This window comes from Diabrotica virgifera, chromosome 1 (genome assembly GCF_917563875.1).
Source record: "Diabrotica virgifera virgifera chromosome 1, PGI_DIABVI_V3a".
In the NCBI taxonomy this organism is placed as follows: Eukaryota; Metazoa; Arthropoda; class Insecta; order Coleoptera; family Chrysomelidae; genus Diabrotica; species Diabrotica virgifera.
The window spans coordinates 315,768,167-316,261,180 of NC_065443.1; the positions used below are offsets into that span (position 1 = coordinate 315,768,167).

General features: G+C 32.7%; 11 protein-coding genes and 2 long non-coding RNA genes across 23 annotated transcripts in view; 6 read left to right on the plus strand and 7 right to left on the minus strand.

Annotated features, from left to right (window-relative positions):
• LOC126879248 (synaptic vesicular amine transporter) overlaps positions 1 to 191,952 on the plus strand; it is a 332,565-nt gene extending 140,613 nt beyond the window's left edge. For all 3 annotated transcript variants that reach the window (XM_050642307.1, XM_050642308.1, XM_050642309.1), the window contains exons 2-11: positions 52,464 to 52,627; positions 118,720 to 118,890; positions 126,260 to 126,410; positions 128,580 to 128,638; positions 157,043 to 157,309; positions 161,116 to 161,217; positions 163,866 to 164,092; positions 174,906 to 175,089; positions 184,457 to 184,590; positions 188,811 to 191,952. In XM_050642307.1, coding sequence (XP_050498264.1) covers positions 52,492 to 52,627; positions 118,720 to 118,890; positions 126,260 to 126,410; positions 128,580 to 128,638; positions 157,043 to 157,309; positions 161,116 to 161,217; positions 163,866 to 164,092; positions 174,906 to 175,089; positions 184,457 to 184,590; positions 188,811 to 188,879 — 1,500 coding nt within the window. In that variant the 5' untranslated portion in view covers positions 52,464 to 52,491 and the 3' untranslated portion in view covers positions 188,880 to 191,952. The remainder of the gene's footprint in view (positions 1 to 52,463; positions 52,628 to 118,719; positions 118,891 to 126,259; positions 126,411 to 128,579; positions 128,639 to 157,042; positions 157,310 to 161,115; positions 161,218 to 163,865; positions 164,093 to 174,905; positions 175,090 to 184,456; positions 184,591 to 188,810) is intronic.
• On the minus strand, positions 180,065 to 182,779 carry LOC114334927 (uncharacterized). Its single transcript, XR_007696015.1, has 3 exons — positions 182,314 to 182,779; positions 182,061 to 182,255; positions 180,065 to 180,246 (listed from the first exon to the last, which is right to left on the minus strand). It is a non-coding gene; the product is annotated as an uncharacterized LOC114334927 (long non-coding RNA).
• Positions 191,953 to 225,412: 33,460 nt separating the features above from the next.
• LOC126879253 (cuticle protein 6-like) lies at positions 225,413 to 414,675 on the plus strand. 2 transcript variants are annotated; one of them, XM_050642322.1, is made up of 4 exons: positions 225,413 to 225,650; positions 233,006 to 233,256; positions 238,473 to 238,731; positions 413,956 to 414,675. In XM_050642322.1, exons 1-4 carry the CDS (start codon positions 225,636 to 225,638, stop codon positions 414,658 to 414,660), a joined length of 1,230 nt encoding a protein of 409 aa, XP_050498279.1. In that variant the 5' UTR covers positions 225,413 to 225,635; the 3' UTR covers positions 414,661 to 414,675. The 2 variants fall into 2 exon arrangements, with proteins under 2 accessions (XP_050498279.1, XP_050498280.1); XM_050642323.1 differs by lacking the exon at positions 413,956 to 414,675 and adding an exon at positions 252,433 to 252,692.
• On the minus strand, positions 260,106 to 293,167 carry LOC126879258 (aldo-keto reductase family 1 member B1-like). 2 transcript variants are annotated; one of them, XM_050642332.1, is made up of 5 exons: positions 292,954 to 293,167; positions 276,542 to 276,826; positions 271,267 to 271,461; positions 261,068 to 261,423; positions 260,106 to 260,245 (listed from the first exon to the last, which is right to left on the minus strand). In XM_050642332.1, exons 1-5 carry the CDS (start codon positions 293,023 to 293,025, stop codon positions 260,200 to 260,202), a joined length of 954 nt encoding a protein of 317 aa, XP_050498289.1. In that variant the 5' UTR covers positions 293,026 to 293,167; the 3' UTR covers positions 260,106 to 260,199. The 2 variants fall into 2 exon arrangements, with proteins under 2 accessions (XP_050498289.1, XP_050498288.1); XM_050642331.1 differs by lacking the exon at positions 292,954 to 293,167 and adding an exon at positions 291,346 to 291,559.
• Positions 304,215 to 330,245, plus strand: LOC126879240 (uncharacterized). Its single transcript, XM_050642293.1, has 5 exons — positions 304,215 to 304,538; positions 307,963 to 308,319; positions 315,249 to 315,329; positions 324,871 to 326,122; positions 329,787 to 330,245. Exons 1-5 carry the CDS (start codon positions 304,316 to 304,318, stop codon positions 330,163 to 330,165), a joined length of 2,292 nt encoding a protein of 763 aa, XP_050498250.1. The 5' UTR covers positions 304,215 to 304,315; the 3' UTR covers positions 330,166 to 330,245.
• LOC126879262 (uncharacterized) lies at positions 309,574 to 310,846 on the minus strand. The gene is made up of 2 exons (XM_050642337.1): positions 310,526 to 310,846; positions 309,574 to 310,332 (listed from the first exon to the last, which is right to left on the minus strand). The coding sequence occupies exon 2, from the start codon at positions 310,324 to 310,326 to the stop codon at positions 309,829 to 309,831; it is 498 nt and encodes a 165-aa protein (XP_050498294.1). The 5' UTR covers positions 310,327 to 310,332; positions 310,526 to 310,846; the 3' UTR covers positions 309,574 to 309,828.
• On the minus strand, positions 342,996 to 384,529 carry LOC126879255 (E3 ubiquitin-protein ligase RMND5A). The gene is made up of 6 exons (XM_050642325.1): positions 384,148 to 384,529; positions 368,642 to 368,888; positions 364,290 to 364,597; positions 356,910 to 357,178; positions 352,049 to 352,203; positions 342,996 to 343,251 (listed from the first exon to the last, which is right to left on the minus strand). The coding sequence occupies exons 1-6, from the start codon at positions 384,281 to 384,283 to the stop codon at positions 343,188 to 343,190; spliced, it is 1,179 nt and encodes a 392-aa protein (XP_050498282.1). The 5' UTR covers positions 384,284 to 384,529; the 3' UTR covers positions 342,996 to 343,187.
• On the plus strand, positions 385,233 to 388,714 carry LOC126879265 (uncharacterized). Its single transcript, XR_007696016.1, has 2 exons — positions 385,233 to 385,965; positions 386,114 to 388,714. It is a non-coding gene; the product is annotated as an uncharacterized LOC126879265 (long non-coding RNA).
• Positions 396,651 to 429,917, plus strand: LOC126879246 (zinc finger protein 569-like). 3 transcript variants are annotated; one of them, XM_050642305.1, is made up of 3 exons: positions 396,924 to 397,062; positions 414,825 to 414,955; positions 427,644 to 429,917. In XM_050642305.1, exon 3 carries the CDS (start codon positions 427,667 to 427,669, stop codon positions 429,176 to 429,178), a length of 1,512 nt encoding a protein of 503 aa, XP_050498262.1. In that variant the 5' UTR covers positions 396,924 to 397,062; positions 414,825 to 414,955; positions 427,644 to 427,666; the 3' UTR covers positions 429,179 to 429,917. The 3 variants fall into 3 exon arrangements, with proteins under 3 accessions (XP_050498260.1, XP_050498262.1, XP_050498261.1); XM_050642304.1 differs by lacking the exon at positions 396,924 to 397,062 and adding an exon at positions 409,195 to 409,369; XM_050642303.1 differs by lacking the exon at positions 414,825 to 414,955 and having other exon boundaries at positions 396,651 to 397,062.
• Positions 429,918 to 435,090: 5,173 nt separating this feature from the next.
• LOC126879251 (zinc finger protein 678-like) lies at positions 435,091 to 462,585 on the plus strand. 4 transcript variants are annotated; one of them, XM_050642318.1, is made up of 4 exons: positions 435,106 to 435,220; positions 439,535 to 439,968; positions 456,660 to 456,931; positions 461,286 to 461,848. In XM_050642318.1, the coding sequence occupies exons 2-4, from the start codon at positions 439,647 to 439,649 to the stop codon at positions 461,328 to 461,330; spliced, it is 639 nt and encodes a 212-aa protein (XP_050498275.1). In that variant the 5' UTR covers positions 435,106 to 435,220; positions 439,535 to 439,646; the 3' UTR covers positions 461,331 to 461,848. The 4 variants fall into 4 exon arrangements, with proteins under 4 accessions (XP_050498271.1, XP_050498275.1, XP_050498274.1 ...); XM_050642317.1 differs by lacking the exon at positions 461,286 to 461,848 and adding an exon at positions 460,354 to 461,210; XM_050642314.1 differs by lacking the exon at positions 461,286 to 461,848 and having other exon boundaries at positions 435,091 to 435,220; positions 456,660 to 459,708.
• LOC126878646 (uncharacterized) lies at positions 437,408 to 438,856 on the minus strand. Its single transcript, XM_050641481.1, has one exon. The coding sequence runs from the start codon at positions 438,854 to 438,856 to the stop codon at positions 437,408 to 437,410; it is 1,449 nt and encodes a 482-aa protein (XP_050497438.1).
• A 14,912-nt stretch (positions 462,586 to 477,497) lies between the features above and the next one.
• On the minus strand, positions 477,498 to 484,554 carry LOC126879260 (major royal jelly protein 3-like). 2 transcript variants are annotated; one of them, XM_050642334.1, is made up of 2 exons: positions 483,794 to 483,984; positions 477,498 to 478,339 (listed from the first exon to the last, which is right to left on the minus strand). In XM_050642334.1, the coding sequence occupies exon 2, from the start codon at positions 478,125 to 478,127 to the stop codon at positions 477,513 to 477,515; it is 615 nt and encodes a 204-aa protein (XP_050498291.1). In that variant the 5' UTR covers positions 478,128 to 478,339; positions 483,794 to 483,984; the 3' UTR covers positions 477,498 to 477,512. The 2 variants fall into 2 exon arrangements, with proteins under 2 accessions (XP_050498291.1, XP_050498292.1); XM_050642335.1 differs by having other exon boundaries at positions 478,207 to 478,339; positions 483,794 to 484,554.
• On the minus strand, positions 482,269 to 483,636 carry LOC126878649 (uncharacterized). Its single transcript, XM_050641485.1, has one exon. The coding sequence runs from the start codon at positions 483,634 to 483,636 to the stop codon at positions 482,269 to 482,271; it is 1,368 nt and encodes a 455-aa protein (XP_050497442.1).
• Positions 484,555 to 493,014: the final 8,460 nt, after the last annotated feature.

The window sequence follows — 493,014 nt, forward strand, 5'->3', positions numbered from 1 at the left end:
AAGCGAATGAATCAAAAAACAAAATGTTAAGCAAGCCTAAGGCTACATTTGAGTTGTGATTTAAATATTTTATATAATATGCTAGAATATTCCACGGAGTGTTCCAAACTTTAAGGAAAAAAATACAGTATGATTGTTACATCCGGAATAAAATGACATTTTCCTGTCTAGCAACAATATTATTACATCGATTTTCTCAAATATTAGGGCTATAACATACTAAAAGAATCACTCAAATCGGACAACATATTTAGGAAATTTGAGACATCTAACGTGCATATAGACTACATATTGTTTATTTTAATAGTGGAGCTAGTCTAGAAAGCCACTGAGCATCCGCTAGGAAAAATATTCCGATTCGGATTTTTTTGCTCAATCTTACTCAAAAAGGACCCCTTTTAACAAATTTGCATATTGCTAGGTCCAAAAGTGGGTCAAAATTTTTTTAAACGTTTTTTTTTGTTTTTTTCCTAAAATTATTTTTTTTTGCATCGAACAAAGTTTTCTAGGTTTTTTGAATCATTTCAAACAGAAAAGGTCTTTAGTGAATTTTCTCTGAAGTTGATAGTTTTTGATATATAAGCGATTAAAAATTTAAAAATTGCGAAATCGGCCATTTTTAACCCTCAGAAACTATGTGAAAAACTAAAAACTTCGATGTTACCAAGGTAAGAAGATATTCTTTCAACATTGAAATACAGTGGAACCCCGATAAGTCGGCCCCCGATAACCCGGAAATCCGGCTAACCCGGACCGATTTTCATCAGACAAAACAAACATTTTTTCACTTTGACTGAGTTTTTTACCAAAAAATAAACAATAGTGTATACCACTGTATGTAATTTAGATGTACTGTGCATATGTATTTCATGTTTTTGCAATTATAATGTGTATTTTCCTATTAAAAATATTTATTTTACTAATTTTTACCATATTCTCCGGCTAACCCGGATTTTCGATATCTCGGATGGGCCGCGGTCCCGATGAATCCGACTTATCGAGGTTCCACTGTATCGACATATCGACATTGAAATATCGACAACAATATCGAAAATCCCTTTGTTTTTAATTGTCAATCAAGCGGGCGGTTGATTGGTAACCGTTGCATGTATATGTAACATGCGTAAATATATGTGCGGAAAAATATTTTGATTCAATTTTTTTTCACCATCTTGCTTGAAAATTTTCCCTCTTAACAAATTTTTTTAAACGTTTGTTTTTTGTTTTTTCCTAAAACTAATTTTTTGCATCGGAAATTTTTTTTTAGCTTTTTTGGATCATTCCCAATAGGAAATATCTTAAGTGACTTTCCTGTAAATGTGATAGTTTTTGAAAAATAAGCGATTGAAAATTAAAAAATTGCAAAATCGGCCATTTTTAACCCTCAAAAACTATGTAAAACACCGAAAATTTTAATAATACCAAGGGACCTAGATATTCTAAGAATATCAATTGATGAAGTCCCGAAGAGCTTTTTGCAATACAATATCGAAAGCCCCTTTGTTTTTAGTTGCTAGTCAAGCGGTCGCTACACTATTTCTAACCGTTGTTGCATGTATACAACATTGTATGTAATATGCGTAAATATATATAGTCCGTCCGATATAACTTTTCCCATGCAGTACGATTCATTTTCAATCAAATTAACTCAAAACATAAATTGAAATGAACGTCGATGTGTATGTACATTTTGTATACTGTATACTATATACTATACACATCGGCGTAGGTTTCACTTTCTGTTTTGACTTAATTTGATTGAAAATGAATCGTACCGCATAGAAAAAGTTATAGCGGACGGACTATATGTGCGAAAAAATATTCTGATTCAATTTTTTTTTCACCATCTTGTTTAAAAATGTTGCCTATTAACAAATTTGCATGTTGCCAGGGTCAAAATGTGTCAAAAAAAATTTTAAACAATTTTTTTAAACTTAAAATGTTCACCGATTACATATTATACACATGCAACAGTTGAAAATAGTGTCGTTCCTGCTTGATTGGTAATTAAAAAACAAAGGGGTTTTCGATATTTTATTGTAAAAAGCTCTTCGAGATTTCATCAATCGATATTCTTAGAATATCTGCGTACCTTGGTATCATTGAAATTTTTGGTGTTTCACATAGTTTTTGAGGGTTAAAAATGGCCGATTTGGCAATTTTTAAAATTTCACTCGTTTATATCTCGAAAACTATCACATTTACTGAAAAGACACTAAAGGTCTTTTCTATTTGTAATGATCCAAAAAACCTAAAAAAAAATCCGATGCAAAAAAATTAGTTTTAGGAAAAAACAAAAAACAAACATTTAAACAAATTTTTGACTTTTTGATCCTGGCAACATACAAATTTGTTAAGTATTTTCAAGCAAGATGGTGAAAAAAAAACAAAGGGTTTTTCGATATTGTATTGCAACAAACTCTTTGGGATTTCATCAATAGATGTTGAAAGAATATCTTCTTACCTTGGCAACATCGAAATTTTTAGTTTTTCACATAGTTTCTGAGAGTTAAAAATGGCCGATTTCGCAATTTTTAAATTTTTAATCGCTTTTATGTCAAAAACTATTAACTTTAGAGAAAAGTCACTAAGGACCTTTTCTGTTTGAAATGATCCAAAAAACCTAAAAAAATTGTCCGATGCAAAACAAATTAGTTTTAAGAAAAAACAAAAAACAAACATTTAAACAAATTTTTGACTTTTTGATCCTGGCAACATACAAATTTGTTAAGTATTTTCAAGCAAGATGGTGAAAAAAAAACAAAGGGTTTTTCGATATTGTATTGCAACAAACTCTTTGGGATTTCATCAATCGATGTTGAAAGAATATCTTCTTACCTTGGCAACATCGAAATTTTTAGCTTTTCACATAGTTTCTGAGAGTTAAAAATGGCCGATTTCGCAATTTTTAAATTTTTAATCGCTTTTATGTCAAAAACTATTAACTTTAGAGAAAAGTCACTAAGGACCTTTTCTGTTTGAAATGATCCAAAAAACCTAAAAAAATTGTCCGATGCAAAACAAATTAGTTTTAAGAAAAAACAAAAAACAAACATTTAAACAAATTTTTGACTTTTTGATCCTGGCAACATACAAATTTGTTAAGTATTTTCAAGCAAGATGGTGAAAAAAGAACAAAGGGTTTTTCGATATTGTATTGCAACAAACTCTTTGGGATTTCATCAATCGATGTTAAAAGAATATCTTCTTGCCTTGGCAACATCGACATTTTTAGTTTTTCACATAGTTTCTGAGGGTTAAAAATGGTCGATTTCGCAATTTTTATACGTTTAATCGCTTATATGTCAAAAACTATTAACTTTAGAGAAAAGTCACTAAAAACCTTTTCTGTTTGAAATGATCCAAAAAACCTAAAAAAACTTTGTTCGATGCAAAAAAAAATAATTTTAGAAAAAAAAACAAAAATTAAACTTTTAAAAAATTTTTGACCAACTTTTGGACCTGGCAACATGCAAATTTGTTAAAAAGGGTCCTTTTTGAGTAAGATTGTGCAAAAAATTCGAATCGGAATATTTTTCCTAGCGGATGCACAGTGGCTTTCTGGACTAAGCTAGGTGAACTATAAATGAGACTTACGTTTTTTTTTCAACTTTATTTTGAACCAGTCACACTGTAGTCGTTTCTCTGTATTCTGTTTTGTACTTTAGCTCCTTATAATGTTAAATATCTTCTTCATTGGTTGATATTGGATGTAACCTCTAAACTTTGCCAAATGTTATAATACAATCCTTTATAAAAAATATTGCTATTCATAACCAGAATATTTAGTGATATTTATTTTTAATTATAAAAACAGAATTCTAGCGTCAGCTGATTCAAAATAAATATCATAGCAGATATTTTACATTCTACAATAACGTAATAAAATTCGAATTAAAACAAAAACACGCACGAGTAAATTTCGATTATATTTTCAAAGTTTCACTTACTGACCGTGAAAAATCAATAGGGCAATAACGACTACTGCTATCAACATTAAATATAAGTGGTGTATTTTCTATTTTTAAAAATCAACACAATTTCCCAGCCGGAATTGGTGAAATAACACTTTTAAAAATTTTCAAAATTTGTAATTTTGAATCATTCTGTTATCTAATCATTTCGTTGTGAACAGAAACAAGAGCCGTCACACTTTAGTTAGTTCAGAGGGCGCCAAAAGTACTCTAACTAGTTTCTACCCTTCTTAGGGTAAGAACAGAACAAGTGGGTCGAGGTCGAGGTGTAGGTCGCGGTGGATGCTACTAGCTAAGTAAAGGTCGGTGTCGACAGCATATAGCAAGGAGGTCACCTGCGCTGTCAGTCGAGCTAGAACCACTATCAAGTGAAGTAGTTTAATGAAATTTGAATGTAGTAAACCTCCACCGCGACTTACTTGCTATGTCCTCTTCCATGCACTACAATGTGTTTGTTTTACATGGATGTCGACATCGACCGCGAGCTCCACATCCACCTCCACCGCGACCCACTTGTTCTGTATATATATATATATATATATATATATATATATATATATATATATATATATATATATATATATATATAGTTACATTTAGTTTTTGTCAGCCATGTATTTATGATAAACTAAACTTTTTAAAAGTCAATCAAATTTAGATCATTACTATTACTTCAAAATTTAACCAATTTTTATCCTTTGTTAAGTGTTTTTGCTAAGAATTTTTATTGTTTTTTATGTTATTCAAAATGTACAACAGCCGTTTACCATTGATATTTTTAATCTTATGTATAGTAACCAACATTTTTTTATAATCTAAATTCTGGTAAGTTACTCATTACTATTTGTTCTTTGATAAATATTCTAATATTTTTTTTATCTTATTGCATTGTAGACATTCTTGAAAAAGGAAATAAACATTTCCGAAAGCTCGAATATTAGACAATAGTATACTTTAAAGCCCCAATTTGACTTCAATACCCAAAAAATTTGTGAAATTCGTATTTCCAATCAAGTCAATCAAAATAATATTTGTATATATATATATATATATATAAAATGGGGTTGAAGTTTATTGGGTATCCAGCTGAATAAAACCAAGTGGTACTCTGTTTAACAAAACGTTATATTTCGCTGATTTTCATCAGCATCATCAGACGAAAGCTACAATATTTAAAAATGGTACAATTTTATAGTATGGTTTTTTACAATTTTTATCTTACCTAATTGAGGTTGATGGTATTTAGATGATATTTAGATGACATCGAGATACTGCAATTTTGATAAAATGTGGGTTAAATTTAGTTAATTATGTAATAGGATTAAATGAAATTTGTTTTATATTGACAAGAATGAAAATTTTATTTGAAGTTGATTAATGTCAATCAGATGAAGTACTAGGCATATTAAATATTGAATGTTATTAAGTGTTTTATGTAGGAAAATAGTTTAGTTATATATCGCTAATATCATAAAGGTTTATTTAATTGAAATTTAACATATCGGTTGTCTTTTAGTTTAAAAATTTAATATTATTTTTTATTATGTTAATTATATATTAAAAATGTGTTATAAATTTGATGTTATTTTTCTAATTGTAATAAATAAGCATAAATTTCACTTAGATGTTCGACGTCTGATTTCTTATTTATTAAATTATTTGTTTGACTGATAAATGCCATCTCGAGGAATAGTCGTTTGTTAAGATTATTTTCTATTGCAAGTATTTTTGTTTCGTTGTAGTTCATTATATGTTGTTCATCATGTACGTGCTTTGCAAGAGAACATCTATCAGGGTATAATCTACTGTCACTTTTGTGTGAAGTTATACGGCTTTTTAGGTGTCTAGACGATTGGCCGATGTATTGTTTATTACAACTTCCACAAGGAATACAGTAGATTATGTTAGATAATTGGTCTTTAGGTGTTTTATCTTTAATTTTGGTGAAAATGGAACCGATTGTTAAAACTGTGTAATTAGCGATTTTAATATTATCATCAATTGATTTAAAAATTCATGTAAGTTTAGGTGTTAAGTCTTGTATGAATGGTAATTTAAAGTATTTAATTGTGGGTAATGTGGTGTTGGTAGTGGTGTGTACTATAGGGTTAATGTTTTGTGGTGTGTGATTAGGGTTAGTTTGTGTAACAGATAATGTATCATTTGTTGTATTGAATAGTAGTTTAGTAAGTAATGTGTTTGGGTATGAATTTTCTAGAAAAAGCTGATGAAGAATTTTTAAGTTTTTGTTATGGAATGATTGATCTGCAATTTGTAAGATTCTATTTTTCATTTGTGTTATAAGATTAATTTTTGTGATATGTTTATGATATGACCAATAGTTGATATATCTTCCGGAGCTAATAGGTTTTCTATACCAATCTGTTATTATTACGTTGTTATTGTTACGTATTAGTTTGGTGTCAAGAAATGGAACTGATTGATGTTTGTCTTCAGTTTCAACTGTGAATTGGATATGTGGGTCGAAATCGTTGAAGATGTATAAGAGTTCATTTATCATATCTTTTGGAAGGGCTAATATTATGTCGTCAACGTATTTCTTTAAAAATGTTATTCTGAATGGAAGAACAGGGATGACTATATCTAAAAGATCATCCATAACATATGTGGCTAGAATAGAACTTACACAACCTCCCATGGGAGTGCCTATTTTTTGTTTATATATTTTGTTGTTAAAAGAGAAGTATGTGTTGTTGAATAGGAAGTTAACTAGTGTTAAGAAGGTATCTTTATCGATTTTACAATGTTTAGTTATGTCAGACCAATGTTTGTTAATGGATCTTATGCAAGCGTCTAAATAGATGTTAGTAAAAAGAGAAACGACATCCAAGCTTACAAGAACGTAGTCAGTGGGTAGTTGTAATCCATTAAATGTTGTTTTTACTTCAAATGGATCTTTTATGTAGTATTCATTATTAAAATCATATGCTGCAGTTAGAATGTCTTTAATAAAGTTGGCAATATGTTCAGTTGGTGAGTTGATAGTTGAAACAATAGGTCTTAGTGATAATGTTGGTTTGTGTATTTTTGGTAATGCATAAAATTTTGGAGCGTTACTATTATATTTCGTTAGTTGTTTTTTGGTGGGTTCGTCAATAAATTTGTTATTAAGTAAATTCTGTACTAATTTATTACTTTCTTTTTGTATTTTAAGTGTAGGGTCAGAATTTAGTTCTAAATATGTTTCATTATGTTCAAGGAGTTGTTGTGATAATTCAATATAGTCTGTTTGTTTCATGACTACAGTAACGTTTCCTTTGTCAGATCTAGTGACTATAAGTTCTGGATGTTCTTTAAGAAATTTCTTTGTTTTGGTAAATAAGTAGTGAAAGTAGTTGTTGGTCTTTTTATTGTGTTTAGCGTAATTGGTGAGTACGTTAGTAGATCTAGCTCTTGTGTTAATTTTTGTTTGTTCATCTTTAATTGATGAAGCCACCAAGTCAATGTCAGCAAGTAAGCTCTTTATTGTAATGTCATTATTCACTTTTGGTTCTATACTGAACTTTGGACCTAGTGCTAAAAATTTTTCAATATCTTTAGGAATATCTACATTACTAATGTTTTTTAACCAGTTTGGATTTGTGTTAAAGTGTATAGATTCAAAGTCATTTTTAAGTTTCTCTAATTTATTGATTTGTATTGCTTTAGTAATGTGATATAGTCTGTTATATACTATCAGTTGTTTGCTAGAAAATTCATTAAAAATTTCTTCATTTATATTATTAATGATTTCGTTTTTAAGTAGTGTTAGTTTGTGTTCTAGTTTGTTTATTAATTTGTGTACAAAATGAATTTCTTTATTTAGTAGACTAGTACTTAACCTTTTTTGTATCTTTAAAAGTTCATGTTGTGCTTCAGGTTCTTGCCTTAGTAACAGTTGTTCGACTGGGGTTGTTACTTGTTTGAGGTGCATTGGTTGTAATCCTATTTTTCTGCAGTTTAGTAAGAATTGCTTTCTATTTCTTTCTCTAGCTAGTTTTTTATTTGTTTTAGACCATTGTTTTAAATAATTGACGGCATCAGTTCCGTAGCGGTATTCGATGTTTTCGTAGAAACCCATTACTGGAATTAAATCCTTTAAATAACAGCTGACTTTTTAGATGAAAATGGGGTTGAAGTTTATTGGGTATAACAATATAACAATACATCGGCCAATCGTCTAGACACCTAAAAAGCCGTATAACTTCACACAAAAGTGACAGTAGATTATACCCTGATAGATGTTCCCTTGCAAAGCACGTACATGATGAACAACATATAATGAACTACAACGAAACAAAAATACTTGCAATAGAAAATAATCTTAACAAAAGACTATTCCTCGAGATGGCATTTATCAGTCAAACAAATAATTTAATAAATAAGAAATCAGACGTCGAACATCTAAGTGAAATTTATGCTTATTTATTACAATTAGAAAAATAACATCAAATTTATAACACATTTTTAATATATAATTAACATAATAAAAAATAATATTAAATTTTTAAACTAAAAGACAACCGATATGTTAAATTTCAATTAAATAAACCTTTATGATATTAGCGATATATAACTAAACTATTTTCCTACATAAAACACTTAATAACATTCAATATTTAATATGTCTAGTACTTCATCTGATTGACATTAATCAACTTCAAATAAAATTTTCATTCTTGTCAATATAAAACAAATTTCATTTAATCCTATTACATAATTAACTAAATTTAACCCACATTTTATCAAAATTGCAGTATCTCGATGTCATCTAAATATCATCTAAATACCATCAACCTCAATTAGGTAAGATAAAAATTGTAAAAAACCATACTATAAAATTGTACCATTTTTAAATATTGTAGCTTTCGTCTGATGATGCTGATGAAAATCAGCGAAATATAACGTTTTGTTAAACAGAGTACCACTTGGTTTTATTCAGCTGGATACCCAATAAACTTCAACCCCATTTTCATCTAAAAAGTCAGCTGTTATTTAAAGGATTTATATATATATATATATATATATATATATATATATATATATATATATATACTACAACAAAAGATGTATATTGGAGATGATCCATGTAAAGAAAGACCAAAATTGCATAAATAATAAAACTGACATCAAGGATCTCTCCAGTGTATATCATAATTTAATAAATTGATTTAATTTTTATAAATGTACAATTTGGCAAATATTTTAAATACGGTCCTTAACGGACGTCAATTTTGAATTCTGCCATATGGTTTCAAGAGTCAAGCTCGCATTCCACAACAAAACGCCAAGCCAACAAGTGCAATGTAAATTTTAGTCTTTTGTTTTGTTTTATGTAATGTTTACAATTATTCATTAAAGTGCTTATTGAAAATGGCAATTAGCCGAAACGTTTAAGCCATAATAAAATGTTTTATTTTTATCAGACCGAAAACCCAGGAATTAAAAAATTTCTATTTAATAATTTACGGTCAGGAAATAACTAAACTATATATATATATATATATATATATATATATATATATATATATATATATATATATATATATATATATATATATATATAAGGAGAGGTTAACGCGAGTTAATAGATATCGGCATGGCTCGCAACAATGAAAATACAAAATATGCATAAGATGGAATGCAACCACAGACACGTGTTTCTGACTTATTAGTCGTCATCAGTATGGTATAGCCAAACAGGAGCAACGCAACCAATTTGTGGCTGTAATGTTAGAAGACCCTCAGAATTCGAGAGCAACAACTAACACATCCACGGAGGAAGCTACAGCTACCTGAGGAAAGTAATGCCAAACGTTTAAAACGTTTTAAGATCAAACAAGGAGAGGTTAACGCGAGTTAATAGATATCGGCATGGCTCGCAACAATGAAAATACAAAATATGCATAAGATGGAATGCAACCACAGACACGTGTTTCTGACTTATTAGTCGTCATCAGTATGGTATAGCCAAACAGGAGCAACGCAACCAATTTGTGGCTGTAATGTTAGAAGACCCTCAGAATTCGAGAGCAACAACTAACACATCCACGGAGGAAGCTACAGCTACCTGAGGAAAGTAATGCCAAACGTTTAAAACGTTTTAAGATCAAACAAGGAGAGGTTAACGCGAGTTAATAGATATCGGCATGGCTCGCAACAATGAAAATACAAAATATGCATAAGATGGAATGCAACCACAGACACGTGTTTCTGACTTATTAGTCGTCATCAGTATGGTATAGCCAAACAGGAGCAACGCAACCAATTTGTGGCTGTAATGTTAGAAGACCCTCAGAATTCGAGAGCAACAACTAACACATCCACGGAGGAAGCTACAGCTACCTGAGGAAAGTAATGCCAAACGTTTAAAACGTTTTAAGATCAAACAAGGAGAGGTTAACGCGAGTTAATAGATATCGGCATGGCTCGCAACAATGAAAATACAAAATATGCATAAGATGGAATGCAACCACAGACACGTGTTTCTGACTTATTAGTCGTCATCAGTATGGTATAGCCAAACAGGAGCAACGCAACCAATTTGTGGCTGTAATGTTAGAAGACCCTCAGAATTCGAGAGCAACAACTAACACATCCACGGAGGAAGCTACAGCTACCTGAGGAAAGTAATGCCAAACGTTTAAAACGTTTTAAGATCAAACAAGGAGAGGTTAACGCGAGTTAATAGATATCGGCATGGCTCGCAACAATGAAAATACAAAATATGCATAAGATGGAATGCAACCACAGACACGTGTTTCTGACTTATTAGTCGTCATCAGTATGGTATAGCCAAACAGGAGCAACGCAACCAATTTGTGGCTGTAATGTTAGAAGACCCTCAGAATTCGAGAGCAACAACTAACACATCCACGGAGGAAGCTACAGCTACCTGAGGAAAGTAATGCCAAACGTTTAAAACGTTTTAAGATCAAACAAGGAGAGGTTAACGCGAGTTAATAGATATCGGCATGGCTCGCAACAATGAAAATACAAAATATGCATAAGATGGAATGCAACCACAGACACGTGTTTCTGACTTATTAGTCGTCATCAGTATGGTATAGCCAAACAGGAGCAACGCAACCAATTTGTGGCTGTAATGTTAGAAGACCCTCAGAATTCGAGAGCAACAACTAACACATCCACGGAGGAAGCTACAGCTACCTGAGGAAAGTAATGCCAAACGTTTAAAACGTTTTAAGATCAAACAAGGAGAGGTTAACGCGAGTTAATAGATATCGGCATGGCTCGCAACAATGAAAATACAAAATATGCATAAGATGGAATGCAACCACAGACACGTGTTTCTGACTTATTAGTCGTCATCAGTATGGTATAGCCAAACAGGAGCAACGCAACCAATTTGTGGCTGTAATGTTAGAAGACCCTCAGAATTCGAGAGCAACAACTAACACATCCACGGAGGAAGCTACAGCTACCTGAGGAAAGTAATGCCAAACGTTTAAAACGTTTTAAGATCAAACAAGGAGAGGTTAACGCGAGTTAATAGATATCGGCATGGCTCGCAACAATGAAAATACAAAATATGCATAAGATGGAATGCAACCACAGACACGTGTTTCTGACTTATTAGTCGTCATCAGTATGGTATAGCCAAACAGGAGCAACGCAACTTTTTTTTTTCCATCTTATGCATATTTTGTATTTTCATTGTTGCGAGCCATGCCGATATCTATTAACTCGCGTTAACCTCTCCTTGTTTGATCTTAAAACGTTTTAAACGTTTGGCATTACTTTCCTCAGGTAGCTGTAGCTTCCTCCGTGGATGTGTTAGTTGTTGCTCTCGAATTCTGAGGGTCTTCTAACATTACAGCCACAAATTGGTTGCGTTGCTCCTGTTTGGCTATACCATACTGATGACGACTAATAAGTCAGAAACACGTAAACAAGTAAACACAAGTAAACACAAGTAAACTTCAAGCTGTAAACTGTATTAAAATTTATTAATTATACTGATTTTCGAAAATACTGACAACGATTTTATAGTCTGTTCGCTAAACTCAGATACAACTGGCTAGTGATTTTAGTGGGTAATTTTTTTGTTTTTGGCCAATTTTGCCAAAATTGGCAAAATTACTAACTAGTTAGTAATTATTAACTATTTAGTAAATTTTTTTTTGCCAATTTTATCAAATTGGCAAAACTATTTTCTAAAATTACTAGCCAATTGTGTCTGAGTTTAGCGAACGGACTATAACAACGATTTGACATTAAAAACCCCAATTATAGCAGGGCAATAAAAAGAAAAAAGGTCTCAATTTTAGTTCCGCCGAAATCCAAGAGAGGTTAATTTTTAGCAGTAGTGGTGTAGGTATCCATCCCAAGAAAGATTGTAGAAAATTATAAATGAATTTCACAACGAAGCACTGCCTCATACCATAAAACACTTTATCTTTGGAGAAGGGATTGACATGACAGAATCAAGAGAAAGGTATTCAAAGGTTACCTACTGACTAATGAAGTTTGGCATAGCAGCATAGAACTGTGGTTAAATTGGCTATCTTGGACTTGAGCTGTCTAAGGTAAAGATAGAATATTTGTCTTATGAAATAGAAAGAAGGAGGGCACCAATTAATTTTTGAAGAAAAAAGAATGTGTGTGTACTTTGTACGCACGTAAGAAGTTATACTTCTATTACATATTATGTGATTTTAACGAAATTGTATAATGTACTTTAAACAGTTTATTTATATTTCATTTAAATACTAAACGAATTTTAATACTTACTACTTTCCAAAAATTTGTATTAAGACAATACCAAAAATTTAAAAAAATAAAAGAATAAAATGCACACAAACACATTGAAAAATACCACAAAGAAAAAATGATTTCTGAACGATAATAATTGTTGGCAAACATTTTAAATACGCATTTTCTGAAAAAAATTATATAACAAATATACTTACAATCATAAAATACATAAAAAAATTAAAACTTGCATCGGGATTCGAACCCGCGAATTTGGGGACGCTTTGATTCGTAATCGAATCCTAGACTCACTCATCCAATTACACATTATTTGTCATGTGGAAAAATAGGGCAACTGAACGTTTTACTATTTGACAGTTGTTCTGAATTTACCTAATCAAATTATGTAGTTTGATTTTTGTGGAAGAAAATATTAAAATATGACAAAGCAGTAAGAAAACAATATATTAGATGAAGATTGGTAGAACTTTTGTTGGTAATCAAATTAAGTATGTAAATCAAAGCATTACATACCTACTAGATAAATAAATCTACGCCAAAAAATCATAATTTAAAAATAAAAATCGGACCTAATTTCGGATTTCTCTCTAAAATCCCGATTCTTGAGAAAATAAATTTATTCCAACCTAATCCAAATGTATAATTACAATATGATTATAATAAAAACTACTTACCAAATTAGAATGAGTTTTCCTTAACCAAAAGTCCAAAAATATATATGAAAACTATTTAAAAAGGCAGTATAACTATTAACTAACTTTTGTTTGTTGTTTCTTTTCCCACAAATTTCAAAACGCAACAACCATAAATAATCAAACCACACATATAGAAATAAAAACAACATTCTTTTTATTTCTCTATAAAACCACAGCTGTGCCACAGCCGCCATATTGAATAAGTTTGACATGTCATTTGAACATCCAATCAGAACAAAGTTATAATGCGCATGTGCCCGGATCGTAGGTTTTAACATATAAAAATTCACCCTCATATCGCGCGTAAACAAGTAGGTATAACTTCAAAAATAGTAAAACGAAACAGAAGGTTAAGGAGTAAATAAATTCAAAAGAAATTGGAACAAAATAATTGTTTGAATATAAATTAATAAATATATGGCGTTTAAAACGTTACTAGACCCCGTAAGAATCTTTGTAGCCTTTAGACAATATACTCGCATGAAGAATGTATATGAAGGAGTCATCTAGTGCCTTTTTATTTTTCTCGCTCTTGCAATAATAAAATTAATTTGTGTTTGTGAGCGTTGGTTGGCTGCTCACTTCGATTTGACGTGTTCCTTTGATCTGAGATATTCTTATAATGGCGTAAAATGGATTTCATGCACAGACGTTTGAACTTTTAATTTCCTGCTCTTCTCACTGCCACCGCCACTACTGCTAGGGGAAATTGGAGCATACGCCGATTCGGTTTTGATAGATCTATTGACGACGCTTGCAGCGCTTTGGTGGATTTCCTGAAAAGATTATGATTAATTATACTACTAACAAAACTACAAGTATTTGCGAAGTTTTAATGTATGTTAAATAGGAACAGTCCATTATTTCTTTGTAGAGAGTTGTTTCAACAGCTTGTGTTTACCTACGCCTGAAAAATAAGGAAACTGTTTGTGGACGGCATTAATCAACAGATCGCCTTTGCAGCAGTATTTACTTTTTCAGTGAACCATACATACTGTTACCATATTATTTGAATAACTACATCTTTATTTATTTATCATAACCTAACATTAATAATTGTTACCAACTAAAATATTAAACTTACCAAGTATTAGAGGTAGTTAACTTCTCATAAGGAGTTACCAGCAGAGTGGAGTCGCGGTAATACTGTACCATCGTAAAAAAAAGTAATGTCAAAGTAAATTATAATAGTCCAGGAACCGAAGCTTTTCACTTCGCAATTTTTACAGAATGAATAGATTTGCTTGAAAATTTTCAAATAAGTAGTGGATAGTCCAAGGACTATCAAGGACTAGTCAAAATCTATATGATGACGAAAGGCGCTTTTACCATGGGAGTGGCTGCCACCCCATCTCGGGGGTGGAAATTTTTTATTATATTTTGACCGCAAAAGTCGATAAAAATATTCATTCTAAGCAAAAAATGTTCTATACGTTTTTTTGATAAAATTTATTAGACCGAGCAGTATCGTCGCCCCCGCTAGCGCAATTATTCCGATTCGATTTTTTTTGCACAAACTTACTCAAAAAGAGGTCCTTATAACATATCCACAGGGTGCCGGGCGGTGCCGTGGTCGAAAAATTGTTTAAAAAATTTTTTTTAAACAAATTCACAAAAATAATTTTTTTATTTCCAAAAATATTTTTTTAGATAATTTGGGTCATTTTGAGCAAAAAAAGGTCTCTTGTCATTTTTCTTTAAAATTGATTGTTGTCGAGTTATACGCGATTAAAAATTTGAAAAATGCGAAAATGGCCATGTTCAAGGCTTCATAACTCGATCAAAAATGATTATTATGAAATTCAAAAAGTGACAAAATCAAGATTCAAATACCTTCTTCAGCCTTCTGAAGAGATTTTTGTCATTAATTTATTACAAAGCTGTTATTTTTAGTTATTAACAATTAGCGCTATAGTCCAACTGTATCGTCGCCCCCGTTAACGGAACTATTTCGATTAAATTTTTTTACACAAACTGACTAAAAAAGAGGTCCTTATAACATATCCACAGAATGCCAAGCGGTGCCTTGGTCGAAAAATTTTTTAAACAATTTTTTTAAACAAATTCACAAAAATCATTTTTTTATTTTCAACAATTTTTTTTGGATAACTTCGGTGATTCTGAGCAAAAAAGGTCTCTTGTCATTTTTCTCTAAAATTGACTGTTGTCGAGTTATACGCGATTAAAAATTTGAAAAATGCGAAAATGGCTATATTCAAGGCTTCATAACTCGATCAAAAATAATTATTATGAAATTCAAAAACGGACAAAATCAAGATTCATATATCTTCTTTAGCGTTCTGAAGAGATTTTTGTCATTAATTTATTACAAAGCTGGTATTTTTAGTTATTATCAATTAGCGCTATAGTCTAACTGTATCGTCGCCCCCGTTAGCGGAACAATTTCGATCAGATTTTTTTGCACAAACTTACTCAAAAAGGGGTCCTCATAACATATCCACAGGGTTCTTGCGGTGCCGTGGTCGAAAAAATTTTTAAACAATTTTTTTAAACAAATTCACAAAAATAATTTTTTAATTTCCAACAATTTTTTTAGATAACTTGAGTCATTCTGAGCAAAAAAGGTCTCTTGTAATTTTTCTCTAAAATTGATTGTTGTCGAGTTATATGCGATTAAAAATTTGAAAAATGCGAAAATGGCCATTTCAAGGCTTCATAACTCGATTAAAAATGATTATTATGAAATTCAAAAAGTGAAAAAATCAAGATTGAAATACCTTCTTCAGCGTCCTGAAGAGATTTTTGTCATTCTTTTATTACAAAGCTGTTATTTTTAGTTATTAACAATTAGCGGTATAGTTCAACTCTATCGTCGCCCCCGTTAGCGGAACTATTTCGATTAGATTTTTTTTGCACAAACTTACTCAAAAAGAGGTCCTTATAACATATCCACAGGGTGCTGGCCGGTGCCGTGGTCTAAAAATTGTTTAAACAATTTTTCGACCACCGGCCGGCGCTCTTGGGACTCGAACCAGCGCTGATAAGCGCGGTTGGTATTGGAATTCATTCGACTTCCAACGTATAGCCACGGACACCATGTGTCATTATTTACGAAGATTGACTAACTAAACGGATTAAACTTGTAATATTTTGATATTTTGAAAATTGATCAAATTATTTTAATTTTGAATTGAAATGATTTAGAATTGAAAAAAGAATGTGTGTGTACTATGTACGCACGTAAGAAGATATTCTTCTATTATAATTTAAACGAAGGTAATTGTAATAGGTAATTTAAACGAAGTAAATATACTTAAAAGATTATTTGTATTTTATTTAAAAATCAAACAAACTTTCTTATCTACCACTTTTAAAAAAATTTTATTAAAACAACCAAAAATAAAAAAAAATATGAATCTCCGGGGAATTGAACCCGCAACCTTCCAATCTCAGTGCTAGCGCATTTCTAACTACTCCATCGAGGCACTAGAAATAGACATGTAAGTTTCGGTTATAATTACACAACACGGCGACATATAGTGTAAAAATGTTATGCTTACATAATATTTTATTAATCCAAAAACACAAGAAATATAATAAATAATACATTTCCTAAAACCACTAATATATTCTTTTAATGACTTATTTGCACGGTTACAGATACATACATACCTATCTTGAAAGATTAACAATGAACTACATACTGTCAGTGTGCGCAGGCGCGCGGTAAATGTACAATTTTACCCTCAATCGATTCGCCGCTAGAGAAGAATATCTTCAAAAATACAACAAAACATAGAGTAAGAAAACAATATATTAGGTGAATATTGATAGAAATTTTGATGGTAATCAAATTATATAAATAAAAGTATTACATACTATGTATTTTGGCAGATCAAATAGGTAGGTTTATACCCATGATACATTAACAATTATTACGTACCTGTTGCTTTTAAAAACTATTTAAAAGTCACTACAATATTATAAACTTTTTTGTTTCTGTCCTCACAACAATAAAACTAATATATTATACATTTGTTTACCTTTACCTTTACCTCCAAACCACAGCGGTCCTACAGCTGCCATATCGGATAATTTTTGACATGTCATTTGAACATCCAATCAGAACAAAGTTATAATGCGCATGCGCCGGGCTGATAGGTTTTAACATATAAAAATTCACCCTCTATCGCCGGTAAAGAAGTATAACTTCAAAAAAAAGATAGCAATTGTCCGCATTTGAAACCGGGACCTGTCGATCTGTAGTCGAATCAATGACCCACGACTCCACGACCTCACTGTTTATACGGTTTCTCGAACATTATGACAAATCACGGTAATAAATAGACGAAGTGAAGTATACATTATAAAAATGTTTTAATAATAGGTATTATCTTACTCCCGAGAAATCCAAAAACACAAAAATTATAATAAATATTATTGTGTTTCAATTTATCAATCAAAGATAAAATAAAAATTTTTATTTTTTTTTATTATAACGCGGGCACATAAATTTGATACACCTTGTATATTGATTTGTAAATATTTATTAAAAGTTAGCTTTCACGCAAGGTGGTTTCTCCTTAATAAATCTTTCCATGAAGAATATTAAAAACATTTTTGTAAATAAAGGTGAAGTGAAAGTTATTTAGGATTATTATTTTAAACAGATTGTTTACGGGAAATGTAAACCACAGGTAGATGTAATTATTAGTTCTTAGAAAATTAAGGTAAAGAAAGTTTGGAATTTTAATCTCTTTTTGTTTAACCCCAAGTAAATTTTGTAGAATTTCCCGAAAGTAATTTATTATGAAGGTAGGAATATTTTTGAAAGTATGAGTGGGTGTTTCGAATGAAAAAAAGAATGGGGAAGAAGAAATGTCTCTGATTGGTTTGGCAATTTGGAATGGGAAGGAGAGAAGGTTGAATTTTCAGATAATTTTGGAAAGAGGGATTATTGTGTTACCGGCAGCCGAGAGGAGCAGTCAAAGGTTTTCGTGAGTAGTTCAGAAGCAAGTACTAGTGATTGTGTTGATAGGGAGAGTAGCTGAAAAGTGGAACGAGAGACAAATCAAATCGAGAAGAAATACCTCTTTGATTCTGCAAAGTCCAAGAGAGTAAGTTACAAGAATTATCGTTATTAAAATTATTTGTGACACCAAGTGAAAAAGGTACTTGGGTCTCAGGAGATTATTGTTGAGAGAAAGAGAGGAGAGAGTTTTGGAGATTATTGAACGAGTACTGGCAAAAAGAGGCCTGGCTTATGTTTTGGAGAAATAGTTGCTGGTATCCTGCTGGATTGTTTGCTGAGAACGGAGAGGGCTTTGATTGGTAGCCTAACATAATCAACAAGGAGGAGCTGTTTGGGTCAAGAGGAGACATCATTGTGTGTGAATCAAAAAGGTCAGTCAATAACCTATGTGATAGATTTTTTATAATCGGAAGTTAATTTTTTTACGTAAAAGCATATGAATTTAAGATTCCAACATTTCAAAAAATTTAATAGGAAGTATAAGTAATTTTGCGAATACCAAATTTGTTTGTTTAGTTGGTTTTATTAATGGTATCAAGAACAAAGCGATAAATATTTTTTTGAATTAGATTAATTTATATGATAAAGGTTTTATTTGGACAATTATGCCCACAGAATTTAATTGATAAATTTACAGAGCATTGCTATTGATAATAAAGGTATTTGTATGTGTTTATTTATGGTATTTCTATTTATGTCCTTTTCCTATTTTTATCCCGATAAGGATCAACTAAGAGATACTGAAACCACGAGAGAAGATAAGTATAACATATAATAAGATAATTTAGACATTTTTTTATGTTATAAAAAGGCACCCTGAGATTCTTACTTGATTTTTATGTATGATTTGCGTTAATTAAAAAATTGATCAAATAAATAATAATTAATATAAAAGTAATAGAAAGCAGATCATAACAATATATTTACTAAAAACACTAATATATCCTTTCCACACCTTTTTTGTACTGATACATACATAACTTAAAAGATTTAGCAAAGAATATATACGTTAAGAGAGAGTATACCGGGTGGTGAATTGAAAAATGGGCCATAGGAAACTCAATGTAAAATCCTTAACTGTTGAATTCCTGCTTTCCTAATTATTTTATATCAAAAGGCATTAGAAACTATTTGTAGAGGATTGAAATCTGCATTGAAAACAACTGTTAAAATTGTTCTAAGAATTAAACATATTCCAAAATTTTGTAAAACTGTAATAAATTTTTCAGTTTTTCAGCTAAAAATTAGGTCACACACAGTGCATAAATGTGTTACAATGAAGTTATTATTTTCATATTTTTGAACTGTCAATATTTTTATTTTTTTCATTTATTGTTTAAAAACAATACAGTTGATAAGTTACCCTCAGTTGCGGAGAAAGTAATAATAATAAAGACTTTTTATTCAGTCAATGGTGTGAGCACTTGTCAGTTAAATAGTAACGTGTGGCCTAACTTTTACTCACATACCTACTGTGGCAAATGTATAATATTTTTCAAAATTTTGGAATGCATTTAAATCGTAGAACAATTTTAACTTTTGAATTTAATACATATTTCAATTCTCTACAAATATTATCTTATGACTTTTGATGTAAAATAATTAGGGAAGCAAGAATTCAACAGTTTATAATTTTACATTGAGTTTCCTATGGCCCGTATTACGATGCACCACCCGGTATATTCTTTGGATTTAGCAACGAACTCCATACTGTCTGTGTGCACATGCGCGCAGAATAAGTATAACTTCAAAAAAATTGTATTTTGATAACGATTTCCGAAGTGAAAGTTGAAACGTAAAATAAATTTAATTTCAAACCTAAATTGTGGCTTTGCTAAAAAATAAAATAGTAAATTACATAAGATACCACAACTAAATAGCTTCAGAACAATGCTAACTTCATATGGTACAAGTTAAATATAGTGTTAGGGTACACTAAAAAAAGTAGAAAATTTCGACCTTTGCCAACGTTATAAAAATTGTAGACTTAGCCGTTATTTGTGTCGGTGAGTGTGCGTATTTTTGATTTAAAAACAGGCACTAAGAAATGACCAACTGAACACTGAAATTGAAGAGGAACTGGAAGTAACACTGAAAATAACAGTGAAATTGAAGAGAATATTATGTATGTGCCAGTATCCAAAACTGGAGAAAAATAAAAATAAATAGAATAACTAAATTCATTAAATAAGTTAAAAAAACAACACACAGAATAAACTGTTGATATAACCAACTCATAAATATAATAATTATTTTTCTATGAACTTAATATTCATAACAAATTGCAGCAGATTCAATTCTGCGGCGTAACTAATTTGATAATGTTAATTTTTGGTGTAAACCTGCAGCAAACGTTAAACTATTTTAGTAACCTTTGGAATTTAATGCAATGAATTTCGACTAGGTTTAAATATTTAAATATATTACTCCATAGCTTCTGCGTTGTACGATCTGACTAAAATCAATACTAGAAAAAACAACATTTTCATTGCCAGAAAATTATTACTATGAGATGTTTTGCGTAATCACTTTCATTAGATATCTCAGAATAAGGTTTAAGAGACCTCCCATGTGAAAAGTGGTCCTAATTTATTTATTCTATTTTTTTAAACAAGATGTAAAAATCAATTTTTTCGATCCTGACAAATTTCTTTACGTTTTTTGGATCAATCTGAACAAAAAAGGTCTGTTCTAATATTTCTCTAAAGCTGATCCTTTTCGAGTTATAAACAATTTAAAATTGAAAATTACGGAAAATTACGATTTTCAAGCTCAAAAACACAAGTAAATAATACACTCGCGATCAAAAAATCGGATCACTCAATGAATTATACACGTTTGAGGTCTCGAATTTACTAAACTTGTTGTCCGATTTGAGTGATTTTTTTAGTATGTTATAGCCTTATTATTTAAGAATATCAACGTAGCAATATTGTTGCTAGACAGGTAAATGTCATTTTATTCCGAGTGTAACAATCATACTGCGTTTTTTCCTTAAAGTTCGGAACACTGTGGAACATAGATAAAATATTGAAATTAAAACTCAATTGTAGCCTTAGACTTTCTTAACATTTTCTTTTTTGGTTCATTCGCTTATGCTGGATAATAAAAAAGGTAGGTACTTGCCATGTACAAAAAAACAACTAGCCATGTTCTTTATCAATTCAGTTTGCTTTATAAAAATATGCCCGCAAATGCTTCATTTCCGAGATAGGGGATGTTGAATTTTTTCTTACAAACTGACGATTTATTTATTGCTCTAAAACCGGTTGAGATATGCAAATGAAATTTGGTAGGTTTTAAGAGGTAGTTATTGCGCATTTTTTGACATATAAATAAGAATTCTATATTTACCATTGGCGTGCATACGGGTATAAACATTTTAGATACATTCCGTATGCATGCCAATGGTGAATATAAAATTCTTATTTGTATGTCAAAAATGAACAATAACTACCACTTAAAACCTACCAAATTTCATTTGCATATCTAAACCGGTTTTACAGCAACAAATAAATCGTCAGTTTGTAAGAAAAAATTCAACATCCCGTATCTCGGAAATGAAGCATTTGCCGGCATATCTTTATAAAGCAAATGGTCATCATTTTTTCATGCAGAATTAATCCCTTAAGTTTGTCGCACTTCTTTAGAAACACCCTGAATTGATGAAGAATATGGCTAGTTGTTAAAGTACCTAACTTTTTTATTATCCAACATAAGCAAATGAACCAAAAAAGAAAAAACATGAAGAGAAGTATCCATTCTCAAATGTGGTCTCGAGGTAAGAAAGTAGAAAACTCAAAGAGGTACCACAAAAATGTATATTATAAAAATGTCATACAAGGACGCGTTTCGGCTCTTACCGAGCCATCATCCGCTTGAAATACAGGAGCAAAGTCTAAAACTGTCCTACAATATAAAAAGGAAATGTTTAAGCATGTGGTGATCACGCCCACCTCGGCAAAGGAACTTACCAGACCAGGAAGGAGGAAGAATCTAATGGCTTACCTTGTATTGGGTTCTTTAGGTTTCATTCTAAGTTATAAGTAGTGTATTAGACATTAAGGGTATAAATTCATTTTAAGATTTAAATGACTTCCTCTTTGAGAGAAACCATCTTGCGAACAGATCAGGTGCAAGGAACTTTTCGGTGAACTGTCAAATTGCTGTCAGTGATGACAGATGACATGTAGTACTCAAGAATGTAGTACCTGATGATGGCTCGGTAAGAGCCGAAACGCGTCCTTGTATGACATTTTTATAATATACATTTTTGTGGTACCTCTTTGAGTTTTCTACTTTCTCAAAAAAGAAAATGTTAAGAAAGCCTATGGCTACAATTGAGTTTTAATTAATTTCAATATTTTTTCTATGCTATAATATTCCACAGTGTTCCGAACTTTAAGGAAAAAACACAGTATGATTGTTACACTTGGAATAAAATGAGAGTTACCTGTCTAGCAACAATATTGTTATATTGATATTCTTAAATAATAAGGCTATAAGATACTAAAAAAATCACTCAAATCGGACAAAAAGTTTAGGAAATTCGAGACCTCAAATGTGTATATTTCATCGACTGATCCGATTTTTGGGATCGCGAGTGTATTATTTTTGAATTTATTTAGTGTGTAAATTCAAGCTCAAACCTTGTTATATCAGTTACCGATAAGTGTTTTGGGGTTATTTTATTTATTTAAAAAATATTTTTTTTTTAATATTAATGGAGCGCTTATGACTTCGGTTTGTAAAATAGCGATAAACAACATTTTTATGTTTTTTTTACTGTCCTCCAAGCAAGCTCTATCGAAAAGCAGACCATAATGGACATTTTCCACATGAGTGTACTTTTTGTGCTGATATCACTTCAGAATGTACCTTGTATCAATAATCATGAAATTAGCTATTATAAAAAAATTTGAAAAAAATCGTACATTTTTGCTTTTTGTTCCCATATTTCCTCTATAACTCGAGAGATATTGTTCCTAAAAAAATCATACAAGAAAAAAGTTTTGTTCTACAATTTTAAATAATATTTGAGTAGTATAGCTAGAAATTGAAAATTTAATGCTTGTTGTTTGAAAAATAGAAATCATTGCAAAAAAAGTAAAAAGCTTGTAGTTTGTCCTTTAAATTGTTTCAACCCCTTAAACCTAAAATACGCTCTTCATATCCCGTTTAGGAAAACGTTATAATACGACTTAGCCGTGTGATCAATTTTGTTATCATCGGTTTAATAATTTTTGCATAATAATTTTGCAATCCAGAGTGCACAATAAAATTGCAATTTCAATAATTTTCAAAAAAAAATGTTGGCCCAAAAATATGCAATGTAAATAGTCAAAAAATTTATTATTTACCTTTTATTTATTTATTATTTTTCATATAAAGAGAGCCTCAAGCTCTCAAACGCACTTTTAAAAAGTGAAGTCGGTTAAGTACGAGAGTCTACGAAGTTTTTTAAATTTATGGTGGTTGTTGTATCCCCTCCACCAAATGTTTGTTGTATCCCCTCCACCAAATGTTTGTTGTATCCCCTCCACCAAATGTTTGTTGTATCCCCTCCACCAAATGTTTGTTGTATCCCCTCCACCAAATGTTTGTTGTATCCCCTCCACCAAATGTTTGTTGTATCCCCTCCACCAAATGTTTGTTGTATCCCCTCCACCAAATGTTTGTTGTATCCCCTCCACCAAATGTTTGTTGTATCCCCTCCACCAAATGTTTGTTGTATCCCCTCCACCAAATGTTTGTTGTATCCCCTCCACCAAATGTTTGTTGTATCCCCTCCACCAAATGTTTGTTGTATCCCCTCCACCAAATGTTTGTTGTATCCCCTCCACCAAATGTTTGTTGTATCCCCTCCACCAAATGTTTGTTGTATCCCCTCCACCAATTGTTGCAAATTTCCCGTTTTGCAAATAAAATAGGTGATTTCAAAAAATATATAAAAACTGTCGCCCGAGACATCGATTTAATATATTTCTTTCTTTTTTTCTCCCCTTCCTTATACCCTTACAGGTGTCAGGGTTACAGGGTTTAGTTTAGCTACATATTCACCCATCTCTTCCATTCTTTTTTGTCTTGTGGTATTAGTTAGTTTTATTTCTTCAAGCGTTTTCTGTTTAATTTTTCCCGCATCTACTATTGGATGTTCTCATCAGATGTCCACACCAGTTTAATTGTCTCTTTATTATTTTATTCATTATTGGTTCCTTTTTAGATATTCTTCTTATTGCCTCATTCCTTATTCTATCCCATTTGGTCTTTCCGGCTATAGCTCGTAGATGTTTTATCTCAATTGCATTTATCCTACTACTATGCTTTTTCTGTAAAGTCCAATTTTCGTTCGTATACAGTATCGTCGGTATCACAATCGTATTATACAGGGTGTTTGGTAAAGAATGGGCCATAGCTTAACCTTAGATTCCTGAGGTTAAAATAGTTCGATTTAAGCTAACTTACCTTAGTACAAAAGTTGATAATAACCGAAATACAGGGTGTCAAAGTTAAACTTTTATTTTATTTATTTTTGAATATATCCTGACAGGCATGGGACAACAACACGAAATTTGGTAAGTGGTGCTGGTACTATACACCCTACTAAATTGTGTTAAAGAAACTTTTCTGACTACTACCAGAGGCGTACGACGGGGGAACGTGACTGGTTGACCCTTCCCAAATTCTACGCCACTGGCGGAATTTCTATTTTAGTGCAATTTTTTTATTCTCCAGTACTCTCTATGTAAATAATGTACTCTTTATTCGTAACGATAAAGCTATTCGTTTTCGAGATATTTGAAGCTAAAAACGAAGGAGCATAATACATTAATCAAAATAAGTGTGCCTTTTCATTTTTAACTTCAAATATATCGAAAACTAATGACTTTATCGTTACGAATGAAGAGTATATTATTTACATAGAAATTATTGGAGAATCTAAAAATTGTGCTAAAATAGCAGTTTCATCAGTGGCGTAGAATTTGGGAAGGGCCAACCATTCACTTTCCCCTGTCGTACGCCTCTGGTATTAACCACTAACGATTATTTAACATAATTTAGTAGGGTGTACAGTACCTACACTTTCTACCAAGTACCATAAGGATATTGTTCAAATGGTTTTATAATACCGGGCACACATAATTCTTAAAGTTTTAAATAAAGAATAAATTATTTAAAAAAAGGAATACTTTAAAATAATTTGACATATTCGTGTGATACTTGGCACAAAGTGTAGGTACTATACACCCTACTAAATTGTGTTAAATAATCGTTTCTGGCTACTACCAGAGGCGTACGACAGGGGAAAGTGAATGGTTGACCCTTCCCAAATTCTACGCCACTGGTGGAATTTCTATTTTAGTGCAATTTTTTGATTCTACAATACTTTCTAAGTAAATAATATACTCTTCACTCGTAACGATAAAGTCATTAGTTTTCGAGATATTTGAAGTTAAACATGAAAAGGCACACTTATTTTGATTAATGTATTATGATCCGTCGTTTTTAAATTCAAATATCTCGAAAACTAAGTGCTTTATCGTTACGAATGAAAAGTATGTTTTTTACATAGAAAGTATTGGAGAATCAAAAAATTGCACTAAACTAGCAATTCCGCCAGTGGCGTAGAATTTGGGAAGGGTCAACCATTCACGTTGCCCCGTCGTACGCCTCTGGTAGTAGTCATAAACGTTTGTTTAACATAGTTTAGTAGAACGTATAGTACCAGGACCACTTACCAAATTTCGTGTTATTGTCCCATGCCTGTCAGGAAATATTCAAAAATAAATAAAACAAAAGTTTAACTTTGACACCCTGTATTTCGCTTATTGTCAACTTTTGTAGTGAGGTAAGTTAGCTTAAATCGACCTATTTTAACATCAGGAATCTAAGGTTAAGCTATGGCCCATTCTTTACTAAACACCCTGTATATTTTAATTTTTGTTTCATGGGACAATTCTTTTTTCCTTAGAACTGGCTCTAGTGCGTAGTACAGTTTGTTTGATTTTTTAGTTCTGTTAGTTATTTCGAGGTCTATTTTCCCATCATTGGTAATTATACTTCCAAGATAATCACATGCGGTAACTATTTCCAGTTGAGTATTTTTGCATTTTATATTTATTTCATTTTCTTCCTTTTCGCCGATGACCATTATTTTACTTTTCTCGATGTTTATTTCCATTTTTAATTTCTCTATTTCTTCTGTCCATATGTTTATAAGTTTTTGCATCTCTGTCACGGAATCTGCTATAAGGACTATGTCATCCGCTTACAATGAGGCTTCTATTTTTATTGGCTGTAATCTTTGGTATCCTATTATTGTCTGTATTTGGTTCGATCTTTCTCTAGTATTTCTAGTCGATTCGTTCATAATTATTATGAATAGTAGCGGACTAAGACTGTCTCCTTGTTTGATACCTATTTCCCAATTGAATTCTTCAGATCTTTCTCTTGCTATCTGTACACGTCCTTTTACTACTCTGTATATACCTACTTTCAATTATTTTTATCAGTGTAATTGGTACTTCCATGTTATGCAAGCATTTCCATATTGGAGAAAAGGCAGGCGACTGGAGATTGAATTGTGTTATTTCGTTCTTGTGAATCTTCAACCACCTTGTCTTCTCTGGGGTTGTTGGTGAATTTTCTGGAGCTGTTGAATGGGGTACCCCGTCAAAATAGCCCCGTCAAAAAAGCTCCGACAAAATAGCCCCGACATAATATCCCGCACACAAAATAGCTCCGACAAAATAGCCTGCAGACAAAATAGCCGCGGAATAATAGCCCGCCGACAAAATAGCCCCGACAAAATAGCCCCGACAAAATAGTCCCGACAAAAAAGTTCCCTTCAGAATTCATCATGAAATCATTCCTTAAAAATACATTTTTTCGGAAATGTTAATTATCCTCAATTCAGATGTTTATCTTAACCACACTAAATAAAAATGGTCTTTTGAGAGATCTCGAGTCCTGTCTTCCCTGCCTCTTGGAAGTTTGAACATTTAAGTTAAACGAAAATCAATGTTTATTTATGATATAAACATTTTTTTCTGTTTTCGGGAAACACTAAAATGCATTTTAAATTAAATAAATTAAATACATTCCTCCTTTTTGTCAAATAATTTAAATGAAAAAAAAAAGTTTTTGGACACCTTGTATAAATAATTATGTAATTGTTTATAAGAGGCTGTTTTAGCCGGGGCTATTTTATCCGGGGCTGTTTTGACCGGGGCTATTTTGTGTGCGATCTATTTTGTCGGGGCTATTTTGTTTGCGGGCTATTTTGTCGAGGCTATTTTGTGTTCGGGCTATTTTGACGGGGCTTTTTTGACGGGGCTGTTTTGACCGGGCTATTTTGACGGGTCACGGTTGAATGGACTGGATTATTTGGAGTTTCTATTTAGTACGTAAAAGATAAGAGTAACACAAACTTTTACTTCTTTACGCACTATAGGTAACAGGAACAGGTATACTAGGTTGATTTGTTGATTATATCTAATATGTTGTTCCACTAATCTTAAGTTTTCGCAATCGCTGTGACAAATTCTGGTTCTTCAAGTTAATATTTGAGATTCAGAGAGCGGGGAGATTTTTCGATGATACTTTTCGAATAACAGACTTTTTTTTTAATTTTAGATTTTTGTTAATAAATAAACTGAACGTCATGTGGAAAGATAGTCCAACTGAACGTTTTAAACTTTTGACAGTTCTAAATTTAATCAAATTAGTTTGATTTTTGTGGAATTAGAATAATAATCTATAACAAAACATAGAGTAAGAAAACAATATATTAGATGAAGATTGGTAAAAATTTTGTTGGTAATCAAATTATGTAAATTAAAGCATTACCTAGAAGGTAGGTACTTACATTTTACATTTTCCAAATAGGTACCTATGTAATTTTTTATTACAATACTGAAAATTTACAATTACGTACCTGTTGCTTTCAAAAACTATTTAAAAAGTCACTACAATTATAAACTTGCTTTTGTTTCTGTCCTCACAACAATAAAAACTAATAAACACAACATTTGTTTACCCATAACCGACATATTGAACAATTATTGACAGGTCATTGTAATTACCCAATCAGAGCACATATAACACTTTAGCTACGCCAAGACTTTTGATGAATTCGCGCACATATACATTCACTCCCAAACGTGCCTAAAGAAGTACATATAACTTCAAAAAAATTAATATAAGTAAAACTGTTGGGATGGATAGGAGCAAAATAATAATCAAGAGGATTACAAACTGGCCAAATAGGATAAAATATGAAGAAAGATATAGAGTCCATTTGAAGAATAAGAGGGGCATTCCAGCTCATAAAATAAACAAAAAAAGAGCTCTATAAGATATGTGATTAAATTGTACTTTTTTTTTCAAAAATATTGTTATGATCTGCTTCTTATTACTTGTATATTAATTATTATTTACTTGATCAATTATTTAATTAACGCAAATCACACACAAAAATTAAGAAATAATCTCAGGGTGCCTTTTTATAATATAAAAAAATGTCTAAATTATCTTATGTTATACTTATCTTCTCTCGTGGTTTCAGTATCTCTTAGTTGATCCTTATCGGGATAAAATAGGAAAAGGAAATACAGTGGAACCCCGATAAGTCGGCCCCCGATAACCCGGAAGTCCGGCTATCCCGGACCGATTTTCAACAGACAAACATTTCAACAATTCAAAATAAAAATGTATGTAATATAATATTTAAGAGATAATGTGTATTTGTGTAATTTGAACTACACGATAATAACAATGACTCATGGCACACGGTGGCATGGCAGAGCGACGTTCATTGCTTGAATTATCGGAAACAACAGGCACCTGTAGTAGTATTCCTTTATTTATTTCAATCACACTGTCTTAGCATTGTTTAAAAAAGATTAAAAGACTATTTAAACAATTTTTTTTAAACAATAGTCTTAGTCTTCACTGTTCTAAAATAACATAACATCGTTCCGATTGTTACTGTATTGTGTGTAGTACAGTCTTGTATTGTTCGCTTCCGTTTGCTTAGGTTTGTGTTTACGTGTTTTTAGTAATTTAGATGTGTACTGTGCATATTATATATTTCATGTTTTTTCAATTATAACGGAGTTACCGTATTTTTACCATATTCTCCGGCTAACCCGGATTTTCGATAACCCGGAGCGGCCGCGGTCCCGATTAATCCGAGTTATCGAGGTTCCACTGTAAATAGAAAAATCATAAATAAAAATATACAATTACCTTTATTATCAAAAGCAATGTTCTGTAAATTTATCAATTAAATTCTGTGGGCATAATTGTCCAAAAGAAACTTTTACCACATAAATTAATCTAATTCAAACAAATATTTATCGCTTTGTTCTTGATACCATTAATAAACCCAGCTAAACAAACAAATTTGGTATTCGCAAAATTACTTATACTTCCTATTAAATTTTTGAAATGTTGGAATCTTAAATTCATATGCTTTTACGTAAAAAAAATTAACTTCTGATTATAAAAAAATCTATCACATAGATTATTGACTGACCTTTTGATTCACACACAATGATGTCTCCTCTTGACCCAAACAGCTCCTCCTTGTTGATTATGTTAGGCTACCAATCAAAGCCCTCTCCGTTCTCAGCAAATAATCCAGCAGGATACCAGCAACTATTTCTCCAAACACACAAGCCAGGCTTCCTTTGACCAGGACTCGTTCAATAAACTCCAAATCTCTCTCCTCTCTTTCTCTCAACAATAATCTCCTGAGACCCAAGTATCTTTTTTACTTGGTGTCACAAATAATTTTTATAATGATAATTCTTGTAACTTACTCTCTTGGACTGTACATAATCAAAGAGGTATTTCTTCTCGATTTGATTCGTCTCTCGTACCACTTTTCGGCTACTCCCACTATCAAAACAAAACACTAGTACTTGCTGCTGAACTACTCACGAAAACTTTTGACTGCTCTTCTCGAATGCCCGTAATACAATAATCCCCCTTTCCAAAACTATCTGATAATTCAAACTTCTCTCCTTCCCATTCCAAATTGCCTAAACCAATCAGAGACATTTCTTCTCCCCATTCTTTTTTCATTCGAAACACCCACTCATACTTTCAAAAATATTTCTACCATCATACTAATTACTTTCGGGAAATTCTACAAAATTTACTCGGGGTTAAACAAAAAGTTTAAAATTCCAAACTTTCTTTACCTTAATTTTCTAAGAACTAATTACCTATGGCTTCTATATTTCCCGTAATAAACAATCGGTTTAAAATACTAATCCTAAATAACTTTCACTTCACTTTTATTTACAAAAATGTTTTTAATATTCTTCATGGAAAAATTCATTAAGGAGAAACCACTTTGCGTTGAAAGCTAACTTCTAATAAATATTTACAAATCAATATACAGGGTGTATCAAATTTATGTGCCCGCGTTACATTAAAAAAATTAAAATTTTTATTCTATCTTTGATTGATAAATTGAAACACAATAATATGTATTCATATATTTTATGTAGTCTATCAACACCTTCCAAACCCACCATTAGAGAAGAAATCTCAAAGCTTGCTATCAACTATAAATATGGCCTAAATGTGCACCCAAATGTGTTGATCTAGTTAACTTTCATTTGTCTCTTTGAAACCTTTCGCTGCCCCAGTTTCCCCTAAGCGTTTCCACTTTTCTCGGCTCTCTTGAGATATTCGCACATCGATGGACACTGCCTAATAATGATACCATTATTATGCTTGTATAGGCTGCTTTTTAGGACTTTATTGACTCTATAGTCGGCGGTATAGTCCGTTCTCTATTCGCAGCTTATTTGAACTCACTCGCTGCCTTTGAACTAATTTTATCAAATGGGTGCTCTCGAAATATAGTTCGAGATCGATCTCAGATTTTTAGGCTTGTTATTTGTATAATATTTAAAAATATGGTAAAACAGGTATTTTTTCTTTAAAATATATTTAAAAAGTATAAAAGTACAAGTGTGATATTTAAAAATATGGCGAAAAAAGTATTATTAATTTTATACCTACGAGGTATATAAAAAATATGAATTTCGATCAAGAGTGAACTGCCTTTATAGTTCATAACATTTAAATTAGAATGGTATAATTGCACATTTAAACATAATTATTAATTCTAAACTACTTTTCATAATAGAAATTTTCCATATTATGAATTTAAATACGTATATAAACAAAGTTTTCGTTATGATAATGCTCGCATTTTCAGCTTGTTTTTTAATGAATTTGCCGAAAACTCCAGAAAACGAGGTAAACAGTAGGTACTCTGGGTATCAGGTACTCCGTAGATCACTTCCGATGTCATGTTCGTCGTCAGCGTCACAAAAACCCTCGAGCAATAATTTTTGACTAATGTTTTAATAAATTTTTTGCCGAAAGCTCCACAAGACGAGGTAAACAGTAGCTACACTGGGGACCAGGTACTCCGGAAATCACTTCCGATGTCATATTCGTCGTTAGCGACCCCAAAACCCCCCGAGTAATGATTTTTGACTAATTTTTTAATGAATTTGCCGAAAACTCTACAATACGATGTAAACAGTAGTTACCCTGGGCACCAGGTACTCCGAAGATCACTTTAGACGTCATATTCGATTTTAGCGACCCCAAAAACCCCGAGTAACAAAATTGAACTCATTTCCGCTGATAATTGACGAGTTCTGAATTTTTTTTATTGTCTGTTTGAGATTTTACACTTCAGCCATCTTACCACACTTCAGTTTGTAAACACCACTCTCTAACTGCTTTCTCTTTCGGCTCTTATTATTCTTAATGTATTTGCTTAAATTTTGTTTTCAACAGTTTTATCAACTTTATAAGGAAACACCCCTGCCAGACTTCATTAGAATACAAAGATTGCAATGGGCCGGACATGTGATAAGAATGGGAGAGGATAGGCTACCAAAAAGAGCACTGAATGCTAGAATGCAGGGAAAGAGACCGGTTGGAAAGCTAAAAAAGCGCTGGGAAGACACAGTAAACAGCGACGCACAAGCCTTTTTAGGAGTCCGTGTATGGAGAAGAGCAACGACAGACAAGCAAGTGTGGAGGCAGAAAATAAAGGAGGCCAAGGCTCAATTTGGGCTGTAGTGCCATAGAAGAAGAAGATTTGCTTAAATTGTTGTTTGTTCTGAAAGCTAGTGTTAATGCTTTCTTTTTTATGTGTTTGGCCATTTTTGTTGATATCTTGACTGTATATGTAATAGAGCAGAAGATACTGGGAGTTTTTCTGTGGTACTAGGAAGACTCATTTTTTATTTTAACCCTTTAAACTCCCAATCATCAATAACTGAAAAAAATATAAATATCCATAAAAAATATGTTATTGGGATATCTTTTACCATTTTATAAAATGATTGCCGCTTTTTTAACAAATATGCTATTGCCTTTATCGTTGATCCATTAGTTCAATTAGAATTTTTGATTAACTTTCTAATTGAAAGTTCTCATATTAAATTTAGACCATATCGACGTTAAAACTGAACAATATTGTTGTTTACCTATTTGGAAATTTCAAATGAATTTTACCCTTCGCAGAATCCGTTTTTTTTTTCGACAGCATAGTGGTTAGTATTATAAGGCCCTAAAAAGGCTAATTAACTGCTGTCAGTCATATGGATAAATTTGGAATTTCCGTTATTTGATAGAGGATTGTATTCATGATCGAATAAAAAGTAGGTACGTATGTATAATATCTACGAAGGGATATATAGACATATAGATATATGTACAGTGTGTCAATTTGAAAAGGCCCTCTATAATTTATTTTGGTCCATATAAGAGGGGAGGCTTGGATGCTAAATGTGCAGTTACTAAAGCGTCATGGGGACCTATTGGGTTGTGACGATTAGTTCCTAACACTAAAAAAAAGTTTTCCATTTTAGTGAGAATTTTCTAATTTTTAATTTAATTTTCCTTTTTCCGATTTTCCTTTTACCTAAAATCATTTTTTCCGATTATAGCACCATCTATCCACAATTCGAAAAAATGACTCGAATAAAAGTTACTTATTTTTAAGTAAGGAATCCAAATCTGCAATAAAAAATGGGGGTTCCCATTTAAGATTTTAAAGTTACCCCCACCTCACCTCCATCGGCGTCGTGTTTGGTATCATTCGATAGATTTTTGAAAAATATTGAACTATTATTTTTAATTAAAGTAAAGAAACACAGACTTACTCACAATCATTTAATAATACTTCGACGACCGGTTTCGATCTCTACACTATTCAGATCATCTTCAGGTCGGCGTTACAAGTAGTTAAATGATGCCGTTAGAAGGGATGCTTTGTAAGTTCATCGATAACATGTTTAAACGTCCAAATTATGCTAATAAGATAGCTAGGTGAGGGACTGGGTAAGCGGACATGCTTCGTAGGTCAAAACACAGTGAATTCGAATGGATCCTGAAGGCAAATGTGTGTTGTGAAACAGAAACAGATGTATTAGTTATGAGAAAGACAACGTTCAGGTGGAAATGTTCATAAATGCAGCTAAGGTGTAAATTGACTTATTGTAAACACTTGTACGATTGTGAAGGTCTTTGCTTTTAGGTGTTTTGAGCTATGGGCAAAGGTCGAAGTAAGGAAATTGACAAATAGGAATAAATATTCAAGTTTGTATTGTTCCCGGTCACAGAACTACGGGATGTCAGTTATTTTGTATCATTGTAGGTGCCTAACACTTGGAATGATGAAGTTCCTATCGAATTACTCAAAATTGTGGATACTGAATCTATTGACCTTTTTTTGGATTTATTTAACATCATATATATAACAGGTATAATACCTAAAGAATGGCTCCAATCGACATTTATACTGCTACCCAAAAAAACTAATGCAAAGGAGTGCAATGAACATCGCACCATAGCCTTAATGAGTCATGTCTTGAAATTGTTTTTAAAAGTGATTCACAATAGAATACATAAGAAATTAGACGAAGGCATAAGTGATACACAAATGGGATTTAGGAAAGGTCTGGGAACACGGGACGCACTGTTTGCAGTAAGTGTTCTTTCGCAGAGATGCCTAGATATGAATCAGGAAGTATATGCCTATTTCATTGATTTTGAGAAGGCATTTGACAAAGTGCAGCATAATCGTCTTAAAGAAATTTTGTTAAATAAAAACATAGACAGTAGAGACATTAGAATTATATGTAACCTCTATTGGCATCAGACAGCAAAAGTGAAAGTTGAAAATGAACTGACTGAGGATATCCAGATTCGTCGTGGGGTGCGCCAAGGGTGTATTTTATCACCATTGTTATTTAATTTATATAGTGAAGCCATCTCAGAATTAGCGTTTGCCGAAGTCAATGAGGGCCTAATAATAAACGGTGAGCCACTTAATAATATAAGATATGCTGACGATACCGTACTTCTAGCGGGAACACTGGAAGAATTGCAACACCTTGCTCAACAACTAAATATACATTGCAACGATTATGGACTAAAAATAAATTTGAAGAAAACCAAGTTCATGGTATTTACAAAAGCACAAAACATCAGAGTTAGACTAGTACTGGATAATACAGAAACTGAGCAAATATCTTCGTACAAATACCTTGGAGCATGGATCACAGAATATACTGATCAGACAAAAGAAATAAGATGCCGCATTGAAATTGCACGATCCATTTTTAACAGAATGAGGAAACTTTTCTGTAATCGCAATATCAATATAACGCTCCGGATAAGAATGCTTCGTTTTTATATTTTCTCCACCCTTTTGTATGGGGTTGAGGCATGGACACTAAAACAATCCCACATTAAAAACCTGGAAGCATTTGAAATGTGGTGTTCTAGACGTATTCTTAAAATATCATGGACAGATCGTAAAACAAACGCACAAGTGCTCGAACAACTAGGAAAGCAATGCGAAGTTTTAAATTCCATAAAAATCAGGAAGTTGGAGTACTTGGGGCACATCATGAGAGGTGAAAAATACGAACTATTAAGGAATATAATGCAGGGTAAAATCAAAGGCAGAAGAAGCGTATTAAGACGTAAAATCTCGTGGCTACGCAATCTCCGTGAATCGTTTGGATGCAGCACAATTGAACTGTTCCGGCGCGTAACCAACAAAATTATAATTGCCAGAATGATTTCCAATCTCCGATAGGAGCGGAACTTTAAGAAGAAGAAGAACACTTGGAAATCTATGAAATGTAGAGAATTATCTTCTTTGGGTGCCGTCATACGTTGGCGAAACACAACTGTCAACAATTACAATACTGATCTAACACACTATTTTGAAGTACTTATGTCTAATAATCAATACGAATAATGATGTATTTGAACCTAAGTCTGTATTTATACACAACAAACTCTATCAATAACAAAAAGACTAAGTTTTCACTCTAATGGCATATAAAACAACATAATGCTATTCTACATCCCACCAGAATGAAAACAATGGGAACCTTCTCTGGTTACACCTCCGAGGCTTCTACAATTTGCAAGCCATACGGATACTGAGACTAAGGAAGATGAGGGAATTCTACAATTTACAATTCACGTCCCATCTGCTCAGCACGGTAAAGTTCCAACGAGAGTGGTTCCCTTCATACTCCACACAGAGTAAATGTAAATCAAAAATGAATTACCATTTTCAATTTCGTTGCAAAACGAAAACACAGCCGACCCATATTCTAGTCCAATCAGAGAGTGCTGCAAGCAACCCTACCGGTTTCGAAACTTATTAGTCTCTCATCAGGAGGCACATATGCTGCTCTCCCTGATCCAACCAAAACAAACCCCAGCGTGCAGTCCCGGATTGCAACGAACGAAATGGCATAGATGCCCTAGCGGCAACTGCTAGCAAAAAGACTAAGTTTTCACTCTAATGGCATATAAAACAACATAATGCTATTCTACATCCCACCAGAATGAAAACAATGGGAACTTTCTCTGGTTACACCTCCGAGGCTTCTACAATTTGCAAGCCATACGGATACTGAGACTAAGGAAGATGAGGGAATTCTACAATTTACAATTCACGTCCCATCTGCTCAGCGCGGTAAAGTTCCAACGAGAACATATTATCAATAACACGTATAGTTCAATGTTGCGTTTACTTATTATTCGTTATTTCTCTTAAAGTTAATATACGAGTAATAAAGGTGCCATTCAGAATATACCTAGGTGTAAAATTGTAAGACGTATTAATTATATTATAAGGATAATTATACTATGGACAATAATATACCAAAATGTGAAGGAACATCTACACAAATTGATCATTACATGAGGAACCAGAAAATTTGAATCCTGGAAAATATTGAGATCTTTAAGAAAAAAGTACCAACGAACAAGTTCAAATACAATGTGTATTTAAAGAAAAGTTGAAAGAATACTATGACGAACTACTCAGTTTGATCTATACCACGATATATTGATCACTTGGATGTCTATTTACCGATCCCGTCTACAGATTTAGTAAAAAAATCTCTATATTTTGCAAAAAACTATACAAATATCTCCCTTTACAAGTTAAATCTGCAGCATCTTTCCCCAAGTTCCATAAAATGACATAAAAACAACTTGATGAAGAATCATAGAAACTAACCAAAGCTTATATCAAGTTATACTATATTTGTTGCACAGCGTTCTTACTCAATTTTCCAGCTATATTTGACGAATAGTAACATATTATAAGAACGTCGTTAAAAAGAGATTAAATACAAAAGTTTACCAGGGCACATTTTTCAAATACATATATTGTTCAATTTTTTTTATAAATAAAACGCATTTAAATCGAATATCGTTAAAATAAAATATCAGCTAATGCGTTTTAATCCACGATCATATTTTTGTATTTTTAGCGGTTTTAATTAGCACCGACCTTGAAAAAACCGGAACCTGCTCTGTTATATCAAGCCTCTTTAATTTTCCATTAAATTTAAGGGACTACCCTGATTCGAAAAACGCTAAAAATAAAATCGGGATGAATTATTGTTGGCGGTAGGTATTTATCAGAAATCAGAGAGCTCATAAATTTATTTATGTTTCTCTCACTCACATATACAATGTAGAGTTTTAATTGAATGTTTAAATGTGTTCAATGGATACATTGAAGATTCTACCGAAAAAAATATCTACAATAAATTTACAAATAAACAACACGTAATTTTTCTTCTCCGTTTTCTAAATAAATTTATTAGTCCAGGGCGCATTTTATTTTTTTTATTTAGCGTATGGCTTAAGTATATCACAGAATATATTTAGATTTATGCATTATACAATGCATCACAAACAGTTGTCCAATTTTTTTATATATTCGATTGACCCTTCGGTTGCCATTACAAAGTCTATAGGGTCGCCTGTGTATGCTCTGCGTGGGCAGTCCTGAACAATGTGACTGATCGTCTGTCTTGCAGCGCCGCAGTCACAAGAAGGCGAGGGGAGTTTACCCCATCTGTGGAGGGAGTCGGCGCATCTTCCACAGTTTGTTCGAATTCGATTAAGGGCTGCCCAAATCTTACGGGGACGTTCAAATTCGCCAGGTTTCCCTATGATGTCCGGTAGACTATGGTAATGCGGATCTGTCCTACTTTCCCAATCTTCTCTCCATCGGGTATTTAAGTCAAAGTTGGATTGCTGCAGCGCTTGAGCAGATTGTAGAGGGGGTAACCTGGATCGGAGACGGTTTCCAAGAATATCGGGGATGTCGTTGTGGACTAGAAGCTGGCGACTGTCCATTATTTTGTTATATTCTTTAACCAATGCATGTTCGCGGCGTAGGTTGGGTGGTGCTATATTACTAAGGGTAGGTAGCCACATTGTAGGGGTGGGCTTAATTGTGCCTGTTATCATACGCATAGTACGGTTTAGTTGGGTGTCGACCAGGTGGGTATGCCTGCTATTTAGCCACACTGGAGCACAGTATTCTGCCACCGGATATATCAGGCCAAGAGCAGAGGATCTTAATGTTGATGCTGTGGACCCCCATGTAGTGCCGCAGAGTTTCTGTATTATATTGTTGCGTGTTTTCAATTTTGCTGCTGTTTTCGTCAGGTGTTCTCTGAATGTGAGCGTTCTGTCTAGAGTAACCCCAAGGTATAGAATAGAATAGAATTTATTCATCCACAAAGTTTACACAATTCTTACAAAAAAATGTATAAATCTTATCGGACTAGTCAAAGTTTTAGTACAATATATAGTAAAAATACATATGATTAAAATAAAACAGTGATTACAATAAAATAAATAAGAAATAAAAGTTACAAATAAAAATTTAGAACTGTTGTTGCAAAAATGTTAAAAATTTAAAAATCCATCAATACTATATAATGTGTTGTCCATTAAAAATGAGTACACAGTTTGGCGAAAACCTTTATGTGAAGAATTACTGAGATTTAATATATTGACTATTTTATTGTAACATTTTATTCCAATATATTCAGGTGCATGTTGGGATACACCTAATCTAGAGAAAGGTTGTCGAAAATTTGATTTACCTCTAGTATCATGTGAGTGAATGTCCTCATTTCTGTCAAACTTAAGCTTGTTTTCCTCAATGTGCAATATTAATTGGAAAATTAAAAGGCTAGGTAGTGTTAAAATATTAGACTTCTTAAATAGTGGCTTGCAACTATCCGAAAATGGAACGCCATACATACTTCTTAAAACTTTCTTTTGAGCTATAAATGCCCGTTCAAAATGAGATGAGCAACCCCAAAATATTAAGCCATACTGAAGTACAGACTGGACTAAACTAAAGTAAATCATCCGCAATATATCAAATGAGACAGTTTCTCTTAAATTACGCATTATATAGCTACATGTACTTAACTTTGCTGATACATGATTCACGTGAGTTTCCCATGTAAGTTTATGATCTAGGGTTACTCCCAAAAATTTCGTTGTAGTACAACTTTCTACTGATTTGCCATCCACATGTAAATAAAAGTCGGAATTTGGAGTTAGGTTTTTTGGTAAAAAACGCATAAAATGTGTTTTTGTTACGTTGAGCTTGAGTCCATTATTTTTACAATATGTGCTAAATTTAGCAGACGCAAAATTGGTATTTTCCACCAGTTTTATGGGTTCACTGTGAGACATGAGAATATTGGTATCATCAGCATACTGAACAATTTTATCTGGCATTGAACAAAACGTGTTTAGGTCACTTACAAATATAATGAAAAATAAAGGCCCCAGTATTGAGCCTTGAGGTACACCCATCGTACATTGAAGTGGCCTCGACGTTACATTATCCACTGTGACTACTTGAGTTCTATTACTTAGATAAGATAGGGCCCAATTGTACGGTATACCACGTACTCCAATACCCTGCAATTTTTGTAATAAGAGTTCACGATCAACCGTATCAAACGCACGACTAAGGTCATAAAAAAGACCCAATACATTTCGGTATTTCGGGTATTTATTGTGTTTTAACAGCTTGTTATTAAAATACACTCGCAATTCTCTGTTTGCCAACTTGTTGTTTAGATGAAAAGCTGATACTTCAGTTTTTGTAGTACTGGGCTGTAGTCTCCATTTCTTAAGGTATTCGCTGAAGATGGATAAGTCATTCGTGAGAGTGATTTCTGTAGTTTCTAAAGATTGGTGGCTTGTTACAAGGGTCCAGTCGTCAGCATATCCAAACTTCCGAGATTCGGTTTCAGGCATGTCAGCAATATAGAGGCTGAAAAGTAAAGGGGCAAGGACAGAACACTGTGGAAGACCATTGTTAAGTTTCATCTGTCTACTCGTCTCCTTTCCCATTATAACCTGGAAGGCTCTGTTGGTCAGCATGTTGTCAATGAGGTTAATTATCTTTCTGCAGGGGATAATGCGGGCCAGTTTATATATTAATCCCTGTCTCCAAACAGTATCATATGCTGCTGTTAGATCTATAAATACTGTTGCTGTCTTTTGTTTCTTTTGAAAACTAGCTTCTATAAAAGTTGTTAATGACAGCACTTGGTCCGTACAGCTTCGATGAGGGCGGAAGCCAGCTTGTTCAATGGGGACATTTTCTAGTATCCTGTGACTAATTCTGTTGAGGAGAAGCTTCTCTAATAGTTTATATACCATGCTGAGTAGAGCTATGGGGCGGTAGTTTTCTGGCTTATCGTTTGATTTGCCCGGTTTCGGAATTGCAATTATCTTTGTTCGCTTAAGTGAGAAAGGAATGTTACCTGACTGAAGTATATCATTAAAGAACATTGCAAGCCACTGTTTCGTGTATGCACCACTGTGTATCAAGAACTCTGGATGGATACTATCAAAGCCAGGTGCTTTACCTGATTTCATTTCTTTCAGCGCATGTGTGATTTCAGAAATAAGTATTCTTGCTGAATATTCGGAGTTCGTTCTGTTCATTTGTTTTAATGCCCTTAAGTCTCTTTTCACGTTGGTAGTATGTGTTCGATCTCGTGGAGCTCTGGATAGAGATACTATATGGGAGGCAACCTTGTTAGGAGACATTTTAGACTCTCTGGATTCCAGCTGGTTAGCTCCTTCAATTTTCCGCAACAAGGACCATGCCTGCCGGCTTGATTTTTTGAAGTCAAGGTTTTCGACAGTCTTTATCCATTTTTGGCGTCTAGCTGTATCGATGTTGTGTAAAAGCTCATCGGCTATTTCTCGGTCACCACTTTCGAGAAACTTCGTGTATAAGTCTTCACATGTTTCCATCCAGGGCGCATCTGTTTTGAGATGGACGTTGAGAGGTGACTCATATTTTTTTGCAGAAATTGCTTGGAAATAACTCATATAATAATAATTGAGTTATCCTCCCACTCAAAAAGGTCCGGAACATTGTTTAAATAATCAAAATGTCAAAAAATGAAGGGAAAATTCGATTTTTTTCTTCGTTTTTTTATTATAACTGTAAAATTATTCACTTCCGAGAAAAATTGTACCGACATGAAAGTTGCGTAATTAAATTTTATGTAGTAATATAGGATTAATTCAAAATTTAAAAATTGTCACCCTTGTTGCAAAATAGCAATAATTGCGAAAAAAAACATAAAATAACAAGTATTGGCGTTTTACGTTTTTCAACCATTTATTTTACACTTAGGACCTTCATACTTTACCCAGAAAAATTTTATGATTTAGTAAAAGAATACTGACAATTTCATTAAGATCGATTCAATATTTTTTTTTTTATTTAAATTTATTTTGCAATCTGTTGAGTGTCAACAATAAACAAAAGTAATTACATTGACTAAGGACAAGAAAGATTTTACCCACTGGCAAAATCAAAGTACAATTTTTATAAAGTTCTGTACAAAATAATTACATTTCATAACTACTAACTCATTAGTTTAAAAGTTTACTCTAAATGGTAAGTCCAATGGTTTGAACCTCTTTAACCTACGCTGTTCTTGGGAATTGTCTAGGAGGTTAAGTGCAAACTGGTTTTCATGATCCTCCAACTTGGCAATGTAAGCAGCGCTACGTTTTGTGATGACTTCTTGTACCGTATCAGTTTTAAGGTCTCGATGAATAATTCTATTGTTGATGTACCAAGGTGCATTAGTGATGGTTCTGAGGGTTTTTGATTGGAAGCGTTGGATGATTTCGATGTTGGAGTGACTGGCTGTTCCCCATAGTTCCAACCCATATGTCCAGATTGGCATAAGTATTGCCTTATAGAGCAGCAATTTATTACCCAGAGATAGTCTTGATGAACGACCCATTAACCAATACATATTTCTGAATTGGAGACCTAGTTGCTTTCTCTTGGTCCAGATATGTTTCCTCCATGTGAGACTTCTGTCCAAATGAATACCAAGATATTTTACCTCGTTGGCTGATGGTAATTGGTGATTGTTTAAAGTTACAGGAGGACAAGTTCCTCTTCGTGTTGTAAATGTAACTTGAATAGATTTTCCTTCATTCACTTTAATTTTCCATTCCAAAAACCAAGTTTGTACTCTGTCTAGATACGCTTGAAGGATATGCGAGGCATAAATAGGGTCTGTGTGTGAGGCTAGGATTGCAGTCCAGCTTTCGCAAAAAAAATTCATTTTTTCAGTATATTGCAGGACTGAAAATAAAGCAGATAGTAAGTTGAATTTTTTTGCATATAGAACAATACTGTACCTTTTATTTTCAATTTTCAAAATTAAAATCGGTTAACTACCACGGCGTCAGGAATTTTTAAATAAACATTAATTGCGTTAATAAACTGCTCTACGCGCAGGACAGCGGTGTTCGATTCACACAAGTTGATTTCCACCAAAATTTCTTCTAATCTTTATCTAATATATTATTTTCTTACTCTATATTTTGTTGTATTTTAATATTTTAATTCCACAAAAATCAAACTAATTTGATTATTGTTTGTGAAATATTGTTTAAACAATTGCATATGTTTAAAAATAAGAAACTTTTATTCTCTAATTTAAAATATATGAACAAAGAAAGTGTTTACTAAAAAAGTGTTACTTCAAAGAACAGAGTATGTGTTTTTATTTTGCAATAAACAAATTTCTTTATTTATATCGAAATGTACTAAAAATTTAAATTTATCTATCATTATCAAAGGTAATTGGAATGCCCAATTAGAGCAAATGTATCGGCTGTCCTGCGCGTAGCACCAAAAATTAATGTTTATTTAAAAAAATTCCTAACGTCGTGGTAGTTAATCGATTTTAATTTTGCAAATGAAAGGTACAGTATTCTTCTATATGTAAAAAAAATTTAACTTGCTGTCTGCTTTAATTTCAGGCCTGCAATATTTTGAAAAAATGAATTTTTTTGCGAAAGCTGGATTGCAAAATTTATTTTGCAATATCTGTTAAACCGATCTCAATAAAATTTACAGTATTGTTTTATTACATCATAAAGTTTTTCTGGGTGAAATATGAAGGTCCTTAGTGTTGCATAAATTGTTGAAAAACGTAAAATTCGAATACTTGTCTTTTTATGGCTTTTCCGCTATTATTGCTATTTTGCAACAAGAGTGACAATTTTTAAAATATTTAACTAATCCTATATTGTAGCAAATTTAATTACGCAACTTTTATGTCAGTGCAACTTCTCTCGGAAATAATTACTTTTCAAGTTATAATAAAAAAAATGAAGAAAAAAATTAAATTTTTCCTTAATTTTTTGACATTTTGATTATTTAAACAATGTTCCGGACCTTCTTGAGTGGGAGGATAACTCAAATATTATTATATGAGTTATTTTCGACCAATTTCTTCAAAAAAATATGAGTCACCCCTCAACATCCAAATGTACTAATATTTTTACAGATGCGCCCTGGTCTATATGTTGATGTGCTTGATAGACTGGGGCATTGAGCACAAAATAAATCAATTTTTAAATACAATTTTTGCATTGATTAATTAAATACATTAGAGAATTGCAAATTTTTGCAATGTGTTCAAGATGATATCAGCAAAAAATCTACTATAAAAATATGGCTGAAAATGAATCATTTTATTTTAAAGCTCATGAAATGCATCAAAAAGTGCATAAACATGTCAAAATAAGTGTAGTAAGGTTGCTCGGTTGTTCAAGTCCTCATCGGATAATCCTCTTTCGCTCATAGATCTTCGTATACCACCAATCCAAGATTTTTTCGGTCTTCCTCTTTTTGGTTTTTCTCTTGGTACCCATCTCATTTTCTTTTTAGGGAGTCTTTTTCGCTCATCATTTGAACGTTCCCATACCAGGTTAATTATTTTTCCTCTATGCAGTCAGTAAAATATACTTATAAAATTGATATAAAATATTGATAAAATATACTTCTTCTTTAATTTTGAACTTTCATTTCGTCAACTTAGAACATAGATATTCTTAATCCCATTCACAAAGAGCATATTGTAGATAATTATATTAATTTTATTCGTGATATACCTTTTAGTAACTGCCAACGTCACCTCGTATATCTTTCACCAGCTACGATTATTCAGATGACTCGCAGCTATATCAATAATGGAAAGCAAAGAGGTCGGAAAGCTCTCTCTACGTATCTCTCTGACTAAGAAAACACAGGTCTGCCGCGTTTGTCAAAGATTGATATTTAATAAAACTGGGTACGTAATGTTTGTCCACAGAAAAATAAATGTTTAAGCTACGACTTAATTAAAAGGGGGATTCTGGGAACAAATGATTCTCTTGCATTTTAAGGCATGTGGAATAGAAGTAATTTTCGAATGAAGGAAGGTGATGGGATATTAGGTAGGTTTTGATGTGGCTTTATATAAAATACCGGATTTTGGTTTGCTTTAAAATCTTCCACCACTATTATTAGCCTAATAAAATAAAAAAAAGTCAAAATGTAAATTCGTACAGGTTAAAACAAATTTTATATCAAAGTTTAAGTGGGTACAAAAGATATTTTCAAGAAAGTATCCAAATCATACAAGGGGATCATTGTTTAAATAATTAAAAAGGGGTCATTTTGCAAAAAAAAATACTTTTTTAACTGCTGAGGTAATCCACTTATCAATGAAGGTCTACGGGATTTTTTTTTGCAAAGTTGAAGAGAAAATATTTTACATAAGACTTATTAAATTAAATTTGACCCCATATTTATTTAAATAATTGTATATAAACTTTAAAAACAAATTTGCAAAAAAATATTTTTAGCGTTTTAAATAAGCACTATAAAGTATCTTTTTTTACAGACTAGGTTACCAGTATTAAGTAAAAAAAAATGGTCAAAAAATATTGACTATTTTTTGAGATATTGAATTTGTTTATTAAATGTTACTATATTTTCAATTGCAAAAACGCGGTTGTTGCTAAAGAAATATTCACCTGCTGAAGATCTCATTATTTTTATTTTTATGTATATTTTCGATAAATGTATTGATAAATTCAAATTTCAATTAAACTCCCCCCTAAAATGGTATTTGAAAATTATTCAAATTTGTTTATAATTTGTTTTTTTAATAACGTCGCGGGGATTAAGTATTTTGAAATGCCGTTTCGATAATTGGGTTCCTGGGAATTTTTTACTAATTAACAAAGTCTTTTTGTCGTTTTTTCTTCTTCTTTTTTTTTCTTGGAGTTATATTACTTTTAGGGCCCTTTTAGGGTTAAATTTTATTAAGAATGTCGAATCTCTGAGTTGTAGATTCTAGACCTAAAAATATTAAGATTTAACTAAAATCTCTTAAATAAAATGTGGCTATTTACTGAGTTGCAGGGTGTTTTATTTAAAAATTTAAAGATTATTTTTACCAAGTACTTTAAAACTATTTGACGTATCCTTATAATACTTGGCAGAAAGTGTACCTATTATACACCCTACTAAATTGTGATTAATAAACGTTTCTAGCTAGTGCCAGAGGCGTACGACAGGGGATAGTGAATGATTGACCCTTCCCAAATTCTACGCCACTTCTACTAAATAACTTTATTGGTATCGATAAAGTCATCAGTTTGAGAGGTATTGGAAGTTTAAAATGAATGAATGAATGAATCAAAATAACTATGCCGTTTCATTTTTAACGTCCAATATCTTGAAAACTAATGACTTAATCGTTACCAGTAAAGAGTATATTATTTACATAGAAAGTATTATAGAATCGAAAAATTTCGCTAAAATAGTAATTCCCTTAGTGGCGTAGAATTTGGGAAGGGTCAATCAATAACTATCCCCTGTCGTACGCCTCTGGTAGTAGCTAGAAACTTTTGTTTATCACAATTTAGTAGACTGTATAGTACCCACACTTTCTGCCAAGTATGATAAGGATACGTCAAATAGTTTGAAGTGTTTTGTGTGTGTTTATGTTTTATTGGCACTGGTTTAAGCAACCAACTGGCCAGTCAATGTGTTTTGAATTCTCTCTTTTACAAAATATATGCTTAGTATCTAAATTTAAAACTATTAGTACTACTGTTTTTTTTTATTCTGTTTTTTTTATTATTTTTTTTATTATATTTTTTAACATTTTTTTTTATTACATTTTTTATTTTTTTTTTTAGTTTTTTTTTTTTTTTGTATATTTTTTTATCGCGCTAAGACCTAAACCCGATTCAACCTCGCGGAGGTTTAGATCTTAGAATCTTTTTATTTTATTTAATTATTTTTTTTTTTTTTATTTTTTTTTTCTTTTTTTCTCAGAGCTTTAATTTTAAACAATTAACATGGTTGTACAAAATTTTATAAACATCTAGATTGTTTGATTGTAAAAGGTATATAAGATTAAAAGGAAATTGTACATTAACTTGAACTAGATTGGCAAAAAAGTTTGATATTTCAATAAAATGTAAAGGACATTCTAATAGCATATGTTGTAGATCAGCTAGCTCTCCACATAAACATTCATCATTATCTACAAGTCCTATTTCTCTTTTGTAGACTGGAGTCAGACAGTGATTACTTCTTATTCGACAAATAGTTTTGATAAAGCCTTTGTTGGAAACTTGATTAAACCATGTCTTGAAGGGAAGTGTAGGCTGGATTTTTTTGTAATAATTTCCTTTGTCTGAATTATTGTATTGTTCCTGCCATTTCGTCCGTTTGATAGATCTCATAATAGAAATTATGTCTCCCATAGGAAGTTGATAAGTATGCAGAGTGGATTCCTTCGTTGTTGCTTTTTTAGCCAGATCATCTACTATTTCGTTGTTTTTTATACCAATGTGTGCTTTTATCCAACACAATATTATATTTTTGCCCGATTTCAAAGCTTCACTGTTCATTGCTATGATGTCACTGATGATATAATTTTCTGCAAAATTATGTACATTATATTTCAATGTCTTTACAATGCTTTGGCAGTCTGTAAATATAACATAATTGAGTTCTTTTTGATTAATACATATTTTGTATGCTTCTTTGATTGCAATGAGTTCAGCTGTGAAAATTGTCATTTTATCAGGTAATCTGTTGTTTATTTTTATACTTTTTTGTGGGTAATATATAGCATATCCAACTTTTCCTTCCATTTTTGAACCATCCGTATATAATTTCTGATAACTCCCCCAGTTTTTTTGTACACACTGAAGGTGGTCTATTTTAGTAAGGAAGTCTGTCGCACGAATATTACTTAAATGACAGTTAACTGGAGATAAATAATCTTCATAATTTAGCTTTCGAGACGAGCTTTGTTCAATTTGGTGTATGTCGCCAATGGAATTAGAAACGTTGAGGAAGCTTTCCACAACTAAAAGCAGTTTCTTTTTTTCCCAGTAATAATGAGTTAGGTATGAGGTGGTTAAATGAACAATTTTATTTAATAGCAGTTTATCGTTTACCGCTGTTTTAACTATAAATTTCTCACTTAGGTATTCCCTGCGTACGGAAAGTGGAGGTTCATTAAGCTCACATTCCATGACCAATATAGGTGTGCTACGAAGATAACCAGTGCATAACCTAAGTGCCTTATTTTTGATCCTCTCGATTTTTTGGAGTACAGAGTTTGATGCTGAGCCATAAAAAATAGATCCATAGTCTAAGATTGATCTTATCAAATTTCTGTATAGTAATATTGATATGTTTGGATCAGCTCCCCAGTTACTGACACTTACAGTCTTCATGATATTCATTGCATTTTCCATTCTTCGTAATATGTAATTTGTGTGTTCTTTCCAATTTAATTTGGAGTCTAAAAATACGCCAAGAAATTTTATTGAAGTTTTATAAGGAATACTAGTATTATCAAATTGTAGATGGCTTTGAGGAACATATCGTTTTTTAGTAAAGGTAACAATGGTTGATTTACTCTCTGATATTGTTAAGTTATTATCGGTAGCCCATTTTTTTATAATATTCAATGTCGATTTAAGGTAGTTATTACATCTATCTATTGACTTATTTTCTGCATATATCGCAACATCATCAGCGTACTGTAGGATTTTTATGTGTTGAGGAAGTTTAGTTTCTAAGTCAGCAGTATACAGTATATATAATATAGGACTTAGAATGCTACCCTGAGGTAGTCCCAAAGATGTGTATCGGGAGTTAGATTGATCTCCATTTAATCTAACGTGAACTGCTCGATTAATGTATAAGTTAATGATGTTCCATGTTACTATCTCGGGTATTCCTATTTCCAACATTTTCGCGTATAGTATGTGAAGATTAACGTTGTCGTAAGCCCCTTTTATATCTAAGAACAAAGCACTAACTGCTTTCTTATAAGTAAAGGAACTATAAATGTCTATTAAAAAGTGGCAGAGGCTATCTTGTGTGGATTTACCTTTTCTAAAACCAAACTGACTTCTTGGTAATAGGTCGTTCTTTTCTAGCCAAAATTCCAGACGGTTTTTAATAAGTCTCTCATATGTTTTTAGTATACAGGAAGCCAGACCGATTGGACGGTAAGAATCCCAATTCTTTGATGATTTTCCTGGTTTTAAAACCGGGATAATAGTGTAAACGTGCCAATCGTCAGGAATCTTTATGCGACGCATCCAAATTTCATTATATATATTTAGTAGTGCAGCCTTACCAATTCTTGAAAGATTTGATAGCATCGAGTAATGGATATTATCGGCACCTGGTGCTGAATTTGAGTTTTTCTTCAACGCAAAGTTTAGTTCAGTGGCAGAAAATGGTTTGACTAGGAAACGGATTGGTTCTGGATAGTCGTACAGAGCATTTAGTTGTAAATCAGGAATTACTAATTCTGCAGACGGCGGTGTGATATTTTGATGGAACTCTTCTATCCACGAAGCTTCCGACAGAATAACAGGGACTTTGTTCTTTGTTTTTCTATTTTTTATTCGGTTAACTTTTGACCATACATCTTTAATAGGGACTGACCTATTTAGGGATCCGACATAATCTCTCCAGCTATTTCTTTTAGTTTGTTTAGTGATCTTCTTGACATGTGCATCATCTTTTTTATACTTAAGTAGGTTTTCATGGTTTGGATTTTCTTTGAATATACAAAAACTTTCCTGTCTTCTTCTGACTGCTTCTTCACATTCTAAATCCCACCAGTATTTTCCTCTGGAAGTCGGTTTTTTTATTTTAAATTTGGGGATGCAGTAGGATGCAGTTGTATTTATATTGTGCAAAATTTGTTCATAAGAATTTATATCTTTAAATTGAGAGAATACATCTTCCGAATACTGTTCATATAATTTCCAGTCGGCATTCTTTAAATTCCACTTTTGTGAATATGGATTATATGTATGAGTTGGTTGATCCTCTAACTCTACTCTTATAGGTGTATGGTCTGAACCAAATAGGTCTTGAAGTGTTTTCCAAGTGATCAGGTGGTTTAAGTCAGGAGTACAAATGGTCAGGTCTATTGCCGATTTCGAGAAGTTCCTAAAGAAAGTAGGAGAGCCATCATTTTTGAATATTAAATTATTATCGTCTATACAGTCCATCAAGATTTTACCTTTCATATCTGTTTGGTTGTCTAGGCCCCAGGCAATGTGGTGAGCATTAAGGTCACCTCCTATTATAAATGGTCTTTCTATAGATGTTATGAAATTGTTCCATTGTTGTAACAATAACTTGGTTCCTGGGGGAACATACATAGATATAAATGTGACAGTATATGACTTAAACTTTATTTTTATTGCTACTTTATTGACGTTTATTAAATCTACTTTCATGGTGACTTCCTCGTAATATAGGTTTGAATTTATTAAAATTGCTGAGCCACCGCCAACAGTTACTGAAAAGCGGTCGTCTCTGACAATATTGTACCCGTGAAAGTTATAATACTTTTCTGGTTTAAATCTAGTTTCTGACAATAATGCGATATCAACTTTCTGGTCTTCTAATAGGTGGATAAGGTTTTCTCTATTAGAGTTAGCCGATCTACAATTCCATTGACAAATTACCAATCTATTCATTATTATATAAGAGAGAACTTAAAACTGATTGAATTGAATTTACTAGAACTGATTTTTCTGGAATTTCAAAATTTTTGTGATTTATATTAGAGATAATACTTGTAACTATATTTGATATTAATTCTGTTAATTCTTTTGATGGTTCATGTATTTTAGATCCTTGTTCTGGATTAAATGTAGATTGATACGAAGAAGAGGTGATAATACCACCAGGTCTGTTGGACATGGGGTTTAACTTTATTATTTTTTGATGTTCCATTGTTACTTGGTCTGGTGAGGAAGAGATAGGTCGTTTGTATTTTGGTGGTTTTATTATTGTATATCTATTTGAAACTGAAGGTAGAGCGAACTGATTGGAAGATGTTTGAGACGTGGACAATTGAGTAAAGGAATATGAAGAGGATGGTGCATTCATATTTGGAGTTTGATGAGAATTTATTGAGGAATTATTGGCTGCTATAGATGCATAAGTTATCTTAGGAAAGAGTTTAATTGTTTCCTTAAAAGATAAGCTGTTTTCAGACATATAATGTTTTATTTTCTTTTGTCGATCAAATTCTGGGCATATCTCCCATTCATTAGTGAAGTGTTCACCTTCACAGGATAGACATTTTTTATTTATAAAATAGTTTGAAATTATTATTTATAAAATATTATTTATAAAAATTTTATAAAAATTTAGTTTGAAATTATTATTTATAAAATATTATTTATAAAATATTATTTATAAAATAGTTTGAAATTTTAAAATAGTTTGAAGGTACTTGGTAAAAATACTTTTTAAATTTTTAAATAAAACACCCTGTAACTCAGTAAGTAGCCACATTTTATTAAAGTGATTTTAAACCAATCTTAATATTTTTAGGTCTAGAATCTACAACTTAGAGATTCGATATTCTTAATGAAACTTAACCCTAAAAGGGCCCGTAGTAATATAACTCCAAGAAAAAAAAGAACAGGAAAAAAAGACAAAAAAAATTGTTAAGTAGTGAAAAATTCCCAGGAATCCAATTATCGAAACGGTATTTCACAATGTTTAATCCCTGCGACGTTATTAAAAAAACAAATTATAAACAAATTTGAATAATTTTCAAATGCCATTTTAGGGGGAAGTTTAATTGAAATTTGAATTTATCAATACATTTGTCGAAAACATACAAAAAAATAAAAATAATAAGATTTAATACAGGTGAATACTTCTTTGGCAACAACCGCGTTTTTGCAATTGAAAATAGAGTGACATTTAATAAACAAATTCAATATCTCAAAAAATATTAAATATTTTTGGACCAATTTTTTTTGGTTAATACTGATAACATAGCGCAACTTCTCCTGTAAAATAAGATATTTTATAGTGCTTATTTAAAATGCTAAAAATAATTTTTTGCAAATTTGTTTTTAAAGTTTTATGTATAATTATTTAAATAAATAGGGGGTCAAATTTAATTTGGTAAGTCTTATGTGAAAAATTTACCTTTCAATTTTGTAGAAAACAATCCTATACACCTTCATTAGTAATTGAATGACCTCAGCAGTTAAAAAAGTAAGTTTTTTGCAAAAATGACCCCTTTTTAATTATTTAAACAATGATCCCCTTGTATGATTTGGATACTTTCTTGAAAATATCTTTTGAACCCACCTAAACTTTGATATAAAATTTGTTTCAACCTGTACGAATTTACATTTTGATTTACATGTACTGTAATTTTATTTTACTAGACTATATATAGAATAGAATAGAAATATGCTTGATTGTCACTGTCACCGAAAATTTTACAATTTTATCGAAAAAGCTTACAGAGATTCAGAGAAAAACATTAACAAATACAATTTACTGAAATTATAAGGAAACACCCCTTTCAGATTTCATTAGAATACAACGATAGCAATGGGCCGAACGTGTGATAAGAATGGGAGAAGATAGATAGGCTACCAAAAATAGCAATGAACGCTATAGCGTTCTATAGAATGTAGGGAAAGATGCCGGTTGGAAAGCCAATAAACTGCTGGAAAGAATTAGTAAGCAGCGATGCACAAGAACTTTTAGGAATCCGTGTATGAAGAAGAGCAGCCATAGACAAAAAAGGGTGGAGGTAAAAAATAAAGGAGGCCAAGGCTCAATTTGAGCTGTAGTGCTGTAGAAGAAGAAGAAGAAGTCTAAAACTTAATTGATGAACTTTTATGTTTCTATTTGTGTCCATAAGTGCCTGCAAAAGAATTAATAATATAATTGCTGTGTATTAATAATAAATGATAGTATTTAAATCTTGTTTGAAATATTATTTTTTGTCGTAGATAATAGTCGTCCTTAGAAAGAACTAAGATGACTGTGGTGAACGAATGGATGGCGGGGACGAAATTCGGGGGGTGGGTGCAAAGATGCCGGGAGTCGCGCCGCCTCGTATTGGTCATTGTCGCCATCGCACTCCTCTTGGACAACATGCTGCTCACCACCGTCGGTAAGTACTATTATTTTCTTCTGATTGAAAAAATACAAATATTTCATGACTAATCACAATTAATTTATTATAGATATATTTTTGTCTGTAACTTAAAACGTTACTAAACGAAAGATATTCTCATTCCATTCCTTTGAATTAATTTTTTTAGGTAATGTCGTCCTATTTTTCGGTACCATTCCTGTGTTTAAGCATTAGTTGTTATCATGTCAATGTCAGAATATAATCTCTCGAATGACAACCCTTGTAACGGTTCGATATGTTATGAGAGTATTTTTGAACTCTTTAAGTATTTTTATAATTATTTTCTCTTAATCTCATTTAAATTCTTTAAGTTTTCTCGTAAATGACTACTTACGTGACGTCACACTTCGGCGTATACGGAACATACTTGTTGAATCGTTCCTTGACGTTTAATTCGTGTTCCGTGGTAATTTGGCGTTCTCCTCTTTGAACGAGAGAGGGGAATGATCGGCACTTGGCTCGTGGCTGTAAGTGAGGTTGGGACCATGAAATGACAGATGATTTCCATCTAGAGTCTGAATTATTTGTTCAACATCAAGTTTTATATTAAAGTGAAAAGTTACCACCACTTGTTTCCTGGAGTACCTACGAATTGAAATACCATCAATGGAACCCGAATAAATACCATCTGGTGAAAATTCTTTTTATAATAATTTTTTAGTTAGCCTTGGGATTTTTTTCTTGTTATGGAAAATGTAAAATATTAGTTTCATTGTTAAATTTCCTTAGTCAACCTATTAGGTGAAGTTTATGTAGATTATTTAGATCTTTATTGAATATTCGATAAGGGAAATTCCCCCATTTGGGAGAAATATTAAAACCTACCATGTATCACAGCCACAGTCAAGTCACTCTACAGTTTGGTCACTTGGGGGAACAAGTTTTTGGGACGTTCCAGCTTCTTTTCGTCGCTACATCTGGACCTACAGGAGGTACAGTTTGGCAACACCCTGGTGCTCATTTTTCGAGAATGCAACAGCAACCTGTTAGGAGTCGTTTGGGTTTGTTTGGGAACAATTAGTGTGGTGATTTCAGTAACTATTTTATTTTATCTCTCAGACGTTTTGGTTTAATGCACTATGTTTATTAATTTGTTTCAGATTTAGCTTACCTTTGGATTTTATATAACAATATTTGAATATTAGTGTATTTAGTTCCCAAACTGTTGTATCTACGGTAAGTTCTTGTGCACAGGAATAAGCCCAGAAAATTAGGTTTTTATATTTTATTGTTAATTTAGGTCGATTCTATGTCATTATGTAAATTTAGGTTGTATTAGTTGCTTGTTTGCCAGATATTTTGGTATTCATTTACTTATCTTCATTTATTCGGTCAATTCAAATCGGTTGTATATTATATTTCTTCGCTTCAATTTCATTCATCAATATTGCTTAATTCATTATAATATTTTCTCTTAGTCAGGCTATGAGTCACATTCCGTTTTCACGTTTGACTGCATATAGTGGAGTTCTTTTTGTTTTCTATATTCGTCGTCTGCTGTCTTATAAATTGTAAAAGTCACAGATTAATGATGTACCAGAAAGAATTTCCAACAAGAAAAGTTTCAGATTTAAATAATTATTTACCATTTTAATTTTTATTATAATGGTGGATTCTGTATCTGAGACTTTTCAGTTCATTCAAGAGATGTCACTAAATTGCGTCCCAATGTGGATTTTAAAAGTTCTTTGAAATTTACCTAAAATAGATGATCCGGCTCGTTTGCGCTTCAGAGGTGTGCACGCTATCGCTGTTAAGGAAGCCTGCAATGGCAGAAACAGCTGTCCAGGGATTGTGCATCCCTCTGAATCGAAAGCAAGCTAAAACCATCTTTTATTTTTTTTTTGATTTAGTGACTTTCTGACTTTCATAATAATAATTTTTAATCGAGCTATTAAGTCTTGAAAATGGCCATTTTCGCGTTTTTCAAATTTTAAATCGCGTATAAATCACAAGAGACCTTTTTTGTTCATATTCATCCAAATAATCTAAAAAAAATAGTAGGAATTAAAAAAATTTATTTTTTGAATTTGTTTAAACAAAATGTTTAAACAATTTTCCGACCGCGGCACCTCCCGGCACCATGTAGATTTAGATTTGTTATCAGGACCTCTTTTTGAGTAAGTTTGTGCAAAAAAAACGAATCGGAATAATTTACCTAACGGGGGCGACGATACAGCGTGAATAGAACAAGAACAAGCTCGACGTATCCGAGCGAATTTGTGTTATCTTTAAAATAAACAAGTTGACGAAGAGGAACACTTTTTCTCACTGTATATGAAAGTTTCCTTACATATTGCTATATTTAATCTTAACATGAATGCAGTCTTTAAGACGTAACGTCTATTATTTTACTCTTATTTTCAAAATCAGGTCTACTCCAGTTGGCCCCTTCACGAATACATCTTATAACTACTTACAACTCAACGAGCAGCTTCGACAATCCAAGAAGTACCTACTACAAGACTATCTGAATCAATTAAACCTTCAAAAGTGATCCATCAAATTCAGAATCTGATAACTAGAACAGTTGTACATTGTCGTCTGTCGTCATTCTACCAGAAGAATAAAGGCAGAACAGAACAGAAGCAGTCGAAAGAGCATCCTTGTTAGATTTGAATAAGCCAACCGAAGTATACAGGAAGAGATAAGAAACTTAACGTTATTGTAGAAATGACTAATTATCTTTCCTTAATGATAATGACCACGGACGAGAGACAATTGAATGGCGCTGTCTTCGGGTAACAATCGATTTCTAATTGGGCGTATCGTTCTTGGAGAATAACAAGCTTAAACAGTTACTTGCTTTTCACAAGACTCGGATAAATCCCCGTTTTCTTGGTTAGTTGGTTCTGGAACTTGCCGAGTGCCTTTCAAACGAAGCGGAAATATACAGTTATACAGGGCATTAAATATATATTTTACTATTTTATTTGAAAATAAAGACACAATTTTGAAATTAAATTTATTTGGTGTTTCGTATAATTAAATAGCAAATTTATAGTATTTGCTGGAAAACATAAACACTCATACGTAGTCTAGTAAAATAAAATTACACTACATGTAAATCAAAATGTAAATTCGTACAGGTTGAAACAAATTTTATATCAAAGTTTACGTGGGTACAAAAGATATTTTCAAGAAAGTATCCAAATCATACAAGGGGATCATTGTTTAAATAATTAAAAAAAACTTTTAACTGCTGAGGTCATTAAATTACCAATGAAGGTCGATGGGATTTTTTCTGCAAAGTGAAGGGTAAGTGTTTCACATAAGTCTTACTAAATTAAATTTGACCCCCTATTTATTTAAATATTGTATATAAAGCTTTAAAAACAAATTTGCCAAAAATTGTTTTTAGCGTTTTAAATAAGCACTATAAAATATCTTATTTTACAGACTAAGTTGCGCTATGTTATCAGTATTAATTAAAAAAAAACTGTCCAAAAATATTTAATATTTTTTGAGATATTGAATTTGTTTATTAAATGTTACTCTATTTTCTATTGCAAAAACGCGGTTGTTGCCAAAGAAATATACACCTGTATTAAATCTTATTATTTTTATTTTTATGTATATATCTGATAAATGTATTGATAAGTTCAAATTTCAATTAAACTCCCGCCTAAAATGGCATTTGAAAATTATTCAAATTTGTTTATAATTTCTTTTTTTAATAACGTCGCGGGTATCAAATATTTTGAAATACCGTTTCGATAATTGGGTTCCTGGGAATTTTTCACTAATTAACAAATTTTTTTGTCTTTTTTTCCTCTTATTTTTTTTTTCTTGGAGTTATATTATTACGGGCCCTTTTAGGGTTAAGTTTCATTAAGAATGTCGAATCTCTAAGTTGTAGATTCTAGACATAAAAATATTAAGATTGGTTTAAAATCACTTAAATAAAATGTGGCTACTTACTGAGTTACAGGGTGTTTTATTTAAAATTTTAAAAATTATTTTTACCAATTACTTGCAAACTATTTGACGTATCCTTATCATACTTAGCAGAAAGTGTATGTACTATACAGTCTACTAAATTGTGATAAATAAAAGTTTCTAGCTGCTACCAGAGGCGTACGACAGGGGATAGTTAATGGTTGACCCTTCCCAAATTCTACGCCACTGACGGAATTACTATTTTAGTGAAATTTTTTGATTCTCCAATACTTTCTATGTAAATAATATACTCTTTACTGGTAACGATTAAGTCATTAGTTTTCGAGATATTGGACGTTAAAAATGAAACGGCATAGTTATTTTGATTCATTCATTCATTCATTTTAAACTTCCAATATCTCTCAAACTGATGGCTTTATCAATACCAATACAGTTAAGAAAATCGAAAAATTTAAGAGAATCGAAAAATTTCGCTACAATAGTAATTCACTCAGTGGCGTAGAATTTGGGAAAGGTCAATTATTCACTATCCCCTGTCGTACGCCTCTGGCACTAGCTAGAAACGTTTATTAATCACAATTTAGTAGGGTGTATAATAGCCACACTTTCTGTCAAGTATGATAAGGATACGTCAAATAGTTTTAAATTACTTGGTAACAATAATTTTTAAAGTTTTAAATAAAACACCCTGTAACTCAGTAAGTAGCCACATTTTATTTAAGAGATTTTAGTTAAATCTTAATATTTTTAGGTCTAGAATCTGCAACTCAGAGATTCGATATTCTTAATAAAATTTAACCCTAAAAGGGCCCGTAGTAATGTAACTCCAAAAAAAAAAAAAGAAAAAGAAAAAACGACAAAAAATTTTGTTAATTAGTAAAAAATTCCCAGGAACCCAATTATCGACAAGACATTTCAAAATACTTAATCCCCGCGACGTTATTAAAAAAACAAATTATAAACAAATTTGAATGATTTTCAAATGCCATTTTAGGGGGGAATTTAATTGAAATTTGAATTAATTAATACATTTATCGAAAACATACATAAAAATAAAAATAATGACATCTTAAGCAGGTGAATATTTCTTTGGCAACAACCGCGTTTTTGCAATTTAAAATATAGTAACATTTAATAAACAAATTCAATATCTCAAAAAATATTATATATTTTTGGACCAATTTATTTTTGGTTAATACTGATAACATAGCGCAACTTCTACATAGTCTGTAAAACAAGATATTTTATAGTGCTTATTTAAAACGCTAAAAATATTTTTTTGCAAATTTGTTTTTAAAGATTTATATACAATTATTTAAATAAATGGGGGGTCAAATTTAATTTAGTAAGTCTTATGTGAAAGATTTACCATTCAACTTTGCATAAAAAAATCCCATAGACCTTCACTAATAAGTGAATTACCTCAGCAGTTAAAAAAGTTTAGTTTTTGCAAAAATGACCACTTTTTAATTTTTTAAACAATGATCCCCTTGTATGATTTGGATACTTTCTTGAAAATATCTTTGGTACCCACCTAAACTTTGATATAGAATTTGTTTTAACCTGTACGAATTTACATTTTGACTTTTTTTTATTTTATTAGGCTAACGGGCTAAAACTGACCAACAAAATGACCAAAATGATTGTAACAAAAAATCTATACGTCAATGTGAATTTAACCATAAATAATAAGCAAGTTGGAAGAGTTACGTCCTACAAATATGTAGGGATTTAGTTGACTGATACGAATGACCAGACAAGAGAAATTAAAAGGCAAATAGAAATAGCGAGACAATCATTTATCCAAATGAGAAAGTTCCTATGCTGCCGGGACGTAACTCTGAAATTAAGAACGAGAATGTTATGGTGCTATGTTTTCTCCGTTCTTATGTACGGCATGAAAGCTTGGACACTGAAGAAGATAAACATCAAAAACATTGAGGCACCCGAGATGTGGAAGATACTACAGGAGGATACTACAGGAGAATGTGGAAAATACCATGGACAGAGAGAGTTTTGCTGAAGATGGGGAAGGAATGCGAAGCTCTAAAACCCATACAAACGAGAAAACTGGAATATCTAGGCCACATAATGAGAGGAAAAAAGCACTCCCTGCTAAGGCTCATCTTCCAAAGAAAAATCTCGGGAGAGTGAAATGTGCGACGTAGGAGGATTTTCTGGTTGCGAAATTTAAGGGAGTGGTACGGGTGCAGTTCAGTACAATTGTTCAGAGCTGCAGCCAACAAGTTAAGATTGCTGTGATGGTAGACAAACTCCAATAGGAGACGGTTCTACAAGAAGAACAAATGCTAATTACTGTAAAATGAAAAATTCGCAACTCGGAAAATATCGAAGGGAATGAGTTTAATTTTGTGACTCGGGGGTTTTCGACCATGGACCTCGAGCTACCTGGTGTCCAGGCTGGATCTCATCTCCTGGAGTTTAAAGGCTGTCTTCGGGTAACAATCGATTTCTAATTGGACGTATAGTTCTTGGAGAATAACAAGCTTAAACAGTTACTTGCTTTTCAGAAGACGGATAAATCCCCGTCTTCTTGGTTACTTCGTTCTGGAACTTGTCGAGAGGCTTTCTAACGAAGTTAAAATATACAGTTATACAGGGCATTAAATATATTTTACTATTTTATTTGGAAATAAGGACACAATGTTAAAATTAAATTTATTTGATGTTTCGACTTCCAGTTCGGAAATCGTTATCAAATAGCGAATTTACAGTATTTGTTGGAAAACATAAACACTCATACGGGCTAAAACTAAACAACGAAATTACCAAAATGATTTTAACAAAGAAACTATACATCAATGTGAATTTAACCGTAAATAATAAGCAAGTTGGAAGAGTTACGTCCTACAAATAGGTAGAGGTTTGGTTCACTGATATTAATGACCAGACAAGAGAAATTAAAAGGCGAATAAAAATAGCGAGACAATCATTTATACAAAAGAGAAAGTTCCTATGTTATGGTGCTATGTTTTCTCCGTTCTGATGTACGGCATGGAAGCTTGGACACTAAAAAAGATAAATTTCAAAAACATTGAGGCCTTCGAGATGTGGTACTACAGGAGAATGTGGAAAATACCATGAACAGAGAGAGTAACAACTCAAGATGTGTTGCTGAAGATGGGGAAGGAATGCGAAGCTCTAAAACCCATACAAACGAGAAAACTGGAATATCTAGGCCACATAATGAGAGGAAAAAAGCACTCCCTGCTAAGGCTCATCTTCCAAAGAAAAATCTCGGGAGAGTGAAATGTGCGACGTAGGAGGATTTTCTGGTTGCGAAATTTAAGGGAGTGGTACGGGTGCAGTTCAGTACAATTGTTCAGAGCTGCAGCCAACAAAGTTAAGATTGCTGTGATGGTAGACAAACTCCGACAGGAAACGGTTCTACAAGAAGAACAAATGTCAATAACTGTAAAATGAAAAATTCGCAACTCGGAAATTGTCGACAGAAATGAGTTCAAATTTGTTACACGGGGTTTTCGAAGTCGCTCAAAACGAATATGATAACGACGATGTTCTTCCAGCTACTTGATGCCCGGCCTCGATCTCATCTCCTGGAGTTTAATGACTGTCTTCGAGTAACAATTGATTTCTCATTGGGCGTATCGTTCTTGGAGAATAACAAGCTTAAACAGTTACTTGCTTTTCAGAAGACGGATAAATCCCCGTCTTCTTGGTTACTTCGTTCTGGAACTGGTCGAGAGGCTTTCTAACGAACGGAAATATACAGTTATAGAGGGTATTAAGTATATTTTCATATCTGGCTTTCAATATTTCGCTAGTTTCTGTTGTGTTTATATTACGAGGATTTTATTAGTATGTTGCATTGGAATAACAAAGTAGTTCTAACTGCCTCAGGTGCCATTTTTAGTTATTACTGTTTAAAAGTGTCTATTAGTATGGTATAGTTAGACCCAAACCCAGACATCCAAAGTGAAAGTTATCCTCCAACACCAAATTGTTCTATATGGTCCACATAATGTTCAGAAAAAAGTCACACCATTTTGAGCGTCGGGTTTGGGGGGGGAGAGAGGGGAGAAATCTGCAAATTCGTAGTTTTTTATGTTTTTCGTCAATATTTCTAAAACTAAGCGGTTTAGCATGAACAACTTTCTACACAAAATTGTTCTACATTAAATTTGAAATAAAAAAGGCCCTATGCATAACCCTTCTAAAATGAACGGTTCCAAAGTTACAGAGGTAGTATAGTATTATTGGTCCACAAAAAGGCCTAACTTAGACATCCAAAGTAAAAGTTTTCCTTCAACACCAAATTGTTCTATATGGTCCACATATTGTTCAGTAAAAAGTTACACCATTTTGAGCGTCCGGTTTGGGGGGGGGGGGAGATGGGGGAGAATTCGATAAATTAGTAGTTTTTTTACGTTTTTCGTCAATATTTCTAAAACTGTGCTTTAGCGTAAGGAATGTTTTATAGAAAAATGTTCTAAATAAAATTTAAAACAAAAAAGGTTCTATACATAATTGTTGTAAAATCAACGGTTCCTGAGTTACGGAGGGTGAAAAGTGGAGGTTTTCGATAGTTTTTATATTTACCGATTTCTCCCCCCTCCCCCCCCCCCCCAAACCCGACGCTCAAAATGGTATGACTTTTTTCTTAACATTATATGGACCATATAGAACAATTTGGTGTTGGAGGATAACTTTCACTTTGGATGTCTGGGTTTTTGGTATAGTTGTATCATGAATATTGCCCAACAAATATAAAAAGTATCGAAAACCTGGACATTTCACCCTCCGTAACTCTGGAACCGTTGATTTTATAACAATTATGTATAGAACATTTTTTGTTTTAAATTTCATGTAGAACATTTATATATATAATATTGTTTACGCTAAAGCACAGTTTTAGAAATATTGACGAAAAACCTAAAAAAAAACTACTAATTTACCGGCTTCTCTCCCATCTCCCTCCCAAACCGGACGCTCAAAATGGTGTAACTTTTTACTGAACAATATGTGGACCATATAGAACATTTTGGTGTTGGAGGAAAACTTTTACTTTGGATGTTTGGGTTAGGCCTTTTTTTAGACCAGTTATACTATACTACCTCCGTAACTTTGGAACCATTCATTTTAGAAAGATTATGCATAGAGCCTTTTTTATTTCAAATTTAATTTAGAACAATTTTGTATAGAAGGTTATTCATGCTAAACCGCATAGTTTTTGAAATATTTTCGAAAAACTTAAAAAACTACGAATTTAACGATTTCTCCCCACTCTCGACATTGTGTGGACCATATAGAACAATTTGGTGTTGAAGGATAACTTTTACTTTGGATGTCTGGGTTATGTCATCTTTTGGATCAACTATACTATACTATATGTTATGTATTTATTTTACTATTATCGCCACTTGTATGTGTTAAAAATTTAAATTTAAAACAAAATATATATTTTTATTAACAGTAAAACACATATACCCTTATTTAACAATTAGTATAAAAACAACTTCAAGTTATTTAATAAAGTCTTATTGTTTACTTTATAAACACTTTTAGTTCTTGCAGATAGCACCTTGTGTACTTAGTTGACTGTTTTGAATTTTAGTTAGAACCTTATTAACTTATCAACATTTAAAATTCTCTCAGATAGAACCTTGTATTAAGGTCAAGAACATAAAATAGAACCAAATTACATAAAAATCTCAGTTTAGACAAAAATTTAAGTTAGAACCTTGTTATTCTGACGCAACGATTAGTAATTTAACTATCACGCGAAAAATAAACGCCAAATGAAATATAGTGATAATTAAAAACAGTATACAGTGTGACTGTAAAAGTAATCACTATTAGTGTAAATAAAGATATAGATATACAGGGTGTAACAAAAACGTAGGTCATAAATTTAATCAAATATTCTAGAACCAAAAATCATAATCATCAATGGTGCTGCAGCCCTATAAAAGAGCCTTGACCTTCCCAAGTCTATTACAAAAAATACACCAGTCCATTGCCAACTGTTGCCAGTTTGCTGTGCCTATTTGTTTACCATCCTCATCTATACCTACCATCCTTCCATCTGAGTTTTAGCCTACCCCTTTTTCTACTTCCCACAGGTTGTGACACAATGATTCTTCTAGGAGGGTTGTTCTGCTGTGATATTGCTAGATGTCCTGCTTATCTTAGTCTTCCTATTTTTATAAGAGAAACTATGTCTTTACCACCAAATATATGTTTATATCTGTGGTGTACCTCGTAGTTGTACCTACTCCTCCAAATACCATTTTCACAGATGCTACCGAATACTCGTCTCAGGATTCTTCATTAAAATATAAGCAGAAGGTTTTCATCTGCTTTGGAGATGGTCCATGTCTCCGATCCATATGTCAACACTGGCTGTATCAGGGTTTTGTAAATGGTTATTTTTGTTTTTTGGCTTAAGTTTCTGCTTCTCATGTAAGTATATTTTGAAACAAATGAATGTTAAATGTATCAGCCAAATTATTTATTAATATAAATAGTATTTACTGGTGTCACAAAAGCTGGTAATACTTTTGTAGTTGAAATTTTTGTAACAATTTTTTATATTTTAAATTTTAATTTTTCAACCGAACAATTGGTGGATATGACATGTGTTTTGGGCGAAACCATTAGAAATTATTACCAGCTTATATATACCAGCCTATGTGATACGACTACATAGATACTATTTGCTTCATAATATACTTCTATAACGTTCATTTGTTTCAAAGCATACTTTATACGTTCTCAAGATATTGGTAAATTAACCCTTAAACGCCCAAGGGTGGGTAAAAAATGTCCACCTAATGCGTATTCCCTTTAAATTATTTATTGTTATAAAGACAGCCCTTTATCGAATGTTAATTTGGTTCTACCGATATTTTTGAAAATGAAAGTAGCATCTTTAGTTAAATATGGGTGGGCATAAAAAGTACACCCTTGGTAAAACTTGTTACTAAAGGTTTCTATATAATTTCTCGTTGGTACGAAGATAATCCATATAATTATCGACGTATAATTACATAATCTACATAATTATCCGCCAATGAAGAGGTTGAAAGGAAGAATGTGGAGAAAATCGACAAATCTAAATTACTGGCTTTTACTGGTGTTAATTTTGATGTACATTGTAATTTTGTTGTAAGGTTTGAAAATTGTTTATATTAATATTTTAGAAGATGCTGTGTTTATTAAGCATAAGAATCTTAAGTTTAATCCATTTCCAACAACTCTCAATAAATATATTAGCTATTTTCGAGGTGGACAATTTTTACCCACGCTTGGGCGTACATGGAACCTAAAAAAGGTTGGGCGTTTAAGGTTAAAAAGATATTAACCTGATCTTACTCGTAAATACAATATAACTACCAATTAATTTGGTACCGGAAAGTTTCTGTGGTAGAAAAATTACTAGGGTAGATTTGAAATTTGGCTGTTTATTTAATTTAGTAACTAATTTATGCATTCATTAGTACCTATGGTAAAATATTTTTTGTAAAATAATCCAAAGTTATTAAATTAAATTGAATTGTACTAGCATACGATTTATTTTAATCTTTAATTACGTTTTTATTTTCATATTTGATATTTTAATGTATGTTTCTAAAACCAGATTATAATTATATTTTTTGCAAAAAGATTTTTTAATAAAAAATCCGCAAAAATATAAAATCTATAGTTCTTTTAAAATATCTACAAAACGAAGCATGCCAGGTACATACAACTAAAGGTTGTAATATTTACTACAACATGCAAAACTAATATACAAGGTGTCCCATTTAAAAAAAATGAGAAAATTTTGTATTTGTAAATAGTGATCACAGTATATATTTTATGGCTATAAGTAAAAGATATTAAATTATTTAAAAATGACACTATATTATAAAAAATTTAACCTATCACTTAAATTTTTATTACCTTGGAAACAAACATAATCCACAACACTATAAATATTACCATTTTTCTCAATAAAAATGTAAATATTTCGAAAATTATTAATTCTAGGCCTATAAGACCTTATACAAATTTTTGATATTTTTAAAAAATATATTCAAAAATGATTTAATATATAGGGTGTTCCATTTAAATAAATAAAACTTTGGTTCATACCGTCGTTCTGACTCACCCTGTTTAATCTAAAATAAGTTTAAATTATAGACGTCTTTGATACACATTAGTTTTGTTATAAACATTTTTTTATATCTCATAATTTAGCCGTAATCCAAGAAAACCAGAATTTTGGCGCACCCTGTATATGTCGTTAATCCCACTCCATTGCCTAATGTTTCGGAGCCAGGACATCTTATTGAGTCCCATTCCGCTCTTGCCTTCGATTTTACACTGATTACAAGTTGGAGAAACTGGTATTTTTCATTTCGCATAATGTGACCGAACACCTATAGAGATATTACATAATGAATCAGTTTTACTTAATACTCCTTTTAGACCAGTAAGGATCTGCGAAAAAACGTCTATTTTTGGATGTGAGAGGTTGCATTCGGATATTTGCAGATAAAGTTAGGTGACACCTTCAGTAATAATAATTGACTTATGCTCCTTCTCCATGATGCCCGGAACGTTAGTAAAAAATTAAAATATTTAAAAATTACGAAAAACATCGAAATTTTTCTGCTTTCTTTGCTTATAACTTTAAAACGATTCGTTTTGGAACAAACTCGTAGAGAAATAAAATAAAGATAATTGAATTTTGTATGATATACTACTGGTCAAAAATGTCTTAAGGTATTACCTTTTCTGCAATATAGCAATAAATACAAAATAAGGGGCAAAATAAGTCTGTTGTTATTTAATATTTTTTAACCACTTTGGTAGTACCTAGAACCTTAGTTATTCGCTTAGGAAATTCTTTGTAACATACTTAAATCGTGTACCAAATTTCATTAAAATCGACCCAATAAATTTTGCAAAATAAATTTGCAATCTAAATGTTATTAAAAAAGTTCAAATTTTTTAAAATCTTTCTGAACAAAAAGTAGACCATTTAGAAGGTGGCTAATTTTTTTACATATAATGAGGTACTCTACCTATCTAATACACTTTACAGAATTTAAATCGGATTATTTAAGGGGCCCCAGCAAGGTTTTAAATTTATAAACAATTTTTTGGCTTATAAACAAATAGCTTTGTTTAATAATAAAAAAAGAATGTGTGTGTACTTTGTACGCACGCAAGAAGTTATACTTCTACTACATATTATGTGATTTTTAAGGCAATACCAAAAATTTTAAAAAATAAAAGAATAAAACGCACACAAACACATTGAAAAATGCCACAAAGAAAAATGATTTCTGAACGATAATAATTGTTGGCAAAAATTTTAAATACGCATTTTCTGAAAAAAAAAATTATATAACAAATATACTTACAATCATAAAAAAATAAAAACTTGCATCGGGAATCGAACCCGTGACTTTCGGGGCGCTTTGATTCGTAATCGAAGCCTAGACTCACTCGTCCAATTCCACATTATTTGTCATGTGGAAAAATAGGGTAACTGAACGTTTTACTGTTTGACAGTTGTTTTGAATATAATTAAATTATGTAATTTAAATTTTGTGGAAGAAAATATTAAAATATAACAAAACAGTAAGAAAACAATATATTAGATGAAGATTGGTAGAACTTTTGTTGGTAATCAAATTAAGTATGTAAATCAAAGCATTAAATACCTACTAGATAAATAAATCTACGCCAAAAAATCATAATTTAAAAATAAAAATCGGACCTAATTTGGGATTTCTCTCTAAAATCCCCATTCTTGAGAAAATAAATGTACAGTAGAGCGTCGATTATCCGAACGTCGATCAACCGAACGACCGCTTATTCGAACTATCGACTCCCGCGTCCCGCACTCGAATACCGAGCAAGCGTTAGTAATTGACGCTTAAAATATCTTCAATTTTCTTCAATATTGTATCCAAAAATAATTATGTTGTTGCAAAGACTGCACTTTTTTGTTTAGTTGCTAGTTGTCATTATCAAGATATAAATAAATATGTAGGTATATAAATATGGCTTTTATTCACTTGTGGATAAATATGTATGACTATAAAAATGTATCAATATATTGTAGTTCGATTATCCGAACAAATCGGTTTTCCGAACACCTATGTCCCCCAATTCGTTCGGATAATCGACGCTCTACTGTATTTCAACCTAATCCAAATGTATAATTACAATATGATTATAATAAAAACTACTTACCAAATTAGAATGAGTTTTCCTTGTCCAAAATAGTCCAAAAGTCTAAAAATATAGGTATATGAAAACTATTTAAAAAGGCAGTATAACTATTAACTAACTTTTGTTTGTTGTTTCTTTTCACACAAATTTTAAAACGCAACAACCATAAATAATCAAACTACAGCTGTACCACAGCCCCCATATTGAATAATTTTTGACATGTCATTTGAACATCCAATCAGAACAAAGTTATAATGCGCATGCGCCGGAATCATAGGTTTTAACATATAAAAATTCACCCTCATATCGCCGGTAAAGAAGTATAACTTCAAAAATTAATTTTTAGCAATGCAAATAATTAAAACCAGTATAATTTGACTTAAACTTTCAAATGCTGTCAGCAGAATTGCTATTTTATTTTTTAATCAAAAGTTATTCGCGTTCAAAAATTGCAATTTCTCGTTTTTTTTTTTAAAGTTCCACCGCGTTTATCTCGAAAACTATGCATTCTACGAATAAAACTTGTAAAAACATTTTTTGCTTAGAATTACCCAAGAAATACAAAAAATGTTTTATTTTGCGAAAAATCGATTTTATGTAATTCCTCAAGTTCTTTGTTTATAACAATCTTATCGACATCCGGATCAACTGTTACCCAAAAAATTCGTGTTCTACTGGTCAAAATGCATAAAAAAACTTGGCTAAGTCCATCTAAATAAAGGAGCCCGTAGCACCCCCTCCTGGCCACAGCACTAATTTGTTTATAAGCCAAAAAATTGTTTATAACTTTAAAACATTGCTGAGGCTGCTTAAATAATCCGATTTCAATTCTGTAAGGTGAATTAGATAGGTGCAGTACTTCTTTATATGTAAAAAAATTGACAAATCTTTGTATGTTCTAGTTTTTGTTGTGCAAGATTTAAAATTTTTTTTTTTAAGTTTAGATTGCAAAATTATTATGCAAAATGTAGTAAGTCAATTTTAATGAAATTTGGTGTACGGTTTTAGCACATTACAAAAATTTTGTAAGCGAATTAGGAAGGTTCCAAGTGTAACCTAAGTGATGGAAAATCATTGAATAAGGACAGGCTTGTTTTGCCCCCTTATTTTAAATTTATTGCTATTTTGAAGCAAGGGTGATAAATTAAGACATTTTAACCAATCGCATCTGATAGAAAATTTAATTATATTTGTTTTATTCCTATAGAACTTTGTTCTAAATTGAATAGTTTTTAAGTTATAAGCAAAAAAAAGTAGAAAAAAACGAAATTTTTTGAAATTTTTAAATATTTTTTTTTTACTAATGTTCCGGGCATATTTGAGAAGGAGCATAAATGAAAAATTATTAACGAAGTTATCACCTAACTTTATCCGCAAAAATCTGAATGCCACCTCTCACATCCACCTAAAAACAGATCCTTACTGGTCTATTTGTACAGAGCAGATTATATGTAAATACCTATACAAGATTTAAATAAAAATAATCGTCATCTGAATCAGAGACTTAAAACTCTTTATTTTCCATCTCTATTATACAGTTTTTATTATTACTACACCCTAACCTACTCAACGTTTTTTTACCACAAAACAACTACATTGACTCCGTATATTTTCGTGTGTGTCACAGGTGATCGAACAAATACGAAATATCTGTTCAGAAACAGCTCGTACTCGTACATCCAGAGTGGTTGAGTGTATTAATAGCAATATACGTGTTTAGATTTCCAGGTCGAACGTGGAAATATCTGTTGGTGACGTGTCGAAAAAGGAGCAAGATCAGGAGCAGAAGCAGCCTTCCAGGAAAAGAGCTATTGCAATGCCATTTTTCTGGATGTAAGTCAAGCATTTGACAGGGTCTGGCATCCAGGATTATTATTTAAACTGAAGAAAGAAATCTCACAGCCGCTATATACAATACTAAAATCATATCTCGAAGAAAGGCTATTTTACACAAGATACGAAGAAAGTGTGTCTGAAATTCACAGCATAAATGCTGGGGTCCCGCAAGGCAGCGTCATGGGACCAATTCTCTACACAATCTCTACAGCTGATTTCCCAACTGGAGAAGAATATACAATCGCAACATTCGCAAATGACACTTCAATTCTGATAAAAAACCCAGATCCCATACAGGCAACTGAAATATTGCAACAAAACATACAGCTAATTGAAATATGGGCTAATAAATGGAAGATAAAAATCAACGAAGCAAAACCGGTAAAGTAGTATTCAGTAAATGCCACAAAGAAACACCGAGTATCTTAATGCACAACAAGAATATTCCTAAAAATGATACTGTGAAATATCTCGGATTACACCGTGACAAGGGGCTAACATGGAGAACACACATCTGGATGAAGATGAAGCAATTAGGAATAAAATACAAAAAACACTACTGCATACTCGGACGAAAATCTACCTTATCTCTATACAACAAAATATTTGTGTATAAAGCAATCATCCGGCCCATCTGGACATACGGGATTGAACTGTGCGGAACTGCAGCAGACGGCAACCTAGCAATACTGGAGCGATTTCAATCCAAGATTCTTCGTGCTAGCACAAATGAACCGTGGTTCATTCCAAATGCAGACATTTACAGGGACTTGAAGATCGAGACAGTGAAGCAGATGATCATCAAATGCAGTGATAAATATTTCAAACGACTGGAAAAGCACCCCAACTAATTAGCAGTGAATCTATTGGAAAATTCTACACAACTAAATAGACTGAAAATTAAAACTCCTCTTGACTTGCCATTTTGACCATAAGTGTTTTAAAGTGTTTTAAGGTTTTTAAGTGAAAATAAGTGACTTAGTATATTTATTAGTAACAAACCTACTAGGACTTGATAGTCATTGGACTAAAACTCCTCTCACATTTGTTCGTTCAACAAAAATGCTTGGTACTACTTTTTTTTGTGATGTAACAGATTGTATTTAAAAACAAATAAAAAAAAATATAATGATGAGTTTTACAAGTTTTACATAAAAACCATGTTAATCTGAATCGGTGACTTAAAACTCTTTATTTTCCATCTCTATTATACAGCTTTTATTAAAACTACACCCTAACCTACTCAACGTTTTTTTACCACAAAACGACTACATTGACTCCGTATATTTTCGTGTGTGTCACAGGTGATCGAACAAATACGAAATATCTGTTCAGAAAGGACTCGTACTCATACATCGAGAGTGGTTGAGTATATTAATAGCAATATACGTGTTTAGATTTCCAGGTCGAACGTGGAAATATCTGTTGGTGACGTGTCGAAAGAGGAGCAAGAGCAGGAGCAGGAGCAGAGGGTCGCACTGATGTGTGAAGTGCTGAGATTTTAATTCTGATGATGGTTTATGCGTTATCAAAGCCGTCCAGAATCAATCCAATTAAACGATATTTTCACACAGAGTGTGTTCTCTAAGAAAACTCCTTCACGCAAGATGAGTTAGGAAGTTTTTTTGTGGTTAAAGGGAATTGGGTCATTACAGTTCCGCCCTGGGTCACATAAAGAGAAACGAAACTAATACTTTAATTATTATATAGGGTGTCCCAAAAGTAGGGGAACGGTCGAATATTTCGCGAACTAAACATCGGATCGAAAAACTGAAAAATACGTGTTCAATCATTTTCAAAAATCTATCCAATGACACCAAACACCAACCCCCAATACACCCCCTGGAGGTGGGGTGGGGGTAACTTTAAAATCTCAAATGGAAACCCCTAGTTTTTCTTGCAGATTTGGATTCGTTACGTAAAAGTAAGCAACTTTTATTCAAGACATTTTTTCGAACTGTGGATAGATGGCGCTATAATTGAGAAAAACAATTTATCCTGATACCATAGGTAAATTATAGAAACGGTCTAATATCTCGAGAAATACACTTCCAAATGAGAAACCAAAAAACAGGTTTTTAATATTTTTCGAAAACCTATCGATAAACACCAAAAATGACCCTCCAACCCACCCCCTGGAGACGGGGTGGGGGGTAAATTTAAAATCTTAAATGCCAACCCCCACTTTTTATTGCAGATTCGAATTCGTCATGAAAAATTAAGCAACATTTATTCGAAACATTTTTTAAAATTGCTGATAGATGGTGCTAATAAATCGTATTTTTCCAATTAAAGCGCCATCTATCAACAATTCTAAAAAATGTTTCGAATAAATGTTGCTTAATTTTTCATGACGAATCCGAATCTGTAATAAAAAGTGGGGGTTGCTATTTAAGATTTTAAAGTTACCCCCCACCCCACCTCAAGGGGTGGGTTGGAGGGTCATGTTTAGTGTTATTCGATAGGTTTTCGAAAAGTATTAAAAACTTTTTTTGGTTTCTCATTTGGAAGTGTATTTCTCGAGATATTAGACCGTTTCTATAATTTACCTATACCTATGGTATCAGGATAAATCGTTTTTCTTAATTATAGCGCCATCTATCCACAGTTCGAAAAAATGTCTTGAATAAAAGTTGCTTACTTTTAGGTAACGAATCCAAATCTGCAAGAAAAACTAGGGGTTTCTATTTGAGATTTTAAAGTTACCCTCCACCCCACCTCCAGGGGGTGTAGTGGGGGTTGGTGTTTGGTGTCATTGGTGTTTTTCGATCCGATGTTTAGTTCGCGAAATATTCGACCGTTCCACTATTTTGGGACACCCTGTATATTGACCACCATGTTTTTGAAAAAAAAAACACAATAATTGCAAAAAACATTTTTAAATATATGAGATGGGGGAATCGTCAAACAAGTCATAGGAAACTCAATCGGAAATTCGAAACTATATAATTCCCACTTCCTTAAATATTTTACCTTAAAAGTTATCAGATACTAAATATTTGTTCTACGTATAAAATATTATTATTGGGTATTAAGGGCATGGGTGCAAATATTTTACGACTATCCTTACTTTTTCTGTCTTTACACGGCAAATTACGTGTAATAAAAATTCTCACTGGTATGGATATGTAAACATTACTTGACAAATGTCATCATTGACTTTAAAGAGATGGCTTTTGAACGTTCTTGGATAACTGTTACTTGAATAATTGCATCATTAATTCAGCTAATTAATATGATTATTTCATTTATAGGAGATTCTGCACAATAGAAAGCTAGAGAAATAAAAATTAAAGTAATTATTTTAACATGATTTTAATTTCCAATCGTATAGAAAGATATTTAATCACGTGTTTAATTCTGTCCAATCAGATTAAAATTATACTGAGAATTATCTACTGTAGAAAATTACCGATATAATTTTTTTAAGTAGATTAATTTCTGTTTAATGGCAAACAGTTTCCTAGTTTTGACAACTGTCACATTTAAAAAAATATCCATAATATACGTATTAAAAAATAATCTTAGGAATATCACACGACAGTAAGAATAAATTAGAAAATAATGCTTCATTTTTACTCAAATTTGTTGTCATTGGGAAATAGCCACTCGAGCCCTGCGGGCTCTCGTGTCTTTTGCCAGACAACAAATTTTCGAAAAACTGTCGCATTATTTTCAATTTATTCTCACTCTCTTGTGATATTATATCACCGATAATTTTTGATAATATCCCGTCGTCAAGTATATTACGTCCGATGCCCTTCGTTGCTACGAAAAAATACATTTAATGACATTAATGACAATTAATATTTTAAAAATTATAAAAGTGATGACTTTCAACCGTCAAATATTATTTATAACAACTGTGTATTTAATTGTACTAATTTGTACTTAAATAAATAACTTACAATAAAATTTTGGTTTTGAACAGTTTTATTCATGAAATAATCGCAGCAAATTTCATTCGATCTCTAAAATTATTATCGAATTTTTGCCCTCGTGACACTTTGACATAATTTCACTCCCCTTCGGGTCGTGAAATTAAAACTCTCAAAGTGTCACGGGAGAAATTGACGGTGACGGGAAAAATTCGATAATTTTAGAGCTCTTGTGCAATTAAAGTCCTTTTCATGAGCATTTTTCAGTGCGTCACAATTTTTCGATTTCTTTCTAACGCATTAAAGTGTACGTGACAGAAAAAAAGGCACGTCTGTGATTGCAGACATTTATAACATTTATTCTAGTTATTCTAGTTGTCGATAGATGGCGCTATAATCGAAGAAAAAATTCTTTACGAATTATATAATATATTTACGAATATAATCTGTACAATTTATAAGACTATACAAATCAAAGAAAATACCATTTTATAAATGCAATAAACACAATTGATTTGTTTTTATGCCAAATTGCAAATAAAATGTGACAACTGTCAGATTTAACTAAAATGTCATGTTTAGAATAAATGTCATAAATGTGTATTATCACGGACTTAGGTTTTTTTCTATCATTTTTGATGCACTGAAAAATGCTCATGAAAAGGACTTTACTACTGATTGCTTCATTCATAGGAGATTCTGACCCATAGAAAACTACAGAAATAAAAATTAGAGTGATAATTTTTGATAATATCCCGTCGTCAAGTATATTACGTCAGATGCCCTTCGTTGCTACGAAAAAATACATTCAGTGACATTAATGACAATTAACTTTTTAAAAAAATTATAAAAGTGATGACTTTCAACCGTCAAATATATATAACAACAATCTTATTTTAAGGGACTTTCGGCCCTCGGTAATAATTTAGTCTTTCATTCTGCGTTTAAATTTTTCAAAAATATTAATTGGTTTTCTCAGGATTCGAAAAAAATGAACACAATGTACGTGGTAATATTTTCCAAATCTATCTTTGTCTTACAACGCACTCAGCCGAATAGAATATTGTCAGCATATTGTCAGTCAGACAGTGACAATCAGTGACAATTTTAAATATTTGACATGGCATCGGGAATATTTTGAGTAGTTGATTAAATAATATTGATATATACTCTGGGCTAATTAGCAAAATACAAGGAAAAGTTATTTACCAGCCATTTTATTGCTGGAATCGAATTTTATCATTGTATATATTAATAATTTAGGTATGCAAAGTTCGCAGATAGTGTGCTACTTTTTTTATAAACAAAATGGCGCCCGAAAACCGTGTTTTTTTCAATTTTTGCTCTATAACTCCTAAGAGTTTAACTTTACACAAAAAACACTCAAATACAAATTCACCGTTATTAAATTCTGCATAGAGATGTGTTTTTTCCGATTTACTCGACGAAAATTTTCCCCGGAAAATGCGGGTTTTCCAAAAAAATCTTTAATTTTCAACTAAAATTTTAGATAAATAATTGTTTATCAATAATTAAATAACTTGGTAATAAAAAAGCTCTTTTCGTATAGATAATAATTCCAGAAGCCCATGGAAATTGAATAAACAGCTTAGCAACAATTAAATATTTAAATAAAAATTTACGGTTGCTATAATAACCACAATAAATATGATACATAAGAATAACAATGATTTTGGTATAAAAAGTCACTGTTCTTATCTAATTTACTTTACAGAATTGAAATTGAACTACTTAAGCGGCCTCGGGAATATTTTAAAATTATAAACAATTTTTTGGCTTAAAAACAATAATTATTAGAATATCTCCGAAAATATTCAATTAAATTATAAAAACGGTATTGGAAAAAAAGCGGCAGGACGCTTCCTTTAAAAGAAAAAACGGTTAACAGTGATAAGTGGTTCCTAACATAAAACCGGTCAAAGTTGATCGCCATTTACGGCAAAGATATAAAAAATAGGATCATAATTTTCGAACAATCAGCATTTTAGTTTTGTCTTCTTTCTCCACACCAATTTTCATATCTTTAAAATACTTGTAACATATACTATTTTAATAAAAACTATTGATATTACGAGTGAAAATTGCCAAAAATATCAAAATCTCAATCAAAAATTAGGTTGGAGAAAATGTAATCTCAAAGTTCAAAATCGGTATACGTTAAAAAATGCATTTTGTTGGCTTCCCATGGAACAATTTTCTTCATTCTTTTTTTGTTCCCAAGTAACTCGAGTAGAGCCATCTAACTAACGCATTATTAAATGTCAAACTTGCTTCTGTTTTGTTATAATAGATTACTTTATTTATAAGAAAAGAAAACTACATATTTTTTCCAGTTGTAGACTTTTTTAGGTAAACTTACTACAAGTGTACCTTTTACCGTTAAAAACACAAATATTCTCATTTCAAAGCTGTATAATTATTTAAACAATCTTTATTTAAACAAATTAAAATTTTTTGTGATAATCAATAAATTAATTTATTATAACAAAACAAAAGCAAGTTTGACATTCAATAATGCGTTAGTTATATGGCTCTACTCGAGTTACTTGGGAACAAAAAAAGAATGAAGAAAATTGCTCCATGGGAAGCCGAGAAAATGCATTTTTTTAACGTATACCGATTTTGAACTTTGAGATTAAATTTTCTCCAACCTAATTTTTGATTGGAATTTTGCTATTTTTGGCAATTTTCACTAGTAATATCGATAGTTTTTATTATAATAATATATGTTATGAGTATGTTAAAAATATGAAAATTGGTGCGGAGAAAAAGGACAAAAATAAAAAGGTGATGGTTTAAAAATTATGATCATGTTGTTTATATCTTTGCCGTAAATGCCGGTCAACTTTTACCGATTTTATCTCAGGAACCACTCATCACAATTAAATATTCTCATACCATTTTCATGATTTAATTTAATTTAATATTTCCTTAGGTATCTATTTGTTTATAAGTAAAAAAATTGTTTATAATTTTAAAATACTCCTGAGGCCGCTTAAATAGTTCAATTTCAAGTCTGTAAAGTACATTGGATAGGTACAGTATTTTTCTATACAAAAATCATAGTTATTCGTATGTATCATAATTATTGTGGGTATTATAGCGACCGTAAATTTTTAATTAACAATTCAATTGTTGCTAAACTGTTTATTCAATTTTCATCTGCTTATGGAATTATAATCTATACAAAAAGAGCTTTTATACTGCCAAGTTATTTAATTATTAATAAACAATTACTTATCTAAAATTTTAGTTGAAAATTAAAGATTTTGTTGGAAAACCCGCATTTTCCTGGGAAAATTAATGTCGATGTAAATCGGGAAAAACACGTCTCTATGCAGAATTTAATTAGGGTGAATTTTTATTTGAGTGTTTTTGGTGTAAAGTTAAAATCTTTGGAATTAGAGAGCAAAAATTGAAAAAAAAAACACGATTTTCGGACGCCATTTTGTTTATAAAAAAAGTAGCACACTATCTGCGGACTTTGCATACCTATTATATTAATATATAGATACAATCATTAGATTCGATTCCAGCAATAAAATTGCTGGTAAATAACTTTTCCCAAAAATGTCCTATTCTCCGATAATCCGGCCAGACTAATAATATAGTGTATTTGATAAATAATTGATTTAAGACGTGAACTTAATAAAAAGTTACTTATTGTATATTATTTGTGCCAGATCCAAGCAGAGAATACGTTCTTAAAAATACATATCCAAAATATTATATGAATTCATGACGCTCGAAATATGAAAAGTGTTGCACAAATTAATAGATTCTTCTGTTTTCTTTTTAACTTTTTTGTCAGTGTTTTAAGGGCGTCCAAAACTAATAAATTTTTTATTGTCAATATTAAATTTCGGCGAAAAAATTATAAAACCTTGAAGGTATTGTGCGGTTTCCAGGCCGATAGCCCGGAGACTAATTAAGTTTGAAAAAGGGCGTGATTTGATCGCCCCCAGAATGACGTAATTCCACTTTAATGGCAAACGAATTCCTGAAGTAAACCATAACCAGATTTAGTGCTCTTCGGTAATAAAATTAAGAGTAGTGAATTTTGCTTTTGAGTAATGCCCTTGGTCATTATATTTTATCTAAAACGGTTGATAGAAATTCCGTTTTAGGACGGAATAAAATTCCTATAATTTTATGGCACTTTATTCTGAGTGAATGGTGCTATTATGTTGTCAAGCCACTCTCCGCAGGAGCCGTTTTCCCTTTTGCTTGAATGCATTTGCAATTGAAGAACCGACCTCTTTTTTCAAACAATTATTGACACAATGGGGAGAGCGCCAACACATAATTCCTGAACGCTTCTAAAAATTCTTTGAGTTTCTCAAGTGAGCGAAAATTGTGACCGACCGCGGAAACACAGCACTTTCTGTTTTCCATTTCCATGTCGATTCGACAACACAAATGATCTGCTTTTTAACAACACTGGTTCAAACAAATATTTGGGATGGGCCTCAATATTACAAGAAGTTACAATAAGATTCTTGATGTTTTGTTAATTATAAATGTAATATTAAAATAATGTTTATAAGTCTTTTTAATAATGCACGTATGGGTTTTTATGTCTACATTTATTTACCTTTCAATAGGTGAAATATTCGGTCCAATTATGAGTTCATGTACATATGAAAATTATAAAAAGGATTTTAGAGTTCCTTAAGACTATAGGTGTGGTTCATAAGCATATTTCTACAAGCATTAAAAACTCTATTCAATGAATGCAGTATGGAAGAAATCACACATGATCAGTTAGTCCATGTGGTGAGATCGCTCCCGTCTAAAAATATTTCTGATTCCGTTTCTTTGTGGATTCCTATTTAAAAATGTCCCCTTTAAACAAATCTGAAGGGTGCCGGGTGGAATTTTTGGGCAGAAATTGTTTAAAAAAAAATTTTAAACAAATACAAAGATCACGTTTTTTGCTCTGAAATATATATTTACCTGTTTTTTGGGTCATTATAAACAAGAAAGGTATCTCCTAATTTTTCTCAGAAATTGATAGTTTTCGAGTTATAACCGATTTAAAATCTGAAAAATGCGAAAATACGCATTTGCGAGGCTTAAAAACTCATTTAAATTAGTATTTTTGAGGTTGCCAGATACTTAATTTGAAGGTTAAACATTCGCTTCAAAATTCTGAAGGGTGATCGCGTCTAGTCCTGTCTCCAGGGGGTACAACGGCCTCCTTTATTCAGATGGACTTACCCAAGTTATTTTCATGTATTTTGAACAGTAGAATTCGAATATTTTGGGTAACAGTTGATCCGGATGTCGATAAGATTGTTATTGACCAAGAACTTGAGGAATTACATAACCGCGTTCTCTCGCAAAACAAAACATTTTTTGGTATTTTTTGGGTCATTCTAAGCAAAACATGTTTCTACAATTTTTTTCGTAGGATGCCTAGTTTTCGAGATAACCGCAGTTGAACTTTCAAAAAATCGAAAAATTGCAATTTTTGAACCCGAATAACTTTTGATTAAAAAATAAAATAGCAAGTCTGCTTACCGCATTTGAAAGTTTAAGTCAAATTATATCGGTTTTGATTATTTGCATTGCTAAAAAGTTATTTTTTATTGTTTAACAAAGCTATAAACACATAGTATTTCCCGTGCCTTTACATGCGTTTTAACGCATGCTACGTAGAAATAGCCTGGATTGCACTAGTACCTATTCTACCTACTCGTTCGATTTTAAATGACAAATCATTGAAAATATCACTCACGCACTAGGTGTTTGTAGCTTTGTTTAACAATAACAAAATAAATTTTTAGCAATGCAAATAATCAAAACCGATATAATTTGACTTAAACTTTCAAATGCGGTAAGCATACTTGCTATTTTATTTTTTAATCAAAAGTTATTCGGGTTCAAAAATTGCAATTTTTCGATTTTTTGAAAGTTCAACTGCGGTTATCTCGAAAACTAGGCATCCTACGAAAAAAATTGTAGAAACATGTTTTGCTTAGAATGACCCAAAAAATACAAAAAAATGTTTTGTCTTGCGAGAAATCTCTGTTATGTAATTCCTCAAGTTCTTGGTCAATAACAATCTTATCGACATCCGGATCAACTGTTACCCAAAAAATTCGTATTCTACGGGTCAAAATACATGAAAAAAACTTGGGTAAGTCCATCTGAATAAAGGAGGCCGTTGTACCCCCCCTGGCGACAGGACTAGTCTATAACTTTAATTTATACCGTTGTTTTTTTAATTGTTAAATATGCATGTTCTCTCTCCTAAGAAATCTCCTATTTTCCTCCGCAAAATATTTTTTCTAGATTCTTTGGGATATTCTAAATAAAATAAGTTTCTTGACATTTTTCTCAAAAGTGTTTTTTTTTATTTAATGGCATAGACATTAGTCATTCAGCCTGTTGCAATAAAGAATATACAATTCTATCCCTAATACAAAATTAAACAGAAACAATATAGTGATACAATAAATAATATAATACAATAATAATACAATAAAAACAATAATGGATCTCTGATAAAGTGATATAACATTTATGATAAAAAAGGATACAAATCTGAACTTAAATCATAAAAAATATCATGCCCGAGTACAAATCTTATAAGACCATGCGTGTATCTGACAAGAAATTTATAATGATATTGTATATTTGTTGTGAGCCTGCAGCCAGCAGAGACTGGATATTGAATGGTGCATGCATATCAAGTTTAATTAAATTTTTATAGAGAGAGTTTGAATGTTGTTGAAAATTAGTACATTCAAAAAAGATATGATCAAGATCACCCTGCTTTCCGCAATGTTTGCAATTATCGTCTTCAATCATATTTATTTTATATAAATGACTTGGATAGCAAGCATGCCCAAAACGTAGTGGATTTATAGTCGTTATATATTTACGTGGAGCTTTAAAACTCTTAAACCAGGTACTTTGTGGAATCAGTGGTTGTAAAGTGGTGTATCTTGTGGGGTTTGTTAAGCAGTAAAGATTCCATTGATCTTTCCATATAGATAGTTGGTTTCTTTTAAAAATAGTAATAACATCTGATACACATAAAAAATATGACAATAAAGTGCCTGATGTTACACTGGATTTAGCTAAGTAGTCTACATACTCATTATTTTTCTCAAAAGTTAATGTTTTTAAAGTTATAAGCGATTTAAAATCCGAAAAATGACAAAAAAACGTGTTTTCGGTTTTTAAATAGCTTATAACTTTAAAACTATTAACTTTTGAAAAAAATGTCAAAAATTTTTTGAAGTTATACTTCTTTACCGGCGATAGAGGGTGATTTTTTTATATGTTAAAACCTATCAGCCCGGCGCATGCGCATTATAACTTTGTTCTGATTGGATGTTCAAATGACATGTCAAAAATTATCCGATATGGCAGCTGTGGTTTGGAGGTAAAGGTAAAGGTAAACAAATGTATAATATATTAGTTTTATTGTTGTGAGGACAGAAACAAAAAAGTTTATAATATTGTAGTGGCTTTTAAATAGTTTTTAAAAGCAACAGGTACGTAATAATTGTTAACCTACCTATTTGATCTGCCAAAATACATAGTATGTAATACTTTTATTTATATAATTTGATTACCATCAAAATTTCTATCAATATTCACCTAATATATTGTTTTTTTACTCTATGTTTTGTTGTATTTTTTCAATTCTAAATCATTTCAATTCAAAATTAAAATAATTTGATCAATTTTCAAAATATCAAAATATCACAAGTTTAATCCGTTTAGTTAGTCGATCTTCGTAAATAATGACACATAGTGCCCGTGGCTAAGCGGAGAAGGCGAATGAATTCCAATACCAACCGCTCTTATCAGCGCTGGTTCGAGTCCCAATAGAAACTTTCTTTTTTGTTTTTTTTTAATACATTTTATGATTGTAAGTATATTTATTATATAATTGTATTATCAGAAAATACGTATTTAGTTAAAAAAAATTTCGACAATTAATGTTCAGACATCATTTGTGGCTTGTTTAATGTGTTTGTGTGTGTTTTATTCTTTTATTATTTTAATTTTTGGCACTGTTCTAATAAAAATGTTTGAGAAGTAGTAACTATAAATTAGTTTAATATTTAAACAAAATATAAATAAAAAGTATATTAATTTCGTTTAAATCATATAATAGAAGTATAACTTCTTACGTGCGTACAAAGTACACACACATTCTTTTTTTTTATTTAGAATGTCCCAAACAATTTATAAAAAATATATTTCGGAGGAAAATAGGAGATTTTTGGAATAGAGCGCGCTGTATCGGCAAAAAAATCGGATGGACATGCATATTTATCAATTAAAAAACAACGATTTAAATTAAGGTTAGACGCGATCACTCCTCTGAATCTTGAAGCTAAATGTTTAAACTTCAATTTAAGTGTATGGCAACCTCAAAAATACTAATTTAAATATGAGTTTTTAAGCGTCGAAAATGCGTATTTTCGCATTTTTCGGATATAACGCTTTCGAAAATTATCAGTTTTTGACAAAAATTACAAGATACCTTTCTTGTTTATACTGGCACAAAAAAACCTAAAAATATGTATTTCAGAGCAAAAAACGTGATCTTTTGTATTTGTTTAAAAAATTGTTTAAACAATTTCTGCCCAAAAATTCCGCCCGGAACCCTTTATATTTTGTTTAAAGAGGACATTTTTGAATTGGAATCCACAAAGAAACCGAATCAAAAATTTTTCCAGACGGGAGCGGTCTCACCACATGGACTAAGTGGAATAATGTAACTCATTGTACTTTCGCTCAAAAAAGAGAGATATAACAAACATAGAATACAAACTTTTCACGAGGATTGATACACACAGGCTAAATTCTACATAAGCCGAATAACAACAAATAGGATAGTCAGGACAGCGAGAGACGGTTCTCCTTGATAGGAAGACGATCATTGGGAAGACCACGAAAACGATGGAACGACAATTTACTAGAGGCACATTGAAAAAACAGGCAGAGTCATGTCTATACAAAAAAAAAAGAAGAAGAAGAAGAAGAAGATTAAGAAGGCTAAATTCCGATCTAGAGACCAATTAAACGAGTAGGCATGATCTGGAAACATAATGCGACACTAGTGCTCATTTACAAATCCAAAAGATGTATGCTACCATATTTCGCTACTTTTATGTATGTTATTCAACATTGGCTTGATCATATGGATCTTTAGCATCTTTTACAACCAGACAATGTTCTAATTCTGGTTTTTATTTGTAGCATTTTGTAACTTGTTACCTTTGACCTGAAGATGCTCTACAAAGTTTAAAGAGCGAAACCGGTCGTCGGAAGTTATAATAAAGATTGAGAGTAAGTCTGACTTTTACTTCATTTAAATCCAAAAGAGTTTTTTTTTCGAAATGTTAACTGCAATATTTTCTTTTTCTTTCGGTGCCATATTAGTTCCCCTCCCTCCTACGAGAATTTAGATTAATTGTTTCAGAAAACGTTTCGAGGAGAAGACCAAGAGGACGATTATTAACCATATGGTCAAATTGCAGAACCCTTAGAACCCCTGAAGATAGAGACCAATGGATTTAAAAAGGAACGAAACGATTATTTATGTATTACAACGAAATTATTATTTATTACCAATGGATTTTTTAGCAGTACTTGAGGAAATCACGATCCTCAGTAATTGAGAAACGACAAGAGAGAAAGAGAGAGAGAAATATGGCAATTATATTGGCGAGTTATTCATGGTTTCGGCTAATCGGAATAGTTATTCGGCATTGCTTATTTTTGTCTAATCGCGAATTTTATTGAGCCATATCTGTAGTAATATTGGAACACTCTGTATAAAGGATATTTAAGCCTCACTCAAGTCAACCGACTCACATTCAAATGTCATGCATTTAATTATTTAAAGGTGTATATAAAACAATAACCCTGGTGATATAGATTATTATTGTGATTAGTATTTATAATGTAAAGGTGATTGCGACAGGCCGTTATCCTAGGTCGCTACCATTTGTTGATGTTTATACTCGCAGTTTGTATATCACTAAATAAAGTATATTGTAGTCAGATTGAAGTCGTGTTTATTATAGTTAATTAAATAAGGACCTAATGAACTCTTTGGGAACCAACCCTACAGCTTCCTCGTTACATGGCGATCCTGCCATGTCCCTACCATGACCCTACCAAGGTTGTCCCGGAGTCGAGATATCTAGCAAAATATGGAGCGCGGAAATTTGGGAAAGAAGACGCTCAATATAGACATCTACTATTAAGATAACTAGAATCAATATAATTCCATTTTAAATACATAATGAGACTATCGTAAAGATATATGTTAAGAAATGCTCTATAGACCAGGACGGATCTGTGAAAAAAGGTCTATTTTTGGATGTGCGATGTGGCATTCGGATTTTTGCAGATAAAGTTAGGTAACAGCTTCAATAATAATAATTGACTTATGCTCCTTCTCAAATATGCCCGTAACATTAATAAAAAAATTAAAATATTTAAAAATTTCGAAAAATATCAATTTTATTCAATTTTCTTTGCTTATAACTTTAAAACGATTCATTTTGGAACAAAGTCGTAGAAAAATAAAATAAAGATTATTGTATTTTGTATGATATACGACTGGTTTAAAATGTCTTAAAGTATTACCCTTTCTGCAAAATAGCAAAAAATACAAAATAAGGGGGCAAATAAGCCTGTTTTTATTCAATGTTTTTCAACCACTTTGGTTGCACTTAGAACCTTCGTAATTCGTTTAGAAAATTCTTACAACATACTTAATCCGTCCACCAAATTTCATTAAAATCGACTTAATAGATTTTGCATAATAATTTTGCAATCTAAATTTTTTTAAAGTTAAAATTATTTAAAAACTTTCTGAACAAAAAGTAGACCATTTAGAAGATTGCTAATTTTTTACATATAAAGAGACGCTCTACCTATCTAATACACTTTACAGAATTAAAATCGGATTATTTAAGCGGCCTCATCACTGTTTTAAAATTATAAATAATTTTTTGGCTTATAAACAAATACAGTGAGGACGTTTGAGTTGCAATAAATTTATTTTTCAGTTATTTATCAAATAAACATTTTTTTCTATTTTAGGGCAACACTAAAATTTATTTGAATTAAATAAATTGTATACTTTCTTCTTTATTTCTCAATTAATTAAAAAAAATTTTTGGGCACCCTGTACAAATAATTATGTTAATGTCTATATTAATGAATAGAGAATTGAATAACCTTTCGAATAAGCTAGCACACTACCCCTATTCTCATTTAAGAAATCATCGATTACGTCATCACACCCAGATGGATGACGTCACTAGTATGATACACATGCCAAAAAATTATAATTTAAATATAAAAATCGACCTGTTTCGGAATTTATCTCCAATGCCGCTCATTTTCGAGAAAATGAATTTATTCCAACTCAAACGTCCTCATTATATTTGTTTATAAGCCAAAAAATTGTTTATAACTTTAATTGTTTAAAACAGGCTTATTTGCCCCCTTATTTTGTATTATTTGCTATTTTGCAGAAAGGGTAATACTTTAAGACATTTTAAACCAGTCGTATATCATACAAAATTTAATAATCTTTATTTTATTTTTCTACGACTTGGTTCCAAAATGAATCGTTTTAAAGTTATAAGCAAAGAAAGTTGAATAAAATTGATGTTTTTCGAAATTTTTAAATATTTTAATTTTTTTATTACTGTTACAGGCATATTTGAGAAGGAGCATAAGTCAATTTTAATTACTGAAGTTGTCACCTAATTTTATGTGCAAAAATCCGAATGCCACCTCTCACATCCACCCCAAAACAGATCCTTCCTGGTATACTATGGCTACCTTTGTATTTTGTATCAGTTACCTTAACTTTTATATAAATTTTATGGAAATATTATGTTTGGCTCAAATTAAGTGAAAAAACAGCATAATAAACTTGCGCTTGTAGAATGTGTGTCTAGTGAAACGTGATGTGACAAAAATTTAACTAGAAAAAGAAGAAATGCCAATGTGGAACATTGGCCAAAAGTGAAGAAAGAAAAAATTAAGGAGCATTCTACCAAAACGATCAAGCAGTGACAGTTTACAGATCTGTCAGAGTTTGTTAAAATTGACACTGTTGTCATAGTTTCATTTTAAATTGACTATGACAAAATTGTCAATATTGATAAATTTTGTATTTGCCACAAGCGAAGAAAGAAGACTTGAATCATATTTTAAGTTTGTAAATATTGTATATTTTGTTACATTATTATTTATTTTTAATAAAATTAGAAGTAATAAAGTTGTTTTATTGACATTGTGGATATTATTTAATAAGTTTTATTAAGAATATTGCTACAGAGAATGGTAGATGAAAGATGGCCTAAGGAATATTAGAAACTAAAAGGGTAAAGAATCAAAAAAGATGATGAACTACAGAGAAATGAAAATAATATCGGGAAATAAAAAAGAGTGGAAAAGAGAGTAGGGAACTCGGACAAGATAATCCCCCCACAAATAATTTCTGACAAAATATCCACACAAATTATCCCTGGACAAAAAATCCTCACAAAAAATTCCGGACAAATAATCCCCACAAATTTTTCTGGACAAAATATCCACACAAAAAATCCCGAACAAAAAATCCCTAAGAAATATTTGCTGGCGAATATTTCTCTATAAGTTTTCCCGTGAATGCAATCTACGCAAACGTTTTTCAGCCTCAGTGCATGAGAGTTATATAGTTATCGTCATGAAACCGTTTTTCGGTAAGAAAATAGTGATTAGCAGTGCAAGATTCATTAATTGTAATTTGGATTACCAAATTTCGAATTCTAATTCCAACTCCATACCGGAAACTTCATATTTTACATGACAAAAGAGTGTGAGTTTTTTCAAAAATCGTGGAAGATATGGGGAATGAGCTAAGGCTGTGGGAATCAAGCTGCTTTGAATAACTGTGCTCAAAATATTGCCTAATCGTGATGAAAACTGCTGGACTTGTAAACGAAAATCTTGGTTTTAATGCAAAAAAACCTTTGTGTAAATTTAACGTCAAAAATTTAGTCATCATCATCAATAGCTTTATAACTCTTCGAGAATATTTGCCGCGTTTACTATTGCATTCGATCTTTGTCGATCCTGTGCCACTGATTCCCATTGTCTCACTTCCATTTTCTCTAGATCTTCTTCTGACTTCATCTTTACACCTTTTTATAGGCTGTCCTACAGACCTTCTTACATCTGGTCTCTCCCCGATCATCCATATTTGGTTTGTTTTTTGGATAAATTTTTCACATGACATATATTTTAAGAGCAGGTTAAACAACAATGGGACAATGGATCTCCCTGTCTCAGAATTTACGCAGAGAGCATGTGATATTTTTCACCCTATTCTAATTTGTGCAAAGGAGTTACTTACACACATTTGTGTTACCGCAGTTAGTTTCTTGGGTGTGCCCAGCTCGACTATTGCATTCCCTGGTGTTGGACGATTAATTGAATCATAAGCCTGTTTATCATAACCTGTCAGTGGCCTTCTGACTACCCTAGATAATCTACTGTCTTACTCGCTGAAGTCAAAGATGCAATTAAATCACTAAAGAGGATTAAATCCCCAGGCATTGATTCAATACCATGTGAAATACTACAGTTACTAGGTGATAAAGGATTACATATCATCCATTCTATCTGTGTCGCTGTTTGGAATTCAGGAAAATGGCCATCTGATTGGTGTACCTCAATTTATATCCCACTACACAAAAAAGGAACTACTACCAGATGTGAAAACTACCGCACACTGTCACTTATAACACATGGTAATAAAATCTTGCATATCATCAAAAACAGATTAAAAACCTATCTACATTACCAAATACCTCAGGAACAAGCGGGGCTTGTAAAGGGTGAAGGTACAAGGGAACAAATCCTGAACCTAAGACAACTCATTGAAAAGTCTAGAGAATTTCAAGTACCTATGATTATATGCTTCGTTGACTACCAAAACGCATTTGATTGTGTAAGCTGGATAAATATGTGGTCAATTTTAATAGAAATGGGAGCATCAATGCACCTGGTGACGCTTATTAAAAATCTGTACCAGTCTAATATAGCGACAGTACGACTAGATCAGAAGTTCTCAAACCAATTCAAGACCGAGAGAGGTGTTAGACAAGGATGCGTGTTGTCACCTGACTTATTTAACATTTACTGTGAACATGTCATGAGGATGGTTTTAGAAGGATGGGCCAGTGAATTAACAGTAGCTGGTAGGAAAATCTCCAATTTAAGATTCGCTGATGACACTACATTTATAGCAGCAATTGGGCAAGAAATGTTTGATCTTCTGCTAAGAGTTGAGTACGAAAGCAATCAAGTTGGTCTGAAAATCAATAAAGCTAAGGCAAAAATAATGATGGTCAACAGATTCGAAACTATTCAACTGACTAACATGTTACAGGAATACCAGATAGTAAACACCTTTATCTATCTCGGGTCTAGTATAACTAACGATGGTAACTTTGAAGCAGAAGTTCGGAGATGTATTGGTATGGCAAAAAATGCGATAAGTCGCCTAACTAAAGTTTGGAAAGACAGATCTATCTCTCAAAATATCAAGATGAGACTGGTGAATGCCCTTATATTCTTAATATTTCTATACGGAGCAGAGACTTGGACTCTTCGCGCATGCGAGCGCCAAAAAATTGATGCCTTTGAGATGTGGTGCTGGAGAAGAATGCTGCGCATACCTTGGACAGCTCATAGGACAAACGTTTCCATTCTAAACCAACTCAATATTAAAAAAAGGCTGTCCACAATATGTCTGCAACGAATTCTGCCATTCTTTGGTCACGTGGTTCGCAGAAGTGACGACAGTTTGGAGAGATTAATTGTTTCTGGAAACGTTCCGGGGAGAACATCAAGAGGACGATCACCAACTAGATGGTCTGACCAAATAAAGCATTCAGCTGGAAACTCATTCTGCGAAGCTCTTAGAGCAGCTGAAGATAGAGGCCAATGGAGAAACATTGTTAGGAATATTGGAAGAAATCATGATCCTCAGTAATGGGGAAACGACAAGAGAGAGAGAGAGAGAGAAGTCTGTTTGAAATCTATAAAGATCTGATGCACGTCTCAATCATACTCCCAAGACTTTTCAAGCATTTGTCTAATAGTAAATATTTGATCAACAGTCGATTTTCCAGGCCTGAAATCACACTGTTAGTCGCCAAGGGTTTATTCAGCGTATGGTAGTAAATCTTTTAGTAATACCGAAAAATATTTAGTTATTATGATAGTTTCATGTCGATTGCTATAACTCTCATGCACTGACGCTGAAAAACATTTGCGTCGATTGCATTCACGGATAAACTTTTAGAGGACTATTCGGCAGCAAATATTTCTTGGGGATTTTTTGTGAAGATATTTTGGCCAAAAAATTTATGGGGATTATTTTTCTGGAATTTTTTGTGGGGATTTTTTAGCCAGGGATTATTTGTCCGGGGATTATTTGTTCGGGGATTATTTGTGGGGATTATTTGTGGGAATTTTTTGTCCAGCGATAATTTGTGGGGATTTTTTGTCCAGGATTATTTTTCCGGGGATTATTTGTCCTAGCTTACCAACACGTCACCCTAGTAGGTAAAAGGAGTTTCGAGGGGAAGAAGAAGAAAAGAATTTATTATCAAAAGAAATTAACATCGATAAACATTCCAATTATTTTATAAATATAAGCATAATAAGAACTCGTATACGTAAATACAAAAAAACGTTACAAAGAGTATTTTACTTCACTAAACAAAAAGAAAACTTTTTATAAGATACTCAATTTACATTTAATTGCTTGAGCAATGCGAGAAATTATTTCAAGGTTAATCGCAACATTTAAAAACATTCTCGAAAGGTAGAGAAAAACTTTTAGCTGTAAAAACAAATAAAAGCAGTATAAAAGCACCAATTGAGTTACTTAGGTACGGTATTTTAGGGGATTACAACTTTCGATATATTTTTAGAATGTCTTCCTCAATACAGGGGTGCGGTATGTCTTGTACAATTAATGTTATAGTATATTAAAACTTTAAAAAGGGTAAACCCTGTAGTTCGCTCTATACCTTCGATAAAACAACGTAGAAAGAAGTGTTTCTGTTGTATTTAGGTATATGAATTTATTAAAATTCTTAAAATTTATCCACGAGGAAGTGAAAATTGTACAGGGCGTTTTCGGTCAAACTGACCATCATCAGTGTGAACGTCCAGTGTACAAGTAATTGAAACTAGCCACTTCAATAGGTGTAAAAACCTCTAAATTACATTACTGCTACATTAGACATTAAATAGTAGTCGACATTAAGTCGATGTCTTAAGATTTTTAAATTAAAATGTGGATGTACTTGGTCGTTAACCTCCCTCTTGTGCACTACCTTGTACAATTTTCGAGCAAGGATGAAGTACATCCATATTTTAATTTAAAAATCTTAAGACATCGACTTAATGTCGACTACTTTTTAATGTCTAATGTAGCAGTAATGTAATTTAGAGGTTTTTACACCTATTGAAGTGGCTAGTTTCAATTACTTGTACACTGGATGTTCACAATGATGATGGTCAGTTTGACCGAAACGTTTTGTACAATTTCCACATCCTCGTGGATAAATTTTAAGAATTTTAATAAATTTATATACCTAAATACAACAGAAGTGTTTACTTCAGTCTACGTTATAGTATATGAGAGATATTACGATTTGAAAAAAATTCGTCTTTCTAGGCCTTACTTTTCCAGGCAATTCTTTCTTTCGGTTTGCATCTTAGTATTTGTGTGGTTAGTTGATTTTCATTTATTTTTGTTTATTAGATAAGGGTAAAATGAAAAAAACACTATTCTTGGTGACTTTCTTCTTCGACCTCTTTATATTCACTCTTGAACAAAGCCCCCCCCCCCCCAAATAAGTTCTTCCCTATTCTCTGTTTTCTGACATGTGCTGTCAGTTTCTCCATACTTTAATTTTTAAGTCGTCTAGGCACCATTTTGGTAGTCTTTCGACTAAGTTCTTGTGGACTCCAATTAGCCAGGGCATTTAGAACAAAAAACACCGGAATAAATTAATTTTTAAATAAAGCACCTATCGACCTGCAACTTTTTGCATTGTGTTCAGGATAACGTCAGGAAAAAAGTCTATAATAGAGCAGTGCATAAAATCCATCCAAAAATGCATAGACTTTTTACTCGGGGGTTTATGGGGTCGTTTATACACATATATGTCTAAATGCGTGATGCCAATGAGCAACTCCATTGCAGCAGTTGGTGTTGTTTTCATAGCACATGTTATATTTAGGCAGGCCATCCGCCTACTATGGTTTACTTTGTTGATCGCTGTTGCCTGTTGTATTTTTGGTACCCAAGCAATAGTTCTGTAAGTTAGCACTGGCCTAATAATAGTAGTGTAGATCCAGGCGATTACCCTGGGCACAAGTGCGTTCGACCGTTCGCCGACACTGTTCATATGCTATTTTAACTCTACTATCTAAGTGAGAGCTCCATGTTAACTTCCTGTCAGGGGTAATTTTAAATAACGGACTAATAAATTGGATCGGAAACATTCAGGTTTTAATCGGGAGGCTAGGAGGATATATACTTTTGATCTCGGTTAGATAATTGCTCACATATATTTGACACAGACCGTGATACTAATCTCAATATCATTACTAATCGTAATAATCCACAAATTAAAACAGAAAGGAACATTTTCTTATTTTATTTGTCAACTATTAAGTCTTTCTTTAGTCCTATCATCTATAAGTTTATTTTTCATTACAAGCAATATCAAAACCCTTCAGTCCTCCCATACTTCATATACAGATTTGGGACAAAGTATGGAACCAAGCAAATAGCAAAAAAGAACCAGTGACGTAAAAGGCATCTGATGCCATATTTTTTATTATTAAATAATTAAGTTTAACTTATTTACTTTAAATGGGACACCCTGTATATTTTTGGAGATTTTAAAAAACTTGTTGTTTTTAATTCATACGTACCAAGTTTGGAAGAAAAAACTATTAAAACAAGAAAGAAATCTCTTTGCAGGTAAAAAATAGATTAGTTTATTTACATTAGACAAATGATAATAAATATTAAAAAACATCATTTCAAATGTTGAAAATGTCCGCCGCGCACCTTCTGACAACGTGCAAGCCTTTAAATTAATTCGTGAGTCACTCTGCAAGATTTCTAGTCATATTAGTTCACATTCATCAATTATTATTATGTGTCTCAGATCTTGCAAGCATGTTGGTGTTGGTCGTCTAACGTAAACACGTGATTTTAGATAACCTTAAAGAAAGAAATTTTACGGGTTAAGGTACGGAGAACGAGCGGGCCACTCTATGAATCCTCTACGTCCAATCCATCGATTAGGAAAATTCACCTCCAAAAGATTAAAATTCACCATAACCGATTGTCATTAATATTTCAATACGATCTTTTTCACTCAATTGAACCATTTTTAATACAACTTATTTCTGTCATTTAGTTCAGTAACAGTTATCTACTATACTAAATTCAAAGAAGTCATGCAGTGCATGTAAACAACAATTTTAGTCTACAGTATAGATGGTACTCGTTTATTTCCTACTACGTTGTATTAATACAAAAAATTTTCTACAGACACTTTTTAACAAATTTTTTCTTCCAAATTTGGTATGTATGAATAAAAAGAAAGTGTGTGTGTACTTTGTACGCACGTAAAAAGTTATACTTCTATTATATGATTTCTTAAAAATAATAGTTATTTATGATATAAATGTTAAAAGTACACGTTTAAAGCACTTATGTGAAAGTTTCACATGAGTGCCTTAAAAATGTACTTTTTAACACGCATATCATACAATATTTTTTCTACAAACGTAATTACAGGACAATATCTACAAAAACTTTTACTTGAACTTGACTGATATTCCAATTTTATATTTTTTTGACACTACATCAAAATTGCATATACGGTCAATACGAATTGCAGTGCCTTAAAAATTTTTTAAAGCACTAGTGCTTTAAAGTAGATTTTTAACGCTCGTATGGAGTGCTGAAAATTGCATTTTTAACACGATTGTAGAAAAATATACTTTAAACAGTTTGTTTTAATTTTTTTAAACACCAAACTAATTTTGTTCTTACCGCTTTCAAAAAAATAAAAAAAGTATAGGATTGCTCCGGATTCGAACTTAAGACCTCTCGATCTCTAGCCGAATGCTATACCAAATACGCTACGAGGACTGTGTCTGTATCGATTCGGACGTACACTTCGCGTCAAAAAAAACTGGTACAAGTCTTATAACCGAAAATCGTGTTTTTCTAGTTGTGTAAATTGGTCTTGTCACATATGTCATTCTTATTTCTAGGCAACGTTGCCAGTTCAACTAAAATATTATATCAAACCAGGTAAAAGCAGGGCTGTGCGACAGACCGCAAGTTTTTAGTAGGTTTACTAAAAATTAAAACAACATCGAGCATTCTCGATTAGTCAGTCACATTTATTTAAACATGCATCCTAAAAAATTCTCTTATTAATTTTGTAATGTTCCATCATCTCAATTAAGTAGGTACCCATAAATTAATTCGTGTTCTATTATAATTTATGACAGATATGATATGAATGACAGATAATAACTCTAGACATGACATTAAATTATTATGTTTAATTAAAAATCGAGAAATGTGAAGGGTTTCTCGTAAAGTTGTGGGATACTAATAAATAAAACACACTGGAAAAATTAAAATTTAAAATTAATACAAAATGAATAACTTTTACAGTGAACAATTGTGAAACTTAAATATTATGTATTACAATAAAATTCGAAACTGCTGAAATATTAAGCACATAGGTGGAAAATGTCGCCTGTCAAAATGTTCAATGTGTTTTATTAAATGCATTCATTTTTTTTTCGAATCATGAGAAATATAATAAGAATTTTTCACAGAAATACACCAAAGTTAGGCCACACACATTACCATGATGTGTATCGGTTGCGTTCCGTCACAGTGAAGTTATTATAAATATTGACAATTTGAACTGTCAAAATTTTTATTTTATCATTTCTTGTTTAAAAAAATAATAAAATTGATAAGATAGCCTCAGTTGAGGAGAAAGTAATAAATAATAATAAAGAGGTTTTATTCAGTCAATAGTGTGCGAACAGTAAGGTAAATAATATCGTGGGCCTAACTTTTACACACATGCCTACTGTGACAAATGTAGGTATTTTTCAAAATGTTGGAATGTGTTTAAATCCTAGAACAATTTTAGCTTTTGTTTTTAATACAGATTTTAATCCCATACAAACAGCTTCTCATGATTTTTGTTGTAAAATGATTAGGGAAGCAGGAATTTAACAGTTTAGAATTTTACATTGAGTTACCTATGGCCCGTTTTACGATTCACCACCATGATTTTTGAACGTTATTTTTTGTATTTAGATATAGTGCAATTCCATTATCTGTGCTGGCAACAACGCCGTGATTCACGAGCCATTGTGTCCAGTCTGAACACAGGTGTACATTGGGAAAAAAAGTGTACCAGTTTTTTTTGACGCGAAGTGTACCTAATGACAATTCACGGTAACAAACAAACAAGGTGAAGTATAATAAATATAAAATAAAATGTTTTAATAATACTCATCTTACTCCTGAGGACGACAAATCCAAAGACATAAAAATTATAATAAATATATTTACTAAAAACACTAATATATTCTTTTCACACCTTTTCTTGCACTGATATATATTTATACATAACTTGAAAGATTCAGCAACTAAACGTCATACTGTCTGTGTGCGCATGCGCGCAGTATTATGAAATTTTACTCTCAATCGCGCCTAAAGGAGTATAACTTCAAAAAATAATAAGTTCTTTTAAAATCTGAAAAAATATACAGGGTATGCCATTTAAAGTAAATAAGTTAAGGGTATTTCCGGTCAAACCGGAAGTGGAGTAGTAACAAAAAATATGACATCAGATGCCTTTTGCGTCACTGTACTTGCATGCAAAGTTTCATAAATATTGTTCTTTTCGTTTTAAATATATTTGCTTGGTTCCATACTTTATCCCAACCCAGTATATATTTTCCTAATCGCCCCTATTCCCTCGGGATATTAATTTCCCATGGATGCCGATAGCGAAAAGATGCAGATTCCCTAATCTTCTTACAGCAGCTCGATCACTTTTAAATTATCTTTTGTCCTTTTTTCTTGTTGTTTTCTTTTCCCATATTGCTCGCATAATCTTCTTGGTATCGATCAGTCATTAATTACGGTCAACTAATTGAAAATCTGGAGTTAATTAAGCGGCATGGCAGTCAAGTCCTGGCAAGATGCCGGAGCGGCATCGTCGTCGTACTTCATAATCTACTTTGAAATCAATCTCACTTCTAAATGCAGTGCTAATAGTTGAGAATGTTGCAGGAGGCTGGAACATTTTAGTATGTCGCCTTGAGGTGTATGCCGGGCTGTGGATTTAATGCGGAGACTTGAAGGAGATTTTCAGGATAAATAATATGTATAGACGGAGAGGCAGCGCTGAAAAATCTATTTTAATTTACTAACAGTTGATTACTGTGAGTGTGTAGAGAAACATACTGCGGTCGGTCAAGCGAAACGTAGAACAGGGGTTACTGGGAGGGTATCAAAGTTGCTTTCCTACGAAGGTAATTAAATCCATTTACTAAGGCTGAAAATCAACACACATTCTAAATTAAATATAAATAAAAGTTATTATAGTCGGTCAGCTGTATGACGGGACAGAGCCGGTCGGTCGGCCCCAATAGTCGATTGAGGAAATGAAGCATTTTGGCTCGCAAATTTTTCGTCCAGCATGGATTTACTTGAAATTTTTACAAAAGGTAGGGAATAGTCCAAGGATCATTTTCTATATCATGCCGCTATCATGAGCTAAAACCTTGGGGGTGGTTGCCACCCCATCTCGGGGGTGGGAATTTTTTATTAGATTTTTAGCCATGTAATTCGATGGAAAAGGTGATTCTAAGAAAAAAATGTTTTTTACATTTTCTTCGTAAAACTAATATTTTTCGAGTTATTCGCGCTTGAAAATAACAGTTTTTCGACGAAAAAATCGACTTTTTAGAGGGGTTTTTGAGAATAGCTCGAAAAATATGCATTTAACTGTAGATATCAAAATTGTATCTTTTAGTAACACAAACCAAATTATTTTCCAATAATATCTTTAAGACCAATACAAACCGAGATAGCTTTTTTCGTCAAATGCACAATTTGAAATATTCAAAGCCAAATAATGGGAAAAATTTGCATTTTTCGAGGAACTGTTAAATAATCTTCTTTCAATCATACAATTAGACCTTCCAAAAAAATAAAAAAAAGTTTCTAGCATTAGCCGAAAATCCCTTAGAATAACCAAAATATTTCTTTTGAATGAGATATTCGTAATTAAAAGTCACACTAAATTTTCTCTGTTTTTTCACCCCTGTAACTCAGTGGTTCCCAACCTTTTAGGTCTCGCAACCCACCTTCTGATGTTTTTCTATATTCGCGACCCATCCCCCACCCATGATGATACGCTATTCTGTACCCTGTACGCTAATTAGCTACTGTAAGATCCACGCCGCGACCCACCTGAAATGTGTCCGCGACCCACCGCACCGGTTGGGAAACGCTACTGTAACTTATTAAAATAAATACCAGAAGTTTTCATGGAATTTTAGCCCTCGGTAATAACGTAGTCTTTCATTCTCCGTTAAAATTTTTTTAAAATACTCGTACTAATTACATTGTAATTCAATTACATATTTTACATCGTGATTCCTGCAGAAATTGATATCAAAAATATAAAAACAGAAAAATTTGCAGGACTAAACACTCAACAAAAGCTACTCGTAGCCGAAATGACTACAAACAAAAAGCAATATACAGGGTGTTTCATTAATAATTGTCCATATAGTTACTAGAGAAACCTTAGCACAGAATACGAAGATTTAACCTAAAACACTTAAATAAAATGTGGTTCCTTACTGAGTTACAGGGTGTTTTATCTAAAAATTTAGAAAATATTTTTGCTCAGCATTTTAGAACTATTCGACGTATCCTTTTCATACTTGGCAGGAAGTATAGGTACTGTACAGACTACTAAATTATGTTAAACAAACGTTTCTGGATATTACCAGAGGCGTACGACGGGGAAAAGTTAATGGTTGACCCTTTCCAAATTCTACGCCACTGGCGAAATTCCTATTTTAGTTAAATTTTTGGATTTTACTATACTTTTTATGAAAATAATATACTCTTCATTCGTAACGATAAAGTCATTAGTTTTCGAGATCTTTGAATTTAAAAATGAAACGACACGGTTATTTTGATTAATGTATTGTGTTGCTTCATTTTTAATTTCAAATATCTCGAAAACTGCTCATTTTTTCGTTACGAATGAAGAGTAAATTATTTCCAGAAAAAGTATTGGAAAATCAAAAATTACACTAAAATATCAATTTCGTCAGTGGCGTAGAATTTGTGAAGGGTCAACCAGCCACTATCCCCTGTGGTACGCCTCTGGTAGCAGCTAGGAACGTTTGTTTATCTTAATTTAGTAGGGTGTATAGTACCTACACTTTCTGCCAAGTATGATAAGGATACGCCAAATAGTTTTAAAGTACTGGGTATAAATAATTTTTAAATTTTAATCATATGAATCATATTATAAATTAATCAAAATAACTGTGCCGTTTCATATTTAACTTCAAATATCTCGAAAACTAATGACTTTATCGTTACCAATAAAGTATATTATTTACGTAGAAAGTATTGTAGAATCTAAAAATGGCACTAAAATAGTAATTCCTCCAGTGGCGTAGAATTTGAGAAGGGTCAACCATTCACTATCCCCTGTCGTACGCCTCTGGTAGTAACTAGAAACGTTTGTATGTCATAATTTATTAGGGTGTATAGTAGTCGCATTTTCTGCCAAGTATGAAAAGAATACGTCGAACAGCTTTAAAATGCTGAGCAAAAATACTTTCTAAATTTTTAGATAAAACACCCTGTAACTCAGTGAGAAACCACATTTTATTTAAGTGTTTTAGGTTAAATCTTCGTATTTTGTGCTAAGGTTTCTCCAGTTACTATATGGACAATTATTAATGAAACACCCTGTATAGTTGATAAGTCATACACTAAGATAAATATTAAGAAGCTGAAAAAGAGAAAAAAAATGACTATAAACAAGAAATATATGAGGATGAGGAATTGCAAAGAATAGAGTTGGAAAAATACCAATTGGATATGGAAGAAAGATAGAAAATACTAAAAGACACACTATATAAAACAGCAGAGAAAGTTTGTGGAAAAAAGTCAATAAATAAATATAATAAGAGAAAGGAATGGTGGAGTCAAGAAATAAAGAAAATAATAAAGGAAAAGAAGCAAGCCTGGAAAAAATATCAACAATGTAGAGATGAATGTAACAAAGCAGAATACATGGAGAAACGTAATAGAGCAAAGATACAGTAAGGGAAGCGAAAAAGCTGAGCTGGGAAGAATTCGTAAAAGAATTGGAAGCAAATTACAAAACAGATAACAGAAAATTCTGGAATCGTATAAAGGGTTTAAGAGAGAAATAAGGTAGGGAACAGTGTGGAATCAAAGATTAAAATAACCAATTGAAAATAGAGACTACAGAAATAGTAGGAGTATGGAAACAATACTACGAAGATAAATTCATAATCTAATATAAGTACTTCATAATCTACTTTGAAATAAATCTCACTTCTAAATGCAGTGCTAGTTAGTTGAGAATGTTGCAGGAGGCTGGAACATTTTAGTATGTCGCCTTGAGGTGTATGCCGGGCTGTGGATTTAATGCGGAGACTTGACGGAATTTTTCACAATAAATAATATGTACAAGGGTACACGTAATAGTTCTGATCAAAATAAAGTTTTTTTCTGATATTTTTATGGTCCTTCTGAATAAAAAAAATTAGGGCACTCGTGGGAGTGACGACACAAGTGAAAACTTCTTACGAAGCAAGCCCCTTCGGGTACACTCTATCCCTCCTCCAACCATTATAACTTCTGTCGAACTTATACGCAATTCAACCTATAGTATATAAATTTCTAATATCTCTCGTGTCTATAACGATCGCGAGTTCAATGCTTTTTCCCCATCCAAAGAGAATTGATATACCTACATTTTATACCCATTAGGTGCATCCTATACTATTTATATATACATACACATAATACATAAACGTACAGAATTTATTTCGTATTGTACAATCTACTAAATTATGTTTAACAAACGTTTCTGGCTACTACCAGAGGCGTACGATGGGGGAACGTGAGTGGTTGACCCTTCCCAAATTCTACACCACTGGCGGAATTGCTATTTTAGTGCAATTTTTTATTCTCCAATACTTTCTATGTAAAAAACATACTCTTCATTAGTAACGATAAAGCCATTAGTTTTCGAGATATTTGAAGCTAAAAACGAAGGATACATTAATCAAAATAAGTGTGCCTTTTTATTTTTAACTTCAAATATCTCGAAAATTAATGACTTTATCGTTACGAATGAAGAGTACGTTATTTGCATAGAGAGTATTGGAAAATCTAAAAATTATGCTAAAATAGCAGTTTCATCAGTGGCGTAGAATTTGGGAAGGATCAACCATACACTTTCCCCTCTCGTACGCCTCTGGTAGTAGCCATGAAAGATTATTTACCATAATTTAGTAGGGTGTACAGTGCCTACAATTTCTGCCAAGTATCACATGGATATGTCAAATTATTTTAAAGTATTCTTTTTTTTTTAATAATGTATTCTTTGTTTAAAACTTTAAGAATTATGTGTGCCCTTTACTATAAAACTATTTGACGTATCCTTTTATGGTACTTGGCAGAAAGTGTAGGTACTATACACCCTACTAAATTACGTTAAATAATCGTTTGTGGTTAATACCAGAGGCGTACGACAGGGGAAAGTGAATGGTGGACCCTTCCCAAATTCTACGCCACTGATGAAACTGCTATTTTGGCATAACTTTTAGATTCTCCAATACTTTCTATGCAAATAATATTCTCTTCATTCGTAACGATAAAGTCATTAGTTTTCGAGATATTTGAAGTTAAAAATGAAAAGACACTTATTTTGATTAATGTATTATGCTCCTTCGTTTTTAGCTTCAAATATCTCGAAAACTAATGGCTTTATCGTTACGAATGAAGAGTATATTTTTTAACATAAAAAGTATTGGATAATCAAAAAATTGCACTAAAATAGCAATTCCGTCAGTGGCGTAGAATTTGGGAAGGGTCAACAATTCACGTTCCCCCATCGTACGCCTCTGGTAGTAGCCAGAAACGTTTGTTAAACATAATTTAGTAGCGTTTATAGTACCAGCACCACTTACCAAATTTCGTGTTGTTGTTCCATGCCTGTCAGGAAATATTTAAAATTAAATAATATAAAAGTTTAACTTGACACCCTGTATTTAGGTTATTATCAACTTTTGTACTAAGGTAAGTTAGCTTAAATCGACCTATTTTAAGCTCAGGAATCTAAGCACCCTGTATTCGTGGAATAGGGTATACCAACATTCTCGGAAGACAATGAGGTTGTACTTCCATTAATGGTACTCCCAATGTTTTTTGATGTTTGCTCTATTTCTAATATTTGCTCTATTTAAAAAAATCGCGCGTGTTTTAAAGACCTCAATATCCACTTATACTTTAATATTATGTACTGTTATTACTGAAATTAAGTTCTTCAAAATTTAAAAAACCTAATTTTTTGTTAAAATGGGTTTAATGATTTTAGTAATTTTCAAAAAAAAATTTACTATTCCTAATATAAATTTTATTCATCATTTGCATTTTATTCGACATTGTTTTTTACTATAGATTTCAGTCCTGTAGAAATAGCATGTAATAACTTTTGATGTAACTCGAGGAAGGACGAATTCAATAGTTTATAATTTTCCTTTGAGTTTGCTACGGCTCGCTTGACGATTTACCACTTAGTATATTCTTACTACCATTATTTATTGTAGAAGTCTAGTCTATAAATAAATAGGTCACATTTTTACAATCGTTAGTGATGTTACTTATCATAATTTCAATTACTAAAAGACCCGGAAAATTTATACAAAACCACCGCTTTTCCCTCTTCCAATTTCTCCCAGCAATCACCGAACTACTAACACTGAAACTCTTTAAAAATGTATGAGTAGCTGGCCCGTTAGGCACAAACCCCGACGTTGATAAGAAGGCCGGCCGAGCGGAGAGAAGAAGAAAATAAATAGAGGTCGGTCAGATCCATTCAGTCAAGATGACATTTGCAATGGATGCGCGCCCGTCTTTTCTATCATTCGTTTAAGGGTTTGTTAGACTTTCATAAGTTCGATGCGATGGTTGGTATCTGCCGGTAAAATGTTCCTTTAGAGCGTTTGCTTTAATTAACCACCCGTTTCGAGGGTTTTATATGCACCGTGAAACGTTGTGTTACTTTGTTGGAGCTTTTGATGGTTATCGAGAACTCAGACAAATTTTAGGATTCATAAAAAATAAGTGCGACGACCAGAAGACGTTGAAATTGTTTGAGAAATTGATTTTTATATGAAAACAATTTATTTTATCAACAAAAATTAGAACAATACTACGGATTTTGAAGTATCCACAAAATTTATTTAGTAAAACGCTTTCAAAAAATAACTACTCATCATCATCATGGCACCTACACTCCTAGCGGAGTGATTGGTGCCCTCTTTGAGTTTTTCCGATTCATTTATCGCGGGAAATCAGTCCCATTACTATTTTGGTTTACAATGGCTTGTGTGACTTGTCGCTTTCTAAAATATTCCTCCCTTCGTTCCTGTTTTTGCTTATCCATTGTCTAAATCCCATCTTCTTAAGGTTCGCAATAGGGACTTGCACTAAAAAATTTTTTTGCATAAAATTGTTAATTTATGTTTTAAAATGTTATATTCAAAATATTACGTCTTAACAATGAATAGTGTACGTACAACATCTAATCAAAGTTTCGCGCCTAAAATTTCCGTTTTAAACAACTTCAAAAGCGAGAACTGGGGTCTGACGTCACAGGCCACTCGTATCGTTTGCCCGTTCGGGGTGGGCTATTGCATTTAATGCAGTTTGCCCATAGATAAATAATATAGTTGAAATATCTTGTTTTACTCTGTGGCAAAAATGATTTTTTCTGTGACAGGCAAAGTATTAACATTTTATCTCTGTTGACATGTATCAAAAAATTATTTTTTATGAAATTACTTTTGTCGTTTCTTGTGTTGAAGAACAAAGAAGAAACAAGTAACTTCAAAATAAACAAAACTTTTAGTAATAAAAGTAAGAGTAACTAAAAAGTATTGGTGCTACTATAGTGTGCGGTCTACAGTCGGGTTTCTACTATAGCTGCGGTCTACCGAGAGATGCGGTGTAAGTGTAAGCTGAGATGATAAAGATATTAACTTGTAAAATTACAATAATGATTCTTTTTATTTATGCGTATTATTAACTTTGTAAAGAAGGATTTTGTTGGCTATGTACAAGTTATATCGGTACGTCTGCTAATCACCATAATCTTTTCTCAGAAGGCTTTGAACACAATAATGAAATGCTTCAGTAGGTACTAATAAACATTACAATAAAATATAATCTTTATTATAATGCAAATTACACCGTAATCTTTTCCAGGATATACGAAATCCTTCGATTAGAGGGAGGTAGATCAAACCCACGGGGTAAACCTTATACTATAATATAATGGTACCAAACTCTTGTCATAAACGGTTTAAACATGCTTATTAATAACTCTTACTTATTTGCCTTGTCACCTCGCATTTCTCCAATAGAATAGCTTTAACTACTTTTTATAAAAGTTGCCACGATGAAGACATCAACGGTAGGTAAGTTAGTGAGATTGACCTTTTCAAAAACCCTCGTCCGTCGTATTATGCGTTTTAAACTCTTTACAAATTAGCACTCAACTTTATCAATTTCAGCTTAAAACTAAGCTGATTGGGGAACTACTTATTACAATATATAAGATGAACATAAATAATACCTAGGAATTTTCCATTAAAGACGATTAAAATGTAATATACCCGTGATACCTACCCTAATCGCGTTGTTTCCGACTAGCTAGCCTGGTTGACGGTGGCCCGTGACGTCGAACCAATAGAAGGACGTTCAAGAGCTTCCTAAGATATTTGAATTTTATAGCATGTTCAAAGCGTCGTAATTAGCGTACGGGTTAAAAATATTTGTTTTTTTCGCATGTAAGCGTTTTAAGATCATGTTACCTTATGTTTTTTAATATCATTTTAATATTTAAAAATTTATGCAAGTTCCCTATTGTCTAGATTTCCCATTTCGTTTTCGGTCTTTCTTGTGATCTGCCTGATACTGGTCTCCATTTGGTGATTTTCTTGAACTGCTTTTGGATTTTCCCTTTCTGTATGTCCCATCGATCTGAATCTCTGTGCCTTGATAAATCTGACGATGTATTCTCCTTTCAGAAGTCCTCTTACTTCGTAGTTCATCCGTTTTCTAAATTCATTATTACCCTTCGTTCTGTACCAGGTACATTACTTCAGCACCATATGTGATTACTAGTCTATTTGCTCCTCTGTAAATTTTCTTTGAATTGAACATGGTTATTCATTTTTTATGTAAATTTTCTGTTTTCTATTCTGAGTAAGCTTCTTCTCTTTGAGGAAATTGTTGTATTTCCAATAGATTTTGTTTCCTGCGAGGAATCTTTCATTGATGATGAAACTCCATCACTATGCTCCTATCACTAGTTTTATTAACTGAGATCCCAATATCATAAGAGTGTTCTACCTTTTTAAATTAATATTCGCCATTATTTAGCCTCGTCACATTAACTGCATTTTTTCTTGAGCATATTAGGTATTTTCTTTTATTTTGATTTATTGCCAAACCCCTTTTGGATACTTGATACTTCTTTGCAAAATCTTCCTTGAAACTGTTTAGGTTTCTGCTAATGTATATGTGCTATGTCGTCAGCATACGCCACAAGTGTTGCCACGTCGATATTATAATTTGTACCTTACATTTCGGTAGCTCTTATTTTTCCTTCTTTAGCGTTAACGAGGGTCGCTTTGCCGTACTCCAGTTGATATTTCTATATTTTTGGAGATGCCGTCATCTGATATTATTGCTGCCGTCAATCCTTCCGATATCTAGGTTTTTCATGTCTTCTATTAGGTTGGTCTTAGTAGGAGGCTGTCAAATGCTTGCTCAACATCTATGAAAAGTCTAAGTCGATATTATGTTCTTAACACGTCTCCATTGACGGTATGATTATGAATTTATATATCGCTTAAGAAAATTTAAGTACCTGGGAACCTGGCTATGTGAAGACTGGATGTCGGATATGGAAATTAAATGTCGGATAGAATGGGTCAGAAGTGCATTCATGAAATTCAGAAATGTTTTTACGAACTCTGACTTTGACCTAAGACTAAGATTCACGAAATACTATATATGGTCGGTGCTCCTATATGGCATGGAAGGATGGACTTTAAAATAAACACAATGAATAAGCTAGAGGCATTTGAGATGTGGATTTATCGACGAATCCTTAAAGTTCCCTGGACCGCACGAATAACAAATGAAGAAATCCTGAGAAGAATTTGTACAGAACGACAACTGATATGCACAAGTAAACATAGAAAAACAGCTTACCTGGGGCACCTAATTAGAAACGAAAAATACCAGTTTCTGCAAACCTTAATTGAAGGAAAGATAGAAGGAAAAAGGGGAGTGGGCAGGAAGAAAATGTCATGGCTCCGTAATGTCAAACAATGGACAAGAGTAAATAACATTGGAGACCTAATACATACTGCAAGGGATAGAGAAAAATGGTCAAACGTGATCGCGAACATCCATTAATGGATTGCATAAGAAGAAGAAGAATCGCTTAAGCTTAAGGGATTGTTAGACTTTCATAAGTTCGATGCGATGGTTGGTATTTGCCGGTAAAATTTTCCTTTAGAGCGTTTGCTTTAATTAACCGCCCGTTTCTAGGGTTTTATATACACCGTGAAACGTTGTGTTACTTTGTTAGAGCCTTTGATGGTTATCGAGAACTCAGATAAATTTTAGGATTCATTAAAAATAAGTGCGACGACCAGAAGACGTTGAAATTGTTTGAGAAATTGATTTTATATGAAAAAAATTTATTTTATCAACAAAACTTGGAACAATATTACGGATTTTGAAGTTTCCACAAAATTTATTCAGCATAATGCTTTCAAAAAATGACTCCTCATAATAATCATGGCACCTACAGCCCTAGCGTAGTGATTTCCGCTCTTTTTATTTATTTATTCTTAGTTCAGAGAAATAAGGGAAAAAAATATCCTGTTGGTGACACATCCCCCTCCAGGCCGAAACCAATTTTTTGAGTAGTATGGACATCTATATTAATAACCTATATCTCACAATAAAACTCTGAAAACTTTTGTTTTCTATACTTCCACAAAATTTATTATTTACAACTATGTGACTACAGCTGTTTCGGCAGGGTGCCTTTCTCAAGTGATATAATTTACAATGTGTTTGCCTTTTTAAGTGTCTAACTGAAGAGGTTGAGGAGTGGGGAGCTGTTTGTCTCGAGTTGGTCATTCAGAATTATATCTGTATTTTTCAGTTTATTAATTTCCATAGATTCTAAAAAAGATAGCTTAAGGCCTTTATTTTGGATATGCATAATTTGAAACTCTTCATTGAAAGAATGATTATGATCTAGAAGGTGAAGTACGTATGTAGAAGTGTCTGTTTTTCTATTGTTGAAAGCCCTTTTGTGTTCTGCTATCCGTTTGTCAAAGGTTCTGCCAGTTTGACCGATGTAAGTTTTCGGACAGTCGCCACAATTTAGTTTGTAAACACCACTCTGTAGTTGTTTTCTCTTTCGGCTCCTGTTGTTCTTAATATATTTGCTAAAGTTGTTGTTAGTTCTGAAATCTGGTGTATTTCCTTTCTTTTTTATGTATCTGGCTATTTTTGTTATTTTGCCAGTAAATGTGATAGAGCAGAAGGCACTGGGTTCTTTCTGTGGTGGTGGATGGCACCGGATGGTGGACGGAGAGAAAGGCACTCCGCCGAAACAGCTGTAGTCACTTAGTTATAATAAATTTTGTGAAAGTATAGAAAACAATCGTTTTCGGTGTTTTATTGTTAGATAATTCTCTATTAGTGTTCTGACTGTTATAAAATGATCTGGTGTACTGTAACCCTGTTGATATCAAGCTACCCAAGCTGGCGAAGCTATTAAGCTTCGACGTTAAGCTATTAGTTACCACTCTTATAAACACTTTGTATATTTCGGGCAGCAGGGAGATTGGCCTGTAGTCGTTCAAATCTCCTCTGTCTCAATTTTTTGAAGAGAATTATTGAGGATTAATAATTCTCTTTTAGCGTTACCTGTTAATACATTCTTTCAGACTACATAAGATACTCCAATTTTATTTTTGAACATCTTATTTATTTTATATAGTAATTAAATTTACTATCAATTATATTTACTTATATTTTATTAATAATTAATATATTTAATAATTTAATATTTAGTTAGACTTTGAGCGATCTGTCAGAAGTAAACAACGCAATGTATGCTTTTTTGATACGTTAGCAGGTGGCAAAATATAATATATAATAATAAATAATAAAATTGCTTCACTTAATTTTAAAACTGTTATTTTAAGGTGATACAGTAGCGATCAACAGGTAGCCAAAACGCGTTCCAAGATTGCGGCTGTAATTTTGAATATTTTTTCGAGATATTTGACACACCTATTCGTAATATAATAAAGAATGGCGGTACAGAGCCCAATTTGATAAATATATTAATATGTGGAAATTACTCTGGAATTAAATACAATATTAAAAAAACGAGCCTGTACCGCCATTAAGAAGAACATTAAGAAACTTTTTTATCCGATGCCTAGATTTTGTGTCATTTTGGAACTACTAATGAAATAAAACATTTTAGTTGTTCCAAAACGACACAAAATCTCGAAATCGGATAAAAAATTTTATTTAAAGAAAGCGTATTTTTTTGTTCTTCTTAATGGTGGTACAGGCTCGTTTTTTATTGTTGTATTTAATTACAGAGTAATTTCCACATATTAATATATTTTTCAAATTGGACTCTGTACCGCCATTCTTTATTATATTACGAATACGTGTGCCAAATATCTCGAAAAAATATTCAAAATTACAACCGCAATCTTGGAACGCGTTTTCGCTACCTGTTGATCGCTACTGTTTCCTCTTAATATAACGTACCTATATAATTTTTTTAAAACGTAAATAATAAATAAATAATAAAATTATTTAAATTTTAAATTTAAATTAAATTTAAAATAACAGAAAACATAGTATTATGAAGCTTCTCGCTAGTCTACAAACAGTACAATCTACTGTAACCACTTTTTTTATATTTATTAAAAAGGCAATAAAGTTCATTAACAAAACAATGTGCCCACTGTCAAATTTCCACTAAAAGCCATGAACTGGGAATAAAGTAAACGTTATGTCTACAGTGTTATCGCGGTCGTGACCAAATAAAAGTGATCGGTGACGAAAAGTTGGGCTCGGAAAAATCTTCTAGTTGATTGCTCGGACCCGTCTCCTCTGGCTTCGACATCGGTGGAGAATTGCATTAAACATGAAAAGCGGATGGGGGCGCTTTTAAAACTTACCCAAGCGATAACTTCGCCAAGTCCCCCCTTTTACCACCTCCGTATCCTCTACGGCAGTGGCGAGTGGCAGGGGCAAAAATGGACAGTCATTCGCACCAGGAATGAAGGGATTATTGGTGGGGTTGCTTTGATTTGTTTAGTCATTTTTTTTTTAATAATAGTATTGTGCGATTTAATGCGTGGAGAAACGTTATCGGAAGAACGTCATCCTTTTCTCATTCGTGAGAAGATTCAGAAGGTCTCATTTTAAATCTTAATTAATAGGCTTTCAAACAAAGTTTGTTTAATTACTTGATCTTCATTTATTTTAAAGTTATACCCGTTTGAAGTTATAATTTTCTTTAAAAAATTGTACATTCATTTGTTTATAAAGGTTTCAAACAAATTTGAGCTACAAACATGTATACCTTAATTAAAAATAATGATATAAGAACTCAAAAGGAACACTTTGAGCTTAGAAAATGTTCGTAAATTTATTTTTGGCCAAGATGTCGATATTTTAATGGCGCGCTATTAGGCGCAAGATTGGCTCACAGCGTAAAGGTTCACGCGCTAACTTCTCGTTGCAAATTATTTTTCATTTTATTTTTCATTTTTGAAGATCCTAATGAAATTTTATCATATAATTTTTATAATTAAATCATCATACTGTACCTCGTATCACCTTTCATTCTATTTAATTTGTCTTCTCTTTTTTGTACTAAATGGGAAAAAAACATTAAAAACTAATATTTCAGAAAATCAAGTAAAAAGTAAGTTGATATTAAAATCTTGAATGGGTTGCATGTGAGAGTTCATTTTAAATGAAGTAAAAGTCAGACTTACTCTCAATCTTTATTATAACTTCCGACGACCGGTCTCGCTCTTTAAAATTTGTAGAGCATCTTCAGGTCAAAGGTAACAAGTTACAAAATGCTACAAATAAAAACCAGAATTAGCACATTGTCTGGTTGTAAAAGATGCTAAAGATCCATATGATCAAGCCAATGTTGAATAACATACATAAAAGTAGCGAAATAGCTTACCAATGCACATGCAAGCATTCATGGGGGTGGTGGTACAAAACTTCCCTCAAACGCAACAACATGCGCAGAAGTATGCTATATATAATCATGCAATCATAACGTGTCGTACTTACATTCGGATACAAGGTGCTATCAACTCAGTTTTCATTATCATGATGTCTCTTCTAAAGTTATGTTAACGGGATATGGTGGAATAGACGGACGATGCAGCAAAGGTAAACAAATCTATGGGACTTAGGAGTTCTTGAGGGTGATGAGATAGTTGGTGTAAGTTAACCAGCAAATCTATGTCTGTTATTATTTTTGTGTAAATCAAATTAGTGAATGACTTATTTACAATTTTACAATTTTTAATGTGTGTTGATTTTAAAGATTTTATTTTTATTTTATTTTAATTTTATCTATATTTATATATATATATATATATTAAAGAATTATATTTATTATTAATGTAAGATTGACAACGTTTGGATCGTAAATGTATTGAGTAATTATTGTGTATGTTAGAACTTGATTGTGCAGTTGCAAACTGATTATTTTAAGGTCAAAACCAGATCTGTGACGTGTACAGTTCGTGTGGGACCATTGTTCTAATAAGAGTAGGGTGATCGAAAGCTTTTTAATTGTAGTTAAAATGCCATATCGGCAGTCATATAATAAATAGCAATACAAAGTAAAAAGGTGGATTTAAATTAAAAATTAAAACAGCAATGTAGGTAAACAAAACATTACAAATTTAAGGGTGGAGAATTGGAATAGAAATTAAATATAAGTTATAATTAAAATAGAGATTGAGAGTAAGTCTGACTTTTACTTCATGTAAGTTGATATTATTTGTTATTGCTATTTTTACAGACATTTTCTTTCATACATCTGCATCGAGATATACAGGGAATCTCAGCTTTTTTACATCTGCATAAGCTCTTAGAGCAATTTTTACAGACACATGGTGGTACTAAATCTGATCTTTAAGGAATTGAAATTAAAAGATTTTGGAGCTTCAGAGTTTCGTTATAACTATTATATCCATATACAAGTGGATCAAGTTCTTTTGCAGTACTTATCTTCGAGGCTCGTTAATTGTGTGTACACCACATAAAATGCTCGTTTTATATGCAACTGGATTGAGTTTTATGTTGGTGGCATATCTTGCAAACTTTGTTTGGAAGTCTATTAATTAAGCTTTAAAATGAGACCATGAAAAGCTCATTCCAATGCGTAGAAGGCGAGTTACAATCGATAAAGCGTAGAAAAATACTAACTTGACTGTGAGCCGATCTTGCGCCTTATAGCGCGCCATTAAAATATCGACATCCTGGCCACACATAAATTTACGAACATTTTCATAAGCTCAAATTGTTTCTTTTGAGTTCTTCTATCATTATTGTTAATTAGAGTATAAATGTTTATAGCTCAAATTTGCCTGAAACCCTTATAAACAAATTAATGTACAATTTTTTTAAGAAAATTATAACTTCAAACGGGTATAACTTTAAAACAAATAAAGATTAAGTAATCTATTAATTAAGCTTTTAAATGAGACTTTCTAAGGCTAGCTTAGGCTACTCGTAACTCGACTTCTATGCCTTTGCATGCGTAGAAGCCGAGTTACGACCGATAAAGCTTCGAAAAATACTTATTTCGCAGTTTGCAATTTGCATTGTGCACTAATTTAACAATATTTTGAGTTCTATTTGTTGGATTTAAGTTTAGTAAACGCTTTTTTCTTCGTTTTTTATTAAGGAACAAATTTTATTTGAAACATTTTTTTTATCTCTTTTAGTTTATGAGCCAGAGCCTTATAAACAATTTATAAACAATTAAATTGTTTATAACAATTTTTTGAGAACTCGGATCGAAATCCACCCTCGAAATTCGTAATCAGCAGCCAAAAATCCACAAGAAACCGTTAAGTTTGTTCATCAGAATTGAAAAGGACACGGTGACCCCTCTGGCACCTAGACTATAATATCTATTTTTGTAATACTGCCGTTAGATCACAAATATTATTTTTTTCCAAATTTAATTCGCTTTCCATAGTTAGTATTTTTTGTATCATTAATTCCCCGTTGAAAACAAAACCTTGTTAAAATTATCAAACGTTATAATATACATTATTAAAACTATACTTTTTAATTTTATCCATTAAAACATATTGCAAATTAAATTTCAATCAATAACGTTCGACTGGTTGTTAATGAAAATCAGGTAAATTATGTTTAGATCAATATGAGATTCATGTTTGCTTTAATACAATTATCAATAATATATTATATACCATACAGGTTATTGAGAGATCGGTATAAATTCGAATATAATATAAATTCGCTTGCCCTATGTCCGAAATTCTCCAATGTGAAATAATACGAGGGCTATCTAGAAATTTCGTTACGTTTTGGTCTGTAGCCGCTAGGGGCGCGGCTAGCGCGGCCATCTTAGCATCATGAGTTCCTCCGTTCAGTAGCTGTCCAGATATGCTAGCTCGAAGTCACTGACTCTTCTCGTTATTTTACAACAGCTGTTTGAAACGTTTGCCGCCATCTAAAACCCCGCCAGTTATGAGGTGCGATAATACGGTTCTTCTTGGCTTAAAACAACAAACCAATTAAAATTTATCTCGAAATTTGTGCTGTTTATGGGAACAATGTGGTCATTGAAGATGGAGTGTGTCAATGGTGCTTTAAATTTAATAATGGCCAAACCAATGTGTACGATGAAGAACGAAGTGGATTGCCAAGCAGTATGACTGATGCACTTGTCTCTTCTATTCAAGTATTTCCTCATCCGCCCTATAGTCTGGATCTCGTACCTAGCGACTGCCACCTGTTTCGAGCAATGAAGACCAACCAGGCTTGAAAGGCGACAGGCGGCAGAATTTTATGACAATGGTATTTCAAAGCTAGTTCACCGCTATTATAAGTGCCTTTGTTGAGAGATTATATAGAAAAATAGTATTTGCGTACCTCTGTCAAATGTATATGTTACAGTTCAAGTTGATTATCCAGTTGGAGTTGACTTTTCCTAGTTCGAGTCCACTCAAACGGCTGGATTTATTTTATTAAGGTTTAGTTTTTTAAGTTGATTATAAATATAAAATGAAGATTTTTATTCAACATTTACTAATAAAAGTAGACTCCAACTAGTTAAAGTATACTCTTCCCAATGCCATTTAGTAAAAGTTTATTCACACAAACAACCGATTCTAGAAATTAAATGTTACTGTATATTATGTTCAAATCGTGATATTTATAGTCCAGGCTGTATCGTCGCCCCCGTTAGGTAAATTATTCCAGTTCGATTTTTTTGCACAAACTTACTCAAAAAGAGGTCCTTATAACGAATCCACAGGGTGTCAGGTGGTACCGTAATCTAAAAATTGTTTAAACAATTTTTTTTAAACAAATTCACAACAAAAATTCACTTTGGACATTTTTTTACATCGTTAATTTGTGTCATTCGGAGCAAAAGAGGTCTGTTGTGATTTTTCTGTAAAATTTATTGTTTTCGAGTTATACGCGATTTAAAATTTGAAAAATACGAAAATGGCCATTTTCAAGGCTTAATAACTCAGTTAAAAATTATTATTATGAAAGTCAGAAAGTCACCAAATCAAATTTTAACGACCCCCCTACAAGGTACTGAAGAAATATTTGTCATTATTGTATTACTAAGCTGTTATTTTTAATTATTAACAATAAGCGCTAGGAGCGTATTGAGGCGGCTGTCAATGTGAGTGCGACTGAGATGCACCATTGGACGGTCGGAATGGAGGATCTTACTCGCACTCACATTGACGGCCGCCTCAATACGCTCTTAGCGCTTATTGTTGATAATTAAAAATAACAGCTTAGTAATAAAATAATGACAAAAATTTCATCAGTATCTTGTAGGGGTGCTTTAAACTTTGATTAGGTGACTTTCTGACTTTCATAATAATAGTTTTTAATCGAGTTATTAAGCCTTAACAATGGTCATTTCGCATTTTTCAAATTTTAAATCGCGTATAACTCGAAAACTATCAATTTTAGAGCAAAAAAAACACAAGGGACTTTTTTGCTCCGAATGACCAAAATAATCTAAAAAAATTTGTCCGGAGTAAAATACTTACAGTAGGAAAAATGAAAGAATATCCATGAACGAACATATAAAACACGTTGTATTTTCCTGTCACCGTGTCACAAAGAAAATTGCCCAGCTCAAGTATATGTAATAATAATTATTACATGTACTTGCGCTGGCCAATTTTTTGTGTGACACGGTGACAGGAAAATACAGCTTGTTTTATATGTTCGTTCATGGGTATTCTTTCATTTTTTCGTCTGTAGTTATTTATAAAACAGTTCGTGAAGTATGCTTTTTGCGCACACACGCGATGTTTAGAGCACGAGCGGGCCGAGTGCTATACATCGCCTAAGTGCGCAAAAAGTACTTCACTCACAGTTTCATACAATATTTTATCTACCAAAAAACAAATAAAAAAACTGCAACTCTTCGTCACTGGAATACATTCCTATTTTACAATTTTTAGAACTTTGACATTTAAAAATTCAAACTTCTGTCAAACCACAAAACTTTTTTTGTAATTTGTTACATATCATCACCATGACAAGGCGAAAGTTAAGGATAGTTGATTATATGAAAGTGTGCTAAAAAGCAGTGCGAAAAAGTAAATCCCATTTAAAATACATTATTACTTCAGGCGCACTTTAAACCCTTCATGTACTGCTACCTATATTTACAATTTTCACACAATAAAAACTTATACATAATATGAGGTAGAGTAGAAAAGAATTATTTTTGTGAATTTGGTTAATAAAAATGAGTTAAACAATTTTTCAACCACGGTACCGCCTGACACTATGTATTTGTTATAAGGATGTATTAGTTTGAGTAAGTTTGTGCAAAAAAATCGAATCAGAATAATTTACCAAACGGGGCCGACGTTACAGCCTGGACTAATAAGTAGTTGAAACGGTCAAAACAAAGAGACGCACACTCATTAAAAATGCACTCGTGATTATACTCGTATAAATTGTATAATCTACTTTTACTAACAAGAGTTAGGAATAGTCAACTTCAACTAGTAAAAGTCAACTCTAACTGAGAATCAAGTTGAACTGTAACATATATACTGAAATATTTTTCTTGTACTTTCTTCCAACTGGAGCAGTTGGCAATTGAAATCCAATATGTGAGGTTATCTCCAAAAAAAAAATTCCAACCACGTGGAAAGAGTCCTGTGTTGCCCTGGGTAACATCCAGGCATATCTAGAACATCATTAACATTTTATATAAATATGAAACATAATATAATTAATTTTTTACATTTAAAGGGTTTTTACCCAACACATTTTCTTGGCTCAGACATGCTATTTTTTGGCTTTTAGAATACTGATGATGGATTTCTTAATCCGAAAACGTTTTGTCTTGTGACCCTTTTTTAGGGTATTTTAAAATATACCTTTTACAACAAATCTAGTATTTTTGTGATTTATGGTATACAGCCAGCTACAGGAAGTTTATTTTCCTGGTGCATTTTATTTCTGTTTCTGTTCTTTTGTTTATTTCTCTTTAAATGTAGTGAAACGATGATGATTCGATTCGTTAAGAACATTTATAAAAAAATTGAATTAGAAAAAACTAAATTAAAGTTTTATTTTTATCAAAAATGAATAACCATTTTCAATTTTATTTTTATTTTTATTTTTTTAATCAATCTATGGGACTTTGAACCCAACAATTGACAGTGTCCAACACAAGACATAAATAATGCTCACAACACTGGATCACAAAAAAATAAAGTTTGTTCCAAAAGTTTTATTTACTCTTTATAATTTTCTTCTTTTTTTTTTGATAAATGAAGTATGTAATATAAAATAAAAAAGAATGTGTGTGTACTTTGTACGCACGTAAGAAGTTATACATCTATTATATGATTTCTTAAAAATAAATATACTTTAAACAATTTGTTTTAATTTATTTTAAACACCAAACTAATTTTGTGCTTACCGCTTTCAAAAAAATAAAAAAAAGTATAGGATTGCACTGGATTCGAACTCAAGTCCTCTCGATCTCTGGCCGAATGCTATACCAAATACGCTACGACGACTGTGTCTGTATCGGTTCGGACGTACCTAATGACAATTCACGGTAACAAACAGACAAGGTGACGTATAATAAATAGGTATACAATAAAATGTTTAATAATACTCATCTTACTCCTGAGGAAGACAAATCCAAAGACACAAAAATTATAATAAATATATTTACTAAAAACACTAATATATTCTTTTCACACCTTTTCTTGCACTGATATATTTATACATAACTAGAAAGATTTAGCAACTAAACGCCATACTGTCTGTGTGCGCTTTTTTTATTTTATTAATTTTACTCTCAATCGCGTCTAAAGAAGTATAACTTCAAAAATGAAGTAAATTTTTGTGGTAGATTTCCTCTCGAACGTGAAAATTTGTTTTGGTATCGCCACTGGTATTTTTCCTTTCATGTAATCTCTCGCTCGTCGGTTCATATTACTCAAATTTTTATATTTATTTTTGTAATTATAAAGCCCTTTTTCAATGAACACAATTTGATATGACTTTAAAGAACTACCACTACAGTGCTGAAAATAAAAATACTTGCATTGTTTTTACGTACCTATTTCTATATTTCGAAATAACACGATTTTAAAAAGGATGGTTCACCAATGACAAGGTTTTCATTGAAACAATTTATTAGAAAACAATGCGTATATATAAATATATATGAAACTTAAAGCTAAAATCAATATTATCTGCTACAATAATTAATTTTAAAATTAAACTTCCATAGCTTCCGGGTTGAATTGCGTCGATTTTCTCTTGGCTGAGCTTTCGACTTCCTCCCTGGCGTCATCTCCGGGGCTGTCAGGGTCTCAATCTCCTGAGTCCTCACATACTACACTGTTCACTAGACAACGCAATTCTAGTATAAAGTTGCATCTCGAGTTCGATGGTCTGAAGTTGACCTGGACTATTAGGAAGAAATATCTTACTGAAGAATTTGGGACCTACGTTAACTCGTAACCTCAGCTCCCAGAAAACTGGGAGGATGTACAACTTTGAGGTGTTCAAGAAACTTGACAGGATGTAGCTGCACTGGTTCGCGACTCAAGGTCTCAGATGAAACCGATTTCTCGAATTTAGCATCCACTTTCAATCAGACACACCTTGCACAATCAGCATGACTTCGCAGCAAATCAGAAACCGTGCTCTAAAAAGTGCTCGTACCTCTGGATTTATACGGCCGGTGATATTGGTTTTTCTGATGACTGCCTCAAGAACAAGGTTAAACTGCATGGCTGATAGTACGTCTCCTTGTCTCACTTACACATTGACGTCAAATAGGGTAGTTTGGACTCCATCTCCTCTAACTACGGATTTGAACCTTGCAACGTTATTTTTATGGGGCTGATATATTTATTATGTATACCTAAATATCTTACAGCATGTTGCTTCTTTCATATTATTAAATGCTTCACGATATTCGAAAAAATATCGATATTGTATTGATATCGTATCGAAAATCAATACAATACATACCTTAGCAATATTAAAGTCGATACGATACTCATTATCTCAAATCAATACAATACTCTTGCATTTTCGATACGCTTGCCTCAATATTATTGGGAATATCGAGTGACCGTGGAGTAACGGCAATACCTCTGGCATCATATGCCAGTGCACGTGGGTTCGAGCCCTGGCAAAGACAAACCATTTTCATTTCCAATAATGGCACGAGCCGTCTCACCGTGCCTCGGAGAGTACGTTAAGCCGTCGGTCCCCCTGGGCTAGTGTACATCGGCACTAGTTACTTGAAACAGGGTTAAAGATGTAAACGGCGCCGGAACTGTCCGAAAGGATCTCCCCGGCAAAAATGCCATACGATATTATTATTATTTTGGGAATATCGATATCGAGAAAAAAAATAATAAAACGCCACGTGAGTGCTCCATAAGGCCTATTATACAGTTAAAATATTATAAGAGTTATAAGACGCACAAGCGCGTATGCTCTCCATTAGTACGAGAGAGAAGGGCGATAAACCCAATAAGTCAATCAATTTCGATATTTTGTTTTTTAATCATCAGATAATATCGATGTTTTTGAAAAGGAAATTGAAAACTGCTTGCAATCTCCAAGACATGGACCAGACACAAATATTTTATTAAGGTGGACATCAGATAGTAGTATTTTTCCCGTTTTATCTAGGTTGCCTAGTGTCCAAGCGACGCCCGTACCAGTCGAGCGGTCAGAAACAGCGCTGGTACTAAAGAATAGAAGATGGTATTTAAAAAATAAAGGTATAGTCCGTTTCGCTAAACTCAGACACAACTGGCTAGTGATTTTAGTAGGTTATTTTTTTGTTTTTTGCCAATTTTGCCAAAATTGGCAAAATTACTAACGATTTAGTATTTATTAACTATTTAGTAATTATCTTTTTGCTAATTTTACCACATTGGCAAAATTACTTACTAAGGCCCGACTCTTAATTGGGTATTATCTTCAAATTAAAAATAATCTTCAATTAAACGTAATATTGCGTTGTTCAATGCAAGTTTAACACTTAACCATCTGTTAACCAGATCTTAATCGCCCAAAAACGAAGGATTAACGGTGTTAACTAGAGATTTGTAACCTTATTTTCTGGTTTTAAATTAAATATTGTCACTAGTAATACCACTAGAGGTCAAATTATTTCCGGAAATTTTTTTGAGATCATGAATATTTTGAAAATTTCCCGAGTCGCAGACGAGGGAAATTTTCTAAAAATATTCATGATCAAAAAAAAAATTCCGGATATTAATTTGACTTCGCGTGGTATTCGGTAAGAAAATTCCACACCAAATTTGCATTCGAAAATCCAAAGCTGCATGAACAGATTAATAGCGCGCCATAGCTTTGTCAGCAATTATTTAGGCTTTCAAATTCGTAATTTCTACTCATTGTAGTTGCATGGGAATACCATTTCAAGATAGAAAATAGTATATTCTTCAATTTTACATAAGTTTTGAGTAACTACAAGTGATAGAAAATGAATCAAAACTAAATTATGTAAACAAATAAAAACCAGTCTGTCAAAAATGTTCTGTTATTGTAAACGTCAAAAAATTTCCACTATAATTCGCTGTTGGGTACCCCACGAGCAAAAAATTTCCGATAAAATACCTCCGTTGCCATGGTGATCTGTCAAAATAACGTATTTTGATTGGTTCAAAATTACAGGTGTGGAATTTTCAAGAAAATTCCAGATTAAAACAACCATAGTTATTGCACTATAATATATTGTGCTGTTATTGCTACTTTTAAATCGTAGATAAGATTTAAAATAATCTATTATAATTTAGTGTCTACATATAATTATGACTATTGCTTATAATGGTGTCTTTGATTTGGAAGATGGTGATATCACAGAAGACGAAGAATTCTCAGCTGTTGTTAATATAATTTTTTCCTTTAAAAAAATCCTGTTTTTCGAGTAAAAGAAAACCATTTTCATAAGTGGTCAGATAATGAGTTTTTGAATAGATTTCGTGTACCAAACGAAACAGTTTTTATGATTGTTGATCGTATAAGAGACATACTAGCTCATCCTACAAATAGGTAAACTATTTATAATAGTTAATTAAAAATATATAAAATTGCCGTCCAAACCCGATTTCAGGACAAACTAGTTTGGCCTATTGTTTATATTTTTTAACAAAGGATATTAATATTTCTTCTTCATCAGCCGTAAATCTCGTAGTTCTCTTTCTTTTATTATTTTTATTCCATTTTTTGAAATTTAAATTTACAACACGAAAATAATCACTGACATGACGCGTCACTGCGTCAAAAGTCATGAACACCATCGTTTATACCACAGAACACATTTTTCGGTACAATTTTCATGATAAAATTTGTTCCAAGCCGTTAATTAATAACTGGCAACATTGTCACTGCTTCAGTATTTGGGTTTAATAAATCCGAAAGTTAACCTGCATTGAACAACTTAATTAGAAATAATCTTTGAATTAAATTTAATCATGGTTTACTTAATCCATGAGTTAACCATTGATTGAACAACTGGCCCTAAAAGCACTAGCCAGTTGTGTCTGAGTTCAGCGAACCGACTATACCAAAGAACTCATTTATGTGAGGAGATGGATGAAGAACTACTTAAGGATAATATTTTTTGTGAGGTTACAATGTAACTTATCCTATTTCTTGTAAATTTAAAGAGATTTTTAATAAAGATAGTGATAAACGAATAAATAATCGATTTTAATTAATTTATTCTTTTTTATGTCATATTTTATCGACTATTGTATCGATATCGTATCGAAATTAATATTAATACGATATTTTTATAAGAAAGTATTGCCGATATCGATATACGATCCGATACTTCATTGGCATAAAACCAATATAATACTTAATACTTAAAAATATCGATATTTTATCGAATCGTAAAGCTCTAGTTTAAATTCTAGTCTGATCTCAATATTTTAATTGCAATCTATAGACATCTTTCAAATATCACGCCAAATGTTTTAGTCTGCAATTAACTCTGATCTGAAATATCTCACAAAGAAACAATCCCAGATATTGCCGTTTAATTTAATACCTCATCCTTATGCATTTATTTCTCGGAAGTAAATGAATTCAAACCCATTCGAATTTTATCTGCGAAGTTAAATGGCCCGCCTCATTGAATTAAACATAAAGCCGAATCAACAGATTGCAGTAAACACATCTGGTAATATATAGCTCCCTCTAACGATAGTGACTGCCCTGACAATCTTTTAAAAATGTATGAGCGCATTCGTTAGCGTGAGAGATGTATTTGGAATGAGGCTGCTCGTCGGAATCGATTGTTCGGAAGTAATCGATTCTGACAGGAAGTAATCGGGAGAAATCGATTGTTTGAAAAGGGGTATTATGTTAACGAGGTCAGTATATTTTTGTGGTTTGTTTTATTACACGAATACAGAAAAAGTTATATGAATAATGTATTAGCACAAAAAACTATGAAATCTATTAAGATTTAGGAAAGCAGAATGGTAAAATAAATAATAAAACAAAGTAATTAAAGATGCAGACCATTTTAATGAAGGCATTTAAACATGCCTACCTAGACGGAACAAGAACGAAAATCTATATTCTCATTTAAAAAAAAACCATTGATTACGTCATCATGCCCAGATGGATGACGTTACTGGCATGTTACTAGTATGATATACATATATGCAAAAAAAATTTAAATTTAAAAATAAAAATCTAGCTGTTTAGGATTTGTCTCCAAAATGGTCCATTCTCGAAAAAGTTAATGTATTCCATAATTTTGTTCTTCCATTGTATTCCATACAATGGAAATGAAAAGTAATATTTATTTATGTTCATAATTTATTGCTTACTAAAAAAGAGTTAATTTTTTGTTACAGTACCCATCATTCCAGAGTTCTTGTACGACATCAACCACCCCGAAGCTCCTTTGGGTCCGGTAAGGGCAACCCCGTCGACTACCACAACAACCTTTCCTCCATGTCCTTGTTTGTACAATCAAACGACTACGAGCTATCCAATGACGACGACGTCAGCAAACATGGAAAACTGTAAGTATATGATGTAACTAGTAAATTTGACTGATACCTTCCATTGTTCTTCTTCTTCTTCTAGAGCCGTCTCCACTAATGAAGGTTGGCTATAACTATTGAACATTTGTCTCTATCTTATGCTTCTCTTAAAAGCTTCTGTGTGTTTAACCCGGTCCAGTCGAGAATGTTTTTCAGCCAGGATGTTTGTTGTCTACCAGGACACTTTTTCATTCGATTTTACTCTTCATAATCAGCTGAAACAGCTCGTACTTATCATTTCTAAGTACATATTTACTTCAAATATGCCGTCTTTCGTCTTTTAATGGTGGTCAAAAGTTTTCTGTCTCTTCTGTGTTTTAACAAATCTAATAGAAATAACCAAGTCGAATCGTAATTACCCGAAATCGGAATGTTTGATATCTATAGCGTCATTTTCGTGTTTTGATTGGCATTCTGTAACTCACATCGTAAGCAAGGTAAATCGAAATCAGCAATTTCTATTTCACGCAGTCAAGAGGGGGTGGCAACCCCGCATTGTCAAGCGAAACTAGTGTTCTGTGACCTGTTTGTTACTGGTTCTAAATTTGAAATACGACACCGTTGCCTTATCTTCAATTTTTCATACTATCACATTATTCTTTTTCCAAAGTCAGTTTGCCAACTGTCGGCTTTTGAGATTCTTTGATGCCGATGCCGACCATTGGCGTGGAAATTAAGAAAAAGGATCAGTTCATCACATGCATATTTCAAGAAAAATCATATAATTTTTATTAATTTTTGCATAATTATATTCAGGAAAATCTCTCAATTTTTGGGCAGAAATTGTTTAAACAATTTTTTAAACAAATTCAAAATATCACCTTTTGTGCTCCAAAAAATTTTTTTTTAGGTTTTTGGGTGACTCGAAATAAGAAAGGTACTTTGTCATTTTTCTCAAAAGTTAATAGTTTTCGAGTTATAGGCGATTTAATATCTGAAAAATGCGAAAATACGCATTTTGGAGGTTTAAAACTCATATTAAAATTATTGTCTTTGAGGTTGTCAAGAGCTTAAATTGAAGTTTAAATACCTATTCATTTTGAAGATTCTGAACAGTAATCGGGTCTAACTTCGATTTAGACCGTTGTTTTTAATTGTTAATTATGCGCGTCCATCCGATTTTTATGCCGTATACTATTTCAAATTCAAAAATCTCTTATTTTGCTTTGTTCTGAAAAACATTTTTTTGTTTATTTTGTGTGTCATTCTAAACAAAAAAGGTTTCTTGTAATTTTCTAAGATGTTAATAGTTTTCGAGTTGTAAGCGATTTAAAATCTGAAAAATGCAAAAAATACGCATTTTCGAGGCTTGAAAACTCATATGTAAGTTATAGTTTTTGAGGTTATCGTGTGCTTAAATTGAATTTTAAACATTCATTTTCAAGATTCTAAAGAGAAATCGGGCCTAACTTTAATTTAGACCGTTGTTTTTTAATTGGTAATTATGCGCGTCTATCCGATTTTTATGCAGTATACCATTTCAGAAATCTCTTATGAACTCAGAACAATGAAAAGAAATATTTTGTGTTTAGAATAGCCTAAAAAATCTAAAAATAAAATGTTTTTGAAATAGTATACCGCATAAAATCGGATGGACGCGCATAATTAACATTTAAAGAATATCGGTCTAAATTGAAGTTAGACCCGATTACTATTCAAAATCTTGAAAATGAATGTGTTCAATTTAAGCTCTTGACAACTTCAAAAATAATAATTTAAATATGAGTTTTTAAAATTTATTTAAAAAGGCGATGTTTTAAAGTTTAAACAAATTCTGAACAAAAAATTAGCTCGACGCCCTTCAGATTTGTTTAAGGGGATATTTTTGAACAGGAATTTGCAAATAAATCGAATTACATATATTTTTTTTCAGATTGGAACGTCCTCACAATATGGAATATCTACCTATTTTCTTTGTAATAAACTAATAAGTTATAAACTGTCTTATAAACATTGATAAACGTCCTTTGCAGCGGTGTCAACCCTACCCAATTTTTTATTTCGTCGCTTTCGTTTTAAGGAATGATATGTAACAGTTCCTAATTTAACAATTTTTTAGATCGTCTTATACTCGATTTTTGTTAATTCCTGAATTCTCGAAACAATTGCATTATCAGTCATTCCAGTATATTCTTTTTTGAAACGAGTTCACATTGGACGTGCAAATCGTTGTTTTTTAATTCGATTTATTATTTATATAGTAGCAAAATATAACCTAACCTTCCAGTTACAACTCCGCCACTGTAAGATGGACAACGACAAAATTTGTTTGTTGAGAAACAGGTGTTCCGCTGTGCTGTGTTGCCACCAACGATGGCCGAAATACGATGCCAATTTAACGATAGGCAGAGTAGGGAAGAACTAACTAATAGTGTTCTTTTGTTGTTGAATTGAAATGAAATATATAAGTAATGGATGTGACCATCACAGTTTGGTTTTTTATTACTTAAAATTTGATACTTTCAATGTTTAAACTTGTTTTAACATTAAAGCAAATTTTTAATATCTCGTTAAAATCATCAACATGGCAACGTCAATTTAAAATTGGCTTCTTAATTTTGTCCAGCCTACAGTGTTGCCGATACTCTAAAATTTCTTTAAAGTATAATATATACAAAGTCGGTTCAATTTATTAGTGAAGGCCCATTGAAATTTTAAGTACCTAGTTAACTAATTTATATATTTTTTAAGAATATTTTCATATTATCTTTCTAACAGTGCCATTGAATAACAATTGAATAGTAAAGTAGAGAAAAAATTTTCAGAATATATAAACTTGGGAATTTTAGGAAATATATCTGACAAACTTGATTCGAAAGCCGGTCTCTTTGATATCAATATGACTGCTGATTATGTTGGAAAATTATTAGTGGATAAACGTTACATACAGTTGCATTTAAATAGTTTTGAAATAACAAAAAAAGTTTTAAATAGTAAACAATAAAATATTAGTGTAAATATTGGACACAAAAACCTCAATAGATTATAAATGGTTTTAAATCAAAGTTAATTAAAATTGTTATAAAAAAGAAGATAAATTGATAAATAGAAAAGATAAACGAAGATAGGATGTATGATGTAAGATATTACTAATAATATACAATCTTAAGATTTGATTCCAGCTAAAATAACTGATAAACAACTTTTCCCAAAAAACGGCGTCTTTTCTATAATTATTTTCTTTTCTATAAGCATTGATTGATATAAATACAAGTAAACTGGTAGGTATAATATATTTATCAATCAACGCTATAAGTCTATCTTTTTATTTTAAACGTTCTTGTACAATCTATTCTTGTACATTATTCCATTGATTGAAATTGTACAAGAAATAAACAAAAAAAGTTTGGCAACACTGTGACTAAATAAATTTTAAAGTTAGGTTCAATGCATACTCGTACAACAATGTCGAAATTAAATATACAATTTCCTAAGTAAATACCATCACAGACTATAAATTAAGCAGATACAAAAGGTAAAAATACTATAAATAATCATAAATAATTATGTAGTAATAAATTATTTTTAGTAGATATAAAGTATAAACGTCAAAACAAAATACAATGCGCTTGCGTCAAGCACAATTCCGATATCGAAATCTAATTTCGACAGGGTAAATGATTTTAAATTCATTTCTATTCTCTATTCCGATTGTAGAGATTCCGAGGGAGTTATGGAATACAGATTTTGACTATTTATATTTGACTTGGCCACTTCTACTCGATTTTCCTGATTTCTATCATCGAAATGAGTTACAGAATATGCATGAATGTCAGAACAGAACCTTCCTTAAGAGAGAACAGTTCTTAATCCTTTGGCACAGTTACAAGCATGGCGCAAAATATGGTGGTACCCAATTGCATTAGGTATGTATTCGATATAACATTTTTAGGTCTTACTATGTATGTGCCTTGATTGGGTTTCATCATAATATAGTCCAAATTGATATTATCATTATCAACCATCAGCTTGGCTAATTATCAAATGGCGTGATCTAATTTACAGGTCCCTGAAAAATACTTTGAGGTCCCTTTAAGTCATCTTTGGAAAATCTTCAATTTCTTGAGCAGTTAGTTTTATCGCAGTAGTGGGCCGCCGAGACTATCTAGCTGTTAGAATTATTAACATTAGCAGCTATCTCAGCAGCTAATACTAATGTATGTTCGTTCGATTTAGAGTCAAACATTGATTGACAAACTTGAATTGCCTTTACAACCTATCTCAGTTATGTGACGAAGCTAGATTCATTTGATTTAATCAAGGCAGACATATGTAAGAGCAGGGATTTATCTCTTTCTCTAAAACTACTTCTAGTTAAATGCTATATTTTTCCGATCTTACTGTATGGTGTGGAGGCATGGACGCTGACAGAGACGCTCATGAAAAAACTAGAAGCATTAAAATGTGGGTGTACCGACGCATTCTTTGTAGGTATATCCTGGACCGAACATGTCATCAACATAAAGGTAATCCACAAAATCGGAAGAGAGAAAGAAATTGTGAGGACAATAATTAAACAAAGAAAACTTGAATTCAAAGTTTTAAATTGCGTGGCTTTAAAATCTGCGTAAGTGGTCCGGGCTCACATCGGTCGAAATATTTAGAAGTGCCGTAAGCAAGATCAGAATTGCAATGTCAATAGAAAATATTGGCAACGGACAGGGCGCTTGAAGAAGAAGAAAGAGGCATAAGAATCTTAAATCCGCTAATTTCTAGTCTACAATGCAGTTATAAACACCTTGAGTAGAACGGTTGAACGATAGGAAAGAGCATCTCAATAAATAGTCGAATAATAAACAAACTATGTTTTTTAGATGACACAGCCCTTTTTCCAGAAAGTCTTTTTTTATTTACTCGTCCGATTTCATTATGATAATGACTATATTCTTTATTTCAAAGGTTTGATGTTCAGGTTGTGACCAGTCCTGAGTTCAGTTCTTTCTTTTTTTAATTTTTGGTGAACACCCTTAAGTGCATTCGCCATTTATTAAAAAGTAACTTTTCGATGAAAAAAAAAATATTTAAAAATATCATACATAGGATGAATGGCAAAAAAACTTTATTTCATATATTTGACTATTTATATTGCTAAAAAACGATATAAAAATCAATGAAAATGAATTAATTATTCTGCAATATCAACACAAGTGAACTGCTACTGGATATAACGATCAATTTTATAGGATTCATTGATTCCGATTTTATAACATACCAAATTATAAAAAATTCGTTACAAAATATTCACTTCCCTAAACGGATAATGGTAATAACTCAGAGGAGTCAGGTTGTAAATCTTTATTTTAAAGAAAGATTTAAATATAAATACGATTGTTGAAGCTACAGACACAAATAGGTACAAGCAGTACCTGGGTCTGATGGTAGTTGAAAAAAGAATGAAAAAATACGAGCTGAAAGCAAGAATAGCGAAATAAAACAGGAAATTAGACAACCTGAAACAACAAATGAATTCAAGGTATGTGTCCAGTAAGTGCAAACTAAGAATAAATACCAAACTGTGATCAGACCCACGTGATACATAGGTACGAAATAAAAGAGAGAAGAAAATATTGGAGAGATGGAAAAGAAAAATACTATCATACGTCTTTGGCAGGAAGAAGACTAAAGAAGGGCGACAGAGATGGAAAAACAAAGAATTAATAGTGATGTATACAGAACTTCGCATAACCAATTTTGTAAAAGTACAAAGAATCCGCTAGTTAGGACCTATGAAAGAATGTAAAGCGATTGAATGCGTTAACCTGTGCTGCACAGAAAGTTAATTGGTCCAAGAAGATTAAGCAGGTCGAGAAATAGATTGCGGAAAAAGTGGAGGAAGACTTAAATTGCCTGAAAATAAAAGACTATAAAATAAATATACTACTTAAAAAAATTAAACTACTTTTCAATATCTGCCTTCACAACGCCAATATTCCAACAGACTGGAACAACGCTACTATGATTATATTACACAAAGCAGGAGACAAAGCCAATTTAGAGAATTAGAGACCGATTAGCCTCCTCAGCCATTTATATAAGTTATTTACGGGAATAATAGTTAAGACAATGCCAAGAAAGTTAGAGACCTGTTAACCAAGAGAACAGGCAGGATTCCGAAAAACTTACGTAGCAAATGAACATCTTCAAAGTATAAAAACCCTAATCGAGAAAGTAGTGGAATACAATAAACTTCTAGTTCTGGTTTTTATCGATTTTCACAAAGCCTTTGACACAGTTGAGCTTACCAAAATATTACAGGCGCTTAAATAATGCAGGCTAGATTATAGGTATACAAAATTATTATACATAATATACTTACAGGCAACAACAACTGTCAAATTACATACTAACAGTAATCGCATAAAAATAGAACGGGGGATTAGACAAGGAGACCCAATGTCACCTAAACTTTTTAATACAGTCTTAGAACATGCTTTCGAGGGTTTTGGATTGGATGACAAAGGGAATAAAAATAGATGGAGAATACCTAAATAACTTACGTTTCGCCGATAATATAGTCATAGTAGCTGACGATCTAGGTATAGCAATAGAGATGGTACAGGAACTCATTGTGGCTACAGAAAATGTAGGTTTAAATATAAACATCTCGAAAACAAAAATAATGACAAATTTGGTACCCAACCAGAACATCAGTATTGGTGGGAAAGAAATAGAACTCGTAGATAGATATAAATACCTGCGACATGAAATTACGATTGGCAGGGATAACCAGACTCATGAACTGAAGAGAAGAATGGGTCTTGGATGGGTAGCATTTGGAAAACTGAGAGAAACTTTTAAAATTGAGTTGCTCACATGTCTAACGAGAAAGGTATTCGATCAGTGCGTCCTCCCAGTCTTGACGTACGGATCAGAAACACTTACCTTAACTAAAGCCTCGGCTACCAAACCAAGAGTCACGCAGAGAAGAATGGAGTGGTCAACGTTAGGAATAACTCTGCGATACAAAATCAAACACGAAGAAATCAGGTCAAGAGCAAAAGTGACTGGCGTCATCGAAAGGATAGCCAGGTTAAAGTGGAGATGGGCAGGACACATAGCTAGAATGACATATGGGCGATGGACAAAGAGGTTATTGAAATGGAGGCCAAGAAAAGACAAGAGAAGCGTCGGTCGACCGCCTAAAAGATGGACTGACGACTTAAGAAAGCTAAATAAAAACTGGATGAGAGCGGCGCAGGATAGATGTTTTTAGAAACGAGGGGAGGAAGCCTATGTTCAGTAGAGGACTTTAGACGCTGGATGATGAATCTGTAGATTTTACACGTGATTCAGCACAAATACAAAAAACTCGTAAATTAAGGCTGCTTAAGTATGTTTTATTTTTTAGATAATTATTCCACATTAACTCCAGAGGAGGAAGAAAGGAGGTTGAGGCACAAAGACTTGGTGCAAGAGACCGTGCAAGTGGGAATAATGTTTGCCTCGAAGGCATTTGTGCAGTTACTGGCCAATCCTTTCGTTGGACCCTTAACTCACAAGTAAGTATAATTATTTGTTGCATTATAAATTAATTAACAATTTTTTAGTATATAGTGTAGATTTTTCTTGTAAACTCTTAATAATTGTTCTCAATATTATATTTAATTTTTCCATATTTTATACAGAAGGAAGGTCTTAATAATCTTTTATATTATTATTATCCATTATTTAAGTCATACGATTCACATCCTCTCTAAGGAAAAAAAATTCGCCCATGAAAGATACCTATGGCGTCCTATGGTATCAAAGTAAGTGAGCTCTAGTAGGGCTCTTTCCATGTTATCGAGCCCTATGTCACTTGGACGCTGGAGTATCAGCCAAAAATGTTCGTACACATTTGGACATTGAGAGTAGTACAGCTTTCTATATGGTGTTATAAAGATATTCACTCAGAGCCAGTCTTTTTATGTTTCGTGGAGGCACTTATAATGGAAAGAAGGTACCAAAACTAAGTGTTTAGTTAAACTAATTGCTTGATATCTGCCTGAAGGCTACTTATGATGTACCTCCCTTGTCAGATATTGGTTCCCATGATAATGACATTTTAAAATCCATAAGGAAAAATTTCCTGTAACTGGCTGTATACCATTAATTACAAAAATTGAAGAAAATCTTCTGTGTAAAAGGTATATTTATTTAAAACCCCAATAAAGGGCTACATTAAAAGACAGAACGTTTTCGCTCTAAAGAGAGCATCATCAGTGTTCTAAGCAAGTTCTACATGCTAAGCCACCAAAAATACATGGGTTAAAACCCTTAAAACGCTGACCAGAATTGGCTTTTACCTTTCTCTTTGTGAAGACAGAGAAATCAACTCAATCACCCATATACACGTGGTATAGTCATATCATGCTTTGAGGTATATCTTGTTTAAATTTCACCCATCGCCATGGTTTAATATATAATACGCCAATGTAAGACTTTTGGTCGGCGTTTTAAGGGTTTTAACCCATGTATTTTTGGTGGCTTAGCATGTAGAGCTTGCTTAGAACACTGATAATGTTATCTTTAGAGCAAAAGCGTTCTGTCTTTTAATGTAGCCCTTTATTGGGGTTTTAAATAAATATACCTTTTACACAGAATATTTTCTTCAATTTTTTAATGAAATTTTAGTGATCTACTTCGAGTTTTTACAATGAGTAACGAGAGATATTCATATGAAATTTTAATTTAGTGAAATAAAAAAGAAAAGATTCCTCTCATTGGCTGTATACCATAATAAAAAACTTTCTAAGGAAGTAAAACTTCACTTGTAGGTAAATTGTATATAAATTTTTATTAAAATTTTATCTAAAATGATCCAAATTAGATAAAAGTGGGTACATCTATAGCACAAAAATCACACAAACGTTTTCGGACCAATCAGTCCATCATCAGGTGCTAGAAACTTTAGATCCAAAGTAGTTGGAACTAGCTACATAGATAGGTCAAAAGACCTTAATTTTACAATAATTATGCCATGTCGGCTACAACAATGTCGACAATAAGTCGATGTTTAAAGGATTTAAAAATGCAGCGTTATTATAATGTGGGCTTCATCTTGGCTTCAAGTCTTGGCTGTCAGTTTGAAGCCAAGATGAAGACCACATTATAATAACGCTGCATTTTTAAATCCTTTAAACATCGACTTATTGTCGACATTGTTTTAGCCGAAATGGCATAATTATTGTAAAATTAAGGTCTTTTGACCTATCTATGTAGCTAGTTCCAACTACTTTGGATCTAAAGTTTCTACCACCTGATGATGGACTGATTGGTCCGAAAACGATTGTGTGATTTTTGTACTATAGATGTACCCACTTTTATCCAATTTGGATAATTTTAGATAAAATTTTAATAAAAATTTATATACCATTTACCTAGAAGTGAAGTTTTACTTCCTTAGTAAGTTTAATTTAGTGGTTTCTTCTTGCTTTCTAAATTCCCACGTTGTTGATTGATTTCTCGGTTCATCCGCCTTTAGAGCCAATATGGGTTGTCAATAGATAGCATTAAATGAAAAAGAAGACTTAAGATTGTCGAGGTTTTATTTTAAGGCAGCGTCAATGACGTTTATGATCAGCATTTATTTTTCTTATGCAGCTTATCTTTTCTTATACAGCTTATATTATTTTCAATAACAGAAGATTTTGTGCACTAATTTTAACAAAGCTATTTTTTATTTTCAGAATTGGCTACAGTATTCCCATGTTTGCAGGATTCGTAATAATGTTTTTGTCTACAATAAGTAAGTATTTTTATAATTTTTTCAAAGAATCAAATCAGATGTGTGTATTCAAATCTCACAGCTCTTACAATAGGGAACTTACATACAATTTTAAATTCGAAAAAATGCTTTGAATCACAACAGAACATAATTTAAAACATGTATGAAAGACAAAAAAGTTGTTTTTGTGTTCCGTTTTGGCCCCTAAAGACGATTCTAAATTCAAATTATTGCAGCTAGCCCAAAAACGCGTCGTGACGTCATATGGTTGTGTGTTTACATTATGCACCAACAAAGTTGGTATATAATTTTAAATTAGACATTATAAACGTCAGTAGAAAATACGTTTGATCGTTTGAACTATTTTAAATTCATAGAAAACTTGTACTTTTACAAAATGACACTAAACGATACTTATAGTGGTTTCGTTTATTTTCCGTAGTAAACATTCATTTCCTTCAAAAACTGTATCAAACTCCAATCTTAACAAACTTATATATAGTATTACAATGACATACGATAAATCTCATTGGAATGTAAATATTTTCCCTTATTCCGCGACGATAAGCTGGCCAACCATCCAATTAGGTGGAGGCCAATGAACTAAACAATAAGAAGAAGAAGAATATACCTAAATATAACCATAAATATGAATATAACCATAAAGTTCAACTATGTGACGTCACGGGTCGTTTGAACTATTTTGAATCACAGAAGATTTTAAATTTGTACTTCTAAGGTATTATGAGTTTTTAAAGCGTAAAATTTTGGAAATCTTATTTTTAAAGAAAACTGATACTGTAACATAACTAACTTATTTTTTTAATATCTTTCTTTCTTTCCCCACTCCTTGTACTCTTTCAGGTGTCGGATTTGGGTTTAGTTTAGTATTCACCCATCTCTTCCATTCTTTTCTGTCTTGTGCTATTAGTTTCATTTCTTCTAACGTTTTCTGTTTAATTTTTCCTGCTTCTACTATTTGCTTTATCCATTTTTTCCTCGGTCTGCCTTTTTCTTTTTTGTAATATTCCTTGTTTCGTAAATTTCCCTTGTTAGTCTACTAGGTTTAATTCTCATCAGATGTCCATACCAGTTTAATTGTCTCTTTATTATTTTATTCTGTATTGGTTCCTGTTTAGTTATCCCTCTTATTACCTCATTTCTTATTCTATCCCATTTGGTCTCTCTGGCTATAGCTCGTAGATGTCTCATCTCAATTGCATTTATCCTACTATTACGTTTTTTCTATAAAGTCTAATTTTCGCTCGTATAGAGTATCGTCGGTATCACAATCGTATTATATATTTTAATTTTTGTTTCCTGTGACAATTATTTTTTCTCAGAACTGGCGCTAGTGCGTAGTACAGTTTGTTTGATTTTTTAGTTCTGTTTGTTATTTCGACGTCTATTTTCCCATCATTCGTAATTATACTTCCAAGATAATCATATGCGGTAACTATTTCCAGTTGAGTATTTTTGCATTTTATATTTACTTCATTTTCTCCCTTTTCGCCGATGACCATTATTTTACTTTTCTCGATGTTTATTTTTGTCACGAAATATGCTATAAGGACTATGTCAATCCGCAATAAGGTTTCTATTTTTATTGGCTGTAATCTTTGGTATCCTATTGTTGTCTGTATTTGGTTCGTTCTTTCTCCAGTATTTCTAGACAATGCATTCATAAATATTATGAATAGTAGCGGACTAAGACTGTCTCCTTGTTTGATACCTCTTTTCCAATTAAATTCTTCAGATCTTTCTCCTACTATCTGAACACGTCCTTTTACTAGTCTGTATATACTTTCAATTATTTTTATCAGTGTAATTGGTACTTTCACGTTCTGCAAGCATTTCCATATAATTTTTCTTTCTATAGAGTCGAATGTTGCCCTTAGATCTATGAATGCTAGAATGAGCTTTCCCCTTGAATAAATACTTCTTTCTATTATCTGTCTAATGATGTTAATGTTATCGTTTGTCTGTCTTTCTAGTCTAAACGCTGCTTGTTCTTCTACCAGTTCTTTTTCTACCTCTTGTCTTAGCCTCTTTTCTACTATTTTCGTGTATATTTTAAAACATACCGATGATAAATACATTGCTCTATAATTTTCGCAGTTGACGTGTTCTCCCTTTTTGTATATTGGCACTATAAGGTTACTTTGCCAGTCTTTTGGGATTTGCTGCTTTTTCCATGCCTATTTGTATATTTTCAACAACCAGTTTATCCCTTCTTCTCTCATGTACTTGACCATTTCCGGTTCTGTGTCATCATCCCCTCCAGCTTCACCTATTTTTACGTTTGATACTTCCTGTATTAGGGGAGAGTTGGACAAAACCGGGTACCACTCCAAAAACCGTCTGTATCTTTTGCTATGTCAGAGTAGCAAATATTTGCTGCAGATTGAAATATTCTCAAATGACTTAAGTTTGATATGCTAATGTCAATTTTTAAAAATATTCTTAGATTTTTATTTCTTTTTTTTTATTTTTACAAAAATATTGCAAAATACCCGGTTTTGTCCAACCGGTATGATAAAACCGGGTAGTAACTTAATTACCATGTAAAAAGACTAAGGGGCAGAAAATAAAATATTTATTAAAAGTATGTGAACAACAATCGAAAATCTATGAACAGAAGTCACAAATAAAAACTTCATCTACATCATCATAGGCACTACAGGCGTCATAAGCCCATTTGGTGCAAGACACACATTTTATCCAGCCTTCCTTCGCATTATAATTTGAAAATAGTTTATTTTAATATAGACACGCATCGTCATTATTATCTTCCTCCTCCAAACTCTACAAAATGTTGTTTTTGGTGCAGCCCTTTTTATCACGTTTTTTCTTTTTTTTTGTCCAGTTCATTTATTTTAATTTTTTACGACGGGAGATTTTTTTTATTTTTCCTACTAGCTTCTTCAACAGAAGAAGCCACATGTTGTAGTTAACTAAAAGCAAAAAACCCCTGCAGAAACTGGAAGTAACAACAGGTCTGATAAAATCGGGTACCCGGTTTTGTCGATTTTCGGACTACCCGGTTTTGTCAAACTCGTAAACAAGACATTAAATGTTATTTAAATTTTTAAGTTATGAAATAATATTCAAAATTTTTGGCCAAATTCAAGGTAATATACTAGGTTACATGTATTAAATTTTGAAATGGCCATTAGTTATTCATTAGGGGAGAAAACAGCTAGAAACTTACCTTAAAATCGAGTTTCCTGCATCAAAAAACAGATGAGGTCTTACTGCTCCGGTACAGATTACTCAAATGAGGTAGAAATGAATACACACGACTGTTGGTGGTAAAAGGACATTAATTTTAACATTGTCTAATATATAGCAGCAGACAGTTAGAAGAATTAAGGGGTACCCGGTTTTATCAATCTACCCGGTTTTATCCAACTCTCCCCTACTTCTTCTCTACTTATTTGCTCTAATCATTTGTTCTCGTTATCTTGATATGTTTCATTTTTATCATCTATTGTTTTCATATATTTATCAAATTGAGCGCTGTACCGCCATTCTTTATTATATTACGAATACGTGTGCCAAATATCTCGAAAAAATATTCAAAATTACAGCCGCAATCTTGGAACGCGTTTTGGCTACCTGTTGATCCCTACTGTATCATCTTAATTCAAAATTCATTCAAATTTTTTGCATATAATTTAGTCGGACTAATTTAGTCGGACATTAGACGTTGAAGGCACCACGGGTATTATAGATAATAACGCTTTCGGTCAACGTATATCCCTCGGGAATGAGGCCCTCGGTATATACACCATTGACCTCAAGCGCTATTATCCTTATAATACTCTTGGTACCTTAATATCCATAATAGATATCATTAGTGATTAATAAATAAATAAACAGTTTATAAAAAATTCAATAACATATTTTCTTTTTGTCATTTCATTCACTTCGGAAACTTAACACAACCTTATATTCTTATTTCTTAACTGTCACTTAACAAAACTTCCTTAACAAAATAACTTACCATAAAATTTCAAACTCCAATATAAAATTAGTTAAGAAAACTGTTTGTGTAATATAAAAAACTTCAGAATGCAAAAATTCGACAAAAAACAGCAAAATTTCAGCAGACTGACAGCCACAAAAGTAAACAAACGAGAAATGTCACAAAAAATCTGAAAATATTCCTAAGCGTATTTTTTGTACCTATCTCTTTTCAATATACTGAGACTAGAGCGTTTATAAAAATAACATGTGTTTTTACTTAATAACAGGCGGTAGCTGGTTTGTCTTTAGTTTCATGCGTGGAAGACAATGATGCTAGATAAAAATTATGTGTTTTATCTGGACAGGTATTAATGACGCACGAGTAAAAAACCCTGGGCTCAAGTGTACACTTTTCTCCGTGTACTTCCAGCGCTGAATAAAAACCCATAACAACACTGTTGCCATTCTCGTTCTGTCCGCATAAGCTTTCCCAGTGTACAACAAAGAAACTGTGCACAATAAAAAGAGTAAAGAAAGAGCGCGAAATGAAGTGAGCTGTGATTCGGCTCATTAGCGACTCGTAATCTAGTTATCACGGCGGAGCGTAACATCTGAAGGTGCTTTGTGATAGAACGGCATATAAGTGGTTCTAATTAAATCACTTTAGGGAGGCAGCGTTAATAAGAAGAGACTTCACAACTAATGGAGAGGAGATGCTATTGCTAACCCCTCGAAATTAGTCCCTCTTCGACGAGATGATGGACAGAACCGATTTTAGATTGAATTAGGTATATCAGGAATTGTATACTTTTCATTTTTATTTACACTTCTGAATTTGTTGGTTATATTAGGTATTGGACCAGAATATTATTGTTATTTTACAAAATTAAAATCAAAATTTATACGAATGAAAGAGTAGCCTCCCCTAAAAGTTGTAATTGTGTTTATTAAAACATACTTAGGTGCGATAGGGATATTAGCTAATTCTTAATTTTTAATTCCTTTCACAATTTTTGCTATTTTTCCGCCTATGTCACAATTTATTGTTTTTCTTTCGTTACTCTCCTTCAATCCTGAAGGTGTCGCTATAAAATGCGACAGCAAGCGTGAAACTGGCAGATAAAAAGACCAACGCATTTAAAATAAAACAAGGAGTGCGACAGGGAGACACAATTTCGCCAAAATTGTTTTCAACATTATTAGAGCATATGTTTAAGAACGCAAATCTGAGTGAAAAAGGAATTAATATCAACGGAGAAATACTTAGTCATTTGAGATTCGCTGACGATATTTTTCTTTTTGCTGACAGCATCGTCGATGCAGTATCGCAACTGGAGAAACTATACCTAGCCTCCTTACAAGTTGGATTAAAAATCAACCATACAAAAACGCAAATCATGACAAATCTTGTGTTAAGCGAAAATATTTCAGTAAATGGCATGCCTATTGGAGAAAACACCTCTTATAAGTACTTAGGGCATGAGATACGCATAGGAAGAGATAATCAAACGTGCGAACTAAGCCGCCGCATAGGACTCACTTGGGTGGCATTCGGAAAGCTGAGCTATGTCCTTAAGTCAGAACTATCTATGTGTCTCAAAAGAAAAGTCTTTGATCAGTGTGTGTTGCCAGTACTTACCTATGGTGCAGAAACTTTAACAGTAACCAAGAAAGTAAGAAATGAAATTTGTGTTACCCAAAGAGCCATGGAACGCTCAATGTTAGGCATTTCTAGTTGGGATCGAATTGCGAACAGGGAGATAAGACGGAGAACAGGAGTGACGGATGCCATAGAAAGAATTATGCCCCTAAAGTGGAACTGGGCTGGACACATAGCTAGAATGTCGGATAACAGATGGACACAGCGAATAATGCACTGGAAACCAAGACAAGAAGCATATCGAAGTAGAGGTCGTCCGCCAACCAGATGGTCTGATGACATCAAACGGATCGACAGAAACTGAATGCAGACAGCACAGGACAGAAATGCATGGAGAATACTGAGGGAGACCTATATCCAGCAGTGGATAGATCAGGGTTGAATGATGATGATGATGATGTGGTCTTTTGCATATTCCTGTAATTTGATCGATTCCTCTTGTTGGGGATATTCCTCGTGATCTTGGGCCTTCCACCTTTCCTTGTATAATGAGTCTTTCCATATTTTCTATGTTTGCTCTCATAACATGTCCAAAGTATTTTAATTGTTAGAGATGGACTTTACTGGAGAGTCGTTGGCTAACTTTTTGCTCTCTTAAAATTGAATTATTTGTCCTATGGTCGGTCCAAGGAATTCGTAGCCTTCGTCTCCAACAGAACATTTCAGTGGCGTCTATATCTTTCTTCTTTCCGAATTCCTCAGGGTCCAAGATTCACATTCGTAGGTCAGTATTGGCAATATAGGTCAGTTGATCAATCTCATCTTTAACGCTCTTGAAATTTGACAGTCCTTCCATATTGTGGTCATTTTTGCTGTGGCGACTTTTTCGAAAAGTCGCTTTTCATCCATATACATATTTATTTCCTAATCCAATCAAGACTTTGTTTTATTTTCTTTTGTTATCCGTTGTCCCGGATTTTTGAAGTTATACTTCTTTACCGGCGATAGAGGGTGATTTTTTTATATGTTAAAACCTATCAGCCCGGCGCATGCGCATTATAACTTTGTTCTGATTGGATGTTCAAATGACATGTCAAAAATTATCCGATATGGCAGCTGTGGTTTGGAGGTAAAGGTAAAGGTAAACAAATGTATAATATATTAGTTTTATTGTTGTGAGGACAGAAACAAAAAAGTTTATAATATTGTAGTGACTTTTAAATAGTTTTTAAAAGCAACAGGTACGTAATAATTGTTAATGTATCATGGGTATAAACCTACCTATTTGATCTGCCAAAATACTTAGTATGTAATACTTTTATTTATATAATTTGATTACCATCAAAATTTCTATCAATATTCACCTAATATAATGTTTTTTACTCTATGTTTTGTTGTATTTTTTCAATTCTAAATCATTTCAATTCAAAATTAAAATAATTTGATCAATTTTCAAAATATCAAAATATCACAAGTTTAATCCATTTAGTAAGTCGATCTTCGTAAATAATGACACATAGTGTCCGTGGCTAAGCGGAGAAGGCGAATGAATTCCAATACCAACCGCTCTTATCAGCGCTGGTTCGAGTCCCAATAGAAACTTTCTTTTTTGTTTTTTTTAATACATTTTATGATTGTAAGTATATTTATTATATAATTGTATTTTCAGAAAATACGTATTTAGTTAAAAAAATTTTCGACAATTAATGTTCAGACATCATTTGTGGCTTGTTTAATATGTTTCTGTGTGTTTTATTCTTTTATTATTTTAATTTTTGGCACTGTTCTAATAAAAATGTTTGAGAAGTAGTAAGTATAAATTAGTTTGATATTTAAACAAAATATAAATAAAAAGTATATTAATTTCGTTTAAATCATATAATAGAAGTATAACTTCTTACGTGCGTACAAAGTACACACACATTCTTTTTTTTTTTTCTTACTTTTCTGTAAACAAATGAATTCTTCTTCGTTCTTGTCCATATTGCCTTATGCTTAGAAATGTATTACAATATTTTCCAATATTGTATTGTGTTTTCTATATTTTCATCTTTGTGTTTGGACTTATCCGTTTACTCTAAATATATTGTTTTAATTAGCTGTACAGTGTCTGTTGTTATATCATTTATTTTCTATTTCTATTTTCTTCGTTAGGCCTTCTACTGTCTTTAATTATTTTCTCTTCTTTTTTCTTCTCTACAATTTTTACCTCATTATCTTCTTCATTGTAAGATTTTAATCATTTTAAACTTTCTTTGTTTCTCTTTTTTAATTGGTTGCTAATTAGCAGTAATACCAGACGCAGACAGACTATACTTTAAAATATTTACTACGAAACCCAGTAGAAGTAGACTTTCTTCTTCCTTAAGTTCAATCTTCTATCGTAGGTTGGAAATCATCATGGCTCTATGGACTCTGTTCACTGCAGCTCTAAATAGTTCTGCACTGCTTTCTAGAGAAATAATTCCTCAAGTTCTTCAAGCCAGAACTTGTCTCGGAGAGTTCTCTCAGACTATTTTGTCTCAAATGGACACTTTGATTAAGATGCAAGCCATCTTACTCTACAGCGCCCCTCGCACATGTAACAAACATGAAAATTTTTTTACAAATTTCGAGGTAAGTATTACTTGAGCAAATAAAATGTTCTCAATACCTAATATAAGTGTAAAGAAAAAAAGCTTATGATCTTCAGCCAGAAAAAGATAACAGAAGGTAGAATACTTTGGATACATTATGCGAAATGAATCCAGATATGCTCTCATACAGCCATCCTGCAAGGAAAGATATTTGGAAAGCGAGGTCCAGGAAGAATAAGAACATCCTGTTTGAAAAACTGAAGAACCTGGTGCACCACAACATCTGTGCAGCTTTTCCGCACTGAAGATTACCATGATGATCGCAAACATTCGTTACGGATAGGCACATTGAGAAGAAGAATATAAGTATATCACAAAGAAAAATTCCTGTACTGGCTGTGTACCATAAATAAATCACAAAAAATAAAAACCTTATTTTGTAAAAGGTACATGTATTTAAAATCCCTAAAAAGGGCTGTATCACAAAACGTTTTCTAAATCAATATTCCATCATCAGTGTTATCACAGGTTTACATGCTTTAAGCCTTGTGCCAAGCTTTAGGTGACAAACTGTAAGGTTATACTTACAATTTTCCAACCAATATGGTTGACGTCGTGTGATGCCGGGGGTTAATCTGAAAATGTTTTTAACATCCTTCAAAATCAGATAACATAATGTAACCCCAACTATTTAAAATCAATTTAAGGGTTTTTACCCGTACATTTTGGTGGTTTAAAGCATATGACATGTGATAACATTGATGATGGAATATTGATTCCGAAAACGTTTTGTGATACAGCCCTTTTTAGGGATTTTAAATACATATACCTTTTACAAAATAAGGTTTTTATTTTTTTATTTTAAGGATATAAGTGTGTCATAATTTACTTAGCAATACAAAAGCTGAAAACTACCGAAAAATCATTAAAAATGCCAAGTATTTATGAAGCTGTAGGTTGGAATATGTCACTCAAAATTTATTTTTTAGATCCGTACCTAAATTTTTTTCCTGAAAATCTTGGTGCCGTATTAGATGAGCATGGTGAAAAGTTTAATCAGGATATATTGAACATCGAAAGATGCTGCAATGGGAAATGTTCAGCCGAAATACATTTGATCGATTGTATGTTGTCTGTTTATCGATTTACCGAGAAACTTCATCAATGAAAAGAACGAAAACTATAAAATAACTTATATTTCATCATCATAATGAGTTATTATTTTATTATTAAATGAACATTAAATAAAAAGTCTACATGCTGTATGAAAGAGGGGACCTGGAACACACAGAACTTACTTCAGGAGAAATAGGTCCAGATATTACAAAAGAAGAAATAATCCACGCATTAAAAACAATGAAGAACGGAAAAAGCGCAGGACCTGGCATGCTTCCTATCGACTTTCTAAAAATTGTAAAGAGCAGCACATTGCTTTTTTAGTGATACTCTTGAACAAAATTTATAGCTCAGGCACATTACCCAAAAAATGGTTAACGTCAATCTTTATTTGTCTCTCTAAAAAGAAAAACGCCAGAGAATTGCGGCGACTACTGCGCCATTAGCTTGATGTCCCATGTGCTAAAGTTGCTATCGAAAATCATCCATAACCGAATATATGATAAACTGGACATAGACATTAATGATAAGCAATTTGGATTTCGCTAGGGCCTAGGAACTCTTAAAGCTCTTTTTTCACTTAACATACTTATACAAAGGTTCCTGGACGTCAATCAAGATATATATGCGTGTTTTATTGACTGTAATAAAGCATTCGACAAAGTACGACATGAACAATTAATGCATGTCCTGGAATCAAAGAAGATAGACTACAATGACCTCAGGATTATATCTAATTTATACTATAAACAACGAGCAAAAGTACGTGTTAACGATCCCTATCAGAGGAAATTGAAATCAGACGTGGAGTGAGACAGAGATGCGTGTTGTCGCCAATTCTTTTTAATGCCTACTCGGAAGAGATCTTGAAAAAAGCTGTTTAGGGAGAAACAGCTGGATTAAAGGTAAATGGAGTTCCTATTAACAACATTAGATATGCGGATGACACTGTCATCTTAGCTGAAAATATTGGGGATCTTCAGAGGCTGGTGACCAGAATGGCGCAGTTTGGACAAGAATATGGTCTAACAATGAAAGTCAAGAAGACAAAGTTTATGAGAATATCAATCCAATATCGAACCAGTCGACAACTATGCAAACCTTGAAACAATGATCAACTTCACAAGAGATTACTTACAGGAAATCAAAATCAGAATAGAAAAGGCTAGAGCAAATTTTAACAAAATGAGAAAAGTGCTCTGCACAAGAGATTTGAAGTTGGAGCTAAGAGTTAGGTTGGCTAGGTGCTACGTTTTTTCGACTTTGTTTTATGGAATGGAAGCTTGGACCTTGATTGCTGCATCAGTGAAAAAACTAGAATCATTCGACTTATTGGTGTATAGAAGAATTCTGAAAATATCGTGGACAGAACACGTCACAAACACAGAGGTTCTGAGAAAGATGAATAAAGAAATGGAAATCTTAAATACCATCAAAACAAGATAATTGGAATATCTCGGACATATTACACGTGGAGAGAGATACAGCTTGCTCCAATTGATTATGCAGGGAAGGATTCAAGGAAAGAGAAGCATAGGGAGACGCAAAATACCGTGGTTGCGCAACCTGAGAGAATGGTACGGATGTACATAAAATGAATTTTTAGAGCAGCCGTCTCTAAAATCCGAATAGCTATTATGATTGCCGACCTCCATCACGGAGATGGCACTGAAAGAAAAAGATATGCTGTATTAATTCGCATTGCTAAGTCCCCGTTTAGTAATCAACTATTTTTAATGGGAAATAAGCCACAATTTTACCAAAAAAATGATTTTATTAACGTTTCGACGCCTAAGTCGGGTGTCGTTGTCAAAATACAAAATAATACTAGATTAAACAAAAATGTTGTTGCTTAGCAAAAAATTCTTCTAATAATTTATTTAATCTGACTCATTTATATCGGCAATTCAGACATGTATTATACATTTTAAAATAGAAGATTTTAAAATGATATTGCCAATATTGAGAGTTGCGTTCCTGGGACGAATTTACTAAAAGATAGTTCATTCGATTACATGAAATCAACCCAACTCAAGAATATCCGCCACAAAAAAATCATAGCATGTGATCTGTCTTTAAAAAGACAACTAAATGCAACGGTGGCAGTAAAAATGTAGATAATGTGTTTTCAATATGGCCTCATAGATCAGAATTGTTGGACACATTCCTAAATATTATAAACGATCAAGAAGAGACAATAAAATTTACAATCGAGAAGGAATATAATAACATTCTGCCTTTCCTGGATGTTTTAGTCTCAAAGAAGGATACTGGATATGAGATCTTTTAGTAAAGTCGTCCTAGGAACGCAACTCATCAATATTGGCAATACCATTTTCTACCATTCTACTTTAAAATGTATAATACATGTCTGAATTGCCGATATAAATGAGTCAGATTAAATAAATTATTAGAAGAACTTTTTACTAAGCAACAACAATTTTATTTAATTTAGTATTAATTTGTATTTTGACAACGACACCCGACTTGGGCGTCGAAACGTTAATAAAATCATTTTTTCCCATTAAAAATAGTTGATAATATAAATGCCACAAGGAAATAGCTTCAGAACAACATTTAGTCCCCGTTTAGAGCACATAAAACGTTATCACGCTTGCAAACATTTTTTTACAGACCAGTGTATTTAAAGTAATTATTTTCCCTGCATGCTAAAGATATCTAATATAAACTTCCATTAGTCCTTTTATCATTTCGTCTAATTTAATCCTACCTTGAAAGACGTTAGACCTCTTCTGGCCACTTCTTCGCTCATTAGATAAAAGTGAACGACTTTGGTTAGATCCGATTCGCTTCATTACTTATCACTTTCCTAATTATTTGGACCGAGAAACAGAGAACGAGAGATCCAGTTTTAGCGGCGAATGGCGAATGGGATAAAGATCGACGTGGAACAAGTTGCCAATCTTTTTAACTATCGATTCATCTGTTGAATGTCTCAAGCCGGAAATATCTAGAGAAACATGTTGAGAGTGGAAAAGTGGAATGAAAGTTGTATGTGTTAGTTTTAGGAGAAAATATTTTTCTTAGGGGAGGATCAAAGTTTCAGAGAGAACTTATGGATAAAAATGGGCTCTACAAAATTAAAGAAATATTTTTTACTATAATTTGTTTAGAACAAAAACTTTTCTTTACTTTTCTCTACTATGCCTGGATCTCGAGTACCAAAAAGAAGTTGATTATTAATAGCAAACTAAAAAGTTGTTAGTAGCTTAATGATGTCTAATCGGACAAATTTTGATGTATGGAGAACACTGGAACAGGAAAAATTTTAATTGTGGACCGTGATTTTAATTGTGGAACGTATCATCCTGACAAGTTTATGATTGTGAGAACTAGCAGGTTGTTTTTAAATTTATTTAATAGCAAACTTTATGTAATATATGAAAACTTTATATAATATATGTATATGTTGGGCATTTTAATAAGTCCGACACGCAGAACATGTCAAATGGTAGGAATTATATTGGTGGTAAATAGCAGTCTGATTTGAGAGTTTAGTGAAATGGTAGCAAATCAATTAAAAGTTCTGTCCGACAAAATACCAGTGGCGGCTCGTCAGAGAAGGCAACGTAGGCTTAGCCTCCCCATAAATTATTTACACATTCTATGTCATCTCTGGGACATAATATTTCTATAATTATTGATGAAATGTCACTGTTTCGTTTATTTTTAATCACGAGAAACAACAAGCGCTCGTACTAATACAAAGTGTAAATTATTGCACACTTGTAACTAACGCATCTGGAACGCATCTTTACCCACCTCGCTGTGAGCAGCTCCTCATATCCCTACCAAGGGAGGCAAAAACCAGACTCGATTCCGTTGTGTTATAAGTTACGACAAACTTCTCAAAACCAGCAATATAGTTTCCTATGCGTACAATAATACTCGATAGGCTCACTTGTGTTTTTACTTATATTTTATAAGGAAACTAATAGTCAGGGTATTTCTTGGTGTGATTTGATCAGTTTATTATTTTTGAAGATATTCTTCTTTAGCGGCGAATCGATTGAGGGTAAAATTTGATTGATCCGCGCGCATTCGCACACCGACAGTATGGTATTAGTTGTTATACGGGCTCTGATTGGGTGTTGAAATTTTGAAATGATCTGTCAATAATTGTTCAATATGGAGGTTATCGGTAAACAAAAATATTGTATAATATTAGTTTTTATTGATGTGTGGACAGAAATAAAATCAAATTTATAATTATAGTGACTTTCTAAATAGTTTTGAAAAGCCGCAGGTACGTAATTCTAAATGTTTCAGTTGGAAATACCTAATAGTTTCAATACCTATCTATTTGGAAAATGTAAACAAAATAATGTAGTTACCTATTAGTAGGCAATGCTTTAATTTACATAATCTGATTACGAACAAACTTTCTACAAATCTTCATCTCATATATCGTTTTCTTACTCTATATTTTGTTGTATTTTATTTCGACAAAAATCAAACTAATAATTTTATTAAATTCATATAAATTTATTAGTCCATTATTTCACGGTTTTGCTCTAAATTTTAAAGAACCGCTTGGATTGACATGAAATTCGGCATACGTACAGGTTACATGTCAAAAAAAAAAGTGATATTGTGCCGATGTGTGCTTTTACCCTGGGGGTGACTTTCACCCCCTCTTGGGGGTGAAAAATGTATGTCAAAAATAAGTCCGGAAATGGGTAATCTGAATAATTTTAAGTAACTTTTGTTCTATAGAGCTTTTTCGCCAAGTCAACCCTTTTCGAGTTATTTGCGAGTGAATATGTTCATTTTTCAACAAAATAACCACATTTTTAGACGGTTTTTCGCAAATAAGTCAAAAAGTAAGTATTTTGTCGGCAAAAACGTTCTTAGCAAAAAATATAGCCTATAAAAAGGTAAAAAAAATGGTTTACGCGTTAGGTCTCTGGATCTCGTAGAACCAGAGTTATAGCCAATGAAAAATAGATTCATAGTCACCAAATTTCAAATAGAATATTTCGACGTGAAATATCCAAAAAATTAAGCACTTTTTGGGGAAAACCCATTATAACTTTTTTAAAGTGTTTAAAAAAGCTTTATTTCTGATTTTACAAAAAGTTTGTAGCATTAAATTTAAGCAAGTTACGCTCAAAATAAAGTTGGTCCCTTTTGTTTTTGCAAAAAAAAAATCGGGAAGACCACCTAGGGGGTGGTCTTAAATTAGCAACTTAAATGAAATTAATCGTTACCGCTCCACAAATTATTTTACTTATGTTGTGTTTATATGATCTGTAAGTTTCATCGATTCAAAGTGCTTATTTTTGAAAAAATTTGGTTTCAAAATAAAATTTTTAAAAATTTAAATTTTGAAAAATATGTTTTTTTTTTCAAAATAACTTAAAAATTGTTAGAGATACCAACAATCTCGAAAAACAAAAAAAGTCAGATTTGCTTTTCTGAATATCATGTATTTTTTTGTTTTTCTGTTAGACAAAAATTGATTAAGATTTTGGTGTTTCTAATTTTGAATACATTCGTGATCAGTGACTCGTTCAACCTCTTTTAACTACAGCCCTTTCAATAATAAGGTCTTTAAACCGATTAAACTTACAGATCATATAAACAATATATACACGAGTCAAGAAACTTGTGAAATCGTAACGATTAAGTTCATTTAAGATACTAATTAGGGGGTGATTTTCTTGATTTTTTTCCAAAACCAAAAGGGACTAACTTTATTTAGAGCGTAACTTGTTTAATTTTGATGCTAGGAATTTTTTTTATAAAACAAAAATGAGGCTTTTTTTAAACACTTTAAATAAGTTTTAATGAGTTTTCGCCGAAATGTGCTTCATTTTTGGTTATTTAACGTTAAAGTATTCCATTTGGAATTTGACGAATATGAACCTCTTTTTCATTAGCTATAACTCTGCTTCTACTAGGTATAGAGACGTGATATATACACCATTTTTTTAAAAAGTTTGCAGGCTATATTTTGGCTGAGAATGTTTTTTCGACAAAATACTTACTATTTGAGTTATTTGCGAAAAACCGTCTAAAAGCGTGGTTATTTTGTTGAAAAAATGAACATATTCACTGCCAAATAACTCGAAAAGTATTGACTTAGTGAAAAAACTCTATAGAACAAAAGTTACTTAAAATTAGTCAGTTTATCCATTTCGGCACTTACTTTGGACGAATATTTTTTTACCCCCAAGAGGGGGTGAAAACCACCCCCAGGGCAAAAGCATATATCGACACAATATCACTTTTTTTCTTTGAGTTGTTAGCTATGTGTATGCCAAATTTCATGTCAATCCAAGCGGTTCTTTAAAATTTAGAGGTTTTGCAATATTTTACCGTTAAAGAACGGACTATATGGTGTAAACGTTTAGTTTGTGTATATTCCCACATGACGTATACGAGAGTTTGGTGCACTTTGAAATGGCGTCAACTTTCGTACGGCGCGGTAGACGTGAAGTGGGTTCAAGCCCCAAGCAAGTTATTATTTTTTTATTTTTTTTTATAGATTTTATGATTGTAAGTATATTATTATATAATTTTTGAAGATATTCTTATTTTTTGAAAGCGGTAGATAAGAAAGTTAGTTTGATTTTTAAATAAAATAAGTACAAATAACCTTTTCAGTAATTTTACTTCGTTTAAATTACCTATTATATAATAGAAGAATATCTTCTTACGTGCGTACAAAGTACACACACATTCTTTTTTTTTTTTTTTATTAGTGTTTGGTGAATTTTTGTAATTCATATATTTTTACTTGTGTTGTTATTGGCTTGGTAAGGTTATTTTTACAATTTATGTACCGTTGTTTGTGTATATAAAATGGATAAGTTAAACGAGATCAAAATATCTGAAGATATAATTGACTGGCTGCTCAGGAATAATTTTAATACTCTAAGTATATACATATAATAAAGTTTATATTATTAAAATCTTAGGAAGACCACAGCCAAATTTCACTATTATAGTCGGTTCGCCAAACTCAGACGCAACTGGCTAGATATTTTAGTCGATAATTTTTTTGTTTTTTGCCAATTTTGCAAAAATTGGCAAAATTACTAAATATTTAGTGATTATTAACTATCTAAAAATTATTTTTTGACAATTTTGCTAAAATTGGCAAAATTACCGACTAAAATATCTAGAAAGTTGCGTCTGAGTTTAGCGAACAGACTATATTAAATCTTCAGGTAATCGTCAAAATCGTGCATTTAATATTAAGTGGTATAATAAATGGGATTGGTTAACCGGGTCTATTAAGAGGGAAAAAGTTTTTTGCTATTCTTGTATCTTATTTTTAACACAAACCGAACATACAACGTGGTCTAAAATAGGATATCCACATCTAAAAAATTCACCTCGTTCAACTGAAAGACATTCCAAATCTAAAGATCATATATTTTCGTCGTGTAAATTAAAACTTCTTGCTAAACAAAATATAGTAACTGCTTTAGATACAGCTCAAAAAGAGGCCATAATTACTTACAATAATCAGGTTTTGGAGAATTGGATGATGAATTTAAAAAGGCTTATCGATATAATAATATATTGAGCTTCGTAAGAATTAGCTTTTCGCGGACACGATGAAAGTGATGATTCCATTAATCGCGGCAATTACAAGGAACTTCTATCGTTGTGGGGATAAATATAACTCAAAATTCGAAAAATTTCGTTAATTTTAGATTTAATCCTGTAAAGTTCTTTTAGTATCAATAATTCTAACAATATTATTATTATTAATTAAAAAAGCTATTCTACATCTCAGTTATCAATGCAAGCATGCGGTAAGAGGGAGGGTCCCCGTAAGGTGAAATGCAAATAAAAATGGTCAAAAACAAATGGAGCCTAAATTACATTTTTGGCGCTTTTTTTTTGCTAGTGCAAATTTGTCTAGATTTTTTATAGTTAGAACCTTCCTTATTGTAAAACTCACGAGCCGCCACTGCAAAATACATGGGACGTTTTCGTAGTCTGACGTTCGAAACCTGTAACCTGTTCCACAATTAAAACTTCCTCACAATTAATAAACTTTTTTTTGCTACGCGGCATCCAGGCCTATACTTTTCGTTTCGATACAAATGTTTTAGTTCTTTTTTTTTGTGTCCTTCTTCACTTATTTTTTTACTCTAGTATCTAGTTCCTTAATAAGAAGGCGTTTATAGGGTCAAATTAAAGGACGTTTTCCATTTGTTGTACTCAAGGGTGGTACTTTTAGGAATAATTAAAAATATTGAAATTTTTAACAGAACAACACAATAAAAGGAAAAGTAGAAGAGGAACTAACTGGCCCAATTGAAGTTGTCATCGGATTCCCTGAATCCTTAATTGTTCAACCTGATGATGCATGAAATAATAAAAACAGTAAGAACTAAAAAGGATACCAAATTGGAGAAAAACATCTTAAAATAATCTAATATGCAGACGATGTAACACTAATATCTCAAAGTGAAGATTATTTCACGTTTAATATAACCCCGAGATTTATCATGTCAATTTCTCAAAAAAAAACAAAATTCATGATTATAAGTGATGGAACTTCAAATATCTAGGCATCATACTATCTAGCTCGAAATAGAAGTGGAAGATCAAGTGAATAGAGCAAACAGAGCCGCAGGTTGTCTGAGTGAAACAATATGGAGAAATAAAAATGACGAAGAAGAAATGAAAGGCAGAATTTACAAAACAGTCATCAGACCAATAATGACATACGAGGCAAAAACAAGGCCTAACTTAGAGAGGAGAAAGCTAGCTTTTCGAAAAATCGATGGTAAGACACTATTGGATAAAGCTAGAAGTACAGATATACGATGGAGATGCAAGGTGGAAAACATAAATAACTGGGTAAGAAACAACAGAGTAGAATGAGAAATAGCAAGAGTAGAAAGGACGGAATAGGAAGACAGCCAGTGGGTAGTTCAGGAAAACGATGAAGCGACTACTTACTGGAGGCACATTGAAAAAACAGATAATGATGTCTGTACAAAAAGAAAAAGAAGAAGAAAAAGAAGAAAAATCAGAGTTTACAAGACAAATTGAGACTACATACTAAAACTTGTGGGAATCAACAGATGATTCAAACCTAAATTCAAAGAGATCCAAAGAGAAAAAAAGTATGTAGTAATAAAACACAGACTTACTCACAATCATTTAATAATACTTTGACGACCGGTTTCGATCTTTACACTATTCAGATCATCTTCAGGTCGGCGTTACAAGTAGTTAAATGCTACAATTAAAGAAAACCAGAGTTAGAACATTGTCTGGTTGTACAAATGCTAATAGAAAGCCAAAATTTGAAAAAATTTTGAAAAGTTTTAAAAAAGTGGGTATGCAACTGTTGACATTTCAGAACAACCAACCGATACATGCAAATGCACACCTATGAGAAACAGATGCTCATAAGCATGTATAAGCATATGGATGCATGCAGTGTATGACTATTTGTTGAAAAAGGTAAAAAGTTTTAAAATTTAAAAACTTATTAAAAATATTAATCAAAAATTAAAAATTAAAAATGCTTCAAAACTCAAAAATAATAAATAGTAATATTGTTTTGATCAACATACATGCCGTTACAAGGGATGCGTTGCCAGTTCGTTGATAACATGTTTATACGTCCAACTTATGCTAATAAGATCGCTAGGTGAGGTACAGGGCAAGCCGACATGTTTCGTAAGTCAAAACATAGTAAATATTTGAAATTTGAATGGATCCTGAAGGAAGATGTGTGCTGAGAAACAGAGGATGTTGTATTAGAAGTGAGAAAGACAACGTTCGAGTGGGTGTGTTTTAAATGTGGCCAAGTTCTAAATCGCTTTATTGTAGACACTTGTACTAATGTGATGGACTTTGCTCGTTGATGTTTTGAGATATGGGCAGAGGTATATTTATAAAAAAAGTATATTTATATTTTCTATCTATCTATCTTTCTATCTTCTATTCCAAACTTTGAATAGTTTTCTTCTTTTTTATTCCAGCACTTTCACCTTTCTTCCAGTAGCGAAGGCTCTATGTTATAAAAATAATTGGCGAAAAAATAAGTACTTAATGCGTGAGAGCAAAGAAAATCAGTTTTAATAATATGTGGTCGAAACTGCCATACTTGATAAAAAAATTCATGGTGACTATTACTTTTAAACAGAAGGAAGGTGTAGAAATAACTGCCATTCCGATGAAAAGAGAGAATTCATAGAAGAAGTTGAAAGGAGATACAGAATTCTAAAAATAAATAAGGGTAACATAGGTATAGCATGCCCATCCCCAAAAGAAGTCAAGAGACTAATATAATACAATTTGCAAACGCCAAGAAAGTACCAGGACCATATAGGATCACAAACAGATCTTTGAAGGATCTGCCAGCGAAAGCAATAGTAGACCTAAAAAGGTTTTAACACTGGTTTCTTGTGGCATGTCTAAGTTAAATATTTAGTTGATATTGGATTAGGCAACAATTATATTTTTAACTATATAAATAACGCACGTTTCAATTTCCACCCTAAAACGGTTTTAAAAAAAATATTTAAAAAATACTACGAAAATTTGTAACCAACAAGTTGTTTGTAAGTTAAATTTTTCACAAGTATCGATGGTTTACTTACTTGGCCTCGATATTTTAGGCAACAGCATGTTTATGGTTTAAAAATTCTGAGGGTAGTTTTTCACCCTCCGGAATTTTTTAGACTCAATCAATTTTTTTTAATTAATCTTGTTTTAATATTTTGTAATACTATCTATATATATATATATATATATATATATATATGCTATATATATATATATATATATATATATATATATATATATATATATATATATATATATATATATATATATATATATATATATATCAAACAAATGAAATAGAGAATGTGGAAAAATCCCCTTACGAACAATTCACACATCCACCATTTCAGGTTGGGAAAAATTTCTTGAATAGAATCAAAGATCCAAACACCTGTTCTTAGAAATGTGTTTCGCCCTCTTCAACCTCTCTGGGAATTGTTCGTAAGGGGATTTTTCCACATTCTCTATTTCATTTGTTTGATTTAGTTACGTTTGGTGGGTAAACCAATAACTTAGATCTTTTGATCACTGAGTGTGTTTCAAAGATTTACATCTTTTGTTTTATATATATATATATATATATATATATATATATATATATATAACTAAGGAGAAAAAGATGTCTCTTGTTTATTTTCTAAATATTTTTCTTTAAAGTTATCACTTGTTCCTTTGTGTCTCAACGCACAAATATTAAAATTCTTGATGCAATATGGGAGTTCTTCAAATTCGGCTGAGCAATCCAAGTCTAGGTGTCGAAACAAGGACGTGATATTTTTTTGTACGTTTTCGGTCTTGTTAATATGTAGACAACAACAAGAACGTGATGTTTGCCATGAATTTTAAAAAGATCCGCGATTGTTAATGTGTCATTACAATGGATTTTTGGGTAAAAGTAGTGAAACAAAACTCTACCATTACAATTAAGTTGCAACTAAATAAATATGTATGCCTTGTTTAGCTAGATAATTGTGTTAGAAGGTTATTTAAGAAAGGTAACAACAAATAACAATATAACAGAAAAGGAGAAAAGTCCCAGATACAAATGTCATTAATATTGTTCGGAAACTATTTCTTTGTGGCATTTATGTAATTTAGTGTTCTAATTAGGAAATAAGCCACAATTTAACTTACAAAAAATTTTATTGACATATTGAATTTATTTTTGAAGTTATACTTCTTTAGGCACGAGGGTGAATTTTTACATTCCCCGGCGCATGCGCACACGGACATTATAGTATTAAATAGCCGCTACATTTTTTAAGTTATGTAGCGCAAATAAGGTGTGCGTGAAAACAATAATATATTATTAGTGTTTTTAGTAAATCTATTTATCCCTTACACTCCCGAAACAATGTAAGTTGACATATAAAGTTGTTCAGTCTATTTTTCAATTTATATGGGAACAAAGAGATATATTTTTTTTTTTCAGAATTTTGCTATGTCACTTTGACAGATTTTATTGATACTAGAATAGAATAGAAATATGCTTTATTGTCATGAAAAATTTAACAATTTTATAGACAAAGCTTACAAGAATCATAAATAAGAACAATAACAAATAACAAATACAATTTACTAAAATGATATAAATCGTCTATATAAATAAAAATAATAAAGAGAAACAAAAAAAAAACAGTAACAATCTATTGCAAAATTTAAAAAAAAAATTGCAAATTGCATATTCTACCTTAAGAAATTTAATAAGTTAAGTTAAGCTGCTGCATATGACACTCAAATATAGATTAAGATTATACTTATAAATAAGAATACTGTACTTTCTTAGTTATTAGTTAAGAAACTCTGCTGTTGAATAATATGGTCTTTCAGATAAATAGGCTTTAGTCATTTTACGGAACTTGGGGAAAGATGTTGCAGATTTAAGTTGTAGAGGGAGATGGTTGTAAAGTTTTTTTGCAGAATATAATATAGATTTGTTTACTAACTCACTGGACGGGATCGGTAAATAGATGTCAAAGGTAGAATTTCTGGTGGAATAGTCATGTCTAGGTCTTGCTGGAAAGACATGTAGATGTTTACGAATTAAGCAAACAGTTTCTAAAATATATAAAGAAGGTAGTGTTAGAATCCTGTGATCTTTGAAGTAGCTTCTGCAATGTGTTGTTCTTCTGAGGCCAAGCAGATATCTTATTGCTCTTTTTTGTAATTTAAAAATAACATCAGTTTGGGCAGCCGTACCAGAACCCCAAAAAGGGAGACCATATCGAAGATGTGACTCGAACAAAGAAAAAAATGTTATTTTGGAAGAGGCTAAATCCATTTCCTTCGAAACAGATCTTATTGCAAAGCAAGCTGAGGATAGTTTCTTGCTTAACACATCAATATGAAGGGACCATTTCAGATTGCTATCTAAAAAAATACCAAGAAACTTTACAGAATCAACGATACTGATCTGGCTGTTATGAAGAGGTAAGGATTGAAGAGCTCCTTTATAGGACAATGCTACTGTTTTATCTACGTTAAAAGAGAGTAAATTTGAATCGGACCAAGATTTTATTGTAAGTAGATCAGAAGTTATAGTAGCATGAAGAGTTGCGATATTTGAGTTGCTCCAAGTGATACTGGTATCATCAGCAAAAAGAAAAACTTTTCCATCGATTTTTAAGCTAGTAATGTCATTAATAAAGATAAGGAAAAGTAGAGGACCCAATACTGAACCTTGTGGTACCCCACATACAACATTTTTGAGACTAGAGTCTGTATCATTTGCTCTAACCAGTTGTTTCCTATTATCCAAGTAAGATTGAAACCAGTTCGAAGAAATACCTCGAATTCCGTAGAAATCTAGTTTTTTTATCAAAATATCGTGATTCACACAATCAAAAGCTTTGGCATAATCACAAAAAACAGTGGCAGTGTGCAGATTATTGTTTAATGCTTGATAAACCTCATGCAGTACAGAAAACATGGCATCTGTGGTACATTTATTATTTAAAAAGCCGAACTGATTTTGTGATAAAATATTGTTATCAACGAGAAAGGACATAAGTCGGGCTTTTATGAGTCTCTCAATAATTTTGGAGAGTACCGGTAGTACTCACGATTGTGTTTCCCGGGAGTATATGCATGATATGCACAATTGTGTGACCGACACATTTGTGAGTATTGGGAGTGTATGACTACTCCCCCTAGAAAACAAAACAAATAAATTACAACATTTTACAACCTTTATTAGTAATATTAAGTACACATATTGTCATTTATTACAAATGTTAATAACTAGTATATTTTTAACACATTATTTGTTGTGAAAGTTAAAAAAACAATTTTGATTTTTGCTCATGCAGAGATAAACTTTACATTTGCTGTATGAAACTCTTGACCTACTCTTACAGGATTCCAATCTGCAACATAAAAGATTTTTTAGATCTTCCAAGACAGGCCAGTGATTAAAACCATCATGTCTTTTGTCAGTGCAAGGTAAAGGTGACGGTCTCATTTTCTTTGGACGAGGGTCTTCATGTTCATCTTCTGTGTCCCCGTTTTCTGTATTTGGACTTTTCGTTCCACATAACAAATAATCTGCTAGTTCTAAGCGAAAGGATAATACATCTTTAATATCTTTTGATTTGTATTTGTTACTTCGGCAGTCGCGACGGTATTCCATCCAACTGTTAACAATAGCTAAATCAAATAGATGTAGGATTACCTTTAATGTCCATTTGCGAGTTTTGAAGAAAGTTCTATAAAACTTTATCATCTGATCGCAGATATCAACTCCACCCATCTTTTACCGTGCATACATCCACAATATGAAGATTGACTCTCAAGAGATACAACCTATTTCTTGGAATTGCATCCGCAATTACAGGAAGTTTAAAGCGACTGCTCCAATATAAATGAATTCGAGGGAATTTTAAACAACCCATCACTGCATGGATCCCAAAAATGTTTTTTATTTCTTCAGGAGTTACTTTGGGTTTAAGTTCCCTTCCGTGTTTTTGTAAATAAAATTGTGCAGTACGTTCTGCACACAGTTGAAAAAATGAGTTTTCTAAATACTTTTCAAAGTAACACCATGATGTTAAAACTTCGGTGGGATCTGGAAGTATTGCTTCGGGTATATTTTCATTTTTAAATGGATTAGTTCTACCCCAATTTAGCATTGATGATTTTTGGAGATTTTGTACAGTACTGGGAACTGCGGAATCATTTTCGTCTCCACTTTCATCAGATTTATCACTTTCTTCAATCTCATCATCTTGTACAGACAAATTCTCCTCTTCAGACGGTACCCAATCGTCATCATCATCTCCGAGTTCAATTTCCAAATCGGAATCAATTTCATCCAGCAGTTCTTAGATTTCATCTGGATGAGCAGCCAGTCTCGCCATTTCAACTTTTCTAGTTGTTCCTGAAAAAGAAACCCTTGTTACCAGTTCAAAACCTACATTGATTGAAACACTTCAAAACTTACATTGACACCGCTTACTCCTAGCCCTCACAAACGTGTTCTTCAAAATACGTTTGTGGATTTGTAACCTCAAATTAGTAGATATTGAATGATTTTGTCTAAATAGGTAAACATACAAAATTTGTGACGACTATCCACCAAAATAAATATTTTAAAACAAATAAAAATGTGTACTTACGTCTAGAATCCATATTAACACACTTGACAAAAAGTCGTTACCATTCACTGAACAATATCATATGGATCTAAGCAAATTTTCGGTAATCTCCCGCGACAATATGATAGACACGTGCACCTACTATCGTGTCGTAGAGGAGCAACTGGTGCAAAATGATATTTTAAACCTAATGTCACTTATAAATAAGACGCTCACAATTATTGTGAGTGTATGGAGCGTAAGGGTTATTATAATGTTTATGTCTGTGGATTTGTCTTCCTCCTAATAAGTATTATCGAAAATGTTTATTTTCATTTAAAGTATCTGTCACCGAGATTGTAATTATGTACGAGAAATGATCCACTGAATACAAAAGCCGTGGTAGCTGATCGGTAGAGCATTCGCCTAGGGATCGAGAGGTCCCTTGTTCAAATCCTGACAAAGTCATATCATTTTTTTTTCGGTATTCTTTTTGTTCTTTCTAAAATTAGTTTAATATTCAAATACAATACAAAAAAAACTGTTTAAGGTAGATAGGTATATTGATTTCGTTAAAATCATAGTTATATATTGGGACCGTGCAAGTTCGGAAAAGCGACACCTGGTTTCTACGCTCTGCAACTTACTAGAAATAGTTTTTATAGTTATTGCACTCTGAAATAACTATAAAAACAATTGTTCACAATGTTTGATGTCATTGGCGTAGTTAGGGGGGGGCAGGGGTGGGCACGGCCCCCCCCAGAATTCTGGTGGCCCACCCCAGAAAAAAAACACAAAAAAAAAAACGAAATTTGTATTTAGTATTATAACTCCCCACCACGGTCTGCGAAAAAAATTTTTTTTGAAGTTCGTGCTTCCCATTCTTCCGATTCAAGACAAGATTTATTCACAATCAATATAGGCAACCCACATTACAATCTCGGATGAAGTCGTGCTAGGTATACGCAGACACCAACATGACGCAACTCGCTATACTATGCGCCAGTCGATTTAGCCGGGATCTTGCCTTAACAGCAGTGTTGCCAACCTTTGTCAACCAATTTACCGTACCTGTAGTCCGAAATTACCGTATTTTGCGTCGTATTACCGTACATTATTTTAAATTACATTTGGATATTTTTGGCGTAATAATATGTTACAGTATGTCCGCAGATTGAGTTTACAAGAGGACAAATGGACCAAAAAATGAAAGATACGAAAAAAAGTCATTCTTGATGAAAATTTTTGCTTGTTGAGAAAATATCATTCACCATAAGAAACTTTAATTTAGTTCTACAGGGTTGGTCAAAAATACAAAAAATATCATTTTGCGCAAGAGTAAAAATGCCGTATTTTGCAAAATACGAAAAAAAGTAATCCTTGATGAAAATTTTTGCTTGTTGAGAGAATATCATTTGCCATAAGAAACTTCAATTTAGTTGAACAGGGCTATAATCAAAAATACAAAAATTTGTCCTCTTGTAAACTCAGTATACATAATATTCTTGTCATTTTCTGTAAATAGAAATTATAGTGCATTTGATATTTAGTTTTTTGTAGCCAGTATAAGCTAATAAATTTAGTTGTTGTTGATTCGTGTGCAAATATTGCATTGGCTAAAGTTTTTTTTAATGGCATCGAAGCCTTATATGTGCACTTTTCACATCCCGGTCATCACGCCAACCTGCAAAAGTTATTAGATAGCCTTGGCGTTAAAGCGAGCCGTGAATTGGGCAGTCTATCAACAACTAGATGGAGTTGTCGTTTTGAAAATTGCAAAGCAGTGCTTATAAACTACGAAACCATTAAACTAGAGTTAGAAGAAGAAATCGCCGAAAATAGAGATAAGCAATCCATAGAAGCGATAGGGCTATTGACCACAATAACTAAACCTGAATTTGTAGTTTCTTTACATATACTCCATAACGTACTTTCTATAATTAATGTTCTAAATAAATGTTTCCAAGACACAAATACTACTCTTGGTCAGGCTAGTGATCTAATAACAAGTACTATTGAAACTTTTAAAGGTTACAGATCTGAGTTTAAAATTTGGCAAGATATTAAACAATTTGCTGAAAAACACGAAATTTCACTGGAGCCTTTAAGAGTTTCAAAAAGAAGACGACAGCAAAATGACTTTTTTACTGAGTCATATAACGGCTAAAGAATACTGGAAAATTAATATTTACTACCAAGTTTTAGACAATATAATAGTTAATTTTACGAGTAGATTTGAAAATTTACCATTAGCCACATCAGTTGATGCATTTTGTAAATTAGATATGGAGAATGCACAAGATTTCGTAGACAATTATAAAAATATATTGAAAATTGATACTTTCTCTTTAAATGCTGAAGCTGTGGTTATGAAGAATATGTTGCAACTAAAAGGACATGAAATAAATATAGATAATATACAGCATATTAAAAAAGAATATTATCCCAACCTGTATAAACTGTTGCAAATTTCTAGAATATTGCCAGTAAGTTCTTCTAGTTGTGAGAGGAGTTTTTCAGCTATGAGGAGAATCAAAACTTGGCTAAGAGCTACTATGATTCAGGATCGATTTTCTAATCTCTCAGTAATACATATAGAAAATGAAATCGTAAAAAATAAAACAACAGCTGAAAAAGTTTTATGTAAATTTGCTGAAAAAAATAGGAAATTAACTCTTGTTTAGACAAGAGTTAATTTCCTAGAAGCATGTTTCTGTAGCAAAATTATAATAAGATGTATATGTTTTACCTAAAATAACATTATTATAATTACTTATATGACATGTACCTATACCCGTTACTAAAAGAATTGGTTTTTTCATTTTTATTTTTGTAATTTTATAAAAAGAACCTTTGTAAAATTATAACTTGTATTCCTAATTAATAAAGATTTTAAGTTGTAAGTTTAGAAAATGGTTTCTGTTCGTGTGACTATGTATATGATCAGGTAAAAAAAAAAAAGCAAAATTGGTGATTTTTTTAATGAAAAATGGGCGTGGTGCTCAAAAAAATTTTCGCCTCCCCGAGGCACCTGCGGCGGGCTTTTTGGGTCCCTTAATCATACTTCAAGATGCTCAGGGAGCCGTGCCCCCCCCCCAAGCTCAAAGTCTAACTACGCCAATGTTTGATGTGCACTGTTAGGGTTTAGAGTATATAACTTTCTTTTTTGTTATCGCCCTTATCGTTATTTTTCTTTTTATACTTTTTTGAAGTATCATTACTTTGATTGCTGCTATTTTTGTATAATTATTTAAAACAATATTACACATAATTTTTATAATTGCAGAATAAACTTTGAAGGCATTTTCCCCACATTCACACTAAAATTCAAAATTTAAGTGAAATCCTTCATGCTGTTAATTGTAAACTTTTCATTACCTACCAAAGATCATAATAACATCAGGTGACAATAATTGTTTTGCAAAAATATTTTTTTAAGATTGGGATTGCTAATAAGAAACTCAAATGTTGAACAAAGGTGATCATAAATAAATTTTACTGAATCCGTTGCTAAGCACAAACCATCCTTTTGCAAATAATCATAGTAATCTGCTCCAGTTTTCTCTCCTTTACTACAAAAAACAAGCTGTTTGAACTAGAATCATCTTAATAACATAACTTTTAAAGCTCTTTATAATTTGTAGTACGAAATATTGTAAAAATTTTCAGTTTCTCTTTACCTAAATATGGTGAATATTGTGTACAAACAAATGAGAACTGACAGACTTAACCGGTCTACTATTAGATGTTGCCAAGTTTCAACTTCATGGCTTGTTAAGTAAAGGTGGCTATGGAGGTACTAAAATTGCTTGCTTGGACCCAAGCCTCCGGATCGAGCTAGGCTCGGTTGAGACAATTTCCCACCTCCAATAGTTTTATCTCTTTCTATTTAACAAAGTATTATGTTTTCCATTTTTTGAAATATTTTACCGATTCTTAGCGCGCTCATCACTATATAAAAAATTGATTTTATTATATCTCAGTCAGTAAAAACATGATGTATTAATTTGATCATTTATTTCAGTATTCGCATTTGGTAGAAGCTATAGTGTTCTATTTATCGCAAGAGCCCTACAGGGTGTCGGTTCTTCTTGTTCGAGCGTATCTGGTATGGGCATGTTGGCAGAACGATATCCGGATGACAAGGAGCGAGGCAACGCCATGGGCATTGCATTGGGCGGACTAGCGCTTGGAGTGCTCATTGGACCGCCCTTCGGAGGGGTCATGTATGAATTTGTAGGGAAGTCAGCACCGTTCTTGATACTTTCTGCTCTCGCTTTAGGAGACGGACGTAAGTAATTATATCATTATGTATAGTTGCTTATTTTATACTATTCAACATATTATTGGAACTTTGATTAAGTGAAAATATACAATTTTTTGATAAAAAATTAAAATAGGAAGCAAATAAGGACAGGAAGGTGTACGGCAGCGAGAAGGACGAAATACGGTCACGGATAAGGCTTGCTGACAAAGCATACTTCTCTCTGTAGCAGGTATTTATTTGGATCCAAAGACATTCATAGGGAAGTAAAGTTAAATTTCAAAGTATATAAAACTTTAATACGACCAATAGCAGCATATGGCGTAGAAACATGGATCATGACTAAAAAGGCAATAAACCTTATCAAAACTTTTAAAATAAAAATCCACAAGGAAAAGGTTTTCCTGTAGTTGGATGTATACCATACAGGGTGAGTCATGAGGAATGTACATACTCCTACCTCGTATAGAGGCTCCTATGAGGAATAACAAATGACCATTAAAAAGTGTCTGCTTCCATTGTTTAATAATATACAGGGCGAGTTTCGCATTTTTGACAGAAATTTGTATTCGTTATAATTTTTGAACGGTCAGATCTATGTGTCTCTTATTTTGGTCAATCGTTAAACTATTACCACCCAATCAACTGATTTATTCAAACTAGAAAAAAATCAGGTCCGGCTTTAAAAAATTAGTTCGTTTGGGTCTTAGAAAAAATTTCACCCTGTACAAGCTTTGTGAAAACTATAATATGAATTTTACAAATTAGACAAATAGGCAATTAAAATGGCGTATTTATTTTTTCCCCACACGATTACTTAATTTTTTATAAAAAAATCAAATTTGACTATGAATTAAAAGTTTGCTAAAGTGAACCACAGATTTAAAATAATTAACTTTTATTACAAAAATTATTTTTTTAAACAAATATTTAATTTATGTTACCATCCAATCAACTGATTTATTCAAACTAGAAAAAAATCAGGTCCGGCTTTAAAGAATTAGTTCATTTGGGTCTTAGAAAAAATTTCACCCTGTATACGGTTTTTGAAAACTCTAATATGAATTTTACAAATTAGACAAGTAGGCAATTAAAATGGCATATTTATTTTTTTCCCCACACGATTACTTAATTTTTTATAAAAAAAAAATTTGACTATGAATAAATGAAAGTTTGATATAAAGTAAACCATAGATTTAAAAAAAATAACTTTTATTACAAAAATTAATTTTTTTGAACAAATATTTAATTAATGTTACCACCCAATCAACTGATTTATTCAAACTAGAAAAAACTCAGGCCCAGATTTAAAAAATTAGTTCGTTTTGGTTTTAGAAAAAATTTTACCCTGTATACACTTTTTGAAAACTCTAATATGAATTTTACAAATTAGACAAATATTCAATTAAAATGACATACTTATTTTTCCCCATACGATTACTTAATTTTTTATTAAAAAATCAAATTTGTCAAAATCGGAATTTTAACCTAAAAATGAAATCACGGTTTAACTCGCTACAACTCTGTTTCATTTTAATATTTTTTTTCTGAAATTTTTACAGCACATATATCTGATCATTGTGAAGACTATGAAAATTGTTGTAGACTTTCAGTCTTCTTCTCGTAAAAGTTATGAATTTTTAAAAATAAAAGGTGCAGACTCGAGAATTGCAAAGTTAAATCGCAGAAATTAGGTGAAAAAATTTAAAATTTATCTATTTGATCACGTCTGTGTTAAACTATAGAGTCCATAGTAAAGTGTTATAGGGAGTTTCAGATCTAGACGTGTTATAGAAAAAAAAAATGGTGAAACTTTTAATTTTAAGAAAAACGTTTAATTTTTTTTTATTTTTATGGTAAAATTGCGATTTTGACAAATTTGATCTTTTAATAAAAAATTAAGTAATCGTGTGGGGAAAAAATAAATATGCCATTTTAATTGCCTATTTGTCTAATTTGTAAAATACATATTAGAGTTTTCAAAAAGCGTATACAGGGTGAAATTTTTTCTCAGACCCAAACGAATTAATTTTTTAAAGCCGTACCTGATTTTTTTCTAGTTCGAATAAATCAGTTGATTGGATGGTAACATAAATTAAATTATTGTTTAAAAAAAATTAATTTTTGTAATAAAAGTTAATTTTTTTAAATTCATGGTTCACTTTACCAAACTTTTAATTCATAGTCAAATTTGATTTTTTTATAAAAAAAATAAGTAATCGTGTGGGGAAAAAATAAATTTGCCATTTTAATTGCCTATTTGTCTAATTTGTAAAATTCATATTAGAGTTTTCAAAAAGCATATACAGGGTGAAATTTTTTCTAAGACTCAAACGCACTAATTTTTTAAAGCCGGACCTGATTTTTTTCTAGTATGAATAAATCAGTTTATTAGGTGGTAATAGTGTAATGATTGACCAAAATTAGAAACACATCGATGTGACCGTTCAAGAATTATGACGAATACAAATTTCTGTGAAAATGCGAAACTCGCCCTGTATATTATTAAACAATGGGAGCAGACACTTTTTAATGGTCATTTGTTATTCCCCATAGGGGCCTCTATACGAGGTAGGAGTATGTACAGTTCCTCATGACTCACCCTGTATAATACAAAAAAACAATAAAATCTTTTATTAAAGGTTTATATTTAATGTAGTTCTAAAGCTATTTACTTGAGGCATTTTTATGATTAACTATTTATATGGGAAATAAGCCACATTTAAATTGAAAAAATTTATATTTAAAATCGCTAAAAAGGGCTACATCACAGAACTAGTTTTCGATTGGTTGACCAATCATCATCAGTGCTTACGTGATCTAATATGCAAACCACCAAAATATAATATTACAAAAATATGTGGGTAAAAACCCTTTAAAAGTAATCCGTCAAGAAAACATCGATGAAAAATGCGAACTTATGGTTGTTTACAATATTCCATTTAATACGGTCTATGTACCATCTGAGCTCTGATTCGACTTGTTCACATGGTGACAATATGGTAGCAAGTCCTACCAAGACTTGCAGATAACTGGAGGAAAGCAGTCAAGAAAAGGAATGCCTGAAGGCGGATACTAGGGAGTCCATGGCTCGACTTTGAGTATGACGCCATTTGAGAGAGATAATACTTTATTCCTCCCACAGATACTCAAAAAGCACAACGAGTTTATATCTGGAAAAAGAAGGTGGATGTCTGAAAGATAAAATGAGTTACAACGAATGATTTATGAGTTTAACCTTACTGAGAGGAAATTAATTATGAAAATTTTACCAAAAGCACAAAATCCATACTTGTCAAATGGCATGCTGAGGTGCAAATTGGAGATTGACGAAAATATGATAGACCAAATGATGAATACCTGCTTCTATGCGAATTAGAAGAATAAATGAATACAGCAAATAAAGTTGAGAGATGTCTGAATGATATAATATCAACATATTGAAGATAGCAGTAATAAAAATTATCAGATATATTGATTAAAAACGCTTAGGAATACAGCTTGAAGTCCAGATTAATTTCGTAGATGGTAAATAGAAATAATTAATAAATGGATAAAACAAGAAACATGGATTAGAATGATGATACAAACAGAGGGAGATCATTCCCTAATGAGAAGACTACCTATGTAAAATAAGCAGAAGAATACGTTAAGTTATCAAGTTAAAAATCATAAAAATCTTTCCTCAAGCTATTTTTTATTACGGCTAAAATGTTTCTAATATAACTTTGACTATAATTATACAGAGGTTGTGAGAAAAAATGCGTATATTTTTAAATACTCTATTTATTTTTTTCTTGACATACCAACTAAAAGTGTCACTTCTATTTTAGTGCTTCAACTACTCATGTTGCAGCCATCTGTTATAAGACAAGAATCTGATCCACCATCTCTAAAATCTTTGGTGTCAGATCCTTATATCATTATAGCGGCAGGTAAGTCATCTCTTTTTTCTATCGATCTTTAAAAATACCTACTATATATCAAAATGAAGTTTTTGACAGTCTATAACTTTAAGAGGAAACAGTAGCGATCAACAGGTAGCAAAAACGCGTTCCAAGATTGCGGCTGTAATTTTGAATATTTCTTCGAGATATTTGGTACACATATTCGTAATATAATAAAGAATGGCGGCACAGAGCCCAATTTGATAAATATATTAATATGTGGAAATTACTCTGTAATTAAATACAATATTAAAAAAACGAGCCTGTACCGCCATAAAGAAGAACAAAAAAATACACTTTCTTCAAATAAACTTTTTTCTCCGATGCCTAGATTTTGTGCCATTTTGGAACTACTAAAATTTTTTTATTTCATTAGTAGTTCCAAAATGACACAAAATTTAGGCATCGGATAAAAAAGTTTTCCGCAAATCGCCAGGAAATTTTGACATTCCTGTCAAAATTTCTTGAAGAAAAAGTCAGGACTTCCTTACTGTAAGGAAATGTCATTTCCTTACTGTAAGGAAATGATATTTCCGTACAGTTGTTAGTGTTCTACATAAATGATAGAAAACACATTGCTTATAAGGAATTAATTTATATTTTGAAAACATCAAGTCATTGCTGAATACATTTTTAAGATCAATTTGTTATATTTACAGTAATTTGACAGTTAGTACAATTATTGAATATTGGAGGAACACTCTTAGAACTATGAGAAACATTTTGGACAACATGCAGGGTGGAAGGGTCATTTTGTTGAATATTTTGTACATAACACCAGCAATTAAATTTATAAGCGTCAAGTTTGGCAATTCAACCTCAATACGTTTCCATAGTAACCCAAGTAATTTTATTAGGAATTTCAAAGCACCATTTATTTGGGAATAAAATTATCGCGTTTTTTTTAAATCAATCAATATCTGTCGAATTTTAAACGATTTGCGGAAAAATAGTATGTTTACCTCGTAGGAAAAGCCACATTCCTGGACTCTGTGTTGCTAAGTCTCGGCTTGCGCCTCGACAGTCGTCCAGGAATGTTAAGCTTTTCCTACCCGGTAAACAATGTACTATTATTTGAAGAAAGTGTATTTTTTTGTTCTTCTTAATGGCGGTACAGGGTCGTTTTTTTTTAATATTGTATTTAATTACAGAGTAATTTCCACATATTAATATATTTTTAAAATTGGGCTCTGTACCGCCATTCTTTATTATATTACGAATACGTGTGCCAAATATCTCGAAAAAATATTCAAAATTACAGCCACAATCTTGGAACGAGTTTTCGCTACCTGTTGATCGCTATTGTTTCACCTTAAAAAACCAATGTTAATGAATCGTATCTATAATTGTTTCAGAACAGGGCAACAAAAGAAAAAAATAAACCACTAGGAGAATTTTAGATAGTTTCTAAACCTTTGTCTCTAGAAGCCGTCTCTTCTACACCAGTTCTACTGTAGTTTTTAGCTTTCTTAATTTATATCATTATCATTTTATTAAACGTCTTTTTATCTAAAAGGCTCAGAAAAAAGAAAAATAAATAACATAGCATGTACTTATATATTATTCTTTAAGTGTCGTCTTTCAGGTTGGATATCATCATCACTACCCTATCTACGGCTTCTCTGAAGAGTTCTAGAGAACTGCATTTAAATTCTTCAACCATGACACTCTTCTTCTTCCTATGCTCATTACTCCGCTTATCTTTCCCTGTATTATCAGTCTTAGAATTTAATATCGCTGTCTCCTCATAACGTGTCACAGATAACTTTCTTATTTTTATTGTGTTTATTATTTCGTATTCTTTGCCTATTTTTCGCAATAATTCCGTGTTCGTTATCTTCTGTGCCCATAATATTCTAAGCATCCTCCTGTAATACTACATTTCAAATGACTGTAGCTTACTTATAATGTGTTCTTGTTTCAATGTCCAGCTTTCGAGTCCATATTGCAGTATCGAAAACACTTAGAATCTCATATAGTCCAGAGAAATAAGATTTTTCTATTAATTAACAATCTCATAGCTAGTGGATTCAGTTCTAATCTAACGTTTTTGTTGCAGAAAATTGTTTTCAGTTTTACAAAGGGATTTCTTGTTATTTATAATCTGGCAATTATTTCTGTTGTTTGATCATTTTTCTCTGAAATATAGCTTCCTAGGTATTTTTATTTATCAACCTTTTCTATCGGTACATTTGCCAAAATGTTTGTTTGTATACATATTTGTTTTCTTAGTTATTATCATGTAGTCAGTCTTTTTTATATTAATTTTTAATCCATACCTTTCACAGAAACTGTTTGTTTTGTTTAGTAGTATGTAATTGGGGTTGTCCAGTAGAGCTTGCCACAATCACGGTGTCATCTGAATATCTTATGTTGTTAATAGATCTTCCGTTAATTATTATTCCTTCACTTTGAAATCAATACATCGCTGCCTAACTTCTCTCCTAATTTTAATTTCTGGAGAGGGTCCGTTATCTATTACAATTTGTGCTCTTTGATTCCAGTAAAGGTTTGTTATTGTTCATAAGTCCCTTTTGTCTATGTTTTTTTGTTTAGAATTTGGACTAATGTTTTTACTTTAATTTACCTTCATATTGTAATGCAAGCAATTAAATCGTTGTATATTTAATTTTTAGGCGCTATTACCTTTGCCAACATGGGTATAGCAATGTTAGAACCTTCTCTGCCCATCTGGATGATGGACACCATGGGAGCAGGAAGATGGAAGCAAGGAGTAACTTTCCTTCCAGCAAGCATATCATACTTAATAGGAACCAACTTGTTCGGTCCTTTGGGACATAAGATGGGCAGGTGGTTGGCTGCACTGTTGGGGTTGATTGTGATAGGTATATGTTTGATGCTGGTAAGTGCATATTATTGTATTTTAACTGTTTCATTTAACTATGATATGTGAAGGTGTAGTAATAATCCTCAAAAGGGAAATGAATTTGTCGATGTGAAATCTGTTAAGGACGCATAGAGATAACACTAAAAGCTAAACTAGCCAGAAATATTTTTTTTTGAATAATGAAAGTTAGAAAATACTTAGAACTTTTTTTCCTCTTTATAAAGGGAGATCTGAAAATCTTCAAAAGATATCTCAGTTGAGGACGCCATATATTGATCTGAACTCACTTTAGCGCAGGATTCACCTTCCTTAGTCCTAGCGCGATACTTTAAAACATCAGCAAGGAGTTGTCCTTTTCATTTTTTTTTGGTCTCAAAAATTGAGCTTTTTAGAGGAAACCCGTTCCAGATAGCAAATGAAAGACCCTCATCGCTCTTAAAACAGCATCACTCTTAGTCAAGAATTTTCTTCTTCCTGTGGAGTTTGATACAAAAGAGCCGACTCACTTCACCTCTTATAACAAAGAGTATTCCGTCTATCTGTAATTTACAATAGCTTTTTCTCTTACCTTTGCCGTTGGTCCAGCTGGTTCTTCCTCTTTTTTCTTCTTAATCATTATACGGATATAGTTGTATCCGACCTGCTTTATTTTCCATCATTCTCTCAATCATTCAGAAATTAAACCCTGTGATATGTGATGAATAGAAGTACCTGGGCATGGAGATAATTCAAGACATAACACTCGATGCTGCTATAAAAGACAGAAAAATACAGGGTAGAAAAGCTATATCCACGATGAACGACATTCTGTGGGACCAAACGATACCTAAAGCGAACAAATAGCTCACATACAATACCACACTTAAAAATGTAAGCACATAAGGCGGTGAAGTTTAGCCAATTAAATAAACAACAGAGAAAATTTTACTAGGAACAGAAATGGATTTCTGCAGAAGAGCAACAGGCAACTCAAGAAGAAAAAATAGGAAATGGTTGAATGCTCGAATGTACGAATTTTACAAATTGAAAGGCAGATATCTAGCACTGAATTTAATTTAATCTTGACATTCGAGGATACCTTCATTTTATTGACGAAATGCCCCTGAAGACGCTCTAGCAACGAAAGTATACTTGGCAAGATTAAATTAAATTCAGTGCTCGATACCTGCCTTTCACTTTGTAAATATCAAGAAGAGGTCGGATATCAAATGAGAGAATACGAGAAATAATACATAAAAACATAAAAACTAATACGGTAAGCCATGTACAGAGAATGCCAGATGACAGGATCCCAAAACAGATTTTGACGTGGACATCACAAGGGAGAAGGAAAACAGGAAGTTCGAGAAGAAGCTGGAGGGAGAGAATTAAAAACGGACTAGAGGAAAAAGAAATCCCTCCAGGTCATCTTCTTCTTTAGGTGCCGTCTCCGCTACGGAGGTTGGCAATCATCATAGCTATTTTAATTTTTAAGGCAATAGCTCTAAATAGTTGTTTTGAGCTGCATCCAAACCATTCTCTCAGGTTCTTCAGCCATGAAATTCGTCTTCTTCCGATGCTTCTTCTGCCATATATCTTTCCTTGCATTATGAGTCGCAGGATGCCATACTTCTCGCTCCGCATCACATGTCCGAGATACTGTAGTTTTCTTTCTTTAATTGTAAGTTCAACTTCCTTCTCTTTACTTATTCTTCTCAGTATTTCGTTGTTCGTACTCTGTCTACCCAGGAAAACCTCATAATTCTTCTATAGGTCCACATTTTAAAGGCGTTAAGTCGTCTCATTGCCTCTACATTTAACGTCCATGATTCCACTCCATAGTATAGTACACTGTATACGTAACATTTTGTTAGGTGTACTTTAAGAGCTAATGTTAAATCTTTGCTACATAGGACCCTTTTCATTTTCAAAAAATTGGAACGTGTTTTTTCGGTTCTGACTTTGATTTCTGCAGTGTAGTCATTATTTTCTGTTATAAGTGTTCCTAGGTAAGTGTATTTTTTTTACTTTTTCGATCTGCTGGCCCTCTATTATCAAGATTTCGTTATTATTATGGTTGTTTTTACTAATTTTCATAAACTTCGTCTTTTTGATATTGAGAGAAAGTCCGTACTCCCTATAGTCTGGGCTGATTATCGGAGAATAGGCCATTTTTGGGAAAAGTTATTTACCAGCAATTTTATTGCTGGAATCGAATCTTACGATTGTATATATTAAGAATATAGGTATGCAAAGTCCGCAGATCGTGTGCTACTTTTTTTATAAACAAAGTGGCGCCCAAAAATCGTATTTTTTTCAATTTTTGCTCTATAACTCCAAAGATTTTAACTTTACGCCAAAAACATTCAAATAAAAATTCACCGCAATTAAATTCTACATAAAGAAGTGTTTTTATCGATTCACTTCGACGAAAACTTTCCCCGGAAAAAGCGGGTTTTTCCAACAAAATCTTTAATTTTCAACTAAAATTTTAGATAAGTAATTGTTAATCAATAATTAAATAACTTGGCAATGTAAAAGCCCTTTTCGTAAAGACTATAATTCCAGAAAGCCGATGGAAATTGAATAAAAAGTTTAGCAACAATTGAATTGTTAATTAAAAAATTACGGTCGCTATAATAACGACAATAATTATGATGCATAAGAATAACTATGATTTTTTCATAAAAAGACACTATACCTATCTAATGTACTTTACAGAATTGAAATTGGACTATTTAAGCGGCCTCAGAAATATTTTAAAATTATAAACAATTTTTTGGCTTATAAATAAATAAAATATCTCGGAAAATATTAAACTAAATTAAATTATGAAAACGGTATTCGAAAAACAGCAGCAGGACTCTTCTTTTAAAAGAAAAAACGTTTAATTATGACGAGTAATTCCTGAGATACGACCGGTCAAAGTTGACCGGAATTTACGGCAAAGATATGAACAATAGAATCATAATTTTTAAACCATCACCTTTTTATTTTTGTCCTCTTTCTCCACACCAATTTTCATATCTTTGAAATACTCATAACATATATTATTATAATAAAAACTATCGATAATACGTGTGAAAATTGCCAAAAATAGCAAAATTCCAATCAAAAATTAGGTTGGAGAAAATGTAACCCTCAAAGTTCAAAATCGGTATACGTTAAAAAAATGCATTTTCTCGGCTTCCCATGGAGCAGTTTCCTTCATTCTTTTTTTGTTCCCAAGTAACTCGAGTAGAGCCATCGAACTAACGCATTATTAAATGTCAAACTAGCTTTTGTTTTGTTATAATAAATTAATTTATTTATTATAACAAAAAATTTTAATTTGTTTAAATAAAAATTGTTTAAATAATTATACAGCTCTCAAATGAGAATATTTATGTTTTTAACTTTAAAACGTACACTTTTAGTAAGTTTATCTAAAAAAAGCCTACAACTGGAAAAAATATGTAGTTTTCTGTTCTTATAAATAAATTAATCTATTATAACAAAACAAAAGCAAGTGTGACATTTAATAATACGTTAGTTTGATGGCTCTACTCGAGTTATTGGGGAACAAAAAAAGAATGAAGGAAATTGCTCCATGGGAAGCCGAGAAAATGCATTTTTTTAACGTATACCGATTTTGAACTTTGAGGGTTACATGTTCCCCAACCTAATTTTTTATTGGAATTTTGCTATTTTTGGCAATTTTCACACGTATTATCGATAGTTTTTATTATAATAATATATGTTATGAGTATTTCAAAGATATGAAAATTGGTGTAGAGAAAGAGGACAAAAATAAAAAGGTGATGGTTTAAAAATTATGATCCTATTGTTCATATCTTTGCCGTAAATTCCGGTCAACTTTGACCGGTTGTATCTCAGGAATTCCTCATCATAATTAAACGTTTTTTCTTTTATAAGAAGCATCCTGCTGCTGTTTTTCGAACACCGTTTTCATAATTTAATTTAGTTTAATATTTCCCGAGATATTTTATTTGTTTATAAGCCAAAAAATTGTTTATAATTTGAAAATATTCCTGAGGCCGCTTAAATAGTCCAATTTTAATTCTGTAAAGTACATTAAATAGGTATAGTGTCTTTTTATGAAAAAATCATAGTTATTCTTATGCATCATAATTATTGTCGTTATTATAGCGACCGTAAATTTTTAATTAACAATTCAATTGTTGCTAAACTATTTATTCAATTTCCATCGGCTTCTGGAACTATAATCTTCACGAAAAGGGCTTTTGCATTACCAAGTTGTTTAATTATTGATTAACAATTACTTATCTAAAATTTTAGTTGAAAATTAAAGATTTTGTTGGAAAACCCGCTTTTTCCGGGGAAAGTTTTCGTCGAAGTGAATCGGGAAAAACACGCCTCTATGCAGAATTTAATTGCGGTGAATTTTTATTTGAGTGTTTTTGGTGTAAAGTTAAAATCTTTGGAGTTATAGAGCAAAAATTGAAAAAAACACGATTTTCGGGCGCCATTTTGTTTATAAAAAAAGTAGCACACTATCTGCGGACTTTGCATACCTATATTATTAATATATACAATCGTAAAAATAACTTTTCCTTGTATTTTGCTAATTAGCCCAGAGTACTACTACACCTTACTATTTTACTCATGAGTCTTTGCAGGTCTTATAAACTATCGGCTATTATTACTGTATCATCTGCATATCTGATGTTGGTAACTAAGACTCCATTTACTCTTATGCCGACTGTTTCATCTTCCAGAGTTTCTCGCATTACCTTTTCAGAATAAGCATTAAATAATAGAGGGGATAGTATGCAGCCTTGCCGGACTCCTCTCTTTATTTCCATTTCTTCGGATGTTTCTTTTTCAATTCTTACTATTGCTCGCTGATTGTAATAGGTGTGTTAGTAGCAGGTGTGTTATTAGTCTTAAATCTCTTTCATACATGTTTTTAGGTTGATCTATGTCCTCCAGGTCTATGGCTAAACAGAGAAAAATGGCGGTTAGGAGTCGGAAGGCGTCGGAGAACGCTGTAAACCGGTAGTAGTAGTATTCTCTCAATCAATTCTCTCACTGTCACGTCTGCCCTCTTTCCATTCTGTTCCGTTTTACTATCCATCTGTTGCACTTCAACATCGTATGTGTCACAATCTCCGGATGTCCGCTGTATAGGCATTCATCTATATCAGTGGTTCCCAAAGTGGTCCAGGTGGACCCCCAGGGGTCCACGAGGGACTCAACGGGGGTCCACGTTGGCGTGAAATAAAAATGGGGGTTCACAATTCGCAAGTGGGGTCCACGAAAATTTTATAGCGATTTGGTATTTATTTAAACAAATTTGCATTTTTTTATTGTAAAATATCAATGAAAAAAATAATATTTTAATAGTAGTGACTCAAAAATGTTATTTTAGAGTAGTATGTTTTACAAAATGTTTTATAACAAGTTATTTTGATTAAAAACAAGTTTATGATCAAATTTTAGGGTAGAAAACATTGAAATATCGTTTTTTACATTTTCCTCCATTCCCAAAACACATGTCTTTCGATTTGCCTGAAAGTTTGAAAACAGATAGCCAAAACACAAGACTTTAAGTGATTAAAAGAATTTGTATCGTTTTACAATACAAAAAAAAATTCGTGGAATAATATCAGAGGCAAAAAAAATTAAGGCGTCTACTGTAATAAGTACAATTAATTCGGAAGATATCGACCATACGAAAAAAAAATGGTTGAGAAAATTATAATAATGATTGTAAACACAATTTATTGTTGAGAATTGCGGAGATACTGAACAAAAACCACTGCTATCAAATCCATCAGGGCTTATGCTTGCGCCTTCACAGCATACGTACTACCTGAAATATTGATTTTAGCAAAAACATTAAAGAGATCAAAATTGTATAAAATTTAATTCTCTCCATTTTTTATAGGTACATTTTTGTTATAAAACTAATAATAAACGAGATAATTCAATAATTATGCTGTAACTGTCACTCTTTCAAAAATTTATAATATAATAAATTATAGGAAATCATATTTTTCACAACTTGAGTCCGAACACTTGTTGTCGAAAAGTTAAATATGGCGGAGATATTGAGCAAAAACGGTTCTCCTTTATTCGCGATTTTAAATTTACACTACTGTTGACCCCCTTAAGATTAGGAAAATAGAATCTTGCTTGGGTAACTCGGGCATGCAAGATCAAATGCTAACCCGACTGTACTATATAATGTTGACTCTTTATTGCATGTAACTTTTCTTGTATTGTAAAACTATCCAGATTTTTTTAACCATTAAAGTCCTGTGTTTTGGCTATCTGTGGGCAAATTTTCAGCCAAATAGAAGAACATGTATTTTGGGAATAGAGGAAAGTGGAAAAAACAGTATTTTAACGTTTTCTACGCTAAAGTTTGATCAACAACTTGTTTTTAAAAGAAAAAACTTGTTATAATGCCTAATAAGCACATTTTGGACTCCCTTCTATTAAAACATTATTTTTTCAATTGATAATTTACGATAAAAAATGCAAATTTTTTTAAATACATTCCAAATCACTGTAAAATCGCTTAAAATGATATTTTGAGAAAAGAAGAAACCTTCAATATCTTATTTTTACCCCCCCCCCCCCCCATGTTTTTTCATTGGAAGTATGGTAAAAATGTAGCAGCAGGGGGTCCACCGAAACCAGTATATTTTTTAAAATGGTCTACGAGAAAAAATAGTTTGGGAACCTCTGATCTATATTAACCTTTCCGAACCTATAGAAGTAGTCCCTAAAAACCCCGTGTCCTGTGAGTACCTGCGTAGGGAAATAATCCATTCGCATCTCCAATACAATGAGCAAACCAAATAAAGACCCTTGTGAAAAAATCCCTATAAGAAGCCGTCCATCTGGTACAGAATCGCAGCCATCGGAGACAGCAAGCTAACTCTTGCTCCTAATATCGTCTTCTCCTCCTCAAGGAATGAGGATGAGGAAACGATTTTATTGGTTGGGTGCTAAACAGGAAAAATACTAACGGGACGGAGAAGTAGAGGTTGACCCCGAGAAAACTGGAGAGACAATTTTAAAAGTTGATGCAGATCAATGAAGTTGAAATGGATGATTCGCCTAGAATAAAGAAGAAAACCTTGCCTAGAAAGAAAAAATCGCCTGGAAGAAAGAAGAAGTATCTACGAGTATTGTAGCCTCCTCTAAAAAAATTTTTAGACGACTCTGGTAAATCATTTAGTCGCATATCACTCATTTCTTTTGAAAGTTTACATAAGTCAGTTAAATAGAAATAATATAAATAAATAACAAAATTCTCATGTGAACTATTTCCATTAGGAATAAATTAACATACCAGATATTTCTTTTCCTTTTTGGTTTTCGTTACAAGTAGGTACTTACTACTGAGATTCAGACTATATGTGTATGCCCTGAGGCTCTATAATATTGGTTTTCTATTTCCTCGATTGTTGATTCGTATATATCAACTGGATATTATGTTGTTTGTTTTTAGAGCACCAATAAAATATTTTATTTAATACTGTATTTAAATACGTTCGTAATGAGAAATGTGTGTTCATATTACCCAGTTGATTTATATGGGCTTTTCATTCACAGTCATTTGTTTCGAGTTTCTGTCATATGTCGTATAATCCGTGTATATTAATATACACAGATTATACATTATGACAGAAGCTCGAAACAAATGACAATCGATGAAAAGCCCTATTAAAGACAATCCTTGTATTAACTCCACATAACCCAATATATTTCACGTCCTAAATAAATAAATAAATACTTTATTTTCTTTTAGACAGACAGAGTCTGTATAGAATTTGTCAAAAGTAATACATTAAGTAAATATAACAAACAAATAAACAATTTCACTACACAAACTAACAATGAAAATACATTTAAAATTGAAGAAATTCTTCAACCGATTAAAAAATGTGTGTCATCAGAAATTCCTTTAAATTTAGTTTAAAGCTTGTCAGGCTCTTACACAATTTTATATGGGTTGGTAAACTATCATAGAGTCTTTGTCCCATTATACTCGGGGACCTGCAATATATATTTCCCCTACACATTGGGGCACGCAAGGTATCTTTATATCTAGTGTTCATGTTATGTATTTGTCCATTGGTTTTAAAATTTTCGAGGTTATTAAATATATATATATATATATATACAAGTCTCCAGAATATAAATACAGGCCAATGGCAATATTTTGAAATTTAGAAAGTATTGCCTACAACTTGTTTTATGAGGGATACCAGCAATAGCCCGTATTATTCTTTTTTGTGCAAAAAAGACTTCATTGATATGGGAACTTGATCCCTAAAAACAAATCCCGTATCTCAAACGAGATTCGGTTTGGGTACAATAAAGCATTATTAATTGTTGCTCCGTTAATACTTGTTTTCAATTTCGAAACAAAAACGTTACTGAGTTTAACTTTGCGGCCAGCGTATCACAATGTTTCCTCCAATTAAGACATTCATCTAAATGAAGTATTAAGAACTTTAATGATGAAACAAGTTCAATATCATTATTATTTATATTTAAGATAATTGGGTTAATACATCGTTGCCTATTATGGAACTGCATGAAAAGAGTTTTTGGGTGTTCAACAATAAATAGTTCTTACAGAACCAGTTGTAAAGATCTGACAGTAAGCTGTTACATTTGGACTTCAAAGAAGTATCAGGTCCATTGACTATTACATTTCTGTCATCTGCAAATATCGTGACATGTCCATCCGAGTTAACCGAGACAACATCGTTTACATAAATAAGAAAGAGAACAGGTCCTAAAATTGAGCCTTGCAGTACACCTATGTCAATATCGAGATAGTTGGATTTATGCGTCGCATTTGATAATTTTCCTTTTTCTGTTAAGCTGACGTATTGACGACGTGCCGTTAAATATGATGTTAACCAATTTAACGCACGTCCTTGAATGCCGATATTTTTTAATTTATAAAATAAAATTTCGTGATTGACACAGTCGAAAGCCCTGCTATGATCACAAAATATCCCAACAGGACTCTCTCCAGTGTCTATTAGAGATGTGAGAGTATCATAAAAGGAATGCATTGCTGTACGGGTAGATTTTTTTGACTGGAAACCATGTTGGTTACTAACAATCACTTTATTCGTCTGTAAAAATAAGTTAAGTCTTTGTAAATAACTGTATTCAAAAATTTTTGAAAATACCGAAGAATTTATTATTGGACGGTAATTATTTACTAGTTTTGGGTCACCTTTTTTATGAATTGGTAACACCTTTCTCGTTTTTATACAATCTGGAAAATTGCCATTTGAAAATGATAAATTAACTAAACATGTTAATGGCGATATTATAAAAGAAACAACCTTTTTTATTAAAAACCCAGGGATTTCATCAAAGCCCGAGATTTTTTGTTTTTTAGTTTTTGGTTTAATAATTTGTTCATCCGAAAGTGGTCATTCAAAACAGTGTTGTTACAAATATATGTACTATCAGGTTTGTTTGGAATGGTCGCAATTGCATCCAATGGAGCATTTTTAAAAAATAGGTTAAATTTATTGGCTATTTCTAATGAATCTAAAGAATCTAATTGGCTATTTCTAATGAATCTCAGTGTGAATCTCATTCCTAATGTGATGATGGTTAAGTTGATAGTCTTCTTCTTGTTCTTTCTTTATATAAACAATATTGACGAATTCTTACGTCTATGGAAGATTCTCATTCCATCTTTTGCGCGGTCGGTCGATATTTCTTCTACGACTTAATGATCTATCCCTTGCTACTGTAACGACTCTTCCGTCCTTCATTCTACTGATGTGATTGTTCCATTTTTTTTATTTTGTGTGCCCTCGTTTATTTCCTGTACATTACTTCTTCTTTTTCTTGTAACTCTTTGTTATAGATTTGTGGTTATTGTGTCGAACCACGTTCGTAGATTTTTCAGCCAGGAAATCTTTCGCCTTCCATATATACATGTTCCTTCTACTTTTCCCTGTAAGATTTCTTTTTAAGAATTTCTTTGTTTCCCATTCTATATCCTCTTCCTTTATGACAATCTTTATGACTTCATCCATAGTAAATCTCCCTTTTTCTTCATATACCTACCATGTGCTTTCAGAACATTGGTTACCATCATAGTTATCTCAATTATATTCACTGCCACCCAAAATAGCATGCTTGTATTAACACAATACCAATCTCGCAAGTTCTTCAATCATGAAGTTCTTCTTTGTCCTGGACTGCGCTTGCCTGCTATTTTTCTTGTATCTCAGTAGTCTTGAATCTCAGTAGTCTTGCTGAGACATTTTAGTATTGTGGAGTGTCGAATCTTCTCCACCCAAGAAACTTTTAAAATACTTCTATAGCACCACCTTTTGAAAGCCTCAAGGCTATTTACATCGATTTTATTCACAGACCCAGACTCGACAATATAAAGTAAGGCCGAGAACTCGTAGCAGCGAAGTAGGTAGATCCTCAATGCCAATTTTAGGTCTCTGTTACAAAATACTTTAGACATTCTTCTAAAAGCGGTTCTGACCTACCCTATCCTGGCTCTAATTTCCCCGTGACTCTCTGCGTTACAATTTAATCGATATCCAGCATAAAAAATTTGATCAACTAATTCAAGTTGCTTAAGGTGCTCAAGTGAATCCCCCTCTGTTATCCCATTGCCTGTATCTATAGATTCCGCAAGTTATCCATATATTCTAACTTCCATTTCATTGTTTTAATAGACGTCTTCAATTGTTTTTATAGCACCCAATTATGCAAAAGATGCATTGAATTGAAGATACACCTCTACAAGAGTAGGTGCACATTTTGTTTGATTAGAAAGATGGTTTACATATAATTCTTTTTTTATTTTCAGATACCATTGGCTACAAATATTAACCATCTGATCGTCCCCAACGCGGGTCTGGGTTTCGCCATTGGCATGGTCGACAGCTCCATGATGCCTGAATTAGGCTACTTAGTAGATATCAGACATTCTGCTGTATACGGTAGCGTCTACGCCATTGGAGACGTGGCGTTTTGTCTTGGCTTCGCCGTTGGTGAGTATATTTTCTACAATGTATCAATTTCTACAATTCCGTACGTCAATGAATTAAGCAAAACGTGTTTTTATACCGACTCTGACGGTATAAAAGACGGAACAAAAAGCCTATTTGGATTATTATTCTCGGAGCGTTGATCGGGGAATAATAAACAACAACAACAAGGCATAAGAGGTGAGTTTAAGTATATGCTGACCATTTTCTGCAACCCTTCAACCCCCGTCGTCTTGGTGCGTTGAACGAATCCGACGGTTTTTCCTTTTACCTATCCTATACGAGAGGTGATCGTAATTCCTTACATGTCTTTCCCCCTGGCGAGTTGAGCGAGATGTCCTCTCCTTATACGCCCATTTCATATTAATAAAAGTAATTCCTAATCCACGCGATCGTCGGTATTATTCATTCATGTACCAAATATCGTCACATCGACCCAAACCTAATGTCCGATACGAAGATTATAAATGGAGGTAAACAGCGTATATCCACAATGTTTACATTTGCAAGAAAGCGCAAAACATACAGACTAGTCAATAAACTATAAAAAAAATTATTTCCATTACGTCGAATTCCACATTATTGGTATATTATAATATGTAAATCCAAATCTATTACTGGGTATTAGTACTGTTAAGAAATTATTTACCTAATGTATAATAATGGGAGTTACGACTTAAACGAGTTACGACGAGCAAAACAAAAATCGTAAGTGATTACAAAAATAGTATATTCCGTATTTAAAAATGCAAAAACCAAATCACAATGTTTGGAACAAAAAAAGAACTCTTGTTTTTCATTATCCCGTTTTAAACCCTCAAAATACCATTTAATATAAAAATGGAGCTACAATTGTTTAGCACTACCGCATACGAAAGCATACTATCTAATATACGCACGTATTTATGGAGTTGCTATGGATATACTACTGTTTACCTCAATTGACTAATGGAGTTGCTACTGTTTCTAAACGCCTTACCTAGGCAACGCTGGATGTACGATTTTTTGCCACAATATGCTATGAAAATCTGCCAACAAGAGCGTGGTATTAACTCCATTTCGGAAAAAGTGGAATTACGACTGTTTACCTCCAGAAATACATACTGGTACAGAAATATATTTTATTAACGAAATTAACGAGTAATTAAAGCGAATTATCTTAACTTTTGCATGTTTTGATTCTAAATAAAAATGTCTTAAAAAATTAACCTTGTCTTGGACTTTATTTTGTTACCCGAGAGTTTCGCATTGGACGAGATCGTTAGAGTTTTTACTCTTTGTTCTCATTGAAAACCCCTGTTCTCATTACGTTCAGATGGATGACGTCACTATTATGACATATATGCCAAAAAATCATACTTGAAAAATAAAACTCGACCTGTTTCAAGATGTCTCCAAATTCGCCCATTATCGAACAAATTAATTTATGTCATAATTTTGCGTCTCACTTATTTCTTCTCTTATAATTTTTTTTCTGATCTAACTTACCCATAAGGCCTCTCGTCCTTTAAAAATACTACCTTTACTTCTAATTATAAATATTACCAATTTGTTTCTTTACCTTCACCTATTAGATAACCTAATCTAGATATGCCGTAAGCGCGGTACCCATAAACACAAAACACACTGCACAAAAATGGCAAGTAGTAGCTAGATATTAAAGCAATTGGCAGGCTTATGAACGAGCAAATCAGGAAACAAAACCTGTCGATTTTTTTCGAAACAAAAAGTAAAGCGAAAAATTGGCGAAAGCACACACACGCCGCGTAATGATAATGAAGTGTGCCGGTGAGCGAATTAATACAGTGAACTAGTGTCTTTGAATTTAATTACCAGTGGCGTGGTCGAAATAGTTGAACGATATTATTAACTCTTTTCAATGTAATCATCACGTGTAGTAATCATTATTATGAACACTGGCAATGATCAAAGCTATCGATTGTTTTGAGTTCATTTTCAATTTCATCATTTCTAACCCATGTTCCATAACATCTTCTTTGTGTATTTTCAGCTCCCCCAGAATTGTTTTAATATGCAGCGATTTCTCTTCTTTCTAGTTTTTCCGTGTCAGTTCAATATTTACTTTTTTAAATAAATATGTTAGTATCCTTGTTTTCTAAAGATGTTCTCATTATTTTTACTCGACGCCATATTTACAGCTTCTTCTTCTTCAGGTGCCATCTCCGCTACGGAGGTTGGCAATCATCATAGCTATTTTAATTTTTGAGGCAGTAGCTCTAAATAGTTGTTTCGAGCTGCATCCAAACCACTCTCTCAGGTTCTTCAACCATGAAATTCGTCTTCTTCCGATGCTTCTTCTGCCATCTATCTTTCCCTGCATTATGAGTCGTAGGATGCCATACTTCTCGCCCCGCATCACATGTCCGAGATACTGTAGCTTCTTTTCTTTAATTGTAAGTTCAACTTCCTTTTCTTTACCTATTCTTCTCAGTACTTCATTGTTTGTAACTCTATCTACCCAGGAAACCTGTTACAGCAGAAACAAAAAATAGCGCAAATATACTGAATCGACAAATTAAATAGATACGAAGACAACATAGAAGCCAAAATTGGGAAAATCACGTAAAATATAAAGAAACGGGGCCAACATATCCAAGAGATATGGAGACTCTAAAGAACATTAAGAAAAGATATAAGAAGAAATAATAAAACGCACATCACCGAGAGAAATAAGTAAACTGCTCAGAAAAAGTTCACCCGAAAAAGTACCTGATCCAGACGAGCACAGTGCTCTGAAAAATCTTCCTACGAAAGTAAACAAGAATCTACAGGTCGAGCAAGTCTCGTAAATTTCACGATTGCGAGCCACGATTCACGCAACCGTGTTTGCGTACTTGTGTTTCAAGTTGCGTGGTCGTGCGGAGTTATATTTACCAATTCGCGCAATCCGCAATCGTACAATACGCAATAGTACTTGAGACGCTGTGTCAGGGTCAGGTGAGGTGTTTGAAAATTGAAAATTTGTGTAACTTGATTGCTTGATCTTGATTCTGTGGTGTGAAGGTGGTTAAACTTTTGTTTTATTTTTTTTTTGTTTTGTTTGTTTTTGTTGTTGCGAATATATCGCAGAAAGTTTTTAGATGAAGTAATTGTATGATGAAGATAACACAGAAAATACAAGAGGGCAGAATACTTTGCAAAACAACTGTTACAATTTGAAATCAACAATTTGTTGTTGTCTTGCAGGTAAAAAAAGTGACTTTTTAAAAAAATTATATCTTGGAAACTAAAAATTATTTTTATTTATAATTGAAACATGTAAAAGTATAGTACTCTCAAAAAAATTTCAGCCAAAAATATTCATTTTTGTAGAGTTGACTGCAATTTTTCAACAACAGTCCTTTTTTGCGGTGAGCAGCATAACAAGTAAAGTCTCATCTGAAATCAAAGTTTCTTGTAGTTTATACCTCTGGCTAGTGAATGAACAAAGGATTTTTTATTAGATGAGGTCATTTTTGTTTTATAAAAAAAACTACTTTAAAAATGAGAAAAATTGGGGTCAAAAATGTGTTTAAACTTATGTAAAATCTTCAAATTTCATTTTTTTTTAATTCCTTCGTTCATATTCTAGCCAGAGGTATAAACTACAAGAAACTTTTTGATTTCAGATGAGACTGGACTTAGTTATGCTGCCAACGCTAAAAAACTTAAACTCTACAAAAATGAATATTTTTGGCTGAAACTTTTTTTGAGACTACCTTAAGTACTATACTTTTACATGTTCCAATTATAAATAAAAATAAATTTTAGTTTTCGAGATATAATTTTTTTAAAAAGTCACTTTTTTTACCCACAAGACCTATGTAACCCCTTAAAAAAATGTTTGGAAGAATATGTTTGATGGCCAAGATGCATACATATATTTAGAAGGAAAGTTCCTGATTTCTGTAGTATAATACATAATACCGAAGAGGAAGTAGCCCTAAGCGCCGGACTCCACTTGCGATTTGTAGTTGTGAAGATTGAACACATTCTTTCAAATAGAAGTCAATCCATGATTATTTAGTCACAAATGGATTGACTTGTATTTGAAACAATGTGTTCAATCTTCCTGATTACAAATCGCAAGTGGAGTGCGGCGGTAATAACACCAAAATATTCCATATAGGTCCATAGAAGGTACACAGACATTGAAAAATTCCTGGAATATCCCCGAAAACATGTTCCCTGAACATCCCAGGAAAATCCTGTGTCAGCATTTTAAACATTACCTGAATGTCTTATTGGAACATTCCATGAATGTCCACGAATGTTCTCTGGACATTCAAAATATATTTTGTAGACATTCCCTGGATATACCAGAAATACAGTGATGAGCGCTCTAATAACCGGCAAAATAGCACAAAAGATGTATTAAGTAGTGAGATAAAAAGACATGAAACTAGTCGAGCTGGGAAATTTAGCAATATTAACTTATACATTTAGATTGTATTGATTGTGTACCACCTTCAGACGTATCAGACGAGTTTGGAAACTACCACTGTCACAGTGACAGTTTTAGTTGACATACTCCTCCGATATGTGTAAAGGTGGGATCAATATAACGTAAATTTAAAGGTTAATTTCGCTAAATTTCCCAGCTCGACTAGTTTCATTTCTTTTTATCTCACAACTAAATATGTTGCCCATATTTTGCCGGTTATTAGGGCACTCATCACTGTACATCCTTGCTGATGTGACAATACCTCCTATCTGTTTTTTCATGAGTTTTGTATGAGAGATGGAAAAACATGTTTTAAGGTCACCTCCTGTGTTCATATGTAAGTTTTGACTTGTTTTGTAGTTCATAGATAGTTTAATTTACTACAAAACAAGTCAAAAAATATCATATGAAAACAGGAGGTGACCCTAAGACAAGTTTTTAGTCTCTCTTACAAAACTCATGAAAAAACAGATAGGATGTATTATTACATCACTGACGATATGTGGCCATACCAAATAATACATCCTTGATAAATACTTATAAACATTTTTATTGAACAAAATCTTTTCATACATTTTTTTAATGCAATTTACTGATATTCCTAAATATTTCAAAAAAATGTGTCACATTTGCTTTGTAAACCTTTCTTTTGCCTTTCGTAGCCACATATTCCGTTTCCTTCCTGGTTTTTTGTAGACCACTTCTCTCAGCTGATTCTAAAAAAAATAAAATAAATGGTAATTTTTCTATCCTTTACAATTAACAATCAGAAGAAATATTATTTACAGATAATGATATGCATAATAATAATAGGTTTGTTCTAGCATCAGTTTGAAACCATCAGCGAATAGTGGACCATCAGCACCAGCGAATAGTCCATCAGCGCGAGTAGAGGGGATCGCACTGGTGACTGTATTATGTTCTTTTACTGACCAACTGTTTGCTGATGGTTTTTGACTAGTTTGACTGTTTGCTAGAACAAACCTAATAATAATGAATATTTTGTATTTTGACAATGACATCTGATTTGGAAGTCAAAACATTAATAAAATTATTTTTTCAAGTTAACTTTCACATGCGCGTCTTAAAATTGTACTTTTAATACTTATATCATAAATAACTATTAAAACTATCTTAAGAGGAAACAGTATCGATCAACAGGTAGCGAAAATGTGTTCCAAGATTGCAGCTGTAATTTTGAATATTTTTTCAAGATATTTGGCACACATATTCGTAATATAATAAAGAATGGCGGTACAGAGCCCAATTTGAAAAATATATTAATATGTGGAAATTACTCTGTAATTAAATACAATATAAAAAAACGAGCTTGTACCGCCATTAAGAAGAACAAAAAAATACACTTTCTTCAAATACAACTTTTTTATCCGATTTTGTGTTATTTGGGAACTACTAAAATTTTTTATTTCATTAGTAGTTCCAAAATTACACAAAATCTAGGCATCGGATAAAAAAGTTTATTTGAAGAAAGTGTATTTTTTTGTTCTTCTTAATGGCGGTACAGGCTCGTTTTTTAAATATTGTATAATTACAGAGTAATTTCCACATATTAATATATTTTTCAAATTGGGCTCTGTACCGTCATTCTTTATTATTTTACGAATACGTGTGCCAAATGCCTCGAAAAAATATTCAAAATTACAGTGACAATCTTGGAACACGTTTTGGCTACCTGTTTATCGCTACTGTATTAAGTACCTTAAAACATTGTAATTTGCTAAACCAGTATATTTTACTCTACTACTACTCTACTAGCTACCTCATTTTCCACTGTTTCTAAAGACTTGTTTACATGGGTAGAGTTTTGAGGAGAGTAGAGTAGCGGTAGTACTCTACCAAAAATGGCTTGATACCATTCACATGAGGAGAGTACAAGTATAGTACTGATGCTAGTATAGTGAAACCGATTTTTGTATTTTTAAACACTCTTGATTATAAGTGCACCTTAAATTCTTAATTTTTTGCTTAAGCTCGTTTACTCCAAAGCCCCCTTTGCCATTCTTTCGACGATTTCATCCTCCACAGCTTGCTGCAAACTTTTATTTCTGTAGTATACACTACCTAAATTCCATAAACACTGGTATTCGCCGTATTATAGCTCTACAAGTTTTAAAGTTTCATCTTCGGTGAACTTCATTTTCACTATTTACACAAAACACAATTCCAGCCAGAATGACAGTGCCCCCATGTACTCTCCTACCTACTCTATTCTGCCATAATTGAGCGTGTTCCATGGGTAGAGTGTGCAGCCGAGTAGACATTTTGGCAGTAGTGGTGGTCATAGAGTAGTTATTTTGCCATAGGTTGCTAGTCACTCTACTTTAACTCCAACTATACACTCTACCAGCTATTCTACTGTGCTGAGCATTTTTACAGGTAGAGTTACTCTACTCTATCAAGTACTTGCATCATTACTCTACCCGTGTAAACAAGTCTTAAATCTACTGAATGAAAATCTACTTAATCTTAATCTACTCTTAATGAAAAATGTCTAAAATCATTTACCCACCTAGTATTATTGTAGAATTTAAGACAGTCCAGTGCCTTATAAATAATTTTAATATGAATATTTTTCCCTTTAATTCTCCTTTGATACCACTCCATTTTAGATTTTGGGGAACTTATTTCATTGTGTTTATAGCCCATATTTATTGAAGGAACCCAATCTGGAGATTGATATTATCGATTAAGTCGGCTGGTTTTCCTATAAGATTAAAATGTTAACATCTTCAAAAATCGTTACTGTTGTAATTGTAACTTACCAGATATAAAATGATTACAGCAGACAGGACAGGAAAATTTTCATTTCGCTAGCAAAACCTGTACATTGTATTGCATTTAACCATTGTTGTCTCTCAGATACCTTCTTTAGTTCAGTTTAAAAGTGAACTTTATCTTGACTTTATCACAATTACATACTTTGCATTTCACACTTCAAAACACAACACCAATGAAGCATAATATTATCTTTCTAAATTAATACTTCCAGAGAAAATGTTAAATTAATCTTTGTACAACACAAAATTACAAAGAAATACAACTAAAATTATCTAAAACTCATTAAGAACAGATAGAATAAATTTATCTTTTACACCCAGTAGCCATATTGACATATTGATTTAATTATTATGAATCAGTAGAAACGATTAATTTGGTAAATATAGCTCCGCACGACCACGCAACTCGAAACACAAGTACGCAAACACGGTTGCGTGAAGCGTGGCTCGCAATCGTGAAATTTACGAGACTTGCTCGACCTGTAGATTCTTGTCGAAAGTAATGGTATATTCACCAAACATAACAAAGTCAATACTAAAATGGAGGCCCTTTTCAAATCGAGGCCCACGTTATCATGATACCGAATCCAGGAAAGAACAACATATTTCCACAAAATTACAGTTAGCAAAATAGTAGAATGAGTCATCAAAACCAGACTCCAATCAAAAACAGACAGGCTAAGATTATTCTTAGAAGCATTATTCTCGTGATTTACAAGTACTCACATTTACAGATTCAACGGCAAGCAATATACTGCAGCGGCCTTCTGGATCTAAGCAAACACTTCGACAGATTGTGGCATGAAGGATTGACATACAAATTGAAAGATTATTGATACATGGGGGGCCATGATGACAGTCATCTTGAAACTAAGAGATCTAAGGTTCAAGTTAGCTCTGAACATTGAACTCAGGAAGCTGGAGTGCCATAGTGGGTGGTCTTATTACCCCTACTTTATAGAAAATGTACAGCAGACGTCGCAAATACAGGAACCTGAATATAGCTGTAAGAAATCTGCAGATAGTAGAGAAAACTAGCTATTACTTAATCCATAGAAGATTTTTAGGCTTTGCTTGTGTTAGGGTTTTCAGATCACTCAAGCGTCCTAACATGACTTAACGACCACTCACGTAGTCGGGACATACGGCTCTACGTGCCCTCCGAGGCCCAGTTAAATTATAAATTGTAAAATCTATCGGGAAGCGAACTCAAAACGTTGGTTACAACAATAAAAAATCAAATAATACAAAAAAAAAACTCTCATGTTTATCTTTTTTAACTATTTAGAATGGGAAATAAGCCACAATATTATTAAAAAATGATTTTTATTAACGTTTCGACGCCCAAATCGGGTGCCGTTGTCAAAATACAAAATACTATTAATATAAACAAAAATGTTGTTGCTTAGTAAAAAAATTCTTCTAATAATTTATTTAATTTGACTCATTTATATCGGCAATTCAGATACATATGATACATTTTAAAGTAGAAGACTTTAAAATGATATTGCCAATATTTATGAGTTGCATTCCTGGGACGACTTTACTGAAAGATAGTTAGTTCTAAATAAAATAAAAATTTTAATGTCACCGTTGCATGTGGTTGTCTTTTTAAAGACAGACATGCTATGATTTTTTTGTGACGGATATTCTTGAGTTGGGGTTGATTTCATGTAATCGAATGAACTATCTTTCAGTAAAGTCGTCCCAGGAACGCAACTCATAAATATTGGCAATATCATTTTAAAGTCTTCTACTTTAAAATGTATCATATGTATCTGAATTGCCGATATAAATGAGTCAAATTAAATAAATTATTAGAAGAATTTTTTTACTAAGCAACAACATTTTTGTTTATATTAATAGTATTTTGTATTTTGACAACGGCACCCGATTTGGGCGTCGAAACGTTAATAAAAATCATTTTTTAATAATATTGTGGCTTATTTCCCATTCTAAATAGTTAAAATTGTAAAAATGCCACAAGAAAATAGCTTCAGAACAACACTCATGTTTATCCCTGTAAAAAAGATATTTTTATGAGTAATTTTATTTTTTTACAATTGCTTGTTTTGTCTATATTTATAGTAATAACATTTAAGTTTCTGTAATGTACTTTTTGTTGTAGGTCCTGCCATGAGCGGTACCTTGGTGAAAAACATCGGCTTCGAATGGATGTTGTTTGGTATCGCCATTTTGAATTTCTTGTATGCGCCACTCCTGTATTGCCTGAAGAGTCCTCCGACAAAGGAAGAGAAACGGGTAAGAGGGATATTCATTCTAGGCATATGCTTCGATCGTAGTTAAAACGTTTAAAAAAACAGAATTTAAATCATTTAAATAATTTACTACATTTATACACATATAACATACTTTGAGATGGTTTAGTTCCAGATTCCGGCATTTAGCAAATACTGCCCAGAATATTGAACGATTGCCAAAACTCTTGTACGTTATATCTTCTTTCAATTTTTATGCGAAGTAACTTTCTGTAGTTTCTCTTCATAAAAGCGATGACGTTTTAATCCATAAGCTCAACTAACGCAACTGCGCCAACGAGAAATATATCCCCAGGAATTGACACAACACCAGAAGAAATACTTCAGTCACTAGATAACAAAGGATTTTAATACCATCCATTCTATCTGTGTTGCTATTTGGAATTCGGTAAAATGGTCATCTGATGGTGTGCCCCAATTTATATTCCACTACAAGCAAAAGAGCCTCAACCAAAGGTGGAAACTACTGGGTATTGTCACTAATAACCCATTCCAGTAAAATGTTGTTGTATCAAACATTCATTAAAAACTTACCTACATTATCAGATACCGCATAAACAAGCTGGACATGTAAAAATAAAAGATACACTTTACCGAATCCTGAACCTGAGACAACTGATTGAAAAGTCAAGAGAATTTTTAAGTACCTGTGATAATATACTGTGTTAACTACCAGAAGGCATTCGATTGTGTAGGCTAGAGAAACCATTGGTCAATTTTAAAAGAGATGGGTGCACCAATACACGTGGTGATACATATAAAAATCTGTACCAGTCTAATATGACAACAGTACATATGAATAAATCAGAAATTTTCAAGTCAGTTCAAAACAGAGAGGGGGTTAGACAAGGATGCGTTTACTTGCTCGACTTATTTAATATTTATGTAGAACATGTCATGAGGATGACTAAGAGGAGGATGAGCAGAAGGATCAGTCGATGGAATAACGGTGGCTGGTAGAAAAATTTCCAATTTAAGATATCTTGATATTTATTTATTTAGCGTATGGCTTAAGTACATCACAGAATATACAGTCGGAAAAATGAAAGAATACCCATGAACGAACATATAAAACACGCTGTATTTTCCTGCAATAATAAAATCCTGTAATAATTATTATTACATGTACTTGCGCTGGGCAATTTTCTTTGTGACACGGTGACAAGAAAATACAGCGTGTTGTTTATGTTCGTTCATGGGTATTCTTTCATTTTTCCGACTGTATTTAGATTTATGCATTATACAATATATCACAAACAGATATCCAATTTTTTTATATATTTATATACATATTTGATTGACCCTTCGGTTGCCATTACAAAGTATATAGGGTCGCCTGTGTATGCTCTGCGTGGGCAGTCCTGAAAAATGTTGCAGTACCGCAGTCACAAGAAGGCGAGGGAAGTTTACCCCACCTGTAGAGGGAGTCGGCGCATCTTCCACAATTTGTTCGAATTCGATTAAGGGCTGCCCAAATCTTACGGGGACGTTCAAATTTGCCAGTTTTTTTCTATGATGTCCGATACTCTATGGTAATGCGGATCTGTCTTACTTTCCCAATCTTCTCTCCATCGGGTATTTAAGTTAAAGTTAAATTGCTGCAGCGCTTGAGCAGATTGTAGAGGGGGTAACCTGGATCGGAGACGGTTCCCAAGAATATCTTGGATGTCGGTGTGGACTAGAATCTGGCGACTGTCCATTATTTTGTTATATTCTTTACCCAATGCATGTTCGCGGCGTAGGTTGGGTGGTGCTATATTACTAAGGGTAGGTAGCCACATTGTAGGGGTGGGCTTAATTGTGCCTGTTATCATACGCATAGCACGGTTTAGTTGAGTGTCGACCAGGTGGGTATGCCTGCTATTTAGCCATACTGGTTCAGAGTATTCTGCCACCGGATATATCAGGCCAAGAGCAGAGGATCTTAAAGTTGATGCTGTGGACCCCCATGTAGTGCCGCAGAGTTTCTGTATTATATTGTTGCGTGTTTTTAATTTTGCTGCTGTTTTCGTCAGGTGTTCTCTGAATGTGAGCGTTCTGTCTAGAGTAACCCCAAGGTATTTCGAGTATTTATTCTGTTTCAACAGCTTGTAATTAAAACACACTCGCAATTCTCTGTTTGCCAGCTTGTTGTTGGGATGAAAAGCTGATACTTCAGTTTTTGTAGTACTCGGTTGTAGTCTCCATTTCTTAAAGTATTCGCTGAGCATGGATAGGTCTTTTGTGAGAGTGATTTCTGTAGTTTCTAAATATTGGTGGCTTGTTGCAAGGGTCCAGTCGTCAGCATATCCAAACTTCCGAGATTCCGTTTCAGGCATGTCAGCAATATAGAGGCTGAAAATTAAAGAGGCAAGGACAGAACCCTGTGGGAGGCCATTGTTAAGTTTCATCTGTCTACTCGTCTCCTTTCCCATTATAACCTGGAAGGCCCTGTTTGTCAGCATGTTGTCAATGAGGTTAACTATCATTCTGCAGAGGATAATACGGGCCAGTTTATATATTAATCCCTGTCTCGAAACAGTATCATATGCTGCAGTTAGATCTATGAATACTGTCTCTATCTTTTGTTTCTTTTGAAAACTAGCTTCTATAAAAGTTGTTAATGACAGCACTTGGTCCGTACAGCTTCGATGAGGGCGGAAGCCAGCTTGTTCATTGGGGACGTTTTCTAGTATCCTGTGACTAATTCTGTTGAGGAAAAGCTCTTCTAATAGTTTATATACCATGCTGAGTAGAGCTATGGGGCGGTAGTTTCTGGCTTATCGTTTGATTTGCCGGTTTCGGAATTGCAATTATCTTTGTTCGCTTAAGTGAGAAAGTAATATTACCTGACTGAAGTATATCATTAAAGAACATTGCAAGCCACTGTTTCGTGTATGCACCACTGTGTATCAAGAACTCAGGATGGATACCATTAAACCCAGGTACTTTACCTGATTTCATTTCTTTCAGCGCATGTGTGAATTCAGAAATAAGTATTCTTGGAGTTAATAACTCAGAAATATTCTTGGACTCAGAAATAAGTATCTGTAAGGACACTTCTCGCATTTGCTAGTTGTCTGGCATTGGTATCTTTTGAGACGAAACATAGGTCTGGGTTATATTCTTTTCTCCATGCAGCTGATTTAAATGTTCCTCTGTCTTTGGCATCAAAAACTAGATATGTGTTTTGCTCTTCGGACCATTATACTAGTGCCTCCCCATTTTCATCATTCGTGGTGTACTTCCACATTTCGTGGTGGCTGTTGAAGTCGCCGGTGTATATAGTAGGATGTGGATGAGTCTTTAGCACTTCTGGGTTCCATGTAGTAGCTGGAGGTTGATATATGTTAATTACGGTAATCTCTGCAATTTTGGTGACCACTTCATGTATATTCTTCAGGAAATTCTTCTTCTACCTATGGATCTTCTCCTCTTAATTTTGTCCTGCATTATGAGCCGTAATATCTCATATTTTTTACCTCTAGTAATGTGGCCCAAATATTCCAGCTTTCTTGTTTCGATGTTCTTTATCACCTCTTAATCCTTTTGTAGCCTTCTTAGCACCTCTGCACTGTATTTTCAAAATCCTTTTATAGCACCACATCTCAAATACTTCTAACTTCTTTGTGTTGTCTACTTTCAGTGTCCAGCTTTAAATTCCATACAACAAAGTAGAGAACACGTAGCATCTTAAGGCTCTTATTCTCAGCTAACGAGGAAGGTCTCGATTAACAATCATTTTTTTTTTCATTTTTATGAATTTCTTTCTTGCAATTTCGATGCTTGTCCTGATTTCTCTACCGTGGTCGTTGCTTTCTGTTACCCAGGTTCCCAGATATTTGTAGGTGTTTACTCTTTCTACTTGTTTTCTCTCGATATCTAGCCTTCCTACTGTGTGTTGTACAGATTGAATAACAATGGAGACAACACGCAACCCTCTCTAACACCTCTTTTAATTTCTATGGTTTCACGCATTTCATATACATATTCTTATTTTTGTTCTCTTGTTTTCTCAATGTTTTCTTCTTGCTTCCACTTATTTGTTTCGTTATTATTTTTCCTTATGGTGTTGTTTACTTCTTTACATTCTACAGTTTGTCTTTTTCCTTGTTCTAGGAAAGATTTTCTTTTATTCATGTAAGTTGATTGTAAGTTTTTTAGTGTTATTAAAAAATATTGAGTCAACTAATTATGAAAGTCAACTGATCTGTTTTGTTTCAGTCGCTGTTGATGGAAGAAAAATCGTCAGTGAGATACGTCACATACCAGAATGAAGAAGAAGACGAATAGTAACGTTAAATATATCCCACAGTAGAATAAATCAAATTGTAAAGAGATTATAACTGTTTGAAGATTAAAACATTCCTAGATATTATTGTACAAAAAAAATATTGAAAATAGAAATAGATTTATTGATGTTCTTACTAGTAACAAACTTATTAACAATCTTATTAATTTTTATTAATTTGTTAATGATTTTCTATAATTGCTTATTTCTTTATAATAATCCGATAGGAGTAACGCACAATTTTTCCAAATTTTACCAGTGAAGCGGTGGGGATCACGAAAAGCATATGACTCGGTCAAGTATCTGGATCTTCCCACTGCGTCGACTGTTTCACAAGGGTCCCTGTCGCGGGTTGTGTGAATGGCTGCACGCAACTCTTTCCCCCCAAATCGGGAGACGGGGCAATCAGACGCCCTTGGACGTTTCGGCAAAATTCAAGCACACATTTTCAACTCATAGTTCTCCTATCATTAGCCCGAATAATGATTGCCAAAAGTATATTTAGTATGTATTTATTGGTGTTTATACTTGAATCTAACGAAGGTGATTTTCAGAATTTTTAATTGAGGATAAAGAAGCCTTTGGAAGGAATTTTGTGAATGAGATTAGAAGTTTTAAGGAACAGTACAAGTTTTGGAAGATGTTGGTGAAATTATCTTGAATAATGAACTTAGCCACAAAAGTTTTGCACCAATAAATGATGCTAGTTTTTTTAGTTGATTTTCTCGTGAGTGGATTAACGGATTCCGTTAATTTTTTTAAATATTTTAGATTGTTCTTTGTTATTTACACTGTTAATCAAAAGTTTACTCAAACTCCTATTTTGAGCTTATATTAGGTGAAAGAAAAGAAATATTTTTCTTTCTGTTAAGGTTGAGACACCCTGTAAGGAGGAAAGGGTACAATGGTGGATATACATCGAAATCATGTTATAGTCTCAGGTTTTGAAAATAACTGATTTTTTTAAATGTTCCTGCTATCTTTAAAAACAAAGAAACTAGACGATTTGACTCTTTGGCATGTGATTTAACTGAAAAAATACTAAAGTAAAAATAAAAAATAACAACAGTTAACAAAAGTTTAAAAACACAATGAAAAATAACGTAAAATAATATCGCATGTTTTCTCTCAAATTATTCGTATAACAACTTCAAATTGCATAGGCATGCTGGAGATCAAGCAGGCTTTTTAAATTTGGTCTATAGAGTTTTAGATAGCAGTAATCACAGTTTCCATATCTTGCAGACACAACATCATACACAGAGACGATAGGTGGAACAAGGAAATACTACATTGGAGACCATACGAATACAAAAGAAGTAGAGGAAGACCACAGATCAGACGGGTTGATGATTTAAAGAGGCAATCCGGTCCCAGATAGATGAACTTAGCTCTGGACAGTTACAAATGAAGACACGAAGAAGAGGCCTACGTCCAAAAATAGATAAAATGGGCTACATAGATAGATAGATATCTTGCAGGGAAACAGGAAGGGGCTGACGAAGTCTTAATCGTCTATCAGCAATTTGCCATAAGTTATCAATAGGATTATTGTCGGGACACTGAGGGGGCCAATTCAATATCTGAATACTTACCCCATATAAATATTGCATAATGACATGTAATGATCATGAATGAGGAGTCCTTGCCTTATCATGGATTAAGATGAAATTCTTTTCTATATAAACTGCGAAAGTGCGAAATATCTATATAAACTGCGAAAGGAATAAAGTGTTCAAAGAGAGAATATCTCTGCAATGTACCTTTCGCTATGTAAATGGCCTCCACGTAGACACCAAATCGTTCTGACTGTCAGGAAAGTTCCATTTCAAAACATCACAGAGCCTTCATTAAACAATTTCGTCTCTTTTATGCTGTGCTGTGCATTCCGCTCACCTGGTCGACAAATAACTGTTATAAGTGTCGAGCAGAACTATTTGTTATGTGTCTTTCTGTTTTTAAAGTTTTGTTGACTGTTATTTTTATTGCTAATGTAGTATTGTTTCAGTTAAAATATGTGTTAAAGAATAAAACCATCTATTTGCTTTGTTTTTAAAGATATTAGGGAATTTCAAAAAACAAAATGTTTTCACAAGACATAAAACTTACAACATAATTTTGATGTATATTTACCCTTATGCCTTTTCCCTCCTACAGGGTGTCTCAAACTTAACATAAGAAAAACATTTCGTTTCTTCCATCTTTTCCATAAGCCCAAAAAAAAAGTTTGATTTAACATTTGCCTAACGGTGTAAATATCAAAGAAAAATCTAAAATAATAAAAAAATTAGCGGAATCCGTTAATTGATTCACGAGAAAATCAACTATGAAAATGAGCATAATTATTGGTACGTCAAAACGCCTGCGGTTAAGTTTATTATCGTCTTGTATATTTAAAGTACAATGTTAAAATTACATACCAAAGAAAGAAGAAGAAGACACATTTGAAGTATATATTTTGTCAAAATCTATCAAAGCTTTCCGTTTGTATTATACATTTTAGATAGCTTGCCTTCTGCCTTCTTCATCTGCAACAAAATTTTGTTTAGTGGGTTCTGGACATCACCTAAAAGTAGATTCCTTTAGAAAAATAATATGTAAACACAATATCTGTAGAGAATCCAAAAATCATTCTAAGAGAATTGCTGAGGCCAATCAAAAACAGTATTGGGCTAAGAACGGTATGCAGTAAGGGGACCTAAGAAATGTATGTCGCTTATCCTATAACCACTCAGCTATATGTTTGTGTTAAATGTACTTTTAAAGACGAAAAATCTGATGATGAAAAATCTCAGACGATTATTGCTATGGGACAATAATCTCTGCCCAACCTACAAAACAAAAAAGATTTTTGTTCTAAAGCTGGTGAGGGTCCGAAAAAAGACGCAGAGGCGTCTTTTGTCATTATTTCTCCTAAACTGTAGGACCACTAGGGTGCCTCGTTTAGACGAACTAGCTTGCTGTTGCATGTTAGAAAGTTTATTATAGAAACCTGTTAATCATGTTATAAATGTTTGATGTTTATAACCGATATGTGGTACTATATCAATAAAATAACTTCTAAAAACACAATAACATTTTTTTATTTTTCCTTCGATGTTATTCTATTTGTTCCAGACCCGGTCAATAGCAACAATAAATATAAAAGAATAACTAGAGAAATGAATTCTTAACCTAGAAAAAACGATGCAAAATACTATCGAAGCCAGCTCCACAGACAAAGAAACCCCAGTAATGAAAGGAAGATTCAGGGAAATCACCATCGATCTGAAAGAACGGATACAGGAAAAAACAAGAAAAGAAGAAGAGCCAATAGAACAAGAAACCAAGAAGACAAAAGAAGACAAAAAGAAAAGGGGGAGCTCAAAAAACCATAACGACGATCATCGAAATGAAAACTGGAAAAAATAGGTATATCCAGCAACTAAACCCAAATAAATCCGCATTCGGGAAGCTATCTAAAATACCAAGTAAAAATAAAAAACCAATCCCACGTTGTCACGGAGAAAATGGACTTGTATACGCAGAAGAAGACAAATAGCGGAAGTTATGAAAAACATGCTAAAAAGGGGATGCGAAGATCTATAATTTATAGAAGTCGAAAGAAGATGTAGAATTCTAAAAAGAAGAAGGTGCAATATAGTATGTATTACACACACCTCCCCTGAAGAAACCAGACAGCTGATCAAGCGTATTAACGCCAAAAAAGCTCCAGGACCAGACAATATTACGAATGGGACTCTGATGAATCTACCAGCAAAAGCAATAGTATACATAACAAATGTTATCAACAACATCTTAAGATTCAGATATTTTTCTGTCGGATGAAAAGAAGCACACGTAATAATGCTTACATTTCGAATTATCGACCGATGAGTTTAGTACGATTTGAAATGGTAATGGTAATTCAAACTCAAATAGAGCTTCTCTGCCCAACCTAGAAAACAAAAATGATTTTTGTTCTAAAGCTGGTGAGGGTCCGAAAAATGACGCAGAGGCGTCTTTTGTCATTATTTCTCCTAAACTGTAGGACCACTAGGGTGCCTCGTTTAGACGAACTAGCTTGCTATTGCATGTTAGAAGGTTTATTATAGAAACCTGTTAATCATGTTATAAATGTTTGATGTTTATAACCGATATGTGGTACTATATCAATAAAATAACTTCTAAAAACACAATTACATTTTTTTAATTTCTTCACTTAACCTTCCAGCGTGCGTGCTATCCTAAATTTCACGACAAAAGCGCGTATTCAAGCACATACGACACAGTCAAGCGCATTGAGCGTCTAGGTATATGAGGTTTGGTGTGTTCCTAAATGCGTTTCCGAAATGAAAACCCTAAGAACAATAGTGGGGAAAAACAAGAAGAGACAGAGTGAGAAATATAGACATTAGAGAGCAATGCAAAATTCAAGATATTGTAAGATGGAGAAGGCAGCGCAAGAGGATGTGGTACAACCATGTAAGACGAATGGATGAGAATAGACAACCAAAAATCGCCCTAGAAAACAACCCGCCCGTTTCAAGACCCCCCGGAAGACCACGTAAAAGATGGAGGGATAGTTGGCAATCTACCTCCCAGAAAATTAACCAGAAGCAGCTTTAGAATTAAACAGATCGAAAGATCTCCAAAAAGTAAAAGAAGAAGAAAAACGTATGTTCCTACGGAAAATTTACGATACGTGCCGTTATCATGTAATTGTAGTTCATAATATCCTCGTACCTCTTTTTCCATGAAAATAGATACTGGACAGAGGCATAAATAACACTGGTGAGCTTTTGCATGCCGTAAAAGACAGACGTCTGACCTTAAGATAATTCGCCCACGCACTATAGGTGCATCAAAAGAAGAAGATAACGTAGAGTGGATACTGTAGACCAGATGTGTGCTGCTTACTCGGATTCTAGGATAACTAAGAGATGGTCGTGTATAGTTTTTTACAGTGTGATAAATATTGGCGGCATAAATGATCAATCTTATACAAATTGGTCTGTCCAGCGAAGGCTCCTAAATATCGAAGAGTTTTTCTGAAAAATTTGTGAGATCAACCATAAGTTATCTCAAGATATAAGTGCCATCCTCTAGGTGACTTAGTGTCGGTATGATGAACATACTAAAGAATAACAGAACATAAACCTTTCAAGTATACCGACAATGTGTAATGAAGACGAAAAGATCGTTAGGTTCAATGAAGTTTTGCCATTATCTGTCATTTACGTGCAAGAGTCATTCTATGGTTAAAAGAATAAGAATGTTAATTCTGACAGACTAAATATTAGATATATTTTTCAAGTGTTGTTTGTTTTTTTTTTACAAAAATCCCAATGCTAAAGTGAGGCAAGGGAGAGTTTAAGAGTATACCAACTACTTGTAAACCTACAAGATAAAACCGACAGGTTGTCCAAACTATAAAAAAATAGCAAATGAAAACATTGTTGCAATATTAACAGTAAAAATAAAAGAAGACCTACTCTAGGTTCGCTTTCAAGATGCAGTAGAAATAAACAAACCAAGATACGTTAAATACTATTAGGAGCACTCCCGAATCATAATTTACAATGTATAAACTTTGGAAATCATGATTTGGGATTTACAATGTATATACATTGTAAATTATGATTCGGAAGTGCTCCTAGTAGCATTTAACGTGTCTTGGTTTGCTTATTTCTACTGCATCTTGAAAGCGAACCTAGTGTAGAGGAATGCATTCTAAACTTAGAATAACTATATAAAATACTGCCGAGGTCAACACCACAGACGAAGAAACTCCAGCAACAAAAGAAAGATTCAGGGAAGTCAGAAGCGATCTGAAAGAACGGATAAAAGAAAAAACAAGAAAAGAAGAAGAGCCAACAGAACAAGAACCAATTATAATGATTATCGAAATGAAAACTGGGACAACTATATCCAGCAACTAAACCCAAATAAATCCGCATTCGGGAAGTTCTCGAAAATACTAAGTAAAATAAAAAAACAATATCACGTTGACACGGAGAAAATGGAACTGTGTATGCAGAAGAAGGCAAAGCAAAAGTCATGAAAAACATCCTAAAAAGAAGATATGAAGATCTATAATCGTTGATTGAATACACGAATTCGTGTATTCAGTCAACCGATATGTGGTACTATATCAATAAAATAACTTCTAAAAACACAATTATATATTTTTTAATTTTTTCCTTCGATGTTATTCTATTTGTTCCAGGCCTGATCAATACCAACAATAAATATAAAAGAAGAGCTAGAGAAATTAATTCTTAACCTAGAAAAAACGATACAAAACACTATCGACGGACAAAGAAATTCCAGTAATGAAAGGAAGATTCAGGGAAATTATCATCGATCTCAAAAGAACGGATACAGGAAAAAACAAGAAAAGAAGGAGAGCCAATAGAACAAGAAACCAAGAGGACAAAAGAAGACAAAAAGAGAAGGGGGAAGGCAAAAAACAATTACGACGATCATCGAAATGAAAACTGGGAAAAGTAGGTATATCCAGCAACTAAACCCAAATAAATCCGCATTCAGGAAGCTATCTAAAATACTAATTCATAGATGAAGTCGAAAAAAAATGTAGAATTCTAAAAAGAAGAAGTGTCAATATAGGTATTACACACACCACCCCTGAAGAGATCAGAAAAGATTATGAATAGAGCTCTGATGAATTTACCAGCAAAAGCAATAGTATACATCACAAATTTTATCAACAAAATCTTAAGATTAAGATATTTTTCTGTCAGATAGCTTACGGAAGAAGAGTATTAGTAAGAAGCACACGGAATAGTGCTTACATTTCGAATTATCGACCGATAAGCTTAGTACGATTTGAGTTGGTAATGGTAAGTAAAACTCAAATTGAGCTTTTTAGGCCACACTACAAAACAAAACAAAAATTGTTGTTCTAAAGCTGATGAGGGTCCGAAAAAAGACGTAGAGGCGTCTTTTGTCATTATTTCTCCTAAACTGTAGGACCACTAGCGTGCCTCGTTTAGACGAACTAGCTTGCTGTTGCATGTTAGAAAGTTTATTATAGAAACCTGTTAATCATGTTATAAAATGTTTGATGTTGTGGTACTATATCAATAAAATAACTTCTAAAAACACAATTAAGATTTTTAATTTCTTTCCTTAATACACTGACTTCCCCTAAAGATACACAAATAGCGAGGTCCAAACACAGAATACCATAAAACTTTTTCATGACTAAAACATAGTGTGATGTTTTATTTTAAATTTATTTAGTATTTTATATAACACTAAAAAACTATTTTATATACATACACTGAAAACATAATTAATTTATAATAATACTTATTACTTAACACTACAAATTTATTTATTAGACTGACTCTCTACAATTTAATTTCCTCTATAAATGTTTCTTGAGTTATTCTGGAATTCCGCCAGACTCTCTGTGGATCATCGCCGCATTGAGCAAGTTTCTAGACCCTTCGTAATGTCAGCACTTCTAGCGAGCGCCGTTTACTGGAATCTCGAACCATCGACAGTAGTTTCTAGATAGCCGCAGGTCATTGAACGTTGGCCTGATGTTCGATTATAATATGCTGGTGTAACAATAGACTCGGGACAGAACAAACGAGAATATCAAAAACGAATTGGAAAAATATGATATAATGCATAGTAACAGAAAGCAAACTAAGGTGTTGCTTTGGCAGTAAGCATGAGGTGCTGGGACTACAAAAGAAAAAGATCTCTGTTCTAAAGCTGGTGTGGCTCCGAAAAAAGACCAGAAAAAAGTAAGGAAGATAGTTTTGAAGGAGTTTTTGGGCCATAATGAGCTCTGACGGTACTGATGATGAAATGCAAACAAATAGGAAGGAACGAATTAGATTAGATCATCGCCAAAAACCGCCATATCAAAAAGATGACAAACTAAAAGCGCCCCTAGGAAGACACATGTTTAGGGAGGCACTTCAACTCAAAACAATACAACGTGAAGTAAATAGCTGGGAAGATTTGGCAAATGTTTTGACATAAAAGATGAAGAGGAACTGGGTAAAAAAGAGAAAATAAAGAGAATGATAGAAAAAATGTACATCAGATGAAACTTGGAATATTAATTACTTATATGTTAATAGGTAGATAGGGCACACAAAATTTTAGTAAATTACGTGAAATAATAGTTCGGCTTATTTTAAAACTCGACACGTATTTCTCCTAATGCCATTTTAGTCTGGGCTGATTATCAGAGAATAGGCCATTTTTGGGAAAAGTTATTTACCAGCAATTTTATTGCTGGAATCGAATCTTATTATTGTATGTATTAATAATATAGGTATTCAAAGTCCGCAGATAGTGTGCTACTTTTTTTATAAACAAAATGGCGCCCGAAAATCGTGTTTTTTTCAATTTTTGCTCTATAACTCCAAAGATTTTAACTTTACACCAAAAATACTCAAATGAAAATTCACCGCAATTAAATTCTGCATAGAGACGTGTTTATTCCGATTTACTTTGACGAAAACTTTCCCCGGAAAAAGCAGGTTTTTCCAACAAAATCTTTAATTTTCAACTAAACTTTTAGATAAGTAATTGTTAATCAATAATTAAATAACTTAATAGTTTAAAAGATCTTTTCGTATAGATTATAATTCCAGAATCCGATGGAAGTTGAGTGAACAGTTTAGCAACAATTGAATTGTTAATTAAAAATTTACGGTCGCAATAATAACGACAATAATTACGATGCATAAGAATAACTATGATTTTTTCATAAAAAGACACTATATCTATCTAATGTACTTTACAGAATTGAAATTTGACTATTTAAGCGGCCTCAGGAATATTTTAAAATTATAAAGAATTTTTTGGCTTATAAACATATAAAATATCTCGGGAAATATTAAACTAAATTAAATTGTAAAAACGGTAATCGAGAAATAGTGGCAGGACGCTTCTTTTAAAAGAAAAAACGTTTAGTTATGATGAGTAGTTCCTGAGATACAATCGGTCAAATCTGACCGGAATTTACGGCAAAGATATAAACAATAGGATCATAATTTTCCAACCGTCACCTTTTTATTTTTGTCCTCTTTCTCCACACCAATTTTCATATCCTTAAAATACTCATAACATATATTATTATAATAAAAACTATCGATATTACGTGTGAAAATTGCCAAAAATAGCAAAATTCCAATCAAAAATTAGGTTGGAGAAAATGTAAACCTCAAAGTTCAAAATCGGTATACTTTAAAAAAATGCATTTTCTCGGCTTCTCATGGAGCAATTTCCATGATTCTTTTTTTGTTCCCAAGTATCTCGAGTAGAGCCATCGAACTAACGTATTATTAAATGTCAAGCTTGCTTTTGTTTTGTTATAAAAAATTAATTTATTTATTATAACACAAAATTTTAATTTGTTTAAATAAAACTTGTTTAAATAATTATACAGCTTTCAAATGAGAATATTTATGTTTTTAACTTTAAAAGGTACACTTGTAGTAAGTTTATCTAAAAAAAGCCTACAACTGGAAAAATATATGTAGTTTTCTGTTCTTTTAAATAAATTAATCTATTATAACAAAACAAAAGCAAGTTTGACATTTAATAATGAGTTAGTTCGATGGCTCTACTCGAGTTATTAGGGAACAAAAAACGAATGAAGGAAATTGCTTCATGAGAAGCCGAGAAAATGAATTTTTTTAAGGTATACCGATTTTGATCTTTGAGGGTTACATTTTCTCCAACCTAATTTTTGATTGGAATTTTGCTATTTTTGGCCATTTTCACACGTATTATCGATAGTTTTTATTATAATAATATATGTTATGAGTATTTTAAAGATATGAAAATCGGTTTGGAGAAAGAGGATAAAAATAAAAAGGTGATATTTGAAATAATTCTTTGAAAATTATGATCCTATTGTTTATATCTTTGCCGTAAATTCCGGTCAACTTTGACCGGTTGTATCTCAGGAACCGCTCGTCATATTTAAACGTTTTTTCTTTTAAGAGAAGCATCCTATCGATGTTTTTCGAATACCGTTTTCACAATTTAATTTGGTTTAATATTTCCCGAGATATTATATTTGTTTATAAGCCAAAAAATTGTTTATAGTTTTAAAATATTCCTGAGGCCGCCTAAATAGTCCAATTTTAATTCTGTAAAGTACATTAGATAGGTATAGTGTCTTTTTATGAAAAAATCATAGTTATTCTTATGCATCATAATTATTGTCGTTATTATAGCGACCGTAAATTTTTAATTAACAATTCAATTGTTGCTAAACTGTTCATTCAATTTCCATCGGGTTCTGGAATAATAATCTATACGAAAAGGGCTTTTACATTACCAAGTTATTTAATTATTGATTAACAATTACTTATCCAAAAGTTTAGTTGAAAATTAAAGATTTTGTTGGAAAAACCCGCTTTTTCCGGGGAAAGTTTTCGTCGAAGTGAATCGGGAAAAACACCACGTCTCTATGCATAATTTAATTGCGGTGAATTTTTATTTGAGTGTTTTTGGTGTAAAGTTAAAATCTTTGGAGTTATAGACCAAAAATTGAAAAAAACACGATTTTCGGGCGCCATTTTGTTAATAAAAAAAGTAGCACACTATCTGCGGACTTTGCATACCTATATTATTAATACATACAATAATAAGATTCGATTCCAGCAATAAAATTGCTGGTAAATAACTTTTCCTTGTATTTTGCTAATTAGCCCAGAGTATTTTTGAATCTGCTTCATTTAGCAGAACTAACACAGTCGAAATTTTTCATTCATGCACTATTTGTTAATTAAGTTTTTAGCTTTAATACGATTAAGATTTTAAAATTAGATTACTTGTTGTTTAATGATTTTAATTACACGTTTCAATATTCGTTGTGTTTTCAATATTGACCTTGTATGTTCAATTACTTTCATATTATATTTTATAATGTGGAACACAGTTCATTGATATCAATCTGATGGTTAGGAAATGGTTTTCCAAACAATACGTGAATGAAATTATACATACAGGTTGGCACTATATATCGGAAAAAAAAAGGATGTTTAAACAGAGACGTAACTTCTTCTTTAATTTTTTTGAATAAATAATAATCGATTTGTAGTGTTTAATAGTATTTAATATACAACAAAATTTGTTGAAATGTAAAAAATTACGAGAATGCCTTTCAGAAATGTCCAAATTATCGAGCAGTATAATTAATATAAAAATAAATCATCACAAAATATGGTCGCAATAACAAAAAAACAAAAGATTACAAAGTATTGCGTCCACCCTAGTTTATTAAGGCTTTACATCTGTCGTTTATAGACAACATGAGATTGTGAATACCCTGTCGAGGTAAGTTTGACCATTCTTCTATTTGAAGTTCTCGGAAACAAAACGGTGTGTATATGTAACCCATATGTGGAGTAATTGTTCGTTGAAGCATATCCCACACATGCTCGATGGGATTCAGGTCGGGGGATTGTGCTGGCCAAGGCAACACATCAATACATTCGTTGGTAAGTCAGTATGTCACTGGGCGTGCAACATGTGAACGACATATGTCACGCACGAAGTGATGAAAGTTTTGACCAACCTCATCAGCAAACGTATAAACGAGAGGTTGTAAAATGGTGTCGAGGTACTGCTGAGCTCTAAGGAAGTGGTTTGGAAAAACTTGGTCTGTTCTGATACCGACTATTGCACACACCCAAACTTATATGGAATCACCATGTATTTCAAAGTAATATTTATTTAAAAAAAAGACTAAGTTTTCACTCTAATGGCATACAACATATCCCACCAGAATGAAAACAATGGGAACCTTCTCTGGTTACACCTCCGAGGCTTCTACAATTTGCAAGCCATACGGATGCTGAGACTAAGGAAGATGAGGGAATTCTACAATTTACAATTCACGTCACATCTGCTCAGCGCGGTAAACTTCCAACGAGACTGGTTCCCTTCATACTCCACACAGAGTAAATGTAAATCAAAATGAATAACCATTTTCAATTTCGTTGCAAAACGAAAATACAGCCGAACCATATTCCAGTCCAATCAGAGAGTGCTGCAAGCACCTCTACCGGTTTCGAAACTTATTAGTCTCTCATCAGGAGGCACATATGCAGCTCTCCCTGATCCAACCAAAACAAACCCCAGCGTGCAGTACCGAATTGCAACGAACGAAATGGCATAGATGCCCTAGCGGCAACTGCTAGCAAAAGAGTAAGTTTTCACTCTAATGGCATACAACATATCCCACCAGAATGAAAACAATGGGAACCTTCTCTGGTTACACCTCCTAGGCTTCTACAATTTGCAAGCCATACGGATGCTGAGACTAAGGAAGATGAGGGAATTCTACAATTTACAATTCACGTCACATCTGCTCAGCGCGGTAAAGTTCCAACGAGACTGGTTCCCTTCATACTCATTGAGAAATTGAAAATGGTTATTCATTTTTGATTTACATTTACTCTGTGTGGAGTATGAAGGGAACCAGTCTCGTTGGAACTTTACCGCGCTGAGCAGATGTGACGTGAATTGTAAATTGTAGAATTCCCTCATCTTCCTTAGTCTCAGCATCCGTATGGCTTGCAAATTGTAGAAGCCTCGGAGGTGTAACCAGAGAAGGTTCCCATTGTTTTCATTCTGGTGGGATATGTTGTATGCCATTAGAGTGAAAACTTAGTCTTTTGCTAGCAGTTGCCGCTAGGGCATCTATGCCATTTCGTTCGTTGCAATTCGGTACTGCACGCTGGGGTTTGTTTTGGTTGGATCAGGGAGAGCAGCATATGTGCCTCCTGATGAGAGACTAATAAGTTTCGAAACCGGTAGAGGTGCTTGCAGCACTCTCTGATTGGACTGGAATATGGTTCGGCTGTATTTTCGTTTTGCAACGAAATTGAAAATGGTTATTCATTTTTAATATTTATTTCTTTTGAAAAAACTTGTTATTGTTGCGAAGATTAAAGGTTTTTATCGAAAATAAACAAATAAGAAAATCGGATGGTACAGCCCGGTACGGTATAGATGATTTGCTTGAGTTGCAAGTTGAACGAAAATAAATAAACTAACTTTTGCGTCCAAAAACGAAAGTATGCCTCATGTGGGGTTATAGAACTTACTACGAGGAAAGATTATTGGTCTTGTGGAGAAAGTAATGTTCTCATATGGACATAGCTGCAGAGCTAGGCGTAATACAGAGCGTTCTCTCCAAAACATATGCTAGGTAACAGGAACTAGGAAAGCTCAAAAATAAAGCAAGGGAAAGTAGCCAAAGGTAATAACGGCTCTCCACGATAGTTTAATTGTCCAATCAACTGGAAGACACCCAACCATTTCTCACCTGCAGCTCCAAAGGCAGCTTTTGGAAGCTACAGGTGTAACTGTTTCAGTTGAAACGATAAGAAGAAGAGTTCGTACCAAGAAGTGTACAGCAGTAGACAGTTATAGGTTCCCGGTTATCCAGGCAGCACAAGATTTATCGCCTAAATTTGTGTCTTCACCACCTAAACTGTAACATTGGGAATTGACAAAATGTGCTATTTTCAAAAAAAGTCAGGATTTGTGTAAAATCAGATAACCCATGAAATCGTGTACTTATAGGTCAAGAAAGACAAGCAAGAACGAAAACTGTCAGATCTGTTCACAAATATGCAAGGGAAAGTAAAATGTTCTGGAGAGGAATTGTGATCCGTAAAAGAACTCCTTTAATTTTCATCCAATCAACTTTAACTGCTCACAGGTATGTTGGTAAACTTGTAGTCAGGCTCTGGAGAGGTGAAACAGGAGAAAATTTTATTTTATTTCATGATAATGGAGTTCTACATAACATTAGAGTGACTACAGACATCATTGAAGCAGAAGGTATCCCTTGTTTGGAGTGGCCTGCTTGCTCATCCGAGCTTAATCCTATAGAGTATTTGTTGTATAATTGTATAATTCACAAAACACCGCACGGCTAGCACAAGCTGCTTTTAAAGGATGGAGCAACCTACCACAACAAAATGTTAATAATTTGATTAGGAGCGTGCTCACGCAAATTGAAGCTTGCATAAAGACTAGAGGTGATAACATTAACTACCACAAAATACATAAAAAAAAGTTAAACATTATTCGTTTTACATTAAAAATTTTTATGCTATTGACTTTGAAACAACTACTTTCAATTTGTTTGATAAATAATTTATTGTTTTATTTAATTGTTATGTATTTGTTATTAAATTGCTTTAAAATAATTATTGTTTGACTTCGTATGTTCGTTTTTTTAAATTCGCACGGAATAGTAAAAAATATCAGATTATTCCATATAAATTTGGGTGTGTGTATTCCACTCCATATCAATACTGAGTACCACTTCTGTATGTGAAAAGGTCCTGAACATGTTTTAAGCGTTCTACATTTGGAGATCTTTTCCACACTCTTAATTAGGCCGCGTTCAGAGTGGACGAGCAAAGAGCAAAGAGCAAGGAGCAAAGAGCAAAGCGGAGAAATCAAACTCATACTGGGAAATGGAGGTACACAGAATGCTAGCAAAGAGCAAAGCGGCGAAACCAAACAAGTTTGACTTCTCCGCCCGCACTCTTTGGTCCATGTGGTGAGACCGCTCCCGAGACACACTTTCATATAATCAAATATCCTTAACTTTGGCGTTGTCATGGTGATGACATAATGAGCAATAAATTACAACAAAAGTTTTTACAGTTTTGTGGTTTGAAAGAAGTTACAATTTTTAAATGTCAAAGTTCTAAAAATTGTAGAATAGAAATGAATTCCAGTGACGAAGAGTTACAGATTTTTTATTTGTTTATGGTAGAGTAGATAAAATATTGTGTGAAACTGTGCGTGAAGTACTTTTTGCGAACTTATGCGATGTATAGCACTCGCTCCGCTGTCGCTCGTGCTCTAAATATCGCGTGCGTTCGCAAAAAGCATACTTCACGAACTGTTTCATAAATAACTATTTTTAAACAAATACAAAAGATCACGTTTTTTTGCTCCGGAACATACATTTTTGGGTATTTTGGGTTATTCTAAATAAAAAAGGTATCTTGTAATTTTGCCCAAAAATTAATAGTGTTCGAGTTATAGGCGATTTAAAATCTGAAAAATGCGAAAATACGCATTTTCGAGGCTTAAAAATTCATATTTCAATTAGTATTTTCGAGGTTGCCAGATACTTAAATTTATGATTAAACATTCAGCTTCGATTCTGAAGAGTGATCGCGTCTAACCTTAATTTATACCGTTGTTTTTTAATTGTTAAATATGCGTGTTTAGCCGATTTTTTGCCGGTGCGGCGGGCTCTATTTCAAAAATCTCCTATTTCCTCCGAAAATTATTTTTTCTAGATTTTTTGGAACATTCTAAATAAAATAAGTTTCTTGACATTTTTCTCAAAAGTTAATAGTTTTAAAGTTATAAGTTAATAAACAACTCATTTTTGGATTTTAAATCGCTTATAACTTTAAAACTGTTAACTTTTGAGAAAAATGTCAAGAAACTTATTTTATTTAGAAAATCCCAAAAAATCTAGAAAAAATAATTTTCGTAGGAAAATAGTAGATTTTGGAAATAGAGCGCGCCGCACCGGCAAAAAAATCGGATAAACACGCATATTTAACAATTAAAAAACAACGGTATGAATTAAGGTTAGACGCGATCACTCTTCAGAGTCTTGAAGCTCAATGTTTAAATTTCAATTTAAGTATCTGGCAACCTCAAAAATACTAATTTAAATATGAGTTTTTGGGCCTCGAAAATGCGTATTTTCGCATTTTGCAGATTTTAAATTGCCTATAACTCGAAAACTATCAATTTTTGAGAAAATTTACAAGATACCTTTGTTGTTTAGAATGACCCACAAAACTTAAAAATATATGTTCCGGAGCAAAAAACGTGATCTTTTGTATTTGTTTAAAAAAAATTGTTTAAAAAATTTCTGCCCAAAAATTCCGCCCGGCACCCTTCAGATTTGTTTAAAGGAAATTTTAAAATATTTTTAAATAGGAATCCACAAAGAGACCGAATCGGAAATTTTTCTTTTCGACTACTGTGAGAGTAAAGAGCAAATATCCTACCGCTCCTATCCATACTGCCGAGTGGAAAAGAACTAAACTCTCGTCTAGCGTAACTACCCGCTATTAGCACTTCTTTGCTCTTTGCTCTTTGCTCTTTGCTCTTTGCTCTTTGCTCGTCCACTCTGAACGTGCACTTTTTGCTCTTTGCTCTTTGCTCTTTGCTCGTCCACTCTGAACGCGGCCTTACTCAACGAGAATCTGAATGAAATCGAAATCTAGACTCGTCGGAGAATAAAACTATAGTCCAATTATTAGTTGGACCATCACTCTAATCTTGCAGCTCGATTGCCTCTGGAGCTGAGTGGATATCTCAATTGAGGGGTGAAGGAAAAAAACAGGGAATGTCACATTTTATGAGAAATTGAGATATTGACACTTTCTAACAGATATTTTATGTATCTACTATTTACAGTAGACTGGTAGATAATAACTTGGACCGCTCGATAAATATGCCTATTTAAAATAGTACTGCGAAGGAAAAAAACTGGAAATGTCCACGCGTGAAAGATAAAAACATGGAGAGTCCACCTGTACAAAAACAAAAATTAACTACGTTTTTATTGCGAGTTTAATCGTTTAGTTTCCTCTGTTTATGTTTGTTAGAAAGTTCTTCTTCTTCTTCTTCTTAGGGTGCCAGTCCATCCGAACGTTGGTAATCATTCTGGCTATGATGACTGTGTTGGTTGCTATACGGAATAGTTGTGTTGAGATCTTTCTATACCATACTCTCATGTTAGCAAGGCAGACTATTCTTCCTTGTTCTGGGCCCTTTTTCCTTCAATTTTACCTTGTAAACTGCATTGGACTAGCTCGTATCTGCCTTGATTTCCCAAGTCCTAAGTACGGCCCTTCCCGATGTTGACTAAATGTACGGTGGTGTTCATCCTCCGTAGCTGTAGTACTTCTTCATTGGTAACTTTGTCTGTGCATGGTATCTTCAGGATCCTTCTGTACAGCCATAGCTCAAAAGCCTGAAGTGTTAGAAACGGCACGGCCTATAAAGTTAGAATTAAGCGTAATGGAGTTTCTCAAGAAATTAATGTGTGTTTTAAAGCATTCATGTCAATACATGGTGTAACTTAGGGCAAAATTGAATACTTACCAAAAGAAAAGACAAACGTGGTAAGCATGGTTCCCAGCATAGAAAGTTGCATCCAGAATCGCGTGAAGCAATATAATTTAACCACATAAAGTCTTTAAAAACTAGAATAATATTCTCCTATTACAGGATATTATCCTATTACAGTTTGCACGAATGTAAGAAAAAGTAGTTACCAGAGAGTTTGAACATTACAAAAATGTTCAACTTGTTCAAAGAAAAACATCCGACCATTAAAGTTTCTTACGTTACATATTATCAGCAAATTTCGTTTGTCCTTTGGTTACCCAAGATCAGACACATGTTCAGCATGTGATGAATTCCAGGCGAAATTAAAACCATTAAATTTTTACAAGGTTGCTGCAGAAATTCGCAAATTAATAACTCAAAATGAGTTACACAAACGTAAGACACAGACATTCTATAATTTTAAAAAGGCTGCTCTCAAAAAGTCAAAAAAATCAGGCGACCATTGCATTAAATTTAAAAAAAAAATAATGTATTTCCTTTTGTTATAATTTTTATTACCATTATTATTGTCATAATTTTGTTTTCAGCCTTTCTATCAGCTGGTGCAACTAATGTTTGTAACGTAAAATATAACGTGATGTTTGGACAGTCCTAGTTTTTTTCAGTTTTAAGTTGTAGTTAGCTACTTTTTAATTTTTTTATCTCTGTTCTTTAAAAATTTGGTTGAAATGTGTTTGTGTATTAAATACAATTAGGTCTGGATCCCGCGTATGAAAAAAAAGTTGATTAATAGCAAGCTGAAAATTTGTTAATAGCTTAAGGGTGTCTAGTCGGATAAACTTTGATATATGGGAACACTGTAACAGGGGCAGTTTTAATTGTGGAACAGGTTAAAAATTTGGAATGAAAATGGCACATTTATTTTGTCCGACAGAACAGACATAAACTCTCCGAACAGAGATATTAAACTCTCATGCAAAAATCAGACTGCTATTTATCACCTGTCATAATTCCTGTCATTTGACATATTCTACATGTTCCACTCATTAAAACGCCAATTTGGTGATAAATAGCACTCTGATTTTTGCATGAGAGTTTAATCTCTGTTCGGAGAGTTTAAGTCTGTTCTGTCGGACAAAATACATGTGCCGTTTTCGTGGTCTGACCTTTTCCAAATTTTTAACCAGTTCCACAGTTAAAACTTCCTCTGTTCCAGTGTTCCCATATATATTAATGTTTGTCCGACTAGACACCCTTAAGCTAATAATAAATTTTCAGCTTGCTATTAGTCAACTTTTTTTATACGCGTGATCCAGACCTAAATGTACTTTAAGTTTACTAAATAAACATAAATACTATTTTTTCAGTGCAATAGTTTAAAGATATGTAGTCACAAACATTAAATTCCCTATTTTCTCAAAACAAAGATAACGTGACATTCCTTGTTTTTTCCCTTAACCCTTCAATTACCCTCGATTATAGAGATTGGTTTCATGGAAACGATTTCCTACAGTATCACAGCCTATGGTTACCTGATGTGCCGTCTACAAGTGACGAACCAATTTAAGTGCTGTAATTATTGTTGGTTGTCTTCTCATGGTTAACACCAAAAATCGGTCTTGAACTTCAGTTGTAGTGCAATCACGTCCTAGATGACGTTAGGCTGGATTTCCAATGTCACAAAAATGCAGCCACAATTGACTTATAACACTTTGGGAGGCTCCCATGCACTCAAATATATTAGTTTACCGCATGCCATATTCAAGAAGGCCTACATCCCTACTTATCTCATCCAAAGTTAAATGACGTCGTTCCATGGTAAAAACAATATTTTCAATGCAGTAAATAAACAAGAACTTCATAGCATGAACAAAATCAGTATTTACTCGTAAATAAAAATTGATATAACTCTATTTTTGGCTTTTCCAAACGTACGGCCGTAGAAAAAATATGGTTCCTAACTCATGCGGAAAGTGTCTTTCCCGCACTCGACTGCTTGTTCGAACTCGGCTAGCGCGTTGTTCGGGTCAACGGCAGTTGCGTGCGGAACAGAAAGTAAACTGCTCGTCAAAAGTTAGAGATATAGAAAATTATGCTAATTTTCATAGTTGATTTTTTCGCGAACAGAAGGATTCCGCTATTTTTTTTTATTTTAGCCTTTTCTTTAGTATTTACACAGTTGTGCAAAGGTTTACTCAAACTTATTTTTTGTACTTATACCGGGTGGAAGAAAAAAAATATGTTTTTCTTGTGTTAAGTTTGAGACACCCTGTAGGGAGAACGAAGGACAAATGTGAGTATACATCAGAATAATATTTTAGTCTTAAGTTTTGTCAACATGCTCTTGTTTGAATGTCCCTGATATCTTTAGAAACGAAAAAATAGACAGTTTTGTAATTAAACATGTGTTTTAACCGAAACAAAAGTTTGAGACACCTTGTAGGGAGAAAAAGGCACAAAGGTGAGTATACCCCGATATTATGTTGTAGTCTCATATTTTTTAATATTTTGTTTTTTTAATTCCTCTGATATCTTTAATAACAAAGAAACTAGACGGTATTATTCTTTAATCTGTTTTTCTATGTTTCACATGTGTGATGTGACGCATGTCGTCAGTTAAAACACATATATTAAAGAGTAATATCGTCTAGTTTATGTAAATGTAAATATACGATAAATATAATATGCGAGTAAATGAAGCAAGAAACCTACCACATTTTTGCAGTTGGATGAATCTCAATGAATCTTTTGGCGATCGATTCATAAGAGCATTAGGAAACTTTGTGAACAAAAATGAAGATGACAAAATAAAAATTTCGTTATTGAACAAGGAAAATACATTTCCCAAAGGCTATTCGAAGTGATGAAAAATGATAAATTTGTAAAACTCATTTCCGTCAATTATTTCCGAATTCATCATCATCATCATCATCATCCAGCCTCAAAAGTCCACTGCTGAACATAGGCCTCCTCCCCTCGTTTCCAACCCCATCTATCCTGCGCCGCTCTCATCCAGTTCTTATTTACCTTTCTTAAGTCGTCAGTCCATCTTGTAGGCGGTCGACCGACGCTTCTCTTGTCTTCTCTTGGCCTCCATTCCAATAATCTCTTCGTCCATCGCCCATCTGTCATTCTGGCTATGTGTCCTGCCCATCTCCACTTCAACCTGGCTATCCTCTCGATGACGTCAGTCACCTTTGTTCTTCTCCTGATTTCTTCGTTTCTGATTTTGTCTCGCAGAGTTATTCCTAACATTGACCGCTCCATTCTTCTCTGCGTGACTCTTAGTTTGGTAGCCGAGGCTTTTGTTAAGGTGACTGTTTCTGATCCGTGCGTCAAGACTGGGAGGACGCACTGATCAAATACCTTTCTCTTTAGGCATGTGGGCAACTCACTTTTAAAAGTTTCTCTCAGTTTTCCAAATGCTGCCCACCCAAGACCTATTCTTCTCTTCAGTTCATGAGTCTGGTTATCCCTGCCAATCGTAATTTCATGTCCCAGGTATTTATATCTATCTACGAGTTCTATTTCCTTCCCAACAATACTGATGTTCTGGTTGGGTACCAAATTTGTCATTATTTTTGTTTTCGAGATGTTTATATTTAAACCTACATTTTCTGTAGCCACAACGAGTTCTTGTACCATCTCTCTTGCCATACCTAGATCCTCAGCTACTATGACTATATCATCGGCGAAGCGTAACTTGTTTAGGTATTCTCCATCTATTTTTATTCCCTTTGTCATCCAATCCAAACTCTTAAAAGTATATTCTAAGACCGTATTAAAAAGTTTAGGTGACATTGAGTCTCCTGGAAGAAGAATGTCCTGGATGAGAAATTTGAGAGAGTGGTTTGGCTGTACCACTAACGAATTGTTCAAAACAGCAGTAAATAAAATTAGAATCGCCCTAATGATATCCAATCTCCGATAGGAGAGGCACTCAAAGAAGAAGAAGAAGGGTCTCCTTGTCTAACCCCCCGTTCTATTTTTATGCGATTACTGTTAGTATGTAATTTGACAGTGGTTGTTGCCTGTAAGTATATTTTGTGTAATAATTTTGTATACCTATAATCTAGCCTGCATTCTTTAAGCGCCTGTAATATTTTGCTAAGCTCAACTGTGTCAAAGGCTTTATGAAAATCGATAAAAACTAGAACTAGAGGTTTATTGTATTCCACTATTTTCTCTATTAGGGTTTTTATACTTTGTAGATGGTCATTTGTTCCGTAACTTTTTCGGAGTCCTGCCTGTTCTCTTGGTTGATAAGTCTCTAACTTTCTTTCAATTCTCTTAACTATTATTCGCGTAAATAACTTATATAAATGGCTGAGGAGGCTAATCGGTCTGTAATTCTCTAAATTGGCTTTGTCTCCTGCTTTGTGTAATAGAATCATAGTAGCGTTGTTCCAGTCTGTTGGAATATTGGCGTTGTGAAGGCAGGTATTGAAAAGTAGCTTAATTTTTTCAAGTAGTATATTTCCTCCAATTCTTAGTGCTTCTGATACTATTCCATCTTCGCCTGGGGTTCGACTATTTTCATTTTCTTCAGAGCCTCTTTGATTTCTGATTTTGTTATATCGGGCATTAAATCTGATCCTTGATTTAATACCCCAGTTTTTAATGTAATTGGAGGTTGCGTATTGTCATCTTTTTTTCTTGATTTGTATAACTCTGTGTAGAACTCTTCGACTATTGTTAATATTTCATCTCTGTTTGTAGTTTCTTTTCCAGTTCTGTTTCTTAGTTTGTTGATTTCTATTTTTCCTTTTTGTACGCTTTTCTTCAAAACTTTCATGTTCTTATTTTGCTCTATTGCTTGTTTTGTTTTTTCTACATTGTAATAAGAAAAGACATAAGAAACTACAATGTAGAAAAATGTATTTCCAAATTACACATTTATAATTTTTCAGCATTTCGAAATGGATTTTGAAAGATGTGTTTTTCTTGTTCAATAATACAATTTTTATTTCGTCATCATCATTTTTGTTCACAAATCGAATCGAATACAAAAAGTGTCATTGAAATTCATCCAACTGAAAAAATTTTGTAGGTTTTAGGTTTTTACTACTTCATTGCCTCGCCTTGTAGTAGTTTTTCATACACTACTCTGTAGAAATGTTTGTAAATAGGTATTTAAATATGCAAACAACAAAGAAATAACCCAAAAAAGAAACACTTACTAGTCCGGAAAGCATTACCAATTAAATTAATAGTTTCTTAAGTAGGCATCAAACCGTTTCATTGATTCTGATTTTACAATAAATTGGTACTATGTGCTTAATTACTTGTTGCTAAACGAACGACATGAATGTTGTTTGTTGTTGCACAGAGTAGACAAAAACGTTTAATTAAAGTAATTAACAGTGACAGTTAGATTTTCTATATACTGAAAAAAACTAGTAGTAATTTTAGAATACTCTGTTTTGATAGAACGTTAACAATAATTAATTGCCTGATAACTATTGAAACTTTTTCAATATTTTTAGTATGATGGTCGTGAAAATTTTATTTGTGGTCGTAAGCAAGGTTCTTATTAATTTTTGCACTGTGTGAGGTTGCTCTTTTTTAGAAAATGAATGTTAAATTTTTTCGCAGCCCGCTAGAATGAGGTTTGTTTCCCACGCCTCTCGGATTATGGGGAGCAAAAATTAGCTTAGTATCACCCTTAGGATGGGACTTCGCAAGATATATGTAAATCTATATTCTGCGAGTTTTCGACAATTTCATCTACGATATCCCTGGGCGTACCTAGCATCTCCCGAAAGTGCTCTTTCCATCTCTCTATTTGGTTATCTGTTGTAGTAAGTAATTCACATGTCTTGCATCTTACCATGTTCGAACAGTTAAGCCCATTTTTGGAGTTATACTTCTTTACGCGCGATATGAGGGTGAATTTTTATATGTTAAAACCTACGATCCCGGCGCATGCGCATTATAACTTTGTTCTGATTGGATGTTCAAATGACATGTCAAAAATTATCCAATATGGCAGCTGTAGCGCAGCTGTGGTTTGGACGGTTGACGGTTTGGTTATGTATGGTTGTTGCGTTTTAAAATTTGTGGGAAGAGAAACAAAAAAGGTTAGTTAATAGTTATACTGCATTTTTAAATAGTTTTCATATTATATTTTTGAAGTTATACTTCAAAATATTTTAATTTATGTATATATCAGTCAGAAGGTGTGGAAAAAATTTATTAGTGTTTTTAACCCTTCGTTAGTCGCTAGGATAAACGGAGCATCAAGAATCGCTACGGTGTCAGAGACCGACAATTTAAAAAATAGTTATTGCTATAAAATTCATACAAATATTTTATATTGTGTATAGGAATGACTGAAAAATATTTTTGAAAATGTTTTATTGAAAAACAACAGATATAAAATGAAAAACCGCTTTCATTTTCACTTCCCTCATCGTCAAAATAATTTTCATCGTCGCTAGGAACCATTTCCCATAATTCCATTCCAACGTTTTTGTTCGGCTTCAAAGGACATCTATAAATAAGACTTGACCAAAACTTACCGATAAAATGCAATAATAAGATGATAAAGCTTTACCTGAACTGCAAGTTATGCCAATAAAGTAATAACCACACCGTTAGTCGCTACAGTCTTGCACCGAAAATAGCTATAAAACTCGCACAAATGTACCCAAGTAGGTAAGAATGTACACTAACACGAGGTTAGTTGATAGGAAGAGGTACAGAAAGTGGCGATAGAAAAAAACAGTTATTTTGTAAATCCCGAATGAATAATTCTGTTGTCGGTGTGTGACACCGATAGCGACTAACGGAGGGTTAAATATATATATTTTTCTACAAACGTGTTAAAACTGCAATTTTTGGGACTCCATAGGAGCGTTAAAAATGCTACTTTAAGGCACTACTGCTTTAAAATTTTTAAGGCACTGCAGTTAAAAGTGAATTGTCAAATTGTGAAACGGCAAAATATTTATATTTCATTTATTAACATTAATATTAATAATACAACTTGCGCAATTTGAAAAAGGTGGTTTAAAAGGTTTTTTATTATAATTTTGTGTCTTTGGATTCGTCTTTCTTGGGCGTAAAATAATAAAACATCTATTTTTATATTTCACTTGTCACCGTGATGTATTATTATGTATATCTGGAAGGTAAGTAGCATGTGGCTTGATGGCCTTGTTGGTAGAGCATTGGACCAGAGATCAAAAAATCGCGAGATTTCGGGTTCAAATCCCGGACGATTCATATTTTTTTCTTTTTTTTTTTAATATTTGGCATTGGTTTTAATATTTGGCATTTAACATTTGGTTTTGGTTCATTTTTGGTAATTATTGTTAATTTTTTGTATTGTAACTGTTAAGTAGGTATATTTATTTCGTTGAAATTATATTATAATAGAAGTATAACTTCTTACGTGCGTACAAATTACACACACATTCTTATTTTGGTTAGTCGTCTAGTAATTTGTATAGCTCTCTATAGATTTGTTATGTTGAGCAGCTGTTTCTGCTTGTTTTGCCTGTTCTTCAGCCCACCTTTTTTGGCTTTTCCTGCGATCCTTTTAACTGCTTTAATTATTGTTTCATATTTTTGTTGTCTATTCGAACTTTCTTCTACAGTTCTTGCCTGCAATATACCTTTTTAGCTATTTTCTGTATTCGGTGTTGCAAATATCTTCCATTAATAAGATAGAAGACTTCGAAATGTGGACCTTGCGAAGAACGTTCTGCATACCATGGACAGATAGAATGAGAAATGACGAAGTCTTAAGAAGGCACCTCAAGGCACGAAAAATTGGATACCTAGGCCATATCCTGAGAGATGGAAAATACGCAATCCCTTAACTAATCATCCAAGAAAAGATTGAGCGCAAGAGAGGAGTAAGTCGCAAACAAATGTCGTGGCTGCGAAATATAAAGGAATCAGGCGTAAATATCACTGGCGAACTTTTGAATGCCGCAAAAGACAGAGGTCTGGCCAAGTATAATTCGCCGACGCACTATAGGTGATAGAAGAATATTTTATTTAGCTTAGATTCTTGTCTTAAAACATCATGATGAAAACGTGAAAACATAAAAATGTTTCAAGAATGAAAAGCATTACTCTTCAAAGTTAATTGTTTAGACATTTCACGCAGACGAGAACTACCGAATACAATAAATAGGAATACCAAGATATGTGTATTTTGGTTTCATATCCTTGTTGTGAAAGGTATTCATTAGTTAACAATGAAAGTCCAAATTGACTAACAAATTTGAAGAAATGGTTTCACTTAATTGATGCACCGCCATTAATTAGCACAAATATTATTAAAATTGACGGTAAAATTAGCACAAGATAAAAATGAATAAATAAGTCTTGGTTATTGACCTCTATTGAGGTGAAGGGAAAACTGCATTTATTTCAGATATGAGTGAAAACGGAATCTCATTTGACATAGAGTTCTCATGAATTTCTGTGAACTTTAAGTTCTGTCTTTTTCTTTGGTGTATTCTCCTAAGTAGCATAGTCACAATGTTATAAAGGGATATAGTGTTCTTCACAGAATTTTTACGAAATTCTGTGAATATAAGAATAAACAGAAGTGAATAAAACAAAAGATAATAAAGATCTCGGAAAAAAAAGTGGATGGATGATAAATGCACTGAAATTTAATAATTAAAATACAAACACGACATATTCAATATGTTTAAAAAAAGGCACAGAAATAGATCTACCATAAGAAAACTCCTCATACAATAATATTGTAGACTCGACTGAAGAAAAACCGACATTAGATGAAGATGAAGAACCAGAAATATACTAAAGATACAATTGCTGCATGCTATAAAGTTGGCAAAGAATTGGCTGTTGGCCCTGATAACATCCCGGTAGTAGATTTGTGAAAACTAATTAACAACGAAAACATTAAAATATTGGTTAAGATTTTCAATCATATGTTTTCAACTGGTGAAATCCCAGAGGACTGGTTTTCTGAATCCATGATTGTAGCAAAAACAACGTACAAAACACTAGTTACTACAGACTTATAAGTTTTATAAGATTGGTGGTTGGTATTTCTTCTGGTTTGGTGGCTAGTCTTCTTCTATTCAGCTATTCAGCTGTACTATTTTAGTTCAGCAAAATTCATTTTATTTTATGCCTATATTTGTGGCGCAAAATTTTTCTTTCAAAGGTGGCTAATAATCTTTCCTCACTTTTAGAGAGTGTCCAGGTTTCTAAACCATATGTGAGTACCAGTCTTATTATGGTTTTGTATATTGATCTAGTTGCCTATCTAAGCCATGGTATCATTTTTGTTCGCAATTAATATTCGCCTCCTCACTTGCACTTGCAACGTTGTTATTATGCGTACCTAAACATCCTAAGTATGTAAAGTTTTTTTCCACCTACCTCTACCGAAAGTATACCTTTCCTGACCTAATTGTAGGGAGCAAATTCGTACTTTTCCTCCCTAGGGAGTAAAAGTAAAAGTGACGTCATGCTATGTCATTGATGAAATAACTTATTGACGCCTTATACAATATTCTATTATCTATTACGTAAGTATCTATACATTTTAACATTTATTTATAAAACACCCTGTATTTTGCAGAATGGCAAAAAACAATAAATTGTTATTTTGATTTAACAATTTTTACATTAATAATTTGACTTATATTTGACAGTTGACAGTTATAATGTACCTACTTGTTAGTTTTAATTCTCTAATAAATTTTGTTAGTTACATAAAATAATTATTTAAAAATAAAAAATGACTTTTTATTTGAGGAAGGTGGAAAAATCGTATGTATAATAACATGGGAGTAAAGTGCCTTTTCCACCCTTGTTATACAAATAGCTATTACTCACTCAATGTTATATTTTTCTATTATTAGATTTTGTAACAGCCTTATTTCTGCTTTTTTATTTGCATGCATATAAGTAAGTACTTTGTTTTGGCCTGATTGATTTTAAGACCATTATTATGTGCAGTTCGTTATATTTGATTGAATGTCTCTATCATTTCTCTTCTTGACCCTGCGATTATGTCAACATTATTATTTGCAATTTGCAAATACTCTAATTTGCAAAGTTTTATTAATTAATATTCCTCGAGTATATTGACTGTTGTGTACTTATTATTTTTTCGAGCATGATAATGAAAAAAATAGGGCGTCTCTTTGACATAGTCTCTTCCTGATTTTACTTTCTACTTTCAGAGTATGTTTTAAACTTTCTACATTATGTGAATTAAGAATTCTCGATTTATATTGTCATATGCGCCTTGAAAGTCTATGAAGAGATGATGTGTGTTAATGTTATATCCACTTGTTTTTTAGAGTTTCTGTCGTAGAACAAATATCTGGTCAATTGTTGAATTATGTCTGCAGAAGCCACATTGGTAACCCGTTTGATTGTAGCCTTGAAAATGGTAACTAACATTCAAAACTTGGTTCCTTAACAAAGAGTTTTCTATTTTATAACTCAATACCTCCCCTACATAATGAGTTTATTTTTTTATAACCAATGTTCGCAATGATTAACAGCAATATATTTATATTAAAAATATTGCAACAATTACTAAAATTATCAGCTTCAACATTAAGTGTTAAATTTGTGTGGGTTAAGGGACATTCAGACATATTGGGTAATAGTATTGCGGATTCAATAGCTAAAAATCCACTAAAGCACCCTCATATATTGATTGAAGAACTTAACAAATGTGATCTTTTTGCATATGTTAAACAGCAAATTAAATGTAAATGGGATAGACGTTGACGTTAGATTCAGTTCGGTGAAAGTACAGGCACTAATTTGTTTAAATTACAACCAACAGTAGCTATTAACCAATTTTACAAAGTTGTTGCACTAAGTAGAAATACAGTGTCGACCATCCTAAGATTAAAAGTAGATCATGGATGTTTTCCGAAGCATCTACATAGAAATCGGAGTTCTCCCAACAGGCAGATGTGACTGTGGAACTAGCATAGCTAATCTAAATCACATATTTTTTAACTGTCCCTTACATCTCAATTCAAGTATGTGGCTGCTACAAGAATTGCTGAAAGCAAGTTTAAGTACTCCCCTAGACTTAAATATACTATTAAGTGAAGATAACATTAAAATTTTTAAACTAATTATGACATTTCTTCGAAAAATTAAATTAAAAGTGTGAATGTAAAACTAATCGTTTGAATGGATAGGTATTTCCTTTGTATTATGTAATGTATGAATGAGATATTTCCTGTAATTAATTATATTATTTTGTAACCTATGTATGTTCGAAAAAAAAATTATTTAAAAAAAAAGGATTAAAAAAAATAATAAAAAATCTAAAAAAATAAAAATAAATAAAAAAAAATATTTAAAAAAATATCACTAAGAGGTTCTAAATCTCCGAGAGGATGAATCGGATTTAGTTCCTACCGTAGTGAAGAAAAAAATCAGCATAGTTGTACTTATTAACATAGTAAGTAGACATTGTTATTTGTAAGCTTTAATTTTTATTATTCTTTATTTTTAAGTGTATACTGGACAATTTTGTACTTATGAACGAATAATAATTTTATATGTAATTACGTGGCTAAAGGTTCTAAACCAAGGCCAGAATCAAAAAAAATATTCGCAATGAACGAGGAATGGAGGGAGAATACTTAAATTTAAGCAAAAAACGGTTTGGAACACTTTCTAAATTATATCAATGTTAATTTAAAGTTAACGTTAAGATTCTGATCTGAAGAATAAAGACAAAATCAACTTTTACACTCACAATAGAAGTTTGTAACAAAAGAAACCCCTTAAAATTGTCAAATCCCGGTAATCTAATCAGATATAACAGAACAGGTAGAACGACCCAGTTTTTCTTACATAATTTGTCTTGAATGGATTATTCTCTTCTCGGCTGATCGCACACGCGGATTGTATACCTATATCTTATATCTTAATAAATAAACCACAGGGCCGGTTTTTGATAATCAGTTAATCGGGAAACAAGCAACTGCTGAATATCACATATGTATTGTATACTTTTTGGAAAAAGTTTTTAAAGGATTAATCTCGGAGAACGGCAGTCCCCGCCAGTGGTGCACAAACGCCCTACATGCGACACTATATCCCTAATAACACAAAACATTCCAGGAATGTTCCTAGAAGGTACACACAGGACATTGAAAACATTCCTGGAATGTCCCTAAAAGCACACGAACGTCCCTGGAAAGTCCCAGGAAAGTGCTGTGTCAGCATTTTAAACATTCCTTGAATGTCTTGTTGGAACATTCCATGAATGTCTACGAATGTTCTTTGAACATTCACAGTATATTTTTAGACTGAATGTCTTGTTGAAACATTCCATGAATGTCTTGAAACATTCCATGAATGTCTACGAATGTTCTTAGGACATTCGAAGTATATTTTTTAGACATTCTCTGAAATATATCGTCAGTGATCTGACAATACCTCCTATATGTTTTTTCATGAGTTTTGCAGGAGACGAAAACATTTTTTAAGGTCACCTCCTGTTTTCATACGTAAGTTTTGACTTGTTTTGTAGTAAATAGATAGTTGAATTTACTACAAAACAAGTCAAAAATATATGAAAACAGGAGGTGGCCCAAACAAGTTTTTCATCTTCCACAAAATTCATGAAAAAGCAGATAGGAGGTATTGTCACTTCACCGACGATATACCAGAAGTATATGTGGCCGTACCAAATAATATATCCTTGATAAATATAAACATTTTTATTGCACAAAATCTTGTCATATATTTTTTTCCATAATCATTACTACGTTGACGATTCATTGTATTGAATTGTACATTACAATTACAATCAGGTCATAACTCTGACCAATGAGCAATTTTAATTTAACCTAAATTACTACTGTTCTTTAAAATGAAGATGAAGAGCTTACCCCATAGCGTCTCTTATCTAATCTAACAGGCACACAAGCACTATGCCTGCTTTTCTAACCGCACTATTCTAACATACACAGGCACACAAGCATTATGCTCTGCTTTTCACTATCATATATCACTCAAACTAGTTCAAAAGGCTTTGTCCTCTTCAATCTTCTAGTTTGCCCAGTAGTATCGAGGAGCTGGATTTCCTCACCAACTTTAAAACAAATGCAGCTGTAAAATATTTATGTGCCTGAAGGCTTTTGTATGCTTTCATCTGTTGCTTAGAGTAGTAACTGTGAGACTCCACCAGATATAGTCAACTATTTATAATGGATAAATATCTATAATAGTAATTTGGTGGAATGCACTTTATGGTAAAATCCAATTCTGACTGAATTGTATATGGATCTAAATCCCCAATTATTTTCAGCTTCAATAAATATCTAAAACAATAAAAGAAATAATGTTATTGCTTGCAAAATTCATCAATATTGATAAATATCAGAGAAAAATGAACAGTAAATAAAAATTGTTTCCCCTACCTTTCTCCAAACATCTGGAGTTTCCAATAATAATTTCCTTAAATAATCACTTTGCAGTGTGATAAAGTTTATAAAGTTCACAAAATACAGCAAACGAAATCCAAATGAATCCAAAATAGACAAAATACGACGATAAACAATGAAATGAAATGATATTACAAAATTACAAACAACCTCTGTAACCTGTAACTTTTTGTTGTATGCCAACCAGAAGTCACGTGGTTTGGATTGCCTAAATACGTAATATACAAGCGCGGCAAATTTGAAAATGAACGCAAATTGAATAGTAAATGGCCTCTCTTAAAATATAGGACATTGGTAGTATGTTCATAGAATGTTTTGTGGTAACATTCCACGAATAACTTAATCAGATGTACACTGAATGTTCCTTGAATATCCAGGACATTCAAACATTAATAGAACTTTGATAGTACATTCCTGGAATGTTTTGTGTTGTTACGGATTATATACTCGAAGTTAGTTTTCGATTCTGGCAACCTGACTAAATTGAAAAATTGGCCGAATCCCATCTTAGAGTTTAGGAAAAGGCCCGTCCATCCATATATCAACCATCTATTTTGGTCCAACGATGTGGGTTTTACGGCCATCCCAATTTTTGTCTGTTTTTCGTTCTAGTCCCCTAAACTCCTAAAAATTTCGAAAATCGTAATTCGATCTCTCAGTGGCGGCTAGTCAGGGTCGGCAGGGTCGGCAGTGCCGACCCACACATTTATGCACATATTATAGACTTTTTTAAATATTTAAGTTAATCAGAGTTGTATTGATGATATTCCTTTGTGTGGAATAAAAAAAAATATCTATGAGATAATATAGACTAAATTTTATTCATTGTTTTTAAAAGAATTTGATCGATCCTATACGTTAAGTGATCCCTAAGTGCGCTGTGCGTAAGATACTTTTCAAATTAATGAACCTAGCCACGCACCCGATTGCGATTTTGTGAATTCTTATAAGGCTTCGGCAAGCCGTCCCCAGATCGACCATTTGCTTGTAATAAGAAGTTATGGAATATTAGTTAATAGGCAACCAATTATACATTCCCTGTATGTATTTGAATGGCAAGTACGGCAGCTAAACAATCTGCCGAGCGGTGATCTGCAAACGGCAACAAGACACGTACCTATAGACCAGGGCGCATCTGTAAAAATATTAGTACATTAATTTGGACGTTGAGAGGTGACTCATATTTGTTTGCAGAAATTGCTTGAAAATAACTCATATAATGATATTTGAGTTATCATCCCACTCAAAAAGGTCCGGAACATTCTTTAAATAAAAATGTCAAAATGTCAAAAAATGAAGGAAAAATTCGATTTTTTCTTCATTTTTTTATTATAACTTTATAGTGGAGTCACTGAAGGTGGATATGAGCTATTACCTCCGATTTCGTTGAACCTCCATCGATTTTCATGAAAATTGGTGAGTCTTTAGAGGATATCTCAAGGAACAAAGGTGACATGGTGCCAACTTGCGCTTTTACCCTGGGGGTGGATGCCACCCCTTCTCGGGGGTGAAAATTATTTTATTAAAAATAACCCCATATTCGATAGAGGGACAAATTTTAAGCAAAATTTGTTAAATAAAGTTATTATAATATATCAAAACTTTTTAAGTTATTAAAGATCAAAGATTTTAATTTTTCTTGAGAAAAATGCATGTTTTTAACCAATTTTTCACCAATAACTCAAAAAGTGTAAGGTTTTAAAAAAAAGTTATTATTATCAAAATTTAAGCTAATTAAAAACGAAATAAGCTTCTTACTAGAAAAACCTTTTAATGTTAACTGAAAGTGAGTTATAGGTAATTGAATGTATATTTTTTCGGCAAGTAAAAAACTCTAAGTATTCAAGCTGAAATAACGGGACATTGATAGTTTTTATAACATAGATTTATTAAACATTTGTCAAAGTACTTAAAAATATCTATCAAATGAGCCCACGACATGTTAATAGCGTTAAAATTTGTGCTCCAAAATTTTTTCAAAATTTATCTTTTAAAAATTTTTCCAAAAAATATTATTGTTTTTTTTTAATATCTCTGTTCGTGTTTACGGTATCAGGTTCATCTAAAAACTGTTTGAAAGTTAATTTCAGGTTATATTTAAGTACGTTGAACCTAATCTTTTAAACCCCTTACTTTTTTAAAAATAAAAGGTTAAATGGCCCCGGTTGCATGGTTTCCATAACAAAATTTAAGATTTAAACGTTTCTATCTCGGTTATTTTTACCCTATAGAAATGGTAAAATAGGTAAAATATTTGGCACAGAAAAAACTAAAATTTGGTTATATATAATTTTTTACGTATATTGAGTATTTTTGGAGTATTATCAAAAGAATATGAGAATTAAAATAATTATGATTTTTTAAATTATACCTTTTTTTTTCAAAAATATGCATTCTAAACCGGTCAAAATTATCTAAAATATTACTTATGCTAATATAAAGAAGTTCTTGTAAGAATTACTATAAATTTTAATTTTTGTGGAAATGGCGTATGTTTATTTTTTACTCTCCTAAAAAATTCGAAACGGTTCTTTTATTTTCATTTTAACTTACTTCATTTTGACGCTATTACCTTATTCTAAAGCTCATTTAATAGGTATTCCGAAGTACTTTGACAAATGTTTAGCAGGAGTATTTTATACATTGCATCGTTTTCCCGGTATTTAAGCTTGAATACTTAGATTTGAGTACTCGTCGAAAAAAATACACATACAATACCAATACCTCACTTTGACCTAACATTAGTTTAGTTCTTTATGTGAGGAATGTATTCAATTTTTTATTATCTTTAATTTCAGTAATAACAACTTTTTTGTAAAAGCTTATAGTTATTGATTTATACGTGAAAACCCGATTTAAAACATGCATTTTTTTACGAAAAAATGAAATCTTTGGTCTTTAATAATTCAAAAAGTGTTGATTTATTTTAATAACTTTATATAAAAAAGTTTGCTTATAATTTGTCCCCCTATCGACTTTGCTATTATTTTTAATAAAATAATTTTCACCCCCGAGAAGGGGTGGCATCCACCCTCAGGGTAAAAGCGCAAGTTAACATCATGTCACATTTATTCCTTAAGGTATCCTCTAATTACTTACTAATTTTCATGAAAATCGATGGAGGTTCAACGAAATCGGAGGTGAAAACCTTCAGTGACGGCACTATTAAAAGTATTCATTTTCGAGAAAAGTTGCATTAATATAGAAGTTGCATAATTAAATTTGTGATTTGGGAAAGGCCAGATGGGAGAAGGTCTGTAGAACGGCCTAGAAAAGGTGGAAAAATGCAGTCAGAGAAAAATGGGAGTGAGATAATGGGAAATAGTGACACAGGACCGACAAACATGGAAAGCAATAATAAACGAGGCAAATACTCACAAAGAGTTTTAACGCCATTGATTATGGCGTTAAAACTAATATCCTTTATAAATATTACTTGACACTTTTTTCACAACCACTTGATCAATCATATTCGTGCTAGTTTTGTACAAAAAGTTCTTCTCTTCTTGTAGTGCCTATCCGTTTCGGATGTTGGCGACCATCATGGCAATCTGCACTGTGCACACTGCTGCTCTGAAAAGATTTGTAGTGGTTGTGTTGAACCACGTTCGTAGATTTTTCAGCCAGGAAATCCTTCGCCTTCCTGGTCCTCGCTTTCCCTCTACTTTTCCCTGCAAGACCAGTTGCAGCAGTCCATATCTCTCACTGTTCCTCATGATGTGACCGAGGTATTCGATTTTGGCTGTTTTTATTTTGATTAACAGCTCATTTTCTTTTTTCATTCTCAGCAAAACACCCTCATTAGTAATGTGGTCGGTATAAGATATCTTCAGGATTCGACGATAAAGCCACATCTCAAAAGCCTCAATTTTCTTGCAGGTGGCGTCTGTGAGAGTCCACGACTCAACTCCGTACAACAGTATAGGAAATACATAACATCGTAGTAATCTGACTTTTATGGGTATCGACAAATCATGACATTTGAACAACTTTGCCATTTTTTGAAATGCAGATCTTGCTTTCTCTATCCTACAAAATGAGAGATTATGGATACAGCGGGGCCATGACGAAACTCATCTCCTCGTACCTAAGCGACCGGAAGTTCAGGGTCCGGATAGGACCAGTTCTATCAGAACACGGAATGCCGGAAGCTGGAGTACCACAGGGGGCAGTTTTATCACCCCTTCTGTATACCATATATACAGCAGATGTTCCAAGAACACCCGGAACATTGATCAGCCTTTATGCAGACGACACTGCAATTGCTGCAAAACACATGAACCTAGATATAGCTGTAAGAAATCTACAGACGGCATTGGATACAATAGAAGAATGGAGTATCCAATGGAAAATAGCAATAAATCCAGATAAGACCCAAGCGGTTATCTTCAAAAAGAGAAGAGATAACCCAGAAGAACAGCTAACATTGCAAGACAGACCCATCGAATGGCAAAACGAAGTTAAATATTTAGGAGTCACAATGGACCAAGGTCTTACATTCACATCACATGTCAACGCAACAGTCCAGAAAACAGCAGCGGCCAGATCGGCAATAAGAGGACTCACAGGAAGAAGAAGCAAATTAGCTATGAAAACAAAATTAAGACTGATAAATAGCATTATACTGCCAATAATTACATACGCATCTCTTGCATGGGGTCACATAAGTCAAAGTAACAAAAAGAAGATACAAGCGGCACACAACAACTGCCTCAGAGAAGCTGCAAACGTGCCCAGATACGTCGCCGAACGGTTCTTATTTAGAGACCTAAAACAAATAAGAGTACTGGATATTATGGAGGAAAAAGCCAGAACAAAATTTGCTGAGCTAGAAGACCACCCAAACCGGATCTTGCAAGAGATATTAAGGTATGATGTGTACGATAGATGGAAACATAGGAGACCCAAACAACAAATATTAGTAAATATATAATAAAGGCTAGATAATCGTAGCTCTATCAAAAGAAGACAACTTGCTCACCTTTGGCATCTCATTATATTTATTAATGTTGATTTTTATAATTTTCAGACATCCCTCAAAAAAAATATACAAAAAACTTCAAAACGGCTTCAGCCAATAAACAAATCAATAAAATATTAACAATAGGCGAAAGCCACAAAAAAAAAATATTAGTAACAAAACCCAAAAAAGGGCACGAGGGGCCCACATCCTCGAGCGCCGAGTCGCCGAACTGGACATAGCCCAGAGCGGGGACTCGGCGCCCGAGCAAGCAAAACAGATCGAAGATAAGTCACTAGAGATAGCGGGAATAGAGCGCCTCACGCTGGCCTGCATTGATCGGGGTAGGATTTCATATGGGAGTCCGTGTACCCAAGACTCCCATATGATAAGCACTTTGCTGATTGAGAGCCCCTATAGCGCATCAGAGTGCTATCGGGGGGTAAGTGGATGGTCTGGAGCATTGAAGCGGGGTGGAGTGATTCCTGCTTACGGGAGTTAATCCTCCTCGCCCCAATGAATTGTATCACCCGAATGTCATTCTCTAGGGGTGAGCAAGTCTCTCAGGCTGGGTTAAATCACTATGCTTGCTTGCTTGCTTTCTCTATCCTACATTTGATTTCTATAGAATGGTCCCAATTTTCATTGACGTTCGTACCAAGGTAGGTGTACGGTTTTACTCTTTCTATTTGTTGACCATTCACACTGATTCGTCCAAATTGCTGTTCATTCTTAGAGATCATCATACATTTGGTTTTCTTAGTGTTTAGTGAAAGTTAATTACAAAAAGTTAATTAGTGGTAAATGGCAAAACCGGTCCTGAAAATATACATCTAATATTAGTTATTCACATGAAAGATCACTGTACATGCAATATCGAGCTTTTTGCCCAAATATGATGTCGTACATGAGCACCTCCAATCACCTGCAACCGAACATTTTCGTAAACCCTCATTATGACAGAAAATCCAAAAAAAAACCGACCGCAGTATATAACGTTATGACATTCCTAGCAAGAGCCAGAGTACGCATAATATTCAGATCAAGAAAGTAAACTGCGATTTTACATAATCCGGACGTGTGAAAAATTCATAGCATTCGTAGCACACTGAGACACTTTCTCTAAGTGCATGGACGGTGGTCAATTCACGTACCCACCCACCAATCTATAAAGGCACATGCTGCATTTGTAATCGGCTCACTCCATTGTGTCTAGTTTGTGTGAAAACAACACCTATTAGGATATTAACATGAATTATTTATCAGTAAGTTATGCCAAAGAATCATTATTTTTAATTATTATCTTTATGCTCCGGTATTCGTTCCTAATTAGCATATTTCTTTGTCCAATATAAAAACAAAGTAGAGTCAAAAAATTTTAAAAACTTGGAGATTATTTAAGAGGAAACAGTAGCGATCAACAGGTAGCGAAAACGCGTTCCAAGATTGCGGCTCTAATTTTGAATAATTTTTCGAGATATTTGGCACACGTATTCGTAATATAATAAAGAATGGCGGTACAGAGCCCAATTTGAAAAATATATTAATATGTGGAAATTACGCTGTAATTAAATACAATATTAAAAAAACGATCCTGTACCGCCATTAAAAAGAATAAAAAAATACACTTTCTTCAAATAAACTTTTTTATCCGATGCCTACATTTTGTGTCATTTTGGAAATACTAAATTTTTTATTTCATTAGTAGTTCCAAAATGACACAAAATCTAGGTATCGGATAAACAAGTTTATTTGAAGAAAGTGTATTTTTTTGTTCTTCTTATGGCGGTACAGGCTCGATTTTTAATTTTGTACTTAATTACAGAGTAATTTCCACTTATTAATATATTTTTCCAATTGGGCTCTGTACCGCCATTCTTTATTATATTACGAATACGTGTGCCAAATATCTCGAAAAAATATTCAACATTACAGCCGCAATCTTGGAACGCGTTTTGGCTACCTGTTGATCGCTACTGTATCACCTTAAATAAAGAACTTTTTTGTCATTGATCTCAGTGATTTTCTATTTTTGTTTTTTTTTATTTTTCGTGTTTCTATTTTCTTCGTCCAATATAAGCACACCTTTCTTTCAAAACCTCTTCACCTTTCTTTATTTTTTGAACTGCTTAAACCACTTCTTCATTTGTTAATTTGATTGCCATTGCTGTTATACTGTATCCGTTAGCTCAACTGTTTTTTTTTTGTCAAATCTTTCATTAATGAATTATTGTCAAAGTACTTTTCCCAACTATATTTTACATTTATGTTTAATTTAATTTCATTTTTTTATTATTTTATTCTCCGTTACATCTAATCTGATTAAAATCTTTTACTTCCTTTGTTATATTTTTAGCAATCTTATATATCTTGGTTTCTTCTTCCCTGGTATCAAGTTGATCGTAGGTATAGATTTATATACGCTTTCTCTTTACCTTTTGTTACTGCTACTTTTTATTTTCTTTTGACGACTGTATTGTTTTAAAGATATATTTCCAACCTATATTTTCCACCGTTTGTACAATTTCGTCTTCTCTTTTATGTTTTCTTGGACTTCGTTTGACTACCACTAGGTCTCTTTATTTTTTAGCTTCGGTCCTTCCGTTTTTACACTAATTTTAATACCGTCTAGTGATTCTGGCCATCTTTCTCCAAATTATATCAGAACATTCTTTAATATTCCAGACTATTTTTTCCATTATTTTTGCCATGAACAGACTTTCTTTCTCATCTGTTGACATCCACCAGTTGAATTTTTGTGGTCCTCTCCGATGTCTGCTTTAGTTTTGCTTTTTTACTTAGATGTCCAACATTATGTGGTTGGATTAGTGTCTCGCTATTACCTTGCATTCTTTACATACACGTATATCTTCTATTCTTGTCATGAAATAATCAATTTGAGAGTGATATTATGCACTTTCGTGCAGAATATTTGGTTTCTCATAATTTGGGTTTCTCAATTCTAGCATATCATCTTCAGCTTCATTTCTAGACTCAAAGGTTAATCCTCCATGTATTGCATCATATTCTGTCTTTGATTGGCCCACGTTGAACCCCATAAAGTCCTTTAGGTATTACTTCATAAAGCCCTATTCACTAAGGTTGCTAAACTTGTGATGCTTAGTCATAGCTAAGAGAGATATATTATAGATATATTCCGCTATATCAAAAAAGAAATTTGAAATCCTCCTTTTTAAACGCTTTTCTTTACTTCAATAGTTTGCATTAAATCTTTAGACGTTAATTTGACTGACTTTTCTTCAATGCAAATGAATAAAAATTTGCAGACATATGCATTCGCGGGAAAAATACACGAATAGTCAATAAAAAAAAATTTGGGTTTATTAATTGTTTAAATAAAAAAAACGATTTTTTGTACAACCGTGTTACAAATGCAATTTTTAGCACTCCCTACGAGCGTTAAAAATGCTACTTTAAGGCACTAGTGCTTTAAATTTTTTATGGCACTGCAGTTCGTATTGACCATATAGGCAAAATGTCAAAAAAATATAAAAATGGAATGTCAGTCAAGTTCAAGTAAAAGTTTTTGTAGATATTGTCCTATAATTACGTTTGTAGAAAAAAATATTGTATGATATGCGTGTTAAAAAGTACATTTTTAAGGCACTCATGTGAATTGCAGAACTCGCTTCGCTCATTCTGCAAAATTTCACTTGCGTGCCTTAAACGTGTACTTTTAACACTTATATCATAAATAGAGCATAAATAGATCATAAATAAAGCGGAATATATGCAAAGTGCATATGCACAACATTGCATATTTAAGCTAAACACGATTTATTTTGCATATTTTAAAAATAAATTATATAAAAGTTTAAAATTTTCCTCTCTTAGTTGGAATTTTATAACTTCGATATGAACGAGCTCGTTATTTATCTATCTATCGCTCATTATTATCTATCTGGACTTTCCCATTACTACCTGAATATAACAATTATGGGTGTTCCCAGAAAAATATTATTTTATTAGCGTAGTAAGTCGTAGGTACCTACCTGCTTTTAAGGGTCTAATATTTATTTTGTCAGTTTCCGGCCAACATTTGTTTAAAGTAAACGTTGTATCGCATTTAGTGTTTTTGAAGTGATTGGTATATATTAAATTTAAATATGTCTACCATTCAAAAAAGTGCTTGGATAAAGTGTTTTCCCGAGTTAAAGCTAAGTGGAGACAAAGTATTTTGCAAGGCCTTTTCCAAAATCGTAAGTTACATTCATTTTCACTTTTCATTTTTTAAATGAGGAACTGACAAAACAGTTTACTGCCTAAATTAAAATATTGTCCTATAAGATCCGTAGATGTAGAACGAACTTTTGCTGTGTCCAAACACGTTTTTACTGATAGAAGGCAAAAGTTGCTAGTTGAAAATTTTGAAAAATATTTGATTATAAATTCATACTATAATTTAGATTCTTAATTTAATTATAATATCAGTTTTTGTGTGTCATTTCATTTGTTTTTATGTGAAAAATAAATATGTATTAAACATAAATGTAGGTTGAATTTTTTAAACATAAATGTTTATATTTAATATATTGTTTTATTTTTGAGTATTTTTAATATGCATTTGCATATTTAGACAAATTTAGAAAAAATACCTGCATATTTGTAGTAAAAGTAATGCATATATATGCGCATATTTTGGTAAGGTTTTGTTGCATATATTCCGCTGTCTAATGATAAATAACTATTTTCTACAAACGTGTTAAAAATGCAACATTTAGCACTCTATACGAGCGTTAAAAATGCTACTTTAAAGTACTAGTGCTTTAAAAAAATTTTAAGGCACTGCAGTTCTAATTGACCGTATACGCAATTTTGATGTAATGTCAAAAAAATATAAAAATGGAATGTCAGTCAAGTTCAAGTAAAAGTTTTTGTAGATATTGTCGTGTAATTACGTTTGTAGAAAAAATATTGTATGATATGCGTGTTAAAAAGTACATTTTTAAGGCACTCATGTGAATTGCGTGAAACTTTCTCATGCGTGTCTTAAACGTGTACTTTTAACACTTATATCATAAACAACTATTAATGGAAAATGCTTAAATTCTCTTGTTTTATACACTTCAAAATATTCGTGTTTTTATCGTAGTCTTAGAAAAACCACCGGTAGAGACGTTTTGTGCTACAATTAACATTAGAATTCGTTTTGTCGTATTAATTAATTAAACGCTTTTCTTTAGTTCAATCATTTGGGTCAAATCTTTGGACGTTATTTGACTGTCTTTTTTTGAATGCAAATGACTAAAAATTTGCAGATATATTTGTTTATTTTTTGTTTATTAATTGTTTAAAAAAAACGATTTTAACGGAAAATGCTTAAATTTTCTTGTTTTTTTCAATGAAGAAACTTGAAACTTTTACAGATTGTAGCTAATTATATGAACTATACACAATTTCAATTTTTACGTTAATTGTTTACGTTATGCTTCATAAATAAACAATAAAGTTTCAAATTTTTTGCAGATTCCGACTACTTTTCATATTTGTACATCGTTTGTTTTATACATATTTTAATAAACATGACGATATATTTAAATGTTTGAAAAGTGTAAGACTAAAAAGTTAAAAATAAAAAAATATGAAAAAAATATTTTCAAGAAACGCTTTTTTTTTAGTTACGAGTGACTAAAATTAAACATATAAAAAAATTAACTAAAAAGCAAAAAATAAAAAAAAAATTGAAAAAATCTAACACATTCGTTAAAGAAAAGCGTGGTGCGAAAACCGTTTATTCCATGAAGACGCGCCACGCTTTTCTTTGAGGAATGTGTAAAATTTTTTCAATTTTTTTTATTTTTTGCTTTTTGGTTGATTTTTTTATATGTTTAATTTAATCACTCGTAACTAAACAAAAGCATTTCTTAAAAATATTTTTTTCATATTTTTTTAATAGAAATTTGCTACTACTACTGCTGCTGAAAATTTAGACAGCTTTCACTGTATGTCTTCTTGTTATGTTTCTATCTAGTAGAACTCTTTTTTTAAGCTTTTTCTTTTCATCATTCCCTGTACAATGAAAATAATTTCATCATCATCCCAGATTCATCATCATTTATCATTCCTCAACCTCTTCCATCTACCGTTGGATATAGGTCTCCTCCATATTCTTCCATTGTTCTCTATGCATCAAATTTTCCACTGTTTTCTCAAGTGATCCATCTACCTCTTTGGTGGTCTATCTCGGTGTCTTTTACTTCTCTAAGTCTCCACTCTATGAGTCTTTTGGTCCACCTATTATCATTTAAACATGCTACATGTCCAGCACATTTCCATTTGGCTTGTGCAATTTTTTATATGGCATCTGTCACTTTGGTCCTCTCTCTCACTATCCTATTTAGTACCATAGCTCTTCTTGTTATTCTCAACATTGCTCTTTCCATGTTTCTTTACGTTATTCTCAATTTATTTGCAGAATGTTTAGTCAAAGTTATGGTTACGGAACCATATGTTATTACCGGCAGATAACTGGTTGTAAACTTTTTTCTTCACTCAAATCGGTAGCGTTCCTTTTATGATATGTCGTTCCAGATTATATCTTAGAATATCCTACTTTCTTCTCTTCCTTCCTTTCTTAGTTCTTGCGCTTTCTGTCTTAATACATTTCTGTACAATTCTTCCTGCCTCTCTTTGATAGTAGTCCATTCTTTCACGGTTTTTGCTCTAAATTTTAAAGAACCGCTTGGATTGACATGAAATTTGACACGCGTATAGCTTACATATCAAAGAAAAAAAGTGATAATGTGCCGATGTGTGCTTTTGCCCTGGGGGTGACTTTCACCCCCTATTGGGGGTGAAAAAATATATGTCCAAAATAAGTCCGGAAATGGGTAAACTAACTAATTTTAAGTAACTTTTGTTCTATAGAGCTTTTTCGTCAAGTCAACACTTTTCGAGTTATTTGCGAGTGAATATGTTCATTTTTCAACAAAATAACCACATTTTTAGACGGTTTTTCGCAAATAACTCAAAAAGTAAGTATGTTGTCGAAAAAAACGTTCTTAGCAAAAATATAGCATATAAAAAAGTAAAAAAATGGTGTACGCGTTAGGTCTCTGTATCTCGTAGAACTAGAGTTATAGCCCATGAAAAATAGATTCATATTCACCAAATTTCAAATAGAATAATTCGACGTGAAATATCGAAAAAATTAAGAACTTTTTGGGGAAAATCCATTATAACTTTTTTAAAGTGTATAAAAAAAGCTTTATTTATGTTTTTACAAAAAGTTTCTAGCATTAAATTTAAGCAAGTTACGCTCAAAATAAAGTTGGTCCCTTTTGTTTTTGCAAAAAAAAATCGGGAAGACCAACCCCTAATTAGCAACTTAAGTGAAATTAATCGTTACCGCTCCACAAATTATTTTACTTATGTTGTTTTTATATGATCTGTAAGTTTCATCGATTCAAAGTGCTTATTTTTGAAAAAATTTGGTTTCAAATTAAAATATTTAAAAATTTAAATTTTGAAAAATATGGTTTTTTCAAAATAACTTAAAAATTGTTAGAGATACCAAAAATCTCGAAAAATAAAAAAAGTCAGATTTGCTTTTCTGAATATCATGTATTTTTTTGTTTTTCTGTTAGACAAAAATTGATTAAGATTTGGAGTTTCTAAATTTGCATACATTCGTGATCAGTGACTCGTTCAACCCATTTTAACTACAGCCCTTTCAATAGTAAGGACTTTGAACCGATGAAACTTACAGATCATATAAAAAATATATACACGAGTTAAGTAACTTGTGAAGACGTAACGAGTAAGTTCATTTAAGATACTAATTAGAGGGTGATTTTCTCGATTTTTTTACCAAAACCAAAAGGGACTACCTCTATTTTGAGCGTAACTTGTTTAATTTTGATGCTGGAAATTTTTTTTATAAAACAAAAATGAAGCTTTTTTAAATACTTTAAATAAGTTGTAATGAGTTTTCCCCGAAATGTGCTTCATTTTTGGTTATTTCACGTTAAAGTATTCCATTTGGAATTTGACGAATATGAACCTATTTTTCATTAGCTACAACTCTGCTTCTACTAGGTCTGGAGACGTGATGTATACACCATTTTTTTAAATTTTTTACAGGCTATATTTTTGCTAAGAATGTATTTTCGACAAAATACTTACTATTTGAGTTATTTGGGAAAAACCGTCTAAAAGCGTAGTTATTTTGTTTAAAAAATGAACATATTCACTGCCAAATAACTCGAAAAGTATTGACTTATTGAAAAAACTCTATAGAACAAAAGTTACTTATAATTAGTCAGTTTATCCATTTCCTGACTTTCTTTGGACGAATATTTTTTCACCCCCAAGAGGGGGTGAAAACCACCCCCAGGGCAAAAGCACATATCGGCACAATATCACTTATTTTCTTTGACTTGTTAGCTATGTGTATGCCAAATTTCATGTCAATCCAAGCGGTTCTTTAAAATTTAGAGGTTTTGCAATATTTTACCGTTAAAGAATGGACTATAGGTCGTCGTTGATTAAACTAGGCATTTTCATTGATATAAATTAGGATTTCAAAATTTACTTTTGTTTTCAAAATTATACTAAAATAAAAATAAAATCGATAAGCTACTTTTGCATCTCTATTCAGGTATTAGGAGTGACGTTAAGTTTACTGTTGTCTTGCCAATGTCAGCGACAATATCAACACCAACAGCCCGCCGTCCAGTACAACCAAGAAGATAGTTATAGTTACCAAAGCACGCAGCCACCCCCACAAATCCTATCACACAAACAGGCACTGAACCACGATGGTAATTTTAAATATCTTTTCACGTCTGAAAATGGACTGGCACAAGGAGAAAGTATTGCACCAGACGGATCAAGAAACGGCGGATACAGGTAAGAATGAGTGTTTCTTTTGTTAATGGTGTTAATTCAACTTGTTCTTTATTTTCTTCTTGACGTAGGTCTTAAGTATCTCCTTGTCTGATTTTAAGCCCATAATCATAATTGTGATATTGACTGCCAGCTAATCAGCCCTCTTTTAAAGGGTCTCCTGGTGGTCTGGTGTTGGTTTTAAATCACTTATATTACTCTATAGAAGCGATGATTGGAAACAACTAGTTGCTACAAGGTGGTTAGCTCTCTTAGCTATCTCATCCTGAAACTGCATTGACCTAAAGGATAAATTAAATGAGAGTATACAGATATGGTCAGAAATCTGAACCCTTTAAAACTGAACACAGACAAGAACCCAACACACTTCATTGGTGCAGTCAGATAGCCAAGATATCGGAATGTGTTAGCGGACGATGGTTCAGGTCTGGCCCGGGACAGAAAAACAAAAAGGCTAACGTAAAGGTTTAAAATTCCAAATAAATCTGCTACTTAAACCATTAGAATTAGAATATAAAAAAAATTGGCATATTTATATTTCGTGTAACTTAACAAGGCATTTCATCATCATCACCAGTAGCTCGTCAACCCTTTTTAGGTCCTGGCTTGTTCTAGGATTTTCCGCCATTCTGTTCTGTTCCTTGCTTTGTTCTTCCAGTGGGTAATCTCAAGTGTTTTCAGATCTTGTTCCATGTATCTAAGTTTGGGTCTTCCCTTTGACCTTCTCCCTACTGGTGTTTGCTTCATTATGTGTTTTGGTGTTTTGGTCTCCAACATTCGTTCAACATGGCCCATCCAGCGCAGACGTCCGATCTTTATGGATTTTATGACGTCGGGTTCGTTGTATGCTGCGTATAGATCAAAATTATATCTTCTGCGTCATACGTCATTTTCTTTCACCCCCTTATATATGTGTCTAAGGATTTTTCGTTCAAACGTACCTAATAAGTTCTCATCGCTTTTCGACAGTGTCCATGTCTCTGATCCATATAAGGACCGGTTTATCAGGGTTTTGTATATCTTGCATTTGGTTTTTCTCGTGATGTTGTTAGATCTTAGATGTTTAATTAGTCCATTATATGTTTTATTAGCAATATGTATTCTTCTTTTGACTTCTTCGCTGACATTGTTATCTGCGGTAACTAGTGGCCCTAGATATGTAAAAAAATTTACGCTTTCGATGTTATAGTCCCCTATTGTCAGATTCTGTAGGTTTCTTTGGCCTGTCGATTTGCCGGCCTTCATGTATTTGGTTTTTATTTCATTAATATTTAGGCCACTGTTTTGTGACGCTCTTTCTATCGCTTAAATGCTTCTATCATTTATCTTTTGCTTCTAGCTATGATATCAACATCATCTGCAAATGCCAAAATTTTACATTTTTTGTTATTATTGTTAATCAAAGTCAACACCTCTGGTGTTGACTTTTGACTCTCTAATTATTTTCTCTAATGTGATGTTGAATAGAATACAGGATAGGGCATCTCCCTGTCGTAGGCTCGTTCTAACATGAATTGTATCTGTTAGTGCGTTTTGAATTCTAATTTGGCTCTGTACTTTAAGTGTTTCTTTTACTATATCAATGAGTTGAGTTGGAATATTAAACTCTTTCAGGGCGTGGATCAGAAATTCTCGATGGATACTATCATAAGCACTCTTAAAATCAATGAAGAGTTGATGTGTGTCTATATTAAATTCACTAGTCTTTTCCAAGATTTGCCTCAAGACGAAGATCTGATCTATTGTGGACTTCTGCCTGCAGAAACCACATTAATATCCCTCAACTATTTGTTCCGCATAATATGGTCTCAATCGCTCATACACAAAATGTGACAGTATTTTTTATGCCACAGTCAGTAGCGTTACTATTGCCCGGTAATTTTTACATTCAAGCTGATCTCCCTTTTTATATAGTGGAATAATTACTCCGGTATTCCAGTCTTGTGGCAGTTGTTTATTATTCCATATGTTCACTATTATTTCGTTTATCGCATTCAATAGGGAGTATCCGCCTTCTTTTATTAATTCTGCGCTAATATTGTCTAATCCAGGTGACTTGCTGTTTTTCAGTCTGGTAACTGCTTCTTGCATTTCAGCTACTGAAGGGGGGGGGGGGGGTTGTTTCTCTGGTATCCGTTTGATCCAGTATAATTCCATCATATAGTGGATCTCCGTTTTGTCCGTAACAAGGCATTTGGCAGGATCAAATTAAAGGAGATTATCTATTTATAAAGGATATTATTTATATTTTTGGGGGGAAACAAATTTTACATGGGCATTTCTTATCTTCACCGATCACACGTACCTATACAGGGTGATCAACTTCTGTGACAAAGTCCAATATATCTGTTTTTATACAATATATGAAAAAAAGGTTGTTAATAAAAGTTATAGACACCTTTAATGTACACATTTTAAAATTAGTGAGAAATATACAGGGTCCTCCATAACACGGTGCCAAACCAAAGTTATGTTTTTTTAAATGAAACACCCTGTATTTTATTCAAAATCTGGTTTCTCTACATTTTTCTGATTCTATAAATATAACACTTGTCTAGGGTTATACTGAGTGTTTCAAAGTTACGAGCACTTTTATTAAAAAATCATACTGAATTGATCGCCCTGTATGTTTCTAACGGTGTAATATAAACTTATTTTTTTAATGCTTTTGACTGTCAATATTAAAGTAGTTTTGCAACAATCTACAATTTTTTTATAACTACACAAATTGTATACAGGGTAAGTCAAAATGTAAATACAAGATTTTCTTCATAATTTTAAATGGAACACCCTGTATTTTATATTATTATCGAAAAGTTCTATCACTATACTTACATATCTTTTAAATATTCCCTATACCTAAAGTTATTAGTTTTCTAGATATTTTAGTTTTATTTTTGATAACAGCATGTGTTACTTAGTTATTAATAACAATACTTTAATTTATTAAAATTTATTAAAAAAACTAAATTAAATAAAAAAAATGTTCAAAGTACTTCTTATGTAATAAAAGGTGTTCAAAATAACCTCCCATAACGTCTACACAAGCCTAGAGACGAGTTTCGAAAGACCTACTGATGTTTATAAGCTTTTGTTTTGTGACACTTTGAAAGGCGTTTTGAATCCTTATTTTCATATCGTCAACTATTGTTGGAGGTGCCCTATACACTATGTCTTTAATATAACCCCAAAATAAGAAGTCACCTTCGTTTAATTCTGGTGATCTGGGTGGCCAGTGAACTGGCCCATCTCTTTCTATCCATCTTCCAGGAAATAGTTCATCGAGTTCACCGTTGAGAAGTGCGTTTTGGTGAGCAGGGGCTCCGTCGTGAAGGTACCACATATGTTGGATGTTTAATGGTACATTTTCAAGTAGAATAGGTAAATGATTCACTAGAAAATTTAAATAAACCTCACCATTTACCGATTCCTCAAAGAAAAAAGGAACTATAACGTAATTGCCTATGATTCCACCCCAAACATTTAAGAACCATCTCGTTTGACTATGTGTCTGAGCACAGTATGCATTGGTTGTGGAATAATAATGAAAATTTTATCTGTTTACACTACCATTTTTGTGGAATGTTGCCTCGTCTCCAAAAAAAAGGACAAACTCAAAAAACCTCTCAGTATAAATATTTGTTTTTGTGACCATTGACAAAATTGTACTGTTCGTTCGAAATCATCCCCAACAAGTTCCTGATGTAATTGTATATGATATGGATGCATGTTGTTTTTCTTGAGTATGTTTTGGATTGATCCATATCTTATATCTTGCTCTCTTGTAATATTTTGAATACTTGTATGAGGATTTTCTGTAACACGCAGTAAAACATTTAATTCATTTTCATCCGTAATAATGATTTTTGTTTTTTCCTTTGCTTCATAAACAGAACCAGTACGATTAAACCTGTCTAATAAGTTGTCAAATGCTCTCTTATTTGGTTGTTGACGCTATGGATATCGTTCCTTATAAATTCTTGTGGCAACTAATGAGTTTTTGAAACACTCTCCTAAAATCCGTATCATGTCTGTCATTTCTTCACGACTAAAATTCATTGTTAGGTAACAATTATAACAATATGGCAAACAGTTATAATCAATAACAAAAGTAAAAACGTACAGATAATAGGGCTTTTCATCGATTGTCATTTGTTTCGAGCTTCTGTCATGTGTCACATAATATTAATATATCTACGTCGTACGTCTTTGGTTTGTATCATTGGATATATCAATAACGTATGAAGTAGATATATTAATATTTAGTGACACATGACAGAAGCTCGAAACAAATGACTGTGAATGAAAAGCCCTATTAAAATCTTACATCTGACAGTTCTTGTGTCAATTACTTCAAAGCCACCTTAAACAAGAACTTGCAGCAATTTATAGTTCCCATTTCTTCGCGGAAAATTAATATCATTTTATTACTAAATATAAAACTGCCGTTATTGTATAGAATTTACCATAAAATTGGAGAAAAAATGAAATGCAGTCTAATTTTAATTACCATTAACAAACTCATTGGAGGTTTCTAATATTAAGGGTAATTAATTTACTGTAATAAACGTATCTATGAGTTATCAACAATAAAACTAAAATATCTCGAAAACTAATAACTTTAGGTATAGGCAATATTTAAAAGATATGCAAGTATAATGAAAGAACTTTTCGATGGTAATATAGAATACAGGGTGTTCCATTTAAAAATATGAAGAAAATCTTTTATTTGCATTTTGACTTACCGTGTATAAAATTTGTGTACTGATAAAAAAATTGTATGTTGTTGCAAAACTACTTTAATATTGACAGTCAACAACAGTAAAAAAATAAGTTTATATTGTACTGTTAGAATCATACAGTATGATCAAATCAGTATGATTTTTTGATAAAAGTGCTCATAACTTTGAAACACTCAGTATAACCCTAGACAGGTGTTATATCTTTTTAATCAGAAAAATGTGGACAAACCAGATTTTTAATAAAATACAGGGTGTTCCATTTAAAAAAACATAACTTTAGTTTGGCACCGTGTTATGGAGAACCCTGTATATTTCTCACTAATTTTAAAATGTGTACATTAAAGGTATCTATAACTTTTATTAACAACTTTTTTTCATATATTTTATAATAACAAATATATTGGACTTTGTCACAGAAGTTGATCACCCTGTATGTGTTATGCTTTAAAAACTATTATTATTATTTACTTTTTTTAGTTATGTCGATCCCAATGGCAAGAAGATCTCAGTAAAGTACACAGCTGGAAAAGAAGGCTTCAGAATCCTCGAAGCTGATCATTTACCAAAAGCGCCACAGCCTGTAGTTCCATTACCGGTACCTGTTCAGCAGCCCGCATACCAACCTCAATACCAACCACAACCTCAACAATACCAACCAAGAGCATATCCTCAGTACAACAAACAGGAAGATGATGGCCAATACAGGCCAGAGCTGTATGAAAGACCTCAACAACAGGTAATTAACATTTTGTGTCCTTCTTTCTTTCATTCTTAATCAGTGCCGGTTTAACCTAACTTCGGGCTCTGGGCTCTGACTATTTAGGGGCCCCTTAATTGCTATTCGTTGTTAGTTTTTTAACAAGAAAACACATGTAACAGCCGAGGCGACACATGTAACAGGCGAAACAGCCGAGATGAAAACCCTCCGAAAAATCGATGGTAAGACTCTATGGGACAGAGCTAGAAGTACAGATATATGACGGAGATGCAAGGTGGACAACATTAATAACTGGGTAAGAAACAGAAGAATAGAATGGAATGACCACATAAGCCGAATGACAAGAAATATAGTAGTAAGGACAGCGAGAGACGGTTCCCCAATAGGAAGACGATCAGTGGGAAGACCACGAAAACGATGGAACGACAACTACTAGAGGCACATTGAAAAAACAGGCAGCCATGTCTATACAAAAAGAAGAAGAAGAAAAATAATTCTCTTTAAAAGATCTTGAATCTTGAGTAATATTGTGGCCTATAACTGGCCTTTAATTGTTTCACTTTCACCTGCTTCATCAAAAAATGTTTTTCCCTTCTTTGTTCTTTGAAGGTCAGTTGTATAGAATATGTTTGAGATATCGTCGTCTTCGTAAAAAATATTTTTGGCTTCTATTCAATTTCGCTTAACATATTTCTTACCTCTCCATCCAACAAATCTCAAAATAGGTGTCATTAATTCTACTCCAATTGACACAAGTCCACAGTTTCTTCACGTTCAGTTTTGCTTGTTGCATTAACTCGTTCCAAAGTTTTTGTCCAAATCACTGTCCATGGAGCTATCTCCAAGGTATCCATTTTATTCTGTAATATCTTGACTTCATTTTAATTGCTAATTTTTCGTCTCTGCTATTGCTTAACTGGAAAACATAGGTTTGATGGATCCCTAGTTTTTAACTAAAGCATTTACAGCGTCAAAAGTTTCTACAAGTTTTGATTTTATTACTTCCAAGAACTCATTGCAAATTTGGTGAGACACGTAACTAACTGAACCTTTTCATTTATTCGCATTCCGTTGTAAATGTTCATCTAAGAAATAGTCAAATTTAGCCTAATATACAAGTTCCTTTATGACGACTCGTTAAATCGTCATTGGATCAACGAAAAGCTAGTCCTTAAGAAGCAAGTAATTTAGCAGTGACAACAACTCTTCTTAGGACGTTTATACAATAGTCAGCTTCGCGTTCTACTTGCTCTTTCAAGGCAGCGTCTATAACTCCAATTATTGATGATCTTGTTATTAATGTAACCATAGAGTTCAGATGACATTTTCTTTCTTCGTGATATTTGAGAAAACTATTCAAATGTTTCCAGTGGGTCCATCTAAAATCAGTTAAAATCTTTTTTCAATTGAAAATAATTTGCACGGGTAACAATATACAGCTTTAGCATTTGTGTCGTATATTAACCAATCTCTCTTTTCTTTGCATCCATTGAGTTTTCCTATATAAAATTTGCTTCCATTTAATCTTCTACAATAAACTTTGTCTCCATCTTGATACATTTTTTTTACAATTTTCTAAGGAATCACTGTTTGGTTTAAAAGTTCATAGTTTTTATAAAGTCATCAGTCTTAAAATCAGACCATTTTGAAATCGCAGGTATTTCGTCGTCATTTTTTCTATTTTGGAAAATATGTAGATTATTTAACGGACTTTACTTTTTTATTAATAAAAGGAAGGAACCCTACGGGCCCCTCCGGGGCCCGGGCCCCTGGGCGCCCGCCCCAAGCGCCCAGTGCATAAACCGGCACTGTTCTTAATGGTTTTTCAATATATTTTCCTAATTTAAGGTGCCCTTGATTCAACAGTGCTCTCCTTTTTTCTATCCATTGTAGTATCTTTGAGGAATAGCTTTTGGCTTTTATCGAATAGGGCTTTTCCTTCACAGTCATTTGTTTCGAACTTCTGTTATGTGTCGTCTAAAGGCGCATTTAAATCAAAGCGAACACGAACGAACGAACGAATTCGTTCGTTAACTTTATTGTATTTGTGCAGCGAATCGAGCACGACCGAACGAATTCGTTCGCATTCGCACATGTTCCAACCGATGTCGGTAAGTGAGCGAATCATCAAAGGAAATCGTTGTTCAATGTGGACAGTGGATAGACGGTAGCGAACGAATTCGTTTAAAAGTACTGATTTAATTTATTTACAAACATTCGTTTGAGAGGGTTGTTTATTGTGTAGTTGTGAAAACATAATTTTGCAATATGGAACCCATGCCTATGAAACCCAAAATCGAAGCTATATAAAATAATAAACAGAAAAACTGATGCTTGTTTTAACATTTCTATAGGAATGGGTTTATTTATATCTAATGTTTTATATCTAATGTTTTTATTGGATAAATTTCAACCCAGAAACACTAATGAGGTAACCAAATCAAATTAATTGCTAAAATTAATTAAAAGTATAAGGGGATGAGGGTTTAGGGTGTGAGAGTTAGGATATATTATAGGGGTTTTGCTCGTACTCGAACTTCAGCTGTAAATAATGGGAAGCACCTTGCACATCGGGGTTGAATAATAATAAGCACAAACTTTACTGTGAGCGGTATAATCACCGAAAGAAATAGAAACAAACTACATTATTAAAACTAATAGTTCAATGGCTTGGAGTACAATCAGGCACTCTTGAAGCAGTCTCCGCCATCTTAGCTGTCAGCCGTCGGGAGAACCTACGTCACACGGTCGGCAGGGTTGCCAAGTATAATTCTTGTTACATCCTCCCCCTTTGGATCAGACGTAGAGTATGGCTGATACAAAACGGAATAACTGGTTATTAGCGAGGGCTTGGAACAGACCTCGGCATCATACATGAGCATCTTGATAGCGCTTAGGAGGGCGCTTGGAACGTCTGGGTCTCTGTATGGAACAATCAATCTGCGTAGGCAACGAGGTACTACTGGAGTCGCTGGTTGTGGTTACAGGTACACCAGAACCTGTAGATTGCTGCGTTGTCTTAGGATGTCGTTTAGGGATAGCCCCTTTGCTTTTGGCTGCGACATCTTTCTGCAACGTGGTTGAAGGTCGACCTCTACTACGTAACTCATGTAGAGGAGTTACAGGCGAATCGGAATCATCTTCCACAAAAGGATGGAGAGCAGACACGTGGTATTTTCCGATCGATACATCTGGGTGCGTTAGAGTTGCTAACTCGTACGAGGTGGGAGAAAGTTGGTTAAGGATAAGGTATGGGCCATCGCGACGCGGCGCAAATTTAGAAGACAGTCCTGCATCACTTTTACTAAGGATGTGAGTCTTTACTAGAACTTTCTGTCCCTTGTTAAACACAACGGTTTCGCGAAAATGTTTATCTGCATACAATTTCGAAGAGTCTTGGCGTAACTCATTATTTTCTCGCGCACTTAATAAAATGTCAGTATGCCTGCGCAAGTAAGGTGTTATCTCGGGAATAACCGTTTCACTCGCGATAATAGCTCGTAAGTCTTTATGCACATCTGTGGGCGTACGTAGCTCACGCGCAAAGTTCAAATAGGCCGGGGAATAACCGGTAGCTAAATTTGGTACGGTATTCATAGAAAAACGTATACTGGGTAGCACTTCATCCCATTTAGTATGGTCTCTTTGAACTAAAATGGAAATCTGAATTTTAAGATCTCGATTTTTACGTTCCTCCGGATTTGAGGCAGGGTGATAAACAGGAATGAGTGATTGCTGAATACCTAGGCAGTATGTAAACTGCTGCATTATTTTACTAACGAATTGGGGTCCGTTGTCACTTATTATTCTACGAGGGGTGCCGTATCGTAAACATATTTCACTTATTAGTACCTTTGTGCACTCCTCCGCAGTAGCTTGTTTTAACGGGAATATTTCTATCCATTTCGTGGAAGTATCTTCCACTGCAAAAATCCATCTGTTTCCCTTTTCAGTCACAGGTAGTGGACCCACTAAATCAATTGCAACGCATTCAAAGCGTTGTGCCAACACAGGAGTTTGAATTAGACCTGCTGGTTTTAGATTCAAAGGTTTATACCTTTGGCAGTCGATGCATTTCTTTATATGCTTTACAACATCTCGCCTAATGGTAGGCCAGTAATAACGAAGAGCAATTCTTTGGATTGTCTTTTCGACACCATAATTTCCTGCAATGGGCATGTCATGGCACTCTTTCAAAACCTCAGCTACTTTATTTTGAGGCACTACTAACTGAGCATCCTCACATTCAAGGTCCTGATTATACCGATACAAGACTCCTTGATTCATGACATATCCGCGATCAGTATATCGGTTGATGTCTACTAATTCAGGTTCTTCAGATTCAAGGCAATCAATAATTATTTTAAGCTGTGAATCAGTCAACTGTTCCTCTCTAAGTTTTTTATTGCTTATCGTTGGTACATCCATTGCGATAGTACAGAGGTCACAAATATCTTTCGTGTCTGGACCACAGATAGGCCTTGATAACATATCGGCGATTCGATTCGTCCGTCCAGGAACATATTCGATTCGTAAGTCGTAACTTTGCACTTCTAATGCCCATCTAGCAAGACGGCCAGTAGGAGATTTTAGTGACATCAACCATTTTAGCGGTTGATGATCTGTTTTGACAATAATAGGCGAACTTTCTATGTAACCCCGGAATTTATTAATTGCATATACTATAGCTAAAGCTTCTCGCTCTGTCGTACTATAGTTACGTTCAGCCGCTGTGAGTAAGCGACTTGCATACTCTATCGGCTTTTCATTTTCTTCCTCCCCCTGGAGGAGACATGCGCCAAGTGCATATGAACTTGCGTCTGTTTTAATTACAAAAGTATCTGTAAAAGTTGCTTGCTGCAGAATGGGAGCTTGCGTAAGCAATCTCTTAAGAGTTTCATAGGCCTGGTTTTGTGCCGGTCCCCAAACAAATGCTACATTCTTCTTAGTTAGATCCGAAAGAGGTTTGGAAATACCTGCGAAGTTTGGCACAAAACGTTGAAACCAACTACAAGTTTGCAAAAATGACAAAACATGTTTAGCATTGCGTGGAATAGGCATTTCAGCAATTGCTGATATCTTACCTGGATCAGGAGCGATCCCATTGGGCGTAAGAAGGTGCCCTAAATACTTTACTGAAGAGCGCACAAAAGTACATTTTGCTCTATTTACACACAGTTTGAATACTTGTAATCTTTGAAACACACTAGCTAGATCATTGATATGATTTTCAAATGAGCTAGATAAAATAATAATATCATCTAAATATGCCAAAATAGTAATACTTGGTAATCCGCTACGAAAACGGTCAATAAGCCTTTGAAAAGTAGCAGGCGCGTTTCGTAGACCAAAAGGCATACGATTAAATCTAAAAATACCAAAAGGGGTAATAAAAGAAGTTTTATCTCGATCTGATGGACGAACACTTATTTGATGGTAGCCGCTTTTCAGATCTAGTGTTGTCATAAATAGTGTCTGTGTGGTGGCATGCAACAGATCGTCCATCCTCGGTAGAGGATATCTATCTGGTACAGTTATTTCGTTGAGGCGTCTGTAATCAACGCACATGCGAAAGGTACCGTCTTTTTTAGGAACGAGTACAGTTGGTGCAGCATAAGCTGAGTCGCTTTCATCAATGATTTCCATTTCCAATAAATGATGGATTTCATTTTTGAGTATCTCTGGTTTCTGAGGTGTTGTCCTATAAGGGGGCACAGCGATTGGAATATCACTGGTTAAATTAATACAATGCTCAGCAAATGGTGTAGGTTCATTATGTTCCATAAAAACGTCACCGTACTGATTTATCAAGCACTGTAAAGTACTACGCTCAGAAGTATTTAACTGTGAAGCTTCGTCCTGTCGTAGAGTAAGTTCAAGAAGATTAATTGAAGCATTGCAGGAGTTAGGTTCCCGTAATAGTTTATGTTGAATATCAGGAGAATCAGCAAATGAGAATTTCATTTGAGAGATATTAATAATAATATCAGCATTTTTTAAGAAGTCTATGCCAAGAAGAGTTTTAGCTGATGTGTGTTCAGGAAATGCCACAAAAGTAGTAGGTATGGATCTATCTAATAGGAGAACCAAACACTCAAAAATATGAGCTGTTACCGTGCGGCTTATACCGTCAGCAAGCACTAAACTCATTTCCTTGGAAATATAGTGTAGACCTTTGTTTAAAAAATGATTGTAAAGTCTAATTCCAGCTATAGTACATTTAGCTCCAGTATCAACATATGCGCAACCACTCAAACCTAAGACACTTATTGGTAAGAGGGGACGATTATTCAAATTGTTAGTTTCTGCTAAAAGAAGCTCTACAGAAGAAGCTGCTTCTGTGGTAATAGGATTTACAGAAATTTTACAGTTAGGACAATTTGTGCGAACATAACCAGGAGTATTGCAACCGTAACAAACTACACTGGAAGAACGTTGAGAAGGTACATTTGAAGTGCTAGGATTCGTATTTGGACGACTAGGAGATACAGAGGTGCTAACTGAATCATTAGAATTAGATTGCTTAAATTTTCTGCATTCCGGCTGAGTATGGCCAAAATTTTTACAAAATGTACACTTCGGTCTGGATTTTGGTTTGACAGAATCCTTTTCTTCATTCGATTGAGGTTTTTGTCGACGATCAGAGTCGGTAGCAACTAAACCTTCCTTTAAGGATGCTTCGATTTCTCGAGATTCCCTTAGAAGTTCCTTAAAGTCTCGAAATTTATTCCTTGGTAACCTTTTTCGTATTTTACGCGCCATTAAGCCGTAAACCATATCCAACTGAACCTCTTCGGTTAGGGTATAAGGTAATTGTGCGAGCAAAGCTCGAATACGAGAAACAAACAGTTCGGTAGGTTCCTTAGAATTTTGTTCACGCGAGAATAATTCTCGAAATATTAAATGAGGAGGAAGTTTTCTCGAATAGGCATCTCTCAAGGCTTGTACAGCGTCTTCCCATGTGAGAATGGTATTTTTGACACCTTGCCACCATGTAGCAGCACTAGCATTAAGAAGCATGGATAAACCACGAAGAGCATTTTCATCACTTATTTGGGAACAGTCCTTAAAAGTGATCACATTGTCGAGAAAAGCTTCAACATCAGCGTTAACAGTACCATCAAAGCGAGCAGTACATTTAACGAAGTTTCCTCCTGACGTATGTGTAGGAGTTCTATTAAGGTCTCTGATTTGTACCAGAATATCTTCAGATACTTGTTTGTTAGAATTAGCAAGTACCGAAAGTAATGAATCAAATTGATCTTGTGACATTGTTACCATAGCGGGAGCAGAACATTCTCCTGCTGTAGGATTTTTTGAATTACCTTTTGACATTGTACAAAGTATAGCAGATAACCAAATATTACTAAATGTGTAACAGACACAGGCAATAAAAGTGATTTTATTGTAAAAATTAGATAGTTATATGTATATGCAATAAAAGTTATTTTATTGAGAAATCGTAATATAATTACATGCAATAAAGTTATTTTATTGAAAAAGTATATAATTATATGCAATAAAGTTATTTTATTGAAAAGTTATATAATTATATGCAATAAAGTTATTTTATTGAAAAGTTATACAATTATATGCAATAAAGTTATTTTATTGAAAAAGGTATATAATTATATGCAATAAAGTTATTTTATTGAAAAAAGTTATATAATTATATTTTAATTTAAAATCCGAGCAAATTCGGTAAAATTTTAAATTTGGCAACAAAATGTTGAAAAAGTTTGAAGAGCTACGAAACAGTGTTAGACATAGGCAACACCGCGCAGAACGACAAGCGAACATCAATTCGAATAATCGAAACACGAAATCGATTCCCCGTACTCAGATCGTGCATGCAAAATCGATATATACCGGTGAAACATGAAAATCGGCGCAAAATAGATGCCACGCTATGAAAAAGTAGGGTTATTGATTTTAAAATACTACTTACAGCGAAATTCTGGTATTAAAAGCACTTTCAACACTTACGAAACAATGTCTATAATTCCTAGCCACAAAGTTGGGACGCCAATATAAGGGGATGAGGGTTTAGGGTGTGAGAGTTAGGATATATTATAGGGGTTTTGCTCGTACTCGAACTTCAGCTGTAAATAATGGGAAGCACCTTGCACATCGGGGTTGAATAATAATAAGCACAAACTTTACTGTGAGCGGTATAATCACCGAAAGAAATAGAAACAAACTACATTATTAAAACTAATAGTTCAATGGCTTGGAGTACAATCAGGCACTCTTGAAGCAGTCTCCGCCATCTTAGCTGTCAGCCGTCGGGAGAACCTACGTCACACGGTCGGCAGGGTTGCCAAGTATAATTCTTGTTACAAAAGCAAATTTATTTTGATACACCAATTTTACAATTTATTATTTAAACATAATATAGTCATAATATCAAGAGCAAGTAACTTTTTCGAGGAAGAATTTTAAGAAAGCTGGTTCTTTATTACATATGTTATTTTCTAAGCTCCCTCAAACAGCGTATAATACCTGCTACCTGCTATTTTTGTAAGCTATTATTGTATTAAAATTTACCCAGCAAGAAACACGAAAATAAACTTAAACACAATATGTGACTGGCACTGGCCCATCAGCCCATCTTAAAAACATCTGCGGGCAATATGCACTCCGGATCATCAACGAATGCCAACGTTCGCTTCAATGTGTAGCGAACGAATGACCAAGTCAGCGTTGCCAGGCCCAAAAAATTTATTTCCCCAAATTGTATTTTAAAAGTTGCCAGATTTTCAACAGAATTCCCCAGATTTATAAGGTTTTTTCCAATTCGATACAAAACCGTTCTTAAATCGTTACGCGCATGCACAGTAACGAAAATTTATGCGCAGTTACACATTGTTCGTTACTGCGCATACTCGTAACTGTTAAGAACGGTTTTGTTTGGGGAACCCCAGGGAATATTAAGGCCGCGTCTCACCATCAAATAATTTGATCAAACTGGTTTGAGCAAACTGAAAGTGACAGTTAGTGACGTCACATTCTGAGTGTTCATTGTGGATAATAATGAAAAATTTTAATTTTAAATAAAGTACAAACAAGTTAGACAACTCAATACAAAAAATTTGATCAAACTAGACTGATAGTGAGAGCACAGATTTTTAGAATTTCAAAAAACTGCAATTGTGACGTCACTTTGACGTACTTCCGGAGTTTGCTCAAACTGTTTGATCAAATTATTTGATGGTGGGACGCGGTCTTCATTGTTCGCGGTAGTCACAATTCATCAAACTGTATTTAGGCCTATATGTGGAATCAGTCACCACGATCTTGTCGTTGTAAAACATTTAATATTCACATAATTACTGGACTTTCTAAAATAACTATCTTTTACTAAATTTAATAACATATTTTAGCCAGTTGGATTTCCCCAGATATTAGTCATTTTAAAAAAGTTTTTCCCCAGTCCCCAAAGTTTATCAATTTTCCCCAGTTCTGGGGAAAATTCCCCAGACCTGCCATCCCTGGACCAAGTGAACACCTAAGAATTCGTTCCTTCGTTCGTTCGTTTCGTTCGTGTTCGCTTTGATTTAAATGCGCCTTAATATTAATATACCTATCTACTTCATACGTCTTTGGTTTGTATCATTGGTATTGTCCTTTTCATGATCATTTTTCAGTGCGTAACAAATGATAGAAAAAAGGGTCCGTGATAATACACATTTATGACATTTATTCTAACATGACATTTTAGTTAAATCTAACAGTTTTCACATTTTATTTTCAATTTGGAATAAAAACAAATCAAATGTGTTTCTTGCATTTATAAAATGGTATTTTCTTTGATTTGTATAGTCTTATAAATTATACAGATTATATTTGTAATATTATTATCTAATTAAAAAAAATTATTTTTTTATTATGGCGCCATCTATCGACAACTAGAATAACTAGAATAAATGTTATAAAAATGTCACCGACGAAATGTAATCACCGACGTGCCTTTTTTTCTGTCACATACAATTTAATGCGTTAGAAAGAAATCGAAAAACTGTGACGCACTGAAAGATGATCATGAGAAATACTGTATATACCAACAACGTATGACGTAGATATAATATTATTATTAGACGACACATGACAGAAGCTCGAAACAAATGACAATCGATGAAAAACCCTATAGTTATATTGTCTTTGATGTTTCTTTGACTTTGTGACAAATTAATTTAGATCTTGACCACTTTCTCCTTCTTCTTATGTCGGCCGATACTTCTTCTACCTATTGGTGATTTATCTCTTGCTATTTTATTCACACGTCCCTTATGCTTATCTGGTTATTCTGCTCTTTTTTTGTATTTAGTGTCTACGAGGATATTTAATGTTGTACTAGTGACCCACGTTTTAAATGTCATTATACGCTTCGAGGGTAACCATATATGGTGAAATCTACCGAATGATTGCCTGTATAAGCAATCCCACCACTTACAGGCCAACGGCTTCGGGCGGATGAGCTAGTATGTAGAAGGGCACTCTTTTGTCCTGAGATCGAGAAATCGGTCTCGAAGGCGGATGAACCAATGATGGTCAACGGTGGAAGGATGCAGAAGGCAACGGGTAACCACTGCATTAAAGACTCATAGAGTACCCCTAGTTAAGTCATTACGGTGTACACCAAAAATAGTGGAAACTCTACTGATCATCGGAATCGGATACCAAGATCCGGCAGAGTAAGAAAAACACAAGACTACAAGACTCACTCCGTCGTAAACCTGCAAAATCCTTGTACAAAAATGCAGAAACCAACAACTTTAAGAGTTGCAACGTGGAATGTGAGAAGTTTGTTCTCTGCAGGAAAACTGGATAATGTTCTAAAACTAAACATCGATGTTTTAGGAATCAGCGATACACAATGGCCAGGATCTGTGAAATGTTCAACACGAAATGATGGCGTATTTTATTACTCCGGAATCGACAACAACACCCATCGGTACGGAGTTGGAATTATCATTTCAAAGAAATGGAAAAATTCTCTGATTACCTGTACTCCTTACTCAAAACGCTTAATATTAATACAAATTAAATAAAGACATAACTTAATAAATCTTATTCAAGTCTATGCACCAACAGCAGATAAAGATGACGATGAAATAGAACAATTCTACAACGACTTAGAAGAAATGCTGAAAGCAATAAAAAAGCAACACATTAACATAATAATGGGCGATCTTAATGCCAAGGTCGGTCAAGGTAAGGTAGGAGAACATGTAGGAAACTATGGACTTGGAAACAGAAACGACAGAGGAGATCGATTGATTCAATTTTGCCAGAGCGAAGACTTCGTAATAACAAACACGCTTTTCAAATTACCTCCTCGGCGATTATATACATGGATATCTCCACAACATACCAAAGAAAAATAGTGAGAAATCAAATAGACTACATTCTGATAGCAAGGAGGTATCGTAATGCTGTTAAATGTACTAAGACGTACCCAGGAGCTGATATAGGCTCAGATCATAACCCGATAGTTACTGTGATAGAGGCGAGACCAAAAAAGATTAGGAGACCACACAGAAAGACACTAGATTTAGATAAACTTAGAAACAAAAATATACGACAAGAAACAGGAGAAGAAATAAATGAAAACCTCAGTTCAGTGCAACAACAAATTAACGATACAACAGATAACGTTAACCAAAAATTAAAGTACATAAATACAGCTATACACAACAGCAGGAAAGAAACATCTGACAAAAACGACAACAAAGAACAAGGGGTGGATGACACAGGATATACTAGACTTAATGGAACAAAGAAGAAAGATGAAGAATTACCTAGACAAATACAAAGAAATAAACAAACACATAAAAAGAGAATAAAAGAAGCCAAAGAGGCGTGGATTAAAGAACAACGTGAAGAAATGGAAACCTATGAGAAAAAGTACGATGCGTTCAATATGCACAAAAAAGTAAAAGAGATAACAGGAAGCATAAAGAAATGCCAAATAGGTAAACTTAAAGACAAAGATGGAAATCTTATTGTAGATCTAGAGAATAAAATAAAAAGGTGGACAGAATACCTGAATAAATTATTTGAAGACGATAGAAACAACTTAACTCGGATAATCAATGCAACTGGGCCAGACATATTGAAAGAAGAAGTAGAATACGCAATAAGAAACGCTTAAAATGGAAAAGCAAACGGACCTGATGAAATCCCTACAGAACTGCTGAAGCTTTTGAATGATAAATCCGTAACCATAATATTGCATATATTCAATACAGTATACAGTACTGGTATAATACCGCAAGAATGGTTGTTGTCTACGTTTGTCACCATACCGAAGAAAAGTAAGGCAATGCAATGTTCAGATCATCGAACAATCTCCTTGATGAGTCACCTGCTTAAAATATTTCTTAGAGTCATCCACAACCGAATCTATCAAAAACTAGACATCGATATTAACGATACACAGATGGGATTCAGAAAAGGATTAGGTACAAGGGATGCTCTCTTTGCCTTGAACGTTCTAACATAGAGATGCCTAGATGTTAACCAAGAGGTACAAGCCTGCTTTATAGACTTTGAAAAGGCCTTTGACAAAGTACGCCACAGTAAACTCAAAGAAATCCTGGAGAATGAGAACATTGACACCAGAGACATACAAATAATATTAAATCTGTACTGGAATCAGCGAGCTAATAAAAAAATAGAAGACCAAACATCGGACGAAATAGAAATACGTAGAGGGGTACGACAGGATTGTATATTGTCACCGCTCTTGTTTAATATCTACAGCGAACAAATATGCCAAGAAGCTCTCTCATATGCAAACGAAGGGATAATAGTCAATGGAGAAGTTATCAATAACATTCGATATGCTGACGATACTGTGATAATGGCAAGAACAGCGGAAGATCTACAACATCTAGTTGAAAGTATGAATGAGATATGTAATAACTACGGAATAAGGATGAACGTCAAAAAAACCAAATATATGACCTTCAATAAGAATCCAATAAATGATACTAGTATCACAATAAACGGTACCCAACTTGAAAAAGTAAACGAATACAAATACTTGGGAACCCTTATCAATGAAACAGGTGACCAAAATCACGAGATAATAAGACGTATTGAAATTGCCAGGTCTACATTTATAAAAATGAAAAAATTATTTTGTAATCGTGATATTAGTATTCATCTATGAACTAGAATGTTAAAATGCTATGTATTCAGTACTTTGCTCTACGGTGTTGAGTCATGGACTCTTAAACAGAGGAATATTAAAAATCTTGAAAGCTTTGAGATGTGGTGCTACCGCCGTATACTAAGAATAAGTTGGGTGGATAAAATTACAAATGAAGAAGTAATACGCAGAATAAATAACGAGCCAGAAGTTCTACTGAATATAAAAAAGAGAAAACTTGAATACTTAGGCCACCTGATGAGAGGACAAAAGTACACATTCCTACAAAATATAATTCAAGGAAAATCCAAGGACGAAGAAATCCAGGCCGTAGAAGAATGTTCTGGATGAGAAATTTGAGAGAGTGGTTTGGCTGTACCACTAACGAATTGTTCAAAACAGCAGTAAATAAAATTAGAATCGCCCTAATGATATCCAATCTCCGATAGGAGAGGCACTTAAAGAAGAAGATACGCTTCGAATCTGCTTTTTAATGGTCTTCATATAAAACTTTGAAAAAAAGGTTAAAACTAAAAGTATTTTTATTGTAATTTTTATTTCAGTTAATCCAACTACCCTCCCACCAAAGAGCTTCCTATCCAGCACCTTTGGCAGTCTCTCCCACACCAAGTTCGAATGCTTTAGAAGAAAAGGACTACTTCGACGAGCCTGGTAAGGCACACAGTTTCGGAAGTGGATATATATTTGAATTCGGAGGGTAGAAATTATTTATATTTAGGATATTAGTATTATTTTTACAATTTGTGTGATCGTTGTGAGGTGTATGTTACTATTACGAAATAAATTTTTTGTACAAAATATATATTTTTGTTTTTTTTTTTAATTAGTAGTAAGTAATTTACAACTATAGCTGTACAAAGTTAGTACAAACATTGTACCAGAATGCCACGATGTGGCATTCTGATGCACTGTTTTTTCCACTGAAGGGAAAAAATATAGAAATGCAAATAGATGGGGAGATGCTCAATCATCTGCCTCTTGTCACAATATAGTACAATCCGACAAGTATTCCCGTATTGCGTATTTCTCATTGTGTATTTTCGCGCAAGGTTACCTGTCAGCTCTCGCTTGTCGGATTGTACTTATCACCGAAGATCTGGGTGAAGCACAACAAATTCTACAAGAATTAGAATTTAGTTTGCGAATACCTAACCATCAAAATTCAAGTGGTAGAATTGACAGAAAAGTACATACATATTTCGGTCATGAACTCAGAATAAACAAGGATAATCAAACCTGTGAATTTCAACGACGAATAACACTTGCTTGTGCGGCGTATGGTTCATTAAGAGACATCTTTAAGAGCAACATCCTGATAGCTATGAAACGGAAGACATTTGACCAATGCGTTCTTCCTATTATGACATACGGAGCAGAAACTCTCACGTTCACAAAAACAGCAGCACTAAAAATGCGAGTGGCACAAAGGCGCATGGAAAGATCGGTTCTGGACGTGACAAAAAAGACCAAATTAGGAACCAAGACCTGAGGAAAAGAACAGGTATCACTGATGTCGTCGAAAGCATCATGATTAACACGTACACGTCCACTACTGGACATAGGTCTCCCTCAGCTCTTTCATTCTGTATCTGTCTTGTGCGGCTTGCATCCAGTTGCCGACAATACGCTTCAGATCGTCGACCTATCTGGTTGGTGGTCGTCCTCTGCTCCGTAGTGCTTCTTCTCGTGGCCTCCGCTCGACAATACGTTTTGTCCATTGGTTGTCTGACAATCTGGCTGCGTGTCCTGCCCAATTCCACTTGAGCGACGCGATTCTTTCGACGGCGTCCGCTGTTTTTGTTCTACGACGTATTTCTTCGTTTGGGATTAGGTCCCTCAGGGAGACACCCAACATCTGGCGCTCCATAGCCCTCTGAGTGCGAATCTTGTTTACTACCTTTTTTGTGAGTGTTAATGTTTCCGCTCCATAATAAGTGAGTACAGGCAATACACACTGGTCAAAGATTTTCGAGGCATAGCCAAGCTGAAATGGAATTGGGCAGGCCACGTGGCGAGACTAAAGGACTCAAAATGGACCAAAAAACTAATTGACTGACACCCTAGACAAGACAAACGCAGCAGAGGATGACCATCAACACGCTGGATGGACGATATTAAACGAATGTCCAAGAAATGGCAACAAGACGCAAAAAACCGTGAAGTGGTAAAAAATGGGAGAGATCTATGTCTAGTAGTGGACTGTAGAGGTTGCATGATGATGATGATGAAGTAATTTACGTCTCTCTAGTACTGTTTACTCTGCAATTATAAGTTCTTTGGTCATATCGCGACAGATCTTCACAGCGATGGGCAGACATTACGAAAAATATTTTTTCTACGAGCGTGCCAAAATGTCTACTTTCGCTCACGCATTTTAGTTTAGAAAGTATCACTTTTCCGCACGCGTGTTACTTTTCCGCACGCCTGTTACTTTTCCGCACGCGGTTTTTACTTTTCCGCACGCGTGTTAATTTAGATATGTTAATATGGCCTTAAAGTAATTATAATACATGCAATAAACTAATATTTAGATATTATTTACTAATTTATTTAAAATATATCTTATTGTGTTCCTGTTTTAATGAAATTAACGCGACAATTCGATGAAATAAAATTATTTTGACATAATATTCGAAAGTCAAATCGGTAGACAATAAGTCGTTTTGAATCATCGTCATGGAAACCAAGATCGAAGTCATGCTCACTAATTATATTGAAAGTTTGGTTTTGACAACCTTGTCAAAGAATTCATTTGTGTATGTATTTTTATATTAATTAAATTAATTGATTAAGATTTGGTCATTTTTTAAAGACTCTTAGAAAAATATTGTTCCTAACTCTTGCAGAAAGTCTCTTTTCCGCACTCGACTGCTTGCCGAACTCCCGCTTCGCGTCGTTCGGCAAACTGCAGTCGCGTGCGGAAAAGAATGACTTTCTGCACTTCTTAGGAAAATAACTATTTTCTTCAAACGTCAAATAATGATGACATTACTTATCTAACTTGATCCTGTCAAAGTTTGATGTCTCCGCCGGCAGCAGTTTTTTTTCCCATTTCTTTACGGCGGAGGGAAAAATGTTGTCATGGCAACAATATGAAACATGTCACAAAGCAACAATACAAATGTCATTAACAACAATTAAACATCATTTTTATTTATAGTAATATTAAAAGTACAATTAGTTAATGAGGCATTTTCAAAATTGAAACCGTGCAAAAATGTTCCCGACTCTTGATACGCATTGGTAATTGTAGATAATACTGATGGTCGAGCACAACTTTCAGCAATCATTCCCGATGTTGGCGAATCATGAGGGTTTAAAATTTTTATTCCGGACTTGGAGGTCCCCAAACGTGCTACTGCATCATTAGCCGCGGACTCAATTTCGTTTAAGTTTTCCATTTTCGCACTAAATTTGCGGTTGCAACAACAATAAGCTGTCTTTAATAATTGCAAACAACTGTCAAACAACTGTAACCAGGGAGACGCAAATCCCACCGACGACTTAATTATTTTAATTTCTAACATCTAGACGACTTTGATAGTTGTCACAGTTAATTTCGAGTAAAAATAGCGTATGAATTTTACTATTTATGGTTGAAAATTGCTACGTTTGAAGAAAAAATAGTATACTTTATTCGGCAAAGAAGCGACTTTTCTTGACTTGCCCTCTATTACGCGCCTCACTTCGTTCGGCGCGTAATATCGGGCGCGTCAAGAAAAGTCATGCTTCTCCGCCTCATAAAGTAATATACTATTTTCTAGCTCTTCAGTTTAGTGATAATGTAATGATAAGAAGGCTGGAAAAGAGTGGTTGAGAATCCCTGTCTTTGAAGTTTCTCTGTATAAACATAGATTGCTCACTTTGAAAAGGCGAGCGTCATGTCATTGTTTCAAAATGATAAAAAGTGAGAAACGTAATACAGTAGAACCCTGCTAATCCGAACGTTCGGCAAATCCGAACCCACGGAAAGTTAAAAAATTTAAAAATTCAAGACAAAAACTTAAAAACATGTTTGTTATACATAGTAAAACCAGAAAATTTAACAATGTAGGATTAATAAGGCGTATTCTTTAAGAAGTCGGTAACTTTCGTCTGACTCATGGAGGTGTAGCGAGTTAACGCAGCGATGTTAAACCATTTACGCATAAACATTACATCGACCGGTAACGCAGCAGAGTTCTGCTCCAAGTAACGTAGAGCCGCATCCAGAGCTTTAGTGGCAACTGCGTGTGACACTCGATCTGGCAGAAAAACTTCTTTCTCATTTTCTTCTTCTTCATTAGGGCTGCCTTAAGGTTGAACCAAGTCTACAATGTCTTCATTCGTAAATTATTGGTGCCCATTGTCGTCAGCTTCAATACATTTTGTAATTGCACTTTCTTCTTTGTTTTCACATCTTGGAAGTTGTGTTACGACTTCTAGATCATCTTGTAATGTAGCTTCTTCAACTTGTTAATCTGACCACAACTTCTTCCATGACTTTCAATTAAACTCTAAGGGCTGTTGTCCCAGGCCTCAGTCACCCAATAAATGCGATCTTTTACGGTGATTTTTTTGAGGTTGTCAATAGTGGACGGCTATCCACTTCCTTATTGAATATCGAAATGGATAAAACAAATTGGTTTTCAAATCATTTCTTAAAAAGTGCACTACTATTCATCCATGCTTTCCAGACTAACTTTCGGATAAACCGAACTTTTCGAAATCCGAACCGGCTGTCCCCCCAATTAGTTCGGATTTGCGGGGTTCTACTGTAGTTCATACAGTGCCGCGCCAGCAGGTGGTAGCGCCTGTGTGCAAAACATTTAATGGCGCCCAAAAAATAGGTATAACCGGGGGGGTTGGAGGTTATAACCACCCCATTTGGATGTACTTTGATCTCTCACCATTACTATTCCATACCCCCCAGAGACCATCAAGTCAGTAGTTCTAACTCCCCCCTCCCCCTTAGCATCATCCTGGTTACACCTTTGCCCAAAAAATACGCAATTTTTTAAAAAATCGTCCCGTTAAATAAAACAATGAGACTAAAAATGAACAATTATTTATTATAACCAAACAAAAACAATTAAAAATGCTCACACATGCAACAGGAGAATAAAGTTATAATAAAAAAAAATAAATCTTTGGAGTAACAACATAAAAATCTAAAGATATGGTACAGTTGATCACAAACCCTTTTTTCAGTTCGTCATTAATTTTTACGTCATATAAGATTTTAAGAATGTCGCGAATCACTGCATGACATTTTAGTTAAATCTGACAGTTGTCAGAATATTAATATTTAAAATATTTTAAGGAAATAATAAATAAATATAGAAAACAATTTCACTATATAATGTCAAAATATACCAATGACATAAAATATTTATATTTACGTCGTTCACAAATTTCTAACTTAGAATTACAATTGTCATTTTATCCGTTAAGATTGTAAAAATACTGTCACGATAGATTACTTTTGTTTCAAATTATCATTATTCACATCACGGATTGGTTATTTATTTAGACTATTGTAATTGTCAACTAATTAAACACATTATGTAAACACAGTAAGTCGCTTTAATAGGACTTTTCATTCACAGTCATTTGTTTCGAGCTACTGTCATAAGTCGTATAATCCGTGTATATTAATATTATACACAGATTATACAACATATGACAGAAGCTCGAAACAAATGACAATCGATGAAAAGCCCTATATGCAAATATCCTTCAACGAATACATAATTTTCGAAATCCTATATACAGGGTGTTTGGTAAAGAATGGGCCATAGCTTAACCTCAGGTTCCTGAGGTTAAAATAGGCCGATTTAAGCTAACTTACCTTAGTACAAAGTTTACAATAACCGAGATACAGGGTGTCAAAGTTAAACTTTTTTTTATGTATTATTGAATATTTCCTGACAGGCATGAGATATCAAGACGAAATTTGGTATGTGGGAGTTTTTTGGGACGAGAAAACTTAATTCCCTACCAAAAATTATGTCTTACCCAGAGGGCGGCACATACGCCTTTCAGCACTCATTTAATACGTTCAATTTTTTTATTCGTCACTCCGCATAATTTTGACATTAAAATTTTTATTCCTCTATTAGTTTTACTTAAAAAAGGCATACCTCTTTCATCTCCCTAAACTCAACCGTTTTCGAGATAAACGCATTTTAAATCTGCAGTACAACATAATTTTTAGCATAATATCATTGTAGTTACACAAGAAAAATAGCTTAAAACCATAAAATTATCTAAAAATGTATCGCAAATTTCTTCAAATGGAATTTGCGATGCAATGACATAAATTTGAGATTAGATTGAATGAAGAGTTTCACTTAAAACAACTAACCACTACCGGATTAGTACATTCAAGATATAAAGGACTTTTACGAAACGGGAGTCTTACAACTTGTAACAGGAAAAAATAAATCAACACTAATATTCCTTGTGAATTTCGAATAGTAATAAAGCACGTCCAAATTCTCGGTATCTTAGGGTTCCAATAATAAAAAATGAACTTTGGTTTATCATAGAAAGAACAGTTCAAATAAAAACCTTTCGACTTTTTATGATTTTCTTTTAAAAAGCCGCATATCTAGGCCCTGGTCAATAAACAACACATGGTGTCAGTCTGTCACTTCCCTCAAAAACATAATACAAAAGTATAAAGTATATTTCTGAAAGGTTACGCTCGGTAAAAGTTTTTTCCATTGTAAATCATTTTCATATACTGTAACTACGGCCTACCCACTGACGAATACTTTACATAAAAAAGAAAAGATTTAAAAATAATTGAGTAATACTATCATAGGATTATTGATTTTGTCTATAATTTAAATTTTTTTCTAATACAGGCAACAAAAGTTATGTTTGCGTTTAAATTTTAAATAAATTACATAATATGCATAAGTTTTTCGAATTATCCTACTATACTATAGCGGGTTTATTGAGTTTTATTTGTCTGTCTGTGGTTTAAATATATCTAATATCAGCTAATTAATTTGTATGTTTATTGAAATTTACCAAAACATTTTTTTTTATCTTTGTTGGTGGGAATTTTCCCTATTCCTCCCTAGATCCGTACACCATGCTTTTGTTACACCCTGTATCATGTCTACTTTTGTAAGTTAATTAACTTACCTTATTTTATATGATGTACTTACTATATACGTATCGCGAGTATATAAATACATACCACTATAGTTTTCACTTGCACTATTATTGTCACAGGATTATTGGCAGGGTCGGCGATAACAGGATAATGCACTGCAGGTGGGCGCCCCTCTTTAGGGAGCGCCAAAATGAGCTTTTTTTGCTGGCGTGGTACAAAATACTAATTTAAAAAACCGAAGGCCGCCAATCCTTGCTAGTTTTGCGGTAGTGCGCCTTATACCGTAGCGCCAGTACCGGCTGATTATTTTATTTGAGATTTACTTATGCATGCAGGGATCCGAAAACTGACAAGTTAAAACAAAAAATAATACAGTAATGCTGTCCCGACTTAGCGAAGCCAAAATAACAATTTTCAAATCTTGTCGATTCGTTATTTGTGGCACGTTCGGTAAATGGGTAAATTTGGCTCGTGTAAAAGCTTTGTAACTACTCTAGTGGCGCCCCTTAATTGCTGACGCCTGTGTGCTCCGCACACATTGCACACGTGGATGGCGCGGCCCTGAGTTCATACAGCTCGTATAACATCCCAGTATTTTTACAGCCGAAAAACATCGATCTAGTGGCCATCCTGCACACAGTGCTGATTTGGGAGCTTGTGATTTCTTCGCATTCTCGGGCATTAACAGCAAACTACGCGGTAAACGTCTTAAGACGGCAAGTAAGGCGGTCGAAACATACAAAAATCTTAATTCTAAAATACCTATTTCAAACTGGCATAAATGCTTCGACGATTGGTTCGTTAGAATGCAACAGTGTATTGATCTTAAGGGGTTACATGTAGATCTTGCGGGCAAAAAGAGACTTTTTAAAAAAATTATATCTCGAAAACTAAAAACTATTTTTATTTATAATTGGAACATGTACAAGTATTGTACTTAAGGTACTCTAAAAAATGCCCAAAAATTCAGCCCAAAAAATGTTCATTTTTGTAGAGTTGACTGCAATTTTTCGACAACAGCCCTTTTTTGCGATGGGCAGCATAAATAAGTTATAGTTTAGCGACAACCAACAAAAGAGCAGGACAGGATATAAATAAAAGATAAAATATTAACACAAAATATATTTTAATATAAAATTGAAGATTTTTTTATCATTACATTTTGAGTAATGTAATAATGAATGTTTGTTGTTTTTCCAGTTTAGTATTCATCGTTGACGAATGGATGGTCCTTGTGGGTAACGGCACTGAAAAAAAAAAGTTTTATTCATGAAATAATCTTACCGAATTACACTCGAGCTCTTATAAATTACCGACTTGTATTGCCCTCGTGACAATTTAGCATAATTTCCTTCAAAATAAAACTGTGAAATTGTAACTCGGGATACACATCGATAATTTTAGAGCTCTTGTGTAATTACAAGTGAAAATTAACATATAATACGAAAAAAAAGTGAGTTTAAAAGTAAGTTGGGCAAGTCGAAAACTATATAGAAATATCACAAGGAAAAAATGCCTGTACTGGCTGTATACCATAAATCACAAAAAATAAAAACCTTATCTTTTAAATGGTATATTTAAAATCCCTAAAAAGGGCTGTATCACAACAAAACGTTTTCGGAATCAATATTCCATCATCAGTGTTATCACAGGTTTACATGCTTTAAGCCACCAAAATGTACGGGTAAAAACCCTTTAATTGATATTAAACAGTTGGAGTTACATTATATTATCTGATTTTAAAGGATGTTAAAAATATTTCCAGATTAACCCCTGGCAATTAACCTGGATTAAACAATATAGTTGATATCATGTGATGCCAGGGGTTAATCCGGAAATATTTTTAACATCCTTTAAAATTAGATAATATAATGTAACCCCAACTGTTTAAAATCAATTTAAGGGTTTTTACCCGTACATTTTGGTGGCTTAAAGCATGTAAACCTGTGATAACACTGATGATGGAATATTGATTCCGAAAACGTTTTGTTGTGATACAGCCCTTTTTAGGGATTTTAAATATACCTTTTACAAGATAAGGTTCTTATTTTTTTTAACTATATACTTACTCGTCATATGGGCAGATTCTGCCATTACAGTCGAAACTGTTGAGGGCAGCAACGTCTGCGTTGGTGAGATTGAAGTCCCAGATGTTAAAGTTCTGTTGAATCCTGGATTTGGTTACGGATTTTGGAATGACGATCAATCCTCTTTGAACGGCGTACCTCAAGACTACCTGAGCGGGAGTCTTATTGTATTTATCGGCGATCTTCTTGATTTTAGGGTCATCCAAAAGTTGTGGGTCACCAGGTTTGGCCCATGGCCTGTCGGGTGATCCCAATGGGCTGTAGGCTGTGACGACGATGTCTTTGGATTCGAGATAGTCGATGAGTTTTTGTTGGTTTAAGTATGGGTGGATTTCAACCTGTAACAACAAGAATTTTATATATTAATATAGGATTTAAAATATTGAATCTTATATTGAATAGATTTTTTAATTATTAATATAAACACAAAACAGGTTCACACGCTTACGAACATATGTAAACACATATGTCCGAAACGAATTTGGATCCCTATGCTAGCGCGTAGAGCTGCGAACTACTGTTGATTTTGAATCTTAGTTAAGACATAAGAATAACAGTCGCCCCCGTGACCAATTTTAATTACCATTAGGGAGCTAATTTTAGAGAATTTAGAAGTTTTAATGGTTTCTTTCTCACGGGAAACTAATTTTAGCATTAAGTAATAGGGGGATGCAGAAATAGTTTTTTGGTTAGCGTGTGAGTTAATAAGAGCAGTCGAAATTAAGATATGGACGTAAAAGGTTATGTTGTTTGTGATAATTGCAAAGACGTGACGACGCTTTAAGTCGTACTTATATGAGGACAAGCCGGTTACTACGGCTTAGTAATAACGCGATTTTTTTTGCGCGAAAGACGCGAAGACTTTTTTTTAGTAAGAACGAGTAAATTTTGGTCGCAATTACATAAACCACTTTTACATTTCGTCAACTTATCAGCATCTATAATTTAGTTGTCTAGTCTATTAATTAAAACTGTTAAGCATCATACGGACTTTTATTACGAGTGTCTTTAATGAATTCTACATTAATATCAATACATCTTCAATATACTTGGACAACAAACATAAATTGACAATAAGGGTATGTTAACAAAAATATATTTGTTTGCCACAGCTTAAAATAAACCAGTGAATGTCTTGTAGAGTTTGGGGAATCAGAATGTCTTTGTCCGGCCTAGATTTCATCTTCTGGCTAGATTTTGCCTGGATTATAAAGTCCAGAAGGTAGTATTTCATCACATCACCGAAATATGTCAACTTTAGAGTCTTTAAAATTTTGATTATGTTTAAAAATTTTATAATACGATTAAGTAGGTACTTCCTTTCTTATACTGTCCACCTAGCTCATCAGCAATGTTCTTCGTAAGACACACATTTGTTAAAGGGTTTTATTTTTATTTTTTTATTATTTGTCTGGGTATATATTAGAGTGCAGTTCTTTGTTTTCAAACAGAAATCTAGATTCTTGTTAGTAAACCCATTCGCTGTCTATCGAAGAGGGGAGGGCTAGGAACCATTCTGTTGAACGGTACCTGACTGAAGTAACCATATCACTCGCTGGTGCGTGAAGGGCACCGGACTGAAGTGACTATATCATGCGCTGGTGCGGGATCGGCAGCGAATGGGTTAAACAATTTGTACAATATTTAAAGACCAACGATGGCAGCAATAAGTGATACGTTGTCTACCTGTGTTCTGTGTTAGAAAGACCACACTAGAATTTAAGTGGTTAGAAAGTTAATCAACATTATAATGCTGTAATATTAATAAATAAAAATTATCCTCGATATAATCAGTGGATTAAAACTCAAATAATACCATCGAATCACTATTATATTATTAATCTGGTACTAAATATCCCGTTTACTTTAAACAACGAAGACACTTCATAACCATTGTTATCTTTCTATAAAAAATTCTATTAGTTATGTCAATATTATAACACAGGCAGATTATTAAAAATTTTATCAGTTTGTATTATCGGAAAAAAATTTGTTTCCTGGTGGCTTACAACACTTATCAGTTATATTTTACCAAATTCTTGCCTAGAGCACAGAATCAATTTTTATTTTTTAGTAGTGATTAAAAAAGATGCCATAACCACGTAGTTTGGCACTAACTGATGCCAAAATAAGATAGTATAGGTAGATTAAGATAATTAGGATATTAGAAAGGAGGATTAATGTGAAGAAGATTAATGATGAAAAGACCCACGGTAGAAAGATTCGCCAAATGTAATAAGTAAAGTCCGGATTAAAAGCATTATGATCTTTTTTTGCTTTTTTTTTCGAAAAGATAAAGTTACAACGGAAGAAAAATGCTAGAAAACATTGCCATACTAATAGAAATAAACACCTCTATACAGTGAGGAGCAAAATTATTATGGAACGAATTTATTTTTTTGAGAATAGACTACTTTAGACACCAATCCCGAAACAAGTCAGAAAGTTAGAAACAGATATATCATCGTGGGCTGCATAGACAATGCTGTATTACTGGCGTGTAATGAAACTGACCTAAGAACTGCCGACAGAAAGACCACCGAAGAGATGGCAGGACAGCTGGTCTTCAGAACCACAAACAAAACTAAATATTAGCCAATAAATATGGATCATATCTGGGCGAAAGCGTGAAAAAAATAAGGTACGATGAGGTATATACACAGGTAACTCAAAGAAAAAATCAAGCATATATAAAACTACAAGGACAAAAAACAAGACCAGTAGAATGAAGAGTAAAGTAAAGTTGAGGGTCCTATAGAGCTAGACCTATAGACCTAGACGTGATGTGATAATGTAGAAGAAGGTCAGATGACTAATCTATAAGAATTTTGGCATTTTTAAATAATTTTTGTCTATTTAATTCTCCAAGAATTAGAATGTTTTAAAAGCTCATACATGTAGCCAATATATTATGTTCTTTCTTCAAGCATTTTTGCGTTAATTTAATTCATAAAAAATGTATGATAATAAAAATCGAACCATTGTTGTATGACGTGTCTTATCATTATAAAAACAATAAATATTACGAACAAATCATCGATTCAAAACTTTTAAACTTTGTATAAAAAATCAATAGCTTTCTGTTCTCATTTAAAATTTTTAGGAATGTATTTGGATAACAGACGGTCATGGAAGCAACATATAAAACAGTTAAATTTAACTTGCCATACACGACTGAATCTTTTAAAAACATTGTCAAATAAGAAGTGGGGTTCCGACCAAGACACAATGTTATTAGTATACAAATCTTTAATCCGATCTAAACTGGACTATGGCTGCATTGCGTATACATCAGCAAGAAAAACTCTTCTAAAATCTCTAGATGTAATTCATAATAACGGTCTGAGAATAGTATTGCGAGCATTTAGGAGTACACCTATAGAGAGTATATATGCAGAATTGGGCGAACCATCTCTTTATCGCAGACGAATGCAACTAACCCTTTCACATTCATCCTCGGTATACTGTACTCCAGATAAACTTTTGTACAGTAACACCTTCACTAATAAATATTGCAATCTGTTTAACGCCAAACCAAATTTGAGAAAACCATATTACGAAAGAGTTAGAACATATTTGCGTGAACTTAATTTTGACTTTCCGAGTATTTTTGACTCCAACCTAGTCAATGATCCTCCCCCTTGGTCCATCAATATTCCATTATGTAATATTAGCCTAAGCTGCTATAATAAAGCAGAAACACCTTCCTTACTTATTAAAGCACATCTTTCAAATATATTGGAACCCTACCAAAACTTCTGTCATATATTTACAGACGCTTCAAAAAACAACGAAGGAGTTGGTGCGGCTTTCGTTACCAATTCAAATAAGCACTTATTTCGACTTTCCCCGCATTGCAGTATATATACAGCCGAATTATTCGCTCTCTACAGAGCACTTAAGTTTTCTAACACCAATAACATAACTAGAGTAGTGATTCTTTCTGATTCGCTTAGTGCGATAACATCGGTACAAAAGATATATCCAAATCATCCAATTGAACAAATGATCAAGTTGGAGCTTCACTTATCCCAACAAAATAGCAGAATAGTCAACTTCATTTGGATTCCTTCCCACGTGGGCATTAGTGGAAATGAAGACGCAGACTCAAGTGCGCGTAGTGCAGTGACTAGTGCGGTTTCAGAAACGATATTAAAATGTGCGCCTAATGACTTGAAAGTGTTGTTAAAACAATATGTGTTAAATGACTGGCTCGATGAATGGCAAAATTCAAATTCAAAACTCAGGCAAATTAAAGACACAGTAAAAAAAGTCAAAACAGTTTATAAAAGTTGTTATGAGCAAGCAGTTTTCAACCGCCTACGACTAGGCCATACCAGGCTTACTCACTCATATTTGTTCTCAAGATCTGAACCACCCATTTGTGAATCGTGTAACACACAATTAACTGTCAAACATATTCTCACTGAATGCCAAAAATATACACAAGAACGCATTGATTTTAATATCGTGTCAAATATGCCAGTTCTATGTGACAATAATAAAGAACCAAAAAATTTAATTGACATTTTAAAAACAATTGCTGTATTCAATAAAATCTAACAAGTTTTTGTAGATAATGCATGTAACCTTACCTTTGTACTACACTTATATTGTACCACATTTTTGTTTAACCTATGTATTGTTCCGTCGCTAATAACCATTAGGTGGATGCGACTTCTTCTTAATAAAAAAAAAAAAAAAAACTTTTAAAACCCGGTAGGTATTTAACTTATAGGAATATTTAGAATTTAAGCGCTAGCAATCCATTGTTTTATGCTGGCCTTGTTCCGATCAAGGTTGTTTATAAAGATAGACTGCCACAATCCTTCAGTTACAAAAATGTTATATAATTCAGTTAATCAACTTGTCCCAAAACGGTTCGTCTTTATAATTAGGCAAAATATTTAAATTCTAAGAATACATTACATAACATAATAAGATTCTATTAATTTAAAAGATTTTAGATGTTTTAATTTTTATGCCAAAATCCAGCAATATTTTGAGATATCTATATTTTTGTGAATAAAACGAAACTCTGTAAACAGAACTAGAAATCCATGAATAAACAACCATGAAGAAGACAAGCAAACCAACTAAACAGGGAGGTGAAAGAACAATAATTACAAGAGCATAGAAGCAAATTCTTCAATATTTAGACCCAAACAAGCCGGATGTATTGGATGTATCTTAATAGTAGGGGAGCAAAGTATGCTAAATTTGCAGTCGCTCGAGCGTTATGGGGACCTATTGGGTTGTGATTATTAGGTCCTAAAACCAAAAAAAGTTAAGTAAAATTTTCCATTTTAATGGGGACTTTCCATTTATTAATTTAATTTTCCATTTCTCACAATCGTTGTTTCCTATTATAGCGCCATCTATCCATAATTCGAAAAATGTCTCGAATAAAAGTTGCTTATTTTTACGTAAAGAATCCAGATATATGTACAATAAAAATTTGGGGGTCCCATTTAAGATTTTAAAGTAACCCCCACCCCACCTCCGTGGGGTATCGTGTTTGGTACCATTCGATAAATTTTTCAAAAACATATTGAAAGTGTATTTTGCAGTTTTTTGATCTGATGTTCATTTTGAGAAATATCGCGGGGTTTGTATTTAAAATTTTAAATTTACCACCCACCCCTCTTCGTGGGGGGTCATGTTTAGTACCATTCGATAGATTTTAAAAGTCTAGGGCTAGGGGCTTTACAGATTCGTTTTAATAAATTCATCTTCTAAGGAGATTAAGAATTAATAAAAAAGCTGTTAATAAAAAACGATAATTACTGCCAACTGGTGAATAGTAGGTAAATATGTAGTAGACAAATACAAATATCTAGGAAGATTGATAGTCAAACCGTAGAACAAAACACAGGCGATTAAAAGCCGTAAATAAATATTCTTCTTCTTCTTCTTCTTCAGCCTTAAGTAATCCAACTTTGGACATAGGCCTCCCGCAATTCAATCCACTTGTTTCCAGTTGTCTCCTCCAATCTTCTTAATGTCATCAGTCGATCTCATTTGTGGCCTTTCTCTGCTTCTCCTTCCTAACCGTGGTCTCCATTGTTGTATTTCCTGGTTCCACCTTTTATCCTTCAGTCAGGCATTGTGTCCTGCGAAACTCCATTATAATTTGGCACCATGTTTTCCTGCGTTTTTTTCCTTTGGTTTCGCTTCTAATCAATTTATTTGTTTTCTTGTCTATAATCTCACCCCGAGCATAGATCTTTCCATCGCTCTTTCTGCCTTTACTATTTTATCCATATTGGCTTTGGTCAGTGTCCACGTCTATGAACCATACGTAAGTATAGGGAGGATACACTGATCTTAAACTCTGGTTTTCAAATATTTTAGAAATAGAAAATAGCAAAGGCAAAATTTGTGAAAATGAAACATCTATTACGTAGTAGAGACCTAAGAATGGATCTAAGAATAAGGTTGTTTTTACTAATTTGCTCTAATCAATCGGAGGCCTGCACATTGAACCAATTAGAGATTAAGAAATTTAAAGACCCGTGTTGAGCTGCCCCCCCCCACTTGCAAAAATTAAAAAACAAGTAGCCCTGATTTATGAGCTATTTATGAGCTTTCATATTCCGCAAACTAAAAATTTTGAGCTCGTTCCACTGAGCAGGAATTTAATACTTTAGTGGGGGGCTGAGTCAGCCCCCCCCCCCCCACTACTTAAAAATAGGAATATTGAATCGGTTTTTGCGGCAGAATTACGAGCTATATATGAGCTCTTGAAATTATATAGTTTCAATTTTTGAGCTCATCCCCTTCACCCCCCAAACAACCCTTTAAATGATTTAACTTAAGAGAAAAATGCTGAGAAAACTTAAAATATATCGTATTGTGGATATATTTCCTATAGCGTATATACTCTAAGAATACACTATTAAATCACGTGCATTTCGATTATTGAGCTACAACCCCTTCGCAAGAAAACCACCCAATCTTCCCGACTTAAGAGAAAGTTGTACTTAAAATGCATTAAATTAATTATTTGGCGACTACATATCATTTAATAATTTATAAGCTTCCAAATTACGCGCATTTAAATCAGTAAATTGTAATTTATTTTGTATAGTGCAGTCACTGAAAGTAAAAATCAACGATTACCTTCAATTTCGGTGAAACTTCCTCGATTTTCACGAAAATTGGTCAGTGGTTAGAGGATACCTCAAGCAACAAAGGTGACATGGTACCACCTTGTGCCTTTACCCTGAGGGTGGAAATTCGCCCCTTCTCGGGGGTGAAAATTATTTTATAAAAAATAACTACACAAATCTATAAAAGAACAAATTATAAGCAAAATTTATTATATAAAGTTATTAAAATAAGTCAATACTTTTTAAGTTATTAAAGATCAAAAATTTTAATTATTCGTGAAAAAAATGCATGTTTTGAAGCGGTTTTTCGTAAATCACTGAAAAACTGTAAGTTTTTACAGAAAAGTTAATAGTAGTTTTATTCGTATAGCTTATATTCTAAGAATAAACTCTTAAATCACGCGCCTTTCGATTATTGAGCTACAACCCCTTCGCAAGAAAACCATCCCATATTCCCGGCTTAAGAGAGAGTTGTACTTAAAATAATTTAAATTAATTATTTGGCGACTAGATATCGTTTAATAATTTATGAGCTCGCAAAATATACGCATCTCAATTATTGAATTGCCATTTTCTTTCTATAGTGCAGTCACTGAAGGTAAAAATCAACTATGACCTTCAATTTCGGTAAATCTCCATTCGTTTTCACGAAAATTGGTGAGCGGATTTTGATGCTATCAACTTTTTCTGGAGCTCATTTTTGATAGGTATTTCTAAGTACTTTGACAAGTATTTAGTACCTAAGTGTTATAAAATGTATCTCTTTCCCGTTATTTAAGCTTGAATCCTTAGATTTAAACAGTCGCAGAAAAAATATACATTTAATTACCAATAACTTACTTTAAATTAACATTAAAAGGTTTTTCAAGTAAGCAATTTATTATATTTTTTATTAGCTTCAATTTTTGTGATGAACACTTTTTTTAAAAACTTACAGTTTTTGAGTTATTTATGAAAAATCGCTTTAAAGCATGCATTTTCTTTCACACAAATTAAAATATTTGATCTTTAATAACTCAAAAAGTATTGATTAATTTTAATCACATTATATAACAAATTTTGCTTACAATTTGTCCCTCTCTCGATTTGTGGGGTTATTTTTAATAAAGTAATTTTCACCCCCATGAAGGGGTGACATATACCCCAGGTTAAAACACCAAGTTGTTATTTTTAATTCGTGAAAATGAACGGGGATTTACCGAAATCGAAGGTTTACCTCATAAATTATTAAACGATATGTAGTCGCCAAATAAATAATTTAAATTATTTTAAGTACAACTCTCTCTTAAGCCGGGAATATGGGATGGTTTTCTTGCGAAAGGGTTGTAGCTCTATAATCGAAAGGCGCGTGATTTAAAAATTTATTCTTAGAATATAAGCTATACGAATTAAACTACTATTAACTTTTTTGTAAAAACTTCCAGTTTTTCAGTGATTTACGAAAAACCGCTTCATAACATGCATTTTTTTCACGAATAATTAAAATCTTTGGTCTTTAATAACTTAAAAAATATTGACTTATTTTATTAACTTTATATAATAAATTTTGCTTTTAATTTGTTCTTTTATTGATTTGTGCAGTTATTTTTAATAAAATAATTTTCACCCTCGAGAAGGGGCGGTATCCACCCTCAGGGTAAAGGCGCAAGGTGGTACCATGTCACCTTTGTTTCTTGACGTATCCTCTAACCACTGACCAATTTTCGTGAAAATCGATGAAGGTTCAACGAAATTGAAGGTAATCGTTGATTTTTACCTTCAGTGACTGCACTATACAAAATAAATTGCAATTTACTGATCTAAATGCGCCTAATTTGGAAGCTTATAAATTATTCAATGATATGTAGTCGCCAAATAATTAGTTTAATGCATTTTAAGTACAACTTTCTATTAAGCCGGGAAGATAGGGTGGTTTTCTTGCGAAGGGGTTGTAGCTCAATAATCGAAATGCACGTGATTTAATAGTTTATTCTTAGAGTATATAAGCTATAGGAATTATATCCGCAATACGATATATTTGAAGTTTTCTCAGCATTTTTCTCTTAAGTTAAATCAATTAAAGGGTTGTTTGGGGGTAAAGGGGATGAGCTTAAAAATCGAAACTATATAATTTCAAGAGCTCATAAATAGCTCGTAATTCTGACGCAAAAACCAATTCAATATTCCTATTTTTAAGTAGTGGGGGGGCAGACTCAGGTCCCCCCACTAAAGTATCAAATTCCTTCTCAGTGGAACGAGCTCAAAATTTTTAGTTTGCGGAATATGAGAGCTCATAAATAGCTCATAAATCAGGGCTATTTGTTTTTTGATTTTTGCAAGTGGGGGGGGGCAGCTCAACACGGGTAATTTAAAGCTCTTGCGCGTTGGTGTTATTGCATAATGCATGATAATGCTACGGATATTGACAAGACATAGAAAAAATTACCAATATTGAAGCCCTTGATAGGTTAAATAAGAGGGAAAAATTATACAGACAATTATTAAGAGGCGCAAGCTTGAATATTTCGTTCATATAGTAAGATTTCGAAAACCGCCTGCAGTGGGCAGGACATGTAGCCCGGGCCCCTGAATCGAACATGATAAAAAAGAATCTAACAGTGCAACCCGTGGGAATGAGAAGACGGGGTAGACCAAAGCTAAGGTGGATGGACGGGGTAACACAAGATGCCGATAAGATCGGAGTCGGAAACTGGAAAATGCAAGCAAGGGACAGAACAGAATGGCGTAGAAAGCTTGAGAAGGTCGAGGCCCTCTAAGGGCTGTAGCACCAAGATGATGATGAAGTAAGATTTCGTTAGAGCTACTGCAAGTAAAATAAGAATTGCCATGTTGATATCCAACTTTCGATAGAAGATGGAACTTAAAGAAGAGGTGAATTATGCTCTCCTGCTCTTATCTTACTAGTTCCATAATTTGCAGAATAGTAAATAAACCATTGAAAATCCAACGTTTGTGAACATCAGAATATGTCTATTTTTTATAAGGAGCATCTGTAAAATTTGAATTTTAATTAAAAATTGTTACAAAAACAATTTGGTTTTTAATTGAAGCTCTTTTTCATCGACTTACCTGGTTGGTAACTGGTTTGATTGTACAGTTGGCGAGAATACGTTCAGTTTGACGTTTGTTGAAGTTGGAAATACCAATTGATTTGACAAGACCCTTCTTGACTAGAGCCTCCATGGCTTTCCATGTGTCCACGTAATCCACGGTACTGTAGGCTGTGCTGCCATCGGCATTTACTGGGAAAAGGTCTCCGTCTTCCTGTACAGAAACATTAAAAATAAATAAAAATACCCTTTTCCTCTAATATAGTAATAATGGTAATATGTATAATATATTAATATATTTTATTTAATGTGAGAGAAATCTCCCGGATTCTGACTTTGATCTATGTGAACAATGAGTACTTGAATAACTTCTCTTATTTATGAAAAGGCTAGAACCTAAAAACTATCTACAAAGGAGGCGAAACTTTGATAGTAACGTTGATTATTTTTCTTCGAGTGCCTCCTATCAAAGATCGGCAACGATTTTGTCAACTGTCTCTCTGTATTGGATCTTCTTTAGTAACTTGTTTGACCCTAGCCCTTTTCACTATCGTATGTTCTTAAGCCAAGAGAACTGTCTACGTCTATCTAAATAGATCTTGTCTTTTGAAGCCGTTAAACTTTCTTGATGTTAGTTCCTCAAGTTTCACATTTTCGACTACTTCCCAGTTTCCTGCTGATATGTCATGATTTTATTACCGTTTGATCACGCTGATGAAGTCGCGACTCATTCATGCAGACTTCTTCTATTATATACTAAGGATTTCTACAGTTTTCACTGTATTCCTTCACTCAACGGTTCTCTCCAGTTCTTTCTGTTTTGCCAGCACCATTTCTGTAGATTTCTTCTCTCCATTGCTTCGTCCACTTCATCTCTGAAGGAACTTTGTAACGGGTACAAAGGTCATTGATATATCACGCCTTAATTTTTTTATGTTAAGACCGTATTTATATTACGACCCCGATATAGGCAATCTGTCTAATAGTTTCGTATTTCGAAAGTCAGTATTATTTTTACTCCACCCTGTATACTCAGTCCGTTAATCATGTGTTGTGTTTCAGAGTATTACGTCATTCGTTTTCTCACAATGTTAAATATTGTGTATTTTGTCGATCGTACGTTCTCAGAATTTTTTAGCGTGAATATCATATCTCTTTTCGTCTGAGGGACCTTGTTGGGTCTAATTTATCTTATACCGAGAAAGAGTACGTGTGTGTTCGGCTAAGTATCAAAAGGATTTAATGACCTTTTGAGACAAGAGTCTGGAAATTGTTTATGTTAGAGCTGGAATGTCGACATAAATAACGTCTATAGTATTGATAAAATTCTCAAGTGTCTGAATTCTCAAAATTAGCCGTTAGAATAGAGTCAGCAGTTTCTGTGAGAACCAGAAATCTGTTTACAGAAAATGAGTGTTTCCTCATTGGTTAGGAAGAAGAATTATAGCTTCAGTAGGATGTTCTTATTATCATTCTCTCACTATTTTATTGGCAGAAAAAATGTTTAGTTTATTCTTATTCGATAATGTATCTGATGGTTGCCGAAGTGGGAGGTGAATTCTTTTTTTGAGAGAAGTAACCTGGGCTTGAAGGAGAACTGAAAGAGTAAGTTACGTTTTGTCTGGCGGAGAGTTAAGTTTGGGCTGTCAAGAAGTTAAGTTTTGTCTGGCGGAGAGTTAAGTTTGGGCTGTCAAAGAGTTGAGTTAGAGCTATAGACAAGTCAAGAAGTTGCCGGTGCCTCGGGCCGCAAATGCGGTTACCGGCAAAATTAGTAGTGAAGTTCCAGTTTAAGTTTGTGCAATTTTATTGCATAAGTTCTTGTTGTTGGTTAGTGTTTGTTCCAGCATGGCTTAAGCAATCTGCAGGCCACTGCGTTTAGCCGTTTTTAGCGAACGCGATATTTTCGTACCAATATTGGTACCATATTTTTTGACATGCAAGCAGAAGTAGAAGTATTCTTTTGAAGCATGAAGATGCTTTTATTTTTATATAATTTTGATCCCGTTTAATGAACTAGAAAACAAATCATTTTTAATATTTTTGTTCGAGTAGTGCTAATTTGTTTTTGAGAATGCATACAATGCTGAATTTTTCTATAGAATTTTTTTTATGAACTATGGTATCATCAATTATGTACTGTTGCTGTATCTATTAATATCGTGAAGTGACTTTAGTGAAGTGAAATCGCGCCTTGGACTTAACAACCACCAAGAAGAATCAGGACAATGATTGTACAAGGTATTATTTTTTGTTATGTAAACCTTTTCTTTCATTTTTTTGTTTGGTAATCTCGATTTCTATTTGTGTAACCATGAGATCGCAGATTCATACATTCATTTTTTGTTTTAATAAATAATGTTTGATTTGCAAAATACAAATTATTATTTCACTTTTTCTTCTCTCTTGTATCGTAAGAACAATAAAGAATTGGCTGAGTGTAGAGTAGATAAGGTAAGTTACGTTATAAGTATTTTGTATATTGTGTACATTCTGTGTGACTATGTTTTTTGTTTAATTTTTTTGATTTAAATATTTTTCCTTTCGAGTTTCTAATTTGTATAATTTTTGGTTCCCTTAAGGTAACGAGTGGCGCCCAATATTTTATTTTTTTTTTTTTTTATTTGACATTCTTACTTTGATTTTCCTATTATTTTTATTTCTAAGCTAATAAGAGTATACTAATAACATCCCTTAAAGAACCATCCCATATCTCTTCCTATTCTGAGCAACCGAGGACTTGTTCTCCAAATTGTGTTAGCACGTCACATCTTTATATGACATATCAACATCTTTTAAAAATTTTATTTTCCATCAATGTTTCACTGGCATTTGACGTGTTAATGTTTCAACTTCAGGGTTTGCCTCTCTTCTTTCTTCCTATTGGGCTCCACTCTTTTATTCTATATATCCTACGATTTTGGTCTGCTCTTCTGACATGTCCGTACCAGGTTAATCTCTTCTGTTCAATGTAGTCTATTATATCTGAGTTCACTTCCATTCTTCTCCTAATCTCTATGTTATTTATTATATATCTTCTTGTTGTTCTGCCGCTTCTCCTTAGAAACTATATCTTTGTTGGTCTTATTTTGTTTTTGTTGTATTGTGAAAAAATCCAAATATAAATCCAAAAAAAATGCGGGATTCATGCAGAACAAGTCCAAATCATCTTAATGCTTGTTTCACACACTAAGAATATTGACCGTGCGATGGTTGAAATGTACATAGTGGCTCGAGCAATCATATGGAATCTTTCTCCCTTCACCGCTTGAAATGTTCGGTGAAGGGAGAAAGATTCCATATAATTGCTTGAGCCACTATGTAGATTTCAACCATCGTACAGTCAAAATTCTTAGTGTGTGTTTCGTTCGAGCGTAATTGTTGTTGTTCAATTTCTTTCACGATTGTCTTTTCGGCTTCAATGATTTATTTTATATTTTCATTTTTAAGTCTGTATTTATCGTAATATTATTTATTATCTCCGCCACAAATTATTCATTTCCATAATACCAATCTATTTTTGTAATATTCGATCCATCATGTTCTTGCGTGATAGAAAGCGATACTTTTAACAATCGTATTATAGATATTGATTTCCTGTCTTTGCTGATATCATTGTATATAACTAGACAATCCTTTCTTAAACAATGCTGATATCCTTGTACCACCATGTGGAGGTCCCGTCATTTGGGAAGGCACTAGTTTGCATATTATGGCGCATCTAAAAATGGTCTAAGAACCGTCTTTACGTTAGATTTAGTGATTGGTTACTGGCAACATTGAAATTTTATTACCGAGTATTGAAATTATTTAATGCTACGGCGTGGCTTAGGAAGAAACTTTAAATTTAGTTTCTATACAAGTGCAATAGTGCCGTCCCAAATGACGGGACCTCTACTATTTCTAATCTGCTTAGAGCTTTTCTTGTTGGGGTTATTTTTATGTCAGCTTAATTTATTGTTTAATGGGTATAATCCACGATTGTTTTTTCACATCCGATGATATTTTTTTGTTTGTTTTGGGGCTTCTTCCCTATTTTTTACTACATACATTCTCAGTTCTATTGATTCTCCGTGTACTTGTGTATCATGTATTCTTTTATGTTCTGATATTCGTTTCATATTCTTGCTTGATTTTCCCTTCTTAGTTTAACTGGTTCTTTGTAATATATCTCACGTTCTTCTCCCATTATTAATAATTAAAAGATGAAGGTTTTGTAATTTGATCTAATATTTTTATAAATATACATGCTTCCCTGCATCTCGTTCCTCTTAGGTGTATCTGAAGTTTCATACACTTTTATACGAGTTTGTCTCATTCCGTAAACAAAGTTTCTTGATCTAACATATGTTTATCCATCTTCTAAATTTTTTATGTAGCCACTTTTGGCATACTTCCTTTATTTTGTCTATGCAATTCAATTCTTGCAGGTTTCTGGCACTCGTGGTTTTAGTTAGCCGCTATCTCCAATTAGTCTTTAACCTTATTCTTTTTCGAAGTTCTGTCGTTTTGTCGTTTCTGAAGTATTGTTTTTGATATCCTGTGTACGTGTCAATACCATGTCGACTGGATTTCCTCCATTTTATTACTACTACTTCTGTAAGTACTCATTATTTTTTTAATCGTGGTATCTTTTCTGGATATATTTTCTTGAAATCATGAGTAATCATGATGTTATTATTCTTCTATTTCTTCGTCCGTTACTCTCTCATATTCCCGTTCGTCTGTTATAGTTGAGTCAAAATTTACTCTCAGATAATGTTTAAGATAGTCTTGGATCTTGGTTCTTGGCTTTAGAATATGTATATACACCGTTATTAGCGTCAACGCTATTCGGTAGGGATCTATGGAGGAGTATCACCAAGCCGCAAGCCCAGACTAAGTCGTAGATTCTATTGAATTTTATACTACGACGTTGGCCTTTTTAATTTTCAATGACCGGGCAGGGTCTCGAACCTTGATCGTAAATCCGCTAGATTTGTTGATAGAGTGCGCCTCAGCCCACTGAGCCGTCCGACTGGCTTTAGCATACCATTAATTAAGATAGCTCAATAAGTTCTCCATTGATACACAGATATTTGTAGGTATATTGGCTCTTGAACTTCAGATTTCGTACTCTTTAATTAACTTGCGCATCATGCAACCCCTATCTTGAACAATTTTGGAAATACACTACATCCTAGTCTCAAATTTATTCGCTGAGAATTCACCATGATATATTTTTATTATTTTTACTTTTGTAGAATTTTAACTCATGGCACTGTAATTTATGTTGTATTTTATAAAAAAAATGCTACCTTAAGAGCAAAAGGCCAGTGAATCAAGTACAAGTCCAAGTACTCAAGACCCAAGTTCTTCAATGTGGTTCTAACGGCTGGTTCTACCAAGTCAGGTCTGTGGAAGGTGTTCCAGAGTTTGCTGGTGATGTAGATGTCTTCACGTTTGACTGTGCCATCGGCAAGTTTGGCCTTCAAGGCAGCACCTACTTCTGGTTCGTTTCCGTAGACATGGGCGCAATCGATGTGACGGTAGCCGATGTCGAGGGCATCCTTCACAGCTTGAGTAACATCACCAGGCTTTGACTGGAAGATAATAATGATTTGGTTAATATAAAAAAACATAAGCAAAACAAAAATAATTACACATTTATAAAAAAGAACTTTTTATAATACCACTTTTATTATCTATTTATAGGGCACACTATGAAATTATAATTTATATTATCTTACATCACATATTGAGAATTTTGATTTCTCGTCCCAAAAAAACTCCGTTTACCAAATTTCGTGTTGTTAGCCCATGCCTGTCAGGAAATATTCAAGAATAAATAAAATAAAAGTTTTAACTTTCACACCCTGTATTTCTGTTATTATCAACTTTTGTACTAAGGTAAGTTAGCTTAAATCGACCTATTTTAAGATCAGGAATCTAAGGTTAAGCTATGGCCCATTCGTTACCAAACACCCTGTATAAACTGGTATGTTTCATTTAAAGATCATTCCATCTTATGGCACTTGAAAGCACGTTTAAGGTACTAGTACACTTTGGAAAACCAAAAATCATCATTTTTTTCAAGAATTTTTTTCTCAGAACCTTTATTAAAAATGTACATAAAACTTTCTACATATTAATATCTAACTCTTAGAGAGTACAACAAATATATCTTTTTTCCATTATGCACATACACTAATATTGTAGAGAGCGCAAAAGTTGAGGCCTCGAAAAATGATGGTGGACGGTTAATCTCAAGATTGGGATATCTGAAACAAAAATATCGTACTGCATTTGAAAAAGGAAGGTTTCTTACATGACAGTTTACCACAATTTGACCAAAAAATACAAAATAAATATTTTTTAACGATGAAATACTGAAGAAAAACAGGCGATTCTTTCACAAAAATTTTTCAAATTTCCGTAAAATCTTTTTTTTTTTTTCACTAACGGTGGTAAATTGTCACGTAAGAAACCTTTCTTTTTTAAATGCCGATTTTTTTGTTTCAGTGATTCCAATCCTGAGATTAACAGTCCGCCATCGGAACTACTTTTTTTCGAGGCTTCGAATTTGGAGCCCTCTACAATAATAGTGTACGTGCATAAATGAAAAAAGATATATTTTTTGTATTCTCTAAGCCAGGCACATCAAAGAAACATTAAACGTAAATTACGTTTCATGGAAATAAACCACTGCTAAACAAATATACGTCCGGCCATTTATGAAACTCTCCGAAAATAAAAATGTGTCATGAGCATGAATCACACTCGTTTCATTGGTAGGAGGAGTTTGAGATTTGTTTAGCAGTGTTTTCTTTTCATGAAACATGTTTTTCGTTTCATGTTTCATGTTTTTAGTTTCATGTTTCTTTGGTGTGCGGCTTGCCTAAGAGTTAGATATTAATATGTAAAAAGTTTTATGTTCATTTTTAATAAAGGTTCTGAGAAAAAAATCTTGAAAAAACTCTTATTTTTGATCTTCTAAAGTGTACTAGTACCATAACAACTTATATGGCCAGGATTGACGCATTGTGCTAACAAAATTGAAACTATAAAAACTAGTGAATGTTAAAAATGTAGTATCTAACTCGCAACGTGAAGGACAAACCTATTTTTACTGTTTAATTTGGCTTCTAAGGTCATATGTTATCTTCTAACCTTAGCTTATTAAATAAGAATTTAATCTACAGAGTCTAATAAATTTCGTAAAATTGTTTTGATTTTTGTTATACGTACTGATGTAATAGCTCTGATAACGAAAATATTCAAAACAAGTATAATAATATTGCCACAATTGCACGTAGATACTAAATTATTATATTCTGCATAGCAATAAAATAAAGATATCAGTAATCCTTGTTAATCCCAAAATAATAGTTATTCTTTTAGCTGCTAATACATACTAAATATTATCTAGTAGAATCAACTTACTATGGAAATTAATCCAAAATATTTGTCTTTATATACTGGGTGGTGAATCGTAAAACGGGCCATAGGAAACTCAATGTAAAATTCTAAACTGTTGAATTCCTGCTTCCCTAATTATTTTACATCAAAAGTCATGAGAGAATATTTGTAGAGGATTAAAATCTGTATTTAAATCAAAAGTTAAAATTGTTCTATGATTTAAACGCATTCCAAAATTTTGAAAAATATAATACATACATTTGCCACAGTTGGTATGTGTGTCAAAAGTTAGGCCACACGTTACTATTAACTGACAGTGCTCACACCATTGACTGAATAAAGAATCTTTATTATTAATACTTTCTCCGCAGCTGAGGGTATCTTATCAACTTTATTATTTTTAAACAATAAATGATAAAATAAAAATATTGACAGTTTAAAAATGTGAAAATAATAACTTCATTGTGACACATTATTGCACTGTGTGTGGCCTAATTATTTTGGGCTGAAAACCGTATTTTTACGCATTTTTACAAAATTTTGGAATATGTTTAATTCGTAGAACAATTTTAAGAGTTGTTTTCAATACAGATTTCAATCCTCTACAAATAGTTTTGATGTGTTTTGATGTAAAATAATTAGAGAAGCAGAATTTCAACAGTTTAGAATTTTACATTGAGTTTCCTATGGCCCGTTTTCCAATTCACCACGCGGTATAAGTAGGTACGTACAACTTGGAAGACCTCTACCTTGGATGTGGAACCAATTTCTGGGTGCATCCTTAATCTCTGCCTTCTACTAATTTACAAGGCAAGTAGACGACGAATAAAGCAGACAAAATGGATTCTATAATAGGCAGTCACATTCCGTCCATTCGTCTAGGGAAAAATTCCAACGAAAGTTGGTTCCGTGCAGGTACTCACAATATGAGTAAACTAAGAGAAGATCATAATTATAGCTCCCTATAGAAAATCTTTCTGGAGCAGGGGCGGTTTCTCCATTGGTTCAATTGTGCAGTGAACACCCAATAAAATTTCATTAATATACAGTTTTTTTAAATCTCATAAATATTATAGTATCATTAAAATATGTTTTTAAATATCATAGATTCATTAAAATATAACTTTATTTATTAATCATATTTACTTGCTCTATGCCGCTGGATGCATGTGGCAAGTGCAGATATTATGCTGTGGTACAGAATTTAAATTGAACCAGCCGGTACTAACCTAACCCTCTAGTTAGAAAGAGAAATCCTAAAATCCGTGGAACCAACGATCGCCTATTTAAAACATTGAGGATTTGTGCAGTGCACACAGAGACCGGTGGAGCGTTTCGGTCCACAGTTTGGTATTTTCTGTTGTGGGATTTACCTAGTTAAATCGTTTAAATCTTAAATACAATATTAGTAGTTTTGTGATGGAACCTTATTCAGTGGAGTTTATAAAAGAAAATACAAATAGTTTTGAAAATCGATCTTATAAAAAAGAATGGACCACCTCGGCCGGAGATAAACTTGGTACAAGAATGTGGCATAAGAAACAAAAGAATGTGTGTGTACTTTGTACACACGTAAGAAGTTATAATTCTATTATTATGATTTCAACGAAATTAATATACTTAACAGGTTATTTGTATTTTATTTAAATATTAAACTAACTTTCTTACCTACCACTTTTAAAAAATTTTTATTAAAACGATACCAAAAATTAAAAAAAAAAGAATATGAATTGTCTGGGATTTGAACCCGGGACCTCTCGATCTCCGATCACACGCTCTACCACTGAGCTATATTCCCATTGCTTTGACAGGTTACAAGATTTCTCATACATACTGACAAAAATAGACCAAGTGAAGTATACAAAAATACTTTAAATATACTTACTATTATTATAAAATATCTTATTCCCGAGGAAGACAAATCCAAAGACACACAAATTATAATAAATAATACATTTACTAAAAACACTAATATATCCTTTTAATGACTTATTTGCGCTGACAGCGCTGATACACACATAATATCTTGAAAGATTAGCAACGAACTACATACTATCTGTGTGCGCATGCGCCCGGCATTATACAATTTCACTCTCGATCGTAAAGAAGTATAACTTCAAAAAGTTTAAACGTTGTTTAAAGTTGAACAATATAAAAAAACTTCGTGGTTGTGCGGGTGTAATAAACTACATTCTTTGTTTTGTTTTCCATGTTTGGTGTTTTCAATGAATGAAACTATTTCTTCAGAGTAGACAAAAACGGGCGTTCTAAATTTATCTCACTTATCAACAAAAAAAAAACACGGCTCTTCCCAAATTCATTTAAAAAATAAACTCTCAGATATTGGCAATATTGATGTTCGCCAATATTAGATTCTGGGTATCAAAAATCCAAAATACTTTAACGACCAAGTTAAAATAATCACATTTTATCCCGTCTTATCGATTGTGAAAAAATTTGTGGCGTATTCGAAATAGCTTTGAGGGGACATGACGAGTCAGCAGAAAACCTAAATCCACGAATATACAAGGGTCAGAATTGAACACAAAAATCCCAGTAATTTTTATATTAGTTTTAAAGTTTAAATTGTATTTCTAATTCGTTTTGATTTAATGTATTTAATGTATTGGATACGATAATAAAACTTATCTCATGTTTCTTTTGTTTTGTTTAGTAATAAATAATATCAAATTTAGACAAAAAAGGGCGAGGCCCCCAAGAATTTTTCGCCTGTGCCACAATTACCCGCGGCTCTTATTCACCGTTTCTACAATGACATTCCTTAATTGAACACCCTTTTTAAATTACCACGAGCCGCCACTGCTCTGGAAAGAGTGAAACGTGCGTTAAGGGGAGCCAGTCCGATAAATTAATTTTAATTAATTAAGATTAATCTTAAGATTAAGATTTTCAGAAAATGCTGAAACTCGCTCGAACGAAGCAGTTAAAACCATTTGTAAGTCTTTTGTAATCAATTTTAAAAAAGGACGGTGTACTGGGGACTATAAGTCATTGGAGCTAATTAACAAAGAAAGATAATAAAATTTGAGGTTCTCTATGGAAATACAACAATTAAAATAAAAAAATGCTTAATTGATCAAAATGTTGATATTGTAACACGCAATTTATCAAAAATAGGTATAATAATTGCTGCTAAATACACCTAAGTATGGTTTAATAATATGGTGTAGAAAAAAAGAATGTAGATCAAAGTCAGTAACTCCACAATGGTTTGTAATGAGCCACTGCTGTTCCCAAGCGCAAATAAAGGAAGAGGGTCAGGCGAAGGGCCAACAACCCTTCTCTAAAAGCATTTGATTGTCATGAAATCCAAAGATGCCTCGGAACAAGAATGGAAGAATTGGAGATAAAAACTCCTAACGAAAAATGGTTTTTGACTTGGAATCTGGAATGTACGATCATCATATAAACCTGGAGCAGTGCAACAGTTAACAAAGAAACTGTCCAGGAATAAAATTGATATATTCTATACTGAAAGTTCGCTGGATGGAATCAGGAGAAATAAACACTCAAGAAGGAACAATATATTATTGTAGCAAGCATGATATACATAAATATGGTGAAGGCTTAAAAAACAACGAAGTTTAATGACAAAATAGGCAAAAATAATATAGAATGAAGAAAAATAATATTAAATGAGTGAAAAATAATTTCGACCACCAATCCAGTAATCTGTTAACCGTTCATCTGTTCACTCATTTCATCATTTCCCCTTAGAGGACAGTCTAACCATACTCCGCTGCAAATATTTTAATATCTGCAGTTCTTCTTCGTTTCGTTATGGTGCAATTCAGTCTTCTTGTAAAGCCTCTTTGACAAGGAATAGATTCCGAAACATCAGCTGTCAGAGGATGGCAAGAGATTCGAATTGAATCAAAACGAAACGAATATTTTCTTTTTTAAAAGAATATTAATTTCCTTATTGACGTAAGAGATTATTTTATCTGCATTACTTAATAAAATATTATTGGTTCTATTTTTCATTTAGAATCCTTTTAAAAAAAAATTACTTATCGCTATTTAAAAATAACTTTGCAAAATATTTGGTATTAAAACAATAATATGATATTCTATATTGACTAATTATAAGAGTATTAAACCTAGGAATTTTGTGCAGTAGGATAAATCGCCATGCAACTTTTTGCATTCGATATGAGAGAGTGTCACGCAATTTGGTGAACTAAATCGATCTCCGGCAAAGAATTTTGTGCATGAGAAAATGCATTTTCAAAGTTCATTTCGAAGAGATGGAAAATAAAAAATTTAGAACTCAGAAAATATTGACGAAAATAAGTTCAATTTTTATACTTGGTGGTTTTGGAGGTCATTGAACACGAATTTCATGAGGCGATGGTTTACGAGGTACAGGGTGAAACTCGTCGCCTGGGACGATCGAATAATTCGCGAAATGAAGATTGGATCGAGAAACTGAAAAATACGTGTTCAATTTTTTTCAAAAATCTATCGAATGACACTAAACACCCCACTCCACCCCTGGAAGTGAGATTTTACGTACCTACTCACCCTTCACCCTGTATAATTATACCTATATATTAGTAGACATTATTAGTGTTCATAGTTGACTCAATTATGTTTTATTAAACAATAAATCTATCACTGTCAATGGAATTTTTTAAGGACGCGTTTCAGCCAATTGTTTACAGAATTAATTAACAAATTACTGAGTTGAAGCGGAATTTTTTATTAGCTTCTATAAAAATAATAGACCCCAATTGATAAAATATAGTAGGTATTATGAATCACTTTGTTTATTTAGCCATTATAGGTATATAATACGCTAATGCACTGACATTCGGCAATAAATAGCTGCATTTATTGAAGTGAATACTTATTATCTAATCTAGACCAGGGCATTTTTGCCCTATAATCACCGGAATAAATCGATTTGAAATACAGCACTTAAAGACTTACAGTTTTTTGCATTGTGTTCAGGATGATGTCAGGGAAAAAGCCTACTACAGAAAAATGGGTGGAAATGCATAGTTGCATTTTGGAGTGCATAAAATGCATAAAATGCATGTCAAAGTAAGGATTTTGGGAACCACATTAGGAATCTTTGAGGACGATTCCGTTGAAATTCAATCTATTTCAAATTTGGAATATTATAACTTTAAAGTATGTTCTTTGAAGTGACGCTAATTAAATTTCTTAAGGGGATAGCGCAATAACTTTCGGCTCCAATGCTATTTAACTGTGTTCATTTTTATTGAATCATGAGAACACTAATAAGAGTTTTTGACAAATTTAAACGCAGAATGAAGATTAAGTTTTTACCGAGGGCCGAAAGTCCCTGAAAATTTCTATAATGTTTATTTTAATAAGTTACAGGGGCAAGAAAAAAGAGAAAATTGAGTGTGATTTTTAATTTCAAATATCTCATTCAAAAAAAACTTTCTATTTATTCTAAAAAACTTTCGGCCCTCGGAAATAATATAGTCTTTCATAGTGCGTTTAAAGTTTTCAAAAATTAGTTTTTTCAGGATTCGAAAAAAATGAGCAACATGTCCGTAGGGATATCTTCCAAATCTAACATTCGATATCTTTGTCATACAACGCACTCAGTCGAACACAATTTGGTGCATGACAGTGACAAACAAGGCTCTAGTCGGTTCACTAAACTCAGACAGAACTGGCTAGTGATTTTAGTAAGTAATTTTTCCGATTTTGGTGAAATTGGCAAAAAATAATTACTAAATGGTTAATAATTACTAAATAGTTAGCAATTTTGCCAATTTTGGCAAAATTGGCAAAAACCAAAAAAATTACCTCCTAAAATCTTTAGGTTGTGTCTGAGTTTAGCGAACCGACTATACTAAATATTTGACAGGGATTCAGTAACATTTTGAGTTATTTATTGAATAATATTGATGGTGTATTTGATAAATAATTGATTTAAGTAGCTACAATAGCGATCAGCAGGTAGCAACAAACGCGGTCCAAGATTGCGGCTGTAATTTTGAATATTTTGTCGAGATATTTGGCACACATATTCGTAATATAATAAAGAATGACGGTACACAGCCCAATTTGAGAAACATATTAGAATGTGGAAATTACTCTGTCATTAAATACAACATTAAAAAGACGAGCCTGTACCGCCATTAAGAAGAACAAAAAAATACACTTTCTTCAAATAAACTTTTTTATCCCATGCCTAGATTTTGTGTCATTTTGGACCTACTAAAATTTTTTATTTCTAACAAGAAATCGAACACATTATAACTAATAATAAATTAGGCAACATAGAGAAATTGTCACTGTCATTTTGACAACCCTGCGTCAGATTTTCATCGATATCTATTCAGTGCAGTAGTATATTATTTTAAGAATTCGTTATTGTTGTTTCATAGGAAAGTAGTGTTTATTTATAATTAATGTATTATATTTTTGTGTAATTGGCCCATTTGAAAAAATAGATTATTGCTAATTGTTAGTTTTAATGTATAAGTATATTTTACGTAAAAATATTTCGAATTCTAATGTGAGGATATAAAGTTAAAGTGCTTTTGACTCTCTATGAACTAGTTTCGCTTCACAACGAAATTATTATTTATTATTATTATTTCGTGCAAATACCTATGTTAACATAAAATTTTCACCCAGTTTGGTTTATTTTTTTAAATATTTATATACTAAGAACACAATTGTTTTCTATTGCTTTCATTTAGCGCGCCTATGAGTTAATGTCACATTCAAATTATGTCAAACAATTCCGAAGCACTGTTGCCAAAATTTCACAGACCTTACGAAAAAAGGTATGATACTATCTCCTGAAATTATATTGATGATGCGCTACTGTATGCTCTTAAGACGTGAAATTAATAAAAAGTTATTTATTGTTTATTATTTATGGAAGATCCAAGCAGAGAATACGCCATGATATATTTTGTGATTCAAGTATTTTGTTGCTAAAGATGTTTAAAATATATCTAAGCGTGGCATAGTAAAAATGTATTATTAAAAAAATCACGTTTCCTCTTTCTCGAATATTAGTTTTTATTGTATAGTAAGTATATAAATTATTGTTACCACTGAATACATAGTTGGTGAAAAAATAATCATATTACTTACATAAGTAACTGAATTAATGATAATTGATGGATTCTACCGTTACTTGATGGAAGTTCATTTTATCTAACAATAAAACACTGAAAACGTTTGTTTTCTATACTTCCACAAAATTTATTATATCTAAGTGACTACAGCTGTTTCGGCGGAGTGCCTACACAATAGTTAATACACAATGTAAAAAACTAAATAATCTAATTTGCAATAGTAAAAAACTCAATACTCATACAACAAATTTTTCAAATCATAGTTTTTTCAATAGATTTATAAACTTATCAGATACTAAATTCAATAATAGTGAAATAGAACTTTTAGAGAAAGGATTCAAACACAACTTGCCTCAACATAATAATCAAAAAAATTTAGAGTATTTAGGTGTAGAATGTGAAGTAGCGTTAAACAAAACTGCCAAAAACATAGAAAAAAGCATAATTGCAAAATCTATTACTGATGTATGTAGTGAAACTAATAATTCCTGTTTCAAAGAAAATCAAATAGCCGTTTCAATTAAAAATAAATCAATAAAACATGACATAATATTTACAAAAGCAGACAAAGGTAACACTACTATTGCTATCGACAAACGAGACTATAATAACAAAACAATAGAATTTTTAACTAACCAAAACAGTATAAAACTAAACAAAGACCCCACAGAAAAATACCGAAAACAAATTAAACTAGCCATTGAAAATTCAAAATCAATACTAAATCCAACAGAACAGAAATACCTTAATATTATGAACCCACAACCTCCTAAATTATACTCTTTTATTAAACTACACAAACCTGACCACCCAATAAGACCTGTAGTTTCTTTTTATACAGCTCCGTCATATAAAATTTCAAAAAAACTGTCAGATATTATTACAGAATACACTAAATTTTCACCTAAATTCACCGTAAAAAATACACTAGAACTAGTTAATAAAATACAACATTTTCAATTGCCCAAAAACTCCAGACTAATTTCATTTGACGTAAAAAATCTTTTTCCTAGTGTTCCTCCTACAGAAACTTTTGTTTTAGTTAAGAATCTTTTAGACCATAATAGTACAAATCCGATCATTGCATCTGAAATTTTACACCTTCTTGAAATTTGCATAAATCAAGACTATTTTGAATTCAATAATCAAATATACACAAACAACAGTGCAGGACTTATTATGGGTAATCCTCTAAGCCCATTGCTATCAGATATATTTATGAACCAACTTGAAACAACAATTTCTAAACATCCCGTATTTAAACAGTTCTTATATTGGTGGAGATACGTGGATGATATACTAGTATGCTTTACAGGAACTAACAGACAACTTGACCAATTTCTATCATATATTAATTCACTTCATAATAATATTGAGTTTACAGTAGAAACAGAACAGAATAACTCTATAAACTTTCTAGATGTAACGATTTCCAGACTACACAACAAACATGAGTTCTCCATATATCATAAACCTACCCATACTGACACAACTATACACAATTCATCATCCCATCCTACACAACACAAATTAGCAGCCTACCATAGCATGATACATAGACTGACAGAAATTCCCATGACAAAAAATAACTTCGAAATAGAACTAAACATCATTAAACAAATAGCAGTAAACAACGGCTATAACGAACAAACAGTTAACAAAATTTTAAACCAAAAACTCCATAAGAAAGCCCTGAAATTAGTGTATCCACCACCACAGAAAGAACCCAGTACCTTCTGCTCTCTCACATATACTGGCAAGATAACAACAACAATAGCCAGATACATAAAAAAGAAAGGAATAACACCAGCTTTCAGAACTAACAACAACTTAAGCAAATATATTAAGAACAATAAAAGCCGAAAGAGAAAGCAACTACAGAGTGGTGTGTACAAACTAACTTGTGGTGACTGTCCGAAAACGTACATCGGTCAAACTGGCAGAACTTTTGACAAACGGATAGCAGAACACAAAAGGGCATTCAACAATAGAAAAACAGACACTTCTACATACGCACTTCACCTTCTAGATCATAATCATTCTTTCAATGAAGAGTTTCAAATTCTACATATTCAAAATAAAGGCCTTAAGCTATCTTTTTTAGAATCTATGGAAATTAATAAACTGAAAAATACAGATATAATTCTGAATGACCAACTCGAGACAAACAGCTCCCCACTCCTCAACCTCTTCAGTTGAAGATTAAAAAGGCAAACACATTGTAAACTATATTACTTGAGAAAGGCACTCCGCCGAAACAGCTGTAGTCACTTAGATATAATAAATTTTGTGGAAGTATAGAAAACAAACGTTTTCAGTGTTTTATTGTTAGATGAATTAATGATGTATGGGATTAAACAAGTAATGGTCATCCAAGAACATTCAAAGGCCATCTCTAAGTTAATGATAACAATGTCATTGTCAACTAATGTTTACATCTCCATACCAGTGAAAATTTTACTATATACACGTAATTTTTCGTGTAAAGAAAGAAAATGTAGGGATAGCCGTTAAAATATTTGCGCCTACGCTCTTAATTGTTCTAAACAGCAGCTGTGAATTAAAATAATGGGGACCAAGTTCGTATTCAATTGTGCTAGAACAACTTTTTTTAATTTGTGAAAAAAGGCAAGCTTCCCAATAATTGGGAAGCTCTTCTAATTTTTTCAAAATTATTTTAAAAAAATTGAAGAAATATTTAAAATTGATTCGCTCTATTTTTTTTAGTAATATTAATAGAATAAACCTTCTTCTTTCAGAAGCTCTCCGTAAAATTACTGTACTCAATTTTGACTTTTTATTCATTATTTGTTGCAAAAGAAATTAATTTGGGATAAATAAATAAAATAAATTTTAAACTATTAGACCGATAGCTTGAAAATTTTGCATATTTTAAGCAGCCAACATTCCATGCAATACGAAGGTTCGAATAGACCTGGATCCCGCGTAAGAAAAAAAAGTTGATTAATAGCAAGCTGAAAATTTGTTAATAGCTTAACGGTGTCTAGTCGGACAAACATTGATGCACGGGAACACTGAAACAGGGGAAGTTTTAACGGTGGAACATGATAAACGTGTCGTCCTGACAAGTTTATGATGGTGAAAAATAGCAAGTTGTTTTTAAGTTTATTCAATAGCCAACGTTATATAATATATGAAAAAATGTTTGTCCGACAAAAAGGTTGGGCATTTTAACGAGTCCGACACGTAGAACATGTCACATCACAGGAACTATGTTGGTAATGAATAGCAGTCTGATTTTTGCATGAGAGTTTAATGAAAGGTTAAAAAAGCAATTGGAAGTTCTGTCGGACAAAATGAATGGGAAATTTTCCTAGTCGGACATTCTAAACATGTAAGATATAGACAAAAATGTTGGTGATAAATAGCAAGCTAATTTTGATTTGTTTATGTACAAATTATATTTTGTAACGCAAAAAGTTATATGTCGGACAAAAAGTTTGGGCAAATCGAAGGAAATAAATAAAAAACATTTTTTCAGAATGACTTAGTCACATATTGATAAAGGTATTTTAATTGTATATTATTATTTATATTCACATATTTGCATGTACATATATATACATGCACACTCCAAAAACAGTGAGGTAATTATCAATGCATGTATATATTGCAAAACAATTATTTTTTTGGGTGGAGTTTGTTCTATATATTCTCAAAATGACAATAAAAAATATCAAAGAACATGTGAAAGCAATCTCTTAGGGTTTTCTAATTAGGCGCATCAGAAAGTACGGAAAATTTCCTACAAAAAACGTTGTATACATTTTTTTCCATACTCAAATCTTAACCCTGTAAAGTGTAAACGACATTGAAAAATGTGAAGAGTCTAAAACTTCGGTGCTTATAAGAATAGACGTAAATATGACACATTATGCTTAGAAGTATGTATTAGAAGGCTGCATTTGTCAGTGTGACACTTTGTGCTATACAAAGTAGTATTTGACAGTACATGGTCTCTGAGTTTCTGTTTGCCACGTGTGTTGGAAATTAAAATTTATATTAACTATGGAGTGTTTTTGTGTCTATTTTTGAGTGTCAACAGTTTAAATTTTAAGTCGCCAAATCAAAAGTGAAACCATTCAACGGAACATTTTTGAGTAATTTTCGAACATTTTACAAAGTTAGTAAAATACTTGGTCATCAATTCAATGAGGTTCAGTTGCCAGATAATTGTGACAGTTCTATTGAATATCATTCTTCGTGCTATAATGCTTTGCTTGATTGAAAAAGGGTACCTAAATAAATTATTACTAAAATTGTATAACGTAATTTTTCTCAACTTTCTACAAATGAAATAATAATGCAATTAATATGTCACATGGAAAGAAATAATTTGCTGCCAAAATAAATCGATTAGTTTAAATTTGAAGTTACGATTGCAATTTATTATGAATTATTGTCAAAAGTGACAGTTTTTCTTAAATGGAAATGTATTCATAGACATAAGGGTAGACAGGGAATGCAGTGCAAAAAGTCGATAGGTGGTCTATCTATCTCTTTTAACCAAGCGATCCCGCGCATGTGGCAGACAAAGATAGCTAGACCACTCAATCCATAATAAAATTTGCCTGATCTACTATAAATGTATTACAGTGAGGTATCTAAATGATGTTGACATAAATCGAAAGATATCGATTGTAATTGATTGCAGGTACTTTTGACATAGAATAATCACCCATTATTGAAATTTCAAAAATAATTTTTTTAAATTGTCCGACTACAAAATCTACCCCTTATTTTTTTCCGACAACAGTCATTCTTGGTAAGGAATAATTTACTTAATTAAATTTCGTCTTTGTCGGAAAGCTATTTATCACCAGCATTTTTGTCTATATCTTACCTGTTTAGAATGTCCGACTACGAAAACTTCCCATTAATTTTGTCGGACAGAACTTCCAATTGCTTTTTTAACCTTTCATTAAACTCTCATGCAAAAATCAGACTGCTATTCAGCACCAACATAATTCCTGTGATGTGACATGTTCTACGTGTCGGACTCGTTAAAATGCCCAACATTTTTGTCGGACAAACATTTTCGCATATATTACATATCGTTGGCTATCGAATAAACTTAAAAACAACTTGCTATTTTTCACAATCATAAACTTGTCAGGGCAACACGTTTATCATGCTCCACAATTAAAACTGCCCCTGTTCCAGTGTTCTGATATATCAAAGTTTGTCCGACTAGACACCATTAAGCTATTAACAAATTTTCAGCTTGCTATTAATCAACTTTTCTTTCTTACGCGGGATCCAGGTCTAGAAGTTCATTTTTAAAAAAGATTAAGATTAACATTTATTAAAAAACCGAAATTTCTGACTAATTTGCAATTTTTTTAAAACCATTTAAAAATGCAATTTTAAAGGATTTTATATGATTTATCTTACTCTTAAATTTGTTTCAAATGTTTCTCTTTTAACTCATAAACAAAAAAAAACGAAAATTGTAAACATAGGCTCATGATAGCGGTCTATATATTACCTACCCTACCACTCACTCAAATCAAGGTTGGTCCTTTTTTAGATACTTTTAAATAAAAATTTTTTATGTAGTACATAGTAGAATAAATTCAACTGACCTTCCATGTGCCTAGACCATAGGCGGGAAAAACTTCTCCGTTGTTGAACTTGACATTGGGTACCTTAGCCATGATGATTGCCGTTCAACAAATTACGTAACGTCCTTCGCTAACTGTGGACACTACAAAATGTATCGAAATCGAGAAGAATGTTAAATTTATAACCGACATAGTCGTCCGATCCTGTTCAGAATTCGTCGATAACAAAAACATCCAAGCAATGTTTCGTAACTTTGAAAAGGTTTATTATCTAATATGTAACTGGTAGACTGCTTAGAACGTTTTTGTCGAGATAATAATAGGACTTGGCATCTCTACTACAGTGAGTCGGTTCATTTTATCGCTACTTGTGGGGAATAACTTTTATAAATTTATAGGGTCTACTAGATGAGTCGTGAATGGTATCAACCAGCAGATTTGATGATCGATATTTGCGCAGCTGCTATATACAAGGTGTCTGCGAAAAGTGTTTTTATGCTTTACTGAACTTTGTACTTATCTTTTTACTATACAGGGTGTCCAAAAACTCTTCTGACAAATGAAGACCGGAGATTCCTCAGATAATTTTGAGACATTTTAACCCAATTCACCTCGTCCGAAAATGCTTCCTAAGTGAGTTAGAGCTTTTTCAAGATGGCGTCTTACAATTAGTTTTTTTAAATGCCTTTTTAATACCTTCAATTTAGAAAAATAAAACTGGCACGCGTATTTATCGTCCAGAGAGAAAATGTTTTTTATTTATTTCCTTCGATTTGCCCAAACTTTTTGTCCGACATATAACTTTTTGCGTTACAAAATATAATTTGTACATAAACAAATCAAAATTAGCTTGCTATTTATCACCAACATTTTTGTCTATATCTTACATGTTTAGAATGTCCGACTACGAAAACTTCTCATTAATTTTGTCGGACAGAACTTCCAATTGCTTTTTTAACCTTTCATTAAACTCTCATGCAAAAATCAGACTGCTATTCAGCACCAACATAATTCCTGTGATGTGACATGTTCTACGTGTCGGACTCGTTAAAATGCCCAACATTTTTGTCGGACAAACATTTTCGCATATATTACATATCGTTGGCTATCGAATAAACTTAAAAACAACTTGCTATTTTTCACAATCATAAACTTGTCAGGGCAACACGTTTATCATGCTCCACAATTAAAACTGCCCCTGTTCCAGTGTTCTGATATATCAAAGTTTGTCCGACTAGACACCATTAAGCTATTAACAAATTTTCAGCTTGCTATTAATCAACTTTTCTTTCTTACGCGGGATCCAGGTCTAGAAGTTCATTTTTAAAAAAGATTAAGATTAACATTTATTAAAAAACCGAAATTTCTGACTAATTTGCAATTTTTTTAAAACCATTTAAAAATGCAATTTTAAAGGATTTTATATGATTTATCTTACTCTTAAATTTGTTTCAAATGTTTCTCTTTTAACTCATAAACAAAAAAAAACGAAAATTGTAAACATAGGCTCATGATAGCGGTCTATATATTACCTACCCTACCACTCACTCAAATCAAGGTTGGTCCTTTTTTAGATACTTTTAAATAAAAATTTTTTATGTAGTACATAGTAGAATAAATTCAACTGACCTTCCATGTGCCTAGACCATAGGCGGGAAAAACTTCTCCGTTGTTGAACTTGACATTGGGTACCTTAGCCATGATGATTGCCGTTCAACAAATTACGTAACGTCCTTCGCTAACTGTGGACACTACAAAATGTATCGAAATCGAGAAGAATGTTAAATTTATAACCGACATAGTCGTCCGATCCTGTTCAGAATTCGTCGATAACAAAAACATCCAAGCAATGTTTCGTAACTTTGAAAAGGTTTATTATCTAATATGTAACTGGTAGACTGCTTAGAACGTTTTTGTCGAGATAATAATAGGACTTGGCATCTCTACTACAGTGAGTCGGTTCATTTTATCGCTACTTGTGGGGAATAACTTTTATAAATTTATAGGGTCTACTAGATGAGTCGTGAATGGTATCAACCAGCAGATTTGATGATCGATATTTGCGCAGCTGCTATATACAAGGTGTCTGCGAAAAGTGTTTTTATGCTTTACTGAACTTTGTACTTATCTTTTTACTATACAGGGTGTCCAAAAACTCTTCTGACAAATGAAGACCGGAGATTCCTCAGATAATTTTGAGACATTTTAACCCAATTCACCTCGTCCGAAAATGCTTCCTAAGTGAGTTAGAGCTTTTTCAAGATGGCGTCTTACAATTAGTTTTTTTAAATGCCTTTTTAATACCTTCAATTTAGAAAAATAAAACTGGCACGCGTATTTATCGTCCAGAGATAAATCGATTCCATCAATTGCGAATTTCTAGTAGGTACTGGTCATAAGCGTCCGTTTTGGTTAGGGTGACGGTTATTTTATAGCATTACGTTTTTGTCTTTAACATTTAAGCATTTTTGACACTGGATTATTAAATTGTGAAGTAATCTAGTACTAAAAAATACTCTTGCTTTAAGTCGGTAGAATACACCGATTTCTAAAAAAATCGATATAAAAATTTTTCGTTTTTTTAAATTAAGAAAATAATTTAAAAAAACTATTTAGAAAAATAAAAACTGGTACATTTATTTATCTTCAAGAGATGAATCAATTTCGTCAATTGTGAATTTCTAGTAGCGGTCATGGTGTCGTTTTGGGTAGGTCAACGGTTATTATATCGCATAATTTTTCTTCTTTAATTATTAAGCATTTTTGACAATAGATCATTAAATTATGAAGTGTCCCAGTACTAAAAGTTACTGTTGTAAATACCCTTTTTTTTTCAATTTTTTTCAATTCTTTTCAATTTTTTTTTAAATTCAAAAAACGAAAAATTTATAATTTTTTTTTTTTTAAACGGAATATCCTACCGACATAAGCAAGAGTATCTTTTAGTACTAGAATACCTCACAATTTATTAATCCAGTGTCAAAAATGCTTAAAAGTTAAAGACAAAAAGTTAAGCGATAAAATAACCGTTGCCCTACCCAAAACGGACGCCTAAGACCGGAACTCGTAATTCGTAGAATTTCTAGTAACGGTCTTAAAAAGTTTAGTTCTTAAAAAATTGAATATATTTAATTTCAAAATTAAAGTCATTAAATATACTTCGCAAAGAATTAAAGCGAACCTGTAAACTCAAGTTTTGTGCTCTTTTCAAATGTGGAAACAAAAATTTCGATATGCAGGGTGTTGTTTCAAGGTCACAATTACTTTAGGTATATTTTTGTTAATCCGTACCTGTATCTTTCTTGTAATTACTAAAGTCGTTTCAACGTAGTAAATAAGTATTATTTAGTTTTAAAATGAGTATTTGTTCATTAACTTTAATAATTTATTATTAAAAGTTGATAATACCTGCTTTTTTATCTCAGAGATCTTAAAAATTTTAATATTAAGTATTCCAAAAGTTATGTCATTAAATTGTCTGGCCAAAAAATTAAAGCGTACCATTAGATTTGTGTTTTTATGCTCTTTTCAAATACGCGAACAAATTTTAAAAATTTCAATATACAGGTTGTTGTTTCAAGGTCACAAAGAATATATAGTTTTTTTAGTCCAAACCTGGATTTTCCTTGTAATTAGTAGTTAGTAGTTGGGTGCTTTGGGTTCTAAATGAAACATATATGTACCAAATATCAAAAAAGTATAGAAGGTGGTTTTAAAGTGATGGGTCCAGAAAGAAATGGGCAGAATCGATAAAACACCCTGTAACTCAGTTATAAAAATCGCTGAGGCAATAAATGTAGCATAGGTATCTAGAACAGCCTCAGTGACCTCTATTTACTATTTAATTATCTCCATTTCTCAATGAAACAGTCTCTATAAAAGATGAAGGAGAAGAAGAATATGTTTTTCTTTGCAATTGGTACTGTAGTTATTGTGGAAAGTAAAAAGTTTTAAAAAGTCAAAGTTTTCAACCTAATAAAAATATTTAAAAATAATTAAAATTATTTTTAAAAGATATTTAATTGAAAACTTATTGGACCATTTTCCTGGTGACACTTCCATGGCTTCTAAAAATTGCAAGTCAGCTGGATGCTGAAGCGAAAAAGATAAGAGGGAATTCCAAAACTTGCAAATTCACGACCCCGTCTGTGGTATAAATGGTATATATATATATATATATATATATATATATATATATATATATATATATATATATATATATATATATATATATATATATATATATATATATACATAAATAGTATTAATTTTAATTTTAAAAAGTTTAAGTTTTTATTCTAATAGCACATAAAATGATAAATAAAATTACCATTTTATATCCTACCAGATTAAAAACAATGGAAAACCTTCTCTCGGGACACCGCCCGAGGCTTTACACCAGGAAAATAAGGCAAAAATATACCATGTTCGGGACGCTTGAGCAGCCAGGTTGCAAATGGGTTTTTTGGGTACTATATATCTAATACATTTTAAATACAAAAATTCCCGTCACAGTTCGGACGAGAATTTTAAGTGTCAAAAATAACAGTTTTTTCGTTTAAACAGATAAAAATAGGGTAATTAAATATCTTATTTATAGTATCCTTCTTTTAATAGGTGAGCAAAGGTTTAAAATGGCAGTTTTTGAATTTTAGTCCGATCATTTGTTGCTTCGGAAATTTCAAAATAAAACTAAAATTTTGAAAATATAAGATTTGCTATAGCTTTGGCAAAAATGACCTTAAGACTTTCATGTTGCATGAAAAGTTGAGTCAAACAGTCCGTATAATGTACAACAAATTTTAAGACGATTAGTCGATTAGTTTAAATTTTATTTAATTTGTTTACCCCAAAGAGCTTTTTTTCTGCAATGTTATTGTTCAGAAAATAATAATGATATAGCAATTCTGTGGAAACCACGTGAAAGAAAAATGATTATAATTTCAACGTATTTAAAAAAATCATTAAAAAGTCATTTTTATCATTCCGAAAATATTTTACCAAAGTAGAGTCATTTTTGGATTATAAACAATTTGAATAACTTTGTTAATATTGACTCTAGACTAAAACTGCTTTGGGATTTGAAAAGCTGGTATTTTTATATGAATTAAAAAAAATCTTTTCGCCTAGGTTAATTACGTTCAAAGTTAGCCACTTTTATATTTAATTCACAGCTATTTTGTTTATACTAATTAAGCAACCTAACTAGCGCCATTTTGAAGTTCAAGGTATATAGTTTATCTGTAGAAATTTGAGTAAACTTTAAACTTCAACAAAGTGGTTAATAAAGGACTAAGTTCTTCAACCTAATGAAAATATTTGTAAATTAAATATTTTTAAAATGGTATACATTTTTATTTTTATGGTTAATAAAGATTTATTACTTGGAGGGGAATTATTAAAATCCATGAACTCAAAAAATGAAATTGAGTCTTCAAACATATGCTGCAATTAATATCTCCGGAGCTTGTTGATGGATTTTGATCATCATTTTTTTTTAATTTTTATGTACTCGTAGTCTTGTAGAGTACGTTATGTACACATATACCCACCTAACATTACAAAATGTTAGGGAAAACCCTCTTATCACTCAGGGATATGAAAAATAGATTATGGCCGATTCTAAGACCTACAGAATATACATATATAATTTCATAAAAATCGGTCAAGCGGTCTCGGAGGAGTATGGCAACTAACACTGTTACAGGAGAATGTTATAGATGTAAATATATAGATGGCTATTAAAAAATAGGGGTTGGTGATGGAAGATTGAAAATTAAGGGTTGTATGTATTTTTCAATTCTACACCATATACAATTAAGGTAGACAATTTGGTCCAAAAAAATAAAAAAAAATGTCAGGGGGCAACCCCCCTTATAAATTATTGGTATGAAAAATGGATTAAAACCTATTCTCAGTCCTGCAGGATATACGTGTAAAATGTCATAAAAATCGGTCAAGCCGTTTCGGAGGAGTATGGTAACTAACACTGTTACAGGAGAATTTTATGTATATCGAAGTAACTGCGAATTAAATAATAAAAGTGGCTAACTTTGACCACAATTAAACTAGGAGAAAAGGTTTTTTTTGAAAATTCGTGTAAAATTACCAGCTTTTGATATCCCAAAGTAGATTTACTCTACAGTCAATATTAACAAAGCTATTCAAATTGTTTTTAAGCCAAAAATGACTCTACTTTAGTAAAATATTTTCGGAATGATAAAAATGACTTTTTATGGATTTTATTAAAGGCTGTGAAAATATAAATGTTCTTCTTTCATGTGGCTTCCACAGAATTGCTGTATCATTATTATTTTCTGAACAATAACAATGCAAAATTGGCATAAACAAATTGAATAAAATTTAAACTAATTGACGAATCGTCTTGAAATTTTTTGTGCATGATATGTACTGGTTGTCTCAACTTTTCATGCAATATCAAAGTCTTAAGTTAATTTTCGCAAAAGTTATAGCAAATTTTTTATTTTCCAAATTTTAGTCTTATTTTGCATTTTTCGAAACAAAAAATGATCGGACCAAAATTAAAAAACTGCCGTTTGAAGCATTGGCTCACCTACAAAAAGAAGAATATTATAAATAAGATATTTAATTACCCTATTTTTACCTGTAGCGATTTAAACGAAAAAACTGCCATTTTTGACGCTTATTTGTTAATAACTAAAATTCTCGTCCGAACTGTGACGGGCATTTTTGTATTTATAATGTATTAGGTATATAGTACCAAAAAAACCCATTTGTTACCTGCCTGCTCAAGTGTCCCGACAAAAACCTTATTTCTCTGGACTACTTCTAAAAATGCAAGCCATTCGGATTCTGAGATTATAGGAAGATAAGGGAATTTCACAATTTATAATTCACATCCCATCTGCTACGGCGGTAAATTTCCAGCGATGATGGTTCCCTTCGTACACCAGATAGAGTAAATATATAAATTAAAAAAAATTTAAAATGTTTATTCATTTTCATCGTGGAAAGTTTTTTACTTGCAATTTCAATCAGAATCTGAACGCATATATTTTTAATGTCTGTTTTAATTTATATCTGCTAATCCCATGTAATTAAAGGATAATCCTAAACAAAAAAAGTGTCACCATTATTATATTTATGTTTTCAATATTTTTTAACGAAGATTAGATACGAGGCTTTGGAAATTTCTGATCATTTGTACCTCAGACGGATTCTAATTAATATTGTGTAAAATGTTGATTTGTACCTATCTGTCTACCACGAGATTTGTAAACATTAGATATCAGACGATGTGTTGCAACGTTGCAACCTTTAAAAAACATTCAATTTAGATATTATATCTGTTAAATAAAAAATAAATTCTTGGACCAAATTAGCTCAATGCTTAGTCACTGAAAAACAAAATTTATCGAAAACATTTATAGTCAATAGTAATACCACTAGTGATTCAATTTTCGCGATAAGTCTGTCGATTTACTTCTAAACGAAACTGAGTTGCTTGAAAACACCACGAGTCCGTAGGACGAGTGGTGTTTTCTTTAAGCAACTCAGTTGAGTTTAGAAATAAAAGACAGACTTATAAGATAAATTAAATCACGAGTGGTATTTTATTAGACTATTTCACGAACAAAGTGATAGGTCAAAAATTCAGTAGAATGAGAGGAAGGAATTTAATAATAATACATTTGATCTAGGTAACCCAAATCTGCCCATTTTTTGAATAATTCACAATTAGTCATAATCATGAAATATTTATTACTACCATCAATTTTTCGCATGTTGAAGGCCCAGTCTTTCAGAATGAATGCGTCTTTCGTTGTTATTTTCTGCATCTAATTTGTAGTTGCGATCCACACAGAACATCATAAATTGTCTCCATATATAAGATTTAGATTTTCTTGTTACTCGGTATATTTTCTTCAATGTTTTGGTTTATAACTTCGTTTTAAGTACCACCGAGACGACTCATTTTGACGTATACAGCTACAATATTTTTTTTGGCAAACGTCAAACTTTGCTTTGCGATCGGTATCCATGGTTACGTCGTTGAAAACACGAAGCTGATAGACCAATCAGGATTGAAACAGTTGGTGTTTTCACTAGTAATACCACTAGAGGTCAAATTATTTCCGGAAATTTTTTTGAGATCATGAATATTTTGAAAATTTCCCGAGTCGCAGACGAGGGAAATTTTCTAAAAATATTCATGATCAAAAAAAATTTCCGGATATTAATTTGACTTCGCGTGGTATTCGGTAAGAAAATTCCACACCAAATTTGCATTTGAAAATCCAAAGCTGCATGAACAGATTAATAGCGCGCCATAGCTTTGTCAGCAATTATTTAGGCTTTCAAATTCGTAATTTCTACTCATTGTAGTTGCATGGGAATACCATTTCAAGATAGAAAATAGTATATTCTTCAATTTTACATAAGTTTTGAGTAACTACAAGTGATAGAAAATTATTTTTTGGCGTTTTTAAAACTAAACTACGCAAAATTGAAAGTACTGAATGGGAAAAAGGTAAATAAATTAGTGTCTAAATATTATATATATTTTATTAGACATAGAAACTTAATTGAAAACATTCAAAGTCCTGCATTTTCGCCATTAAGAAGAGAGGAGGTGTCCGAAGAATATAGAAAACATCTTAGCTTTGTAACTAAAATGAATCAAAACTAAATTATGTAAACAAATAAAAACCAGTCTGTCAAAAATGTTCTGTTATTGTAAACGTCAAAAAATTTCCACTATAATTCGCTGTTGGGTACCCCACGAGCAAAAAATTTCCGATAAAATACCTCCGTTGCCATGGTGATCTGTCAAAATAACGTATTTTGATTGGTTCAAAATTACAGGTGTGGAATTTTCGCGATAACACAAGCTGTCTTTGGTTTGTGATTGGTCAGATTATGTGAAAATTTTAAGATGAGTGAAATAGTCGAAATAATAGTGCACTTATGCCAAAAATATTTTATATAAATACTAACAATTTCCATAGTTTTCACTGTATTCCTTCAGTCGAGCGTTCTCTCCAGTTATTTCTGTTTTGTCAGTCCCCTTCCTGTAGATTTCTTCTTTCCATTGCTTTCTCCACTTCATCTCTGAAAGATCTTCGGGGTCTACATCTCTTCCTTCTTCCTATCGGGCTTGACTTCAGGTTAATCTCTTCTGTTTGATGTAGTCTATTATTTCTGAGTTTATTCCCATTCTTCATTCTTTTCTTAATCTCTAGGTTATTTATTCTATCTCATCTTGTTACTTTACAGTTTCTCCTTAGGAATTTGATCTCTCAGGTTGCTCGTATTTTATTTTTGAGTTTCTTATTTATTTTCCAATTTTCACACCCATAAGTGAGGATACTCCTTGTCATGGTATTATACGAGTATATTCCTCTTTTGGTTTTTATACTGATGATTGATGTTCTTATCAGACAGTACCGGGTTCAATTTTCGTATGCAGTCTCTTGTCTGCCCTAATCTATTTTTTTATCTTCTTCAGTTGTTCCTTTGCTTTGTTTACCTTCGTCTATTTGCAGCTGTTTTATTTCTGTATTCTCCATTGTTAGATATTCAGTTTTCTTTAGATTTATTTCCATCCCATTCTTTGTATATTCCTGTTCCAGTTTTCTCATCATAAAGCTGAGGTCATCTTCGTCTTGTCCGATCACTATTTGGTCGTCAGCAAAACTTACGGTATACAGATATTAGTCGAGGAAATGAAACTGAAAAAATGGCAAAACCTCGCAATTTTTTCGTCCAGCATCGATTTGTAACAAAAATTTGGGATTAGGCTCATTACACCCTCTAGTTCATTTTCTATATTGAGCCGTTGTACGCTTTTGGTTTTTTAAGGAAGAAAACTACCCCTAATTGTAAAAAATTATAAAATAACATTTTAAACTTTAATATTGTCAATATGTGCATCTTATTAGTTACATAATGATTGTTTTATGCTTTAAGATATAATATCATAATATTTCAACCCTAACAATCACCCTTGTTGGAGCTATATATAAAAAATTGACTTATCCTAAAAGAATAATTTCGGCTTGCATCGATTTACATAATTTGAGATTAGGATCATCTCATCCTATACTTCATATTCTATATCATGTTTAAGGACGTTGATTATTTTTTGGGGTGTAAACTACCCTTTATTTTCAAAAATTATATACAAACATTGTAAACCTTAATATGGGTAAAATTTGGTTTTGATTGGTTAAATAATGATTGTTTTATGCTAAAGGATATAATATCATATTTCAACCCTTAAAAACCACCCTTAATAACATTGCAATTTTTATAAGTAGATAATTTAATATATCTATACAGAAAAAAAAAGTAGAATTAAAGAATTACAAAAACATTTATTTACACAAAAATAGGAATTTACAAATATATGCAAATACAAATAGTTTTTGAGTCATCTTCCAGTATATGAACTAGTTCTGTGGTATTATATACATTGAAAATGTATTTTTAGCGGACTATTTAGCTCTATAAGCGGACTATTCGAATTTTTCGAAAAAAAAACATTCGTTTTATAAACATAGCTCCTTTATTTTTGACGATAAAAAGTTTTTCAAAAATGATTTTGTAGGATTTTTGAAGAGCTATAAGACTATGTAAATTAAATTCCGTTAGATCCCTTAGTTTTTAATTGGGGTGGGTTTAAAGGGCTTGATAAGGGGGTGTTTGCTCGTAAATATATGTTTTAAACAGCTATATCTCGCTAACTATTTACTGTAATGAAAATATATGCACAAGGAGATATTATTTATGAAAAAAGCTATAATTTAGTAGTGTATCATTTTTTTCGTATCTCTAGTATTTTCGGAGATATTTTGAAGAAAATGGTGAAAAATACGAAATTGCAAAAAATCAATTTTTCTTTAAACTCCAATTTTTCTAAAACTAGGGCTTTTAAATAGGTCAAACTTCTTGGGTGTATTGATAATACAAATATAAAAGAAACTACAGAAAGGTGAAGATCAATTGTTAATTAGGAGGGTAGTTAGGGGGTTGTTTTCACTGATTTTTTCACAAATAAAAGCAGGTACCGAACTTTTTTGATCATGTCACTCAATTTTTATGCTAGAAACTTTTTTTTCTTTTGAAAGGTCTAATTGTATCCTTAAAAAAATGCAAAGTGTTCCCGTTAATAATTAAGCCAATTATTGGCTTTCAATAATTCAAATTATACATTTGACGGAAAAAGCTAACTTTTAACATGCCGTATCTCGGTTTGTATTGGTCGGAAAAATATTATAGAAAAATAATTTGGTTTGTGTTACTAAAAGACATAATTTCGATAGCTACATTTTTTTTTTTTGATTAAATGCATATTTTTCGAGTTATTCTCAAAAAACTGCCTAAAAAAGTGGATCTTTTCATCGAAAAACTGTTACTTTCAACCGCGAATAACTCAAAAAATATTAGTTTTACAAAAAAAATGTAACACACATTTTTTTCTTAGAATTACGTTTTACATCTAATTACATGGTTAAAATTTAATAAAAAATTCCCCTCCCCCGAGATGGGGTGGCAACCACCCCCAAGGTTTTAACGTACAGCGGCATGATATAGAAAATGATCCTTGGACTATTCCCTACTTTCTGTGAAAATTTCAAGAAAATCCATGCTAGACGAAAAAATTGCGAGCCAAAATGCTTCATTTCCTCGACTATTAAAGCCGTTTAAAGACCCTGATCTGATCTGATTAAAATAAAAAATTTCTCGACTATATTCGTTCCTTACTGGTATATCTATTCCTTCCCACTTTTTTTTCATGGTTTCAGGATTTTTTTCCAGGAATATTTTTAACAGGGTAGGGGATGTGGAGCAACCCGGTAGTAGCCCCTTTGTCGTCTTAAATGAACTGCATATTCATATAAATGAATGAATGAATGAATTTTGACCATCAAAACAACAAAATTAGAATATCTCGGACATATTACACGTGGAGAGAGATACAACTTGCTCCAATTGATTATTCAGGGAAAGATTCAAGGAAAAAGAAGCATAGGAAGACGCAGAATATCGTGGCTGCGCAACCTGAGAGAATGGTACGGATGTACATCAAATGAACTTTTCAGAGCAGCCGTCTCTAACGTCCGAATAACTATGATGATTGCCGACCTCCGTCTCGGAGACGGCACTTAAGGAAGAAGAAGATATTGTATTGCCCGTTTTTACAGCTATTTTATTAGTCTTGTAGAGTGATTTTACTACTTTTATTAATATTTGTGAAACTTCGATATCTTCCATTGCTTCCCATAGCTTGGTTCTAGGTATCTAGTCATATGCCTTCTTAATATCTACAAAAGCCAGATGGATGGATCTATTTTTTGCCATTCTTTTTTCTATTAGTTGTTCGACCATGTAAATGTGATCTAGGCATGCATTTCCCGCTGTTAAACATGCATGCACCACATTTATGCCCTCAACAGGCCGTAAAGGCCCATGGGTTTGAATTTTGGTACTGTTTTCTCATTCCATGGGCACAGTTCTCCAATTTGTTATCCCGATTGTTTCCAGGTCTTCCTTACACGCTTTTAGCCACTTTTTTTCGTGGTGGTCCTCTTTTCTTCTATACTTCCCCTCTCAGGAGCGAGTCCTTTGCCCACCTGCCGTCAGCCATTCTTGCAAGATGACTTAATCATCTAAGTCTCTTTGTTCTGAAGATCTAGCTAATTTCTGGTTTCCGGTACAGCTCTCTGATCTCTGCATTTGATCGTCTTCTCCATACGTCTTTATCTTCTTTTACTCCCCCGAATATCTTCTTACGTAGCATGACATTTATATAGACAACAACTAAAATTAAAAATATATTGTACATATATGTACAATATAATTTAAAGAAGAAGAGAGGGATCTTAATGACAGTTCTTATTGTCAGTTTTTATATTTCTGACATTATCATCCATATTTTATCAAATAATTACGTAGTATTCTTCCAATATTTTATTTTTGAGACATAAATTAGTATTCATCGACGAAAATGGCTCAAAGTTCGACCATCATTACTCTAAGCCAAATGTGCGATGCTGCTCTTAACACTCCTGAGCTTGGAATAGTGAATTTTTCGTTGCTGCGTACGCTTCTTCAGGTTATAATAAAGCAGTTGAATTTTTCTGAGACTAAAGTGGAATATAGAGGATTGGATAGCGAGAGAATCCAGGCTTTTATGGAAAAGGCGCAACCTGCCACTCATTTGTACACTGGTAAGGTAAAGCAGTTTATGTTTAAATATAGTTGTAAATCATGTAATCCTATTCTTCTTCTTCTTGTCTTCTTCTACTGTCACTTGGTTTTTTACTGTTGTCCTTAATATAAAGTTTGACCTCTTTTTCTTTTAAGTTCCTTCATTTTACCTGCTAAACACGCTAAACACGTTCTTGCTGGCCTGCCTCTTCGTCGTTTGTTGTCAGATGCCGCTTTCCATACCCTCTTTACAGTTCTACCTTCACTCATTCTCGCCATATGTCCGAACGACGATAACTGTTTCGTTTCAAGTCTGTCTAAGGTCCTTCTAATACCACACCTTTCACGTATGTCTTCATTTCTTATACGATCACGTCTGGTCACCCCGGATACCGCATGTACATATTGCATTTCGCATGCTTGAATTTTAGCAGAGTTATAGCTAAAAAACAGTAAGTTTTACCAAATAACCAAAAATCAAGCCATTTTCGCAGGAAGACTGATTTTAACTTTTTTTAAATTATTTAAAAAAACTTTGTTTTTCTTTATTAAAAAAGTTTCAAAAACATGAAAAGTAAGTAAGTTACGATCAAAATAATGTTGGTCGAAAAACTGAAAAATGCAAAATTAAATTAATCGTTACCGCTTCACAAATTACTTTACTTCTGTATTTTTTATAAGATCTGTAAGGTTTATAGTGCTTATTTTTGAAAAGGCTGTAGTTAAATGGGCTAAACTGGGATAAGCGAGTCACTAATCACGAGTGTATACAAATTTTGAATAGCCATACCTTAACCAATTTTTGTCTTCAGGAAAACAAAAAGTCCAAAATATTTACAATGGCATATATTTTTACTACTTGAGATTTTTGGTATCACCAATAATTTTTAAGTTATTTAAAAAAAAATTTCATAATTAAAAAACAATTTTTACTCAACCAATTTTTTTCAAAAATGAGATCTTTGAACCGATAAAACTTACAGATCATGTAAACAATACATAGGTAAGTGAAGTCACTTGTGAAGCGGTAACGATTAGTTTCATTTGAGATGCTAATTAGGTGGTGATTTTAACGATTTTTTTTACCAAGAAAAATGACCAACTTTGTTTTGAGCTTACATACCTTGTGTACTTTTGATGCTAGAAACTTTTAAAGAAAAACACAAATTCAGCTTTTTAAACTTTAAAAAAGGTGTGATTAGTTAAAATATTCGATTTGGAATTTGACGAATAAGAACCTATTTTTACGACTCTACTCCTACTGGGTCTACAGAGGACTTTTTGAGTTATTTTCGAACAACCCTCTAGGAACGTAGTTTTTTGGTTGAAAAATGAAAATATTCACTCGCAAATAACTCAAAAAGTATTGACTTAGTGAAAACAATCTATGCAACTAAAGTTGCTTAGAATTAGTTAGTTTATCCAATTCCGAACTTATCTTGAACGTGTATTTTTTCACCCCCGAGAAGGGAAGAAACTCACCCCCCGAACAAAATCACACATCGGCACAATATCACCTTTTTTTACATGTTAGCTATGTTTATGCCAAATTTCATGTCAATCCAAACGGTTCTTTAAAATTTGGAGCAAAAACCGTGAGTGAAATGAACTATAAATTAGCTTGAGTTTTTATAAAAAATGTATGATACATTTTATGATATATGATGATTTATGTTCAATGTTTATTAAAAACTTTTGATATACAATGTGTGGTTTTATTGGGCGGGAGGGCCCGCATCCCAACTGGAACCAGGACCCGCTGATCTATCAGTACGCCACTGGTTCTCATCTCTGTTGTTCTCATTGATTCGTTTATATATATTCTATTGGGTTTGTTTTATGTTTCCGTCTTACGTTCATGAGGTCCATGATCCTTTGCATTATCCATTCTTGTTGTTTTTTGTGAAGCCGGTGTCTTCTTCCTGCATCTTTAGTTTCGATTTTAGAGCAGTCTATGTTACTTCAACTTCTGTCTGTACCAAGTTTTCTAAGGTACGGTCGCCAATTAAGGCCACCTTAAGGTTTAAATATCTGTAATATTTTATTCAGGCACAATATGGGGGAAAACTCTTGTATACGTATTGCCTAACATTTTAGCTATCGAATTTCAGGATAAAATACTTACTTACTATAAAATAAAATAAAATAAATAAAGAAGTATAAAATTTTAACATTGAATAAATCTGGAATATTTGGCCTTATTAGGAAATGGTAGCTTAATAAGGCCAGTTTCATTTTTAAGCAAATTGAGGTGGATAATAAATTTTAAACCTAAGAATTAAAGAACCAATACAAAATTTAGTGAAAGAAACTTTTATTCATATTAAAAACAAAAATTTGTTAATACATTAAGCACACATGTCGCACATTTACACACATCTAGGACAATCGGCTTTATTGGGACACTGTCTACTTTTTTAATATTTAACATAAAAAAATAATAAAAAGCAATATAGAGAAAAACAGTTCCAGTTCCTTAAAAAGTATTAATTTACTATCGCTTTACAAAGAAAAAATAATTGGCTTATATTCATTAAGTACCATTTTAGTAATTTTATAACTTACCTAAAATTTATAAACGAACTTCCGCACCATAACAAACACGTGTGTAGTCTACTTGGCGCTGCTATGTGATACTACCGACTGAATGGCGTAGACGGTTTTGACTGATAAAGACGTTTACGGTGACCTCTAATATATAATATCTATATTTAAGAAAATATTTGCAATTGGCCTTATTAAGACACTGGCCTTATTTGGCGACACTACCTTATAGTTTCTATTTTTTCACAATCTTGATATTTATTTCTTTTTTCTTTCGGAGTTCTTCAGTTGTGAGATGTCTATTTTTCCTGTCACCGTTTCCCTTTTCAAATTCAGAAATCTTTTTAGTCTAAAATCCACTATAACTGGATTGTGATCGCTATGAATATCAACTCTAGGGTATGCTTTCGTAGAAATTTAATTTAAAAATTTAATTAATTTTTTTAAATTTCGTAAGTTGTTATCGAGTAAAATAAAGTCAATTTGATTACTGACAATTATTATTCTATCTTCTCTGTCTGTAGGTGTAATTTCCAAGTGTAATATGTTCTACGATGCTACAGAGTTTCTATTGTGTCTGTTAGTCACTGAGTAATCGATTGTTGATTTGTGATTCTCTGTATGTATTTGTGAACGTTGTACTGAGCTTTATGACTATAAATTATTATAGTATAGAAGGTATTATTTATGCTTAGTCGTTGAAGACTCACATGTGTATCAACTAATTTTCTGATTGTTTTTTTTTTAATTTTTCTGATATTAGCAACTAAAGGATAATTTAAAAAATCTAAATGTGCAGTAATGTCTTCATTAGTTAAGATAGTTTTTTTGTATATCTACCTAAAACACCTAAATTGTAGTTTTTTATGAATAACTAAAGCAAACCTTTTATTTTTGTAGAATACTCAGTCACAGGCTCCAAAGACATTCCCGAGCCCGACGACAACACGGTCGTTCTAGTAACGACGTCGCGATCATCAGCTACACCGCAATTCACCGTGACCATGAGCGCCGATTACATCGATAGAATGGAAAAATCGATCAAAAAGCTGCAGTCCAAAGTGAAAGAACTGGAAGAATTGCCAGGAAATATGAAGCTCTACGAGGCGCTAGAGAAGCAGGAGGGGACTCCCATTCTTGACATGTTCCAAATTTTGAACCTTCAGAAGAGGATGGACGCTGTGGATGGAAGCATTGAAAAATTGGCCTCGATGTTGGAAGGCGCTGCTAAGAGTCAATCTTTACAACTAGTTAGAGGTAAGGTTTCCTTGTTCTTCTTTCTCGGGAACTGCTTAATGCCCAGTTTGGGCATTGGAGTCATCATCATGCCGAAGCGCTACAACCTTGGGTGGGTATTGGCTGACTGTACAACTTTTTCCAATTTGTTCGGTCTTCCATCAACCTAGGGTCAAATGGAATGTTCAATCTCCGGAGATCTGCTTGGATGTTATCTCTCCATCGAATTCTGGGACGTTCGAGAGGTCTTTTGCCTGTAGGAATCTCCTCTTTTGAAATGATTTTCCGTTTTCTCTGCCTTTTTTAGTGATGGTTCCAACCATCCCATCCTTGGTCTTCTCTTTCGTCTCTCCCCGTATCTTTTGGATTCCATTACTCTTCTTACTACCCTGCTCTGTTTCATCTTAATAATGTGTTCAAACCAATTAAATTTTCTTCTTTTGATTTTAGATCCTATCGGTTCCTATTTCAATTCATTTCTTATGTAATTATTTCTGGTATGATCCATTTTTGTGACACCAGCTATTTTTCTTAGTTGTTTCATTTCCGCTGCGTTCAGCACGCTTTCCATTTTGGTGTTATTGACCCATGTCTCGCTTGCATACAAAAATGTTGCTATTGTTACTGCATTGTACGCCTTAATCTTATTTTCTCTTTCTATTTCTTGTTTTCCAAATATCGTCTTGTTCAGTGCATAATACATTTTGTTTGCTTTCTTTACTCTGTTTAATATCTCCTGATTTATTGCTCCGTCTTCTGATTCCCTACTCCTAAATATTCAAAAGTTGATAGTCTCAATTTGGAGCAAGCAATACAGATCGAAGATATGTCACTAGAAATAGCGGGAATAGAGCGCCTCACGCTGGCCTGCATTGATCGGGGTAGAATTTCATGTGAGAGTCCGTGTACCTAGGACTCCCATATGATAAGCACTTTGCCGATTGAGAGCCTCTATAGTGCATCAGAGTGCTATCGGGGGGGAAGTGGATGGTCTGGAGCATTGAAGCGGGGTGGAGTGATTCCTGCTTACGGGAGTTAATCCTCCTCGCCCCAATGAATTGTGTCACCCGAATGTCATTCTATAGGGGTGAGGAAGTCTCCCAGGCTGAGTTAAATCACTATTGCTTGCATGCTTGTTTCAATTTGGTTTTCCTTCAGTAAAGTGGAAAATGGTTTCAGGAATCAACTTTTGTTTAGATATCGCTATCATACTTTTTGTTTTCCATACATGTTTATTTCCATTCTTTCCACTAAATCAGAGGAGAAATATCTTAATACTAGCTATAATACCCGGCTTCGCCCGGGAGTTGATATGAGATTACGCGGTAGTTGCAATAAAAAAATAAACTATGACGTAATAGTAAAAAAATTTATTGAAAACATTCGCTCACACTATTTGCTTATAAACAACGTTTTTCATTTTATTGTCTGGAGTATATATATATATATATATATATATATATATATATATATATATATATATATATATATATATATATAGATTTTTCGGATTTCCTACCCTTGAGCAAGCTACATATAGCTGACCGTGAGAGAAGCAGGGTTCTTTGAGGTTAATCTTATATTTTGAAGAAAGTGTTTTGATTCTTGTGTTTCCCCGGTCATGTAATGTAGAAATTCCTGTGGAGGTGCTTCCAGTGGTGGTAGTCGAATTTTTCCATTCATGCAACAGAGACCTGCTGTTTCTTTACTGAATTTTTTCGCGTGGCAAAATTGGCAAATGTTATCCATTTTTCCGATCACAACATGTTTATGATTGTAATATTTTTTCGTCGGTTCGTAGTGGAATGCTTCCTTTGTTAAATTATCTTTTAAAATTCTCGATTCTTCTATACTTTCGTTCTCTTTTCTTTCTTCATTTTTTGTGCTTCTCAGAGTTCTCATCCTAGTTCGTTGATTTTGTAAACGTGCTTCGCGCTCTTCTTCCGTTTCATTTCTTCTATGTTCTTTTTGTTTCCGCCGTTTCGCTGCAGAACTGGCAAGATCTCCTCCTTTTTTACGTCTAGGCATTGTATTCTGTAAAATATAAATTAAATAAACATTTTATAGACAAACAATTAAAAGAAAAAGAAAAACAACCATTAGAATTAATTAAAGACACTATTAATTATCTTTTCAAAAATAATTATTTTTTCAAAAATAATTAATATAAATAATTAATAATCAAACTGAGAACTTCCTTTTTCTGAAGTCGGTTAAAAATACTTACATTTGATATTTCACAATAAAGGCTCACAGACGACTTTTTTCTTCTCGGCTTCAAAATCGAGAATTAATTAAACACACTATTAAAAATACTGACACGTGATACTTCAAAATAAATGCTCACAGATAACTTCTTTCAGTTCCTTTCGCAATCGCTTTTCAAATCGAACTAACTCTGGCGGGTGATACCGGGCCCTTATATATTCAGAGAGCTAGGCTCTAGCATATTCGGAAAAGTTCGAGAGTATTTTCTTTTACACATTCTAGAATGTACTCGACATTATCGTCCGCCGTAACAATAAGTTCTGCAGCTATAGCATAAGTAGTAAAGGCCAGTGGCGGCTGGTCCTAAGGGGCCACCGAGCCATGGCACTGGCTCTGAAAAATATACTTACAGGAAAACACATTGAACAATAAAAATAATTTTATTTTTACTATGCTTTTTTCAATATCAATGCATTATCTACATACATTATTTATCATTATGTAATTTAATATCTACGGCAAAACAAATAATTCCTGTGAGTTACTCTGTCCGAGCACCATTCCGTATGGCTCGAGATTTGACTTCAAAAGCGTAGGAAAAGGTAGACGCGGCCAGCTTACAACGGACGCCGGGGTTTATGAGATTCCGAGCCAGACAAACTTTGGCTCGAGTGTGTTTTAGAATGTGACTTTGCTAGTGTTAGAATGTGTGTTAGAATGGTTTTGCTTATCTATAACTTTTTAGCATTGATTTGAAATTTCATCTAGCTTTTCAAATTTTAAAGGCTGTGTAAGAATTTTAAATAGATATATATTCAAAAAATTGCCGGATTTGTGGATGTGATAAAAAAATGCATGTTTCTGTTTCGTGTGTGTTTTGTTTGGGAGCGATTCTACATGGGCAAGACATGGTATCATTGATTTAGTGCATATTTACGAAAAAATAAATATTATGCCTTGCCTTATTTTCATAATTCTTTATCCATGCGATCATCTAATTATACATAAATATCAATTTTCAAGATACTGTGTCAAAAACGAAAAAAAAATCCTTTTTCATCCAGTACCCGGTAAATTTACATATTAAGTTGTGTTAAGGGTAAATTTACCTATGGTAAATTTATCTATTTGTGCACCGCCTCTCTTAGTAGTCATGAGCCGCCACTGGTAAAGGCGCGAAATTTGAAAACTTAAATTTTTAAATATTTTCAGAATTAGTAATTAATAATTTGAATAACTAAACTTATCTCGCTTCAACTCCAAAATATATATATTTATTATATATAATGATGATAATGATGTTAATACCGGAATATTTAAAAGTTTGGCGAAGGGGCAAAATTGGGAATATTTAAAAATTTGGTGGAGGAGCCAGGTCTAGTGCTAGCCAAGCTTGCTAGGAAAAGCCCTTATATCTTTAAAAATACGCCCTTTAAGTTAAAACGGGAACTTACTTGTTCGAGCGGGGATAAAGGGCTATTGCACTATATAAGTCCCTTTATCGTATCGGGAATCCTTTTTAAGTTTTATCGGCACACACATTTTATCAACTTAGTTTTATTATATATAATGATGTACCAACCCACGAAAAAGAGAAATATACACGGTCTCCCCGAAAATGGTGCGTTCCTTTAAGGTATGGATATAATACACAATTTAGAATAAAAAAGTTCTATAACATTTTTTTCTAAAGTTAACCGTTTCCAAGAAAAAATTACATTGTTCTCCATATAAATGAATTTTTATTTTCATAAATTTGAATAACATGGCAACGTAGCCTAGAAGAACTTGCTGTGACTGTGGAAATTTAACCTAATAACCCCTTATTTATTTACTTTAGGTGTTATTTTTGGGGTTGTTGACATCGTAGGTACCTACCTGCAAAATAATGGATGGATTTGGTTGATATTTACATTATTTTACCTACCAGATGCAACTGACCTACAAACCTACTTTTTTAATCTTTAGATTTTTGAGTTGCGAGTTGTTGCCAGACTTCAATTTGTATATCAAAATGTATTTTCGTTTTTTAGTCAAACGGATAAATTTAGAAAAAAATGTTATAAGACTGTTTTACTCTACATTGTGCCTTCTACCTATACCTTTAAGGAACGCACTATTTTCGGGGACACCCTGTATAACTTTTAAAAAATGATGACTATAATAATTATGGGCCGTAATGTAGCGCAGGTGGTAGTGTGCTTGCCTCGCATGCCGGTGGTCCGGAGTTCAAATCCTACCGCCGGAAAGAACAACTAGACATTTTTAAATGTCTATAGGCCCCAGGTCGACTCAGCCTGAATAAAATGAGTAACTTGGGTAAAACCAGGGGTAATAATTATTCGGTTGAAGCGTAGCACTGGCCCTGTTACCTTCCTTGTATACCGTAGGCCCTAGATATAGCAGACTACCCTGCTATACTCCCAAAGCCGCGTGCAGTATAAAACGGGAGACTATTATTATTATGACTATAATTATTCGACCAGCAGATAAGGAAAATGCAACGGGAAAAATCCCTCAAAACTAGTTAAAGTCGACCTTCGTAACAATACTTAAAAAATTAAATACAAAACATGCGAGGACTACAGAACAATTAGCCTAATGAGCCACTTACTTAAAACGTTTCTAAAAGTGATACACGGCAGGATATATAAAAAATACGAAGACCAAGAAGTAACATTCAATTTGAATTCCGCGATGCCTTAGCCACCCGAGAGGCTCTATCCGCTGTCCAAGTGCTTATGCAGAGGTTCAGAGGTTCAGAAGTTCAAGGATGTCAACTGTGACGTATTATTCTTCTTAAAGTGCCATTTGCTCAATGGAGGTTGACTACTACAATTGTACACTATTCTCTGTTTTCATCATCATCATTTGGCTCTAAAACTCCATGTGAGTCTTGGTCGCGTTTACTATTTCCCTCCATTGTTGTCGGTCTTGGGCAGCTATTTCCCATTGCCATACTCCCATTTTGCGTAGATCACTGGCTATGGCGTCCTTCCATCTCTTTCTTGGGCGACCAACTGACCAACTGACCTTTTGCCATCAGGCCTTTCCCAGAATATGGCGTTTAGAAGTCTTTCGTCACTCGATCTTAGCACGTGGCCCGCCCATCTTATTCGGTTTGCTTTAATGTAGCGTACTATGTTTTTATCTCCATATACTGTCTGGAGTTCATCATTGTGTCTTCTTCTCCAATCTCATGTTGTCTCTTCTCTGCAAGGCCCATAGATAATCCGCAGTATCTTTCTTTCAACTACAAGTAATTTTGTCGTTTCCCGCTGGTTCAGAGTCAATGTCTCGCTTCCATACGCTTCCAATACGTTATTGTGGGGCGATTTATTGTCTTAAGTATATACTCTTATTTTTGCTAGTCTTGAGAGTATTTTTTATTTAAGTGCGGTCATTAATGAGTAATATGCCCTGTTTCCTGCAATAATCCTGGCTTCCACGTCCTTTTCATATTTATTTTCAGATGTTATGATCGCTCCCAGGTACTTAAATTCTTTGACAACTTCAAAGTTGTATTCATTAACTGTTACGTTTTGTCCAACCCTTGGTCTTGGGTTCTTCGTAACCACCATGTACTTGGTCTTGTCCTCGTTGACCTTAAGACCAACTTCCTTGCATATTGAAAACTTGTTTTGCATATTTGGTGGATTGTTCAATTATGTCCACGCCATCCGCAAAGGCCAATAGTATTTTTGATCCTTGGGCGGCAAATACGTTTGTCGGTTGTGGCTGAGCTATCCTCACTGCATGTTCCAGTTAAACAGCAGGGGGGCGAGCGAGGATCTCCTTGTCTAATCACGGTGTCAATGAGGAATTCCTCCAACGTGGTGCTGCCAATTCTGATCCGTGCGGAAGCGTTCTCCGTGCTCACATGTGCTAATCGTACCAGCTTTCCAGGTACTCCCATTTCTACCATGGTCTCCCACAATGCTTCTCCGCTAACATAATCGTAAGCTTGTTTAAAGTCCACGAAGATTTGGTGTACATCGCGGTTAAATTCCTAGTTTTTTCCAACACCTGGCATAGGACGAAGATCTATGGTCTATGGTCGACATTCCCGGTCTGGATCCGCTTTGGTAGTCGCCTATTATTTCCTCTGCGTATGGAGTTAGTCTTCTAAACAGTATTATGGATCTAATTAGTCTTCTCTGTCTTCAGCTGTTCTTATTAGCTGTGACGTATATATTTGTTTTGTCGATTACAAAAAAGCATTTGACAGAGTAAAACATTATAAGCATATAACAATCTTGAAAGAAGCGGGCTTAGATGATAGAGACTTGAGAATCATATACAATTTATATTACTAGCAAACAGCCAACATTAAAGTGGATGACCAGTTGACAGGGAGCAGTCTTGATAGAGGAGTGTGACAATGATACGTTCTGTTCCCGATGTTATTTAAAATATACTAGCAACTGGACTAGGAGAACTACAGGAAAGCGTATTAACTGGCACCAATTAGCACAAAACAGAGAACAATGGAAACTCATGGGGAGGCCTTTGTCTAGGTGTGGATGCAAACAGGCTGATGAAGAAGAAGAAGAAGATTTGACTGTAGGCCAATTAGAAGACTACTCTCATCGCTGAAAAGAAACTTATGTTGACCAAAGGGATCATCACTCTTCAAATAATAGATAAGAATATTTATTTATTGTAGATTCGGCATTTTTTTACCTTCCATTTTACATAACATGCTTTGAAAATACTAACCAATGAACTTTTGTTTTTTCTAGATTCTCCTGAAGTAGACAGTGGCGCGCTAGCAGATTTAGAGAGAAGAATTAAACAGTTAGAAGATCAGATAGGTAGAAGAAGTAAGCTTTTATATTTCCCCATTATTTATTATTACTAGTTGTTGTTCTTCTTCATGTACCACATACTTTAAGGGCATTGGTGATCATCATGGCCCATTTTACTCTGTCTGCAATGGTTCTGAAGAGCTCTATTGTTGTTTTTCCACTCCACTGCTTTACATTTTTCAACCAGGATACGTTATCTATTTCCGCTTTCCTCGATATATCTCAGGCTTTCGACAAGGTGTGTCATAAAGGATTGCAAGTTAAACTAAAGAAGCTACTGCCCCATCCCCACTTTAAACTTCTAAAATCATACCCGACAGATAGGCACTTCCAAATAAAACATGGAAGTGAATATACAGAGTTGCATCCAATAAATTCAGGAGTTACACAAGATAGCGTACTTGGACCGATTCTGTACTTATTATATATTGCAGACGAGCTATCAACACGATTTACCACTGTTGCGACATTTGCCGATGATACAGCCATTTTGGCGTCCCACATTGACCCAACATCAGCCTCTAGGAACCTGCAAACTAGTCTAAACAAGGTCCAAAACTGGCTAAAAAGATGGCGTATTAAAACAAATGGATTGAAATTAACACATGTGACGTTTACCCTCCGCAGAAAAACGTGCCCACCTGTTCAATTTATTAGTTGTCAACTTCCACAATCTGGTAGCGCCAAATACCTCGGAATGCACCTTGATTGACGACTGACTTGGACAAAACACATATTCACTAAGCGCAAGCAACTTGGCCTCAAAAGAAACATGTATTGGCTCATCGGTCGCAGACCAAACCTCTCAATAAACAATAAAATATTATTATACAAAACAATCTTAAAACCTATGTGGACTTACGGCATTGAGCTGTGGGGAACTGCTAGCAACTCCAACATATCCATCTTGCAGAGAGAGGTTCCAAAATAAAGTACTACGAACTATTGTTGATGCCCCCTACTACGTCAGTAACGAAATTATTCAGCATGATATCCCTTTAGAATCCATCAAAGATGCCATACATCGTTTTAGTGTCAACTATAGTGAAAAAGTGTTCAGTGCACCCAAATCGGTTAGCGGCCCAACTAAACGTGCGCGATGCCAATGAAATCTGTTAGCCCAGTAAATGAACGGGAAATTCGGCGATACCGTGTAATTTTCAGGGGCAACTCCGAATTGCAAGAAAATTTGGATTTAGGTTCTACTTACCCTCCACTTCAAAGTTGAAATTGTGCCGTTGGTTGCTTTTACTTGGGGGGTGACAGTCACCCCTTCTCGGGGATGAAAAAATATACGTTCAAGATAAGACCGGAAATGGATAAATTGACTGATTTTAAGTAACTTTTGTTCTATAGAGTTTTTTACGTAAGTCAATACTTTTCGAGTTATTTGCCATTGAAAATGTTGATTTTTATTATCACTAATACTTTTTAAGTAATTTTGAAAAAATGAAATTTTTCAAAAATTTTTAGAAAATTTTTTTTAGTATAAAACCAAACGTTTTCAGAAATAAGCACTTCAAACCAATCAAACTTACAGATCATATAAACAATACACATCCAGTTAAAATAGATGGTAAAGCCGAACGATTAATTTCATTTATAGTGCTAAATAGAGGGAGGTTTTCACGATTTTTTTTTACCAAAAAAAAGGGGCCAACTTTTTTTTCAGTGTGACTCGTTTATTTTTGATGCTGTAAACTTTTGTAAAAAAACAAATAATAAGCTTTTTTCGATACTTTAAAAATGTTAATAAGGTTTTTCGGAAAAACGCTTCTTTCTTCGATGATTTCGCGTTGAATTATTCGATTTGGAATTAGACGAATAAGAACGTATTTTTCATGAGCTACAACTTTGCTTCTACTCAATTTGTAGACTTAACTGGTACACCATTTTGTTCGTTTTTTATAGGCGACAGTTTTGCTAAAAATATTTTTTGCGATAAAATATTTACTTTTTCAGTTATTTGGGAAAAACGGTCTGAAAACGTAGTTTTTTTGTCGAAAAATCAACATTTTAAATAGCGAATAACTCAAAAAGTATTGACTTACGTAAAAAACTTAATAGAACAAAAGGTGCTTAAAATAAGTCAATTTATCCATTTCCGGCCTTATTTTAAACACGCGTTTTTCACCCTCCGAGAAGGGGTAAATGTCACCCCCCAAGTAAAAGCAACCAACGGCACAAATTCAACTTTGAAGTGGAGGGTAAGTAGAACCTAAATCCAAATTTTCATGCAATTCGGAGTTGCCCCTGGAAATTACACTCCAAAACGGTCATTTATTGGGCTATTAGCTCACATCCCAAATAATTGTATCTGAGAACTTTCTCTAAAGCTTTTCCTTTAACGTAGATTGTTTCGTCTTCAATCTTGTTCTTACTGGCAATCATGATTTTTGTTTTTTGTGTTCAGAGCCACTCCATACTTCTCGCAATACTGCATAGTGCGATTAACCAAAATTTGTAGCCCTTCTCTGCTATCCGCAAGGAGTATTGTATCGTCTGCATATCTGAGATTATTTACTAATATAGTGTTACTTTAATTGATATGTCTTCATTAATGTCTTCTAGTGGTTCAGCATGTGATTAACCTGTGCTAGCACTGAAGATGACATTTTTATATCGAAAACGTTATGTGATTTGATGTAGCCCTTGCCGTGAAGGGATTTTGCTGATGATCAGTAAGAGGGGTAAAGTCGTAACAAGGATCCATATAAAAAATTAAGATAACGAACAAGTGGACAAAATAAAATACTTAGAAGTCTAGATCAAGGAAGATCTAAATCCGAAAACAGAAATTCGATCAAGAATAGATCAATCAAGAGCAATCATTTTGAAGTTGAGGAAATTTCTGAATAACCAAAGACTCAATCTGCAAATGCGATATCACATGGTAAAATGTTATATCCGTTCTATTCTTCTTTATGGTGTCGAAGCTTGGACTGTTAATGTTGATTTAATGAGAAAGCTGGAAGCTTTTGAGATGTGGCTTTTTAGGGAAATATTGAAAATACCGTGAACCGATCATATTACGAACGAAATGGTGTTTCATAGAATGGAAAGGGACAAAGAACTTTTGACCACCATTAAAAAGATAAAAACAGCATACTTGAATCACATACTTACAAATGATAAGTACGAGTTACTACAGCTGATAATAAAGGGTAAAATTGAAGGAAAAAGGGGTCCTGGTAGACGACAAACATCCTGGCTGAAAACATTCGCGATTGGACCGGGTTAACCACATAGACGCTTTTCAGAAAAGCAGAAGATAGAGACGAATTTTCAATGGGTATAGCCCACTTCTTCTTCTTTATGTGCCGTCTTCTACCGAAGGTTGGCGACCATCAAACGATAGGTTTCTCTGTTTTGTGCCGCATGTATTATGTTCGCAGCTTCTGGTATTTGAAACCATTCTCTCAAGTTTCTCAGCCAGGATTTCTTCTTTCTGTCCAAACCTCTTCTACCTTCAATCTTTCCTTCCACGATAAGCTGTAGCAGACTGTACTTATCATTACGGAACACAAGGCCCAGGTATGACGCTTTCCTCCTTTTTACAGTTGTTAACAATTCCACCTCTTTACCCATTCGTCTCAATACCTCTGTGTTGGTCACTCTGTCTGTCCAAGGTATTCTCAGTATGCGTCGATACAGCCACATTTCTAGAGCCGCTAACTTCTTTATAGTTGCTGCTGTTAATGTCCACCCTTCTACTCCGTAAAGTAGCGTAGAGAGTACGTAGCATTTCGTGGCGCGCCGGTGGTTATTTTTATGAATTTGGATCTTGCTATTTCAATTCGGATCCTAATCTCTACGTCTGGGTCCCACTTATCATTTACTGTATTTCCCAGATATTTAAATCGGTGTACTCTTTCAATACGTTCGGCTTCAATATTCAGGTCGATATGTTGAATGTTCTTTTTACTGATCACCATAAGTTTAGTTTTCTTTCTATTGATCTTCAGTCCAAATCGGTTGCATGTTGTATTTACTCTATTTAGCATTCATCTGTAAATCTTCGATGTTATCGGCCAGTATAACAGTATCATCTGCATATCGAAAATTACTTATTGGTACGCCATTAATCTTGATGTCCTCATTGTACTCTTCCAGTGCCTCTAGAAATATTTGTTCCGTGTACAGGTTGAAAAGCAGTGGCGAAAGAATACAGCCCTGTCTAACCCCTCTAGAAATGGTTATGTTTTTGATAAATAAAATAACTCTCCTGTCGATTAGTAAAAAGTTTATTAAACAATTAGCCTGAGAAAACTGAAAATATTAATTAAACATGTGTAACATTTGTGTAACCTAACTTGAATATTAACCTTAAAACTTAATTCTTCTTTTTCTTTATATCTTGAATATTACATTAGTTCGGGAGCTTACATTAACAGTTTTCACTCACCATATGTCCATTCTTTATGTGGGCTGTTTAATTCCAATATATATAGCCCACTGTTCTTAGACATTTACTACGGTTGCCTATTTCGACTAACCAATGAACATCAAGACCACAATTAGGTCACGAGAGTACAGTAATTTGAATCGTAATATGATTAATCGGTATTTTTATGTCTTTAACGTATGGAAAATAGTAAAGATAGTTGTGAAATAAAGATGTTTAGTGCATTATAATACCTAATATGTAAAACTATTGATATTTGGGTGGTTTGGTACTTAAAATTTAACAGGACCGATTGTTCATGTTTATCCAACGGTTAATGCAAGATTTACGGAAATCTAGGACTTTAATGTCCATTCTGCACTTAAAATTTGTCGCTTATACTGAATTTCCATTAATATTGGATTAACTATTGATTACATACCGTCCTTAAAAGTCAGCTAGGATTCTGTGAATTAGAATTACTTCGCTAGCTCAATATTACAAGGTTGTATGTAACATTTTTTCACTTTCAGACCTCTCAATGTAACAAGGTTGTATGTGCAAAGATGATATTTTTTGAATTTTTTAGTAGATGGCAGCACATATAGTAATGTCACAAAAGTCAATTAAACATAAATGTATGTCAACAAAAGTTCATAATTCAGTATCATAAGTGCATGTATTCACATACAACACCTTCTTTGAAAGTAATATAAAACACAGAGTAATATAAAGTACACTGTAACAAAGTTGTATGTTTGAAACATAGAACTTTGTTGCTCTTTGAACTTAAATATAAAATCGCACATGTAGCACAGCGACAGGCAACTACTTTCACTGCTAACTTAAAAAACAATAAAACCACAAAATCTAAGGAGGCCGAAAATACGATAGCACATCCCAGCATCTCCAAAAAGTAAAACCAGTTACAAAAAAAAAACAAGATAGAAGCGATTCAATCTATGTATCGATGGATGCCCGAGGCAGACAAAAACTACTATACCTTTCACAATTTTGTAGATACTAGGATCTCTTTTCGATTATGTTTGAATAGCTTATAGCCATACTAGTAATAAGAGAATTATTTTTTTTTGTTTCCAGCCATTAAGAAATTTATATTTCAAATATAAATTCTATGAATAAGTTCATTTTATTTATACAGTACAACCTGCCATATCCGGACCTGTCATATCCGGACCTCCAAATATCCGGACGGTTCTGCCGTCCGCCTCTACCGAAATATACCGAGAAAAGCAGTCCTGCTGTTGGACAACGCACCGTCTCATCTAGACACAAAAGAACTAAAAGATGGCGAAATAATGTATTATAGAATCTATAAAACGGGTCTATCGACGAAGGTTATTGAAGGCGTTGATTACTGGAATGTATGAAGGAGAAAACGTTTTAGAGACTATAAAAGAAGTGGTCTTGATTGATATCCGGACGTTTTCATATCCGGATCGGTCTGTCGCCACATTGATCAGGATATGGCAGGTTTTACTGTATATGTACCTGTCCAAGTTATTAATAAAAGATGATAATAGTCTGTTTTTTGTATTACTTAGATTACTTTTCTTGCAGTAACGCAAAAAATATATAAATACATAGTTGCATGTGTTATTGAAAAAAATCAATAAAGCATCTTTGATGTATCAAAGTTGAATATTATTTTTGTATCCCTATTTTTATGCCAAAAACTAGAACTTTCAATCATTTTTAAAAAATTTTATTAGATATTAATGTGTACTGAACCGTTTGGTTTAAAAAAAAGTTAATATTGAGTATCCAAATACCAGAAAAATTATCAAATATAGAGTTCATTTTCTCCGTACATACAAAATGTAACATAGAACCTTGTAATAATGAGCCAGCGACTTGTATAATTTATTGTAAGAATTTAAATAATAGGTAATAAATTTGCGGTCACACTACAGTCTATCCCTGGCATTCTAAAACGTCATTAACATTATTATTACGTTAGTAAATATTGAAATTTTAACGTTACAACGTTTTTTTTATTTAAAAATAGGCTTCTGTACTCTTGTAACTCTACGTAAGTCAAGTCTCCCCACCACAGTCGGAGTAGACAACCGTAGCAAATGTCTAAGAACCGTGGTTATATCCAACCTTTATTAGTGGAGTCTGCATTAGAAAAAGAAGAAGAAGTTAAGGATATCATGTTGTCTATCTAATCTTTCTATCTCTGTTAAAAACTTGTTTTTTTAAGGTACGATTCCAACGACTCCAGACGACAACTGCAGACGTAAGTTGCAGTTGTTTACATGGCAGACGTCGCTACTTTGCACTATTAATTTGTATGAGACTGATTCCTACATGTCACTGCAACTGCTGTCCGGCAGAACGTCAGTTGCTAATAATTATACAAATTGATAGTGCAAGTAATGACGTCTGTCATGGTAACAACTATAACTGCCGTCTGCAGTTGCCGTCTGCTGTCTGTTGTTAGAATGCAGTCGTTGTTAGAATGGTACGTTATAGTCTAGGCTCCAAATAGAGGTCACCGTGTCCTTTTCAATTCTGATGGACAAACTCAACGGTTTCTTATGGATTTTTGGCTGCTGGTTACGAATTTCGAGGGTGGATTTCGATCCGAGTGGTCAAAAAATTGTTATAAACTATTTAATTGTTTATAAATTGTTGATAAGGCTCTGGCTCATAAACTAAAAGAGATAAAAAAGAATGTTTGAAATAAAATTAGTTCGTTGATAAAAAACGAAGAAAAAAACGTTTATTAAACGTAAATCCAACAATTAGAACTCAAGATATTGTAAAATTAGTGCACAATGCAAATTGCAAAATAAATATGTTTCGAAGCTTTATCGATCATATCTCGGTTTCTTCGCATACAAATGAGCCTTAGAAGGTCTCATTTTTAAGTCTCATTAATAGGCTTTCAAACGGAGTTTGTTAAATTACTTGATCTTCATTTGTTTTAAAGTTATACCCATTTGAAGTAATAATTTTCTTCAAAAAATTGTACATTAATTTGTTTATAAGGGTTTCAAGCAAATTTGAGCTATAAACATTTATTGGGACCGTGCAAGTTCGGCAAAGCGACCCCTATTTCTACGCTCTATACTAAAATTCGCACTTTTAATTATATTGGCCAATTATATTAGTCCTGGTTACTGGATAATTGCCAAGGCCATAGTCCAAAAAAATAATAAGAAGAAAAAATAAGATTCAGGTTATGTTATGAAAACGTCAACAATTGTATGTAGTAAATAAAATTAGTTATTAAAATGCAGTACTGCAAGCAAAATAAAATTAATTAAATTTACCTTTATATAATAATTGCATATCATATCAATATTGTGGAGCAATATATAATTTTTCTGCTTCATTGACAGAAGGTATGAAATATACGTCAATTTGACAATTTCAATTGACAATATGAATTATTTAAGATAGTTGCAATATTTCTCCGCGACTCGCGCAGGGTCGTTTCTCGTTTCCCCTTCCAAGTACTTGCACACCACGAATAATTTAATTAACAATAATGATAGAAGAACTCAAAAGGAACATTTTGAGCTTACGAAAATGTTTGTAAGTTTATTTTTGGCCAAGATATCGATATTTTAATAGTGGGCTCTGAGGCGCAAGATCGGCTCACCGCGTAAAGGTTCACGCGCTAACTTCTCGATGCAAATTATAATTTCTATGTATATATACGTTATCTTCATTTTTCATTTTTGAAGATCCTAATAAAATTTTATCATATAATTCTTACAATTAAATCATCATACTGTAAGTACTTCGTATTACCTTTCATTCTATTTACTTTGTCTTCTATTTTTTGTACTAAATGAGAAAAAAACATTAAAAACTAATATTTCAGAAATAGAACTAAAAAGTAAGTATTATTATATAAAGTATTATTATTATATAAAAATATATAATAACATATAAAAATATTTTTATATAATAATTATATAAAATATTAATATTTTTATATAATAATTATATAAAAATATTATTATTATATAAAAATAGTATTTATTAATACTATTTTTACAAACTTTTTGTTTCATGCATCTGAATCGAGATAATACGGGGAATCTCAGCTTTTTGACATATGCATGTTCTTAGAGCAATTTTTACAGTTACATGGTGGTACTAAGTCTGTTCTTGTAGGCAGTAAAACTAAAACTTTCTGGGGCTTCAGAGTCTAATTATCTATATGATATAGATATAATCTATATCATATAGATATCCAGTGGATAGTGGGTAGTATCCATATAAAGTGGATCTAGTTCTTTTGCAGCATCATCAAGGCACGTCAATTGTGTGTATGCCGCCACAACATAAATGCTCGTTTTATATGCAATGATGATGCTGCAAAATAACTCGATCTATTTTTATATGGATATCACATATTGGCTCATTTGCATGCGTAGAAGCCGAGTTACGATCGATAAAGCGTCGAAAAATACTTGACTGCTTGACATAGCGCGCCATTAAAATATCGATATCTTGACCAAAAATAAACTTAGGAACATTTTCTTAAGCTCAAATTATTCCTTTTGAGTTTTTCTATCATTATTGTTAATTAAAGTATTAATGTTTACAGCTCAAATTTGCTTGAAACCCTTATAAACAAATTAATGTACAATTTTTTTAAGAAAATTATAACTTCAAACGGGTATAATTTTAAAACAAATGAAGATAAAGTAATTTAACAAACTTTGTTTGGAAGCCTATTAAGGAATATTTAAAATGAGACCTTCTCAAGCTCATTTGCATGCGTAGAAGCCGAGTTACGATTGATAAAGCTTCGAAAAATACTTATTTTGTAATTTGAAATCTTCATTGTGCACTAATTTTACAATATCTTGAGTTATAATTGTTGGATTTAAGTTTAGTAAGCGTGTTTTTCTTAGTTTTTTGTTAACGAACAAATTTTATTTGAAACATTATTTTTTATCTCTTTTAGTTTATGAGCCAGAGCCTTATAAACAATTTATAAACAATTAAATTGTTTATAACAATTTTTTTACCACTCGGATCGAAATCCACCCTCGACATTCGTAATCAGCAGCCAAAAATCCATACGAAACCGTTGAGTTTGTCCATCAGAATTGAAAAGGACACGGTGACCCCTCTGGCGCCTAGACTAGTAATGCATTTATCTCAATTACTTTATATCAACAGGTACCAAAACCACTAGACGTTCCAAGGAAGCTCTTACCAAGCAACCCACAAAAGCGTCTTCCAAAGAAACAGCATCAGAGAAAGAACGCACGTCGCTACCCTTATCCGACGAAGAGATATTTACAGCAATTAAAGATTTAGAAAAAGAAGTTAACGCAATAAAAGAAGTTTTGTATACAGGTAGAGGAGGAGAGGTCGGACAAATTGATCCCAAGTCGCCCAAGGACGACTACGAGATACCTTCTTATCAACTCACTCCTGTTGCTGATGCCCAACCGGTAGAAATAAGAATAAAGAATTTGGAATTCAAAAACACTGAGTTTATAGAACAAATGAATTCCTTGGACAGCGGTTTTAGTCGTCTGGTGAATGCTATGCAAGGTCGGCTGGACGAACTGGAAAAAGACATGGGAGAGATTCTTGAACGAATCCACCTGATACCTTCAACAGGAGAAGCGGTAGACGCCAGCACTAATATTGAAGCCATCAAAAGGCAGCTCAACTCTCTAGAAATAGATTTTGAAAACGTTATAGAAAATATAAAGAAAATGACAGAAGAAAAGGCTTCTAAAGACCACGCAATAGATGTTCTTATCGAGCAGATAGAGCTGCTCAAGACCATAAAGGCAGACAGAGAAGATTTGGAAGACGCCCTAGCGGACAAAGCAGATGCATGTCAAATTAATCGCAAGGTTTCATACGAACAATTTGATCAAGCTTACGGAGACATCAACAGAAATTTGGAAGAAGCCCTCAATAAGATAACACAACAAGAAAACCTTTGGACGCAGACTCTGATGAACATACAGGGCGAAGTTACCGGCAAGATGGACAAGAACGAGTTGACACCTCTTCGAGAGTTCATCAATAACAAACTCAAAACTCTGCAAGATAAATTCAAAGCTCTTTCGGCTATGAAAAAAGATCAGGAAGCTGCAGGTACCAAAATGAGGTTCTTAAGAAACGTTAACTGCATTTCATGTGACAAAGATGTCGTTATGCGGAGAGATATAGATCCGTCGATGTATCCGAAGCCTTACTCGCTGCCTCCTACCAAAAGCATGGGACCGTATCTGGCCTACGAACTGGATCAGTTGAGAAAACAGCAGAAATGTGTCCCTAGTACGAAAAATATGAGCGTTTTTGAAAACGCTCTTCAAACTAGTCGATCCGCTAAGAGTCCTGATCATGTTTGCAATAGATACTGTGGTGGAAGCCATACTGTAACGACACCTCAACAAAGAGTAACCAGGTGAGTTTATAGATATGCGTTTAATGTGCTCATCTACTGTCCCTTCTTCTTGAAGTGCCATCTCCGCGACAGAGGTCAGCAATCATCATAGCTATATTCTGCGTCTCTCTCTATGCTTCTTTTGCCTTGAATCTTTCCCTGCATAATGAGTTGAAGCAAGTTGTATCTCTCTCCACGTGTAATATATCCGAGATAATTTAATTTTCTTGTTTTGATGGTATCTAAGATTTTTATTTCTTTATTCATCTTTCTCAGAACCTCTTTGTTTGTCACGTGTTTTGTCCGCAATATTTTCAAAATAATTATTCTGTAGGTACACCCACATCTCGCATGATTCCAGTTTTTTCATTGGAGCATTCAAGGTCCAAGCTTCCATTCCATAAAACAGAGTCGAGGAAACGTAGCACTAGCCAACCTAACTCTTGACTCCAACTTCAAATCGCTTGTGCAGAGCACTTTTCTCATTTTGTTAAAATTATACTGTCACTGGGATCTGTTAATCCTCCTTTTTGCTTCTTGTATGATGAAACATTCACATTTCTTTTATTCTAATTCTTTTTGTCTCATTTGTACTCCAAGATTCCTTATTGATCACCAGAGCTAGTCTTTAGAAATATGCTTTATTGTCATGAAAAATTTAACAATTTTATAGACAAAGCTTACAAGAATCATAAATAAGAACAATAACAAATAACAAATACAATTTACTAAAATGATATAAATCGTCTATATAAATAAAAATAATGAAGTTTAAAAATATTATGGGGGCCAAGTGTATTTGGTTTTATAACTGTACCTTTAGTAATTTCGCATACATATAGAACCCTAAATTTATTGACACAGTGAATTATGGTCGATTTGAATTCAAAACTGCAACTTGTGTACTATTTATGTGTAATGAAGATTTTTCCATTTAATTGATTATATTGTACCCGATTGCTTAAATCCACTGTACAATGCCAATGGCCATTAGTTGTCGAGGCATTAAACTAAATAAAAACAAAAGAATGTGTGTGTACTCTGTACGCACGTAAGAAGTTATACTTCTATTATATGATTTCAATGAAATAAATATATTTTAAACAGATTATTTTAATTTCATTTAAATACTAAACTAATTTTAATGCTTATACCACATTCCAAAAATAAAAATAAAAAAAAAGAATAGCAATGGTCCGTGATTTGAACTCAAGACCTCTCGATCTCTAGCCTAATGCTATACCAATCAAGCTACCAGGTCTGCGTTTGTATCGTCTCGGACATAATGACAATTCACGGTAACAAACAGACGAAGTGAAGTATAATAAATATAAAATGTTTTAATAATACTTATCTTACTCCTGAGGAAGACAAATCCAAAGACACAACAATTATAATAAATTAATATATTTACTAAAAACACTAATAGGTATGTATTTATGCTCTACTTTTTCTATTTATTTAGATTAATTAGCAAATTCTTAATTTAATTCATTATCCAATTATTTTATTTATTGCCTATGTAAAAACACAACTAAATTTCAATTAAATTTTCCAATCAATTTTATTCTCATGCCTAATTTAGTATTTGATACAATACCTGTGATCTGTGGCTTCTAGTATTTCCAGTTGCTTACTTCTTCCAGGGTAGAAACAGGGAGATTGAAAACACTCAAAATCATATAAATCTAATCTATTGTTTTTATCAATTTAGCCGTGTACATATGATTAAAAAAATACTAAAATTTAACTTTATTGCAACAATCTCTAACTTAATAAATTTAAACTCTAACTCTGATATCTCCTTGTTTTGACAAAAATATTTATTTAATTAATTTCTTATTTACTCATACTAAATTGAATGAATTTTACTTTTCTTCTTTTGAATTGATTTCTCAAATTTGAAATGACTAACTGCGTAAAAAAATTGTTCAATAAACAAATAAACAAATATGGTTTTGATATAAATAAATTTTCTCCATTCAGACAAATGATTTGACTAACCTTTTATTCTTGACTCCCTCGTTTTCTGGATTGCGCCGTCCTTGATTCTCTCAACACGTACTCTCTGGTTGTTGCGAAAAAGTCCCTCTGGTCAAAACTGCTTCCAAGAAAAACACACAGGACTTGCTCGAATATCTTGTGCACAAACGGATAATAATCAGCTACTCGTTCTAGACAAAACAAAGGAATCTCCCTCGGACCAGGAAAATTAACTCTTCAACCGGTCGACGATTTGGTTTCAACTTGATTCTGCTCGCAAAGGCCAATCACACCACTCTACACTGATTATACACTTTTAAAACTCGACTGCCTTCTTCAGATGTCAATTACACAGTGTCCTTATTTTTCTCTCAAATCCATACTCTCATTCATTATCCGTTCTCCTGATATTTTCCATCCAATAAACAACAACCTCTCTCAGACCATGTATTTCTTAAGAGAACTTTTCCAATTTGTCAAATTTCAAAGAATATCATAATTAGTTCTTTACTACTTTCTACTTTTACAACTAAAAACTAATACAGTTTATTTACCACATTAAAATACCTTCCCGGAAGGATCTTAAAAACGTTATTGCCCCGTCAACGCTCTCTCCACTTTCTAATCACCGAAAGAAGTATAACTTCAATAATAATTTAGTCTGATTTAAACCTTTGTAGGTATAGTAAAGTCTGATTTTTAACATTGTAACTGCTATAAAGTTCAACGCATTAAATTCATTCTCTCTGTAAATTAAATAATCATTTTTTTTAATCGTTCCTGAAGGGCAGAAACTATTAGTCGCGTTGTATAATCTTGTTTTGTGTGGACAGGTCGAACCCAATCTAGACAGGCTTACGGCATACTATCCTGTTAAAAAACATATTGCTCATAAAATGTTTCTTGTGTAAGGTCTGATTTATGTTAGGACTGGGCGTGCACGATACGTGAGGTAGAATAATAGAAAGCGCACGTCCCCGGCACTGCCCGGTGTCGCCCACTTCCGTTGCATGATAAACTAGCCAGTGCTTTTCATATCAGACGACTCTTCAACGTGTCCCGTTTCGTTCACGTCCCCGTCCTTACAAATCCGGCTTAAGACTGTGCTTTAGGGTTACTATATATTTACTAATAGCAGGTATTGAACGAAACAATTTATAAAATCAATAAAAACCAACAAACACTCATTACAATACCTACTAATCGATTATACCTTCGACAGCCTGTTGTTGGTGAAATGAGTGCTACTTCTCCACAAGCGCAATACAATATACATAAACAAATTCAAATTGGTTGGTTGCTAAATAATTCAAAAACGAAAACAAAGGAAATATATAGGTAATTAAAACCACTTACCGATAACTTGTCGAATTCGAGACACGAACAACGATGTGTGCACACTTCTGGTCTGTCTTCCTTATCGCATTTGGAAAGAATTTCTGGTTTCAAGTGGTACCCCAAACGCCGCCACCGCGATATGTAATAATTTCGATACGGCGGTAGAAAGGAACACGGGTGTCGACATGGGTAAAAGGGATATGATTTCGAACTATTCACAGAACCAAATTAATTTATGGGCATTCAAACAGTTACTGTCAGCTAATTAGCTAGTTAGAGTCGACTCCAGACAGTATAGCATGTCTGGAGTCGACTTTTTGTCTTATTTGTCTTATCAATATTAATATATGTACGTTGTTTTCAGATTAGGGCATTTCATGGAACAATGGGGTCCAGAAATTGCTCCAGTTATAGACGCAACTGTGAGAGGCACCGACGGCAAAATGTACAAGGCCAGAAACGACGAGCACTTAAAGAAACTCGCCTCAGAAAAGCCCCCGAGTTCCCACGGCGAGAGTCCTCCAGCCATCATAGTATCAGAACACGCGTCCGCGTCCACCACGAAGACTAGTCTGATCAATAATCAAGAACCGGAGCCTTTAGAAACTGCCGAGCGACCTGCTCTACCTGAGATTAAACCGAAGCATGGTGTTAGAATATCAGCAGTCGTCGAAGGAGTGTACGAGGAATTCGAAAAGAATCTGATGGAGAAGACCACTTCATCGAAAACTGAAGAGTTATAGATTCAGCTTTTATTAAACCAACATCTCTGTAGTCAATTGATTAACTATATAATATATTGTCCAGCACTTTTTTAATATAATTTTCCATTTAATTTTTATATGCAGGGCAGCCTTTTTGAAGATGAGGAAATTTCTGAGTAACCAAAGACTTAATCTGCAAATCCGATATCGGATGGTAATATGTTATATCAACTCTATTCTTCTTTATGGTGCCGAAGCTTAGACTGTTAACGACTGCAGATAGCAGACGGTAACTGCAGACGGCAGTTACAGTTGTCACCATGACAGATATCATTACTTTACACTATTAATTTTTGTATAATTATTAGCAACTGACGTTCTGCCGGATAGCAGTTGCAGTTAGATGTCTGAATCAGTCTCATACAAATTAATAGTGCAAAGTAGTAGAGAAGTTGAAAAAGTAACTATTCGTTACAAAGTACTCGTTACTTACGAATACCGAAAGTAACGATTACTATACAGAGATGCAAATCGTTAGTTTGATTACTCTGATTACTTCGTACCAATTGTATCAGAGCAAGTAACGAGTATTGTATCTACAACCAGTACACTTGATTACTTTCTACCAATCGTATCCGGCCAGCGAGTAACGGACGGGGCCGGTTTTTTACGAGTGTTCGAATATCGTTATCGGTATGAAGCGTTTTAAGGGTGTGAGGGGAGAAGATAGAAGATGAAACAGGGAAAAAGGGAGGTATAATGGTATACGTAAAATATGCGAGAAACCTATATTTTTATCTAGATCTATATCTATACCTACACAAATTAGGTACCTACCTATTGAGAAATACGATTCTCGATATGATTACCGGTACTCAAATACAAAAGTAATCATAGCAATCAAATCATTTTTATCCCTTAAACAGATTGGTGAAGGTCGTTGTTATATCGGAATACCTTTACAAAATACCTACCTACTGAGAAATACGATTCTCGATATAATTACCGGTACTCAAATCCGGTACCGGTACAAAAGTAATCATAGTAATCAAAGTAAAGAATACTGTAAATGACTACTTTATACAGAAGAAACGATTTATAACGAATACTTGAAAGCAACTATAATCAACATCACTATTACAAAGTAGTGATGTCTATCACGGCGACAACTGCAAACTGACGTCTGCAGTTGCCGTCTGGTGTCTGCAGTCGTTGTCGGAATCGTACCTTAAGATTTAAGATGATAACTTGAATATGGTTGCGATTTTTTACCAATAACTAGAAAATTGAATAAAAATGAATAACCACTTTCACTTCGTTGCAACATGAACCCAAAACCGTCTTATATTTCAGTTCGTTTAGAGAGCGCTACAAGCACTTTGGCCGCACGGTTTTAAAACTCGTTAGTTTTTCATCACAGAATGCATATGTAGCTATCTCTAAACAAAACTGAAATAATCCAGACTACTAGCCTCGAATTGCAACTAACGAAATGGCCTGGGTGTCATAGCGACATCTGCTAGATACAAGTCAAAGTTTTCAATTTAATAAAATATACTGATTTTCAGCCTTAGTAAATGGATTTGATTACCTTCGTAGTAAAACAACTTTGATACCTTCTCAGTAACCCCTGTTCTACGTTTCGCTTTACCGACCGCAGTATGTTTCTCTACACAATCACAGTAATCAACTGTGAAAAATCTAGTTTTAGTAAATTCAAAGAGATTTTTCAGCCCTGCCTCTTGGACTATATCAGCAGTCATTGGAGTGTACGAGGAATTCGAAAAGAATCTGTTGGAGAAGGATCGATCATCGAAAACTGAAGTGTTATAGATTCAGCTTTTATTAAATCAACATCTCTGTAGTTAATTGATTAACTGTATAATACATTGTCCAGCACTTTTTTTTAATATAATTTTCCATTTAATTTTTATATGCAGAGCAGCCTTTTTAAAGGTGAGGAAAATCTGGGTAACCAAAGACTCAATCTGCAAATCCGATATCAGATGGTAAAATGTTATGTCCACTCTATTCTTCTTTATGAAGCGGAACCTTGGACTGTTAATGTTGACTTAATGAGAAAGCTGGAGCTTTTAAGATGTTGCTTCTTAAAAAAATTTTGAAAATACAATGGACCGATCAAATGGTGTTGCACAGAATGGGAGGAGACAGAGAACTTTTGGCCACCACTAAAAGGATGAGGACAGTATTGGGGCACATACTTACAAATGATAAGTACGAGTTGTTGCAGCTGAGGTAGAATCGAAGGAAAAAGGTGTCCTAGTCCTTGTAGACGAAAAATATTCTGGCTGAGAAACATTCGCGACTGGATCGGGTTAAACACGCAGACGCTTTTAAGACAACTTTTAAGAAAAGCAGAAGATAGAGAAGAATTTGCATTGGTTATAGCCAACCTTCATTAGTGGAGTCAGCACTAAAAGAAGAAAATGCAATGATCCAGTAGACATCGACCTCCCTACACTAGAACTTCCAGCTGGTGTTCCATTATGCTATTTTTTATCCATCTATCATAACCAGCTCTTCTATGTATACAGAATAAGCCAAATAAAAACGGAACATATGCAGTTAATACAGTGTATCGGAACTACCTACGCTTGAAATAGTCGACCAATATAAAAGTTTGGCACACATAAATCATAGCAACTCAACTACCTGTCTCCTTTTAGGCTAAGGCTACAGCCAGACAAGCGACAATTTACGGCGCCATTAGAGCAGTAAAATGAAGCGCGAAAATGGGTCCCGCGGTGAGTGTAGTGGATGGCCAGACTGAGCTGTAAAATATCGCGAAGCAATATCGAACGGGTTCATCTTCGGCGTCGTGTCGCAAACAAATGGATCTGGGTCCAAAATTTGTAGCTCATCTAGCTACAACCACGACCAAAACACTGTATTTACATCTCGCGACACGCCGTAATTTACATCCCCGTCTGGCCATGCTTTTTACTGCAGTTACTGTTACAGCGCCGCAAGAGCAGTAAAATGAAGCGGCAGTAAAAAGCATGACCAGATGAGGATGTAAATTACGGCGTGTCGCGAGATGTAAATACAGTGTTTCGTTCGTTGTTGTGGTTAGATGAGCTACAAATTTGGACCCAGATCCTTCTTCCCAGGACCCATTTTCGCGCTTCATTTTACTGCTGTTATCGCGCCGTAAATTGTCGCTTATCTGACCGTAGCCTTAGCCTAAAAGGAGACAGGTAGTTGAGTTGCTATGATTTATGTGTCAAACTTTTATATTGGTCGACTATTTCAAACGTAGTTCCGATGCACTGTATTAACTGCGTATGTTCCGTTTTTATTTGGCTTATTCTGTATGCTTCTTCTTTTTTGACTCTACAACACTCTGCACAGGTATCCCTTCTCTGGGTACCTGTTCCAGGACGTCGGGTGTAAGCTTATAACTGTACACTGTGGGCCGAAATAAAGGAGTACATTTTTTAGTTGAAAATAACTTTTTGGTTTTTTAGCGATTTAATTTCTTTTTGCAGGGCTAATAGCCTAATATGTCCTCAACATGACTGCAAATTTGGAAGCAAAAATAACGTACAGAGTCGGACTTATAAAAAAATTATGTAAAGGTGCATTTGAGCTCGTTGCAAATGAAAACTGTATTAGCTAAAATTAAACTGATATGCTCTTTTGGTAGGTTAACTATCCAGAACACTTCGATAAAAAGAAAATTTTTCAAAATTACCGGATTCGCAAAATATCATTTTTATATTTAAATAATGTTCAGAACACGCCTTCTCCATAACATTTAAAAAAATTCCGAATTTGTAAAATATCATTTTTTAATTAAATTATGAAACCTTATTCGAGTACTTTTCTAATACATTCACCAGACTGAAACCCTCTTAACGCTAAATTACATCTTTTCCGTCGTTTTTGGCTCAAATGTCTTAAGAATTTCTCAAACGCTCAAATATGTCAATTTTACTTAGTAAGCCATGATTGCTTAGGTTGCCATGGAATTTGTTTGACATTTATAGTTAAATAAGTAAATTGGCCCGTTCATATTGCCACTTTAAAGCAAAGAGGACAGAATATTAATTAAATATTACCATGAAAAATATAATTATGGTGCAATAAAAAATGTAAATGCATTTCCTGAGAGAAATTGGCAGATTGGAAAGATAGGAAAGTTCCAAAGACATCTGAGGGAAACCCATGGGTCTCATCATCATCATTGGCTCGACAGCCCTTTCTGGGTCTTGGCCTGTTCCAGGATTCTTCTCCACTCTGATCTGTTTCGTGCTTTTTTTCTCCAGTTTTTTATTTTTAAGGTTTTTATATCATTTTCTATTTGTTCTAAATATCTCAGCTTCGGTCTTCCTCTTGTTCTTTTTCCTACTGGCATCTGTTTGAATATTTTGTTTGGTATTTCGCCTTCTTCCATTCTTTCTACATGTCCCATCCAACGCAGCCGTCCTATTTTAATGAATGTTATGATATCTGGATCCTGGTATATTTCGTATAGTTCAAAGTTGTACCTTCTTCGCCAAATTCCATTTTCTTTTGTGCCCTTATATATGTGTCGCAAGATTTTTCTTTCAAAGGTGGCTAGCAATGTTTCCTCTCTTTTAGTGAGTGTCCAGGTTTCTGAGCCGTATGTGAGTACCGGTCTTATTAGGGTTTTGTATATTTGGCATTTTGTTTTCCTTGCGACGTTGTCTGATCTTAGTTGCCGAATTAAGCCATGGTAACTTTTATTGGCAATAAATATTCGCCTCTTCACTTCCTCTGCTACGTTATTATCAGATGTGACTAGGGATCCCAAGTATGTAAAGTTTTTTACCCCCTCAATGTTGTATTCTCCTATTGTTATATTTTATGGCTGCCTTATTTCTGTGTTTTTACTTACCTGCATATATTTTGTTTTGTTCTGGTTGATTTTCAGGCCACTATTTTGTGCAGCTCGTTCTATTTGATTGAATGCCTCTATCATTTCTCTTCTTGATCTTGCGATTATGTCAACATCATCTGCAAATGCTAGTATTTGCACGCTTTTATTAATTATTGTTCCTCGAGTATTGACTGTTGTGTCCCTCATTATTTTCTCGAGTACAATGTTGAACAAGATGCATGATAGAGCGTCTCCCTGGCGTAGTCCCTTTTTCACATCTATTGTTTCCGTTAGTTCGTTTTGTATCCGGATTTTACTTTCTACTTTTAGAGATTCTTTTATCAGTTCTATTAGTTGTGTTGGTATATTAAATTCTTTCATTGTTTTTATTAAGAATTCTCGGTTTATATTGTCATATGCGCTTTCGAAGTCTATGAAGAGATGATGTGTGTCGATGTTATGTTCACTTGTTTTTTCAAGGATCTGTCGCAGAACAAATATCTGGTCTATTGTTGACTTCTGTCTACAGAAGCCACTTTGGTACCTGCCAACTATTTTTTCAGCGTGTGGTCTAAGTCTTTCATAAATGACGTTGGATATTATTTTGTATGCTGCATTCAGCAGCGTGATTACACGGTAGTTTCCACATTCTAACTGATTCCCTTTTTTATGTAATGGTACAATAATGCCACTATTCCACTCCGCTGGTAGCTGTTTATTTGACCATATCTTTGTTATCAATACATGTATTGTTTTCTGTAGTGCGTCTCCTCCTTCCTTCAGTAATTCCGATGCTACTTGATCCGATCCCGGTGATTTATTGTTCTTTAATTTGTCTACTGCTGTTCTAATCTCGGCTATTGTTGGTGGACTCTTTTCTCTGTTGTCTGCTTGGTCTAATGGTATATCAGGGTTCGTCTCATTCCCATCTCCTTCAAACTTTTCCGTAAAATGTTCTGTCCATCTTCTTAGTATCTCTTGCTGTTCTGTCAATATATTACCTTCCTTATCTCTACACATCGTCGTTCTCGGTTTGAAGTCTTTTCTGCTTTTGTTCAGTTTCTGATCAAATTTTCTTGTCTCTGTCGATCTACTTAGTTCTTGCAGTTCCTGAAGTTCTTTGTTCATATATTCTCTCTTTTTTCTTCGGTGAGTTTTCTTTTCTTCTCTGCGTAGTTGTTTATATTCTTCCTCTGCTTGTCGGGTTCTGTGACCCTGTTGCATCAGTAAATATGCTCTGTTTTTTCTGTGTGTTATAATCTGACATTCTTCGTCAAACCAGTCATTCGTTCTTGTTCTTCTTTCTTTACCTTCTATGCCTAACACTTCTTTAGCTGTCTCTTTTATGATTTCTCTGCACTCTTCCCACTCCTTATTTGGGTTTTCATGTTTTGGTCTGTTTTCTAGTTTGATGCTTATCTTTTCTTTATACTCTTTATTTTTGTTTGTTTCTTTGAGTCCTTCTACCTTGTATCGTTCATGTTTAGAGCCTCTTTCCTTTTTGATGTTTGAAATTCTCCAATAGACCCATGGGTCTATTGAACATAAAAGTGGAAGAGGAAGGAAACGAAGCTCAAGAAATGAAGAAAATATTGCTAGAGTAAGGTTATTTTAGGAAATTTGCAGCCTGGCCAATCTGTTGGTGCAAAGAAAATCGCAAAAGAAACTAGGATTTCCCGCACATCAGTTAGAAGAATCCTTAAAGAAGATTGCTATCTTGCCAAGTATTTAAAAAAGTTTACTGTCAAAGACTTACTGCCAATGTAAGAGAAAAACGACTGGAAAGATGAATTTGCTACTAAGAAGATTCCGCTCTCGTGAAGACATTATAAAAATATGGTTTTCAGATGAAAAAATGTTTTATTTACGGCCTCCTAAAAATACCCAAAATAATAGGGTGTATTCTGACGTACAATTTAAAAGAGGAATTCCTTTGGAGTATCTTTTAATTGAAAAAAGTCATTTCTCAAAAGGTGAAATGGTCTCTGTTGCAGTATCCATGTTGGGTAAATCTCGTCTGATTTTTGTTGATGCCGGGGTAAAACTTAATTCAGAAACATATCAAGAACAAATCTTGCAACACCTATTACCTGAAATTGAAGAAGTATGTTATGATTACACTTTCCAGCAGGATGGTGCTCCTTCACACACTTCCCACAATACAAGGATATTTTTGAGTGAAAATTACCCGGACTATATTGAGCCAGAGATGTGGCCACCTAACAGCCCAGAACTAAATCCGGTTGACTATTCAATTTGGGGAATTTTCGAACAAAATTTTTATGAAGGACAACAATTTGAAACCATCGAACAGTTCAAAGAAAGAATGCAGTTTGTTTTGAACAATTTTGAACAGGGTGTAATAAATACAAGAATCTACAGGTCGAGCAAGTCTCGTAAATTTCACGATTGCGAGCCACGCTTCACGCAACCGTGTTTGCGTACTTGTGTTTCGAGTTGCGTGGTTGTGCGGAGTTATATTTACCAAATTTAAATATAATCGTTTCTTTTCTGATTCATAATAATATATGTCAATATGGCTACTGGGTGTAAAAGATAAATCTTATTCTATCTGTTCTGAGTTCTGAGTTTTAGATAATTTTAGTTGTATTTCTTTGTAATTTTGTGTTGTACAAAGATTAATTTAACATTTTCTCTGGAAGTATTAATTTAGAAAGATAATATGCTTCATTGGTGTTGTGTTTTGAAGTAGTGTGAAATGCAAAGTAATTGTGATAGAGTCAAGATAAAGTTCACTTTTAAACTGAACTAAATAAGGTATCTGAGAGACAACAATGGTTAAATGCAATACAATGTACAGATTTTACTAGCGAAATGAAAATTTTCCTGTCCTGTCTGCTGTAATCATTTTATATCTGGTAAGTTACAATTACAACAGTAACGATTTTTGAAGATGTTAACATTTTAATCTTATAGGAAAACCAGCCGACTTAATCGATAATAACAATCTCCAGACTGGGTTCCTTCAATAAATATGGGCTATAAACACAATGAAATAAGTTCCCCAAAATCTAAAATGGAGTGGTATCAAAGGAGAATTAAAGGAAAAAATATTCATATTGAAATTATTTATAAGGCACTGGACTGTCTTAAATTCTACAACAATACTAGGTGGGTAAATGATTTCAGACATTTTTCATTAAGAGTAGATTAAGATTAAGTAGATTTTCATTCAGTAGATTTAAGACTTGTTTACACGGGTAGAGTAATGATGCAAGTACTTGATAGAGTAGAGTAACTCTACCTGTAAAAATGCTCAGCACAGTAGAATAGCTGGTAGAGTGTATAGTTGGAGTTGAAGTAGAGTGACTAGCAACCTATGGCAAAGTAACTACTCTATGACCACCACTACTGCCAAAATGTCTACTCGGCTGCACACTCTACCCATGGAACACGCTCAATTATGGCAGAATAGAGTAGGTAGGAGAGTACATGGGGGCGCTGTCATTCTGGCTGGAATTGTGTTTTGTGTAAATAGTGAAAATGAAGTTCACCGAAGATGAAACTTTAAAACTTGTAGAGCTATAATACGGCGAATACCAGTGTTTATGGAATTTAGGTAGTGTATACTACAGAAATAAAAGTTTGCAGTAAGCTGCGGAGGATGAAATCGTCGAAAGAATGGCAAAGGGGGCTTTGGAGTAAACGAGCTTAAGCAAAAAATTAAGAATTTAAGGTGCACTTATAATCAAGAGTGTTTAAAAATACAAAAATCGGTTTCACTATACTAGCATCAGTACTATACTTGTACTCTCCTCATGTGAATGGTATCAAGCCATTTTTGGTAGAGTACTACCGCTACTCTACTCTCCTCAAAACTCTACCCATGTAAACAAGTCTTTAGAAACAGTGGAAAATGAGGTAGCTAGTAGAGTAGTAGTAGAGTAAAATATACTGGTTTAGCAAATTACAATGTTTTAAGGTAATACAGTAGCGATAAACAGGTAGCCAAAACGTGTTCCAAGATTGTCACTGTAATTTTGAATATTTTTTCGAGGCATTTGGCACACGTATTCGTAAAATAATAAAGAATGGCGGTACAGAGCCCAATTTGAAAAATATATTAATATGTGGAAATTACTCTGTAATTATACAATATTTAAAAAACGAGCCTGTACCGCCATTAAGAAGAACAAAAAAATACACTTTCTTCAAATAAACTTTTTTATCCGATGCCTAGATTTTGTGTAATTTTGGAACTACTAATGAAATAAAAAATTTTAGTAGTTCCAAAATAACACAAAATCGGATAAAAAAGTTGTATTTGAAGAAAGTGTATTTTTTTGTTCTTCTTAATGGCGGTACAAGCTCGTTTTTTTTTTTATATTGTATTTAATTACAGAGTAATTTCCACATATTAATATATTTTTCAAATTGGGCTCTGTACCGCCATTCTTTATTATATTACGAATATGTGTGCCAAATATCTCGAAAAAATATTCAAAATTACAGCCGCAATCTTGGAACACATTTTCGCTACCTGTTGATCGATACTGTTTCCTCTTAAGATAGTTTTAATAGTTATTTATGATATAAGTATTAAAAGTACAATTTTAAGACGCGCATGTGAAAGTTAACTTGAAAAAATAATTTTATTAATGTTTTGACTTCCACATCAGATGTCATTGTCAAAATACAAAATATTCATTATTATTAGGTTTGTTCTAGCAAACAGTCAAACTAGTCAAAAACCATCAGCAAACAGTTGGTCAGTAAAAGAACATAATACAGTCACCAGTGCGATCCCCTCTACTCGCGCTGGTCCACTATTCGCTGATGGTTTCAAACTGATGCTAGAACAAACCTATTATTATTATGCATATCATTATCTGTAAATAATATTTCTTCTGATTGTTAATTGTAAAGGATAGAAATATTACCATTTATTTTATTTTTTTTAGAATCAGCTGAGAGAAGTGGTCTACAAAAAACCAGGAAGGAAACGGAATATGTGGCTACGAAAGGCAAAAGAAAGGTTTACAAAGCAAATGTGACACATTTTTTTGAAATATTTAGGAATATCAGTAAATTGCATTAAAAAAATGTATGAAAAGATTTTGTTCAATAAAAATGTTTATATTTATCAAGGATGTATTATTTGGTATGGCCACATATCGTCAGTGATGTAATAATACATCCTATCTGTTTTTTCATGAGTTTTGTAAGAGAGACTAAAAACTTGTCTTAGGGTCACCTCCTGTTTTCATATGATATTTTTTGACTTGTTTTGTAGTAAATTAAACTATCTATGAACTACAAAACAAGTCAAAACTTACATATGAACACAGGAGGTGACCTTAAAACATGTTTTTCCATCTCTCATACAAAACTCATGAAAAAACAGATAGGAGGTATTGTCACATCAGCAAGGATGTACAGTGATGAGTGCCCTAATAACCGGCAAAATATGGGCAACATATTTAGTTGTGAGATAAAAAGAAATGAAACTAGTCGAGCTGGGAAATTTAGCGAAATTAACCTTTAAATTTACGTTATATTGATCCCACCTTTACACATATTGGAGGAGTATGTCAACTAAAACTGTCACTGTGACAGTGGTAGTTTCCAAACTCGTCTGATACGTCTGAAGGTGGTACACAATCAATACAATCTAAATGTATAAGTTAATATCGCTGTATTTCTGGTATATCCAGGGAATGTCTACAAAATATATTTTGAATGTCCAGAGAACATTCGTGGACATTCATGGAATGTTCTAATAAGACATTCAGGTAATGTTTAAAATGCTGACACAGGATTTTCCTGGGATGTTCAGGGAACATGTTTTCGGGGATATTCCAGGAATTTTTCAATGTCTGTGTACCTTCTATGGAATAGTTTGGTGTTATTACCGCCGCACTCCATTTGCGATTTGTAATCAGGAAGATTGAACACATTGTTTCAAATACAAGTCAATCCATTTGTGACTAAATAATCATGGATTGACTTCTATTTGAAAGAATGTGTTCAATCTTCACAACTACAAATCGCAAGTGGAGTCCAGCGCTTAGGGCTACTTCCTCTTCGGTATTATGTATTATACTACAGAAATCAGGAACTTTCCTTCTAAATATATGTATGCATCTTGGCCATCAAACATATTCTTCCAAACATCTTTTTAAGGGGTTACATAGGTCTTGTAGGTAAAAAAAGTGACTTTTAAAAAAAATTATATCTCGAAAACTAAAATTTATTTTTATTTATAATTGGAACATGTAAAAGTATAGTACTTAAGGTAGTCTCAAAAAAAGTTTCAGCCAAAAATATTCATTTTTGTAGAGTTTAAGTTTTTTTGCGTTGGCAGCATAACTAAGTCCAGTCTCATCTGAAATCAAAAAGTTACCTCTGGCTAGAATATGAACGAAGGAATTAAAAAAAATGAAATTTGAAGATTTTACATAAGTTTAAACACATTTTTTACCCCAATTTTTCTCATTTTTAAAGTAGTTTTTTTTATAAAACAAAAATGACCTCATCTAATAAAAAATCCTTTGTTGTTCATTCACTAGCCAGAGGTATAAACTACAAGAAACTTTGATTTCAGATGAGACTGGACTTGTTATGCTGCTCACCGCAAAAAAGGGCTGTTGTCGAAAAATTGCAGCCAACTCTACAAAAATGAATATTTTTGGCTAAAATTTTTTTGAGAGCACTATACTTTTACATGTTTCAATTATAAATAAAAATAATTTTTAGTTTCCAAGATATAATTTTTTTAAAAAGTCAGTTTTTTTACCTGCAAGACAACAACTTAACAAATTGTTGATTTCAAATTGTAACAGTTGTTTTGCAAAGTATGCTGCCCTCTTGTATTTTCTGTGTTATCTTCAAAAAACACAAAACAAAAAAAAATAAAACAAAAGTTTAACCACCTTCACACCACAGAATCAAGCAATCAAGTTACACAAATTTTCAAACACCTCACCTGACACAGCGTCTCAAGTAGGATTGCGCGAATTGGTAAATATAACTCCGCACGACCACGCAACTCGAAACACAAGTACGCAAACACGGTTGCGTGAAGCGTGGCTCGCAATCGTGAAATTTACGAGACTTGCTCGACCTGTAGATTCTTGTGTAATAAATGGTGCTATCAGTTTAGGCGCAGACGAATTCAAGAAGTGGTAAACAATAATGGTGACCATATTGATAATATTTTAGTCTAAGATTTAAAATTATTAAAGTGTTTTCATAAATGTTATATTTTCCTAATTTAATAAAAAAAATGATATTATGCGAATCCGGTAATTTTGAAAAATTTCCTTTTTACTGAAGTGTTCTGGATAGTTAACCTACCAAAAGAGCATATCAATTCAATGTTATCTAAGACAGTTCTCATTTGCAACGAGCTCAAATGCACCGTTACATAATTTTTTTTATAAGTCCGACCCTGTACGTTATTTGTGCTTCCAAATTTGCAGTCATGTTGAGGATATGTTAGGCTATTAGCCCCGCAAAAAGAAATTAAATGGCCCAAAAACCAAAAAAAGTTATTTTCAACTAAAAAATGTACTCCTTTATTTCAGCCCACAGTGTATAAAACGAGCAAACACTGAGTGAAACTTCTTATCTGTTAGCTACGTAAACTAGACTTCTTCCGTCCTGAATAAGAGGAGCAACAATATTAGCCACAAGTTCTGCACAAAGACATCTTGAAATTGTCTAAGAATTGAAATTTAAACACTGAAGTAAGGGTAAGATGATAACTTGAATATGGATGTGATTTTCTATCAATAACTAGAAAATGTAAATTTAAAAGGCATTTCTCGTTGAAAACTATCTTTAGCGTTTCTGCTAAACTGTGTTCATTATTAAATTTATCAAAAGTGTTAAAAAGAACCGAAAAAAAAAAACAAAAAATCAGGGGAATTTGGTCAGAAATTATAAGAGTGTCCGTTTTTCGTACCTATAATTGTATGTAATTTTATTATGGCTTGGTTAGAAAGGGAGAAAAGGAGATAAAATAAGTAAGTCCTGTTGGTAATTATTGATAAATAAAACTTTTTTTTTTTGTATTTCGGATGGATCACAAAAATCATAAATGAGATATAACAAACTTAACACTAAAACTGTCACAACACTAAATATCCATAAAAAATGTAACCGTAATAATTATTATTATCGCGTCTATACGAAGAATACAATAACCACCGTACTGCCGATATATACATAGGGGTTAGAAAAATATCAGCCGTGCTTCTGAAGGAGTCTGTTCTATAGGGCAGTAGGGGCATTTCATCCTGCAACAAAATTATTCGATTAGATGGATAAAAAAAGAGTGTGTGTACTTTGTACACTTTGCGTCATAAAAAACTGGTACAACTCTTATAACCGAAAATCGTGTTTTTCAAGTTGTGTAAGTTGCTCTTGTCAAATGTGTCATTCTAATTTCTAGGGCATCGTTGCCAGTTCAACGAAAATATTATTGAACTCTTGAGCCAGTTTTCGGACAGACCGACCATCTCCTATTTTTTAGAAATTTTTCTCGTTTTATCATACTTACTTAATTGACGTGGCATTGTTAAAAATTTACTTTGACCAACTTGTCAAATCTGACTGATGTTAAGTATGTAATTAAATAAATCATCGAGGACTGGATCTATTGCTTTTTATTATGTTTAATCGTTTAATTTTTCAGTTAAAAGTGGATTTTTTTAAGATTAACTTAACCTTCTCTGGTTAATAAATTTACTAGATACGGTTTTTATTGTTAAGGTACTAGTACACTTTAGAAGACCAAAAATAAGCTTTTTTACAGGTTTTTTTTTAGAACCATTATTAAAAATGAACATAAAACTTTTTACATATTAATATCTAATTCTTAAGTTGGATTTATAGTTTGACGTAGCGTAGACGTAGACGCAACGGAGACGCACTGGAAAAGATCAACACCGAATTTTGTGTACTCGTGTTTATAAATGAACGCAAGTGCCTGACGGAACGTATGAGAAACGTAACGGAACTTACGTTTCACCAATTAGAGTTAACCAACTTTCATCTTTTACAGTGCGTTTCTTACGTCTAGCCAATCAAAAGGAAGAATTTTGTTCTGTCACCCAAAGCCCAAAGTGAACACGCCCTCATCAATTTTGTAAAGGTAAAGTTGTTTATCAACATATTCGAATTTTGTTAATTATTTGTTAATATGTACAATGGATGTTCTATTAATTTAATAAAAATAAATCATAGAGTCATTTCAATATTTCAGATAAATATAAGCTGTTTATTAGCCTAATTCGTGGTTATCCACACATATTATACGATAGGTAAATCCAATAAACATTTTAAAGACCAGGAAATGAAACAACATACAAAGAGCATACCTTTGTTTATTTCCTAATCCATGTAACACACAAAACAGATAAATATTATAATAAATAATAGTAAAAGTATAAATTAATAAACAATTTAATGTTAAAACTAGTACCTTAATGATAAAAATAATACCTATCTAAAAACTTTAGATGTACATTTTTGGACGTTATTTTTTTTATTATTTTTTTTATGGCATAGACTTGGGTGTCAATTAGCCAGTCACAACTTTTTATTTTCTATTCATACATAAAGAAGGCAATGAGGTCCTTACAGTTCCATAGCAAACTCTTCCACAGCTCTCTACTCAGTTCAAAAGCTGCAGCTGCTCACTACATTTTTCCATTATACATCTTCTTCTTCTTCTTTTTTCATATGTACATAATATATCAAATTATCAGGATTAAAAGTTTAGAGGTTAATTTTAGCTTCACAGATAAATTTCATTAAACAATCATATATATTTTTGCTATTGAGAGACAATAGATGGGATACATTGAAAGGTGGAAAAACATTACATTTTATTAAATCTTCGATTAACTTGTAGGTGTATGGAATGTATTTTGTGCACTCAAAGAAAGTGTGATTCAAATCACCCACCTTCTGACATTCAGTACAAGGATTTGAATCAAAAACTTTAATTCTTGATAGATGTAGAGGGAAACAAGCATGTCCAAACTTCATTCTAATTAATGTTGTTATATATCTTCGAGGTACTACATAATTTTTAAACCAATATATATTTGGAACAGAAGGTTGAATCAGTGAATACTGAGATTTGGATTGTTTACTAAGATCTTGCCATGATTGACTCCACTGATTTTTAACTCGATGCTTAATAGATTTTTTTTATTTAGATTTAGTGCAATTCCCTTATCTGTAATGGCAACAACGAAGTGATTCACGAACTATTGTGTCAAGTCTGAACACAGGTTTACATTGGGGAAAAAAGTGTACCAGTTTTTTATGACGGGAAGTGTACGCACGTAAGATGTTATACTATACGCTCTGAGCTTCGCTGGTGTCGCTCCTAGCGGTTACTAATTCAACTTTCACCGGTAATTTTTAAATTTATTATTTAATTGTTATCACTTAATATTTACAACGCAAAAAATTAATTAAATTGGAATCGATTTTTTTAAGATTTTGCTAATCATTTTGACGTTCTATTGATAAAATATGAATTTGTTACTTCGGATACTTTCACAATTATCGTGTAGATGGCACTAAGATTGATAGATTGATTTATAAAATCATATTACGGAACATTAAAAAAACTTAAATTCATTATTTAAAACGTAAGTATATTTAAGTTAAAAATATATACCACAGCTATGACCAACTAATATTTTTTATAATTAATGTTTTTAATTTCAATTTTAAATTAATCACTTTGACATTTATGTCAAATTTCCGGTAAAGGTTTACAGACTTGTCACTACTGGCGCTCGCGAATTTGTAAATATCCCCTCTACGTACGAGCTCACAGCGTATAACAGTCGGAAAAATGAAAGAATACCCATGAACGATCACATCAATCACTTATTTTGTATTTGCTGTCTTTTTCTATAAATAACAAACGGTTGTTATAGAAAAAGACAGCAAATACAAAATAAGTGATGTGATCGTTCATGGGTATTCTTTCGTTTTTCCGACTGTATATTATTATGATTTCAACGAAATAAATATATTTTAAACATATAAAAGTAAATACTTATTTCATTGCAAAACGAAACAAGAGCCTTCTTATTTTTGGTTAGTTTAGAGAGCACCAAAAGCACCCTGACCGGTTTCAATCCTTATTAGGATATCCTCAGAGAGTGCATATTTGATTCTCTCTGAACAATCAAACTTCGGGCGGCCAGTATCGATTCTCAACTAAATAACCTGATAGAGTGGATGTCATAGCAACATCTGCTAAAGACAAGTGTAAGTTTGACTTTTAATAAAATTAAAAATATTATAAAAAATAAAACTATTGGGGCCAATCTTCTTGTAACACCTTCGTGGTCTTCTTTGCTCCGGCAATTTGTTAGTTTGCAAATTTTAGAAACCACGAATGTTTTACCAGAGGATTGGTCCCAATAGTTTTATTTTTATATTATTTTTGATTTTATTAAAAGTAAAACTTAAACTTATATTTTAAACAGTTTAATTGTATTTTCATTTAAATATTAAGCTAATTTAAATTTAAATTTAATTTAAAGAATAACAAGCTGAAAATGCGAGCATTATCATAACGAAAACTTTGTTTATTTACGTATTTTAATTCATAACATGGAAAATTGCTACATATTATGAAAAGTTGTTTAGAATTAAAAATTAGGTTTTAATGTGCAATTATATCATACTAATTTAAATGTTGTGAACTATAAAGGTACTTTACTCTTGATCGAAATTCATATTTTTTATATACCTCGTATAAATTTAATAAAATTTGACATATGATGGTTGCATCATAAATCTTAGACCATGAAGAGCTTTTTATGAAGAATTTCTTCGTCAAATTAAAAATAAAAGAGTTATAAATGAAAATTTGGTATCCATAATTTGAGAAAAATCTTCAAATATTTTTTCCATTAGAAGGATGTAATTGTATATTATATCAGCAGACCATAATTTTTTATTCCAAACAACATTTCATATAGTCGGTTCGCTAAACTCAGACACAACTGGCTAGTGATTTTAGTCAGTAATTTTGCCAATTTGGCAAAAAAATCATTACTAAATAGTTATTAATTACTAAATAATTAGTATAGTAACACAACATTGCTGTTGTGAAAATTGTAAAATCCGAAAATTGTAAAAAATTATTGCTTGAAAATTTTCTCGGCTAAGATCCATTTTTCGACCGACTTGCTAATTTCAAAAATTCACTGTATCTACACGGCTTGTATCACAATAAAACTCTGGATTTATGTCAACAAAAGATTTAGTCCTGTCGCCAGGGGGAGTGCAACGGCCTCCTTAATTCAGATGAACTTACCCAAGTTTTTTTTATGTATTTTGACCCGTAGAACACGAATTTTTTGGGTAATAACAGTTGATCCGGATGTCGATAAGGTTGTTATAAACAAAGAACTTGAGGAATTACATAACAGCGATTTTTCGCAAAACAAAATATTTTTTTGTATTTTTTGGGTAATTCTCAACAAAAAATGGTCTTACAATTTTTTTCGTAGGATGCAGTTTCGTAGTTATTTCGTTTTTTCCGAGATGGAACTTTCAAAAAATCGAAAAAGTGCAATTTTTGAACCCGAATGCTTACTGCATTTGAAAGTTCAAGTCAAATTCTATCGGTTTTGATTATTTGCATTGCTAAAAATTAAGTTTTCATTTGTTAAACAAAGCCATAAACACATAGTGTATCCCGTGTTCAATGCATGCGTTTTAATGTACGTAACCTAGGTAGAAATTATCTGTATGCGCGCCTACTCGTTAGATTTCAAATGAGAAATGCATTGAAAGCATCATTCAATCACTATGTGTTTATAGCTTTGTTTAACAATAAAAAAAGAATGTGTGTGTACTTTGTACGCACGTAAGAAGTTATACTTCTATTATTAATGATTTAAAAGAAATTAATATACGTTTTATTTATATTTTATTTAAATAATAAACTAATTTATACTTACTACTTCTCAAACATTTTTATTAAAACAGTGCCAAAAATTAAAATAATAAAAGAATAAAACACACACAAAAACATTAAAAATGCCACAAATGATTTCTGAACATTAATTGTCGGAAAAATTTTTAACTAAATACGTATTTTCTGAAAAAAAATTATATAATAAATATACTTACAATCGTAAAATGTATAAAAAAAAGAATGTGTGTGTACTTTGTACGCACGTAAGAAGTTATACTTCTATTATTCGCGGTGTGCAAGTACTTGGAAGGGAAACGAGAAACGATCGTGCGCGAGTCGCGGAGAAATATTGCAACTATCTTAAATAATTCATATTGTCAATTGAAATTGTCAAATTGACGTATATTTCATACCTTCTGTCATTGAAGCAGAAAAATTATATATTGCTCCACAATATTGATATGATATGCAATTATTATATAAAGGTAAATTTAATTAATTGTATTTTGAGTGCAGTACTGCATTTTAATAACTAATTTTATTTACTACATACAATTGTTCACGTTTTCATAACATAACCTGAATCTTGTTTTTTCTTCTTACTATTATTTTGGACTATGGCCTTGACAATTATCCAGTAACCAGGACTAATATAATTGGCCAGTATAATTAAAAGTGCGAATAAAAGTACAGAGCGTAGAAATAGGGGTCGCTTTGCCGAACTTGCACGGTCCCAATATGATTATATGATTATAAACGAAATTAATATACTTTTTATTTATATTTTATTTAAATATTAAATTAATTTATACTTACTACTTCTCAAACATTTTTATTAAAACAGTGCCAAAAATTAAAATAATAAAAAAATAAAACACACACAAACACACTAAAAATGCCACAACTGATTTCTGAACATTAATTGTCGGAAAAATTTTTAACTAAATACGTATTTTCTGAAAATAAAATTATATAATAAATATACTTACAATCATAAAATGTATAAAAAAAAATAAAAAAATAAAAGTTTCTATTGGGATTCGAACCAACTTACCACGCGGCTGGTATTTGCGTTGTATTGGGATTCTCTCGCATTAAAACTGCGCCACAGAGACAGCTTGTCATTATGTGCGAAGATCGTCTAACTAAACAGATTAACCTTTTGACATTTTTAACTTATGTAAATTAAATTATTTTGATTTTGAATTGAAATGATTTAGAATTGAAAAAATACAACAAAACATAGAGTAAGAAGACAATATATTATGTAAATATAAATATAAATTATGTAAATAAAAGTATTACATACTACTTATGTATTTTGGTAGGTTCAAGGTAGGTATCGGAGCCCGTATAACGACTAATAAATTTCGCAATCACTTGCGTCGTGCAAAGTGGCTATGTTCAAATATCATAACAAAATTTGATCAACTATTTATAAAACACTTACCAGTGAAAGATTCTTTAGCTTTGAATAAGCGAGATCTGCGGCACTCATACTAGGCACAGTTTGATGAGCTTTCACATTGGCATGAAACAATCATCTCTTCTATGTAAATAAGTCCAAAAATATAATATGAAAACTATTTAAAAAGGCAGTATAACCATTAACTAACTTTTTGTTTGTTGTTTCTCTTCCTACAAATTTTAAAACGCAACAAGCATACATTATAACCAAACGCAGTCCCACAGCTGTGCCACAGCTGCCATATTGGATAATTTTTGTCATGTCATTTGAACATCCAATCAGAACAAAGTTATAATGCGCATGCGCCCGGTCGCTAGGTTTTCCCATATAAAATTTCACCGTCATTACGCCCGTAAAGAAGTATAACTTCAAAAATAAAAGTTTCTATTGAGGTTTGAACCAGCTTACCAGCGCGGTTGGTACTGGTGTTCATTCGCCTTAAACGCTTCGCCACGGAGACAATGTGTCATTATGTGCGAAGATCGACTAACTAAACGGATTAACCTTTTGACATTTTTGAATTAAATGAAATTATTTTAATTTTGAATTGAAATGATTTAGAATTGAAAAAATACAACAAAACATAGAGTAAGAAAACAATATATTAGGTGAATATTGATAGAAATTTTGATGGTAATCAAATTATGTAAATAAAAGTATTACATACTATGTATTTTGGTAGGTTCAAATAGGTAGGTACCTATGATACATTTACAATTATTACGTACCTGTTGCTTTTAAAAACTATTTAAAAGTCACTACAAATATAAACTTTTTTGTTTCTGTCCTCACAACAATAAAACTAATATATTATACAACATTTGTTTACCTTCATATTGAACAATTATTTATTATTGACAGATCATTTCAACATCCAATCAGAGCCCGATAACGACTAATACTATACTGTCGGTGTGCGCATGCGCGCAGATTAATATAAATTCACCCTCAATCTCAATCGCGCCTAAATAAGTATAACTTCAAAAATTAATTTTTCGCAATGAAAGTAATCAAAACCGATAGAATTTGACTTGAACTTTCAAATGCGGTAAGCAGAATTGCTATTTTATTTTTCAATCAAAAGTTATTCGGGTTCAAAAATTGCCATTTTTCGATTTTTTTGAAAGTTCAACCGCGTTTATGTCAAAAACTATGCAACCTACGAAAAAACTTGTAAAAACATTTTTTGCTTAGAATGACCCAAAAAATACAAAAAAATGTTTTGTTTTGCCAAAACTCGCTGTTATGTGATTCCTCAAAATCTTTGTTTATAACAATCTCATCGACATCCGGATCGACTGTTACCCAAAAAATTCGTGTTCTACGGGTCAAAATACATAAAAAAAAGGAATGTGTGTGTACTTTGTACGCACGTAAGAAGTTATACTTCTATTATATGATTTCAACGAAATTAATATACTTGAAACAGTTTATTTATATTTTATTTAAATATTAAACTAATTTTAATACTTACTACTTTTCAAAAATCTTTATTAAAACAGTACCAAAAATTAAAAAAATAAAAGAATAAAATACACACAAACACATTGAAAAATGCCACAAATGATTTTTGAACAATAATTGTCGGAAAAAATTTTAACTAAATACGTATTTTCTGAAAAAAAATTATATAATAAATAAACTTACAATCACAAAATGTATAAAAAAAAACAAAAAAATTCTATTGGGGTTCGAACCCGCTTATGTTTGCGCAGTTAGTATTGGAATTCATTCATCTTACACTTCTACCCACGGAGACACCTGCATCATGTGGGAAGATCGACGAACTAAACGGTTTAAACTTTTGGCAGCTCTGAATTTAACCAAATTATTTTAATTTTTGTAGAATATTGAAATATTAAAATACAACAAAACAGAGTAAGAAAACAATATATTAGGTGAATATTGATATAAATTTTGATGGTAATCAAATTATGTAAATCAAAGCATTACATGCTATTTTGATAGGTTCATTTTAAATTTTCCAAATAGGTAGGTACTTACCTATGTAATTTTTATTAGGATACCGAAACATTTACAACTATGACGTACCTGTCGCTTTTAAAAACTATTTAAAGTCACTACAATTATAAACTTGCTTTTTTCTCTGCCATCACAACAATAAAGACTAATATACACAACATTTGTTGATCCATAATCTCCATCAATTAATCTCCACCCAATAAGATCCTGTATAACGTTTGAGCGACTAAATATACTATATACTGTCATATATAACGATAATTGACTAATATACTGTCGGTATGAGCATGCGCCAGGGGATGTAAAAATTCACCCTCGTGCCTAAAGAAGTATAACTTCAAAAAAACTTGGGTAAGTCCATCTGAATTAAGGAGGCCATTGTACCCTCACTGGCGACAGGACTAATTGAGGTTGAGGTTATATTTGTGTCGGAAGGTTTTATTGGTGGGGCGCCCTCTAAGCGGCTATATGCAAAACTAAACCTCGAATGAAAGTTCACATTTACATAGTCGTGTTTGCATCACATTTCTAATTTTTGGCGAACAATTAAAAATCCAATTGACTCACAAACAATGCCGAAGTTGAGATAATGAATAAAGGAAAGCAAAAATGCGTGATTATTGTTTGAACTATTCTCTCTCGTGCATAAAGATGAATTATAGTAGGAAAATTATATACTTACTTATTTCCATTGCACAATTTGTTTAATGCATCACGTGATATCACATGTCCGCAGATCAATTTCATTGGCGGGTTGAACTGCGTCGATTGTTGTCTTAAAATCGGACAAGCAAACATCGAATGATATTTGTTTTCGTTACCTAAGTCGATTTCGATCTGAAATTTAAAATTTAATCGATAAATATACTGTCGTTCATTATTTATAGAATTTGACAAATAAAAGAAGATATCAAACACAATTACTGATTAAATATTTCCCAAATACTTTCGCTTTCAAAGCATCATCAGGGGCATTTCGTCAGAAAAAGGAAGATATCCCAGAATGTCATAGACATTTATTTAAAATTAACAACACAAATAACACACTGGACAAAGGAAAAACTTCTTCTTGGGTGCCGTCTCCGCTTCGAAGGTTGGCAATCATTAGAGCGATTGTTACTATTGAGACAGCGGCTCTAAATAATTAGTTGTCCAAACCATTCCCTAAGGTTCTTCAGCCATGAGTTACGTCTCTTTCCTATGTATCGTTTTCCCTGGATTTTTCCTTGCATAATGACCTGGAGTAATAGATAATTATCTCCTCTCACAACATGTCTCATATATCTCAGTGTTCTTCAGAGAAGCCTCTTCATTCTTGTAAATGTGCTTCTGGCCTGTTCGATTCTGATTGGTATTGCTTGAGAGCTGTCATACTACTACTACTATCGGTTTACAGCGTTCTCTGACGCCTTCCGACTCCTAACCGCCATTCTTCCCTGTTTAACCATAGACCTGGAGGGATTTCTCTTTCCTCTAGTTCTTTTTCAATGCCCTGCCTCCAGCTTCTTCTCGGCCTTCCTCTTTTTCTTCTCTCTTGTGGTGTCCATGCCAAAATCTGTTTAGGGCTCCTGTCATCTGGCATTCTCTGTACATGGCCGTACCATACCAGTTGTTTTGTTTTTATGTCATCAATTATTGTATGTGTTACTCCCATCATTTCTCGTATTCTCTCGTTCGGTATCCGATCTCTTCTTGATTTGCCTGCTGCTCTTCTCCAGAAGTCCATTTCTGTTACCAGTAACATTTTCTGAGCTCTTTGTTTCAGTGGCCAAACTTCACTGCCATATGTGATTATACTTTTAAGTATGCTATTGTGTATGAGCTGTTTGTTCGCTTTAGATATTGTCTGGTCCCACAGAATGCCGTTCATCATGGATATGGCTTTTCTACCCTGTATGTTTCTGGCTTTTATAGCAGCGTCGAGTGTTCCATCTTGAGTTATCTTCATGCCCAGGTACTTGTATTCATCGCAGTGTTTAATTTCTACCCCATCGTCTAATGTAATGGACTGCTTTGTTCCTCCAATACACATGGCTTCAGTTTTCTTAATGTTGACTTCCAGACCCCATTTGTTATATTCTTCTATTAGCTTCCGCGTCATGTAACTTAAGTCGTCATGATCTTGAGCAATCAGAATTTGGTCATCAGCGAAACATAAAGTGTATAGTGTTGTGTCGTCATTGAGAGGGATTCCCATGCCATTACATTTTCTTTTCCACAGCTTGAGTGCTTGTTCCAGATAAATTTTAACAAGGGTAGGCGAAATACAACAACCCTGCTTCAATCCTTTCGTGATCTTAAATCCCTCAGACATCCTTGATCCAGTTTTAATGTTTGCAGTCATTTCATTATACAGACTTTGGACTGCTTTGATAAGACCATGTTTAATGTTGGTTTGATGTAGGGTTGACCATAGTTTACTGAGGGGCACACTGTCATATGCTTTTTGTAAGTCTACGTATACCAGGTGAACTTCTTTATTGACGGCTGTTTTTTTCTAAATAACTTGCGTAATAGAGTACAGGTGGTCTACTGTGGACCGCCCAGCTCTAAAGCCAGCTTGTTCCTCTGCTTCGTAATCTCTATAGTCATTTTCTATTTTGTTCTTAATAAGTTTCCCATACATCCTACTTATTGTGCTATTTACCGCAACTTCTCTGTAATTTTCACATTGATCCTTGCTGCCCTTTTTGTGGATTGTTGACATGATAGATAATTTCCATTCTTTTGGTAATTCGGCACCATTTAAGCAATCTTGGAAGAGTTTTCTTAGCTGTTCTTGGAGTTTGTCTGTGCCGGCTTTCACTAATTCTGCAGGTATGTCACCAGGACCAGGAGATTTTCCAGTTTTCAGGGATTTGGTTATTTCTTCCATCTCTGATTTACTTATTTGTAATGGTGATGAATTTATATGTATACCTATCGTGTTATCTTCTATGTTAACAAATTCTGGTCTTTGTTCTGTTAGTAATTTTTTGAAATATTCTTCCCATTTTTCCGTTGTTATTGGTGATATTTTTTTTCTCATGATCATCTTTCAGTGCGTCACAGTTTTTCGATTTTTTCTAACGCATTAAATTGTATGTGACAGAAAAATAGGCACGTCGGTGATTACATTTCGTCGGTGAAATTTATAACATTTATTCTAGTTATTCTAGTTGTCTATAGATGGCGTCATAATAAAAAAAATATTTTTTTTAATTAGATAATAATATTACAAATATAATCTGTATAATTTATAAGACTATACAAATCAAAGAAAATACCATTTTATAAATGCAAGAAACACATTTGATTTGTTTTTATTCCAAATTGAAAATAAAATGTGACAACTGTCAGATTTAACTAAAATGTCATGTTAGAATAAATGTCATAAATGTGTATTATCACGGACTTACCCTTTTTCCTATCATTTGTTACGCACTGAAAAATGCTCATGAAAAGGAAAATATAACGTCTTTTTTCTTATTAGTTCTCATATTTTTAATTAATCTCCAAATCTCTCTACTTCTTCTACCTCCTATGTAAGTATTGATTTTTTGGCAGTTCTTTTCTCATGATTCGTTCTTTTTTTGAGTTATCTTCTTTCTTACTTTGGCTTGGGCTTCTTTGTAAATTATTTTATCGTTGTCTGTTTTTGTTGATAGGAAGGTTTGGTATTTCCGACGTTTATCTGTAATTTCCTTTTCTACTTCTTCATCCCACCAGTACGGTTTTATTCCTTTATGGTTTTCGTCAAATTTCCCCAGTGCTTCTTCTGCTGCCAAATGAATGGACTTTTTGATGTGTTCGTAGTGTTCTTCGGTATTTTCAAAACTACCACTTTCTAATTTTTCGTCTAAACGTTTTTTATACAATAGCTTTACACTATCATGGTTTAGACTGTATAGATTGTACCGTACTTGTTTTATTAACTTATTAATTATTGAGAGCTGTCATTGTTTTCATTAATGGTTGTACCTAGGTATTTAAATTCTAAGACTCTTTCAATAGGCTGATTCTGTCATATATATCACGAATGTCGTGAGTTGTCTTTGTTATTATCATATATAATTCGTCTTGCTTATGTTAAGCCATAGTCCATATTCTTCACCTACCGCGACCACTTTATTAAGCAGTACCTGTAGGTATTCATGCGATTCGGCTAAAAAAACTGTATCATCAGCGTATCTTAGGTTATTTATGATCACGCCATTAATTCTAATGCCTACGTTTTATTCATACATTGCCTTAGTTAATATATCTTCCGAGTATACATATATTAAATAATATCGCTGAAAGTATACATCCTTGTCGAACACCTCTTTGTATTTCTATTTCTTCTGATGTTATATCTTCTATTCTCACTACTGCTTTTTGGACATGGTATAAGTTTGAAATTATTCTAATATCTCTGAGGTCTAATCTTCTTTTTTCTAATGCTTCAATCAGTTGGTCATGTTTAACCCTAAAGGACAAACAGATTAAAATAATTGAACGGAGCTATATTGTTAGGCAACATTAAGGTCCAATGTACAATAATAATCAGGTGGCAATTAGTATGTTAGTTTAAGACAAATTTATGAATCAGAAAAAATAATTAGGATAAAGGAACTTTTCAATTCATATTCTGCAAGTACCGTAAAATTAAATTAAACATTTCTCATTTCAAACATTTAAAAAATGTGTCAAGAAACTAATGGTGAAGTGGACATTGAACCATTCATGAAAATTGTATATAAAAAAATTAATAGAAATACTTATGTACAGTCCGTACAGTATAAATACCGTTACACGTCATTACCTACGTCAGAGATCTAAGTTGACATTGTTACCAAAGTATAAAAAATCCTGAATCCATTTTATATCAAATATATCACATATTTATTGACGAAGTGGATTATACAACAAAACAAATTAATATTCAATGTAAATAAAAAAAATCGAAAAAGAAAACGAGAATTCAGTAATAATCTTACATTAAAGTAAATAACAAAACAATAAATATAATAAAGCAAATACTTATAGTTATAGTAAATAATAATAACAAATCTGAAGTAACAATACAGCAACTGTCAAATAAGAGTTACCAATTTATGCCATAATGTCTTCTTTGTTCGAATTCAGTTAGAGTGTAATCCCAACAAGTGTGCTTTATAAAAACGCTTTATATTCTACCTATACAAGTGAAACTAATTATTAGTTAAAATAAATAAAACAAGGGTATGTTTCTTTAAATTTACATTAATAGAAATCTTCGAATATTATTTCTACGCGTAACATATGTCTAGTGGCTGTAATTGATATGTACTCGGCTAAACGATTCTAAAATGGAACAGACCTACCACTTAAATATTTCGTGTTGGTATCATGTGACGTCACGTGGTAAGACACGGATGCCGAGCAACGGTATCTACATTGTACGGACTGTAGTCCTTTATATTTATAAATAGGACCTCTATCTGGCAGCTACACACAGTGTTGCCACATCTAATACGACGGGTTGTTCAAATAAAGATGGCCATGCCTAAGACGTTAAACATTAGTTCGGTTTATACACTTACCGGTAATTCGTCTTTACCGTTCCAGATGCCAGTAACCTGTCGCTGCATCATAACCTGTTTAATATTGAGCAAAGCGGGAATGGCAGTGCAGCCGGCGTTGATGCAAGTGGTCAGAGGACTGTTGACGCATACGCCGAGAAGCTGGCAAGCTTCGCGCAGAAACAACTCGCAGATTTCTATCCACAGTTCTTGGTCTAAAAGGCAACTATATGGTGAACTATTTATTCCGTTGGGGACATACAGAAGCATCCCCATCAACGTTTGGATTTCTAAAAGGTATTTTTATTATTATACATATTCAGCCCTATTCTGTAACTTTTAACAAAATCGAATAGAAATGGGCAAGTCGAATCGTAATTACCCGAAAATCGGAATGTTTGATATCTATCGCATCATTTTCGTGTTTGGATTGGCATTCTGTAACTCACATTGTTTATTGTATTTTATTTATCAACGGGCAAGCCCAATTACAATTAATGTTAACCGATAAATTCATAACACTGACTATATCTACGGTTACAATACAAAAAGTTAATCTGTATTATTATACAATGCAATACAAAAAGTTATCTACAGTCGGAAAAATGAAAGAATACCCATGAACGATCATATCAAGCACACATTTTAGATTTGCTGCCTTTTTCTATAAATAACAAACGAGAAAGATATATTATTAAGTGTTGTCTACTAACCAAAAACGTTATCCAAGACTTACGCAGTTACATATTTATAATTGACAGAGTGAGACGGCGATACAACTGTTCAACGTAGTTATATTAATTTAGTAGAAAATTTAAACTCACACTTGACTATTTCTGTACTTCTAATGTCATTCTTAGAAAAACATTCAACTTCAGTAGAGATAATGATTGTATAAACTACTATTCGAGTAACCGTGCTGGTCAACTATAATCTGACAGATTCGATTTCTGTCACTTTGACAGTGAAATTTGGTTAGGTTCGGTAGAGTTTATAAATTTTAATAATCAGTCGTATTTACTTGAATAAACTCAGTTCTTTTAAGAGCTATTTTGATAGTATATTGTATTTTTAGTTTGGTAAATATTTATTTTATTTAAATACGTCAATAAAATTTGTAATGACAACAAATAGGGTAGTCAGGACAGCGAGAGACAGTTCCCCAATAGGAAGACGATCAGTGGGAAGACCACGAAAACGATGGAACGACAACTTACTAGAGGCACATTGAAAAAACAGACAGAGTCATGTCTATACAAAAAGAAGAAGAAAAAGAAGAAGAATAATAAAATTTGTAAGTACTCATCTGTCAGTATGGTTAACTTCTGTCTAATTTCAGGCTAATTCAATATGCAGATGATCTAGCCCTCATAACAGTTGGTGAAGATATAAATAATCTTATAAGATTAACTAATATATGTCTTACTCACATAACTCAATGGTTAACAGAAAATAAACTACCCTTGTCCCATGGTAAATCCTCTGCAGTAATCTTTAACAAAAAGAAAAACATCATCAATAATATTCCGTTAAAAATAGAGGGAGAGATAATTCCTATTAGAGAATCAATTAAATATTTAGGGACAATATTCAATAATCGACTTAACTGGATTGAAAATATTAAACGTATCGAAACACAAGCTCAAAAAGGTTTGAATATAATGAGGGCAATATGTGGAACCTGGTGGGGAGCAAACCCCCATACAGTCTCATTAATTTATAAAGGAATCGTAAGACCCCATTTGGATTATTCATGTGCAATATTAAAACCCTGTAGTAAGTCCCCACTCTTAATATTAGATAAAATTCAGTTTAAAGCTTTACGAATCATCACGGGCTGTATGAGATCTACCCCCACTAATGCTTTGCTAGCAGAAAGTGGAGAAATTTCATTAGATGCAAGAAGGAAAATACTGTGCGCTAAGTTCTATCTGAAAATCCTAACTGATCTGAAAAATCCACTGAACGAAATCCTGTCAGAGTTGGGAACCAAAGTAAATTATAAAATAGGATTTTGGAAATCACAAGAGCCACCATATTTGATTGAAATCAAAAATAATTTTGACAAATACCTCATTAATCTATATAAAGAGAATATTAAATCCTGCTTTCAGATCGAACTGAATTATCTTACGGGAACATTTCAGACAATTTTCTCAACCCACAAAAAAATGGAAATCTATACTCATCAGGAATTTCTTAATGAATTTTCAGCTTCATATGGAAATTATACATGGGTATTTACAGACGGTTCTTTAGATCCCGAGTCGAGGACAGTAGGTTTTGGGGTACACATACCTTCAATCAATTATAACTATGCATCCAGATTACATGAGCACACTCAAATATGCACTGCAGAAATTATTGCAATTAACAAGGCAGTATCTGTTTGTATTGAAAAAAATATTAAAGAAGCAATAATTTTTTCAGATGCTAAAAGTGCTATCCAAAAATTACATAACACCACCTGGGGGACAAACAACCATATTGTAAACCTAACTAAAAGACTTATTATTGAGTCAATGGAAGCAGGATTTAATATAATCTTAGCTTGGATTCCAGGCCATACTGGAGTAAAGGGGAATACAGAGGCTGATAAATTGGCAAATATAGGCAAGACTTTAAATGTTCCTGCAGACATTAAAATAGATAAATTTGACTTTTTGCCTTTTATTAAACAAAAAATTGTAAACGAGTTTAAAGTTGAATGGACAAAGCAGTTTAAAACTAAAGGGAAATGGTATCAACAATGCCAAAGTGATTTTTCTATAAACCCTTGGTTCCACAAATTCACATTTGTGGATCGAAGGCACTTAACATCTATTATTAGAATGCGAACGGGCCATTGTCACACACCAGACCATTTGTTTAAAATTAATTGTAGTGATACTCCTTTTTGTGAATGTGGACAGATAGGAAGTATAACTCATATGTTACTTGAATGCCCAATTAACAAAACAAATCAATTTGACCTGTATCAGGAACTAGTTAATATAGGAAGTCCAACCCCTATTTCAATACAAAATCTCTTACATAATATTAATGACCAAACCTTAAGAAAGATCAATCAATTTTTAACAATATTTCAAATTAAAATATAAAATAAAAATAGTTATTTGAAAATCATATCACAATGAATTTAAAGAAGGGAATATGGAAAAATCCAGACCCTTTGAAAAGAGGATTCCCTTCCAGTTAGTCTAAATACGAGGACTGGCCAAGTACCTAAGAGGTGGAGGCCATGAAACTACAAGAAGAAGAAGAAGTTAACTTCTGTCTATGAGTTCGCCAAACGTGTACATATTACTCTGACTTTTCAATTATGAAATTGCAGATTAGTATATTTTTACGAATGTATATTTATTTGCAGATAATGTCTAGAAAATGATCTGGATACCTAATGATCTGAATTCATTAAGTTTACTTTCATTTTAAATCACTTAATGCAGCTGACATAAACATTTTTTTAATTCCTGTTGCTATTTCCGTCCACTGGCAACTTTAACATGAAGAAATTCATAATACTATATGTATTTGCTTACTCATTATTTTGTATTATTAATCTATTATCAAATTTATTTTATTTATTGAGCGTATGGCTCTATCACAGTTTTTGTATAAAAATAAAGATCACAATAAAATATAATTAAATATAGAAGGTATAAGTAGAGCCAAATGTCAAATTCTACACAAACTATTAAAAGATAACGATATTGATCTGGTCGCATTACAAGAAACGCATACAGAAAACGAATTTCAATTGAATTCAAGAGGAAAAATCCCCGGCTATGATCTACTGGGTGCTACCTACGACAGAGCCTACGGTATAGCAACTTACGTACGTACAGACATAGAAAATGCAGCCTTGATTTCTACTTCTACCAAGAATTATTATTATTATCAAATAATTAATTACGATAATAATAGTAACACATTTATCACCAATAAATATATATTATCAGAAAAAGAATAACATCACGAACATTTTTTGACACATTCTTACGCAGCGAAAAATCGTACGGTGGGGTAGTAGTCACATTCATTTATTTTCAGTATGAACTTGGCTTAGACTAGAAATTTTTGACTTGATTCGTATGCATATCATCGATGACGCATGGGTATTCTTTCATTTTTCCGACTGTATATCTATTACTCAAGCCAAGAGTACACAAAACCTGACGCAAGAATGAGCCAAAGGTTGCAAAAAAATCTATGTTATCATATTGATTGGCTACTCTGGCAGTTCTTGAAATGAAGTTGTGAAATACATAGTTAGTGCGATGTATAGGGTAATGGAAACTAGCTACAGATCTGGTAGGTCTAGATGGAACATGTATATTCATTTTATTGAGCCAAGAAGAAGCAGTAGCGCTTCCATGCTGAATATTGTAAAAAGTAATAAGATCTCTCTTCTTATAATGCATAGAAATGGGTGGCATATTTAATGTAGCAAATAAATCTGTATCATTGTAGTTGTCCAAGATGTTTAATTTGTGAGCAATCTGTTTAAGAGGATGGGTACGTATTTTCGGCTGCAATGCTATTCAAATGGGGATTTGTTTTTTTTTCGAATCCTGAGAAAACTATAGGTATGGTATTTTTGAAAAATTTAATCGCAGAATTAAAGATTACGTTATTAGCGAGGGCCGAAAGTCACTGAGAACTTCTATAATGTACTTACTTAAGCCGTCCTCTTGTACTTTACGGTGTCGAGGTACTTCTATAATGTTTATTTTAATAAGTTACAGGGGTGAAAAACTAAGAGAAAATTTAGTGTGATTTTTAATTTCAAATGTCTCCTTCAAAATAAACTTTTTATTTATTCTAATGGACTTTCGGCCCTCGGTAATAATTTAGTCTTTCATTCAGCGTTCAAATTTTTCAAAAATACTTATTAGTTTTCTCAGGATTCGAAAAAAAAACGAACACAATGTCGGTGGTAATATTTTCCAAATCTATCTTTGTCATACAACGCACTTAGTCGAATAGAATATTGTCAGCATATTGTCAGTTAGACAGTGACAATCAGTGACAATTTTAATGACATGGCATCGGGAATATTTTGAGTTGTTGATTAAATAATATTGATATATAGTGTATTTGATAAATAATTGATTTGAGACGTGAACTTAATAAAAAGTTATTTATTGTGTATTATTTGTGGAAGATCCAAGCAGAGAATACATCAGGATAATATATATTCAGTGATCAGTATTTTGTTGTTAAAGATGTTCAAAATTGTAAGCGTTCCATAGTAACACGATATTATTTAAAAATCACTTTCACACTTTTCCTCTTTTCTCGATTGAGTATTGGTTTTTGTTGTAAATATAATTTATTACAATCACTGAATACATAGTTAGTAAAAAAATTATCACATTTATTAACTGAATGAATAATTTGCAAGTATACAAACAACAATTAAATAACTTGGTAATATAAAAGCTCTTTCCGTATAGATTATAATTCCAGAAGCCGATGGAAATTGAATAAACAGTTTAGCAACAATTGAATTGTTAATTAAAAAATTACGCTCGCTATGGTAACCACAATAATTACGATACATAAGAATAAATATAATTTTTGTATCAAAAGACACTGTACCTATGTAATGTACTTTACAGAATTGAAATTGAACTTTTTAAGCGGCCTCAAGAATATTTTAAAATTATAAACAATTTTATGGCTTATAAACAAATAGAATATCTCGGGAAATATTAAATTAAATTAAGTCATGAAAACGGTATTGGAAAAAAAGCGGCAGGACGCTTCTTTTAAAAGAAAAAACTTTTAATTGTGATGAGCGGTTCCTGAGATACAACCAGTCAAAGTTGACCGGCATTTATGGCAAAGATATAACAGTAGTATCATAATTTTTGAACCATCACCTTTTTATTTTTGTCCTCTTCCTCCTCACCAATTTTCATATCTGTAAAATAGTCATAACATATATTATTATAATAAAAACTATCGATATTACGAGTAAAAATTGCCAAAAATAGCAAAATTCCAATCAAAATTTAGGTTGAAGAAAATGTAATCTCAATGTTCAAAATCGGTATACGTTAAAAAATGCATTTTCTCGGCTTCCCATGGAGCAATTTTCTTCATTATTTTTTGTTCCCAAGTAACTCGAGTAGAGCCATCTAACTAACGCATTATTAAATGTCAGATTTGCTTTTGTTTTGTTTTTTTTTTTTTCTTCCTTATTGGCTTTGGATTACTTGATCCATTCAGCCACGATAGATAATAAATTACTGTTTGCTACAATATTCCAAATATAATACATTGCATTACATAATACATTAGGTACATGTGCGCACATATAATACTTATGCACGCACATACATACATACATATGTAGAAGTGGAAACATTTAATTGACCAGTAGGTATACTCCTCATTCATGGCCCTAACCAACTTAAATTAATTTACAAATAATTAAATCGACAAAAAAAAAACTACATGCTAATACTAAATACTAATACTAAATGCTAATAAATATATGTTTTTTTTTACACAGCGATAAGGCTTCAACCCGGATCAACCCCGCGGAGGTTTACACCCTCTTTGTGTTTTTAATTTTTTTTTTCTCTTTTTTATTTTTTTATAATTTATTATACTTTTTTTTATTTATTTAATTTTTTTTTTATAATAAATTAATTTATTTATTATAAACATTTTTTAAATTTGTTTAAATAAAGATTGTTTAAATAATTACACAGCTTTCAAATGAGATTATTTGTGTTTTTAATGTTAAAAGGTACACTTGTAATAAGTTTATCTAAAAAAAGTCTACAACTGGAAAAAATATGTAGTTTTCTTTTCTTATAAATAAATTAATCTATTATAACAAAACAAAAGCAATTTTGACATTTAATAATGCGTTAGTTAGATGGCTCTACTCGAGTTACTTGGGAACAAAAAAATAATGGAAAAAATTGCTCCATGAGAAGCCGAGAAAATGCATTTTTTTAACGTATACGTATACGTGTTTTTCACAAAACACGATTTTCGGGCGTCATTTTGTTTATAAACAAAGTAGCACACTATCTGCGGACTTTGCATACCTATATTATTAAGATATACAATCATAAGATTCGATTCCAGCAATAAAATGGCTAGTAAATAACTTTTTCTTGTATTTTGCTAATTAGCCCAGAGTACATACCATTTCCTACAAATTTTGATAGGGGGGGAGGCAAGCATTATATAAACAATACATTATATATGCAAACATAATACAAAACTGATCTATTTTTTGTAAATTTCAGTCATTTTCAGGGTCAGGGGGGGCAAATGCCCCCCTGACCCTATCAAATGACGCCCCTGCTCATTTGAATTCGATTTGTAGTTACAGAATATGCCTAATTGTTATAAATATAATAGAAAAAGACTTACCTTTTTCATGTCGATACATGAATTTACTGAAATGTAACCTAGCATAGCAAATCGCATCTGTCTGGTATACCGGACCTTTACGTAGAATTTCAATATACTTCAATCTGTGCAGCATGAACTCTAAAGAGGAATTTTGAGCCTCCAAATTTTCGTGGTGTACCGTCGCCCACGCCAGAGCCGGCTCCAAATCTTTCATCTTTAATCTTTCCAAGATGTGATTGATTTCGGTGAAGGGTTCTTTCTCGTGCGTCTCTGGCGTAATGGAGCTTTCCTGGGCGAGTTGGTCAGCTACATCGTGCATGCCTTGTCTAAAAATATTCAGGTTAGTAAATAGTTTAGTAAACTCTCCTCTTTAGATGTTAACAAAGGGCCTGGACCAGATGGACTACCTACTTTCTTCTTAAAAAAATACTACTTTAATATTTCCAGACCTTTGTACCACATTTAAAGCCCATCTTTAAATCTGGTGCAAAACCTGTGTAACCAACTATGGTCCCATCAGTACACTCAGTGCAATTTGAAGACCTTTGTATCACATTTTCGAGCTCTCCCTTAAAACCGAAATGTTCCCTGACTACTGGAAAGAGAGCTTTCTAAAACCCATCTTTAAATCTGGTGACAAAACCTGTGTAATCAAGTATCGTCCCATCAGTATACTCAGTGCTATCTCCAAAGTATTTGAAAGTGTCATATGTGACATTCTAACCCCTCTACTTGAAACCCCACTAGTCCAACATTTTCCTAGACGAATGAAAGCAGAATGTGACTGCATATTGTAGAATCCTTTTCGCTTTCTATATTCGTCATCTCTATGCCTTATAAATTGTAAAAGGCAGAGATTTAGGATGTTAACAGAAAGGGATCCTAATAACGAAAGTTTCAGATTTAAATTAGTATCTATTATTATACTTAATAATGGATTCTGTATCTGGGACTTTCCTATTTTCTTTAATAGATGTCGCGGCAGCGTGCTATTGGTGGATTTCAATATATTTTTGAAATTCCTCTTAAAAAGACAATCTCGTTTCGTTTTGATTCAGAGACGGGCAAGCAGCTACACTGGTGAAGTTTTAAACAGAAACAGCTGTCTGATCTAAACTGCGCGTCATAGAAAACGGGCACCCTAAAATATGGGTCATTTTTGATGTCGCGTATCTCCTAAACTTGTTGTCCGATTTAAATGATTTTTTGAATATGTTATAGCCCTATTCTTTGTCAATATCTCTGTAATAATATTTTTGCTAAACAGGTAAATTTTCATTGTATACCGGGTGTACGAATCAAACTGTGTTTTTTTCTCAAAGTTCGCAACACCCTGTGGAATATTCTAGCATTTGTAAAATACTGAAATTAAAACCCAACTATAGCCTCAGGTTTTCTTAACATTATGTTTTTTGATTCATTCGCTTATGTTGGATAATACAAAAGTTATGTACTTTAACAACTAGCCATGTTCTTCGTCAGTACAGGGTGTTATAAGTCTAAAGGGTTTTAGGGACTAAATAAGTTCGACAAACTTTAAGGGGCAATTCTGCATTAAAAATAATGACAGTTTGCTTTATAATCATATATCCGCAAAAGCTTCGTTTCCGAGATACGGGATGTTAAATTTTTTCTTACAAACTGATGATTTATTTATTGCTTTAAAACCGGTTAAGATATGCAAATGAAATTTGGTAGGTTTTAAGAGATGGTTATTGCGAATTTTTTGACATTCAACTAAGAATTTTATATTCACTATTGGAGCGCATACAGGTAATATGACCGATCATATTATTCGTATGCACGCCAATGGTGAATAAAAAATTCTTAATTGTATGTTAAAAAATTTTCAAAAATTACTTCTTAAAACCCACCAAATTTCATTTGCATATCTCAACCGGTTTTAGAGCAATAAATAAATCGTCAGTTTGTAAGAAAAAATTCAACATCCTGTATGTCGGAAACGAAGCATTTGCGGACATGTGTTTATAAAGCAACCGGTAATTATGTTTTCATGTAGAATTACCCCTTAAAGTTTGTCGTACTTCTTTAGAAACACCCTGTACTGATAAAGAGCATGCCTAGTTGTTAAAGTACATAACTTTTGTATTATCCAACATAAGCGAATGAATAAAAAAACAGAATGTTAAGAAAACCTAAGGCTATAGTTGGGTTTTAATTTCAGTATTTTATAAATGCTAGAATATTCCACAGGGTGTTGCGCACTTTGAAAAAAAAACACAGTTTGATTCGTACACCCGGTATACAATGAAAATTTACCTGCTTTGCAAAAATATTATTACAGGGATATTGACAACGAATAGGGCTATAACATATTCAAAAAATCACTTAAATAGGACAACAGGTTAAAGAGATACGCGACATCAAAAATTACCCAGTTTTTAGAGTGCCCGTTTTCTATGACGCGCAGTTTATTTATGTAAGTTTGATTGCATTTGAATGTAAATTTTATTATATTTTCCATAAGATATGTGTGGTGTCCTTGTAAATAAATTGAAATTAATAAACTGATTTTGCATCGGCTCTAAATCGAAATAAAACATAAATTGTCTTTCACTTCGCATATCGCACCTCCGCTCAATAGTGTCACAACTCAAAAAAAATAAAAACGGTTTTATTGCACCAACAGTTTAATAACACTACAAAATATTATCTCAAAAAGTGATACGTTTATAGGTAGTTCAAGTATTTGTCGTTAGATGACACTATTGTTAACCAGATAATAATCATGATATTATATTCTGTACTGCAAGAGCCACTTTTGATGAACAATATTTCGTAAATTTTTCGATATTTTATCTGTATGGTGTCAGAACTCAAAAAAATTTTTTTTAAGTTATACTTCTTTACCGGCGATAGAGGGTGAATTTTTATATGGTAAAACCTAGCGACCGGGCGCATGCGCATTATAACTTTGTTCTGATTGGATGTTCAAATGACATGTCAAAAATTATTCAATATGGCGGCTGTGGCACAGCTGTAGTTAGATTATTTATGGTTGTTGCGTTTTAAAATTTGTGTGAAAAGAAACAACAAACAAAAGTTAGTTAATAGTTATACTGCCTTTTTAAATAGTTTTCATATATGTACCTATATTTTTGGACTTTTGGACTATTTTGGACAAGGAAAACTCATTCTAATTTGGTAAGTAGTTTTTATTATAATCATATTGTAATTATACATTTGGATTAGGTTGAAATACATACATTTATTTTCTCAAGAATGCGGATTTTAGAGAGAAATCCCAAATTAGGTTCGATTTTTATTTTTAAATTATGATTTTTTGGCGTAGATTTATTTATCTAGTAGGTATGTAATGCTTTGATTTACATACTTAATTTGATTACCAACAAAAGTTCTACCAATTTTCATCTAATATATTGTTTTCTTACTGTTTTGTTATATTTTTATATTTTCTTCCACAAAATTTAAACTACATAATTTAATTTTCAAAACAACTGTCAAACAGTAAAACGTTCAGTTACCGTATTTTTCCACATGATAAATAATGTGGGATTGGACGAGTGAGTCTACGCTTCGATTACGAATCAAAGCGCCACGAAATTCACGGGTTCAATTCCCGATGCAAGTTTTATTTTTTTATTTTTTTATGCATGTTATGATTGTAAGTATATTTGTTATATAATTTTTTTTCAGAAAATGCGTATTTAAAATGTTTGCCAACAATTATTATCGTTCAGAAATCATTTTTTCTTTGTGGCATTTTTCAATGTGTTTGTGTGCGTTTTATTCTTTTATTTTTTTAAATTTTTGGTATTGTCTTAAAAATCAGATAATATGTAGTAGAAGTATAACTTCTTACGTGCGTACAAAGTACACACACATTCTTGTTTTTAAATATTTTTAGCAGAATTAATACACTATTTTGTAGAGCTTCAGAAACCTTTGTAACTGACTAAAATAGTTATTATACTAATTTTAATAGTTTTTGAATTAAAAAATTAAATAGTTTTTGAATTTCAAATAATTAAAAAGTTCTAGCACAAACTTTAAACATCGTTTTCTCCGGAATGGGACGTTTCGATACCGCCGGTTCATCGCCGGCCGTTTCGATGCCGCCGGTTCATCGCCAGTCCATTTCATCGCAATCATATCTCGCATTTCCTAGAATTCCTAATTAATACTAAAAATAACTAATAATTGTAACTGTCGAAAATTCGGAAATATATCAGATAGCGATTAATTGACTGGCGATGAATCGGCCGGCATCGGCATCGAACTGGCGGCATCTAAACGGCGGCGATGAAACGTCCTAGACCCGTTTTCTCGATACTTTGATTTTTTGACTTATGACACTGTTTCAGAGGAGGTGCGATATAAGTACATACCTGTAAAAATGTTGACAAATAACTTTATTAATAAGGTTAATTTTATCGGGATTGTTGAACATCTCTTCGCGACTAGTAGCAGCGAAATCTGCTGTGAAATTGCGATCGATTGCTTTTCCTACTTTCGAAACTGTACTATGTAAATCTCGGTGATCGGTTGCCAATTTAGATATTGTTTCTTTTATCTTCACCATGTTCTGCTTCAAAATATCGACTTGAAGCTCAGTTAAAACATGTTCGCTTCCACCTAAAAAAAACAAATTACACAAAAAGTTTTAGCATAAAGCTTTGTAGACTATAAATTAGGGATTTATTCAGAAGATATAGTGTATTGTGACATTTTAAAATTACTTAATATACCAACATTAGAAAATCGTCGTTTAATGCTAGATTTGGTTTTTCTTTTCAAGATTGTAAACAGAATGATAGATTCGCCTCAAATTTTGAAGAGAATAGGTCTTAGGGTTCCTCAAAGGTGCACAAGATCTAAAGACGTTTTTCACTTAGAATTCCAACAAACAAACTATTGTCTAAATAGACCTATAAGACGAATGTGTCAATCTGGAAATGGTTTAGATGTAGACTTTTTTTCTAGCTCTCTAAATAGTTTTCGAAAAAAGCTGAAAAAAATCTTTTTTAAATACAATGTAGGCTGTCACTGTAAACTGTCATTTATGTATTTATTCTATTTGTCTTGTGTAAATTGTATGTAATTATTATTGAGTTCTAAAACTGTTAATATGATATGAATTATTTAATGATTGTAATTATTGTAATTGGTATAACGGTAAATAAACTATTTATTTATTTATAATTGTAGTTACATTAACTTTTTGTACACCCTGGATTGACAATTATAGAAATTACTGAACGAAAATCTCTCCTTGGGACCAAATTTGTTTGTATACCTATTGTTAAAGTCTAGACTATTACATTCTCATTAAGTTTATCATAAGTTATCAAAAAATATTAGCCTTATCCAAATATTAGAAAGAAATTATTCTTACAAATTAGAAAGTTGTTGTTATTTAAAATATTTAAAATCGATTTTAACATTTGTATAAGATTAATATTTTTCTAAATTAATTAATTATAAAATAATTTTTCCATACCTATTATGGGAATTTGAATGAAAATGAAAGGAAGCAAAAAAATGGAAGAAAGACTTAAATTTGACACCACCATTGAACAAGGTTGTAACTTATTTTTAGCGATTTTACTGGAGAGGCAAAAAACGAAAAAATGTATTTTTAAAAATTTGTAGTGAAATTATTACGGTACATTCCATGTCAAATCAGTCAGACAAAAACTTTTGGACCTCCGATTTGTCTGAAACTTGGTGTATTGCTTCTGCAGAACGTAAAAATATGCCTGAGCTAACTTTTGGTGATTATACAGTGATTTGGTATTTATTTAAATAGATTTGTATATTTTATCATAAAATATCAATGGAAAAATAATGTTTTAATAGAACGGACTCAAAAATTTTATTACAATAAGTTATTTTCTTTCAAAACCATTTTTTTTTTAATTTTAGTGTAGAAAACATTAAAATACCTACTGTTTTTAAACGCTTTTATTTAGTTCAATAGTTTGCGTCAAATCTTTAGACGTTAATTTGACTGCCTTTTCTTCAATGCAAATGAATGAAAATTTGCAGACATATGCATTCGCGGGAACAATACACGAATAGTCAATAAAAAAAATTTTCATGTTTATTAATTGTTTAAATAAAAAAAAACGATTTTAATGGAAAACGCCTAAATTCTCTTGTTTTTTACAATGTAAAAACTTGAAACTTTTACGGATTGTATAGCTAATGATATGAACAATACATAATTTCACTTTTTACGTTAATTGTTTACTTTATGCTTCATTAATAAACAATAAAGTTTCAAATTTTTTGCCGATTCCGACTACTTTTCATGTTTGAAAAGTGTAAGACTAAAAAGTAAAAAATAAAAAAAATATGAAAAAAAAAAAGATTTTTTAGAAACGCTTTTCTTTAGGTACGAGTGACTAAAATTAAAAATATTATAAAAAAATCAAACAAAAAGCAAAAAATCAAAAAAAAAATTGAAAAAATCTAACACATTCGTTAAAGTGTAGCGCAATTAAGTTTATGAAACAGCCCCACGCATGGAAGCCATTTTATGAAACACGACAAAGAATGGAAGTCATATGGGGCCATTTTAATGTAAGACAAAAGATAGCCCCTGTTGTTTTATGAAACATGACTAATTAAGAATTGGACAAAATTCGTGCTACATAAGTTATTAAGTACCTCGGTTGCTACTGTCTCAGAGATTTTAGGGAGTGGATTCTTTAATAGATGTTATGATATATTCTTATTAGCTTATAAAAATTAGAAAGATAGAAAAATCGAAATAAGGATGTGAAATAAAAAATAAAGAAAAATACAAAAAATAAAATATTGGGCGCCATTGGTTACCTAAGGGAAACCAAACTTTATACAAAAAAAAATAGAAATAAAACAAAGAAAGATAAATTAAAATAAAACAAAGAAACATAGTCAAATAAAATGATATACATAATATACAAAATGTTATAATGTAACTTACCTCCTTTACTTTACACTCAAAATTATATACTTAGTCAATGTTTTATCGTTCTTACGATTCAAGAGAGAAGGAAAGAAAATAAATTATATGTTGAAAATCAAACATTATTTATTAAAAACAAAAAAATTAATCTCTGATCTCTCTGTTATAATTAGAGACCAGATTACCAATTAATCAAAGATGAAACGAACAGTTTTACAAATATAAAAATTATACCTTAACAATTAGTGTCCTGGCTTCTTCCTCGTAGCTTGATTCGAAAGTCCAAGGCGCTATTGCACTCGCGAAACACTTACTTCACTGTCGTTAATTACAGCAAACAGTACATTAAACAAACATTATTATAGAAAAATTCAGCTTTCACTTGAAGATAAATAGTTTAAAAGTTCGTTAAACTGGATCAAATTTTACTTTTACTTGAATAAAATTATTTAGTTAGACTCGAACATGATTATTGAAAGTTCATTAACTTTGACCAAAATAAAATATGTGAGCATACTACATGTTTTAATTGCACTGTTAAACATAGCAATGAGAAAATTGAAACTCTTCTCTCCTACTTCTTATTCTGACTGCTTAAATGAAATTAGTGGATACCAAAATTGGTATAAAATGATAACGACGATTTGCTTAGAAACAGCGGGAAAATCGCCGGGGTTCACGATACACCATCACCATCGCCGGGCTGGAATTAACCTAGCCGGCTGGGAAACTGGAAAACTACATTCCTTTACACTCAATTGAACTCTACTCCATGCCGATGGCCCTAAGGGAACCAAAACTCAACTTAACTCGATGATGGCCCTGGGAGAACTCTTCTCCATGACGATGGCCCTAAAGGAACCAAAACTAAACTCAACTCGATTATGGCCCTGGTGGAACTAAACTGAACATGATGATAGCTTATACGGAACTCAACTGCACATGATGATGGCTTCTACTGAACTCAACTGAACATGATGATAGCCTATACGGAACTCCTCTAAACATGATGATGGCTTCTACTGAACTCAACTGAACATGATGATAGCTTATACGGAACTGATGTCTAGGACCGCTAACTCGATCCTTCTAAAACTTGGGTTTCTTCTCCCAAAAAAAGTGACTTCCTACTTAGACCAATAGGAATCATACCAGATATTTCTCTACCAATCAAATGGTCAGAAAACCTCTCAAGACAGCCCTCGAACGCCATGATGGTTTTACTTTCAACCATTTACAATTACTTAAACTTCGCAACAACAAAATCTCTCGAGTTTACACGAAATGCGATGACTCAATATATTACAGTTAGTTTTGAGAACCAATATTTCAGAGCTTTACTAAAAACCTCGGCTTAGGTTAAGCCTTTCCTGTCGCAATACACACACAATAGGATTTTTGTCTGTGAATATCATAAAAATCTTTCATCTTCTAGACTGCAACAGCCTAACAGCATAGCAGGGGTTCTTCCTGTAGCTATTTGGATATACCGACGAACATATAACCGACAAACCAAAACTGTAAATATCATAAAAACCTTTTAATACTCTGAGTCCCTACTTAACGTGGAACCTCTTTGAAAAATATTCCGTTTACAATTTTGTAGGATATAAACAATTTGGGGCACCTTTGTACACCAATTTTCAAAGAATTGTACGAACAACGAAACAAAGCATCCAAATCCGTGAGAAGTGGATAACGCCATACTCTGCATTATGCGGAAGATCGATATACAGGGTGTAGCGAAAGTGTACAACTTTAAACTGAGTCGGAATTCTCAATTATTTAGACGGAGGACTTTCAGCGTGTTTCAAAAGAAGAGCGTGGTTCGAAAACCGTTTATTCGATGAACACGCGCCGCGCTTTTCTTTGACGGATCTGTTAGATTTTTTCAATTTTTTTTTTAATTTTTTGCTTTTTGGTTGATTTTTTTATATTTTTAATTTTAGTCACTCGTACCTAAAGAAAAGCGTTTCTAAAAAATCTTTTTTTTTTCATATTTTTTTTTTATTTACATTTTCCTCCATTCCCAAAATACATATCCTTCGATTTGGCTGAAAATTGACCCACGCATCGCCAAAACAGAGGACTGACTTTATGTGGTTAAAAGAATTTCCATAGTTTTACAATAAAAAATGTTACATGCAATAATATCAGAGTCAAAAATAGTCAAGTCAAGTCAAATTTATTCATCACATGCGACATTATACAAAGTTGTACATGTATGAGACAAGTCAAAGTTACAGACATATATAATGTACATATTAAAAGTATATAAATTAATAAATACGACAAAACATACTTAAAAGTTATTTGTAGAATATGGCTCTAGCTCACAAATGTATTGATGTACACACCTCCGAAAGTTTGGCTGATTTAAATTCATTCGTATATCTATTGGCAATTTGTTAAAGAAACTTATGGCTGCATAATGTGTGCTACCTTCCAACAAAACAGAACGATGCTGTGGAAGCATAAAGTGATTGTCTCTGAATCTTGTTGAATAAATATGGTTAAATTGAAATTTATTGAATTCATAAATTTTGCAATGTAAATACATTATACACGAAAATATATACAGACCAGGAATTGTAAGAATATTATTTTGTCTAAAGATACCTCTACAAGAATCTCTAAATTTCATTTTATATATTATCCTAATAGCTCTTTTCTGAAGTACGAATATCTGCTCTAATTCAGAGGTACAACCCCAGACTTCAATGCCATATTTGGCTATTGAGTAAAAATGGACAAAGTATACTGTTTTTAATATTGATGTATTAAAGAGACGTGAAAGAATTCTCAATGCATAACATGCGCTACTTAATCTGGATTTCAAATTAGAAATGTGGTTTGACCATTTAAAATTACTGTCTAACAGGACCCCCAGCAACTTCGTGCAGTCTGTTTTATCTATTGCTGCTTGTATAGTGGCTTGATGGTTTAATAAATTATTTGACGTGAAAATCATATACTTTGATTTCTCTTCATTTAAAACTAGTTTGTTGGATAAAAAATAACTGTTGATGGTGGATAGTATCTGTGTAGTTTTATTTTGCAAATTTTGATTGGATGTTGCTGTGACTAGAATGTTGGTATCATCCGCATAACTGATGATGTTAACTCCACTCAGTGAATTAGTTATCAAAGCTATATCATTAATATATACTATAAAAAGTAGAGGACCCAATACACTACCCTGAGGGACACCATAATGGATATCCAACGTGTTTGATTCGTATTTAAGTCCATTAGATGTTATCTTTACTTTTTGTCTTCTATTTTCTAGGTAGGAAGTAAACCATTTTAGAACTACACCACGAATACCAATCCCCTCAAGTTTTATTAGCAACAAATTATGATCCAAAGTATCAAAAGCCTTGGACAAATCAAGAAATAAACCACATGCCTTCTCTCGTCTGTCCAAAGCATCCAACACTAAGCTGACGAAATTTGCAAGAGCTGTAGTTGTAGACTTAGAAGATGTAAAACCATGTTGAAAATTATGCAAGACACTATGCTTTTTTACGAATGCGTTTATTCTAGTATAAACCAGAGTTTCAATTATCTTTGAAAACACAGATAAGAGACTTATGGGACGGTAGTTGTTAAGGTCATCTTTATCACCACTTTTGAATAAAGGGATTACAATAGATAGTTTAAACATACTAGGAAATATTCCTTGTTGAAAAGAGGCATTACAAATATCCGTCAGTGGATCTGCGAAAGCGTGAATGCATTGTTTTAATAACTTAGGGGAAATCTGATCAAAACCACAACTGTGTTTGGATTTAAAACTTCCGACTACACTAGTTATTTCCTGTGGGTTAGTTGGATATAAAAACATAGAACAACTATTACGGGTTTTTGATGCTGATGTAAACCCACCTTTTTTAATAGGATCCAAAGCAGCAAGTAACTTTGGAGCCATTTCAACAAAATGGTGGTTAAATTTGTCTGCTAAATTATTATTATTATCACTAGGTACTTTTGAGTTATTTTGTTTCCCGACTGTTAAGTTTACTAAATGCCAAATACATTTTATTTTATTTGATGATTCGTTTAACTGTCTCATGAAGTGACTACTTTTAGCTGCTTTTAATTTAATCGAATATTCTGTCTTTGCCAAATGAAGGACTGGCCTAAGATTACTATTTTGCTGACAGATCGTTTCTAAAAGTTTTAGCTGATCCCTTAAATTGTACAGTTCCTGCGTAAACCAATTATTCGAACGTGTACATTTTTTAGGTTTACATTTAAGTAGTGGAAAATGGGACCGAAAGTAATTTTGGATAGTGTTTAAAAAAGCTAATGATTTATCCTCAGCAGAAATTGTACTAAATACCTCTGACCAATTTGTTGACTCAAGGGTTTGAACAAAACGATTTATGTTCCTTTCACTATATGAACGGATGAATATATAGGCATCATTGTCTGTGTTAATGCTACATTGGAACAATTGTGCACGATGATCAGAGATAAAACCTTCCACAACCATTGTTTTTTGTTGGTGATTTATGTTTGTAGCAATATAATCAATTTGAGTTTTACTAGTTGCAGTTACTCTTGTATAATCATTTACAGTTACGGTAAATATATAGTCCAGTTGGATTAGCATTTGACTTTGCATGCCAAGCTGTCTAAAATTATATTTTTCTAATCTTTAGGGGCGTGAATAGTAGTGTAAATTTAAAATCCAAATGACTTCCGCCGTTGCCTTAGTGGCCATCTTGATTTTAAAGGAGAACCGTTTTTGATCAATATCCTCACCATTTTCAGCTGTTCGACAAAAAGTGAAAGGGCTGAAATTGTTGAAAATGCGATTTCCTAAAATTTCTTTCATTACAAATTTGTTTGTGGGGTCACAAAAAAATTTTCAGTGCACTGTCACATTAAACTTTATAAATTTAATGAAAAAATTTTCTTGGTAAAAGGTATATTTATTTGATGGATTCGACCGTTACTTGATGGAAGTTCATTTTATCTAACAATAAAACACTGAAAACGTTTGTTTTCTATACTTCCACAAAATTTATTATAACTAAGTGACTACAGCTGTTTCGGCAGAGTGCCTTTCTCAAGTGATATAGTTTACAATGTGTTTGCTTTTTTAAGTCTTCAACTGAAGAGGTTGAGGAGTGGGGAGCTGTTTGTCTCGAGTTGGTCATTCAGAATTATATCTGTATTTTTCAGTTTATTAATTTCCATAGATTCTAAAAAAGATAGCTTAAGGCCTTTATTTTGAATATGCAGAATTTGAAACTCTTCATTGAAAGAATGATTATGATCTAGAAGGTGAAGTGCGTATGTAGAAGTGTCTGTTTTTCTATTGTTGAATGCCCTTTTGTGTTCTGCTATCCGTCTGTCAAAAGTTCTGCCAGTTTGACCGATGTACGTTTTCGGACAGTCACCACAAGTTAGTTTGTACACACCACTCTGTAGTTGCTTTCTCTTTCGGCTTTTATTGTTCTTAATATATTTGCTTAAGTTGTTGTTAGTTCTGAAAGCTGGTGTTATTCCTTTCTTTTTTATGTATCTGGCTATTTTTGTTGTTATCTTGCCAGTATATGTGAGAGAGCAGAAGGTACTGGGTTCTTTCTGTGGTGGTGGATACACTAATTTCAGGGCTTTCTTATGGAGTTTTTGGTTTAAAACGAACAAACAGTTAACAAAATTTTAAACCAAAAACTCCATAAGAAAGCCCTGAAATTAGTGTATCCACCACCACAGAAAGAACCCAGTACCTTCTGCTCTCTCACATATACTGGCAAGATAACAAAAATAGCCAGATACATAAAAAAGAAAGGAATAACACCAGCTTTCAGAACTAACAACACCTTAAGCAAATATATTAAGAGCAATTGGGACCGTGCAAGTTCGGCAAAGCGACCTCTATTTCTACGCTCTGTACTTTTATTCGCACTTTTAATTATATTGGCCAATTATATTAGTCCTGGTTGCTGGATAATTGTCAAGACCATAGTCCAAAAAAATAATAAGAAGAAAAAATAAGATGCAGGTTATGTTTAGCAAACGTAAACAATTGTATGTAGTAAATAAAATCAGTTATTAAAATGCAGTACTGCAAGCAAAATACAATTAATTAAATTTACCTTTATATAATAATTGCATATCATATCAATATTGTGGAGCAATATATAATTTTTCTGCGTCAATGACAGAAGGTATGAAATATACGTCAATTTGACAATTTCAATTGACAATATGAATTATTTAAGATAGATGCAATATTTCTCCGCGACTCGCGCACGGTCGTTTCTCGTTTCCCTTTCCAAGTACTTGCACACCGCGAATAAAAGCCGAAAGAGAAAGCAACTACAGAGTGGTGTGTACAAACTAACTTGTGGTGACTGTCCGAAAACGTACATCGGTCAAACTGGCAGAACTTTTGACAGACGGATAGCAGAACACAAAAGGGCATTCAACAATAGAAAAACAGACACTTCTACATACGCACTTCACCTTCTAGATCATAATCATTCTTTCAATGAAGAGTTTCAAATTCTGCATATTCAAAATAAAGGCCTTAAGCTATCTTTTTTAGAATCTATGGAAATTAATAAACTGAAAAATACAGATATAATTCTGAATGACTAACTCGAGACAAACAGCTCCCCACTCCTCAACCTCTTCAGTTGAAGACTTAAAAAGGCAAACACATTGTAAACTATATCACTTGAGAAAGGCACTCTGCCGAAACAGCTGTAGTCACTTAGTTATAATAAATTTTGTGGAAGTATAGAAAACAAACGTTTTCAGTGTTTTATTGTTAGTATATTTATTTAAAAACCGTTAAAAGGGCCACAAACATCACAACAAAATGTTTTCGCTCAGTAAAAAGAGCATCATCATGTTATAAGAACATGCTAAGCCACCCAAAAATACAAAGGTTAAAACCTTTTAAAAATAGACTAAATGTCTTACATAAATAGATGCATTATTGTGATTACTATTGCTCTTTTAAAATTGGTATTCGTCAGTCATTCTTTGAAGCTATGCTGCAGCCAGATGCATGGCCTGCTAGGGTCACAGCTAGAGAGTTTGTGTCAAGACCTCCTCGACTGTCTCGCAATGCAGGCGGTTCACGTACAAATGAATGACTTTTAGGTAATGTCAATTCTGACGAACTGAATATATGTGGTCAAAATGTTGGAGGTCCATGTGCCAAGTTGTCTATACTGAAGCCCAGCATTTCCACAACAAATTATAATGCATCAAATGGCTATTACAGTGTCTATTATCAAAATGTTAGAGGGCTACGGACCAAATTATCTATATTGAAGCGCAACATTTCCACAACAAATTATAATATTATTATTTTTAATGAAACTTGGTTAAATGGTGAATTTCATAATGGAGAATTAGGTTTCGGTGACTATAATATATACAGAAGAGATCGTTCCGCAGATACGAGTACCTTACAAAGAGGCGGTGGAGTTTTAATTGCAGTTCACAAGTCTCTCACAAGCCGTCAGTTGGACACTTCTCGAACTATTGAAAACTTGTTTGTTGTAGTTGGTAATAATTGTCCTCAAGTGATAGGTAGTGTTTATATACCGCCAAAGGCATCATTAGATGTATTTGAAACATTTTGTCAGGATGTAGACACACTTACCGAAGAATATTCTAAAGCTTGTTTTCATATATTTGGCGATTTTAATGTTCCTAATTGTGACTGGCGAATGAATAATCTGGCATCTGAAGCTACACCTAATGTACAAGCTAATCTTCTTGAAACTAATGCTATTGATTTATTATCAAATATGGTTGCATTCAATAATCTTTTTCAGTGCTCAAATATTGTGAATGAGAGAGGTGTTCTATTGGATTTAGTATTTTCTCAAAGTCCTCTCATAGTCTCAAAATCAATAGATGATCTCATTACCCCCGATAATCACCACCCTCCACTTGTAACTTCTTTAAGATTTAAAAATACTAACACTGATAACATTCCTGAACAATATTATTACGATTTTAAAAATGTAAACTTTGAAGTTATTAATGATTGTTTAGGTGCAGTTTTGTGGGATGATTTGCTGTTGGGTAAGTCTTTAAATGAAATGATTAATATATTTTACGATGTCTTATATTCAATAATCGAGATTCATGTCCCCATCAAAAAAAATTCTGCTAAGAAATTTCCTCCGTGGTTTACACCTGAATTACGGGAACTAGTTATACAGAAAAAAATGGCACACCAAGAACATAAGACATTGTTGATTTAGACAGTTACGACAAATTTTCATGTCTTAGAGCTCAGTGTAAAGTACTCTCTAAACAATGCTACAATCAGTACGTGAGTGATGCCCAGTGTTCTATACAGGCTGACAGTAGGTTGTTTTGGAAATTTGCAAATGCCAATAAGGACCAGAATCCTTGACCGTCTGAAATGTTCCTTGATAATGTTAGGTCTAATTCTATGTCTGAATCTGCCAATCTGTTTGCTTCTCATTTTCTATCCGTGTATCGTAAGGATAATATAACTCAACATCAAATACTCGTAACTGATAGTGATCAGAATGTTTCTAATTATTCTGTTAGCATCTCCTAAGTCTATCAACATCTAACTAATCTGAAACCACTGAAAGGTCCAGGTCCTGATGCAGTACCTCCTATCTTATTGAAATACTGTAGTTTTGTATTAGCTCGTCCCTTATATTATACAGGGTGTCCCGAAAAGATTGGTCATAAATTATACCACACATTCTGGGGTCAAAAATAGTTCGATTGAACCTAACTTACCTTAGTACAAATGTGCTCATAAAAAAAGTTACAGCCCTTTGAAGTTACAAAATGAAAATCGATTTTTTTCAATGTATCGGAAACTATTAGATATTTTTTCTTGAAAATGGACATGCATCATTTTTATGGCAGGAACATCTTAAAACAAAATTATAGTGAAATTTTTCCACCCCATAAAAATTTTATGGGGGTTTTGTTCCCTTAAACCCCCCCAAACTTTTGTGTACGTTCCAATTAATTCATTGTTTTGTTACCATTAGTTAAACACAACGTTTTTAAAACTTTTTTACCTCTTAGTATTTTGTCGATAAGCCAGTTTTTATCGAGATGCGGCTTCTTTTTTAATATGTTTACATAAAAATTTCATGGGGGTTTTGTTCCTTTAAACCCCCCAAATGTTTGTGTACGTTCTAATTAAACTATTATTGTGGTACCATTAGTTAAACACAGTATTTTTTAAACTATTTTGCCTCTTAGTCTTTTTTTGATAAGTCACCTTTTATCGAGATGTGGCCTCTTTTTCAAAATACATATACCTAAAAATGTAAATTATAAATAAATCAGATTATTAACATGTCTCTATAACCGCACTTAACCATATACAAATATGTGGTGGATTCGACAAATATTCAAAATATCTCGATAAACGCTGGGCTTATCGAAAAAGTACAAGAGGCAAGAAAGTTTTAAAAATATTGTGTTTAACTAATGGTGCCACAATAATAATTTAATTGGAACGTACAAAAAAGTTTGGGGGGGTTTAAGGGAACAAAACCCCCATAAAATTTTTATGGGGTGCACAAATTTCACTTTAATTTTTTTTTAAGATGCTGCTACCATGAGAATGCCACATGTCCATTTTCAATAAAAAATCTCTAAGAGTTTTCGATATATGAAAAAAAATCGATTTTCATTTTGTAACTTCAAAGGGCTGTAACTTTTTTTGTGTGCACTATTGTATATAGGTAAGTGAGGTTATATCAACCTAGTTTTGACCCCAGAATCTGTGGTATAATTTATGACCATTCTTTTCGGGACACCCTGTATATTCAATGAGTCATTATCATCAGGTCAATTCCCAAGTTACTGGAAATTGAGTTATATAACACCAATTTATAAAAGCGGTAATAAGCATGATATAAAGAACTATCGTGCTATATCTATACTAAGCACCATTCCCAAACTGTTTGAAGCCATATTAACAGAACATCTATCATTAGTATTTAGGCAGAAAATAGTGTCTCAACAATATGGATTTTGCAGTGGCAGATCTGCAGAAGTCAACCTTCTATATTTTATTAGTTATATAACACAAGCAATGGAGGCAGGTCATCAAGTTGATGCTATTTATACAGACTTATCAAAAGCATTTGACAGAGTTAATCATGAGCTCCTCTTAACTAAACTTGAAAGTTTTGCTGTCACTGGATCGTTACTAAAATGGTTTGCAGATTATATTTCCAATAGAAAACAAATTGTACGTTTTAACAGTATTAAATCCAATGAAATTTCTGTAACTTCTGGCGTACCACAAGGATCCCATTTGGGACCTTTATTGTTTAATCTGTTTATTAATGATATAGCTAAAAGCTTTCACCATGGTGTGGTACTCCTATTTGCTGATGATTTAAAGTTATTTTCTATAATAAGGTCAAGTGAAGAGGCTGAAAAATTACAAGACGACTTGACTAAACTTCAAAGTTGGTGCATCAATAATGGTATGGAACTGAATACAAGTAAGTGTCATGTCATGTGTTTTTATCGAACTAATAACCCTTTACTGTATGATTACAGCATTAATACATATGTTCTTTCATTGCAAACTGTAATCAAAGATCTTGCAATATGGCTAGATACCTCACTAACTTTTCATGAGCACTTTAAAACCATCATTAACAAATCTTTGAGGCTTCTTGGATATATCAAACGAGTTACTTCTGATTTTACGTTCATCCAACCATTAAAGATTCTATATTGTTCGTTAGTTAGATCTCATCTGGAATATTGCTCTTCGGTGTGGTCTCCCTATTATCAGTTGTATAATGATAAAATTGAGAATGTGCAACATAAATTCCTTAGACATGTTGCGTTTAAACGGCCAGTATATGCATTATGACGATATTTTACAGATGCTAAATATTAATACATTAAAAAGCTGTCTATTACATCACGACTTAATTCTATTATTTAAGCTGGTTAACTCACAAATCGACTGCCCAGGTATGTTAGCCAAAATTAATTTCGCAGTTCCCAACCGTCAGACAAGACAATTGGTTTCATTTTCTGTACCAATGCATAGAACAAATTATGCTCATTATTCGTTCTTATCTCGAAACCAAAGAATTGCAAATCAATTTCAGGAACTCGACTTTTCCTACAACTTAAATAGATTCAAGGCTGTATTGTCAAATATCACTTGACGACGGTTATTATCAGATGTAGGTACCTACTTTTTATGTTTATTATATATAGTATTTGTCTGTATACTTTCATGTTGAATTGTCTTGTAATTTTTAGCTTATAAATGTTTTATTTTGTTTTAAACCTTTAACATGTTAATTGTATTTTTTTAAATTATCATACTTGTTTAAAAATTGTACCTATTTTGTAAAATGGGTTCGCCCGTAAATAAAATAAATAAATAAAATAAAATTACGAAATCCAAAGGATGGATATAATCCCTGTGAATGTGGCCTTAGTTCAACATATGACTCCCACACGTGGTATGTGGGTTGCTAGGTAGTAATTAGGTCATTATATTGATAGAGGTGAAAGGCAAACCAGTACCTAGTAAATATTGGCAGGCAACAAAACATACTGGAGATATCATAGGCTAATGAAGGACAAGAACTTATCCAGAAATACAAAACTGAAAATATACAGAGTTGCAATCAGACTAGTAGTATACTACATATAGTCCGTCCGCTATAACATTTCCCATGAGGTACGATTCATTTTCAATCAAATTAAGTCAAAACATAAATTGAAACGAACGTCGATGTGTATATACATTTTGTATACTGTATACTATATACTACACACATCGGCGTACGTTTCACTTTCTGTTTTGACTTAATTTAATTGAAAATAAATTGTACGGCATGTGAAAAGTTATAGCGGATGGACTATACACAGCTGAGACAATGTGTCTCACAGAAAAAGATGAAGAAAAATTGAGAATATTCAAAAGGAAAATCCTCAGACGGATTATAGGCCCGATAAGAATGGACAATGGAGAAATGAGAAAAATAATGAACCATGAGCTATGAGACATAATGAAGGGAGAAGATATAGTTAGATTTATTAAAGCGCAGAGACTGAGATCGCTGGGACACATAGAGAGAACGAAAAATGGCCTTCCGATTAAGAAGACCACCAGATGAAAACCAGAAACTGAAAGACCATGGGGAAGACCCAGAGAGAAATGGGAGGACCAGGTCATGAGAGATATCAAAATTCTGGAAGTGAGAAACTGGAGGGAACTATGCACATATAAAAATGAGTGAAAGAAAATTGGGTTTTAGTCTATGAGATGTGCACAGCAAATGGACGGCGTTATACATAACTCGACCAAGCTCCATTTCTTTAATATCGAGATAACAGCGGATTCTGGTGACACATAGCTAAAACTATCTTGGAAAAAATCCCTGTTATTGTCACGTTAACGGTTACTAAGAAAAACAAAATTAAACCAAGCGACATTAATCCACTTACCATTAAGCGACCATTAAGCAACCAAGAAACGAAAAACTTTGAAGCCATTTATCTCAAAACTATGTTTTGGCGCTTGGTTGAGTTATGCATAACGCCGTCCAAATGGAAGGTGGAATGTGGAGTGATTCGCCACAATAAGTGTATCAGAGAGCTCTAAATAAGAGCAGCAAACATTCCATCGGGAATGAAAAGCCTTGATGATGATGATACTGAACCTATTAAATGATTTATATAACTTTAATTATCAATTTTACATTCAAAAAATACTAAGGAGAAGAATGCAAAATTACAATGTGGATTACTTCAGCACCTTATTAACTACTTAGTGAGTAGGATAAAAATATATTAACTTTAGTACAAATCTTATAAGATACTAATATACACAATAATGCAACTAGACACTAGGGAAAAGTATAAATTTTAATATTCTTTGTTCTAAATAAAAATACCAAAGTGTGCACTTACTATTATCATACTCTTCTTTTAAGTTCTGAATCTGGTTTACGAGATCCGATAGAACCCTTTTGGCGTGTTCATTTATATTTCCAAACTTCGAACAAACTTTATCAATTTCTCTTTCCACTGCTTGACAAGCTTCCATGTCTGCTTTTCTTTTGGTTTGTTTAGTGTTATTTCCACTTTTTGTTTTGATATGGATCTTGCTTAACTGTAATCATCTGGTTGTAATCGAATTCGAATATCGAATCAAATGCGACGAATGACGAACCGATTTACTTAATCGTGATCATTCGATATTTTCGTTCAGAAAATGGTAAAGGTTGCCATACACGCTACGATTCGATAACGATTTAACTGTACCGTTAAACCATGATACTATACATTAGACCTAACAACAAAACGCGAAATAAAGTGTGTATTTTAAAACTGTTGGATAAACAGTACCTACAATCAGAAAATCTCTGCCTTACAATCAGAAAAACTTACCTTTAAAAAGGTACTCGATTACAAAATATCAAAAAACACAACTGAATATCAGCTTTTTATGGTGACACAAACACATCACATAACCGACCATATAAAATAACTGAACGACAACGAACGAACGAACACGAACACTGAAGACAGATTCACAGATAACGCAGGATTTGTCAAACGTCATGTTCCACCAATCACAATACCGACATCAGCGCCTCTGACAAAATGGAAGGAAAATAAATACGATTACATGTTTTTTATTAGAGTGCGCGGGGCATGCCCTAACGTATAAATACCATGATACTATAAAATGTTATTTATTGTATGATGGTTAAAACTGTATATCACTATGCTTTGTTTTTAACCCAGGAGGAGTAAACTAAAAAAACAGATTCACACCCAAGAATTAAGCATCGAGTGATCTAGCCATCTTTGTCTGTCACATGCGCGGGATCGCTTGGTTAAAAGAGATAGGTAGACCACCGATCGACTACTTCCGCTTTAAGCTATTTTGCTGAGTATGGCTTGTCTGCCCATAATATGTCTATGTGGTCATTTTGGAAATGACAATTGACGTGACGTATATAGACAAGGAAAAAGGAAAGGGAGTTTCTCTCTTTTCTTAAGTGTTTCGCCCCACCCCCTCATCTATGGTGTTTCGTGTGTTTGTTTTTGTTTTTTGAAGTTGTGTCTGGTCCTGGTCTGGTAGTCTGGTTGTGTCGAATGTGAATGTGATTCAACTCGGATTGACAAAATGGCGTGGGTGTGATTAGATGTTTTGTCAGAAAAATCTTAAATCATCGCGTTAAAATTGTTATAAATTAAGTAATTATACTGTAGATATAGTTAGTTAGTGTTTGAACATTAATTTAGTAGTTAAGTGAAAAGTTAAAACGGGATAATACGTTTAGTAGTGAATTAGAAATACTAACTGTAAAGTCCACTTTACATCAACAATAAATTGGACAAGAAATTGACCAAGTTATTCAAGGCCAAATTTGACGTGTAAAAGCACACTTTGACGTCTAAGTTTGTTCGTTATAAACTTCACGTGAAGAAATTGACGAAAAAGAAAATTGTTCTATTTTTTCATTTTATTTGGCGTGAATTCAGTGTCCCAAACCTGTGGCCTGTGTCCATTTGGCGGGAAGTGGAAGTACAGCTTTTTGTTTATTATTATTTGTTGAGGTTGAGTCTTTCATGTTCATGACAACCTAAAAATTTTGATTGGAAAATGCATATAAGATAAGGGGGTGGAAAAATGGAAATTAGTGGCTTTTTTTTTGCAGTTCTGTCTGTTAGTTTTGCGTTTTGCTCTGGCTGGGTCTCTTTTGTTTAAACAATTATGTAAGTATTATAAAAACGTTTTCAATTTTCTGTATTCTTTAGGAAACGAAATATTTATGCATATTATTACCTGTAAATAGTACTACCTATTTCTTTTGATTTTTAATTGTAAAGAATAGAAAAATTACCATTCATTTTAATTTTTTAGAATCAGCTGAAAGTGGTCTACAAAAAAACCAGGAAGGAAACGTATTATAGCCTTGTTGTGGCTATGAAAGATACCTATAAAAAGTGTATTGACTAGTTGGAAGAAACTCCACATTGTCGATGCATAATAAGATATTACTTTATAAACAAATATCAAGACCTAGGAATGGAACCTGGATAATATAGTCATCAAGAAGATAACAGTAAGTCATGAGCAACAACAACTTCATAAGTATGAGAATATTGAGGAAATCCAGCTCCTCATATCTACTACTGGACAAACTAGAAGATTGAAGAGGACAAAGCCTTTTGAACTAGTTTGAGTGATAGGTGATAGTGAAAAGCAGAGCGTAGTGCTTGTGTGCCTGTGTATGTTAGAATAGTGCACGATCTTGTTAGATTAGATAAGAGACGCTATGGGGTAAGCTCTTCATTTTAAGGAACAGTAGTAATTTAGGTTAAATTAAAATTGCTCATTGGTCAGTTATGACCAGATTGTAATTCTCTGATGTTTGGCAAAAAGGGCTTAAGTCAGAATTGCACATCAATAATGTTTTGATGATTTCTGGACCATAAAAAAAGTGTTGCAGACTTAAACTGTATGTACCAATAAAAAGAGCCGATTTTTCTGGTCCAGAAATCATCAAAACATTATCGATGTGCAATTCTGACTTAAGCCCTTTTTCCCAAACATCAGAGAATTGCAATGTACAATTCAATACAAATGAATCATCATCGTAGTGATGATTATGGAAAAAAATATATGACAAGATTTTGTGCAATAAAAATGTTTATATTTATCAAGGATGTATTATTTGGTATGGCCACATATACTTCTGGTATATCGTCGGTGATGTGACAATACCTCCTATCTGCTTTTTCATGAATTTTGTAGGAGACGAAAAACCATTTTTAGGGTCATCTCTGTTTTCACATGTAAATTTTGACATGTTTTGTAGTAAATAGATAATTGAATTTACTACAAAACATGTCAAAAAATATCATATGAAAACAGGAGGTGACTGTAAAAAAAGTTTTTAGTCTCTCTTACAAAACGGTTAACAGAGGTGACAGTTAATAGAGAGACAGATAATCAAGGTTCCACTGTATAGTGAAATTTGGACACCCGACACCCCATACAAATTTTATGGGGGTTTTGTTCGTTTAAACCCCCCCAAACTTTTGTGTAAGTTACAATTGAATTATTATTGTGGTACTATTAAACACAATGTTTTTAAAACTTTTTGGCCTCTTAGTACTTTTTTGAAGTCAGTTTTTATCGTGATATTTTGAATATTTGTCAAATCCACCACATATTTGTATATGGTTAAGTACGATTGTAGAGACTAATAATATGAAAATTTATTTATGATTTACATTTTTAGGTATATTTTGAACCATTTTAAAAAGAAGCCATATCTTGATAAAAAGAGCTTTATCGAAAAAATAGAAAGAGGTAAAAAAGTTTTAAAAACACAGTGTTTAACTAATGGTACCGCAAAAATAATTTAATTGGAACGTACCCAAAAGTTTGCGGGGTTAAAGGGAACAAAACCCCCATAAAATTTTTATGGGGTGCACAAATTTCACTATAATTTTTATTTAAGATGTTACTGCAATAATATTGCTTCATGTCCATTTTCAATAAAAAATCTTTAATAGTTTTCGATATATTCGAAAAAATCAATTTTTATTTTGTATCTTCAAAGGGCTGTAACTTTTTTTGTGTGCATATTTGTACTAAGGTAAGTTAGGTTCATTCAAATTATTTTTGGTCCCAGAATATGTGATTTAATTTACGACCAATCTTTTCGGGACACCCTGTATAATAAATGGGATTAGCTGGCTTAAAAATTCATAATCTACGTTCTGTAGAAAATATCCAGTTTTTGGTTTCTTTTTAACTAGATCTTAATATATAACCAAGCATTTTAAGACCTTTTTATTAATTTTTCGATGATATATTCGTGTTTTTAGTTTGTTCAAAATATTCTAGATGATTGTACACTATAATAGATAGCCAACTAAATAAACACAAAAATCTTATTTTTGTTACAGCCTGTATATAAGTTTACCTATATATACAGTGCATTACGCACCACCTTAAAAATTGGGCATTTTTGATGTCTCGAATTTCCTAAACCTGTTGTCCCATCTAAGTGATTTTTTTATAATAATATAGCCTGAGGCTATAGGTTACTGCCTTATGCTTGTCATGCACGGGGAGCTATACTGTAATATATATTATATCACATCGCTCTCTATAGTAATGAGTAATGAGTGAGACTGCACATACGGAACCATTAGTTCCCTGTCTGCAGGCTCACTCATTACTATAGAGAGCGATATGATATAATATACATATATTACAGTATAGCTCCCAGTGCATGACAAGCTTAAGGATGTAACCTATAGCCTAGGCTATATTATAAAAAAATCACTCAGATGGGACAACAGGTTTAGAAAATTCGAGACATCAAAAATGCCCTATTTTTAAGGTGGTGCGTTAATTTCTTGGAGAAGTGTATTGTAATTTAATGTAAATAATGTAATATCCAATAATTGTAATTTAATATAAGATGTAATATAAGTTCCTTAAAAATTTATTTTTTATTTCCCACCATACATTCTCCACAGGTCTAAATATCGATGCTAGACGTCCACCGGAGGTCCTCTCAGGACGTTAGATGGACGTTCGGCAGCAAGACATTGGACCAAACTGGGACGTCCTATGAAGGTCCAATTGACATTCACTGAACGTCCCCTCGGACGTTTGGCAACGTGGCATTTGGACCAAAATAGGACGTCCTGTTAAGGTCCAAAGTACGTCCCTTCGGACCTTAAGTGGACGTCCAACGGACATTCGGTAGCACGACATTTGGACCAAAATAGGACGTTCCTTGGACGAAAACGGACCTCCCTAAAGTCCGTGAAGGACATCCTTGTGCTATTAGGGATGTATATAGTCTCTTTATTCTATTATATTCTACTCTATTTCAAACCTATTCTATATAAGTATCTACACATTACACCTATTATCATCATCATCATTCTCTTTGCCTTATCCCTATGCAGTGTCGGCTTCCCTAATTGCATTTCTCCACACAATTCTATCTTGAGTCATATCAATGTTAATCCCCTTTACCAACATGTCCTGCCTTATCGTCTTCTTTGGTCTTCCTCTCCTACTCCTTCCAGGAATCTGCACTTCAGCTATTCTTCGTATTGGGTGATTAACGTCTCGATGTTGAACATGACCAAACCATCTTAACCCATGCTCTCTCATTTTGGCATCAATTGGTGCCACACCTAGACTTCCCCTAATATACTCATTTCTAATTTTATCCTTCTTTGTCACTCCACTCATCCATCTAAGCATTCTCATTTCCACCACATGCATTCGTTGTTCCGCTTTCTTTTTCACTGCCCAACATTCAGTTCCGTGCATCATAGCCGGTCTTATGGCTGTTTTATAGAATTTTCTCTTCAGCTTCATTGGAATTTTTCTGTCACACAACACACCACTCGCTTCTTTCCACTTCATCCATCCAGCCCTAATTCTACTGCATGCATCTCCATCTATTTCTCCATTACTCTGTAATACCGATAGTAGGTACTTAAAACTATTGCTTTTCACAATCATTTCACCTATTATGTTATATTTTACTTTATTCTATACTATATATCTATTCTAATCTATCTATATATTTCATTTAATCTGTTACATTCTACTCTATTCTGTTTTAAATCAAATACTTTATTAGTAAGTATCTACATATATATTACATCTATTCTATTATATTCTACTCTATTCTATTTCAAGTTTATTCTATACTATATATCTATTCTAATCTATCTCTCTATTTTATTAATCTGTTCTATTCTATTCTGTTTCAAATCAAACACTTTACTCAAACAAAGAAACTAACGACATTCAAAAGCTTCTAATAAAAAAAAATCATTGCATTGGTACTACTGAAAATATTGACATTTTTACAACATTTATTCCAAGTTCCTTCAATTTTTTTGAGGACAAGAAAATTTTGCTTTCAAGAAATTCACGAATTTATTGACGTCAAGTTAATAACGAACAAATATGGATGTCAAATTGTGCTTTGAGAACACGTCAAATTTGGCCTTGAATAACTTCGGCCCATTCCTTATTATGATAGAGAGTGACAAGGGAAAAGCAGGAAATATCCATCCTATGGATATTGGGAAAGTATTTCATACAATGGGTACGACTGGAATTAAAGAAATTAGTAGAAAAGGCATGAATAGAATTGGAGTAATTTTTAACACCTCCAAACAGGCAAATATGGTACTAAATAGTACAGAAATCCTTGAGAAAGGATTTCTTGCTTATATACCTCAAAAAATGCTAACATCAAGGGGTATTATTAAGGCCGCGTCCCACCATCAAATAATTTGATCAAACTTGACAGTTAGTGACACAAAGTGACAGTTAGTGACGTCACATCCTGAGTGTTCATTGTGGATAATAATGAAAAATTTTAATTTTAAATAAAGTACAAACAAGTTAGACAATTCAATACAAAGAATTTGATCAAACTAGACTGATAGTGAGAGCACAGATTTTTAGAATTTCAAAAAAACTGCAATTGTGACGTCACTTTGACGTACTTCCGGAGTTTGCTCAAACTGTTTGATCAAATTATTTGATGGTGAGACGCGGTCTTTAGAGATGTAAGTATCAATATTTCAATGGAAAACATAGTTAACGACAGTAAATTACAAAAAAACGTGAAAATATATCGGCCAGAAGACTTAACAGAAGAGTTTTAGATAGCAGTGGGACCGTTACATACATTCCAACAGGAACTGTACAACTACTCTTTGACGTAAGAACTCCCCCTAAATAAATAATCATATATTCAAACTTGGTAACAGTAGATCCATACATCCCTCCTGTACAGCAATGCTTCAAATGCCTAAGATTTGGGCACTCACAAAGACAGTGCAGGGGAAAAGCAAGATGTCCGAAATGTTCCGATGAACATACAGTACAAAGCTGCACAGTTTCTGTACCAAAATGCCTATACTGCGATCTTGATCACCTTACCACAAATAAAATTTGCAAAGAATTCGAAAGACAAAAAAAGATAAATGAAGTAATGGTCTTCCAAGATCTCACCTTTTTTGAAGCTGCCAAGCTGTTTCCCCCAATTAAGGAAAAGCCAGAGAATTCGAGAATGTTTCAGATGAGAAGTAGGGATTTTCCTTCTTTACTATCCAGCTCACCCAGAGCATTTACTCAAGCACTTCAAAAATCCCCATCCTCCACTCCCCATTTCCAGAGTCAAAGTCATGTGGTCCCAGTTAAAAGGAAAAATAAAGTAATTCTTAAAGACATTAGTTATGACAAAGAGGCGCATAAAGCTCTATTAAATGAGGATCTAAGCAGAAATTTACCTAGATTACCGATTTTAAACAAATTAAATGATTCACAAAAGTATACGGGATCACAAGGCCCAAGTTTATTAACAAGTCTCATTAACAAGCAATCGTGTACATTCTCATGATAGTGTATTTTCAAAAAACGTTGATTTAACCTCTGATAATAATATGGATTTTGCAGGTTTTGATGAGTCACATAATACATCTAATTTTAGTAAAAGTAGTGTTGACTGAATTTTCATTTATTTCTTACAGATAATATAATATATTATTTTTTATATTAAAAAGAAAAAATAATAATAATAGTAACAAATTATATATATATAGTTATGATATTTAATATTTTGCATTGGAATATTAATGGTTTCTTTAACAATAAGCAAGATCTAATGGTGTTTCTTAACGAATATGGTGTTAATATCATTCTTCTAAATGAAACACATCTGAAATTTTCACAGCACTTGCATATTCCCAATTTTTACTGCTATAGGGATGATAGGATTGATGGATGGGATGGAATAGCTGTACTTATTCATCAGTCTCTGGCAGCTGATAGGATAGACATTTCACATATTCACTTGCCTGAAAAATGGCAGGCTATCATTATCAAATTTGAAAAAAATTTTATTATAGGATCGTATAAGACACCAGATGTTCGTTTTCGTAAGGAGATCTTTAGAGAATTGGTTCAAATGTGTGATAAACCGTTTTTCTTCATAGGTGACTTGAATTGCCAACATTCTTTATGGGGTTCATCATCTAACAATCCGAACGGCAATCGTCTTGCAGATCTTTTGGAGGAGGATAACTTGTGTTTTCTCAATACGGGTGAGGCGACAAGAATCTCACCGCCTGACTCAAACAGTGTCCCTGACGTAGCTATAGCATCTCCAGGTTTGGCTGTGGACTGCCTCTGGGAAGTTTTTCCAGAGATAGGAGCAAGTGATCACTTTCCTTTTGTAGTGTGTTACGGGTAGGATAGAAATAGTCCCCAAGGAAATGACCCTCTTCAAGATCGCAGTATCTTTAATGTGAAAAAAGCCAATTGGGAACAATTCAACCAATATATTGAGTCTAACATTAACAACATCCCTAATGAGTCTTACACAGATTTTCAAAACCTAATATTAGACGCAGCAAACAGGTTCATCCCTAAGAAAAAGCGTGTTAGATTCCATAAACCACAATTACCTTGGTGGGATGAAGAGTGTTCAGATTTAATTAAATCAAAGAGGGAGGCAGTCAAGAAGTTCAAACAGGTACCTTCTTTAGAAAACTTCATTAATTTTAAAAAAATTAGGGCACATTGTAAAAAAGAACTTAAATCCAAAAAGAAAAAATCATTTGTTGTGTTTTGTTCCACAATTTCACCTGATACTCCAATATCAGTAATGTGGAGAAAAGTGAGAAGTTTCCATAAGGCTTTCACTAAAGCCTCAGTTAGAACTCCTAGTAATTCATCGTTAGGGGAGGAAATGCTTTGTTCATTGACTCCACCTGTATTTGAGGACATTGCGTCTCACCCAGTGAAATCTAATACTATCGAGTGTGAACTCTTCACTTTAAACGAACTTTCATTGGTTTTGGTTGAACGAAAGGATACTGTGCCGGGCCAGGATGGTATAACATTTTCTATGTTGCAACATCTTCCAGAGTCAGCAATCAAGTTCCTGTTAAAATTTTTCAATTTATGTTTAAAGGAGGGAATGCATATTCCCACTCATTGGAAATCACAAACAGTGTGTTTAATTCCCAAACCCAATAAAAATATAAATTGCCTTTCGGGCTGGAGACCAATCGTTTTATCATCGTGTGTTAGTAAACTTTTAGAGAACATGATAAAAATAAGGTTAGATTGGTATGTAGAACATTTTATGATACTATCGCCTTTCCAGACTGGCTTTCGTAAAGGTAGAGGGGTGTCTGAAAACATAATTCATCTGGTCAATGAAATCTCAATGAATATCTCAAAAAGGAAACCAGCAGCTGCTGTTATGTTAGACATTTCTTCTGCATATGATAAAGTGTCAATCCTCCAATTATTGGACGCTTTGGGAGATCTCAATTTGCCATGGTTACTTATTGAATTGGTTAAACATTTATTGACTAATCGTTTGGTGTCTGTTCGTGATCCTATTTCCTTAAATCTGCTAGGACCAAGAACTACCAATGTGGGCCTTCCTCAGGGTTCCCCTTTGAGTCCAGTACTATTTAATATTGTCATCAATATAATTTCATTTTGTGTGCCAGAGGATGTTCTAATTACTCAGTATGCAGACGATGTTGCCCTCTATTGCTCCGGTAACAGCTGGGTGGATGTTGTGGAAAAATTGAATGGTACAGTAGAAAGTATTTCTAATAAACTTCATGATATGGGAATGTGTCTGTCATCTAGCAAGAGTCAAGCAATTTTTTTTGATAGAAATAGGAATAATATTCCGAATTTACTAATATCAGTGAATAACACACGTTTAGATTGGAAACAAGAAGTTTCTCATTTGGGAGTTATTCTAGATAGTTCCCTTTCTTGGAGAAGTCAAATTGAAAAGATGGCATTGAGGGCTTCCAGTGGAGTCAATATTATTCGTTCTTTGTGTCGAACTTGGTGGGGAGCACATCCTGCAACTTTACTCACTCTATATAAGGCATACATTAGATCACATCTTGACTATGGATCCATTTTTCTGGGAGGTTGTGCACGTTCTCTACTTGCAAAATTGGATAAGGTTCAGTATAGAGCTCTTAGAGTGGTAAGGGGATTTATGAGGTCTTCTCCAGTTCATATAATTTTGTCAGAGTGTGGAGAAACACCGTTAGATCTCAGAAGAATATGGCTAGCATCTAAATTCATTTTAAAAGTAGTAGCCTATGACAACCCAATATATGCCTCAATTGAGCAATTTCACAATGTCTTTCTGGGTTACTTTAGTTTTTGGAGAAGAAAATATTTCCCACCAATACTGGCTGCTTTCCAGAATACTTTACATGAAATTCATGAGGTAGCACATATAGCTCCTTATTTCCTTGTCACTCCTTTCCACTTAATATTCAGATTTCTCCTATGGCTTATGAAACTGTCAATATGGGCAAAGAAGCAAATAACCAAACCAAGTTTATGGAATGGTACCTCAATAACTGGTCGGAATATAAACTTATTTTCACAGATGGATCCAAAGATAAACAAGGTAATGTAGGTATTGGGATATACCTTAACGAGAGAACACAGTTAACAGAAAGATTACCCTCCGCTAATTCAATTTGCTCAGCAGAAGTATTTGCCATTAAAAAAGCATTAGAGTTAATCCAACAGAATAATTTTACAAAGTGCTTCATCTGTAGTGATTCTAAGAGTGCTCTAGAAAAAATCGCAAGATCAAGCTACAAGGCGGCAATAGACTCACAAACTCTCCAACTAAAACAAAAACTATGTGAATTTGATGAACAACATAGAGAAATTAAATTTGCATGGATTCCAAGTCACACTGGAATTATTGGGAATGATAGAGCTGACCATCTTGCGAATCTTGGAAGAAAGCTGCCCATTAGTGAAGAACCAAAGGCCCCCTTAAAAGATTTTCAAATTAAATATAAAGAAAACCTATGGATCGGTTGGGAAAATCGATTCCAACAAATAGGACAGGCAAAAGGAATTACTTATTGCTCACAAGTTACAGTTCCATATAAAAAGGCATGGTTTACAAAATTTCCCAACCTGGGGAGAGGTATAATCACACAAATGTGTCGTATGAGAAGTGGACATTGTAGTGTTCCTGTACATTTATTTAGATTGAAGGTAGTGAATTCAAACCAGTGTTTATGTGGCAGTGTAGGAACTTTACAACATGTTTTATTGGAATGTACTAGGTTCCAAAGAGAGTCCCAGTTGCTTAGAAGGGAACTAGAAAGTGATCCGACATTAACTGATGTGTTGTTTAAAAATTTAAACTCAAAGACATTAATCGCAGTGCAAAAGTTTTTAACATCAACAATGACTCGTGTGTAGCTTGCTTAAAAACTTTATGACTTTATGCTTGCTTGCAATGCATGTGCTTTGTGCTTAGTGCGGTTTTGCGTGGTAGTACTAGAACTAGACCATTAATAGTAGAACTTTAGTTATGGAACTTATAAACAATTACAAAGTTTTTTTGAAGTTATACTTCTTTACCGGCGATAGAGGGTGATTTTTTTATATGTTAAAACCTATCAGCCCGGCGCATGCGCATTATAACTTTGTTCTGATTGGATGTTCAAATGACATGTCAAAAATTATCCGATATGGCAGCTGTGGTTTGGAGGTAAAGGTAAAGGTAAACAAATGTATAATATATTAGTTTTATTGTTGTGAGGACAGAAACAAAAAAGTTTATAATATTGTAGTGACTTTTAAATAGTTTTTAAAAGCAACAGGTACGTAATAATTGTTAATGTATCATGGGTATAAACCTACCTATTTGATCTGCCAAAATACATAGTATGTAATACTTTTATTTATATAATTTGATTACCATCAAAATTTCTATCAATATTCACCTAATATATTGTTTTTTTACTCTATGTTTTGTTGTATTTTTTCAATTCTAAATCATTTCAATTCAAAATTAAAATAATTTGATCAATTTTCAAAATATCAAAATATCACAAGTTTAATCCGTTTAGTTAGTCGATCTTCGTAAATAATGACACATAGTGTCCGTGGCTAAGCGGAGAAGGCGAATGAATTAGAATACCAACCGCTCTTATCAGCGCTGGTTCGAGTCCCAATAGAAACTTTCTTTTTTGTTTTTTTTTTAATACATTTTATGATTGTAAGTATATTTATTATATAATTGTATTTTCAGAAAATACGTATTTAGTTAAAAAAAATTTCGACAATTAATGTTCAGACATCATTTGTGGCTTGTTTAATGTGTTTGTGTGTGTTTTATTCTTTTATTATTTTAATTTTTGGCACTGTTCTAATAAAAATGTTTGAGAAGTAGTAAGTATAAATTAGTTTAATATTTAAACAAAATATAAATAAAAAGTATATTAATTTCGTTTAAATCATATAATAGAAGTATAACTTCTTACGTGCGTACAAAGTACACACACATTCTTTTTTTTTTATCTCTTAATATTTCAGATTCAGGAGCTATGAGCTTAAGCCCAGATGTACCTCAGGTACGGCTCTTGAATATTCAAGTCTATATTCACGGATCCTGGCCGGATAGCCCTGGCAGCTAAGGCCATTCAAATGAAGAGAAGAAGAAGAAGTGATTCAACTCCCCACTTTCCCAGTTTTTCCACAGTTTCCCGCCAAATGGCCAAATTATACCGTGGTTTCCCGCAATAAACAGTTAAAATTTTACACGTAGTATCCTGGTAATAACCTAAATATTTTTAAATAACAATAAGTATTAATTATGGAAGTCAAAACCCATGTTAAAGACGAGTTTATAGAACGTGACAAAAGATTGGTGGTTCTGCTGTCCACAGAAATAGATCTTGGAGAATTAAAAGATGAACCTGAAGACAACGCAGAAGAGACGACAAGTAAGTTCTGAATAATAAATATTAAAACGTGCACTTCCACCTGTTGCTGATTTGGATTAGGTCTGTTTTCATCAATCAGCCAATCGCATCCACTGCTGCACATAGGCCTCCCTCAGTTCTTTCCAATGTTCTCTACACTGGGCCTGGATTCCGTGCACTGTAGATATCTACATGTCGCTTTCTATCGGTGTCAATTTTCGTAAAAATATTTGAATTTTTAGGTTTAATTGAATTATTTTCTAGTTTTGCTAGGTTATACTCTAATTGATGCTGAAGTGACACTTAGGGCCGGTACTTTATGTCCCGGTTAAACCTCGGTTAGCTAACCGGGGTTTAATCGGGACAGAAAAGTACCCCATAGGGCCTCTTGCGTTGTAATAAAAGCAATTATAATTATTATTATAATTATTTATGAATATAATAATAAGTATAATTGCGTTTATGTCTATGTTATGCATATATTTCTGTCCCGATTAAACCCCGGTTAACTAACCGGCTGTTAACGGAGACATAAAGTACCGGCCCTTAGTAAAACAAGAAAATATTTGAATTAAAACTAAAAATTAAAATATATTGACATCGCGCCGATCGCTTTCTATCAATGTCAATATTTTTGAATTTTTAGTTTTAATTCAAATATTTTCTTGTTTTACTAAGTGTCACTTCAGCATCAATTAGAATATAACCTAGCAAAAATAGAAAATAATTCAATTAAAGCTAAAAATTCAAATATATTTACGAAAATTGACATCTATAGAAAGCGACATGTAGATATCTACAGTGCACGGAATCCAGGCCCTGGGCCGCTTGCTTATAGCCAGTTTCCCGCTACTTTTTTTTATATCGTCGGTCCATCTAGTTGGAGGTCGTTCTCGGCTTCTTTTGTTGTTTCTGGGTCTCTATTCCATGATTCGTCTTGTCCACCGTGCATCTTGTGTTCTAGCTAAGTTTCCTGCCCAGTTCCACTTAGCGTCGTTGCTCTTTTGATGACATCTTGAACTCCTGATCGTTGCCTGATTTGTTGGTTTGTTATGTGATCTCGAAGGCTCATATGTGTGTGTGGTTGGGATATTGACTGTGAAACCTAAGGCTTCATTCGCCTAATCATATTTACCTTTGATTCTTATAACAAAAAATAAAATTTATTAACATTTTATATCAATAATATTAATGTTTTTAAACAATATCAGTATGATAAAAAATTATACATTCTACAATTGGCAAACTTGCAAATCACATAATATTAATGTTCGTACACAGTTTTCTATTATCCAGTTCCATATCCAGTTCCAAATCCAGTGGTTATATTTCTCCCATATTGTCCAGTGTCCAGGGCCACGTTTAGGTCAATTGACGCCCTAGGCAATTCTCTAGTAACCGCCCTTTAAACATGTAACATTTTTGCCAAAATAAATTGCAGAAATTTTTATTTAAATAAGAACACAAAAAAATGGATTTAAACTACGATGTTTATATACTTATAACAGAAAAAATTGTCATTCCAGTTCGATCACATCAGACTTCTTTTCAAAAAAAAAATTTTTTTTTCTTGACAAAGTCGATAAATGGTTAACACGTTATTGCGTCATACTTGATATGAAATTATTTTTAATTCTTGACATTTTCGAAAATGACCTTTCAGCGGACACATTGGCAGCGGCAACTGGGTTGCACAAAAAAATAAATGTACAAAACAATGTCAAAATTAGGGAAAATATCTTTCAATCTACTTAGTGCAGTCACTGAAGCTTTTCACCTCCAATTTCGTTGAACCTTCATCGATTTTCATGAAAATTGGTGAGTAGTTAGACGATACCTCAAGGAACAAAGGTGACATGATGCCAACTTGCGGTTTTATCGTGGTGGTGGATGCCACTCCTTCTCGGGGGTGAAAATTATTATTTTTAAATAATACCATAAATCGATAGAGAGACAAATTCTAAGCAAAATTTGTTATACAAGGTTATTAATATAATTCAATACTTTTTGAGTTATTAAAGATCAAAGATTTTATTTTTTCGTAAAAAATTCATGTTTTAAAGCTGCTTTTCACATATAACTCAAAAAGTATAAGCTTTTACAAAAAAGTTATTATTACCAAAATTGAAGATAATAAAAAGCTGAATACACTCCTCACTTAAAGAACTAAACTAATGTTTATTCAAAGTGTGTTATGGGTAATTGAATGTATATTTTTTCCAACGAGTATTCAAATCTAAGTATTCAAGCTAAAAAAACGAGAAAACGATGCATTTCATAAATAATACCTGCTAAAAACTTGTCAAAGTACTTCGGGGTACCTATCAAATGAGCTCCAGTAGAAGTTAATAGCATCACAATTAAGCAAGTTATGATGACAGTAAAAGAACCCTTTAGAACTATTTAGGAAAAAGTGAAAAATAAAACATAAGTACGCCATTTCCAAGTAATTATGCCAAGTAGCATAAGTAATAATTTCAATAATTTTGAAGGTTTAGAATGCATATTTTTGAAAAACAGTTATAATTTAAAAAATCAGAAATTCTAAAATTATCGTAATTTTCATTGTCTTTTGATACTCCAAAAATACTCAATACAGTCGACTCGCGTTAATTCAAACCTGCGATAATTCGAACCTCTCTATAATTCAAAGTTATCACGAGTTCCCTACAAAATCTCTTTATATTTCGAACTAAATCAATACATTTTTATGCACTTGGTAATTCGAACGAAAAAAATCATTGCTGTATAACAAAAGGACGCATTAATTCGAACTCATCGGCGTCCATCACTCAACAATTCAAAGTTGCAGAGAGAAAGATGCGGACAGATTGTCGTAAGTACAGTTTTCTGTACTTTTTCTTCGGTACTTTCTTTTTCTGTACCTGCTTCAAAACATTCGGTTTCTTAAAAGAAGATCAGGAAAATCTTCCGATACTTATGGATGATGAATAACCAACAATAGAACCATTAGTTGACATCAGCGGTGTGAGTTTTTCTGACTTTGTTCAAGTAGATGAAGATGTTACTGTCTCAGGTTCACTAACCGATGGCGAAATTTTATCTGCGACAGATACGAATGAAAAAATTAACGATGAAGATGAGTACGATACATAAGAAGGAACTGTCACCTCTGCCTTTGGCAGAGGTGACAGTTAAGGAAGCAAGATCCTCATTCGATACCTTACAAACCTTCTGTCTACAAAACGAAAGTGATGAAAAAGCATTTCAGGCACTTTTTTCTCTTAAAAAAATTATTGAGCAGTCTGAGCAGCAGCAATGTGCTTTGAAGCAAACCAGTATAATACAGTTCTTTCGAAAGGTTGATTAATTCACATTATGAATACATACATGTATGTACACGAATTCTAACTCTAAACTTTTGTCATCGTTATAGAATAGCAATTAATAAATAATAATTGATCAACACTTAATAATTCGAAGATTTATTTATTTTCTCTCACAAATTTCGAACCATGTGATATTTCAAACACTCAATATTTGTAATATTTTAAGAGTCCCTCGAGTTTCGAATTAACGAGAGTCGACTGTATATGTAAAAAGTGATATATGTATAACCAAATTTTAGTTTTTTCTGTATCAAATATTTTACCTTTTTACTTTTCTGTATCAAATATTTTACCTTTTTACTATTTCTGTAGGGTAAAAAATAACCAAGATAGAAACGTGTAAAGCTTAAATTTTGCTGCGAGAACCATGTAACCAGGGCTATTTAACCTTTTATTTTTAAAAAAATAAGGGGTTTCAAAGATTAAATTCAATGTGGTTTAATAACCATTAAAATTAACTTTCAAATGGTTTTTAGGCAAACCTGATATCATAAAAATTAACGGAGTTATAAAAAAAACAGTTTTTTTGGAAAAATTTTTAAAAGATAAATTTTGAAAAATATTTTCTGTATACATTTTAATGCTATTAACTTATTCGGGGGCTCATTTAATAGATATTTCTAAGTACTTTGACAAATGTTTAATAAGGTTATGTTATAAAATGCATAATTTTCCGGTTATTTAACCTTGGATACTTAGATTTGGGTACTCACTGAAAAAAATACATTCAATTACTTTTAGTTACAGTACATTCAATTACTTTTAGTTACTTTTTAGTACAATAACTTTTTTGTAAAATCTTATAGTTTTTGAGTTATTTTGTGAAAAATCGGTTAAAAACATGCATTTTTCTCACGAAAAATGAGAATCTTTGATCTTGAATCACTCAAAAATTATTTTAATAACTTTATATAACGAATTCTGCTTAGAATTTGTCCCTTTATCGAATTATGGGGTTATTTTTAATAAAATAATTTTCACTCTTGAGACGGGGTGGCATCCACTCCCAGGGTAAAAGCGCAAGTTGGCACCATGTCACCTTTGTTCCATGAGATATCTTCTAACCACTCACCAATTCTCATGCAAATTGACCGAGGTTCAACGAAATCGGAGGTAATAGCTCATATCCACCTTCAGTGACTGCACTAACTCTTCTTTAAATTAATAGTAAGATAAGTATGTCAATTGGTGATGTTATTGTGGTATCCAAATCACCATTTAAGTGAATGCATTCATGTATGAATTATGTATCTTAGTCGTCTTTATTTTGTATCAGATTTTCAGCTTCTTTAATGATTTCTTCATTGCTTAATTTTGTCAAAAATGTTATTAACACGAAAACGTTGATAAATAAGTCGATAAGATTCCAGGCGTCTATTCAGGTCTCTTATCAGAGTGTCGATTATAATATAGAATGTGTGGATCTTCATCTCATCACTAGCTGAAAAGTTTGGTTCATCATCGACCCCCTCGTCAAATTGAATTTTTGAAGATATTCTTCTTTAGCGGCGAATCGATTGAGGGTAAAATTGTACATTTACCGCGCGCCTGCGCACACTGACAGTATGTAGTTCTGACAGTATTGTAGTTCATTGCTAATCTTTCAAGATAGGTATGTATGTATCTGTAACCGTGCAAATAAGTCATTAAAAGAATATATTAGTGGTTTTAGGAAATGTATTATTTATTATAATTCTTGTGTTTTTGGATTAATAAAATATTATGTAAGCATAACATTTTTACACTATATGTCGCCGTGTTGTGTAATTATATCCGAAACTGACATATCTATTTCTAGTGCCTCGATGGAGTAGTTAGAAATGCGTTAGCACTGAGATTGGAAGGTTGCGGGTTCAATTCCCGGGCAATTCATATTTTTTTTTATTTTTGGTTGTTTTAATAAAAAATTTTTGAAAGTGGTAGATAAGAAAGTTAGTTTGATTTTTAAATAAAATACAAATAACCTTTTATGTATATTTACTTCGTTTAAATTACCTATTATACAGGGTGTCCCGAAAAGATTGTTCATAAATTATACCACAGATTCTGGGGTCAAAAATAGGTTGATTGAACCTCACTTACCTATATACAATAGTGCACACAAAAAAAGTTACAGCCCTTTGAAGTTACAAAATGAAAATCGATTTTTTTTCATATATCGAAAACTCTCAGAGATTTTTTATTGAAAATTGACATGAGGCATTTTTACGGCAGCAATATCTTAAAAAAAAAATTAAGTAAAATTTGTGCACCCCATACAAATTTTATGGGGGTTTTGTTCCCTTAAACCCCCCCAAACTTTTGTGTACGTTCCAATTAAATTATTATTGTTGCACTATTAGTTAAACACATTATTTTTAAAACTTTTTTGCCTCTTAGTGCTTTTTCGATAAGCCAGTGTTTATCGAGATATTTTGAATATTTGTCGAATCCACCACATATTTGTATATGGTTAAGTACGGTTATAGAGACCTGTTAATAATCTGAAAATTTATTTGTAATTTACATTTTTAGGTATATTTTGAAAAAGAAGCTACATCTCGATAAAAGGTGACTTATGAACAAAAGACTAAGAGACAAAAGTTTTAAAAACACTGTGTTTAACTAATGGTACCACAATAATAGTTTAATTGGAACGTACACAAACATTAGGGGGGTTTAAAGGAACAAAACCCCCATAAAATTTTTACGTAAATATATTGAAAAAGAAGCCGCATCTCAATAAAAACTGGCTTATCGAAAAAATACTAAGAGGCAAAAAAGTTTTAAAAACGTTGTGTTTAACTAATGGTACCACAATAATGAATTAATTGGAACGTACACAAAAGTTTGGGGGGGTTTAAGGGAACAAAATCCCCATAAATTTTTTATGGGGTGGACAAATTTCACTATAATTTTGTTTTAAGATGTTCCTGACATAAGAATTATACATGCCCATTTTCAATAAAAAATCTCTAATAGTTTTCGATATATTGAAAAAAATCGATTTTCATTTTGTAACTTCAAAGGGCTGTAACTTTTTTTGTGAGCACATTTGTACTAAGGTAAGTTAGGTTCAATCGAACTATTTTTAACCCCAGAATGTGTGGTATAATTTATGACCATTCTTTTCGGGACACCCTGTATAATAGAAGAATATCTTCTTACGTGCGTACATAGTACACACAAATTCTTTTTCTGTTTCTCTTTCTTATTTCTATATGTTTTAATTAGGCACATTTTTTTTGCTTCTTTACGGTAAAGTAATTGGAAAGAGCTTTATACTCTTTAATGGCAGAACCCAGATCCATAATTTTTATATAAAAATATTTTTTTGTGCAGTATTTTTGCCGCCCTCTCATAATGTGCCGCCCTAGGCAACTGCCTATATTGCCTAATGGATAAAGCAGCCCTGCCAGTGTCGCTTCCAGTGATTGAAATTTTTTTTTTGTTTTTTTTTTTGAAATATTTTTTATTTTATTATATTTTTTTATTGTGCTCATAATTCTTTTTTTTTTTATTTATTTATTTATTGATTTTTTGGTCTTTTTTTTCTTATATATTTTTTTTATCTTTTTTAACCAATAATTTTTTTGTATTAAAATGATTTTTTCTTTTATTTTTTGTTTACTTTCTTTTTTCTATCTTTTCAAATTATGTACAATTTTGGTATACATTTTATTTATAAACTAATACTTCAAATTCTTATATTTAAACTGCTTATGTGTTGATATAACAACTTATAAACTTCTAAATTGTTAGACACTATTAATTCATAAAGATTGATTGGTTTTACTAAAAATTTCATTTTCATAATTAATTCCATAAACATATTGATATTCGTTCTATTTTTATTACAATTTAATATCATATGTTCTAGTGTGCTATATTCTCCACATTCGCAGTTTGGGGAATTTACCATTTTTAATTTAAATAAGTGTGAAGGTGCTAGTGAATGATTAAATCTGATTCTACAAATAATTCTAATTACATCTTGTTTTGCAATGCCATTAGAGAACCATGGTTTAGTAGGAATTTTCGGATGAATACTTTTATAAAAAAGTCCTTTGGTGGAATGACTATATATATCCATCAATTCCTGCCTAATTATATTTTTGGAAATAGTATATAGGTCTTCTGGAATGAACGAATATTTCACAAAATTATCAGAATCTAATGCTTCCTTGGCGAGCATGTCTACTTTTTCATTATGGATAATCCCACAGTGAGCTTTAACCCAAACAAACTTAACTATTTTTCCTTGTTCGTGCAAGTTTTTAAAATTAACTAAAATATTTAGTAAGAGATAATTAATATTACAATTAGTTGATATGTTTTTAAGTTTATCTAAAACACTTTTACAATCTGATATTATTAAAAAATGTTTCTTACTAAATAAGCTATTTTTTATATATTTTAAGGCTTCTAATATACCGATTTGTTCAGCTGAATAACTTGAAAATTCACTCGGAAGTTTTTTTGCCTCGAAATAGTTTTCTATAGGGTCCCAAAATGTACAAGACATGATTTTTAAAATAATTTTCATTGCATTTTCGAAGGCTCTTGTTTACCATTGCACATTCCATCTCATTGTGTAGTTTATTCACTGATTTTTGTGTCAATGTTAAAGTCTCTGCTCCTTAAGTTTGTACAGGCGAAACACATTGGTTATAAACCATTCACTTGAGACACATGCGAATTGAACCTTTTAGAATATGGCTAAGTTTGCCAAATGATGCCCACGTCAGGCCTATTTGCCTTTGTATTCCATGTGTTTGATTGTCTCTGCTTATTTTGATCTCGTGTCCCCGATATTTGTACATAAGTATCCGTTTATTGTTTATTGTATAGAATAGAATAGAAAAAAACTTTATTCTCAGGATTCACAAGTTACAAATATAAATTGTCAATAGAGAGAATGGTGTCAATTACAATTTATAAGGGTTGCTGAAACAACCTAGACTCAAGGCCATGGGTACATAATTCGCAAATATTTTACGGCTATCCCTACTTTTTCTGTCTTTACACGGCAAATTACGTGTAGTAAAATTCACACTGGTATGGATATGTAAACATTACTAATAGAATGTCATTCTACTTGAAAATGTCATCATTAACTTAAAGAGAATGTTCTTGGATAACTGTTATTTATTGTATAATTGCAAATGATTAATTCAGTTAATAAATGTGATAATTTTTTCACTAACTATCTATTCAGTGATTGTAATAATTTATATGTACAACACTAATACTCAGTCGAGAAAAGAGGAAAAGTGTTAAAGTGATTTTTTAATAATATATTGTTACTATGGAACGCTTACAATTTTGAACATCTTTAACAACAAGATACTTGGATCACAGAATATATTATCCTGATGTATTCTTTGCTTGGATCTTCCACAAATAATACACAATAAATAACTTTTTATTAAGTTCACATCTTAAATCAATTATTTATCAAATACACTATACAGTGGAACCTCGATTATCCGTCTCTCTATTAACCGTCACCTCTGTTAACCGTCAGGGTCCATACCTACATAAGTTATATTGACTACATAAGTAAAAATTTAGTCATCGATTCATTTTGTTTGAGCATTGCGATAAGCCAAATGAAATTCGTTGAAATGTACACGTGCAGTTATGCCACCACCTCATTTTTTTATGTAAATAATTTTTGTTTTTATTCAGGGCTCTGGATTAAATTTCAATTTAAAAAGGTGATAAATGATACCGTGCTTTTAGAGTTCTATTTTTAGAATCGCAAGCCGAAAATAAAAATGCACAGCACTAATAATTATTACAGTCAATATCTGTGTGTCGCCGTAATTAAATTTGATTCAAATTCGAACATAGATTGTGTCACTTAGTCGTTTGATCAATTAAGTTTTGTTAATGTTCTATTAACCGTCTTTTCAATTATCCGTCATACCCTTGGTCCGGTGCCCTGACGGATAATCGAGGTTCTACTGTATATCAATATTATTTAATCAACAACTTAAAATATTCCCGATGCTACGTCAAATATTTAAAATTGTCACTGATTGTCACAATCTGCCTGTAAAAATGGTATATCCGTAAAATAAATAAATAAAAATAAAAAAAAATATTCTGACAATATTCTATTCGACTGAGTGCGTTGTAAGACAAAGATAAATTTGGAAAATATTACCATGGACATGGTGTCCATTTCTTTCGAATCCTGAAAAAACTAATAAATACTTTTAAAAAATTTAAATGCAGAATGAAAGACTAAATTATTACCGAGGGCCAAAAGTCCCTTAGAATAAATAAAAAGTTTATTTTGAATGAGATATTTGAAATTAAAAATCACACTAAATTTTCTCTTAGTTTTTCACTTCTGTAGCTTATTAAAATAAACATAAAAAAATGAATCCCCATTTGGATAGCATTGCAGCCGAAAATGCGTACCCATCCTCTTAACATAAAAGTAATATTAAAATATAATAATAATAACAGTTACATTTAGATTCAGATAAGAGCCCTCAGTCTCCCTGTAGGTCATCTTGAAGGTATTCTTCAACTTTGTACGGTTCTACGTGTATGAGCAACTGTTGAACAGACTTTCTATATTTATTTATGTCAGTTTCTATTTTGATGCTGTAAGGCAGTTTATTAAAGAATTTAATACAGGCATATTCTGTGGTTTTCTCAGATGTTGTTAGTCTATGTATTGGTATATTCTAGTTTATGAGATTGTTTCATATATGTATTAGTATTATGGTTTGTTATGTGTTTCAAGAATTTATGTCTATTTTTAAAAATGAAAAGTAAGCATTCATATATGTATGTTCCAGCCATTGTTAGTATATTGAGCTTTTTGAAATTATCTCTACATGAATCCCTGTACCTATTTCAAGTTAAGTAGAGTTCTGATTGCTCTTTTTTGTAATAGAAAAACCTGTTCAGTGTTACTACTTCAAAAAAAATTATTCCAAATCACATTACAGAATGGAAATTTGAAAAATATACAACTCATTTACTATTTTGTCCAGATAATTTGCTGTTATTCTGAAAGAGTAGCAGATAGATGCTAACCTGTTACAGATTTCATTTATATGCACTCCAAAATCTAAATTTTGGTCAGTATGTACCCCCAGAAATTTTGTGCTTTGGTTTAGAGTAACCATTTGCGATTGAATTGAGACAGTTTCTGGTAAGGTACTATTATTTGTTTTAGTGACGAAACATATATAATTTGTTTTTTCTCTGTTCAGTATGAGTTTATTCATATTGAGCCATCACTGTACTTTCTCTAATCTATTATTAGCGATATTCAATAAATTATTCAAGGATGATCCTATTCGCGGTGTGCAAGTAGGGGAGAGTTGGACAAAACCGGGTACCACTTCAAAAACCGTCTGTCTCTTTTGCTATGTGAGTGTAGCAAATGTTTGCTGCAGATTGAAATATTCTAAAATGACTTAAGTTTGATATGCCAATGCCAGTTTTTAAGAATATTCTTAGATTTTTAATTTTTTTTATTTTTATGAAAATATTGCAAAATACCCGGTTTTGTCCAACCGGTATGATAAAACCGGGTAGTAACTTAATTAACATGTAAAAATACTAATGGGCAGAAAATAAAATATTTATTAAAAGAATGTGAACAAAAATCGAAAATATATGAACAGAAGTCACAAATAAAAACTTCATTTACATCATCATAGGCACTACAGGCATCATAAGCCCATTTAGTGCAAGACACACATTTTATCCAGCCTTCCTTCGCATTATAATTTGAAAATAGTTAATTATAATATAGACACATATCGTCATTATTATCTTCTTCCTCCAAACTTTTGTTTTTGGTGCAGCCCTTTTTACCACGTTTTTTCTTTTTTTTTTTTATCCAGTTCATTTAGTTTTAATTTTTTTACGACTGGAGAGTTTTTTTAATTTTTCCTACTAGCTTTCTTTCCAGCTTTTTCAACAGAAAAAGCCACACGTTGTATTTAACTAAAAGCAAAAAAACCACTGCAGAAACTGGAAGTAACAACAGGTCTGATAAAATCGGTTACCCGGTTTTGTCGATTTTCGGACTACCCGGTTTTGTCAAACTCGTATACAAGACATTAAATGTTATTTAAATTTTTAAATTATGATATAATATTCAAAAATTTTGGCCAAATTAAAGATAATATACTAGGGTCCCAGCAAACAGACCGACGTGTTAATTACGTGAATTTCTGGTACATTTGTCACCAATATACGTAAATTGCTTACGTGAATTTCACGTGAAAATTTGGTTGGAATGTCACATTGAAAATACGTCTTTAAATTACGTGAATAACTCGTCTTCAATAGACGTGTTATTCACCTTAAATACCAATAAAATGTTTCGGGAAATTCACGTTGCAAATACGTGTTGATCAACATATCTTTCGGTTCACGTAAATAATTCGACCTTAATTAACTTACTAATCATGTAATTATTATCCTCATATGACATAAATAAATAAAACAAGTATTAACAATGTATTTATTTAGTAGAATTTAGAGACTTTAAAACATTTGTCTTGTATAATTATTATACAAGATAATGAACCAAAAATGCTACCGACCTAAAGACGCATTAAAAAATTTGCCAACACAAAACACAACACAGGTCACTTTTTATTTTGACGACACTTCAACCCTCGAGCAGTGAGGTAAACGTTAATACGAAAGGCATTATTATAAATAAACCCGCCTAAAATAAAACGAGGGAAATAAAGCTCTTCACGTTTCACTTTCACTTTTTGTTGTGAGGAGAAATGTGAGAAGCTGATATTAGAGAATTAGAGGTTATGCTCAGGATAGACGTCAAGTTTTATTTTTTAGAAAAATCTTAAATCATCGCGTTAAAATTGTTATAAATTAAGTAATTATACTGTAGATATAGTTAGTTAGTGTTTGAACATTAATTTAGTAGTTAATTTAAAAGTTAAAACGGGATAATACGTTAGTAGTGAATTAGAAATACTAAGGACTTTTCTGTAAGTTTTGCCTTTATATAATCATAGTAGCAGTAGTATAGTAGAGTAGAGGCTGGCTTAGGAGATGGACACTAACTCTCCCGGCCCCCCTGACAAAGGGGGCGGGATCTATGCTTTGCTTTCATTGAACTCGCAAATTTTTTTAAATTCCATACACATGCTAGCCCCGAGACATAAAAATAACATCAATTTAATAGAAAAAGAACTCTGTGCTTTAAAAAATAAATTCCAAAACGATCAGATCATGTTAACAGAAGTTAATAACTTATCATCTAGGATTGAAAATATTAGTAGAAGAAAAGTTGAATACAAGGACACTGACTTCGGCCCATTCCTTATTATGATAGAGAGTGACAAGGGAAAAGCAGGAAATATCCATCCTATGGATATTGGGAAAGTATTTCATACAATGGGTACGACTGGAATTAAAGAAATTAGTAGAAAAGGCATGAATAGAATTGGAGTAATTTTTAACACCTCCAAACAGGCAAATATGGTACTAAATAGTACAGAAATCCTTGAGAAAGGATTTTTTGCTTATATACCTCAAAAAATGCTAACATCAAGGGGTATTATTAGAGATGTAAGTATAAATATTTCAATGGAAAACATAGTTAACGACAGTAAATTACAAAAAAACGTGAAAATTATATCGGCCAGAAGACTTAACAGAAGAGTTTTAGATAGCAGTGGGACCGTTACATACATTCCAACAGGAACTGTACAACTACTCTTTGACGTAAGAACTCCCCCTAAAGAAATAATCATATATTCAAACTTGGTAACAGTAGATCCATACATCCCTCCTGTACAGCAATGCTTCAAATGCCTAAGATTTGGGCACTCACAAAGACAGTGCAGGGGAAAAGCAAGATGCCCGAAATGTTCCGATGAACATACAGTACAAAGCTGCACAGTTTCTGTACCAAAATGCCTATACTGCGATCTTGATCACCTTGCCACAAATAAAATTTGCAAAGAATTCGAAAGACAGAAAAAGATAAATGAAGTAATGGTCTTCCAAGATCTCACCTTTTTTGAAGCTGCCAAGCTGTTTCCCCCAATTAAGGAAAAGCCAGAGAATTCGAGAATGTTTCAGAGGAGAAGTAGGGATTTTCCTTCTTTACTATCCAGCTCACCCAGAGCATTTACTCAAGCACTTCAAAAATCCCCATCCTCCACTCCCCATTTCCAGAGTCAAAGTCATGTGGTCCCAGTTAAAAGGAAAAATAAAGTAATTCTTAAAGACATTAGTTATGACAAAGAGGCGCATAAAGCTCTATTAAATGAGGATCTAAGCAGAAATTTACCTAGATTACCGATTTTAAACAAATTAAATGATTCACAAAAGTATACGGGATCACAAGGCCCAAGTTTTGCACTCTCATTAACAAGCAATCGTGTACATTCTCAGGATAGTGTATTTTCAAAAAACGTTGATTTAACCTCTGATAATAATATGGATTTTGGAGGTTTTGATGAGTCACATAATACATCTAATTTTAGTAAAAGTAGTGTTGACTGAATTTTCATTTATTTCTTACAGATAATATAATATATTATTTTTTATATTAAAAATTAAAAAAAAATAATAATAGTAACAAATTATATATATAGTTATGATATTTAATATTTTGCATTGGAATATTAATGGTTTCTTTAACAATAAGCAAGATCTAATGGTGTTTCTTAACGAATATGATGTTAATATCATTCTTCTAAACGAAACACATCTGAAATTTTCACAGCACTTGCATATTCCCAATTTTTACTGCTATAGGGATGATAGGATTGATGGATGGGGTGGAATAGCTGTACTTATTCATCAGTCTCTGGCAGCTGATAGGATAGACATTTCACATATTCACTTGCCTGAAAAATGGCAGGCTATCATTATCAAATTTGAAAAATTTTTTATTATAGGATCGTATAAGACACCAGATGTTCGTTTTCGTAAGGAGATCTTTAGAGAATTGGTTCAAATGTGTGATAAACCGTTTTTCTTCATAGGTGACTTGAATTGCCAACATTCTTTATGGGGTTCATCATCTAACAATCCGAACGGCAATCGTCTTGCAGATCTTTTGGAGGAGGATAACTTGTGTTTTCTCAATACGGGTGAGGCGACAAGAATCTCACCGCCTGACTCAAACAGTGTCCCTGACGTAGCTATAGCATCTCCAGGTTTGGCTGTGGACTGCCTCTGGGAAGTTTTTCCAGAGATAGGAGCAAGTGATCACTTTCCTTTTGTAGTGTGTTACGGGCAGGATAGAAATAGTCCCCAAGGAAATGACCCTCTTCAAGATCGCAGTATCTTTAATGTGAAAAAAGCCAATTGGGAACAATTCAACCAATATATTGAGTCTAACATTAACAACATCCCTAATGAGTCTTACACAGATTTTCAAAACCTAATATTAGACGCAGCAAACAGGTTCATCCCTAAGAAAAAGCGTGTTAGATTCCATAAACCACAATTACCTTGGTGGGATGAAGAGTGTTCAGTTTTAATTAAATCAAAGAGGGAGGCAGTCAAGAAGTTCAAACAGGTACCTTCTTTAGAAAACTTCATTAATTTTAAAAAAATTAGGGCACATTGTAAAAAAGAACTTAAATCCAAAAAGAAAAAATCATTTGTTGTGTTTTGTTCCACAATTTCACCTGATACTCCAATATCAGTAATGTGGAGAAAAGTGAGAAGTTTCCATAAGGCTTTCACTAAAGCCTCAGTTAGAACTCCTAGTAATTCATCGTTAGGGGAGGAAATGCTTTGTTCATTGACTCCACCTGTATTTGAGGACATTGCGTCTCACCCAGTGAAATCTAATACTATCGAGTGTGAACTCTTCACTTTAAACGAACTTTCATTGGTTTTGGTTGAACGAAAGGATACTGTTCCGGGCCAGGATGGTATAACATTTTCTATGTTGCAACATCTTCCAGAGTCAGCAATCAAGTTCCTGTTAAAATTTTTCAATTTATGTTTAAAGGAGGGAATGCATATTCCCACTCAATGGAAATCACAAACAGTGTGTTTAATTCCCAAACCCAATAAAAATATAAATTGTCTTTCGGGCTGGAGACCAATCGTTTTATCATCGTGTGTTAGTAAACTTTTAGAGAACATGATAAAAATAAGGTTAGATTGGTATGTAGAACATTTTATGATCCTATCGCCTTTCCAGACTGGCTTTCGTAAAGGTAGAGGGGTGTCTGAAAACATAATTCATCTGGTCAATGAAATCTCAATGAATATCTCAAAAAGGAAACTAGCAGCTGCTGTTATGTTAGACATTTCTTCTGCATATGATAAAGTGTCAATCATCCAATTATTGGACGCTTTGGGAGATCTCAATTTGCCATGGTTACTTATTGAATTGGTTAAACATTTATTGACTAATCGTTTGGTGTCTGTTCGTGATCCTATTTCCTTAAATCTGCTAGGACCAAGAACTACCAATGTGGGCCTTCCTCAGGGTTCCCCTTTGAGTCCAGTACTATTTAATATTGTCATCAATATAATTTCATTTTGTGTGCCAGAGGATGTTCTAATTACTCAGTATGCAGACGATGTTGCCCTTTATTGCTCCGGCAACAGCTGGGTGGATGTTGTGGAAAAATTGAATGGTACAGTAGAAAGTATTTCTAATAAACTTCATGATATGGGAATGTGTCTGTCATCTAGCAAGAGTCAAGCAATTTTTTTTGATAGAAATAGGAATAATATTCCGAATTTACTAATATCAGTGAATAACACACGTTTAGATTGGAAACAAGAAGTTTCTCATTTGGGAGTTATTCTAGATAGTTCCCTTTCTTGGAGAAGTCAAATTGAAAAGATGGCATTGAGGGCTTCCAGTGGAGTCAATATTATTCGTTGTTTGTGTCGAACTTGGTGGGGAGCACATCCTGCAACTTTACTCACTCTATATAAGGCATACATTAGATCACATCTTGACTATGGATCCATTTTTCTGGGAGGTTGTGCACGTTCTCTACTTGCAAAATTGGATAAGGTTCAGTATAGAGCTCTTAGAGTGGTAAGGGGATTTATGAGGTCTTCTCCAGTTCATATAATTTTGTCAGAGTGTGGAGAAACACCGTTAGATCTCAGAAGAATATGGCTAGCATCTAAATTCATTTTAAAAGTAGTAGCCTATGACAACCCAATATATGCCTCAATTGAGCAATTTCACAATGTCTTTCTGGGTTACTTTAGTTTTTGGAGAAGAAAATATTTCCCACCAATACTGGCTGCTTTCCAGAATACTTTACATGAAATTCATGAGGTAGCACATAGCTCCTTATTTCCTTGTCACTCCTTTCCACTTAATATTCAGATTTCTCCTATGGCTTATGAAACTGTCAATATGGGCAAAGAAGCAAATAACCAAACCAAGTTTATGGAATGGTACCTCAATAACTGGTCGGAATATAAACTTATTTTCACAGATGGATCCAAAGATAAACAAGGTAATGTAGGTATTGGGATATACCTTAACGAGAGAACACAGTTAACAGCAAGATTACCCTCCGCTAATTCAATTTGCTCAGCAGAAGTATTTGCCATTAAAAAAGCATTAGAGTTAATCCAACAGAATAATTTTACAAAGTGCCTCATCTGTAGTGATTCTAAGAGTGCTCTAGAAAAAATCACAAGATCAAGCTACAAGGCGGCAATAGACTCACAAACTCTCCAACTAAAACAAAAACTATGTGAATTTGATGAACAACATAGAGAAATTAAATTTGCATGGATTCCAAGTCACACTGGAATTATTGGGAATGATAGAGCTGACCATCTTGCGAATCTTGGAAGAAAGCTGCCCATTAGTGAAGAACCAAAGGCCTCCTTTAAAGATTTTCAAATTAAATATAAAGAAAACCTATGGATCGGTTGGGAAAATCGATTCCAACAAATAGGACAGGCAAAAGGAATTACTTATTGCTCACAAGTTACAGTTCCATATAAAAAGGCATGGTTTACAAAATTTCCCAACCTGGGGAGAGGTATAATCACACAAATGTGTCGTATGAGAAGTGGACATTGTAGTGTTCCTGTACATTTATTTAGATTGAAGGTAGTGAATTCAAACCAGTGTTTATGTGGCAGTGTAGGAACTTTACAACATGTTTTATTGGAATGTACTAGGTTCCAAAGAGAGTCCCAGTTGCTTAGAAGGGAACTAGAAGGTGATCCGACATTAACTGATGTGTTGTTTAAAAATTTAAACTCAAAGACATTAATCGCAGTGCAAAAGTTTTTAACATCAACAGTGACTCGTGTGTAGCTTGCTTAAAAACTTTATGACTTTATGCTTGCTTGCAATGCATGTGCTTTGTGCTTAGTGCGGTTTTGCGTGGTAGTACTAGAACTAGACCATTAATAGTAGAACTTTAGTTATGGAACTTATAAACAATTACAAAGTTTTTTTTTTATCTCTTAATATTTCAGATTCAGGAGCTATGAGCTTAAGCCCAGATGTACCTCAGGTACGGCTCTTGAATATTCAAGTCTATATTCACGGATCCTGGCCGGATAGCCCTGGCAGCTAAGGCCATTCAAATGAAGAGAAGAAGAAGAAGGTTATGCTCATCGATTATAAAAATCGATTATTTTTAAATTACAGTTAAACTATTCTACTTACTTTAAATTAGTATTACATATTTTCTTTTTGTTTTTAAATTTCTTCTGCTATTACCTAATTGGTCTTACTAAAAATCTATTTCAATACCAGAATAATATAAAAAAATAATCCTATCGAAACGTATCTATTAATCCTATCTAAATCGATTAATTTAGTTTTCGAACCAACTATGTTAATCACGTATCGTGGTCACGTGATAGTATTTAAAGGAGGAGAAAGGCTTGGTAGTACGTCATCACCGCGCGCGATTTGAAAATTAGACTCGACATCATTTTAGCTGTGATATTTTTAAAGAAAAAAAAAATAGCAAAAATAGCTTCAAATCAAGGTTGGATTGAAATAGTTATGCTAAATGATTTTAAAAGCGAAATCATAAACTTTTTGTTTAAATATTGTATTATTTACATTACTTTACGTGGAATACATCTAATTTTTCGACGTCCATAAAATACAGGGAGTAAAATTCAAGCGATACGTATTTAACCAACACCGTTGTAAAATTTTGTTTTCAAAAATATTTCTCAAAATTTAACCAAAGGAAGTTATTTCTGTTTCGTGATTATTACGTGAAATAAACGTACCTTTGCGATGTAACCGACATTCACACCTATGATAAAAAACATGTACAATATTCGTCATTATGATTTTATATTATTCTAATGTCAAACATGTATAAAGGAATCAAAAATATATTGGTGAATGATTTGGCACTGAAATACGTTTTTTTCCCGTCATAAATCTCCAAGTTACGTATTCGTTGAAATTTGCCGTAAATTTAACGTAATTATCACGTAACTGGGCTCAAACCTGTTTGCTGGGGTACATGTATTAAATTTTGAAATGGCCATTAGTTATTCATTAGAGGAGAAAACAGCTATCAACTTACCTTAAAAATCGAGTTTCCTGCATCAAAAAACAGGTGAGGTCTTACTGCTCCGGCACGCATATTTACAGATGCTAGCGTGTGTAGACACCAGGGTGTTGAAATCAGTTAGGATTTGGAAAAACAGTACATTTACAGATGCTAGCGCGTGTTGACACCACGGTGTGCCACGGTGTTGAAATCAGTTAGGGTTTGGAAAAACAGTACGTTTACAGATGCTAGCGTGTGTTGACACTAGGGTGTTGAAATCAGTTAGGGTTTGGAAAAACAGTACGTTTACAAATACTAACAGATTTGGACACCAGAGTGTTGAAAGCAGCTAGCTTTTTTAGTGATTATACATGCATAGATGCTAACGGCTATTGACACTGATTTTATATACCTACTGCTGTGGAAAAATAGTTAAGTGATTTAGGTATTAATATATAATTAAACGTTGTTGGGATATAAACAATAATATATTAACACAAAAGAACAACATAAAAAATAATGTTGTTCTGAGGCTATTTCCTTGTGGCATTTTTATAATTAACTATTTAGATCGGAAATAAGCCACCAGTAAATTGAAAAAAATAATTTGATTAACGTTTCGATGCCCAAATCGGGTGTTGTTGTCAAAATACAAAATACTACTAAATTAAACAAAAATGTTGTTGCTTAGTAAAAAATTCTTGTAATAATTTATTTAATCTGACTCATTTATATTGGCAATTCAGACATATATCATACATTTTAAAGTATTTTTTACTAAGCAACAACATTTAACATGTTTAAGTTAGTAGGATTTTGTATTTTGACAACGACACCCAATTTTTGGCGTCGAAACGTTAATAAAATTAACGATTTATTTTACCTTAGTACAAATGTGCACATAAAAAAAGTTACAGCCCTTTGAAGTTACAAAATGAAAACTGATTTTTTCCAATATATCGAAAACTAATAGAGATTTTTTATTGAAAATGGACATGTGGCATTCTTATGGCAATAGCATCTTAAGAAAAAATTAGAGTGAAATTTGGACACCCCATAAAAATTTTACGGGGGTTTTATTCCTTTAAACCCCCCCAAACTTTTGTGTACGTTCCAATTAAATTATTATTGTAGTACCATTAGTTAAACACAATGTTTCTAAGATTTTTGCCTCTTAGTACTTTTTCGAAAAGTCAGTTTTTATTGAGATATTTTGAATATTTGTCAAATCCACCACATATTTGTATATGATTAAGTACGATTATGGAGACTTGGTAATAATATGAAAATTTATTTATGATTTACATTTTTAGGTATATTTTGAACCATATTAAAAAAGAAGCCACATCTTGATAAAAGGTGCCTTCTCGAAAAATACAAAGAGGCAAAAAAGTTTTAAAAACACTGTGTTTAACTAATGGTACCGCAGTAATATTTTAATTGGAAAGTACACAAACATCTGGGGGGTTTAAAAAAACAAAACCCCCATAAAATTTTTATGTATAAAAAAATAAGCCTCAATTCTATAAAAACGGCCTTATCGAAAAAATACTAAGAGGCAAAAAAGTTTTAAGAATATTGAATTTAACTAATGGTACCACTTATGGGGTGCACAAATTTCACTATAATTTTTCTTTAAGATCTTCCTCTAATAATAATGCCACATGTCCATTTTCAATAAAAAATCTCCAATAGTTTTCGATATATTCGAAAAAATCGATTTTCGTTAGGTTTATTCGAACTATTTTTGGTCCCGGAATATGTGATTTAATTTATGACCTGTATTTTTGTTACACCCTGTATTATTGCTTATATCCCAACAACGTTTAATTATTTATTAATACCTAAATCACTTATATATTTTCCACAGCAGTAGGTATATAAATTCAATGTCAATAGCCGTTAGCATCTATGCATGTATAACCACTAAAAAATCTAGCTGGTTTCAATACTCTGGTGTCAAAATCTGTTAGTATTTGTAAATGCACTGTTTTTCCAAACCCTAACTGATTTCAACACCATAGTGTGAACACAAGTAAACATACTGTTTTTCCAAACCCTAACTGATTACAACACCGTGGCACACCGTGGTCTCAACACGCGCTAGCATCTGTAAATGTACTGTTTTTCCAAACCCTAACTGATTTCAACACCCTGGTGTCTACACACGCTAGCATCTGTAAATATGCCTCCGGCACAGATTACTCAAATGAGGTAGAAATGAATACACACGACTGTTGGTGGTAAAGGGACACTAATTTTAACATTGTCTAATAGATAGCAGCAGACAGTTAGAAGAATTAAGGGGTACCCGGTTGTATCAACCTACCCGGTTTTGTCCAACTCTCCCCTACTTGGAGGGGATACGAAAAACAATCGTGTGCTAATAGGGGAGAAATCTTGCAACTTTCTTAAATAATTCATATTGTCAATTGTCAATTGAAATTGTCAAATTGACGTATATTTCATACCTACTGTCATTGAAGAAGAAAAATTATATGTTGCTCACAATATTGATATGATATGCAATTATTATATAAAAGTATATTTAATTAATTGTATTTTGCTTGCAGTACTGCATTTTAATAACTAATTTTATTTACTACATACAATTGTTTACCTTTTAATAACATAACCTAAATCTTACTTTTTCTTCTGATATTTTCTTGGGCTACTGCCTTATCCAGCAACCAGGAACAATATGATTGGCCAATATAATTAAAAGTGCAAAAAAGTTGCCGAGCTGTGAAACCAGGTGTCGCTTTCCGAACTTGTATGGTCCCAATAGTTAAAATGTTAGTATCATCTGCAAATTCCGCAATAAGAGTATTCTGATTGTTATCTGTAATGTCTAAAGCTAAATCATTTACATAAAAAAACAAAGAGAAGAGGACCCATAGTACTTCCCTGAGGAATTCCCACTGAAATGAGACCTTCATCAGAGAAGCAATTTCTTTCCTCATACTCAAATTTTACTTTCTGTTTGATAGTGTTTGGGAAAGTATGCCAGGTATTTTAATATTTTACTTTATTTAGTTTCTTTTTATATATATAACATAGGACTACTTAATTATGTAATACGATTAATCTCTTTTAAAAACCTATAATCTTATTTGATATTTATTTTATAGTAACCTCACATATCATATATACTTTCGTATTTTTATTTAATACCTCCCTGTGAAGATACCCACTGGTTGTTTCATATCTTGAGTAGATATTTCAGAGAAAAGCCACTTTTGCCACACACAGAGGCATCTTTGAAACCCATGCCCTTCAATGTGTCATATGCGTTGATTATTAGCTCGACGCTACCCTTGTCCCTTTAGGAAGACAACGGAAGCCAATTTGGCAGTACCAAGACACAAGTCGAGCGCGTTACATCACCTCAATTCTTACGATAGAATACGCTTTCGTCGCGACCACCACAACAGCAACGCCAAGTTCAACATTGCATAACATTCCCTAGGGACGCTATCCAGCTAAACATTAAAGGTATGTGCTGATCTCTTGAATGTTAATACAATTTATGAATATAGCCAGATTAATTTCTTCACATTTACGTACGAACACACATAATTTCTTCACGTTTTCATGCTAAGTGCATTATTTTATATCTTATGATTACCTTAACATACTACAGTTCATTGCGTTGTTTTCACTACTTAATTAATTAAACCCAGCGACCTCACTCATCCATTATAAGCTCATTAGACTCTTCAGATAGGTATGATATTATTCAATTATAACCTGGCCCTATAATGCCATATCTGTAAAGCTTTTCCATCAGTATTTTGTGATTTAACGTATCAAATGCATTTGATAAATCTAAAAATATGCCCATGGATATATCTTTGTTTTCATAACCCTCATTTATCTTTATTATAAAATCATAAATGGCAGTCTCTATAGTTTTCCCTTAAGGTACCCATATTGTGCATGGCATAACAGTCCCTCACTATAGAAAAAACTGAGAAGCCTGACACACATGACTGTTTCAAAAACCTTAAAAAATGATGGTAAGAGGCTTATTGGACGAAAATTTTCCAGTAAAGTGGCATCACCTTTTTGAAGTTATACTTCTTTAGGCGCGATATGAGGGTGAATTTGAATATGATTAAAACCTTCAATCTGGGCGCAGTCGCATTATAACTTTGTTCTGATTAGATGTTCAAATGACATGTCAAAAATTATTCAATATGGCGGCTGTCGCACAGCTGTGGTTTGATTATTTATGGTTGTTGTGTTTTGAAATTTGTGGGAAAAGAAACAACAAACAAAAGTTAGTTAATAGTTTAGCCTTTTTAAATAGTTTTCTTATATATTTTTGGACTTTCGGACTATTTTGGACAAGGAAAACTCATTCTAATTTGGTAAGTAGTTCAATGTGTTTGTGTGCGTTTTATTCTTTTATTTTTTAAAATTTTTGGTATTGCCTTAATAAAAATTTTTGGAAAGTAGTAAGTATTAAAATTAGTTTAATATTTAAATAAAATATAAATAAACTGTTTAAAGTACATTATATCAATTTCGTTAAAATCACATAATATGTAATAGAAGTATAACTTCTTACGTGCGTACAAAGTACACACACATTCTTTTTTCATACACTGGTTTTATTACAGCTATTTTTAAGTTGTCTGGAAATATCCCATTTATGAAGGTATTGTTTATTATATGACTTAATGGTATGACTAGCTCATATGCGCCGTTTTATTATACTGCCGTGCTAAGCCCAAAGGCGGTAACTGATTTTTTATCGAAAATGAGATTTTTGTATTTCTAGGTAGGTTTCATTATATTAAAATGCTTCTACAACTCCAAAGACTTCGTAAATATATTCTAGATACCCATTATAATACTTCTGCAACTCCAAGAACTTTGTAAATATATTCTAAATACCCTGTTCTACCCTAGAAATACAACAATCTCATTTTCGATAAAAAATCAGTTACCGCCTTTGGGCTTAGCACGGCAGTATATTGGTAGGTATCCCATCATAACCTGAAGTGAATTTATTTTTCAATTTTCTAATTAATTCAATTACTTCATTTATAGTTACTGGCGTTAGAAAAAATGAGTTTTTGTTAAACTGTATTTTGGTGCTGAATTTTATTTTTGGTACATTTTCTAAAAGATGTGTAGCAGATTTAAAAAATATTCATTAAAATTATTATTACTTACCATGACTGGATCTCCTAGTATTGCTACAGTATTATCGCTAGAATTTGCTGTGTGATTTTTTAACGATTTTCCATAAACTTTATGACTTATTTTGACTATTATATATTCCTTGTCCATACTGCATTTTTCGTGAATCCAGAAGCATTTTATTATACTGACATTTTGTTTGTTTGTACTTATCTTTGTAATGGTGATCTACTCTACTTAACATTAGCAAAAGGTCTAAGCGACTTTTATATTGATTTATTTCATTTGTATTATAGTATTTGATACGTTTTTTATGTTTATTTATATTTTTCTGGAAAGCATTGGTCAAATAACAAAAAAATGATTTTCATAAATACAACCCATTGCTTTTCCATATCCAAATTCGGTACTGAAAAAAGCTCCTCCCAGTCTTCATCTTGCAGCGTTTGCGTAATACTGAAAGTTATTTTTTGACCAAGATTATCAGAAATATGATTATCTAATACCTACTTGTGAATAAAAAGACCTATAGCAACGCCCACATCCGATTTAATATACTAATCCGACACACAACAAGTGGGAATGGGCTGTAAACCTAGTTTTGTTTTGTGAGGATTCATGATCTTATCGGCACTTTTAAAAATGCTGATTTTCTTATACATACATTTTATTTTATAATATATAGGGTGAGGCAGATAACTGGCCTATTAGAAATATCTCGAGAACTAAAGACAACAGAAATTTGAAAATTGGAATAAAGGGGTTTTGAAGGATGATCTATTTAATGAAAATATTTTCATCTCTTTACAACTTCCGGTTATACCGGAAGTTTCTTATAACTTCGTTTTTTTTAATGGGACACCCTGTAAATTTTTACATTTTTGGATTCTCTTCGATGTCTTCTTTCTTAAAATATGAGGTTTTGTAATATTATACAGGGTATTTTAAAAGATAATTACGTTTTTTTATTAATTTCGTAGCAATATTCACACCCTGTAGAATTGTAGTAGTTTGACATCTAAAACTCTACTTACGTTCAAATGATTTTTAATATACTCTACTATTGTTAAGAATCATTAGTATAGCTAAATTTTTAATTTTAGTATACAGGGTTGGTCGAAACTCGGAATGAGTATTTTCTTAGTTTTCTTAAATGGAACACCCTATATTTTTGTATTGTAGTGAAATAATATTTTATAGTATTTTTTTATTTCTTAAGCGTTCCCTATACCTAACTGCTTTAATTTGTGAGTTATTGGTGATTCAAGCTAAACATTAATTGCAACAAAAAATACGTAAAATTTTATTAGGTTGGCCGTGAAAATACTCAATCCCAAATAATATTTCAAAAATAAATACATATTAATCCAGACTGGTCCTTAAAATTGCCAATAATGGTTTAGCTATCAAAATACCTACGTAGTTAAGATTGTTGGTGCGATTAACAATTAAGCACAAATTAAAGCAGTTAGGTATAGGGAATGCTTAAGAAATAAAAAAAGTACCATAAAATATCATTTCATTACAATACTAAAATACAGGGTAAAAAAATCATTTTCCATTTAAGAAAACTCAGAAAATACTCATTCCGAGTTTCGACCAACCCTGTATACTAAAATTAAAAATTTAGCTATACTAATGATTCTTAACAATAGTAGAGTATATTAAAAATCATTTGAACGTAAGTAGAGTTTTATATGTCAAACTACTACAATTCTACAGGGTGTTAATTTTGCTACGAAATTAATAAAAAAACGTAATTATCTTTTAAAATACCCTGTATAATATTACAAAACCTCAAATTTAAAGAAAGACGACATCGAAGAGAATCCAAAAATGTAAAAATATACAGGGTGTCCCATTAAAAAAAACGAAGTTATAAGCAACTTCCGGTATAACCGGAACATATTTTAAGAAAGACGACATCGAAGAGAATCCAAAAATGTAAAAATATACAGGGTGTCCCATTAAAAAAAACGAAGTTATAAGCAACTTCCGGTATAACCGGAAGTTGCAAAGAGATGAAAATATTTTCATTTAATAGATCATCCTTCAAAACCCCTTTATTCCAATTTTCATGATTCTGTTGCCTTTAGTTCTCGAGATATTTCTAATAGGCCCTTTATTTGCCTCACCCTGTATATTCTCACGGTTCCCTCGCGTAAAGTGGCACCAGCTTCGACCTTGACGACAAGCGACAACTGATTATTCGAAATGTGAATAGAAACGCCGACATCCGATTTAATATACGAATCCGACACACGACAAGTGTGAACAAGTGTGTTAGGTATTGAGTTTTAACCTCAACTCCTCAGCATTTTCTGCAGATATCGCAAAAGTTGTATCATCAGCATATAAATAAATATATAGCATATACTTACTTACTTTCCGTGTCCGGAACACCAACAACTTTAAATTCTGTATTTCCAATGGTTGGTCACATATATGGACCCTGTCATTTGCTATAATTAAGTATTCTTCTGTGCAGGTCTTTCCCATCTCTGTGCATGATAGTAGATGCCGGCTGGTCTGAACCGCGCCACAGTCGCAGGTATCGTCCTCCTGGTATCCTCATTTTTTCAGGTTACTAGCACAGCGTGAAATGCCGGTTCTTAGGGTCGATTTCTCATACCTGCGTTAATCTATGGTTCAGTTGAACCAGGTTCACCCGTGATCTGTAGTTTTGTTTGAAATGCATTTCTCATTGCGCGTTCATGTCAGCGCTCGTTCTACAGCTTTCGAGAAACGCCAACAGATGGCAAAAGGTAAAATACTGTCGCCATTTTGAACTACCATTTTTATGCTGTTTTTGAATAAAGTTAAATTTAAGTATTTATAGACAAATAGTCATTTTAATAATTATAAATAAATATTATAAAAACAAAAATAATGTTATCGTTTATCGTTAGGCTTAATATAATAAAATAGGATATATTTATATTATGACAGCGTTTCGTGTTAATACAACGCATGCGTAGTCCATGGAATCATCTGAACTGAGTTCTGAAATCTTTGAACGGCCGAATTCTACCGTTCAAGCATCGTTCAAGTTTAAACTGCCATCGGTTGAACGTGAATTGAGAAAGACGATTTTGACTTTAAACTGACGTTTACTAGAAGTTCAGGTTAAACTGGAGTTGAACTCGATATGAGAAATTGGCCCTTAGTCTGTTTAGCGCTTTCCAAGTCGGATACGGTAAATTGTGTCCAGCAGCCATTTCCTCTGAGGGAGGAAAATGTGTCGCGGTAGCTGACGCTTGCCATAGGTGTATTCGGCGCGTCTCTGGCGCTTCGGGGATGGATCTTGATGTTTTCAGGAAGCTTTTCCGAGATCTTAGTCTGCTTGGCTGAGTTCGGTGGTCATATAAAAGGGGTGTCTTCGGTCCGTCTCCTGCTTTTTTCGTTCTACCTCTGACGTGACCTTACTCCTGATAGTTGGTGGATACTTTGTACGCACCTAAGAATTTATACTTCTATTATATGATTTAAACGAAATTAATATACTTTTATTTATATTTTATTTAAATATTAAACTAATTTATACTTACTACTCCTCAAACATTTTTATTAAAGCAGTGCCAAAAATTAAAATAATAAAACATACACAAACACATTGAAAAATGCCACAAATGATTTCTGAACAATAATTTTGGGAAATGTTTTTAACTAAATACGTATTTTCTGAAAATAAAATTATATAATAAATACACTTACAATCATAAAATTTATAAAAAAAAAATAAAAAAATAAAAGTTTCTATTGGGGTTCGAACCCGCTTATTAGCGCAGTTAGTATTGAAATTCATTAAACTTCACGCTTATCCACGGAGACTATACGTCATCATGTGCAAAGTTCAAGTAACTAAACGGATTAAACTTTTGACAATTCTGAATTAAATCAAATTATTTTGATTTTGAATTGAAATGATTTAGAATTGAAAAAATACAACAAAACATAGAGTAAGAAAACAGTATATTAGGTGAGTATTCATAGAAATTTTGATGGTAATCAAATTGTATAAATAAAAGTATTACATACTATGTATTTTGGTAGGTTTAAATAGGTAGGTACCTATGAAATTTTTTATTAGAACACTGAAACATTTACAATTATTACGTACCTGTTGCTTTTAAAATCCATTTAAAAAGTCACTACAATTATAAACTTTTTTGTTTCTGTCCTCATAACAATAAAACTAATATACAGAGAGAGTCTGTAATTTGGAATAAATTCAATATCTCAAATACTAATTGTTTTTTTGAAAAATGCTCAGACCCATCGATTAGTATTTCAAATTGTCCTTTTTGACATACAATAATAATTTATACAGGGTGTCCCAATTTGGAGATATGACGTCATCGTTGATTTTCTTAAATGGCAACACCTGTCATTTTGATAGCTATTTTGATAGGGTGTGTAAAGTTATACACAACTGCAAAATATCAAATTTTTATTCTCTACCATTTACAAGATAATAGAAAATATCAAAGTTATGTCTGTAATTTGGAATAAATTCCATAATTAAAATACTAATTGTTTTTTTGAAAAATGCTCAGAGCCATCGATTAGTATTTCAAATTGTCATTTTTGACATATAATAATAATGTATACAGGGTGTCCCAATTTAGAGGTATGACTTCATTGTTGATTTTCTTAAATGGCAACACTGTCATTTTGATAGCTATTTTGATAGGGTGTGTAAAGTTATACACAACTGCAAAATTTCAAATTTTTATTCCTTACCATTTACAAGATAATAAAAAATAACAAAGTTATGAAAAACAAGTAATCAAATAATAATTGAATTTAATAATTTCTTTTAAGCAAATACTCATAATGTTGCCCTCAATTATTGTCAATGGGCAACGTTATGAGCACTTGCTTATTTGAAATAATTAAATTCAATTATTATTTGATCACTTGTTTTTCATAACTTTGTTATTTTTTATTATCTTGTAAATGGTAGGGAATAAAAATTTGAAATTTTGCAGTTGTGTATTACTTTACACACCCTATCAAAATGACAGTGTTGCCATTTAAGAAAATCAACGATGACGTCATATCTCTAAATTGGCACACCCTGTATACATTATTATTTTGTGTGAAAAATGACAATTTGAAATAATAATCGACGGGTCTGAGTATTTTTCAAAAAAACAATTAGTATTTTTATTATTGAATTTATTCCAAATTACGGACATAACTTTGTTATTTTCTATTATCTTGAAAATGACAGAGTAAATATTTGAAATTTTGCAGTTGTGTATAACTTTAAACACCCTATCAAAATGACAGTGTTGCCATTTAAGAAAATCAACGATGACGTCATATCTCTAAATTGGGACACCCTGTATACATTACTGTATGTCAAAAAGGACAATTTGAAATATGTACTAATCGACGGGTCTGAGCATTTTTCAAAAAAAACAATTAGTATTTGAGATATTGAATTTATTCCAAATTACAGACTCTCTCTGTATTATACAACATTTGTTTACCTCCATACTGAACAATTATTATTGACAGATCATTTCAACACTCAATCAGAGCCCGTATAACGACTAATACCATACTGTTGGTGTGCGCATGCGCGCAGATTAATAATAAATAATCACCCTCATATCGCGCCTAAAGAAGTATAACTTCAAAAAAACAATTGTTTTTAGAACTCTTTAGCGACGTGTTAATTAATATAATACAATATTATGGATTACCGTCGAAGGCACACATGATCAACCAAAAAGGAAGATGAACCTGGTGATTTTTCTAGTGACATTATTGGGTGTGAATCTGTCTTTTGGGCTTACTCCTCCCTAAGCTTTGTTTTTAAACCAAGAGGAATAAGCTAAAAAGACAGATTCACACCCAAGAAAGTCACTATATAGAAATATCACCAAATACATCTTTTTTGGTTGATCATATCGGCCTTTGCCGGTAATCCATAAATATTATATTATACTAATACATCGCTAAAGAGTTCTAAAAGCTGACTAAAAATCTAAAATTTAAAGGAATAACGCAGGAATGAAATGCAAATGCAAAAAGTGTCAAAATTTTATTAATGTCATTAGTGTCAAAATTTGATAACAGTGGAGTAAACTTGCCTGAGGTTGGACCCATTGGACCAATTAGAAACAAGCTTTACGGCGCGGAAAATTTGAATTACTCCTCTTGGTTTAAAAATAGACTATAGATTAAAAACAGGGTATAGATGCTCTGTAATGTCAAAATTTTTAGCCGTATTTCAAATACCACATATTTGTTACCAAAATTCAAAATTGAAATCTCATGTTATATGTTTTAAGTATTACATCACGCTTTAACAATATCTACAAATTTCAATTTGAAACATTTTTTCTGGGGTGTAGAGATTTTTGGTCAATTTTTGTACTAGGGAAGGTTTTAGGGGAAGCCCGGGAGTAGGAGTGGCACACTTTTTTAGATATTTTTGGGGTACAAAAATTGACATTCTGAACAAAATGCAGCTTGTTTATATTATTTTGAAAGATTCAGTAGGGGCTTTTTTGTCTCAGACGACTGGAGTGTTTATGACAATTCCTGCATTCATTTTTCTTTAACATTTTGTTAAAAACAAATTTTTATATTTGGTTGTTTATTTTAGGTGTCTACCAGAAGACCAATAAAATGAAAATTATCAAAAGCGAACCATGTAATACAGAAAAACACACCAATCCACAAATCCATGCGAGAAGAAGAATATACGAATGTGAAATTTGTGGCAAGCAGTTTTTCCACAAAGGAAATATGACAAACCACGTGAAAACGCACACTAAAGTAGAACATAAATGTCTAATTTGCCTTAAGCAATTTAATAAACAAAGTATTTTATATGGCCATATGAAAATTCACACTGGACACAAACCTTTCGAATGTCATATTTGCCTTAAGAAGTTTTTACGACTTATCCAATTGAAGATACATCTAAGAACACACACTGGTGAAAAGTTGTACGAGTGTGAAATTTGTCATAAACATTTTGCTCAAAAAGTTTCTTTAAAAGACCATCTAAATCTTCACTTAGGTGAAAAGCCTCACGAATGTGAAGTTTGTTTTAAAAAGTTTACTAAACAATCTTCCTTAAGAACACATATGACGGTTCACACTGGTGAAAGGGCTTATCAGTGTGACATTTGTCTTAAACAGTTTAAACAGAGGAGTAGTTTAAATGAACATGTCAAAGCTCACAGTGGACAAAGACGTTATAAATGTGAAATTTGTCTCAAGACGTACACTAAAAAAAGTAATTTAAATAATCATATGAAAGATCACACTGGGGAAAGACTCCTCCAAAAATGTGAAATTTGTTTTAAGCAGTTTACTCAGAAAAGTACCTTAAATGAGCACTTGAAAGTTCACTCTGGAGAAAGGCCATATCAATGTGAAATCTGTTTTAAGAAATTTACTAAAAAATTCGGTTTAAAAAAACATACGAGAATGCACACTGGAATCAAACCTTATTCATGTGAAACGTGCCTTAAAACTTTTGCTAGAAAAGACACATTAATTAATCATATAAAAGTTCACTCAGGCGAAAGATCTTATTACGAGTGTGATATTTGTTCTATGAAATTTACTAAAAATTGGAGTTTAACTCAACATAAACGGAATGTTCACGATAGAGAAAAGCCTCATAAATGTAACATTTGTTTTAGGGACTTTGCCACTACATATTCGTTACGTGTTCATATCAAAACCCATACGGGAGAAAAATCTCATCAATGTGAAATTTGTCTTAAAAAGTTTACAGAAAAAAGTTCTTTAAATGTCCATATGAAAGTTCACACTGGAGAAAGGCCTTATCAATGTGAAATTTGTTCTAAAAAATTTTCTACGAAATCTGCTGTAAAAAAACATTTAGTTGTTCACACGGGAGAGAGACCTCATAAATGTAACATTTGTTTTAGAAACTTCCCAACTACACATTCTTTAAGTGTGCATATCAAAACCCATACGGGAGAAAGACCTCACAAATGCAAAATTTGTCTTAAGCAGTTTGCCGAAAGAAGTACTTTAAAAGGGCATATAAGATCTCACACTGGAGAAAAGCCTCATCAATGTGAAGTGTGCCTAAAGAAATTTAGTAGAAAGTTTAATTTAAATCAGCATATGCAAGGTCACAATGCAGAAAGTCCTTAACTCTCGAGAATTTTATCTCCCGTTTATATCACACGGTTTAGCGACACGAGTATTTGGATTTTGTGAGGTTCAGTATATTCCTAAAAACTACCAACGTATCGCTTGTACGTACAGATATTTGATATCGACAAAATTGACTGGAAAATGAATCGTGACACTAAAGAGTTATACTAGATTACAACGAAACTAAAGATGGAGTGTACACTATAGACAAGATGTGTGCCGCTTTCTCAACCACTAGGATAACAAAGAAATGACCGTGTATAATTTTGTTCGGTCTGATAAATATTGGCGGCATAAATACTCGAATCTTATACAAATTGGCCTGTCCAGCCGGGGCACCTACATCTCTATCGAAGAGTTTTTCTGAGAAATTTGGCATTGAACCTAATGAAAGAAAATCTTATCTTTAGATTGACCCTCAGACATATACCTCAAGATGTGTCTTTTCTTCGAGGTGACTTATGATCAGGAGGTCGAACCTGCCGAAGAAGAACAAAATAGAAGTCCTCTAAAGCGCGGTGTGCGCCGGCAATGTGTAATGGAGAAGAAGAGATCCTCAGCTTCAATGAAATGCCGTTGTCAGTTATTTACATGCCAGAAACATTCTGCCATTTAGGTGGTTTTCAATTATTGTAAGGATGATCCTAGTCAATATAGTCTAATCCTTTTAAAATATTATATTTTTAAAGGGTTTGCTTTTTTTTTAACAAAAATAAAAAATATTTTGTTAAAAATATTGTAAAATATAATTTTCTTATATCCTTATAACAATTTCTCAAGATTTTTCCCAAGAAACCATTATTTACAAACGGACGTAAAATTTACGACACGTGCCCACTCATGTGAAATTAAAGGGCGCGCTCGCTGGAAGGTTAAGAATATGAAAATCTATACTGAATACAAATAAAGTTTTTTACTTCGTAAAAACTTCTTAAAGCAAATGTTTGGAAAGTTTAAAGTTCTTAAGGATACAAACTAAAAGAAAAGCTGAAAAGCGAAAGTTGCCGAAAGAAGTACTTTAAAAGGGCATAGAACTCACACTGGAGAAAAGCTTTATCAATGTGAAATTTGTTTTAAGAAATTTAGCAGAAATTTTAATGTAAATCAACATCTGAAAGGTCACACTGAAAAAGTCCTTAAAATTTAATGTTAAATATTTCCAAAGAAATATTAACTAATGAATCAACCCATTACCCATTCTATTAACCTTTTAAAAGGCAATTCAGTATAATTTTAAATTTCATTCAGTATAATTTTTCGAATGAACTCAATTTAGCATCTTTCAAAAGAACATATTTGTCTTTGTTCACGTCACATCTTCGTTATGGTCTTCCTTTTTGGGGTTCTGGTACAGCTACTCAATTCGATATTATTTTCAAATTACAAAAGAGAGTAAGAAGATATCTGTTTGCAGAACAGTGCTTTATGTGCTTTATTACGATGTAGTCAATTTGATTTCTGACGATTTTGTTGTCTTTGTCAGCTGGCGATTTCCATGTATAAAGGCGTCGCTTAGGTAATTTAAAGAATATATTTACGGCTATAACATGCTCCTGGCAAAATTCCTATTAGGCGATCTCTGTCGTTTCGTTCGCCAAGCCCATATGGTCCTACATTAGGGTAGCATTTTCCTTCGCCAATTTTTGCATTGAAATCACATTGCAGAATTATTTCAAACAGCACGGAATTTTAACCCTTCCATCTTTGTATATTTTAGAAACTGTTTGCTTAATTCTTAACAACTACATGTCTTTCCACCAAGACCTAATCATGACTACTTCACAAGACATACGTAGGCATTACGTAGACCTTTGACGTCTACTTACCGACCCCGTCCTCTGAGTAAAGAAATATATATTATATTCCGCAAAAAACTTTACAACCATCTCCCTATACAACTTAAATCTGCAGGATATTTCCCCAAATTCTGTAAACTGACAAAAGGCTACCTATCTGAAAGACCATATTATTGAGAAGATGATTTTCTTAATCAATAACTAAGAAATTATAGTACCCGTTGCACAAGTAGCATTTTTATTATTTTTTATCTATATTTGGGTGTCATATGCAACAGCTTAACATTTAAACTTATTAATAAATTACAAAGTAGACTATGCAATTTGCAATTGATTCTTTCTGTTTAACTTCATTATTGTTATTAATTTTTTTTTAAATTATATTGACGATTATGTAATTTTAGTAAATTGAATTATTATTGTTTTGTTTTCTTGACTTTTTATAAGTTTTGTCGATAAAATTATACAATTTTTCATGACAATAAAACATATTACTATTCTTTTCTAATTTTATTTGTTATGTCGAATCAAAATTTTTGTGAGACGGCCCTGTCCTGTACGAAAGTTTTCCTATTCTATGGCGCCGTTGGATTATAGTTGACGTAGCGTAGCGTAGACGTAACATAGAGGCACTGTAAAAGTTCAACACCGAATTTTGTGTACTCTTGTTTATAAAAGAACGTAAAAGCATGACGGGACGTAAGAGAAACGGAACGGAAGAGATGGCCAACTTTCATATTTTACAGTGCGTTTCTTACGTCTGGCCAATCATAAGGAAGAATTTTGTTCTGTCACTCAAAGTGGGCCCGCCCCCTCAAGCCTTTTGTTTGTTAATTTTGTTTGTCAACATATTCGAATTTTGTTAATTATTTGTTACAATGGATGTTAAGTTATTAATTTAATAAAAATATATCATAGTGTAGTTAATTCCGGGTTATCCACAAATATATACGATAATTATATCCAATGAACATTTTAAACACCAGGAAATGAAACAACATAGTTGGAAATTCCACGGCACCAAGGAGTATACCTTCGTTTATTTATTAATCAATTGTAACACACAAAACGGATAAATAGAATAAATAAACACAAAATTTTGTTTACGATTCGTATAGACTATGTTCTTCAATTAAATCACTGTTTCTACTCATGCGCAAAAATTCCGTTGCATTAATTAAAAATTGGCAAAATATTTTCTGCAGTCCGTTTGTTACGTCAAACTATAAATCCAACTTTAATATTTTTATATTCTAGAGAGAAAGTAATATCAGGCTGTCACCACTTTAGGGCGCGTCCAAACCAAATTTGCGGTTCGCGAACAACTCACGAGCTCTTCGCGAACTATTGCGAGCTGCTCGCTAACTGTAACCGATAAGACGTCTACACCAAAAATTAGAGTGGTTCGCGAACAGTTCTATAGAACAGTACGCTGCGGTTCGCATTGGTTGCTTTGCTTTGCTGTCTTCACCCATTTTAAAACAAGGCTGTTATATGAATACTATAATTATTTTATTTTTGTATTCTGCATTTCTGGGGTGCCATAAATTGGAATGTTTACGGTATTCCTCTATTAATGTAATAATTTCGTCTTCGGAGTCTATTTTCGATAAACGGTAATTAACTATGACTTAATTAACTATATTATATCATGATATTATTTATTCTACTACTTACTATTAATTAACTATTTACTATTAATTAACTGTATTGATTATTAAGTGAGAATAGCAATGATGATTGCCAACCTTCGTCGCGGAGATGGCACGTAAAGAAGAAGAAGATTGATTATGAAACTTAACTATGTTAACTTATTAATTAACTATAGTAGCAAACAACAATAAAAAAGCAGCAAGCCACGTTGATATATTTTAATATCAAACTAAAGCAAATACGAACATAACCCCTTTTTCATTTAAGCGAACTTTAATAGGTCCAGACCGTTTTGTTTACTATCTGGTTGTTCGCGAACAAACCCTTTGATGTTACCGCTATCCAAGCGAACAGCGAACTGTTCGCGAACCCATTACGAACTGTCGTCCACACAGCTGTTCGCGAACTTAGTTTGTACTCGGCTTTAGGAAATGAAGCGTTCACAAGACGAAACACAACTGTTACCGCTCCATCGGGAACTGCTCCCTCACTTTTTCGTTGAATGCGACGCTGTGTCTAGGTACACGCTAACGTGTACGCAAATAAAAAAGTTAGGTACACGCGAAACGTCATCAATTCAGTGACGTCACTATTTAGCGTGCACTGTTACTGGTTTTTTGCATACACGTTAACTTGAGCCATAGAGAAATAACAACAACAACTTGTTTTTATTTCTCTATGACTTGAGCCGCGTGTATGCTGTGGTAAGTATATACCGCGAGTGTCAGAGAGTCAGAGTGTTGAATTTGTCTAATCGCGTTGTGTTCACATTTTAATATTGATTAGTAAAGAGTTTCTTATTTTTTATTTGTTTAGTGTTTTTTTAAATTAACTATGGAATGTCAACAATTATTTAGTTCTTTTAATGAGTTTAACATTATTTTAAAACAGTATGAAAAAGATAGACAAAGACAAAAATTCATGATTAACGGTAGCAGAAGTATTAAGATAAAAGATACAGGCCGATTGATTAGTGTGATAAAGCTCAGTAGACCCGATATAGTAATAGATAGCAATAAAAGTTAATAACAAAAATTGTAGCAAACTTCGAGCTTCATATTACAAAATTAGTTAAAATGTTACAGGGCGTTCGATAACATAGTGGCAGACCAAACTTATGTTTTTTTTTAATGGAACACTCTATATTTTATTTTATGTTCGAAATCTTCTTAACTTCCCCATCACAAAATATAAAGGTTTATGATGTTATATAGGGTATTTACAAAGTTATAACATATTTTCTATGAAAATCGTAACAAGTTCAATTCCCTGTATAAATAGAAATAAACACAACAGCATTGGTTTATAGTTTATAGTTTATAAACTGGTATAATTAACTTACGTAGTAAACAAATCTTTAACAATATTTTGTACATTGCATGTCAACTAAAATTTATTTCGCTAACGTGAATATAATACTTTTATATACACATTGATTTATTACATTATTAAGTTTGAAACATCTGAATAGTCCTGCTTCCCTTCCCCTCTCCTTAATAATAAATATTTTTCTATCAAACAAACAATAAACATATCAAAATAGCGTGTACCAAAATATAAAGTCACTACGTACGCTAAATAATGACGTCACTGGCTTGATGTAGTTTAATTCGCGTGTACCTAACTTTTTTATTTGCGTACACGTTAGCGTATACCTAGACACAGCGTAAAACAATATGTATATAACAATATATTTATACAGGGAGTTAAACGTGTTACGATTTTCATAGAAAATTGGTTATAACTTTATAAATACCCTGTATAATATAATAAACCTTTATATTTTTGTGATATGGAAGTTAAGAAGATTTCGAACATAAAATAAAATATAGGGTGTTCCATTTAAAAAACAAGTTTGGTCTGCCACTATATTATCGAACGCCCTGTAATATTCTAACTAATTTTTGTAATTTTGTAATATGAAGCTCAAAGTTTGCTAAATTTTATGTTACTAACTTTTATTGCTATCTATTACTATAGCGGATCTACTAAGCTTTTATCACGCTAATCAATCGCCCCGTATATTTTAAGTTATTACTTCTGCTACCCTTATAATCACGAATTTTTGTCTCTTATCTTTTTCATACTGTTTTAGAATGTTGTTAAACTCATTAAAAGAACTAAATAATTGTCCACACTCCATAGTTAATTTAAAAAAAAAACACTAAACAAGTAAAAATAAGGAAACTCTTTACAAATCAATATTAAAGTGTAAACATAACGCGATTAGACAAATTCTAAACACACTCTCTGACACTCGCGATACTTACAGATACTTAATAATACCACAGCATACGAGCGGCTCAAATTAGCGTGTACCAAAAAACCCAGTCATAGTACACGTTAAATAATGACGTCACTGACTTGATGACGTTTAAGCGTGCACCTAACTTTTTTATTTGCGTACACGTTAGCGTGTACCTAGACACAGCGTGAATGCGACCATTGTCACAGAACAAATAACTTCTATGCTGTTGTTGTCAAATAGTGTCGTGTCGTGTCGAATGTCACTCTGAGAATGTCAAATTGAAAATTAAAATGGTGGATGTGATGTGAAAAAAGAAAATTCGTCTCAGTATTTTTGATTTTGGTGAGATTCTAACCAATTCTAACTAACAACATCTTGTTATTTTACCCTTAATTCCTCTCTATAGTTGGTTCATAACAAGAATTATATTTCAATTTATAAACTTTATTCAAAGTAAACAGCTAATACAGTAGAACCTCGATTATCCGTCAGGGTACCGGACCAAGGGTATGAGGGATAATCGAAAAGACGGTTTACAGAACATTAAAAATCCATAGTACAACTCTCAAATTTTATTTGTATGGTTTGTTTGACAATATAAGAGGGATTTGTGTTCATACAATCGAGTCAATTTAAAATATTCTGAAATCTTTGTTTTACTGTTGCTTCACATTTTGTGAGGGCTGAATTTCTTAATCGGTATAAGATCATGCAATGTCCTTTATTGGCTTCTTCTTGTTGAGAATACCACTCGATAAATTATTGCATATGCCATGCAGCTTCTCTACATTATTTAGGCAAGTCTTTGTCAGTTACAATAGGTTCAACATAGCTACAGTCAAATTCTAAGTCTGTGTCATCTTCTGAATCTGTTTGGTCCGCCTTTGTTGCCATTTCAACGATTTCTTTATCTGTCAGCAATGGATAGCCGTTTGTGTCCTCATCAAAAATCAAATTAAGTTTTTTCTTTATTTTTTTACATTAAAATTTTTGCTTATGTAGTCAATACAACTTCTGTATGTACCCTGACGAGACGGATAATCGAGGTTCCACTGTATTTATTTATTTTATTTTTATTTATTTATTTATTTCAAACCATTTACAAACGAGTACAAAAAAAAATAGCAAAAGTAAAAATCATATACAAAAACATCAAAAATCAACGAATAAAAGACAATTAAACAACAAAATTTGTAAAATAAGACAGTAAATTCAATAACAGAAGATAAAAAATATCACATATTTAAATCAATAAACTGTGAAGCTGCCTTTTAAAGACATTAATGCTTGGACAGAACGGATCAAGTAGCATTTCATTGCATAAGCTGAGCACTCTCGACAAGGGAAAATGACGAGCATACTCAGTCCTATGAAAAGGAATATAAAAGAGTGCAGTGTGTCGAGTTCTACGTATTGTGTTTAAGTACACATTATCCAACAATGACGGACAGTTGATAGCATTGTTTAGAATTTTGAATAGAAACAACATATCAGCTCTCAACCTGCGGTTCATCAGCGTAGCAATATTAAATTGAAACATTATTCCTGAATAATCTATGACGAAATTTTCAGTATTTCTTATATTAGTCTGTGCTTTATAAGCTAAGGATCTTAGAAACTTCCGCTGAACGCTCTCCAATCCATCAATGTAAACTTGATGAAATGGAGACCAAACAACAGAGCAGTATTCAAGTCCTGAGTGCACTATAGAGCAGTACAGTAATTTGAATACAGTAGGTGAGAGATCATGACTGTTGCGATAAATAAAACCAAGATTGCGAAATCCTGTTTCCTTAATTTTAAGATAATGGCTTCTAAATGTCAATGCACAATCCAATAATACACCCAAATCTTTAGTCTCGGTAACTGAATCCAAGAGTACATCATTAAGAACATATCTATTAGCTGTTAGATTATTTATACGACCAAATTTAGTCGGATTTAGGCTTAAACCATTTTGTTTCTACCATAAACATATATTATTAACATAATCTTGCAGAAGATCTCTATCTGATATATCATGTATGTAACGAAATAACTTAAGATCATCAGCAAATAGTAGAAAGTGTGAGTTTTTGATAGCCTTACCAATATCGTTAATGAACAAGTTAAAGAGCAAGGGACCACAATGAGACCCTTGTGGGACACCAGAACAACAATGGAATTCTTTAGAAACATAATTGTTGATACGAACTTGTTGTGTACGTCCCATCAAAAAGCTTTTAATCCAATTGACAATGGGTTCACCAAAGCCAGACGCATGAAGTTTATGAACCAACAGGTTATGATTAACCCTGTCAAATGCCTTTGAGAAATCAGTATAAATGCTGTCGACCTGAATCTTATTCTCAAATCCACCCAACAAGTATTGTTGGTAGTTGACAAGATTTGTTACAGTTGACTTTCCGTTAGAAAAACCATGTTGCTCATCAATAATTATGTTTCGGCAAGCCCAGGTAAGATTTATCGATACCAATTTATCTAGAAGTTTTGGGATTGCTGATTGAATAGTTATACCTCTATAATTATTTACAATAATTTATAATAATGTGGAAATATAGATGATGACAATGATAAATTGAAAATTTGTTGTAAAGGTTTACAAAGGGAAAACATACAGTTCTTAATAAGTGCTGCAGGTATACCATCAGGCCCTGACGAATATGTAGTTTTTACACTCATAATTCCCTCAAAAACATCTGTCAGACTAAATTCCAGAGTTTGGACATCTACACTGTACTCTAAATCAAAGTTAGGTAAATTATACTCACTATTATTATATGTACCCGAAAAATAATTGGCAAATATATTGACTATTTCCTCACCACACTGAATTACATCCCCACCTTCATTAGACATTACATTAGGATAAGCGTTAGACCCTCGTGTAGCATTAACATGTCTCCAAAAAGAGCGGGGATCGCTTGAAAGATTTGCTTGAATATTCTCTAAATAGTTTTTATAACATACTGCTTGTAATGATTTACATCTTTCCCTTAACACTGAAAATTCCTCATATGAGTTGCCTGATGCTTTAAAATTCCGGTGAGCTATTTTTTTCTGTATGACAAGTTCAATCAATTCTCGTGAAAACCAAACTGGAAAGTTCAATGACTTAAACCGATTGACAGGAACAAACATATTGATGGCGTCATATAAAATATGGTAAAAATTTTCTATGCAGCAATTAATATCTGATACATCTAATACCTCGTTCCAAGGAATTGATGCTAAATGTTCATTTAAAACCTGATAATTACATTTTTTAAAATCATGATAAAAGACATCATATTTAAGAAATAAATTTAAATTAGCTGCAGGTAACAATATAGTATAAGCTGAATGATGTTGAGAAGTATTCAATAGAATATCAGTAGAAATCGATACAACTGCATCCCTCTGCGTACAAAAAACTAGATCTAAAAATTTATTATTAAGGTTAGGCAAAGTATTTACTTGTGACGTATTAAGAAAATTGTAGCAAGTACAAACAATATTTGCTGGATAGTGTTGAGGACACTCAACTGTTACACCATCATTAAGATTATACCAGGATGCCTCAGGTAGGTTGTAGTCACCACAAATACAGAACTCACAGTCACTGAATCTATCTGCTAAGTCCAATATACAGGTGGAATGCTCCTCATATAATGACCCAGATGACAGTGGAGGAAAGTACACAGCACCAATGATTAACTTTCTAGTAGCACACATGACCTGTGCAAATACATGTTCCACAGAGGAATCGATAGGCTTAACCATCATTGAATGAAGGCACTTATGGATAGCAATAAGGACACCACCACCACGAGTCTTCGAACTAGTTTGAGTGTATCTGTCGTGCCTATACACATTAAAGTCACTCAATCCCAATTCAGCATCTAAGATTTTAGAAGTAAGCCACGTTTCAATGATAATAATAATATCATAACTAGAAAGAACCACAGCATGTCTGAAATTTTGAAGTTTGGTGCACATACCCCCAGCATTCTGAAAATATAATCTCAATGATCGTTTTTTGAATTATTAAATTTCTTGACGATTCTGGGCACCCCATTAAAGTACTTGATCCTCAAGTCCTCTTCACCCTGTGTTTTTCTGTGTTCCAATTCCTGATAAACTGCCTTCACTTTCTCACGTTGCAATAGGGTAAGATCAGCTCCAATTCGCAGATTTGAACCCAATAAGGCTCTGCGCTGTTTTAAACAATTATTATTATTATTATGATATGTATATGTAAATGTGTATTATAAACAGTAATCTGGGGAAGGGGAGGTTTTAAAAACAACCCAAAACGACCACATAGACATTTTATTTTCATTGTTTAGTAAATTAGACAGTAGGGTACTATGCTGTTTTTTGCATTATAAAGTGAGTACAAAGACATACATAATTTTTTTTTGTAATTCCACTTTCAATTTACCATGCACTTCTTGTAGACTATTACCCCAGTTTCACACACTAAGAATTTGAACATTAGGTCCCTAGAATGCGATAACATTCCAATGGTGGCTCGAGCAATCCCATGGTAACTCACATTACAGGGCAGTAGGAACCTTCAGTGAAGTCATTGGAATGTCATCGTGTGCTCAAGCCATCACACGTTCAAATTCTTAGAGTGTTAAATGTATTTATGCCTGCAATGTTTATTTTCAGATTTTCACAACAATCATAAATCTACACTGACTATTGTTAGGAGCAAAATAAAGTTCACTGTAAGACACAGTGCAGTGAACTCAAATCCAAATAATAAGAAGAAGAAAGTAAAATGGAAATAAATGATGATGATTCATACAAAAATGAATTATCTAATATAAAATGCAAAATCGAAATAAAAACTGATGATGAGAATTACGAAGATACTCCAGTTTGGATTAAAAATGAATTTAAACAAGAAGTGCTTTCTGAACTTGACCATAAAGTTGATGATTCCACTGATAAAGTTGACAACATTGTTGATTCAAAGATTTGGTTCGATCAAATCAGCACGACAGCTTTAGTTGCAGATGTTAAGACAGAGGAAATTCAGGAACCAAAAGTAATTTGCAATGAATTAGATTTGAATGAAGAACATCAGACAAGTCAACATGGTAAGTATTACTTGGTTTTGCTTGTAACGAGGTACATTAGGTGCCCCATGAAATTCCTATTAAACTATAACCTATAACTATAACTCATGTCTGAATTCATCACCCCTTTTTTCTTGCAAATTTTAGAAGGATAGAGAACAGGTATAACAGAATTGGTTTCTGACTTAAGAAATCCAAACATTTTATTTTTAAATATTTATTTGTTCAAAGATGGAATCGCTTGGGTTTCGCCTTTCCTTTAATGGAGGTTGCTAGAGCGTCTAAATCAGGGGTGGGCAAAAGCCGGCCTGTTGAAAAACCCTGCAAGTACCTAATCTTTTTAATCCCTTTTATGTGATTTTGTTGAAATCAACAGTAATAGTTTGCATAGTGTTCACATAAATTATTAAATGTATAAATAATAGAGAGTATTATAATTACGAACAGCCTTAGCTAACTATATTTTTAAAAACTGTTTAATGGTAACTATTTACTTTAAATTTCTTTTAAAATATAGGGAAATCCCTGGAGATTCATAATTGTTTATTCAGTATTGTATTTAACTCTCAAGGTCTCAAGCACTGGGTGTTTGGGTATCTATTTCAACCATATCACTGACAGTTTATGATCTAAATACCTCAGCACTTTGGTCCCAATAATATGATTCTTTATTTATTAAATCTGAATTAAGTATGGTTGTTTGGAATACCTACTTCAGCATAAAATTCATTGTTATGATTTTTTTTGCTGAAGTTTTACAACTACTTGGAAAGACCCATATAAGTTTATTTTGATTTAGCACTGGTCCTATTTCCTATTACTCCTCATATTTCTTTTGATACAGTGTGTGTTATTTTGCAAATATATAATAAATTGAAAAAGTGGAGGACATTTTGTAAGTAAAATTTGAAAACATTGTTTTTATTTTATTGTATTAAAATATTTATTTGTAAGCCTTTGTAAGCCATGGACAGAAAAATACCTTTTTACGAACATTGGTAAGAAAGCAATTTGTTTAGTTTGCCAGGAAACCATTGCTGTTTTCAAGGAATATAATTTAAAGAGGCATTTTACATCAAAACATCCAAAATATGCATCGTTTTCTTTAGAAGAACTTAAAAATGCTGCAGACAACTTAGCAAAAAACTTAACCCGGCACCTGCCACGTGGGGATCTACCAGCACCCCATAACATATTTTTATCAAATATTTGGTATTTCAAGTTTGGTAAGCGAGCTGTGCGTCATAGTAGCTTTCTATAATATTATATAGTATATATGTGTTAGTGTTTAAAGTGGTTATTTAGTGTCATTCTGAACTTATAGCTCTAAAGTCGAATTGGGGTGTCATCATCTGGCACTTTATGTTTTAAATTTTTTTTGTATTTTTGATATAAATAGGTCAAATTTACATTTTGTATTGAAATAACTGATTTAAATTATTAATATAGACTCTATACTCACTATATCTTAATTTTTTTAGATATTTTACTTGACTTCATTTATTATGGTTTGGTACTTGCTAATTTGCTTATAACACCTTTTTCATTTTATTTTTCAACTTTTATAACATATTAGTGGCTAATAAGTTAATAAAACATGTTTATTTATATTCTTGTGTTACTCAACACATTATTTTGTTTTTTAAACAAGTGGATCACAGAAAATTGTTAAGGGGTGCTGTGAGATCCCCACGTGGCAGTTGGCGCCTTGCAAAGCCACGTGGCAGGTGCCGGGTTAAATAAACAACAAAATATTTTTAGCAAACAAAATAACATCGAGAAATCTACCACACAAGCAAGTTATGTTATTGCACACAAAATTGCTAAGTTATGTAAACCTTTTTCTGAAGCAGAATTTGTTAAACAGTGCATGGTAGAAGTGTCAGAGATATGTTGTCCTGAAAAAAAAAAACATATTTTTGAAAATTTAAGCCTGTCTAGGAGAACAATAGTATGACAGATCGAAAATATTTCAGGAAATTTACTCGACCAGCTAAAAACAATAATTGCTGATTTTACATATTGTTCTCTGGCGTTGGATAAGTCCTGCGATATTACTGACACAAGTCAATTATTAATATTTATTCGGGGCATTAACAAAAAATGTGAAATTCGCGAGGAACTTCTTAGTGTGCATCCAATGAAAGATACAACTACCGGTGAAGACTTCTTTAACGCTGTTGAAGAGTGTTTAGTTAAAGTAAATTTACCTTGGAACAAAATAGTAAGCATCACTACGGATGGCTGTCCTAGTTTAACAGGGAAAAATGTGGGCTTACTAAAACGAATCAGCGACAAAGTAAAACAGTTGCAGCCAGAACAAGACATATTATTTTTACACTGCATTATTCATCAAGAAGTGTTATGTAGAAAAGTTTTAAAATTGAATCACGCCGTTACTGTTGTGACAAAAGTTGTAAATTTTATCCGGGGACGTGCCTTAAATCATCGACAGTTTGTTGAATTTTTGAAAGAAATTGAAAGTGACTTTTACGAAATTCCTTACTACACTGAGGTGAGATGGCTTAGCATCGGTAAAGTTTTAGACAGATTTCAATATTTGCTTGATGAAATAGTATCCTTCTTGTCGATAAAAGAAAAACTACATGATTTTCCTGAATTGCAAAATGAGGCATGTCTAAACGATTTGTCCTTTTCTGTAGATATTGTAAAATATTTAAATGAACTTAATGTAAATTTACAAGGGAAAAACCAGTTCGCTTTCAATATGCACTCAAATGTCAAAGCATTTATGATAAAACTAAACTTATTTGCTGAGAACTTTAATAAAAAAATATTAAACCACTTCCCATCATTACAAACACGACGAGAATTATTGAAAAATTCTGATTTTCTTAAATATAGTTCAGTAACACAAGACCTGCATACTGAATTCCAAAGAAGATTTCAAGATTTCAAAGCTATTGAAAAACCTTTGTCATTAATTAGTCAACCTTTCAATTTCGATGTGCAAGAAGCTCCTGTTGAAATTCAGCTAGAATTAATTGACTTACAGACAAATAATTTATTAAAAGAAAATTTTCAATCAAACGAATTGAGTGCTTTCTACGGTGCTTTGAATACAGAACATTTTAAACATTTTTTGAACTATGTTCAAAAATACCTAGTTTTATTTGGTTCGACATATATTTGTGAAAGAACTTTTTCGTTGATGGTTTCCACGAAAAATAAATATCGATCACAAATTACTGACGAAAATCTACACTCGGTATTAAGGATTGCTACAAGTGATTTGGATCCCAATTTTGAAGAAATAATATCACATAAACATTCGCGATTTCACGTTTCGCATTAACTATTATAGAAGTTATACTTATAATGAGTATTCTATTAATTTTAACGTTTAATGTTTGTCTTTTTTTTTATAATTTTATTTAATATTAGGTATATTTACAAAATATGTATCAATATAAATAAATAAGAAAATAAAATCTTTCAATAGCTGATTTATTTAATTACCATTAATTTATTATTATTCTTCTAACGCCGACTCCACTAATGAAGGTTGGCTAAAACACCATTGTAAATTGGTCTCTATTTTCTGCTTTTCTTAAAAGCGTCTGTGTGTTTAACCCGGTCCAGTCTCAAATGTTTCAGTCAGAATATTTGTCGTCTACCAGGACCCCTTTTTCCTTCGAACAACTCGTACATATCATTTCTGAGCATGTGCCGTAAATATGCTGTCTGTCTCCTTTTAATGGAGGTCAAAAGTTCTCTGTCTCTTTCCATTTCGTGCAACATCATTTTGTTCGTATATGATCGGTCCATGGTATTTTCTAAATTCTCCCAAAAAGCCACATCTCAAAAGCTTCCGGCTTTCTCATTAAGTCAGCATTAACAATCCAAGCTTCGGCACCATAAAAAAGAATAGAGTGGATATACAACATTTTATCAACTAATATCAGATTTGCAGATTGAGTCTTTGGTGACTCAGAAATGTCCTCATCTTCAAAAAGTCTACCCTCAATTGCTCTATTCTTGATCGAATTTATGATTTCGAATTTTAAGTAAGTATTTCATTTTGTCCACTTGTTCAATATCTTCATTTTTTATCTGGTTCTTCTTCTGGATCTTCTTATGATTTAATATAATGACCATTTTTTTTTTCAATTACGTGACATATTTTACTGGGCACAAGTTTTTTGCATGTATTCCCAAGTAGGACAATTTATTATTACCATTTTCTAATTATTAACAGTCAAATTTCTTTATCCAAATGCTTTAAAATAATACTTATAGTATTTATTTCTTGGGCAGGGAATAAACTACACCAAAAAAATTCGCGTGGGCACAGCGTACATATCCGGTATAGTCCTCCGGCCCGAGAGACATTTTGAAAATTTCATTTTGGCCCGCGCTTAAAAGTAATTGCCCACCCCTGGTCTAAATGTTAACCATTTCATTGTAATTGGCATACGGGGCGAAAATATTTAATTTCGAGTCAGAGCATCATTACAGGCTCTCCTGAAGATACCAACAGGTTGAAATGGTCCATAGAGAGATGGTAATCATCTCTGAATCGTAAATAAATATTAAATGCCTTTGCCCACCTGCGTTTTTACTCACGTATTGAGTACTAGGAAACAAATTTGTTGATATTTGCTTTGATGAATTGATGTGTTGTGGAGTGCATATTATAGACTTCCCACGTCTCTGCATTAATCACCCTTTTTCCTTGCAAATTTTAGAAGGATAGGGAATAGGTATAAGAGAATTTGTTTCAGACTTAAGAAATCCAAAGATTTTATTTTTAAATATTTATTTGTTTAAAGATGGAGTCGCTTGGGTTTCGCCTTTCCCTTAAACTCTAACCATCTATAACGAGGCATATTTGGTTATAACGAAGGAAAATGAGATCGAAGAATGTGCTTCATTACCTGTTTTTGGTAAAGGTGATGGCTATAAATAAATATAGAAGCTGCCTGTAGACAGAAATTCTTAAAATCTGTGTGCTTATCGAGGCTAGTGATGTAATAAACTCCACTGCTTGTCTACTTTGTCCTGTTTATCTACTGACTCTGTCAAAAGCGCTATTCAAACAATATTTAGCATCTTATATTGTTCGGAATGGTTTCACTATAGGAAGTAAATGTCATATGGCCGGTTTCACCAATAGCAAATAGTAGTTTATTCTATGAATAAAGTTATCCGACCAATAACTGACATTTCTCCATTTTCCTAATGTCAAATTATAGTATGGTATAGTTAGACCCAAAAAAGTCACACCATTTTGAGCGTTGGGTTTGGGGAGGAGAGGGGGGAGAAATCTGCAAATTTGTAGTTTTTTACGTTTTTAGTCAATATTTCTAAAACCAAGCGGTTTAGCATGAACAACCTTCTACACAAAATTGTTCTACATTAAATTTGAAATAAAAAAGACCCTATGCATAACCCTTCTAAAATGAACGGTTCCAAAGTTGCAGAGGTAGTATAGTATAATTGGTAAAAAAATGGCCTAACCCAGACATCCAAAGTAAAAGTTTTCCTTTAACACCAAATTGTTCTATATGGTCCACATATTGTTCAGTAAAAAGTTACACCATTTTGAGCGTCCGGTTTGGGGGGGAGAGGGGGGAGAAGTCGGTAAATTAGTAGTTTTTTTAAGTTTTTCGTCAATATTTCTAAAACTATGCTTTAACGTAAGGAATGTTCTATAGAAAAATGTTCTACATAGAATTTAAAACAAAAAAGGTTCTATACATAATTGGTATAAACTCAACGGTTCCAGAGTTACGGAGGGTGAGAAGTGGAGGTTTTCGATACTTTTTATATTTACCTACTTCTCCTACCTCTCCCCCCCCCCAAATCCGACGCTCAAAATGGTGTGACTTTTTTCTGAACATTATGTGGACCATATAGAACAATTTGGTGTTGGAGGATAACTTTCACTTTGAATGTCTGGGTTTTTGGTATAGTTATATCATAAATATTGCCCAAACAATATAAAAAGTATTGAAAACCTAGACTTTTCACCCTCCGTAACTCTGGAACCGTTGATTTTATAACAATTATGTATCGAATATTTTTGTTTTAACTTTCATGTAGAACATTTTTGTATATAACATTGTTTACGCTAAAGCATAGTTTTAGAAATATTGACGAAAAAAGTAAAAAAAATACTAATCTACCGGCTTCTCTCCCATAAACCTCCCAAACCAGATGCTCGAAATGGTGTAACTTTTTACTGAACAATATGTGGACCATATAGAACATTTTGGTGTTGGAGGAAAACTTTTACTTTGGATGTTTGGGTTAGGCTTTTTTTGGACCAGTTATACTATACTACCTCCGTAACTTTGGAATCATTCATTTTAAAAAGATTATGCATATGGCCTTTTTGATTTTAAATTTAATGTAGAACAATTTTGTATAAAGGGTTGTTCATGCTAGCCCGCATAGATTTAGAAATATTGGCGAAAAACTTAAAAAACTACGAATTTACCAATTTCTCCCTGTTATTGTCACGTTAACGGTTACTAAGAAAAACAAAATTAAACCAAGCGACATTAATCCACTTACCATTAAGCGACCATTAAGCAACCAAGAAACGAAAAACTTTGAAGCCATTTATCTCAAAACTATGTTTTGGCGCTTGGTCGAGTTATGCATAAGGCCGTCCATATAGAACAATTTGGTGTTGAAGGATAATTTTCACTTTGGATGTCTGGGTTATACCATCTTTTGGATCAACTATACTAACTGTTAGACTTAATTCATGAAATAAGTAATTACTCTTCGAATAAATTGGCAAGTTACTCTTGCTGTAAATATCTATAAGAAAGTAAATTTGTCAGCTTAACTTTAAATTATCAAAATTATATTGAAACAAAATAAAAATATAAACATCTAATAAATTTTATTCGATGAATAATTCATTAATTTATTTGTTGTTGGTGAAACCAGCCCTTAGAAAACCAAATATATGAATATATTATATTATGTATGCAGAATATTATTGTTGTCTGATTTGATAATTCATTAATTTTTTTGTTGTTGGTGAAACCAACCCTTAGAAAACCAAATATATGAATATATTATATTATGTATGCAGAATATTATTGTTGTCTGATTTGTATAATAAGATGGGCTTAGAATGAGGTAATTAGTTTGTCATTTCAGTTTTCGCAACAGACGGAGTCTACTGTATATATTAAATCAGTACCGGCGCTAAGGTATAAGGTGCCCGCCTGCGAAACTAGCATAGGTGCCCTTTGTTTTTTAAATTAGTATTTTGTATATTACCAGCCATAAAAAGCTTATTTCGATGCCCTCCAAGCAGGGACGCCCGCCTGCACTGTATCCCTTGCAGGCCCGTTATCGCCGGCCCTGTACTAAATTATTATTTTTATCTTTTACATTTATAAAAATTCTATTTTCTTTTTGCTCAAAATACACTTGAGATATTAATAAGCAGACAACAGATACTAAATAATAGTCTCCTGTTTTATATAAGTTACTTACATAAATAAATTATAATTATGTTTTATTTATCTTATCCTGTTTTATTTACTTACATAAATACATTACAATAACATTTTGGTTTTGAACAGTTGTATTCATGAAATAATCGCAACAAATTGCACTCGATCTCTAAAATTAATATAAAATTTTAGAGCTCTTGTGCAATTACTACTGATTATTTCATTCATAGGAGATTCTGGCCAATAGAAAGCTACAGAAATCTAAATTAAATCGATAATTTTTGATAATTGCCCGTCGTTAAGCATATTACGTCAGATGCCCTTCGTTGATACGAAAAAATACATTCAGTGACATTAATGACAAATGTTTTAAAAATTATAAAAGTGATGACTTTCAACCGTCAAATACATATTTGTAACAACTGTGTGTTTAATTGTACTAATTTGTACTTACATAAATAAATTACAATAAAATTTTGGTTTTGAACAGTTTTATTCATGAAATAATCGCAACAAATTGCACTCGATCCCTAAAATTAATATAGAATTTTTGACCTCGTGACACTTTGACATAATTTCACTCGCCTTAGGCTCGTGAAATTAAAACTGTCAAGGTGTCACTCGGGAAAAATTCAATAATTTTAGAGCTCTTGTGCAATTACTACTGATAATTTATTAGACCTGTATTTATAAACATTAAGAGTGTAGCATAGTCACTTAAGTTCCTAGTTATTTGAGACCGTTCACATGCGCGCGTTTTAGGTCATTAAAATCAAGTAAAATGTATGTACAGTGGAACCTCGATAACTCGGATTAATCGGGACTGCAGCCGATCCGGGTTATCGAAAATCCGGGTTAACCGGAGAGCATTGTAAAAATTAATAAAATACGATATACTTATAGATAAAGTCCGTTATAATTAAAACAACATGAAATATATATGCACAGTACACATCTAACTTACCTATTATAGTTGTAGTATAGACAGTATAGATAGAGTATTGTTCATTTGCTAACAGAGAGTTGGCTTGGTCCTGAAATTAAAAGTAATGAAGTTTTCTGTGATTTATATACCGTATACCGTCGGGACCGTGATCATATTTCCAGCGAGAAATCAAGAGGAGGTGGAGTGTTAATTGCAGTTAGAAGTGATATCAGCTCTTGTCTAGTGGAAATTGCCAGTTCAAATGTAGAACAGGTTTTTGCTGGAATTACTATTAATTGCATTAAATATGTTTTTGGCTGTGTCTACATTCCGCCCAGATCTAGATTGGATGTTTATTCCAATCACATTGATACTGTAAAACTAATTATGAATAAGTATAAAGATTCTAAACTAGTATTATTTGGGGATTATAATCTACCAAATCTGATATGGGACGGTGAGACGACTGCTAAAAATATAAGTAATGATACTGAAATTTTGTTTTGTGACGAGTTCAATTTTTTAGGATTAGGTCAATATAATTATTTTAAAAACCAGTATGACTCAATTCTTGATCTGTGTTTCTCTGATACTTATTTAAATCTAAAAAAAGCGGAAGCTTTAATGACGTGTGACAGGTATCATCCCTCACTTGAAGCATTAATATTATTTGATAATCAATATATCAGTTTGGAAACTAATATTTATTATAACTTTCACAAGGCGGATTATGGTGCCTTGAATAATTATTTGCTTCAGATCAATTGGATTGAGTTGTACTGTTTAGAGGATGTAAATGACATTTTAGATGCTTTTTATTCCATTATTTGGAACGCAATTGAACTTTTTGTACCAAAGATATCTGTAAAAAGATCGAATTTTCCTGTTTGGTTCTCATCTGAACTTAAGAGTAAAGTCATTGCCAAAAAGATTGCGCATAAAAAATATAAAACTACAAATAAGTATCACCACTATATTGAATTTAAAAATTTGAGAGATGAATGCTCATCACTCACTGAGCAGTCTTACAATGCTTACGTTTCAAAGATGGAAGTGAGAATAAGTGAGAACGCTGGTGAATTTTGGAAGTTCATCAAAAATAAAACCAACGGACATGGTGCTCTCCCTGGCTCTATGTTTCTAGGTGAGTAAAGTGAGAATGACAAACAAAAAATAACAGAGTTGTTTGCGAAACATTTTGGTACTGTATACAGCACTTTTAATGGTAAATCTCTGGATAACCTGGAGAGTAATGAAATTTTCTCACAACAGCTGGAGGTGGAAATTAGTAACCTCGAAGTCACTTTTGACAATTTACTGAATGTGTTGTTGTCATTAAATGTCAATAAAGGGGCTGGCCCTGATTTGATACCGAATTTGTTCCTAAGAGAAAGTGCAGTGTCCTTGTGTGAACCATTAGTATATGTTCTTAATAAATCTCTCCAGACGGGAATTTTCCCGAACAGATGGAAACATTCCTTTGTGTGTCCTATTTTCAAGGCAGGAGATCATAGTGATATCAAAAATTATCGGCCAGTTTGTATTCAGTCAGCCTTATCTAAAGTATTTGAAAAAATGGTTTTGCCAAGTTTGGATAATTGTTTTAGGAACATTATTACGGACAACCAACATGGATTTGTAGGCGGACGTTCTACTCTCACTAACCTCTTTTTGTATATCGATAGTATAGGTACAGCAATGGATGCGGGTTACGAGGTGCACTCTATATACACCGATTTCAGTAAGGCCTTTGACCTACTAGATCATAATGTCTTAATTACAAAGCTGAGAAACTTTGGTATCACTGGTTCTTTATTAGCTTGGTTTACTTCGTATTTGCAAGGAAGAACATTGCAAGTAAGATCAGCAGGATGTGTTTCTAATGGATTTGAAGCCGTGTCAGGGGTTCCGCAGGGTTCCCATTTGGGTCCTAAGCTTTTTCTGTTGTTGGTAAATGATATTGGTAGGAACTTTAAATCTGAATATCTGATATTTGCAGACGACTTGAAGATATTTAAATGCATTAGGTCAGAATCTGATTGTGAGGGTTTGCAGAGAGACTTGGATTCTTTAGTACATTGGTGCCAGGAAAATAATCTTAGATTGAATGCTTCGAAATGCTCATATATTATTTTTTCACGTAATAAGACCACCAGTGATTTTAAATACAAGATAGGAGATGTGGATTTATCTAGGGTTCAGGTAATTAAGGATTTAGGTGTGTTGCTGGATAGTAAGCTAAGTTTCGTGGACCATTATGATGCCATTATTGCGCGTGCTAATCGGACATTAGGGTTAGTCATCAGAATGTCATATGATTTTAATAATTTGTTTGTAATTGTGAGATTGTTTTTGAGTTATGTTCGTTCATTACTAGAGTATTGTTCAGTGATTTGGAGTCCAAGTTATGAGAATCACAAATATCGAATTGAATCGATTCAAAATAAATTCGTAAGATATCTGCGGTATAGATTAGGTACTAGAGGAATGCAATTGAATTCCAGTCAGGTCATGCAGATGTTTCATTTGCACCGTCTAGAGGATCGCAGGCGATACTTTGACCTTAATTTCGTATTTAAGGTGTTAAATGGTATTATTGTTGCACCTAGCATTCTGGGTCGAATAGATTTTTATGTTCCAGCTAGGAATTTGAGAAGATGTCCCTTGCTATCCGCTAGATCGTGCAATACACGTCATGCAGAAAATATGCCTTTAAATAGAATTGTTTCTAGTGTAAATGAGTTTCCAAATATAGACTTTATGGGAGTCACACTAAATGCTTTTAAAAGGACTATTTCACGTGAATTATTTTAATTTGATTTTAATTTTTTGATGTCGTTAGTTTAATTGTAAGTAATGTAAGTTAACTTGTGTTCAATGTTTAATTTTGACTTTTAATTTTAATTGTAAAATGGAGTTTTCCGTCAATAAATATTAATTTAATTTAATTTAATTTCTAGGTAAAAAAAACTCAGTCAGTTTCGGTTGTGTCAATTTCGTCTGCCATCGGAGCGATGTTATGTTATTTAAGAACAGTGGCTCTTTCATTGTTTAAAGTTTAAGAGACCATTGTTCTAAAAATAATTTTTTAAAAGACAGTTGAAAATAAATAAAGGAATAAAAGGTGCCTGTTGTTTGCGATAGCCCGATAATGGATAATGAACCGCCGTGTGCCATGAGTCATTTTTACCGTATAGTTTAAATTACACAAATACCCATTATCTCTCAAATATTATAATATGGTCGAAGCCAAGTTTTATCAATGAAACTCGATATTTTTAAGACATTCCAGAAGCGGCTACAGATAAAATGTTTTAACATAATACATACATTTTTATTGTTGAAATGTTTGTCTGATGAAAATCTGTCCGGGTTAGCCGGACTTCCGGGTTATCGGGGGCCGACTTATCGAGGTTTCACTGTAGTTGTAATCGCGCGTTATCAAAACGCCCGTTAAGCGCCTCTCATGTGAACGGGCTCTTAATCCTGCTGAGCGGTGTGGTTCCAAAGTTCAAGAGAGGGAAGCACTGAACGAGGAATAATAAGCAATAAGCAACTGATGTAGATAACCACTGCCGGTAATTTAACAATGGTATTACGTTACCTACTCCTTGTATGGTCGAAGCGAAGATCGGTGGGATATGCGCATTTTATCAATGAAATTCTATATTTTTAAGATATTCCAGAAGCCGCTACAGATAAAATGTTTTAACAACCTATTAATCATTCAGAATTACTCGACGGATATTAGTACAGTTAAAATAATTAAGACGATAACCGGACAATAATGATTTAATGAGTGAAATTTCAAGTTTTTTTTACTTTAATGACAAAAAAAGCAAGCCCATTAGCAGAACCCAATTAAAAATTATTTTGCACATCATATTTGAAACATTATTTGGTTGAAAAATCTCATTTTTGTTGGCAAAAAAATATATTAATTGAAGGGCCAAGTGGAAGAAGGTGTTAAGTTACAAAAACTAATTTTCAGGATAATCCACTTTTAGTGAATGATGACATTTTTTTATTAAGAACACTGGAACTATTATATTATAGGGTTTATGTTAGGACATAAGTAATAAGTTTTTTGGTATATATTAAGTATTTTAATACTATCAGTTTCCCCTTCTTTTTTTAACAAAATTGTACATAACACCTTCTTCTATTATTACCAAGTACCAAAAGGAATAGACTATTTACCGAAATAAAGAGTTGACTACAAAAAAAAATCATTTATTTATTCATAAACTCAGTAACAGATTTAGATTATTGTTGAAAGTTGTAAAAAATGTTTTAAATAGATATTACTACTTTCGTTGACGTTTTTGCGGTATTGGAGCATTTCTGTTTTGTTCATATTCACGAATCACACGTTCGTAATATCCACGATGTTCTTCTGAAATATATGGCAACTGAGTAACAATATCAGCAATTTTTTTGTCTGATATATTTCCAGTCTTCTCTAAAATTCTAGAAAAGTGAATATTTTCTGTGGGTACCTTTGGTTTATTCTTAAATATTGAAACCTTAAGAAATGAAGTATATTTATCATATGACTCTTTGTATAGATAGCTTCCAAATTCATCGATTCGAATCCACTTAATGCCATCTCTGAAGCGAACCTTTTGATTAAGTAAATTTTTTTTCTGTTTATCAGGCCAAGCTCAGTACCTAATTTATCAAGGTCACGAAAATAGGTTTCCATATCATTAACCATACAATTCTTACCGATGGCAGATTTAATTATTTCCCGGTACTGTTGCGGTGTAACTATAGTTCCATGTCTTCTAAGCACTTTTTCAATTCTTCCGAAATCGCGATCAGAGTCCAAATACGTGTGGCCGACTTCAGGAAATTTATGATCTATTTTGTCAAAATAACCTCGAAATATCATTAGCTGATACAAAATAATTAAATTAAAATTTTTATTTTGACCACCGCAAGAGTCCGACCATGTTACTAGATGTTTTTTATATTTAACATCATCACATGTCTGAATAAAATTCCACAAGCAGCTTCCAATTTCAGAACTACCTCTACCTGCTACATCCTCTGTCCATGTTTGAAAAACAGATCTTTGTCCATTTACTGTCACAACATGGATACCCAAGTTATACAACCATATTTGGCGCAAATAAAAAGCTTTTGATGTTGTTATCTTTGGTAAAGGCATAGTTTGCTGCAAATCCATTGTAATGTAACACACAGTAATATCGTTTTTTGCTTTAGTGCGGTCATTACTCATCAAGTTGAATCCTATCTTAATATTCTCATGGTGCTCTTCACTAGCTTTCCCTGAATCACAAATACTGCATGTATCGCTCTTTGGATGGCTAAACGATAGATTAAATTCTGTAGAAAAAACTTTGACATATAATGATTTTTTTATAAAATACATTTCGGGTTTTTGTTTTTCCTTGCATTTAGCAATGTACAATCGATACATGATTGACATATTAAGATTAGGTGGCAGATATTTTTTGTTGGGGTTACTGGTGCGTGAGTAGTGCGACTCTTCTGTAGGGAATTCTAAAATATGATTCATTATCTCCTGTTTTACAAGATCATTTAATTTGTTTGGCCTATTACAGTGTCGACCACGTTTATCGAGAGATAGAGCTGATGCTCCAGTGGCTAGCTTGCCTTTAATGACATCTAACTTGTTCATCCCTATTTGATATAACGAACACAATGCTTTTTTGCACACACAAATTTCTTCGTTATTGGATACAACAGTATATCGATAAGATACAGATTTATGTTTTATTGCATTTTTTCTGATACGTGCTACTGGTTTAGGAATAATACTTTTAAATAAGAGAGCATTTTTTCCGTTAATGTCAAGTGCATAAAAATTGTTCAATATTGATTTTCGTTCTTCATCCTTAAATTTACTGCTGCATTTTAGTCTACACTTTTCCGTACACAGATTTTCTAAACTGGCTATTTTTGCTGGTACAATTTTACCTGTGCTGGATGTGTAGGCTTTGCCTTGTTCTCTAGCAAGTAATGCCTTTCTTCTTTTCCATGTATCGGGATTTCTTACCCTAAGCTTGCTAGTTTTTATTTTGATTGGAAAAGTTTTAATTCTTTTTGTCCCTTTTGTAATTATGCTAGCATTAAAAATGTTTATCTTTTCAGTGGTGTTTGTTGCCTCTACAGATAATGTCTGAAGATTATTCGTTGAACTGGCCTCTTCTAAGCTTACGTTTGTAATATTCTCTTCTGCTTCAAGATTTCCCACTCCCTGTTCAGTATTTTCCCGACTACTTACTCCAATACTTGCCAATTTTACACTGTCACTATCATCACTGGATTCCTCTTCGCCTGGAACATATTCACTGCCACTTGATTCAAATAAACATGACGCAGGTGAATGTAGAACCCAATCATCATCAGACATTTGTTGAGTGTCAACTAAAAAGTACCAGTATTAGAACTTAAAGTATTTAAACTTGAACAATTCATGCTTCCACACAATTAAAAAATAATTACCTTCCATCTTATTTTCAATATTAATATTTGAAGAAATCAAATCTCTATCTTCTTCATTTATGGATTTTGGCTCCATTTCCACCCCTTTTGGCACTCCTTTACAGGAAACATATTCACTGCCACTTGATCCATACATATGTGTCATTGGCAAATCTGAAACCTGTTCTTTATCAGGTAATATGTGGCGAGTGTCAACTAAAAATTAAATTTCGTTATCTACAATAATCACTCTTATTTATTTACAATAATTTAATTTATAATAATTAAAAAAAATACATACCTTCTATTTCATTGCCATTACTGGTATTTAAAGAATAATAATTTAAATCAGCATATTGTGATTGCGCCTTTTCAACCAACCTTTTTCCACGTTGAGACATATTTTTGTTCAAACGATAAATAGCTCGCCAATATGTTTGTAATATAAATATTTATTTAGCAACCAAATAATTCCTTCTAAGCGAGAGAAATTATGTTAAAAATTACTCATCGACAGTCGACTGAATTCACTAGAGGAATGACGAGAATAGTTCTGTTCTGTTGTACCTACTTAACGTTTATTATGACCTCGAGACATCAGGTGACGGAAGGAGGAAACAGTGTTGCATTTGCAATGTATAATAAACAACGTAGCTTATGAATGGAACAAGGCGTTATGTGCCCATGACTCCTTATTCCAGTATCTATTAATAATTTTACTGCACTTAACACCTTATGCGTTTGTGTACTGCTGTTACTATGCTAGATAGAGTTAAAGCAATAACGATTTATGATAAATAGGTACTTAAAACATTCTTGCATGACAAAACTAAGTTTTTTAAAAAAATGTTACAGAACACCTTCTTCCACTTGGCCCTTCAATTTGTTTGGACTAAATTACAGTTGTATTTATCTTAAAAGGGATATGATACTATCAACATTCACACAGTGTTGCCAAACTGAATTTTGTTATTTTGGGTGTAAATTTTTTCCACGGATCTCCGAGGGTACAATAAATGAGTAATTTCCGAACTTAAATTATTTGTTGAAGCTGCCGATGGACGATTAAGCATCTTACTGTAGTGGAATAATAAGCAATGTTGCCGATTGTAACGATATGATACCTCGGCAAGCGATGAGCTGCGATACCATAGACGACCGAAGGAGTGTCAGTGTTTGCGCCTTCCTTCTTCATAGCACCGCTGGAGGAAATCGAAGGAGTAGTGGCAGCTAGAGCATATTTAAGGCGAACCAGGAGAATGAAAAGATGAGTGAGATGAGTCGTGGGTAGCGTATTGAACTAACCATGACTCAACAGCTGTTGCTCGCGTATTGAACGAGCTTTAGCTGGCTTGGCAAAGATGCACCGTTTGTGAGGTGGAACTATGCCTAGGTAGACGCCACCGTAGTGACGTGGGGTCTTGCTACGATCGTTATCGCAGTAGGCGGTAGTAGCGAGGAATGATCTCCGGATCGGAATATAGGGCTATGTTGATTTAACGTCGCGGGATTGTTATTGTATATATGGTTTATCGTATTATGTTAATGTTGCTATTATGATCGGATGACTAATAAAATTTAATATTGTTTTTCCTTTGCAGAAGATGGAATTATATTTTATTTTATTTGTTTTAAACTGTGTATAATTATCTTTAATATATTTACTTTATTTTTAACCTGTGTTTTACTGAGTCTGTCGTCTTGAAAGAACCACCCGTTACACGATTTTAGCGTTTCCTTCAATGTGGTATATCTAATTACAAAGTAAACGCTCTGTGTATCCCCACCGTGGTCACGCACGGAGCGAATAGAATTCTTACTTTTTTATGATCTGCCTGCCAAGTTTGATTATGATTTGGTTTTAATTTTAGGTGTTCTTCAGAGTGTGGTCAAAACTAAATCTGGAAAATCCTTGGCCACAGACACCAGAGAAAATTCGTACAAGTGTGAAACGTGTTTAAAGGAATTTAGTCAAGAGGGACGTTTGAAAAACCATTTAAGAATACATACTGGAGAAAAGCCATTCAAGTGTGATATTTGTTGTAAGCAATTTAGTCAAAATGGTAATTTGAAAAGGCATATGATGAGACACACTGGAGAAAAGTCTTACAAGTGTGAAATTTGTTTTAAACAATTTTGTGAAGTAAGTTCTCTAAAAACACATTTGAGAGTGCACACTGGGGAAAAGCCTTACAAGTGTGAAATTTGTTCTAAGCAATTTAGTCAGGTTGGAAATTTGAAAAAGCATATGATAAGACACACTGGAGAAAACCCTAACAAGTGTAAAATTTGTTTTAAGCAATTTAGTGAAGCTGCAAAGTTGAAAAGGCATATGATAAGACACAATGGAGAAAAGCCTTATAAGTGTGAAATTTGTTTTAAGCAATTTGGTGCAGCTGGAAATTTCGAAAGGCATATGATAATACACACTGGAGAAAAGCCTCACCAGTGTGAAATTTGTTTTAAGCAATTTAGTGAAGCTGGAAATTTGAGAAGGCATATTAAAAGACACACTGGAGATAAAGCTTACACTTGTGAAATTTGTTTGAAGCAATTTATTGAAGCTTCAAAGTTGAAAAATCATCTAATAATACACACTGGAGAATCGCATTACAAGTGTGAAATTTGTTACAAGACGTTTACACAACCAACTAGCTTGAAAATTCATTTGAGAATACACACTGGGGAGAAACCTTACAAGTGTGATATTTGTTCTAAGCAGTTTACTGCAACAAGTGATTTGAAAAGACATTTGAGAGTGCACACTGGGGAGAAGCCGTATAGCTGTGAAGTTTGTTTTAGGGAATTTAGTATTGCAAGAAATTTAAAAAGACATTTGATAATACACACTGGAGAAAAGCCTTACAAGTGTGATATTTGCTCTAAGCAATTTAGTCGAGAAGAACATTTCAAAATACATTTGAGGGTGCACATTGGAGATAATTAAGAGGGCATTAAGATCATCATCATCTTGGTGCTACAGCTGGTCTGAACGAGGAAGCAAAAGACGTTATGACAAAATACACCGAAGAATATAGTCCATGAATAGAATATAGAATATGTCCAAAAGTTTGGAATACGTACAAATATATCTACGCTTATGGTGGTTTCAAAACTGTTGTTGATATTCATTTTAGAGCGTTTTTACATGAAAATGATAAAAACTTTGAATCGTTTTTGTATCATTTTGCCCATTTTGGTCACATTCAAGTAATTAGCGTATTTACACATTATTTCAGTATGTTTAAATTTGAATTGAGCCGTTTAAAAATGCCTAGAAACCTTATATCTCACTTTGACAGATCTAGAGTAAAACCCCATAAAACGAAATAAAATACCAAGTTTTTCAAGACCTGCTTAATTTTGTAGCCAATTTTATGTAAATCCCTATAAATTTTTGCACTAAATTCGAAATCATAACAATAATCTAGTGTTGTTAAGCTACAATGTAGCTTAGTAACTGTCAACTCCGATAAATAATTTGCGAATTGTCATTCCAATTCCATAACACTTTACAAGATAAATTCTTTGTTGGATGCTTAACATTTGCTTGTTAAAAAGACTACCAATTCGCAAATTATTTATTGGAGTTGACAGTTAAAGCTTCATTGTAATTTAACAACACTAGATTATTGTTACGATTTCAAACTTTAGTGCAAAAATGTATGGTGATTTACATAAAATTACCTAAAAAATTAAGTAGGTTTTGAAAAACTTGAATTTTATTTCATTTTATGGGGTTTTAGAACAAGCAAAATTTTTTATCAAGAATGACATTTTTCGCTAAAATTGAAAATAAAAAAGTTTTTCCTCTTGGGCACCCCATCCCTGGACACACTGTATATTATAGTTTGGCTCCACGTGCGTGACAAGCTTAATGCTTGGACTAACGTATCTATTTATTTATTTTATTTATAAACGGGCAATTACAATTTATGTTAAGCTTTTAAACTTTTAAATTACAGAATAAGTCTTACTTTGTTAATGTTTACTAAAACCTGACTCAGGAATTTGTTATAAGTTGGAAAAGGTCAATGCTGGTGCTGGTTTACTAATCTGGCAGGTCTAGTGAGGAAGTTGTTAAGACCATACGGTGGATTGGGTAATGGAAGCCTACCTGTAGCCCTGGTTGTTCTTAGTGGGACATGAATATTAATTTTTTGAAGAAGCTCTGGAGTTTCAGTTTTTCCATGTAGGATGTTGTAGAAAGTGATGAGATCTCTTCTCTTATGACGAGCAGTGATTGGTTTCATATTTAGGACATTAAAATAAACTTTACTTATGAACTTTTATTAAACACTTAAAAGTTGCTCTCATGAATTCAACATTAGAGAAATCTACTTATGAATATTAATAACACAATTATAACAATTATTTACATTGATATTGTCAGGAATATTAACAGAAGTTGCAGTATTGAAATTAGTGTTAGACGTGTCAGCACTTTTACTATTTTTTGAGATATTAATTTGGTGAAAACACACACGAATCTTAAATGACATGATTCATTTAAGATGAATCATTTTATTTATTTTTTTTATTTTTTTATTTACCCACGGGAAAACCCCATAACAGTAAAAATACAATGAATGCAATAAAAAATGAGGTACAATCATTCATTAAAATATAAAAAGTAAAAGTAAGAAAAGCGGCTTGAAAAATCACCAGGCAAGATATTCAAAACATAACAGTTAGAAAAATAAAATATAAAATGTACACATGTAACTGAAACAAATCAATAAAATTATACAAAACACATATACAATAATAAAATACAACAACATTGCAAGATGAAACCTAATTATCACATGGCAAGAGATCTCCTCAGTTGGCCCAGGCTTATATTAAACAGATCCATATCAAAACCGTTAAGGAAGCACATATATCTATCTAAAGGCATGTTACTACCGTAGGATGTTCTGTGAAAGGCCGTGTTAAAGGTAACATTGTAGCGTAAACCTGGATATGGAACATTAAATCTTATACTATCCAACAAACTGGGACAATCAATAAGTCCATTAATGATTTTGAAAACAAAGACACCTCCCGAAATATCACGCCTAACACTAAGGGGAGCTAATGATAAACGTTGCTCAATCCCAGTGTAATCATGGTTCTCAATATAAGTCTGAGTTTTATAAGCACAGTATTTTAGGAACTTATGTTGGACTTTTTCAATAGTGTCAATATGAATTTGATGGTACGGAGACCAAACTACCGAACAATATTCTAATATAGATCTGACTAGACAACAATAGATTAACCTAACAGCATCAATAGAGAAGTATTTAGAGTTTCTTTTAACAAATCCAAGTAATTTAGAAGCTTTTACGGATAATGAATTGATATGTTTTATTATTGTTATTGAATTCCCGTATCGCGCAGAACATCATTATTTGGGGCCGAGCTTCCGAAAGTCTGCGCATGTTTCTATTACAGAAGCGTATTATCAGACGAATTTTTGACATAAATTACCGTGACAGTTGTCGGGAAGTTTTCAGACAGAAAATAATTCTTACGGTACCTTCCGTGTACATATATAAACTGTTAACTTTTATTTTCCAGAAGGTTGAACTGTTTAAGAAAAATAGCGATCTTCATTCACACTTTACGAGGAACTGTGACAAAATTCGTTTGATGAAATGTAACCATGCCGGTTTTAAAAAAATTCCCTCACTATACTGGCCCTTCTCTATATAATAGACTACCGCTAAGTTTAAAAAATCAAAATAACTTAAGAAAATTCCAAAAAGAGCTGAAAGAGTTTTTGTTGAATAATGCATTTTACTCCTTGGACGAATTTATCCAAGAGACAGCGGGGTAGTCGCGGATATGAGAGTATTGTATTATTTCTGTTTTTTTTTTGTATTTTAAGTGTGCAAGTAATTTGTGTAATTTTTATACTTTATTATGTAATATTTATTATGTAATTCTATATTGACTTACCTTCATACATGTATGACACAAAAGGTGAATAAATTATTTATTTATGTTCGACAAATGAGAGCTTTTCATCCATGATAACACCTATATCTCTAATAGACGAGACATATCTAAGAGGTTTACTGTCTATGTGATAAGCAGTATCAATTCTGTTTAACTTACGGCAAAAATTAATATAACAACACTTCTCAACACATAACTGAAGATTATTGCAAATGCACCAATCAAATAAGCGATTAAAAATCATGTCAGTTGATGTTATTGTCAAAGCCTTTACCTAGCTACTCAAAATCGTCCCGAAAGTAAAAAAAGTGTCCCGAAAGTGAAAAAATTAGTCCCGAAAGTAGCTACTTTCGGTACGAGTTGTGTAAAATGGTACTTTCGATTTAATAAATAGGTATACCGAAAGTTTTATTTTCGAGACGGCTGTAGAAAAAAAAAGCTTTTTCCTATGAACTTATGCCTTAATTTTGATATTGTTATGGTCATTTAGTATAGCACTGTTACTTTTTTATGAACTGCAAAGTTTGATTATGATTTGGTTTTAATTTTAGGTTTTCTTCAGAGTGTGGTTAAAACTGAATCAGAAAAATCTTTAACCACTTACATCAGAGAAAATTCGTACAAGTGTGAAACATGTTTAAAGGAATTTAGTCAAGAGGGAAATTTGAAAAACCATTTAAGAATACATACTGGAGAAAAGCCATTCAAGTGTGATATTTGTTTTAAGCAATTTAGTCAAGAGGGAAATTTGAAAAACCATTTAAGAATACATACTGGAAAAAAGCCATTCAAGTGTGATATTTGTTGTAAACAATTTAGTCAAAATGGACATTTAAAAACGCATTTAAGGATACACACTGGCGAAGAACCGTACAAGTGTGAAATTTGTTTAAAGCAATTTAGTCAAAATGGACATTTAAAAACGCATTTAAGGATACACACTGGCGAAGAACCGTATAAGTGTGAAATTTGTTTTAAGCAATTTAGTCAAAATGGACAGTTAAAATCGCATTTAAGGATACACACTGGAGCAAAACCGTATAAGTGTGAAATTTGTTTTAAACAGTTTGCTCATGTAGGTAATTTGAACCAACATTTGAGAATTCACACTGGTGAGGTACCCTTCGAATGTGAAATTTGTTTTAAGCGGTTTACTACAACAAGTCATTTGAAAACTCATTTGAGAGTGCACACTGGAGTAAAGCCTTATAAGTGTGAAATTTGTTTTAAGCAATTTAGTGAAGATGGAAATTTGAAAAAACATTTGAGAGTGCACACTGGCGAAAAACCTTACAAGTGTGACATTTGCTTTAAGCGGTTTGCTGACGTATCTACTATGAAAACACATGTGAGACTGCACACTAGGGAGAAGCCATAGAAATGTGAAATTTGTGTTGAGCAGTTTAGTCATTCGAATAGTTTGAAAAGACATTTGACGGTGCACACTGGAGAAAAGTCATACAAGTGTGATGTTTGTTTCTAATCAATTTAGTGAAGAGGAAAGCTTGAAAAGGCATTACAAGATAAACACTGGCGAGAAACTTTACAAGTGTGAAATTTGTTCTAAGCAATTTAGCAATCATGATGGAGTTTTGAAAAGGCATTTAAGAATACACACTCGAGAAAGACCATAAAAGTGTTGTTAAATTTGTTTTAAGGAGTTTACTCTTCTAGGCAATTTGAAACAACATACTATAAAATTTCACATGGAAATAAAGCAGGAAATTTTAAAAAACATTTAGGAATATACACTGCATAAACCTTGTGTAAATTTTATATGTTATATATTTTTGTAAATTTCATTCATACTTGTATGGTTGAAAAGGTCAATAAACTATATTGTTTATTATTTATTGATGTTTGTATGTATATAGAGTTGCTGATGTATCTAAAAAGACATCAGCATAAAAACAAAGATAATGATGCAGATGTACAAAAATGTGGATAAACAAATAAAATCCAAAATTAAGCAGGCAAAAGAACAATGGTTAAAATAACAATGCCCAGAAATATAAGAACACCAAAAAAGACATGATAGTTTTAACACACATAAAAAAATTAAGGAATTAACTCAGAACAACAGAAAAAGAAAACCGCGAATACTAAAAGATACAAATGGGAAACTTTTTTAAGTACTAATGAAAAATTAAAGAGATTGGCAGAATACATAAATAAATTATTGTTCAAAGACAATAGAACAGAGCAGATGGAAGTCGGAAGTAGAATATGATACGGTTTTAAAAATATTAAAAGACGAAATTAAATCGGCATTAAAAACAGCAAAAATGGCAAAGCATTAGGTCCAGACCAAATCCCAGTAGAAAGCTTAAAATGCATAAATGATAAAACCTTAGACATTATCGTAGACTTGTTCAACACAGGAAACATACCAAAACAATGGTTACTCTCCACCGTTTGTACTATCCCTAAAAATACAGACGCTAAAGATTGCAGTGAGTACAAAACAATATTAATAAGTCATATTCTCAAATTATTCTTGAAAATAATACATGGCCGTATAAATGAAAAACTGGAAGAAGGAATAGATGATAGTCAGTTTGTATTCAGAAACGGGCTAGGAACCAGAGAGGCGTTATTTGTTTTTAATGTGTTAGCTTAAAGATGCATGGACATGAATGTGGATGTGCATGTTTGTTACGTTGATTTTTAGAAAGCATTTGACAAAGTAAGACATGAAAAATTAGTTCAAATTCTAAAGACAAAAAACATAGACAAAATAGGCTTACGAATAATAACAAACCTTTACTGGAATCAAAGATCACAAATTGTAATAGATAACGAACCCAGTCTAGAAATTGAAATCAGGAGAGGAGTTATGCAGGGATATAATATTATGTCTACATTACTCTTTAATGCATATTATAATGAAGCAATTTTTGAAGAAGCACTACTGTCTCAAAGTGAAGGAATAATAATTAAAGGAAGATCTATTAACAACATAAGATATGCAGATGATACCGTGATTATGGCAAGCTCTGTTGAAGAACTCCAATTACTACTAGTTTCTGTGAAGAATATGGGCTAAAAATGAATATAAAAAAGACCAAATACATGATAATAACTAAGAAAACAAACAAGCATACATTTGGGAAATGTACCGATAGAAAAGGGTTGATAAATACAAATACCTATTAACCTGGATTTCAGAGAAAAATGACCAAACAACAGAAACAAGGACCAGTATAGAAATAGCAACAAAGATCTTAGAGTGCACACTGGAGTAAAGCCTTACAAGTGTGAAATTTGTTTTAAGCAATTTAGTGAAGATGGAAATTTGAAAAAACATTTGAGAGTGCACACTGGAGAAAAACGTTACAAGTGTGACTTTTGCTTTAAGCGGTTTGCTGACGTATCTACTATGAAAACACATGTGAGAATGCACACTAGGGAGAAGCCATATAGACAAGGCGGAAACGGCGGGTTCGTTGGGAAAAATATTCCCATGAGATATTTTTGCATAATCACATTCGTGACACATCCCAGAATAAGGTTCAAGAAGTCGCCCACGTGAAAAGTGGGCCAATTTTTTTTAACATTTTTTTTTAATCAAATTGCAAAAGTCAATATTTTTGGACCGGACTAATTTTTTTTAGGTTTTTGGACCATTCTCGATAAAAAAGGTCTCTTATAATTTTTCTCTAAAGTTGATCTTTTTCGAGTTATAAGCAGTTTAAAATTTGAAAAACGCGAAAATGGCCATTTTTAAGACTTAATAACTCGGTTAAAAATTATTATTATGAAAGTCAGAAAGTGACTAAATCAAAGTTTAAAGTCGCCGCTACATGATCCTGAAGGAATCTGTGTCATTCATTTACTACTAAGCTGTTATTTTTAATTAATAACATTGAGCGGTTAGATCGTATTGACGCCGCTGTAAATGTGAGTGCGAGTAAGATGCACAATTGGACTGCTAGAATGGTTTCTCTCTCGCACTCATAATTTACAGCGGCCGCACACGTGCATGGCGCTTATTATTATTACTTAAGAATAACAGCTTAGTAATAAAATAATGACAAAAATTTCTTCAGGATCTTGTAGGGGGGGCTTTAAACTTTGATTTTGTCATATATTGACTTTCATAATAATAACTTTTAACCGAGTTATTAAGCCTTGAATATCGCCATTTTTCGTTTTTTTCAATTTTAAATTGCTTATAAGTCGAAAACGATCAACTTTAGAGAAAAATTATAAGAGACCTTTTTTGTCTAGAATGGTCCAAAAAATAAAAGAAAAAATTGTTCGGGCCAAAAATATTGATTCTTGCAATTTGATTAAAAAAAAATTGTTAAAAAAAAATTGGCCCACTTTTCACGTGGGCGACTTCTTGAACCTTATTCTGGGATATATCACGAATGTGATTATGCAAAAAAATCTCATGGGAATATTTTTCCCTTCGAACCCGCCGTTTTCGCCTTGTCTAATAGAAATGTGAAATTTGTGTTGAGCAGTTTAGTCATTCGAATAGTTTGAAAAGACATTTGACGGTACACACTGGAGAAAAGTCATAAAAGTGTGATATTTGTTCTAAGCAATTTACTCAAGATGGAGGTTTGAAAAGGCATTTAAGGATACACACTCGAGAAAGACCGTAAGAGTGTTAAATTTGTTTTAAGGAGTTTACTCTTGTAGGCAATTTGAAACAACATACTATAAAATTTCACATGGAAATAAAGCAGGAAATTTGAAAAAACATTTAGGAATATACACTGCATAAACATTAAAAAAGAAAAACAAGTGTAAATTTTATGTTATATATTTTTGTAAATTTCATTCATACTTGTATGGTTGAAGAGGTCAATAAACTATATTGTTTATTATTTATTGATGTGTTTGTATGTATATAGAGTTGCTGATGTGTCTAAAAAGACATCAGCATAAAAACAAAGATAATGATGCAGATGTACAAAAATGTGGATAAACAAATAAAATCCAAAATTAAGCAGGCAAAAGAACAATGGTTAAAATAACAATGCCCAGAAATATAAGAACACCAAAAAAGACATGATAGTTTTAACACACATAAAAAAATTACGGAATTAACTCGGAACAACAGAAAAAGAAAACCGCGAATACTAAAAGATACAAATGGGAAACTTTTTTTAAGTACTAATGAAAATTATTAAGTACATTCTCAAATTATTCTTGAAAATAATACATGGCCGTATAAATGAAAAACTGGAAGAAGGAATAGATGATAGTCAGTTTGGGTTCAGAAACGGACTAGTAACCAGAGAGGCGTTATTTGCTTTTAATGTGTTAGCTTAAAGATGCATGGACATGAATGTGGATGTGCATGTTTGTTACGTTAATTTTGAGAAAGCATTTGACAAAGTAAGACATGAAAAATTAATCCAAATTCTATAGACAAAAGGGACTTACGAATAATAAACCTTTACTGGAATCAAAGATCACAAATTGTAATAGATAACGAACCCAGTCCAGAAATTGAAATCAGGAGAGGAGTTATGCAGGGATATATTATGTCTCCATTACTCTTTAATGCATATAGTGAAGCCATTTTTGAAGAAGCACTACTGTCTGAAAGTGAAGTAATAATAATTAAAGGAAGATCTATTAACAACATAAGATATGCAGATGACACCGTGATTATGGCAAGCTCTGTTGAAGAACTCCAATTACTACTAGTTTCTGTGAAGAATATGGGCTAAAAATGAATATAAAAAAGACCAAATACATGATAATAACTAAGAAAACAAACATACAAACAAGCATACATTTGGGAAATGTACCGATAGAAAGGGTTGATAAATACAAAAGCTAGGAACCTGCATTTCAGAGAAAAATGACCAAACAACATAAACAAGGACCAGTACAGAAATAGCAAGAAATGCGTTTGTAAAAATGAAAACAATTCTCTGCAACAAAAACCTTAGCTTAGAACTGAGAGCAATATGAGAGTACATGTTTTCGATACTGCAATATGGACTTGGAAGCTAGACCTTGAAGCAAGAACACATAAATAAGCTGCAGTCATTTGAAATGTGGTGTTACAGAAGGATGATTAGAATAGTATGGACACAGAAGAAAACGAACACGGAAGTATTGTGAGAAATGGGTAAAGAATGCGAAATAATGAACACAATAAAAATAAGAAAGTTACAATATCTGGGACACGTAATGAGGGGACGGCGATATGAAATGCTAAGATTGATAATACAGGGAAAGATAAGAGGCGGAAGGAGTATAGGAAGAAGGAGAAATTTTAATTCTATTTCATAAATAGGAATTATTTCTGATTGTTTAATATTTATAATTTCATTTTGGGAATTACAATAATTTGTAATATTATTAATTATTTCCTCTAATGGATTACCTTTTAGTTCTTTAATTTTAAGAAACATTTTCATAGAAAGAATTTTTCTTCAATATTCTAAAGACATTTCACCACATTCAGCTAATAATGCATTTGTAGGAGTTGAACGCATACAACCAGTAACAATTCTTAAAGCTTTAAATTGTATGGAATCCAATTTTTTAAAAACCGTTTTGTTTCCAGGTGTTAAGATACTACCAGCGTATAGTCTAGATGTGATCTCACTAAACCTTTATAAATGGTTATTATATCCTACCAGGTTCACCATAATGCTCTCATTATATTAAGCCCTTTCCCCGATTTAACGTATCTTTTGACATATAAGCATGCGCATTAAAGCTTGTCACGCACGTAGACCTAAATTATAATATATATTATACATACCTAAACTATAATATATATTATAGTTTAGCTCTATATACTATTTAACTATAATATATATTATAGTTTAGCTCCCTGTGCGTGACAAGCTTAATAGTTGAACTAACGTATCTAGATACGTTTTACTCAACGTAACGGGCTGCTACGTTACATTCTTAAAGGTTAAGTGACAAGACTGACAACTTATTAGTTTATCACTTTCGATAAAGGCAACGCCGCCAACACCATCGTTTCGTTACATTACGTGTAAGTAGAACCACAGCCACCTTTACTTAACGCAAAGTAAAGGTGGTTGTGGCAGAACTTTAAACTCTCAAATTAACGTTCATCATTCTGCGATACGTTAATGCTAAGGCTGTATGGTACTGTGCATTTTCTTGTATCGTTTCTAATATTAGAAAGTTATATACATTTTATTGTATCGTTTCTTGTACGTACATTTGTGCCCTGTATGACACTATGCAAGTTCTTGTATATAACACTTATAAATTTAACATTTTAATGTTAACCAGAATTTTTACGTTGACTGTTTGAGGTTGATTATTTGTGTTTTGATATTTCTGCTAAAATATATGCATTAGAATTATCTTCAGTTTGATCCAAATTAAAAACTACATCTTGTATCTCTATTAAAAAATTATGCAAAATGAAAGCCAAAGTTTGAACTTTATTTGGAGCTAAATATATGGTTATTAGTAGAACAATCGTAGAACATATTTATTTTCCATTTATTTAAGTATCCATAAAATATTTATAAATAATACCTACAAAAACACGAATAAATTCATCAAGACATAAATCATGCGATCCCATTTTCAGCCGCCATTATGACATTTAGATGTAGTCTGGGCTGATTATCGGAGAATAGGTCATTTTTGGGAAAAGTTATTTACCAGCAATTTTATTGCTGAAATCGAATTATAAGATCCTATATATTAATAATATAGGTATGCAAAGTCCGCAGATAGTGTGCTACTTTTTTTATAAACAAAATGGCGCCCTAAAGTCGTGTTTTTTTTTTCAATTATTGCTCTATAACTCCGAAGATTTTAACTTTTCAACAAAAACACCCAAATAAAAATTCACTGTGATTAAATTCTGCATAGAGACGTGCTTTTCCCGATCTGCTCCGACGAAAATTTTCCTCGGAAAATGCGGATTTTCCCAACAAAATCTTTAATTTTCAAATAAAGTTTTAGATAAGTAATTATCTACAAATAATTAAATATTTTGGCGACTTAAAAGCCTTCTTGGTTTAGATTATAGTTCCAGAAGCTGGTAAATATTGAACGAATATTTTAGCAACAATTCAATTGTTAATTAATAACTTACGGTCGCAATAATAACCAAAATAATTATGATACACTGATCAAACTTTGAAATCTTATAAAGATGCGATGCCTATTTAACATTTTGTCGAGAAAATATAAATTTTTTATTTTTTTGCATAATCTTTAAATGTTTAAAAAAATAGTTATAAACAAATTAACGTTTCTCAGAAAGTTTTTATTATATTCTAATTTAAAAAAAAATGGTTAAAATGCGTATTTCAAATATCTTGAAAATGAATGCTTTAAAACTTTTTTGCAACCATTTGCAAAAAAGTTATGAAACAGCAGAGTAAACATACGATTAGTACGTTGTTTATAATTTTTTTAATTCTTTCAAAGCGTAAAAGTGAGTTTAAAGTACAAGCTAATTATTTACAAAAAATATCGATTATGAGTTTAATGGTTATATTTTAATTAAAGATTATTTTTAATAAATAAAATTATAGTATTATCATGTATTATGGATGATGCGTGTCAGTCCCTTCGAGAGAACATTTTAGCTCCGGCTCTGTATCAAGCCTACTTACGCGCTAAAAATTACAAAAAAACGTATTTTTAATCTTTGATCAAAATATAACCATTGAACTAATATTTGATATTCTTTGTGAGTAATTAGATTGTACCACAGACTCACTTTTAAGCTTTGAAACAATTAAAACAAATTATAAACAACGGAGCAATCGTATATTTACTTTGCTGTTTCATAACTTGTTTGCAAATGGTTGGAAACATCTTTTAAAAACATTCATTTTCAAGACCTTTGCAATACGCATTTTAAGTATTTTTTTAAAATTAGAATATAATAAACAATTTCTGAGAAATCTTAATTTGTTTATAACTATTTTTTTAAACATTTAAAGATTATGCAAAAAAATGGAAAATTTATATTTTGTCGACAAAATATTAAATAGACATCACACCTTTATAATCTTTCTAAGTTTGATCAATGTCTCGTGATTATTTTGGTTGTTATTGCGACTGTAAATTATTAATTAACAATTGAATTGTTGCTAAAATATTCGTTTCATTTTCACCGGCCTCTGCATTTATAATCTATACCAAGAAAGCTTTTATTTCACCAGTTATTTAATTATTGATAAATAATTACTGGCCCAAAAAATTTATTTGAAAATTCGAGATTTTGTTGGGAAAACCCACATTTTCCGAGGAAAATTTTCGTCGGAGCAAATCGGAAAAAACATGCCTCTATGTAGAATTAAATTGGGGTGAATTTTTATTTGAGTGTTTTTGGTGTAAAGTTAAAATCTTCGTAGTTATAAACCAATAATTGAAAAAAACACGATTTGGGGGCGCTATTTTGTTAATAAAAAAAATAGCACACTATCTGCGGACTTTGCATACCTATATTATTAATATCATTAATATATATATATATATATATATATATATATATATATATATATATATATATATATGACTGAAGGATGATCACAGCTGTCTAATTAATATCAAAGTCAAAGGTAAAATTCATTGGGTGTGCAGCTGGAAATGAAAGCCAAAGTGTACTCTTTTCAACGAGCTAGCAATATTTCGTTTAATTTCTTAAACATCATCAGGCCAGTTGCTACAAAGTTATTACAAACTGGTGAAATTGTGCAATTTACATAATAAGTTAAAACACTTACTTGGATGAGCTTGTTAAGCCTCGATAGAAAAAAAGTTCCATGAAGAACGCCAAAGTGAAAAAAACCAACATTGGATTTAGTGTACAGTGAAAGGCATAATAACTCACACAACCAAGTGTATTAATTTCCGTGTGTGCCGGAGTAGTCAAAATTACTTAAATTAACATTTAGGACAAACAATTTTACGAATACATATACGAAACACTTAATAATTCAACATTTTGATGTTGCCATGTTGAGAGGAGGGCGTGAAAGCAAAGTACCTCAAGGTCACAGCGGTCTGTTAGCTGTCATTATACGGAAGTGTCAGCCAGAGCTAGGCAATTTTTAGTTTAAGTACAAGTTGTATTAAATTGATAGATTTTTTGTTAAGATCAAGTAAGATCATTCTGTTGTTATTTATTAAATAAAGAATTTATAAGACAGATTACTAGCGATTGTCTTTTTTATTTTATTTATGTTTGTACTCAATGATTAAAGAAATGCATACAATTGTAATAATAATTAACTTCTTTCTACAATTTGGTAGTATACTTGTAATCACAAATAGAATGCAGAAGGGTAGACCACTTTGTAAAGAGGCATATACATATACCCACACACACACATACATATACACACATGTAATACATGTGTACACATACATATGTATATACATACATAGCTAATACCTCCACATTCCAAGGTGTCAAGTGTAATGGTAACTACAGAATCTAAAAAGCAAATTCATTGAACTAAATTATAAATATTGGTAGTTAAGGATGGCAAAATAAAGAGTGGCTATATGACAAAGGAGCACTAAATTAAAAAAAAAACAAAAAAAAAAAAAAAAAAAAAAAAAAAAAAATAATACTAAATATTATTTATGACTATATTCAACACATAATGAGAGATAAAAATCACCAATAAAGACTGACCAGAACCAACTGACATCTTGAGAGGCAACCAAAAATTGTGATATATGAAACGAAAAAGAAGTTTGTAATAAACAAGATGGTATTATTGAGAATCGTCTAATAAACTAACTTGGTTATTATTTGTGTCTAGCTTTAACAAAAAGGAATAAATTTCGCTTAGATGTTGTATATCTGATTTAGTGTTAATCACGTTGTCAGTTGTTGCAATGTGGGTCATTTCCAAAAAAAGTCTTCTTTTGTAAGATGTTTCTTTTTCAAGGATCTTGGCATCTGCAAAGTTCATTTTGTGATTGAGGGTGTGTACGTGGTTAGCTAGTGTGCATCTATCTGGATAAAGTCTACAGTCACTTTTATGTGTTATTATTCTATCTTTCAGTCGTCTAGATGTCTGGCCTATGTATTTGCCATTACAATCACTACATGGAATGCAATAAACCACATCAGAAATTTGATCTTGTGGGGTTGGATCTTTAAGTTTAGAAAAAATAGAATTTACTGTTAGAGAGGTTTTATTAGTTATTTTAATATTCTCATATGATTTAAAGATTCTTGTCAGTTTTGGTGTCAGTTCTTGTATATAAGGTAACACACAATATTGTGGAGGAGTGTGATTGTGAACAGTGTTTTGTGTGTTAGTATCTGTAGATGTGCCAACAGATGTTGAGTTGATTGGAGTGGGCTCTAATGGAGTATTGTACAACAGACTTTTGAGGAGAAGTGGTGGATAAGAATTATCAATAAAGAGATCATACAGTATTTTAAGATTTTTTTGATGGAACGATTTATCAGAAATGTTTATAACCCTATTTTTCATTTGTTTCACTAAGTTGATTTTAGTAGAGTGTTTATGATATGACATGTAATTAATGTATCTGCCAGAACTCATTGATTTTCTATACCAATCTACTGTAATGATGTTGTCGTTAGAACGAACTAATCTAGTATCTAGGAAAGGAAGAGATTGATTTTCATCTTCTACTTCGATGGTGAATTGTATGTATGGATCATAGCTGTTAAATATAAAAAGCAGGTCATCTAACATATTATTAGGTATAGCTAAGATCATATCGTCTACATATTTTTTTATAAAAAAAGGATTGAAAGGTAGTACTGGAATAATAATGTCTAGCAAGTCATCCATTACATATGCTGCAAGAATGGGGCTAATCTTTGCACCCATTGGTGTTCCAAAAGTTTGTTTATAGTATGTGTTGTCAAAAGAAAAATAGGTGTTATTGAATAAGAAAGTGATTAAATTTAAAAACATATCTTTATCTATTGTACAGTGTCTGCTGATTTCTGGCCAATGTTTGTTTATTGATCTTAAACATGCTTCAAGATAAACATTACTAAATAAAGAGATCACATCCAAACTAACTAACACGAAACCTTGAGGTAGTTGCATTCTATTGAATTTAGTGTTTATTTCAAAGGAATCTTTTACATAATAGTCATTGTTACAGTCATAGGCAGACGTGAGAATTTCTGTAATAAAACCAGCAATATTTTCAGTAGGAGCTCCTATTGACGATACTATAGGTCTAACAGCTAATAGGAGCTCTTATATTTAACAGCTATGATCCATACATACAATTCACCATCGAAGTAGAAGATGAAAATCAATCTCTTCCTTTCCTAGATACTAGATTAGTTCGTTCTAACGACAACATCATTACAGTAGATTGGTATAGAAAATCAATGAGTTCTGGCAGATACATTAATTACATGTCATATCATAAACACTCTACTAAAATCAACTTAGTGAAACAAATGAAAAATAGGGTTATAAACATTTCTGATAAATCGTTCCATCAAAAAAATCTTAAAATACTGTATGATCTCTTTATTGATAATTCTTATCCACCACTTCTCCTCAAAAGTCTGTTGTACAATACTCCATTAGAGCCCACTCCAATCAACTCAACATCTGTTGGCACATCTACAGATACTAACACACAAAACACTGTTCACAATCACACTCCTCCACAATATTGTGTGTTACCTTATATACAAGAACTGACACCAAAACTGACAAGAATCTTTAAATCATATGAGAATATTAAAATAACTAATAAAACCTCTCTAACAGTAAATTCTATTTTTTCTAAACTTAAAGATCCAACCCCACAAGATCAAATTTCTGATGTGGTTTATTGCATTCCATGTAGTGATTGTAATGGCAAATACATAGGCCAGACATCTAGACGACTGAAAGATAGAATAATAACACATAAAAGTGACTGTAGACTTTATCCAGATAGATGCACACTAGCTAACCACGTACACACCCTCAATCACAAAATGAACTTTGCAGATGCCAAGATCCTTGAAAAAGAAACATCTTACAAAAGAAGACTTTTTTTGGAAATGACCCACATTGCAACAACTGACAACGTGATTAACACTAAATCAGATATACAACATCTAAGCGAAATTTATTCCTTTTTGTTAAAGCTAGACACAAATAATAACCAAGTTAGTTTATTAGACGATTCTCAATAATACCATCTTGTTTATTACAAACTTCTTTTTCGTTTCATATATCACAATTTTTGGTTGCCTCTCAAGATGTCAGTTGGTTCTGGTCAGTCTTTATTGGTGATTTTTATCTCTCATTATGTGTTGAATATAGTCATAAATAATATTTGGTACTATTTTTTTTTTTTTTTTTTTTTTTTTTTTTTTTTTTTTTTTTTAATTTAGTGCTCCTTTGTCATATAGCCACTCTTTATTTTGCCATCCTTAACTACCAATATTTATAATTTAGTTCAATGAATTTGCTTTTTAGATTCTGTAGTTACCATTACACTTGACACCTTGGAATGTGGAGGTATTAGCTATGTATGTATATACATATGTATGTGTACACATGTATTACATGTGTGTATATGTATGTGTGTGTGTGGGTATATGTATATGCCTCTTTACAAAGTGGTCTACCCTTCTGCATTCTATTTGTGATTACAAGTATACCACCAAATTGTAGAAAGAAGTTAATTATTATTACAATTGTATGCATTTCTTTAATCATTGAGTACAAACATAAATAAAATAAAAAAGACAATCGCTAGTAATCTGTCTTATAAATTCTTTATTTAATAAATAACAACAGAATGATCTTACTTGATCTTAACAAAAAATCTATCAATTTAATACAACTTGTACTTAAACTAAAAATTGCCTAGCTCTGGCTGACACTTCCGTATAATGACAGCTAACAGACCGCTGTGACCTTGAGGTACTTTGCTTTCACGCCCTCCTCTCAACATGGCAACATCAAAATGTTGAATTATTAAGTGTTTCGTATATGTATTCGTAAAATTGTTTGTCCTAAATGTTAATTTAAGTAATTTTGACTACTCCGGCACACACGGAAATTAATACACTTGGTTGTGTGAGTTATTATGCCTTTCACTGTACACTAAATCCAATGTTGGTTTTTTTCACTTTGGCGTTCTTCATGGAACTTTTTTTCTATCGAGGCTTAACAAGCTCATCCAAGTAAGTGTTTTAACTTATTATGTAAATTGCACAATTTCACCAGTTTGTAATAACTTTGTAGCAACTGGCCTGATGATGTTTAAGAAATTAAACGAAATATTGCTAGCTCGTTGAAAAGAGTACACTTTGGCTTTCATTTCCAGCTGCACACCCAATGAATTTTACCTTTGACTTTGATATATATATATATATATATATATATATATATATATATATATATATATATATATATATATATATATATATATATATATATATATATATATATTGATGTGATCTTGATTATTGATATGAGCTAATATTTTTATATGTCATTTAATTTAATCAATGCATTAATAATAATCTAATTAATTTACCAGATCACATATCAATATGTTTTCAATCTCAGGGCTTTTTATAAAATTAATTACTTACTTACGTGGCTTCTAAGTATTTCTCAATGGTTCCTAATCGGGATAGGAAAGAAAAGAGTAAAATAATAACACATATGGGTTACAATTGTAATCAAAATATTGTTTATTTTATTTAAATGGCAATCACTGCTTAATATTTGCTATATCTTATTATTCTTAAACATAACATTTACACATGGGAATCTTATTTCCTTTTGGTTTCCAATTGACAGTTTTTATTAACATTTAACTATTATGATTTATTAGCAACAATTCTATTTAAGTTTGATGAAGCTTTTCTGATATTATTGATTATGTTTCTTCAATTTTAAATGTGGTATTTAATACGAAAAACCCATACATTCATGTCCAAACAAATGAGACTGACCTTTTTCTGGTGAACTGAGAATGTCTTCACACAAGACCCGTTTCCTGCTATCCTTGGCTGCAATCAAAACCTCGTCCTGGCTTCCAGTAATGTTCTCCTTTGAAACTAGCTCGTATAGCTCTCGTTTCCTGCTTCTGTCGTGATGCTGTGTTCTACCTTTTTCGAAACTGCAATCAGCTACCGGGAACTCTTGGCTCAAGGAGGTTCTTTTACTCTCAACCTGGCCTACCTCTCGTTTCACGATAGATACTCCACACTCACGGAACTACACCGGCTTTCTCACTCTCCGTACACTACCGTCTACTACTGGACTTCACTTCTCGACAGCTCAAAACATTCTGATCTATCTTTTTCATTCATTCCCCTACTTTCTAAATATCCCTTCCAGATTCACAAATCAAACTTCCACCACCAACTCTCATTCGCAGTATTCCTCAAAACCAATTTTTAATCTTTCTAAATATGCTTAATGGATTTCAAAAGAAAAATAGTTAATTCCCATTCTAAAATTACTTTCTACTAATTACAAAATTTAATGATCTATTATCTACTTCCACTAAGTCTTATTTAGCATCGGCTAATGATCGAACCTTCCGCGAACAACGATAATGACCTATTATCGATTTCACTTGAGTTTTATTTTAAGCGCATTGTCCCGAGTTTCGTTTAATCACTTCTTAAAATTAAATATAACAATTTGTTGTATACAGGTTGTTCTAAATTTATATGCCCGTGGTTGAGAAAATTGAAAATATTTTATATTAAATTGAATTCTGTTTATAATTATCAGAATTTAATTTTCATATCAAATAGAAATATAACAAATCCCCGCCTTGTATTCGATAAAATTTATCTGCATTTTTAAATAAATTTTCTCGAGGCAAAACCAACTCCCTGTATATTTCCTTACTTTAATCTACGTCTTATACCCCTTCTTCTTGTATTACTCTAATTAGTCCCACCTGTAGAGTAATTGTTTCCTTATTTTCAGTGTCCTCATCCTGTGTTAGAGTGTCGGCTATTATGTTGTCTTTCCCTTTTTCCCATATCAATCTTCTGTCTTTTTCCTCAGATTTTTCACATACTTTTACCGTGTATTCTGCATCCTCGTTTTCATATGCCTCCTCTTCAAATGCCACTGTTTCGATCATATCTTTTTCGCTTTCATTTGTTAGCTTTATTTTTTCTTCTCCTGAGCTCATCTCTTCTTTTGGGGAATCCCAGTTTTCTTTTGCTTTTGATACTCTCAATTTTTCTTCTTCTGGGCTCAACTCTTCTTTTGAGGAGCCACAGGTTTCATTTTCTTTTGTCTTTTTCTGACTTTTTCTCCCTTTTCTTCTTTGTCCTTGCTTCGTTGCCAAATTCATTTCCACTGTTTGTTCTTTACCTGATTCGTCCGTATTTTGTTTCTCCTGTTCCTTGTTCTGTTCTTCTTCTTTTTCTTCTGTTAGATTCATCGTATTATTTTTAAAATCTATCACTACATGTTTTTCTGCCAATTCGTCAACTCCTACTATCATGTCATGTGACATGTTTGGCATTATTACACATTGTAGTGCATACATCTTCTTACCCAGTCGTACCATTACTCGTATGCCTTCGTTTATAGTTGCCAATGTCCGTTTGTTTGCGCCCACTAAATTTACCCTAGGTATTTTGTAAATTAAATTTGTTAAGTTAACTTCTTCTATTAGTTTTCTGTTGACCAATGTTATTTCAGATCCAGTGTCTATCATAATTTTAATTGGTTTCTCGTTGATAAATCCATCCACAAATTTTAAATTAACTCCATTTTTCTTTTCGTTGTTTCTTGCCAATTTAATAAACTCCTTGGGGTTACAAAAAATTCCTGTTTGATTTTTGGTTTTTAGTGAGCGCCGTCGTGAAAAAACGCCGGTTGCTCATCGTAGTTTATATTTTCGTCATAATGTCTCTCTCCGTCATATTCATCTGTCTGGGTATTATTTACTTCTCTTCTATTTTCTCTTGGTCTGTCGGATCTGTTTCGGTTTTCTCGATATCCCTGTTCATTTTGTCTACCATTATTTCTGTTTTCTTGATTTGCGAGTGTGGTGTTTCTATTCTGGTATTCTCGATTTCTGTCCTCATTCCATTGCCTATTTCTTTGTTCATAATTTCCTCTTCCGTTGTCTCTATTTTCGTTTTCCCTTCTGGGATTAAATTCTCGTCTTGTATAGTCCCTCCTATTTTGATTTCTATCTCTGTAATCCTGTGTTTCTCGGAGCCTGTAATCTTCTCGCGACCTTCTTGATTTTCTTTCTCTTAAACGTGATTCTCTTATTTGTAGGAATTGGCATAAACTATCTATGTCTTTGTAGTTTTGCAATGTGATATGGTCTTCCAGCGTTTCCTCGAAATGTCTTGCAATCAGTTCGACTAATTGTTCCGATGAGTAATTATATTGTAAATGTTTTGCGTTATAGTAAATTTGTAATGCATATGTCCTTTCTGATATACCCATCCTATCATTGTATTTCCCATTTTGCAATTCCTTGTTAATTTCCAATTGTTGGACTTTTCCCCAGAAATAATTCAAAAACTTCTTCTTCTTCTTCTCTTCATTTGAATGGCCTTAGCTGCCAGGGCTATCCGGCCAGGATCCGTGAATATAGACTTGAATATTCAAGAGCCGTACCTGAGGTACATCTGGGCTTAAGCTCATAGCTCCTGAATCTGAAATAATTAAGAGATAGAAAAAAAAACTTTGTAATTGTTTATAAGTTCCATAACTAAAGTTCTACTATTAATGGTCTAGTTCTAGTACTACCACGCAAAACCGCACTAAGCACAAAGCACATGCATTGCAAGCAAGCATAAAGTCATAAAGTTTTTAAGCAAGCTACACACGAGTCATTGTTGATGTTAAAAACTTTTGCACTGCGATTAATGTCTTTGAGTTTAAATTTTTAAACAACACATCAGTTAATGTCGGATCACCTTCTAGTTCCCTTCTAAGCAACTGGGACTCTCTTTGGAACCTAGTACATTCCAATAAAACATGTTGTAAAGTTCCTACACTGCCACATAAACACTGGTTTGAATTCACTACCTTCAATCTAAATAAATGTACAGGAACACTACAATGTCCACTTCTCATACGACACATTTGTGTGATTATACCTCTCCCCAGGTTGGGAAATTTTGTAAACCATGCCTTTTTATATGGAACTGTAACTTGTGAGCAATAAGTAATTCCTTTTGCCTGTCCTATTTGTTGGAATCGATTTTCCCAACCGATCCATAGGCTTTCTTTATATTTAATTTGAAAATCTTTAAAGGAGGCCTTTGGTTCTTCACTAATGGGCAGCTTTCTTCCAAGATTCGCAAGATGGTCAGCTCTATCATTCCCAATAATTCCAGTGTGACTTGGAATCCATGCAAATTTAATTTCTCTATGTTGTTCATCAAATTCACATAGTTTTTGTTTTAGTTGGAGAGTTTGTGAGTCTATTGCCGCCCTGTAGCTTGATCTTGTGATTTTTTCTAGAGCACTCTTAGAATCACTACAGATGAGGCACTTTGTAAAATTATTCTGTTGGATTAACTCTAATGCTTTTTTAATGGCAAATACTTCTGCTGAGCAAATTGAATTAGCGGAGGGTAATCTTGCTGTTAACTGTGTTCTCTCGTTAAGGTATATCCCAATACCTACATTACCTTGTTTATCTTTGGATCCATCTGTGAAAATAAGTTTATATTCCGACCAGTTATTGAGGTACCATTCCATAAACTTGGTTTGGTTATTTGCTTCTTTGCCCATATTGACAGTTTCATAAGCCATAGGAGAAATCTGAATATTAAGTGGAAAGGAGTGACAAGGAAATAAGGAGCTATGTGCTACCTCATGAATTTCATGTAAAGTATTCTGGAAAGCAGCCAGTATTGGTGGGAAATATTTTCTTCTCCAAAAACTAAAGTAACCCAGAAAGACATTGTGAAATTGCTCAATTGAGGCATATATTGGGTTGTCATAGGCTACTACTTTTAAAATGAATTTAGATGCTAGCCATATTCTTCTGAGATCTAACGGTGTTTCTCCACACTCTGACAAAATTATATGAACTGGAGAAGACCTCATAAATCCCCCCACCACTCTAAGAGCTCTATACTGAACCTTATCCAATTTTGCAAGTAGAGAACGTGCACAACCTCCCAGAAAAATGGATCCATAGTCAAGATGTGATCTAATGTATGCCTTATATAGAGTGAGTAAAGTTGCAGGATGTGCTCCCCACCAAGTTCGACACAAACAACGAATAATATTGACTCCACTGGAAGCCCTCAATGCCATCTTTTCAATTTGACTTCTCCAAGAAAGGGAACTATCTAGAATAACTCCCAAATGAGAAACTTCTTGTTTCCAATCTAAACGTGTGTTATTCACTGATATTAGTAAATTCGGAATATTATTCCTATTTCTATCAAAAAAAATTGCTTGACTCTTGCTAGATGACAGACACATTCCCATATCATGAAGTTTATTAGAAATACTTTCTACTGTACCATTTAATTTTTCCACAACATCCACCCAGCTGTTGCCGGAGCAATAGAGGGCAACATCGTCTGCATACTGAGTAATTAGAATATCCTCTGGCACACAAAATGAGATTATATTGATGACAATATTAAATAGTACTGGACTCAAAGGGGAACCCTGAGGAAGGCCCACATTGGTAGTTCTTGGTCCTAGCAGATTTAAGGAAATAGGATCACGAACAGACACCAAACGATTAGTCAATAAATGTTTAACCAATTCAATAAGTAACCATGGCAAATTGAGATCTCCCAAAGCGTCCAATAATTGGATGATTGACACTTTATCATATGCAGAAGAAATGTCTAACATAACAGCAGCTGCTGGTTTCCTTTTTGAGATATTCATTGAGATTTCATTGACCAGATGAATTAAGTTTTCAGACACCCCTCTACCTTTACGAAAGCCAGTCTGGAAAAGCGATATGATCATAAAATGTTCTACATACCAATCTAACCTTATTTTTATCATGTTCTCTAAAAGTTTACTAACACACGATGATAAAACGATTGGTCTCCAGCCCGAAAGACAATTTATATTTTTATTGGGTTTGGGAATTAAACACTGTTTGTGATTTCCATTGAGTGGGGATATGCATTCCCTCCTTTAAACATAAATTGAAAAATTTTAACAGGAACTTGATTGCTGACTCTGGAAGATGTTGCAACATAGAAAATGTTATACCATCCTGGCCCGGCACAGTATCCTTTCGTTCAACCAAAACCAATGAAAGTTCGTTTGAAGTGAAGAGTTCACACTCGATAGTATTAGATTTCACTGGGTGAGACGCAATGTCCTCGAATACAGGTGGAGTCAATGAACAAAGCATTTCCTCCCCTAACGATAAATTACTAGGAGTTCTAACTGAGGCTTTAGTGAAAGCCTTATGGAAACTTCTCACTTTTCTCCACATTACTGATATTGGAGTATCAGGTGAAATTGTGGAACAAAACACAACAAATGATTTTTTCTTTTTGGATTTAAGTTCTTTTTTACAATGTGCCCTAATTTTTTTAAAATTAATGAAGTTTTCTAAAGAAGGTACCTGTTTCAACTTCTTGACTGCCTCCCTCTTTGATTTAATTAAAACTGAACACTCTCCATCCCACCAAGGTAATTGTGGTTTATGGAATCTAACACGCTTTTTCTTAGGGATGAACCTGTTTGCTGCGTCTAATATTAGGTTTTGAAAATCTGTGTAAGACTCATTAGGGATGTTGTTAATGTTAGACTCAATATATTGGTTGAATTGTTCCCAATTGGCTTTTTTCACATTAAAGATACTGAGATCTTGAAGAGGGTCATTTCCTTGGGGACTATTTCTATCCTGCCCGTAACACACTACAAAAGGAAAGTGATCACTTGCTCCTATCTCTGGAAAAACTTCCCAGAGGCAGTCCACAGCCAAACCTGGAGATGCTATAGCTACGTCAGGGACACTGTTTGAGTCAGGCGGTGAGATTCTTGTCGCCTCACCTGTATTGAGAAAACACAAGTTATCCTCCTCCAAAAGATCTGCAAGACGATTGCCGTTCGGATTGTTAGATGATGAACCCCATAAAGAATGTTGGCAATTCAAGTCACCTATGAAGAAAAACGGTTTATCACACATTTGAACCAATTCTCTAAAGATCTCCTTACGAAAACGAACATCTGGTGTCTTATACGATCCTATAATAAAAAAATTTTCAAATTTGATAATGATAGCCTGCCATTTTTCAGGCAAGTGAATATGTGAAATGTCTATCCTATCAGCTGCCAGAGACTGATGAATAAGTACAGCTATTCCACCCCATCCATCAATCCTATCATCCCTATAGCAGTAAAAATTGGGAATATACAAGTGCTGTGAAAATTTCAGATGTGTTTCATTTAGAAGAATGATATTAACATCATATTCGTTAAGAAACACCATTAGATCTTGCTTATTGTTAAAGAAACCATTAATATTCCAATGCAAAATATTAAATATCATAACTATATATATAATTTGTTACTATTATTATTATTTTTTCTTTTTAATATAAAAAATAATATATTATATTATCTGTAAGAAATAAATGAAAATTCAGTCAACACTACTTTTACTAAAATTAGATGTATTATGTGACTCATCAAAACCTGCAAATTCCATATTATTATCAGAGGTTAAATCAACGTTTTTTGAAAATACACTATCCTGAGAATGTACACGATTGCGTGTTAATGAGAGTGCAAAACTTGGGCCTTGTGATCCCGTATACTTTTGTGAATCATTTAATTTGTTTAAAATCGGTAATCTAGGTAAATTTCTGCTTAGATCCTCGTTTAATAAAGCTTTATGCGCTTCTTTGTCATAACTAATGTCTTTAAGAATTACTTTATTTTTCCTTTTAACTGGGACCACATGACTTTGACTCTGGAAATGGGGAGTGGAGGATGGGGATTTTTGAAGTGCTTGAGTAAATGCTCTGGGTGAGCTGGATAATAAAGAAGGAAAATCCCTACTTCTCCTCTGAAACATTCTCGAATTCTCTGGCTTTTCCTTAATTGGGGGAAACAGCTTGGCAGCTTCAAAAAAAGTGAGATCTTGGAAGACCATTACTTCATTTATCTTTTTCTGTCTTTCGAATTCTTTGCAAATTTTATTTGTGGCAAGGTGATCAAGATCGCAGTATAGGCATTTTGGTACAGAAACTGTGCAGCTTTGTACTGTATGTTCATCGGAACATTTCGGGCATCTTGCTTTTCCCCTGCACTGTCTTTGTGAGTGCCCAAATCTTAGGCATTTGAAGCATTGCTGTACAGGAGGGATGTATGGATCTACTGTTACCAAGTTTGAATATATGATTATTTCTTTAGGGGGAGTTCTTACGTCAAAGAGTAGTTGTACAGTTCCTGTTGGAATGTATGTAACGGTCCCACTGCTATCTAAAACTCTTCTGTTAAGTCTTCTGGCCGATATAATTTTCACGTTTTTTTGTAATTTACTGTCGTTAACTATGTTTTCCATTGAAATATTTATACTTACATCTCTAATAATACCCCTTGATGTTAGCATTTTTTGAGGTATATAAGCAAGAAATCCTTTCTCAAGGATTTCTGTGCTATTTAGTACCATATTTGCCTGTTTGGAGGTGTTAAAAATTACTCCAATTCTATTCATGCCTTTTCTACTAATTTCTTTAATTCCAGTCGTACCCATTGTATGAAATACTTTCCCAATATCCATAGGATGGATATTTCCTGCTTTTCCCTTGTCACTCTCTATCATAATAAGGAATGGGCCGAAGTCAGTGTCCTTGTATTCAACTTTTCTTCTACTAATATTTTCAATCCTAGATGATAAGTTATTAACTTCTGTTAACATGATCTGATCGTTTTGGAATTTATTTTTTAAAGCACAGAGTTCCCTTTCTATTAAATTAATGTTATTTTTATGTCTCGGGGCTAGCATGTGTATGGAATTTAAAAAATTTTGCGAGTTCAATGAAAGCAAAGCATAGATCCCGCCCCCTTTGTCAGGGGGGCCGGGAGAGTTTGTGTCCATCTCCTAAGCCAGCCTCTACTCTACTATACTACTGCTACTATGATTATATATAGGCAAAACTTACAGAAAAGTCCTTAGTATTTCTTATTCACTACTAACGTATTATCCCGTTTTAACTTTTAACTTAACTACTAAATTAATGTTCAAACACTAACTAACTATATCTACAGTATAATTACTTAATTTATAACAATTTTAACGCGATGATTTAAGATTTTTCTGACAAAACATCTAATCACCATGTTCACTTTTTTCAAAATTAATTCAAAAACTTTTGTTCAAATTGTTGCCAACTGTCAAATTCTTCTTCTTTGCAATCGAACCATAGGCTTGCTTCATATTTTAGATGATTTCTGATAGTTTCTTTTGCTGTTTCGAAATTTCCAATGTGCTGTATTTTCTTTTTCAGGCTATTTATGAACGGCACTGGGTGTAATCTTCTTACATCCCCGCCAAACCTTATCTTCACGTCATCTGTGCTATGTATAACCATTTCTCTTCTTTCTCCGACATTCTGTTGAGTATTGATTTCCGCAATCTTTCTTTCCACTTCTTCTATGTCTGCTTGAATAGCGTTTTGCAACTTGTTTTCCAAACTTTCCATTTCTTTTTTCTGGCAATTCGTTAACTCCTTCATTTTATTTTGAATTTTCATTTCTTGTTCTTTCATGTGGTCCTTCATTCTCATTTCTTGTTTTTGCATGTGATCTTTAATTTTCATTTCATACTTTTCTATGCGTTCCTCTATTTTCTTATTGTTCTCTTCTATCGCTTGTTTTGTTTCCTGTTGATTGTCATCCATTTTTTGCTCCACTTTATCCATTTTCTGTTCCATTTTTGTTGTGATTCATCCATTGCCTGTTTTGTTTCCCTTTGATTGTCTTGGATCTTATCCATTTTCTTTTGTGTTTCATCCATTTTTTGATTTGATTCATCCATTTTCTTTGATGTTGCTTCCTGATTTTTATCCATTGTTCGTTTTGCTTCATCCATTTTTTGTGACTGGATTTGCATAAGTTGTAATATCTTTTCTATTCCTGATAATTCTTGCTGTTCTGATGCCATGATTGTCGTGTCTAAAATATCTTCTTGGTCTGAATGTTCTTTTTGTTTCTTGTTGTCTTTGCTTTGGCTTCTTGTCACAGACATTTGTTTTCAAGAAATACTGTCCCCGCCAAATATGAAATTTTACTAGTATGTTACCAAGACGACTTTTTCTCACCCAAATATTATAAATTGTCAATAAATATATCAAATGTAAATATCGTAAAAATAAAATATTAAATCAGTTATGTAAAATTTGTACCTAAAGAGATCTAAAATTTTATGTTATCAAATGTAAGTATCTCACTTTTTACCACAGGCATATAAATTTTCAAATACCGGCTTTACTCTTTCTATCCTTCAAATTTGCCACTAGAAATACTTTACAATGCTTTCCACGTTGGACGACAGTTGATGTGATCTTGATTATTGATATGAGCTAATATTTTTATATGTCATTTAATTTAATCAATGCATTAATAATAATCTAATTAATTTACCAGATCACATATCAATATGTTTTCAATCTCAGGGCTTTTTATAAAATTAATTACTTACTTACGTGGCTTCTAAGTATTTCTCAATGGTTCCTAATCGGGATAGGAAAGAAAAGAGTAAAATAATAACACATATGGGTTACAATTGTAATCAAAATATTGTTTATTTTATTTAAATGGCAATCACTGCTTAATATTTGCTATATCTTATTATTCTTAAACATAACATTTACACATGGGAATCTTATTTCCTTTTGGTTTCCAATTGACAGTTTTTATTAACATTTAACTATTATGATTTATTAGCAACAATTCTATTTAAGTTTGATGAAGCTTTTCTGATATTATTGATTATGTTTCTTCAATTTTAAATGTGGTATTTAATACGAAAAACCCATACATTCATGTCCAAACAAATGAGACTGACCTTTTTCTGGTGAACTGAGAATGTCTTCACACAAGACCCGTTTCCTGCTATCCTTGGCTGCAATCAAAACCTCGTCCTGGCTTCCAGTAATGTTCTCCTTTGAAACTAGCTCGTATAGCTCTCGTTTCCTGCTTCTGTCGTGATGCTGTGTTCTACCTTTTTCGAAACTGCAATCAGCTACCGGGAACTCTTGGCTCAAGGAGGTTCTTTTACTCTCAACCTGGCCTACCTCTCGTTCCACGATAGATACTCCACACTCACGGAACTACACCGGCTTTCTCACTCTCCGTACACTACCGTCTACTACTGGACTTCACTTCTCGACAGCTCAAAACATTCTGATCTATCTTTTTCATTCATTCCCCTACTTTCTAAATATCCCTTCCAGATTCACAAATCAAACTTCCACCACCAACTCTCATTCGCAGTATTCCTCAAAACCAATTTTTAATCTTTCTAAATATGCTTAATGGATTTCAAAAGAAAAATAGTTAATTCCCATTTTAAAATTACTTTCTACTAATTACAAAATTTAATGATCTATTATCTACTTCCACTAAGTCTTATTTATCATCGGCTAATGATCGAACCTTCCGCGAACAACGATAATGACCTATTATCGATTTCACTTGAGTTTTATTTTAAGCGCATTGTCCCGAGTTTCGTTTAATCACTTCTTAAAATTAAATATAACAATTTGTTGTATACAGGTTGTTCTAAATTTATATGCCCGTGGTTGAGAAAATTGAAAATATTTTATATTAAATTGAATTCTGTTTATAATTATCAGAATTTAATTTTCATATCAAATAGAAATATAACAATATATATATATATATATATATATATATATATATATATATATATATATATATATATATATATATATATATACCGGGTGGTGAATTGGAAAGCGGGCCATAGGAAACTCAGTGTAAAATTCTAAACTGTTGAATTCCTGCTTCCCTAATTATTTTACATCAAAAGTCATAAGAAACTATTTGTAGAGAATTGAAATCTGTATTGAAAACAACTGTTAATATTGTTCTACGAACAATAATTATTCAAAATTTTGTAAAAATATAATACATTTTTCAGAGTAATACGCCAAAGTTAGGCCACACGCAATACCATAATGTGTATAAGGTTGCATTTGTTGACAATAAATTTATTATATTAACAATTTGAACTGTCAATTTTTTTATTTATTTTATCAATTACTGTTTAAAACACAATAAAGTTGATAAGATACCTTTAGTTAAGGAGAAGTATTAATAATAAAGATATCTTCTTCAGTCAATAATGTGCTCACTGTCAGTTAAATAATAACGTGTGGCCTAACATGCCCACACATACCTACTGCGGTAAATACATTATATTTTTCAAAATTTTGGAATGTGTTTAAATCGTAGAACAATTGTAACTTCTGTTTCTAATACAGATTTCAATCCTCTACAAATAACTTCTCATGACTTTTGATGTAACATAATTAGGGAAGCAGAAATTCAACAGTTTAGAATTTTACATTGAGTATCCTATGGCCCGTTTTCCGATTCACCACCCTGTATATATATATATATATATATATATATATATATATATATATATATATATATATATATATATATATATATATATATATATATATATATATATATATATATAGGATCATAATATTCAATTACAGCAATAAAATTGCTGGTAAATAAACTTTCTTTGTACTTTACTAATTAGACCAGCGTATTATAACTATTTTTTTTCAAAATTTAAAGATTATGCAAAAAAAAGAAAAATTTATATTTTGTCGATAAAATATTAAATAAGCATCTTATCTTTATAATCTTTATAAGTTTGATCAATGTATCATGATTATTTTGGTTATTATTGCGATCGTAAATTGTTAATTAACAATTGAATTATTGCTAAAATATTCATTTAATTTTCACCGGCTTCTGGAATTACAATATATACCAAGAAAGCTTTGATGTCACTAAGTTATTTAATTATTGATTAACAATTACTTACCTAAAACTTGATTTGAAAATTAGAGTCCGAGCAAAATTTTCGTCGGAGCAAATCGGGGAAAACATATCTCTATGCAGAATTTAATTGCGGTGAATTTTTATTTGGGTGTTTTTGTAGTAAAGTTAAAATCTTCTGAGTTATAGAGCAATAATTGAAAAAATACGATTTGTCGCCGCCATTTTGTTTATAAAAAAGTGGCATACTATCTGCGGACTTTGCATACCTAAATGTAAAAAATTGCTGGTAAATAACTTTTCCATGAATTCTGCTAATTAGCCCAGAGTAATGTTTTACCAGCAGATTTTACGTTTTTGCTCTCTGTGCAGAACTTGGCGTAGTTTTTGTACAAGAATCTGTGTCTGGCACAAATTCTTGTATCGTTTCTTGTATCTGTGTATGACACTATGCATTTTTTGACATATCAGAAACGATACAAGAAAATGCATAGCGTCATACAGCCTTTAGTGCTTTACGTATAGGGAGATACCCATAGATATAACAGAATAGATTAGGCCAGTTCGAAAAGTAGCGTAACGCGGAACAGTTCGGGTCGGTGGTCTATCTATCTCTACCGGCACTTAGCTTTCTCTCAGACTAGCATATGATGGCCGCCGCCTGTGTGTCACTGTCGTTCCGTTATTCCCACCTCTTGCTAGATACGCTCACACTCGCACGACTGACAAAGATAGCTAGACCACCGTACTTGATATCGGCGTTAGCCCCGGCGCAAATTGATCCTAAGCAGACACAACCTGGCACCGGCGAGTTGCGTAGACCGTTCTGCGCATCCTACTATCAGTTCATGCGTTCGCAGGTCGAGATTGGGAAGGTCTGTCGTCAACGTACAGTTTTCTGGGCCTTAGGACGGGTGACTCACCGCCATATGTATATTTTTACGTGTTTTTGTTTTGCGAGATGGAAATATCTGACATGAATATAAGCGGCGATATATTTTACACTATCTTGAATGAATAACATTTTTTTGCTCTGTTGTATCAATCAGCACTACTCTACAAGTTTTCTTTTATTTGTTTTAATATTTTATTATATAATATAGTAGGCGCAATAGTAGGTAATATAATATATCTGATTAAAACAGTGAATTTTTTACATGTTAATTATTTTTAATTTCTTGTGAAGTATCTAGTTAGTGTGGCTTTAGCCAATAAATCAAAGTTATGCGTTTACAAGAGCCATATTATTTGAAAAATAAGGAGTACCATAATGTGTCATAATTATAATCTCCTTTATACAGATCAAAAAATTGTTTATTATGTATTTCTAAATCCACACAATCATTGGAAAATGATTCATGGTAAAAAATATCTATTAATGACACTTATCGACAAAGTCGATCAATTTTAAACTTGTCATCATATATTTATTAGACTTTTGTTTATCGTTAAAAATTAAATGATGGTTGGGAATTGTATTTTTTGTGTGATTTAATATTTTATCAAAAACATAATCAGCAAAAATCTTATTTAAAACATGCGAACCGTTTTGGCAATCACAATCAATGCAGTGTTTAACTTATGCTTGTTATTATAAAGGTATGGAAAAATAGAATACTCAGTGTAAGATATCTTTTTATGCACCCGCTTATGATCAAATTCGATGTTTTCGAAAGTCATACCGCTACGACTACTAGGGACGTGTAAGATATTTTTAAAACGTTACTAGTTACATGTACGGAACTACCGTTTTTTAGTTGCCTACTCAATTCAGTACAAGGATCAGATACATCAGTATTTTGTAATCAGTATTTGTACTCAGTACCACTGAGAGCCGATATCAATAGTAACCGTTACACGTTTGCACTTATTTTGCCCGTCTCTATTCGTTACGGCGACAGCCAACGGTCGGGTTAGCTTGTGTTTAATATGCGGCACGCTAGAAAAATAACTGCACAGGTCACCCGTCCCACCGGCGCAGGTTGTGACTCGCTTAGGTTCAATATGCGCCGGGGCTTACACCCCGATGCATTGAGTGGCATATGACTAGCCTGATCTATTCTGTTATATAAGAAAAAATTGTTTCCTGTCCTGTGGAGATACGTTATGTTAGGCGTTAGGCAGTTATAAAAACTCACCATTATCTCTACGTTCATTGAAAATTAAATCTGTATTTTTAAAACGATTGACTTCAAATAAGTCACGTCACGCGTAATAAATTGACATTGTCCTTGAAAAAGATTTTTCGTATGAATTTGTCTTAATTTTGATATTGTTATGGTCATTTAGTTTTAGTATATAATTATTGTTACTTTTTTATGATTCTCAAAGTTTTATTATGATTTGGTTTTAATTTTAGGTTTTCTTCAGAGTGTGGTTAAAACTGAATCAGAAAAATTTTTAACCACTTACATCAGAGAAGATTCGTACAAGTGTGAAACATGTTTAAAGGAATTTAGTCAAGAGGGAAATTTGATAAACCATTTAAGAATACATACTGGAGAAAAGCCATTCAAGTGTGATATTTGTTCTAAGCAATTTAGTCAAAATGGTAATTTGAAAAGGCATTTAATGATACACAGTGGAGAAAAGCCGTATAAGTGTGAAATTTGTTTTAAACAGTTTGCTCATGCAGCTAATTTGAAACAACATTTGAGAATTCACACTGGTGAGGTACCTTTCAAATGTGAAATTTGTTTTAAGCGATTTACTACAACAACTCATTTGAAAAATCATTTGAGAGTGCACACTGGAGAAAAGCCTTACAAGTGTGAAATTTGTTTTAAGCAATTTAGTGAAGATGGACATTTAAAAACGCATTTAAGGATACACACTGGAGCAAAGCCGTATAAATGTGAAATTTGTTTTAAACAGTTTGCTCATGTAACTAATTTGAAACAACATTTGAGAATTCACACTGGAGAAAAGCCATACAAGTGTGAAATTTGTTCTAAGCAATTTACTCAAGATGGAGGTTTGAAAAGGCATTTAAGGATACACACTCGAGAAAGACCGTAAGAGTGTTAAATTTGTTTCAAGGAGTTTACTCTTGTAGACAATTTGAAACAACATACTATAAAATTTCACATGGAAATAAAGCAGGAAATTTGAAAAAACATTTAGGAATATACACTGCATAAACATTAAAAAAGAAAAACAAGTGTAAATTTTATGTTATATATTTTTGTAAATTTCATTCATACTTGTATGGTTGAAGAGGTCAATAAACTATATTGTTTATTATTTATTGATGTGTTTGTATGTATATAGAGTTGCTGATGTGTCTAAAAAGACATCAGCATAAAAACAAAGATAATCATGCAGATGTACAAAAATGTGGATAAACAAATAAAATCCAAAATTAAGCAGACAAAAGAACAATGCGCAGAAATATAAGAACTCCAAAAAAGACGTGATAGTTTTGACATACATAAGAAATATTAAGGAATTAACTCAGACCAACAGAAAAAGAAAACCGGGAATACTAAAAGATATAAATGGGAAACTTGCGTTGAGTACTAACGAAAGGTTAGAGATGGACAGAATACATAAATGAATTGTTCAAAGACAATAGAACAGAGTAGATGGAAGTCGAAGTAGAAGATGATATGGTTTTAAAGATATTAGAAGAAGAAATTAAATCGGCATTAAAAACAGCAAAAATGGCAAAGCAGTAGATCCAGACCAAATTCCAGTAGAAAGCTTAAAATGCATAAATGATGAAACCTTAGACATTATGGTAGACTTGTTCAACACAGTATACAAAACAGGAAACATACCAAAACAATGGTTACTCTCCACCTTTTGTGTTATCCCTAAAAATACAAACACTAAAGATTACAGTGAATACAGAACAATATCATTAATAAGTCACATTCTCAAAATATTCTTGAAAATAATACATGGTCGTATAAATAAAAAACTGGAAGAATGAATAGATGATAGTCAGTTTGGGTTCGGAAACGGACTAGGAACCAGAGAGGCGTTATTTGCTTTTAATGTGTTAGCTCAAAGATGCGTGGACATGAATGTGGAGGTGCATGTTTATAACGTTGATTTTGAGAAAGCATTTGACAAAGTAAGACATGAAAAATTAGTCCAAATTCTATAGACAAAAGGGACTTACGAATAATAACAAACCCCTTTACTGAAATCAAAGAGCAAAAATTGTAATAGATAACGAACCCAGTCCAGAAATTGAAATCAGGAGAGGAGTTAGGCAGGGATGTATTATGTCTCCATTACTCTTTAATGCATATAGTGAAGCCATTTTTGAAGAAACATTACTATCTCAAAGTGAAGGAATAATAATTAACGGAAGATCTGTTAACAACATAAGATATGCAGATGAACCGTCATTATGGCCTGCTCTGATGAACAACTCCAATTACTACTTAACAAAACAAACAGTTTCTGTGAAGAATATGGACTAAAAAAGAATATAAAAAAGACCAAATACATGATAATAACTAAGAAAACAAACATACAAACAAGCATACATTTGGGAAATGTATCGATAGAAAGGGTTGATAAATACAAATACCTAGGAACCTGGATTTCAGAGAAAAATGACCAAACAGCAGAACAAGGACTAGGATAGAAATAGCAAGAAATGCGATTGTAAAAATGAAAACAATTCTCTGCAACAAAAACCTTAGCTTAGAACTGAGAGTAAGAGCTTTGAGAGGTTACATGTTCTCGATACTGCATTATGGACTTGAAAACTAGACATTGAAGCAAGAACACATAAATAAGCTAGTCATTTGAAATGTGGTGTTACCGAAGGGTGATTAGAATAGCATGGACACAGAATAAAACGAACACGGAAGTACTGCGAAAAATGGGTAAAGAATGCGAAATAATAAACACAATAAAAATAGGCGGAAGGAGTATAGGAAGAAGGAGAGATATTTTAATTCTATTTCATAAATAGGAATTATTTCTGATTGTTTAATATTTATAATTTCATTTTGGGAATTAATGTTAGCTTCTATTAAATATGGATATTGTCTATATTTCCAATAGCCAATATTTGATTTACAATAATTTGTAATATTATTAATTATTTCCTCTAATGGATTACCCTTTAGTTCTTTAATTTTAAGAAACATTTTCATAGAAAGAATTTTTCTTCTATATTCTAGAGACATTTCACCACATTCAGATAATTAAGCCCTTTCCCCGAGTTAACGTATCTTTTTGACATATAAGCATGCGCATTAAAGCTTGTCACGCGCGTAGACCTAAATTATAATATATATTATACATAGCTAAACTATAATATATATTATAGTTTAGCTCCCTGTGCGTGACAAGCTTAATAGTTGAACTAACGTAT

Coding starts and splice junctions, on each gene's coding strand:
- LOC126879260 (XM_050642334.1), bottom strand. CDS start 478,127: ATGGGTATATCAGAAAGGACATATGCATTACAAATTTACTATAACGCA.
- LOC126879240 (XM_050642293.1), top strand. CDS start 304,316: ATGGCTCAAAGTTCGACCATCATTACTCTAAGCCAAATGTGCGATGCT. Junction 304,539..307,962: donor TGCCACTCATTTGTACACTG/GTAAGGTAAAGC, acceptor TTATTTTTGTAG/AATACTCAGTCACAGGCTCC. Junction 308,320..315,248: donor ATCTTTACAACTAGTTAGAG/GTAAGGTTTCCT, acceptor TGTTTTTTCTAG/ATTCTCCTGAAGTAGACAGT.
- LOC126879258 (XM_050642332.1), bottom strand. CDS start 293,025: ATGGCTAAGGTACCCAATGTCAAGTTCAACAACGGAGAAGTTTTTCCC. Junction 276,827..292,953: donor ATGGTCTAGGCACATGGAAG/GTCAGTTGAATT, acceptor ATTATCTTCCAG/TCAAAGCCTGGTGATGTTAC. Junction 261,424..271,266: donor TCAAACCAGTTACCAACCAG/GTAAGTCGATGA, acceptor TTGTTGTTACAG/GTTGAAATCCACCCATACTT.
- LOC126879246 (XM_050642303.1), top strand. CDS start 396,933: ATGGAAGTCAAAACCCATGTTAAAGACGAGTTTATAGAACGTGACAAA. Junction 397,063..427,643: donor CAACGCAGAAGAGACGACAA/GTAAGTTCTGAA, acceptor TGTTTATTTTAG/GTGTCTACCAGAAGACCAAT.
- LOC126878646 (XM_050641481.1), bottom strand. CDS start 438,856: ATGTGCACCAAACTTCAAAATTTCAGACATGCTGTGGTTCTTTCTAGT.
- LOC126878649 (XM_050641485.1), bottom strand. CDS start 483,636: ATGCTAGCCCCGAGACATAAAAATAACATTAATTTAATAGAAAGGGAA.
- LOC126879251 (XM_050642314.1), top strand. CDS start 439,647: ATGGAAATAAATGATGATGATTCATACAAAAATGAATTATCTAATATA. Junction 439,969..456,659: donor ACATCAGACAAGTCAACATG/GTAAGTATTACT, acceptor TTTTAATTTTAG/GTGTTCTTCAGAGTGTGGTC.
- LOC126879253 (XM_050642322.1), top strand. Junction 233,257..238,472: donor TCAAGAAACGGCGGATACAG/GTAAGAATGAGT, acceptor TACTTTTTTTAG/TTATGTCGATCCCAATGGCA. Junction 238,732..413,955: donor ATGAAAGACCTCAACAACAG/GTAATTAACATT, acceptor AAAGCATTAGAG/TTAATCCAACAGAATAATTT.
- LOC126879255 (XM_050642325.1), bottom strand. CDS start 384,283: ATGGAAGCTTGTCAAGCAGTGGAAAGAGAAATTGATAAAGTTTGTTCG. Junction 368,889..384,147: donor AAAAGAAGAGTATGATAATA/GTAAGTGCACAC, acceptor TGTTTTTTTTAG/GTGGAAGCGAACATGTTTTA. Junction 343,252..352,048: donor AAATTGTGCAATGGAAATAA/GTAAGTATATAA, acceptor ATTTTGTTGCAG/GATGAAATGCCCCTACTGCC.
- LOC126879262 (XM_050642337.1), bottom strand. CDS start 310,326: ATGCCTAGACGTAAAAAAGGAGGAGATCTTGCCAGTTCTGCAGCGAAA.